This window comes from Anabrus simplex, chromosome 4 (assembly GCF_040414725.1).
Source record: "Anabrus simplex isolate iqAnaSimp1 chromosome 4, ASM4041472v1, whole genome shotgun sequence".
NCBI classification, from domain to species: domain Eukaryota; kingdom Metazoa; phylum Arthropoda; class Insecta; order Orthoptera; family Tettigoniidae; genus Anabrus; species Anabrus simplex.
The window spans coordinates 238,082,676-238,659,391 of record NC_090268.1 but is presented as its reverse complement, the minus strand read 5'-3'; the positions used below and the strand labels follow the sequence as shown (position 1 = coordinate 238,659,391).

Here is a 576,716-nt window from a genome sequence, read left to right as displayed (position 1 = left end):
GTTAACATTATACTTGGCGTAGTCTGTAGTCACCTTAACAGAACTATACTTTTTTTGTGTGTGTTCATTTCATTAAACATATAAGAGAATAATGTTATAAGTATGTAACTCTGTTGTTATTACAGTTACAACATTATGGGAAATTTTATTTTTAGTTTACTGTAAAACTATTTTACATTCCTTTATATACTATAATAAAGGTTCTTATGTGTGGCATAAAAAAGTCAATTGCTTTTTTTTTTTTTCATCACCAGGCATGGAGATTATTTAATGAACTGCACATCTATAGTATTGTGTCCAATCGATGGACCTGCATTAACACAAATCCCAGCCCTCCCTCCATGGCAGGCCACTCTGCAACAATCCAAGGAGAAGTAATGGTAGTATTTGGTGGTCTACATAAAACAAATTATATGGGGCAGTATGGAAGGTAAGTAGTTTAATAATTTGTAATGCTTGCATGGACAGCTGATCGAATCATTATTGTGCCATAATTTAAAGAGTTTGTTAATCTATAAGATATGGCTTTTTCAGTTCCATTCTTTTAAACAAAGTTTAATTGCGAGCACAGCCTGCAGCGGCAAAATTTTCGTTCTGGTCCAAGTGTGAGCCTAGGCCTCAGTAGGCTAAAACACACTAATGGCATTTATAGTTTGTTCATCAACTTTAGTTAGGGTTATATATTGCTAGATAGCAGTATAACAGTTTAAGTCAAGGGTCTGTCATATTTTCCAAGCATTTCCGTCGTACAAGATTATCTCCAACATGGCTGTGCAAAGTGTAGATGTACTAGATCTGAATGTAATTTTGGATATCTTATATAATGATAGTGATTTGTCTTTAAAAATAATATGTTCTGCTCCATTTAACCTGAAATGTGTTTAGTTTTTGCAACACAAATATGTACAGCATCCATCGGTTGACTTGTTGTTTTAATAAAAACATTACCATTATTTTTAAATTAGGAACATAACCTGTGAACATACACATACCAAATTAATGTAGGAAGTCAACCCAGTCTAATGCAAATACAAGCTTAAAAATAACTGTAATGGTTGCAGAGAAAAACGCGTTTGGAAATCTTCAAAACCAGGGCGAGTTGGCTATGTGCATTGGGTCATGTAGTGTGAGCTTTCATTCAAGAGGTAATGGTTTGAACCCCACTATCGGCAGCATGAAGATAGTTTTCAGTGGTTTCCGATGTTTGCACCAGGCAAATTCTGGGTTTGTACTTAAATTAAGGTCACAGTCAGTTCCTTCCCTGTCCTAGCACTTTCCTATCTCATCGTCGCCATAAGACCTGTCTGTACTTGTGTGACATGAAACAAATATCAAAAAAACTTTAAATTCCTAGGTCAAAGTGTTTATTATAGGTATCAAACCCTAGACCAGAATACATTGAACTGTTGTTATGAAAAGAATTTAATTTTAAAGTAGTTAAATTGTGCGGCCTATAGGTATGTTCTTCGTCGTCATTATCATGACAAGATATATTCTAGATAGGAAGTAAGCAATGCAAGACATCTTTTATACCTGTGCTGCAGTTTGGCAAACATTCTTGCCATTGAGTCTTGGGAAATTGAACGGATTACACATCTAATGTTGGTATAGATAAAATGATATAGATAAAGCTCTCCACTGACTGATTGTTGATGGAAGGGTTAACAGCGAACGTCAACACATGCAGAGGACAAGTCCACTGAAAAGTACGGGGGGGAGGAAGCGTTGTGTCGTGAAACTATTAAGAAAGAATAAAACTTGTATGCGCCCGGTCAGTGGGCCAAGGAGTACGTGAAAGTAAAGTCGGATATAAAAGAACTTGGTGACTGGCAAAAATGAGTGCAATTGGACTAGAGAAAAGAATAACTGAATGGGTGCCTATATTTCTAGAAAATAGAACTCAGAGAATTAGAGTAAGCGAAGCTTTATCTGTCCCTGTAATAATTAAGAGGGGAGTTCCTCAGGGCAGTATTATTGGACCTTTATGTTTTCTTATGTATCAGTATTATGCCCGTTAGAGGAGAGATCCTCACTTGGACTATGTGCAAGTAGGGCAGCATCCTGCTTCATGAATTTACCGAGCTCAGAACACTTTAAGCAAGCCTCGGACCTATGGGAGTAATGGAGTCCCACTCCCATTTGACAGGCGAGGGACTCCCTGGAAACAACTTGGCGAACGAAATGGAATTCGATGGGGAGCTATCAATATTAATGGGGCGTATGGAAGAAAGAAGGCAAAACTGGCTGAGTCAGCAAAGAGGATGCATCTGGATGTGCTAGGAGTAAGTGATATTCGGGTCAGGGGAGATAATGAGGAAGAGATAGGAGATTATAAAGTGTACTTGACGGGTGTTAGAAAGGGAAGGGCAGAGTCTGGGGTAGGGCTCTTTATCAGGAATACCACTGCACGCAACATAGTTTCTGTTAGGCACGTAAATGAGCGAATGATGTGGGTAGATTTGTCAGCTGGAGGAATTAGGACAAGAATTGTGTCCGTGTATTCACCATGTGAGGGTGCAGATGAGGATGAAGTTGACAAGTTTTATGAAGCATTGAGTGACATTGTGGTCAGGGTCAACAGCAAGGATAGAATAGTGCTAATGGGCGATTTCAATGCGAGAGTTGGGAATAGAACTGAAGGATACGAAAGGGTGATTGGTAAATATGGGGAAGATATGGAAGCTAATGGGAATGGAAAGCGTTTGCTGAACTTCTGTGCTAGTATGGGTTTAGCTGTTACGAATACATTCTTCAAGCATAAGGCTATTCACCGCTACACATGGGAGGCTAGGGGTACCAGATCCATAATAGACTATATCTTAACAGACTTTGAATTCAGGAAATCTGTTAGGAATGTACGAGTTTTTTCGAAGATTTTTTGATGATACAGACCACTATCTGATCTGTAGTGAACTAAGTATCTCTAGGCCTAGGGTAGAGAAAGTGAAATCTGTCTGCAAACGAATAAGGGTAGAAAATCTCCAGGACGAGGAAATTAGACAGAAGTACATGGATATGATTAGTGAGAAGTTTCGAACAGTAGAGAGTAAGCAGGTTCAGGATATAGAAAGTGAATGGGTGGCACACAGGTATGCTGTAGTAGAAACAGCAAGGGAATGCCTAGGAGCAACTGTGTGCAAAGATGGGAAAAGGCGAACATCTTGGTGGAATGATGAAGTGAGAGCAGCCTGTAAACGTAAAAAGAAGGCTTATCAGAAATGGCTCCAAACAAGGGCCGAGGCAGACAGGGCTTTGTACGTAGATGAAAGAAACAGAGCGAAACAAATAGTTGTTGAATCCAAAAAGAAGTCATGGGAAGATTTTGGTAATAACCTGGAAAGGCTAGGTCAAGCAGCAGGGAAACCTTTCTGGACAGTAATAAAGAATCTTAGGAAGGGAGGGAAAAAGGAAATGAACAGTGTTTTGAGTAATTCAGGTGAACTCATAGTAGATCCCAGGGAATCACTGGAGAGGTGGAGGGAATATTTTGAACATCTCAATGTAAAAGGAAATCATCATGGTGGTGTTGCAAACAGCCAAGGAGAGGAGGAAAATGATGTTGGTGAAATTATGCTTGAGGAAGTGGAAAGGATAGTAAATAAACTCCATTGTCATAAGGCAGCAGGAATAGATGAAATTAGACTTGAAATGGTGAAGTATAGTGGGAAGGCAGGGATGAAATGGCTTCATAGAGTAGTAAAATTAGCGTGGAGTGTTGGTAAGGTACCTTCAGATTGGACACAAGCAGTAATTGCACCTATCTATAAGCAAGGGAACAGGAAGGATTGCAACAACTATCGAGCTATCTCATTGATTAGTATACCAGGCAAAGTATTCACTGGCATCTTGGAAGGGAGGGTGCGATGAGTCGTTGAGAGGAAGTTGGATGAAAACCAGTGTGGTTTCAGACCATAGAGAGGCTGTCAGGATCAGATTTTCAGTATGCGCCAGGTAATTGAAAAATGCTACGAGAGGAATCGGCAGTTGTGTTTATGTTTCGTAGATCTAGAGAAAGCATATGACAGGGTACCGAGGGAAAAGATGTTTGCCATACTGGGGGACTATGGAATTAAAGGTAGATTATTAAAATCAATCAAAGGCATTTATGTTGACAATTGGGCTTCAGTGAAAATTGATGGTAGAATGAGTTCTTGGTTCAGGGTACTTACAGGAGTTAGACAAGGCTGTAATCTTTCACCTCTGCTGTTCGTAATTTACATGGATCATATGCTGAAAGGTATAAAATGGCAGGGAGGGATTCAGTTATGTGGAAATGTAGTAAGCAGTTTGGCCTATGCTGACGACTTGGTCTTAATGGCAGACTGTGCCGAAAGCCTGCAGTCTAATATCTTGGAACTTGAAAATAGATGCAATGTGTATGGTATGAAAATTAGCCTCTCGAAGACTAAATTGATGTCAGTAGGTAAGAAATTCAACAGAATTGAATGTCAGATTGGTGATACAAAGCTAGAACAGGTCGATAATTTCAAGTATTTAGGTTGTGTGTTCTCCCAGGATGGTAATATAGTAAGTGAGATTGAATGAAGGTGTAGTAAAGCTAATGCAGTGAGCTCGCAGTTGCGATCAGCAGTATTCTGTAAGAAGGAAGTCAGCTCCCAGACGAAACTATCTTTACATTGGTCTGTTTTCAGACCAACTTTGCTTTACGGGAGCGAAAGCTGGGTGGACTCAGGATATCTTATTCATAAGTTAGAAGTAACAGACATGAAAGTAGCAAGAATGGTGATGGTACAAACAGGTGGGAACAATGGCAGGAGGGTACTCGGAATGAGGAGATAAAGGCTAATTTAGGAATGAACTCGATGGATGAAGCTGTACGCATAAATCAGCTTCGGTGGTGGGGTCATGTGAGGCGAATGGAGGAGGATAGGTTACCTAGGAGAATAATGGACTCTGTTATGGAGGGTAAGAGAAGTAGAGGGAGACCAAGACGATGATGGTTAGACTCGGTTTCTAACGATTTAAAGATAAGAGGTATAGAACTAAATGAGGCCACAACACTAGCTGCAAATCGAGGATTGTGGCGACGTTTAGTAAATTCTCAGAGGCTTGCAGACTGAACGCTGAAAGGCATAACAGTCTATAATGATAATGTATGTATGTATGTATGTATGTATGTATGTATGTATCAACTAGCTGATGTACCCGTGCTTCGCTACAGGATTCTCAGAAAGACTGACTGGGTGGTTTCCTAACTGAATTCAACATAGGTCATTACAAAAAATGTAAATTTCATTTTATGATTACAGTATGTTTTATTTGTTTCTGTATATTGAAAAACTCTGAATTTTGTAATTTCGTTACCATGGATTTACCCTATTTATTAATTTTAGCTTCCATATGTTCCTTACATTTATCCATCAACTTTTCATATCCTTCAGTTCTATATCCAAATCTCACATTTAAATTGCCCATTAGCACTGTCCTATCCTTGCTGTTGATCCCGACTATGATGTCTCTCAGTTCTTCAAGAAACTTGTCTACGTTATTGTCATCTGCACCATCATATGGTGAATTTCTCCAACTGCCAAAGCTACCCACATCGTTTGTTGATTTTATTTGCCTAATAGAAACTATGTTGTGGGCAATAGTACTCCTGATGAACAGTCCTACCTCACACTTTGCCTTTCCCTTTTTTCCCACTGTGAAGAACACTTTATAATCACCTATCTCTTCCTCATTATCTCCTCTTACCCAGATACCAATAACTCCTAACACTTCTAGTTGCATCCTCTTTGCTGACTCAGCCCCTTCTGCTCACTTTCTTTCTTTCTTTCTTTCTTTCTTTCTTTCTTCCGTCCTTCCATGGATGTATGTATGTATATGTATATGTCTACCTCCTAGTCCTGTTTCCTGATACAGGGTTGTGGATGAGGTGAGATGAATATACAAATAGCACACCGTATTTTTACGTCCAGCTGCCCTTCGTGATGCCAACCTCAGTCGAGGAACTAATGAAGAAGAAATTGGGTAAGGAGGTGGATGAAATTGGCTGTGGCCTATGAAGAGGAACTGTCCCGGCACTTACCTGGAAGTGAAAATAGGAAACTACAGAAAACCATTCTCCGGGCAGCCGACGGTGGGGTTCAGACCCATGTATCTCTCGAATGCAGAGCTTGTCTCCATAGCCGTAGCATGTTAACTCACACGGCCACTCCGCATGGTACTTTCTTTCTTCCGTACACCCCATTAATATTGATAGCTCCCCATCAAATTCCATTTCATTTGCAAAATTGTTTCCATGGAGTCCCTCGCCTGTCAAATGGTAGTGGGACGTCGCTGCTGTCCGGGGCTTGCTTAAAACATTCTCAGCATGCGAGGTAAAAATTCTGTGAAGCAAAATGCTGCGGTACTTATAGTCCCAATGAGAAACTCTCCTCTAACGGGTGAACAACCACCAGTGAATTGTGTAGTCCTACTCGCCTTGAGCACAATGATGGCCGTGACTCAGAATATGTCTGAAATGCCCCCTCCTATTCCATATAAATTGTTATCCCCACTCTTAGGACCACTTACTAGGTCACTCAGCCGTTTCCCACGCTTCTTGAACTAGAACATGACTACAATAATCCACACCATTAACCACGGTCCTCATATCCAAAAAATACATGACAGTTAAAAGGTTACTTATGAGTAGTTTAACATAATTACAGTGTAGTCATTCAAAATTTCACTAGTATGGCTCTGAAGTGATCTCATCTGATTCAAGGTTTTTGCTGTTTTCTTTGCTCTGTATGGTTATTTTGAAATGTAGTCAATATTTTACAGTCTTAAGAGTGCTTTTATTCTATTTCTTTTGTAATGAATGTGTCCTCATAGTATTTTTTGTTTAGTATTAAGGTTGTTATGTGATAAATATATTCAGGGCATGTTGTTTTCTTCTGTGACATACAGTTTTCTTCGCTTGTAGGTTAAACGTGTTGGTTGTCCTCTTTAATCACAGTAATCGCCGACTGTATTTCCCCCCTTTTTATACTCATCAGTATTTTGTGTTCATTATTAACATGTATTACCTCACTTAGGAGTTGCACAACCTTGATGTGGTGGTGGGGCTGGCGTGTTTCAAAGATCCACCAAGCTATGCCAACAGTAGCATAGCTACTGGAAGGTCCTCCCTTACTGGATAGGTTGGGTGAGAAACCGTACTGAGAAGCAACTCAAATGGGAGGAGGGATCTCACAGCTGCAGTGAAGGTAGTCGCTCTAGGATGAGGGTATGCTCAAACAGATGTCCCATGGTCCTCCATCCCCCTGTTGTTGGGGCTGGTAGAATAACACACAGTATCCCCTGCTTTTTGTAAGAGGCAACTAAAAGGGGCCCTAGGGCCTCTGAACTTTGGAGCATGGGTTGGCGACCATGGGGCCCATAGCTGAGTACTGGCATCGTTTCCATTTGCTTGTGCTAGGCTCCTCACTTTCATCTACCCTATCTGACCTCTTTTGGTCAACTCTTGTTCTCTTACGACTCCGACGGTATTAGGTCGCGATGCCTAGGGAGTCTCTAATTTTCATGCCCTTTGTGGCCCCTGTCTTCCTTTGACCGACGCCTTCATTTTTTGAAGTTTCGTATCTCTTCCGGTTTTACTCTGATTATTGTTATATAGAGGGTGTTTGCCTAGGTTGTACTTCCTCTTAAAGAAATAATCAACAGCACCACCTCCGCCACCACCATTTCTGGTCAGCCAGGTTGGGGATTCTGCTATAAGCCAGCCCCTTGTACAGGTAAAAATAAAGAAACTGGCAGCTGTCATGGAAAATAACCTCAGCTTGGAAAGAGGACTGTTTGAATTGGTTTATAACTGTTAGACTCTTCAGTCTGTTGAAATGTAACTAACTTTGAGTAAATACTGAAAGAGAAAACATATGGTAACAGTATTATACCTCCAAAAGAAACAACTTAACTAAATAGAATGACATTTTTCATTCTTGAAAGAACATCATCAGATTCTATCAAATCATACTCAAATATTTAGAAATCTAAACAGTTATAAACTAACTGAGTCGAAACTGGAAAGAGATGGCTTCAGATATTACTGAAATATTTGAATTGGAATGTGGAACATTTTATAGGGCCTGAACAAGAAATTCCAGGAAGTGATATCACAGATTGAAAAACAGCGAGCAGATATTCTAGTTTTGACAGAGATGAAGAAGAAAGGTAGAAAAAGTTAAAATCTTGGCAAATACCAGCATACAGTGTATGGAATAGTTGTTGACAAGTACACAGGCTAAAGCTGTGGTGTCCATTTTGGTCAAGAATAGATGGAAGGGAAGAATAAAGAACTGGGAGGTTTCTGAAATTGGTGATTGAAAAGTTTGGTAGTGAAGTGTGAATGCTGCTGTGGCTGATGAAGAGGAATATTTTGACTCTCTTAGGGACATTATTGAGGCAGCTTCTTCATAACGTGGAACAGATTGCCATATGGTAGTAGGAAGGGTCACAGTTCAGCTAAGATCTAAGAATGTATAAAGAGAACGAGATGAAGGACTTGTTATTGAAGGGATATGACTAAATGTGGAACTTTTGCAGGACTGGAGTATAAGAGATCTATGCCAGAGACGAGTTGAGCAGAAACTCAGATTGGATAAGGAGAGAACTGCAGTGCTATATGAGGATTTAAAATCATGTTCATTAGAAACTGCTGAAGCGGCACTTGGAAAGGAAAAAGGAAGGAGGAGGGGTGTTGAATGGATGACTCGGACCCTGAGAGAAAGGGTTGAGGGAAAGAAGTTTGCTTACCACAACATAGAGACCAGTACAACACAGTTAGGAGACAAGTAAAAAGAATGGTTATTCAAGCTAAAGAGGAGACTTCAGAGGAAGAATTGTTCCGAAATAGAGCATTGTTTGGATATGACAGGACATCAGCAGCTTGGATATTCATATATCAGTTGAGAGCTATTACTGCAATTAGAAGAGGAACCAGAATGATTATCATTTCTGAATTGAAAATCCATTGTGAAGCTCTTCTTATAGAGGATGAGAAGAATATCAAGAACAGAAAGAAGAAGCAAATTGTAATATGGAAGAGGTGACAGAATGAAGTATGCCAGGCCCATCAGAAATAAAAAATGATAAAGCAGGGCATAATAATGGAATTATTGAAATATGGAGGTCTTGTGGTTGTAGCAACATTAGTAACCATCTTTAATAAAGTGGTTAAAGTTTATGAAGTACTCTAGGAATGGAAGATGTCATACATGCCATTATAAGAAAGGGAATGGGAGAGATCCAAGTAATTATAGAGGAATAAGTGTCATAGCTTCACTGAGTAGGTTCTTCAGTAAAAAGACCATATTTGCATGTGTAGTCATATCTTAGGAGCGAGCATTACTGCGGGGAAAAGTTGTGTCAATAACATCTTTTGTATACATCAGATGTGTCAGATAATGATGGCAAACAATGAAAATCTTTGTTGATATAAAAAAAAATGCTTATGATTCTGTGGCAAGGAAGTTACTATGAAGGCAGTAGAAACTGGTGGGGATAGTTTAGCAATAGAGTTGGTGAAAGAAATGTACCATGGATGCAAGGCAGCTGTGAAGGTTGCTCATAAGATATCAAGACAAAGGTGTTCTATGTCATCAACTACATTTGTGTTTAGTAGTTGTTCTTGGCTATTGGAATAGGCATTGCAGAAGTTTGGGTGTGCGAGTAGAACATCAACACTTACATTCACCACTATTTATTGACTGCCAAGTACTTCTTGCTGTAGATAGGGATGATCCATGTATGAGAAAGTTATTGGATGCAGTCAATGTGGATATAGTATCTTGTTGGTGGAAGTAGGCAAGGTGAGAATTTGAATTTTGAGTTCAGCCGGGTGAGATATGTTCTTACTTGTTATGGATAGGATGGATGCTCGAGCACTTAGATGGTATGAATATGTCCGACAGATGGAGGAACAGCGATAGCCACAGTGTTTGCACAGCTGGTCTCTACTAGGGAGAATATATCGAGGGAGACCAAGGGCAGCCCTTAAGGAGAACAAAGCTAAAACTATGGAAAAGTGAGGTCTATCTGTACAAGACTGGCAGGATAGGAATATGTGTCATCTGAGAATAGGCAACTGTTTGTAATTGTAAACGCATGCAAAAGTACAGTAAGTACTGTAATATGCATTATATTCAATGGGTAATACCTCAATAATACCAATGACATTTCATCAAAATCTGAGCTCTATCTTTCACACATTCTCCATGCTCTATTTGTGGAATGAATTATTAAGGTAAACAGGGGAAGGCCATCTTTATCAGTAAAAGGCCACAGTTGTTGCTAGACGAGTGAATTGGAATAAATCCTCCTCTGAAGTAACCACCTGTATCGTGACATTCCTCGATGTAGCTAACAGGACTTCTGCACCCGCTTAAGGCTGCAGTAAGTAGTAAGAAACTAGAAATATTTAAGATTTAAGATGCATTGTCTCTGTATCAAAAGCCATTAACCTACATTCTGGACCTAAGCATCCATCCACACATTACTATCACACACATAAAATGAAAAGGGCATGCAACATTCAATCTAACTTCCATCGAAGCAGCCAAACTAAACATGGCCGTGAGATACGGAAAGCTTATTATCAGTACCAGTTTTCTCAATTTCTCTTTTATAACTAGGGAAAGTAGGCAGTATTTCATGTCTTGAATAATAATTTGATCCGGATTTCACTAATGCCGAACTTGTCTCTTTAAGGTTAGTACACACCTAGCGACAAAGTCGGGGGACATTGTATGGGGACCGTTGCGAGACACTGTCCCTAGACTGTTGCGATACATTGTCCCGCGTCTACATTTATAGAGCCAGTTGCACCACAGGAATCGGCGCAAAATGGCGCAAGAAATTGCTTTCTGTGCTCTTAATGTTGTGAATCTTTTTCTTCATCTCGTGAATGGGCATAGTGAACTTTTTAGCCAGAGACTCCATTGCTTCCCTCCTTTTGTCTCTGTTTTTATACCCGGTAGATATAACATCCCAAAGACAAGGGAGGGTGTGTAAATCCTCAATGAGAGTAGTTTCCATCGCAAAACAGCAGAACACAAAACACAACACCAACACATGGCGGCCATCTGCACACCGACATCGGCGTGTCCCGGAACTTTGTCTCGCAACACGTCCAGACTACATCATGTTGCACAACATTTGTATCATTTATCCCATTTCGAAGGGGAGACCTGCGACATGCAACTTTTGTATCGCGACAGTCCCAAACACGGAAAAAATGTCGCAGGACATCCCTGGAACTTGTCGCAATACACGTGTTCCACTACTTTGTCGCTTGGTGTGTACTAGCCTTTAGATGAAACAGAAACAACACTTGTCAATTAAAATGAAGTTGCTACTGCCATTAACTGCCATTAACTGCTGACACAGCTCCTGGGCCCGATAGGGTATTGGTAAGGACGATCAGAGATGACATCAGCTTTGAAATAATAGCCTTCATAACTGCATACACGGTTTCTCAATAAGTTGTCCCTTTTTGTTTTACTAAGGCCAGGACAATACTTACCATTATTTACAAGTGATTTTTCTGACTGGAGGCTTATCTGCTCGGTACTGAGAAGAGTTATCAAATGCATGTTGAACAGACTGTTACGTTCATTCATCACTCTTAGTGAATTTCAGCGTGGAGTTGTGAACTTGGTTGGTAGTCTAATCAGTAAGTCCATACCTCTTTTTTTGTCGCACCAGCACAGATAGGTCTTATGACGATGATGGGATAAGAAAGGGCTAGCAGCGGGAAGGAGCGGCCATGGCCTTAATTAAGGTATAGCCTCAGCATTTTCCTAGTGTGAAAATGGGAAACCACAGAAAAGTTTACAACTGTGCGCCCCTAACCACACGGCCAAGTTTCTCAGTAAGTCCCTACTCAGCTCCATCTTGTTATTTGCTAAACAGCTTAAGAAATGTGTCTCCTTGATCTTTCGTGATATCCCTAAGGCCTGTGGTTATGTTGGAATTGATCACCTCTGTAAATCTTTGAACTCCCTGGCTGTACCATCCAAACTAGCACACCTAGTAATTCTTATTCAGAGCACTAATTCTCTCCATATTGAAGCCGATCAGTATTAGAAGAGCTGTGATGCATAGGAGTACCCTTTCTCTGATTTTGTCCATCAGTCACATTCTGGAAGAATTGAATGGGATAGTGCTTACTGAAGAGCTTGGTTACACATTACTAAATGGCCTCCCTAATGTTACTGTACTAGTGTTGCCTGATGATACCTTAATTGTCGGAAGAGATGTTAATGCTTCATCAGTACTCATGGAAAAAGCCGTTCTAAGATTCCGTGAAATAGGACTTGATATCAACACCAGTAAATCCAAGTGTACCTAGGTATTAACATTGTGGACAGTGTTATCCCAGAATCTCCCTCCCATTACTTAGTGATGGTGCAGAAATTCCCACTGTGCGCTCCAAGACCATGAGATGCCTTCATGTTGAGTTGGCCTTTGATTCAAAACTAGTGGTTAGCAACCTTAAAACTAAATCAGACTCGCTAACATCTTTGCCCTGTTACAATCACATAAAAATTGTCAGCACATAATTCTTTCATCTGTCCATTTCCTATATACCCATATTTTACTATATATGTCCAACCCTTGTTCCGTTCTCTACAGGGTCAGATGTGAGGTGAGATGAATCATTGTAGCGAGATTTACGACCAGATGCCCTTCCTGATGTCAACTTCATTGGGGACTTAATGAAATTAATGATATGGTATATGATATTAGAGAGGGAGATGGTGAAAGCTGGTGCCAGCACATAGCTTCCTCCTGTCAAATAGCACCAAGGGGTCTGCTGAAGGCTTCTGAATTAATACGGGTAAAATTTCTTCCAAGACATCGATATCCTGATCAGAAGTGTCCTCAAGGAAATTTTGCAACTCCCTGGTGACACTGCCGATGCTATGTTATACTTGGACAGAAAGTACAAGGATCTGGGTTTATTTAACCCGGCAGCGCTGTGCGGTACCATACGGTACCAGTGCACCTTACTTCAGATTTTCTCATACTGATCATTACTCGCGACGCAAATATGCCAACTCCACTTTAGAATGTCAAGGTGATACTCTCTACAATGCCTGAAATCAACACAGGGTTTACTTGAGTGTTTGATCCAACCCAATGGACTAGACAAGGAGGCAAACAAGGAAACAGCTAGAAAATTGGAACTGGCCTACAGACTGACACAGAACAGGTACAATAAATGGGCAATATCCTACAAAGCCAAAATTAAACACTACAACATTGTTGTAAAACCAGAGGGGCTGTACGATTCAGAATGCCTTATCTTAAATAAAAAAAGGGGAACTGAAAGAAATCGAATAAGGAAAGGAAAATTCTTGGACCTCAGAAAACGACGGATGGGACATGGATTTGATATAATGTTTCTAATTTCCTCTGCCATGAATGTTCTGATGTCATCCTATTGTCTTGTTGTTTCTGTGACGTGGGTTCGAGACAATAACGCCTACACATACTAATAATAAATAAAATAATAATCATAATGTGAATGTTGACATTAAAAGCGAATAAAGAAATAGTGAAATGACGCAGTGGTGGTGAAATCATATCAGAACATGGAAACGTGACAAGTATCTTTCAATACACAATATTAAATCAAATACAAGGGAACACTTACAGGCCTAAAAATGACAACTAAGAGAGGAGAGTGGAAGGTGCTGGAACCCTATGTGGTCCATAGGAAGGTATTACAAGAAACAAAGTTAAATCACAAAGCAGCTGATACTTAACGCTTTGACAAACTCATACAATTACGAATCCAAAAACACAAATGAATGGATTGTTGATTTAAAAAAAACCAGGTGAAAGACTTGAAATTACAAACAGCGGGAATCTAGGGCAAACTCAAACACGTTGAATTTAAAACTTTGGAAATGACGTTAAGCAAGAATATACCGAAACGCAAAGGACTTGAATTAAAACGAAATTAGAAAACATTGAAATGGCAATAGAAATGGCACTTACCAATAAGGAGGTAGGGTCCCCGGAGGGGAAACCCTCGAGCAGAACTGCACTCGAGGATGGTCAGATGGAATAGATGCCGCCTAATTGCCTCACGCACGCGAAGCAGCCTAAGCCCGGAAATTGACAAATCACAATCCACCAATGGGAAACAAATTCCACTAGATTCCCTATCCTTTCGCCAATAGGAAATCTTGTTTTAGCGAATGGAATTGCATGACCATATATGGTCATATTAAGATAGCAACTTCTTGAGAATTCCTATTGCGACACCTATTTCAACAGCAATAACCGTGCGTGCAGTATAGGATGTTTCGAACTAAAGCACCTTTACATTTTCATCAAATTACAATTTTGACATATAGAATTACAAAAAATAATTTTCAAATAATTCTTCAAGAAATTCTTCAAGTTAAAACATCCCAAGTGTCTTTTTACATGCTTGCTGACATTAATTTAAATTATCAATTACATAAAATTTACATACAAAAAAATCACTTCAAAACACTTCTTGTATCTTGCAATGTTCATCTTGATGTTTCCCTAAAAAAAATTATTACAATTTTAAAAATATATCAGCAGAGTCCAGAGTTACAACCAAAAATGAAATCCTTCAGACACGTTAAATTAAACTTTAAAATTATATTTCCCATAGTTCCAGTTCTCCATCCCACCACATACTACAGTTTCATGAGCTTCGTTGACCCTTTGTTGGTTTAGGATGTTTGTGAAGCGAGCCTCCCAGATTGGCATCTCTATTTTCCCCATTGTCTGTGACTGTTGTGGCTTTAAAGCTATGTAGGGGTTTTCTCTTGCTTCTTCCACCATTCTTCTAGCCTCGAGTTCTTTGAAATCATCTCATTTCTTCTTTAGGAGGTTCTTGTATTCCTTTCTGAGTCTGCTATATGTGATCAGATCGTCCTGTTTTTGTGTGCGTTTGGCCACGTGGAGGGCTCATATGGCTTTTTTTCTCTCTGTGTAGCATTGTTGATCGAACCATCTCTTTGCCTTTCTCTCATTGGTTGTGGTGGTTGCGGCTTTGGTTTTGTCTTCTAGCACTGTTGCTGCAGCATCTAGATCCTTTTCCTGAATTTTGTTTTCAAAGACGGTAAGCTTGTCTCCATTTTCTTTTATTTTCGTCTTTCTGGAGGTTCTTTTCATGTGATTTGTTTCCTGTTGTGTGCATGTAGGCTCTTTCATTTTGAGGGTAATTGTCACTGGACAATGTTTCTTTATTGGTGTCACCACGTCGGAATATAACACCTTGTGGTCCGTTACTTCTAGATCGTTGCCTTTGTACAGGATGATGTCTATGGTACTGCTACCATTGTGTGTGAAGTATGTGTTGTCTTCTCTCTTGCTAACCAGTGTGAATCCCTTTTCAGCCATCATCTGTAGTAGTTCCCTACTTCTGCAGTCGTGCTTATCTAGTTTACAGTTTAGGTCGCCCGCTAAAATAATACTTTTTCCCGGGGCTGTCTTTTCTAGAGCAGTCATCACGATTGCTATGATGTCCTCAATCGGGGTTAGGGGTTCGATGTATAGGCCGATGAAAGTCACTCTCTCGGTCTCCATTATTATGGTGTCTTCTTGTTCACAGACGCAAGATGTTCTATCTATCGTTGGTTTGTAGAAGCAGGATATTCCTTTTGTAGGTCTTACTCTCAGTCATTTTTTTATGCAGGAATATGTTCTGAGTAGAAACCGGGGATTTCTATATTGTCCGTCGCGAAAGTCTCTGTCAGGATGAGTATGTCATGGCTTCTTAGGAGTTCACTTTCAGTCAACTCTAAGGTGCTTTTAAGTCCTTCTACATTCCAGAGAAGTAGGTTAAGCTTCGAGTTCAGCACCTCTGCTTCTCTGCGGTATCTTCTAATTAGGGCCCCTTCAGGCCATTCTTGTGAATCTGTGATTTTGTGAAGCTCGTTTAATGGTATGCCTACTTTGTAGGCTTTTAGTGTTCCTTGGGATTTTATTTCCTTACATTCTATTATTTCCGTCACCTTTGGTTTTCGGAGGTGTCGGATAAGTTTTTCCAGCGTGGAGTTGCAGTGGAGACGTCCTGTGTAGAGCCACGCTTTGCGTACGGCTGCCTGGAGTCGGCCGTGTGTTGAGTCCGTTTCTTGTTGGGGTTATTGCTGCGTGCCCAATGCTATTGGGGTCATCTTCTGTTGATTCCCTCGGCGCTTCCTTCTCGCGGTCAATGCGTGATTGATTTTGTCGCCGGTTGATTAGTTGAAGTCTGCTTCCTTTTTGTCATCGCTTGGTGTGGTCTCTTCATCTCTCTTATCGTTAATTAAGGCTCCTTGTGTAGTTGGCGTGTTGGGGACTTTTCGCGTTAATTCTTTCGGTTTTGTTCCGCTTGGTACATTCTCAGTTGTCGTTTTTGCTGTGGTCATGTACCCAGCTAAGTGTGTAATTTCGGTTCTGATTTTCTCATCTATTAAATTTCTTAGATTGTTGGTGAGATGTTTCATCATGGCTTCCATTTTTTGTGTTAGTTTTGGGGAAATTTTTTCTTCAAGTTTGTCATCAACTTTTATTTCCAACTCATTTGTTATCGCGGGTTGTTGAGTATCGTGTCGTATCTTCTTGCTGTCTATGCTGAAAGAGTTGGCCTGGTGGCCACTAGGTGTCGGCTCTGCTAGGTTGCTGCCAGAGTGGTTGTGTGAGTGGCTACTTGGTGTCGCCTCCTGACTGCCATGAATGCTCCACTGTTCAGCAGGTTGTCCTGTTGAGTAGCTGTCGTCTTCTTCTATATCTGTTCTTATGCCTGTTCTGACCTCATTTCGAGGATTCTTTGCTGCCTTTTCACTTGCCTCTAGGGCTGATTGTAGTTCTGCAAATAAGTTTCAGATGTCACTTAAGGTTCTGTGCAGAGTTTCCTTGGCTTCTTTTTTCAGGTAACTGCCTCCTTCCTCTATATTCACTAGTTGTGTCAGGGCCCTGTCGATACACGCCTTAGACTTCTCCGCCATCTTGAATTGGTATATACTGTATAATTTAAAATGTTGGTTCAAAATATTACCGGATATGAACTTCCAATTATCTTCTCCGGGAGATTTCTTATTGAGGTTGATATGATTGTGTCTCTATGTCTCTCTCTTCTCTTTTGGACTCAAGATGGCGGATTGACTATCTTTATTCTCCACCACACGTTAGCACTTGTATCACTCAACATACTCCTAATGTGGAGTGCGACCTTAGTGTGTTTAAAATCTTTGACAAATGGCTTCTCACAACAAGAATATTTTGACACTAAAATTTCAATTTTTCTCTCTGTATTCTCTATTCTAGTGGTAAGTAGAGACTTTAATATATCCTTGAAGCGTAGTCTACCTGATTAAACCTGTATTACCACGTCGATTCACTCTGTAACTCACTTTCTTCGTCAATCTTGTAGCCACGATGATCACACTTTTTCATCATAAATTTTGGTGGGTGATAGATCTGGTGATATTGGGCCTTAAGACGTATGTTATCTTCTATCACTAAAGAAGGCACATATGGGTGCCAAGAACTTTGACTTTCAAGTCACACATTATGGTGGTAGGAATGTGCACTAAAAGTGATTTGCTCTAATTAATACTCCAAATTATAAAGCCTTGTATTGGTGCAGTTTGTCTTGTATGAATATGGTGCTGCTGATGCCAGTCACTATGTCATCATCTGATGAATATTAGCCAATCATGTTCACATATACAGGAGTGTTATTTATTGAAAAAACAATATTGTGCCATCTTTCTTTTCAGTCATGCCATTTGATGATTTATAGCTGTTAGGTTCTTCAGTCTGTTGAAATTAATTTTTTGATAAATTTAGAAAATACCTGAAAAGAAAACAAGTGATAACAGATTATGTATACGTAATAAGGGAACGCGTTAATTAAAAGCAATTGATATGTTTCATTCTTGAAAGAACATCATTAGATTCTATCAAATCACACACTTTAAAAGAATGTATATAACTTATCAATTGATGAATATTATTGAGAAGTGTAAAACCATTTAAAACCTGTGTCCACTCTTCCAGTAATTGTTGACATATTATTATTTATTATTATTTATTTTATGCCTTGTATGTGGTGAAGTTAGGGCTCACGGCCCTCTCTTACACTTAACCACTAGGTACAGTACATAATCACATACTTTAGTAAAATAACATTAGCAGACCCTAGAACTACTTAAATTTATGGAGTAATATTATAAGAGATTATAATTGTTATTTTTAATGATTAATATTATCTAGCCTATCTACATCTACATCACCTAACAATAGTTCTAAATCATAATTGCACTCATGCACACTAACATTCATACAAGCTGGTCACGTATTTAAGAGGAAATCTCGACAATACTGTTTAAATGAGACTGTTGAAGTGCTATTACGTATACTGACAGGGAGTGTGTTCCATAGCCTTGCCCCAGACACTTGGAAAGAGTGGCTGTATACAGATGAATGATTAACAGGTATCATTAATGAAGTACTTCTCAGCGTGCTGCTTCTCTCCTCACTGGTCCACCTAGGAGTGTAATGTCGCCCAATACGTTGGCACTGGTTTGTGCCAGCTCACTGGTTTACTGTAACTTTCCATTACATCATGCTCAATCATTGATTAATCATTAATCATTGCAACTGTCAACTGTTTTGTGATGCAACCTTTGCCAGCTGTAATGTATGTATATATATTAACATGTCCTGACCGACCGACCGACCGACCGATCGATCACACATCAGATGTAAGGCTTTTCAGGCGTTTGCTCTATTAACCAGCGTTTCATCTTAGGTCTGACACTAGAATCGTCAAAGTGGGGTGTCAACATATGAGTAAACAACACAGTAAAGGTTTCCACCTATTCAATACAAAATATATTCACAATATTTTAAAGTTACATGGAACTAGTTTCGACCCATCTAGGGGTCATCATCAGCCACATCAAAGCAAAGATCACTGATGCTGGGTGTATGCAGGTGAGCTTATCAGAAGCCTATATATGAGGCACAGTCTGATAACTGCATACGGGAGATAAATCTCCACAATGGAATTATTGCCCGCCTAGCAATTCCAAATGGAAAATTCCCCTGGAGGGAATTCGATATTTTTCACCAGTAGAGCATGTCAAAAACATATCAGATGTAAGGCTTTTCAGGCGTTTGCTCTATTAACCAGCGTTTCGTCTTCCATGACTGATCATTGCCGAGCCAAAACTACTGAACATAAAGAAATGAAATTTTGAGGATATATTTATATTAAAATGTAGGTGCTCACTAACGGAGGATTTTTGGGTATTCCATTGAATAGGGAGCGGGGGCGGGGTTGAATTTTTAAAATGAGTTTATCTATATCTGAAAAACTTAAAAGTTTAAAGATGTGAAAATTGGTGTTGGAATCTTCTTTAAAAATAAGGAAACACGTATTTTTTAGTTTTCTGAAAATCCTCTTAAGGGGTATGAAAAAAGGTGGAAAATGGGTTGAGTATCTGTTATGAGGATACTTATGTCTCAAAAACTGAAGATGTTATGGTCTTGAAAATTGGTATTTAAAATATTTTTAAATTTTTGGAAAATCTTCTTAAGAGGGGGTAAACAGGAGACACAAAGGGGGTTAATTTTTAAAATGAGTATATCTATGATATATCTCAAAAAGTAACACACTACAGACGTGAAAATTGGTACTTGGAATCTCCTGTAAAAGTAAAGGAACATGCATAATTTGTTTTCTGAAATCCACTTAAGGGGAAGTGTTAAAGGGGGTGAATTTTTAAAATGAGCAATCTGTAGTATATCTAAAAAACTTAACATATTACAGAAGTGAAAATTGGTATTTTTTATCTTTTCAAAATAAAGTAATAGTATTTTTTTTGGAAAAAACACTTAACGGGGAGTAAAATGACTGAAAAGGGGTTGAATTATTAGGATGCTGGTATCTCCAACACTGAAGATAATACAGACGTGAAAATTGGTATTTGGAATCTCCTTTAAAAATCAAGAAACACGTATTTTTGTTTTCGGAAACACTTAGGGGGTGGGGAGGGTGAAAAGAACTGAAGAAAGTGTTGAATTATTTTTAAGGATACATACATATCATTTTAGGACGGGTGTTTACCCAAAATGGCAGTGGGCAGGCCATGTTGCTCGGAGAACTGATGGTATTGCAAGTGATAAAAATCATTGTTATCCGTATTGAAGATACTGAATGTAGGATGCTAAAAGGTTTGTTTTGTCACCTATTCAATACATATAAATTATACAATTTAGGAAAATTTAGGAATTGTATAATTTATATGTATTGAATAGGTGACAAAACAAACCTTTTAGCATCCTACGAACTGATGGTAGGTGGACAAAGCATGTGCTTGATTGGAGTCTGAAAGATCATCTCAGACCTAGGGGAAGACCACCACACAGATGGGATAAAGACATCTGGAAGATTACTGGGATCAAGTGGCAGAACATCGCTCAAGACCGTCCCAGATGGAGAGACCTCATGAAAACCTACCTTGCTTTGGACTTAGAGAGACCACATCGTAAAAACGGTTGAATATGGCTGATAGTGATATATCAAAAACTGAAGATGTTACAGACGTGAAATTGGTACTTGGAATCTCCTGTAAAAGTAAAGGAACACTCATAATTTGTTTTCTGAAAATCCACTAAGGGGAAGTGTTAAAGGGGGTGAATTTTTAAAATGAGCATATCTACAGTTTATCAAAAATCTTACCACATATTACAGACATGAAAATTGGTATTTTCAATCTTTCAAAAATAAAGTAACACAAATTTTTTGTTTTTGGAAAAAAACACTTAGAGGGAGGGTAAAATGACTGAAAAAGGGTTGAATTATTTGTATTGGGATGCTACTGAAGATATTACAGACGTGAAAAGTGGTATTTGGAATATCCTTTAAAAATAAAGAAACATGTATTTTTGTTTTCGGAAAATTCACTTAAGGGATTTGTAAAAAGGACTGCAAAAAGGAATGATTTCTTTTTATGAGGATACATAGAGTATTTCTCAATTACTGAAGATGACACAGACTTGAAAATTTGTATTTGGAATCTCCTTTTAAAAAAAGAAATACGTATTCTTTTGTTTTCGGAAATCCAATTTGGGATTGAAAAATGAGTTGAATTCTTTGTTTGAGGATATTTATATCTCGAAAACGAAGGAAGTTACAGATGAGAAAATTGGTATTTGAAATCTCCTTTGAAAATAAAGGCACATGTATTTTGTGGTGTTCCCTCTTTGTAGTTTTGTTGTTGGATACGCAGCACGACGTGCTCCCTAACTGTACACATTCGACCAGTCAACAGTACTACATTACTGCTCATCTGCACCTACTCAATATCTTTTAACGAGATTAGTACCAAGGAAATGTAAATCATCCAACATTCTTAACTATATGAACTTACAAGATAAACAATACACATCATTGAACATTCTAGAATGCTTGGTACAAACATGCCTGTGAATGTACGTAATGCTTTACCAACATTAATATAACTTCAAAGCATACCGCAAGAATACAGTGAACATTTTATCGTATTTTAATGTATTATATGTTATTAGTTTTTATCACATCCATATCCTAGAATGTTCTAGAATGCTTAGTACAAACATACCAATGAACATACGCAACGATTCACCAATCTATATAAAGAAAGTTGTAGGGGGTCCGCTGTCTGTAATTTTGTTTGTTTTGCCAATTTTTCAGATATTTATCCATTTTAGGTCGACTCAAGACCGAATCGGTGGTTTTTATTTTTCGTGTTTGTCTGTTTGTTCCACCATCATGGCAAAACGGCTGGATAGATCTCAACCAAACTTCATATTTAGATTATATTCATCCTGAGGAAGGTTTTGATATATTCATATCATATTAAAATCTTTGAATAGACGGGGGGGGGTTTATAGGAAAACCAGAACGGTTTCCTCCATTTTCTCTTATACTGTTGATTTTCTGTAATCTCCGTGGACCGTATGTGAAACGCATCTTCATTATAAACAATATTCGTTATGTTCATAATTTACCTTACTCTTCAAATGACGGAGAAATTTACTATTTTCTGCGAGTGTCATGCTCTGCATTGAGTGACCGACAGACCGACAACGAACTTACAGGTTACCATGGCAATGTCCCTGACTGCTTGCCAGCAGGGAAGTAACGTATTGCCATTTTCCTCATCATGCTTTTAAATTCGTGGTTGTTCCTTGCGTAGAAGGCAAGAGAGGCGTCAATCGGCCATTCTGCGGGATATTGGCGGAATATCGTTGGAGGTTATAACCGTCCTCGAATAGCTCAAGCAATAACACCATTACTCATTTTTTTATCTGTTTACCTGAGAATCCCTGCACCTAAATTTCTCCTCTGTTACCATTTTCTTATATCCATAACTCACACCAGCATAATTTATTGAGGGGCATTTGATTTTCCAATACATTCACTTGGTATTTACATATTTGTCATCATCTGGCTATCATCAGTTATAATCAATTTTCTATTAATGTCAGCTTTCTTAGATGTATTATTTTGCTTCCTTAATTACTCTGTATGTATGCGAGTGCTAATCCCGAAAGCTGGACATTCTTTTCTTTGAGGAAATATCCCAAGCTATGCAAATGTATACCTTTTTTCCCCGGAAAATATCGAAATATGGATGCAATTTTAACGACAGTGCAGACCTTCCTTTCAGAATAATTGGTGGCTAAACCGTAAGTCGTATCACGAAAGATCGCATTTCAATATGGAGAGATCTACAACTTTGGGCCTATGCCATTTTGTCGTATCTCTATCCCTTATTCGTAAAATAGTACTGCATTTCTTGAGTTCAAGTTAATGTTATACTTTTTACATGTGTATGTTGTTGTTCGGCACACTTATAGGAAAGATGCAATCATGACATTTGGCAGGCACATTGACATGACCAGTGGCCATATGTTCGCAAAATTTTATGATTCCAGGGTCACATGAGTATCAAAAAAATGAAGTAGTATGTAATAACTGTACCAAATTTCACCCCATTCAGTGAATAACTGAATATAATCCATAAATATAAGAGATACGGGAAAATGTCACAGGACCAACCATGTAGAACACTGAGCGAGTCGTCTGATGGTGAAGTCCGTTTGTAGGTGCAATTTAATATAGTCTTACTCACTGCATTTACAGGAATTTATGGAGAAATCTGCATACAATGTAGAATACTGTAGCGAAGCATGGGTACATTTGCTAGTATGAACTAAACTTCAAAGTGTACCTTAAGAATGCTATAAAGATTTCAAGTATAGAAATTGTATTTCACCAAATTATCTATTACTCACGAACAGTACACCAGAATTTTATGTAACATACACATGTCATAGAATATCAACGCTTGTTTTTTAAACCAGAGGACACATCATCATCATCATCATCATCATCATTTCCCTTTATCCAGCTGTAGCCGGGTAGGGGCAAATATGGTTCCTCTCCACTTTCTTCGGTCTTTCCTCCACTCCTCCTCCAACACTGTGTCCCAGTCCAGGTTTCCTTCTATAATGCTGCGTTGGATGGTATCCTTCCATCTCAATCGTGGTCGTCCACGGCCTCTCCTTCCTTGGATTTGCATTTCCATCACCTTTTTTGGCATTCTTTTGTCACTCATTCGCTTTATGTGCCCAAACCATCTTAGTCTGCTCTTCTCTATTCTATCATTCATTTTTTCCACTCCAATTTCTTCCCGGATTTTCTCATTCCTTATTTTGTCTCTTCTACTCTTCTGTATCATACTCCTCAAGAATTTCATTTCGGCTGCCTGTATTCGACTCTCATCCTTCTTTGTCATTGTCCAAGTTTCTGCTCCGTAAGTTGTTATGGGTACGTAATACATCTTGTACATAGTATCCTTTGCTTCCATTGGCACATCTTTGTCCCATAACATGTTTCTTACACTATGATAGAAACAACTTCCAGCTTGAAACTTTTTACTAATCTCAGCATCCAGTCGAGCATTCTCCATTAATTCACTCCCCAGGTATTTAAACGTTTCCACTACTTCCAGGGGCTTGTCTGCAAGTCTAATCTGACCTTTCTCTTCTTTCTCCCCTCTAGTCATAACAAGAGTTTTACTCTTTTCTACACTTATTTTCAATCCACATTCTTCAATCTTCCCATTCACCACATTCAACTGTTCTTGAACCTTCCTGTCGTCTTCTTCCCAAATCACAATATCATCTGCAAATAACATCATGTTCATTTCTCTTCCTCCATACGCTGCTTTTGCTGTTCTCATGATGCCATCCATTACTATTGTAAACAGGATTGGTGACAGAACACTTCCCTGTCTCAGCCCACTAGTTATTTTGAACCAACTTGTCCTGCCAACTTGTGTTTGCATGCAACTACAACATTCCTTGTACAATGCCATGATCATTTTTATTAATCCCTGTCCAATTCCTTTTTGCACCAGACTGTCCCAAACTTTTGTCCTAGGGACACTGTCATATGCCTTTTCAGTATCAATGAATGTCATCACCATATCATTCCCGTACTCCCAATGCTTTTCCATTAGTTGTCTCATAATGAAAATGGGCTCTATTGTTGACCTTCCACTTCTGAAACCAAACTGATTTTCCTGTATCTGATTCTCAACACTCAACCTTATTCTACTTTCCAGTATCCTTTCCATTATCTTAGCAACATGGGATATTAGAGTAATTCCCCTGTAGTTCTTCAAAACTTCCTTATCACCTTTCTTGAAAATTGGGATGATTATTCCTTTTTGCCAATCCTCAGGGACCTCCTTATTCTCCCAAACATTCCTGAGAACCCGACATGTCCACTGCAGGCCTACAGCTCCAGCTGCCTTTATCATCTCCACTGAAATTTCATCTATTCCAGCAGTTTTTCCATTTTCATCTTTCTTACTGCCATTTCAGTTTCATTCATTGTAATTTCTTTATCCATTTCTTCATCAACTAATTCCCTTTCCTGGTCGTCCATTGAATGACTGTCATCCGTTCTTATGTTCAGCAGCTTCTGAAAATACTCTCTCCATCTCTTTCTTATTTCTTCTGGCTTTGTTAAAAATATGCCACCTTCATCCTTCACACAAATCTGGTGTTTACTTGATTGCTCTTTTTGTTTCTTAAGATACCATACAGTAATTTCTTGCTGCCCTGTGTATCATCTCTCAATTTCTGTGCAAATAAGGCCCAGCTTTTCCTCTTTTCTTCCTCCACTACTTTCTTCGCCAAATTCTTTGCCTCCACATATTTTCTTCTACTTTCTTCAGTCTTAGATGTTTTCCATGCTTTCCATGCCATTTTCTTTTCCTTCACTTTAATCTTTACCCTATCATTGTGTTTCTTTGTCTTTCACATTTCCTGATGTTCTACCACACACCTTTTCTGCACATCCAACCAGTGTTTCCTTAAATCTTTTACATTCCTCTTCAACATTCCCCACCTCTGTCCTGGGTACCAAGGGTATTATTTCCCTTTGAAATTCTTCTTGTATGCTTTTCTCCTTCAACTTCCATACTTTAATTCTTTTCTCTCTTCTTAATTGGGATTTTTCAATCTTTCCAACTTTCAATTTTCCTATCACAACTCTTATGATCTCCACCAAAGGCTTCTCCAGGCATGGCTGTTACATCTACAAGGTTTTTCCGCTGTTCTTTCTCTATGATTATATAATCAATCATGGTCTTTGTTTGTCTGTCTCCCCAACCATACCTTGTAATCTTTTGACTGTTCTTCTTCCTAAACCAGGTGTTTCCAACAACCATTTGATTCCTCATGCAAAAATCCACCAACAACTCGCCTTCTGGATTTACATTTCCATATCCAAAGAGTTATCAACATCTTCCTTTCCTTGTCTTTCCATAACTTGTGCATTTAGATCTCTCATCAATAGTACTTCCTTATCTTCTATCTGTCTCTCCACTTCCTCTAAGAAGTCCTCTAGATGTTCATCTATGCAACCAGTTTGTGGAGCATACAACTGAAATAGATCTTTCATGCCATTTTCAAACTGGAGTCTCATCATCATCATCATCATCATCATCATCATCATCCTATCGCTGAGGTACTTTGTATATTCCAGATATTCTTGGATTTCTCTTCTAAGCACGATGGCCACTCCATTTTTTGCTTCAGATCCTCCGCTGTAATACAGCCTGTATCCTTCTCTCAGAGGGATCTCCCCTGTACCCCTCTTCTTGGTCTCGCACAGTCCAAGTATGGCTATATCTTTTTCTATCATGAAGTCAACCAGTTCTTCTGTCTTTCCCGTCAGTAGGACACATCATATCAATGTATATTTTAATATTATCATTCATATCATGTGACATTCTTCATTAGATTTAGTAATGTTTTAAAATTATATATTAAGTTAGCTTTAGATCTCATGACCAGCTGAGGATGACTTCTGTGAAGGTCGAAACTGGTACTGCATAGTAATAAGACATCATAAAGTATTGATTAGGTGGGCGGTACCCATTCTTTGTGATTGTGAATACCAAGTATCAATACGGACATGAAACTGATAGATTATAATATTCCTTCCTTCCTTCCTTCCTTCGAAAGGGTTTAACGTACGAGGACAAAATTCCAATTCCAAATCCTAGATGTGAAATGGGAAATATTTTTTAAATTTCCAACCCTAAAACGTTAAATGAGGTTGGCTCCATAAACAAAATTATTCATCCCTCCAAAACTGTTTGACATACAAAGTTGTAATTTTACGAGAAGGGTGTCTTTTATGTCCTAGGTGTAAAATATCATATACTTCAAAATATTGCTCCCCTGAGGGATTTAGATCGTGGTTGACCCTCCGAAACCCTTTCAGGCACTAAGTTATTTTTTAAATTAAACTTGGTCTTCTATACTCTAGATGTTAATAAATATTTAAAAACATTCACCCCTTAAAAGTATTTATACTTCCATTACTGTTCGATGTATAAAATCTAAATTTCACAGGTTGATCACTTTAGATCCCAGATTTTAAATAAGATAGGGTTTTAAACATTCAAATTCTTCCGTATGGAGTTCAAATGAGTGTTATATCAGAAAATAAATAATCATTCCCCCAAAAATGTTTCATGTACGAACTGAGAGCGTATTTTACAGGCGTAGCTGACAGGGGACTCTCCAAAATGTAAAACTCAATAATAATTTTCAGTGTAAAGCCGTAGCGAAGCACGGGTATCTTGCTAGTTTTAGGATAGGTAATGAGCATGCAAGGCATACTGTAATAAAGACATTAAACTCTTGCGGAAAACATAAAATATTGTGTTAACTGTTTGCTAATGAGACTCATACAGATGAAGCAAGTCCCTCCCTCACCAATACCCTTGCAAAGACGACATAAACTTTTGTTGTACATGTTCTCTCTGGATGTATGTCCGTCTTTGAACTATTCTTTGCGTACTTGTTGCACGCCTATAAATCAATGGTTCCTAACCTTTTCAATCTTGTTTCCCCTATGACCTATGAAGAAAACTGATTTTACCCCACTTAAAAATGTTATCGAAGAAAACAACACATGCATACAAATAGCTCTTTTTTTTTTTGGTTCGTTTTGTCCTACTAGACACCACGGGGCTCTTCTTAACTCTTAGCTAAGGTCTTCTACTTTTTCTTGGCCCGGTACACTTTCATTTTCTGGCTGTGTGCCTACTACCTTTCATCTGTCCACTTAGGTCTGGTGGTCCCTGTACTCTCTTTGCTTGTGAGGGACAGTGGGAAGACTCCCTGTAGAATGGCCTGTCGGTATTGAGATTGCTTCTCTGTGGTCTCTAATGGGATCTGTAGTTTAGGTCTGATTTTACTGAGGTGATCCACTTGGTCTTGGAAGCCTTTCCCCTACTTGTCACTGTGAGGATTCTGCTGGTGAGTTGGTCTTGGAAGCCTTTCCCCTACTTGTCACTGTGAGGATTCTGCTGGTGAGTTGGTCTTGGAAGCCTTTCTCCTACTTGTCACTGTGAGATTCTGTTGGTGAGCCTGCAGGGCCTCAGGTGGCTCATGTGCCTTTATTAATCAAAATTTCACAAAAATATATGAAATTACAGTTTCAGTGTACTTCCTTAATTAATGACAGTTAATGTGAAGGTTGGAATTGTTTTGCATTCGCAAGTTTTTTATGTTATGTTTAGTTTGCCTTAACGTGCACCTCGAGTCATGTTCTACATTGAGACGCTTTCTGACCTTTGTTTTTATTGTTAGTAAAGTTGAGAAACTACTCTCACATCTGTAAGTGCTAACAAAAGGTATTATCTTCCTTAGAGCTCTGTCAGCTTTAATAGGATATTCACTACCTACTTTTCGCCAAAATGTTGTCCGAGAAATTGTACTTTGGCTGACACATCTTCGTCTTTAAAAATTTCATCATCAGTGGAAAATGGTCTTAACAATATCCAAGAATTGGACTGATGATTGTCCATGTCCGGGAAATATTGCTTCATTGAGTCTATTACTGCAGATAAATGTTAAATCACAGAATTTTCAATTGTGATTTTTTGAGATTCATCATTTACCAATTGCTCATACAGTTGTGTAAGCATAGAAATATCACTAACTTGAACTCTGTATTTATGCAGAAAACTTGCAACTTTTATCCTGTGCTGTCAAGACATTCGTCATATTTCGTAGTAATGAGATATTCAGACTGTTAATTTCACTGAAAAATTCAGCAAGACACGCCATCATTTCAACGTACGTTTTATCTTTTTTTTTTCAGTACAGCTCTATTTCTTTTTGTGTAGTCTGGTTTTCAAGAAACAAGCCTATTTCTCCATGGAGCTCATAAACCCTGTTTAAAACTTAAAACCTTCCCTCTCAACAACCAGTATACCTCTGTGTGGTACAAACGACCATTAAATTTGGCACCACCTTCATCGCACAAAACTTTGAATAATCTGGAATTCGTAGTGCTGCCACGAACATGATTCACCATTTTTACTACATCATTCAACGCACTTAGTAAATTTGAAGGAAGCATCTTAACAGCCAAAGCGTAATGATGTACCATGCAGTGAGGGGCAACTTGTTTCACGAGTGCTTGAAATCCTGTACAAACGCCAACTAGCTTTGACCAGTCCAGTCCATTTTCCTCAAACTGTTTTTGCGTTTTGAGTACGTCTTTGCCGCGAGTAGTGGTGGGCAAAGACTTGCAGAACATAATTGCGAACACGAAGCTACAGTACAGCGATTGACTCGTCCAATTGCAGCGCAAACATGGGACTTCCTTTAATTTCAGAAATGACGATTAATAAAATGTCGTTACTCAACTCTAAAATACGACTTTGAGCAGTTGTATTGGAGAAAGATATTTGATTAAGCCACGTTTTGCTCACCAATAACAAGTGACACTGCATCACACGAACAAGGTTTGACAAGTAAATCTGAAGGAAGCATCTTAACAGCCAAAGCGTAATGATGTACCATGCAGTGAGGGGCAACTTGTTTCATGAGTGCTTGAAATCCAGAGTACCATCATGTACAAACGCCAACTAGCTTTGACCAGTCCAGTCCTTTTTCCTCAATAAACTGTTTTAATGTTTTGAATACGTCTTTGCGGCAAATAGTGGTGGGTAAAAACTTGCAAAACAACTATTCCTCTTTTATACGGTCATCTTTAATGTACCAAGTAAATACCAGTAATTGTGAACGCGAAGCTACAGTACATCGGTTAACTCATCCGTCTCAGTCTCCATGCGCCCTCGTCCCTCTCCACATGCAAGAAAGCGGGCACGGTGGTGAACCCAGTGAGAGGTTACCTGCCTACACACCACCACTACTACTACTGCTGCTGCTGCTGCTGCTGCTGCTGCTGCTGCTGCTACTACTACTACTACTACTACTACTACTACTACTACTACTACTACCACCACCACTACCAAAATGTTTTCATTTCTCCCCTGAAGGGGGAAGTGGACCTCTTAGCCGGTGACGCCGTCTCTCAGGCTGGGAGATTTGTTACGGTGCTGAGGTGAGGGGGTTGGCTGCTGTGACCTATACTAGAAACTGTCCCAGCATTTGCCGTAGTGCAGGAGAATGGAAAACCACAGAAAATCATTGTCAGGACAGCTGACGGCTGGGACCAGCTATGAGGTCCAGCCCTGTCCTGTCTCCTGAATGCAGAGGCGTAGAGCCACTGTAAATCTGTGGCCACCCCTCTTCTGCTCGGGTGGCTAGTCAGAGTGCAGAGCTGTTGGACCACGGACCAGGCGTGGCCACTTATGGGCCGAGACACACTCTGCATCTACCGACCCCTACACACACATTGCCATACTTTTTATTAGTGTAGGCCTACATGTAACATGAGAGAGTGCAAGCTATGTGGTGCTAATCTGTCATTCTGTTATCTCCATACCAAAAATTACTAGCATTATTACCCTCGCAAAATAGCTGTTTTATCCCCGTAGGGGTAATTACTCCCAGGTTTGAAAACCATGCTCTAAATGTTCAGTTTTCTGGAACAGTGCATTCACACTTGCATGCCAACTCAATTTCACTTCTTTCAAATTCACTAAGTCAGCTGTAGGCTGTCTTAAATGCTCACATGGCATTCATAAAGGCTTTTGAGACCAGTGATAAACAAGTTCAAGTCTGATAGAATTAGGGTCATTATAGCTTGGCCTATGAGAATGTAGTGCTGCTTATTTCTTCTGTACTGCCCTGTAAAACTCAGAAACTTCGCACAGCTCCTTCTTGACATTCAAATATTTATAAACAATGCTCTAGTTGAACTCGGTTGTTTTTATTTTCCTTATTTATTCCCACCTGTATAACCTAAATTATGGCTTTTGATTGTCCTGTAAGTATTGATCTTACGTTCAACAGTTTTCTTTATTTTGAATTTCTTCTTATTGATCAATTTTATTTCACATATTACTATAATTTTAAAATTTTGAATTTGATAGTAAAAGTTACTATGTAAATTGCAGTTCCAGTGATGTATGGTGCTTCAATCTAGAAACTCATCTATGGTATAAACAAGCAACTTCAGAGACTAAACCTCATCCAAGATATGGGCAGTCGCAGATTTCCATAGATGATAATAATATCCTAATACTGGGTGAGTAAGCTACCTTTCATTGAAGTTTTCTCTTACTATTTCTTTAAGATGAGGTTATTTTAAAGTGATATGACACATGAATACCGCTAGCATGAAATAAATTTTCAAATTGACTACTTCTAACTGAGTTTGAGAACCTTTTCTAAACCCGAAATGCCTTCTATCAAACCAGTAATTAATTTTGCAAACATGTCTAATATAATCATAAAGAATGCTTTTGCAAAGCTTACATGCAATGCATTTCAAACTGACTGGCCTGTACTTTTCAATTTAATTATGATCCAACCACTCAATAAAAGAAATGGTTTATGTTTCACAAATTGAGAGTAGAAATATTTAGCAGTTTTGCAGTTCAATTGGTTATGTGCTGTCTGTGTTTAAGGTTGTGGAATCAAATCATGGCGCATAAGTTGTTTAGAAGGAAGCCATACTTTTTCATTGCTGACTCGGTTAATGTAACTCAAAAGTTTTGCAGTCTGTCAAACACTAGTAATTACACCTATAACACTATGATATACCTGTAAAAAAATCATACTATTAAACTGTTAAGCAAAGAATGTATGGTATCTTAGAAGTGAAGCTTCCACGGCGTGTAGAATTATTTAATTCTTTTTCTGGGTTGAACCGTGTACATCCTGTGCATTCCATACAGTTTGTATGGTATGTTATAGTGTTATAGGTGCAATAATTAGTGTTCAACAGCCAGAAAAACTTAAAAAGTTACATCGCATATAAGTGTCAGCAGATTTACTGGTGCATTAGAAATACATTTTGTAATGTGAAGTTTTTAATTACAAGCAGTACCAAGTTCTGTTTTATCGACAACGTGGAATCACACTGATAATTCTCACCCAAGTTTATCATAAAGCAGAGTTACTGGAGTGCCTTAGTGCTCAGTCTCAACTGAACGGTGGAAGAAAGTGTGGTAGGCTCATAAGCAGAGAAGTGCCATGGAATCAATAAAAAATTACCACATCCTTTATACCAATGATAACAATTTCATCACTCACATTAGGCACATAACCAAGTTTCATGGATTAGGAAAAGGGATTAAAGAAAATATCAGTATCTGAAGCTCAACGACTAGAATATATTAAAGAAAATATACAGGGTTCACCTAAGGTGTTACACGGAAATAACGTCGAAACCATTACAGATATCCGTATTCTGTTCTCATATTCGTAAATGGTAGCCAGGGACTTTTAAAATAATGTGCTACATATTCTCATGGGGTGATTAATAACCGAGATATTAATACTAACTCCATATTTTTAAATGGAACGGCACAAATTCGTGCAGCTGGCCTGAAAGTTCAACTGCATAAAAGTTCAAATATGTAAGTCTTGCGTATTTATTTATTTATTTATTCGTGTCAGAGGTACCAATATATAAGAAATCAATTCAAATACAATTCAAAAAATTAAATAATAAAAATATGAAGTATGTTAATTACACAAAATGAAAGACATGAACAAATTAATTGTAAAACAATAAAAAAAGGAGAAAGGAAGTATTACATGAAAATATCTACACTATATATACATTATTTACACAAGTTGTGACCAGTATTTGGCTACATTGATGGCATTGTTTCCGGCCAATGCCAATTCCAACCCTGTACATGAATCTGGGCATAGACGACAGTGCAAGAGGTGCGTAGAAGTCTGTTCCTCTCCACATTCGCATAATGAGTCCCCACCATGCACGATGCCCCATTTCACAAGATTGTCCTTAGATCTTGCAACGCCGGTCTGCAGTCTGTTTAATGACTTCCATATACATCATCCCTCTTCGTGACCAGGTGGCAACTTCTCTTCAATTTCAACACGTTCCGGATGATCTGGGTACCTTTGTTTCCATAGCTTAACCCTGGGCCTTTTTTGGGTCAGAATCAAGTGGAGCAGAAGACTGTAGAAAACTCTTCCTGGATTTCAGTCGAGCTGGAGGTGGCTGATGTTCATGAAGGGGGTGGGCTGAGATGCTGCAAACCTTTTGTCTATCGATATTAGCAGCCACCTCACGTCTAATATCAAGTGGGGCTATACTTGCAAGTGAATACAACTTCTGTGTGGGTGTTGGTTTTAAACAGCCTGTAATTAGCCTGCAGGTTTCATTCAAGGCAATGTCAACTTTCTTTGCGTGAGCTGATTTATACCACACGGGACTAGCATATTCAGTAGCAGAGTGCTAGGGCAGTTGTCCTTACTGTCTGGGGGTGGGCACCACATCCAGAACCAGTTACCTTACGCAGTAGGCAGTTTTGTGATGAAACTTTTGCCTTGAGTTTGGTGCAGTGTGTGGTGAAGGTCAGCGAACGATCCAGGGTAACACCAAGGTAAACTGGAGTATTGCTATGTTCCAGCTCCATTCCTTTCCATTTCACACGCAGCTTCCGCAGGGCTTCTTTGTTCTTTAAATGAAAGGCGCACACACTAGTTTTCGATGGGTTTGGCTTTAGGTGATTTTCCTCATAATAATCGGAGAGCATCTTCAAAGCAGCAGTAAGGTTTTGTTCCACTTGCTCAAAGTTTTTACTCTGAGTTGCCAGGGCGAGGTCATCTGCGTACAGAAAGCTCCTTGTGTGAGGTGGAAGAGGTTGGTCGTTGGTATATATGTTAAATAGCATTGGTGCTAGGACACTGCCTTGTGGGAGACCGTTCTTCTGTATTCTCCATCTACTCCGCTGTCCTTGAAATTCAACGAAGAAGCATCGGTTCTGCAACAACGTGGCAATAATCGTTGTGAGCCTGAAATCCATAGTAAGATGGTAAAACTTCCTTAGAACTATCTGGTGTTGTACAGTATCATATGCTGAAGAAAGATCAACAAAAACCACTCCAGTAATATCACCACGTTGAAATCCATCTTCTATGTGCTGTGTCAGATTAAGGATCTGTGTACAGCAGTTCCTTCCTGGTATAAATCCAGCCTGCTCTGGGATTAGAAAAGGTTCAACCACTGGTGTTATACGGTTCAGAAGTATTCTTTCAAAAATTTTATATAGATGGCACAGGAGTGATATTGGTCTGAAATTCTTCGGATCCGTAGGCTGCTTACCAGGTTTCAGGATTTCAACCACCTTAGTCTTCCTCCAGATTTTAGGGATTTGACATCGTTCCACACAGTTATTGAAAAGCTGTAGGATCCATTGTTTGGTAGTATTCCCAAAGTGCTGTATCTGCTCCATACGCATGTCATCTAGACCAGCTGCCTTGCCAGTTTTGCTCATTTTTATGGCGTTTTCCAGCTCGTTCATAGTGAAGGGATTGGACAGACTGGATGTTTCTTGTTTGATATTTCTTTGAAGTTTTGATGGTCTTTTTCGCTTATAATTTATTTAACGCGCACAATGTGCAAAGAATTACTGTATAAAAACATTAGTCTTCGTTGCAAAATTTCACCAGTGATTCTGATCGCTGTTTACAATTTAAAACATGGTACCTAGTACAGTGTGCTCCACATCTTAAACATACACAGTTCAAACCTGGTTCATGATAACGCTTTATATTACACAGTTTATAATGGAACCCATGAACGGAGAACCTTGTCAGCAGGTGTCGCAGTTCATATCCACCTTGAACCCACTCGCGATTTAGCATGGCATCGGTAGAGTAGAAATCTTCCCAGATGTCAGCCTTCTTCGATCGTAGGTCTCGAAGCAGATGTAAATAGGGTGTTGTTGCTGGAAGTAACAACTGTAACCTTAGCTCTTCCACATAAAATCCCTCTCTGGATAGCTCATACACGAGCCGGGAAGGAGAATATTTGGAGAGGCACAGAGCCCGTTTCAAGTAGGTTGCCTTCAACTTCTCGATTTTATCTAACTGTTTCATACTCAAATGTTCCCAAATGTTTTCCAAGCCATATGTTGCTATAGGGCTGATTTTTAGATGAAAGAGTTTTATGGCCGTTTCTAAAGACAAGTTTCTCAGGTGCTTAATGTCAGATATTGCTTTCATAGATGCATTTAGACGGTCTATGAGATGGAGGGTGAAAACATTACCTTGGGTTTGAAAAATTACACCCAAGTATTTAAAATGCTTTACGGACTTAAGTTCTTGGTCTTCATAATAGAAGATTCCATGAGGTCCCCCTCTTCTAAACGTCATGGACACTGTTTTTTCTACATTCAGTTTGAGCTCATTTTTCTTTATCCAGCCTACTATTTGGTTGAATGATTTCTGGAGTTCCTTCTCTGACGTTGATGTTAAGACCATATCATCAGCGTACATTAATAGTTTGACGCTTTCCTGGTTTACCAAATCTACTATGTCTGCTGTCGCAATGATGAATAATAATGGACTTAACAGGTCCTCCAACGGAACGATATGCCAGCCCTGCTACTTTCGAAACACCAATGGATGTGTGACGTGAGGAGGAGGAACAACAGCCACAGACAAATACTTCCCTCCCTGAAGTAGCCGATAAAGAGCCTGGGTCCTCATCTTCGAAACTTTTTCGCTTATCTGTTTTGCCATTTATTAGGAGCTGATGAGCTATCTGGTTGGAAGTAATGTTGCTATGTAGAGGACTTTTCATGGGGTCATTGTTCAGACGTCTAAGTAGCTTCCAAGCTTCTCTGCTGTTTCTTGCCATGTCTAGTTCTTCCATCAGCTTAACCCAACGTTCTCTCTTTATTTCGCCCATGGACTGGATTAGTTGTTGACCAGTCTGAATAGTGTCCTCACTGAAGGGATTTTCTTCATAGAGCAGTAGGTACTCATTTAATTTATCTACTGTACTGGCGTCTAGACCCTGTACGTACTGAGACCTACAGCCTCTTGGGATTGATGTGCGAGAGCATTCTTGCACGGCATCGATGAACACATCGTATACCTCTGGAACAGGTTCGATGTCTGCTACCATTTCATCTAAGCACTTTGTGTACTTCAACCAGTCAGCTTTCTTAAAGTTGTACCACCTTCTGAATGGCACAGATTGTGGATGAACTGCTGAGAGAACTTGGCACATAATGGGTCTATGTTGTGTGTTGGGTATAGGTTCGCAGACAGACTTCACACACTGCTGTGATATAGCATCGCTGACAAAGATGAGATCTGGCTTGTATCCACGTCTCCATCGATGACTGTTGAAAGAAGCGGGAAGTTTACTGTCGTGTATTAAGGACAGTTGACTAGATTCTGACCACGTAATCACAGCTTCGCCGTCTTCATTGTCTTCTCTATAATCCCATAAGCAGCTATGGCTGTTGAAATCTCCTACGATGACATGAACCTTCTCCTCTAGCCCTACAGCTGAATCAGTAAAGTGGAATGGAACGCTCGGTGGTTTATAGACAGATGTTATTATACAGTTCGATAGCTCCACTGTTAAGATTTGTATATCATTGTTGTCTGTAGATGAGGTAGATATTACGTTCAGCTCTGGCCTTGTGAATATAGCACTACCATAGTTTTCATGTGGTCTCTCGGCTACCAAACGCATTCCTAATACTCTTGGTCGTCTTTGGTCACTACTTCTGTGAGTTTCTTAAACACAGAGAACGTCACACCTGTGTTTTTGGCAAAGTTGTTGTAACAGGGTTTGATGTTATGCCTTCTATGTTAACTGATACAACTGTCAGCTTTGGTCCTGAAAAGGACCAATTGTGGGGTTTATCAACCATTGAAATTGATCTTGGTACTTCTGGAGTGAGAGAATCAGCCGTCTAGGAAAAGTCCTAGTCCGTTGCCCAGGAGACACCCGGATGTATAACAGTATCACATGCAAATACACCCTACTAGGAGGTTTCTCTCGTGTCCCCATAAGTCTTGCGTGATCTTGATATACTGTAGTTGTTGATATTACACATTGTAATGTTGAGATATGGTTATGTGTTAGTTAAAAGTTTGGTAAACTTATTAAAATCTATCTCCTCTTGTGAAAGTATCTTTATGACGTGGTGAAATGAGTCTTGAAAACAACTTTTGTACTATCTTGTTAATGAAGTTTTTCAAGTCTGTGTTTTACCGGCACGTCAAACAGTGGAGAACTATATATAAGTAGGTCCTTTGTTGTTAATGTGCTGGACCAGAATTTCCCAGTTCAGTGTGGATTATGAAGCCTTGCTTAGCGTGCTGTGCAGAGAGGAGATCTCTACGAGAGAGACTTTTACACTTCTAACGCCTAGCAAACATCGCTACTTATTTTATCCATAATTCTTACTTTTAAGTGTAAACATATGTCACATACTATGTATCATTGTATGTATACTGTTTTATATATATAATATATATATTTTCCTCTTGCTCAGTTTATAATACACTGGTCCAAAAAAAAATATCCCCACTACGTATACTGGCCCAGTATTTCAATTTCAACCTCATTTTCTAACAGACTTGCATTGGTACCAGCGTTTTTGTGCTATCAGTTTATTTCCTATGAAGTTAAGGCACTCTTCAAGTGGTATTTGTTATTAAAAGCTCAGTTTTGATAGGTTAATTGGAGTAATGTCAATGATAGAACAACGTGATCAGATATATCTTGATATTGACCGTATTCATGGTACCAGCTTCCGAGGCACATTCAAATACGGGGTCTAGGAGACATTACGATATTTGGTCACAAGATGGCACGCACATGCCTGAAGTTCACAAAATTCCCGCCATATACCTCTAGTTGTACTTACGTCTGACTTCTTATCAGTTGTTCTTCAGTAAGCTGAATTGTAAAAAGAGAAACCAATCTGATAAGTTTTTAGAGAGCTATTGTTCTGTTTCTCAATAGATGCAATTGTGTTCCCATAGCTTACTGGATTTTGAGAGAATTTAAGATTGATATTTGTTTTTGTTTTTTGTTTTTTTTGTTATGGGGAGGAAGAAAGACCTATCTCCAAGGAAGCGTGGCATGATTGTTGCATTCAGTTCCCAAGGAATATCCAACAGGGAATTTGCTAGGAAGTTATTCATTGACCATAAAACAGTGGGTAATGTTTTAAAGAAACAAGAGGAGACAGGGATGACAAGTTTGAGGCATAAATGTGGTCGCCAGGTGTGCAGGGCGCTGAAAGCAATGGCGAAACAAGGATGAATATTGAGTTCCGGGCAGCTTTCGTGCAAGTAGCATCATGATCTAGGTCATTCCGTTTCACACCAAACAGTGTTAAGACGTCTCTCAGATATGAACATTAAAAAGAAAAACCCTGCAAAGAAGCCACTCCTGACAAAATAGCATATCCAAGACAGAAAAAAAATTGTTGAGATGTATGAAAATTGGACAACTGAGGATTGGTGTAGGATAATTTTTTCAGACGAAAAAAAATTTAATGTGTTCGGTAATGACGGTGGTGTAAAACTGTGGATGGATCCCGGAGAGAAGTTAAAGAAGGAATGTGTTGTGGAAACTAAGAAATTTAGTGAAAGTGTTATTCTGTGGGGAGCAATAACTTCCAAAGGGGTGGGAAGAATTAAAGTTTGCACGGGTTGAGTCAATGGAATGGCATACTGTAACATCATTAAGAAGGAAGTTTTGAATACTGCTAGGGACCATTTTAGTTGTGCAAACCTAGGGCCGTTCATTTTCCAAGACGACAATGCCAGTTGTCACCGATCCAGGGTTGTCCTTGATTTATAAATTTCATTTTTGTTGCGTATTGATAGCCACCAAATATCATAAAAAGAAAGGTTCCACCTAATCAATACTTATTTATTATCACATGTATGATAGAATATCACATGTATAATAGGACCGGTTTCAACCTCTTACAAGGTCATCCTCAGCTGCATTAGAATCCTATGTTTGCATTTTGTATTATGCCTCATTCCTAAAAGCTTTATGACATATTCTGAAATTTAATAACATTATGTTGATTACACTTTTGCTAAGAGTTCCAATGTTACAACATAGCTAAAATTATAACAAGTTAAATACTCTTATTACATAATATAATGACCCAATATACACATGTAATTATAAAAAGGATTCGTCTTTTGTTTCTAATGCATAATGTAAGAATAATTTACCATAGGCTTTTGCCTATTCAGTTAAAACAAGTTCCATTCTTATAAATGTTTAGTCATGTATGAGGCGAGCTTTGTTTATATTTGTGAATATTACAGCAGCAAATTAGCAGTAAAATACGCCAGTCAAGTGTAATTATGTGCTGATGGCTCAATAAAATATATTACATATCTACATTAAAATATTAGCAAACATGGTTGAACGTGCTTAAATGCTCTTTTGAAAGTCTAAAACAGTTGATAACAATAAATCTTGCGTTGTTTTACGTTACGTATTACATTGAAATAATGTGGAATTTGCCCATTATACAAAGATATAAACACATTAAAGTATTTAAAACATTGCAAGGTATGCTTAGACACAATAGTCTGTTTGTAGTCTAAATTAACAAGTGACAGCACATTCTTATGTTGTTTTAAAATAGACTGATGAACATGCGAGTTAAAAGTCTGAATTTGCATAAGCCTTAGCCGATACACTTTGTGTAAAACTCAACCACTTTATCTTTCTAATTTTGTTTTCGTGACTTGAACCTGGCTTGTTTGACTTGGCTAATGTTCTGGAAATTGTTGAATTTGAATGACAAGGTCGTAATTGTTGGTGGCTCTTTCCTTTCTTATGATGTTGGTGTTGATTAACATTAGCCAAGTCAAACAAGCCAGGTTCAAGTCACGAAAACAAAATTAGAAAGATAAAGTGGTTGAGTTTCACACAAAGTGTATCGGCTAAGGCTTATGCAAATTCAGACTTTTAACTCACATGTTCATCAGTCTATTTTAAAACAACATAAGAATGTGCTGTCACTTGTTAATTTAGACTACAAACAGACTTTTGCGTCTAAGCATACCTTGCAATGTTTTAAATACTTTAATGTGTTTATATCTTTGTATAATGGGCAAATTTCACATTATTTCAATGTAATACGTAACGTAAAACAACGCAAGATTTATTGTTATCAATTGTTTTAGACTTTCAAAAGAGCGTTTAAGCACGTTCAACCATGTTTGCTAATATTTTAATGTAGATATGTAATATATTTTATTGAGCCATCAGCACATAATTACACTTGACTGGCGTATTTTACTGCTAATTTGCTGCTGTAATATTCACAAATATAAACAAAGCTCGCCTCATACATGACTAAACATTTATAAGAATGGAACTTGTTTTAACTGAATAGGCAAAAGCCTGTGGTAAATTATTCTTACATTATGCATTAGAAAGAAAAGACGAATCCTTTTTATAATTACATGTGTATATTGGGTCATTATATTATGTAATAAGAGTATTTAACTTGTTATAATTTTAGCTATGTTGTAACATTGGAACTCTTAGCAAAAGTGTAATCAACATAATGTTGTTAAATTTCAGAATATGTCATAAAGCTTTTAGGAATGAGGCATAATACAAAATGCAAACATAGGATTCTAATGCAGCTGAGGATGACCTTGTAAGAGGTCGAAACTGGTCCTATTATACATGTGATATTCTATCATACATGTGATAATAAATAAGTATTGATTAGGTGGAACCTTTCTTTCTTTTTATGATATTACCAGGGTTGTCCAGCAATGTGTCTCAGATCTCAGCATTCAGCGATTATGGTGGGTCCCAAATTCACCCAATATGAACCCCATTGAGAATTTATGGGCTATTATGTCTGCAAAACTCAGGAAACATTGTTACACTACCAGAAAAGAAATAATTGAAAAAATTGTTGAAGTGTGGTATCATGAAATTGAGCCTGCTACTTGCAAAAAACTTGTTCAGTCAATGCCACAAAGAGTACAAGCCCTTAAAAAGGCTAACAGTGGTCACATAAAGTACTGAAGCATGTCACATATATTGTGGAAATCCTGCATATTGCTATTCTGAAATAAAACATTCAAATTCTTTTTCAGTAGGCCTACTCTCTTAAAATATGTTTTTTCTTAAAACATGCAGGTGGGGATATTTTTTTGGACCAGAGGTGTACAGGCTGATGATGACTAAAAAAGAGTTGAAACCTGTACCAAAAATAAATCATGTTGAAAAACAACAAACTTGTACAGCATTACATATTGTATTGAAAAGGTGGAACCATTAAATTCACTTTTACTATTGTAAGGATGCACTTTCCCAAATCATCTGGAAAACCTCGGGAAATTGTTCCAGAGACTACGAGGTGCTCACCTGTAGCTGAATCCTGGGAAATGTCACTATTCCAGCAGGAACCTTGCTGCTTAGGTCACATTGTGTCACTGGAGAGAGTAGCCACCAACTTAAAATACCGTAGCTAGAAGCTGTTAGAGTTGGCCTGTGCCAAAAAAATTGCAGGAGTTGAGTTTACAGTTTACTTGGCCTGTGTACTTACTAACAGAGATTCATTGTCAGCTTTGCCAACATCTCAAAGCCACCTACTCATTTCACTGAGAAGAAGAGGCTGTTCTGATGGTCACTGAAGGCAGAGGCTACACTGTGATCACTCAAGGACTCCCTGTGCTCAGCACCTATCTTGCGTTGTCCTAGGCATAGACAGAAGTTGAAACAATGACGGCAGCAATGTGGGGGATTAGTGGGGTGCTGTCATAGATCTAGAAACACCAGGAAAAGGTGATAGTGTATTACAGCAAAATGTTATCGAAGGCTGACAGGAACTAATGCGTGACCCGACATGAACTACTGGCCATCGTTAAGACACTGGAGCACTTCTACAAATACCTGTACAGTCAGCATTTTCATCTACACACAGACCATTCTGCCTTGATGTGGCTTCTCAACTTTAAAACTCAGGTGGAACAAACTTTTCCGGTGGTTGCAACCCCTGCAGGAATGAGACTTCACCACTGAACACCAATAGGGAAAGAAACACCGCAACGCAGATGCACTATCCAAGAGCTTGTGCCCTGAGAACTTCATCTACTGTCAGAAGATTGAGAGGCAGGGTACAGTGGGGCTTCATTCATTCCATTCCTGACCCGGTCAAATGACTGGAAACAGGTTGTGGATTTTCATTTTCAACAAGATGGAACTATACAGGATAAACACAGTTGAGGAAAGGAACTTGACAAGTTTAATACATTGGAGACAGCCATATTTGAATGTGCTATCCCCCAGAAATTGCAGGATTGCAGGATTTTTAATGGTTTTTGAAATTTTTTTCAATGCTAGAGAAAGCAATGATTGTAATAACTTTTGGAAAATTTAGAAAGTTCACACTTTCCTCCTCACAAAAATGAGTTTTAATAATCATAATAGTGCAAGAGTATTTAAGTATACATTTATGAAGATAATGAGTTCTACAAATGAAAAAAGAAATTCTGATGCAGCTACGGATGCCAGTTGATTAATATTTTAAGATTTTAAAAATATTGAGGATCCATCTACCAAAACATACTAATACAGATTCTGACGTAATTGATCAATTGGCATGGATATCTTTGTTTACAACCAGTAATTTGCTTACCCGCCATTTGTCACTTGACAACAGACTCGCATTGAATTGCTGCAGGATGTCGTCTGTACATGAGAAACAACCCAAATTTCTAGGGAGTGGTATAAAACTGTTTTACTGAACCAACTTCACACTAATTTGGAATGAGCTCATTATCTAAGTTTACTTGCTTGAAGCATCAGAATGATCATGTTCACCTTTTGCATAATTGTTGTCCTCGTCCTCTTCAGTTTCAGAACCCGAGTCTTCCATAAGAACATCTAATACGGATTCATTGTCTAAATTACATACCCTTGAATTAAAGATGCTAAATATTTACAAGAATTACACAAACAAGCCTGCCTCTCAAACACACACTCTTCCTGTCCGCAAGCACGTACTTTCCCTCGCATTTAACAGCTTAGAGTAATGTTCACCTATTATTATCAGTTTCATCAGATGATAATGAACATACAATATGATTTCATGTGTAGATTCACAGGACAATGGAGCACTGAGAAGTTTTCCACGTATGTGAATGCAGCCGTCATGATCAAGTATCGGAATCAGGTTCCTTATGTTACGTGAACTCACTTTCTTATTCTTCCTTAACTCTGATATTTCCTTAGCATGCATAAGTGCTTGAGTTATCTTGATGCATTTTTTTTATAGGCTGTGTCAAGTTTTTTAACTGACAGGATCAAAGTTGTGTTCTGATGGCTCTTTGAAGCAGTTTGTTATGAGTAGTAAACGGTATTCAACTACACATTGTAGCTTGAGTAATCTTGAGGATTTTATATTGAAATCATCTTCATGAATGATGATTGCAAGTGGACCCCAACCATAAGACAAATTGTTTGGATGTGTATCCATTCATACTTTATCTGCAAGAAAACTAAGTATAACCGCTGCACAACAGCTTATAGGTAATTTACCCAAGGAACATGTTACGCCTGCTCTTCCATTTACAAAGGTGGGTCTGTATTATGGTGGTCCCTTTCTAACAAAAACTGGCAGTAAGCACGACAAGATTAAGTGTAAATCTTACATTACATTGTTCATTTGCGTAGCAACAAAAACTCTATCTGAAACTAGTGTCAGATGTCATCATCAGTGCTTTCTTAGAAGCCTTACACCATTTCGTATCCCATAGAGGGCATCCTTCAAACATTTATAGTGACAACGGCACAAATTTTGTTGGAGCTAATCGGGAAATTCAAAGATCATTAAGAATCATTACCAGAGGTAAGAATTAATGTACACTACATCTACGGGACTAATGTGGCATTTTGTTACCCCATCTGTGCCCCACTTTGGAGGATGTGGAAAGCCGCTATAGGATCCATCAAACACAATCTCAGAAGAGCAATGGGCTCTAACTAGCTCACCTTTGAAGAACTGACTACCCTACTAACTCAAATAAAAGCTTGCCTGAACTTGCGACCACTGATCAGAAACAATGATAACCTATCAGACTCTCCTTACCTCACACCTGCTTATTTTCTAAATCAGTAAGCCCATCACATCCTTACCTGAATTTGATTTCACCTCAACTCCCATTGGCAGACTTTCCTGATGACAACACATGCAGCAGCTGAATCAACATTTCTGGGAAATATTCTCATAAAGGATGACAACTTAACCCTGATTGGTTGGAGATATGGTGTCATTGAAGCAGTTTATCCTGGTGTCGACGTCGTAGTGCGTGTAGCAACTGTATGATGTACGTCTGGTGTACAGAAGAGACCCGTTCATAAACTGTGTATCTTTCCAGTTGAGAAGTGACATCATGCATTATCATAATTCAAGATAATATATACAAGAACCTCTACAACAATGTCATTTAGAAGGCACCTATCAATGGACTGTTATATGAATGAAGTCAGAAGCATTACTGTCTGATGTTTTATTATCAGTTATCATAATTATGTAATACCAATACTGTATATTATCATATATTTTGGTACCTGATTAGAAAGTTAGTAAGAGACATTGTGTTCACTTGAATTCATTGCAAGTAAATTTGTATACACAGTGGTTTGTTTTAAAGGCCAGATATCCTTTGGTGGTTATTATATTCAGAAATGTATGTATGTGTGTATGTATGTAATGTGGTTATGCTTATTTTACAAGCAGCATTCTGAACAAGCTTCTACAACCTGCTGAGAAACAATGCAAAATTCCCAATGATTCCCTGAGCCTCTGCAAAGATATGTTGCATTATCTTGACAAGAATTTTGATTTTAATGAATATGATCTTAAAAGGGTGTTTAAATTTAGTCTCCAGTCATCATCATTGCAGTATGATGACCTTAAATATGCTGCTGAGGTGTTTAAAAATAAGCATCATCTTAAATTTAGATTAAACGTATGAGGAATTTTGCACTCTGAAACATTTTCTTGCTCAGGAGGGCACATATTTAAAAGCAGAAACGAACGCCAGTAATCGATGGGTGGCACTACTTAAACTTGCAAAACTTGCAAAATCACAAGAAATTAAAAACATTTCAAAGTTGGTATCATTTGTATTTAGCATTCCAGGGTCCATTGCCCATGTTGAAAGGGTTTTCTCTTTGGTGAGTGCAAAATGGACAGGTTGCACAAATGGGTTTAGGGGTCCCTTGATCCAGACGGATGCCACATTCATTCACATTCAGACACTAAAATCTCTTTCTCTATGTTTCTCCATAGCTTTCTGAAGTTGATGTATTTTATTCATGCAGTTGTTTATTTACATTAATAATGTGATCTGAAGTGGTGGGCTGTGGCTTGTTACTGTGCAGCTAGAAGATACCAGACTAATTAAAATTATATGGGGCTCTGTATAGTGCAGAATGAGGGTAGAGCATTTACTGTCATGGAAACAAGCATACTTCATTGGACATGTGACATGCCACTCAGTGCTAATGTCACCAATAAAAGAATGTGCAGGTGGTATGGAATCACGTCAGGGGCAAGGAGAGCTGGCGATGATGGTAGAGATGCATACTTTGAGCTGACAGAACATTCCTTGTAGTGGAAGTGAATGGAAAACGTATGAAAGATGGGAGCTCCGCTATATTGACACCCACACAACAACCTGAAGAGAGTAAATATATTATCTATAATTGTCTCAAGTGGCAACAGACAGCAAAAACACTAATGTGGGACAAATAGTAAGGAAGAGGAAATTGTAATCATAAAACATTTTACCGAGGCCAGCATGTGCAAACAGTATTAAGCACTGCGACAAGAGTGTTTGGGCTATTATATAATTACGCTGGTTGGCAAAGAAAGCGAAACACTGCATATTTCAGTCAAAATTTAATGTTGTTAAAATGTTCATATTGTGACATTTCAACAATATGACTTTATTAGTCTATTTGATAAGTTTCAGCACAATAGGCCTAATTGTTATTGATCGTGATCATAACAACAGTGCACCAACACAAATTTGGAAATGTCAAAACCTGGAGCTCTGCACTGATGTATGGTAACCCACTTGTTTGCAACACAATTCCATTGCCTTAGTAACTGTATTAATGGGTATTACCACCTCTAGCCACAGCTACAGTGTGACTCGATCAGGCAATTTTGAATGTTCTCTTGTGGTATAAAGTACCATTCTGCCTGGAGCACAGTCCAAAATTGTGCCAGTGAGTCAGGGAAACAACTTCTAACATGTCTCCCAAGCATATCCCAGACGTGCGTTATTGGGTTTAGGTCGGGACTATAATCGGGCCACTCCGTGTGCTCAATCCTGACTTCATCCAGGTACTTGTGTACAGATGGCAATATGTAGGCAAGTGTTGTTTAACATTAGGATAAAGTTCTTGCCAATAACAGGTGGAAAAGGCACCACGTGATCCACTAAAATCTCCTCAGTGTATCGGTGGGCCGTCAGACCTCTATTCTTGACAAACACAAGCTCCGTGAGTGTATCAGTGGTAATCCCATTCCAGACCATGACAGACCCCCACTGAACAGTGCAGGGTGAATAACATTCCCTGGGCCCTTTTCCGACCTGTGCCCTCGAATAGAATCTGGATTCATTCGTAAACAGCACTGACCTCCACTACTCCACAGTCTAGATTTGATGGGCAGTGTGGCAAATTGCATCCTAGAGGTATGGTTCTCACGTATGAGCAGAGGTCCTGTGGCAGGCCTCTTGGACGGTAAATCCGCTTCCACAACCTCTTCCTTATTTCCTTTTACTGACGTTCGTGCCCCATACTTGCTGCAAACAATTTCTAGCCTCCACAGCTGATGTGTGTTTATCACGAAGATCTTGAATGATGAAAAGACGATCATTGCACTCAGTAGTGCTTCTCCTGTGACCCGAACTGTGCATCCAGGAGTAGATATTGACCTCTCTGTACATTTTACCAGTTCTGTACATGTTAGAACAAGATGCACCTGTAATGTCTGTCACATAGCTTGTGTACTGCGCTTATCGTTTACTAATGCCACAGCTCCTGTTGAGTTTTCAGGAGAAAGAGCCATTATGACCATTTAGAAGTGAGACTGTTACAGATAAGCCGTTACACTTAAAAAAAAAAAAAAAAAAAAGTTGTAATGCCAGAAAAGTGAAAGATAAAAGATTTATAAAAGACCAAACCAAGACAAACCCCATGGCACTACAGCCCTTGAAGGGCCGTGGCCTACTAAGCGACCGCTGCTCAGCCCGAAAGCCTGAAGATTGCGAGGTATCTTGTGGTCAGCATGACGAATCCTCTCGGCCGGTTTTCTTGGCTTTCTAGACCGGGGCCACTATCTCACCGTCAGATAGCTCCTCAATTCTGATCATGTAGGCTGAGTGGACCTCGAAACAGCCCTCAGGTCCAGGTAAAAATCCCTGACCTGGCCGGGAGTCGAACCCGAGGCCTCCGGGTAAGAGGCAGGCACGCTACCCCTACACCACGGGGCCGGCATTTATAAAAGGCAGTGGTATATAAACATATGTACTGTATATCGGACTTATCTTGTTCCTTTCTGTCTTTGTCTTTTATGTAGTTATTATGTTTGTACACTTGTTTATTCCCTTCTGATTTGATTTATGCTTCCACGGTCTAGGATACTGGAGTAGTCTGTTGGATTTATGCTGTGTAAAACAACTGGAGATCTTGATGCTCGTGACCTTGCTTTACTTCCTCAGAAGCAGACTTCACAACCTCGATCTCATTCTCTTCTGCTCTTTTGTTGGTGTTGTTGTAAATAATGAAGGATGTGATCCAGGAGTCATGACTAAGATGGTTTGGCCACATGATGAGGGGAGGAAGTGATTGTGTGAGAAGAAGACTGTTAGATATGCTTCCGCTCAGCAACAGAAGAAGAGGTACCTTTGTAGGCCCCATGGGAGATAGGACTGTGTCATCTTGAATCTCAAAGAACTGGAGTTGGAGGAGGGTGTACTATTCATTAGAAATTAATGGAGGAGATGGATATGCATCGTTGACCTTGCTTGTCAGTGGGACTAATCATTGTCCAACAGATCTGGCTGAAAATTTTACCTCAGTTTTAAAATACTACTATAAAAGAAGTGATGTGTGGGTTTTGACAAATTTTAATTACACTAAAAGAAAAATTTTTCACATATGCATAACTCAATTTTTACATTTTATAATGATCATGATGAGAAAAATCAATTGCTCCTGAACTACTGTATATATTGTAAACTTTGAGCATTAGTTTGTTATTATGTTGTATCTGAAACTATCCTAAGAATTTCACGTGGTTGAAAATTGTGTCATGAGGAGCATTGTGAATCTTGAAAAGTGCTGGGGAAAAAATTCTGAGAAAAAGAGACGGAAATGTAGACATTAACAATAGTCCAGTACATGTATCTAGTTGACTTAAAACTCCTCAGCACCATATGTTGGACCCTCTGCTGCCGTCTTCCTGGCCTCACAAGCAATTTTTGAGAGTTTTGGTTTGCTTTGGCTGTTTTGAACCCTTGTCTTCCAGACACTCGACTGTGTTCAAGTCTGCGTTTGTCCCTCATTACACAAATTTTCTGTCCTGAGCTGCTTTAACACCGCTAACATTAGCTTTTAGTTTCTCACTTGCCTCACAATCCATGTTGCATTCAGCAATTGCTGATTTTAAAGCAGTCTCCAGTTTTTTCTTTGGCACAAAACTTCCTGTGGGCACTTAGCCCATATTACACTCTGCAATGATTCATTGGGATTCTGTGTTTTACCTACTGTCCAGCGCTCTAAAACCTCATTCGAAGCAAGACTTTAGTACACAGGTATTACTTTGAATACTACCTGTGAAGATAGTATAGTCTTTATGTTGCTACTGTCATGTTTTGGTGAGTCTACGAAAAACAAAACAAAAGATATTTATGAGAATAGTGACAATGTGAGGCAACACCCACCTCATTTAAATGGCTGCTAAGGGCTTTAAACGGCTGATATTTAAATACAACAGAGCGCATAAATAAAGTACAAGATATGAACATAGCAAAAATGTAAAATCCAAATATGGAGTATTTTAATCATTTTCACCAAATTTGACCGATACATTGCCTGAAGAAGAAGGAGAAGAAGAAGAAGAAGAAGAAGAAGAATGAAGGATGTGGTTGCCAAGTGATACGGTCTCTGGCTTCTCACCAAAGTGGCCACAATGTGGGTCCTGGTCAATGCACATGGAATTTTTGAAATGAAAAGTTTCCAACTCTGTAATTCTTATTCCTTGTAAAACTATATGTGTATGTGTGTGCTCGCACGCGCGCGCGTGTGTGTGTGTACGTGTGTGTCCCCCTCCCCCCCTCCAAAGTTTAACTTTCCTGTTTGTTGAGCAGGCTAATGCCCTGAGTCAGAAGGTGGGTTTTCTAAAATAGGATTCATATTTGCAGGTGGATGTGGTGGTCCTAATATGGTGTTCAGTGACGTTTGGTTGTTATCAATGACTGAGCCAGTGTGGACATGGCAAAAGCTTCCTGTACGTAATCAGCAGTGGTCTCCAACTCACTTGTGGTGTCACCCAGCGTGCAAGGTAATTGTGTACTGTAACGCTCGGTATTATAGTGATAAAATATGTTTTATGTTGGTTTAATGATATGAAATCTATTTCAGATTGGGCAGCGTGTGGTGGTGTTTAGTCGTAACCCCATCTCTAATGCCCCTGCTCTCCCCTATAGCGCTCAGTGGAATACTCCATCCCAGCTGAGGATGAATGTTTCTAATGTGTGGATACCTCCTAGAGAAGAAGAGTTACAAATTGACAATTTAAGAAGGTATAAGAATTTATAAAATATTGTTACATAATTTCAGGTTGCATTTTGTCACTTCCAAGTTTAGAACCTCTCTCTAAGATCTGTCCTTTCCCTGTTGAAGGACTAGCTGTATATTATGAAAGATCATTGAGCCTTACGGATTTTTATTGGTGAACATTTTGGCTTTCCAGCTTGCCTTTCATCAGATTACATGTAGCATCCACAACCTATCTGCATTTGGAGTACAGTGATAGTTTTCAGGTTTTGAAAGCATTATGACACACACTCTTGGATGATTTGTTGGGACTGGAATAATATTCATACCATCTCTATATAAAGCACTATATTATTTTACTTATTCATAATCACTTTTTGTTCATGTTCTTGTACTTTTTAACATAACAAGGAACAATTTAATACAACTTGGATATGTTCAGTTGTAGTAAAAATCTTGTTAAGACGTTTCTGCTGGGGACAAGGAAAGAGAACATGGTAAACGATAAAATGTGCTATTGAGTACGCAAATAAACTCTATCCAACACTAGATATAAGTTTTTTCAACATGCTTGCAGTTTTTTGTCATGTATGTATGGATACAGTGAAAGCTGTATCTACCATTTCTGAAGATGAGAGGAGAGAGTATTTAAAGGCATGAAAAACATGATACTATAATCTATTAGCTTCATAGTCCGTATTGATAGTTAAAGCACACAAGTATGAAGAATGAGTTCTCCACCTAATCAATACTTTTACATAGTGTCCATATTATTTACATAAAAGGACAGTACTGGTTTCGACCTGTAAATAGGTCATCGTCAGCTGTTGAAGAACCTGCTTAATAGTAACTGTACAGCATAAATACTGCTAAAATTTAAATTAAACAAGAATGCTATTAAAATAAACTGAATGCCACTATTCTAAAAAATACTTAAGGTTAAGATATTGTACCAGGAAAGCCTAGGTCCTGGCCCATATCAATCGAAAGAAACGTTATTCCAGCATAAAATATCCGTCCGACGTACGAACAGCTAAGCAAAGGAATGTTCCAGCATGTGCCAGACTCCACGAGTGCACTAGGCGAAGTCAAGTGACGTCACCTGTCGCTCGAAGCTCACCTCCCCTAGAGATATTTCTCGAAAAGAATTTTTCTTTTCGCAAGCTTTTCAACGCCTTAACCCCTATGCACCCGTAAGCGGACTGGTACGCCAGGATGCAAGGTCGCATATTGGAGACATTTGTGACATCTGTTGGCATTTTCCGGAAACATTTCTAATTGAAATCTGTTCTTGGTGTCTCAAAGTGTCACCAGAGTGCTCTGGTATGCAACTTTGGCAAAGAGAATTGATTAAAATATTGATCGAGAAATCTGTATTCTGTTGTTGACAAGATGGCTGACTGAGAAGGAAGTTGCTTGCTCGCGCGAAATGCTCAGTAATTAGGCATAGATATCAAGGATAATTAAATAAAAAACCACCTATTCAATACTTTCCACGTTTAATGTGGTTATTATCTACATGATTTTATGTAGACTCATTTGGTCAGGTACATGTTTCACCCATTATTTTAGGCATCTTCAGCCTGTAAACAACCTTTAGGTCAAGGTTTGGGACCTTTTTAACTAATATAAACATACTAATATATACACTATATACAACATATACATTATATACAATATATACAAACATAAGTCAATACAGTAAAGTTTTTTGGTCCTAATCTATTTAATATGGAAAATGTCCAAAACTAAAATGGATCTCCTTTTCGGTGAAGAGGGTTGCAAATCGGGGTTTATGTGACCCCTATATCATATTAAGTACTTGACGTATCGTGTCTGGTGACAGGATGTGTCGTCAACAATAAGTGGAGATTTGAACTGATTGTAGGTTGGTCAAGATTGAAAATATAAATTTAAATTGAATGTGTTTTAACTTGGCAGTTCTGGTTAACTTAAAATGTTCAAAACTAAAAATAAAATGAAACGGATCTTCTTTTTTCTTCTTGAGAAGGGGTGATATTAAAACTGCAGCTTGTTTGACCCACGATTTTCATTTTCATATTCTTGACGTAACTAATATTTAAATGTGTTGTTGTGTACAAGTGGAGATTCAAAAGCCGATTGTTGTAGGTAGACTGGTCAATACGAAGTTATATCGTCGACAAAATTATAAAAGAAGTCGCACTGTATTTAGTATATCGCGTCGCGACTACAGTGTAATTCTAAAGACATTTGAGAATATAATATGAGTGAACTTATTGAAGTGCAAATACCAAATATTTAACGTTCACAGAGTATATCATTATGTGCGGACTTAGTTTACTTCATATGATATTGAACTTCTACAATGAACAGAAACTAATGTGTAGAATTACCAGAACTCATTTCTTTTCGAGTATTGAACTGTGTTTCTTTATTCACGTAGTGTTCATGCCATATTAGTATACGACTTACAGTAGTAAACTGGATGAATACTAACAACTTTTTCTGAGGTAATATGACGTTATAATAACCAGATAATTAGAAAATAATCCTTAGTGACTTAATGACCGTGTTCAAAGACTGTTACTATAGACAATGATTTGCCTTTTTCAAGTGTGAACTGTGTAATTATGGACATTTTCAGTAATGACTTTAAATAGTATTTCATACAGAAAAAACTGTGATCATTCATTTAACGTCTTAAAGTTCAATTACGCCATAAACTGTGTTCGACAGTAAATGACAGTGTCAATGATAACTACTCGCACTAAGTGAATTTTCCGTGTGCGAAAAATCACCTTAACGAGCTGCAATTCTACACAATCCAGTTCCAGCAATCATCACCTCGTGGAGGGACGTCAACATGGTGTGTTAATGGAACATTGCCGATCCTGATTCTCCACGGAACATTCCAGACGTCCGTCATTCAGCATTTGTTGCAACATTTCTTTCATTAAGTGAGTAGTAACAAACTGACTAAAATTTTCTCATTAATTTTGAACAGTGGAAACTTCAGTGCCGCGTGTGAATAAATATTTCAAAGTTCTCATAATTTCTCAGAAGTTCATCTTTTGTGATTAATTTAATTTTCATATCTCATAGAAGAACTTTAGGCTCTTCAAGTGTGCTATACATCAAGGTTTACAAACTGAAAAACTGAAAAACTTTCAGAAATTTAAATTCTCATGTCAATTTGCAATTACAAGTGTGTGCTCATATTTAGAAAGACTTCAGGTGGAAATCTAATACCTCGTATTCTCACATATGAAAGACTTTGGAATCAGTGATATTCATTTAATTTTCATGAACAGAATTCAGGAAGATTACGTTCAAACTTTTAATTTCAATGCCAGATTTGAGTCCAATAATCATATTGCAGGGTGAAGAATTAATAAATTGTTTTAAAAAAAAATTTATAACCATCTATTATTCGCTCTGCGAGTCTATCCTACTCTGTATCGGCTCCAAAACCAAGTTCCACTCCCTGAGGTCCTACTCATGCCCTTTACCCAAAAACTTTTCCTGGTACAATATATACATATAGTACAGTTTTGGGGGTTAGAGGGTTTCTTCCCTGGCCCCATGATTTGTACATATTTCAAAAATATCAAAAATAATTCGCCACATCCATATAAAATATCACGGGGAAATTCTCATAAATGACTGGAACCACATGTAAATATAATAATCAGACAATGTCCTCCCTTAGAAGTATGAAATTGAATCCAAAAGAAAGCTCTCCGTATCGTTAACGTAACATTAATATGTCAGATGAGCCTGCTCCCTCATGAAAAATGTAGCAAACACTTTCGGCAAAATATAAGAGAAATAAATTCCGAAGAATAAAAATATCACGCGCACACAATCCTCAATATTATAGTAACGTAATGTTCCTTAAAGGTTAGCCGATGGCTGATATTTAAACCAGATACTTGTCCGATGACATGACTTATTGAAACCCGCGTGGTCGATGAGGTTGACATACCGTCATCACACACCTTAAAATCACATAGTAGGATAAAATACAAATTCAACGTCGTATAACACAAGAAAATGACATAGTAAAGATACTAGAAATCTACTCAAACTACTGTTTAATCAATGATCCCTTCAAGAAGAAAGTTAACTACTTATTACTACTACATAGAACAGATAATACCCAGTATAAATGGAATGTTGACTTGACTTGGATGTCTTGATGACCCTGGTCTCCTTCTAGGCTGGATTCATGGCATTAGGTCGCTGTCGGTATTGGTCCTGTCTTTTAGTACTGCATCCTGATGTGGGCGATGTCTCCGGGGCACACGAATTTCTTACTGTAGGTCTTCATTGCCTTGGCCGGTATCGAACCGGTACTGCTTGATGTGCACTGAAATTTTCACAAAAATATTAGTACAGATTCCTCACTTGTGGTTTCACAATTGACTTGTAATGATACGTACTTTCTTCCTAGACACTATTGACATCTGTTATGACTGTAGATGGTCTGTTAAACTGTCAAGAACCGGGCGAGTTGGCCGTGCGCGTAGAGGCGCGCGGCTGTGAGCTTGCATCCGGGAGATAGTAGGTTCGAATCCCACTATCGGCAGCCCTGAAAATGGTTTTCCGTGGTTTCCCATTTTCACACCAGGCAAATGCTGGGGCTGTACCTTAATTAAGGCCACGGCCGCTTCCTTCCAACTCCTAGGCCTTTCCTATCCCATCGTCGCCATAAGACCTATCTGTGTCGGTGCGACGTAAAGCCCCCTAGCAAAAAAAAAAAAAAAACTGTCAAGAAATGACACTGTTCTCCTCGTGGTGCAAGTAACAGCTGTCCAGGTCTACAAAAGACCTCCCTGCGTAGTGAGCTTCCGAGCAACACGCGTAGCCAGCAGATAAGCAAGTGAGAATAATGTAGTTCGGTTTGCCACCTATATTCTGAGCTCTGACGTCATACCTCGTGACTTGATTGACGTCTTGAATTTCTCGACGTTGTAATTAACATGTCCCCTAATTTCTTGTTAATTAATTAGTTGATTAATTCCACAATTAATTTAATTTCCGAATATTATTATTTATGCCTTCCGGAAATGTGATATCACAGCTTTTACGCACACTTGTTGGAGAATGTTTATTAAGACGTCGAATCTGAAGTTGTGATATTACGAAAGATTTTGAATGTAATACTTCTCATGGATGAAGAGTTCAGCAGTATTAAAATTTTTCCCATCTTCTCTTGTGGCGATAACATTGTATTTCACCCTTCAACAGATAATACAAAAAGAAAAAGAAGAAAGTCATCCCTTTGGGTTCCGCTGCCGACACTCTGTGCGGAACACATGGCGTATAGTCCAGTCACATAAAATTCACGGCCAATTACAATAGACCTAAAATGTCACAATATCTTAACCTTAAGTATTTTTTAGAATAGTGGCATTCAGTTTATTTTAATGGCATTCTTGTTTAATTTAAATTTTAGTAGTATTTATTCTGTACAGTCGCTATTAAGCAGATTCTTCAACAGCTGAAGATGACCTATTTATCGGTCAAAACCGGTACTGTCCTTTTATGTAAATAATATTGACACTATGTAAAATAAAGTATTGATTAGGTGGAGAACTCATCCTTCATACTTGTGTGAAAAAACATGAGACAACAAATATAACTGTTCTTTGAAGCGTTATATTTTGGACTAATATATTGTTAAAAATGGTTTTCTAGTCTCATTCTTTGACCATGAATTATTTTGTGGTTACACTCGCCCATGTGTGAAAGAATGACATTGGCAGTCATCTTGAACGTGACAACACTTTAGCAATATCCGGACCATTTTGAGTTGAAGGTGCGAGTTTCAACATTCACGCCACTTCTGTGTATCCAAATATGAGGCTGCCTGTCCACTTTCTGAAGGATTTAAATCTTGTCTTCAATAGTAAGCAACTCCATGACTTTTTTCACATCCATAACTAGGCTACCTCAAGACAAATATGCACCATGGCTGTCAACCTCTCATGATTATGTCCCTAATCCGTAGGCGGGTTATCAAACATCAAATACCAGGTGTATGCATAAGTCTTTTCCAGTTTCACTAAGAGATGGTGCCAGCCAACAGTACGTAGCGTATGAATTTGACACATACATCAGTTTGTTTGTCTGACATTAACCTTTACAAAAGAAATTAAATATGTTCTCCTATTCAATACATACACATTTCCATCTTTAGAAGGACTAATAATAGTCAAACATGTTTCAATTTGTTTGAGCCATCTTCATTGAAAAAAGCTAAATATGTGTTAGAAACATAATGAAGGAAAGAATGAAAAACAAGAGACATGACAGAAATAAGAAACAATTCAATATATACACATTTCCATCATTAGATGGAGCAATAATCAACTCGTTTGAGACATCTTCAGTGAAAAAAGTTAACGTTTTTACGTAATTAAAGCTAAAAAAAAGTGTTAAACCCAATGAAGAAAAGAATGAAAACAAATGAGATGTGATGGAAACGAAGAATAAGTGATCATGGTGAGGTTGTTGACCTCTTAGTCTAAAAATATGCAGTGTTATAATAAAAACAGGATGAAATCATTGTGTTAAAAAATTCAGAATGACAGTCTGTCTCTGCAGAGTCACCCCCTTAAATAGTTAAAGAGGGGAGTGAAAAACTCGAGAATCCAAATTTGAGAGGAAACAAGTGCCAGGCGAAATGCATGTGACACAATGGAAAACTGCCAATGAAGTTCAAATTTTAGAATAGTAGCACTCTCGAAAAGGCCTGATCTTCTCAATTTTAGCGATCCCGCTCTCAATGATTGTTTCCAATGTTGGCTAGGTGTGTTTGCTTTATCTTTAAATAGTCAGAAAGGCAGCGAAAAAATTGAGAAGCTATGTTAGAGAAGATAACAGTTGCCTGGTGAACTGTATGTGGCACATAGTGGAAACCGTCAATGAAGTTCAAATCTTTAATGGAAAAAATGAGGTTGTATGAGAAACTTGGGTGGATTAGTAAAAAATAAGTGTGAAGAAACTATTAAACTTATTAAGTACTTGTACTCTCCAAACAGCCTGACCTTCACAAAGTTAATGGTCCCGTTCTTTCAGTCGTGTCTATTGTTGGCTCAGCTATGTTTGTGAGGATGGGAGCAGTGAAGGGGGAAGGGGAGAAGGGGTGCAGGGCTGAGGGGGGAGTGGTGGTGAGTTGTAGAGATGGAGGTGGGGTTTGTTTTTATTATAGATGTTCTGACAAATAAATGGAATGAATATTTCAAGTAGAATGCTCTTTTTTTCCCCTGTTGATTTCATTTAAATTATGAGAGGGGTTCATAAATTGATTTATATCGATCTGGATGCTCTCGTGAATGTTGAGCAAGGTGCCTTTTTGCTCATAATGCAATATCTTAAGATCATTATCTATTGATGTGTATTCGTGACTGGAGTCTTTACGATGCTCACTCATAGCTGAAAAATGATTATATTTGATAGTGTTGCGATGTTCGGCGTACCTTATGACAAAATTGCGGCCTGTTTGACTAACAAAGCTGGAAGTACAGGATTGGCATTCTAATTTGTAAACTCCGGAATTCAAATATCTATTATTATTGTTATTATTTGTTATTATTGTTATTGTTGACAGTGTGCGGATAGAAAATGTGTCTGAAGTTGGTGTGGGAGGTTCTAAACGCTATTTTAATGTTACATTTTTTAAAGATATTAGAAATTTGGTAAATGCTACTATTATTGAAAGTGAAAGTGGAAAACTTCTCTTTAAAAGTGCAATCTTTTTCTAGGATAGTCTTGGGTCTGCTCTTATATCTATTGATGATTCTGTTGATGAAGGTTCTACTGAAACCGTTCTATACTGCAATATTGTAAATCGTATTAGTTTATTTTTTATAACTTTTGTGAGATAAAGGAATAGTTAATTCTCTGATTACCATGCTATTGTAAGCTTCTTTCTTATGTATGTCTGGGTGCAGAGAAGTTTGCCGGATGGTACCGATAGTGGTGGGTTTCCTATATATATTAAAGGATAAAGTGTTGCTGCAGTTGCGCATAATGATTAAGTCCAGGTAATTAAGGGCATTATTGTTTTCTGTCTCTATGGTGAATTTTATATGTAGTTGAGAAGTTCAAGTACTGTATTGCTGTTAGTGACACGGGAGTCTAAAATAACAAACGTGTTGTTTACATGGTCTACCCTTCCAGCCTATGATATTGGGCGTCGGCTATAATCCCAGGGTCGTACACGGGTGATCCCCGGTGATATTTCAAAATAAAATAACGTAATCTTAAATTAACAAGCAGAAAGGATAAAAGAGAAAATAATAAAAATATTATGAATGGAAACCTTTTTGTAAAACAAATTTATTTAAAATCTTTGGCTAAACAATAACGAAAAATAAAAATGACAATACTATCAAAATAAAAATTGTTACTCAACTCTCACTAAGTCAACTGAAACCCATAATTATTCATCAGTGTTACAACATCGGTTACAGCTTCGGAATATCGTCTTCAATAAGCACCAAATGCTTCATTTATTAAATTAAATAAGCTGGCCTGTTTCAATTTAATTCATTTTCACACATTAAATCACTGACAAAAACAATACTCTTTCTTAATCTCAACTCCTTAAAAATACGTATTGAGTGGTTGACACTTCATTACATATTTTAATGGATCCATATTTAGGGCTTCATTATAACAAAATTTTACTGACTTAACTTATTAATTAATCATTCCATTTTAATTACCTCTTATTGGGTTTCATTTATTAAATTACTGAACATTATTTCCAAAAAAAAAAAAAACTAAGTTGACCTTTACAAGTTAATTTAAGTTACATTCTTTTTAAAAAAACATCAAAATTGAATTATCAAATTGTCGAATTTCCAAATATCAAATTATTAAATTGTCGAATTTAATTCATCGATTTATTACTTCATCATCTTTCATGACGTTCTACATCTCCTCTACGATAACTATCACAAAATAAACGCGGACTGACGAGTACATCCAATCTAATTACAACATGAGAAAATCTGATATAAAAGAAAATATTTCTTTAACTTCACACATACATTTAACCAGCTGACTCAATACTAAGTTCCACCAATATGGAAATTACACATTAATACTAATTACTGAATAAAAAGAAAAGAATCCAGCCTCTATTGAGCTTGTAACAAAATATTCCTTGCAATCTACATTCAGGAATACACAATATCTTGCCTTCAATTATAACGTCCACTGATTCAAACCTCACCAGGATTCACAAAAATATTCCTCGAGAATACTCAATCTCTTGCATTCAAATATCAACTTCGTCAAATTTCATTCCACGTTATGGCTGGTTCTCTTCCTCTCACTAGCGTTCTGAATGTTAAAGAACCATATCTCAGACAAGGCATAAAAATAAACTCAATAACGAAATATTGAAAAACATGAACTAACTCAGCACATATCGTTAACCTGACAAAAAAAAAAAAATCAAATCACTTATCCATGAACACTGAATTGAAATATAAACTGTAATATTCAATGATGGTCACTGGTTCACATCCGTAGCACAACATTGGTGAATCTCTCTCGAAGAACGAACATAAACCTTGTTACGGTCTTTGTACTTGATAGTGTCTTTGCTTACTATCAACTTGCTAGAAATAGCGTTGTAATTGAGATTTGCTTTTAAGAAAGTGCCCTTGATCAGGACACTAGACAACAAGATATCAAAGTACCCAGAACTGACAGTACACAACCGCGCAGAGTGCCGAGAAGCGTGCAACATGAGAATATAACAGTTCAATACATCGTGTCCACATTACCGTAAACAGTGCAATTTAGAGCTCCACACATGTGCATAAACAAGTTAAAGGGCCGCTACCCAAGAGAATTGCCGTAGTAGGTACCAGTGAAAACAAAAGTAATAGGGGAAAGGAACTCGTGAAAGAGAATTTTGGAAAACAAGTTTGAAAATAACAAATATATTATACCAATCTCAAAGGGGTAACAAATTATATTTACATCAGAACAAATAGTATGAACCAGCATATGGCGTAATAAAAGCGTTAAGTTCGATTTTAAGACACGTAGGTGATACAAATTTTAATTACATCGTCATAATCGAATTCCTAAGCACCAATCACTACAATCTTTGGACATATGTTCCGACACTGCAATTAGGGGAAAAAGAAAAAGAATGGGGGGGAAACCCATAGATTCTGAAATCAGTTTCTTTGCATTATATTACACAATACGCTAGAAGGGAGGTACATCAAATAAAGTTTCAGGCTCGTGCCAGTAGAATACAAAGTTGCAAGATAAGCTCACAAATTGATACAATATTTACAATATGACATTGTAATGTAACCTCATGCCAAACAATTCAAGAGATTCAGAATTGAAATAAACCAATCTCCAGTTTCAGGGACTGATCCTTTTGGTAGATTAGAAAGAAAAAAAAAGGAATTCTAACAAATGATCCCAGAAGGGATTAAAACACACACGCATGCGCAGAAGCGATAATAAAATAGAAGCTAACCGATGAACATACAAATTAAATTAGCAGACCACATCTTTTGAGCAAGCGCCATTTTTACGCAAAATTAACAGATAGATGGGATAAGGAAAGAAATAAAGATAGATAGAAGATAAAGGATAGAATAAGGAAATAAGAAATGGAGGAATGGGATAAGATAAGGATCAAGCCGCCAAGTCCCCAGCACTAACAGACGCGATGCAAAAGTTCATCTCAAAAGTAAGGAATGTTTATGGACTAGAATATTAGATCAGCTGTCCAGTACACCATTTACACCACATTTTAGGAATATGAATGTCCAAAAGGCAGAACATTTGCGCTGCATGAATACTCAGATGTATCCTGAAGGGAGCAAAGTTCAATTTTCGTTACTACGGCGATGCCCAAGTATAGGAAGGTAGGGCACGTTAAATGATAGAAAGAAACAGTGTCTGCTCACCCTTGACAGAAGTCCAGTACGAAGTTTACAAGTAAAATGGACACGGTCCAGCCGTGTGGAGAGTTCCAGCTCCCACTGTCTTCAACAAGGTTATACGACAACTGACCTGCCGAATGAACGACACAAGGCCATATATATATATGCCAGCGGGGTAGATCGAGAACATACTATAGGCGTGACGTCAGAGTGGATGCGCCATACAGGCAAGCAGTGACAGCAGTAATACAAGCAGCCGGGAAGCAGACAGTTCGTAACCGCAGACGGAGAAAAGAGCACCAATTCGAAGGGGAGAATTTTTTATTTTGTAAGGTAAGCACAAACAGCTCGCAACAACCTGCAATTTGCTATTACTACTAACATGCCCCATGAACAACTAAAAATGTACTAAATGCCATCTAATCTTGTAATAAATATTACATCAACACACGCTGATATTATTTTAGAAGATTACATAACATTGAATGTGAAACCAGTAATCAATTACATCTGTGTTTACCAAGAAAACTGGAAACGTCATGTTCAAAGGATGGAATCTGGAAGTTTCTACGCTATCAACCAAGAGGACATCCAATGAAACGATGGAAAGAAAATGCAAGACCGTAACGGGCCACATGGCCCAATAATTGGAAGGATGATGATGATTTAACCTCTCCTGCCCAAATGCCAACCTCATCTTCCCGAGATGAACAAACCTGTTCCCACAGTCAAGGCCCTATCGACTGAGTCACGGCGGTATAACCGTTCCATCAATTACGGAGGAAATGCTGTAATTTCAGCTAGTCCATTAGCTGAGAGGTGGCAGCCCCACCAATGGTCTTACTTCCTTCAGGCTAGTAACCTGTCGGAAGGACATTTGATTGATTTCAAGTCTTGCAAAAAGAAAAATGCAGGACCGTAACAGGACACATGGCCCAATACTTGGAAGGAAGATGATGATGATGATGACATAACACATGCTTAAGAATAGATTCTGAAGATCAATATAATACTATGACATGAATATTATGTATACAAATGCAAAACTCCCAAGGCATTAGTACCACAAAATTAACTATTAAAATCTAGCTTACCCTTGCTACATATTTAAATCAAACAAACCTTAAACATTACATGCAAGAAGTTATTGTGTACAAATTTACACAATTAGCTGATGAAGCTGAATAAAATCAGATGTACTCATCCCTGTCTGGTCCGCTCCATGGTTCAGCAATGCACTATCTCAGCCATCGGGTCAGCCCATTGATGCGGTGCTCACTCCATCATGATGGAAATACTACCATCCTTAGGGGTCTTCTCCACAAGTCTCCCCTTGAAGATCATATTCCCGACACAATTTTACGTACAACACAATTGGTACAATCCCCAGATTCACTGAGCATAAAACATACAAATCAATTATATTACAAATTACACACACACAATAAATAAATTCTTCATACAAACACTCCATCCACGTTACAGTTTGCTAAATACCCTATTCCCACTGGAATCCATTGCTCAGTGTTAATTCAAGCTTCATCGTGCCCGGCAGCTTCGTCATTAACTAAGTTTAATACTGCTTGAAGAACAAGTCTCTCAGCACTTTACACTTTGTAATTTAATCTGTAACGATTTAATATTATTAACTTCCTTATGGGAAAAATCCCTGCGGATTAAGTCCAGGATCAGAAAAAGTTATTGTTCCTTTACATCAAGAAATGCTCAGACTATACGTTTTCCGGCGATGTTCACAACACCTGTCCGACACATTCAGTCCTGAAGCTAAGAGTTGAGTGCCTCTCTTCAGCGCTTGGCTTCATCCAGTGCACGTGCCTTAGGGATTCCCCGACACAATCTCATCACATCCGGTCTCTGGTAACCACGTATCTGATCACAGACGTTTGCCAGGATATCTTAATTACATTTTATGAATGTATGAAAGTCTTATTTGCCTTTAATAATCACTTCTTGATTTAGACTTATTTCACAGTGCTTTCACATTGGTATTTCTGCTGCTATATCAGCTCCTTTTACCGCGTGCTATCTCGTGATTCGTTGATTCGAAAGTCTTGCCAACCTATCTCTATCTCATACCAATCTCACATTTCTCTTCAGAGTGGAGAATTCCATGACCCTATTTCTGATGCAATTTCCGCTGCTTCTTACACGTGTGCCGTTGAAGATATAACTTAGCACGCCGGATTGCTACACATATCCTGCTTCAAATATGAACTCTACCTTATTTAATATTAGTTTTGACATATTACATTTATATGCCAATGACATGAACCATTTGGGTTCAATAGCGAGTCCAGTGTTGAATGCCGTTAATCTTACCAGTGATGTGAGAATGTTCTAAATGATCGATTTAAATATACGCAAGGGTCCCTGAAGCTGGTGACCTCATGGGAAGACCTGTCTGTTGGTAAATGACATTATTGAGAGTGAAGAAACTGTTATTATTCAATGTAAATTTCAGAATCTGAATAAAATCATCTATTTTACCTATACTTAATTTGCTGAATTTGGAAAGATTGTTCTTAATCAATTGTACGGTGTTGTTAACGAGCACATTATCATACAGGTTAGTAATATCAAACGAATGAAGAGTGTGGTTGATAATGGGTCTTATGAGGCTGTCGGCTTTATGGATCTTGGGTAGCGCTTTTGCTGTGGGAAGCTTCGGATTCATAATAATCATTTTGAATTTTTCAAGGCCATTAAACAAAAAGGAAACATTCTTAATAATGATTTTTAGGTCTCTTTGTATTTTATTTGTTGGAATTTTTTTAGAGGTTATGAAGTTGTTTTTTTTTTTGTAAAAAAAAAAGTTTGTGCTTTATTGATATAGTCAATTTTGTCCATGATTACGGTAGTGTTCCCTTTGTCAGCTTTTGTTATTATTAAGTCATTGTGTTTGAATTTTTTCTTTAGTTTGTGGGCTTTAGCTATGTTTTCACTGTTGGGTTTTAATGGTTTGTTGTTGATTAAGGATATAAGATAGTTTACGTTTGACTTCATATCGGACCTCTTCTTGTATGTTTATGAACTTATTAATGGCTAATTCTGATTCAGTTATGGTAGAAATTAAATTATCACAGTGAGAAAGATTACCCCAATTATGTTTAGGTCCCTTGCTCAGCCCTTCGAGATCATCGGCATCGAGAATGATTTTTACTTATGTTTTCTACAGCTTGGTGTTTTGTATTCGATGGCATTGGAAAGGTATTCTCTACTACAAAATCCTTCAGTAAGATATTGTTCTCAGCTGGACTCTTTTCTGAAAGAAGCAATTGAAGAGAAATGGACAGATTTAACAAACAGTGAAGTGGTGTTCCATCATGACAACGTGCCACACACGTCTATTGCGACTTGCGCAGATGTACCTTAATTAAGGCCATGGCCGCTTCCTTCTCACTCCTAGCCCTTTCCTATCCCGTCGTCTCCATAAGACCTATCTCTGTCAGTGCGACGTAAAGCAATTAGCAAAAAAAAAAAAAGCAACACCCTTCTATCGGAGATGAGTGACTGCAGAAGACGCAAAGCACATCACAACAAACAATGGTCAATGTAATGTTATTGTTGATCAATTTTATGAGCTTTCTATATTGTAGGCCTTCACACTTAGTTTTCTTCCGACTCTGTCATAATAGGGCATCTAATGTAAAGTGAGTCCTCCTTCCTTTCGTGACGCCCTTTAGCCTCATTATTCAAGCTATTCTTTACAATTTTTTCAGTTTTTTATAATCATCTTCACAAACTTACTTGTCGATATAGGCTGATGACCATGCGTTTTTACACCTTATGACAATCATGACAAAATTCATCACCAATTAACACGATTTAACAGTATTTCTATGTTAGTAATGCTCGGCATTGATGTGGACTAAGCAACAAAAGTTTAAATTCATTTAAATTCATGAATTCGTCTTAAAACAAAAATCACCACCACCACCACCACCACCACCGATCTTATCATAGTCAGAACTGTAAAACTGAAAAGATATAAATGATTGGAAATTGTATTTTGTATAACTTTTGTTATGTAGTACTTTTTGATAGGACCAATAACATAAGTAATTAAAAATTACATTTTAAGCACCTCCCCATAAACTACCATTTCAACCAGGGTGAATAAAATTATTTATAGCCTAGACTGTAGTTCCTTATTCCCCGACTTTACATACCAATTTTCATCAAATTCTGTTCACCCATTTATTGTGGCTCGGCATTGATATGGACTTAGCAAGAAAAATGAACTTTATTCTGGTTCCGTATTTACCTTAAATATCTAAGATAAAATTCTAAAAGAATTTAATTGTATAAAGTCCACCTGTAAATACGCATTTGCCATTTTATAAATGTTCTGTCTAGAAAGCTACATAGGACGTGTTTCTACCTAGCCTAGAAGTCATCATCAGTTAAAAATAACATAAAGAAGAAAGACATAAACAAAAAACTGTGATACATAAAAAACTTGAGATAAAAATACAATCAGCAAATGCAATGGAAATATATGTTTAAAATGTACTGTACATATCTTCAGTCTTGAAATATAATCAATAAATGCAATGGAAATCTGTGTTTAGAATGTACATAGCTTTGAACTTGGATGAAATTAATTGTAAGTGTGGGTCCAACCGTATTTAATACAACTACGTATTGGTTGGCTGGAGGAAATACTTAAAAATTGGTAAAAATGTATAAGACATAAATGATCGGAAATTAAATTTTATATAACTTTAGTTATGTAGTACTTATCTATAGGACCACCAATAACATAAATATTTGATAATTAAACTTTAGTCCTTCACATAAACTACCATTTCACTCAGCGTGAATAAAATTATTTATAGCCTAGATTGTAGTGACTTATTCCCCGACTTAACATACCGATTTTCATTCAATTCTCTTCAGACGTTTTCTTGTGATACACATACATACATACATACATACATACATACATACATACTGTACATACATACATACATACATACATACATACATACATACATACATACTGTACATGCATACATACATACATACATACATACATACATACATACATACAGGCAGGCAGGCAGGCAGGCAGGCAGGCAGGCAGGCAGAAATTACAGAAAATTAAAAAGTGCATTTCCTTGTTACTGTGGACATGACCGATACAGAAATACCATTCTTCTTAAATTCTCAGCAATGTACAAACAAAGCCCTAATTTATATATATAGATTGTTCATGAGGCAAAACAATGCTATGAATAAAACAGTTGCCACAAACTTTGTTGGTGAAATACTGAAGAGCGCTGCTGTATATCTTGTACTTGCCCTCGACTTTTAGAATTTATATGTAGAATATACCGGATGGCTAAATATATATAAACCATTTTGATTTTGTATTTAATACTGGTAGTTCCCACATCTAGGCAGTATACATTGTATACACAGCTGTACATGTCTAAATACCCTCACAGTTCCTGTAATAACACTTTTGGTAAGTGGTTAACTACCTAGAACTAATAACAAAACTTCTGAAACAGAACATTACCCCCTGTCTGCTAACAGTTGCATTTAGATAAGTGAGTCAAGTCCTCTGTGGGTATATGTAAATGATAAGAGCAGATAACACAAAAACACGGAGAATATAGAAGACAAGTGGAATAGGGGGGTCTCGTCATAGTGGTGGGACTGTTCAGATTTACCCTTGAGTATCATAATCAAGGAAGAGTTATTATTTATTCCTGTACCATTAACAAGACTGTTAGACTAAACCCATCTTGTAAAGGGCTTTTTGACATAATTATAGTGTACATACTGAGAAACTCTAATTTGAGTTAAAGTTTCTAAGAAATCTACCAAGCTCAGTAATTTGTAAAATGTCTTTCTTTTCAGGTCAAGTGATGGTGCTGTTGAAGCTCGTCCTATTGACAGGGACCAAAATGTAAATGGACGTCGTGGTTCGTTACAGCGAAATTCATCTGCCAGGATAACTTCTGTAGCATCTACAAGCTCTAGTAGTGGCGAGGAGAGTGAACCAGAGTGTGTAGCAGCTGGTCCTAGCACTAGTAATCAATCTCCCGATTTATCTCCAACAGTTCCAGCTGCACAACCAAACATTCAGCGAGCCAGTACACCTCCAAAGTCGTACATTAATCCCACATTTAATGATCCTGATGGTCCTGAACCCAGCACGTCAAGTGGAATCGGAATGGCAGCTTTCCGAGATCCCTCTCCTGTTGTCCGACCAGGTGCTAATAGAAATCGCCAGCGGCAGCTGGAATCCTTGAAACGAATGGAAGAGAGGATACGTAGTTTATCCCGTGATGGCAGAAACAATAATGGTAATAATGACAGCAGTAATAGCTCTCCACCACGACAAGAACCAGCTAATGCTGCAGCTAGTCCTACATCATCTCCTTCCACGCCTCGTCGGATATCTTCTCCGACAAAAACTAATATCTCTAGAAACGGAATGACTATGTTTGTACTAGACATTTCAAATGTGCTGTTTGAAGATAGTTATGTTGAATGGTTGCCCTTAAGAAGTGAGAGGATTGGTTCAGGAGGTCCTGAAGAAATGATCTTGTATACTTTGGTAGCTGGTAAGGGAGAACTTGTTATGTTTGGTGGTATCCAGAAGGATGCAACATCCATCACAACTCAAGCTCAGCTCAATTGTAATATGACAAATACTGTTTCTAATTCCCTTTACTTCATTGCTGCACCTCGTGGAGTAATCTGAAAGCTTATGTCCATCGTCTAAATGGTTAAATTGCAATTATGTGTGCCATTTATTTTTTCTCAGGTTAACAATACCAATAAGTCTGTCACAATATAAATTTCTACATTTTGCAAATTGAAAAAATTGCTAGGCTTTGGATTGTTACAACTTTCAGCTATCTGCAAGAAGTTTTGCTCATGGAATTCTTAATGTGAATCCTGGTAAGGAAGTAAAAGGTTAGCGTAGTGGGGATTTCTCAATTTCTTTTTACATTTTAAAATGAATAAATAATGTATGATATGACATGGACATTTTCCTTACTAATGTACTTATTTTGAGAGTTTTGCCCCATATTCAATTGTGGGTCATTTGTAGGTAGATTGCTTTCAGAGTTATCACCAGACAAACAAAACAAAAGTGCAGACTGCTTTTTCCTACAGACTTATTTGATTTTCCTCGAAGTTGAGGATTAGTAGGAAAAAGGAAAGTAGTTGGATGAGGTACATGGTAATGGTCTACAAACATAAAATAATGTCTAATTTGATCATTATTTGAAAGGTAAGGCCACAAACGGCAGACGGGAAAGAGAAAGGTTACTTTAAAATGATACTATATTATTCTTAAGCTACGAACCTCTAAAGAAAGTTAACTTGTACCTTTTATGACAGCCAAAGGATACTGTGGGTGAATTTCAATCCACTAGGTGGATAAAATGTTCAAACATTTCATTTAGGTATTTGTAAGGTTTGATTTAATTCTACTCCTTTTTTGTTGCCATTGACATTCTGTAGTGACTGGAGAACTTAATAGTGCACTAGTTATAACAGAAAAATCTTAGCAGAGATAATCTGAGCAAACAAGCGGCACTATAGCTCAGTAGATGCACAGGTCGCCTGTATGGCGTCAAATCAAAAGACCTGCACTAGGCCTCTTTGGAGGCCACACACCATATACAGTGTAACTTAAGAGTTGGATCACGACAATACTTTGTCCTTGAAGTGTTCAACTCTTTGAATAGGCAAAATCTGTGGTGTATAAAGTCATTTTATACTGGATTAGTGTTTTTATTTTTTTAAATCTTCCTTTAACATCACTTTGGTAACATGTACATGATAGCATTGATGCATCTTAAGGATGTTACAGACATTTCTTGCATATACAGATAGAGATATTAAATGTAAAATGATTTAGATTGTGAATATGTATACATTTATTACAGAAACAAGAAAAATAACATAATCAAGTTTATGAAGTGGTTAATTACAGTTGAAAAAGCAGCTTCTTCGATGGCATAGAGTCTTATAAATTAATTCTGCACAACTGAAAAGTTGTTCACTTGAAACACTGGCCCATGGAGGTGACAGGAATTTATTTATTTATTTATTTATTTATTTATTTATTTATTTATTTATTTATTTATTTATTTATTTATTTATTTATTTATTTATTTATTTAAGGAGGAACAAGGAGACAAGCATTACATAATAAATCATCAGAACTCAAACAAAGGAACATTAAATAGTATCTCCTAGGAATGGGAAATAAGAGCGCATGTCTCATAGCCAAAGAACTTCTCGATGTCATGTTAATGAGAAATGTCCCATGAGACTCAAAAATAATAAAGCACATTTCTGGCATCGCATGCCGAGCAATAACAGAAATTTCTGTCCCATCAACGTTAAATCCTCGATCACACGCTTTTCCAGAAACTGTATCGCAAAAAAGGACGACTACGGCATACTTCCAAATCATGGTGTTAACGTCCTGTCATTGCAGTAATTTGAGGAAGTACTGTACTGAAAAAGCGATCGGCGGTGAACTTGCATAAGATTTCCATAAGCTGACTGCAAACAGTATACCGGTGACCAAATTGCAATGGAAGATTTAAAAAAAAAAAAAGGGATTTTGCCATCATGTTGGGCGCTTTTGTGTCTAACGTGCTTTATTTTATTAGATTAGAGAATTAAAAACTACTTTTAGTCGATTGTTGTTTGGCTCAGCGTTACGAGTATTTTAGATTTTTCAAAGAGTTTGGCTGATCAAAGTTGCTGAACTGAAAGAAGTTTTCAGAGGAAACTGATGAAGCTTTCCCGGTAAAACTCAATGTAAGGTTTCGAGATTTTTAAGTCGCGTACTGGTAATTAATGTTTGAAGCCGGCTCCACGCTCTAACTTGTCTGCCTCCCACCCGGAGGGCCCGGGTTCGGTTCCCGGCCGTGTCAGGCATTTTTACCTGGATGAGGGCTGCTTCTAGGTTCACTCATTCTGCGATTGCCTTTAATTGAGGAGCTATTTAATGGTGAGATGGCGACCCCGGTCGAGAGAGCCAGGAATAATGGCCGAGATGATTCGTCATACTGACCATGTCATCTCGTAATCTGTAGGCCTTCGGACCGAGCAGCAGTCGCATGGTAGGTGGAAGGCCCATTGGGGCTGTAGTTTGGTTTGGTTTAGGGGTGTTTGTAAGATTATAAGTATACATATTTCAGTCTTGTGATGTTTAGCCAAATTGTTGATGGTTCATCCGTTCCTGGATTTCCTGTTTTCCCATGTTGTATGGTTTTTTCCATGGTCCCTCCAAACATGGAGAATTCGAGGTTTCACTTTATTTTTACTGCATATAATGGCTGGCTATCAAGAGGAAGTAATGATTCTGGTAATATTTCCCCCACTTAGTGGAGGAAGACATGCATTTTTTATTCCATTTCAGCCACCTGCCTTTTTAAGTTTCAACAGACTGAAGAACCTAAGGAACTTAATGTACATTATCATTATAGACAGTTATGCCTTCCAGTGTTCAGTATGCAAACCCCTGTGAATTTACTAAACGTCGCCACAATCCTCTATTTGCAACTAGTGTTGCGGTCTCATTTAGTTCTATACCTCTTATCTTTAAATTGTTAGAAACTGAGTCTAACCATCATCGTCTTGGTCTCCCTCTACATCTCTTACCCTCCATAACAAGAGTCCATTATTCTCCTAGGTAACCTATACTGCTCCATTCACCTCACATGACCCCACCACCAAAGCTGGTTTATATGTACAGATTCTCCGTAGAGTTCGTTCCTAACTTACCCTTTATCTTCTCATTCTGAGTACCCTCCTGCCATTGTTCCCACCTGTATGCACCAGCAATCATTCTCGCTGCTTTCATGTCTGTTACTTCTAACTTACGAATAAGATATCCTGAGTCCACCCAGCTTTCGCTACCGTAAAGCAAACTTGGTCTGAAAACACACCGATGTAAAGATAGTTTCGTCCGGGAGCTGACTTCCTTCTTACAGAATACTGTGGATCGCAACTGCAAGCTCACTGCATTAGCTTTACTGCACCTTGATTCAATCTCACTTACTATATTACCATCCTGGGAGAACACACATCCTAAATACTTGAAACTATCTACCTGTTCCAACTTTGTGTCACCAATCAGACATTCAGTTTTGTTGAATTTCTTACCTACTGACATCAATTTAGTCTTTGACAGCCTAATTTTCATACCATACTCATTGCACTTATTTTCAAGTTCTAAGATATTAGACTGCAGGCTTTCGGCACAATCTGCCATTAAGACAAAGTTGTCAGTATAGGCTAGACTGCTTACTACATTTCCACCTAACTGAATCCCTCCCTGCCACTTTATACCTTTCAGCAGAGGATCCATGTAAACTACGAACAACAAGGGTGAAAGATTACAGCCTTGTCTAACCTCTGTAAGTACCCTGAACCAGGAACTCATTTTACCATAAATTCTCACTGCAGCTCAGTTGTCAACATAAATGCCTTTGATTGATTTTAATAATCTACCTTTAATTCCATAGTCCCCCAGTATAACGAACATCTTTTCCCTCGGTACCGTGTCATATGCTTTCTCTAGATCTACGAAACATAAACACAACTGTCTATTCCTCTTGCAACATTTTTCAATTACCTGGCACATAATCAAAATCTGATCCTGACAACCGCTCTGTGGTCTGAAACCACACTGGTTTTCATCCCACTTCCTCTCAACCACTGATCACAACCTCCCTTCCAAGATGCCAGTGAATACTTTGCCTGGTATACTAATCAACGAGATACCTCGACAGTTGTTGCAATCCCTCCTGTTCCCTTGCTTATAGATAGGTGCAATTACTGCTTTTGTCCACTCTGAAGGTACCTTTCCAACACTCCATGCCAATCTTACTACTCATTGAAGCCATTTCACCCTGCCTTCCCATTGTACTTCACCATTTGAGGTCTAATTTCATCTATTCCTGCTGCTTTATGACAATGGAGTTTATTTACCATCCTTTCCACTTCCTCAAGCATAATTTCACCATCATCATTTTCCTCCTCCCCATGAGCTTGGTTGTTCGCGACACCACCAGGAACATTTACTTTGAGAAGATTTTCAAAATATTCCTTCCACCTGTTCAGTGATTCGCTGGCATCTATTATAGATAGATAGATAGATAAGAAATGGGTGAGCCCTGTTTTCGCAGAGCTCCACGCGTAGGTCTATGAAGACCCTTTGTGCCCCTTGAACGGGTTTGCCTAGTCCAGCCCTAGTGCTCCTATAAAGGATACCAGTGTCCGGATTTTGGCATTCCTGATGTCCTCCAGGCTCACAAAATGTGAGCCCAGGAATCGATGTCTAGTGCTTGCAAAAGCCTCACACTGACATAACACATGCGCGGAGGTCTCCTCCTCCTTACCGCATCTTCTACACATCGGATCCTGGGTGATTTTCATGATGTGTAGGTGTCTCTGTAAGGTATTGTGGCCTGTTAACAGTCCAACTACCATTCTCATTCTGGTCCTATTCAAATTCATTAGGACCTTTTTATAGCTTTGACTAGGCCCTTTGATAAGTTCACGTGCCTGTCTTGCTATGGTTAACCTCTTCCAAATATCTAGGTGAGACTGGTTTATCCATTGGGATATTGCCAATCTCACACTTCGGAGTGACACTCCCAGGAAGGGCTCTGGTCCTATGAAGGAACCCATTGAGCCCTGTTTCGCTAGTTTGTCAGCTTCTTCATTTCCACTGATACCTGTGTGCCCAGGAACCCATAATAGGGTAATTGAGCTAAGCTCACACAGCTGATCTAACATCCTTCGGCATTCCCATACCAGTTTTGATGTTGTTTTAACTGCACATAGTGCTTTTAGCGCTGCCTGGCTATCACTACAAATAGTGATATGTCTTCTGTGTCCAGGCATATTCCATATATTTACAGCACAGGCTAGTATTGCGTATACTTCAGCCTGGAAAACAGTAGCATATTTACCCATAGGAAGGGAGAGCCTTGTCTTAGGCCCCCAGACCCCGGCGCCTGTGCCCGTCTCCGTCCGCGAGCCATCTGTGTACCACGTACAGCCCCCAGACTTAAGACGGGCCCCAGCGTCCGCGGCCCACTCCTCCCTTGTGGGTATCACCACTGTAAATTTATAGTTCAAATTAAAGCTAGGCTTCATCAGATCCCCGATCATCATTGTCATAGGGCAAGTCTGGTGAAGCCTTGTAAGAATAGAGGCATGACCTCTATTCGGGTTTTTGAAGGACCATCCTCCGAGTGACCAAAGGCGATAGGCACTCATTCCCGCTATTACCTTAACATATAAATGTAATGGGGGAAAACCTAGGATGGCCTCCATTGCACATAATGGTGTAGTATCCAGTGCCCCTGTTATTCCTAGACACGCAAGTCTTTGGACACTGTTTAACTTGGTGCTCACAGTTTTACTCTCTGAGCCTGGCCACCAAACTATAGATGCATAGGTGATCGTGGGCCGTACAATGGAGATATAGAGCCACTGGACCACCTTAGGTCTTAGGCCCCAAGTCTTCCCGACGGCCCTGCGACAGGCCCACATAATCTTGCGAGCCTTATCCACCTTATGATCTATGTGTTTCTTCCAACTCAGTCTTGCCTCAAGGATTATCTCTAGGTACTTAACCGAAGTTGTCTTAACTAATTTTTTCCCAAATAGGAAAGGCTCTGACAGTCCGTCTAGCCTCCTCCTCTTGGTAAATACCACAAGCTCCGTCTTATCGGGATTAACCGACAAGTCTGTCTCGTGGCACCATCTTTCCACCCTACGTAGAGAGCTCTGTACGAGTTCGGAAACCGTACTGGGGAAATTTCCTACCGCCATCAGGCTTATGTCGTCTGCATAGCCTTGGGCATATATTCCTCCAACATTTAACCTGGTAAGTAGTTCATCCACTACCAGACACCATAATGTTGGTGATAATACTCCTCCCTGTGGACACCCCCTGTCTATATTAGCTCTCAACATTACAGCGTTGAGGGTAAACAGAACTTTATGGCCCTGCAGTGAGGCCATAATCCATTTTATGAGCATGCTGCTCACTCCTCTTCTCTCTAGACTACGTTCTATGGAGCCCAAAGATGTATAGTTAAAGGCCCCTTCTATATCTAGGAATACAACCATGGCAAGTTGTTGTTGATCCAAGGCACTCTCCAGCCTAGAAACCAGCTGGTGCAGTGCCGTCTCAACTGACTTCCCTGGTTGATATGCATGTTGGTGGGAATGCAGGGGAAAGTCTCTTAATACTTTCTCCCTGATATGTCTATCCATGGCATCTATTATAAGTTCACTTGAATTACACAAAACACTGTTCATTTCCTTTCTCCCTTCCTTCCTAAGATTCTTTAATGCTGTCCAGAAAGGTTTCCCTGCTGCTTGACCTAGCCTTTCCAGGTTATTACCAAAATCTTCCCACGACTTCTTTTTTAGGATTCAACAACTATTTGTTTCGCTCTGTTTCTTTCATCTACATACAGTACCCTGTCTGCATCGGCCCTTGTTTGGAGCTATTTTTGATAAGCCTTCTTTTTACGTTTACAAGCTGCTCTTACTTCATCATTCCACCAAGATGTTCGCTTTTTCCGTCTTTACACGCAGTCTTTTCTACGCATTCCCTTGCTGTTTCTACTACAGCATCCCTGTATACCACCCATTCTTTTTCCCCCAAAAACCTGTACATTCCTAACAGACTTCCTGAATTTGAAGTCAGTTAAGATATAGTCTATTGTGGATCTGGTACCCCTAGCCTCCCATGTGTAACAGTGAATAGCCTTATGCTTGAAGAATGTATTCATAACTGCTAAACCCATACTAGCACAGAAGTCCAGCAAACACTTCCCATTCCCATTAGCTTCCATATCTTCCCCACATTTACCAATCACCCTTTCGTATCCTTCAGTTCTATTTCCAACTCTTGCATTGAAATCACCCATTAGCACTATCCTGTCCTTGCTGTTGACCCTGACTACGATGTCACTCAATGCTTCATAAAACTTGTCAACTTCATCTTCATCTGCACCCTCACAGGGTGAATACACTGAGACAGTTCTCATCCTGATTCCTCCAACTGCCAAATCTACCCACATCATTCGCTCATATACGTGCCTGACCGAAACTATGTTGTGTGCAATAGTATTCCTGATGAGCAGCTACCCCATACTCTGCCGTTCCCTTTTTAACACCCATTGTACACTTTATAATCTCCTATCTCCTACTCGTTATCTCCCCTTACCTGAATATCAGTTACTCCTAGCACATCCAAGTGCATCCTCTTTGCTGACTCAGCCAGTTCTACTTTCTTTCTCCCATAAGTTCCATTAATATTGATAGCTCCCCATCGAATTCCATTTCGTTCGCCAAGTTGTTTCCAAGGAGTACCTCGCCTGTCAAATGGGAGTGGGACTCCATTACTCCCATAGGTCCAAAGCTTGCTTAAAATGTTCTGAGCTCGGTAAATTCATGAAGCAGGATGCTACCCTACTTGCACATAGTCCAAGTGAGGCTCTCTCCTCTAACAGGTTATGGACCACTGGTGGATTGTATAATCCTAGACGCCTGAGCACAAGAAGGGCCGTGACTCAGAATATGTCCGAGACGCCCACTCCCATTCTGTATCAACTGGTATCCCGACTCTCAGGACCACTTACTAGGCCACTCAGCTGTTGCCCATGGTTCATGAACTATGATGTGACTACAGTAACCCACACTATAAACCATAGAACCTAAGAGTTACTAAAATATTGCCTGAAACTAGAAATTATATTTTTTTTTAAAGCAATTTGTATAATCGGTATTGGTTTCAGCTAATTTCTTCCTTTAATTTTTCTAATTATTAAGAAAAATACTTAGCGGAAATACGCACAAAATATTGTTCTTTGCGGCTAACCAATTTATACAGCGCAGCAGTGTGTGGCATGTGCTGTGAGGAAGGGTGGCAAGGGTACTTTTTTTTTTTCCAAGGTCATGGACACAGGTATGATTCACCCTCTTGCTGCACTTGTGTTGGTCTGGCATTCTCACTCATTCAATGTGTGTGTTCAGTTCTATCTAGTGTATGTTACTTTGTTAGTGTGTAGTCAAATACTCAATAATTGTAACTGTATAATCATGGCGTACATCTGTTTAATTGTAATACATGTGTAATTATTGTCCCTTTGGTGAAAGTTTTATTGTATAGTACTATTATTACAGCAGTAAATTTCTTAGACTCAGCCTTTACCTAGTTGTCGAAATTCGCTCACACAGCATTAAAAAATCCAAGTTTTATTCTTCATCACCATTTAAAAAAATATATAAATACTTATCATTTTATAGTTAAATACAAAGTTTTTATTTATTTATTTATTAATGCTCGACGATGCTGAAATATAAATATTATATGCCAGAAAACTGAATCTTAATGGGGCTCATTATAGTTCAAGTTTCATTATGATACAGATACTCCACCAATCAGAGTTCAGATTTTCATTATGATACAGGTTCTCCACCAATCAGAGTTAATTTTTTCATTATGATACAACTGTTTGACCAGTTGGGTAAGGATAGCAAAATCAAACATGTCGGACACACATATCAACAGCAATGCACATTCTACTTCCAATATTCCGCAACCACACGGCACATTCCCGCAAATGCACTTTACCAACTGTACAATAAACAATTTGTATTTGAAATAACACTAGGTTATGGTAACCTTCCATTAAAGCTTTGAAATCATACAATATTGTCAAGGTCTCTGATCCACTCATGGAAAATCAATTGCTCGGCGCTCTGTTCAGTAAACTCAACTGTCAAGCGACATCCCGACAGAAATTTATGAATATTTAAAAAATATAGTTATAATTAGTGTCGAGCATAAACAGTCGTACGCAACTCACCTATAATGGTAATTAAGACATTCGTATGGAAATGATAAAACTCACTTCACTTGTTTTATATACATACTCGTGTCTTAATTATTGGCGTTATAAGCTTGTTGCATAATGTACTATTATTTATATATTTATAAAAGAGCAAACAAAACAATAATTCAAAGTGATGACACTCAATTTTTTTAAACTGTAAGTAATATTTTGTTTCCAAATAGTTCCTAAAATGGGTTTTATTTCATTTCTTTTTGCAAATCAGCAGTTTGTTGAACAAAGAAAATCCATTACTGTGAAGAGAAGAAATTGTAGGAGGAGGATGTTACAACAGATTAACCGAAAATGTGATCCTTTAAAGCAGCTTGAGTCCCAAACTTTCAGAGGAATGTTTACAACGTAGAGATTGCAGCACTGTTTGTCTTGACTCGAGAAGTGTTAAGAAATTATCTGGAATTTGGTCTTGAGAGAGAAGAATTTTCATCCCTAATATCTGTCGTATATTTGGCTAACAAGGGGAACCCACCAACCCGATTTCCCGGAAGCTTTGCTCACTGAAAGAGGGGTTTATATCTGTAGACACTCTACCGTTTCCAAGAAAATGACGGTCGAAGTTTCCGACGTGCTTTACATGCCTATTAGTCTGTAACAAGTTCAACCAACATGGTGGCGCTGTGGCTTTCGCCGCAGCTTCACACTTTTGTGCCCCGTGTTCAAATCCCAATGAACTGTTTTCTTTTCTTGTTTCATTTTTTAAAAACTTTTGTTCAGTGACAATAATTACTACACGAATGCTTTTGTTCAATGTATTTTACAATATTGTTGTCCTTATTTGTTTATGTTCTGTCTACTAAATGAAATTAAACCATCAATAAATGAATGAAATAAACTTACTTGAAATTGTTTTTGGAAAAATGAACCATGTGCATGGTTTCTCGCAAGCTTATTGCCAATGCGTGAAATTTTAGGTAATATTAATGACATTTCTTTTCCCGAGTGATATTCCTGCCCAGAAATATAAATGTGGCAGACCTGCCTCCGCACAATGCTTGAGGTGTGCGAAATTTTTATGTTTTGAATATTTCTACGATCAGTATCATCCAATGGGAGTGCACCGTATTTCTCTGAAGCGTTCATAATATAAGAATGAAATTATAAAACATATATAAGTAATAATAATAACAACGTAAACGTTTCCACCTTTTCAATACTAAAATATATTCACAAAATTATAAATTACACGGTACTAATTTAGACCCATCTAGGGGTCATCATCAGCCGTATTGAAGCAAAGATCACTTTTGCCGAAATCCTAAGAAAATGTTATTTTAAAGAATAACAAGTGAATGTGGTAGATGAAATGAGATGTTATTATGGTAATAGTTAACAATACAAGGAATATACATACTAAGAGGTTTTTAACAAAGAATAAAGTATAAATGGGGTGTTGTAAAAATTATAATCATGGAAATCAGCAAGTTCTTGTATTGAAATGACATATATAAAATTATATATGGCTTAGGAAGAGGGCTTAAGGTGGGGCTGAAGGGTGCGGGAGAAAGTGTAATTGTCTCGGAAAAGTACCTTTGATTAAATTTAGGATTGAGTTTAGGTTGGCTGCATTATTGTTTCTGAGGAAAGTGATAAATAGATCGAAGAGTATGTTGGGTTTCTCTGAGATTTCATTGAAATTTAATCCTAAATTTAATCAAAGGTACTTTTCCGAGACAATTACACTTTCTCCCGCACCCTTCAGCCCCACCTTAAGCCCTCTTCCTAAGCCATATATAATTTTATATATGTCATTTCAGTACAAGAACTTACTGATTTCCATGATTATAATTTTTACAACACCCCATTTATACTTTATTCTTTGTTAAAAACCTCTTAGTATGTATATTCCTTGTATTATTAACTATTACCATAATAATATCTCATTTCATCTACCACATTCACTTGTTATTCTTTAAAATAACATTTTCTTAGGATTTCGGCAAAAGTGATCTTTGCTTCAATACGGCTGATCATGACCCCTAGATGGGTCGAAACTAGTACCGTGTAATTTATAATTTTGTGAATATATTTTAGTATTGAAAAGGTGGAAACGTTTACGTTGTTATTATTATTACTTATATATTATTCTCAGTTCAATACGGACCAAAAACATGAAATTCATAACCATTCATTACAAAACATTGTAATCCCAGAAAAATAACACACACATAAATAGGCTATAATAATAAATGCATAACACTTTTTGTGAAACCCAGTTGTAATTTTACAATCAACTTAATGCCCTTGTATCTGCTAACTTGATAAGAAATGTTCGTGTAGTAATAGTCAATGCACATAAATAAATGATACCAAAAAAAAAACCACAGTTAAATGGTATTTGAATACAGGGTGCAAAAGTGTGAAGCTGCGGTGATAGCCACTGCGCTGCAGTATCCGTTGAACTTGTTACGCGCTAAAAGGCACATACAGCACGTCAGAAACTTTCTTAAAAATGGTCGAGTGTCTACGGATAAGCCAAAACTTGTTCGTTTATTTCGACCCCGCTTTCATTGAGCTAAGTTTCTGAAAAATCGGGTTGTTAAACTCGGTGGGTTCCCCTCGTAAGTCATGGGCAATAATGGTAGCTGATCATATTGCTAAGGGATGAAAATTTAAAACAGAAAGCAAGATTTCAAACAGGGCATTAAACAATTATATCTACATGCAAGTACAATTAATTGATTGATTGGATTGATTGATTGATTTACCAATGTATGTATGTTGACAAAACACAAAATTCTTGATTAAGTCATAAAAAAGTGTTTATTTACAAATCATGAAAACTAAGCATTATGTTCAGAAAAAAATATACATGCACAGTCGAATCACATTGTTATGACCACCTGCTAGTATCCAGCGTAACCAGTTACGTGTGGTGATGGTGAGTGCTGATAGGTGTCCACAGGCATCTGGAGTCATACTGTCTGCAGTGCATTCCACAACTGTTACGGGTGCATGGCTGAGGGGGCAGACTGCGAACACGATGATTGCAGTGATCCTGCAGATGTTCAATTGGATTGAGATTGGAGCTGTTTGGGGGCCAGGGAAGAACTTTGAAGTCTTGATCATGCTCTTCGAGCCATATGGCAAGACGCATTATCATGCTGGAAGATTCCATCCACCCGAGGAAAGGCGAATCATCCTGTATGGGTGGACGTGATCGCTGAGAATGGATTCATAACCAAATTGATCAATAATACCTATCACACAGATGATAGGACGTAGAGAATACCATGAGAGCATTCCCCAGACAATAACATTGCCCTCCCCCCCCATCGCCTTGTTTAGGGTTCCTCGCTGGACACACTGATGTCCATCCATTCTATGCAGCTGAAAATGTGACTCGTCAGAGGAGGCTACCCATTGCCATACTGTAATTTATGTGGATGGACCTGTGTTAGCATGGGTGCAGTCACCCTCTTTCTACTCTGGTGTCCCATTCACAGAATGTTTCACTGAACTAGTCTGGATGTCCCCTGGTTTATCTGGGCGGTGAGCTATTCCATGTGCCGTTGTAGTCGACGTTCACTTCAGACATGAACGGCGCATGGATCTCCACAGTTCCTACGATAGTTATTTCCATTGGTATCATTCATCCACTCACGAATAGAGGCACGTAAACAGTTCACATACGTTGCTACATCTGAAATGTTGCCCCCCCTCCCATGGTCCGAGCCAGTGATCATCCCTTTTTGCAACTCGCTTCCCTTACCCATAAAAGCAGGAAGTGCAATAGATACAGCTGGCCTGTCAGTCTCATTACATGCTTGCTTCATCAGCTCATGTCACGGGCTATGTGCAGATGACTATAATAATGGGATTTGACTGGTTGAATATATATATATATAAAATGTTCTTTGTCATTCTTTGTAAAAAAAAAAATAAAAAAAAAAAAAGCTGACACTACAAATTGACGACAATATTACCTAGCGAAAAGACTATGTCTAATAAATAATCAACTTTGAAGAAGTTGGGGTCTAACAAACCAATATAAACCCCCTGTGGGTGGGGGACGCAGACGAAGAATACACCCACAGTATCCCCTGCCTGTCGTAAGAGGTGACTAAAAGGGGCGACCAAGGGATGATTATATTAGAATCGTGAAACTCCTTGTGATTAGTACCACCACGCGGGGAACACCATGGGTCGCTTTTCCTTGCGTGTAGTACCACTATGTTAGGTACCAAATATGTTTGTGATTAGTAGCAACTGAGAGTGCAACGGCTTTTACAGTACCTGTGATTAGTAGCACTATATGAGCGACACCATGGGATGACGGAATCCATGGTTCTGGCTTGCCTATGATTAGTACCCACTATATGAGGGACACCACAGGATAGTACAAGTCCCTGTGGTTAGTACACTTAGGTGATGAACAACATAGGTTTGCGTTGCCTGGCAATAAGATAGAGTTTGAGGGATGTTCCAGTATTCAACACATTGTAAAATATATTCATTTATAAGCAGACCGGTTTCGACTCTCTTGGAGTCATCATCAGTTCTTGTAGAAAATCAAATCAAGGGGAATCTGATAATCATCATAATAAAAAAATTATATACCTAAAGGCGATTGCCTGGAAACACATCAATGGATTGCAAAACATTACCTTCAAATGTAACGTACACATGGTAAGCTGTACTTGGAACTTTAAAAGTTCTTAGTTCTGGCTTAAACTGTCTTGTGTTCATGGAACACGGAACACTGGAAACATGCACTGGTTGAAAATATACACAAATGCGACATGAACACTTATAATGATATGAAACAATTGGCGTTTCAAGAATGTTCTTGTGTGGTATAATACAGTAGTCAACAAGTTTTGTTTTTATAAAGGTTCACATATTCCAGTCCAAGGGGGTCGAAACCGGTCTTCTTATAAATTAATATATTTTACAATGTGTTGAATGGTGGAACATCCCTCAAACTCTATCTTATTAGTTATACGTCAACACGGAAGTGAAGATCATAGCCTACGATTGCTTGTCAATGGCACTGCAATGTGTGAAACACAATAGGTCTGTAATACATGTGCGAATTTCATTACCTGTGAGTAGTACCATAATGTGTTGAATATCGCGAGTCTACACTACTCTTGATTAGTACCGCAACACGACAAATACTATGGTTCTACTTTTCTAGCGATAAGTACCATTCTGAGGGGCTGATGACTTGGATTTTGGACTCCTTTCGACTACAAGCTTCATCGATTCAATATCGTGCTATAGCAGCAGTCCCTTGGTCAGTTATACTATTGTTTTATGCCAGCTTCTGTGCATGCGAGGCACTGTGGGTCGGTTCCATTGATCATTTTAAATTCATATCCATCCATCCATCCATCCATCCATCCATCCATCCATCCATCCATCCATCCATCCATCCATCCATTCATTCTTCGTCCTCACGTTTTGAATTGTGGTCAGTGGAGGATTTCGGGTTTTTAGATTTGTCATTTCATTTCGTACCATTAGGGGCCGATGACCTAGATTTTAGGCCCCTTTAAACAATAAGCATCAATCATCAATCGAACCAATATAATATTACAGCAACTACCTCAACATTCCATCTCAATACCACTTGTACCACAGGCAGACAGAATTCGTGGTGTAGTCAGACATCGTCCAAACATGTGTAATAGCATGCGAAAGAAATACTCTCTCACCAAGGTCACTTACCCAAATATAAATTATTACAAATAATGTACACAAAATTAATAGTATCAAAGTTTCTAACGTAACCAAATCTTATGAAGCATGTAACTATAGCCAAATGAAAGCTCATTAGAATCACTAACATTGCCACTAATATAAATGTAATGGTAGCATAAACATGACATGAAGGTACACCCTGGTGAAATCTAAATAAATTATTCAATATGTGTAAATGAAATACTTCAGTAGAACCAGATCAAAGTGGTAATGGGGAAGTATGGATCTAGAATAATTAAAACAGTACAGATGCTCTGGGACTGCAGGTGTCTGTAACATCTTTAGCGCACAGACTGACATGTTTCATAGTATTCATCTGATTCCAGGCTTGCATAATTGATGGGAACATGGTTGAGTTCATTGTGATTAGAAACTATACCTGTCACTTAATATAAAAATTACCCTGTGTTTAAATGTCTTTTTAACTAAACTGATATGATTTGATATGAAAATGCCTATGGAAATTCGATGACTGCTAGAAAAGTATATATATCCTATTTAAAAAAAAGACAGTGAATTTCACTTCACCCGTTTTGTCTGTAATAAAAGCTCTATTATGAATACATTTGACTTGTTTTGATAGTCTTCCTATCAGTTATATATCTTGCATTTCAAGGACTGTCCTAGAACTGAAATCAGAAATAAACTGAAATTATTTCTTCTGACATAAAATATCAGAGATCAAATTGTACAATTTTTGAATGGAGATATTATTATTATTATTATTATTATTATTATTATTATTATTATTATTATTATTATTATTATTATTATTATTATTATTATTATTATTTGGTATGGGATTCCAAAGGAGAACAATAAAACTTTGATTTCCACCTATTCAATAATTCAACAGCAATTATAAAATTAGGATCTCATCCTTATTTTATTGCTAAATTATTAAAAACATAGGACATGTTTCATTCAATTTTTGAACATCTTCAGCTATACACATTTTTAACAAGGTTAAAACCGGTAACATTATTTTATAACTTGCACTTATTGTTTACTGCTAACAGACTTAATCATAAAAACTATTAAAATTCTTTTGAATATAAAACATTATATATTACGTCGTCTTAGAAACTTTAAAATCTTGTTCTAATATTTGAAATACAATGTCACAAGTTAGTCATGTATAAATACATTTACAATCTGTTAAAGTTGTTGAATATCTTAAAATTATTTGTTGGAATACACATTAAAATCTTTTTGTTACTATTGGCGTGAGCTTTACCACACGTTGTACCTTATGGACATAAAACCTTAGTGCACTCTCAAAACAGCTGAGTTTAGGCATGACTAAATTAACAAAATGAAGCACACTGTTGATTATAGGTTGAAAATGAAAACCTACAACCTGTTTTCCAGTCATTGACCGGGTCAGGGATGTAATGAATGAAGCAGATATAGGCTGTTAGTACGATGGGGTCGCCACTCCCAAAGTGATTTATTAATGAATGATAGATGCTATGAAATGAGAATGGAGAGTGTTGCTGGAATGAAAGATGACAGGGAAATCCGGAGTACCCGGAGAAAAACCTGTCCCGCCTCCGCTTTGTCCAGCACAAATCTCACATGGAGTGACCGGGATATAGGTTATAAATTTGTCGTACTTTAAATATTTAATGTCCAATTTTTCAAATTCACGACTTGCTTGTAGACTTTACCAGTGTAGAGCAATTCTACAAACGTCAGCAAGAACTCAGTCAAATGGTGACAGTCTTGATGATAACTTCATCGAATTTTATGAAAGTAAGTTTGTTGACATCTCTGTAACAGGAAAATATTTTTGTTAAAATATGTTAGATGGTTTAAAAGTTGAAGAAGGTAATGTTGAAGGATCAGCACTTACCCTTTCTACTTCTGCCTGCATTTACATTAGTGCACTCAGCTGTTTGACAACTACTTGTGCTCCTCGTGTTGTATGGTGTGAACGAGACAAACACAGGTCCTGCCATTTTGAAGGACGAGGTGAGGCGTGTCATCTGCCAAACGAAGAATGGAAAGGGCCCTGGACCTGATGAAGTGCATGTAGAACTCTCACTCCTGGACAACAATGGTATCATTATTCTGACAGAGCTATTAAAAAAAAAATCTACTCAACTGGAATAGTCCCAGAAGACTGGCTTAGGTCCATTGTTATCACTCTCCCCAAAAAGGCAAATGTCAGACAATGCGAAGAGCATATCCTAAAGATATTCTTAAAGACCATTCATTTGCAGAATCTGTGATAAGTGTGAAGAAGTGATAACTGAAACACAGTTTGGATTCAGGAATGGTCTTGGGACTAGAGATGCACTTTTCTGTATTCAAGTACTTGTTCAGCGTTGCTTGGAAATGAACAAGGATGTCTATGCATGTTTCATAGACTACGAAAAGGCATTTGACAAAGTCCAGCATGGAAAGTTGAAGGGAATTCTGCAGAACATCGGACTTTACGACCAAGATATTCGGATTATTGCCAACTTGTACTGGGGTCAGAAAGCAGCAGTCAAGATTGAGGAAGACCTGTCAGAAGAAATAGACATCCGCCGTGGCGTTCGACAAGGCTACGTATTATTGCCTCTACTCTTCAACATTTACTCGGAGGCTATCCTTGCAGAAGCTCTGGAAGAACTGTCTACCATAGGCATCATTATCAATGGGGAACGTCTAAACAATCTCCGTTATGCTGACGACAAGGTATTGCTAGCAGACAATGCAGAAGACCTTCAAGTATTATTAGACAAAGTGAATGTTGCTAGCAACAACAGAGGACTGAAGATAAACATTAAGAAAACCCAGTTCATGGTCATCAGTATACAGCAAGACGTCCACATGCAGCTCACTCTCGACAATGGACCCATTGCTAGGGTTCACCAATACCAGTATCTAGGATGTTACCTCAACCAGAAATGGGACTGCAGCCAAGAAATACGGGTCCGCATTGAATATGCGAGAAGCATCTTCATGCGGATGAAGAAACTGCTCAACAACCACAACCTACAACTAAACCTAAGGCTCCGTCTGGTCCGTGCCTATGTCTTTCCCACGTTACTTTATGGAATGGAAGGCTGGACACTTACTCAAGCCCTCTGTAAAAGACTGGAAGTATTCGAAATGTGGGTGTACAGACGGATGCTTCGCATTTCGTTGACAGACAGAATCCAGAATTCCGAGGTGTTGGATCGATTTGGAAAGAAGACTGAAGCCATGCTGACCATTAAAATACTTCGGCCATATAATGCGGAATGATAAGAACAGAATCCTGCAGCTTCTTATACAAGGAAGAATAGAAGGACGTAGGAGTCCTGGTAGACGACGAACTCTATGGATTAAGAATCTCGTAGACTGGTATGGGTTGGACACGATGGCTCTGTTCCGTGTCGCTGCATCCAAATTCAAGATCACCATGTTGACCGCCAACCTTTGCTAGAAGATGGCACATTAAGAAGAAGAATACATCTACCTACAGTGACATCTTGTGGAGATACGCTAAACTCTCTTTTAATATGAAGTTCTGAAGTCTGCCTATAAATAGCAGTTTCCTGTTCGAGGTTGCTACTTAGAAACTTTGTTGAAATTTTCATCTAGTGAGAATTGTAAATGTTAAGGGTTGGCACCTCTTCCTCTCTGGTCACTTGTAGGGGTTGCTTCTACTGACCTTTATTCAACCAAGCATAGCCCAGTCTGTCATTTTAAAAGGAAGGGCCAGGTGCCTGCTAAAGATTATTTTAACTGTCGGATCATCAGCTGTGGTTCATGCCTCACTTAAGGCAGCTAGCGTGCAGGAGCTACAAGTAAGGTAGGCTCCCTCATCCTAAACAATGTGACTCTAGAAACATCAAGTGGCAACAGCGTTCCCCTAGAAGGTAAAGTTTAGGATTGTGCATACCTGCTTTGCTTTTAGTGTAGGGATTTTATTAATTTAATTTATTTCTGTATTGTGTAGGTTTTCTAGCTTCCTCTTCAAATAGCAAATGTAACTGCCCTAATGGGTGTAATATCCCTTTTCCCAATTTTATTTCTTGTGACTAGGATTTTCAAAATTTCATCATATCTTTCACTTTTCAGCTGTTAATTTTCCTCCTAGTCACAAGGTAGTGGGCCTCGTGCCCCATGAGATTTTATTGTTATGAGATGTTATGGAATTGCTTGGTTGATATAAACATTCTCTTTCTCGTGTGTGTGTGTGTGTGTGTTGGCCTATTCTCCAAATATTCATTTTCTGATCTTTGTGGAATTTAACTTATTCTTGGCCTTTATTATAGCATGAACTACAAAAGGGCACAGAGTATTCAATAGAGGCTCGTAGGCCTTGGAAATTGGGAGCTCAATTCTTGTTTGTTGTTAATGAAGCTCTGAGAGCTGTTGCCTTGTTATAAAGTTACTTATCACATTACCAATTGTTATTAAGTGTGATCAATCACCATTGTAACTTAGTATATTGTTTTGCTAAAGCAAAAAGAAAGAAGAAAAGAGAGAAAAAAAATTAGTGTTTTCCTTTATGTGGTCATTTATTTGTCCAGCCCTACGGCCCTGCCACTTCTTTCCCCACCCATCTGTGGACTATTGTCCGGCTCCTTGGCTGAATGATTAGTGTAGTGCTCTTCAGTTCAGAAAACCCGGGGTTCAATTCCCAACTTGGTTGGAGATTTTAATATTAAATGGTTAGTTGTATTAGCCAAGGGACTGGGTGTTTGTACTCTCCCAAACATCCCCAACTCAACACACCACACACAACACTAGCCTCCATTACAATATCCTATTATCCTATACACAGATGCCACACTACTCCCTTGTTGGAGGGTCTGCCATACACGGGTTGCACCAGACTAAAAATAGCCACACGAAATTATTGTGTGGACTGCTGTAACAAGTGGTAGTAGAGCATGGTTGAATATGCCTGGACAAAATCTGCTTTGATTTTTTATTCAGTGTATACTTGGAATATTTCAGTGGTAATATCTTTTCACCATATGTAACGCTCGGGACGTTTCTTGCCCTTGGTATCTTTGGAATTAGATTATAAACTCCTTATTAGAAAAGTGCTATCTGCTGGCACAGTAAATGTCGACATACAACTTCTTAAAGCATCCTTGGAGCAGCCTATTGTAATTCCTGTATTCGATCAAAAAGAAGTTGTTGAGGCCTTGCCCATAGTCGAGTCAAAGATTACAGAGCCTAACTCTGTTATTTGCTTTTTGGAAGGTGGTGATACTTCCCTTAATCAGTTTAAACACATTCAAGCCTGGCTTTTGCATTTTCTTCAGCGTATCAAAAACATATTGTCTCTCAAATTAACGTCTGAGTAGCATAAAACTGCTGATGCGTTATTAATGAAAATTACTTCTCTATCAACGAAAGTAAACTCTTTTTCAACCGGCACTAAAAATGATTATAATGAGTGACTCCAGTATACACAGGTGGGAAACAAAAGACCAGGAAAGGAAGAAATAACTGGACCGTGTAGATGTGGGAAAAGGAAAGAAGGAGAGAAACTAGTTGAATTTTGTGAGAGCAATAGAATGCTGCTGCTTTTTTTTTTTGCTAGATGTTTTACGTCGCACCGACACAGATAGGTCTTACGGCGACGATGGGACAGGAAAGGGCTAGGAGTGGGAAGGAAGCGGCCGTGGCCTTAATTAAGGTACAGCCCCAGCATTTGCCTGGTGTGAAAATGGGAAACCACGGAAAACCATTTTCAGGGCTGCCGACAGTGGGGTTCGAACCTACTATCTCCCGAATACTGGATACTGGCCGCACTTAAGCGACTGCAGCTATCGAGCTCGGTAGCAATAGAATGATTGTGTGCAACACATGGTTTCAGAAGAAAAACAGCAGGAAAATTACAAGATATGGTTGGGGTGATAAAAGAATAAAATCAGTAATTGATTACTTTCTGTTGGAAAGGACAAATCTCACACAGTTGATGGATAAAACAGCTTTACCAGAAGAAGCATTCGATGGAGATGGTAGAATTGTGATAACAAAAAAGAGAGCGGGGAAAATAATTTTTTTTTTTACAATTTGCTTTGTCACACAGACACAGATAGGTCTTATGGCAATGATAGGATAGGATAGGAAAGAGAGTGGGGAAAATAAATTATATATATACATATTTTAAAATGGAATATGAGATGGGAGAATGAAAAGAAAGGTGGAAGGAGAGTTGCAAGAGAAACAACTGTCTCGGCAGCATACAGGCTGTAGACCTGTCTGACTACAGTGAATGTACAGATTATTAAAGTGCATATGGAAACAGAAACGTGCCAGGAGACTGGGGAGGTGGTGGTGGTGGTGGTGGTGATTATTGTTTTAAGAGGAAGTACAACTAGGCAACCATCCTCTAGGAGACTGGGGAAAGGTAATAATAATAATAATAATAATAATAATAATAATAATAATAATACTAGTCTTTAAGAAGGGGTACAAAACAGTGTGTGATAACTACAGTAGAACCCCGTTTATCCGAAATAACGGATGACACTCGGTAAATATTTTCGGAATTTAAATGTTGAAATAAACATGCATGAACTCGGTTAAGCAAATGTGCATACTGTACAATCCACCGTTGACACACCAACTTCATAATTCGCAGGAACATTTTGCAATATCGCACCATTTTCCACCTGTCTCACTGCTTCGATTTTTATTTTCGGTGCTTACAACAACGCGTTTTTGTTTAGTTGACATAATTCAATAAGCATGCACTTTCCACTGTACTTTTAACACAACTGATTACTGTATACTATACCTTGCTACTGTATTTCAAAAGAACCCAGTCCGTACACCCGGGACAGCGTTGGTAGGATAAGAATAATACAGTACCGTTATGAGCACGTAGTTCATGTTGCAGTGAGGTAAGAAAAGCATTGGAACTACAGTATAGAACTGCGAGGATAGTGGAACGACCTTGGGTGAAAGAAAAATATGAATGGAGAAGGGTCGCTGGACTACCCTGGTTTCCTATCAGAAGCTGCAGTATAGTCTGAGAAATAAACAAAATGAAACTCCCACAACTGAAGCAACGTTAACCACAGTCAACATAATACAGTAATAATAATAATAATAATAATAATAATAATAATAATTACTGCTTGTTCAAGAAACAATGTATCATGGATCGAACTAGAGGGTAAGATACTGTTTTGTTTTATGCTACACATACTTTTTGGCATAAGTCATAATATAAAAATAGGGTTTGCCTAGTAGCTCTCAGCACATATAGCAAGAGAATTGCTAAAGTCGACGGCCAAGAACGAGAGGGTAAATTTTTTTAAAATGAAAATACAATTTTGCCAGAGCATTTTGGTTAAGCGAAGTTTGGTTAAGTGGGGTTCTACTGTATAGATGAATCGCACTCTTATCACAAGTGGCAAAAATACCGGAAAAGATATTATATGGGAGAATGAAAAGAAAGGTGGAAGGAGAGTTGCAAGAGGGATAGTATTGCTTTAGAACGGGAAGATCTACAATGGACCCAATATGCAGCATGAGGCAGTTAATGAAAAAGAATTGAGAATATGGAAAGTATCTGGTCATGAGATTCATTGATCTGACAAAGGCACACGATAGTATTCCAAGGGATAAGGTTTGGGAAATCATGATCAGAGACCAGGTTCACAAACAGTAGAAAAGGTGCAAGCAATGTACAACAACTGTGTGGGCAACGTACAGGCTGTGGTTGGAAAGACAGAATGGTTTAGAAATTAAATTGGACTAAGACCTCTTTTGTTTGTAATGGCTATGGAAGAAATTGTAAAGAAGACAAAGGAAGCATATGGGAATAGGGAGATGAAGATTAATACTTGCAGACAATATTGTGGTCTGGGGAACAAACAGCAAAGACGTACAAACTTGATGCACTGAATGAGAGTATGGTATGAAAATCAACACACAAATGCAAGAGGATGTTGATATCAAGAGGAGAAAGACAAGAGAAAAATATTGTGAAAATTGATGGTCAAAGCCTTGAAACTGTGGACAGTTTTAAATACCTATGCAATATGCAGTATAGGTTGTTCTGCCTTTAAGCAGGTCCAGTTATATCTGTTATCCAATCTTGATATCCTGAGGAAAATTAATTGAGGTAGTTTCCTGTTGCCATCCTCAGTACCATTTTAAGCTATTCATCAGCCGCCCTTCACCGAATTGGGAAAACTCAGAAAGAATGGCCCACTTATCTGCCAGCCACTCAACTGCTTCCAGTCAGAAATTCCACCTTGTGGCAACAGGAATTGGAAACATCCCAGCCCTTGATTCTTTCTCCTACAGGAACTGTCAGAAGGCATGCCATTCCTTTCTGGCATGGAGAAATGTTTGATAAACTAATTTGTTCAGAGATGACAGATATTCTTTCACCACAACACCAACTAGATGGACGTTATGTGCCCAGCATTGAATGTGAAGAGAGTCGTCTGGCTAGAAGAGTGACAACCCAGCAAAACACGAGGTCATATATTTGGCCAAGTCAGTTCTAAGGTCAAAGTTCACTTTAATGTACCGCAGTGCCTCTATAATTGTTTGAGTACATGTCCGGCCATTCACTGCCTCCAACGAAGAGACTACCACCACATACTGGTCCTGTGATGTGGAAGGCTCTACAGTACACAGCAGAACAACAAAAATTGCCCTGCCCATCTAGCAGCTTGTTTCATCACACATGACAGCAGCTAGTTTGTTCTGTACAGCTATCATAACCTCTTTCTTCATCAATTTTGCCGAGAGAGGCAAATATTCCCTACGAAGAACATTACTTCCTGGAAGGTCTCCACTGCTTACAACATTTTTCTTCACCCATTCCTTGAAAGCTGGGTGATCTGCCTTTTCCAAGGGAATGTTAGCTGATACCATCAGCTCTACAGTTGAAGATACAAAATCTAGTTTGGCAGCCTAGTAACGTCAGAAAAAATGCAAATAATTAATCTGTGCAATTAAATTATCTACAGTTTGTACATCACAACCAACTACCACAGATACACACAACAGTGAGTACATCCCTCCACAGAGGTCGATGGCAGGAAGGGAATCTGTCCATAAAACAGGGACCAAATCCATTTGTGCGACACAGTGCCGACATTGGTGAGCTGTATCAAGTCACTTTAAAATAAATAACATTAATTGTCGTACTTTCGAGAATTACTAGTCATGCTGCTTTTATTTTGCCCATTTTTCATTAATTTCCGATAGAACGTGCGGTTTAAGAACAGCTTCGCAGAAAAAACATCTAAGGTGAATTTGGTCCATATGTCGCTGCTTTAAAGCAACTGTATTGTGCACTGCACATGCATCTTTCGAGTGAAGTTTTAAAACGGAATTGACAGATCTCTGTTATATGATGCTTGGTCAGAATGCAACAAAACAAACACGCAATATGATACCGATATTGCATTCATTATACACCCGATACCGTGTATCGGACCGCCCAGTGCATACGGGGACGGTTTGAAAAGTTCTCGGAATCACCGCTAGATGTCGGTGCTAGAGCAACGAGGGAGGTTCCCGCGCAATAATCACACATCCTTTGTGAGTGAACACATGGCGCGTCAGTGCTCTAGCTGCAGGAGTGTGGTAGTGACGACTCTTTGTTGTTGTTCCCGCGTAGTGATTTGTGACAATGGAAAAAACTGAGATTCGAGCAGTGATTAAATACTTTGTAAAGAAAGGTATGAAAGCAAAGGAAATTAATACCGACTTTCAGAACACACTGGGGGACTCTGCTCCTTCATTTTCAACTGTTGCCACGTGGACCAGCGAGTTTAAATTTGGTCGGGAAAGCTTGGATGATGATCCACGTAGTGGACGGCCAAAAAGTGTTACGACCCCCGAATTTATCGCAAAAATGCATAAAATGGTCATGAAGGATTGTTGACTGAAAGTGTGGGAGATTGCTGAAGCTGTAGGGATGTCTTCTGAACGGGTATATTATTTTTTAACCAAAGAATTGGGTATGAAAAAATTATGACATTGGACAATAAACGCACTAGATTGGAAATGTCCGAACAAAGTCTGGCCCGTTTTCAATTCAACCAACAAGATTTTTTGCGCCGGATTGTGACTACAGATGAAACTTGGGTCCACTACTATACCCCAGAGACAAAACAGCAGTCAAAGCAGTGGAAAAATGCTGATTCACCACCACCAAAGAAAGCAAAGGCAGTGCGTTCGGCCGGAAAGGTCATGGCCTCAGTTTTCTGGAATGCAAAGGGCATTCTGCTGATAGATTATCTTCCTACTGGCCAAACAATTACGGGTCAATACTATGCAAACCTCCTAGACCAACTACAGGAAAAGATACGCGAAACAAGGCCTGGTTTGGCAAGGAAAAAGGTCATCTTTCATCAGGACAATGCTCCGCCGCCTACAAGTGTTATTGCCATGGCAAAACTTCATGAACTGGGGTACGAATTGTTGCCACATCCACCTTATTCACCTGATTTGGCACCATCAGGCTTTCATCTATTCCCCAAGCTGAAAATTTTCCTTGGTGGACGGAGATTTTCTACAAGGGAAGAATTGACAGCCGAATTGGAGAGGTATTTTGCAGGCCTGGAGGAATCTCATTTTCGAGATGGGATCAAGGCATTGGAACATAGCTGGACCAAATGCATTAGTCTACAGGGAGACTATGTTGAAAAATAAAAGCAGTTCCACCGAGGTAAGATACTTAATTTTAGTACATTCCGAGAACTTTTCAAACCACCTACATAAATAGGCCGTCAATTTATTTCTTATCATTGCACTTCAGTGAAATTTATAGCTTATGACATCAGTACATGACGATAGGATATGCTCGACTTTTATTAACTCTTTCCCTTTCTTAGTCAGATTGCATTTCTTTCTCCACAGTCCTCTAAAAACCCATGCACATAAACAAAAAATACAAAGATGGAACATTAATTTTCTTAAAATCTATAAAAGTCATATGAAAAAAGTATTTTTTGAAGTCCATCTTCATAAAATTGTCATGAATATCTATTTTCAAACCTGCTTGCCCAGTAATTTGTAGTTAAGCAAAGTCGCACAAGCCTGAGTACGTATTTGGTAGAGATGGGCAGTCTGAGAAGAGGTCTCGAGATTTCTCGAGACTAGCGCAGGCACTGTTTCTCACGAAAATTTTTGAGAGATCTCGAGAGCGTTGTCCCTGCATTGTGCGGCGAGCAGCGTGTCATGGGCCTACAGGTATACAAGTAACTATTCTCATTTTGGTTCCGTATTGAAGGTGACGTATATCACAAATATTATTATAATATTTATAGACCCACCTGTTCAATACAATACAATACAATACAATCCACTATTTCATGTAGTTAAAATTTATACATAATACATAAAAGTCATAGGTACATAATTCACCCTTTTTTATGGGCATCATCAGCCTATATCAATCTTTAAAATTAAGGATACGTGATCTTTCTAATCTTATAAACTATAGAGTAAAATGTTGGACAATGATCTCATAAAATGTTGTACTATAACATCTAAAATAGGGATATTGCACAGAACGTATGTTAAAAAATACTGTGAATTAACAGTTTTTGAGGACTATAACGTCGTTAATCATGAATATTTGAGCGTTTAAAAGCAAAATGGATCCTCTTCTTATACATCATTAGATAGATAGATAGATAGATAGATAGATAGATAGATGTCTTTATTGGCGTAGTTAAGGCCATTGGGCTTTCTCTTACACTAAACCAATAATTAGTCTACATTAAAGTCGTAAGTAATACTACCGTAATTAATACTAGAAGACACAATTTAAACACAATCAAAATATAATTGAAATACAATTCCACCACAGTGAGACATACATAGAACAGCAGTAATAATAATAATAATAATACCGGGCGAGTTGGCCGTGCGCGTAGAGGCGCGCGGCTCTGAGCTTGCATCCGGGAGATAGTAGGTTCGAATCCCACTATCGGCAGCCCTGAAAATGGTTTTCCGTGGTTTCCCATTTTCACACCAGGCAAATGCTGGGGCTGTACCTTAAATAAGGCCACGGCCGCTTCCTTCCAACTCCTAGGCCTTTCCTATCCCATCGTCGCCATAAGACCTATCTGTGTCGGTGCGACGTAAAGCCCCTAGCAAAAAAAAAAAAAAAAAAAAAAAATAATAATATAATAGTAATGATGGTAACAATAATAATAGCTAGTAATGATACTGTAGTAGCACAATCACTGAAAGGCCAGAAATGCACAGGTCACTCACATCCTGCTGTACCTTTTAACGCTCTTTTAAATGGTATTCCTCTTACGTCGTCTGGTAAATGATTCCATTCTCATGCGGCAAACACCGAGAATGAGCTGTTATATGCGGCAGTTCAATGGTGACGGATGATGAGCAGGTTGGATGTTTGAGCCCTTGTATGTCTGTCATGAACATTTGAGAAGTAATGGAAACGCGAAGAAAGGTAAGATGGGGAAGATGTAGTAAGAACTCGATGGAGGATAGACAAAGTATGATGGTTAAGACGAACATGGAGTCGCAACCACTCTAATTTTAGGAAAGATGGTGACACATGGTCATATTTTCTAAAATTGCATATATATCTCACACGTGCATTTTGTCCGCACTGTAGCCTTATGGAAAATTGCGGCCTCACATCATTGAAAACAACATCACAATAGTCAAAATGTGGCATTACAAGAGCTTCAATTAATTTCTTTTTAAAGCTTTATCGGAAATATATATTTATATAAAGAATGTAAAGCTGAATAAACTTTTTGACAGATAAGTAAGACGTGCAGACCAAGTCAAGCATTCATCCATCATAACACCGAGATTCTTCAGTTGTGATAAAAAAGGAATTGGAACATCCTGAAGGATTACTCTTGGCAACGGACGTTTAGTTATACTTGTTATTTGACTTTGTAGGCCAAGAAGGATTACTTGCGACTTTGTAGGGTTCAATTTCAGTGCCGTGCGCAGCAGACGAATCACTAACAGACTGTAAGTCAATGTTTAGTAAGTCGATATTTTCCTGGAGGTCTCGTGCTGTAGAGTCTGTGTAGAGTTGAAGATCGTCAGCGTACATATGGTATTTGCAGTGTCTTAAATTCGATGATATGTCATTCACAAAAAGTGCAAAAAGAAGAGGACCAAGTACAGAGCCTTGAGGGACTCCTCTGTCCACGTTGCGCCACGAGGAAATGATTCCGTTATTACCTTTCACACATTGTTGCATCCAAGCAACCGTACTCTGAGAAAAATGTAGAGCCTTCAGTTTTACAAGTAAAATGCCAATGTCTACGCTGTCGAAAGTTTTACTGTAATCTAGTAGTAGCAGAACTGTGAATCGTCCTCTGTCTATTGCTTGTCTAACATCCTCCATCACTTTAAGTAAGACTGTAGTTGTAGTATGTCCTTGTCAGAAACCGGACTGGAGAGAGGATTAAGGAGATTGTGAGTTCAAAGGTACTCAGACATTTCTATATGGACTACATATTCTAAGATTTTAGATAAAGCTGATAAAATACAGATTGGACGATAGTCTCCCTCGTTCGAAGGCGTTTGACTTTTCGGAAGAGGTAGCACAATAGCCTTCTTCCAGAGAGTTGGATATGTGGAGTACAGAAGAGAGAAATTGATTATATGAGTTAAGGTTGGTAATATACAATCAAGAATTAGTTTGACCATGTCAGTCCCTATGTCATCAATTCCTTTTGCTTTCGTGCTTATTCTGAGGACTGCTTTTCTGACTTGGAGGGGCGTCACGTGACTGAAATAGAATCTCTCTCCATCAGGGCTAGGGTGTGTACCGTAATAATTCATAAGTCTCTCTTTGAGGAGGTTGATTAGGGTATGAGATTTCAAAGTTTTCTTTATCTTATAACTTATTATCAGGTCGTACTGCGGAGCAGTTAGCAGTAAAGTACTCGTTAAGAGTCTTGAGAGGTACTGTAATTTCTTCTCTGTTCTTGTTCTTCGTAAGTCCAAGCTTATTAATAGATTTCCAAAATGTCGTCACTGTTCTACCGTCAGGGGTAATTAAACTGTAAGCGTGTCACAGTTTAGCATTTTGTATTTGTTGTCTTGTCTTATTTCGTAACTTCTTATATTCGTCAAAGTTTTGTACGGTAGGGTCATTTTTGTACTGTCTGTGAGCGCAGTCTCTTTGTTTCATTAGTTGTCTAATTTCATCATTTAACCGCAGGGAGGGTCCTTTCGATATTCTTGCTCGCCACTTTGGGGCATGCTTGTCAAATAATTCTGTTACTTTGCTATTAAATAAGTCAACTTTGTCGTCTAGATTGTTATAGTTCATTATGTCATGCCAGGGTATTTTGCCTGCGTCCTCTAAAAGTCTATCTTTATTTATATTTTTCAATGGTCGATAGGTGATAAATTTCTGGGAGGATTTTGGTGGCCAGAGGTTATACGAGATGTACATAGCGTCATGTGCAGATATACCAGGTACAGAGGTTTGACCAACATTGAGAACTCTGTCTGAGTTGCTGGTAACTATAAGATCTAATAGTGTGTGCGAATGAGATGTATGGTGAGTCGGAGAGAGAGGTAAGATTTCCATATTATAGGCTTGAAACAATGTTTTGAGTCGCGTGGATTCGGAAGAAGTTGAATCAGTTAAGTCCGTATTGAAGTCTCCCATAATTATTGTATGAGGGTAGTCTGGCAGTAATTTAGTTAAGACAGCTTCAAAATCTTCTAAGTGACCTGTATTTGGAGGTTTGTAAACTACTCCTACAAGGGCTTTAATCCTGTTCGTTGTTATTTCTACGAACATGTATTCTGGTTTTCTCTCATACCTGCCTGGTGAATGACCTAACAACTTAGGTCTGAGGCTAGTTAGGAAATAGCCACATACCCCTCCACCCCATTGAAGGTCAGTAAAGCTAGCGATGCTGGAACAGCCCGACGTACTTAACACACACTGTACGAGTAAAACTCGATCATTTCTTTGAACAAATGTTTCAACAGGGTTTAATAACACCCACTTGACCATCTTTTGGATCCAATTGATTACCGTACTAACTTAACTAAGCACCGACATCAGCTAGCTTTGACACAAAATTCTATCATTAGCAACGTCTCCACAAGAAGTCCCATCTTCTTTTCTTCGACTTTCTGATAAATCAACCGTACATATTTTAACACATTTGATATGTGCACACTTCTATTTTAAATAACTGACATTGATTTTACTATAAACTTGAACTCGTGCTATGGGAATGGAGTAAACATCCCCCTTGGATGATTGTGCTTTTACACTCAAGGCCGTCACAGTCCTAATGATGTATAAGAAGAGGATCCATTTTGGTTTTAAATGCTCAATATTCATAATTAACCACGTTATAATCCTCAAGAACTGTTAATTCACAGTATTTTTTAACATACGTTCTGTGCAATATCCCTATTTTAGATGTTATAGTACAACATTTTTTGAGATCACTGTCCACAGTAGAGAAAACATTACATTTTTATTCAATTTTAGCTGGCTGAAACTAGGAATTATTAAAAGAAAGATTGTGCAAATTTTTAATTATTAACAAAATTACTATCGAAAATACACACAAAATGTAGTTTGTCGCGGCTAACCGATTTGCATAGCGCCACAGCAAGTAGTGGATACTTTGCAAATGCTATGAGGAAGGGTAATAGGGATATATTTTTTGCCAAGATCGTGAACACTGAGGTATGATTCACCTGCTTGCTACGTGCATTCGTCAGTCTGGTAGTATCTTTAATATTGTCTGTTATTTTGTTAGAGTGTAGTCAAATATTACATGATTTTATAATCACACCGTACTTCTATTTAATTGTAATTCGTGTGTAATATTGTTTCTTTGGTGAAAGTACAGTATTGAATCAAAATCTCAAAAAACTATTATTGCCGCACTTAAGTTAGTAAACTGTCAATCTTTACCCTTCTGTCGAAATTCTCTCAAAGAGCATCAAAAACTTACCATTGGTAGCTTTTTTGTTTAGTTTTGATGTGTATAACCCCCTCCCGCTATATCCCACAACCCGGCTATTTTCTGTTGTCTGCATATTTTTTGCCCCCTCCCCCCACTTCTAATCCCTAATCGCCGCAACTGACTGTCCAACATTTTACTCTATAGTTTATAAGATTAGAAAGATCACATATCCATTAATATTTAAGACTGATATAGGCTGATGATGCCCGTAAAAAAGGGTGAATCATGTACCTATGACTTTTATGTATTATGTATAAATTTTAACCACATGAAATAGTGGATTGTATTGTATTGTATAGAATATTATAATAATATTTGTGATATAGGCTTACAGGTAGTCTGAGCTGAAAGTTGTTTGTGCCGAGTATGCGAATAGCCAACAACAGGCCTTCTCCATTTCGTAAATACGTGTCAATAAGCGACTAGGGCGTTCATTTCTACCGAGGTCTATTTTGACGCATTATAACATAATTATAAAGGATACGCATTATGGCATTGTACGCACTGGTAGGTACACATACCTGGATACTAAGAGGCGTGCATTATTCATTCGAACTCGAGATTAGGCACGATGCGCCTTGCTGCATAATATGCAACCACCATTGCACATGAATGGAATGTGTCATCTAAAATGCTTCAGTGTGCTCCAATTCTTTCGACATGGAGTGTACATCGTTATGAGACCCCACATTCAATAACATATGACCACTGCTTGCATTTACCGATATTTTGGTGATGAAGGAAATAATTCCTTACAATGATATAGAGCAGGGCTGGCCAAAACGAGGCTCGCAGGCCACATGCGGCTCTTGAGTCAGTCTTATGCGGCTCTTGACACCAACCTTAGAGTTAAATTAAATGATATAATTAATCGAATCTAACGACATCTCGCGGCTGGCGTTAGTCAGTAGCAGTGATGTGCGGCTTAACGTTATTAGCGCTGTAGGTCAGTGGTAAGACATGAGAGGTGAAGATAGTTCCGGCGCCTTCCATTTGATAGTGCTTTGAGCGGGAGAGTGTGTCAGTAAGCCAGTGTCGTAAGGTGAAGCCAGTCGCGTTCACGTCAGTAGCGAGTGTCGATACTTTTCTGTGTGCTGTTTCAGTACAGTATCGACACTCGCTACTGCCTGTACGTGAACGCGACTGGCTTCACCTCAGGACACTGGCTCACTGACACACTCTCCTGCTCAATGCAATATCTTCCTTGTAAAGATATTTCTGAATTGGCCCAGATTGTATTTAGCTTTCATAGCAAGTTGAAGCATTTTGAGAAAGATCTTCAGACTAAAACATTTTCTCACCTCAAATGTTTGAACCAAATTACTGAAAGCCTGCCTGACATTCAGGTGGAAACTGATGATTACATGAGTAAAATGTCTGGCCTTGCTGAAAAAATCAATGGCAGATTTAATGATTTGAGATCACTTGAAACTTCATTTTCATTCCTGGAAAATCCTTTTTCTGTTGATGTTGTGGGCGACGGCAGTCCTGTTTCATCATAAATAACAAAGGATACAGCAGCTGTAGAGTTGAAGCTACAAGAACTGCAAGAGCACGAAGGATTAAACTGACTCAAACGAAGTGGCATTTCTACCATAGAATTTTGGAAGAATGTTCCGGAAGAAAAATACACACTAACAAAACAGTGTACCAAAAGACTAATCTCAATCTTTGGGCGTACTTATGTGTGTGAACCACTGTACTCAATGATTAAATTCATTAAATCTACAAATCGATCTGAACGAACTGATGAACATTTAAGTGAACTCGTGCGAATTGCGCTTACCAGTTATTAGCCAGATTTCAAAAAACCTTACAGTAGAAATGAACACTCAGGAAAAGCACTTCTCAAAAGTAAAATCTCATTCCTTGATGTGTACCTAAAAAATAATGCTCTGTGTAGTGTAGAAAATAAATGTTCCTTCATTTGTTATAAAATGAAAAATGTGTCTTCATTTTATAAACCATTTTCTAAATATGCTCCCAAGTTTTTGTCTCTAAATTTGCAGCTCCCACAAGTAAGGTTAGTGGCCACCCCTGATATAGAGTATACGCGTCATGTATAAAGTTAGCATAAACTATCCAACAACAACAAGAAGTAATTCCATGGAAAGAAAATATTACAAGAAGTACTACTAATTTAACATTCTAAATCCAGCATCATCATACTCAAATTGAGTATTTCCAGAGCGTAACACTACCGCTTACAATACTATATGTTGAGCTTTCTACTAGCTTAACATTACAAGTGATGATAAAAAGAAGTTAAACCACCATTACCGTACAACCATAACAACAACGAAAGAAAATATGACACGAAATACTATGAGTTAAACTTTCTAAATCTAGCAAAAATTTACAAATTTAACTTTTCACTTTACATTAGCACTAATCTCATCATCTTAAACGATTTGTTACCGGATAAGAATCTATCAAAGACTGCTTGCAGATAATTTATTCCAATCCCTTATGGCCCTGTTTACGAAGGAAAATTTGCCCACATCAGTATGCTGGTTATTATTGCACTACTGTTTGTGACCATTGCCACCGGGATATTTCCCATTTGTGATATATTTGTTAATAATAATTATAATAATTAGGTACTTCGGTATATGACAGTGCCCGCTGTTTTTTTTAAAAAAAGAAGTAAAATACGTCGGCAGAAATACTTTTGGGATGATCCGACACTTAAAAACATATATTATAAATGAAGAGGAATAGTCACAGAACACCTTCTGCCCAGTCTGAATCACAAGCTACCCTGCCGAAGATTGTGAGGCATCCAGGTAGGATCGATCAATCAATCAATCCTGATCTGCATTTAGGGCAGTCGCCCAGGTGGCAGATTCCTTATCTGTTGTTTTCCTAGACTTTTCCTAAGTGATTTCAAAGAAATTGGAAATTTATTGAACATTTCCCTTGGTAAGTTATTCCAATCCCTAACTCCCTTTCCTATGAACGAATATTTGCCCCAATTTGTCCTCTTGAATTCCAACTTTATCTTCATATTGTGATCTTTCCTACTTTTATAAATGCCACTCAAATTTATTCGTCTACTAATGTCATTCCACGCCATCTCTCCGCTGTCAGCACGCATACCACTTAGCCGAGCAGCTCGTCTTCTTTCTCCCAATTTTTCCCAGCCCTAACTTTGCAACATTTTTGTAACGCTACTCTTTTGTCGGAAATCACCCAGAACAAATCGGGATGTTTTTCTTTGGATTTTTTCCAGTTTTTGAATCAGTAATCCTGGTGAGGGTCCCATACACTGGAACCATACTCTAGTTGGGGTCTTACCAGAGACTTATATGCCCTCTCCTTTACATCCTTACAACAACCCCTAAACACCCTCAAAACCATGTGCAGAGATCTGTACCCTTTATTTACAATCCATTTATGTGATTACCCCAATGAAGTTCTTTCCTTATATTAACACCTAGATACTTACAATGATCCCCAAAAGGAACTTTCTTGCTTGTTGTTTAAAGGGGCCTAACATCGAAGGTCATCGGCCCAAAAGGAACTTTCACCCCATCAACACAGTAATTAAAACTGAGAGGACTTTTCCTATTTATGAAATTCACAACCTGACTTTTAACCCCCCTTTATCAACATACCATTGCCTGCCGTCCATCTCACAACATTATCGAGGTCACGTTGCAGTTGCTCACAATCTTGTGACTTATTTATTCCTCTATACAGAATAACATCATCCGCAAAAAGCCTTACCTCTGATTCCACTCCTTTACTCATATCATTTATGTATATAAGAAGATATAAAGGTCCAATAATACTGCCTTGAGGAATTCCCCTCTTAATTATTACAGGGTCAGATAAAGCTTCGCCTACTCTAATTCTCTGAGATCTATTTTTTATATATATATATTTTTTTTGTTTTTGCTAGGGGCTTTACGTCAAACTGACACAGATAGGTGTTATGGTGACGATGGGATAGAAAAGGCCTCGGAGTTGGAAAGAAGCGGCCGTGGCCTTAATTAAGGTACAGCCCCAGCATTTGCCTGGTATGAAAATGGGAAACCACGGAAAACCATCTTCAGGGCTGCCGATAGTGGGATTCGAACCTACTATCTCCCGGATGCAAGCTCACAGCCGCGCATCTTTCTAGAAATATAGCAACCCATTCAGTCACTCTTTTGCCTAGTCAAATTGCACTCATTTTTGCCAGTAGTCTCCCATGATCCACGCTATCAAATGCTTTAGACGCGTCAATCGCGATACAGCCCATTTGACCTGAATCCAAGATATCTGCTATATATCTTGCTGGAATCCTACAAGTTGAGCTTCAGTGGAATAACCTGTCCTAAAACCGAACTGCCTTCTATCGAACCAGTTATTAATTTCGCAAACATGTCTAATATAATCAGAAAGAATGCCTTCCCAAAGCTTACATACAATGCATTATGCATGTCAAACTTACTGGCCTGTAATTTTCAACTTTATGTCTATCACCCTTTCCTTTATACACAGGGGCTACTATAGTAACTCTCCATTCATCTGGTATAGCTCCTTCGACCAAACAATAATCAAATAACTACTTCAGATATGGTACTATATCCCAACCAATTGTCTTTAGTATATCCCCAGAAATCTTATCAATTCCAGCTGCTTTTCTAGTTTTGAACTTTTGTATCTTATTGTAAATGTCATTGTTATCATATGTAAATTTTAATACTTCTTTAGCATTAGTCTCCTCCTCTATCTGGACATTATCCTTGTAACCAACAATCTTTACATACTGCTGACTGAATACTTCTGCCTTTTTAAGATCCTCACATACACACTCCCCTTTCATTAATTATTCCTGGAATGTCTTTCTTGGAACCTGTTTCTGCCTTAAAATACCTATACATACCCTTCCATTTTTCACTAAAATTTGTATGACTGCCAATTATGCTTGCCATCATGTTATCCTTAGCCGACTTCTTTGCTAGATTCAATTTCCTACTAAGTTCCTTCAGTTTCTCCTTCCACAGCCATTTCTAACTCTATTTCTTTCCAGTCTGCACCTCCTGCTTAGTCTCTTTATTTCTCTATTATAATAAGGTGGGTCTTTACCATTCCTTATGTCCCTTAAAGGTACAAACCTGTTTTCACGTTCCTCAACAATTGCTTATTTACCGTTTTCCACCTTCATAGTTACTTTTTAAAAACCATCTCATGCCTGCTTTATCAGCCATATGGTTATGCCTAGTAGTCCTACTTTTAAGACCTTCCTTTCTATCATATTTATTTTTAACTACGACAAAAACAGCTTCATGATCACAAATACTATCTATTACTTCGGTTTCTCTATAGAGCTCAACTGGTTTTACCAGCACCACATCCAGGATATTTTCCCGTCACGTTGGTTCCATCACTTTCTGAATCAGCTGTCCTTCCCATATCAACTTATTTGCCATTTGTTGGTCATGCCTCCTGTCGTTCGCATTTTCTTCCCAACTGACATCTGGTAAATTCAGATCTCCCGCTACAATCACATTCCTTTCCATGTTGTTTCCCACATAGCTGATTATCTTATAAAATAATTCTGAATCCATGTCAGTGCTACCCTTTCCCAGTCTGTACACTCCAAATATATCAAGTTGCCTATTATCTTTAGAAATGAGCCTTACACCTAGAATTTCATGTATCTCATCTTTAATTTTTTCGTAGCTTACAAATTCGTCTTTCACCAGAATGAATACTCCCCCTCCCACCATTCCTATCCTATCTCTACAATACTTCCAGTCACAGAGACTTACAGTAATTGAAAATCAAAAAGGTGGAAGATTTTCAATTACTGTAAGTCTCTGTGATTAGAATTTGATACAGAAAATGAAGCTGATTACTAGGAAACACACTCCAGTTCCGTGAGAAAATTTCTGCATCCATGATATCATTTCTCAGCCATGATTCAACTCCTATTACAATATCTGGTAAATATATATCTATTAAATTACTTAATTCTATTCCTTTCTTTACAATACTTCTACAGTTCAACACTAACCTTTTTTACATCATCCCTACTTGATTTCCAGTTCCCTGCTCCCTTATCACCGCTCCCTAGGCCACCCCGTTTCTCTGAATGTACCTCCCTATTACCCTTCCAAACAAATTTCCTAACTTATACGTACCACTGCGGTTTAAGTGAAGGCCATCTGAGCGCAGATCCCTATCTCCTACCCACCCATTAGGATCTAGAAATTTCACTCCCAGTTTCCAAAATACCCACTCCATAGTCTCATTTAAATCCCCAATCACCCTCCAGTCAGTATCCCTCCTACACAGTATTCCACTGATAACAATCTCTGCTTTCTTAAACTCAACCGTGCTGCATTTACCAGATCCCACATCTCCAACTATGTTGGTACTTATATCAGCTTGCCTTACGTTGTTGGTACCAACGTGAAACACTACCACCTTCTCCTTTCCCTCCTCCCTCTCTTCTACTTTCCTCAACATCAATTCCTGGATAACACTCTACCCTGGTTCCTTTTCCTCCACACACTTTCCCCACGTGTCTAACGATAGAATCCCCCATGACCAGAGCCTCAACCCTACCCACCTCATTTGATCCCCTCCCCTCCTGGTCAGACCTATCTTTCCTGATAGCTGCAGAAGCTACTTCCTCCTCCCTTTTCTCCTTCCCATGACCCTGTTCCACCTGTCTTTTCCTATCCTCTACTCTACATTTCCCTTTCCTACCTTTTCCCTTCCTCCTACTTCCACACATCTCAGCAACAGTTCCCTGTCCCTCATCTTCCCTCTGTTATTCTACCTGGAGTGACTCGTACCGATTTCTCACAGACACCAGTCCTGAATTCTGATCCTGAATAGAGCCCTTAGCCTGCAATCTCCTTCCCCTTAGAACATTAGACCACCTATCTTCTACAACTCCCCCCTTTCCTTCCCCTCCCTCTTGTACACCTACTATAACCTGTACATTGTTTAAGGGAGTCCTATCTTCCTTCCTGTCTTCTGTGAGAATCCTAATTATCTCCCTCAAACTCTCCAACTCCTTCCTCATACTCCTCAATGCCTCAGCATACCCACAGTTCGAACACTTGCACTCCTTAGCCATTCTTTACGGAAAAAATGAAAATAAAAGGAAAAATAAAATAAATTTGCAAAAAAAAAAAAAAAAAATGAACAAGGGGATAAGTTGTCTGGGATAGTACTCAAAGATCACACGACAATAAGGTAATTAATATACGACTACACTACAATACTACTTAGTCGTACTCTATTTTTATCCTACAACCTCTAACAGGATAAAAACTGCTGTTAATCACTGAATACTGAAAGGAATACACAAGAACTACACAATTCCAAACTGCAGTTAAGCCTATCCTAATTACAATAGAATTTTCTTTAGTCAATTTGCAACCTACTCTAAAAAATATCCCACCCAAAAATATCATACAACTATGATGAAACCAATTTGAGTGATGACTCCAGGAAAAAGTATGTGATTTTTAAGAGAGGCATCAATCACGCACCGGGCGAGTTGGCCGTGCGCGTAGAGGCGCGCGGCTGTGAAGCTTGCATCCGGGAGATAGTAGGTTCGAATCCCACTATCGGCAGCCCTGAAAATGGTTTTCCGTGGTTTCCCATTTTCACACCAGGCAAATGCTGGGGCTGTACCTTAATTAAGGCCACGGCCGCTTCCTTCCAACTCCTAGGCCTTTCCTATACCATCGTCGCCATAAGACCTATCTGTGTCGGTGCGACATAAAGCCCATAGCAAAAAAAAAAAAAAAAAATCAATCACGCAAAGAGGGTAATGGACTTTTCCACAACAAATATTTCTGTTGTGATGCGTATGAGTGGGGATGGAAAACTACTGCCTCCATATTTCTTGTACAAGGCTGAGCAACTGTGGGATACCTGGCAAGAAGGCAGCCCTTCTGGCACCAGACACAACAGGAACAAAAGTGGATGGTTTGATCTCCCAACTTTGAAGGCTATTTCTTAATGGTGGCACTGCCATATTTGATACAGCTAGACTGATCCAAAGTTATGATTGAGAACAATTTGTCAAGCCATGTCCCTCTGTCAGTGGTCCAAGAATATAAGAAACACACAAATTCATTCATTCTTCCTTTACCAAATAGCATGTATATTCTCCAATGGCTAGACTTATGCTTTTTTGGCCTGATAAGAAGGCATAGAGGATGCTGTGATGAACTGGAAGAAGTGTACCCACAACCTTACATCTAGATGCCTTTCCTGCCCTTCTCATGGAGATACAGGATATAACAGATGTGCCAAAAAGCCGGTAGCATAAGAAGCCACTTCCGCAGCACTGGATTAATTCTTCTTGATCTACAACTTAAAAGATTCCCAGAAACTTTGGATACGAATGAAAAAAGAAACATCCTGCTCATCCAGTTTCAAGATAGTATCATCTCAAGCTCATTATCGCATTGGCAGTAACACAATCCGCCGTCACAAATTGAATGTCCCTCTGGGAAAATCTATCGGTGGTTACTTTGGTGACAGTGAAATTGCTGAATGAAAATGTGGAAAATCAGGCAGAAATTTCACGGATATCATCAGATGACCATTTTTGCATTTCCACACTTGAACTGGAAAGTTTTATTACAGTGAACTACAAGTGCGGGAACAAGAAACTAAATAGGCAGTATGGTGGTGTGGCAGTTGGCATGGGAGTTTGGGACATCATTGTAAAATTCCTATGCTCACACCGTGGAAGCAAGGACATGTCTGTGTTCTCGAATATCGTGGATGATTATACAGTACTGAAAGACCAGATTGCTAAAATTCTACTGCCATCAAAATGAGAAGAGGAATATTCATCTTTGTTCTATAAATGTTCCTCATGCAAGCCTAATTAAACTGGAATGTGAACAATTGTAGTTTGTGTTCATCTTCTGGTGAAATCTTTTGTAATGTAAATAATGGCTATCTGTGCTATTTAATATATTTTTTGGTAACTGTTTATCCAAATTAACCTCATAAGTTGGGCAAATATGTACAAGGGGTAAATTCGGATACATTTGAAATGTCTTCAAAATATTATGGTGTGCTATGATGTTCATTTTCCAGAATTCCTTAAGTTTATTATATATGTAGCTAGAAAAATGAAATAAAGAAATACCCATGTGATGGTACATGGAATTTTATGTACCCCAGGAAGTAATAATTTGGACAATTTTTACTTGCTTGAACATGCTGGCCAGTGGCGTAGCGTGGTTTTCTACTTAGAGAAATCTTTCGACTAAAACATGCCATTGAATTCATTTGTGATTATCGTTAAAACTAACACAGTAGTTTTCAAGCTTTTTAATAATTACTGAAGGATTATGCAAGCATTGAGACAAAATAAGGAATGAGGAAATCCCGGAAGAAATTGGAGTGGAAAAAATGAATGATAGAATACAGTAGAGCCGACTAAGATGGTTTGGGCACATAAAGCGAATGAGCGACGAAAGAATGCCAAAAAAAGGGGATGGAAATGCAAATCCAAGGAAGGAGAGGCCGTGGACGACCACGATTGAGAGGGAAGGATACCATCCAATGCAGCATTATAGAAAGAAACCTGGACTGGGACACAGTGTTGAAGGAGGAGTGGTGGAAAGACCGAAGAAAGTGGAGAGGAACCATATTTGCCCCTACCCGGCTACAGCTGGATAAAGGGAAATGATGATGATGATGATGACGATGATGATGATTGCTTACCTTACTTCTTGTAATCTTGTGCATGTAAGCTAGATCAATTCTCCAGTCTTTTTGTGGAAAAGTAAGGTAAGAATTAAGGCAACAAAACATGCCTTTAATAGTTATTACCTCAGACAGAGAGAGAGAGAATGAATCATTCCAAATGTTGGGGGAAGTATTGGGTAAACTACTGAAGTTCCCAAGTAGGTCCAAAGTTGACTGTCATAATGTACCGAGATGTTCAAACTCTACACCTAGATATCTCAGTTCAGAGATGACATTACTTTCTTTGTGACCCCTAAAAACAAGCCCCTGAGTGTCCAGAAAGCAAACAGTAGTTATTTAATGACACATAATTTTCCTGTTCTGTTTAATAGTTTCATTGTGCTTTTCCATAGCTGTTTTATGCTCCTGGCTTAAACAAAACTCAATTCACATACTTTTTTTCTTCAAATAACTGAAGCTCTCTTAGATTGGTGTCTTTTATCTGTTTTATGAATGTTATTCAAATCGTTGTACCCATGAGTGTTCCATACATTCTTTCTATCACAAATAAAAGATGGGGCCAACAATACATTCTATTTAATTGTTTACAGCCGCAGTATAGAGTCAGCTTTGATGTATCATTTCCAACAATTTTTAATCTCCTGAAATGGTAACAAATGAAAGGAGCCTTAAGCAGATTTCAACTGAACACTTGCAAATACTTTCTGTAATCCCTGTACCACAATCCGTACTTACATTACTTTTGCCCACTATCACCAAGTCTTCCACCACACTAGGTTTAGTGAGATGTGAGTTTCCATGTTACTTACATCTACAACCCATGGGAAGTCTCAAATGTATAATTCACCTCTAGCACAAGATAAAAATTTCACTTCAAAAATACACAATAAGCAACATTATACATTAATATACCAGACATTGAGAATGCACCTAATGAAAAACTAAACAGTAATACGGAACATACTTTACTATGCATGCGTATACTTTGGGTTTTTGCCTGTAACTTCAAAATCACATCCAAGAGGCTCAGGAGTTCCTACTTCCTGCCACCCGATGACTGACCTTGCAGTGAGGCTCGGGAGTTCGGCCGACCACTGGTCAACCCTGCAAGCAGGGTTGGGAGTTTGTGCGCTATCTAGCATGCGGATTTACTAGTGAAAGTTAAATGAAATTAAAATATTGCATACAAATTCTAAATCAATAAATTCATGTAATATTTAAAATCTGAACAGAAATCGTGCTTCCAACATATACATGGGTACTAAGCACCTGCTGTTGACTAACATTGAGGTAGTTCCAGAACTGACTTTTATATACATTTAAATCCGTATACACATTCACTCCACTACATCTTTCTAGACAGTTACAAACGGGCCCTGCTCTTGGTGTGATTTTGTGAGAATACCCTGTTTTTGGGCTGGATGGTGTGCTGTGATGTATAAATATTGCGCACTTACCTCTACTTCTATCTACATCCACTACCTTTACCTGTCGACTTCTTACTGGCCGCCATCTTGGCCGATCAGCTAACTCCTCCACCCCCATCACGTCAGTTTCTTCAAGTTTATATCCCATAGGCTTACTTGCATATAAATAAGTTGCTCCTGCTATCTTCAACAGGTTGAACTGAGACTGTATTTCCATCTGGATTCACGAGCACACTTACCATTTGCTGTCTGGTCCACTCAATTTTACCTTATTTTCAGGTGAGAGATAACTAAAAAACACTATGTGTAACTTTCATCTTTAATTAATCTTTTCTTTGGTAGACTGATGAGAGTTGGGGGAGTTGATCATACTGTGTTGCCATAGTTCAACTATTTTTAATGCAATTTTGCTACGGGTAAATGAAGGACAGTAATTCTGTGTCGTATATCCCTGAACACTTAAAATGATCATGCAATATGGGTCCCTTCATGTGTGTAAACTCGTCAGCTTGTGCATTGAGTAACTAGAATTTTGTAATCGTGTTTCTCGGACTCCTACATTTCTTCCTTACCCACCTTGTTTCACTATCTTTGTATACACTGTAAGGTGTCCATCTGCATACTGTAGATTAGATCCCTTGGATTGCTTTTATTGTATCTATAATATAAATTTTTACTATCATGTTGATTAACTTTACTTATGTAAATTTGTTATTTACTTGGTTAAAACATTACCCCTTGGAAATAGGATAGTTTGGCAGTGATAGTATAGATTTACTTATTTGTCTTGTTACTTATGCTAATTTGATGTTGTTAAATCATTTACTTGTTTTTCTTATCTAAATTAATTTTGTACTCTTTAACACCTCCCCCAGAGGAATATATATTCTGTTAGCTTCTTTCGAAACCTATGTATTACTTAGGCCAAGCAAAAATGGGGCAATGTCCCAGTTGGAGTGTACTTTAAGAAACCAAGCAAATCTAAAGTACAGATTTTTAAAAAATCTTATGTCCTGCTGGTCAGGAATTGAATCTAGCAAGTGTGTTGCAGCAAAAGTAATTGAAAGTATTCTTATCCTTGATGCTTGTTATATCTCACGGATCCCTCTAATAATGATTTGGGGCTTATGATTTTGACATTCCACTGCACATGTTAAAATAAAGTTCTGTTATTTTAGCAGAATGTTTGTTTTGTCATTCCACTGAAAGTAGGAGTGAAGCACGTTTCCATTGGCCATAATTTTGAAGTAGTAACCCATTCTTTGGGAACTTGTGGTTGAACTCTTACGTAATGAATGTACGAGTTATTTACCCATTTTTATTATTTAGTTACCGTTAGTATTGTGCATCTATGTTAAGCTTTTTAACTCTTACCTGTGCTCCCCACCACATCTGTCATGGTGTAGCAACCCTTGCGCAATCTAATGAAGTAATAGTATACTCCGTTTGCGGTGTAGCGATTCCGAGAGAGTAACTCCTCAGATAAACAGCACCAATCGTTACAATTGTGGTGAGAATCTTCTTTGAGATAGAATTTTTGCTGCAATAGTCTACAGCGTGTCCAATAAAGCCACAGAAAGGCATCCACTCAACTCTTTAGTGAATTGAGTTAGAGATTATTACTAATTTAGGAGGTCAAAGAAGCGAGAAATTTCTCACAAACTCTTTTGCTTCTCTGTATACAGTGGCACAGTGAGCAATTTGATGGCAAATGAGGGACCATTTTATATGCTGCTGATGTATTCCTTGCGGATCAATCCCGAAGGAATCTGGAAAATCTCCTGTAAATTTGGAAAGACCATTGATGGGAATATATATGGCTTGCAACTTAATATCACTAACACCAATTATCTGCAACGTGGCTTGCAGACTGTTGATACCATTTGCATCGATGGGCAAGATTTAGTTAAGGCTAACCAATTTAAATACCTCGGATTACTTATCACCTCAGATGGAGGGACATTACCAGACACTTACGCACGAATAAATGATACATGGCTGAAGTGGCGTTAGGTCACTGGTGTGCTATGTGACAAGAAAATTCCCACCCGCCTGAAAAGAAAAGTCTACAAATCCATGGTCCTGCTAGTTTTACTCTATGGGTCTGAATGTTGGCCTACAACAAAAAAGCATGAGCAGGTTCTACATGGTACGGAGATATTATGCTGCTCACTGGGTCTTACAAGATTGGACCATGTCAGAAATGAAGATGTCCAAGGGCAATCAGGAGTGGCATCTATTCCAGAGAAGATGTGAGAAGCACAACTTAGATTGTATGGTCATGTCAGCCGAAGCCCTGCAGACTCAATGATACATACAACCATCCAATTTGATCCTGGGGGTTCTCAATCCTGAGGTCATCCCAAGAAGCGATGGTTCAACTGCATCAAGGAATACATGCATCTTGTAGGCATCACTAAAGCTGATGCCCTTGACCGCAGGGAGTGGAGGATGGCATGTTTAAAAGCGGACCCTGTACCAATGCGGGATTAAACACTAGAAAAGAAGAAGAAGCAGCAGCTCATGGAAATGGATTGACTTTCACAGTATTTTACAATTATGAAAGCAGTGAAAGCTAATCTAATTCAATGAATTTGCTTTACGTCGCACCAACTGAGATGGGACTTATGGCGACGATGGGATAGGAAAGGGCTAGGAGTGGGAAGGAAGCGGCCGTGGCCTTAATTAAGGTACAGCCCCAGCACTTGCCTGGTGTGCAAAATGGGAAATCACAAAAAACCATTTTCAGGGCTGCCGACAGTGGGGCTCGAACACACTATCTTCCGGATGCAAACTCACAGCTGCGTGCCCCTAACCACATGGCCAACTCGCCCGGTAATTCAATGAATGATGATGTTTAAAATAAATCTTCCAGCATCAGTAGAGCAGTTGTGGTTCCTTCCAGGAATGTTCAGCTGAAACATGTACATAGTTTATCTCAATTTACATGACATAAACCAAACTATCATGCCTGTTATCATGGGCCATGAAGGCACAAATCAAAACACAAGCTACACAAGAACTGCCATTTCTGCACACACACTTATTCCCCCACAGTTCTGCTTTTGATGTTTGTATCACTGTCAAAATCCTTGTTATACGAACTGCCTCCACCTCCTTTCCTACACTCAAAGACTCTGAGGTTGCACGAAAATTCATTCTAAAATCCAGGAGATATCCTAGAGTGAATATGAGACAGCCCAACCTTTGTCATTCCTCTCCTTCCATCAATCCCCATCACCAAATACTACAGTTTGTAACCTCACCTCATATAGGGGTTTTCTGCACCTCTGACTGAGGAAGATGTAACATTAAACTGTTTTTGATTAGTGTAGTTTTAATCTATTCTATCTATGTTTCAAGATCTTGTCTAAGTTGTTTTTTCCCTGTATTATTCTTTATTCAACCTGATGTATTACTGGTGATTCTGTCTTTGCTGGACATTACAAAAAAAAGGAATTAAATGTAGATATTATTATATTGGTGAGAGGAGATCGATTTGACTAAATTTGACGAGAAGAAGAGATAGAATGATAGAACACATCTTCTTAAGACACCCAGGACTTGTTCAGCTGGTTTTTGAAGGAAGTCTAGGCGGTAAGAACGGTAGGGGTACACCAAGGTATGAATATGACAAGCAGATTAGAGCAGATGTAGGATGCAATAGTTACGTAGAAATGAAAAGGTTAGCACCGGATAGAGTGGCATGGAGGGCTGCATCAAACCAGTCCATGGACTGATGACAAACAACAACAACATTATTAAATAAACATTTATTTCATTAATATACATACATATACAAAACTTTCATAAAAGAAAAGGATGAGGCTTACATCATAATCCTAGAAAATTATACAAAGATTTTATAAAAATTAATCCTCGTCTGAAGTGGTGGAAGGTTTTAAACTTCCAAATACTTCTGAAGGAACTTCTTTCTTCTCTACAGGGATGTCTAGAAAAAAAATGGCAAATTTAAAATAAACCAATGGATGTAAATTAGCATTATGCAAGGGAGAGAGACAAATACACCCACTCACCAGAGAAAAACCTTCTAAAATTCATGAATACTGTAGATGGCATTACTCCTACCTGCTTTGTTCGCATGCACAGAAATGCTTATCATTTGCATATCCCAGCATGTTGTACCTTTCATGCATATTTGATGTTTGTTGCATGCTGCCTTCATGGTGTAGCAATTTTAAATGCCAGCACTGTATTTACATGAAAAAAAAAAAAAACCCCAAGAAATAATATTTGCAAACTCAACTTACCTCTATCATCATCATCCTCTTCCTCTTCATCACCGCCTTCATCTTCATCATCTTCTTCATCGTCATCCTCATCTATGTTGATTTCATCAGGATTAACGACACGAGTTGTGTCAGTACCATCTCTATCTTGGCCTTGGGTTTCACCACGAACAAACAGAATGTTTCCACCTTTAGGTTGCTGAGCTGTAACAAAAACAGCAATGGTAAAAACTACAAATTCAAATTATGCATGGTTAAAACTTTGTGATGAAAAATATACTGTTATCTAAACCTGAATACCTTACAGATCTACTGGTTCCATAAAATCCTCGAACATAAAACACTAATTTTGCCTATACACCTGAACAGGTTAAGTTCATAACATTGATCTGATTTGAATAGCGAACAAATGGAAAGGAACAACCGACAAACATTAGTACCAGTATTTAGCCAACTGATTTAAAATCATAATAATTCAAAAATAAAAATCTCTTACACATATATTACATATATATAGTTTTTGCTGAGCTGAGCTAGTGAGCAGACATGTATGGTAATGATCTGGAAGTGCAGAGAAAGTAGTATTGATGTAACAGTGCAGTAGTATAGGAGTGCGATAGCACAGCCGGGTCAAGTTGATCAAGACAGAGTACAAAACAGGAGATAATAAAAGAATAGGCCTGGCAGAATTGTTGATGGCGACAGCTATAGTGGTTACTCTATTAGTCATTGGAGGCGTTGAGATGAACTCAGGTCCACTGTCAAGGGAGGACATGGAGAAAATCAAGGAAGCTGTGTGCGAAACTTCTCAGGCTGACCAGACCAAAGAAATGTTCGAGATGCAGTCTCACTAAATTAAGGATATGGACAGCATAGCCAAAGAACTAACAGAAATAAAGGAGATGATAGAAGACAAAGAAGAGCGATACTAAATCAGAGGATTAAGGTACTAGGAGAACAAGTTCAGGTACTTCAATAGTGAGATAGCAGAAGAATGGAGGAGGAGAAAAGAAGTCACAAAGATGAAGACGGGAAAAGCTGTGGGAATTGATCAAGTAGCCATAGAAATAATCAAAGCCGCAAAACCAGCGGGATTCCAGTAGACTTATAGAATATTCTTCCTTACATTTTGCTTTACGTTGCACCAACACAGATAGGTCTTATGGCAACGATGGGATAGGAAAGGGCTAGGAGTGGGAAGGAAGAGAAAATAGCCTTAATTAAAGTACAGCCCCAGCATTTGCCTGATGTGGAAAGGGGAAACTATGGAAAACCATCTTCAGGGCTGCAGACAGTAGGGCTCAAACCCACTATCTCCCAAATTCAAGCTGATAACTACGTGACCCAACCCACGTGGCCACCTGCTCAGTTTATAGAATGCTGAAGTGTGTATGGAGAGAGAGAGAAAAGTGCCCAAGGATTGAGAAAGAGGGGGGAGGGTTATAATACCAATATTCAAGAAAGGAGAAAAGAAGATGTGCAGTAACTACCAAGGAATCACCATCCTCTCCTATTCTGCCAAGATAATGGAAAGGATACTGGAAAGAAAATTAAAGAAAAGGTGAAAAGTCAGTCACAAGAGGAACAACTGGATTCAGAAGTGGAAGGTTAACAGTAGAACCCATTTTCATTCTGAGACAGATCACGGAAAAGAGCTAGGAATCTGGAAAGGATATAGTAAGCATATGGAAGAGGCATACGACAGCATCCCCAGACCAAGGGTTTGGGAAAGCCTGACACACAAGTGCATTGGCAAGGACCTAATAACAATGATAAAAGCAATATAGTATGTGATAACTGTTACAGCTCTGTGAAGACAACAGTGGGTAGAACAGAATGGGCTGGAATTGGCAACGGATTAAAACAAGGGTATGTGTCGCCACTTTTACTGTTTATAATGGTGGTAGATGACATCATAAAGGCAGAAAGGGAAGATTATGGAGGGGAAAGAATGAATGTAATGATGTTTGAGGATGATAATGTGATCTGGGGAGAAGATCAGGCTGAGTTACAACAACAATAATAATAATGTCCCACTAACTACTTTTACAGTTTCTGGAGACGCCGGGGTGCAAGAATTTAGTCCCACAGGAGTTCTTTTCCATGCTAGTAAATCTACCAACAGGGGGCTGACGTATTTGAGCTCCTTCAAATACCAACGGACTGAGCCAAGACCTTTTTTTTTGCTAGGGGCTTTACGTCGCACCGACACAGATAGGTCTTATGGCGACGATGGGATAGGAAAGGCCTAGGAGTTGGAAGGAAGCGGCCAAGGCCTTAATTAAGGTACAGCCCCAGCATTTGCCTGGTGTGAAAATGGGAAACCACGGAAAACCATTTTCAGGGCTGCCGATAGTGGGATTCGAACCTACTATCTCCCGGATGCAAGCTCACAGCCGCGCGCCTCTACACGCACGGCCAACTCGCCCGGTGAGCCAAGACTGAACCTGCCAAGTTGGGGTCAGAAGGCTAGTGCTTCAACCGTCGAGAAGCACTCAGCCTGGCAGAGTTACGTCAACAGCCAAATGTACTGACTAGAGGCATTGAACAATGGTGACTGAGGATCAACGTGGAGAAGAGAAAGACAACGGTGATGAGTAAAGAAAGTAACGAAAGAAAAGGAGCTATCAAAATTGGAGTTCCAATTGGAACTGGAAATAGTAGAGCACTTCAAATACTTGGGAAGTGAACTAACAGAAAATCAAAGACTGGATGTGGAAATCAGTAAAAGAATACAACTGGAGGGTGCCTTTTACCACCAGGTGCAGAGATTAATATGGATATATATATATAATTTTTCTTTACAAGTTGCTTTATGCCACACTGACACAGATAAGTCTTACTGGTGACGATGGGATAGAAAAGGTTTAGGAGTGGGAAGGAAGTTGCCATAGCCTTAATTAAGGTACAGCCCCAGCATTTGCCCAGTGTGAAAATGGGAAACCACAGGAAACCACCCTTATGGCTGCTGACAGTGCGGTTTGAATCCACTATCCTCCGATGCAAGCATACAGCTGCGCGTTCCTAACCGCGAGGCCAACTCACTTGGTTTAATCTTCTTCTTCTATATAAATAAAATCGTAACGACCGAGTGTCTCTACATTAATTATTTTGGCGAAATTTCTGTACAGTTATCCGTTTCAGGTGTAATAATGACCATCTGCATAATTTTTAGCTTTGGTATCCGTTTGTCTGTTTGTTTGTCTGTCCTTCTATAACTTGAAAACTACTGGATATATTTCCACCAAACTTCATATTTAGAATCCACCTGTCCTTGGATAGGTTTTGGCGCAAATATCGTTTCTAAATCCCTGAACTGAGTGGGGATTTTTACGAAACCAAAACCGTGATTTTGCACTCCCTCAAAGTATACACAACCGAACTTACTGGAAATCTACCTGCCTTAATGAAAATTAATTTCTAAACTTTTTTTTTCTCATGTGCATCATTTCGATAACACGATTTAATAAGGGAGATATCATTAACGGACCGTTTTTCGGTACAAATCCCAGCGGACTTAACGCAAGAGTGGGTGCGTGTAAAGCGTATTTCTTACAACTTGAAAACTACTGAGGATATTTGAACCAAACTTTATATATAGCATCCATCTGTCCAAGAGTAGGTTTCCTTGGTGTCTGTTAATTTCTTTGTTTGTTTGTCTGTTTGTCTTTCTATAACTTGAAAACTACTGGATATATTTCCACCAAACTTCATGTTTAGAATCCACCTGTCCTTGGGTAGGTTTTAGGGCAAATATTGTTTCTAAACCCCTGAACTAATTGGGGGTTTATACGAAACCAAAACCATGATTTGGCACTCCCTCAAAATATACACAATCAAACTTAATGGAAATCTACCTGCCTTAATGGAAATTAATTTCTAAACCTTTTTTTCTCACGTGCATCATTTCAATACCAGGATTAATAAAGGAGATATCATTAACGGACCGTTTTTCGGTACAAGTCCCACCGGACTTAACACAAGAGAGGGTGTGTGTAAAGCATATTTCTTACAACTTGAAAACTACGGAGATATTTGAACCAAACTTTATATTTAGCATCCACCCCTCCCAGGGTAGGTTTTAAGGTTTATACCATTTCAAATTCCCGGAACGGACTGGGGTTTAATAGGGGACCGAAATGGTGATTTTTACTCTCCCACAATATATAAAGTACAAGAAGAACCTGACAGGAAATCGATCAAACTGTTTGGAAATCCAATTCTAATTTCTTTTTCTCATGTGCATTTTTCAACGGGAGGATTAATAAGGGAGATAACATGAAAGGTCGGTTTTCATGCTAAGTCTAGCGGACATAGCCCAAAAGGTGTTATACGTGGAGCAGATTCCTTATCTATCTAGATAATCATATCGTAACGACCGTGTGTCTCTGAATTGACTATTTTGGCAAAATTTTCGTACAGCTATCCATTTAAGGGGTAATAATGAAAATCTGCATATTTTTTAGCTGTAGTTTCCTGAAGGTCTTTTATTTTACCCCCCTCACCAAAAATCAAGATTGTGGCACAATTTGCCAGGCGAGCTAGAAAATTAAAATTAGGCAATATTACACATTTTAGCTGGTAACCGACGGAAGACTTCCAAGATCTTCAAATTTTTCAGTGATCTACAACCTTGGTGTGATGACTCTTTGTCGTATCTGTATCAGTTAAATTGGTCTCTATTTCTCGATTTTAACACGTTCGATGACTTAATATTACGTCGTATCGGCCCACCGGTGACCCGATGCTGCCTTTAGTTATTATCGGTTCGGGTCACCGGTGACCTGACGAAATTAACTTTGTTTACTCCCTAGTATGAAATCCTAAACAATGCATGTGCACTTGTTGTGTGCGTCATTGTTGAGGAGACATTCCAGCGTATTTACCTGTGCGACAGTGTTCTGATTCAACAGTAGTGTGAAACAGAAATGACCCCGGAATTAATTTGTTAGATCCTCGTTCATTGATCTGTTTTTATTGGAATATGAGAGGCCTATGTTAATTATTTTCATACTGTCGTCACTTTGTTCCAAATAATGAACAATTCGTCCGGGATCCAGTGCTGTCCTAACCCTCTTTCTTTTCCGTGCCACCGGTGTGTCAGAATGTGAAAGATCCATATCTAAAAAAGGACGTGAAATTGCTTGTATATATTATCTACGGAAGATAAAAATAAATGACGTGAAATTGCTTGTAAGTATTATCTACGGAAGATAACATATATGTCAATAACTACTCCAGTAACCTCTATTCGCTTACCTAAGAGCAATGTAGAAAGCAGATATCAGAAGGGTGGTACTCCTTAACCAACAATCTACCATCTGCGGGCTGCAACACTCTAGGCTTCATTCACCGTAATCGCGCCAAGCGATTCCCGCGTAAAAATATGGGTCAGACAACAATCGGGATTCAGAGTGACCCGAAGCGATATGAATGGAAGATGAAAAAAATTTCCTTTGGGTCACCGGTGGGCCGATCAAAACTAGCAGTATGCCTCGATCCTTTACTTCACTTGGAACACTATGTTGCCATTAGTTAACGGAAATTCGTAACTAGGATGTAGTTACTTACTTCGCAGTTTTGGGAAGTTCACGCCGACGGATAAGAGTAACATGTTTCGGGGCACATGGTGACCCGAACCGCACGGAACGTGTTTAGTAAATTTGGACTTTTTACAAGCATAATTCATACTTTGAATCACTTGTAGTAAAGATAGAATCATCAAATTCTACACGAACCTTGACCCACCCAGTAGCCATATGTGAGGCAAATGCCATGTTTGTAGCTGTCTCACATGATTATACGAAAAGTAATGCAATGTGAGATAATCTTACCCAAACTTCACCCTATTCAACTTTTCTAACTCTATCTGACCCATGAATAGATGAGATGCAAGAAAATATCATAGGACCAGCCATTTAGGCCGCTAAATACGGCGTCTTATGGCAAATCCGTTTGTCGATATGACGAACTGCTTAGCAGCAGTTAATCTGTAAATGAAGGTCTGCAATATTGTAAACATGCGTATACTTTCGTATGGCGATGTATATATATATATATATATTCATTGATATCGATTTTTAGCGATGGAGAAATGGTGTGTCTGCTATTGTCATCAGTACTCCCCACATTGACTTTGACTGGCAGTAGGAATGGAATCTTTCTCCAACTCCTGTGTAACTGGCATTAGTAATGGGGGCCTACCATTGTAATGAATAATTCACTTCTCGATTTAACTTGCAGAAGTCAAGGGAGCATGTAATTTTGTTCAAAACTCCCCTACCCGATTATGTTTAGCTGTGGGCAAGAGTGCCCGCCTATATAAACAATATTGTACCCATCTGAAATGTGACTGTCATTAAGCATAGTGGTCTGCTATTTTAATGGAAACTCACCAACTTGGTGCGACCAGCAGTAAGCTGGCTGGCAGTAGGAAGAAGGGCCTCTCATTATAATGATAACTACACAACTCAAATTTCACTGGCTGTAGGGATGTTTTCTGCCATTAAAATGCAAACTCAGCAACTGTAATCTCTCTGGAAGTTGGAAAGGAGGCCTGCCATTGTAACGAAAACTCCCCAAATCGATTTTGACCACGCAGTAGGCAATGGGGCCTCAAATTATAATGTAAACTTCTCAACTCGATTGTGAATACTGTTTATATACTGTTAATTTCGTTCGTTCTCTTGGGTACTTTGTCATCCCATAAAAGCTCTCTGACTTGATGATAAAATGTTGTACCTTTACTTAGCCTGTTATTAATTTCAGGGTTGATTTCATTACTTCCATTAATAATGCTACCCAGATATGTAAACTGGTCTACATTCTCTAAGTGGTCTCTGTCTATGTTCACTTGGCTTCTCTTTTTCTCTTTCCCACAGTGCATGACTACAGTTTTCTTTTTACTAATTACCATTCCAAACTTCTTCAGATTTTCATTCCAAATGTCCTGTCTCCTTTGTACTTCCTTTTCTCCCTTTTTCCAAATCACCACATCATCTGCAAATACCAAAGCATTCACTTCATCACTACTGATACTCTGTTTTACACGTTTTATGATTACAACCATCAATATAATAAACAATAACAGCGACAGTGCACTTCCTTGCTTGAGACTTTTTTTGTATAAAATGTTTCAGTCACCACTCCCCACTTGTACACTGCTTTTACTCTCATGATACGTTTTTATCTTGTTACTTAATGATTTTGGTACATTCCTTTTCTGTAGGCATTCCCATATGTGTTTTCTCTTAACTGTATCATAAGCTTTTTCCAAATACATAAATACGAAGATGATTTCCTTGTCCTTTTTCAGATGTTTTTCCATTATTGTTCACACTGTAAATATCAAGTCTATTGTTGATTATTTGGTGTAAAGCCATACGTAAACTAGTATGAGTCAACACACTAGTTGTTCTATTTGTGGGCCTATTGATATCACCAAATATAACAGAGATAAAAGGAGACTGTGCACATGAGTTGCCCAGAAAATGCTTGCTGGACATTTGTTTTGTGAGATACTAAAGGAAGAATGTCTCGAATACACAAAAGGAAAATGAGAAAAGATATGCCTTGAATGCGAAAGACTGCATTTGTCGTCGTCTTCTGCTACTTTTCCTACACTCTAAAGGAGTCGAAAGCGCAAACCGTGCTGTAAAATTGGACTTGGCCCTGTTTTAAGACTGAATGCCCTTCTTGATGCCAACACTATGCATTAAGTAATGCATGTTCCAGTGGTGGTTGGTAGTGTGATGTGCTGTTTGTATATGAAGAGAGGTGTACTGAGAGACCCAACACATCGAGCAAGAGGAATTAACTAGGCATGGTTAAAATTGAACTAAACTGAGCCACAGTGGCTCTGATGGCCCAAGAGAAACCTGGGATGAGCCAAAGAAAGTGTCTTTATCCATTTGCTATACAGTTTAAAAATTTCCTAATTGTGAGCCATAACAACATCCTTGAAATTCCAGCTGCTTATGGTCAGTAAAAATAATTATCATATCAAGGTATATCTGAAGGTCAACCTTCAGGATTTTAGAGCAAATATGATTAAGATCTGGAATAGATCTTATTCACAACACAAACTATAATTCTGAATAGAAACTTGCTTTTCACTGTTATCATAGTTCTACATAATCAAAGGATTAGTTATTAAAGTTTTACATAATCAAAGGGACAGCACCATCCGTACCTTACCATCTGTCAGATAGGATTTATATTTTGACAAAATACATTTACTGTTATGTCCACAAGTTAAGGAATCTTCGATACCTTTGTATATTTGATATTTGTTATGTAAACCTTTAATTATCTTTTGGTAATCAAATATCAATTAGAATGGAAATATCCCTCTGCAAACAACGATGTAAAACATCGAGATAGGATTTTTAGGCCTTTCATTAGTGCCAAGGCGCACATGTATCCTTCAATATACAGGCCTGGTTTTTGTGGTAGTGAGCTCATGTTGTTAAAGTTTTAAGTTGTGAGTAGGTTAACACTTTTGTTTAATTTACTGATTATGTTTTGCTACGACATTTATGTAAATTTACCTTGTTTTTTTGTGATAGATATTTAATAATGAACACAATATAAAAAAGTTTACTGAACATCAGTTCATAAAGTCTTTCGACCCACAACCTCACAGGGTCCCGTCTGCTGTCCATGGCCTTGATCTTTAGTTGTTGTTTATTTTACCTTCTTTTATCTTGATTTATGTTTATTTTTGGTTGATTTAAATTTAATTACTGTTTCAAGTTTCAATTTTTTTATTTTATGTTGCTGTTAACCGCTCTACGGTTACACAACCTATGTACACCACCCGTTCCAAATGGAGTATTTTTCATTCTCTAGCATCGCCTCACACTGGTCAGAAATATTAAGGTACTTTTCTGTGATGTTCCACTTAACAATGTGATCATCTTCCACATCTTTGTCAAGATACCTCATTTTTCTATGCCATTTTTCCTATGACATTTTGATTCTGCAATGTATGACTAAGCTATGTCAGTACATATATCAATGCACCTACCCGATCGTTCTTCTCGAGCCATCTGAGCTGCCTTAGCCTCTAACATTCTCATTCCATCCTTTGCTCCTGGAGCAAGGTCAGCAACAGTTCCAGATACATTACTGGCAGCAGATAACATTTGTGCTGACATCATGTTGACCTAAAATCAACAAAACAATGATGTTAAACAATGTATCAGAAGTATATTAAATAAATAACTTAAACAAAAACTCTAGATAATGATTTCTGAATCATAGTATAAGTATATTGTAGGATGCAGAGTTCAACATTTAGGTCATATTCTTAACACAGACAAATACTACTGATGTCAACTAACAAAACTACTGTTACTGATGAAAATCCACAGCCTATTTCCAGTCATTCGACCGGGTCAGAAATGGAATGAATGAAGCCCCATCTAGCGGCGAGGATGGGAATTGTGCCAGCTGCCGAAGCCTGCCACACTCTTCTGGGGCAATGATTAATGAATGACAGATGGAATGAAATTATATTGGAGAGCATTGCTGGAATGAAAGATGACAGGAAAAACCGGAATACCCACAGAAAAACCTGTCCTGCTTCCGCTTTGTCCAGCACAAATCTCACATGGAGTGACCGGGATTTGATCCACGGAACCCAGAGGCGAGAGGCCAGTGCATTGCCACCTGAGTCATGGAGGCTCCACTTCTTTTTTTTTTTTTTGCTAGTGGCTTTACGTTGCACCGTCATAGATAGGTCTTATGGTGACGATGGGATAGGAAAGGCCTAGGAGTTGGAAGGAAGTGGTTGTGGCCTTAATTAAGGTACAGCCCCAGCATTTGCTTGGTGTGAAAATGGGAAACCACGGAAAACCATCTTCAGGGCTGCCGGCAGTGGGATTCGAACCCACTATCTCCCGGATACAAGCTCACAGCCGCGCGCCTCCAACCGCATGGCTAACTCGCCTGGTGGCTCCACTTCTACTGATGAAATATATATAAATCTGTAACGACTGTACATATTTATATTACATTTTACTGGCTCTTCCTCTAGCATGATTGGAAGGTCTTGGAAACAGTTTTAGCATATCTCTTTGCTCACTGTGACTATAGTAAAACATATTCCCTTTGTGGATCAGTGGTAGAGTGTTGGCCTCCAGAGCGCAAGATAGCAGGTTCAAACTCGGCAGCGGTAGTCAGAATTTTGAAGGGCAGAATAAAATTCACATGATACTTCATGCCATACAATGTTGGCTTGTAAAAGATCTCTGGTGACATGTTTGATGTTCACCTGGAAAAATTAAAACTGAGCCATAAATGCCCAAGAGAGATTCAGTTTACTCTGCTATCTAGCAGTGGTGTGCACTGAACCCCATCTACCCCAGAGCTGCTGCAGTAAATAACTTTGTATTTACATTTTCTTGTTATTCCTTAGAACATTTTTTATAAAGTTTAAAAAGCTACGAACATCTAATCCAAGCCAAGTACATCTGTCTCGACAATCCGCTCGCTCTACCGCAGGTAAGGTTCTCCAGCAAGCTGCGTTTCGTTGTCGGCACGAAAGAGAGCTACCCCAGTGAAATTTAAATCACTTGGTCCTTGTCCTGGGAGCGGGGCGGGGCTGTGGGCCCTCCCCCAACAGCAATTTACGGCGACAGGCTAGCTTGGGAAAGGTATGTTAGTTTTAAAACTTGACACTTGTGTTCAGTGCCACAGACTAGAGACTACAAGAAAAAAATCAACAGGTTAACAGTATAGCCACTTGCTCATCATCTTGCTAATAAAAATAGAGCCAGTTTATAAAATCAATTGTAATATAGAAGAATATATTTTATTCTTGGATCTCGGCATGTATAAAGTTTCTGAGCAATTCATTGATGACACGAGTAGAGTATGTTTTCCGTTAGCTGCAGAAATATATTTAGGTTGCCCAGCATGAACACAGAGCTAAGCGCGAAGTAAAATAATTGTGTATTTGGTTGTCTGTGATGGTGGTATATAGTGAATATTTTTAGTGTTCCTCTTGGATTAAAGGTGAAGTTTCCACAAGTTCTGTGCCATTCTTCATGAATATAATGTGTGTTATACGACGTGACGAATATTTTACCTTGTTTGTAGTTGATGCACGTACACTCAGTAAGCGAGTGAAACTATAAAACTTCGGCGACGGTAAAATACCAGTTAAATTTTGCTCATTCCGTTTAGGTTAGACTTTTTAAGTTAAACAAATAGTTAGTCCCAGTGTATTTCTGTGAAAAGCATTGACTGTACTGTACTATCACGAAGTGTCACCGGGTGAAATTGTAAGTACATTGTTTAAAATCTGCTACAGATTAAGTTATAATGATGTCGTCACTGCAGTGAATACCAATTTTTAAATATGCGCGAGTTTGTGGTTGAAAATATTCTTGAAAAACCTTTCTCAGATAGACCCTTACATATAATTTAATTAACAAAGTTTCGAGCAATTCATTGATGACACGTGTAGAGTATGTTTTCCATGAACACAGAGCTAAGCGCGAAGTAAAATAATTTTGTATTTGGTTATCTGTGATGGTGGTATATAGTGAATTTTTTTAGTGTTCCTCTTGGATTATAGGTGAAGTTTCCATGAGTTCTGTGCCATTGTGTAGAGTAGACCTTTCCGCAAAACATGCATCCTTATAAAATGGTAATCCTGACTTTAGAGAGTGTAGTGGGGCTACGATTGTATATACTTAAATACCTTTTTGCAGCTGGGGTAACAAATGTGTTCACCGCACGCCACTGCTGTCTAGTATGACTAGGGTAAAACCGAACGTAGAAAGTGACGAGCAAGTAGTCAGATGAAGTCACGATAGGCGAGGCCATATGATTATTTTTACAATTTTTCTTCAATGGATTAGTTATTAAAGTTAGATTTCAGAATAAAACTTACAACTTGCAGTCCTCAGCCATGGCTAGTATTTCATTATAATCTATCAGCTTCATTGTCCGTATTGATAGTTCGAGAACACAAGCATAAAGTCGAGAATATTCCACCTAACCAATACTTTATTATATAAGGTGTCTAAAATATTTCAATCACATTAAAAACACAGTACCGGTTTTGACCCATTATTAAGGTCATCATCAGCTGCTGATGAACCTACTTATTCATAACGATTGTACAATATAAAACATTACTTAGTCTAAACTTAATTGACACAAATTTCATTAAAATGTTAAGTAATAACCAGAGAACGAATTTATATGTACTAATAATTATTGAAATATGTACATATATGTTTAGTTATTTTTATTGAAATATGGAATTATATATGGACTTAAAATTACACCTATAACATTAATTTCTATTTAATATCAAAGTTCAAAGAAGCTAAACAAAGTAGATCTACATGCAACGTAATGTTACACTTCTCATTTTAATATATCTGAAGAACACACAATCTTTTATTCTCTGTTACTAAAACAATGGATTACAAAATGTTCTTTTAAGTGCTGGAAAGTGAATCTTATCCTTATCTCTAAGGACAGATTTATATTGACTGAAACTGCATTCAACATCGGAAGAATTCAACTTCACAATATCTGCTGGGGTTAAATCCAATGTTAAATTTACACTTAAATCTCCACACACCATTGCAGCAACCTTTGTCATTTCTTCATATCCAGGGTTCTTTGAAAGTACAGTGGTCATCTTTATGTTTGCTACATCTGCAACTTTACCTGTACCATGATTTAGTCGTTCCACAGTTTTATTCACTATTTCACAGCTTTCAGAAAGTGAGAGATGCGAGTTTTGGAGCCTTTTCAGTGTTTTTGCGATGCATGAAAAATAATGCTGAATGTAACATAAGTCATTTCTCACACTTGTATCGCAGACAATTGTTTTCACAGCTTCAATTGAGGCTGCATCTTCAGAGTCCATGGCATGCAGAACGTTCATAATACAGTCTATATATATTCAACATAATATTCAACCGCTTGCAGCCACATACCTCACCTATAGTAATCGCCACGTAAGACAATACCCCAGAAAGCAAATATCGCCGCCCGATGCCCTTCTTTCCTTTTTTTGTAATGGCTGATCACTGCTGCCAACCTGCCTGGTTACATATTAAAATCACCAGACATAACCATAACAAACTAACCTCAATGTAAACACCAATAATGAATGTTTCCCTACCCTAGTCAATGATAAAAGTTAAGATGAAATAAATCAGGATATTCATAATTAAGTCGGTTTCCACGCTCAATGAGGAATTAAGGAAATAAACACACTTTCTCACTCAAATTAATGTTACATATATCTGTCTTTATTTTGATATACAGTAGGCGTACTATAACCATATTCTTGAAAAGAGGGGCGTGTTAAACGATGCAATTTATTTAATAAGTCTTTTTGCAGTGTGATTTTTGAAAGTTCCAGACAATGGAATCTCTGGGTACATTTCTTTTAAAAGATGAACTCTTCTGTGGGCTTTGAGAAAAACTTTTTTTCACTGAGGAAATCAATAAATCTACTTTGGGATAACTACTTCTTACCACTTCTGCCACACGATGAAAGGCATGTGCTACATATGTTAAATGAGTCATCTTAGTATATACAACACATAATGCTTCTCTGGCTTTTATCATATAAGGTGTGGCATCGCTAATAAAAAGTAGTACTTCATTATACTTAATGACCTGTGACTAGAGGATACCCATAGCCTCACTGAACAGCTTTGCTATAGTTTTGTTATCACACTTTTCTAGAACATCACAGTGTAAGAGAATCCGTTTACAATAATCTTCGCTTAACAAACCAATGATAACGTTGCCAATTAGCCTGCCTTCTTTGTCTATTGTCTCATCAATGGAAACCCAAATTGGACCGTCTTTAATCTCTTGCCTTATCTTGATGATGATGATGATGATGCTTGTTGTTTTAAGGGGCCTAACATCGAAGGTCATCGGCCCCTAATGGAACGAAATGAAGGACATGAGATATGAAGTTAAAATTTAAAAAAAAGTATCCACTGACTAGAGTTAAAAAAGAATGGTAATGAAGAAACATGAGGGTGAGATTAAAACAGTCAGTGGATCTAATACGCAATGCCTTATGTTCTATTAAAATAAGAGAAAGTACAGGAAATCGAAGGAATAAGGCATCGCCCAGTAATACAGATATTAACACATAATATACGTTAGACGTTAAAATAACACATTAAAATGCGCAACACAAACTAAAATGGAGTCAATGAGATAAAAGCGCAACTGACATAAACAACACTAGGACAAAGGACATCATCACACACGATAAAACAGACCGCTATCCCTCATAAAGCGGATGACGAGGTCTGCTGACTGCTCGTCATCGCGCAAGATAAGGGAGATAGTACTCGGAAGGTTAATACTACGGCGCAGATCGACCAGGTCCACACACTCCGTAAGGATGTGTACCACGGTAAGATGGTCGCCGCAGGTACACACCGGAGGGGGTTCTCCTTTCAGTAGATGGAAGTGCGTCAAGATACCGTGGCCGATCCGAAGGCGACATAATACCACGGCTTCCCTCCGCGAAGCCCGAAGGGAAGTCCTCCATACCTTCGTTGTTCCTTTTATCGCTCTCAGCTTATTGGGAAGTGGGATGGCCTGCCACTCCATCTCCCAATGAGACATAACCAGATGTCTCAGCTGAGAGCGAATATCACTTGCTGGAACCTTGAAAGGCAACGGGGGCAGTGTAACTGCCTCCTTGGCAGCCTGATCCGCTAACTCGTTTCCCTCTATGCCCATGTGGCTGGGGAGCCACACGAACGTAATTCTGGTGCCGGCATCCGAACACCCGGCCAGCAGGTCCTGGATCCGCTGCACCAGAGGGTGTCGAGGGAAACAGGTATCAATAGACTGAAGCGAACTCAAGGAGTCAGTACACACGAGAAAGTGTCGGCGCACATTGTCTAGTGCGTACCGCAGAGCCTCACAGATAGCATAGAGCTCTGCCGTGTACACACTACAGGTGTCAGGGAGAGCAAAAAGAAACCGATCATTGTCGACAAAGAACGCACAGCCCACCTTCGTATCTGTCCTTGAACCATCCGTGTAAACGACGACCGAACCTGGATAGCGGCCAAGAACGGACAGGTAGATCCTCCGATAAATCGAAGGGTCCGTGTCTCCTTTCGGGCCAGTGTGCAAATCCAGGATGATTTCAGGTCGTCGTACAACCCACGGAGGTACCCCACTTGGTTGTCTGACAAGGCAAGGAATCGAAGGTACGTCAAACAATTCATAACTGCTATCCAAGCGTATCCCAACCGGCCGCGTCGCACGAGGATGAGCAACGTACAACAAACGGCTGCCATTGTTGAATACGCAGGGATAGCTCGGATGAAGTGTAATAATAATAATGTTATTTGTTTTACGTCCCACTAACTACTTTTTGAGGTCTTCGGAGACGCCGAGGTGCCGGAATTTAGTCCCGCAGGAGTTCTTTTACGTGCCAGTAAATATACCGACACGGGGCTGTCGTATTTGAGCACCTTCAAATACCACCGGACTGAGCCAGGATCGAACCTGCCAAGTTGGGGTTAGAAGGCCAGCGCCTTAACCGTCTGAGCCACTCAGCCCGGCTCGGATGAAGTGGCATCTGTCGCAAATTTGCAGCATACGTAAGTAGTAGTTGCTGGCGCCTCAGGTGTAAAGGCGGCACACCAGACTCAGCGAGCAGGCTAGCGATGGGGCTAGTACGAAAAGCTCCCGTCGCCAACCTAACCCCGCTGTGGTGGATACTGTTCAGCTTCGCAAGAACGCTTGGCGTTGCGGAGCCATATGCTGCACTGCCATAGTCTAACCGAGATAAAATGTGTGCCCGATAGAATCGCAGGAGCACCACGCGGTCAGCTCCCCAATTAGTGCTGCTAAGAAACTTCAAGAGGTTAAGCCTCTTGGTGCATTGCACTTTTAGCTCCCGCACGTGTGGCTCCCACGATAATTTACTGTCAAAAAGGAGCCCAAGAAATCGGTAGGTGTCAACAACTGGAAGAACGACATTACCTAGATAAAGCTCAGGATGAGGGTGAAGTGTACGTTGACGACAAAAGTGGACAACGGAGGTCTTTGCGGCAGAAAACCGAAAGCCATGTTCTAAGGTCCACTTCTCCACCCTCCTAATAGCTTGCTGTAACTGTCGCTCTGCGACTGCCATACTGCACGAGCTATAGTGCAGAGCAAAATCATCCACATATAGGGACGGTATTACGGCTGGACCAGCAGCAGCGACAATACCGTTTATGGTAATCGCGAACAGAGTGACACTAAGAACCGATCCCTGTGGGACTCCATTTTCTTGAACGTGGTATTGCGAATATGTCCTACCTACTCGGACACGGAATAGACGGAGGGACAAAAAATTCGCAATAAATACCGGCAAGTTACCTCGGAATCTCCATTGATGCAGGACTGAAAGGATGCCATATCGCCAGGTAGTGTCGTAGGCCTTCTCCAAGTCAAAGAAGACAGCTACCAAGTGCTGTTTGCGGAGAAACGCATCCTGGATAGAGCTCTCCAGGCGTACCAAGTGGTCTGTGGTGGATCGAGCGGCTCGAAATCCACATTGGTACTCGGACAAGAGTCCTTGTTTCTCCAGACACCACACGAGTCTGCGATTTACCATCCTCTCAAATAGCTTACACAGGCAATTTGTAAGACAAATCGGTCTGTAACTTCCTGCATACTTAGGATCTTTGTCAGGCTTGAGGACAGGGATGACTATGCCCTCTCGCCACTGAGACGGAAAATCACCCTCTGTCCAGATTCGGTTGAACACACGAAGGAGATATAGTAAACTATCATCACTAAGGTGTTTCAACATCTGGTTATGGATGTTGTCCGGTCCAGGAGACGTGTCCTTGCAAAGCGCTAAGGCGCTGCGGAGTTCCCACTCCATAAAGGGCATATTGTAGTCCTCTGAAGCTTGGGTGGCAAAACTAAGGTGATGACGTTCTGCCTCCCGCTTCAGAGGGAGGAAATCAGGATTGTAATTCCCGGAGCCAGAGACATCCGCAAAATGACTAGCGAGATGGTTAGCAATCGCGAGGGGATCAGTGGCGACACTACCTGCAATGGAAATTCCCGGTACAGCAGATGATCCTTGAATACCCGAAATTCGTCGAAGTTTCGTCCACACTTGAGATGATGGAGTATGTGACGTCATGGACGACACATATCTCTCCCATGAAGCCTTCTTACTTTGTCGAATAAGAACTCGCGCCTTAGCGCAGAGTTTCTTAAATGTTACCAAGTTGGCCACAGTAGGCTGTCTACGGTAACGCTTATGAGCGCGACGGCGTTCTTTGATGGCTGCTGCTATTTCATCGTTCCACCAAGGAACGAGTTTTCGGCGAGGAGTCCCCGAGAAAAACGGAATGGACTCCTCAGCAGCAGCAAGAATAACTTGGGTGATGTAAGTTATTTCCTCGCCGACGGTCCGCCTGACTTCATCGCTAAAGTCAGCTAGTGATGTGTACTTTGGCCAATCAGCATGTTTAAGAATCCATCGAGAGGGAGCCTCGACGGGTTTATGATTCAACAAAGTAAGAACGATGGGAAAATGGTCACTGTCACAGAGATCATCGTGTGCATTCCACCGAAACAGTGGAACCAACGTTCGGCTGCATAGACTAACGTCTATGCGAGAATATGTGCCGTAACGTACACTAAAGTGAGTTGGTTCCCCTGTGTTCAAAATACATAAATCCAGATCTGATAGGAGTGCTTCCAGCTCTCTTCCTCGGGGGCAAGGCGTCTCAGAGCCCCATATGGGGTGATGGGCGTTAAAATCGCCCAATAAGAGGAAGGGTGGTGGAAGCTGATCCATAAGATCAGCGACATCATTGATGTTCAGATGCTGGCCGGGTGGAAGATAAACATTACACACTGTTGCTATGACAGGCAGCGAGACACGAACAGCTACAGCCTCAAGAGGGGTTCTTAATGGAACCTCTTCGCTGTAGCTATCAGAACGTACAAAAATGCCAACGCCTCCGGAAGCCCGGTGAGCATAGTATCGTTCTGTCGAGTATAGTTTGAAATTCCTCAAGACGGTGTGATGACCAGGTCGGAAATTGGTCTCCTGAATACAGACTATACTCGCTGCGTACTCACTAACAAGCTGACGTAACTCAGCAAGATGCCTGTCATAACCGTTACAATTCCACTGTAACAGTGCCATAGTGTGGACTATAAAAGGAGTGTTAGGTTATGAGCGACAAAATGCTCGTAAGCCTAAACACTATCTAGTTCTACATCCGTAGATGTAGAGGACAGCGCGACATCCATCCCGTCATCAAAAGATGGCAGGGGTGCCGCCCAGAACTTCGACGCTTTTCGGGCGCGAGGGGGTCCCCTACGAGGAGAGCGCGCAGGTTTGGGAGCAGGAGTGCCTCCCGGCGCAGACTCATATCCCCCAGATGGAGGGCATGACTTCTCCTTCGCAGGGGAAGTCCGAGAGCGCTCAGGACGGGCGCTCTTCTTCCCCTTTTTCTTTTCAAGTTTAGACGGGCTGGGAGATGGTTTCCCAGCCCTGGTCAACGAAGCCGCCTCCGCCGGCTGGGGCACGACTTTCGTCGACCTCCTAGGGGGGGGGGAGACTTAGTCTTCCCCCCTTGCTGTGCCAGCTGGCAGTTCCCAGCCGGCACAGACTTCTGGTTGGTCGAAGGTGGGGTGGTCCCCCCCTTCGAGCTTTGACTATTTGCGACGTTGCTGGGAGCAGCAACAGTCGCCTTGGGCGCAGCGGTCTGGACAGGTGTCTTGGTCGTAAATGACGAACCTGGAAGACTCTGAGCTATCAAGCTATAGTCGAGTGTACGGGCAGGTGTATTCATAGAATGAAACTTACGGCGCGCTTCCTGGTAGGAAAGACCATCCAGGGTCTTGATCTCCTGGATCTTCTTCTCACTCAGGTATGTCGGACAATTCCAAAATTTCCCTTCCTAAAATTGGGGTGCGGGGATTACTTGATGGCAGAAATTATTTGCATATTAAGGTACAGATCATTGCTTAAAAATGGAGACCACCCATGTAACAAAAATCTAATTTTACCGGAGAACAAAAAAGTTGTCCTATGGATTATATTGATTCGTACAAAACATTTTATTCTTTCAAGATTTTCATTTTGCACTTATCAGGAATCTGTAGAAAATTGTCATAATATATGAGACAGTAGTGTTGGTTCATTTTAAGCAATTCTATTATACATAGGCTAATCATCACAGAATGATCCAAAATAATAAAACAATATTTCAGAAAAATTGTAGGTCCAAGATCTCTATCCTTAAGCAATACTACAAGGCATCAGTACAGAAAGCTTACCTGAAGAATAAAAAAATGTTTTATTTAAAATCTTTAACAAAATTTCATATTATTTCACCCTATATGAGAACAAAAAGTATTTACATTCTTTTAAAGATCAGGGAAGAAAATATTACCTGTGTATTGTATGTAGCCTGAACACTACGTTTTATCCGCAGCATTTCTCTCATTGTATCTTCATTGCCATGTCTAACTTCAAATTCTTTCCATGTCTGCCAGAAGTCAGCAGTAACCTATAAAATATCATAATACTAATAAACATGTCTTTTAATTTAATAAGATGCACTTCAAACATACAATACTGGCAAAACAAATCTTACCCGTGGATCGCACATCTGACTGCAGTGAGCATATATAGCACGTGCTCGATCAATTTCTCCCAATTTAGTTTCCATTTCAGCAAACCTTAGACACATTTCACGGGAGTTTTCATCAGGAAGGACTTCTATAGCCTTCTCATAAATTTGTCTTGTCCTAGGTACACCATAGATTTCAGCAGCTTTCTTGATATAGATATTAAAGAGCTGAGGACAAAAAAAAAAAAAAAAAAAAAAAAAAAAATCACACACTTGCTCACATGAACTAGCAATACGATAATAAAAACACAATGTTCAGAAACACCTAAAGCAAAATTAAGCATAATTTCTTTCAGACAATTAACCACTTGCATGATGATGATGATGATGATGATGATCGATGTTTTTAATAATTAAGAAATCAAACATGCCAAGTCTCCCGATTTTCATCGTTCCTCCCGATCTCCCGATTTTCAGAGCAATATCCGTAATTTTCGTATTATTTTAAACTCCCGCGGACATCCTCGTTCTATCGATATATGGCTGAGTATGGCTGGTCGATAGTAGTTCTAGTAATGATACCAGATGGCAGTACAGGGCACGGTGGCCAGTCATGTGCTGCCCTTTGGTCTATAATACAGTCATTCTCTTTGCAGGCGAGTAACATTCTCTTTAGAGTAACCTAATCTCAGAAGTAGCACACCATAGTCGTTCTACCCGGGACAAGACCTGCAGAAATGCTCGTGTTGTGTCTTAATATTTGTTTTGGTCAAAATGTCAACAAAAGAAATATGATGCAATGTTTAAAAGTGCTTATAGGGAAGAGTTTCCGTGTTTGAGTGAATCCAGAAAGGGATCAACGTTCACATTTTGTACTATATGTAGGTGTGATTTTTCAGTTCCACATGGCGGGAAATGTGATACACTCAAGCACATGCAAACGAAAAAACATAAGGAGAGTGTTCAGTGTGTAGAAAGAAACCAGAAACTGAACTTTTCATGTAAAAACCAAGATGTAAATCCTGTGATGAATGCCAAGGCATTATTTACGTCATTTATAGTAGAACATAACCTGCCTGTAAATTGTGCCGATCACGCAGGACCTTTGTTTCGCAAAATGTTTCCTGATTCAGAAATCGCTAAACGATACGGGTGTACTAGAACGAAAACAGCGGCTATCATTACAGAAATGTGTATGGAAGAAAGGGCGAAAATTGTATCACATCTGGAGGTGAATGCATTTTCTGTTGCTACTGACGGTAGCAATAAAAGCAACTTGAAGATATATCCCATTGTTGTAACATTTTTTAGGCCTGAACTCAATGAAATTCAGAGTTTCAGAGTTGTCTACTCTCTGTGCCTAATTTAGAAGGGGATGCTACTGGAGCTAACATTGCCAATCTTTTGCTCTCAACTTTTTGGGAATTCTGCATTCCATTAAAAAACTGCCTAGCTCTTGGTGTTGATAATGCTCCAGTAATGGTAGGATTAAAGAATGGTATGGCAGGATGTTTGAAGCAGGAAAATAGTAACATAATCATCGTAGGCTGCTCTTGTCACCTAATTAATCTTGCTGCAGAGAAGGGTGCGGTGTGCTTGCCCGTAAATGTAGATGAAAGTATAATTGATATATTTTATTATCTGGAAAGGAGTGCAAAGAGGAAAGAAAAGTTCAGAGAATTTCAGACTTTACACAACACAGAGATCAGGAATATTCTGAAGCATGTGCCTACTCGATGGTTATCACTAAGAAGGTGTTTAGATATGATTTTGCTTCAGTGGGACCCTTTGGTTACATTATTCAGGAACGAAATTGTGAGTAAGGATTCTCAGATGGGAACTTTGAAGACTTACAAAATTCCTAAGCACAGTTTAAGTGCAGATGTGTCTTGTTTGTCTGAAAACGTTAAGGATTGTCATAACATTTCACCTCACTCCTCAGTTAAAAGGAAAACCCAGTCATCAGTTTTACTAAAAAAAAATTGAAACTACTTATGACACCAAGAGCCATGCATTGTCACGTGAAGAAAGACTTTTCATGTTCCTTTCATCAAATTTAAATATTTTTGCCTTTTTTCTCTCAAGTTTTATGGATATCTTTGAGAATCCAAACGTAGCTCTTCAGTCAAGTATACCGCACATCCACTTACTGAGGTCAGTTTTGCAGGAACTGTTGAAGAATGTGATGAGAAGTTTTGTGAAACCAAACGTAATTAAAAGCTCCTCTCTCCTTGATGTTGATTATCATACTCCAGCAAATTAAAAGGATGATTGTGATCTGATGATAGGGAACTCTGCGTTTTTTTAGTGAACACCTTGAAGTCTGAGGAAAAGTGCATATTCTTTAAGTCTGTTAGAAAGTGTTTCTCTTCATCGTGTGACTACATGGTACACAAATTTCCATTCAAAGATGAAGTTTTAATTAATGCAGAAGTTGCAAATATTTCTGTTATAAGTAAGGCATCATTTTCTAGCCTTAGATTTTTCATAAACAAATGTCCGAACATTTTGACTAGTGAAACGGAACATTTGGATAAAGAAACTGATATTCTGCACTTCCAGTTCTGTAACTTTCAGCTCGAAGAAACAGACCTGGCAAAAGGAGGAAATGATGTTCAATGGGCATTGGTAGGTCAGATGAAATCAGCTGATGGTGTACTTAAATATGACAGACTCTCTAAGGTGATGCTTGCTATTTTATCAATTCCACATAGCAATGCAGAATGTGAAAGGATTTTTAAGAGTCATAAAGACAAAAACACAGTTCAGATCCTTGCTGTCTGAACAAACTTTGGAGAAACTTTTAACCTTGAAATCAGTTCAGCAAGGCAAGTACTTTGAGCAAAAATTAGTTCTGAATTTATGAAGAAGGCTAAGTCAGCTACTGGTGTGTTGAACAACAATTAGTCGTAATGTGATCACCATGTTGAAGGATGAGGAGTCACATGTTCTTACAGTTCAGGTATGTCCAGTATTTAATATTCACATGTAAATGATGGAAAATATATATATGGGCAAATAGAACTGTTAATGTATTGAATTCTAATGAATTTGTCTGCCATCAGTGATGTGTCGTGATACGTCGTGATACGCTGCAAAATTTCTCCTGATTTTTCACTTTTGAGGAAAATATTATTTACACTGACCAACACAAAGAACGCAACACATTGTAAATATTTAATAAATTATTTGTAAGTGTCCATTTAATATAACTTCAGCACTTGATCTTACCTTTCTTGACATGGACAGTTGTCTGATGTTTTCGTGAGAGAACAATGCAATAACTGTGGTTTATGACAAAATTATTTACAAACTAATAATGCTATTGGGTCGAAGTCCCTTATGCTGTACTGGTCTTAACAGCAGTGTGCAGAAATATTGTCCTGAACATGTATATGGAAAGGCAGTAAAAGGTTACCAGCACTTTAGCCAGTGCTGCCATGCAGATGGACTGGGGAAATGCTTGCTTTGTTTTGCCAAGTAGCAGGGATACGGTGCGCAGTCAGGCAATATAACAAACATGGTTAGCGGTAAGTGTACAGTATGAGTGTTATGTTTAGTTTAGTAAAGCAGTATGCCTACTTCCAACAGGATAACACCACATTGCTTACACAGCTCGTCAGTCAAGACATGCATTAGACCACGTGTTTGAAGAGCGAATAATTAGTCGTTGACTTTGGCCCTCTTGCTTTCCGATATGTGTCTGCGATTTTTACTTATGAGGAATTTTAAAACAGAAAAGTATACAAGAACAATCCACGTACTCTTGAAGCCTGGGAAAACAAAATCTGACGACTGAGGCGCTGATGCAACATTCATATAAAGAACAACAGCTCAATGAAAGGCAAGATCTACGTTAGTTTTGAACTTCATTATTAACTCTTAAGAAATAATTCAGGGCTACTGTAATGACACTGAACACCTGCCTGTGCTACTATGCCTTATTGGCGAGTCTAGCAATGGATCGCGGGCAATCTGTTTCCCCGACATCCCCTGCACAGTGCAGTAACTTCTTGTTGCCTCTCCCTGTACTATGACATTATAGTAAAAGTACTGACATAAGTCTGCTATATTTATTCTTATATGTCAACCAACTGCACTGGAACTTGATCCTGGATATTGCAACCCAAGAAGAAGAAGAAGAAGAAGAAGAAGGAGGAGGAGGAGAAGAAGAAGTGTGCCCAATCAACTTCTCTGCACATTTGATATCCTTTGTTTACAGCGTCTGGCCTATGCTGATGACTTGGTCTTAATGGCAGACTGTCCTGAAAGCCTGCAGTCTAATATCTTGGAACTTGAAAATAGGTGCAATGAGTATGGTATGAAAATTAGCCTCTCGAAGACTAAATTGATGTCAGTAGGTAAGAAATTCAACAGAATTGAATGTCAGATTGGTGATACAAAGCTAGAACAGGTCGATAATCTCAAGTATTTAGGTTGTGTGTTCTCCCAGAATGGTAATATAGTGAGATTGAATCTAGGTGTCGTAAAGCTAATGCAATGAGCTCGCAGTTGCGATCAACAGTATTCTGTAAGAAGGAAGTCAGCTCCCAGACGAAACTATCTTTACATCGGTCTGTTTTCAGACCAACTTTGCTTTACGGGAGCAAAAGCTGGGTGGACTCAGAATATCTTATTCATAAGTTAGAAGTAACAGACATGAAAGTAGCAAGAATGATTGCTGGTACAAACAGGTGGGAACAATGGCAGGAGGGTACTCGGAATGAGGAGATAAAGGCTAATTTAGGAATGAACTCGATGGATGAAGCTGTACGCATAAACTGGCTTCGGTGGTGGGGTCATGTGAGGCGAATGGAGGAGGACAGGTTACCTAGGAGAATAATGGACTCTGTTATGGAAGTAAGGGAAGTAGAGGTAGACCAAGATGACGATGGTTAGACTTGGTTTCTAACGATTTAAAGATAAGAGGTATAGAATTAAATGAGGCCACAACACTAGTTGCAAATCGAGGATTGTGGCGACGTATAATAAATTCACAGAGGCTTGCAGACTGAACGCTGAAAGGCATACTGATAATAATAATGATAATAAAGTCTATAATGATAATGATAATGCATGTATGTATGTATGTATGTATGTATGTATGTATGTATGTATGTATGTATGTATGTATGTATGTTTACAGCGTCATCAAAGTTGAATGGTACGCTACAGTTTAATTTCATAATAAGTAAGGTTACTGTACATATAAGAAGAAATATGAAAGATATCTCAATCGAGGAAATACTATTTGTATGGAAGCCTTATATTTGGTAACAAAAATTAGTGGGTACACACATTTAATAACTTCAAACTCCCTTCAGTTCATCCCATGTATTTCTGGGATCACTGGAGCCACTAGACTCATTCTGGTTTTAGCTGGGGGGCGAGGGGGCATTTAAGATAGAATGCCCTTCCTGATGCCACATGAATTTTCAGGTGAAAATTCCAACCTGGGATTCAAAACTCAGCCATCTTAGTGGAAAGCTAGCAGCTAAGCCACTGAGCCAATTATGTCCCCCATTTAATAACATCTCATAAGTGAAAAAAATCTGCTCAGTTACACTGTTCTTCCGCTACATCCTACATCATTCTAGAAAAACAAATGTTCTACCACAAAGAAATAGAACCCCGAAGTTGTAAAAGCAACTTCTAATTAGAATAGCCTCTCACCACAAATACAGTATAATTTCAGTTTTATTTAATTTAAAGATTTTATTTACTGTCGAATGTACAGTTATTTTATGCTAGGGAGTACCCATAGGCAGTACACAACTCTTGTGTCTCGAGGGAGGTGTGAGAAGAGGATGAAAAATAATGATCCACAACCTGACCCAGGAGCTAACTGGATAAGGGTGATGAAAGTAGAAGAAGAAAAAAGTATTAGTGTTTTCTACACATGATTAAACTATGCTAATGTACAAGTTATTGATGTATAAAGAATTGTGGAAGGAAGAAGCCTTTAAACAAGGAGGAACATATCTGCTTAAATCAATAAGAAGTATTTAGTAGTAGTGATTGGTTGTAAGAACATTATCTTTTAAGAGTAAAATATTTGTCCAATCACAGAAATTGTAATGAAAAGTTAAAGCTTATATTATACTGAGCCAAAATAAATGGTAATCTACCTCAAACATCTCTTCTGGTAGTACAGCTTTGGTAGCCCGTTCATAAACAGCCATAGCATGCCGGGCCATCCCATGTTCTTCCTCCAGTTTGGCATACAACAGGTACAATGCTAGGCAAAGAAAGACATTTAGTAAACACTGAATTTAGGAAATCTTGCTACTTCATTTAATTCATCTATTAAATCGGCTTCTTCTTACAATATGCTTTACGTTATACCAACATAGATACATCCTCTGACGATGATGGAATAGGAAAGGACTAGGAATGGGAAAAAGTGACCATGGCCTTAATTAAGGTACAGCTCCAGCAACTACCTGGTGTGAAAACGGGAAATCCCAAAAACCATCTTCAGGCCTACCCACAGTGGGAATCACATGCACTATTTCCCGAATGCAAGCTAACAGTTACGTGACACAAACTTCGCAGCCACTCGCTTGATGCAGCCTCTTCTATCTCAGACATCCTACATAAATAAATTCATCTTCATCATTTCTTCGCTCCAGCAAGCCGGGTGCGGTTGTGTACGAGCCTCCTCCAGTTTCTCCTATGCTACTCATATATGCGACACCAGTTCACATCTTTAATTTCAAGGTCCTTCAATATCTGTTTTTCCCAAACATCATGAGGTCTTTCTCTTGGTCTCTTCCCAGGAGCATTGTGATCAAAGTAAGTTCGAGGAGTCCTGTGAGGGTCCAATGCTACAATATGAAAGCCCTCCCATGCAAACCATGTGACCTTGCCATGGTGGAGAGGCTTGTGCATCCCAGTGAAGCAGATAGCTGAGCAGTAGGTGCAACCATATCGGACGGGTATCTGTCAAAAGACCAGAAAAATGAATGGTTCGTTGAAAGGGGGGTAGTAGTCTATTGGAACTTGCAAAGGCGGCAGTCTAGACGATTGACTTATATGGTCTTATATTAATACTTAACTCTTAATTACAGTCGTGCGGTTCCAAGGACCACGCTACTCTTCACACTCCTAATTCTAGGAACATTATTGGCCTTGGAACTCTTTGTGTCTCAGTAACTTCCCCATTCGTAGTCTACTGCCCGTCAACGCGGTAGTCAGTGTTGGAGATGCTGTGCTGGCTCTCGTATTCCTACAGTGATGTCTGGGGAACCACACGACTGTGATAGTGTTTGTTGGGTTTATTTGTTTTCTGTATCTGTTGATGACAGTAACTGGTGAACTGTGTTAGATGACCCTGGCCCATAGTATGTGAATACAAACGATCCAAATGTTGATGAAAAGCTTTTGAAAATTATCGATGAGCTAGGAAGTGACATATCTGACTTAGAAATTTCTGAGGAAGAGGATGGTGATTCTAAACACAGCAAACATGACTCAGATTCCTGTGTCTCAGACGACCGTGAAAGTGTGCAGAGGAGATAGCAAGAGGAGAATCAGAAAGCAAAAATAATGAGGAACATGACAGAAAATATCTTTTGTGGCAGAAATAGATTCAAGTGGTTAGCAGGGGAACCGAATAGGAATATCAGAATTCCAAATCACAATATTATGAGGATCCCGGCACTTTGCCCCGATCTCAGAAAACATACTCCTTGCTGTCATGGAAATGTAAAGTTGGAACAAAGATGTATGCATTCAACAAAGACATGACACTTCTTTTGCTACGTGCCTAAAAAGGGAAGAGTAGTGATTCTCGTATCAACAATGCATCTCTCCAGAGAAGATGACATGGAAACAGGAAAATATTAAATTATAGTCCACATAATAACACAAAAATAATAGATGATGAGACAAGCACCAAATACTGTTCAAGCCACCATAAACAGTGCTGGCCCATTTATCAATGAGTGTATTGTTCAACAGTTATTCAAGGAAAGAACTGTACTTAACAGGAAGAACTTCATGAAAATTAAGAACAGACTGAAACTTCACTGCGAGAAACAAATGAACAAATGCCTCCCATGAGAACTGCGATTTTCTGTCGATCGAGTTGTGGAAGCCAAAGTACTATACGCGAACCTTTTCTTGATCTGAAGTTTTACGGGGGTGAGGAGTAAGGAGGGAGCTCTGCCAGTTCCAGTTATACTGCCAACTGAATGGAAATGAAATCTGAATTGAATCAATAATATGATTGATTGATATTAATTTACTACACTTTCATTATCTTAAGCCAACAACTGTGTCACACACTCACATTGTATAACATGTCTTGATGCGAATCTTGTTCCTAGCATGAATTATATACTTTGGCTTTGCTGTGTAAACAACAACAGTATTAGTACGTGAAGTGTACGCCAGATGTCTCACGGCAATGCATAAGCGATTCATAGTTTGTGTTTCAAAGGCTATCAATACGAATCTCGAAGATAACCGAGGTCTACTGATTCAGCACTAGGGAGCTCAGGTATCAAGAAAAGATTCGCCTATAGTACATCTTCATGACCACCCGGACCGATGGACGGAAGACATGTCGAATTTGTCCATCAAAATAGAAGAGGAAGACAAGGTACTTGTGTCGCAAATGCCAAGTTCCAATTTGTTTGGAATGTTCAAGAAAGATGTGTCTATGGTGCATGTACGAAGGTTGATCAAATGTAAACGGGATTTTTGTTCCTGAATATCAACAGTTGGTAGGACTGGCCCCGCGCTTCTGCTATGCTTCCACTAGGAGTGGGGAGAGCATGCTCTTAGATATTTCCCGCCGTTTTGACATTAACGCCCACGATGTCGGAGCAACAGGTGTACCACTCCACTGCGCAACGCATAATTATAAAATTTCTTGCTCGTGAAGGAGTTACAGCAGCGGAAATTTGCCAGAGATGGACTGCAAAATTCGGTGATCAAACATTGTCAAGGATGCGTATGTCTGCCTGGCATAAAAAGTTCAAGGAAGGACGAGAACGTGTGGAAAATCAGCAACAGGATCGCCATCCTTGGACCAGCATTACAGACGAAAACATTTGTGCGGTTAAAGACATTACTGACGACTATCGAAGTGCATAAACAATTACATAAAATAAGCTTCATGGTCCGTATCACACTTACACAGATTCGTAACTAAGTATTTTTTATTTTCCACCTTGTCGATACATTAAAATGCTTAAGGCAACTTATTGGTTAAAAGTGGTACATGTTTCATATATTATAAACATCTTCAGCCACATAACACTGTTTAGTTGAAAAATTCATGTAATGACAAGTATCAATGCTTTAGAGGAAGCTTTTAACCAATAAGTTGCCTTAAGCTATTTAGTGTATCGACAAGGTGGAAAATAAAAAATACTTACTTGTGAATGTGTATGAACAATGCACAATCAATGCTGCTTACTACTGCGAGCTGTTGAACAAGGCAAGGTTTGCACATCGCCTCAAAAGACGAGACCAACCGATTCAAAACGTCATCCTCCTCCACGACAATGCGCGGCCCCATACTGCAGCTGTAACTGTCTCCAAGTTACAGGGAATGCACTGGACTACAGTTGATCATCCTCCTTACAGCCTGGACTTATCACTCTGCGATTTCCATTTGTTCAGACCGCTTAAAGAAGCTCTAGGAGGGCAACGATTTGAAGATGACGAGAGTGTTGAGGACTTCGTGCGCAACTGGCTGGTGACACAACCCTGTTCTTTTTATGACGAGGGTATCAAAAAGCTGCCCATATACTGGAACAAATGCATATCCAAGGCAGAAAACTATGTGGAAAAATAAATTGTAATTGCCTTGTGTTTTTCAATAAATGAATTTAAATAAAAAATAAAATCCTGTTTATATTTGATCTCCCCTCGTAAAATGATGCTGATTATGGTCACTTTGAGAAGAGTAGATTTTTTCCTGTATAACTCATTGTAGAGAACACTTATCAATTTTAACATCAGTGAGACCTGTATAACATTAAATTACAATATTCAAGTTTTCAGGAAGGAATTGCTTTTAGTTATTTTTAATTGCATCCATGAGTGTAAATTTTAATACAAATTTTCAGCGTAACAAACAAATTACTTTCACAAAGGGTAAAGTACATTTTGTAAACTTATTGCAATCTATGTTTTATTAAGGAATAAATATGTAGTACAAAATGCCAAAAGATATGATAGGTGATTTTTACGGATTTTACCCACTTTCAACTCTAGTTGTGTGTGAAATATTCATGACTGCAGTTGAGAGTTAACGTGGATTAGGTATGTTGATACTGATACATGGCTGAAAGCAACAAGAAAATACAGCTATAACTAACTCCCAAGGACATGCAGTTCTCTGTATGAATGATATACTAATGATGGCTTCCTCCCGGGTAAAATATTCCGGTTGTAGAATAATCCCCATTTGGATCTTTGGGTGAGGACTACATGAGAGGGGGCAAACATCAGGAAGATGGATACTGACGTCTGCGAGTTCGGACCATGGAACGTTAGAAGTTTGAATCGTTGTGGAAGGTTAGAGAGTCTGAAAAGCGAAATGGATAGACTAAAGTTTAAATGTAATTACTGTAAGTGAAGAATGAGGTCAGTAGGAGGTCATTAGGACTGCTGAAGAAAGGTTAGAAAGAAAAGAAAGTTCAACTATGGATCAATGGATAACTCAGGAGATATTAGACCTGACTGGCAAATGATAAAAGTACAAGAAAGCAAAATATGCCTAGGGCAGAAAAGAATACAGGCAATTAAAGAATATAGATAGAATGTGCGGGACAGCTAAGGGAGAATGGCTGAAAGAAGTGCAAGGATGTTGAAGGTTGTATGGTCCTAGGAAAGGCAGATGCTGCATACAGGAAAATCAAGGAAACTTTTGGAGAAAGGGAAGCTAAGTGAATGAATATTAGAAAACCACTTCTAGGGAAAGAAGATGATATGGTTCGAACAAGAAGAGGCTGTTGATGCTGATGAAATGGGAGACCCAATTTTGAGGTCAGAATTCAAGAGAGCGTTGAGAGACCTAAATATAAACAAGGCACTTGGAATTGATGACATACCCTCAGAATTACTGGCTGCCTGAGGGGAAAATTAGCATGGTGAGGTTACAGTTTTCTATTTAATGAGTAAGATGTCTGATACAGGAGAAATGCCATCCAATTTTAGGCAGAATGTTGTTACACCCTATGTGCAAGTAGGGCAGCATCCTGCTTCATGAATTTACCGAGCTCAGAAAACTTTAAGCAAGCCTCGGACCTATGGGAGTAATTGAGTCCCACTCCCATTTGACAGGCGAGGGACTCCTTGGAAACAACTTGGCGAACGAAATGGAATTCGATGGGGAGCTATCAATATTAATGGTGCTTATGGAATAAAGAAGGTAGAACTGGCTGAGTCAGCAAAGAGGATGCATCTGGATGTGCTAGGAGTAACTGATATTCGGGTAAGGGGAGATAATGAGGAAGAGATAGGAGATTATAAAGTGTACTTGACGGGCGTTAGAAAGGGAAGGGCAGAGTCTGGGGTAGGGCTCTTTATCAGGAATACCACTGCATGCAACATAGTTTCTGTTAGGCACGTAAATGAGCAAATGATGTGGGTAGATTTGTCAGTGGGAGGAATTAGGACAAGAATTGTGTCCGTGTATTCACCATGTGAGGGTGCAGATGAGGATGAAGTTGACAAGTTTTATGAAGCATTGAGTGACATCGTGGTCAGGGTCAACAGCAAGGATAGAAGAGTGCTAATGGGCGATTTCAATGCGAGAGTTGGGAATAGAACTGAAGGATACGAACGGGTGATTGGTAAATGTGGGGAAGATATGGAAGCTAATGGGAATGGGAAGCGTTTGCTGGACTTCTGTGCTAGTATGGGTTTAGCTGTTACGAATACATTCTTCAAGCATAAGGCTATTCACCACTACACATGGGAGGCTAGGGGTACCAGATCCATAGTAGACTATATCTTAACAGACTTTTAATTCAGGAAATCTGTTAGGAATGTACGAGTTTTTCGTGGATTTTTCGATGATACAGACCACTATCTGATCTGTAGTGAACTAAGTATCTCTAGGCCTAGGGTAGAGAAAGTGAAATCTGTCTGCAAACGAATAAGGGTAGAAAATCTCCAGGATGAGGAAATTAGACAGAAGTACATGGACATGATCAGTGAGAAGTTTCGAACAGTAGACAGTAATCAGGTTCAGGATATAGAAAGTGAATGGGTGGCATACAGGGATGCTGTAGTAGAAACAGCAAGGGAATGCCTAGGAACAACTATGTGTAAAGATGGGAAAAGGCGAACATCTTGGTGGAATGATGAAGTGAGAGAAGCCTGTAAACGTAAAAAGAAGGCTTATCAGAAATGGCTCCAAACAAGGGCCGAGGCAGACAGGGATTGGTACGTAGATGAAAGAAACAGAGCAAAACAAATAGTTGTTGAATCCAAAAAGAAGTCATGGGAAGATTTTGGTAATAACCTGGAAAGGCTAGGTCAAGCAGCAGGGAAACCTTTCTGGACAGTAATAAAGAATCTTAGGGAGGGAGGGAAAAGGAAATGAACAGTGTTTTGAGTAATTCAGATCCCAGGGAATGACTGGACAGGTGGAGGGAATATTTTGAACATCTTCTCAATGTAAAAGGAAATCATCATGGTGGTGTTGCAAACAGCCAAGCTCATGGGGAGGAGGAAAATTATGTTGGTGAAATTATGCTGGAGGAAGTGGAAAGGATAGTAAATAAACTCCATTGTCATAAGGCAGCAGGAATAGATGAAATTAGACCTGAAATGGTGAAGTATAGTGGGAAGGCAGGGATGAAATGGCTTCATAGAGTAGTAAAATTAGCGTGGAGTGTTGGTAAGGTACCTTCAGATTGGACAAAAGCAGTGATTGCACCTATCTATAAGCAAGGGAACAGGAAGGATTGTAACAACTATCGAGGTATCTCACTGATTAGTATACCAGGCAAAGTATTCACTGGCATCTTGGAAGGGAGGGTGAGATCAGTCGTTGAGAGGAAGTTGGATGAAAACCAGTGTGGTTTCAGACCACAGAGAGGCTGTCAGGATCAGATTTACAGTATGCGCCAGGTAATTGAAAAATGCTACGAGAGGAATAGGCAGTTGTGTTTATGTTTCGTAGATCTAGAGAAAGCATATGACACGGTACCGAGGGAAAAGATGTTCGCCATACTGGGGGACTATGGAATTAAAGGTAGATTATTAAAATCAATCAAAGGCATTTATGCTGACAATTGGGCTTCAGTGAGAATTGATGGTAGAATGAGTTCTTGCTTCAGGGTACTTACAGGAGTTAGACAAGGCTGTAATCTTTCACCTTTGCTGTTCATAGTTTACATGGATCCTCTGCTGAAAGGTATAAAATGGCAGGGAGGAATTCAGTTAGGTGGAAATGTAGTAAGCAGTTTGGCCTATGCTGACGACTTGGTCTTAATGGCAGACTGTGCCTAAAGCCTGCAGTCTAATATCTTGAAACTTGAACATACGTGCAACGAGTACGGTATGAAAATTAGCCTCTCGAAGACTAAATTGATGTCAGTAGGTAAGAAAATCAACAGAATTGAATGTCAGATTGGTGATACAAAGCTAGAACAGGTCGATAATTTCAAGTATTTAGGTTGTGTCTTCTCCCAGAATGGTAATATAGTAGGTGAGATTGAATCAAGGTGTAGTAAAGCTAATGCAGTGAGCTCGCAGTTGCGATCAGCAGTATTCTGTAAGAAGGAAGTCAGCTCCCAGACGAAACTATCTTTACATCGGTCTGTTTTCATACCAACTTTGCTTTACGGGAGCGAAAGCTGGGTGGACTCAGGATATCTTATTAATAAGTTAGAAGTAACAGACATGAAAGTAGCAAGAATGATTGATGGTACAAACAGGTGGGAACAATGGCAGGAGGGTACTCGGAATGAGGAGATAAAGGCTAATTTAGGAATGAAGTCAATGGATGAAGCTGTACGCAAAAATCGGCTTCATGTGAGGGTCATGTGAGGCGAATGGAGGAGGATAGGTTACCTAGGAGAATAATGGACTCTGTTATGGAGGGTAAGAGAAGTAGAGGGAGACCAAGACGACAATGGTTAGACTCGGTTTCTAACGATTTAAGGATAAGAGGTATAGAACTAAATGAGGCCACAACACTAGTTGCAAATCGAGGATTGTGGAGACCTTTAGTAAATTCTCAGAGGCTTGCAGACTGAACGCTGAAAGGCATAACAGTCTATAATGATAATGTATGTATGTATGTATGTATGTATGTATGTATGTATGTATGTATGTATGTATGTATGTATGTTGTTACACCTATTTCTAAGAAAGCAGGTGCTGACAAGTGTGAAAACTACCGTGGGTTTAGGTTAGTATCTCACATCTGAAAAATTTTAACACATTATTTACAGAAGAATGGAAAGAAAAGTTGAAACTGAGTTGGGAGAAGATCAGTTTGGCTTCAGAAAAAATGTAGGAACACGTGAAGCAATCCTGACTTTACGTTTGATCTTAGAGGAACGAGCTGAGAAGAACAAAACAGCAGCAAATCTAAAGTTATGCAATGCTGGCTTTTCAAACTGCTGAAGAAAAAAAGACTAGTAGTTACATTAAATGATTGACATAATAGTACCTGCCAGAATTTTTCTGAAATGATGTACAAGTGTTTAAGTATAAAAAACCTTAACAGAGGAACTCATGTCACCAATAGTCCCTACATTCCCATTTAAGCACAACCATTTGTAGTTTCCACCCAACAAAATGAATATTATCCTTGGTTTACACAGAAAATTCTAAATTATTAAAACAAAAATTTGCTTTGCTCAAATTTATTACCTAGCTAAATATGAATGTAAGAATAAGAAGATGAAAGTTCATATTTACCTTTGGCAAATTTAGGGGGGCAATTTTCAAGACACTGCTCAAATAAATCTCGAGCCCTTTCTAATTTTGTTCCTCCATACCGAGCTAAAAACTTAGTAAGATATGTATTCCAGATATCATACACATTAGGCCATTTGAAGAGTGCGATTCCTTTTTCATATGCCTGGAATTAGAAGACAAATCATTGTAAAGATTAGTATACTGCTTTACTTATAAAAACACTTATATTCAACTTGGGTCTAAAAAAAAAAAAAAAAATTTCCACCTTACCCGGAATGCTTCTTCAAAGTATTTATGCTCCTCCAGAAATAATCCATAATTTATAATAATTTGTGGAGTAGCAATCTTCAGATCAATTATTCGATCATATACAGCTTTACAGGACTGAAAAGAATAAACAGCAGAATGTTATACAAAAAGTGGCAAGTTAGTTTACAGCATCACTCTTTGTGTGTGTACAACGAAGCTCATAAGAATGACATCACTGCTCATAATAGTTCACAGTAGTACTTTATGAAAAATTATTCTAAAACAACTTAAGAAGATTTGTACATCACATACTAGACAATATATCTGATTTACAACTTGGTTATGGCCATGTAACAAGAATGATTTGAGATATGAACAGGTGAAAAAAATAGATTTAGTAACAAAGAGAATGAATAGTTGGGTCATGGATTCATTCAATGAAATTGTGCAAATTAATAAGGTTAAGTGAGACAGACAGAGGAGAAAAGGTTATATGCAAGGTAATGCACTCAGTCATAGAGGGGAAGAGAATCACAGGCAGATTTAAAGTGACAAGGGTTAGATTCAATATTCAGAAACTTCAAAGTGTAAGGATAAGCAACCATATATATGCGCTACTACGCACATATTTTTATCATAACTTAGCAAAGAAAAACATGGGTGCACACATTAATTGAAATAAGGTTACCACTTCACCTCACACAATGGATCCTGTTATACCACAACACTGTCCGGCTTTGATCTATTCAGCATCAGTAGCACATTAGAAGTGAAATGTGAACCACGTATTAAATATTTACAAGTTCTTGTAATTGCTCGTTCACAGCTAAAGAAAAGTTTAGGGTTAATGAAGATGCAGAGTAAATTGGAAATCAAGCAATAGGAAGAAAGTACAATATCAAAGAAAATTGTGCGATTGGCAAAAAACAAATAGTAAGCGCTGGGCATTTTGCACAACACATCCTTAAACAGCTAATATCAGACAGCATGCTCATTACAAAAATAGGCAAAAGTAGCCAATTAAGCAAACTATATGACAATTCTGATTGAGCAGGTTGCCTACCCAAAAACAAATTTATATTTTATTGTTTTAGAGTAGGCCTAGGTATATTATTAGAAAGGATTAATCTATATATATATATAAAATAAGAGTTTTGTCTGTACATTGCTCAGAATTTAAAACGAAGGATATTTCTGTATCGGTCGTGAACACAGTAACAAGGAAATGCACTTTTTAATTTTCCATAATTCCAGTCTGTCTGTCTGTCTGAATGTACACGCACCACAAGAAAACGGCTGAAGAGAATTTAATGAAAATCGGTATACAAAGTCGGAGAATAAGTCGCTATAATCTAGGTCATAAATAATTTTATTCACACTGAGTGAATGGTAGTTTAGGGGAAGGGCTAAAATTTGATTCTCAAATATTTATGTTATTATTGGTCCTATCAATAAATTTAGATAGATAAAGTTAGATAGTTTTAAATTTCCGATCATTTATGTCTTATACATTTTTACCGTACCAGCTATGATAAAGAGATATTCATGAATTTGGATTTTTTTCTTTCCTAAGTCCATCTCAGCGTCGAGCCACGAGAAAATGGGCAAACAGAATTTAATGAAAATCGGTATGTAAAGTCGGGGAATAAAGAACTACAGTCTACGCTATAAATAATTTTATTCAACCTAGTTAAAACGGTAGTTTAGGGGAAGGTGCCTAAAATTTAATTTTTAATTACTTAAACTACTCCATAACAAAAGTTATAGAGAATACAAATTCCTATCATTCATGTCTTATTCAGTTTTCCTGTACCGACTATAATAAGACTGATGGTGATAGTGATTACATTGTGAAGATGATTATAAGAATGAGAAAAAAGTCATGAAGGAACGATCGCTTGAATAATAACACAAGGGGGAGTCATGAAAGAGAGGACGACTCACTTTACATTAGATGCTCTAATATCACACAGTCTAAAAAAACTAAATATGAAGGCCAACAATACAGAAAGCCCATAAAATTGATCAACAATAACATTACATAGACCATTGTTTGTAGCGATGTGCTTTGACGTCTTCTGTTGCCATTCACCTCCAATACATGGGATTACTGCTGTGTACCGAGTATAACAACCTGTCTGAATATCGGTGGGAAGTAGCTGGGGAGTTGGATCTCTCTCTTCTTTAACATGCCATTCCTCTGGTTCATAAATTTTTTAATACTACTGGTACGTAACACACTGGTTCATCATAGTATTCCAGCTATTCGATCCCTACTGTGAGGCACTGATTGGAATAAGCAGTGTGCACACTTCAACAGAATAATGACAGAGGAGTGTTCACGGCTGTTTGCGGCCTGGTCATTCTAACTCTGGAACTTTGAACTGTTAGATCGGCAGCGTAGTACTGTTTGTTAAAGTGAGAAAATGTGCGGTTTTTCGTTTGATTGATTATTTCATATGATAGTATTGCTTTTAATCGTGACATTCACACTGACATCATTGTAATGTCTAGGGCTTGAATGTTTAAGACCTAAAAATTGCCCAAACAAGCAAGCAAATATGACCTGAAAATGATTAATCAAAATATGGCCATTTTAACACTTTCAACACTACCATATTTTAACATGGATCCTGGCTGTGAACTGGGTCTTTTTGCTCATTTTTAACGCATTATTATGGAACAGCGAAACATATTACATGCCTGATTTTTGTACCATATGAAGGTGTCAACCGTCCAAAATGAAGATGTTAATCAACAAGTGAATATCTGAAGTAATGTAATTATACTAGTCTTATGAAAAACATGAAAAAAATAGTACAGAAATTTTTTTTACATTGAGGTTATACCAATAAGCTTGCTCAAACAATAAAAAATATTCATTTAATGCGACTACTTAGGCCACAAATAAACACAAATGCAATGGAATAAAATATTTACCTATTTAGGAATAGTTTGTTTTGGTATGGTAGTCCTGAAAACATTGGACTATACACAGTCCTACTTTGCACTCCTTGCACCATCATCTACTCTCTTTTCTGACGTGCTTACCACTTTCCTTCTTGCCTCTGAGCATAGCTTGCAATAACGAGTAGCTTTCACACATATTCAAAATTGTTGCAAAAAACCAATAAATTGTGTGAAGTTTTACTGCAGACCACCGGTGCCACATGGAACTTTCCTTCAGTTTGCCCTGACGTTTCATTGCTGCAATTGTCGTACCTGCATATCTGTTAGTTTCTGTTTTTATATTTTTGATCAAATCGTCACAAAAAAAATTACTGAGACAATCCATTTCGTCACTCCCCGCGCAAAACTGAGTAGAACCAGATGCCGACTGGAAGACAGGTAGCTGTAGTTGGTCATCTGTTTCTGACCATTCATCATCAGTTTCAGATGATCTAGCAGATGTTCCCGGCACAGGTGAATCATCAGCCTGCGTCTCTTCGTCTGAACAAAAAAGACAAACCCAAATTTCTGTAGGCAAAGTATTTCTATCGTTTGTGTTCGGAGTAAAATAATACAGCTAAACACTTACGTTCCAAAGTGACGTAATAAATACAAATCTTACCTGAACTATCGCTTGATACGTTATCCGGTTCGTAATCAGTTTCATCCATCTCTGAACCCGCTTCTCCCGATAAAATATCACAATCATTGAGCCGTTGTGAAGACATGTTTACACAGAGTAACACAGCTGACAGCGTGACAGATTTGGCGCGCGCAGCCCACGGCACACCGAGTGCTTCGGTAGAGGTCACGGCAAGGAGAAATACCCTGTTTATCGTTTCATTTCGACATTCCCGAAAACTGCTGCATTCTAGTGGTCACTAGATGAACTATTACCTCCAACCAAGGGACGGGTACCGTACGTGATACGTGCAGCTGGATATAAACGCACGAGAAAATCACGCCCGTATCATATACGGGCGCCGTCCAGAAGCAGGAAAGCAGCGCGCCCGTATCCCGTACGGGCATAGTGCTGAAAGTGTTAAAATAAGTTATAAATCGAAATGGCAATTCCTTTGATATATATTTGTTAACTAAATTATTTATTCCTACTTTCATATTAATTTTTGGAATATATATGTTTAGCAGTTATTCACATTCCTTGATTCACTTATCAAACATTTGTGAATACATACCTAAAATACTAAGTTCACTAAGATATCAGATCACACAACATTTTAAAAGTCCATGTGATTGTTGTACTGAAAGTTCAAGAACTTCTCACAATTTCAATACTTGCATGAAATTTTAAGCTAGCAGCTTCTAAATGAATAACTGCACTTAATATAATTCCAAAGTTCGACTTCAGACTTTCTGACAAACTGTTGGAAAACAATTCCCGCACAATCTTGATAGAAGAGGCAGAGTATTCCACTTACTGTAACTGCAGATGTGATACCGAGAAGCAGTTTTGTGGATACTAATTCGCATTCGATAAGATGAAGATGATTTTGCACAGTGACAGCTGTCGTCAATTACATGTTATAATTCTCATGTTTTGGTCCGTATTGAAATGTACAATGAAGTCAAATAAATATTAAAATTTATTTATTCCACCTATTCAATACATAAGTAGATATTTTAATTAAGAAATTAAACCTTGAATAAAATTACAGGGACATGTTTCACCCTTTAATTAAGGGCATCTTCAGCCTTAATCTGAAAGGTAATTAATCAGGTACCTGATTGTATTAAAATTACATATGAATGTGAGGATGATGTTGGAAATGTGCTTCAAATGGTGAGCAAATGGTTAACAATAGTTATGATATTCTTAAAATGAAGCCTTAATAAAGTCTTAAAAAACAAATAGTCGTAAATTTATACACTTTCTTGAATGTCCTTGTTTAAAAATTGGTAAGAAATTGTATACTGGTAATTTTATAAGAACGTAAATTATTACGTTAAACCTTGTAAAGTGGCGCCCTGTGGAGGTTGAGGGCGTTAGAGTAATGATAAAAGAAAAAAATGTAGTTGATAATTCCAAATGGAGTATTAAAACATATTAAAGCTAGTAAAGAGAAGTTACCGTTGCTCACTTCAAGTGAAGTTTATAATAAAATTGTTACGTTGCAACAAGTAAAGCGGAACCTTGTGATGATTGAGGGTGTTAGATAAAATTATTGGGTTTTGAACAGTTCAAGCGTCAGGATAATGATGAATGTAATTAATAACTCCGAGTGGCGTTTAAACACAATTTTAAAATAGTAATGAGACGTTTCTGCTGTCACACTTTCCCTTGCTCCCGCACCGCAGTTCGAGAAGGCTAATTTGTCTCCTCACAAAGGATTAACTATAGGCTGGCTCTAACTTTTATTTGAAATCCACTTGATACTGATGATATCGTTTCTCTTTATATTGTTCTAAGAATTGAACTCTTTTCTCTCTAACCGCCACGACCAATAACATAACTTGACACACCGCTTCAACCCTCTCCTCCATTAATCTCACATCTTCTGTAACACTAGTAAAATATCAGTCATTTCAACGCTACCATAGCAACTATTTAACACTATTACAATTAAAAATAAATGATGATGACGCTTGGTGTTTTAAGGGGCCTAACATCAAAGATCATCGGCCCCTCTAAAAATAAATGAAATTACACACAACGTTTTCTCTCCAACTCATCTTTACGTTAACCATTTTCAACATTAATAAAGAGGTAAGCATTTTTACACACTTCCGATTTCTCTTTGAACTCTCCTTTCATTCAAATTCATTCCTTAACATGTATTTCTCCTATTGTTACAGACTTCAAACCTAATTTCCCTTTCGACTATATACAAGAGACTACAATCGCTCCTTCCAGCTAATATTTAACACAGCTGCTTACCATCAAGCACTCTTCTTCACTCGTGCTTTTAGAAGACTACAGTTTTATCTCTTCGCACGAGAGTTACAACAGTCTAACCATTTTTATATAAACCCCACTTGTTCTAAGCAGCAGAAACGTCTCTTTACTATTTTAAAATTGTGTTTAAACACCACTCGGAGTTATTAATTACATTCTTCATCATTATCCTGACGCTTGAACTGTTCAAAACCCAATAATTTTATCTAACACCCTCAACCATCACAAGGCCCCACTTTACTTGTTCCAACGTAACAATTTTATTATAAACTTCACTTGAAGTGAGCAACGGTAACGTCTCTTTACTAGCTTTAATATGTTTTAATACTCCATTTGGAATTATCAACTACATTTTTTCTTTTATCATTATTCTAACGCCCTCAACCTCCACAGGGCGCCACTTTACAAAGTTTAACGTAATAATTTACGTCCGAAAGTGTCTTTAACATTCTTTTACAGGCTGAAGTAGTCGTTGAAAAGAAACTGTCTTCCCCTCAAATTTGTAGGGTGATATAATGAGTGCTTGCACAGCATGAGATTGTTTTAGGGACGTGTGATTTAAGATACTGTGTGGAACAAAAACTGGACCTTTTTGGAAAACTCGTTTTTCATTTCATCAAGTGCCGCTTTTTCTTTTGCACGAAAGAAATTAGGAAAGAGCAGTCATCTGCAAGTCTGCAAAATCGCTGCATAAGCTTTCTGGAGTTTCAGACAACTGACAGCTCTAAGTTACATGGGTGAGTTTATCTTATATTTCATTTAATGTTTATTTACTGTATATGTGCAGCAGTGAATGGTCTGTAGCGTGGTGATTTTTACACATTCAATTGTATTTTGATTCTCGTCAGAATGTTTTATTTCCTTGTTATATGAATCTATGATGTGGCCTGATATTTAATTAAGAACTCAACGGACGTCAGCATTTTATATACTCAGTGTAGAGAATTTTATATCCGGCTCATCTTGCCTAATACATTGTTGTGGAAGCTGATAAGTAACATTCGGTTGCTGATATTAATACGGTCCGCACTTAGTGCCAGCCGACGCTAGAGCCTTCTAGCGGCTGGACCATACAAACTCTAGGAGTCGCCCCACTTTCTATTCTATACGGTATGGTTATGTTAAAACACATAAAATATGTCGATGTTTATGTTCATAAGAAAATCTATGTCCACGAGTAAGACATGTTTGTACAAAGTGGTCTTCCTTCCTAAAAACATCAGCTGGAACTATTACTGTTGTTACTCTATATAAACTTTACATAAGTTGAAACTGACTTTTTTATCAGGACCGGTGAAACTCCATGAGAAACAGAATTTTAAGTTAGGTCTTGTGTAAACTTATTGGCAAGCAATTCTGAAGGAGTCTGTTAATGGAAAGGAAATTAAAAGAAGAGAAAACCTTGTGAATGCACGATGGGCATCGAAAAATCATTCAAACTGTTTACCTCCCCGCTGGTCCCACTGTGCCAAATTTACATGTGCTGTCAGCTGACAGAATGTGTGTATCATGCAGTTGACCTGTGAGAGGGGCAAGACAGGGTAGAGGGGAAATGGAGGGGAAAGTTATGGTGATGTCATAGGGGGTGGAACCGAAGGGAAGGAGACAAAAGAAATGATTATCCGGACCATTTTTGGAAACTTTTCTATGTAAATCCAGAACAGAAACCTCTTCCTGTAGTATATTTATGTTTTCTGTAATCTCATTTATATTCAGATTAGGATTCTGCTTCTGATTAATCTCAATATAAATGATTTCCAGGATGTTCATTAATTTATCTTTGTTCAGAGTATGCAGGATGGTCAAATCTTTTTCTACCGTAGTGAATCTATGGTTGTGCTCGGTCATATGCAAACTCATGGCCAAATATTTATTGTACTTTTCCATATTGATATGCTGTTGGTATCTTCCTAAAAAATTCCTCCCTGTTTGTCTGACGTCTGATGTAAGACGAATTACAATCTGCGCATTTGAGCCTATATATCCCTGAACTTAAAAATCTGTTATTTGCAAAACTATGGTGATTGAACAGTAGCTGATGGTTAGTATTATTTGTGCGAAAAGCTATATTAAATTTAAGCCTCTTGAAAATATTTGTAATTTGGTATATTTTTCCATTGTTGTAGGTAAAGAGTAATAAATAAGTTACAAGATTGTGAGCAACTGCAAAATAACCTTGATAATGTTGTGAGATGGACAGTATGCAATGGTATGATGATAAACAGGGTTAAAAGTCAGGTTGTGAGGGAATGTCCTCTTAGTTCTAATTACTGCATTGACGGGGTGAAAGCTTCTTATGGGAATCATTGTAAGTACCTAAGTGTTAATATAAGGAAAGATCTTCATTGGGGTAATCACATAAATGGGATTGTAAATAAAGGGTACAGATCTCTGTACATGGTTTTGAGGGTGTTTAGGGGTTGTAGTAAGGATGTAAAGGAGAGGGCATATAAGTCTCTGGTAAGACCCCAACTAGAGTATGGTTCCAGTGTATGGGACCCTCACCAGGATTACTTGATTCAAGAACTGGAAAAAATCCAAAGAAAAGCAGCTTCATTTGTTCTGATTTCCGACAAAAGAGTAGCGTTACAAAAATGTTGCAAAGTTTGGGCTGGGAAGACTTGGGAGAAAGGAAATGAGCTGCTCAACTAAGCGGTATGTTCCAAGCTGTCAGTGGAAAGATGGCGTGGAATGACATTAGTAGACGAATAAGTTTGAGTGGTGTCCTTAAAAGTAGGAACGATCAGAATATGAAGATAAAGTTGGAATTCCAGGTGACAAATTGGGGTAATATTCGTTTATAGGAAGGGGAGTTAGGGATTGGAATAACTTATCAAGGGAGGTGTTCAATACATTTCCAATTTCTTTGAAAATCATTTAAGAAAAGGGTAGGAAAACAACAGATAGGGAATCTGCCACCTGGGCGACTGCCCTAAATGCAGATCAGTATTGATTGATTGATTGATAAAGGTAGTATTCTTGTTACTCTATTCTCATTTAAGTTGTGTTTGAGGTTTACTTCTTATTTTATTTAATAATCTATCAATGTAGTTTTTAGTGTACGCATTACTTATTGCTATTCTGAAAATGAGGTTGATTTCTTTCCGTACGTCATGCTTGGATAAGGGGATATTATAGGCTCTATTCAGCATGCTCAGAAATTAACTTCTTTTATGTGCTTTGGGATGATGTGAATCTTTTTGCATGGTATTTAAAGTTTGAGATGTTTTTCTGAAAATCGTGAAAGGCAGATTTTCTTTTTTCCTTTTAATATTCAAGTCCAAAAAGGTTGTTATTATTTTCAGTCTCTGGTGTAAATTTTATAAAAGGGTCTAAACTATTGATTTGGTCTAATAAATTGGCATTACTATTGATTTGTTTGTCTATAATTACAAAAATGTCATCAACAAATCTCAGCCAGACGACAATTCCTTTTTCTTAGTTGAGAATCTTATGTTTTTTTAAATAGTCCACATTGGGAGATCTTTTTGTTGATATACTACATTACTGAAAGAAAAGTAATTATTATTGAGGGTGAAATCCAGGAGTATACTCCCTGGCAGGAGTTATTTTCTAAAAGCTGGGTTTGATTCAGTGTTGCTAACCATATAATTTAGGAACCCTACTTGCCAATATCACACCTTACAGTTACTGTTAATCTGGCATGTTGGCAATGAACAGTCATGGCTTATTTTTGTGACTTGCGAGAGTTTAGTATTGCCACTGCATTATTGTTAAAATCACTAGTGTTACATTTGTGAGTATAATTAAAGTATATTTTCTTTTTCTGTGGGACTGTAAATCTGTTTGGGTAATACCAGGTAACTAGAATTGTAGCATGTTCGAATAATGCATTCAATAACGTAGTTGGTGTGAAATGATGAACACAGCATTTTATGATGATGATGATGATGCTTGTTGTTTTAAGGGGCCTAACATCAAAGGTCATCGGCCCCTAATGGAACGAGATGGACGACATGATACATGATATTTAAAATTTTAAAACGTATCCAATGACTAGAGATTTTAAAAAAGGTGATGAAAAATGAGTATGGGATTAAAACAATCAGTGGATCTAATTTGCAATGCCTTATTTTGTAATAAAATAAGAAAAAATACAGGAGAGAAAGGAATAAGGCATTGCCTGCTAGGACAGATATATATACTTTACATTAGACGTTAAAATAACACATTAAAATACGCAACACAAACTAAAATGAAGTCAATAGGATAAAAGCACAATTGACACAAAACATGAGCACATCATTACATATGGTAAAACAGACCACTATCCCTCATAAAGCGGATGACGAGGTCTGCTGACTGCTCGTCATCTCGCAAGATAAGGGATATGGTACCCGGGAGGTTAAGACTATGGCGAAGATCGACCAGGTCCATACGTAAGGATGTGTACCACGGCAAGATGGTCACCACAGGTACACACCGGAGGTGGTTCTCCTTTCAAAAGATGCGAGTGAGTCACGATACCATGGCCGATCCGAAGACGACATAATACCACGGCTTCCCTCTGCGAGGCACGAACGGAAGTCTTCCATACCTTCGTTGTTCCTTTTATTGCTCTCAGCTTATTGGGAAATGGAATGGCCTGCCACTCCATAGCATTTTATGAATTATGCTCTTAATTTCATCCAATATTTATGTCAAGAATTTGATTATGATGTCTAAGAAGCAACAAAAATGGAAAAAAGAAAGCAACATTACGTCCTCTATAAAGATCAGTTCAGTTGAAATGGAAGGAAATTTCGTTATCAACCTAACTTAACCTAACCTTGTCTCTTGTCACGACTTTGGCACGGTTTGCAGACTTAGCCTTTTTGTATTCTTATTGACTTACGGCATATGTACATGTAATATATTTGCTTGTGTGTATTATTACAGTGTGGTTTCACGACGAGTAATAGCAAATTTCAAGAAGGGAGCTGTATTATTTACACCAGGCAAACACCGAAGAATACAGTTATAGTAACGCATGTATCAAAATAAAGGCAGAAAAATATAACATTAAATTAAGTGAGGGTGAGAGAGAGTGTGTATTTCCTTAATTCCTCATTAGCCTGAAAAGCGACTTATGAATATCTTGATTGATCATTTCCTTGGGTAAGGGAACCTCCATTATTGATGCTTACACTGAGGTTAGTTTGTTGATGGTTGTGTCTCGTGATTTCCATATGTAACCAGTCAACTTGTCAGCAGTGATGAGCCATAAAAGAGAGAGAGAGAGGGGGGGGGGGGGGGAACAGAGTGGCGATATTTGCCTTTTAGTGTATAGCCTTACGTGTAGCCTTACGTGACGAGTACTGTAACATAAATTCCTCAATCTCCTGGTAGCAAAGTTTTTTGTGCATCCTTAGGTTGTTCTTGATTATGAAAAGGGTCTTTTTTATTAGGATGTTGGAATACATATTAGTGATATCAAACGAATCCAAACTGAAAGATGGTTTCAATTTAATATTCTTGGTAGTGTTGCAAAACTCGATTGAGTTTTTGATTGTGGTTCCACTTTGAAAGGTATAGTACTTTTGAAGGAAGTCGTGGATACATTTAGATGTTTTATAGGTAGGACTGGTTCTAAAACTGATGACTGACCTTATGGGTGTGTCAGGTTTATGTATTTTTTGTAACGCCCTTGCTAAAGGTAATCTTGGGTTCATATGGATTAAATTAGACATTCCAATATCACTGAGGATGACATTAATATTCTTAAGTAACTGTTCATTTATTTGAATGTAATTAGTTGGGTCTTTTTAAACTTTAATGAAAGTGTTATTGAAAAGAATGCTTCAGTTCTTTCTATGTTTCTTTTAAATACATAATAACTGACACATTGGCTTTATCTGCTTGAGTGACTATGAGACTGTTGTCTTTTATTTTTTTATTTATATTTTTGAAGTCTTGAAAAGGAAAATGGGGCAAATTAGCTTTCTGATTTTGAAATAGTTCTGCAAGTTACTTTTTAACTTCATATTTAGTTTCAGTTTGTTTGTCTAAAGGTACTTGTTCAGCTTCTGCAATAGTAGTAATATACTGTTTCTGAATATATGGACTAGACCAATTATGTTTAGGGCCTTTATTAATGAGCTGTAGTTCCTTGTTTTCAAGAACAAAATCAGTTACATTTTTAATTGGAGGACGGAAAGTATTACCTATGCGTAGCTAAGTTGTTCCATACGGATGCCATTGATTGATTGAAGTCAAATTCCATTATTTCCCAAATGTTTCTAATTTGAGAAACAAAGATCATTTTCCTCCCAGCAAACTGAACGAGTAAGCTACAGTAGTTAGACCAAGGTACAACACGGTACATGAAGCAGAAGTATCATAAAAGGCTGGTACAGGGAAGATTGGCTGCAGTGGAATCGACGATGAGTAAAATCACTGTCTTAGGTGCCATCCATTTCATTAAGGCTGCCTGGGATTTTGTGGAGCAAAACACTATTCGGAACTGCTTCAATGCAGCCAGCTTTTGTTGTGTTCGTGCTGATGATGTCACGCTAGAGGATTTTTCTGAGAGTGAAGAATGGTGCCGAATAGCAGGAGAGGTCACTTTCGAAACATACATCAACCAGTGTGTGAAACTATGACAATAGATGAAATACTTGAAGAACAGAAGATGCAAAAGTGTCAGTGTAGGATGAAAGTGACGATGAGTCAGATACCGAGCCAGTTCCCACGGTGTCAAAAGTGATGGAGGCAAGGGACATAGTGAAGCGATACGTGTATAGTTTCAAAGTTGTTGACGAAGTAATGACTTTATTAAATAGGATGGACAGTACAATTTTAAAATTAAAACCAAGAAAACAATCAACCATACAAATGTATTTCAAACCAGTGTAAATATTTGTGTTCGAATATGTGGTAAGATGTATTATTAGAATTAAAGTTCATATAACATAATTCATTTCTACATTGTTATTTATTTCCCCCTGTAAATTACTGACAAACCTATGTTAATGTTGTAACTGTAGTAGTGCATGTAACTAATTCTTAAGGTCGGCAATTTCACGCGCACGTCTATGATGCACTTTTTAAAAATTATTTTTACACGCTGTAAATACAGTATAGCATTTTCAGTAGTATGTGTTCCCGCTTTTGATGCCCAATATATTCAGTCCCTTCGAAAACGTACTATTTATTTATTTATTTATTTATTTATTTATTTATTTATTTATTTATTTATTTACTCGAGTCAGAAGCATTCAACAGAATTTTTTTTACATTACAAGTTAGCAACAATGCAACAGAAGGAATTTATACACAGATGTACCAAAATAGTATTAACCTTTAGTTAGTCGCTCATAGAGATTTCCTCCGGGACGATTACATTTTGCATGGTACTGAACTTCCCAGTTGAACTGTGGGTCTCCCTATCACTATACCTTTCTCCTTGTTCAATTGGTCTCTTCCTGTCAGCATTTCGGCGTGATCATGCATCCTGTGTGCTAGTGTGGGATCATTGTTGTGACGAATGAAATCGCCTGGACATTTCCTCCGGGTGCGATTAAATTACCTTATATTTTAGCGCATAATTTTTATTATCGAGGTCAATGAACTTGTTGTTTTGTTCTTCTAAACTTATTTTAGAAAAATATTATATCGTATTTCATATGATGTGATCGTCGTAGGTAATTGCGAGTCTCACAAATATAATATCATAAGATTATTCGACATAGTTAAGGTCTACAGTATTCAGCTTTTAGATCAAACAAACTGTGTAACCTACAAGTACTTAACATTGTTTGTTTTAATTATACCGAAGAATACTGCAAATGAACATGCCGAAACAACATCTCAAAGGACGAAACTGATGCGCGGTTACCTCCGTGGGCGACTAGTAACGTAATAACTTTCGTGCGACTAGACAAGGGTTAAACAGTCTTTACCCAGAAACGAGCCACTGCGATTCCAATTCCTTGTGCCTTGAGCAAATCCTCCTCACTGCAAGAATCCGGGCAACACAAGCACTGACACAGATGCTTGGTAGTCTGCACCACGCCTCATTCACATAGTGGTGATACATCCAAATATCCCCATTTCACTTGGTTGTCCTTAGACTTTCCAACACTTGTTCTTAACCTGTTCGGTAATCTCCATGTGATCCAGTCCAAGTTGTGTCCAGTTGATAAGCATTCAGCTGGTTTTGTCCATGTTTGAAGATGACTTGTTCTGGCTGCCCACAATTTTTTCTCTGGCTTTCTTCAGATATGTATTTAGTGGAGATGTTGACTATAGGAAGCTCCTCTTAGATTTCAATCTAGGCTTTGGTGGAGTGTATCTGTGTAGTGGATGTAACACATTTTCTTCAACTTTTTTCCTTTCGGTATTTGCGGCTACTTCCCGGCATATATCAGGAGGAGCAATTTCTATCATACAATACAGTTTGTCAACTGGAGTTGGCTTCAAATATCCAGTAATTAGTCTCGCAGTTTCATTAAGGCCCACATCTACTTGCTTTGCATGGGAAGATTTATACCACACTGGGCAGGCATATTCACCAGTGGAGAAGCAAAGGGCCGTGGCAGAAGTCAGCACTCGTAGTTATTACCGACAAGTTTCCGAATGATGGTGTTACGGGCTAACGTACTAACAAAGTTCCACTGTATATAAAAGTGGTATTCTGTAGGCCTGATTTTTGTCATGATAGACTTAGTATTATAATAACATGGATATAAACATGATTCTTTCCTATTTTTGTGCTTTCTGTATATGATTTCCTGATGTTCTACATTTTATAACATTATGTCCTATATTCTTTTAAAAAGATTTGGTAATCCTACTACTGATGAAGAGTGAAGATGAAATCATACCACCCACCAGTTTTGTAAGCATTTTTAAGGTTGTTAAATGTGGTGATTAGGTGTTCCTCAGAAGCAAATGTTGGATCTTTACCTTGAATCAATACTGGAACTGTGATTCCTTCATATAATCAAGATGGTAAAGAACCTTAACACCATTTTTTTTAAACTGGATAACAATGCTATTGAGTCTTCGATCATTCAAATGCTTAAGCAAATCATTATGAACATTACCTGGCCAGGAAGCCATATCCCTCAAGAGAGGGAAAATGTTCCATTATTTCCATTCTGTGACAAATATGCTATAATAGGAAGAAATACACATGATAGACCTCCAGTGCACTGTGTTAAGCGACAAATCAAGAATTATATTCTAGCTTGAAAGGATCTATTATAAGAGAACTATTCTTCCCCGAAGTTAAAGATCGACTTCGGAGTAAAGTATTAGTGCCGAACTTTGTCCAAACTCAATTTCTATCGGAACATGGAAGATTTAAATTTTACCTTGAGCGATTTAAAATCCAAATTACAGATGGATATTTATGCCTTTGTGGTTCTGCTCAGACAGTGGATCATCTACTTTTCTCCTGCCCTTGTTTGGAATGAAAAGACATACTTGAGTACCACCTGAACAGTTGAGATCTTGTATTTTCAAGAAACCTTGTTGTTATACGCAATTCTTAAAATTCAATCTGCACATTTTTAAGAAACTGAACTCTTAATCTTCAGTTTTGAAATATTTTAAGATTATAAACTACAGCCCTAATGTACTCTTGTGAAATAGGGCTCCATGCTGTACTGCATATTCAATAATAATAGGAAGAACTGGAAGTGAAGACAATAAAATGTTTGTGCCTTGTAATTTATAGTAAGGAATGCTGGATAATATTTACATAATTAGGTATGACAGGATTTACTCAAATATCTATCTTACTATCCATCACATCTTACTTCTTAACGCACCTTAAATGTTCCAAAGCTCTCTTCAAGATCTGCATACATTGACCAAACTTTTAAGGACTTATATAAACGCATCTGTACACTCTCGGTCTCATCGTGATATGCCACTTTCCGAGGAGGCATTACTGTTGCCTTCTGCATCAATTTCAGAGCCTCTTCAAAGTTCCTGAAAGACAAATAGAAGACAAATTATTATTTACTACTACCTGTGAGAAGTATTATTTGTAGTGTTAAAACAATATGCAAGCAGTGGCTAAGTACTAAATTATATTTAGTACTATGTTACTACCACTTTTATATTTATCTCTATGCAATCAATATGATATGCTGTTTGCCAGCATAACAGATATCTTACTATATTGGAGATGTATTATGAATATAAAAATAAAAATGTATACAAAATGTATATATGTAAATTATTGGTGGGAGGATTGGAATATACACCAACTGGGTTTCCACATGAATACGTTAAAGTATGGGTGGTTAATCTCATAGATTAGAATATTAATCCACTAAAAGTCTGTAAGAATACAATCTCTTTTCCAGACAGATAATGCAAGAATTATTCTTAAAATCTTGGAGAAATTTACCTGAGATGTACACTGCAACTTTCAGGTATTTTACAAAAATATACATTATAAAAAGGTTTCACTCACATAAATCTTATACATTTCAAAATAATTATGACTGAGTGAGTTGGCCATGCTGTTAGGGGCGCACAGGTGTGAACTTGCATTCCGGAGATAAAGGGTTCGAGCCCCAATGTCGGCAACCCTGAAGATGGTTTTCCACGGTTTCCCATTTTCACACCAGGCAAATGCTGGAGCTGAATCTTAATTAAGGCCATGGCCACTTTCTTCCCACTCCTAGCCCTTACCTATCCCATCATCGCCATAAGACCTATCTGTGTCAGTGTGACGTAAAGCAAATTTTATTTAGAAAAGGAGGAGGAGAAGGAGGAGTTGTGGTGAGGGATGAAAAGAGGGGTGAAAACCGGTCTAGAAGAAAGCAAGACGCGACCTTCACACCAGTTGTTATTAAGCAGTGGGATTGAAAGCAAGTTAAGATGTCAGTGTGGTCTAAAGATGAATATTGCGCAATTATCCGCTATAATTCTGCTCGTGGTTTAACTGTTGACCAGTGCCTGGAGGAAATGACTCCTATGTTGGGGAAAGACTGTCCACATAGGGCAACAATTTTCTGCTGGCACAAAGAGTTCCAGAGGGGAAATTTTGGGGTTGAAGACGATCCTTGTTCTGGGCGACCATCTGAATCAGTGACTGAGGAAAACATTGAAGCTGTGAGGAAAATGTTGCAGCAAGAGATGCGGTTGACATATCGGCAGGTAGAAGAGACCTTCCACATCTCTGCACCAGCTATTCATTCGGTTCTACACGACCATCTCCATGTTAGAAAGTTTTGTTCCCTTGGGGCGGTCCATTCACTTTCAGAGGAACAAAGGGCACATCGAGTGAAATGGTGCCGAGAAATGCTAAAACAGTTTGAAAATGGGACTTTGCGTAACATCAATAAGATCATTACAGGTGACGAAACTGACTTTATTATTACGATGTCCCAACAAAATCCCAGAACAAGGCTTGGCTGTTTGAAGATGAGGGTACTCCTGTGACTATGCGAAAGTCAAGGTCAGTGAAGAAAAGGATGATTGCAGTATTCTTCACTAAACGGAGCATCTTGACTCAGGTTGTGCTAGAAACACAGTTACTGCAAAGTGGTACAGTGAGACTTGTCTGCCTCAGATCATCCAGGCTCTCAAGCAGCTCCGTCCAAGGTCACGGCTCATCACTTGGCTCTTGCATCACGACAATGCTCCACCACATCGTGCTAATGTAATAATGGATTTTATTGCCAGATCAGGGTTGACTGTGCTTGATCACCCTCCATACAGTCCTGATCTTGCCTCATGTGACTTCGCACTCTTCCCAGAAGTGAAGATTAAGCTAAAAGGGCGGCGTTTTGCATCCAACGAGGAGCTTCTGGCAGCATGGGATCAAGTGTGAAAATGTAACCGAAGAAAAGTGGCAGAGTTGGTTCAGTGACTGGTTTTGACGTATGGAGAAGTGTATTGAGTGTGGTGGAAATTATTTTGAAAAAGTCTAAAACGTTCACTCACATTGCAAAACTTTTCTAGTGCCCTTTATATATTCCTATCATCATTTCAAGCTTTCTGTCAAGCACCATATACTTGGTGGTTCCATTTCCTTTACATTTAAATGATTCCATATCAATCAAAGTACTTATCTAGAACTGTCAATATATTTTATAAGGTGAAAGAAACATAAAAAGTTATAAATATTTTTTTAAAAGTGTCAAATTTCCCTTTGGGAAAATCAAATGATCATAAATACCTGAATGTCTTTCAATAAATAAAACTCAAACTGATAATGACTGATTTATTTTCAACTAATGATTAAATTATTTGCATCTAATGAATAGTTTTCGAGAGACAACCGTATGGAATTTGGAGTGGGCATGTGTAGGATTCAGTACATCGAAAGGGGCAGGAGGAGGGAACTGACTCAGGGCCTATGAAACTACAATGAACAAAATAATCACTTCTCTAGAGTATGATGAGATGAGGCCTCTTTGATAAAAGAGCCTTATATATGTCTCTAAGTCATGGCCATCCATCAATACTCCACACCACAGTCTGCAAGATCACATAGACCATCTGTACTGTAAAGTCCCTTTTTGATAATATGTCTCTTACTCATGGCCATTTATCAATACTTCACACCACAGCCTGCCGGTTACTAGGTAACATGGCGTTACACATTTTGTATAGCTAATTTTGTCACGCAAATTTTCAGATGACCGCGAACAGTAACATATATTTGTGTCAAAAATATTTTGTTCATAATTACAAAATAGAAAACAGTCTCTACTATTCCTAAACACTGTTTAAAATTCTAAGGTTCATATCTTCAAAAATTATAGCTTCACATTACGAGAAAAAACTTCCTGAACGTTTTAATGCATATCCACAATATAATAATGGTGTGTTTGACATACACAACTGCACAAATGTATAAATTACCCCGACAACATGAAATCATTTCAGAATGATTTCGGTCCAAATTGAGCATCAAACTAACTTCCTGGCCCTTAAAATAGATGTATAATAATGCAAATTTTGGCACAATTCTTTTCATTAATTTAAGTTTAATATGAATCTACCAGGAAATCTATGACTAATTTACATAACACAATTAAGCTGTCTCGATTTTTCTTTCAGGAGGCAATGCAGTATCCGCTTCAAGCAGCATAAATGTACCACAAATACATCAAAATTTGCAACTAATAAAGGTCGGTATTAACAATGGAAAATACTTGAAAATGTACTTTTTAACAAAGATGTACTATTTATGATGATTTATCTTTACCCAAAACAGAGGGTTTCAAGAATAATTACCCCAGCTTTAACTAAAAATATTAGACCTACTACTTATGACTGGAAAAAAATTCCCAGTCTTTACACGTCTCTCATCTTCAAATACATTTTACATTAGTTTTCATATCCAGGTTGTTTGACCACACAATTATGCAAAAGCTAGTCACAATTTTTCTCAGATTAATTTTCATTTCAAATTGCAAGCTACAACTCACGGTCATTTTCATAACTGAAAGGAGCTCAACAATCATAATATCCTTTAGATCATCACAGAAAATCACAGGTCTTCTTGTTTCTAAAGAAACTGATCACTACAATAGCATTTGCCTCTGTGGATCCGTGGAAGAGTGTCGGCCTCCGAATCCCAAGATAGTGGGTTCAAACCCGGCAGAGGTAGTCGCATTTTTGAAGGGGGGAAAAAAGTCCATTCGATACTCCATGTCGTACGATGTCGGCATGTAAAAGATCTCTGGTGATACATTTGGTATTTACCCGACAAAATTAATTAAATCTCAGCCATAGTCGCCCAAGAGAGATCCGGTTTACTCTGTCTGCCATCTAGCGGACCTAGAGTAAAACGGAACGTCGACATTGACGAGCAGACAGCCAGATGGCGTCAAATCGAAATGTCTGCACACAGTAGCTGAGGCCATACGATTTTTTTTTTTTTTTTTTTCGGCAACAGAATCTCACAAAATGAACTCTGAACATGTTGTAAAACTGCAGGAAGGGATAAATATTAATAAGGACTTAATGGTCCTATCTGATGTGATGTCCGTTTTGACAAATGTGCCACCTAAAGTTACAATTTCAGACCTAGTTAACATCTAAGTCGGCTGACACTGTAACTTGCCTATGCACCTCAGCTCCACGCTTGGGAGACGAATGTTATTTGCTGGGGACACTTGAATATAAATATAAAATATATGTGGCTTACTCACAAATTGCCATGCAAATAGAACACCAATTATCATATTCCATGGTTGCCCATTTCTCTATGTTTTGATTGGGCGCCAGCTTTACAGTTTAAAAAAAAGACTGTACCATAAAATTTATATTGAATGTCATAGAGACTCACACATAAATCACAGGGCTGGGATATTAAAATAATTAACCATTAAGTATTGCTTTGAGAAGGAAAATTAACGCAATATCAAGTCAAAAGAATTTTTTTTTTAAATGAGATGAATCGGATAAGTTCGCTTTAAGCTAGAAGAGAATTTAGAATTTGTGACCATTCTTTAACAGCGATGTGCAAGCCACAAAAATCCTTGTCATGTAATGTTATTTAATTTTTGTCTTGTCATCATTTTGGGTAAACAAAAGGAATATTTAAAGACTGAAGATTTATGGAAAGAAAATTAATGTATATATCTTTCTTATGGAATTGCTTAATATGTTGTTTTTACCATTTTATTTTTCTGGACAGATCAAGAAATTATTTATCTATTATTTGGAACTGTAAATGAACATGTATTTAAATTTCATGTAGTTGTGTTTTATTGAATTTTGAAAAGGTTGTGTATCATTTAAATTAATTTCAAGATTTAGGCCTATGAAGAAAATGGACCTTGAAGAAAATCATATGTTAGGAAATATAAGAGAATTTGTAATATTGTGTTTTGGTAAAACGCGTGCAGTACATAACATTTGGAACAGTATGTACTGGCACGTGGAGGAAATAGGTAATGTAATACTAATTGCATCAGCAGTTTAGAAAATGGCCATATAAGGTCATGTATTTGTACTGGTCAGAAAAACGATCTTTCTAATTGGCGAAAACGAGGATCTAGAAAAATTCGGTGTTCCTAATGGTTACTTCGTGATCTGTCCAATTTCCGGCCCTCTGCTGGCTTCGTGTGTGTGATGCATGTGGTCCGCATCTTTTCCATCTGACCGACCGAGCGAGCGCACGCGCTCGGGGTCTGTTTCCCCCTCTGGGGACTCTAGCCTCTCACGGCATGCACCTTACGGTATGCACCTTTTAATTAATTTAAATTCATTCTTGTGTTTCGGCCTTTTCTCATTTAACGTAACTTCCATGGTAACGTAAAGTTTTATTTTGTGTGTCGGAGTTTCCTCTAGATTTCCACATTTACCAAAACTGAGCTTCAGTATGACTTAGCTGTTAAGCTAGTCTGCAACGTGTTGTTTTCGGAGGCAAACCTTTTTTTCCTGGCTCAGTATTATGTAATTAAAAGTAAATGTAACACTCTTTCTTGAATCACATCTTGTAAATCACGTTAATTAATTTTGATTCTTTCGAGGATGCCTCCATTCACTCTGTGAACTTCTATGTTAAAGTTCATCTCTTGACTGAAGAGCTTGATAAGATTACGGCTTTGTTTTGTAAGTCAATTTCAATATCTTTATTTTAACTGTGTTTGTCATTGGGTATGTCTTTGGCTTTGGTTTATTTGATTTTGTAGCTTTTTTAAATTGTAATATATTTGAGCTCAAGGGTGATCGCCGCACGTTTCTTTTTACGCACAACGAGATACGACCTCATTAGGGTTCCTTTCATGTTCCACAATCCTTCTGTAGTTGTCGTTGTTAGACCTGTAAGTTTAAAAGTTGTTGCAATGCACACATGGCATTAAATATTTGCTTTTATTCCAATATTATTTTCCTTCCTTTTATTTCACTGTATTACCATTATTATTTTGTGTATGCGCTCTCCAATAGCTGCTACAGAATTTCATGTTACTGTAATTTACTGTTGCTTGCATTAACTAATTTTGGCTCACCAACTGCAGCTTCCATTGAGGTCATCTGAATTCCATGGTTACTCGCTCCCCTTTTTCCATTGTAGATTGGCTCCATGGACATCCTCCCTTCCTTCTGTGATTCGGTTTGGGCTATCTGGCTTAACACTCCCTAACTGACTAGTTTTTAAGATAGACATTGGCCTTGTGCTTATGAAAATTAATCACAGTTGATCTTGGGTGGAAAAAATTCAGTGTTATGAATTTTTCCATTTTATCAGAAATCTCAAACCAACTAAGCTGTTCTCCTGATACAATATAGATTTGCACCGAGTACCGTAGACTTGAACTAACATAGTTCCTCATCTACAAATAATTTGGAATATTTCACGAGCCGTGTACTATTCCGTCTGATCCTGATCTGACAGTATCACAGCACCTACATACTGTATATCGAAACGAAAACTCAAAGTACCAAAAATATAAATTGGGCACCCTGGATTGCTCCGTTCAGGATTATATACACGAGACTTCCTCTTCCATGGTAACTGCTCCATACCAAATCTCTTTACAACGTAGCATCAGATTCGTTGATCCCACATCATATCTTTCCCTCTCTATTTCTTCAAGAATAACCAGTGGGCTCTAGCCTTGCGCACGGGTCGCTGTATAATTATGTGCTCGTGAGTTAAAACCAATGACGCACCCCAAATTCCCAGCTTCCGTATACACAAATATGAGATGAAATGACACACACACCGTCTCAACATACTGACCAAAAGACAATACATAATAAATTCCCTTCCTTTCATAATTTAAATAATAAATGATGTACTAATATATCTAATATGATTCCAATATCATTCTAATTTACAATTGACTGGAGTTTAATTAACAGGTCTCAATGAATAATTGCCGATAACGGATAATTTGATATCAAGTAATTGGACTATAGGATTACAATTAACATGGCTGGAAAAGCCTGGAAGGTTACAACATCATGACACACTTCAGCACTACTTGCAGGCCACATATTTCTACTAGGATGGCGAATGTCAGCAAAAGGAGGCCTATAGCACAGTCATCAGAAATTTTTATGTGGAGAAGTTTGAGAAGTCAATGCTGGACACCGTGATACACTAGCCTTACCCCCAGGTAGCACCATAGTACTGTAATTTTTAATTTTATAGTACTACATAAGACATGGATTTGTGATGGCATTCCTTCTGTCAAGAAAGGACCCTGGTTAAATGAACCTGAGGAAAGGAATATTAGTTTATCAAATATTGGGGAAGATTCTGGGCTTGGGGACTTGTTAATTGGGCCAGATTTAGTGGACAGACTTCTGACAGGGAATGTTAAAGTTCTATCCACTGGTTTGGTGGCTGTAGAAACAAATTCAGGCTGGACTCTAATGGGTTAAGTTCCACAATAATCATCTGCCAACCTCGCCACAGAAGTCAAATCTCTGGAGCATAGATGCCATCAGACAGCAAAACATCACGGTTTGGCCGCTAGATGTCAGGTTTCTGTTCTGCTCTTGGCAGACTTTAACATTGTGATGTATGAAGTAATTGTGATGTTGTGTTGATTTTATGCAGTTTATTGTGCGTATTGTTTCTGTCGGTGAGTGTCCGTGAGGTTGAAAAGCATGGTGCACTGTTGTGTACCTCTATGTACTTCGGATACCTCTAAAAAGCAAGAAAATGTGATATTCCATAATTTTCCTTTGGAGTGCGGTTTAAGAGAGAAATGCAGGCAAGCTACAGTATTTTGAGGCACGAGTATGTAGCTTGCATTTTAATACATCCTATTTCAGTGTAAGCATATCAATCAAGCGAATTCTCCCCAACGAATTTCCTTCTGTTTTTAGTGTATATTCTGTTCACAACAGAAAAGTGTCAAACGCCGGAAGGCTCCATCTCCAAAACATGACGTATCACCATCAAAATTTAGTAAAATTTCTGATTCAGATAACGATGAACTTATCATATCTTCAGCATATTACTGACCTACGTCATCCACAAACAAGAAAGAAGTACCTACAAGTCACATACATCCCAGTAAATCTACTGACACGAGACTGACATAATTGAACCCCTTCAAATACCACTGGACTGAGCCACTCAGCCCGGCTTGTAAAAAACTTTCTTTTTTTGCTAGTGGCTTTACGTTGCACCGACACATCTAGGTCTTATGGCAACAATGGGATAGGAAAGGCCTAGGAGTTGGAAGGAAGCGGCCGTGGCCCTAATTAAAATAGAGCCCCAGCATTTGACTGGTGTGAAAATGAGAAACCATGGAAAACCATCTTCAGGGCTGCCAACAGTGGGATTCGAACCTACTATCTCCCGGATGCAAGCTCACAGCCGCGTGCCCCTAACCGCAGGGCTAACTTGCCCGGTTTGTGAAAAACTAGATAAAGTTATATTATTTATCTTTGTCATATTTACATTTTCTCCTCCAAAGGGTCTACTTACTCACCAGAAGATGCAGTATAGCCATGACATTTTACACTGTTTATACACCACTGTTCCTCATCCACTGTTAGTGTGACTGTATAATTTTTGGATCTGACCTTGTGCTCAGGATATATTTTGTATTTTACTATGCATTTTCCACTTTGTCGCTTCACTTGAACATAACCTATAGCATCGTCATGAAAATTTTCTCTGCCAGCACTGTAACATGAATAGTTTATTGTTTAATATAGGTGTAGAAAAATGAATAAAAGATATTTAATGTTTCTTTTTCATGGGCCTCGGAAGTGGGAAGCCAGTTACCGCAACCATAAATCGATATTTTTCAGGAATGAGAGGTTATAGAACTATAGTACTATATTACTAGCTTTATTTTTATGTTGGTGCTTAACTCCGAATTGTTACTTTAGTAATGGTGAAAGCCCGAAAAATGTAATATTATTCTTTGATATGCATGACTTTTGTCTAGTAGAGAAATGGGTGCCAACAATCAGTAAACTTCTTCCTAGACTTAAGGATAGCATAAATTTTACAGGTGAGAAAACAAGTACCGGCATAAAACGTACATGGGTTTTATATGGAAAAAGATAAGAAAGAAAAGGGCTGTTCTTATAAAACAACGCGACATCAGATGCTTGCATATAAAATTCCTAAAAGCAAATAAGAAATATCGGGAGGAGGATAGTCCCACAGTTTATGAAGATAAGTTAGTCTTATAATCCCAGTAGCCACTGAAGCCCTATGAACGGAAGTGATGACACCGCAGCAGATTTGATGTCATCTGTATCAAAAGACACAATTATTGCATCCAATCGGAGGTGAGACTACACAAATGTACAACATGAAGTAATACGTTCTCACGAATCAAAACTAGGAAATAACCTACATAGTAATGCTCCTCAGGACTTGCTCATCTGATGAGTTAAACTGAGCATTGCCCCTGCATGGCAAGAGGCCATAGCCCTTAGCAGATATACAAAGGCTATTTATTTATATTTCAAAAGGCAAAAGATTAATAATCATCTATGCAGGTGGCTCGCCAGGTTTGGTACCAAAAGCTTTATTAATGTTCAAATCGGGGGGGGGGGGGGGTCGATGGGAGACTACCATAATAAAATTAACTATGAGAATATCAGCATTGGTTGAAACAACAATTAATACCAAATTTACAACCTAATTCTGTACAGATAATAGATGTTTCTTATCATAACATTTGTCAGACATTTCTTTTCGATTATTCTTCATACCATAGCTCTTCTTTGCATTTCCTGCATTGTGTTAAGTTTAAAGAGCCATGCAATCTGCAAGATGGCAGCGCCCAGAGATTGCACGTGTTTAGACAGGGATGAAATTATTCGTGAATTATGTTCTGATACAGGCTCTGAATGTCCAAGTGATGCTGAATATTTAAGAGTTCAATGATGAAATATCTTCTAACGGAAATGTTTCAAGTGATGAGGAGGATATAGCCTTATCTTCAAGGTGTGGAACTCACGTGGTACAAAACCAGTCTGATAATTGAGTTACGGTTGTAAATATTCTAAATAATGTAAATAATGTAGTGTTTTCTGACACCTGGGTTATGGACAACAGTGAACTTAGGCTAGAAGATTTTGAAGGTGCTCCTGGTATACAGGTATGGCCTAATGAACCTGGAAATATAGGAAAAGTAGCAGGACTTATGTTTGGTGAGGATTTTTTTCAATATGCAGCTAAGCCTCCTCTGCAAACCATGTGACCTTGCCACGGTGGGGAGGCTTGCGTGTCCCAATGATGCAGATAGCCGAGCCGCAGGTGCAACCATATCGGATGGGTATCTGTTGAGAGACCAGACTAACGAATGGTTCATCGAAAGGGGGGTAGCAGCCTTTCGATAGTTGCAAGGGCGGCAGTCTAGATCATTGACTGATACGGCCTTGTAATAATACTCAACATGGCTTAGCTGTGTTGATACTGCTACACGGCTGAAAGCAACTGGAAACTACAGCCGTAACTAACTCCCGAGGACATGCAGCTCTCTCTGTATGAATAATGTACTGATGATGGCTTCCTCCCGGGTAAAATATTCCGGAGGTAAACTAGTCCCCCATTCGGATCTCCGGGTGGGGACTACACGAGAGGGGGCGATCATCAGGAAGATGGATACTGACATTCTGCGAGTCGGAGCGTGGAATGTTAGAAGTTTGAATCGTTGTGGTAGGTTAGAGAATCTGAAAAGGGAGATGGATAGGCTAAAGTTAGATGTAGTTGGCATAAGTGAAGTACGTTGGCAGGAAGAACAAGATTTTTGGTCAGGCGACTACCGAATTATCAACACAAAATCAAACAGAGGAAATGCAGGAGTTGGTTTAATAATGAATAAGAAAATAGGGCAGCGGGTAAGCTACTACGACCAGCATAGTGAAAGAATTATTGTCGTCAAGATAGACACCAAACCAATGCCCACCACAATAGTGCAGGTCTATATGCCTACTAGTTCAGCGGATGATGAAGAAATCGAAAGAATAAATGAGGAGATAGAAGATTTAATACAATATGTAAAAGGTGACGAGAATCTAATTGTGATGGGAGACTGGAATGCAGTGGTAGGCCAAGGAACAGAAGGTAATACAGTAGGAGAATTTGGATTGGGACAAAGGAATGAAAGAGGAAGTTGGCTGGTTGAATTCTGCACTGATCATAATTTAGTCCTTGCCAATACTTGGTTCAAACACCACAAACGACGGCTGTATACGTGGACGAGACCTGAAGACACCGGAAGGTATCAAATAGACTTCATTATGATTAGGCAGAGATTCAGAAACCAGGTGTTGGATTGCAAAACTTTCCCAGGAGCAGACGTGGACTCTGACCACAACTTGTTGGTCATGAAATGCCATCTGAAGTTGAAGATATTGAAGAAAGGAAAGAATGCAAAAAAATGGGATCTAGACAAGTTGAAAGAAAAGAGTGTGAGGGATTGTTTCAAGGAACATGTTGCACAAGGACTAAATGAAAAGGCTGAAGGAAACACTATAGAGGAAGAGTGGAGAGTCATGAAAAATGAAGTCAGTAGGGCTGCTGAAGAAATGTTAGGAAGGAAGAAAAGATCAACTAAGAATCAGTGGATAACTCAGGAGATACTAGACCTGATTGATGAACGACGAAAATACAAGAACGCTAGAAATGAAGAGGGCAGAAAAGGATACAGGCGATTAAAGAATCAAGTGGATAGAAAGTGCAAGGTAGCTAAGGAAGAATGGCTGAAGGAGAAGTGCAAGGATGTCGAAGGCTGTATGGTCCTGGGTAAGGTAGATGCTGCATACAGGAAAATCAAGGAAACCTTTGGAGAAAGGAAATCTAGGTGTATGAATATTAAGAGCTCAGATGGAAAGCCACTTCTAGGGAAAGAAGACAAAGCAGAAAGATGGCAGGAGCATATCCAACAGTTGTATCAAGGTAAAGATGTAGATAATTTGGTTCTGGAACATGAAGAGGCTGTTGATGCTGATGAAATGGGAGACCCAATTTTGAGGTCAGAGTTTGACAGAGCTGTGAGTGACCTCAATAGGAACAAGGCACCTGCAATTGATGACATTCCCTCTGAATTACTGACTGCCTTAGGAGAAACCAGCATGGCAAGGTTATTTCATTTAGTGTGCAAGATGTATGAGACAGGAGAAGTCCCATCCGATTTTCGGAAGAATGTTGTTATACCTATTCCCAAGAAAGCCGGTGCTGACAGGTGTGAAAACTACCGCACCATTAGTTTAGTATCTCATGCCTGCAAAATTTTAACACGTATTATTTACAGAAGAATGGAAAAACAAGTAGGAGCTGAGTTGGGAGAAGATCAATTTGGCTTCAGAAGAAATGTAGGCACACGTGAAGCAATACTGACTTTACGTCTGATCTTAGAGGATCGAATCAAGAAGGACAAGCCCACGTACATGGCATTCGTAGATCTAGAAAAGGCATTCGATAATGTTGATTGGACCAAGCTATTTATGATTCTGAAGATGATAGGGATCGCATACCGAGAACGAAGAATTATCTACAATCTGTATAAAAATCAGTCTGTAGTGATAAGAATCAAGGGCTTTGAAAAAGAAGCAGCAATCCAGAAAGGAGTGAGGCAAGGCTGCCGTTTGTCCCCTCTCCCTTTCAATGTTTACACAGAACAGGCAGTAAAGGAAATCAAAGAGAAATTTGGAAATGGAATCACAGTCCAAGGAGAGGAAATCAAAACCTTGAGATTTGCCGATGATATTGTTATTTTATCTAAGACTGCAGAAGATCTCGAGAAGTTGCTGAATGGTATGGATGAAGTCTTGGGTAAGGAGTACAAGATGAAAATAAATAAGTCCAAAACAAAAGTAATGGAGTGCAGTCGAACGAAGGCCGGTGATGTAGGAAATATTAGATTAGGAAATGAAGTCTTAAAGGAAGTAGATGAATATTGTTACTTGGGTAGTAAAATAACTAACGATGGCAGAAGTAAGGAGGACATAACATGCAGACTAGCACAAGCAAGGAAGAGCTTTCTTAAGAAAAGAAATTTGCTCACTTCAAACATTGATATCAGAATTAGAAAGATGTTTTTGAAGACTTTCGTGTGGAGCGTGGCATTGTATGGAAGTGAAACATGGACGATAACTAGCTCAGAAAGAAAGAGAATAGAAGCTTTTGAAATGTGGTGTTACAGAAGAATGCTGAAGGTGAGATGGATAGATCGAATCACGAATGAAGAGATACTGAATCGAATTGGTGAGAGGAGATCGATTTGGCTAAATTTGACGAAAAGAAGAGATAGAATGATAGGACACATCTTAAGACACCCAGGACTTGTTCAGTTGGTTTTTGAAGGAAGTGTAGGTGGTAAGAACGGTAGGGGTAGACCAAGGTATGAATATGACAAGCAGATTAGAGCAGATGTAGGATGCAATAGTTACGTAGAAATGAAAAGGTTAGCGCAGGATAGAGTGGCATGGAGAGCTGCATTAAACCAGTCTATGGACTGATGACTCAAACAACAACATGCAGCTAAGCAGGTAAATTTATACTATGAGCAGAATTCACATTCTCATAATGTATCCCCTAAAACACTAAAGTGGACTAATGCCACTAGCAGGGAAAATTAAAAAAAAAAAAAAAATCCTTTGTGTATATTGACACGGCAGGTGAAGAAGTCGTGTCTGAAAGATTACTGGCCAACCGATCCCCTAAGAGAAACCCCCATATTTCCTAAAACTAGGAGCCAAAATAGATTTCCACAAATACTTATCTACCTGCATTTCAACGACTATTCAGGAAGGCCACCAGAAAAAGAACACAGTAGTCCTTCAAAGGTTAGTGAAGTTCTGACATTTTATTTGAATGCACGCACTCCAGTTTGGAAGTAGTTAGAAAGTGGCCAGGTACAGAGCTATGCATGGGGTGAAGGGCACCCGTTCTGCATTGTGTTAAAATGTACAGAGTAACAAAAAAGAGGAAATATCCTCTCAGCTTTTTTTTCTGGTGGTTTAATGCCGTACTAACACGTCAAAGGTTTTCAGCATGACAGAAGGATGGGAAAGGCTAGGATTTGGAAGGTAGCGGCTGTGGCCTTAATTAAGGGCAGAAGTATGTGAGCACCCACTGAAATAATGCTGAAACTTACCATAACATTTCTTACAATATCTACTATAACACGAAAGAAATGCACCAATTTTACCATGTCAAGTCAAAGCCCTTCTGATTCTAACGGATTGCAATTTATAGTATTTAGACTTCTAGTTTCTTGTAAGGAATTTTTTGAATATGAGAAATTTTTCAAGGTCTTATTGAAACATGTCGTCATGTTGGTACACATTACTACTGACGTATTGTTACTACTGCTTCCAAATTATCACGACACATTCATAGATGCATGAAAGTCTTGAAACTCTAGAATTTTAACATTTGATAAATATTTATGTCTTCAGTTATAAATTAAAATTTAATTTTAAAATATTGTAACTTTTAGCAACAAAAAAGGTTTATAAAAAACACAATTTAGAAGCAACATTAAAAATTCTAAAGTTTTAGTATCACAGTACAGTCATACATGATTGTGCAAAATTTCATATCTCTAGGTAGAATAGTTTAGAAACAATGTGTACCTGAATGTGAAGAAAAAAAGAAAAAAAAGTTTTCGGGAAACTGCAGTCAAAGTTCGTGCTTCACTCACACCTGTCTCAGAACATTCCAGGATCATATTCTTCTTGCTGCTGGCTCTCCTCATCTTCTCTCTTCCTTTTTCTGTTTCTTTTTTGAATTCTACCTTCCTTAGTGGATTCTGCACTTGCTTTTTGGGATTTTTTCACATGGTCACTGTCAAGGCCCCTCATCGCCTTCAACATATTTGCCCCAGGCTTGATACCTATGTCTTCAAGAACATATTTTCTTGACATCATGCCCTCATTGAAGCATATCACTACATCCAATACACCTATTTGAAGGGTTCTAAAGCCTACAAATTCAGTTTTTGGAATGCGTTGCCAGATTCAGTGATTAAAACATTCACTGACATTCTGTGTGCTGCCATGTAAACACTTAGACAACAAAGTGTCATCACTAAGTCCCTTATACACAGGTTTTATGGCATTCAAAACAGCCAATGGAAGCGAGTTCTTGTGGTGATAATTAGGACCTCCTGCCTTTTATTTCTGAAAGCCACACCATGAATTCACACCTTCTGGACACAGGTCATGTCTTGATTCTTCATCTGTTGACATGTTGTGGTATAATGTTCTTTTATGGCCTGTTTCATTGCTTCAAGAGTTCAAACTAACATTCAGTGTATTTTTCGTTTATCTGTTGCCTTTATGGTGTTGTTTCTTATTGAAATTCTTAATTCGTGGCATATTTATATGTTTTAAATACCACACATTCTACGAAAGACGTTCTAAGAGTTACAATTCACGACTTTCAGAGTATGTTTACTTTATGTAATAACATAAACAAAAACGTTTCTTTCACTGTGTCCGGGTGCAGTCTTTTGTTCACGACAAGCGGTACCAACTTCTGAAATGAGCCATCTCACAAGATCCTCGTGCAATTAGTAAAGAAACTATGATTGATTGACTAAGTATGTCAATAGTGGAGTTTGAAAAGTGGGGCATGGCAAAAACAAAGCTTCACATTATTTTTAATTTCTTTGTGAAATCAAATAAAAATGCATATAAATCATACACATTCTTGTTCAGGAAGGCGCGCTTTTCAAATTAAGAGCAAAATAATTTTTTCAAAATTTCCATTCTATTCACGTACTTCTGCCCTTAATGTACTAGTTACTAATAGACCCACAATTAGACTATGGTTTCAGTGTATGGAACTCTCACCAGGAATACTTGATACAAAAAGTGGAAAAGGTCCAAAGGAAAGCACAATTTGTTCTAGGTGGTTTGTAGCCAAAGACCAGTGTTACAAAAATGTTGCAAATTTTGGGCTGGGAAGACGAGCTGCTTGACTAAGTGGATGTTATGAGCTGTCAGTGGAGGGATGGTGTGGAATGATTTCAGTAGGCGAATAAGCTTGAATGAAGGTTTTCAAAGTAGGAAATAACATAATATGAAGATAAACTTAAAATTCAAAACGAAAAATTGGGGCAAATATTTGTTTACAGGAAGAGGAGTTAGGGACCAGAATAATTTACCAATGGAGATGTTCAATAAATTTCCAACTTCCTTGAAATCACATTAAAGAAACTGGAGTAGATGTTCCACCTAATCAACACTTCAATACAGAGGTAGAAATATTTATTTCATGTTGTTATACCAGTTTTGGTACCTGTGGTACCATCCTCAGTAACAGATATGAAAATTTAAAGAAAAAATTAGCACTAATAAGAAAAAAGCCTTAAAAAAACCTAAAATATAGAAAAAACATTAAACCGTCCCATGTGTCCAAGAGCAGTCCATGGCACTACAGCCCTTGAAGGGCCTTGGTCTACCAACTGCTGCTCAACCCAAAGGTGAGCAGATTACGAGGTGTCATGTGGTCAGCACGACGAATCCTCTCGGTATTTATTCTTGGCTTTCTAGACCAGGGCCGCTATCTCACCATCAGATAGCTCCTCAATTCTAAGCACGCAGGCTGAGTGGGCGTCGAACCAGCCTTCAGGTCCAGGTAAAAATCTCTGACCTGGCGAGGAATCGAATCCAGGGCCTCCGTGTAAGATTTAAAGATGAAAATTTCATGATGTTCCGTATTGAACTGTATCACAATTAAATTGAAATAAGAAATAACGTAGTTCAACCTATTTGATACAAATAAATAAGAAATGTAGTGTTACATTTCTATTTAATTATAAGCGGAACATCATCAGCCGAATAAAATGCAAAAACAATGCATAGGTAAATAAGAAATTAAAGAGTGAGTCTTTCCCAAAAACAGTTGAAGAGGCAAAATATGTTAATGGGGATTAGCACTGTGCAATTTTAAATCGTAAAATCTAGAAGAAGTAGAAAGTCAGTAGATTATAAGAAGTAATTAAAAGAAATAAGTTTCATAATGATAGATCCGTATTGAACTGTGATTACAATAGAGTAAATTAATATATTATTTTGGGTCCACCTTTTCAATACAAAATGTAAATAGTTTAAATTACGTAGGGACTAGTTTCGACCTAGTAATAGGTCATCATCAGCCTGAAGTAAATTAAAGCGTAAATATCGAAGAAAAAATAAACAATGTAAACACAAGTACAGTCTTTTTTACAAGTACATACCATGTGGGATATTGAGCAGCAATATATTAAAAAAAATAACTCTTCCAATTGACGAAGCACTGAGCGGAAGTTACGTTGTTTCTTTATGAATAAAGTTCAGTGCACCATATAGCATTAAAAGTCCAATGTGCACTAAAAGATGTTATAAAGAAGAATTATCAGTTGAATGCTGGCTTCTTGAGTTTGCTGTTGTATATTCGAAGAACTTACGTCATTTATTAAGGTATTCATAGACGTCAAAACACACGGATGTTGGAAAGGCTCTTCAGTTTTTTGGAACTAGGTAATTGTTGCGTGTGGAGGCTTAGGAGTCCACAGAAGCGCTATATTATGTTAAAAAATAGAGATCCATAAAAAAGGTCCCGTGCTTCGTATAAAAATGACAAGTTGTGAAAGTGGAAATCGAAAAAGGTTGGTTTTCAATTGATCTCTGAATGAACAACATCATCGCTTGAAAACCTACAGCATGGGGCCGGCTTAGTTTAATGAAACACAATTAAAATCAGTACTAAAACATTAGAGATACAACATGTGAGTGTTATGTAGTGGAACCATAGAGTTCTAAGTAACGAATCCCACATTGTGGAAGGTCTTGAGGTAACACTTCCAATAATTAATTATGATTCTTTGAAATTATTAAAATAAAATAAAAAGACTCGGTTAACAACTGATAGGAAATCTACCACCTGGGCAACTGCCCTAAATGCAGACCAGTGATGACTGATTGACAACTGGAGTTCAAAATTTTAGCAACATACAGAGGAACAGGAGTTATTAACTTACTCATGCCTGAGTTCCATCTCTGCCCACTCACACCAGACTGATGCTAGGTCATCAACTTTGCTGTAAGGAACATGAGTAGCTTTCTCCAGCACAACTCGGGCATCATCAATCTGGCCATTCTCCTCATAGAATTTGGCAAATGCAACCCACAGTGTATTGAGCTTACCCACGGCAAGTTTAGGATCAACAGTTTGAACTGCTTCTGTATACGTGTTGATAATCTGGCAAAAGAGATAAAAAGTAAAATATATTAACTGAAAATCATACAAATGAATATCTCAAATTTTAAAGAATGCAAAGTCATAATAATGCTACCTGAATACCTGAATAGATTGCTATTAGGGTCAACCTATGTGCCCCATTTACTACATTTTCTAAATAAAAAGTTCAGTTGGATATTTAGATAGCCACTATGTCTGACATGGGTAAGGTACGAGTTGTCAATGCAGATATTTTATAGCTACTATACGATGCTTTGGAATTTGTACAAAGCTTGTGGGACATAGCATTGGCTTCATTAACAACATACATACATACATACATACATACATACATACATACATACATACATACATACATACATACATACATACATACATACATACATACATTACATACATACATACATACATACATACATACATACATACATACATACATACATACATACATTATCATTATAGACTGTTTCAGCGTTCACTCTGCAAGACTCTGTGAATTTACTAAACGTCTCCACAATCCTCTATTTGCAACTAGTGCTGTGGCTTCATTTAGTTCTACACCTCTTATTTTTAAATTGTTACAAACTGAGTCTAACCATCGTATTCTTGGTCTACCTGTACTTCTCTTACCCTCCATACCAGAGTCCATTATTCTCCTAGGTAATCTATCCTCCTCCATTCACCTCACATGATCCCACCACTGAAGCCAGCTTATGCATACAGCTTCATCCATCGAGTTAATTCCTAACTTAGCTTTTATCTCCTCATTCCGATTACCCTCCTGCCATTGTTCCCACCTGTTTGTACCAGCAATCAGTCTTGCTACTTTCATGTCTGTTACTTATGAATAAGATATCCTGAGTCACCCAGCTTTCGCTCCCGTAAAGCAAAGTTGGACTGAAAACAGCCCGATGTAAAGACAGTTTCGTCTGGGAGCTGACTTCCTTCTTATAGAATACTGTTGATCGCAACTGCGAGCTCACTGCATTAGCTTTACTACACCTTGATTCCATCTCACTTACTATATTACCATCCTGGGAGAACACACAACCTAAATACTTGAAATTATCGACCTGTTCTAGCTTTGGTATCACCAATTGTTTGTGATTGACCAGAGCGCCACTGCATTAGCGCTGCGCCTCTTCCAGCGGCTGTTTGTATCTCGGAAGTGTTCGGGCACCTTCGCGAACCATCGTGTGAGCGAGGGTGACTAGAAAAGGCAGCATGGCTGCCGGACTATGTTAAAATGTGCTATGCGGACAAATTCTGTAAATATCTAAACCATCGCGTGGGCGACAGGTTAAACAAATGTATCAAGAGGTGTATATAGTGTAATAAACCTAGCATATGTATGATTAAGTACAGTTCATCTTTCTATGTGTATGAACCAGCATGTGGTTCCTAGCACCACGTGTTCTCAGGGACCTGTCCGTATGAGGTCGGAACACCAATCTTACATTCAATTCTGTTGAATTTCTTACCTACTGACATCAATTTAGTCTTCAAAAGGTTAATTTTCATACCATACTCAGTGCACCTATTTTCAAGTTCCAAGATATTAGACTGTAGGCTTTCGGCACAATCTGCCATTAAAACCAAGTCGTCAGCATAGGCTAGACTGCTTACTACATTTCCACCTAACTGAATTGCTTCCTGCCATTTTATAACTTTCAGCAGATGATCCATGTAAACTATGAACAGCAAAGGTGAAAGATTACAGTCTTGTCTAACCCCTGTAAGTACCCTGAACCAAGAACTCATTCTACCATCAATTCTCGCTGAAGCCCAATTGTCAACATAAATGCCTTTGATTGATTTTAATAATCTACCTTTATTTTCATAGTTCCCCAGTATGGCAAACATCTTTTCCCTCGGTACCCAGCCATATGCTTTCTCTAGATCTACGAAACATAAACACAACTGCCTAGTCCTCTCGTAGCATTTTTCAACCACCTGGCACATACTGAAAATCTGATCCTGAGACCTCTCTGTCGTCTGAAACCACACTGGTTTTCATCCAACTTCCTCTCAATCACTGATCGCACCCTCCCTTCCAAGATGCCAGCGAATACTTTGCCTGGTATACTAATCAATGAGATATCTCGATAGTTGTTGCAATCCTTCCTGTTCCCTTGATTATAGATAGGTGCAATTACTGCTTTTGTCCAATCTGAAGGTACCTTTCCAACACTCCATGCTAATTTTACTACTCTGTGAAGCCATTTCATCCCTGCCTTCCCACTATACTTCACCATTTCAGGTCTAATTTCATCTATTCCTGCTGCTTTATGACAATGGAGTTTATTTACCATCCTTTACACATCCTCCAACGTTACTCCACCATCATCATTTTCCTCCTCCCCATGAGCTTGGCTCTTCGCAACACCACCAGGAAGATTTTCTTTTACGTTGAGAAGATGTTCAAAATATTTCCTCCACCTCTCCAGTGATTCCCGGGGGTCTGAATTACTCAAAACACTGTTCATTTCCTTTTGCCTCCCTCCCTAAGATTCTTTATTACTGTCCAGAAAGGTTTCCCTGCTGCTTGACCTAGCCTTCCAGATTATTACCAAAAATCTTCCCACGACTTCTTTTTGGATTCAACAATTTTGTTTCGCTCTGTTTCTTTCATCTACGTACAAATCCCTGTCTGCCTCAGCCCTTGTTTGGAGCCATTTCTGATAAGCATTCTTTTTATGTTTACAAGCTGCTCTCACTTCATCATTCCACCAAGATGTTCGCTATTTCCTATCTTTACACACAGTTGTTCCTAGGCATTCCCTTGCTGTTTCTACTACAGCATCCCTGTATGCCACCCATTCTCTTTCTACATCCTGAACCTGCTTACTGTCTACTGTTCAAAACTTCTCACTAATCATATCCATGTACTTCTGTCTAATTTCCTCGTCCTGGAGATTTTCTACCCTTATTCGTTTGCAGACAGATTTCACTTTCTCTATCCTAGGCCGAGAGATAATTAGTTCACTACAGATCAGATAGGGGTCTGTACCATCGAAAAATCCCCGGAAAACTCATACATTCCTAGCTGATTTCCTGAATTCAAAGTTGGTTAAGATATAGTCTATTATGGATCTGGTTCTCCTAGCCTCCCATGTTTAGCGGTGAATAGCCTTATGCCTGAAGAATGTATTCATAACTGCTAAACCCATACTAGCACAGAGTCCAGCAAACACTTCCCATTCCCATTAGCTTCCATATATTCCCCACATTTACCAATCACCGTTTCATATCCTTCAGTTCTATTTCCAACTCTTGCATTGAAATCGCCCATTAGCACTATTCTATCCTTGCTGTTGACCCTGAACACGATGTCACTCAATGCTTCATAAAGCTTGTCAACTTCATCCTCATCTGCACCCTCACACGGTGAATACACTAAGACAATTCTCGTCCTAATTCCTTCAATTGACAAATCTACCCATATCATTCACTCATTTACGTGCCTAACAGTTAATATGTTGCATAAAATGGTATTCCTGATAAACAGCCCTACACCATACTCTGCCCCTGTCAAGTACACTTTATAATCTATCTCTTCCTCGTTATCTCCCCTTACCCGATTATCACTTACTCCTAGCACATCCAGATTCATTCTCTTAGCTGAATTAGCCAGTTCTACTTTCTTTCTTTCTTCCATTAGCCCCATTAATATTGATAGCTCCCTATCGAATTCCATTTTGTTCGCCAAGTTGTTTCCAAGGAGTCCCTCACCTGTCAAATGGGAGTGGGACTCCTTTACTCCTTGCTTGCTTAAAATGTTTTGAGCTTGGTAAATTCATGAAGCAGGATGCTACCCTACTTACACAGAGTCCAAGTGAGGATCTCTCCCCTAACAGGTTACGGACCACAGGTGGATTGTATAGTCCTAGCCGCCTGAGCAAAGGAGGACCATGATCAGAATATATCCGAGATGCCCACTCTCATTCCATAGCAACTGGTATCCGGACTCTCAGGACCACTTACTAGGCTACTCAGCCATTGCCCATGGTTCACGAACTAGGACGTGACCACAGTAACCCACACCATGAACCATTCATTAACAAAGTTACAAAAAATATGTGAGATACTAGCTGATGTACCCTTGCTTCGCTACGGAATTCTACATTGTATAAGAATTCTAGGTTACGTAGTGTACACGTTGTGAGCAAGAGTGTATTAAATTCCATAGCTCTTAACGTTACCCTAGAAACGCAATGGGCAAGTCACCAAATGTCTTTTCTCATATGAAGACTGCGTTAGGGAATTTTCATTGTAATGGTAGGCCCGCTTGCCTACCATCAGTCACAATCAGGTAGGGGAGTTTTCATTACAATGGTAGACACTCACTCTCCACCTGCCTTTTTACATCCTCAGAAAGACTGTCTTAGTGGTTTTCCCAACTGAAATGAACATAGGTCATTACAATGACATCAGTAGTAACGGCGCGATTAAAAGCAATGCGTTCATATGAAAGACTCAATCAAATGAAAAACCACACATTTTCTCACTTTTAGCGAACAGTACTACGCTGCTGATCTAACAGTCCAAAGTTGCAGAGCTGGAATGACCAAGCCGCAGACAGCCGTGATCCGTGAACACTCTTCGTCTTTTTTTTGGTGGAGAGGGGGGGGGGGTCATATAGTGGAGACTCCCAGGGCAAAAACTATCCCCTGTTACTAATCTGTTTCCTAGGAGTACCCGATGAGTCAATAAACCTCAATTCACTACAATGGCGGCGGAAAAATCTTTCTGACTTGGAGGCAAATTTTTCCTCCAAGCCAGAGGAGAAACCTCCTCTTCACTGCTAATATGGAATAAAATGAATGTAGAATTTAATAACAGTGAAGAAGAAGAAGCGTTTCTTAAGAAATGGCTCTTTTCCGGTTGAATTTTGAGTTATTTAGTGACTTTTGGTGCTCTAATTTAGAATACGCCTATATTTTATTTCTAGACCAGGTCATACTACTAAGTGAGACTCTACCTTAAGATTGCACACTGCTCATTCAAAACAGCGCGCAAGAATAGGGATTGAATAGCTGGAATACTATGATGAACCAGTGTGTTACGTAAAAGCAGTATCAGAAAATGTACCACCGGGCAAGTTGGCCGTGCATTTAGGGGCGCGCGGCTGTTAGCTTGCATCCAGGAGATAGTGCGGCTGTACCTTAATTAAGGTCATGGCCGCTCCTTACCAATCCTAGTCCCTTTCTATCCCTTCATCGCCTTAAGACCTAACTGTGTTGGTGCGACGTAAAGCCAATTAAAAAAAAATGAACCAGAGGAATGGCATGCTAAAGAAGAAAGTATTAACACTCCCCAGCTATTTTCTGCCAATATTCAGTTAGGCTGTTATACTCGGTACGCAGCAGTAGTCCCATCTATCGGAGTTGAGTGGCAGCACAAGAGACAAAGAACATCACAACATACAATGGTCAATGTAATGTTATTGTTGATCAATGTTATGCATTTTTGATACTGTAGGTCTTCACATTTAGTTTTATTCTTACTCTGAAATACCACTCTTATTATAGTTGGTGGTACAGTGAAACTGAATACAACATAAATGATCGGAAATTGTATTCTCTGTAACTTTTGTTATGTAGTACCTTTTGATAGGACCAATAACATAGGTACTGTATTTAAAATTAAATTTTATGCGCCTTCCCCTAACCAACAATTTCATCCAGGAAGAATAAAATTGTTTATAGCTTAGACTGTAGTTTCTTATTCCACGACTCTACACAGGCTACCAATTTTCATTAAATTCTGTTAACCCATTTTCTTGTGGCTGTGTTGATAAGGATTTAGCAACAAAAATACAAATTCATGAATAACTCTGTTATTATAGCCAGTATGGTAAAAATGTTAAGACATAAATGATCATAAATTTAATTCTATACGACCTTAGTTATGCAGTATTTATCGATAGGACCACTAATAATATAAATATTTGAGAATTAAATTTTTATGCTTTCCCCTAAACTACCATTTCACTCGGCGTGAATAAAATAATTTATAGCCTAGATTGTAGTGGCTCATCCCCCGACTTTACATACCGATTTTCATTAAATTCTCTTCAGCCGTTTTCTCGTGATGCATGTACATACAAACAGACAGAAATTATGAAAAAGTAAAAAGTGCATTTCCTTGTTACTGCGGACATGACCGATACAGAAATACCATTCCTTTCAAATTCTGAGCAATGTACAGACCAAACTCTTATTTTATATATATAGATATACACTTATGCTTACATTTTTAAAAATTCACTGTTGTCCTACGAGAGGTTGTGATGAGAGACAGATTATTAATACATGTATGTACAGGATGATTGTAAACAACATGAACCAGGTGTTTGAGTGTTAGAGGATTAGTCATGCTCAGAAATAAGATGAAAAAAATAATTCGATATCTCATGCCTTTGTCATTTTATCAGCTGCTGAAGTTAGCCAATCAGATCGCTTTGTGGGTGAATAAATGGGCTTTGCGAGGTGATGGTAAATCTGTGCATGGGGACCTGCTTCAGAGCCATGCCAGAAAACAGCATCAAACACAAACACACAATAGGATTCAGCTGGTGTAACCGTAGCGTACTTGCCATGGCATAATCCTGTCAGTTCGGAGGTCCCCGTTTAAATCCCTCTCCTAGCAAAATTCCATTCTTCGATTGGTGCTCTCAAACCATCTTAAGCCAAGTGCAGATTCAGCAACACTCCCTCACAAAGCCCATCTAAATTCGCCCGCAAACGATCTAAAAAATGACAAGTGTGCACGATACGGAATTCTTTTTTCAAATTAATTATCGGAATGAGCAACCCTCTAACACTCATATACCCGGTTCACACTGTTTCCAACCACCCTATGTTAATTTAACACCTCTGGTCTGTTATAGACAATAACAAATAATGTGATGGTTATGATCTACATGTTATACTGAAGGATAAAACACATTTGCTTCAGCAACTTCCTAAGCAGTCGAGAAGTTTACCTAAACAAAACAGAGAGAGAACACAAGAAGGGGGCATGATTAGCTCAGCAGCTTAGCTGCTGACTTCACACATAGAAGGCTGAGTTTTGAATCCTGGTTGATCTTGGGTTGAGATTTACTTCTAAAATATCATGTAGCATCAGGAAGGACATCTGACCTTAAAACCTTGGCCAAAGCCAACATGGTCCTGGTTGGTTCCAGTGACCCCAGAAACAACTGGGATAAGCTGAAGAAGTTTTTAGAGATCACCCTGCAAGCGAGCTCAACTTACAGGGTGAGTCCCACAAGGGTTGCTGTCCTTTCTGCATGTCGCCTTTTGGTAAACAAGGGCATGGTCGCCATAGTACCATTCACGCATGCCTGTAGAAAACCCATCAACTTTGATGAAATGGATAATCAGATTGAAAATTTAAAAAACCTTAACCCTTTATAGTAAGTGTTGAAAAGGCATTGTAACATATGATGATATTCAGGCTCTCTGCAAATCAACCTCATGAATCTTCAAGGTTTTGGTATGAATCATATTTTAAAATCTACAGCACATGAAAATATGCTGTTCAACACTTAATTTAGAAGCTTTGAAACCATTAAACCCAGCAATTACAGTTGCGTAAAAAGCAATCATGCCATATGCTGTACGGAAGCTTATCACAGACTAGCCGAGACCATGACATCACTGGGCGAGCTATGTGGGGTCAGGCAGCTATTACAACATCCACTCACCCAGGCATTGCACAAGGAATAACCAACAACTCCATGAGGCTCGCGCTGTACAAGTGGAAGGTACAGCAAATGCATCCATGTTCATACACACTTCACTCTGAACATTACTTGATATTTACTCAGACCAGTCAACATGTTCAGCACTATTTAAATCACTGTTCGCCAATCTTTCTACATTCCTAGGTTACAACAACAACAACAACAACCACCAACAGCTAAAATTATAAAGGATATTGTGTTAGAAGAAAACAGTACTGAATCATATGGTACAAAACAATATTGTCCCCACTATGGCAAACTAGCGAAAGTGACAAACTTGGGAATCTGTAGTTCTGAAGTTTTGGTCTAGATTTTATTATTTATATAATGTCTACCCTCTGACAAAGTCTCACATCTGCAGCTCGTTCTGTATGCCTAACACAAAAACCAATCATTAACTATAAAAATTGATTTTACATAAGTAATCACTTCTTTCAGCTCTCCTAATTTTTTGACAATTTGCAGATTTGTTAGCTTGCTAGAGGGAGGACGATATAATTTAATCATAATATACATATAAATAATATACATACACGAGTTTTGTCTGTACATTGCTCATAATTTAAAAACACTTGTATTCCTGTATCTGTCGTGTCCACAGTAGCAAGGAAATGTACTTTTTAATTTTCCGTAATTTCTGTATGCATGTACGTACGCGCATCACGAGAAAACGGCTGAAGATAATGAAAATCGGTATGTAAAGCCGGGGAATAAGTCGCTACAATCTAGGCCATAAATAATTTTATTCGCGTTGAGTGAAATGGTAGTTTAGGGTAAGGCCTTAAAATTTAATTCTCAAACATTTATGTTATTAGTGGTATATGGTGTTAAATTTCCGATCATTTATGTCTTATACATTTTAACCTTACTGGCTATAATAACAGAGATTATTCATGAATTTGCATTTTCGATGCTAAATCCATATCAGCGCCGAGACACGAGAAAATGGGTAATCAGATTTTAATGAAAATCGATATATAAAGCCAGGGAATAAGGAACTACAGTCTACAATATAAATTATTTTATAAGATGCCCTAATATCACAGAGTCGGAAGAAAACTAAATGTGAAGGCCTACAATATAGAAAAATCATAAAATTGATCAACAATAACATTACATTTACCACTGTTTGTTGTGATGTTTTTTGTGTCTTCTGCTGCCACTCATCTCCGAGAGATGGGATTACTGCTGTGAACTGAGTACAACAGCCTCCCTGAACACTGGCGGGAAGTAGATGGGGAGTTAGATCTCTCTCTTCTTTATCATGCCATTCCTCTGGTTCATATATTTTCTGATAATACTGGTGCGTAACAAACTGGTTCATCATAGCATTCGAACTATTCAACCCCTGCTCTGAGGCACTGATTAGAATGAGCACTGTGCACATTTAACAGAATAATTGCAGAGGAGTGTTCACAGTTGTCTGCGGTCTGGTCGTTCCAACACTGGAACTTTGGACTGTGTTACGGGCTCCCAAAATTATGCTATTATGTTCATCTATCGTCTTACCTTTTTGCCTACTTCTTTGCCTTGCTGCTATCAACATTTCTACTGGCAACACTCTACTCCGTCTCCTCACCCGCCTCATCTGCAACTGCCTGTTCGTCCTGCTGCCTGCTCTGCACTTGATTACGTCACCTGATTCCAGTATGTTCTGGGCCTCGCTTTGCTACAGTATATATAACTCGCCGTATCCATCGAATGACCAGTCAGGCATTCTCTGTGAATAAAAGCGGCAGGAGCACGCACCTTTTCGCATGGCTGGCCCGTGCCAATTTTTAAATTATAATTTAACTCTAAGAGACTACTTCTTCGCTGTGCAGCGTGAGCAGACTTTACAATCTTTATGTTCTGATTTCTTTAAAAAAAATGTTGGCTTCTTACATCTTAACCTAGGCCTACTTTGTCTTTTCGAACTCTGACTCATGCCTGGGCACTTCATGCAGTTTGGCATAGACTTTTTCTACCCTTCAGTGTTTGTGATATTTCTGCAAGGACTTGTGGTCGAACGAACATTTTTCTCCGTTACTACCTTCTGTACATCCTGTGTGCGTGTGATTTCAGAGAAAAAACAGAGACAGCAGCCTGATTTTTCCCTCCTTCCATCCTTGCCATTCACGTCAATTCTTTTCCCATTCCCAGTCCCTTCTCTTTTTTTTTTAAAATTCATGTCCTTCGATTTGTAAAAGTGGCCTATGCTTATTTCAAATTAATTGGTATTTGGTGTGCGATTTGTCGTACCTTATCTCTCTTTAAATGTTCAGGATTGCTGTTAGTTTCCTTCTTTAATTGCGATAATATTATTCTATTCTGAGTCCAAACTGCTTATTGTTCCACGAGTGTATTCCTCAAGTGTAAAATTAGGTTGTTTTCCCAGTTATCGGGTTATTACCCAGGTCTAGTCTCGGTCTAAAAGATCGCCCTTTTAAAATTATTGTGTAACTATGGCACTCTGAAAATTCTAGTCAAACGAAACTATTTTGGTAACTTGTTTTACTATTGTGTGAATTTACTTGCTTGTATTACGTTTTCCCTTTGGTCATGTTATTAATACATCTTGTGGTTTGAACCTTGTGGTCTTGAGGTGTACTTTATTCCCCTACTTTCCCTATTCTCATGTACCTACCACGACATACCTCCGGGGCATAGGTCCAGTCAATCACTGCGCGGACTCTGCTGAAGTCTTGTTTGTTTACTTTGATTCATAACGCTTCGTTCTGATTCCTTCGTCGCTTGGTGCCCGAGCTACCGTACCTTAAATACGCTACACAACTGGTGTTTTCTATAAGGCGTGACCTTGACCTCAGCGCTTCTGGTATCTGTGCACATACTGATTTTATGATTAGGCGTTTTCACTACCTATGCATTCACATACATTTATCGTAAGACTAAAATATCTGAAAACTTGAAGATACGTAACAACTGTTAGATCGGCAGCGTAGTACTGTTCATTAAAAGTGAGAAAATGTAGAGTTTTTCATTTGATCGAGTATTTTATATGATAACATTGCTTTTAATTGTTACATTCCTATTGACGTCATTGCAATGAACTATGTTGACTTCAGTTGGGAAAACCACAAAAACAGCCTTTCTGAGAATTCCATAGTGAAACACGGGTACATCAGCTAGTATGTTATAGATACCACACCATTACAATTAGCAAAATATACTTTTAATGGGATACTTTAGCTTGCATTGTTGAAGTTAATTCTTTATATCAGGTTGAATTTTAACTCAGTTTTAGTGTTCATGTCAACCCCCAATTACAATCTGTTTCTACCCTTATTTTTTTATGAAAACAGGTATAGAAAACTGCTGTTCAAACATATTATTTTGTTTTTGAGAAAAGCATCAAGAAATTCAATGCTCTTGTCAGAAAGCTTGGAGTAGACATATCGTACTTTCAAGAAGATATTTTTCCAACCTGGTATCATATGAAAGTTCAATGAACTGTTTCTTCTCCAACTGTCAAAACATCTCAATCAGGAAATGGATCCTGATCCAGTCGCAAGAGTCAATATTTTCCAAGGCACAGAATAAGAATTTTAAATTTGTGTTATTGATTTCTAAGTCCTGTAGCACATCATTAGGACTGAGTTGAAGCTCATTATCTTGAAGAAGTGGGATGAAAGGCACGACTTGTTCAGGTTATAGCTAACCAATTATCAACACCGAAACCAGTCCATGCTACTAACTAAAAGAGGAAGAAAAGGAAGAAACAGAAAGATGAAATGGAACCAAATTACTACCTAATTGCCTGTCATCACTAAATTTCCTTTCACAAGTTGCTTTACAGAGATAGGTCTTATGGCGATGATGGAATAGGAAAGGGGAAGGCAGTGGGAAGAAAATGGCCGTGGCCTTAATTAAGGTACATTTGCTTGGTGCGAAAATGGGAAACCATAGAAAACCATCTTTAGGGCTACCGGCAGTGGGGTTGTGCGCCCCTAACCGTATGGCCAACTTGCTTGATCATCACTGATGATGATGATGATGCTTGTTGTTTAAAGGGGCCTAACATCGAGGTCATCGGCCCCTAATAGTACGAAATGAAACGACAAAGTAAAAGTTCAAAATTATCCACTGACCAAAATAAAAAATGCCATGAAGAATGAATGAATGAATGAACATGAATTTAAAACAATCAGTGGATCCGACTCAAAAAACTATCATAGTTAATAGTATTACTGACCAAGGGACCACTTCCAAGGCAAATCGAGGATGCTTGGTGTCTAAATGGGTCCAAAATACAAGTCAAAGGCCCCTCAGAATGGTACTTATCGCTTGTAATGTAGAACCATGGTATCTGTCCTGTTGCGGTACTAATCAATGGTAGCAGAGACTTGCGGTATTCCACACATTATTGTACTACTCAAAGCTTATGAAATTCGACATTAATACAGACCTATGTTTTTCTCACTCTGCGGCGCCATTCACAGGCAACGCAAACCTATGATGTTCATCACATAAGAGTACTAACCACAGGGACCTCTCCCTATCCTGTGGTGTTCCTCATATAGTGGGTACTAATCACAGGTAAGGCAGGTCCATGGTAGCTATCATCCCAGGGTCCCGCTCATATGGTGGTACTAATCACAGGTACTGCAAAAGCCGACCGCGCGGTGCTCCTGTGTGCTACTAATCACAAACCTATTTCGTACCTAATATAGTGGTACTACGCACAAGTAAAAGCGACCCTTGGTGTTCTCCGCATGGTGGTACTAATCACATGTAGTTGCATGGTTCGAATACAACCATCCCTTGGTCGCCCCTTTTAGTCGGCTCTCACGACAGGCAGGGGATACCGTGGGTGTATTATTCATCTGCCTCCCCCACCCACAGGGGGTGTGTGTTTGGTCCGTGAGAGGTATTTTATTTCCCTCAAGTCCGCCGGCAAGCCGGTTAGGACCCCCCTATCCGCCACTTGGGACGCGCCACGTGGGAGTATCACCTCTCCCCCTGCTACGCCTGCGTAGCAGGTTCGTGGTTGATCATCACTAAAAATCAGTGTATGTTATTAGCTGTAATATGGTTAGGTCAGGATCATCCTGCTACCACATGTGACAATGGACGGTACTATCTGCGATTGTCTGGTCAAGGATCAGCAGCCATTACCAAATTTGACACCCAAAAGGAGCAACAAATGGCTAGATTCAGTCACCCCAGCCATATCTTTAATTTTCCTGCTGTTTTTCTTCCAAAAATATGGAAGCTAAGTAAAGCATTTGTGTAGGAAATGACACATAAATTCACCACACAGGAGAACATGGTCAATGGTTTAGATGGCCGAGGAGGACCCCAGTCCCAATGGGAGATAAAATGGAGGAACTTCCTTCTGTCAGCAATCTCTACACTTCAGTGAAACAGTTGCAAATGTCGTTTGTACTCCTGAGGAGCCGTCTAAAGTTACACCTGGCAGTAAGTATTAATGCCTTTGGGAGTGGTGACTCTACTGTAATAATAGCCTAAATGTGAATATGGTATTCGTAAACTTGCCTCGGAAAAGTTTAGGGCATACCCTGCAAATGATGCACAGTTCCCTGGATGCTGGGGGAACTGTCAAAAAGGGGCAACCAGTATCCAATATCATGGAGGTGGGCTTTACGTCGCGCCGACTCAAGATAGTTCTTATGGCGATGATGGGGCAGGAAAGGGCTAGGAGTGGGAAGGAAGCGGCCATGACCTTAATTATGGTACAGCCCCAGCATTTGCCTGGTGTGAAAATGGGAAACCACGGAAAAACTATCTTCAGGGCTGCTGACAGTGGGGTTCGAACCCGCTATCTCCCAAATACTGGATACTGGCCACACTTAAGTGACTGCAGCTATCGAGCTCGGTAAAGGAAGAAGAAGTGGTGAATTTTATGGATAAAGAGGGTATAGAAATGATGAGTTTGAGCGAAGTTAAATGGAAGGGGAAAGGAATGAAGAGAATGACGAAGGATATACACTATACTGGAAGTGGTGGCCAAGAGGCAGAAAATGGAGTGGGCCTGAGAATTTCAAAATAGCTGGAGGAGTATATGGCCTTAATTAAGGTACAGCCCCAGCATTTGCCTGGTGTGAAAATGGGGAAACCACAGAAAACCATTTTCAGGTCTGCCGACAGTGGGGTTCAAACCTACTATCTCCCGAATATCAGACACTGGCCGCACTTAAGCGACTGCAGCTATCGAGCTCGGTAGACTCGCTGAAAGTAATCTTGTTTTAATCATCATCCTAAACCATCTCCAGTTTCCCGGGTGTGGTACTTGTTTTGCCGGCCCCCGTGGTGTAGGGGGAGCGTGCCTGCCTCTTACCCGGAGGCTCCGGGTTCGATTCCCGGCCAGGTCAGGGATTTTTACCTGGACCTGAGGGCTGGTTCGAGGTCTCCTCAGCCTACGTGATTAGAATTGAGGAGCTATCTGATGGTGAGATAGCGGCCCTGGTCTAGAAAGCCAAGAATAACGGCCGAGAGGATTCGTCATGTTGACCACACGACACCTCGTAATCTGCAGGCTTTCGGGCTGAGCAGCGGTCGCTTGGTAGGCCAAGGCCCTTCAAGGGCTGTAGTGCCACGGGGTTTGGTTTGGTTTTTGGTACTTGTTTTAAATACTTCTAAAAATACAAATAAATGTATGTTTTTCCACAAGTGATCTTATGCAACAACCTCTTTAAATAGTAAAAATTAAGACTCGAATTATGGAAAGAGTCAGTTCATTTACATTCTTAGGTCTTATTCTGAAGACAAATTTATGCTGGCAAGAACATATATCTCGTACAGAACATAAGATCAATGCTGTTACAGAAGTGCTGAAAAGATTACGGGACATAGGATTAACTACATAGAAGCATTTACTTTTCATGAATGTAATTTGGGGTTTGTGCAATAGAGAAGAAATAATTGAACTTGAAATACTTCAAAAAAAGAGCCTTAAGATTACATAAACTATAAATACAACTTTTTTGAAGCTCTCCATTGAGATCTTATCTGTCAGAATGCATAAGACATACTCTGAAGCACTACTCAGGTATAAGCATAAAAACTGTACGATCTCCTTAAACACAGACATTAAGTACAGGGAAGACATTCATAACTATCAAACTTTACTAAACACAGAACAACTATGAACATGAGGGAGGAGCCAGATTTGCTACCCTTCTGCGCCAGCCAATGGAATAGCACAGAATCGCCCAGATAAATACATGACATGCTGGCAAACTGTGTTCAATATTTTTATGCACAGAAAAACCATACACAATTAATTGTTTTGGTGATTCTATGTGACAGTATTAAAAATTATAGAGGTGTCCGTCCAAACCCCATGATTCTACGACCAGGCATTTGCCAATGAACTGAAGGATAATTTCCACATTTGCTTTTCCCACATGACTGAGAAAGAAAAGAAGGTGCCAAAGTATTTAGGTATGCTGGGGAAATGTGTTTGAAGAAGCGCTCTTGGCGAAATACAGGCTAGGCTAATAGTATTGCAGTATCAGATTAGTGCGGTGGAAGTTTTAAGACATTCTGCGAGCTGAAAGTTTTGTATTCATAATATGTATTAGCAAGCCGAGTAGCAGTCGAACACATTATAGCGGTATTACTCATAAAGTTTTACAATCAGGCGACAAATATAACTTATAGTGGGTATGGTTCTTTATTTGCCTTTGCTGGATGGGCCTAGTGTTTACAGTGCACTATGTCTTCTGCTATAGGCTAGAGCAATCTTGTTACTTTCATAGATCTGTCTCTGTCTTATCCTTGGCCTTGACAATATGAAAGTGACTGAGGTATGAGCGATGCTAGTAATGCCAATTATTATGCAGCCAGTCCCTGCTATAAATGGTGTGAAAATGTTGCTCGTAGGGTCGGTTGGTGTATGCATTTCAGTGGGCTTGGCAGACTGATATGTAATAGCAACTCTGGCTCCGTGAGAAAAGCAATGGGAAACTACCTCACTCCTCATTTCCCTAGTACGCCTCTTCAGTGATGCCTAGGTCATCTATGACAGCTGATGGCAGAGCTGTTGAGGATCCCACAAGCGGCATCGCTGACGGACTGAACATACATACATATATACATGGTTTTTTATGGAAACTTTCAAATGCAGAAGTACATTAGAACATAAATTTTTCTCAAAGCTGCAGTGTACGTGTACATACAGTGTCTGATATTATAGGAAAAAAGCCTGAATTTGGACATTGGGGAAACATTGCATGGTTCAGAAATGTGCAACAAATTTGATTGATTTTGAAATGTGTGTTTTACGCCGAACAATATTTGACTTGAACGAAAATGAATTTCCAACAGCTAAGCAATTGTTGTATTTAATGAATGGGAAAAATTAACTATTAAGGCTCTGTATCTTCTATGTACCCGTTATTGAAATACTTTGGTTTCAAATACAAGTGAATCAATGATGGTAGCAACACTGTTGCCACCAGACAAAATGTTTGCATAAAGTGCATACTCAACCGATTTCTGGTGGTGACAGATCTTACTTCTACACTCGTATTTGGGTGAAACCTGGATTTTAAAAAACGATTCCAGGAAGCACATATGGCAATATTCATCCAGGGCAGGAGGCCTGCGAGTATCCTTATATCAAGTAGGGTCGGCAAAAACCAGGCTTCGTGCATGACAGTAAGCGAGTTTCTCATTCCCGTCCTCACAGCAAGGATTCAGATTATCATTTGGAAACGAATGCTGACTCATTTAAATACTGGTTTGTTCATCACTTTCTGAATTACTAAAAAGAAGGATCGATCATAAGAATGGATAACGCTAGCTACCATTCTAAAGTAATAGACAAACTGCCCATCATTGCTCTCATAAATCAGATATACTGTACAGCAGTGGCTGCAGGAACACAACACTCCATATGATCTAACAGACACAAAAGTAGAGTTACTAGTCTGTGTCATGCAATATAAAAAAGTTGAAAAATATGAATTAGATTAGGTTGTGTTAGAATTATGCCACCAAGTCATCCGATTGCCCCTGTATCATTATTAATATAATCTGATTGAGATGATATGGGCTAAAGTGAAGAGTGAAGTGGTCAAGTTAAACAATACATTTTGACTTGTGGACGATGAACGGCTCATACATAAAGCTCAGAATAGAGTTGTTATTAATAATAACTACTTTTTACAGTTTCCAGTGATGCCGATGTGCCAGAATTTTTTCCACAGGTGTTCTTTCACTTGCCAGTAAATCTACCAACATGGGGCTGAGGTATATGAGCACCTTCAAATACCATTGGAATTAGCCAGGATCGAACCTGTCAATTTGGGCTCAGAAAGCCAGCGCCTTAACACACTAAAAGCTGCAGGAAGAGGATTTTCACAGAGAACTTGCCTGACACAACACAATTCAGGAACTCGTAATCTTAGGGAGTGTGATTCTGACTCACACATGAGTGATGATGAAGATAAAAGGGAGGAGGTATAGAAATAAGAAGTCCTACAAGTTCCGCTTATAGCGGGCCTCGACTTTTCAGTCAATAAGGTAATGTTGTTTTATTCTCATTGTTTCAGTAAATGTAGTTATACTCCTAATATTACTAACAGTGCTGATATGAGCTGACCCAATAAATGAAAACTGCTCCACTGAATTAATTTATGTATTTATTTTACCTTATAAAGATGCCACTGGAAATTTTAGTCCAAATGGCATGCAGTGTAGATTACATCTTAACGAATAATAACAGTTTCGCATGGGTTAAGTACTGCGTTCACAAATAACTAATGGAGGACATCTTCCAGGAGATATTGCTCCCTACCCATCTCACATCGTAATTATAACCACTTCTGAACTTAGTTGTAAGCACGGATAACCGTAGGATTAGAGCTTTATCCCATACAAGAATTTCAATTTGGAGTGCACCGTGTTTAAGGAGAATGCTGTGTGTACAATGCGAGCATAGAACAGTGTTGAATCTCTCTTTCTGTCACCAGTCAGTGGAGGCGGCAACAAAGCTCAGCAGGAAGCACGTTACTGGATGAGCCGATGTTCATAGTTGTTCTGTGTTTGGTATAGGTCAGTAGATCAGATATACACTGGTCATGTATCTTCTTCAAGGTATGGAATAAAAAGTACAGCATATTCCTTTTTTTCTTTATTTTTTTTTAATTGCTTAACGTCGAACCGACACTGATAGGTCTTGTGGCAATGATATACAGCATATTCAACCTCAGCATCCTATAACAATTTGTCAAATGAGTTAAGGAGTATTAAAAATATTCAATATTTAAGGTCCATTTTTAGATATTACAAAAATACACAGAAATGTATTAATTATTATTGCCACATTTAAATAGAGATGTATCAGAACTATCATCATCATCATCATCATCATTTCCCAACTCCAGTTTCCCGGGTGTGGTGTACAAGCGCTCGCCATCTCCTTCTGTCTTCATACATCTTCTGATCCAGTACATCCTCCCATTTGTATTCCCTCTCCTCCACATCTAATCTTACAGTCTCTATCCAATGTTTTCTTGGTCTTCCCTGTGGTCTTCTTCCTACAAGATTAAGGTCAAAATATTTTCTGGCAGATTCTTTCCCTGTTCATTCTCATTATGTGCCCATACCACTGAAGTCTGAGTTTCTTTATGACACTGATAATAGGAACCTCAATACCAGCTACTTTCCTATTCACTTCATTTCTGATCTTGTCCTTTCTGGTTGTTTGGTTCATGGTTCTAATGAATCTCATTTCAGTTGCTTGGATTCTACTGAAGTCTTTGTTTAGTAGGGTACATGTCTCTAAACCGTACGTGCAGACTGGTACGAAGTAAGTGTGGTACATGGACTTGACTGTAGAAGTTCGATGCTTTCTGTGTCCTGCTGATTATTTCCTGCCTAACAGTGTTGTCTTTCAATATTGTGCTTCCGAGGTACTTGAAGTGGGAAACTATACCGAACTATACCGAAAAAAAAAATCAGGGATGCTCTTCATGTTATGTTAAGAACGATGGTACAATAGGATTGGCTAAGAAAATTTTTCTTTTCAAGAAAATGGGGTTAATTTGTTACTTCTGGGCGCACAATTCAAACTGACGAACTTGCCGCATTTTCAATGCCAGAGAGCCAGCTACTGCTTGTTGCTGTGCATCGGAGGAGGGGAGAGAAGGGGAGAGAAGGGGAGGGGAGGGAAGGGAAGGGAAGGGAAGGGAAGGGAAGGGAAGGGAAGGGAAGGGAAGGGAAGGGAAGTGGGAAACAGAGGTGAACTCCATGTGAATGCAAGAGTTTCTTATTTGTTTCGCATAGTCACTTCCCAGCCCCAGTAGGCACTGTACAAGTTTGTTCTGCACAAATTGACTAACATGCGAACCCTGTAGAAAGGGAAGAACAACTTGTACCAAGGATACAGGCAGCTTTCCAGGTAGTTCACGACACACCACACACCCTGGACAGAGTCCAAAGGTCACTACTACACCATTGTGAACTGCACATCGAAGTAGGAGGGAAGCATAATGAACATCTACTGTACACAAACCATTTGGCGTACTGTTTCCTTCGTTCAATATTTCATTCCATTTACAATGTTGTGAGTGAAGGAATATACAATCATGGGGCAGCAGCGTTGCATCTTCACGCATGTTAAATAATAGGAACGTTACTGCAACTAACAGACAAGAGGAGAAACGATTCCTTGACTGACTTGTATCTTAATTACAGTGTGTTCTTGTACTGTGTGTACAGTTACAGCTGTTTAATAAACGAACTGTGGATACTGCCTGTAAGAGACAAGGACAATCTTGTGTGAGTAGAACGAGGAAACTTGTGCACACATGTGGTCTTTTCTCTGTCTCCAACATACACCCCATTTCCCCTCCCTTCCTTTCCCTGAAAAAATGGCAGCGGTTGGAGCTCTGGCATTGCAAATGTGGAGAGTTCGTCAATTGGAAGTAACAAAACAACCTCATCTTCTCGAAAAGAAAAATTTTCTCCGCCAATCTCATTGCACCGTCGTTCTTAACATGAAGAGCATGCCTGATTTTTTTCGTCGGCATAGTTCTGATACAACTTGTATAACTGTTAATTATCCTCGGTGTACTGCCATTACTGTTGCAATCAACATATATTTTATTATGAATGTTAAAATTTTTTACCATTAATCGTACAGCCATCACTGTAAAGGGCAGCCCCTTCCTCGAGCTAATAGCTCATTGGGACAATACTCAGAACTAAATAAATAACCTGCTAAATGTGAGAAATTGTGCAGAGGAGACTGTAGTAATACGATGTGATGACTCAACAGTAGAAGATGATATAACAATGCTAGAGGTGAAATTAGCAGTCCGTAAAATGAAAATGGGGAAGGCACCAGGGGGATGAAATTAGTGTGGGAATGTTCAAGGCTGCTAGACCTGTTGGATTACAAAGGGTATACAGATTGTTAAAGTGCGTACAGAAACATGTGCCAGAAGACTGGGGAAAGGGAATAATAATAGCAGTCTTTAAAGGAGCGCGAGGGGTGGGAAGAAATTGTGTGATAACTATAGTGGAATCACACTCTTATCACGAGGTGGAAAAAATACTGGAAAGGATACTAGAGAGGAAAATGAGAAGAAAGATGGTTTGGACATGTAAAGGAGAGAGAGAGAGACACACACACACACACACACCTAGAACAAAGTGGATCGATTCAATAAAGAGAAGTGCAAGGAGAAGAAACCTGGACTGGGACAAAATGATGGAAGGAGAAAGGAAGGTAGAGAAGTGCCATAAATGCCCCAATCTGGCAGGAGCTGGATAATGGGAAAGGATGATGATGATGATGATGATGATGATGATGATGATGATGATGATGATTATTATTATTATTATTATTATTATTATTATTATTATTATTATTAACTGTACACATCATGTGATTCCAATGTTGTATATTAATGACTTTAGGAACAAGTAGTAAATACTGTACACAAACCTCCTCTCTTTATCTCTTTACTGGCTGAACTAATGAATCTACTGTACAAAATACAAATAATAAAAACTAATTTACCTCATGAGGCTTTCCTTCATAAAGTTTAATTCTTTTATGCCATTCATGCACATTGTGAGGATTCTGTCTCAACAGCACAGAGTTCAGCAGCAATAGCCTGCGTTCCATGAGATCTTCAAATCTGGCTAGCCTCAATTCAATATCGATGTCATCTGCCACAGAAATATTAAATTAAACTTTCATATACCTTTATCAATACTATACAACAATTTAATCATAACATATTTGATGCCCTGTAATACAGAAAAAAATGAACTATGCATCTAAAACTACGGCATGAGAAAGGGGAGGAAAAAAGGGTAATTAATCTTTACACTTTAGTGCACCTTACATTTTCAGAAAAGAAGAAAAAAAAATAGATATATATATTAAATGAGAGTGTTGGTGGGGGCAGGAGTGTGGAATAAGAGATTAGAACTTGAAGAACAATGAACAATGGGATTGCCAGAGAGTCATGAAGATCCAACAAGAAACCTAAAAAAGACACCTACCAGTGCTCTAGTGAGCTCCAAGCTCCAAGAGGCCTAGCAAGCTGATATTGGATTTAATAACTTTCAAAACAAAATGAAGCCTCAAAGCATAAAGAAATAAACCTAATAATGACTTAGATTGTCCTGGTAATGCAAATGATGATAACTTACCATTTGATGTTCCATTACGATCCAGTAGAATTCACAATTCTGAATTTACTATTCTGAATTCTGCAATATGTCCCACATTAACATACCATTTTCTGAGTGTTATTTTACAGAAAATGCCTCAGCGCTAGAAGATGCTGATAAAGCAATAAAATGTATACTGAAGGAGAGATTACCTCTTCCTACCAATACTCCAGATTCAATGACCTACACCAATAAATGATATAAAGGTCGTGGAGTACTTTGAGCAAGCAGGGAGCCTGTGCTTCAACATATAAAGAGCTGTAATATATTGCAAAGGTCCGGAAACCAATATATCAAAGAAACTAGGAACTTGAATGAAAAAATTAGCGAATGCATGAGAAAGCTTAATGTGGGCTCTGGTAACATCAGCATTAGAAATAGAGATGGTACATACAATACCAAGAAAATTAGAACTGTACTCAGGGATCAAAAATTCAAGAAATGGTGTCAGCTATGAAGTAAAGGGAGGGACTTTGCCTTTATAAAGAATTCACTCCTTGTAATCATTGGATAAGAAGGCATGAAGATCTTGAGTTCAGAGTGGAGAGATGCTCTGAAAATGACATGCAATGCGCCCGGAAGAGCCATACCAGGAAGATCCCATCACGATACCCATTGCAGGAGATGTGGTGAGACTGAAACATTAGCTCACATCTTGGGTTTCTGTCATTTTGGTGAAACTTTTAGAAACACCCGCTACCACACCAACAGGTCATCTATTGCACAGTCCCTCCGAGACAAAGGCTTTCAAGTACATCAGGAGGTTCATGGTCTTGTAACAAATGGTAGCACAAGGAAAACTTATATGATTGCTCTTAACGGAAAAGTGGGCTATATTTTACACCCCATGATAAGATACGAGTCGCAACTAACTCAACCAGACAAAGTTGACGATGAAAGAAAATATATATATTTGCCTACAGTACCATATTTTTTAAAAAATTTAAAAACAGCTAGAGGATATTCAAGTGACAGGTGTTATGACCAGTGCCAGGGAGATGATCCCGAAAAGGTGGTGGAAATCATGAGAGTCTTCGGAATCAGCACTAATGAACTCGTGGACTGGGGGCTGAAAGCTCTCAGGGAGTCTATCCTCATTTTGAGACATCACCTGTACTCATCGGATTAAGATCAACTTACCTCAAGTCCGAATAATACTTATTTTTTAAGTTTGGTACAAATGTTTTACCACGTTGTTCTTAAAACCTTTCAAATGTTATAATTTTTTTTGTAACTTTTAATTTATTTGTTTAATTAATTGCAATTTTTTTTTTTTTTTTTTTTTAGAATTTGCTTTACGTAACACCGACACAGATAGGTCTTATGGCGACGATGGGATAAGAAAGCGCTGCGAGTGGAAAGGAGCCACTGTGGCCTTAATTAAGGTACAGCCCCAGCATTTGCGTGGTGTGAAAATGGGAAACCACGGAAAACCATCTCCAGAGCTGCCGACAGTGGGGTTCAAACCCACTATCTCCCGAATGCAAGCCGCGCGGCCACTTGCACGGTTTTAATAAATTGTCATTAATATTAATTGTTTTTCATTGTTGTTTAAATTTGTAGATCTAAGTTCAAAATCATTTTTAATTTTACACTTCTTTATAACTATTTTTTAAATCAATATTCACTGTATTGTGAATTCTTTGCCTTTGGGCAACCTACAGGTGGAGGAAGAGTTATTAATAATAATAATTGTTGGCTTCTAGGCGATTAGTAGTCCCTTGTTTTAAATGATTTGATATTCAGGCTCCACAATTGCAGTGAAACAACTAGCACCACCATCCCCGTCCACAGACACGTCTACATCAGTCCTAGCCGAGTTCTCATATTGTCCCGCATTTGAAGCTGGAGTAAAGTAAAGCCTTCCCGTGCCCATCGTACAGCAATACTGAATTGTACTGGAGTATATGTCGAGTATGGTTTTATTCTCATTCAGGAAGTCAAATCCGATTATTATCTTGACCACAATGTCTGATTATTATTATTATTATTATGTCCGGCTCCATGGCTAAATGGTTAGCGTGCTGGCCTTTGGTTACAGGGGTGCCGGGTTCGATTCCTGGCATGGTTGGGAATTTTAACCATAATTGGTTAATTCCCCTGGCACGGGAATTGGGTGTACGTGTTGTCTTTATCATAATTTCATCCTCATCACGACGCGCAGGTCGCCTACGGGTGTCAAATAAAAAACTGAACCTGGCGAGCCTAAGTCCTCGGACACATCCCGGCACTAAAAGCCTTACGCCATTTAATTTAAATTTATTATTATTATTATTATTATTATTTGAAGAACAATGCCAATAATGGCAACACCTAGTATCTTAAACACAAAAATTGTAAGTCAAACCAGAGACTGGATGTTGGGCTAAACGCCTATGCTTTATCTTTATATTAATATAAATTAAGGCCATTGTTTATATGTATGTATGTATGTATATATGTATGTATGTATGTATGTATGTATGTATGTATGTATGTATGTATGTATGTATGTATGTATGTATGTATTACAAACTTCCATTAAATGGGAGCAAACATGGCTGAATTCCACCCATCTTGATGAGTGGAACGTAGGTAAAATAGAAAAATGTTGTCATAGGAAGATATGTATGTATCATCCTTGAAGCTGAGTACTGTTGCATGCAATGTTTTTTCAGATTTTTTTTTTTTTTTCCCTTGTCAATCAGAAAGAAAAGTACAATTCATTGGCTGAATGGTCAGCACTGAAGCTTTCAGTTCAGAGGGTCCTGGTCCGATTCCCAGCTGGGTTGGGAATTTTAATCACGTCTGATTAATTCTTCTGGCTTGGGGACTGGGCATTTGTGTTTGCCAACACTCTCCTCTTCATATTCAGACAACACACTACACTACAAACCAACAAAAAACCATACAATAGTGATTACATCCCTTCAAACCACCAAAGACATGTTTTGTTCCATGATATATTTTACCAAGAACTCTCAAACACTTGTTGGATTCCCTAAATTTCCTATTTATTTGAGCTTTTTGATTGCCTGTAAGTTCACCAGGGCTATCTTCAATTACATCAGGATGTTCCATTGTGCTTCCACATGTTTCATCACCTTCCTCTACATTTTCATTAATGCTTTCTTCACTGGTTCTGTTTCTATGAACAATGGCAACACTTCACAGCTCATCAGAATTGATAACAGACAGATCTATGAATACAGATAGCTCTTCCACTGCTCCTAGTGTCGAATCACTTGAAACAACACCGAGAGGAATTATGTGGTCCTCAGGATCTGGAACAAAATTAAACACCATTCGGGGGTTCTTAAGACAGACGACCAAAATTCTAACAGAGTACTAGGAAAATGATTTCCGTTTTAATATTTTAATTGAGCAATCTTAATTTTGATAAGTTCTACTGAAAAGGACAGTATAGCATATGAAATGCAACATAACTATCACTGCTTCCACCATAGGATTTTCACATGTATTTTCTATTTCGTTTTGTTGCTCCACAGCCAACATCACAAGTATATGTCGAGTATGGTTTTATTCTCATTCAGGAAGTCAGTTACCTCTGGCATTCATAGTGAACTACTAAGTCAAACACAAAAATACAGCTCAACAAATGCAAACAGATAATGCTGCAATCTCCAGTGCAATGTCATTTACACACCAACCGCTATGTGGTGATGAAGGCACAGAATGAACTAAGTAACACCCGTTATGTGACCTATTCATTATAGTGGATTTTGGAGGCTCACAATTTTACGGCGTCACATATAGTAGATGGATTTATTTCTTTGTTAATAACACATAAAATATTTGAGAGGCACATGGCAGTGGCTTTTAGGGGACTATTCCTAGTAATGAAGTGGCCCCTGTAAGCTACATAACTAATTTTTGACCAAAATGGCATGCAGTGATTTTTTCAGGCGCAGCGACAATATATATGTGAAAGAAACAGTACCTTCTTCTGTTGGGTTGCTTTTCATTGTGACTTCTTCCATTCTTCTGCTGAGGGCTAGTTCTTCAAACTGGGCATAAGCATCAAATACCTGGGTGAAATCTCTGACAGTCGTTACTGTTTGTATAGCCTCTTCATAAATATCACGAGCCTAGGAAAGAGAGGTTTCAGAAAGTGGTTACAATCAACAAATCATAATGGGCAATTCTAAATATCAAAAATGAATAACAGGCTTTAAAAGAAGCAGGAGTTGAAAGACATTTCACATTAGTTTTACTATCTTTCCATTCATTTTCATAAAGGATATAAGCAATAATAATGACCAATCAGGAGCAGTTTTTAAGCTGAAGTATTAAAATGAATGTTCAATTCATGATTCAGTTACAGACATCTATCACAATTAGTATAATATTGTGCAGCATTCTCATTCTGGTCTGACAGAAAGACAGGAGAGTAAAATCCAGGACAGAGAGATTGAATTTTTCACATGATAGGAAAGACAAGAAGAGTAAGAAATAAGGATGTCAAGACAGAAATAGAGTAGAAAAGCTTTTCAACAGAATGGAGAGAAATAAACTGAAATGGTCTGAACATGTTAAGAGGATGGAGGAGAGAGGAATTCTAAAGAGGATGATGGAGAATATAATATTGAAGGAAGGAGAACGAGAAGAAGACCCAGACTAAGGTAATTGGTCTCAATTAAAAACGGTATAATAATAAGAAACCTGAATTGGGACACAGGCGAGGAGCAACAATGGCGATTAGATAGAAGAAGATGGATAGATGCCATTAACACCTGGACTTGGCTGCAGTTGGAAAAGGGAAACATATTAATGACAATGATTCTTACTCTGGTCATCATCATCATCATCATCATCGGTGTCCCACTCCAGTCGCCCGGGTGTGGTTTCTTACTCTGGTGACCTCTCAAATTTCGGGAAGAACATTCTTTTTCCTCTCTAACTTTTCAGTTTGATGAAAAGTGTCAACAAGCCACTGAAGGAATATATGAATAAATTTTAAAATACTGAAAAATTATTTTGATTTGAAATATTTTAAATAAAGAAATTACAGTGTGTCCAGAGCATCTGGCTCCTTGGCTGAATGGTCAGCATAATGGCCCTTAGTTCAGAGAGCCCCATGTTCGATTCCCGGTAAACTTGGAGTTCATTCCTTAGCTCAGTGGCTGGGTATTTGTGTTAGTTTTAATACAAATCTTCATTTACATACAACTCATCACACTACAAACCACCTCAGAAACACACAACAGCAAATACATCCCTTCATATAGGGTTCGTGTTGGAAAAGGCATCCAGCTGTAAAACTGAGCTAAATCCATACAGTGCACCGACGAACAAGATAACTGGGAAAACGCCAGAAGGAAGAGTGTCCCCACAGCAGCTATGAGCAGACGGAAGTGAACAAATAAATACAATAGTTAGAAACTGAAACTGGACTAAAACAGTTAAGTGTATCTTCACCTTTGTTGTTAAGATTGGTGATAGATGACCATGAGGACAGCAAAAAGAGCACATGGAGATAAAGGAATAAATACAATGCTATAAGCTGAAAATATTGTGATTTAGAGAACAGATGTGAGGTGCAAGAACAGTTCAATGCAGTAAATGGAAAGATAAACAACAGGGAATGAGAAATCAGGTGGAGGCAAACAAAACAATGATGATGAAAAGAGGAGAGAGAGAGAGAGAGAAGAAGAAAAAGAGAGCAATAATAATGAGAGGCATGAGCAGAAAATGACCTGTTGAGGAATTCAAGGAAGTACTGGTATATGGATATCAGCAGAATGATACAAGTTGGAAGGACCTTCTGTTAGAAAATAAATTTTACTATGGACCACAAACAGATGTTCCCATGAAAGCATAGAAACACACAGCTTTCTGTAAACTATGAAGGTCCTTGGATGAGTGAAAGAAAAAGGCTTCCACAACAGGTAAACTCTGCACTAAGTAGAACAGAGTGGTATTAGCTCCATGTCCAGCTGTGTTTGCCTCCAGTAATCAATCAGATATTAATTTCTTGAAGATGTGATATAGGCTTTTGGGTTTATGCTGTGTCAAGAAAACAAGGTGAAACAATTTACATTTTGCATCATCCTATGGTTTTTTCCCCATACACTTTTTCTCCATTCTTCAGCTCTGTTCTATTCTATCCTGGGTGTCTTTAGTTGCACTTTATTTTATTTTTTTATTTTCTGTTTATTTCTTCTACCACATTCGCCCTGATTCGTCTGATGACCTCTCTGTTACATCTCACGCACACATGGTGTAATAGGAACGAACATCTTAATTGTAGCTTAATAGTGTCGTCAGCTCCCGCTTGGAATGCTAGCACTGAGCCAGCATACAAAAAGCCATCTGGTGATGAATAAGCGTACCACTTACAGCACCAACGGTAAAGCATTCTTAAATTGTAAAAATGTATACTCGTGTCCTCATCCCGAGGTGGCGCAGCTCTTTTCAGGCACACCCCCATTGGAGGTGAGCTGCATGTACCATTTCAACCACATACCAGCACTCCTGCCAGTCTTAAATTCCTGACAGTACCGGGAATCGAACCCGGGCCCCCGAGGACGGCAGCTAATAACACTAACCGTTACGCTACGGAGGCGGACATTCTTAAATTCAAACCCTCTTTATTGTAGAAGTCTTCCTCATGAATAGTCGAGATTTTCTTCCGAAGACGAGGAGCAAAATACTCTGCGAAATGTAAAGAGTTTCACCTTGTTTTCTTGACACAGCATAAGCACAAAAGCTACAAATACAGGCTGCGAAAGCATCGATGTTAATATTAATTTCTTATGTATGGTGAGTAAACTTCAGGGACAGATGTCTCCTCAGAAGTCTCGTTTCTAAATTTCTTCAACTAATGCGCTTTTTCTTGGATCCACCTTGTCAATACTTAGCAAATACAATATTTATCTATTGTCTGTATTAACACGAGTACATGTTTCGAGAACATAGATTCTCTTCTACAGTTCATAATTTATAATCACTTAGCTTTTCTGAACCTATTGGAATAATATCACTCCTATCTCCTAAAAAATTATCTAAAAACATAACCTTGAAAAATCATGTGTTAGAGTGTGCAATGTTAGTCATTATTTACGTGTGTGTTAAATATTATAAACTGCATTCGCCTTCAGCTTAAAACTACCACCTCACTTGTCTCTTGATACACTTCCAAGTCCTTGTCCTTCAAGTACCGGTATTAAAAGTAGGAATAATGTTCCCTTGTTTTGTTTACATTGATGATTGACAAAGTTTGTCCAATTTCTATTAATGAACTGTTGGTATTGAAATGATTAAGCCTGCCAGGAATAAAGTAGATCCTTCCTTATCTGTAAGGAGGAGAAAATAACAAAATAAAATGCTCTACTGTGCCTCTTCACAAAACTAAGAACCCAAAGCGTAAAATGAATGACGACTTCATTCAAATACAGCAGCCATGGAGAGAGATGTGGAGGACTATATAGTGCCAACTGAGGCGACAGACTGTTGAGCAATGGTACGTGGATGTCAGAGGGGAGCAAGGAGAAGCATGTAGTGCAGGAGGGGAGATGTTGATTTTAAGCTACATCTTCCATTGTTTTTCCCTCCCTCTTCCTTTTACTTTTACATTGAACTGCCTACTTAAAAAACAGATTTTTTCTCTATTGTGTATTTGTTTACACTATTTCCCTATACTGCTTTTGCAACATATACATTTCTAGCTTCTCTAATGTGTTTATATGTCTACCTTTTTGCATTGGATGTAATAAATTCATGTCCCGTTCTATGTTCATAAACTGGTGACTGCCGTCGTGCATATATTCACACATAGCCAAATATCTAGCGTATTTCTTGGCATTAATATGATCTTTATAATGCACTGATATGTTCCTCCCAGATTGCCCTACATATTGTTTGTTGCATTCCTGTCATGTCAACATATATACGTCTGATTTACAATAAGGACTATTCTTGTTCATGCCATGCGAGTTCAAAATATTGTTATTATTATTTGTTCTAAATGAAACATTGATATTACGTTTGGTAAATAATTTATTTTTATTTTTATTTTTTTATGCTGGTGACTTTACGTCCCACCGACACAGATAGGTCTTTATTATCCTCTTAGTGAGCATCTCGTGGGTATCTTTGGTGCTAATGTCAGTGGAGAATTCTTCTTTGAGTGCAGAAACTAATGATACAGATGTTGATTCCCATAGGGAAACTGAAATATTTGTCCAAATGAGTAAATTTATAATACCAACATAAATGGTCCTTTATTGGACATTATAAATTTTCCAGCTAACTCAATCCTAGTTGCCAGCATTTCGCCCCCATGTGCTATGTTGTGCTCATCAGTTGGTACATAACACACCCACCAAGACGCTGGCTAGTGCATACCGTGGAGACATTGGCGTAGGCTACTTGGAGCCTCCGGCTGTTCATATGCATTTTTCATTTGTTTCCGGTATTGCGCTTTTTACCATTTTTCTCTTCACAATTGTTTTTTATGTCAACTGTTCTAAAGAATCTACACGATCCTAGTTACATACTTCAGTTATATTAAATTGTACTATATATATATACAGTGGAACCTTGGATTGCTAGCATAATTCGTTCCGGAAATATGCTTGTAATCCAAATCGCTCGTATATCAAAGCAAGTTTTCCCATAAGAAATAATTGAAACGCGGATGATTTGTCCACAACACAAAAATATTTATTCGCATATCATTTCTAAAACAAAATATAATGAAAAACAAATTAAAGTGCACTTTTCCTTACAATAGAATCACTGTTGATGTGAGGGAGAGATGACAATGAGAAGAGTTGCTGTGTAGCATGAATTTCAGTAACGGAATCACTGCTATCTGTTGGCTCACTGGAATTGTTTTCTTTTCATGCAACTTTAACGAGGAACCTGTCCAATAACTTGCTTTTGCCTCTTTTTGAGGATTTTACAAAAATGTGACACTGCATTGTCACTGAACTGATTCATCGCTCGCACTGCTACAGCCTTACTCGGGTGGTGTTTTTCTACAAAATTTTTCACCGTTTCGCACAATTTGCACTTCTCCCAAATCTCAGTTGAAGTGAGAGATACCATTGACTTTTCCTCCTCCTCTTCCCCCGACGAGATCTCCTCCATAACCTCCTTCTGTTGTTCACGATGCAGGTCCATCAGTTCGTTGGTGGTCAGTTCCTGGCTATGTTCTTCCACCACCTCTTGAATGTACACGTCATTCACCTCCAGCCCCATAGTCTTCCCTAAGGACACAATTTCATCGACAATCGGCGGCTCACTGTCACCAACAGTCCCCTCAAAGTCATGTCCAAGAACACAGTAAGGCCACAACTTTCCAGAAGCGGAAGTGAGAGTTCTCTTGGTGACTCCATCCCAGGCTTTATCGACGATCTTCAGGCAGTTCACGATGGGGAAATGATTTTTCCCAAACTCTTGGAGGGTAAGGTTAGTTCCTTCGGTCACTTCGAAGCATCGCTGAAGTAGTGCTTTGGTGTATAGCTTCTTGAAGTTCCGAAATGACTTGCTGATCCATAGGCTGGAGTATTGAAGTAGTGTTGGGAGGAAGGAACTTACCCTTAACGAACTTAATTCCTCAAGTAAGTCATCCTCAAGGCCATAACCAGCAAGACTTTCAGCGGCAGATTAATTTCTGAAAGGTATTTCTTCACTGTAGGACCAAAGACCTCGTTCATCCATTCAACAAACGAACAGGGGAGGGGAAAACGCAGGCACATGTGACGCTCGTATTGCAGAACCTCACTCGCTTATCAAGTTACAATTTATTTAAAATGTTTGCTCGTCTTGCAAAACACTCGTACACCAAGTTACTCGCATTCCGAGGTTTCACTGTGTGTGTGTGTGTATATATATATATATACATATATATATACATTTTCGCAACCGAAACAATTACAGGCTGGATCATTAAGCTGTTCACCAAGTTCCGTCGGCACAGTGCTGGACATTGAGTATGTTGCGCTGATCTTCAGGAGCTAGCATTTTGCTTCGATCAAGCGACTCATCTTCGACTTCTACACAATTTTGGGACTTCATATTTATTAAATTGTGCGCGCCTGATAGTCTATGCAGGCTGGCTCACTTAACTGTTCACCTCTTCTCGTAAACATTTTGAGACACAGTGCCGAACTTTGCGTGTGTTATGCTACTATTCAGAAGATTGCGCCTTACTTCATACAAGTGACTGAACTACTTCTTTTAGATGTTACGACTTAAAATCGCGCGGTGCTAATCCCCCTTATCGTATATTGCTTCTCCAACTGTTTTTGTGAAAGACTCATCCTTTAATTTCTTATTTACCTATGCATTGTTTTTGCATTTTTATTCGGCTGATGATGACTCAGATTGGGGTTGAAACCGGTACCGCTTCCGCTTATAATTAAATAAGAATGTACCACTACATTTCTTATTTACTTGTATTGAATAGGTTGAACTACGTTATTTGTTATTTCAATTTAATTTTAATTCACCATTGCACTCGTTATCTCCTGACATTTCAACATTAGTCTCACTATCAGATGACACACATAATTTACCAAATTGTCACAGTGTAATAAATCAAACAGTTCTTCTTCTCGCAGACGTTTCCGAGCTCCGCTTGCACCTGCCATAATGCACTATCTACCTCTCTCAGCAGCCTGGTAGCCGGTACTGGCTGGCTGCCAGCTGGGCGCAGGATGAAAACCTTTCGGCCAGTCATGTGGATTTAGGTGAGTGCTGCTGTAAGCAAAGATCAAAACTAACATACACTCATAAAGGAAAGCAAGCTCGGATCCTACGACAGAATAAGTTGTCATACCCATCTTCGAAAGACATTTACAATGTGTTGACGAAACATTCCATCATGGCCACCTCGGAAGCTGTGCGGCTATGACCATTTCCTCCGTCATTACCGTTTTAAAGGTTAACAAGGTACAGTCCCAGCATTTGCCTGGTGTGAATATGGGAAACCACGGAACACCAACTTCAAGGCTGCTGACAGTGGGATTGGAACCTACCATCTGAATACTGGCTGCACTTAAGCGACTGCAACTATCAAGCTTGGTAGCGCCCAAAATTTGGAGGGAATTACATATACAGGGTGTATCAGAACTATACTGAAAAAAAAAAAAAAAAAAAAAAAAAAATCGGGGATGCTCTTCGTGTTATGTTAAGAAGAATGGTGCAATCGGATTGGCATAGATAATTTTTCTTTTCAAGAAAATGATGTTACTTAGTTCTGGGCGATGTACCTTCTGACCCCAACGTGGCAGATCCAATCCTGGCTCAGTCCAGTGGTATTTGAAAGTGTTCAAATATGCCAGCCTCGTGTCAGTAGATTTACTAGTACAGTAGAGTCTCGATTATCCGACTTAAACGGGACCTGGAGTACGTCGGATCACCGAAAATGTCGGATAATACGGAATAACTTTGAAACTGAACAAAAACAAACAGGAAGGCTATACTGTATTACGTACTATGTTTTACGGGACTCTATTTATTGACTTATTAATTCAATTGTACAGTAGATGCAGTACTCTTTTCTTACTACGCCTGTAACCAGGTGCAGACGTCTTGGCTTGGGCTGCAAGAGTTTTGATGTCAGCATCTTGAAATTCAGCCCGGTCTCATCACAATTAAAAATCTGATCACCGGATAATCCTTCACAAAGAATTATTTCTTGAAATTGTCTTTTAAATTTCACAACCTCATCGGATTTAGCTGACAGTTTTTCTCCACAGATATTAAGCTTCCCAATGCCGTACCGTATTTTCCACCGATCAAACCACCCAGCACTGGCAGTAAAATTAAGGTCCCTTATTAAACTCCTTCTGGATATACACCGCCATTTCTTGCAGAATGGGGCCAGATATTGACAAGCCCTTTTCCTGGTTTTTAGTGAACCAAAGAAATAGTGCTTCACTTACTTTTTCGTACTCACATTTTTCATTGTTTTTTTCTAATTTTCAGTGCATCACTTGTTGCTCTGGTAGAGCACCACTTTTCAATTTATTCCCTCGTATGTTTCCAGTCTCCCACTTTAACACGTCCAACACCATAATCTGAGGCCATTTTTTGAAGCGTTTCCCCTTTGTCCAGTCTCTTTAACCCACTCTACTTGTCTTCCACAGAAACAATCACTTTCTTACGTTTACTCGCCATACTCACAGAGGATTTGAAAACTATAACATCCGTACCCAACCAATACTACACTGAACAATCCTACCGCATGACTGCCAGGGCTTGTCCCACAGTCGCACCCTCCACACCGCGTGTCCCAGAATTGCATCCACCTAAAGTTCAAATTAAGACTAACAGTGTCGGATAACACGGAGTGTCGGATAAGCGAAGGTCGGTTGAGCGAGACTCTACTGTACATAAAAGAACTCCTGCAAGACAAAATTCCAGCACCTCGGCATCTCCGAAAGTCATAAAATTAATTAGAGGGACGTAAAGCAAATATTATTATTTATTTATTTATTTATTTATTTATTTACATAGTTTATGCCCACATTGGAGCACTTACATCAAACCCAAATACATTTATGTTAACAAAGAATTAACTGAAGATTTAGCATGCATCATCTTCTTCCTTTTCCAAAACCTCTTCACTCTGGCTGACCTGCCTGCCCTTCCTTCATCAGATGTGACATATTGTTTGTGTTGTACAGTTTTTAATGACAATCTTATTTGTTTGTTCTTGAGAATCCTTTTTTCTTCTCTATTTTATTATTATTATTATTATTATTATTATTATTATTATTAAGTGCATCGAGAGACAAGTGAGGCGGTAGTTTTAGCTGAAGGCAAATCCAGTTTTAATATATTTTACACACACGCAAGTAGAGATGAAATTAACATTCTTGAAAAAGCCCCTAAATACAATTTGCGACCCACCAACAGGAACATCCATGACAGTGAGTTAGTTAAATTAATAGCAGAAATGGATGTTGCATTAGCAGATGTCCCAGTAGAAGAACATAAGGCAGCAAGGCAGGGGCAATGCGCTATTAAGGGCTAAAGGGGCTTAGCCCTACCAGATTTTTGGATTATAAGAGTTTAGAAATGTTATATTATTTATATTTTACATTACATACATACATTATCATTATAGACTGTTAGGCCTTTCAGCGTTCAGTCTGCAAGCCTCTGTGAATTAACTAAACGTCGCCACAATCCTCGATTTGCAACTAGTATTGTGTCCTCATTTAGTTTTATACCTCTTATCTTTAAATCGTTAGAAACCGAGTCTAACCATCGTCGTCTTGGTCTACCTCTACTTCTCTTACCCTCCATAGCAGAGTCCATTATTCTCCTAGGTAACCTATCCTCCTCCATTCGCCGCACATGACCCCACCACTGAAGCCGGTTTATGCGTACAGCTTCATCCAGTGAGTTCATTCCTAAATTAGCCTTTATCTCCTCATTCCGAGTACCCTCCTGCCATTGTTCCAACCCATTTATACCAGCAATCATTCTTGCTACTTTCATGTCTGTTACTTCTAACTTAAGAATAAGATATCGTGAGTCCACCCAACTTTCACTCCCGTAAAGCAAAGTTGGTCTGAAAACAGACCGATTAGATAATTAATTTAATGAGACCAAATTCATATCTGAGTACCATTGTTCTGAAGTAATTAATGATATGAGAAAATGAAATTATGATTCTACAAAGGGCACTAGGAAAGTTTTGCAATCCGCAGAAATGGTTGGCTGGACACCCCTGTTATGGTGAGGGATGAAAGAGGGGTGAAAACCGGTCTAGAAGACAGCAAGACGCGTCCTTCACACCAGTTGTTACCAAGCAGTGGGATTGAAAGCTAGTTAAGATGTCAGTGTGATCTAAAGGTGAATATCGCACAATTATCCGCTACAATTTTGCTTGTGCATTAACTGTTGACCAGTGCCTGGAGGAAATGACTCCTGTGCTGGGGAAAGACTGTCCACATCGGACAATTTTCAGCTGGTACAAAGAGTTCCAGAGGGAAATTTTGGGGTTGAAGACGATCCTCGTTCTTGGCGACCATCTGAATCAGTGACTGAGGAAAACATTAAAGCATGAGGAAAATGTTGCAGCAAGAGAGGCGGTTAACATATCGGCAGGTAGAAGAGAACCTCCACATCCCTGCATCAGCTATTTATTCATTTCTACATGACCATCTCCATATTAGAAAGGTTTGTTCCCTTTGGGTACCCCATTCACTTTCAGAGGAACAAAGGGCACATCGAGTGAAATGGTGGCAAAAATGCTAAAACAGTTTTAAAATGGGACTTCGCGTAATGTCAATAACATCATTACAGGTGACAAAACTTGACTTTATTATTACGATGTCCCAACAAAATCCCAGAACAGGGTGTGGCTGTTTGAAGATGACGTTACTCCTGTGACTGTGCGAAAGTCAAGGTCAGTGAAGAAAAGGATGATTGCAGTATTCTTCACTAAACGGGGCATGCTGACTCGGGTTGTGCTAGAAACACAAAGGACAGTTACTGCGAAGTGGTACCATGAGACTTGTCTGCCTCAGGTCATCCAGGCTCTCAAGCAGCTCGGTCCAAGGTCACGGCTCAACACTTGGCTCTTGCATTACGACAATGCGCCAGCATATCGTGCTGATGTAACAATGGATTTTTTTGCCAGATCAGGGTTGACTGTTCTTGATCACCCTCCAGTCAGTCCTGATCTTGCCCCATGTGACTTCGCACTTACGAGTGATGAACGAAATCGTCTGTAAAGATTCTGTTGAAGAGGAGTCGCTGATCCAATAAGTTATTTATGGCATACAGGATGAAGTGAACAGCAAAGTTTTTGTACATGGCTCAAGGAACACAAAGGAATTTGAAGAAAAGCTGAGGTCTTACCAGAACATGAAAAAAGCAAGAAGTATCATTAAGGAATTTCCTGTAAGAAATTCTCCAACTTCATCATTCAGGAAGGTTGAGTCAACAGCAAAGAAACAGACAAAAGACATCTGGTGCTACAACTGTGGAACGAAAGGGCCTAAATCATCTGAATGTCGCTTGAAGAATTTAGAAACAAAATGCTTCAAATGTAACATGGTTGGACATCTTGCTAAAGACTGTGCAAATGAAAAGATAGATGTACCACACATATCGATTTATCGGCATATGCAGTGAAAACAAGATGTATAAAAATGCTCACCTATATGGAGAAACAATCAGTGCTTTAGTCAACACAAGAAGCCGAGTTAGCCTATTGAGAGCTGACCTAATCAAAAAGATCCCTCTCCCTAGCCTGAAAGAAACAACTGTAACACTCTCTGGAATTGGAAAGATTGAGGTTAGGCCTTTGGGTTGCTTTAAAACCACACTGGAAGATGAAAAGGAAGAATTTACCTTCACCTTCTATGTAGTTCCATGAGAAACCATGTTCATGGAAGCAGTTTTGGGTGAAGACTTTCTAAATCAAGCATAGCTACACATTGGTCAAAAAGGAATGTGTATAACAAAACTACAGACTGTTCCACTTATAAGTATTGATATCACCAATTCTTGTGAAGAAATAGATGTAGAGCTTAATGTTGGAGAATATCTGAAAAGAAAACTTGAAAATCTCATTGAACAGTACAAACCAGAGAAGACCAAAACAAGTAATCTAGAGTTGAAGGTCATTCTGCAGAATGAACAACCAATTAATAATAATTGATATGTATTTTGCACAATTTGCATGGATAAAGTTACAAGTTATTTAGTACAGAGTTCAGTCAATGTTATACTCCTTCCTTTGCACTCTTTTGCATGGTAACGATCGCATTTCTTTCCACATAGTGTGCATATGCAGCTTTCAACCGGATCATGGAGGCATTTCCTATGGCATAGTTCGTAACGGAATCTATGGATTGCAAATCGTGTTATGTGTGTCTCAGTTCGTACCCTGGCTTTTTCCACTCGGATGTTGTCATTGCATGTGTTAGATAAAAGTCTCCCCAGATGTCAGCCTTCTTTGCTCATAGTTCTCGGAGTACACTCTGATATGGGCATGTAGATGGTAAGCACATTTTTGTTCTTATCTCCTCGATGTAAAAAGGTTCTCTCGTGAGCTCATATGTTAATCTTGACAGAACTGTCTGTGCAATGCATAGGGTTTTCTTGACATTTTTCTACGGCCATTAAGTCTTTTTTGCTCAGGTGCTCCCATATGACGTGTATTGTATATGTAATGATAGGTGTAATCTTGATATGAAGTAAGTCTATTGCTGTCATTATGAAAGTTGTCATAAGAATTTAATCTCATTCATCACCACGATCGCCGCAGTTGTCCTGTCATTGATGTGAGATGCAAATACTGAACATTAAATGGGCTTAGCGGGTCTCCTTGAAGGACCCCTACTGTCTGTTGTATTGCTTCTGATCTGGAGAGGTTATCGTCTGTATGCAGGTAATTTCTTGACAGTAGCCTGGCTGCCATTTTACATAAGTAGTACTCTAGACCTATGATTGATCCTAGCTTGTCAATTAGTGTGGCTCGATCGATCGAGTCGAATGTCTTGGTGTAGTCTATGAATACTACATGCAGTTTGCCTTTCTGGAGGTGAAAAGCTTCTTTGATGTCTTCCATTAGGCATTGCCAGTCGTTTGTACTGTCAAACCCAGGTATTTGAATGGCTGACGATGGAATTCTTCTGCCTTTTCTGAATATCATGTGTACCGTCTTCTTTGGGTTCAGTGTCATGTTGTTGGTGTGTGCCCAGCTGACAAGCTTACTGAAAGCTTCTTGAAGTTTTTGTTGTGATCACGACACCAACACCACGTCGTCTGCATAGATGTATATAGAGACCTCTGCTGTTGCTGTCACTGGAACTCGTCTGTATGCAGGTAATTTCTTGACAGTAGACTGGTTGCCATTTTACATAAGTAGTACTCTAGACCTATGATTGATCCTAGCTTGTCAATCAGTGTGGCTCGATCGATTGAGTCAAATGTCTTGGTGTAGTCTATGAATACTACATGCAGTTTGCCTTTTTGGAGGCGAAGAGCTTCTTTGATGTCTTCCATTAGGCACTGTATGGCATGCACGTGGACCGTCCTTTCCGGAAGCCGAATTGTTCTTCCGGTATCACAGGGTCTATTATGGCTGTTAGCCTCTTTGTCAATAAGGACGTAAGAAGCTTGAGTCCTGTGTTTTCTAGTGCTATGCCTCGGTAGGAGTATGGGTCTTCTGTCTGGCCTCTTCCCTTGTATAGTACTTTTATGATGGCATGTCTCCACTTCTCTGGTACTGATGTTTTCACAAGGCATTGGTTGAGTAATGTCGTCCAGGACTCTGCAAGAAATGAACTGCTCTGTTTCAGATGCTCGTTGAAGATGCCATCAATCCCACAGGCTTTCCCATTCTTCATTTCTTTGATTGCATTGACTACTTCTGTAACAGTGAAGGGGTCTGTAATTGCTGCCTCTTTTGATTCTTCCGATATGACAGAGCATGTGTTCTTGTTTTGGAGTATGGATTTGAAGTGCATGGTCCAGCTATCCATCGATATGTGTCTCCAGAATGTCGGTTTCTTCGGGTGGAGCGCTCTGTATGGTTCTTTTCTGGCTTGTTCTACCACGATGGCCTCATGCGTCTTGCGATACTTCTCCTTTTCACCCTTCAGAATTTCTTTGTATCTTTTATTCTTTGTTACGTAATCTTTCCTTGAGTCTTCAGTATTCACACGTAAATTTCTGTGTAGGGCAGCTAGTGCACATCTTCTTGCTTCGTAGCATATCTTATTAAATCACGGTTTTGCTTTTCTCATATTGATCTCTGTTGATTCTACAGCTTCATGAAGAATTGTCTCTATTTGCGTTAGCATTTCCTCTGGGCTCACTCGTGGTTGTTTGATAATAGCTTTTATTTCTCCAGTCTTTCCTTGTAAATATTTGATGTTCAATTTCTTGGACAAACTAGGTTGTTGATGATTGGGTCCTGGAGTCTGTTTGTTGGTGTAGAAAATTGTTTCCACCGGAAGGTGTTTTGTTATGGGCATGTTCTTCTGTACGTAGTGACTGGCTAGTGGCATGTTGGTGAAGACCAGGTTTATAACAATGCCTCCATTGTGGAAGATATATGTCCATTTTGTGGTGTTGATAAGGGTGAGACCTGTTTCTTCTTCTATGTACTTAAATACAGCTTTTGACTTGTAGTCTTCTTTATCAACTCTACAGTTGAAGTCTCCTGCTAGGACAAGTGGTGCTCTTTTGTCTACGTCTATGAATAATTCACTAAATTCATCAATTATATCCACTGTGTTGAAGTCTGGTTGGAAGTAGGCAGTAATTATTGTCATTGGGCTCATCTCTATTGCAATAAGGTTAAGAGAATTCTTAATGACTTTGTATGGGCTACAGGTGGGTTTTATTAGACATGTAACCAATTAATCAGAGACCCCAAACTCTACCTTTCAAAGAAAGGAAAATCATTGATAATCCACGTGGAAAAGTGGATACGGAATGTACGGAATGATACTGTAAAACCATGCGCTTCAGACTTCCCCAGCCAAGTAGCCATCGTAAAGAAAAAGGACGGCCCATCCAGGGTCTTCATCAATTACAGGAAGATCAATAGCCAGACCATTAATGATAGGTATCCCCTTCCATTGATAGAAGATAAGAAGATATTCTCGAACAGCTCCAGGGAACATGTTTATTTAGCACCATAGAATTTAAAAATGGCTTCTTTCACATATGGGTTCATCCAGAAGTAGTATACAGTATCTGTGATGCACAACGGACAATTCCAAAACAAGAAAGTCCCATTGGGATTATGTAATGCTCCAGCAGTATTTCAGTGCTTTATCAATTTCACCTTCATCATCATCATCATCATCATCATCATCATCATCATCATCATCATTTCCCAACTCCAGTTTCCCGGGTGTGGTGTACAAGCGCTCACCATCTCCTGTTTTCATACATCTTCTGATCCAGTACATCCTCTCATTTGTATCCTCTCCCCTCCACATCTGATCTTACAGTCTCTATCCAACGTTTTCTTGGTCTTCCCTGTAGTCTTCTTCCTACGAGATTAAGGGCGAAATATTTTCTGTTTATTCTCATTATGTGCCCATACCACTGAAGTCTGCGTTTCTTTAAGACACTGATAATAGGAACCTTAATACCAGCTACTTTCCTATTCACTTCATTTCTGATCTTGTCCTTTCTGGTTGTTTGGTTCATGGTTCTAATGAATCTCATTTCAGTTGCTTGGATTCTACTGAAGTCTTTGTTTAGTAGGGTACATGTCTCTAAACCGTACGTGAGGATTGGTACAAAGTAAGTGTGTTACATGATTGTTTTCGCTTTCTGTGGTAGTTTGCAGTCCCAGAGGAGATTTATGACTTGACTGTAGAAGTTCAATGCTTTCTGTGTCCTGCTGATTATTTCCTGCCTAACAGTGTTGTCTTTCGATATTGTGCTTCCGAGGTACTTGAAGTGGGAGGCTGATTCGATTTTTTCTCCTTCCAGAAATATATTTGAGCTTGTTCCTTCCCTGTTGATGGTCATTTCCATTGTCTTTGTTTTCCTCATCTTCAGTCCAAAATTTTTGAATGTGTTGTTCCATTCATTAATTTTCTTCTGAACTTCAGCTTCTGTCTCTCCCCATAAAAGCACTTCATCAGCAAATACCAGGGCGTTTGGTTCACTGTCCATTTTCTTGATAGATTTGATGACCTTGTCCATTAATATTACGAACAGGAGTGGTGACAGAGCACTTCCTTGTTGGACACCTCTCTTTGTTTCAAACCATTTTGATCATCCGTTGCCTATCTGGACACAGCTGTAGCACTTCTGGTATAGCATCTTGACTTTGTCAACTAAGTACTTTGGCACCTTTAGGTCTTCCAGACATTCCCATATCTTGTTTCGAGGAACACTATCATATGCTTTTTCAATGTCCACAAATGGAATCACAAGATTTCTTCCGTATTCCCAGTACTTTTCTGTCAGCATTTTTACCGCAAAGATAAGATCCACAGTACTTCGACCTTTCCTGAACCTGTGTTGTTCTTCCTCAAGCAAAGGTTCCACTATCTTCCTAAGTCTTGTTTTTATGATCTTTTCCAGCAGCTTCAGTGAATGTGACAACAGTCAATAAATGACGGCATTGCTCTAATTTCTAAGGTCGATGTAATCACCCCAGCTAAAAATGAAGAAGGAATTGAAAGACTGAAGCTTGTGCTGCAAACAGCTAAGGAATACGGCTTAGAAATAAACTTAAAAAAATGCCAATTCCTGCTTAAAAGAGAAGTTGAGTTTTTTTAACATGTTGTTGAAAATGGAAGAATATACCTTTCACAGGAAAAGATAAAAGCAGTTCTTGGTTTCCCTAAACCAGCAAACACTAAACAAGTTTTGAGCATTCTTGGGCTAACACGATACTTCATAAAATTGATCATGTTCTATTCATTTAAAGCAAATCCCTTGAGCGTTAAAAGACGAAAGAAACTTCATGTTTGAAGCAGAAAGAACAATGCCTTCATGAAGGCAAAACATGCCTTGTTAGAGGAACCAGTCCTGAGCATATACAAACAAGGATTTGAAACAGAACTGCATACAGATGCCAGCCAGGAGAGATGCAGTGCCATACTACTACAAAGGTCAAGCAAGGATAATCATCTTAATCCTATCTATTACGCCAGCTGGAAAACTACAGACGCTGAGAAGAAATATACAAGTTTTGGATTAGAAGTACTGGCGGTTATCAAGGATCTAAAGAAGTTCGTTGTGTATGGCAGAGGCAACAAACTTAAAAATTGTCACCGACTGCCACGCTTTCCACAAGAAAAAGAAACTTACAGTAATACTAGAGTCGCAAGATGGGCTCTTGTATTGGAAAACTATGATTACACATTCAAACATCGCAGGAACACAAGAATGCATCACGTGGATGCGCTAAGCCGGTATCCTGTCATGATTGTTGCTGCCGACTGTTTCACCAACGGATAAAGAATGCCCAACTTGAAGACAGAAGATTAGCGGCATTCATAGAATTACTGAAAAGGAAACCCTATTAAAATTATTTGTCAAAGAATGATCTGCTTTATAAATTAGATGACAACAATCAGGAATTGTTGGTCATTCAAACGCAATGCAAGGGGAAATAACAACACATGCTCATGAAAAGGATCACTTTGCTGTAAAGAAAACAGAAGAATTACACAAGAGCGACAACTACACTGCAGATATGAGGAATAAGAGTGAAAGATGCATACAAAACTGTGTGGCCTGAATCCTAGCCAACAGAAATGGAGGAAAGAAAGAAGGCTACCTCTATCCACTACAGAAAGAATATACTCTACTATACACATACCACACTGACCGTGTGGGCCCGCTAGAGAGTACGTCCAATTTATAAACATATTCTAGTCATTGTAGATGCCTTTACGAAGTTCACCTGCCTCTATCCAACAAAATCAACCACTTCGATAGAAGTTATTGAGAAACACTGAAAACAGCAGGATATATTTAGAAATCAGACTATCATTGTGAGTGATAAGGGAACGGCATTTACAGTGTGTGAAGTGCTGGATTTATTGGCGTTTTGCAGCGGATTATTCAACATGTCTACAAGCAGTGGTGTACTACACATGACCATAAAACAGAAGTCATAATTGTGATTGGAAAAAACTGAGAGGGCCCGGAGAGGTTTCACAGCTTGTGAATCAAAACTGCTTCCAAACCTAACAGGAATTGCTGCAGTCAGTGAATGAAGGTACATCCTAACCTGTTAGCAAGAGATCACTAGGACGGAAACTTCATGCAATGAACATTTGGAGTCTGTCACCTTGCAAGAGGCCATTGCTCACAAGGCATATAAAGCTGCACATCTTCAATGGACTAGAAATAATTGAACGTGGACAGTAGCTGATTGGCGGATTGTAATGTAGTCTGACGAATCACATTTTTGCCTGTATTGCAATGACGCATGTCGTCGAGTGCACCGAAGGCCAAATGAAGCATTTCATCCTGGATGTGTGTAAGGTCAGGTTAAAGCCGTAGGTGGATCTGTGATGTTTTAAGCGTGTTTTTCGTATCATGGATTGGGCCCGCTAAATGAAGTGACCACTAACATGAACCAGCATGTTTATTTAAACATTCTAGATGATCAGTTGTTGTCTTTCAGCCAACATATGCATGATAAGTATGCTATTGATACCCTGATTTTTCAAGATGACAACAACAAAATTCATCAAGCTGGACGCATATGTGACTCATTTTATGAACACTCCCGCATCCTATTACATCTCAACTGGCCTGAAAAATCAGCTGACTTGAAACCCACTGAAAGTCTGTTGGATATGTTGGAACAACGGGTAAAACACAGACATCAGCATCCCTGCAATTTGGTGGAACTGCACTATCAAATCCTCAGTGAGTGACTTAACCTGGATGCGATGTACTTGCATAGCCTTGTGGACTCACTGCCTAACTGAATCCAGGCGGTTATCAAGTCCAGAAACAGAGTTACGTGGTATTAAATAATGCTTGTAATAATTTCTACAGGGGTGACTAACTTTTTGTCTAGTGAGCTTATCTTAGAACTGGTATGGTATGGTACGAAAATCAGCCTTTCTAAGAATAAACTTATGTCTGTAGAAAAGAAATCCCACCGAGCTCGATAGCTGCAGTTGCTTAAATGCGGCCAGTATCCAGTAATCGGGAGATCGTGGGTTCGAGCCCCACTGTCGGCAGCCCTGAAGATGGTTTTCCGTGGTTTCCCATTTTCACACCAGGCAAATACCGGGGCTGTACCTTAATTAAGGTCACGGCCGCTTCCTTCCACTTCCTAGGCCTTTCCCATCCCATAGTCGCCATAAGACATATCTGTGTCGGTGCGACTAAAAAAAAAAAAAAAAAAAGAAATCCAAGAGAATTGAGTGTCAGATTGGGGATACAAAGTTGGAACAGGTAGATAATTACAAGTATTTAGGATGTGTGTTCTTCCTGGATGGTAGTATCAAAAGTGAGATTGAATCAAGGTGCAATAAGGCTAATGAAGTGAGCTCGCAGTCGCGATCAACAGTATTCTGTACGAAGGAAGTCAGCTCCCGGATGAAACTATCTTTACACTGGTCTGTTTTCAGACCAACTTTGTCCACCTCCATAGCGTAACGGTTAGTGTTATTAGCTTTCATCCTCAGGGGCCCGGGTTTGATTCCCGGTACTGCCAGAAATTTAAGAATGGCAGGATGGCTGGTATGTGATAGAAATGGTAGATGCAGCTCACCTCCATTGGGGGTGTGCATGAAAAGAGCTGCACCATCTCTGGATGAGGACACGAGTTCACTTTGTCCGGCTCCATGGCTAAATGTCTAGCGTGCTGGCGTTTGGTCCAGAGGGTCCCAGGTTTGATTCCCAGCTGGGTCGGAGATTTTAACCTTCATTCGTTAATTCCGATAGCTCGGGGGCTGGATGTGTGTGTCGTCTTCATGGGGCCCCATCCTCACAGACTCGCCGGTCGCCTATACGGCATCAGCTCGAAAGACCTGCACCAGGCTTCTTCGGAGGCCACACGCCATTAAATTTTAGATCAACCTTGCTTTATGGGAGTGAAAGCTAAGTGGACTCTGGATATCTTATTTATAAGTTAGAAGTAACAGACATGAAAGTAGCAAGAATGATTGCCAGTACAAACAGGTGGGAACAATGGCAAGAGGGTACTCAGAATGAGGAGATAAAGGCTAAGTTAGGAATGAACTCGATGGATGAAGCTGTACGCATAAACCAGCTTTGATGATGGGGTCATATGAGGTGAATGAAGGAGGATAAGTTACCTAGGAGAATAATGGACTCTGTTATGGAGGGTAAGAGAAGTAGAGGGAGGCCAAGACGACGATGGTTAGACTAATTTTCAAACGATTTAAAGATAAGACGTATAGGACTAAATGAGGCCAAAGAACTAGTTACAAATGGAGGATTGTGGCAGCATTTAGTAAATTCACAGACGCCTGCAGACTGAACGCTGAAAGGCAAAATGGTCTATAATGAAGATGTATATATGTTAATGAAGCACACAAAGCATAAGGAATAAAGTTTTAGCCATTTACTATATCGGATTAATAAGTCATTGCCATCAGACGTCAATGACTTCTTTGCGACTGTTTTCAACTTTTGTATCATCAGGCACATTCGAGATCGAACGCTTTTTAAACACACAGCTGGTGATTTTTAATGTAATGTTTGGAGACAATGCAAGAATTTCAAAAGCTTCAATTATTAGAATTGTTAGCAGAGTTGCTGCAGTGACAGCGTCCATGAGAAGATTATTTAGCATTTCCTTCAGTAGAAGAACATTTTAGGTGCAATAGATAGCCTCTCTCTCTAATCATTTTACTCAAACTGAACATTCATTAATCCAAAAAACTGGAAGCAATAGAGCTGAAATATGCTGCAATCGGAAGGGGTACTCTTTTCTATTAATTTTAAAATGATTAATGATCCTAATCTCCAAATCAGGGAGCAGTTGTGGCGAGGTTCTGTGAACTACAGTATAATATTTAACAACTCCCATATCCGAGCAAGGCTTGAAGTGGGGACAAGTTACAAAAGGATCCTGAACAGCATGGAAAGGACGATAGAGGTTTGTGAAAGATGGTTTCCCATTCTTAGCTGGTGATTGCAATTCAAATGTTGAGAAAACCTGAGTATATATGCTGATTCCACACACCAAATTTTACACCCATATTCAAACAAAACGAATCGAAGTGTGCTCCAAAACCACTTGGTTTGGCCACCAGCCTTCTATATTTATACTGTTCATAACTCTCATGAGAGTTAACAAGTTAGCTAACATTCTTCAGAGAAAAAAAAATAAATTGAAGAAACGCAAGGATCTTAACAGGTTGTTGTTGAAGATGATGAGACTTACTTCTGGCATTATTTTTCAGAAGTTTATCCTACTGTGTCGATGAAGTATCATCTACTTTACCAGCTGCGTTAATGATACCGGTTCTCAGCCGAGGGGAATCATTTGAACCAGAAAAGAACTTTAGCTTACAATCAGAGTAAATACAGTATCTCCCTAATACATCAGCAATGAGGTGCTTATCACAGGATAGCTTGCACTGGCGTCACTACGGTGTGCTAACCCACCAGTATCTTGGAGTGGTGCGATTTCAAAATGATGAGCCCAAGTCGCACCGGGGTGAAACACTGGTGCTTTTACAAGTGAGTTACCTGACTTTATTTAATTACCTCAATAAGAAGCAATAATGTCTGACCGGGCGAATTGGTCAGGGGCACGCAGCTGTGAGCTTGCATCCGGGAGATCGTGGGTTCGAATCCCACAGTCAGCAGCCCTGAAGATGGTTTTCCGTGGTTTTCCATTGTCACACCAGGCAAATCCTGGGACTGTACCTTAATTAACCCTTTGACCGCCAACCTAATACGTGGTGCCCTTGGCCTATACCGCCAAGGCCTAATGAGCACTTTTTACTATGCAGTAAATTATTCGTAATAATTTCTGTTCAATTTATGTAAATTGGATGGGCATTTTTTTGTTTTGAAGGCAATGCTTTGGGCATTTTACTGATGTAAATTAATGCACCTTTTTTTTTCGTTCCGTTTGGGCCTGCTATGGACCACGTGGTTCTTATCTCTAGCAGCTTTCTTCTTTGACCAGTACTCCTTCATCCTTGCACTGTGAAAGTCTTTTCGCTCCTGGGTCCATTTCACACCTCCTCCCGGACGTACTGTTTTTTCTGTTAGTGACTGGAGAGAGTTTGATGTTCTGATCAACGTTCTGTACCTATTCCTGTCATAAATTTCACTGGGAGCAATGTCCAATTCTTGAAGGTCTTTTCTGACGAGTCTTGCCCACTTGGCATTAGTCGCTTTCCCTCTAGAGATGGTGTGGAAGATTCTGGAGGTGAGCCTCTGATTGTCCATTCTCATGACATGGCCATAGAAGTTCAATCTCCTCTTCCTCATTGATGTTGTAATGCTCTCCAATTGTTGGTACAGTTCGTTGTTGTGCCTGATTCTGTACTTGCCTTCTTTTTTAATAGGGCCCATGATTTTTCTCAGGATCTTCTTTTCCTTCAGCTCCAGTTTTCTAAGTTGCCCTTTTCTTACCATGTTTAGGCATTCTGAGGCGTATAGTACCGATGGTCTCACTACAGTAGTGTAATGCCTGATTTTGATGTTAAGTGAGAGGGATTTGGATTTGTACATACTCTTACATAGGTGGTAGGCATTTTCCAATTTGATGCATCTGCTGTTCATGGCCTGATCTTCATTCATGTTTGGGGTTATCCATTCTCCTAGGTATTTGAAGGAGTTAGTCCTTTGTACTGTTTTGTCCCCCAGTGGGATTGATTTGCGTGCATCTTTGATGTTGGTGATAAACTGTGTTTTGTTGATGGCGATCTTCAGCCCTACTTTAGCGGCTATATAGTCGAGAGAGGATAGTTGATGGGTAGCTTCCTCCACACTGGATGCCAGGAGTGTAAGGTCGTCTGCGAAGGCTAGACAGTTAACTGTTAACTTGTCTTTCTTGTAGCCAATTTTCAATCAAGAGTCATCCTTTAGCATTTTTGTCCACTCACGAATGACTTTCTCAAGTAGGCAGTTAAAGAGGATTGGAGACAGGCCATCCCCTTGTCTAACACCTGTTTTGATCTCAAAGCTCTGGGACATTTCCCCTCTGAATTTGATTCTGGCTGTAGTGTTGGTAAGAGTTGCTTTCACTAGATTCAAGGTTTTCTTATCTAGTCCCAGTTCAGCAAGTGCCTGGAAGAGTGACTCTCTATCTACTGAATCGTAGGCCTTCTGAAAGTCAACAAATGTTGCCACGTAGGGTGAGGCGCTTAGGTTTTTGTAAGCGATGATGGTTTTGAGGTTCAGGATTTGTTCAGCGCATGACCTTGACTTGCGAAACCCAGCCTGGTACTCTCCGATGCAGGAGTCTAGTTGAGCCTCTACTCTTGTGAGTAATACTTTGGAGAGTATCTTGTACGTCACTGATACAAGGGAAATCCCTCTGTAGTTGTTGAGATCTGATTTGTCGCCTTTTTTGTGTAACAGTTGGATGATAGCTGAGGTCCAGTCGCTAGGTAACGCTTCTGTCACCCAGATGTTTGATATGATTTCATGGATACTTTGGATTGACTCCTCATCAGCGTATTTCCAGAGCTCTGCTGTGATTCCATCCTCGCCCGCTGCTTTGTTACATTTCAATTCTGAAATGGCTTTCTGGATCTCCCCCTTTGTTGGTGGGAGAGAGTCCGACTTAGTAACATTCTGAGGTTCGAAATGCAGTTTCTCCTTGGGTTCCCTTGAATTTAGAAGGTTGTTGAAATACTCTGCTAGAACTGTGGTGCACTCTTCATTGTTCATTTTCAGCTTTCAGCCAGCTCCCCAAAGGTGAAATGTAGGGGCTGAGTAGGGTGTTATTTGAGATTTAAAAGTTTGGTAGAAGTCTCTAGTGTTGTTTCTTTGAAAATCCCTCTCTGCTTGTTCAATGATATTTTTATTGTACTGCCTCTTCATGCTCCTGATAATTTTAGTAGCAGTTTTCCTAACTTCTAAGAAGTTTTTATGGTTTTCCAGACTTTTGTTGCAGTTCCATTTTAGCCATGCTTGCTTTCTCTCTTCTATTGCTTTGTCACAAGTAGTTGTCCACCATGGATGTTTGTTCTTTCTGACCGCCGGGATGGTGGTTGTCGCTGCATCTATTAGTGCCTTCTTGTAGTTGGGGCCAATCTTTTTTGTCTTTGTTTTTAGCCAGGGTCTCGGTGAAGTTATTGTTATCTTTCAGCTTGGCTGGATTGAACCTTGGAATTCGCGACTTGATGCAGTGGTTTTCTCTGCTTCTTTTAAGAGGGATGAAATTGGTTTTTATCAAAGAAAGATAGTGGTCTGAATCAATGTTTGCACTTCTCAATACTTTGACATTCAGTACTTCTTTGCTGTTTCTTCTACTGATGGCTACGTGGTCCAGCTGGAATTCCCCAAGCATTGGGTTAGGGCATCTCCAAGTCATGGCTTTCTTAGGAAGGCGTTTGAAAGCTGTACATTTGAGGACTAAGTTGTAATTTCTGCACAGGTCAATCAGCCTTTCTCCATTCCTGTTGGTCCTCTTGTGGGCTGGGTAATCTCCAACTATGTTCTTGAATTTTCTCTCTTTGCCAATCTGGGCATTAAAGTCTCCCATTAAAATAGTTATGTGGTGCTTTGGGATCCGGTCCATTGTCTCTTCGAGTACCCTCCAAAAGGTTTCCACATTTTCAATATTTTTCCTGTTGGTGTCATTAGTAGGTGCATGGAAGTTGACAACTGCGTATGCTTTGTTGAGAGTTTTAAAAGCTATAGTGGACGTTCTTCCATTTGGAGATGAAAAGGAGATGATGGACTTGATCATTTTGCTGCTAACTATGAAGCCTGTCCCCAAGTGAGGCACATTCTTCATCACTCTTTCACCGGGTTGCCCTTTGTAGATCCGATAACCTCGTGATTCTATCACTTCTTGATCGAGGAATCTGGTCTCTTGCACGGCTGTTATCAGGATGTTGTGTTCAGTTAAAACATCTAGCGTATGTTTTAGTTTTCCTGTCTCTAGGAGGGAATTGATGTTGATGATCGCCAAGAACTTAAAACGTTTCTTCGTCTCACATGAAGGTGCAAGCTCCCCAGAATCCAAAGGCTTGCTTGCCCCATCAAAACTGGGGGTGGATTTTATACCACCTGGGGTAGTTTTTCCGTTGGTCGTTTTCTCCATGTTGCGAGAGTTAAGAAAAAAGTTTAGGGTGGTTACCCGCAAGTAACAATTTGTTAACTGTCAAGGTTGTAAGCCTTGAAGCCCCCAGCACTGATCTGTTCGCCGACCCAACTTCCCGCTGGGATTGGTACCCAACCTTCCACCTTTATTTTATAAGTTTTTATTTTATGAAGTGATAATTCAAATAAATATTTTCTTTCTTTGAAGCAAAAGTATTTCATGATAAAAAAACATTAAGAAAAAAATATGTTTACTACCAAAAACTGCATTATTTTTGAGAGGTGATGTTTCCTATGCCACATATTAAAAAATAGAGCTTTATGTACAATATTACAGTTACAATATTTATTATTATTATTATTATTATTACATTAACATGAAATTTTCTAATCTCACGTTATATACAAATGCTGCATGTCCTGGTTCGTTTTAAGTAAAAATAATGATTACCAATGTCTATTTCACACAAACTTAACACCCAAAAATTCACTTTTTGCCTTAAAAATATGATACAAGGAAATACATACTAATATTTACACACGTTTATGACGTGTTCTAGCAAAAGTGCTTAGTGAGGCACAAAGGGTGTACACCCTTCTTACACTGTTACAAATGTATCTGTTCTTTTTCCATTTACCACCTTGACTGTATTAGTGTCCAAAAGTTAAGCATAATCACTAAACGAAGACATACCACCTGATAGGAATGTCAGACGGATTGCTGAACAAATGGAAGCTGACTCACACAACATATGTCAGGTTCTAATAGCTAAGGTACATGTTTGACAACAACTAACAAAACTTGGCAATGACTTCCACAACAAAATATTCTGTTAATAGGGTGTATGGTTACCTCTATTGGCCACACATGCTTCGCAGCAACATGGCATGCTCTCTATCAAATGGTCCAAGAGCTCTTGTGGCAGTTGATCCCATTCCTCCGAAAAGGCAATGCGAAGGTCTTGGAGGGTCCTTGGTGGAGGCTGGCGGAATTCAATTTGTCTCCCCAATACAGCCCAGGCATGTTTTTTAGCATTCAGATCCGCAGACATCATTGGCCAGCCCATGCAATGAATGTCTTCCCCAGCCAGGAATTCATCCACCTGAGCAGCGCAGTGCGGTCGGGCATTATCGTCCATTACGAGGAAGCCTGGACCAACCGCACCTTTGAAGAGTCGAACATGTGGTCTAAGTACCTCATCCCTGTATCTCCGAGTGTTAACAGTGTCCCTTGGACCACCCATTAAGATGTGCAGTTCCGTACGGCCATTCAACATGGTGCCGCCCCACAGCATGACGCCACCACCACCATACTGGTCCCGTTCCACGATGTTCCTGTGGATGTATCGGCTACCCGGTTCTCTCCAGATTAATATGCGAAGGGAATCGTTCTGCAAACTGAAGCGGGATTCATCTGTGAAGAGCAGATGCCTCGATTCATTCATGGTCCAGTTTCGATGTTGACGGCTCCACAGTAAACGGGCCCGTCTCTGTGCTGGAGTGAGAGGGACACACACCACTGGACGTCGAGCAAACAGCCCTGCTGTTCTGAGCCTCCGGTACATAGTTTGCCAGGAAACGGCAACCCCTGAGATGGCTGCAAGCTCCGCCGACAATTGTATTGCAGGTGCACTCCAATTTCGTTGGGCTGTTAAGGCCAGGCATTGGTCCTGCTGTGGGGTGGTTACCCTTGGTCGACCTGGTACTGGCCTATGACTAATATCTCCTGTGTCTCAAAATACTTCTTGAAGCACACAGTTGAAGTATTTGCCAAAGCAAATATACCTCTGGAAAAGCTGGAAAACAAAGAGCTAAGAACTCCACGTGAAGTATATTTACTGGGTAAGTTTCAATTTCATTGATCAGGTACTGTTTAGTATTTACGACATCGAAACCACGTGCAAAATTGAAGGATACCGAATTTGAATGCGATTTCCATATCGAACTATCTTAACTGTACCCAATTGATCCAGTAATTTTAAATTATATTGTTATCATTTGAGGTCTTTCTTCCTTTCTAGAAGTTACATCTGATCACCAGAAAAGAACAGCAGAGGCCCTAGTGGGGAAGAACATCAACATTCTCTGTAATGAAACTACAGATAGAATGGGTCGTTGGTTTTTATCATCATATTCCAAGTCCCAGCCGGATCGAAAAGAGAGCTGCACATTGTTTCTGTGAACTATCTTGATGCAGGAAATGCTACAAACTGCTCTCATGGTGTTTTAGAAGCTCTGCGCAGTTATAGTGTACCATATGATGCAGTTAAAGTGTTTGTTAGTGACAGTGGCCCGTACATGACCCGGTGTTATGAAACATTAAGTGTGATCATAGGGGATCATTTAATGCATGTACAGTACTGGGCATATAAGATCAGCTTGGATGGCAATAGTTTGGTCACAGTGATGACAGATTTAAATCATGTGGTTGCGATGGTAAAGTCTGCATTTTTGAACACAAGAAAGCAAAATGTAATTATTTACAATTCATCAAAGTATGGTGCTTCAAAGGAAGCAAAGCATTTTTCTGCACCTGTCATAACCCGATGGAATAGCTGGTTTCAGGCTGTCTTTTATTTGAGTGCTTACTTTAATGATGTTACATTTTTCAAGATGTCTGACATGAAAGACATCAACAACTGTGGTATTAAGTACCTGACTGATCTGAGTGACCGAGAAGTGAATAGGCTTCACTCCCACATGGTTTTTATCACAGATCATGCAGCTGGATTGGATGACCTCCTTACTGAACTTGAAGGGTCTCTGTATCCTGCCTCTCATCTCCTTTACCCCAAACTGCATAACCTTGATGCCAGTTCTACCATCATTTGTGAGGGGAATTTTTCTGCAGCAACTAATGATGATTTGATTAAGCTCACTCCTCAACAGCAGGCTGCATGTAGAGACACATTTGTCAAAGCTGCTCATTCTTCACAGTGCAAGCTAGCCACATAGAAATCTAAAGACCCCAACTATAAGCATTTTGTGTCAATTTCTCAAGCTTTGTATCCAAAAAATATAATTTTGAATAACACTGATAAAATGCATGAGCTTGAGAAATTGTTTGGAGTAACAGATTTCTCACGAAACAATATCTGGTCTGGTTACTGTTCTCTGAAACATGCAATTCAAACCAAGATGAAAGAAAGTGAAAAATGTGATGTCATGCTTGGATTAACTGCAGTTCAGACAGAGCTCAGCATATTTGCTAAATACTGTCTTGAGTTGTTGTGGACCCCAACAAACAATGTAGATAGCAAGCGCGTGTTGTCTCATTACAACACAATGGTTACAGACAGACAGACAGACAGACAGACAGACAGACAGACAGACAGACAGACAGACAGACAGACAGACAGACAGACAGACAGACAGACAGACAGACAGACAGACAGACAGACAGCCAGACAGACAGACAGACAGACAGTGCAATTTGAAAAAAAGCAATGCCGAAGTTTGAACAATGAATTTGTATTGTGTGTGAACCAAGGACAATAATTGCACTTCATAAACTTGGAATCGTTAAAATTAATAATACCATGCGATTATTTTAACTTTGTAAATAGAAGCTAATTTTGGAAAAATAGATGCTAATTTTGAAACGAATAGATGCTAATTTTTCAGGTCCCTCATAATAGGATACACACCATGATGGGTCAGCATCAGAAGAGGGAGCAATAGAAAAAAGAGATGCCGGCAAACAAAAAAATACAAAAGGAGGAGGAAAATCTCCACAATTTTATACAATGCCTTCTTCATATAGACAGCCACTCTTCTCATCAATTTCAGGTCTTCTACATCCATTTCTTCTCAAGCCCCAAAGATCTCGTTACTGCTTCACAGTTTCATCAGAGGAGGGTAGGAGGGGGGAGACAGGCTTTAACACTCCCTAAGGGGCCATCTAGACAGATCTTGTTTTGATGTGGGAGGTGTAAAAGTAAGAAAGCTAGAAAAGCAGAGGAAAAGAGAAAATATTGAAGACATCAACGTAAGTGTAGGAATTCTCCAACCCTAAGGAATACATCTTTAACATTCTAGAAAATTTTCTTCCTTTTCAAGTTGTTTTACATCGCACCGACACAGATAAGTCTTATGGCGACGATGGGACAGGAAAGGGCTAGGAATGGGAAGGAAGCGGCCGTGGCCTTAATTAAGGTACAGCCCCATTACTTGCCTGGTGTGAAAATGGGAAACCATGGAAAACCATCTTCAGGGCTGCCGACAGTGGGGTTCGAAAATTCTTCAATTTATCCCACTTATTTATGGGTTCACTGGAGCCACCCTGGTTCAGGCCAGATGCCCTTGATTCTACGTGGCTTTTCAGGTGAAAATCTCAACCTGGGATTCATTTGAATTCAAAATTCATTCATCTGGACAGAAAGCGTGCAAGCATGCACGCACATGCACACACGCACGCACACACAGTCCTGAGAGAGAGCTACTGAAGACGCAAAATATATACTGTATATTTGGTTGAAAGTACCCCTAAGAGGTTTACCATAAACCATGAAAAACGTTATACTAAAAGGCAATTTTCGTGTAATTATCTAATTGCATATAATGTAGAAATCAGTACTTGGAGAGTTTAAGACACTTTCATGCTAAATCTGAAGCTACAATCAAGTGAGGGGTATTATATATTCTAACAACATAGAATAATAGTCAGATTGTTGCTATTTATGTTTAATACTTACTCTTTCAAAGAGACCACTACGAACATAGTAGTCTGCCAGAGAATTCCATAGATGGCCTAACTGATCCGTATACCTACGCAGTCCACCCCGAATAATGGCATCAACATTGAGTGACCTATCCAAATTCAAGTATATATTAGTAATTAGGATAGTTAGAGTAATACAAATAAACATCAGAAAATATCACATAAATTGAATAACTTTAATGTACATTCAGATTTATTTTGTATTAAAAGGATATTACTAAAACATGCGATAAATAGGACTTACTCATATGGAGAAGAATCTAGCAGATCTATAAAGATATTGGGCCATAGTGAAATAAGTTTGATATATTTCACATCCAAGGTTTTTGGCAATGCAAGGATGCGCAAGGTTAGGATAGGAGAGGTTCCAGATGTGGCTTAAGGTACAGCACCAGCATTTGCCTGGTGTGAAAATGGGAAACCACGAAAAATAATCTTCAGGGCTGCCAACGGTGGGATTCGAACCCACCATCTCCCAAATGCAAGTTCACAGCTACGCGGCCCTAACCCACGACCGACTCACTCGAGGCTATTTATTTAATGTTTTTTCAACTACTATCTGTTTTAAGGAACACTGGAGTGTTGGTTCTGTTACATGCTTGTAAATGTAATAACATGGGTCCCTTGTATTTAAGTACTCTTAAAGTGTCAATCACTAGTAGCAAGATTAGATCCTGCAACCGTGAGTGAAGGAACATTACTAACAGTGCTAAGACATGAACTGCATGGCAATTCTACATATATTCAAATCACACGCATTATATGACCACATCATATAATTAACTAACTGTAATGTTAGTAACAAACACATGATATTGTAACTATAATAGAAATTCAGATTTATTTTTTATTAAAACAATAATACTAAACCATTGAATAAATAGGACTTTAAAGCATTACTTGATTTTGATATGCCATACACAAGCAGGTATATTATACACAGTTCAAAAAAATTAGGTGAACATGTTTTTGAACTATGCCATGCTCCACAAAACAATACTTCACATCCAAGTATATTACCAACTAAACCTTTATTCTTTACCATTGAAGTATACAAAAGAACATCGATGAATTCACGTTCATTTTCAGAACACATACGGAAATGTCCAAATAGGAGCGAAAACAAAGTGATAAGGATTTTTATCACAGTTGGAGAGCTTCAGTATGGTGTACTGTATATCCTCCACGAGCATTTATCACAGCTTGGCACCTACGTGGCATGCTCCGTATAAGTTGACGGAGGTCATGTTACGGTATCAGGTCCCATTCTTCAATGAGAGCCTGTTCGAGGTCTTGGAGAGTCTATGGTGGAACAGGACTACCACGAACACATCTGTCGAGCCTATCCCACACATGTTCGATGGGATTAACGTCGGGACTCACTGCTGGCCATTCCATCTCTTGAATGTCCAGTTCTCGCAAGACAGCTCTGGTGATGCACGCTACATGAGCCCTGGCATTGTCGTGCATGAGTACGAATTCAGGGCCAACACCATATGCAGAAACCAACACATGCTGTAGCAGTATCTGCCCGATGTACCCCGCACCGGTAAGATTACCACGGGCGATGACAAAATCCGTACGGCCATCAATACTGATGCCACCCCAAACCATCACAGAACCTTGTCCGAATCGGTCGCCTTTCTGGACAACATTTGCCATGTTCTGCTCACCACGGCGTCCCCATACACATTGATGTCCACCACGCTGTGTCAAGGGAAATTTGGACTTGTCTGTGAACAACACAGGTCTCATTGGTGAAGCTGCCAGTTGACGTGGGTACTGGGAAACAGAAGGCAAGCTGCGCGATGTTGCTGCGTTAAACGGGGCACTCAAACAGGACATCTGGGTCGTAAGGACACTTCTCTTAACCTGTCCCTTACTGTCTGGTGACTCCAGTGACCCTCCTGAGGTCCTGTTGAGTTATCTGGCAGTTGCTGAACGACACCGCAATGCACAGGTGGTCAGATATCGGTCACCCTGTGGGGTTGTCATGCGTCCACGACCTTGTCCAACCCTTCTTGTAAACTGGCCTGTCTCACTGTAGCGATTCCACAAGCATTGAATAACTGACGGAGAGACACTGAGATCCATAGCAACACGACGAATCAAAGTGACAGTCCTTGCGAATTGAACCTTGTTAAGATGTCTCATGGGATGTGCTAGTTTACATTCAAGGTGCTCAAATGACCGCAGTAGTCCGTGTACCTCATAACGACACATGGACACACTGTTATTCACTTTGTTTTGAGGGGTCACCTGACATTTTAATACATGGCTAGACCTACATATGGATTATAACTTCGATTTGACATACCCTGAGTAGCTCAGGTCTCAAGGTGTGCTGTATGACCATTGGAACCCCATCTTCCAAATAAACGTTCACATACCAGACGTTACAAAAAATGTTCCCCTAATCTTTTTGAACTGTGTATATAAAACATTTCTGTGGCCAATAGCAAAATCATTATTATGCAGACAGGTGCATACAAAACAAGCTATGCCTGACAAATGTACATTTTGCAAGATTTCTGTGAAGGTGTACATAGTTGTATGCTTGTATAATTTTGAACAAAGAAGGTTAGGTGGTGGTGGTTTTTTTTTTTTTACAAGGTGTAATTTCAAAATATTTTCCTGAAGTGAACAAGGTGGAATCCTGTTCAAAATTACAATGCAAAGTTTTTGAGCATAAAGCTGCTGATCAGGTCACAGCAGCTGGTGATAGCCATTATCTGGCACTCTATATCTAGGAAGTTACCCAAGACATTAAATACAACACAATTGTCTCATTCAACTGAGTACAGTAGTCTGCCAAGTGAGCACTGCCTTTGGGTAACAAGAAAACAATCCCTATTCAATTTTTTTTTTCAAATGAAACTTGTCATCTATTCAAATTTGAAGAGATTGAAGATTTTCTCTCTCCTCCCAACTTCAACAGTAGTCTGCTATTATTATCAGTATATAATCCCCAAAACACTTTGGAACAAACTACATAGCTCCTTCCTATCAGATAAGCCTCATCACTAACAGGGGGAGGCTATGGCATATGGGTGATCGATTCAATCCATCTTTGGTACATGCGTAGGGAATAACCAGGAGTACCACAGATGCAAGTAGTAAGACGCAATTCTCAACCATTTCCAAGAAATTAATTAATAAAAAATTCCAGTGCACTTATGTGCAACAAAAAAAAAAAAAAAAAAAAAAACGTGCAAAAATACGGCATTTATCACTTGTGCAAGATGCCACAATAATAATTTCCCCTGCTTTTATGACCAATATAATCCTAGTTCGTGCTGTAATTCGCCGTACAAACAGCATGATAGTGAATAAAAAATAAGGTAAAAAAAGTTGTATAAAACACTGGGAATAAAAGTATTAATTTTTCAAACAGTCCCTGTACGATTTTTTCAGAACCCTTTTCCCCGCTAAAAAATTAATTTAATGGAATTGATGTGAAAATGAATATTATTGAAGACACCGTAATATGTGAGAGAAGTGAAATATTTGAAAAAATCATCCATCGACGGGATTCAATCCAGCAATCACGCGCTTACGAAGCGGAGCTCTTGCTGCTGCACCACGAGCTTGTTGCCTTTTTTGCAAATAGCATGCACATAACTGCACTGGAATATTTTATTTATTAATTTCTCGGGGGGCGTCTCACTACATGCACCTGTTATCCTACTGGTGTACCAAAGATGGATCGAATTGGTCACCCATGCGCCATAGCCTCCCCTTGTAAATAAAATACTTCAAATGAGAACAGAGTGGGATATAAAGTCAATTTTTCCTTTCCCCCTTTAATCACTACAGACAGAAGTAGTTATCAAAACACTTGTATCATATTCTTGCTCTTTCTTCATCTGAAGATAGGTAGCAGTAAACGTAATACGGTAAGTCAAGAAGATGTGATAAAGTCTGTAGGAATTATATGAGTGAATTGATTTCAAATAAATCAATTTCAAGATTTTAGTAAGAGCAGTGCCTCACATTCTAAATTAAACACAATTACAGCAAATACGGTCTTAAAAAAATCATTCATGGGTTTTCATTACTGTTAGCGAATTTTAGATTATCTTAAGGAATCAACATACCATGAACTAATAATAATAATAATAATAATAATAATAATAAAAAACAATTGCCGCAATGAGTTAACATCATGCGTAGTTTGTGTGCGCCTTATTTACATCCGTAAGAAAGAACAGTACTTCATTTATGGTTTCCAAACAGTATTTATGACAATATAATGTGTACTGTTGTTTAAGTGATTTTAGACACAAATATTCTATCATGTTTGTGTCATCAGTGGCAGCCATTTTATTTTAGCCTAAACTTGATCCAAGGATAACACACTGAAGACAAGCACTTGATATCACATTTATCTCTGCCATAAGTGTCAGCCATATTGATTGATTTGTCGTGACTGTCAAGGAAACCACGAAGAAGACTGGCACTATGTATGTTCTTCACAGCGTTGCCTAGGACACAGAGTTTGCATAATTTAGTATTGTTATTATACCTCTGAGACTAACAGCCTCGGTTGTAAGAACGAAGATTGACTCGTGACATCTTCTTAAAGCCTATTTCAGCTTGTGCACGATGCAAACCACTTGTGAAACTACCCCAGGAGGTAACCAATCCTTCCTCGACGCAATCAGGCATTCGTATTCCGGGGAGCCTGAAACATCACGCAGGGAAGAGTCGGAGCTTCCCAAAACCTCCAAACTGCCACCTAAGAAAAAACACTTTATGGTCACATTGAATGTGAATACGCAACTAAAGTTGGAAAACTAAAACAAGTCATCAGAAAAACGGACAAACATAACATTAGCATGTAATATGTGGTGGCACGGAGAACTGGAACTGGATGTTGTGTGTTGCAAGAAGTTAGAGTTTGAAAATGTAAGTTTTTTTAAATTTCTGTTTGTAATATTTTGAGAATTGAAGAAATAAGAACTCTGGACTCTGTAAATTTATGTGGTTAATAATTTAAATTAATGTCAGCAAGGGTGTAACTTGTCCAAAGGTTGATTTGATGTTTGTAATGTGATTTAAAAATGTAAAAGGTTATTTAAATTGAGACACCCTGTACGACACATGTGGTTTCCAATGATGAAATTTTTGGTGTTGTAATCGTAATGTTCCAGAACTTGTGTAATTGCTAAGTATCTTAACATGACCATATACGGTCATGCAATTCCATTTGCTAAAATTACCATTTCCTATTGGCGAAAAGGACCGGGAATCTAGGGTAAGTTTGACCTTATTGGTCGGTTGTGATCAGGCCATTTCCGGTCTTCTGCCGGCTTCAGAATTTTCGTGCGTGTGCTCGGCGTTATTTACATCCGACCGCTCTAGCGAGCGCAAGCTTGGGGGATTCCCTCGGGAGCTCCTGCCTTTCCGCGGTAAGTGTTATTTCAATGTTAATCTCAATGTTTTCTGGTTTTGTTTAATATAATTTATTACTTTGGTTTTTCTGTATTTCCTTGCTTAATGTATTTTTGTTTTAAATTTAACGTGTCCGAGTTCGCCCTAGATTCCCGCTGTTTATAATTTCAAGTCTTTCACTCTTTTTTTAATTCAACAATCCATTTATTTGTGTTTTTGGATTAATTGTATCAGTTTGTCAAAGCGTTAAGTATCGCCTGCTTTGTGATTTAACTTTGTTTTTGTAATTTTTGGTTTGTTATTTTTAATATAGTTGAACTAGAGGGTGTTTCATGTAAGTCTTTTCTCCCCCATAACGCCATACATTCCCATAGACCTCGTAGGATCCCAAGCACCTTCCACTATCCTCTCTTAGTTGTTATTTTTAGGCCTGTAAGTGTTCCCTTGTAATTAAATTAATTTTGCGTATCGAAAGTTACCTGTCACGTTTCCCTGTTCTGATGTGAATACACCACCACTTTGTTATTTACAACTATTCCTATATTTATATTTTATTACCACATTATTATTATTATTATTATTATTATTATTGTTATTGTTATTGTTATTATTATTATTATTATTATTATTATTATTATTATTATTATTATTATTATTATTATTATTATGTGTAAGCGTAATTGTCCCGATAACGGTTACAAGCATATTAGCATTGCAAGAAACTTGATTCACAGATGAAGAACCTTTTGAATCAGAAGGTTATAGAGTATATAAAGGGCAATAAGCCAAAAAGAACAGAAATGGCATGACACTGTTAGGAACTGGATTCATAGTGAACAAGAGATATTCTACGACTCAATAATCAGCATTGACTCAGCTTCAGAAAGGATATATTCTTTAACATTTTGATCGGTTAATAAAGCATGTACAATAATATACAATGGTCATGCACACAAAAAAAAAAAAAAAAAAAAAAAAAAAAAAACAAGATGAATACGGAGAGGGTTGAAGATTTTTGGGAACAACTTGAAGATACTGCGTCCAAGATACCACATCAGGTCAAAATTCTTGTAGGAGATTTCAATGCACAGATTGGCAGAGATTACAAACAGAGAAAAATAATAGGTGATTTTCCAGCACATAGTCGCACCAACAGGAACGGGGAAAGACTTATGAAATTTTGTTGACAATCTGAACTGAAGCTAATGTCAACACATTTCAAACGATGACCACGAAAGAAGACAACATGGGTATCACCAAACACAGAATTAGGAGAATACCAACTGGAACATACTGGTATCAGTCAAAGGAGTATGAAAGAGATACTCAATGTGAAAGTCAGAAAAGACAGTGATATAGAATCAGATCACTATTTTTCAGAGATAAAGGTAAAGTTCCAACCAAACAGAAATATGCATACAATGCATACAACAAGAGGAAACATCCAGAAACGAAAAGATAAGATCCAGCTAAAAAACAACTTTATAAAATACCAGGAAAAGACAGAGGGACATAACATGCGGGAAAACATACGAAAAAACATGACACAAGCGGCTCAAGAAGAGGGACAAAGAAAAAGAAGTAGAAAGCATAAATGGTGGAACACAGAGTGTGAAACAGAGCTTGAAAACAGACGAGATGCTTGGAAGAACTGGAACAGCAACAAGAGAGAAAATAATTTAAATCACTTCACAGAAACTAGGAAACGAATAGCAGGAATAATCCAAAAGGATAAAAGACATGCAGATAAAACTGAACTTCACAAACTAGAAGAAAATTTTAGTAAAAAGAACACAAGAGACTTTTACTGAGTATTCAAAAGCAGATTACAAGTGTACAGAACGAGGGGATTAACTTTCCATGATCAACAAGGCAGAGTGGCAGTAAACAACAAAGAAAACTGTATTATTCTAGCTGAATATTTTAAGGAGTTACTAAATTATGAAACACCAAAAGAATAATTAACAACAACGATACCTCAGGATTTTGAATAAATCATATGTAACCTCGGGAGTATAAACAACCAAAAGGCATCACACCAGGGGGAGTAGAAAAAATCAAGGAGTTAAAAAATGACAAAGCAACAGAAGACCAGATATTTGCTGAAATGATAAAGTGGGGAGGTGTAAATATGGTAGCAATCATGATCAATCTTATTCACGAGATTTGGGAAAAGGCCAGGATACCCGAAGATTGGAAAATGGCAAGTATATGTCCTATTCACAAGAAAGGAGACCATAAAGATGTGAACAACTATAGAGGAATTTCCCTAGTATCAATCATGTATAAGATCTTATCAAAAATTCTGTAAAACAGAGTGGAAAAACAGATAACAGACCAAATTGATGAATACCAAGCAGGGTTTAGAAAGGGAAGATCATGTGCTGCCAAATTTACATCCTCAAACCCATTATAAAGATTAGAAAAATCCAAAGTAAACCAGTTATCATGCCATTTGTAGATTTTCAGAACGTGTATGACTCAAATTGGAAAATTCTAAATTCCCATGGAGGGAATTAGATATTTTTCACCAATAGAGCATGTCAAAAATGTCAAGAACATATCAGATGTAAGGCTTTTCAGGCATTTGCTCTACCAACCAGTGTTTTGTCTTAGGTCTGACACTAGACTCATCAGAGTGGGATGTGTCAGACCCTACCCACTGACGCTGGGGTGTATGCAGGTGAACTTATCAGAAGCCCTTATAAGAGGCACAGTCTGATAACTGCATACGGGAGATAAATCTCCACAATGGAATTATTGCCCGCCTAGCAATTCCGAATGTAAAATTCTAAATTCCCATGGAGGGAATTAAGATATTTTTCACCAATAGAGCATGTCAAAAATGTCAAAAACATATCAGATGTAAGGCTTTTCAGGCATATGCTCTACCAACCAGTGAATATCAAAAACATATCAGATGTAAGGCTTTTCAGGCGTTTGCTCTACCAACCATATGGTCGATAGACAAACATTGTTGAATATACTGGAGAAATTTGGTGTTGATCACAAGACCAGATCAAAGAAACACACATCAACACTACATCTGAAGTAAGGTTCCAAGGAGAAGTATCAGGAGCATTTGGGGTTAAGACGGGATTAAGGCAGGGTGATGGCCTTTCACTGATACTGTTTAACCTGGTCTTAGAGAAAATAAGAGTATAGAGAACAGAATGCCAAATGAGTGGTGTACAGCTAGGTTACAAGAAAGACAACTTGAACGTGGATTGTTTGGCTTTTGCCGATGATATAGTGATCTTAAGCAAAACAGAAGATCAATGTAAGATGATGTTACACAAGCTTGATGAAATTGTAAGAAAGGCACAACTGAAAATATAATATGATAAGACTCGAGTAATGAACATGCTGACAGACTGGGAAATGGAACACAGGAAGATAAAGAAAGTATTATAATCTTTCAACTGATTCTGAGCCAAACATAAAGGAATCACTGAAGTTCATGACAACATTGAAGTTAGTTGAAATGATGAGAAAAGCATATATCCAGTTAATTTATGATTAGATACATTGATAATTCGGAGCAACTCGCTCAATTGAGTGTTAAGTTTAAGTAAATATTCAGTATGTGAAAATTTACAAGCTCATAACCTCATAGTATCAAAAAAATTTGTGTCCGGAATCTCAATTTTGAAGTAACATCAACTACTGTTGAGTGAAGAGGACCACATATGACAGGAAAGTAAAGTGTTTGCTAATGTGCAATGTTTCATTTCAATGACAGTTCCTATAATGCAGTGAATGAACTGGACTAAATATTCAGAATTACACATGTCAGATTTACCTTCACTTGGATTATTTATGCATTATCTGCTTACTATGAACATATACAAATGATTGAGCGTTCTTTTAGGAAACTATCGATCCAAACAGAATTGAAGAGACAACGGGATATGAATTATTGGGCGCATTCCATTGTTAATCGAGCATTCCCGCTCGTGAGATTCTCAGAAGTGCTATAAAAAGTGGTTAAGCTGCAAGGATTTACCATCAATCAACATATTATTAATGAAATGAGATTTCTTAAAAGAACAATAAAGAAAGAGAATGAGCATTGTTTCCCATGAATGACAAAAAATCTAGCTGCAGTGCGGTTGAATCTATCTTATGATTGTATGCCAATAAGTAAAGAAAACATTAAGCGTAAAAACCTTAGTTCTTTAATGAAAGAAAACAAGGTGAGTGTTGTAACTGAATATTGTTATACTTATTTAGGTGTATAAAATTGTACTAATTGGACTGTACAAGTTACAGGTTACTCTATGACGGATCAGAGGAAGAACTGTCATATTGAAAGAGTCACTGATATCAATATGCAGGCCTAAGCTGGGATGGATTCCCATCAGGCCTGGAAAATGCAATAATAACAATTGGATGAGGGAATGTCACAATATCCTGAGGACCAAGATGTATGGATCATATCTTCAAGAACTCGCCAATTAAGATGAGTACAAAAAACTTGCCCTTTACCTATTCTGCTAAATTGTACATTGTGTAGCTACACATTTCCTCTTACGTTTATGAGCATAATATATTATACGTAAATGCAACTTGAGCGATACTGCAGAATCATCTATATACATTTTATAATGTCGTCATGCACACTAATCCTCTTAAATGTTGGCATGATTGAAATATAAATTAATAATGTGCCGATTTCATTTAAATTTTGAATGCACACTTACAGGTTGTAATACAGGAATTTCATTATAATCTAGGCTATCGTCTCAGTGATACTGTTTTTCTGATGAATTTAATTTACCAATTTCTTCATGAGTAAGTCTTACTGGTAATACTTAAAAAGTATTTATTATGTTGTTAAGGTTAGGAAGTTCTCCTTTATGAATTAGATATTTCATATGGCCTGGCCAAGTCTTCATGAGAGAAATATTTCAATAAACAGCATGGATGCGGATAATAGAATTCACGTTTGTTTGAAACTGAGAACATATTCTTCGGCAGTTATGAGCCTGTGTATTTGAATGAAAGGTTTAATATGCATGCTGCGCATATGAGGTTATACAGTTTTAATATATAAGTAATAATAACAACAACGTAAATGTTTCCACCTTTTCAATACTAAAATATATTCACAAAAATATAAATTACACGGTACAAGTTTCGACCCATCTGGGGGTCATCATCAGCCGTATTGGAGCAAATATCACTTTTGGCGAAATCCTAAGAAAATGTCATTTTAAAGAATAACAAGTGAAATGAGATGTTATTATGGTAATAGTTAATAATACAAGGAATATACATACTAAGAGGTTTTTAACAAAGAATAAAGTATAAATGGGGTGTTGTAAAAATTATAATTATGGAAATCAGTAAGTTCTTGTATTGAAATGACATATATAAAATTATATATGGCTTAGGAAGAGGGCTTAAGGTGGGGCTGAAGGGTGCGGGAGAAAGTGTAATTGTCTTGGAAAAGTACCTTTGATTAAATTTAGGATTGAGTTTAGGTTGGCTGCATTATTGTTTCTGAGGAAAGTGATAAATACATTGAAGAGTATGTTGGGTTTCTCTGAGATTTCATTGAGATTGTGACTGGCATTAAAGTATTGGTCTAGGTGTATGTAGTAATTTTCCATTATGTTGAGTAAAGGGCCCTTGTTTGCTAATACGAGGATGTCCATGTCTTGTTCAATATTGGTGAAATTATGGTTATAATCTTGCATGTGTTGGCCGATGGCTGAAAACCTGTTGTATTTTATTGCGTTAGTGTGCTCGTGGTATCTGATAATGAAGTTTCTCCCGGTTTGCCCGATGTAGGTTTTTTTACAGGTGGTACAGTTTTGTCGAATGTTAAGATCGTTGATATAATTGATGATGATGTCGTTCACAATTCTAATGTTAGATTGTTTCTTGGGAATTAAGTATTACGTATAATGTAATATTATCTTCGAGAAATCCCAAAAATGTTGATACTTGAATACGGTGGAGGAAATGATCATCATGCGAATCTCAATGAGATATTGCAAAATGGACAGGCACTTATGGCTTACAGTTGTACCATGAGGGTACTGGTTTTTGAATAATGTCTTCAAAAATGAATATGTTAATAGTCATCTGTGATATTAATATGATACATGAATATGAGACAGGTATTATATGAATGATAGGTACAAATGGTATGAAGTTCTTTGAACATAATGTTACCCCAATGAGACATTCAAGTTGCACTATGAGTAAGGATAAAGTCAGGGTCATACTACCCAATGTACAATCTATTTATTTCCCTTAGATTAGCAGTAGTGTTGGTGCATGTATCTTGTAGACGTTGGCAGGATTTTCAGCAATCCGGAGGAGAGACCCTGGACAAGTTGAGATGTTATAGTGTCTTGATGATTTCAATCCATGATTTTCATTATGGTAGTGTGTAGATTTGAATATCTTTTTTGTTTTGTTTGTTTGTTTAGATGCAGCAGCTTGATGACACCATGATTATTTTGTTCTTCTGCTTTAACACTTCTTTCGATTTATTATCTGTCGTTAGTTGCAGAGTGTGTTGGGACCCTTGTTTCTTTTCAGGTTCCATGGCGTTGCATGTATTTATTTCAGTGACTGCTCAAGTTGTTAATTGGATGCAGTTGTTTTATGCGACGGTTGTAAACGTTATGTTAATGGAATACTAAAGGACAAGGTTTTACCCAGAATGGACACGAAAGCATGAATAAATTTTTTTTATTGCGGCAGATAAAACAAATGATTTGAGATGAATGCACTGTTAATTTGATATCTAAGCCTTCAGCAACTTTTATGTTAACAGTGATAGTTCATTGACCTACCTTTATTCAGGTATTACTGGATTTGCATGTATTTATCTTTAATATTAGATCGGCCTACAATCATTGTTAACGGCAGAATGACATTGTAACACCACGAGCGGAGGAAACAAGACAATTTTAATGTATAGTAAAAACTACGCCATTTATCGTATTCAATACTTACTATTTGTCCACCCATGTTGTAAAATTTCCTTTTATTATTAATTATATTTCTTTCAATAACTTGATATCATTAAATCAGAATATTCTACCAACTGAAGTAGATTTTAAGTGTTTTAATTTATAAAATAGGATTTCTATTAGCCTCAGATAGTCATGAAATGCCATAATGATAAAATTAAAATGCTGATAATTATTATGGACTGTAACCGGTGCCTAATAGAACCTTCACACCTACGAGTGGATTCTCATGTAGCTCCATTGAGTAATGCCAAGGTGTATATACAACATTTCTTCAAACCGCGCTGTTGTAAATTTCAGTAGAAACGGTTACAGTTTACCTTTTTGGCTCCCAATCCTCGAGCACGAAAGGTTATAGTATCCAAATTCAAGTATCTCGGTGAGTGGATACAGTTCAATGGTCTCGATAATGAAGCGAATAAGAGTAGGATGAAGAAAATGGATTTAGCTTACTAACTCACACAAAATGTATACAACAAAAAATCATTGTTGATAAGAACAAAATTAAGACACTACAATACAGTAATAAGAAAAACAGAAGGTGAGGACATGAGGAAGATAGAAAGGAAAATTTTATGTAAGATATTAGGTCCTAGAAAGACAGGTGACATCTGGAAGAAAAGAAGGAATGAAGAACTGTACAAACAGATGAAATGAGAAAAAAATGACTGAAGTTTGTTGGACACATTCATCAGATGAGTAACGACAGATTGGCTAAGAGGATACGGGGGTACACCAGGAAATGCAAGAGCATCACAATCTGAACAAAAGAAGTTATGAAAGATCTAACTTAACTAGGTCTAACCACCGAAAGCATGTTGGACAGAAACAAATTCCGGAAAATAGTTGACAGACCAGAGAGGCAAAAACGAACTTTGACCGACCGACAGAGGGAGGCTAGGAGTCAAAATATGAAGAGTTTTGGGAGCATAAGAGACAGGAAGCCAAAAAGCAGAAGCATAAGCTAAGCATGATCCATAGAAGGCCAAAACGAATGTTTAAAAAATGAATAATAATAATAATAATAATAATAATAATAATAATAATAATAATAATAATCTTCTTTTGGGATTCAAACAGGAGTCACACAGGGAAATGGACTATCTCCCCTTCAATTCAACAGTGTCCCTGACAAAGTGATTAGAGAGGGGCACCGCAAAATGCAAGGAATTGGCAGCGGTATATGAATGGGATACAAGAACAAAGGAATTGGAGTCTAGTCTTTGCAGATGACATTGTGGTTCTGTCAGAGTCAACAGAGGAGGCATGAAACCAAATTGTCCAACTCCAGAAAGAAGCAAGTAATGCAGGCCTATGAGAAGACACAATACATGACCAACATCGAAACAGCACCCAGATGGATGAGGGTTGAGAGAGAAAGGATTCAGAAAGTGGAGAAATTCAAATATCTGGGAGAGTGGATAAACAATACCCTGTCAGAAAGAGAGGCGCTGTTATCGAGAAACAGCAAGATGAAATTGGCATATAAACTAACTATAAACACTTACAACAAGAAGATCTCGAGCAATGCAAAACTCAGATACTACCAGACAGTGATCTGCCTGGAGGCTTTGTATGCAGCTGAATGTTTGAACCTGATAAAAACAGGATTGGTAAAAAAAAAGTTGGAACTGGTGGACAGAATGATTCTGAGGAAGATACTGGGACCCCAAAGAACAGATGATGGATCCTACAGAAAGAAAGGAAACCAAGAATTATATCTCAAGATGGAAAAGATTTCAGATACCATCTGGAAGAGGAGAGCCATGTTCTCTGGACATATCTACCGAATGAATCTGGAAAGACTGACCAATCGGTAATAAGATTTTTTCTGGGGGAGGGGGTCGAATGTTGCTTCATGTCCGTAGGTAAAACCTTAAATTGCCCTACACGTTTCCCCCGGGTGGTGCTAAGAAAGCAACAGTGATAACATGGGGCCTCACGGCCATGACAGTAGAAGTCCTTCTAAGGACTCAGCATTCAATATTCGGACCCTGGGCCCTCAATTAACTATTTGTCAGCTTAACATTGAGGACTTTAGTAAAGCTAAGTGTGAATATCTACCCAAGATACTAGAGGAACAATCAGTAGATGCATTGGCACTGCAAGAAATCCACACAGAAGATGATATTCAGCTGTCTAATAGGGGTAAAATTCCGGGATACAAGATTGCGACAGAACTACATCACCCAAAATATGGCATTGCTATCTACAATCAAGAGTGATATTGAAGACTGTACAGTCTTGCCATCTGATATACGTCAGAATAACTTCTCGGCTTCCATTAAGATACAGGATGTTACCATCATAAATGTCTATAAGCCTCCAATGGTCTGCTGGCCAGATCTTGTCACCACTGTACCTGATGAAGATCGTATAATACTTGGTTATTTTAACAGCCATCATACTTCTTGGGGATATGACAGAAATGATGAAAATGGGGATAAGTTGTTTGAATGGATGGATATAAATAATCTCACACAGATATTTGATGCTAAAGATCGCGGCACATTCCATTCTACTCGGTGGAACCAGAACTATTCTCCTGACCTTTGCTTTGTCTCACAGGGCCTGATGAATCCGACACCACAAATCCGAAGACAAGTTCTGAAGGACTTTCTACGCAGCCAGCACGGACCAATCATTTACAACCTCAGTATACATATCCCTGTAATAAGAACTGTACCCCAACTTCGCTGGAAATTGCAAAAAGGTGACTGGGATATGTATGCAAGGTATACAGATGCTAATATTAGATGGGTGCAACCACCCCTGAGAACTATGACCGGTTTGTTGGCTTAATCAAATCTGCTGCCAAAAGAAGCATTCCTAGAGGTTTTAGGAAAGACTATGTCCCCAGTTGGAATGAAGAAACAACTCACCTAAACTGTGAATTTGAACAAGACAGTACTCATGAAAAAGCAACTGAACTTCTGAAATCCTTAGACAATGTTAGAAGGGAGAAATGGACCAAGTCTGTTGAAACCTTGAACTTTACTCACTCAAGTAGGAAAGCATGATCCCTCATACGAAAACTGGACGCAACATCTATACCATCGAGAAATAATTCATGTATCAATGTAGAATCCATAGCTAACCACCTCGTTTCTACATCTAAGATTGTAGGGCACAAGAAGTTCAGTAGAAAGACACAATTGGAATTCAATCAGTTAAAACAGGAAGTCAAACCACATTCAGTGTACTTACAGCCATTCACTTTTTTTTTTTTTGAAGAGATACAAAAGGGTTTAGATGGTCTCCACCAAGCTCGATAGCTGCAGTCGCTTAAGTAAGGCCAGTATCCAGTATTCGGGAGATAGTAGGTTCGAACCCCACTGTCGGCAGCCCTGAAGATGGTTTTCCGTGGTTTCCCATTTTCACGCCAGGCAAATGCTGGGGCTGTACCTTAATTAAGGCCACGGCCGCTTCCTTCCAACTCCTAGCTCTTCCCTGTTCCATCGTCGCCATAAGACCTATCCGTGTCGGTGCGACGTAAAGCAACTAGCAAGTAGTAGGATGGTCTCCAGACTGGCAAAGCAGCAGGATTTGATGGTGTTTATTCAGAGTTCCTTAAGAAGCGTGGCCCAGCAACCAAGCAATGGCTTACAACATTCTTCAGCTCCATTTTGAACTCAGGAAGTCTGCCTCCATCTTTCAAGAAGACCAAAATTATTGCAATATTAAAACCAGGGAAGGATCCAAAGATACCTCAGAGCTACGGACCAATTTCCTTACTTAGTATCACCTACAAACTACTTGAAAGGCTCTTACTGAATAGAATTGCTCCTGCAATTGAGTCATTGATTCCTACTGAACAAGCTGGATTTTGCCAAAAACGAGACTGCAGCGATCAAGTTCTTGCTCTGTCTTCCTACCTAGAAGTTGGTTTTGAGAAGAAGCTCAAAAGTGTTTCTGCCTTCCTGGATCTCTCAGCAGCCTATGACACAGTCTGGAGAAGAGGAATTCTCCTTAAACTCATGAAGGCAGTTCCTTGCCTTAATATAGTCACACTGATTGGTAGTGTGGTAACAGGCTATTCCAAGTTATAACTGAAAATGTTAGGAGCAGGTTCCATACAATCAATAATGGTCTACCACAGGGATCCGTCCTATCCGCTCTGCTATTCAACTTGTATACTCATGATCTACCCAAAACTCTATCTCGCAAATTCCATCTATGCAGATGATATAAATCTTACATTTCAAGCTACCACCTTTGATGAAGCTGAGGATTTATTAAATGCAGATCTTGGGAAGATGGATGAGTACTTCAGAAACTAGCGGCTTCAGCCAAGTGCCTCAAAATCTGAGGTTGCCACATTTCACCTTAGTCACCTACAAGCAGACTATCATCCTAGAGTGAAGTTTAGGAATCAATACCTAAAGTACAATAGCTGTCCTAAGTACTTAGGTGTGACATTGGACAGGACACTGACCTACCAAAATGATATTGGAAAAACGGCTGCAAAACTGAAAAGTCATAACAACATACTTAGTAGGTTAGCTGAAACATCATGGAACTCAGGACTACTCCTTTGGCTGTTTTATATTCCCCAGCTGAATATTGTTCAGGCATTTGGTTAAATAGCTCTCACTGCCATCTAGTGGATATTCAACTTTGCCAAAGAATGCGTATCATCTCTGGTACTCTATGTAGTACTCCCTCCCAGTGGTTGCCTGTACTATGTAACATCGCTCCACCCCATCTTCGCCTGTGGAGTAGGATCTTGGAAAATGATGCTCTTCCAATTCATCATGATGTCAAACGTCTCTCTAAACCGAGACTGAAATCAAGAAAGCCAGCTTGCAAGACGGCTGTAGATGTTACGTAAACCAGGTTCAATCTCTGAAATACCCGGAGAGATTAATGGTCAAACTCGACACCTCATGGCTATAATGGATTTTAAATTATTTGATGCGACTCATGAAGTATTTTGTTGTTCTGTCCAAGGTATTAACGAGATTTGAAGTCTATTGAGTGAACTGGACCTTCTTAAGATGTATTTCCTCATTCTGCGCTTGCTATTAGTGCACCTCCTGGCCATGAGCGGTGTTCTAGTTTATCTGTTCCACTTATGCGCTGCTGCCATCTGGGTACGTGGATTTGAACTTGCTTTTCAATCGCCAACACGTGTGAGGAGACAATGTACGGAGTTCAGTTGTCATTATCTGTTGTTTAAGGAAGAAGCTTCTCGCCTCACTTTCTGCTGGTGGATATTAAATTGTACGGCAAGTAATAGAATACCAGAGGAGAAGTTGCCGGGATTGGATCCCGGTTAGGATAATCACCACCCCAGGCGATTAGGTCCAGAAATGTTTGTTTTGATTTTTTGACCTTCCGACTATTGTGAGTATTTGTATATTTTCTTCTAAGGGTCTGAACTGAGTGACGAATACAACAAGAAGATGTACTACTGAAGAGCAATGGGAAACAGATTTGGTGTAATGTATATGAGAGATGATTATTTATTTAAATTCCAAGAAAATTATGTTTAGCTGAAATATGCGAAAATTCAGGTCATAATCATTATAGTGTAATCCGTTATTTGTTATGTATGGGTTTCAAAGAAATTGTAAATGTGTAATATCGTTAGATATTCATCTTGTCGTAATTCAAATGGCCCATAAGTTAGATTTAAGTGAATCTATACGGTAGGAGCTCCTAAAGATTGCTATAAAATTCTATCTGGTGGTTTATGTGTATCATTATTTAACTTATTGGAATTATGACTGTTGTCTTGAATATCTCACAACCACCGTACTCGGGGATAAGCTGGTAAAGTGAAAACATTTTCTAGTGACTACTCGGATTGTTTTGAACTGCCATTTTCTTATGCATGTCACATGATTCGTTGCTATGGTAACCTAGTGTAAACTATATGGGTGCGAGAACTCTGTTGAGATGGACATTTGAGTGACGTTTCTTGTTACTATGAACATTTGACATTCGCGGATTGTGTTGAGAATTCTTTTTTTCCTCGTGTATGGATGTTATGTTCCGATCGGTGCTCAATGAGTTTGATTTAAAGAGGCTCTTGTATTGATATCTAATCTTATTTGGGCCTGAATTATTTTGGCGTGGTGTTTTCTGGATTATCCTTGATATTCTTCTTCCTTTTAATTTGACATTGTATACCAATCGTGTTTCCTTACGTTTGGTTATTTATCTATGTTCCGAGTTAGTCGTTTAGAAATTGTTTTCTATTTAATATCTTAATCAAAGGTTCTCAAGGACAGGGACTGTTGTTAAAGTAAATTAATTACCTTAATTACTACTTATAAAAGAAACTTGGTGAAAACTTAAAAGGAAGTTATATTCATGCTTGATACTTAATCTCATTACTATGCTAGTATAGGAGTTTGTAATTTTTCCTCCTTCTTACTAACCTCAAAAGTTGAGATCTTACTTGGTTCAAATAATAATTTTTTGATGTTTAGCATTGTCGGAAGTGTTTCAACTAATTTAGTTTAATTAAAGTGTTTCTCTTAAAATCAGTCTATTATTATTATTTCAGTTCAAGGATAAATAAAATAAATATTTTATCGTTTCACTTGGCCTCGTGGGCCCTCACTTTCACACCTTGCGACGACCTTCCTTTGGGATCAGTCTTGGTAAGTGTTTCTCAAGTATTATTTTGGTTGTTGGTGTTGGTTCTGATTCCTGGTCGTGCGAACTGCTCTCACTGCTTCTAATTTGTTTCGTTGTGAGATGGCCTACTTTCACTCAGTGATCCCATAACAAGGCTTGCTGGCTTTAATCCACCTCGGACAGTCTGGTCAAGGTTAAACAGGATTCGATGTGGTACTGGTCAAACTGGTGCAGCCCTATATCAATGGGGTTGGATAAATTCTCCCCAATGTGATTGTGGTTTTGAATTGCAAACCATCAAGAATATTGTGCAAAAGTGCCCTCTATGTGCATATCCCGGCTCCTTGGATGAACTCCTCTCAGCAACTCCAGAAGGAATTAGATGGATTGCATATTTGAAGTGGTCCTAATGCTGTAAATTGTATATACAGTATGTAACAATATAATTTAATGTAATTCTAATTGTCTTCTAAGCATCACAGCTAATAGATTTTTTGAGATCAGGAAAACTACAGTACACTGGCAGTATCAAGCGGTGAAGAAGGACCTGGAAGAAATGGAAATACAAGGAACAGAAATCAGTGACAGGGATGCTTACACAAGTCGAAGCTCAAGACCACCAAGAGATTTCAAGAAAAAGTTAGATTCTGTACCCAAGCGCTGCGGACAGAAAAAAGGAGGAGATTGCAGAGTGAAAGGATGAAGGAGAACTGGACGAGGATTAAAGCCCACAAGCAGATGAAGCTGAACTTGAATTAATGTGGTCCATTGTCGGCCAAATCAAAAGTAGAAGAAGAATACCGTGTTAGTATTTTACATCTAGGTCATCAGCTTCAAACACTATTAACACAGTTGTACTCACTACTGAGAACACAAAGTGCCCAAATATCAGTTAAAAGCAGTTGGGTATGAATATTTACAGGTACACTCTGACTGTAGTACAAAATCGTATGAAACTGAGCAATATATACCATCAATAGCTGTTTTGTACATTGCAGGTAGAATTCTCATGATAATAATAAGGCAAAATGTTAATTCTTTCTTTTGTCCCCTAAAATGCCAATCACTAACATCACTGGTAATGATTGTTACACCAAATGCCAGAATCAATGTTTGCATTGAAAGAGCTCTGATCTGCAGCTTAACAACTAACTTATCATTGCATAAACACCAGAATGGCAATAAGGGTGAATATTTCTAACCCTCTCATGTCACAGTCCTTTTTACAATAATCTACTGATACTTACAAAATGATTATATTTTCATGGACATTTCATGTGGTCAAAATCATCATCCATCATTCTAGCACAGAATGCTTGCAATTTTCTCCCAACATTCTACTACTATTACTAGCAAGTCTATCATAGACAGGTGCACAAAATGGTATTAAACCTGATAATTCACACGGGCTCAATACCCTTTACGTCACACAAATGTTTCTAGTCCTTTTAGTCATGATATTATTTTGCGAATGTAAAATATCCAATTCTGCTGATCAGGTCACAGAAGATGCACGTCAGCTGGCGATGGTTATTTTCTGGTGTCTAGGAAGACACAATGGGTTACTGCTGAAGAGGCAAATAATAGTGTGCCAAGAAGAGTGTGTAGTTTTACTTTCACAGAACACTGAAAAACTAAATGACTGGCCGTAACTTACTACCTTCAGCGATGAAAGTTTATTACTACCATCTTAACATTCTTAAAACAAAGAATATTTTTTAAATTTTTTTTAAATAAGTAATGGACTATAAATTGTCCAAATCCTTACCTTACCTTACTTTATCAGGATTTTTGGAAATCAGCTCACATAGCTCATTCCATAGCTGGTGATTTGATTTGCCATGTTTTGATACAAAATCTTCCTTGTTCACAATATATGCTAATTTCACAGCAGCCTCATCCAGTCGCCCAATAGATGATAAGTACTCAATATAATCTTCAGTATCTTCAGGACAAAGCTATGGGTATAGAAATAGATTCAACATCAAAAATGAGGTAAATAAACTGGAGCAAACACAAGTGTCTAAGCAATAATATAAATTTAACCTTTAAAGCCCAAATGGAAATTTTACTTAGTTTGTTTGTTTTAATAAAAAACCTGTTAGGCTAAACAGGAATGAGATTTGATGAGACATTTTCTAATCATAATTGGATATAAAGTACTTGAAAAATGTGTTTGTATCTCTTATAAACTTCTATATAGAACAATATTTACCATGGAATAAAAACATTTTCCCCTCAGATCGCTGGGTCAAGCCTGCTGCCATTGATCACATCACATGAGGCCCATAAAAAATATGGTAAGTTATATAACTAGCTGTTGTGTACCCATCACTTACAGGTTAGTTTTAGTAATTGAAATGGTGAGACATTTTCGAATAGCCTGCAGTTATAATCCACGGTCCTTTGTTGATTCTTTTTTATTCTATTTGCTTTACATCGCACCGACACAGGTACGTCTTATGGCGATGATGGGATAGGAAATGCCTAGGAATGCGAAGGAATGCCTGGTGTGAAAATGGGAAATCACGGAAAACCATCTTCAGGGCTGCCAACAGTGGGGTTCGAACCCAATATCTCCCAATTACTGGATACTGGCCGCACTTAAGCGACTGCAGCTATTGAGCTCGGTTGTTGTTGTTTCTATTGATCTAGTCAAAGCATGACATTCTCTGTGTAGCAACCGTCTTATAAAACATTCTTCTACTGTTCCGAAAGATCTGTTCATGTATGTCATTCATGATCTAACATCAAAAGTCTTTCTACATCAGAATCAGATTTGTTGAGACATTTGCGACTGAAAGCCAACTGTCGTTATGTATGACAATCAGACTCAATTTAATGGTTTAAAACATGTTGTTTGCAATATAAGGCCAAATGCCATTCTCTTATCAGAATTAAACTTTGTAGACCTGATCAGATTACATCAATTGCAATTTCATGTCAAACATCACATGTTGAAGATGTCAGAAACGAAGCCTTCGATAGGCTGAATGTGCAAAAAGTTTATTTGTTCTATATTGCTGAGGTCCAATGGTAAATATCTTGTAAATTCCATGACTGATGTCAGTTACATAATAAACATGTATTGTAATTTCCATTAATGTTTCGGTCAGCTGTTCTGATGTGCTGATTTAGTTTGTACTAATGTCTTTCTTACTTAAGAAAGCATATACAGTAGTGAAGACGTCAAGTGGTGATTAGATAGGGTCCTCAAATTTTATAAGGATTAATAAGGTTTTGGGCCAGTCAGCCCAGCTGCACAATGGCACTGCGGAAAGTATTGGTTAAGTGTTTAAGTCAGAACATTTTACGTTTTTGGATGAAGACTTTGGGCACTGGTCATTTAGAATGAAGAGAATATTACATCAGGCTCAAGCGCTGAATGCCATTTGAAGTTGTTGATTTTGATTAAATAACTGCAAATGCTGCAAATGAAAATAAGTGCGGCCGCAAATGGCATTAACCTAAAAGCAATTGGAAATATCAACAATGATTATAATACAGATTTGGATAATGTAAGTGAAATACAGGAAATATAAATGCTAATATTTATGTAGATGGAGATGTTGTGCCTTGTACCATTAAGAATGTTTATCATATACCAGAATTCAGAAAAAATAAATCTACTATCAGTATCGAAATTGAAACAGGTTGGCTTCAATATTTTATAATAATCATGTCAAAGCTTATTTAAACAATAGGCTAACTTTTCAGGACAGGAGGATGGTTAAAATGTTAAAATGAAGGTTGATAAATCTGATGCTGAGTATGGCAATTCTTTAACAAATAGTAATGTTAATGAAGAATTAGAGTTATGGCATCGAAGATAAGGTCACTTGGGTTACAAAAGTATAAATACTATAGTAAAGGAAGATTTAGTTAATGGATTATATAATAATAATGCTATTTGCTTTACGTCTCACTAACTACTCTTTTACGGTTTTCGGAGACGCCAAGGTGCCGGAATTTAGTCCCACAGGAGTTCTTTTACGTGCCAGTAAATCTACCGACACGAGGCTGACGTTGCAAGTGATAAAAATCATTGTTGTCCGTATTGAAGATACTGTATGTAGGATGCTAAAGGGTTTAATGTGTCACCTATTCAATACATATAAATTTTTAAACATTAGGAATTTATTATTAATTCCATTTGAGACATGTTTCGCCCTTCATTGAGGGCATCATCAGTCAAATTACCTCCTCAAGGCAAAAATCAGGTATCTGATTAGTAATTAAATTATAAACATTAAGATACATTACAATGGGAAAAAATTAAGCACCAAGAAAAATTTGTTCACTGGTGATACAGTTAAACAATATAAGTTTATAGATATAGTAGTCAGCACCAATGCATAAAATCACTGGGTATTTTAGCAGAGTCCAGCAGTGGTGTTCCGAAGAATAATTGACGCACTCGTTAGAAAATCATAGGAAATTATAAAGTTTATACAAATATTTACATTGAAACAGTCGGGGGAGAAAGGGTATAAGTATCTGGCGTCAATGTTCGAAACATTAATTACTGCCGTTAGTTGAACGATTACAGGTTGACAGGGTAACTATACAGTAAATTTACAATATCCAATTGAACAGTTGAGAAATTACAGCTTATATACATATTTAAAGAGAGCAGCTTGGTGAGAAACGGTATAAAGATGTCTAGCATCAAGTGCGTCCCGTTGTTTTAGTCGTTGGATGACAATTGCACCATTAACACATCAGTAATATGCAGAGCGGTCCAACCTTAGTTTATATCACAGGGGGCAGGGAAAAATATTCCATAGTTTTATTTTTTATTTCAGAATGTCAAATGAGGTTCTGTAAGCGTAGTCAAATTGAAAGTTGTCTGGTTGAAGTCCCGGGTTCAGTGCGGTGAAATTCGTCGGCGTGGACGGAGACTTATTGGGTGTCACTGAGTACACGGTGCATTTGAATGGCAACAATGACGGCAGTTATTTGTTGATACAGTGAAACTCGGTTAAGAAGTTCCCGCATAAGAAGTTTTCCCGCCTAAGATGTGTGATATTCTTGGTCCCTTGATCAGTTGCATTAAGATATATGTATATTTTTCCCGTTTAAAGTGTTCTGTTGTAAATATATTTGCCGGTTAAACAGTTCAGATTTTAGAGCCCCTCGAGATAGAAAACATCCGCTCAAAGCAGCCCATGGTTAGAACCCTCCAGTCTCCGCGCAAGTTGCACCCTGTGTTAGACCGCACGCTCGCGGTGTGTGTCTGGTGTAACGGAACATGTGCGGGCCTGCCAAGGCCATATGACGTCACACTACGACAACACGGACAGCAGATGCTCACTCCCTTGCTCTCACCTTGTGGAATCAAATCGAACCCATCAGTTGAAATTTCCACTCCACCGTTCCATCTAGCGGAATAGAATCAAACGGGATTCTACGTGGGAAACATAAAGCACGCAATGGATGGTTTGATAAAACTAATGCAGTAATTTGCGGGCCGCGACAGGGTGAAGTCATTAATCGAGGTGGCCTAAACATTAATTAAAAACCGTAAAGTGTAATTGTACACAACATTACTGTTAATCTACCACAAAATTGAATATTCTAACCTGTTTGATTTTTCATTCCCTTGCTCATTTCTTTCCAGGCATTCTCTCTTATGTTGTTGTTGCAATAATACTTATGGGTCATGCCGTAGAGGAAATTACGTTTTTAAACTAAACTGATAAGATTTTCCTTGTCCATTATTAGTGAGGTGAATAAAAACAACTTCCTGACTCTATGCAGGAAACAGCCGACTTGCCAGCAGCCAGCTGATACACATGCCGCCACAGCCGGCCGAAAGATCCCGATCGTTTACGAAGTTGAACGAATGTTGATAGCCAACTGAGTGTTGGTGGGAGACACACAGAGGCATTGCAATACCACGTGTTGGCATAAAATTGAAAGTTATTTTTAATTTTACCTTTATACGAGCTAAACATTGTATTATCGTGTCACTCGTAATTATTACATCGCATTATTAGAACGTAGCACAAGGATGAGGAGACACGAAATAAAATTCTCTTGGGGAAAGAAACTGTTTACGTTAAGATGTGCTAGCGTTGGTACTGCGCCTTTATCACTCCTTCGTAATACCCCAAATACTTTTCCATGCACTCATTTCTGCAACTTCGAACCTGTGTTTATTTTCTTCATTACCTATAGCATGAAGAGGATTGAAGCGGGAAAATAAACTCACTACTGGCTTGGCCATGCGGTACTTGTGAAACAGCCAGAAACTACGCTCGTTGCCGTGACAACCAGTAGGAATGCAGGGGCGATTTAGGCCTAGGTTCTAAGAATCTCTAAGAATAAGTTGCTAGATTTCCCATTTGCTGCCGTTATCCTTGAAGCAGGTGTCAGGGGTGTGAGGAAGATAGAAAGCACATGCTAACAAACTGTAGTACACGTCTTGTCTTTGCATCTTTTAAGCCTAAGCTACGGATTGCCAAGCATAGTGTAGCGTCGTAATTAGTATGAATAGGAGTCGGTGAAGTTAGTTATACTTGTAATATCAACGTACAAACGTTTTAAGTGAAAATGAGCGGAACTCAGAGGAAAGAGATCAAGTGAAAGGCTCTAACAATAAAAGACAAAGTGGAGATTATAAGGAAAGTGGAGTCATCTACACTTTCTCGTGTTGCTTTGGCAAAGGTGCTGGGGATGCCGCCGTCTACTTTGAATGGTATTATAGCGAAGAAAGAAGAGATCTCTGCTTCTGCAGGGAATACTTCAGCAAACTGTAAGGAAGTTAAATCTGAAAACTACGATGAAATAGAACAAGCTCTGCTAATATGGTTTAAACAGCAGCGAAGTTTAAACATACCTTTCAGTGGGACTATTGTGCAGGAGAAAGCCGCATGCAAATTAAGGGTACCTTTTACCACGTCGAACGGGTGACTGGACCGCTTTAAAAATCGAGCCGGCATCGTTTACAAAACAATTTGTTGCGAAGCAGAGAGTGTAAGCGCGCAGGAAAGGGAAGCATGGAAGGAAATTGTTCTGCCTGCTAAAATAAACAAACCTTGGAACCTTTTTATATAACTTAATAAGTTCCCTTCTTTTATCAAATATATTTATAATACGGTATGTTCAATTATTTTGTCATGATAATTGAATTTTTATATTGTGGCTTTCTTTTAGCAGCTATTACATATAGGCCTATTTCGGTATTGTTCACAAACAAGGAAATCTGTTGGCTGCGTGTTTCACATGTATTTCAAAGTACAGAATAAGTTTTTGGGCATTACCCCTTTTAAGAAGTTTCCTGCTTAAGAAATTTTTTTTTTTGCAGTCCCTTGAAAAACTTCTTAACAGAGTTTCACTGTAATTGTATTTATTGGGAATATGTTGCGGGTTAGAATCTTTTGCTATTTAGTTTAGTTAACTTCATGTAGCTTTGAATTTTATGTGAAAACATTAGTGTGAGATGCTAGTGAGACTTTAAATTGATATTATTCCGTAAATGAAAATATGAAGGACCTTGGGACGAAGTTATTGTTTTGTGCTGCTGGCCTGGTGAAATAGAATGGAGCTGCTTATGGTATAAACCGCAGTGGAGAGATTAGAATGTATTAATACAGAGTCAGAGCATCGTAGCTGAGACGAGACATCTTCTTTTTCTGTCTCTGGAGAGGAGCCGTAGTGGCGCGCCATGTTCATGCCATGTGCGCTGCATTCTAGTGCCATTCTAGGGCCATTAAGAGATACTGTTGAAGTCAGAGATGAAAATAAATATAATGGAAAAGCTAGAAGAGAGCTAGAGAACCAAGCAAGTAGTTTGGATCGAACCAAAGAAGACTTAGGAGGAAACCAAGGTGACACACTATATTACAGATTTGGACAATGTAAGTGAAGAAGCAGATGTTATTTGTATTATTTATTCAATCAGAAACAGATGTTCCTTCAAGTTATAGCTTTATTAAATTTTGTAGAGACAGACAACAGTGGGAAAATAACTCCACCGTTGCCGGTCCCAAGTCCGGGGCCTCATCTCACAAGTGATGAGGATGGAGGAGAGGGAGGAGTAACACCTCGTTAAAAAAACCTGGTCCATCTGGCTCCAGATGGTAGTACCCTGTAAGTGCCCCTGCCTATGGTGACTAGGTGAAACCTGGTCAACGGTCTCAGAAGATGGAAGAGGAGTTTCAGATTCCCAACAGCGGTGGGAGCAGAAGAGCTGCCTCCAGGACTCACAAACTTGGTTGTATTTTCGCGGTCTTCGGGCCACTCTAGAAATAACTTTCATCAGTTATGGAATTGTGTCAAAGTCCTTAATGGCACTTCGGCGGAGATGGAGACTCGGTACGGTGCAGTTGGCAGATGAGGCACTCTATCTTTCTGGGAGTTAATGCTGACAGGAATGTAGTGTTTATTCTCCACAGGAGCGGCTACAAAAGGTGTCTGTTCTCCAGGTCAGGAGCGGCCTAACTACCTGCTAGCAGCAGCTCTAAAATGGTTGGGAACAGACTCCGTGACAAGCCGGCCATAAAATCATACCATCACATCTTTATGAAAATGTTGTCTCATGGAATCAGAACCACGGCTAGGGCGCCCCCCGCTAAAAACTATGCGCGTTGGCAGGGCGCAGTCAGCGCAAAAAGTATGCAAGGGTTACCGTCGCATGGGTGGCGACGGCTAAACAAGCAAGCCCCCACATTATGTATAGCATCACTGAATGTCGGGACTATGTCTGGTCGAAGCAGCGAATTGGCCACAACACTTGAAAGAAGGCATTTAGACATCTGTGCGGTGCAGGAAACAAAATGGAGTGGCGGAAAGTCATGCGACATTGGGTGCAGATACAAACTCATATACAACAGAACCTGAAGAACAACTAATGATGTGGCATCTCTATATCAGCAAAATTTGATGGTTCTGTCACTGAGGTGCAACGCTAAGATGTTCGTTTGATGAAAATCGTATATGCTGCGGATAGAAGGAAGGTCCAGTCTTTCAGTGCCTACGCTCCACAAACCGGTCTAAACGCGGAAGCCAAACATGCCTTCTGGGACCTACTTGATGAGAAGACTGCTGAAGTGCCACCAGAAGACTATCTTATCATTGATGGTGATCTGAATGGACACATCAGACAAGAGGAAAAAAGACCACACTGCCCATGGTGGACGTGGATATGGAGAGAAGAACGACGACGGCCAACGAATTCTTGATTATGCAGAAACTCATGATCTGGTCACCACGAACACCTGGTTCAAAAAGAATGATGTTCATCTAATCACGTACTACAGTGGCTCCAATCCAACTCAGATTAACTATATTCTTGTGAGACGACGGAATTTCAAAGGTGTTCTAGATACAAAAGTTGTTCCTTACGAAACCGTCAGGATGCAACACCGACCAGTCATCTGCAAGCTACGGATAAAGTCGCCAAGAGCCGAATACTTACCTAGAAATGGACCTAAAAGAATCAAATCGTGGCGCTCCAAGAAGGAGACCAACGTCGTTACAAAAATTACAGTGCCAGAAATCACCACAGTTGAAGAGAGCTGCACGCTCTATTCTTGGAACAACTAAACCAGGACAACGAAGGATTGCCAAAGACACGTGGCTTTGGAATGACGATGTTAAAGATGCAGTGTGGAAGAAGAAACAGCTGTACCATGAGTTTCTTTCAGACAAAACACATCTCGTTGGAATGCCTACAAAGCAGCTGTAATGAGGCGAAGAAGGTCATTGCTGTAACAAAAGCAAACCGATATGCAGACTGACGCAAGTGTAATATACTGATATAACTTGAAAACAATATTCTTTAACCCATGGGTAAATAATACAAGTATCGAGCTCGAATTATTATTATTATGACTTGTGATGTACATCCACTTATTAGTATCATTATTAGTTTACGAACACATTATTTGTGAGGTTATGTCACGAAACATTTGCTGTATAGATATTTATAGGAGTTTAGTTAAATGTAAGGACTTGTAAAAAATATTATGGCATTTATTATTACCTGTATATGATGTGTATTTTGCTACAGCATTGTGTAACACACTGTAATAAGTTATCCAGAATGGTATTAGGTAGACGAGAACGCTGTAGAATATTCTGTACATTATATCTGGACCTTAAGCACTCTAGAATTTACGAGAAAATGTACTTTTCTAGAAGCCTGGCCAGGTACAGTATAAAGAGGTGGTCTCGATGGTAGAGACGTGTTATTGTGTAGTAGGAGTTACGGTTTAACAGGAATTGTACTTGTGACCTCGTGTTGTGTTGAACCGACATGCTGTAGCTGTCAGCACTCAACTCTTTCAACTGTGTTTTAAGGTTGCAGTCTCCATGTGCTGTGATAGGCAATTGTTAAAATGGCAGTTTGTTGATGTGTGTATTTTTTTTTGTGAGAGCAGTTGATAAGGTTATGTGTATGTTTATGTAAAGTTCAGGTGAAATAACAAAGTGTACCAACTGACAGCATTTTGTATGTACCTTTGTGGATACATCACCTGGCGACCATGGAACAGGATGTAAGAATTTACGAGTGAATACGAGTGTAGCGCAAAATAGATCAAAATGCAAGTGATACTGAAAAACATGTCGGTGAAACAGCTCAAAGACGAACTCACTAAGAGAAATCTCCAGACGAACAGGAAGGAAAAAATCACTGCAGACGCGGTTACGGGAAGATCTCGCTGAAAAAGGAGAAGATCCCTAAAAGTTTTTCATCCAAGTCGACGTAGATCCAGAAACAATGGAAGATGAGGTAAATAAGACCAAAATGTATTCTCAGTTAACGAACATGATACACACATTCAATTCCACCTTAACAAACAGCATTTCGAAAGTAAATAACAAACTTTCAGACAAAATCTCAGACGTCAATTATGGCCTAACAGGACAGATCAAATTTCGAACGTAAATATCAAAATTTCTCAAGCTAACTCAGTTTTAACCAGACAAATAACACAAGTGTACACACAGGTTTACAAAACTGTACGGGGCCTAGAATCAAAAATTTAAACCGTAAATGACAAAATTTCATCGTAAATTAGCGATGTCACCAATCGATCAACGCAGCAGATATCGGACATCAGGTCAAAACTGTGACAGGTTGACCAGATCAATAGTAGAGTAAGCCAGCTGGAAGGGGATATCTCGAACCTCAAGGAGGAGGTGGAAATCTAGGTTTCCGGCATAAAGCAACAGGTTGACGGGAGAATTTCTGCTATTGAGGGAGATTTTGAATCTCTGCGGTCAAGGGAAATTTTGGGAGCCGTAGTTCTGCTGTTGAAGGAAGGTTAGAAAAACGGTTTTTGACCATCAAGGGAGATGTGCAGAATATAAGGGAAAGCGTCCTTCACACAGTAGAAGATAGAATAATGCAAACAGGATGTATCACCACACCTCTAACCCCCTCAATCCTAACCGGCAATACAGCACACCTAGACCCAGAGGTGATTATAGAGAGTCTTTCAGAATTCCACGGGCAACTGGCAGAGAATCCGACTACAGTAGAGTTCCATTAATCCGGCATCCAACAGTCCGGAACGCCCGATAGTCCGGCACCATTCCAGGATTTTTTAAATGTTATTATCTCTTAATAATGATCTCTCCTGAACAATTTGATGCATTATTTGTCGAAACCATTGGAAGTGTAGTTTTTATTATTTCAAAGTTAATAGTGCAAATGTATCTGATACAATCCAGTTGTTATGCATTGGGGTACTTAAATATCTCTATATCTGAAAATATTCAGTCTAGAAGGCTGTGTGCGATACTGAGTACTGGAAAGCCAATCGTATGATAAAGAAACAGATTTCAAAAACTGAATATATGGACCACGTTCAAAAATGGATGGGAACATGCCTTCAAAAATTGGAGCGGACAGAAGGAAAAGAGAAGTTGTAGATGGAAAAACTCTAAATGGTAAAGGAAGACTTACAGAGAAATAAAAACATCGATGAACTCCGGCATTATTATGGAATGGCAATAAGAAACAACACGTTTGAAAAGAGGAGGATGTAATTAAGCTAATGATTCTGCTGATCAACATCTTACTGCAAAACGCCGTGTTACAGCTGTTTTCGCTGTACACCTTAACCAATATCGTAGTAAGAGCTACCACCTAATAGTCCGGCATTTTCGGTAATCCGGCACCGGGCCGGTCCTAAACGTGCCGGACAACCGGACTTCTACTGTAGTTTCATTGAGGGATCAGTCAGTCTGTTAGGAAGGACTAATCTACCAGAGGATATCTTCGTGCAACTCATCACACCACAATTAAAGGGGCAAGCCGCTACTTGGTGGAATAACTTGAAGGGTTTAAATTTAAAATGGGCAGACTTCAAGAGAGAATTCCTCGCCAGGTTTAATTTCGAAGGGGTGAAGAGTTCCATGAAAAGGAAGCTACTGACTGAGGCACGACACACTGGCATGTGAGCTAGCGCCTTCATCCTACAGAAGTACCAACTCTTCAAGCGTCTGCACCCAGATGAAAGCAAAAACGAGATCTTACCAGACATTACAGAGCTACTCCACGATAAGATTCAACCCATGGTGAAAGTATCACAACCGAGATCCTTCGTTGATCTAAACAGAATCATCGCCCAGCTGGAGGAGTGCTAGCAGTGTGGAAGAACGGGACACCTGAAGAACAAGTGCCCAACCTTGATGGAGAAACTAGGTCCGGCCCATTCTGGATTAAGGGAGGATGGGACCGGGAACAGGAAGGTGCTTCAAGACCTGACAGACAAGCAACCCTGGTCAAGTAGGAGAGGGATTGGTCAGATTTTGAGTAGAACAGGCCAACCTCGCCCAGCTATCATCTTAAGGATAGGCAACGAGAATTTTTCAGCCGTATTTGACAGCCAAGCAAGCCATTCATTTGTCAACGGGGCTATCGCCAGATTAGTACCGCCTATGAAGTCTCACCATCTCGGAAGGGTAGTGGTAGCGGACGGGGTAACCTATTCCATTCAAGAACAGACTAACCTAACCGCTAAATGCATGAACATGACTACTGTAACTGATGTTGCAGTGATTCAGAACCTGATACCTGACATCATATTAGATCATGACTTTCTGGTGGAATACAAGGTGATCCTAGACTAAGCAGCTCACAAAGTCTTTTTGGGAAAAGATAGACGTCTGAGGGTCGCCTGGCACGATGGAAATCTCCAGACTCGCAAGGATGCAGACCTGGGAGATATCCTGTTAACGCATCTTCGACCGAGTGAAGAAGAGGAACTGAGAGACACCTTAAAGGACTTTCCGGAAGTCATCACCAATAAAATAGGACGGACTACTACTGTAACGCACACCAATGAATGCAGTGCTTCCTCAATCATCAAGCAACGTCCATATCCAATCAACCCAGATAAGCACAACTTCATCATTCGGAAGATTCAAGAGATGGAAGGGCAAGGTCTCATCGAACCCTCTACATTCTGTTGGGCTTCACCTATCGTCCTATCGAAGAAGAAGAAGAAGAAGAAGAAGAAGAAGAAGAAGGGAGTACAAACTGTGTGTGGACTTCCGCAGGTTGAACGAGAAGACTGATGCCTACCCTATGCCTACCCTATGCGTGACCTGAAAGACTTGCTGAAACAAGTGGGTCTAGGATTTTCAGCACACTGGATCTCAACTCCGGATACTGGCAAGTGGAGGTCGAGGGAAGTTCTACATCACTGACAGCCTTTATGACACCAAGAGGATTGTACCAGTTTGCAGTAATGCCGTTCGGACTGAAAAATGTTCCTGCCACCTTCATGCAACTGATGGATAAGGTATTATCAGGATATGTTGGAGAATTTTGCAAAGTGTATCTCGACGACATTTTAATTCAAAGAAATAATTTTCAAGAACACATTGTACATCTGAGGAAAGTACTGGAATGACTGAAGATTCACGGACTGACTCGCCAACAGGAGAAGTGCCACTTCGCCCAGTAATGCGTAGAATATCTTGGCCATGTCCTAACATCTGAAGGCTTAGAAAGACAACCAGAGAAGAATCGAGCTATCGATGAAGCTGAACGCCCGCGGACCAAGCGACAAGTACGTCAGTTCCTTGGCTTGTGTGGATGGTATAGCACCTTCTTGCCACACTTTCAAGAGAAGGCAAAATCATTCACCGATCTACTCCATAACAACCACCCGTTCCGATGGACCAACATGGAAGAGGCAGCATTCCAAGGCATTAAGGCTGCGATATGCAACACGCCCGGTCTAGCCCATCCCGACCCTCAACGGAAGAAGTGCCTGCAGACGGACGCCAGCGACTCTGGCTTAGGAGCAGTGTTATTCCAGGAGAGGAAGGGCGGCGTAAGGGACATCATCGAGTATGCCAGCAGAAAGCTATCTCCCACCGAACAATGCTACTGAACTGCCGAGAAGGAAGCCATAGCCGTGGTGTGGGCCATGGGCAAATTCAGAGGCTACTTGGAGGGAAGTTCCAGCTTTCACCGATAACACCGCTCTCAAATGGTTGAACACTGTCTCTGGCTCGAAACCTAAATTGATGCGAAGGGCTCTGTTAATCGCAGAATTTGACTTCGATGTGTGTCATGTCCCAGGACCGACGAACGTAGGAGCAGACAGCTTATCTAGGCACCCGGTGATAGAACCTGAAGCTAGGAGCACCATTGTCGAGAGGGAGTTCCCACGAAAGCAACAGAGTGAGCCCAATGAACCTGTCCTTATGACCATCAAGAAGGAATTTGATGTGGAAGTGATCAAATAGTGGCAAGAACAAGACAAGCCCTGTAGGACCATGATGCAGTGGATTAGGAGACAGAACACCGATAGTCTACACGACCCGAGGGAATTCAAGATGTGCTACAAAAACTTCTGGGTTGACGGAAGACTCTTGATGTACAGATCTCACCTCTCCGACACACATGCAGTAGTGGTGATTCCCAGACAGCACAGGACGGATATCCCCAAGAAGTTCCATGACAGCACTGAAGCCGGACATCCAGGAGGTGAAGAGACATATCAGTATATCCGACGAAGATTCTTCTGGGTCAACATGAGGAAAGACATCCTGGACTATGTGAAGGGGTGCTACATCTGCGCCTGCACCAAGGCGAGCAACAGGAATGCAGATTCCAGTCAGTGAGGAAGACAGCCACAACCCCCTAGGGGTCATAGCCCTGACTTGATGGGTCCTTACCCTAGAACACCACAGGGTAAAACAGGACTCTAGTAATCACCATCCTATTCATAAGATGGATTGAGGCCTTTCCGATACCAGAAACCACGACGGGACACATCACAAGACTTCTTCAAGATGAGGTATTCAGCCGCTACAGTTATCCACGCTGCATTGTCCGACAACGGGAGTCTGTTCACATCAAGGAAATGGCAGCAAATGATGACAGAATGGGGTCTGGAGCACTGGATCACCCGTATCTACAACCCAAGGGCCAATCCAACAGAACGACGAAACCAGGAGCTAAAAAGGATGCTATGAGTCCACCTCACAGACAAAGAACATCGACTGAGGGACCGTCAGACACAACAGTCACACTTTGCCCTGCGACGACGCATCAACCGTGTCACTAGCTATTCACCAGCAGAGCTGTTTCTTGGTCGACAGCTGTATGGCACCGGGGATTGGGAGATTCGTCCACCACCCACTTCTGGTCAAGATGATGCAGCTGTTTTTTTAGCAGAGTGGCAGCAGCATCAGCAGTAGGACATCAAGGAGAAGCAACCTTTGGCTGAGAAGAAATCCCTTACCCAGGCCAAGGTTCAGGATGTCAAAGAGACCCAGATCTTCCTACCAGGCCAACAAGTACTGCGATGTAACCACCCAGTCAGTAATAAGATTGGAGGGTTTCATGCAAGTCTCGCACCTAAGTGGGTTGGTCCCGTCGAGGTGGATAAACAGCTGGGCCATGGGGTCTACTTACTGAAGACCAACCCTCCTGTCAAGGTCCACGCATTGGAGTTGTGGCGAGTCGCCCAACCGCTGCACATACACAGTAAGCCTGGAGGAAAGGCTACTAATGACACAGCACAATCTGGACATCGTGAGGAGAACACATCGACTATTATCGAGGAAGAGGCTGGCAGCGAGGCAAGTCCGACCCCCAACATGGCACAAGCCGGTCAAGAAGAGGAGAGCACATCTAGCGACGTCGAGGAAGAAAGGAGATACAATCTACATCCAAGGCAAAGTCGACGAGTACGATAGACTATAGAAATTGTTTCAAGTTATAGGGGGGATATTGACGCAAGTGTAATATACTGATATAACTTGAAAGAAATACTCTTTAACCCATGGGTAAATAATGCAAGTATCAAGCTCGAATTATTATTATTTTAAAATTATGACTATTGTTGTTGTTGTTGTTATTATTATTATTATTATTATTATTATTATTATTATTATTATTATTATTATTATTATTATTACGACTTGTGATGTAAATGCACTTATTAGTATCATTATTAGTTTACGATCACGTTATTTGTGAGGTTATGTCATGAAACATTTGCTGTATATAGATATTTATATGAGTTTAGTTAATTTAAGGACCTGTAATTAATATTATATAATTTATTATTACCTGTACATGATGTGTAATCCGCTACAGTATTGTGTAACACATTGTAATATCCAGAATGGTACTAGGTAGATGAGAACTTTTGAATATTCTGTACATTATATCTGGACCTTAAGCACTCTAGAATTTACGAGAAAATGTATCTTTCTAGAAGCCTGGAGTCAACATTTATATCATCTGATGAGCTCAACTTGGCACACTAGGGCAAAACACTGGCAACCAGGAAGGAGTTTGCTGGAAATTTTACAATTAAAATAATAGACCAATTATATTGGTATTATAAATTTACTCATTTGGGAATCAACATTTATATCATTTGATGGCCAGGCAGGCAACAATTTTCGAAAATGAGACAAAGTCTCTTATAGTGCATTGGCACTGCTGGTGGCTCCAAGTAGGCTACGCAGTGACCTCCTTGGTAGCAACTAGGGCAACGCTGGCAACCAGGAATGAGTTAGCTGGAAAATTTATAATGTCCAATAACGGACCAATTATATTGGTATTATAAATTTACTCATTTGGGACAAATATTTCAGGTTCCCTATGGGAATCACCATGTATATCACATATCATTTAGTCAAGCAGCTCGACTACTTACTCCCAAGTCTTCCCAGCCCAAAGTTTGCAACATTTTCATACTACTACTCTTTTGTTGGAAATCTCCAAGAACAAAGCATACTGCTTTTCTTTGGATCTTTTCCAGTTCTCGTATCATGAAGTCCTGGTGTGGGTCCCATACACCAAATCCACACTCTAATTGGGGTTTTACCACAGATATATGCCTCATCCTTTACATCCTTACTGCAACCCCTTTTAACCTCATAACCATGTGAAGAGATATGTAAACTTTCTTTACAACCTCATTAATGTGATGAAGATCATTCCTTATATTAACATCCCCATGAGGTACAATCTCACGAACAACACAGTAAACTGAGAGGACTCTTCCTCTTGATGAAATATACAACCTGACTTTTCATCCCATTTACCATCATACCATTGTCTGCTGTCCATCTCATAACATTGCCCAGATCATTTTGAAGTGGCTCACAATCCTGTAACTTATTTACTAAACATCATCCGCAAACAGCCTTATCTATGACTCCAGTTCTTTACTCGCATCATATATATATAAGAATATAAGAAAACATATCCCCCTGTGGGTGAGGGCAGTACAATAACACCCATGATATCCCCCGCCTGTCCTAACAGGCAACTAAAAGGGCCCCCTGGGGCTCTGAACTTTGAAGCGTGGGTTGGCGACCACAGGGCCCTTAGCTGAGTCTTGGCATATTAAATATATTAAATTAATAATATATAATAAATTGGCAGCATTGGCGACGGGGGCCGGGCTCGCTAATGGGGGCACCGCTGATGTCGGCCTGGCTCGTGACGGTCTGCGGTAACGTTAGCCTTGCTTGCAGGCGGATTTCAGTTGTACTATAAGGTAGGGAGAAACAGGCGGAGTTAAAAGGACGCTTGTAGAAAGCTTTCTTGCATAATTTAAGGAGTATAAATACCCCGCGTAGGTATATAAGGACATCAGACTCTCTCAGCTTCATTATGTCTTCATTAACGACACCTTCGAGCTGGCTCGTTCAAAGTGGCGACTTAGCAGAGCTGTCGATTGAGGACCTCCCAGTTCTTCTGTGAGGTATTTTTCATCAACCAAATTGCAAGTTTGACCTGCAGGGTGACGATACCATACTTCTGCACCTTCCGTACCATTAATTTGGGGAATGGGCTGAGTTCGACAGAGTGGTGCCACAATCGATCCACCTTCAAAAGGAGGACTATCTCCAGGAGCTGACCCAGAAAAGGAAGATTAGCACATCACCTGAACCACCCCTGGACAACCATCACCCTGGACCATCACACCGAGCTGGGAATACTTCGCCATCATAAAGGTTCAAACAATATTCTTGAGTCATTAATTAGGAAGTACAAGTTTATTATACAATTTATGTACACCGGACGAATGGACACTCCTAATTGGACATTATTCCCAGGTGTTAGCTAGGGAAATTCAAAATAAAATTTCATGTTATATTAAAGAAAAACTTTGTTCTGAAAGGAAAAATCAATTTCAACATCTGTTAAATTGTGCAGCTGATGGCACCAGCTTTAGCAGAGATACAATATCTGAACTATTTTATAGGAATAATATTGTTCCTATTGATTTTGTCTGCAACCTTAAGAAAATTCTTAATGAGGAACAACCCAAGATTAACTAGCTCTTTCTCTATGGACCAAGTAACACAGGAAAGAGTTTTGTAGTGCAGAGCATTGCCGCACACTTTGTAACTGGTTATGCCTCTAGTGTAGGTTCACTGTCGGAGTTTGCATTTGAAAATGTTCTTAATAAATCTGTCATTGTAAACGAAGAACCATTTTTGGTGGAAATCTACTTGTGAGGGTATGAAATCTGTTCTTGCTGGTGCTCCCATTCAGATTTCCAAAGAGTAGGATTCAACAAAACAGGATTTGCTTCGCACACCTATGTTAATATCGGGCAATTCCAAATTTCTGGGTAAAGGTTACTCAGGTAAATGTGACGAGCAAGCCTTGGCTAATCGCCTGGTGAAATACAATTTACATGTGCCTTTTTCGTGTGTGAAACAAATCACACCGAACCAATTTGCTGATTGGGTCATGTATATCCTTAGGACCTCACAATGTTGAAATCGGGTGGAACTTTGGCTCGGAAACGATCAATCAACAAAGGCAACGCTGAGGACCCGTCTGTACAATGGGTGAAACGGGAAGCTGGATCTACTGGTGGTACAGGCAATTCAGGACAGGCTGGTATAATTCCTGGCAAGAGTGAATCACTGGTAGAACGGCCTCTCCCATTTAAGCACGTCACGTTCACCTTTACCCAACGGTCATGGGAGGAACTGTCAACGGAGTTGTCTACACTGCCATTAACCATTGGCTTGATGGCTATGTTAGACGACGAAATGTTAAGTGTTATAAAGCACATCATGCCGTGCTGTCTAGGCTATCACATTCATAAGCCGAAAGTTAGGATGACTAATTTCATCATTGTGACAGATGAACTGCAGGTACGAAGTAACACGCCCATTGAGATGGCTTCATTTGTGCAACATGCCAAAGTATCAGTCAACTACCGGGTACACCATTTCCGACAGTGGTAGTGTCGGTGCGATAAAATGGAAAGATTTTATGGCGACTGGGCATTCCAATTTCCTATATACTTTACCAAAGACAGATAACTTTGAAAAACTCAAGTTGTATGAAATTGCTTCCCATATTCACGGGAACTTGGAGAATAATGACAATCATTATCAAGGATATGTATTGAATGAACTACTAGCGACACCTTCTACAGAAGAAGATAAGCTCTGGCTTCGTCTGGATCACACATTTGGTGTGGTAGACGAAACGACACAACAGAAGGCAGGGAAGTCTAATTGGTCTCTTGACCCTATGACAATCTCTACTTGTCGAAACAGGAATTTGATTCATATCTTGGGTGCAAGTGACAGAGTTGAATTTGAGGTAGAGATCAATGTAGAAGGTGACCTTCTATATCCAGATAAGATAGAGCCTGTGGGAATGCCTACACTGTTTGCTTTCTTTTCTGTGAAAGAAATGGAAAAGCAGTCCCAGCAAACTCTTTGGAAATTTGGTTTCATCCCATGGCCGTCTATCTTCAATCCCAAAACGTATCGTAGGAATGCCTCACTGGGCTCTCATTGGCTCCATGCCCAATACAGTGGAACTTTGGATTGCGAGCATAATTCGTTCCGGCAACATGCTTGTAATCCAAAGCGCTCGTATATCAAACCAAATTTTTCCATAAGAAACAATTGAAACCCGGAGGATTCGTCCACAACACAAAAATATTTATTCGCATAACATTTCTAAAACAAAATATAACGTAAAACAAATTAAACTGCACTTTACCAAGCAATAGAATCACTGTTGGTGTGAGGAAGACGAGATATGACATGAGAAGGGTTACTGTGTAAAACGAATTTCACTAACTGAATCACTGCCATTTGTTAGCTCACTGAAATTGTTTTCTTTTCGTGCAACTTTAACGAGGAACCTGTCCAATGACTGTTGCTTTTGCCTCTTTTTGAGGATTTCACAAAAATGTGACATTGCATTGTCATCGAACAGATTCATCGCCCGCACCACAGCGTTATTCGGGTAGTGTTTTTCTACAAAATTTTGTACCATTTCCCACATTTTACAATTCTCCCGAATCTCAGTTGAAGTGAGAGATTCCATTGACTTTTCCTTCTCTTAGCCAGATGAGATCTCCTCCTGTTGTTCGAGATGCAGGCCCATCAGTTCGTTTGTGGTCATTTCCTGGCTACGTACTTCCACTCTTGAATGTCCATGTCATTCCCCTCCAGCTCCATGTTCTTCCCTAAGGACACAATTTCAACAACAATCGGCGGCTCACTGTCACCAACAATCCCCTCAGAGTCACGTCCAAGAACACAGTCAGGCCACAGCTTGCCCCACGCAGAAGTGAGAGTTCTCTTGGTGACCCCATCCCAGGCTTTATCAATGATCTTCAGGCAGTTCACGATGTGGAAACGATTTCTCCAAAACTCTCGGAATTTGTTCCTTCGGTCACTTCTAAGCATTGCTGAAATATTGTTTTGGTGTATAACTTCTTGAAGGTCGAAATGACTTGCTGATCCATAGGCTGGAGCAGTAGAGTAGTGTTGGGAGGAAGAAACTTAACCTTAATGAACTTGAATTCCTAAAATAAGTCGTCCTCAAGGTCTGGAGGATGAACAGGAGCATTATCCATAACCAGCAAGACTTTGAGCGGCAGATTATTTTCTGAAAGGTATTTCTTTACTACAGGACCAAAAACCTCGTTCATCCATTCACGAAAAAAATACGACTGACTCAAGTCTTAGTGTTGGACCTCCGCATAACATTTAACTGGCTCTTCTGCACCTTGCATTTCTTGAAGGCTCCTTTTGCTGCATCTACCCCTTTTATTTCTTCTTTCTTCTTTAATATTGTGCAAATCGTTGACATAGACTTATAACATTTAAAGTTAAGAACTTCATCACTGATCCGTATTGAACTAATAATTACAATGCTAAAAAGAGAAAGATGTTTCACCTATTCAATACAATAATATTGTTGCACAAATTAATGTAGCAACATGTTTAATATGTTATGTGACCGGTTTCGACATATGTCTATGTCATCACCAGCCAATACAAAAATGGCAAGAAGTCAACACAAATGTAACACTTGTGACACTTTTCATGAAGAATTAAAAATAGAAGTTCATGTAGCACTTATAAGATAATTTTTTTAAGATATCTTAGGTTCTTGAGCACTCTTGCTGTAGATCTTGTGAATTATAATGCATCATTTTTTAACCTCAAGATGTGTGTGTTCCGTTGTTTGCTCCTCCTTCCCGGGAGGCAAGGCTGCGGAGAGGGTAGGAGGCGTGTCGCTAACTATCACGGCTTCGGCTTTAGAAGGGGTGGGGGGAGTGGTTGTACAAAATGGCGGAGGCTCGTTCTTATTCATCCTTTTATTGCCTGTGTTGTTTCTTTTGCCTAAAGTTTCCAGACTTGATAATATCCCTTCAAATATAGGGTTCCTATTGTGAATTGTATCATTCAGGTTATTGTCCTGATTACTTTTTTGTTCTAAATAAATATATACATTTTCTAATGTATTTAGAAGAGCTCCTTCATTTATTTTACATAATATAGTTAAATCCTGCTCTATAGTTGTGAACTGATGTCCGTTTGTACTCATGTGTTGGCCCATCGCGGAAATTTTTTTATGCCTTTCAGCATTGACATGCTCTAAGTATCTTACAGTAAAACTGCGCCATGTTTGCCCAACAGAAGTTTTTTCACATCATTATTATACAAGACGTAAAGCAACTTCAAACGTAGCCCCTCCAGGGTCACGGTAGAATTGGAGTTTAACAACAGTAAGGTATGAACCATTTTATACATTAAGTTATTATGTAAAGACACATGTTTTAATTATAAAAACAAATCCCTATTTTCCTCATTTCAGTTCAGAAATTGAGACGAAGCTCCCTTCTCAAAAAGCGAATGGCAATCAGCTTCATAGTTCCACATTAGACTCAATTTAGGGCACATTAAGCAAGCTCAAAATAAATAACAGTCAACCTGGAAGGAGTGAAAGAAACGAACATTCAACAATAATTAGAAAAGTGTCAAGAAGTCAATAATTTTTTTAAAAAACTTTTAACTGGAAGACAAACAGATATTTTTAGTGTAACAGAGTTGAAACTTTTAACAACTATTCCAATGAATAGATATAATTTTTTAAGTAGGCTAACTATGTATTCATCCTGTCTCAATTCATCAACCCATTAACCCCCACATAGTTTTAACATAATTTTAATTTATATTAAAATATTTTTTAAGAGGAACAATGTACCTGAAAATAATGTACTCAGAAACTTAGCGATTCACCTAAGCTTAACAGCAGCTGAAGATGTTCTCAAGTGAGAACGAAACATGTACTGTTTATACTTAATTAATTTGCTAAAAAGCAAATAGAAAGTATCAAAAAGGTGGAAGATTTTTAATTACTGTAAGTCTCTGTGATTAGAATTTGATACGGAAAATGAAGCTGATTGAATGCAAACCTACATCATTAACCATGTTCAGAGTTTGTAAGTCTTTATGTATCACCTCCCCATTAAGAAGTGCATACCAGGCGTATCCCGACGGGACATGCTGTTTCGTCTCATCAACATACGACTCATTCAGTATGGCGGTGTGAAGACGTATGTTCGTAGTGCTCCGATTAAAGTGTATAATTTAGATGTAATATGTGCTTTTCATTAGCTCCAAATGGTGTCTTCTGCTGCTGTAAGTAGTACATAACAAATTAATATCATTGGCTCATGTGGTTAACTTCGATATAAAAGTTATGAGATCAAAATTCGCTTTGTGTAGTGACAAACTAATTTTTGGAGGTTATATGATCTCGATAATGGGAGACTGTCGACAGTTATTATTCTGCCAACTTACTTCATGCTACCACCTTTGAAACGTCATTTTTCTCGCAAGGAAGAGTTTTAGTTGGGTCCGCTAGATGTCGGTGTATAGTCCGTGTCACTAAATTTACTCTACTTTGCATGTGACGTATTTCTTGCTGTTACAGCTTTGATTTTCAACAAACATTTCAATTAAATAATAAGAACGCACGTTAGGAATTACTTAGGAGTATCCCAAAAAACTAAATTACAATGAGCGATTGCTGTGTGTGTAATTTGAAACTCCCAAACAAATCAGATAAATCTGATAAAGTACAGTGTTCTGAATGCAAAAGAACATCGCATGCTAAATGTGTAAGCATGAAGAAAGGGGAAATTGAGCAACTTAGAGCAGTCGGTGGCCAGTGGAAGTGTTCAGAATGTTTTTCTACTAGAGATGAGAAAGCAAGAAATGAAGACACGGTGACTTTGAAGGAAGTGTTAACAATTCTGATGGATGTTAGAAAGGAAATTGTGGATTTAAGGAAAGAAATTCAACAAATTAAGGAAACGCACAAAATTTAGGAAAGGGAAATGGGCAGATCTTTAGAACTACGTCATGAAAAACTAGACAGTAACTCTGCTATGATTGCTGAGCATGGGAGAAAATTTGACTCTTTTCTACTCATGATCGAGTCCCTGAAAAAATGAAAATAATGAGTGTTAAAAAAAAGATTGAAAACTTAAGCGAGATGATTACTGACTGTGAACAATATTCCAGGGTGAACACCTTGGAAATCCATGGAGTTCCTCATCAACAGAACGAAAATATGAGTGAAAAAGTGGTGGCTGTTGGTAGAGCACTCAATGTCAGTATTGAAGAAACTGACATTGATGCCTGTCATAGGCTCCCTAACAGCAACAGTCCGAACTCCCCCACCATGATTGTTCGATTCTGCCGTAGGTATTTCAAGGAAGAACTTCTCCGTCAAAGGAGAATAAAAAGGAACTTTTCTACACTGGATATTGGCCACACATTCAGTAATCCTATCTATATAAATGAGAGTCTTTGTCCTACTCTTAGGAAACTGTTTTCGAAAGCTAGGGAAGTCAAGATTTCCAAAAATGTGAAATACCTCTGGATGAGAAACGGATAAATTTTTATGAGGAAAGAAGATGGCTCACAAATAATTAGAATTCAAGGCGAAAGTGATTTAAATAAGTTTAAATGTTAACTTCACTCTATGATATTTATTATCAGAATGTCAGATCAAAGATAAACGTATTTTATAACAATGTGCTGTGTAATTCTTACGATCTTATTGTATTAACTGAAACATGGCTCCATAATTCTATTTATGATTCCGAAGTGTTTGACGATAGGTATCATGTATATCGCCAGGACAGAAATATACAACTCACTAGCAAGAGCAGAGGTGGAGGGGTGTTGATTGGTGTAAAGAATAGTATCATCACTGAAAGAATAAATCTAAGTTGAAGGAAATGTTGATTCAATATGCAATTTCATTCCTTTGTAACAATGTAAGGTACATTATTTGCGTAGCTTATTTTCCACCAAATTCAGATCTGACAGACTATAGTTTCTTCTTTGAAAGTCTAATTGAAATCAAAGGTATATTTACATCAAATATTATTATAATGGGTGACTTTAATTTACCTGAAATAACAGGCAGCAATTATGATATGAGTCAAGGTAGCAACAAGGTTAAAGAAGTCCTAAAGTATTTACACTTGAGGCGTCTGGTATCAATACCGGCCAAGTCACAAAATTTACGAAAATGAGTTAAGGTTATAAATTTGAAGTAGAAGTATAGCACTATCACGTGAAACAAGAATATGATTTAAAATCGTCCATGTCTTCATGTTATAGAGCACTGAATTTTCAGTCGTGCAACAGAATCGGCCAAGTCAAGGAACGAGCGACAATCTTTATGATGCAACATTATTGTCTGGAACCTTGTGTTGTTACATTAAGCAACAATGTGATAATATCAGTAGGCAAAATTGTTCCTTGTAATGTATATTCTTTGAAGTCATATTATTTTGTTTTTTTGTTCGTTTGCAACACTGATTTACGTATTTGCGGGCTTCTTACTGTCATTGGCGCCAAACCAATCCTATTACCGGTGTGCTCGTATTTTGTCATTATTGTGTGCTGTAACGTGGATATTGTTCTGAGTGGTGAACTGAAAAATTTACTTTCGTACCTTGTGAAATTGTACAAAATTGCAACAAGAACGGCCAAGTCAAAATTTAAATTAACAAAAAAGATGGGTTAATTATGAGTTAGATTTCTCAAAACAGCCGAACTTAAATATTAAACCATTAAGGATATAACTGTGGAAAAAAATCTTTTCTGACCATCATTGCTTTGTCTCTACAGGTTTTTCATCCATATTGAAAAATATGCCTTGAGTGACTTGGCCGGTTTTGATACTAGACGCCTCACTTGTTTAATTTAAAATCAATTAATTATGTACGGAATAAAAACGGAAGAACCCTTGACCTTGTGCTTTCAAATATAGACACAATTGATCTGAGTGAAGAATCAGAGATACTTATTCCCATTGATCAACACCATCCTCCTTTGTTAGCCTCTATCAAATATACAGAAAATAAAACAAGTAAAATTCACGGATGTGAAAGTAGATTTAATTTTAAACGAGCAGATTTTTTACACCTTTATGTTCTGCTTAGGGAAGAAAATTGGAATGATATTCTAAATTGTGATGATGTAAATCTAGCTGTAGATATATTTTACAATAAGTTGTATTCAATTTTTAGTAAATGCGTTCCAAAAACTAAGCCCTATAAATGGAGGTATCCAGTCTGGTTCACTGATACGTAAACTGAAGCTTAAAGAAAAATTTAGGAAAATAAAAGGAAAACATAATTTTAATTTGGTTATGTATAAAGAATTAAGAACAAATATTAAGAAGGAAATGAATATTGCGTTCAAACAATACATTGAAAATATTGAGTTAAAAATACCAACGAACATACATTCATTCTGGAATTTTTAAAAAACAAAAGAAAAACTGGAATAAAAGTACAGTGATGAAATTAGATGGTAAAGTATTCAATAGTAATGAAAGTATTGGGAATTGTTATGCAGAATATTTTTCTAAAGTGTACTCAGAAAATACTGCATCATACAATCCGTTCTGTTCAAATGGTAACTCAAACGTACAGTTGGATTTGCTACTCTTGGGTAGAATAACTATCTATGAGATCGAGAAAGCAATAACGAAACTCAAGCCAACGAAATCGTCAGGACCAGATGGTATTCCTCTGTTTATTTTCAAGGGATGCAAAGATCAATTACTGTATCCATTGGCAATACTGTTCAATATGATTGTTAGCTCTTTGATTTTTCCTGATGCTTGGAAATATTCGAAAATTACTCCTATTCCCAAAACTGGTGACCTTAGCTTAATCAGTAATTATAGATCAGTAACTATATTGTCAACTCCTGCAAAGCTATTTGAAAGTATTCTTTTTGAACGTATAATGAATGAATCATGTAAAACCTATTATTTTTATTCGTCAGCATGATTTCATGCCAATGCGTTCTACCACCACAAATTTAATCCAATTTTCAGAGTATATTTCAGAGCATTTGGATGAGAGAGACCAAGTTGATGTTGCATTTACTGACTTTCAGAAAGCGTTTGACAAAGTAGATCATGATATACTTTTAAAGGAAATTGACTCCTTGAATTTCTCTCAGGGCTTTTACTCCTTACCTAGTTAACAGAAAACAATATGTGTGTTATAAAGGATATTCATCTCACAACTTTATAGCCAATTTAGCTGTACCACAGGGCTCAAATCTAGGACCTTTACTGTTTCTAATTTATGTTAATGATGTTGTAGCTGTCGTGTCTAAGTCTGAAATATTACTCTTTGCCGATGATCTGAAGGTATTTTCTTCAATTAAATCCACTGATGACTGTAAGAATTTACAAAATGATCTAAATGCTATATCATTGTGGAGTAAAGAAAATAAATTACCATTCAATGTAAATAAATGTGTTAAAATGTCTTTTACAAGATGTCGCCAGCATATTGGGTATACTTATAACATCAACGGTTCCGTCTTGAAGGAAGTCAAACAAAAGATGGATTTAGGTATTCAATTCAATATAGATTTGAAATTTGGAAGTCATGTTGAATATATAGTTAATAAAGCCTCTAGAAATTTGGGTTTCATATTTTGAAATTCCTTATATTTTCAACGTACAACGTTATTTATTTTATACAACTCATTAATAAGACAGAAACTAGAATATGGTTCTATTATCTGGAGTCCTTCAGACACTAAGTACATCAAATTAATTGATAAAGTACAAAAGCAATTCTTAAAGTATGTGTACTGGAAACAGTCACACGAGTACCCTACATTTCTGTCCTACTCCACAATGTTATCACACTTTGGTGTTAAAACTTTGGAACAAAGACGTAAAAAGTCCATGATGTTATTTTTGTATAAAATATTGAATAGTAAAATTGATGATGAAGAGTTACTTGGAAGGATACCACTTTACGTTCCTCGAAAGTCTGGCGGGTTCAAGAATTTGTTTTACATTAAGAAATGCCGCACAGAAGCCCATAAGAATTCTCCTCTTAATAAAATTCTGAAACTTTATAATACATTAAATACATATAATTTGGATATTCTAGAATGTTAGTCAAAGTTCTCGATCGAAAGTAAGGTTGTGATTGGTGAGTCTAGGTGGCGATAGGGAACACGTGCACGTTGATTGGTTGCCTCCAAGGCCAGTAATTCCTATATATAGTGAGCGAGGCAGTGCTCAAATGAATTCGGTATCCTGATATCTGTCGGTCTTGGTCTACCCGTCTGCGAGCAGCCTATCTGGTTGACGTCCCCCGGTTTTCGGGATGGCACTCTCCTCGGGTAAGCACTCTTGAATTCCGTTCCTGCTAAAATTTCCGTAATGTTCCGATTTGCTTTTCATACAGGAGTCTGCCCTAACCTCGCCTAGGTTCACCAAATTAGCTACTTATGACGCCTTAGTTTTTCAGCTAGACTTACCTGTTCGTTTCCGAGGCATTCCCGTTTTGTTTCACTAAAATATGTATATTGTAGTTTAATAGTATTTCCCTTGGGGTTTGCCTCTGATAGTTCTGTATCACTTTAGGTACGCTAGATTTTGGATAACCTGTAAATTGCATTGTACTATTGCATTGGTAACTAGATGTACAGTTCATTTATAATTTGAATTTACACTGCTACGAATAACCTATGTATATCACTGAACTTATAGCTCATAACTTGGAATGTATATGTAGAATTATCTTGTAAATAATATTTTAAAAACTAAGGATCACGGTGATTCATTTCGGAATCCGCTATCTAAGCCATGTCCATGCCTTTGGTAGGTTCCCAGCCCTTCCATCTTCCCGTTTTGTCGTTCACTAGTTGGCCCTACTGATAGTTACGTACTTGTTTTGTTGGAGATCCGCGTAAAGGCTAGTTTCTGTTTTTCCAAGTGTGTAGTGTTTTCTTATATTGTGTATTGTACTCTTACCTTCCCCTTTTAACTGTGTTTGTGCCTTGTTTGGTGTTACCACTGTAGTAGAGGTAACAATTTCTCTTCTTCTATTTGAATTCACAGTTTTCAAATGACCTATACATTAAACACTTTATTTCTCTTTTTAGAATATTATTTTGCATAATGTGTCATGTTTTAAGACTAAGACTGTATAATTTAACTGTATAACTGAATGGGTTACTTTGTGTTAGGCACCACTGTAAAATAATTATTAATGTAGTAACTGTATATTTTTAATGTATTACCAACTTTGTATTGTTTGGGTAGTTCATTGTATTCTTTGTATTGTCTTTTTTTCAGTTAATGTTTGGTAGTGTAACTATTGATTGTACTGTATATTGTGAACATTTTAATTGGGCAAAAAAGCCTGTTATGTAAATAAATAAATAAATAAATAAATAAATAAATAAATAAATAAATAAATAAAATCAGCATATATTACTATACTCTGCATTCTTCCGGGCTTGTCCGATACGGTGACAGTATTATCACCCTGTAAAGAGAAAATTTTCCGAGAACATATTCCGGGAGTATGGTAGCGATAGCAAGTATTACAAAACTCATGAATACCTACTTGTGTCTTGGCCCGGGGAAATGCATCTAACCGTGATATTAATGAAAATTTGTCATCGCAGTGAAAAATACGTATATAGTCTTTAATGTTACGTTACTTTCGTACCTGATAAATAACGTTCCCGTGCTTATTGAATATTTGTAAATTAAATCTATTAATTTGTGTATGCCACTCCCTTATGTTATTCATAGTCACCTTAACGTATGAAATCAAATACCTCTTGCCCGCTAGCCATGTCTTGATCCTACGACGTACCTGACGAGCATTCAATTGTTTCTCAGAAATGTGGTAAAGGGCAATACAGCCAAGCACCGCACCCTTGGATTGACTGAAGAATCGTTTTCGTGTCTCCACTCCATCAATGTAGGTTGGAGACCTCATATTTCTTCCGGTCTCCCTATAACGGACACCTTCGGCACCGAAAAAACGTCCGTTATGAAGGGGTGTCCGTCCGCGAGAGGTTATGAAACCGGTACCATTAAACATAACTTGGAACACAATAACCCATGTATTGTATGTGTTAACAATTCTCGCAAATGTACCTTTAATTGTATACTGTATACAGTATTGTACAATATACTGCACTGTACTCGCATGAGAAAGTTGTAGATGGGCTGCTGCAGCTCTGTGATGTACTGTATTAAAGAGACAAAAACACTTCTATGGAAACCTTTATTGAGCACACTGTACACGATTACCGTTCACCATGTTAAAATTAAGAAGAACGTATGAGTTTTTAAAACTTTAAATCAATATGTAGATGTAGCAATCTCTAGCACAGTACAGTAAAACATTAGCACTTGAAAAAATCCTTAATGTTTGTTTGTTTTGTCCATTTCGATTTAGCAATGATGTTTTCACTATGTGCAATTAAATCTTGGGTCAAATTTATACCTTTTTCATCGTTTTGTTTATAATAAAATTCTTTAAGTCGCTTAACAATGCCGAGAGCCTCACTGTACGAGGTTATTGGCAGAACATTAATTTCCGTATTTTCTTCAAAGTCGTCATTAGCATCTCCTTCACTCCCGCTTTCGTCAGAATCTTCATTTTTGTCCCTCTTCCCTTGGATTGACTGAAGAATCGTTTTCGTGTCTCCACTCTCACACTCTATTGGAATATGGAGCTCCACTACCATTTTGAAACCAGTTTAATGCGCTGTTCGTTGCCATTTAAATGCCATTCTTTCACTAGTTCCTCTTGCTTTTTCACAATTTCAGCTGCCTGTGTCTTTCCAATCTTAAGCACTTCGGACAGTTTACGCACACCACACTACTCACATTTATGATAGTCTATTATGCCTACCTTTTCTTTTAAACTTAAAAACTTCCTCGGAGCCATGTTTACACATACTTACTAACGTAAAATTGAACACATCAAAAGCCCACGAGTCAATGAAAAGTAACCTGACAGTGAAGGTACGAATTCCAGGGCTGTCGAGCATGTTAGATCACACAACTTCCAGAAGTGATAGCGTAGCTTAGTGATGCCTTCCAAGAATGTGTACAGCCAGGATCAAAAGTTACGGTGTCTGTGATTCTTGGAAGTACCGACTGTGCAAAAAGTAAGCGAATACATACTGTACAGGACACAAATACAGAATTTTTTGAAAAAGAAAGTGTCCGTTAGGAGAGGTTTAATTGGAGTTTCTCGTGGCTATGGTGTGTCCGTGTCCGTAATAAAGGGTGTCCGTATAAGAGGGATAAATTACTCATACACAACATGGCATTTAATTACGGACCTAGAAAATCGTCCACCAATGAGGGGTGTCCGCCGGTGAGAGGTGTCCGTTAAGACAGGTTTTACTGTATATGAGTTGATCAGCATAAAGCTAGCCTGACTAATGCATTATCTCATGAAGATAGACAAAAAACGGAAATGGAATGAAGAAACTGAACAGCCATTTCTGGAGATGAAAAAGATAATGTTGATGTAAGATAAATGTTATGACGAGTTCAGAAGATATTGATCCAGTGTTAAAGATTAGTTGTGCGTCAAGGGAATGTGTTATTAGGAAGAGATAATGATAATAAGAAAAGATATGAGTTGAAATGGATGCTTTATAAAAATATGAAGTTGATATATGAAAGATGAAATGAAAAATGATTTAAATAAGAGTATATTCTATGTCGAGATTGAAAGAAAAAAGGGAATATTTAATGTAAGAAATATAAGTATCGACGCAAGCTAGGATCACGTGTTATTTATCGATTAACATGCTATGTAATCAAGAGGTCACGTACTACTATAACCGCAACATACCCTAACCTAATATAAGATAGGATAATAGGGCATGATCATCAAATAATACCCCTACTATGAATAAATATTGGTTATACTTGGACATGAAAGTAGAACTTCATATATATAGATATCTGCATTCATTTAAGTTGATCTTGGCATAATTTTACTAATAAGAAAGGATCATTGAATGTGAGAACATATATGGGTTAATATTATTTTATGTCTTCGTAAATAAGTTTTTCTTAACCGAAAGTGATATATGCGAGATCTTATAGTCTTATTTAGAACTAGTTAAGGTTATATATAGCATGCTTGATTCCATGATTACCAATAACTTGGATAGGAATGTGAATTTGAAGCATATTCTTGAAGAGCAAGGTAGTTTTTGGTTATTGACAGCTGATTTATGGCTGAGGCAAACAAGAAACTTGTCGAAGTTCCGAAGGCTAAAGAGAACCATAAAAGAATGCATGTGTTGAAACTACATTTGAAATACTACTGCTGAATCCCATACTGATACAAAATATTATTTAATAAACAATTCTCAGCATTGATTTTATTTCAAATTGCAAGCTACAACTCATGATCATTCACATAACCACGAGGAGCTAAGCAATCATATTCGCCTTTGAGTCATCATAGTAATTGTTTTCAAATATTCCCCATAACTTTTATTATAGTACTATTAAAAGAACATGGAATTTAGAAAAAAAGGAATGTTTTAATTAAACCAAAATATAGAATTAACACAAACTGTTAGTTTCAAGAAAACTTATAAAGGAACAACCATCATCTACAAGTGGAAAAAAAAAAAAAGAAAGGGTAACCACTTCATATTACTGAACAAAATCTTCTATAAAATTTTACTGAATACAAAAATGTACTTGAATATGCTGATGAAATTCATGAGAATAATAAATGACCTTCCTCAGATGGATGAGGGGCTGATAATCCCGTTGTTTTCTCCTTAAGAACAACAATCACTAATATTATACCCTCCTCTGAGTATCAGAGATAAAGTTTCGGCCTCCGGATCCCAAGATCGCAGTTTCAAACCCAGCTAAGGTAGTCTCATTTTTAAAGGGAAGGAAAAAGTCCATTTGACATTCCATGTTATTGATGTTGCCATAAAGTTTTCCATTACACATTTGGTGTTTTCCCAACAAAATTTATTAAAACTCAGCCATAAATCACCCAACAGAGATCTGGTTTACCCTGCCACCAGGTAGAGTAAACTGGAACATCTAAATTGATGCCCAGGCAGCCTAAATGGTATTAAATGGAAAATCCTGCATATGGTACCTGATGTCATAAAAATAATATTATTATTATGTTTATTATTCCTAATTTTATACAATATAAATCCTATATATATAACCACATCTAATCCTCTGTGTAGGTAATAGAACAAACCAAAGAAGTGGCAAATAAAGTCTGTGGCTATCTTCTATGCCTCTACTTATTTATTTCCAATTCAGCCACAAGAGAAAGGAGTTAGAGATGATAAAAGGAATTAGTATTGCTGTTATATATTTACCTCAATTCTGACAAAAGAAATATGGAAGATATAATGAAAAAATTATAAGCTCCATATAGATATGAAATGTTTCCTAGCCCCGTTTTGTTGCATAAGGCCCATCTGTTAAACAAGAACAAACTACACTCATATGCAAAAATTAGACAACAGAGAAATGCAATGTGGTGTCTGACTGCATGGTAGAATGTTCATCATAGTGGCCTTTGGTTCAGAGGGCTCTGGATTTGAATCCCAGCTGGGCATTTTAGCCATGATCAATCAGTTAATTCCTCTGGTTTGAGTCCTGGGTGTTAGCATTTGTCTTAAAATACATCTTCCTTTACATACAACATATCACACTATCAACCATCACAGATACACTCAATAGTGACTATATATGTCCAAGCAGGGTTGGTGTCAGGAAAAGCATCAGGCCATAAAATTGGGCTAAATCTACATCTAGTGCCAAACCCACGTACAATAAAACCTGTATTTAAAAAATTCATTGAGATTTCCAACAAAAAGTAGTCTTTCAGAGGATGGTTGCTTAACAGAGATTGTGACATTCTACACTGATGTATTATACTATTACAAAGAGATATAACTTAGAAGTTCTAAATACACTGCTTTCATTACTCTTACTGGACTGTTCCAATTTTCCAAATTTCCCTTCAGATTAATCTTGAGATCACAAATCATGCAGCATGTTGCTGAATCCATTTTTGCTGCCATAAAATACCAAGGGAGTTCAATATATAATGCAAAACTTTTTTTCTAAAAGCAGGTTGGTTCTATTGAGGATTCAAATACACCATGTTATTCCCCAATCCTTTTGCTACAACATCCTATTTTTCAACATAATCTGCATTCAATGGTATGGCCTTGGGCCACCGTAACGTGAGGGCCTGTGTGCCTGCATGGTACTACTCAACTGGTCGATGTTGGAGCCAACATCGTGCTGCAGCGAGAACTTCCTCATCATCCACGTAGTTCTGTAGGGTGGATGAGGAAGAACAGTTCAGTTCAGACAGGTTTGCCTGATCTTCTTGTGATGATGAAACACGCGTCGCCCAACGACTCACCGTGCTCTTGTCCACTGCCAGGTCTCCGTAGACATTCTGCAAGCACCTATGAATAACTGGGATGCCCTGGTTTTCCACCAAAAGAAACTCAATAACTGTTCTCTGTTTGGTACGCACCTCCGTTACAGACGTCAATTTTAAGGCTAGTTACAGCGCTGCCACCTATCAAAAATGAATGAAACTCTACGGCACGAAGCGGGAATATTCAAAGATGACCCAAACAAAATTCCAATTTTTTAAAACCGAAATTGGCCAAGAAATAAAATGTGTTGCATTATATATTGAATTCCCCTCATACCATACTTATTTCCATATGTGGATAATATTCTTACGTAGAGTTCTGATCCTGATACTCATATTCAGCATTTACATGAAGCTCTTTCTCGTTTACACTCTGTTAATTTGACTGTAAATCCCTCAAAAATTCTCATTGCCAAACTTCTATACAATTTTTGGGACACATTCTTTCTGCTGATGTCACTGCAGTTGATCCTGATTGTATCTCAGCTATAGAACATATTTTACCACCTAAAAATTTAAAATGCATTCTATTTAAAATGCATTTTATAGTAAATTTATCCTTCACTTTTCCCAGTTTTCATACATTATTATTATTATTATTATTATTATTATTATTATTATTATTATTATTATTATTATTATTATCATCATCAATTTACTGAATGACCAAATTTTTCCTATTACTGGTTTACCCAAGTATTTGGTTTCCAAAAATGCCACTATCTTTACATCAAAATCTTTTAATGAGTTTTGTTTTGCAAATGGGATTAAGAAAATCTTTACATCACCTTACGACCCTCAGGCTAACGTTGTTAAATATTATCACAGAAATATAAAGGTACTTCTTTCTATTTTTCATTCTGATGAACAAAAGAACTGAGATGTTAAGCTTCCATCCTTTCCACTTGCACTTAATTTTACCGCTTTCTCTCCAGAAAAATTATTTTTAAGAAGGGATTGTCATACTCCCCTTGCTTTGAATTGGGATTTACCTTCTTTGTTACAGTCCCTACCCAATCAGGTCTCTAATTCTGACTGAAAATTGGCCTTACAGAAGTTGCACGAAGCTAGGGAGTTTCATCGATGGGTTTACAATCATAGGCATTGTCCTTCCACATTCAAAGTTTCTGATACGGTATTGTTAAAAAAAAACATTTGCAAAGTTCTGCTGAAAATCAGATTTTGGCAAAACTTTGTTCTTGTTGGATAAGTCCTTTTATAAAACTCATATTCCAAACTCCAGTTAGTGCCTTGTTCCAAAAAATTTCAAATCCTTTAGAAATTAAAAGAGCCCATGTGTCACAAATAAAACACTTGTTTCTTCATTGCATGAGTAATCTTTCCATAAGTGTCTCCTTAAGCTCATTCATGACTTACCTTCCACCCACACCGAGTTGAGGTGGGCTCTCCCATGCAGAGTTATACCTTTCATGCTCATGGGACATACCGTAGGTAGCATTCCTTTTCTTTCTCTCTTCTTCATAGACCACATAATTGCTCTTAAGTTGTAACCTTTATTCTAGAAACAAATTGTAAAAATTTATTGTAAACTACTATATTGTAATTTAATCCTACCTTATGTTGGACCAATCCATTTTTTCCTCATTACACTCTCCCCTGCCCTGCCCTAACTATCCTATTTTTGCATTACATATCTATTTCCTTAGAAATAGTTTCATGGCTAGTTTATTTTTTTCTCTAGTCTTCAATCACTACTTTTGGAACCTGTTGTTGAATGATTATCACCCCCTTCGAGAAGGTGCCTCTCGTCAGTTGCTGACTACACCATCCTCATCATTCATCGTCTGCACTCTGCCTTTTCAGCTGTCTTCAGCCTCCCATCGTAAATTCATTGGATTTTTGCTGGCCCAGGGGAATATACACTATGTGATCAAAAGTATCCGGACACCTGACTGAACATGACGTACAAGTTCGTGGCGCCCTCCATCGGTAATGATGGAATTCAATATGGTGTTGGCCCACCCTTGGCCTTGATGACAGCTTCCACTCTCGCAGGCATACGTTCAATCAGGTGCTGGAAGGCACCCATTCTTCACAGAGCGCTGCACTGAGGAGAGGTAGCGATGTCCGTCGCTGAGGCCTGGCACAAAGTCGGCGTTCCAAACACCCCAAAGGTGTTCTATAGGATTCAGATCGGGACTCTGTGCAGGCCAGTCCATGACAGAGATGTTATTGTCATGTAACCACTCTGCCACAGGCTATGCATTATGAACAGGTGCTTGATCATGTTGAAAGATGCAATCGCCATCCCCGAAGTGCTCTTCAACAGTGGGAAGCAAGAAGGTGCTTAAAACATCAATGTAGGCCTGTGCTGTGATAGTGCCACGCAAAACAACAAGGGGTGCAAGCCCCCTCCATGAAAAGCATGACCACACCATAACACCATCATCATCATCATCATCATCATCATCATTTCCCTTTATCCAGCTGTAGCCGGGTAGGGGCAAATATGGTTCCTCTCCACTTTCTTCGGTCTTTCCACCACTCCTCTTCCAACACTGTGTCCCAGTCCAGGTTTCTTTCTATAATGCTGCGTTGGATGGTATCCTTCCATCTCAATCGTGGTCATCCACGGCCTCTCCTTCCTTGAATTTGCATTTCCATCACCTTTTTTGGCATTCTTTCGTCGCTCATTCGCTTTATGTGCCCAAACCATCTTAGTCGGCTCTTCTCTATTCTATCATTCATTTTTTCCACTCCACTTTCTTCCCAGATTTTCTCATTCCTTATTTTGTCTCTTCTACTCTTCTCTATCATACTCCTCAAGAATTTCATTTCGGCTGCCTGTATTCGACTCTCATCCTTCTTTGTCATTGTCCAAGTTTCTGCTCCGTAAGTTGTTATGGGTACGTAATACATCTTGTACATAGTATCCTTTGCTTCCATTGGCACATCTTTGTCCCATAACATATTTCTTACACTATGATAGAAACAACTTCCCGCTTGAATCCTTTTACTAATCTCAGCATCCAGTCGAGCATTCTCCATTAATTCACTCCCCAGGTATTTAAACGTTTCCAATACTTCCAGGGACTTGTCTGCAAGTCTAATCTGACCTTTCCCTTCTTTCTCCCCTTTAGTCATAACAAGAGTTTTACTCTTTTCTACACTTATTTTCAATCCACATTCTTCAATCTTTCCATTCACCACATTCAACTGTTCTTGAACCTTCCTGTCGTCTTCTCCCAAATCACAATATCATCTGCAAATAACATCATGTTCATTTCTCTTCCTCCATATGCTGCTTTTGCCATTCTCATGATGTCATCCATTGCTATTATAAACAGGATTGGTGATAGAACACTTCCCTGTCTCAGCCCACTAGTTATTTTGAACCAACTTGTCCTGCCAACTTGTGTTTGCACGCAACTACAACATTCCTTATACAATGCCATGATCATTTTTAAACCCTGTCCAATTCCTTTTTGCACCAGACTGTCCCAAACTTTCGTCCTAGGGACACTGTCATATGCCTTTTCAATATCAATGAATGTCATCACCTTATCATTCCCGTACTCCCAATGCTTTTCCATTAGTTGTCTCATAATGAAAATGGGCTCTATTGTTGACCTTCCACTTCTGAAACCAAACTGATTTTCCTGTATCTGCTTCTCAACCCTCAACCTTATTCTACTTTCCAGTATCCTTTCCATTATCTTAGCAACATGGGATATTAGAGTAATTCCCCTGTAGTTCTTCAAAACTTTCTTATCACCTTTCTTGAAAATTGGGATATTTATTCCTTTTTGCCAATCCTCAGGGACCTCCTTATTCTCCCAGACATTCCTGAGAATCCGATATGTCCACTGCAGGCCTACAGCTCCAGCTGCCTTTATCATCTCCACTGAAATTTCATCTATTCCAGCAGTTTTTCCATTTTTCATCTTTCTTACTGCCATTTCAATTTCATTCATTGTAATTTCTTTATCCATTTCTTCGTCAACTAATTGCCTTTCCTGGTCGTCCATTGAATGACTGTCATCCGTTCTTATGTTCAGCACCTTCTGAAAATACTCTCTCCATCTATTTCTTACTTCTTCTGGCTTTGTTAAAATTATGCCACCTTCATCCTTCACAAATCTGGTGTTTACTTGATCTCTCTTTTTGTTTCTTAAGATACCATACAGTAATTTCTTGCTGCCCTGCGTATCATCTCTCAATGTCTGTGTGAATAAGGCCCAGCTTTCCCTCTTTTCTTCCTCCACTACTTTCTTGGTCAAATTCTTTGCCTCCACATATTTTCCTCTACTTTCTTCAGTCTTAGATGTTTTCCATGCTTTCCATGCCATTTTCTTTTCCTTCACTTTAATCTTTACCCTATCATTCCACCAGTGTGTTTCTTTGTCTTTCACATTTCCTGATGTTCTACCACACACCTTTTCTGCACATCCAACCAGTGCTTCCTTAAATCTTTTCCATTCCTCTTCAACATTCCCCACCTCTGTCCTGGGTACCAAGGGTATTATTTCCCTTTGAAATTCTTCTTGTATGCTTTTCTCCTTCAACTTCCATACTTTAATTCTTTTCTCTCTTCTTAATTGGGATTTTTCAATCTTTCCAACTTTCAATTTTCCTATCACAACTCTATGATCTCCACCAAAGGCTTCTTCAGGCATGGCTGTTACATCTACAAGGTTCTTCCGGTGTTCTTTCTCTATGATTATATAATCAATCATGGTCTTTGTCCGTCTGTCTCCCCAGCCATACCTTGTAATCTTCTGACTGTTCTTCTTCCTAAACCAGGTGTTTCCAACAATCATTTGATTACTCATGCAAAAATCCACCAACAACTCACCTTCTTGATTTACATTTCCATATCCAAAGGGCCCTACAACATCTTCCTTTCCTTGTCTTTCCATTCCAACTTGTGCATTTAGATCTCCCATCAATAGCACTTCCTTATCTTCTATCTGTCTCTCCACTTCCTCTAAGAAGTCCTCTAGATGTTCATCTATGCAACCAGTTTGAGGGGCATACAAATGGAATAGATCTTTCACGCCGTTTTCAAACTGGAGTCTCATCATCATCATCCTATCGCTGACGTACTTTGTATATTCCAGATATTCTTGGATTTCTCTTCTAAGTATGATGGCCACTCCATTTTTTGCTTCAGGTCCTCCGCTGTAATACAGCCTGTATCCTTCTCTCAGAGGGATCTCCCCTGTACCCCTCTTCTTGGTCTCACACAGTCCAAGTATGGCTATATCTTTTTCTATCATGAAGTCAACCAGTTCTTCTGTCTTTCCCGTCAGTGTCAGTACATTAACTGTTGCAATTTTGATGTAGTTTGGTGCTGGTTGCCCATTTTTCACAGTTCCCCCAGCACCTGAAGAGCTGCGCGTCGCTTTTAGCAGGGGACGCCCTAACCTTTTCCGGGGCACCATATTTGCTTTGTCCATATAGGCTATTGTTACGATGGGCTCGCCACACCCAAAGGCATTTTATACCTACTGCCAGGTTCAAAATTAGGCCGCCCCTAACATGGAGACAGACACCTTTAGTAGCCGCTCCTCTGGAGTACAGACGCTATGGGTATGCCCCTTCCGCCATCCCCGCCATACCGAAGTCCACCTTCTCCGCCGTAGATGCCGTTGAGGTCTTCACTCGTAACCCTGAGCTGGGACCCATACCAGATGTTACACACCGGGTCACATAACACACCATAACACCACCGCCTCCAAATTTTACTGCTGGCACTACACACGCTGGCAGATGACGTTCACCAGGCATTCACCATATCCACACCCTGCCATCGGATCGCCACACTGTGTACCGTGATTCGTCACTCCACACAACGTTTTTCCACTGTTCAAACGTCCAATGTTTACAATCCTTACACCAAGTGAGGCGTCGTTCGGCATTGACCTGCGTGATGTATGGCTTATGGGCAGCCGCTCGACCAAGAAATCCAAGTTTTCTCACCTCCTGCCGAACTGTCATAGTACTTGGAGTGGATCCTGATGCAGTTTAGAATTCCTGTGTGATGGTCTGGATAGTTGCCTGCCTATTACACTTTACGACCCTCTTCAATTGTAGGCGGTCTGTGTCAGTCAACAGACGAGGGAGGTCGGCCTGTACGCTTTCATGCTGTACGTGTCCCTTCACGTTTCCACTTCACTATCACATCAGAAACAGTGGACTTAGGGATGTTTAGGAGTGTGGAAATCTCGCATACAGACTTCTGACACAAGTGCACCCAATCACCTGACCACGTTCGAAGTCCGTAAGTTCCGCGGAGCACCCCATTCTGCTCTCTCACGATGTCTAATGACTACTGAGGTCGCTGCTATGGAGTACCTGGCAGTAGGTGGCAGCACAATGCATCTAAGATGAAAAAGGTATGTTTTTGGGGGTGTCCGGATACTTCTGATCACATAGTGTATAATTACCTCATAAACTTTCATCGCTACATCTGGCCGGCTGCAATCTCGTCACTCCCTGGGTCAACCAGCATTCACCATACTGTAGTACACACTAGTCTGCTATCTGGTTGCTTACATTTTGCCTACGGCACCGCTGATGTCACGTACTTCATCAAGAAGATTGAACTATGTTCCAGTGTGTTCTGTGAACATTATTATATAAGCCCGACCACCGCCCAGTAAAATCTGTCCACCCTCGGCTTCAGTGTTTATTATATCTGCCCTTCTTCCAAACCATCTGCGTGATCTTGAGACTTCTCAATAGTGAGCAAAAGATACACTTATTTATAATATGTCCACGAAACTTTGTTTCCTGTGAGTGTGCGGCTTACTTCACTTCGAATTTTCACTGGAATATATATAGTCAAGGTTCCTTTTCGTATATGAGTGCCAGACACACTTTTTTTAAGGGGAAATTCTGGAAAAACATTTTATGATTGGACTTTGAGAATGCGGGGTTGGTGTTTATATTTTATCCTGAGAATGCGGGGTTGGTGTTTATATTTTATCCACCTATTCATGTAGAATTTTGCCAGTTTGAAGCACCTGTTAGTGTTATACTGGAGTGATACTTGTTTCTAAGGATGATCTCATCCTTTGTATCCCTGTCATTTTCTCCTCCTTCCCTCCTAATTTCCCTAAAATGATCTCTTTTGGATTGTTGGATTATCTAGTTTTTATTAACCCTTGGGACGTCGCGCCGCGGTCTTTTCGACCGCACGCATTGTTCTTTTGTTACTCTGTCTACAATTGTTATAGGACATATTTCTCTCTCCACCATATCTACCCTGCAACATCCCTCTAGTGTTTATAGCCAGGTAGCGCCCCCTAATTGCTCTTCTGCTTCCGCCATGGATGTTTATGTGAGTGCGTGGTGCTTTCAAATGCGGGCGACTACTGCCGTTTGTTGAATTTAGTTCTAACCCTGGATGCTCAACTATTCGTATACACAAATTGTTTGACTGTTTACTCGTGTTGTGAGTGAAAATGGATTCCGAAGAAGTTTATAGGATAAACAAATTGATTGATGGTGTGGAAAAGGAAACAGAAAGACGAAGAATCCGTGTGCTACCTGCTCTCTGTGCATATGCCAGGAGCACACTGTCTTCACCTGTCAAGCTGCAGCAAGGGGACAGCAGGTGAAGATGAAGAAAATGAAGATGACCTTTTTATTATCTAAGGACACAGTCAGCTCACGAATATAATGAAGAATGGCAAATAAATTGTCTTTAGTGAACAGTAAATCTCCAATTGCTGTTACCCCTCTGTCTGTCGTAGCCTTGCTCTTACCACTGGACTGTATACCTTATTTATATTGCTGTAACTTTGTTTTGTATATATTTTTACTGATAGTTGTAATTTACTCGTACATTGCACTATACTTCTTTTACCAGTTTACTTTTGTGAATTCTGAGAATCTATGTTCTTTCCATTTCACTGTTTTTTGATGTGTGTTAAGTAGAATGTCACGTTAGTTATTGTATTTTAAAGCACTATTTAAATGTAAGTAAATAATATTTGTATTTTTAATGATGAAAATCGAGAGTAAACAAAAATAAAGCGACATAACAAAAATAAATAGCAAACTGAAATACAAAAAACGATATGGAATTCTTGCGCGGTCTTTTCCACCGCACGCGACGACTGACGTTACACTGCCTCGCGCGACGTCCCGAGGGTTAATAGATGTTCTTATATTTCTGGACCTAGTTAAGGTGTTTTCTCAACTGCTTATTAAACTCCAGTTTGTATTTTTGATTGTTTAGGAAAATAGCTTTGATCCAAAAAATCTTTAGCAGGGGTAGGTTGATTTATTTTATTTGTGCATTTCATTGCAGTATCTGAGATAAATAAGCTGTTTAAAAAAAAAGAAAAAAGGGAAAAGTATATTTGATCGCTCACTGCCTGTGCAAAGTGATGTGATTTGTAGTTGGTTTTTCAAAGATAGTATACGTGCTGTTTAAATAATTTACATCCCTTTTCATGTACCATCCACGGAATTCTCTAGAAACCCTGCACCTTCAGATCACTAACAGAGATTTGATTGATTAAACCAAATCTGCTAACAGTACACCCGCTAACTAGTTTGTCTGAACTCCAGCACTACCCTTCTTAAATATTATTGAAAAGAACTATAATTAAGCCTGATATATCTAGGGTGCTGGTGATGACAGCTGCCGTAAGAAACAAAACAATAAGATTATCAGCTGGTCTTGTCATCTCTAGTATGTGAATCTAGTACTGATACAACAAACCAACTGTTAATTATGCATCAACATCAAACATTCGAGATCACCATTTCCAAAATACTACTGCACAAAATGTATAGCATCCTAGGCAATTCACTTACCTTGAGGTACCTTCTGAAAACTCTGACAGCAGTTTCATGAATATCATGCATTTTCAGAAACTTCAGGTACAGTGGCCAAACACGGTGGTGCTGTGTTATGGGTAAAGCTCGCAGAGCACGATCAAATACCTGCCGAGTTCGAGTTATACGGCATTGGTCCATTAAAAATTGGCAGTAATCAAGCCAAATGCGAGGCATCTAGGAAAGAATACTTCTTGTTATATTATTTCAAAGAAAAACATTTTAAAATTTAACTTGGTTCACATCTCATTTTGAAATTGAAAGCTATAATTCATAGCTATCTCCAGGACCACCATGGGACTGGCAATCATATAACATTGGGGACATTTTGCATATTTTTAAAAAATATTACAAATACTTGGTTAATGTAACTAAAAAATCTTACCTTGTGCATAAAAACCAGTGATCTCTCAAACGCATTGTTTACATCTTCGTAAGATGGGTCAGTGATGCACCGTCCTTTGATTTGCCTCCTCCGCAATTTAAGATAGTTATACCATAATTTATAACTGTAAAAAGAAAGGCGTCTTTAAATAGTCAGTAATATTTACTAAGTAGCTAACAGTATTTTCCTCAACAGGAAGTGAAACCCCTTGAAATAAATTAAATTCTTGAGTGGACTGAAGGAAGAGGGTGTAGAAGAACTGAAACCAAAGAGGAAAGAGCTTATTAATATGAAGATGCAGAGTTTACCTTTGAGCATTTGCAATTTTATGTTTGAATTTCTTCCTGCTGTTCACTTTCCACACTGACCTGACTTTTGTTTCATTTTTTTTTTTTCCTTTTTTCAATTTGTTTTACATAGCACCGACACAAATAGGTCTTATGGTGATGATGGGATACGAGGAGTGGAAAGAAAGTGGCCATGGCCTTAATTAAGGTACAGCCCCAGCATTTACCTGGTGAGAACTTTTGCTTATCCTTGGACAGTATACATTCTTATGTTCATTCCTTCTTTTTGTATGAATAACCTCAATGTCAGCAGCAAGTACCCCATGAAGTAATTCACGTGTTGTGAATCAACTTAGTGTGTATATGAGGTATGTGATATGCTGTCAGCACATTATCGCTTGTTGCCATCATGATTAAAAGGGGCAATTTGATCAAGTGAAAAAAAAGGGATAACTGGCTTTTGGACCTATGATGGCAGTATTCCTGAAATAGTGCAGTTTGTGAACTACTCATGTGGTGGAGTAGTGAAAGTGTATCATGAGTAGACAAATGGCACCAATGAGACTAACCAACACAGAAAGTGCAGAGCACTACGTGCCACTGATGTGGGAAGTGATCGTCGAGTACAAAAGTGAGCCGGGCTGACCAACACACTACACACTACACTATTGAATTCAACCAAAGGCTATCACACAAGCGTCTAAAAACAGTTCAACAAACTACACTCTGTACGTGGCTCTGAATATTCATCAGTGGAAAAGGCTTCGATTTGCAAAACATTGAAATTGGACTTCTGCTGACTGAAGAAAGGGTTGTTTTCTCCAATGAGCCCCGTCCTCTATTTCATCAAACAGAAGGGCGTAAGCATGCCAAGTATGAAACAAGTGAGAATAAGCGCCCTGAAACCACTGCTGGTGTCGGAGCATAATGGTCTAGATAACATTTTCGTGGCATTCTCTTGGACCACTGAACAGCTAGAAATGTCAGACAGTGGTTGAAAGAGTATGATCAAGACTTCCAGAGAATGCAACGCAAAACATAATACCAGCCCTCTAAACTAGAGCTGTTTTGAAAGCATGCCTATTTCAAACGAATTTTTAAAAAAACCTGTTTCCTTCCTTTTCATCACTGTTCTACAATTATCTGTTAATGAATAGTCATGATACAAAATCTATATAAATAAAACATTTACAGTCCATTTGGATTTTTTTGTGTCAATTTGAGCTTTTTACATATTTCAGACATATTTTGGGTAGAAAGAGGCAATAATTGATGCCTGTCACTCTGTCAGTTCCACTATCATAATAACATCTTGCAAGATTTTTTTTTTTTTTTTTTTTTTTGAGGCTTAGACTTGAATTTTGCAACAGTTGCTTACAGCTTCAGAAAATAATTGTGTTTCCAATTTCACATCTTCTCCTCCTTTCTCAGATCTTTTTTATGCAGCTTTGCTTCAAGTCTTAGCCTCTGCTTTACCAGAAGTGTTTTTGGAAAATAATCCTCTTTCATTCTTCTTCTTCTTCTACTACAGCTTTTCTCACAACTGTGGGGTCCCGGGTACAAACTGTGTCGCACATGTAGATTTGGCCATGTCTTATGGCCGCATGACCTTCATACCAACCTTATATGGAGGGATGTAATCACTATTGCGTGCTCCTGTGGTAGTTAGCACTGTGGTGCACTGTATGAATATGAAGAGGCAAGTGTTGGAACAGACACAAACACCCAATCCCCAACCCAGAAGAATTAATTAGAAGCAATTATAATCCCCGACCCAGCCAGGAATCAATTCAATAGTGCCTTCCTATAAGAGACTATTGAATTGATTACTATTCCTTCTAAATGAGTAATTAATTTCCTCACAGAAGGCAGGAAAGTTTTGCAGGAATTTTGAGTCTCTAGAAGGGAGTGCAGCACATTCACAGGGTCTGTGATTGTGAGTCAATAGGAGTAGTGCCTCTTGGTATACTGTATCACTCCTAGAATCACCACCACGAGTTAACTTCCAAGTGCAACAAACATCTTGGTGTTAATTGCTAGCACCACATTCAGACAGCGAGTAAAAATCAACATCAGCATGCTGAGGAATTTCAGAATCATGCCCACACTAGATAGAGGGAATGAGGACCGCCGCCACAGAACATTCAGCCTCAGATCGTCAGCACCACAATCATATGAATCACGATCATATGATCAGAAGAACATCAAACTTAGCAATTTGCTGCTTATAACTGGTTCTACGCTGAGGCTCAGAAACCAAAATCTGACTATCAGTGCACTGAATTTTTAGCCTCAGAATATCAGTGTCCTGCTAAAAAGGGCAAATCACAACAGCAACATATGAAACACACTGTTGCTAATAGCTACTAACACATTTGTATTAAGAATACTGAATCTTAAATATTGCACAGTTAGTAACAGACAATTAGTACCATGTTCAGGCTCAGGAGTTAGAATCAGAAGAGCAGTGTATAGAGCTTCAGCATCTGAATCAGTTACTGAATGTCTCATCAATAATAGTAAGTGCCACTCTCTTGCCAGTCACTTACAGCTTAAGGACAGCCGTGAGCAACATACATCAGTATGTACTATGTAGTACACTACCATGGAGTTCTCCAACTCAACAACAGCTCTGAGAACTTCTGCACATAAGCTCTGCATAAAAGCTGCAGCTCCAAATGTGCTACTGACGAATGTGGAACTCCCAACCTTTGTGTACTTGCCTTACGTCAAAGCTCTCCACAGATGTAACTGAAGTTACAATGTTGATAGACTTATGCGAAGGATGATTCTGTTTTATTTCCTGGATTCTAGTGATACCAACTACTTACCAATTGTAATTTAAACTCTTTCCAGTATCCATATGCTTTGCAATGACAATAAATAAATCATAAGGACATGCTCTGAACGTTGCCGGTATATATGCCTGTTTCAGCGGCTTCTCACATGGCTAGCTATATATCACCTACTCCAGTGAAAAGCACCTCTCCTTTATGTGTACAAATCGGATCAATCAATCAATCAATCAATCAATCAATCAATCAATCAATGAGAAATATGTACAGTTGGTTAAAATTAGCATTACGATTGCACAACATCAATAACAATTTACAGCTTCTAGTATCTTCATGAGATGATCCAGTCCAATGGCTAAGAAAACAAACATACATACATTATCATTATAGACTGTTATGCCTATCAGCGTTCAGTCTGCAAGCCTCTCTGAATTTACTAAACGTCGCCACAATCCTCGATTTGCAGCTAGTGCTGGGGCCTCATATAGTTCTACACCTCTTATCTTTAAATCGTTAGAAACTGAGTCTAACCATCGTCGTCTTGGTCTACCTCTACTTCCCTTACCCTTCATAACAGAGTCCATTATTCTCCTAGGTAACCTATCCTCCTCCATTCGCCTCACATGACCCCACCACCGAAGCCAGTTTATGCGCACAGCTTCATCCATTGAGTTCATTCCTAAATTAGCCTTTATTTCCTCATTCTGAGTACCCTCCTGCCATTGTTCCCACCTGTTTGTACCAGCAATCAGTCTTGCTACTTTCATGTCTGTTACTTCTAACTTATGAATAAGATATCCTGAGTCCACCCAGCTTTCGCTCCCGTAAAGCAAAGTTGGTCTGAAAACAGACCAATGTAAAGATAGTTTCGTCTGAGAGCTGACTTCCTTCTTACAGAATACCGTTGATCGCAACTGCGAGCTCACTACATTAGCTTTACTGCACCTTGATTCAATCTCACTTACTATATTACCATCCTGGGAGAACACACAACCTAAATACTTGAAATTATCGACCTGTTCTAGCTTTGTATCACCAATCTGACATTCAATTCTGATTAATTTCTTACCTACTGACATCAACCTAGTCTTCGAGAGGCTACTTTTCATACCATACTCATTGCACCTATTTTCAAGTTCCAAGATATTAGACTGCAGGATTTCGGCACAATCTGCCAATAAGACCAAGTCGTCAGCATAGGCCAGACTGCTTACTACATTTCCACCTAACTGAATCCCTCTCTGCCATTTTATACCTTTCAGCAGATGATCCATATAAACTACGAACAGCAAAGGTGAAAGATTACAGCCTTGTCTAACCCCTGTAAGTACCCTGAACCAAGAACTCATTCTGCCATCAATTCTCACTGAAGCCCAATTGTCAACATAAATGCCTTTGATTGATTTTAATAATCTACCTTTAATTCCATAGTCCCGCAGTATAGCGAACATCTCTTCTCTCTATACCCTGTCATATGCTTTCTCTAGATCTACGAAACATAAAAACAGCTGCCTATTCCCTCTCGTAGCATTTTTCAATTACCTGGTGCATACTGAAAATCTGATCCTGACAGCCTCTCTGTGGTCTGAAACCACACTGGTTTTCATCCAACTTCCTCTCAATGACTGATCATACCCTCCCTTCCAAGATGCCAGTGAATACTTTGCCTGGTATACTAATAACTGTTGCAATCCTTCCTGTTCCCTTGCTTACAGATAGGTGCAATTACTGCTTTTGTCCAATCTGAAGGTACCTTACCAACACTCCATGCTAATCTTACTACTCTATGAAGCCATTTCATCCCTGCCTTCCCACTATACTTCACCATTTCAGGTCTAATTTCATCTATTCCTGCTGCTTTATGACAATGGAGTTTATTTACCATGCTTTCCACTTCCTCAAGCGTAATTTCACCAACATAATTTTCCTCCTCCCCATGAGCTTGGCTGTTCACAACACCACCAGGATGATTTCCTTTTACACTGAGAAGATGTTCAAAATATTCCCTCCACCTCTCCAGTGATTCGCTGGGATCTATTATCAGTTCACCTGAATTACTCAAAACACTGTTCATTTCCTTTTTTCCCTCCCTTCCTAAGATTCTTTATTACTGTCCAGAAAGGTTTCCCTGCTGCATGACCTAGCCTTTCCACATTATTACCAAAATCTTCTCACAACTTCTTTTTGGATGCAACAACTATTTGTTTCGCTCTGTTTCTTTCATCTACGTACAAATCCCTGTCTGCCTCAGCCCTTGTTTGGAGCCATTTCTGATAAGCCTTCTTTTTACATTTACAAGCTGCTCTCACTTCATCACTCCACCAAGATGTTCGTCTTTTCCTATCTTTACACACAGTTGTTCCTATGCATTCCCTTGCTGTTTCTACTACAGCAGCCCTCTATGCCACCCATTCTCTTTCTATATCCTGAATCTGCTTACTGTTTACTGTTCAAAACTTCTCACTAATCATATCCATGTACTTCTATCTAATTTCCTCGTCCTCGAGATTTTCTACCCTTATTCGTTTGCAGACAGATTTCACTCTCTCTACCCTAGGCCTAGGGATACTTAGTTCACTACAGATCAGATAATGGTCTGCATCATCGAAAAATCCCTGGAAAACTCGTACATTTCTAACAGATTTCCTGAATTTGAAGTCAGTTAAGATATAGTCTATTATGGATCTAGTACCCCCAGCCTCCCATATGTAGCAGTGAATAGCCTTATGCTTGAAGAATGTATTCGTAACTGCTAAACCCATACTAGCATAGAAGTCCAGCAAAAGCTTCCCATTCCCATTAGCTTCCATATCTTCCCCACATTTACCAATCACCCTATCGTATCCTTCAGTTTTATTCCCAACTCTCGCATTGAAATCGCCCATTAGCAGTATTCTATCCTTGCTGTTGACCCTGACCACGATGTTACTCAATGCTTCATAAAACTTGTCAACTTCAGCCTCATCTGCACCCTCACATGGTGAATACACTGAGACAATTCTCGCCCTAATTCCTCAAACTGCCAAATCTACCCACATCATTCGCTCATTTACGTGCCTAACAGAAACTATGTTGCGTGCAATGGTATTCCTGATTAACAGCCCTTCCCTTTCTAACACTCGTCAAGTACACTTTATAATCTCCTATCTCTTCCTCGTTATCTCCCCTTACCCGAATATCACTTACTCCTAGCACATCCAGATGCATCCTCTTTGCTGACTGAGCCATAAGCCCCATTAATATTGTTAGCTCCCCATCGTATCCCATTTCATTCGCCAAGTTATTTCCAAAGAGTCCCTCGCCTGTCAAATGGGAGAGGGACTCCGTTACTCCCATAGGTCCGAGGCTTGCTTAAAATGTTCTGACCTCGGTAAATTCATGAAGCAGGATGCTACCCTACTTACACATAGTCCAAGTGAGGGTCTCTCCTCTAACGGGTTATGGACCACTGGTGGACTTTATAGTCCAAGCTGCTTGAGCACAAGGAGGGTCACGACTCAGAATATGTCCAAGATGCCCACTCCCATTCCATAGCAATGGTATCCCGACTCTCAGGACCACTTACTAGGGCACTCAGCCATTGCCCATGGTTCACGAACTAGGACGTGACTTCAATAACCCACACCATGAATCTAATAAATATTCACCAATGCGCTGGATTATAGATTTATAATGGACCAGCAGCGTACCTGTGATTCCACGTACATTGAAAGTCATAAATTGGATCTGAGCACTGTTGGTAACAATAGTGAACAGTCAAATAAAACTTAAGCCTGATCAACCTCTCTGTCAAGATCCACCTCTCTCCTCAGCCTCTACATCAGTTAGCCCCATTGTCAGGGGACATTTCTTTCACTGTCCTCCTGTCTTCTGCCTAACAAAATTTCCCTCACAGAATGAAAAATTGTAACAATATTTGGATTTGATCCACTAATGCATAATACTAACAATTTTCACTCCAATCCACCCAGCTGTACTATGCTCGACATGCAAGCCCTCCAGACTGTCTGCTAAAAATGTTCCTTTAATGCCTCTAAGTGTAATTATCTGACTAACTGTGAGAGTTAAGAAAGAAAGTGCCTAAGGGCATTTTGTAGAAAAGGTAATTGTAAATCCTGCACGCATGCTTTTTTTTTAATACAATGAAGAGTTTACCAGTTTGTTTGTTTGCTTTTTTATCAGATAAGGCATGCAACTACACAAAGGAAGACATTTTTTCAAGGATAACTGTTAGAGTACGGAAGAAAATACAAGTGAACATTTTTAGAAAACTGAATTCTAAGCACACTTGGTGGGCCTCTTTTTAACGTGATTAATAGTTCAGGTAGCGTTTTTGCTTTCAAGGGTCCGAGAGGCACAATTTTTCTGATGCATTCTACTTTTTTTTTTTTTTTTATGACCCACTCCCCAGTTAACCTAACATTATTACATATAGCTTATAATAACATGGAAAAAATAAAGTTATTAATATTGAAAGAATTACAGAAATCAACTGAGTGGTCCTCAAGATCACACTGTACTTAAAATACCATATAGACATTTGAAAAACATAATGCAAGTTCAAGAGAACCTTACCTTCCAGGCAATTCCTTCAACGCTCTTTCATAAATAATGTTGACAGTGTGTTTTGGACTTCCTTTTTTATGATCAATATATCTTAACCAATGCTTGACAGAAAATGGATTCCTGAGAATTTCCTCTTCATAAGGTAGATCATCTTCATTCTAGAATTTAAAAACTTCCTTAAACTGTCATCAACGAAAATTTGAATCATGATAAGTGTATTTCAGAAACATACTTACAAATATAATTTCAATATCTTCTTCTTTTTCAAAGGTAGGCATTTTGGCAATCTGAAAATAAAATACTTAGTTAATGACCTAAACAAAATATACCCTTACTTACAGGATATAAAACATCTTCAACTATCAATTATTATGTACTTGGCGTATGGTTTTTAGTGTTGGGAGTGTCTGACTACATGTTTGGCTCACCCGGTGTAGGTCCTTCTGTTTGACGCCCATAGGCGACCTGCTTGAATAGGGGTGAGATGATGATGATGATGAGGCAGGGGGAGTGTGAAACCCAGTGTCAGCACACAGCGTACTCCTGTCAAATAACACCAAAGGGTCTGCTCAAGGCTTAACATATCCATCCGACCGACAAATCACCAACATCATCATATGCCCTCATTCTGTATTAACAGTGTGAAGAGGTTTGGAATTGAATCCAACCCTTTGGCATGCAATCTAGTGATTAGAAATTGTATACCACCAACTCTCCTATCCTACCAACCAACATTCTAAAGGTGATTTTGCTTCCCCCCTCACAAAACTGGATAACCAGGGTGTCAGCCCTTAAAGCCACAACGCCTTAACGATCATGGCCAACAGGCAGGCTCTCAATTACTAGTAATGGACTTGTATTATTTAATTAAGATCCTAATAACTATTAACGTTCCCAGTTTCTGTTTGGTGGGAGTTTCAATGAAGATTTAATTTAATAAATTTGAAAGTGTGATAACTTGGGAGCATTAGCTTCAAAATAACAAAAACATCCAAGCACTGAGTTTTAACAATCCTCTACCTTGTTGAACTTACCGTATACTGTGCCTGTCACTTGCAGTATTTCTGTATTCTCTCTACACACATTGCTGAAGCCAACATATACACTACATCATTGTCCTAGTTCAATACTGAAAATAAAAACCTACAACCTGTTTTCCAGTCAATCACCGGGTCAGGAATGGGATGAATGAAGCCCGAACTTGCGGCGAGGATAGGAATTGTGCCAGTTGCCGAGGCCTGTCGCACTCCTCTGGGGCAATGAATAATGACTGACAGATGAAATGAAATGATAGTGAGTGTTGCTGGAATGAAGGATGACAGGGAAAACCAGAGTACCCGGAGGAGAACCTGTCCCGCCTCCGCTTTGTCTAGAACAAATCTCACATGGAGTGACCAGGATTTGAACCACGGTATCCAGCAGAGAGAGGCTGGCATGCTGCTGCCTGAGCCACAGAGGCTCCTCCTAGTTCAATACTAAGATATCTTAAAAATGCCTGTTTTGAGATAAGAGCAAGTAAACATTTTGCTTTTATGCTGTAATTCAGAAAATGTATTAAGCAAATGCTAAGATATTGTTCACAGAGTGTGAACAAATTGAAATCAAGATATCTTCTTTTAGAATCAGATAGAGCAAGAACAATGGTATGTTATATTTATATCCCAAAATGTTATTTTTTAAATATGACTTAGTGCTGAATTAGGATAGCTACTGAGTTACAGATCTTCTGGAGTGGTGCCATCTATGCAGCCTGCCTACCAATTTTGACAATCTGATTGTGCTGCTGTCTAGCAATGAAAGCATAATTCTACTTGATGGATTCTATGGCTGAGTTAATGACAAGAGATATATACTGATGAGCAACTGAATTACAGATAGCAGCTATTTTGTCAAAATGACGCTGTGGTCAACCCGGTAAATGTAACAGTACAGCGTCAAACATGATTATGATGTTTTCAGGTCTCGTACTGGCTGTGTAAGTAACAACTGAGCATAGAATACATAAGACAAGAGATCTCAGATAATTTTATTGCAGCCAGATTCTTGGTACCATATGTATGGACCATTCAATTTCCAAAGCTGTGCAGGCACAGAGCTTCCATATCACGTGTCAAGAGCATACCCTGGATATGTAGGTTCAGGCAAAACCACCACTCCTAGAGTGAAATGCCACGGTTTACAATGTGTTGATGACAGGGATTGCCACTGGCTAACTCTGATGGTACGAACATACACATGGACTGCAGTGTTATCACATCGCTCACAAATTCAATGCTGGACAACAACAGGGTAGAGTTCACGCCAGTGTGGTGGTATCCTCATAGAGGGACTGTTTACATGGGATGAAATGAATGAATCCCTTGGTACACCTGTCAACATCCTTCACTAGCGAGCAATACAAAAACCTGCTGCCATATCATGTTCGCCCATGTTCTTGCTTCCAGTACCCTGAAGGAGACCTGTTCCTACAGCAAGACAAAGCACAGACCCACTGCTCCTGAACTGTGGCCAGTTCATTTAATAAACACTGAGAGGACAGGAAGACTCTTGCCTAGCTCCAAGGGTCATCCAGCCTCAATACTATTGAACACAATTGGGATGCTGCCAAAAGCAATGCGTGCACTCTGGACACTCTTCCAACCAAGCTCCGTGCATTATGCGAGACTGTGCAGTGGCCATGGACTAGCACATCTCCCCAAAGCTTCCAGTGTGTTGTGAAATCTTATGTCAATGTCACGCTGCAATGCCTTTATCAAACGGTTGAAAGTGAGCGCTATAAGCTGCTATCTAGGTATCTCTAATTCAAATTGCTCATACATGTATAACATGCCAACAATGAAATGGAATGCAAAGATATTTGACAGCCCTTCAAAAATAGACTACCTTGACAAAGATCAAGCCTGCAGACTAGGGATCATTACATGGGCACACTACCACTGATCCTCTGAGGCAGTTTGACAAGACTATATGTCATTGTTGCACCTAGAAGAGCCACCATGTGAAAGATTTCAGCTTAAAACTCTCACCAGAAAAGTTCTGTCATCTTAAAATCAATACTGTACAAATTATATCAATGAATTATTGTTCCTAATGATACATGTGCTGTGGGTCAATATATCTGAGCCAATAATACAGTTACATAGTGGTCTTTTCAGGCACAAAAATGATATTCTATTTCTATCCCATTTCATACACAAACAACAGTTAATTTCATTTAGGTTGTACAATTAAAAATGGTTATAACAACGAAAAACACATACATTTTGCACTAAATTTTGAAGTAGTCCTATTTCCAAAATGTAATGTGATGACTTCCCTGGTTGGAATACAATATTTTTCTTTCATACAAACACTGGATGTCACAAAATGAGATTTCCTTTCCAGATCAATATTTTTGGCTTGGTCAAAACTCAGCTCAAGTTTTACAGTTGGCTCAAGAATGTCTCCCCTATGGTCTATAATCACATCATCACACTTATGTGAAACATATTTTGCTATGTACAGTCTTCTTCTTCATTCATTCCCTTTTCCAGATTCTCTCTGGGTAGGGCAGTGTACCAAAGCCCTCCACCTTACTCAATCTTTCCACCATTCCTCTTCTAGTACATTATTGCTATCGACTCCTCTCTTTACAATACAGTCCACAACAGAGCTCCTCCATCTCATTCTAGGACGTCCCCTAGGCCTCTTTCCAGTCTCTGTATCCATGGATGTTCTCTTTGGTATTCTCTCTCCTGGCATTCTCATTGTGTGTCCAAACCAATTTAGCTTTGCTATATCAATCTCTTCTTGAAGTTTACACACTCCCACGCTTCTCCTTATTTCCTCATTTCGTATTCTATCTTGTCTTATCTTTCTCTGTATGCTCCTTAAGAACCTCATTTCAGCTGCTTATATCTTACTTTGGTTCCGCTTAGTTAACGTCCAGGCTGCTGAAGCATAGGTTGAGTATAAAACCTTCTTGCATTTCACTGGTACATCTTTGTTCTATACAATGTCTCTTACACTGGTAAAAACTTGCAGACTGCTGTATTCTTAAATCAATTTCTCCATCCAAATCTTGTGATATCACGCTGCCCAAATCAACCCTCCGTTGGTCGCGGGGTGAGCGCGGCGCTCACTTTCCTTTTTAAAGATATGCCGTGCGAAGCTAAGTAGCACTGTACTTCTTAATCACCGAGTAGCTGACTTTTGGAATGTTCTGAGCAAGTCCACAATGTTGCAGGGTGCGGCACAACTTTCATTGCCAGCCAGGCAATCGTTAATGACCATAGTGCACTATATGTGAGCGAGACGCTCACCCGCGACCATTGGCGTTACATTTTTTCCAACTTCCACATTATTCCTATCATATTAGCCTACAAGTCATGAATCAAGATTTCATGATTTGTAATTGGTTATTAGAGGAGTCGGATGATGAAGCAGTTCTCTTAGCTGAATGCAATAATGAAGATTCTGAGTACTCAGATACAGAGCAACCCGCCAACAGCGATCACGACAGCGCATCTGATGTTTCTGTGGACGAAGCCGTTCCTGGTCAGCCAGTCGAACCTGATCCTCAATACGTTGGTCGTAACAACATTACTCTGTGGAATATTCATCCCCCTAGCTCCAACAAACGTAGGAAGGAAAGAAACATCGTGATTCATCCACCAGGTGTCACACGTGTTACACAGAATGCGAAGACAGTGTGGGCGACTGATGGGACAGCTACAGAAATATTTCGCCTAGTGATGTCATACCGGAGATTTTACTTACTTTTGAGAAGTCTCCGATTTGATGATGCTCAGACGAGAAATGAAAGGAAATCGTCGATAAATTGGCAGGGATTCGAGAAATATTTGAGGGCATTGTACAGCGCTGTAAAGTTTGCTATTTCGTAGGAGAGTAAGTCACCATGGTGTTTGCATAATTATGTGTATTCTGTTTTAATGAATATTGTACTTAACTTAACCTGTCAACAAAAAAGTAATTAAAGAATAAACAAGTATCAAAATTAAAACAATAACACCAAAAATAATAACAATAAAGGCCTCAAAAATCATATTACATTAATGGTGAGCGCTCCGCTCACCCGCGACCAGCGGCGTTGAGAAATGAGGCGCGACCAACGGAGGGTTAAAATAATTTCACTACTTCAAGAGGTTCATTTCCTATTTTTATCACTCCTCTGGATTTTCTGTTACCTCTTGGCATGATCAAAGTCTTACTTTTCGCAGTACTACTCTTCATTCCAAAATTTATTATCTCCTCATTCCGTAAATCAACTTGTGTCTGTACTTCCTCCTCATTATCTCCCCAAACTACAATGTCATCAGCAAAGAGCATAGACTTTACTTGCTCGCCAATCATCTTCTCCTTGATATTATGTAGAATTCTATCCATGATGATAATGAAGAGTAAGGAAGTGTATTGTCTCCCTGTCATAAGCCTGTCTCAACTCTGAACCATTCAGTTTGACCCACTTTGGTTCTCACAGAGCATTTGCATTTTGATACAATGCTATTACCATCTGCACTGTTTCATTCCCAATCTGTGTCTCTGTCAATGTTTTCCATTCCAAATTCCTTGGGACACTGTCATATGCCTTTTCAATATCTAGAAACGTTACAACTATGTCCTTTCCATAATTTGACGCAATTTAAATATTGGGTCAAATGTGGACCTGCCTCTTCTGAATCCATACTGGTGTTCTGCCACTTTTCCCTCTACTCTGTCTCTTATTCATCTATCCAAGAGTCTTTCAAGAATCTTAGCTGTATGAGGTATCAGTGTCACTCCTCTGTAATGTTCACATTGCTTCCTGTCTCCTTTCTTGAAATTGGTATAATGATCCCTTTCGTCCACTCTTTTCTCTCCATATCACTCTGAAGAGCCCATACAATCACCGTAGACCAACTACTCCTGCTGCTATTATCATTTCTATGGTGACCTCGTCAATTCCAGCTGCCTTGCCTCGTTTCATTCTTTCAGTGGCCCACTCAATCTCTGCCATGGACACCTTGTTTTCCTTATCTTCCATCTGCACTAAATATGGTTCTTCGATTTATCCTTGTACCGAGGTATTTAGCATGTTGTAAAGTTGTTCAAAGTATTTTCCCCACCTCTGCAATATATCCTGCTTCTGTGTCATCACTTCCTCCGGGTTCATTTTTAATGAAGTTAACACCTTCCGCTGGGTTTTTCTTCTTTTTAAACCCACTGGAATAAGATCTTTTTGTTTCTGGTTATATTTTCTTGCAGAGATTCAGTGAATTTTTGCCAGCATTTCTTTTTCTCTTCTTGAACCATCTTGGAGCACTCCTTTTTGCAGCGCCTGTATTCTGTTTTGCATTCTGTTGTTCTGTTTCTCAGCCATCTTTTCCAAGCTTGTTTCTTCCTTTTAACTATATGATGACAAGTGTTTGCTATGCAAGGTACTTCTGTGAAAAACTTCTTCTTCCTAAGTTATCTCAGAGAATCTGTGATGGCAGATGTTGCCCCAGTTGTCACGAACGAGTTGACCAGCGTGACAAAAGCCAAACGGATGAAGAGACAACACACAGAGCACAGGATACATGACTTCTGCAATAAATTATCTTCTTCTCGTCTCCTCAACCCAGAGATCGGTGGGTGGCATTTTCATACATCAGTTCTCTCTTGCTGGCGCTCTCTATGACATCAAATTAAGGCCATTCTCTTGTGACGTCGTCCATGAAAGCAATTATGGATCTTCCTTTCCCTCACTGGCCTTCTACCTTGCCTCGTATGCATACTAGGAACTACTCAGAATGTTTTATTACATGTATTATAGAGATTCCAGGAATCTTAGTTTGTCACCTACTCTCTGTACATCATTTTAATTTTTCACTTTCTCAGTTCAAGAAATTTTCAGCATCTGTCACCAGTACCACATTTGAAATTATCTAATTTTACATTTTTCTGCTTTCCTAAGTGTCGTGTCCAGGTTTCTGATGCATATGAAGTAACACTCCATGCAGAGGTTTACACAAATGATATCTCTCCTTTTTTTTTTTTTTTTTTTTTTTTTTTTTTTTTTTTTTTTTTTTTTTTTCACAATAACTTGATGTTAACAGAAATCTTCACATAAAAGCTTGTTTCCCAACAGCAATATTGCTGCTACATTATTTGCACACTTTATGTCAGAGGTTATTCAACTTCCAAGGTAACAAGATTTAACTTGTTAAACCCTTATTCCATCTAGTTTTAAATTCTATTTTTAATCTTGATATTGCACTTTTCCTTTCAGCTTATGTTTAGCTTTTATAAAACCTCTTGCAGTTCTGCCTCACTTTCAGAAATCTCATCTGCAAATCTCATAATGTTGAAAAGTTTTCCATTGACTTTTATTCCATGCTGGTTTGTCTCATTAAATTCCTTCATAGCCTCTTCAATATATAGATTGAATCAATCTGGTGAGAGCCCACATCCTTGTCTTTTAAACTTTTGGTTATCTTATATGGCAGCGGTTCTTTTCCTACAAGAGCAATCTGGGTTTTCTATAAATGCTGTATTATTCTCTATAACCTACGTTCACATTCCTTAGAGGTTGAAACTGATGTCCCATTTCCAATTACCAAAGGATTTCTTATTTCTATGAATGCAATCATGAATTGTAGATGTTTCTCAATTATCAAAGGCTTAATATGGTTTCTGTTGTTCCTTTTCCTTTCCTTTTTTTTTTTTCATCAATCAATACTGATCTGCATTTAGGGCAGTCGCCCAGGTGGCAGATTCCCTATCTGTTGCTTTCCTAGCCTTTTCCGAAATGATTTCAAAGAAATTGGAAATTTATTGAACATCTCCCTTGGTAAGTTATTCCAATCCCTAACTCCCCTTCCTATAAATGAATATTTGCCCCAGTTTGTCCTCTTGAATTCCAACTTTATCTTCATATTGTGATCTTTCCTACTTTTATAGATGCCATTCAAACCTATTCGTCTACTAATGTCATTCCACGCCTCTCTCCGCTGACAGCTCGGAACATACCACTTAGTCGAGCAGCTTTTCTTCTTTCTCTCAATTCTTCCCAACCCAAACATTGCAACATTTTTGTAACGCTACTCTTTTGTCGGAAATCACCCAGAACAAATCGAGCTGCTTTTCTTTGGATTTTTTCCAGTTCTTGAATCAGGTAATCCTGGTGAGGGTCCCATACACTGGAGCCATACTCTAGTTGGGGTCCTACCAGAAACTTATATTCACTCTCCTTTACATCCTTACTACAACCCCTAAACAACCTCATAACCATGTGCAGAGATCGGTACCCTTTATTTACAATCCCATTTATGTGATTACCCCAGTGAAGATCTTTCCTTATATTAACACCTAGATACTTACAATGATCCCCAAAAGGAACTTTCACCCCATCAACGCAGTAATTAAAACTGAGAGGACTTTTCCTATTTGTGAAACTCACAACCTGACTTTTAGCCCCGTTTATCAACATACCATTGCCTGCTGTCCATCTCACAACATTTTCGAGGTCACGTTGCAGATGCTCACAATCTTGTAGAGAATAACATCATCCGCAAAAAGCCTTACCTCTGATTCCACTCCTTTACTCATATCATTTATATATATAAGAAAACATAAAGGTCTGATAACACTGCCCTGAGGAACTCCCCTCTCAACTATTACAGGGTCAGACAAAGCTTCACCTACTCTAACTCTCTGAGATCTATTTTCTAGAAATATAACAACCCATTCAGTCACTCTTTTGTCTAGTCCAATTGCAGTCATTTTTGCCAGTAGTCTCCCATGATCCACCCTATCAAATGCTTTAGACATGTCAATCGCGATACAGTCCATTTGACCTCCAGAATCCAAGATATCTGCTATATCTTGCTGGAATCCTACAAGTTGAGCTTCAGTGGAATAACCTTTCCTAAAACCAAATTGCCTTCTATCAAACCAGTTATTAATTTCACAAACATGTCTAATATAATCAGAAAGAATGCCTTCCCAAAGCTTACATACAATGCATGTCAAACTTACTGGCCTGTAATTTTCAGCTTTATGTCTATCACCCTTTCCTTTATACACAGGGGCTACTATAGCAACTCTCCATTCATCTGGTATAGCTCCTCCGACCAAACAATAATCAAATAAGTACTTCAGATATGGTACTATATCCTAACCCATTGTCTTTAGTATATCCCCAGAAATCTGATCAATTCCAGCCGCTTTTCTAGTTTTCAACTTTTGTATCTTATTGTAAATGCCATTGTTATCATATGTAAATTTTAATACTTCTTTGGCCTTAGTCTCTTCCTCTATCTCGACATTATGCTTGTAACCAACAATCTTTACATACTGCTGACTGAATACTTCTGCCTTTTGAAGATCCTCACATACACACTCCCGTTGTTCATTAATTATTCCTGGAATGTCCTTCTTGGAACCTGTTTCTGCCTTAAAATACCTATATTACCCTTCCATTTTTCACTAAAATTTGTATGACTGCCAATTATGCTTGCCATCATGTTATCCTTAGCTGCCTTCTTTGCTACATTCAATTTTCTAGTAAGTTCCTTCAATTTCTCCTTACTTCCACAGCCATTTCTAACTCTATTTCTTTCCAGTCTGCACCTCCTTCTTAGTCTCTTTATTTCTCTATTATAATACGGTGGATCTTTACCATTCCTTACCACCCTTAAAGGTACAAACCTGTTTTTGCATTCCTCAACAATTTCTTTAAACCCATCCCAGAGTCTGTTTACATTTTTATTCACCGTTTTCCACCGATCATAGTTACTTTTTAGAAACTGCCTCATACCTGCTTTATCAGCCATATGGTACTACCTAACAGTCCTACTTTTAAGACCTTCCTTTCTATCACATTTATTTTTAACTACCACAAAAACAGCTTCATGATCACTAATACCATCTATTACTTCAGTTTCCCTATAGAGCTCATCTGGTTTTATCAGCACCACATCCAGGATATTTTTCCCTCTGGTTGGTTCCATCACTTTCTGAATCAGCTGTCCTTCCCATATTAACTTATTTGCCATTTGTTGGTCATGCTTCCTGTCGTTCGCATTTCCTTCCCAATTGACATCTGGCAAATTCAGATCTCCCGTTACAATCACATTTCTTTCCATGTCGTTTCCCACATAGCTGACTATCCTATCAAATAATTCCGAATCCGCATCAGTGCTACCCTTTCCCGATCAGTACACTCCAAATATATCAAGTTGCCTATTATCTTTAGAAATGAGCCTTACACCTAGAATTTCATGTGTCTCATCTTTAACTTTTTCGTAGCTTACAAATTCTTCTTTCACCAGAATGAATACTCCCCCTCCCACCTTTCCTATCCTATCTCTACAATACACACTCCAGTGCCGTGAGAAAATTTCTGCATCCATTATATCATTTCTCAGCCATGATTCAACTCCTATTACAATATCTGGTAAATATATATCTATTAAACCAAACTCTTATTTTGTATATATACATAGATACAAGGAAGTTGATGATTATATTGTAAAAGAACATGCATTGAAAATGCTTACTCACAGATTAGAAAGCAGTTGGCAAGTACTGATCATCTGGAATGCATTCTACTACTTTTCTTTCTATCCTATGGCATATCATTCTTGTCAAGATCTTTGACACATGTGATATCATGCTCAGGGTCCTACGATCTTCACATTTCTCTTCACCTTCCCTTTTAGAAATGTGTGTTAGAAGAGTTTGTTCAAAATTCCTTAGGATTCATTTGAAAACTTCTGATTTTGTATCTCCACCCAGAGTCCACAGTATTTCCATAGGGACTGTGTGAACTCAAGGTGTTTTTAATCATTTTAAATTCTTTTCATGACTACAAATTCTTCGCGTAACATTTCAGCTCCATGTTCAACATAATAAATTTCATTCTAAAGTATATTTTTATCCACTTCTCCTTTATAAATGTTTTCTACATACTCTTGCCACCTTTGGATAATTTTTCCTTCCTTATATTTGGGACTTAAATGTTTTCCCTTACCAGTACTTGCCAACTGCTTTCTAATCTGTGAGTAAGCATTTTCAATGCATGTTCTTTTACAATATAATCATCAACTTCCTTGTATCTATGTATATATACAAAATAAGAGTTCTGTCTTTACATTGCTCAGAATTTAAAAAAGAATGGTATTTCTGTATTGGTCGTGTCCACAGTAACAAGGTAATACACTTCATAATTTTCCATAATTTCTGTCTGTCTGTACATACGCGCATCATGAGAAAACGGCTGAAAATAATTTAATGAAAATTGGTATGTAATGTCAGGGAATAAGTCGCTACAATCTAGACCATACATAATTTTATTCACGCTGAGTGAAATGGTAGTTTAGGGGAAGGCCTAAAATTTAATTCTCAAATATTTATGTTATTAGTAGCCCTAACAGAGATATTCATGAATTTAGATTTTTGTTGCTAAGTCCATATCAGCGCCGAGTCACGAGAAAATGCGTACACAGAATTTAATGAAAATCGGTATATAAAGTCGGGGAATGAGGAACTACAGTATAAGCTATAAATAATTTTATAAGCTGTCTTAATATCACAGAGTCAGAAGAAAACTAAATGAGAAGGCCTACAATATAGAAAGTTCATAAAATTGATCAACAATAACATCACACTGACCATGGTTTGTTGTGATGTGCTTTGTGTCTTCTGCTGCCACTCATCTCCGATAGATGGGATTACTGCTGCCTACCGAATATAACAGCCTGCCTGAATATTGGCGGGAAATGAGATGATGATGATGATGCTTGTTGTTTTAAGGGGCCTAACATCGAAGGTCATCGGCCCCTAATGGAACGTGATGGACGACATGATACATGATATTTAAAATTTTAAAACGTATCCACTAACCAGAGTTAAAAATATGGTGATGAAAGAATGAGTATGAGATTAAAACAGCAGTGGATCTAATTCACAATGCCTTATTTCTAATAAAATAAGAGAAAATACAGAGAGAAAAGGAATAAGGCATTGCCTGGTGGTGCATATATAGATACTTCATTTACATTAGACGTTAAAATAACACATTAAAATACGCAACACAAACTAAAATGAAGTCAATAGGTTAAAAGCGTAATGGAAACAAATACACGAAGACAAAGGACATCACTAGATACGGTAAAACAGACCACTATCCCTCATAAAGCGGATGACGAGGTCTGCTGACTGCTCGTCATCTCGCAAGATAAGGGAGATGGTACCCGGAAGGTTAAGACTACGGCGAAGATCGACCAGGTCCATACACTCCGTAAGGATGTGTACCACGGTAAGATGGTCGCCGCAGGTACACACCGGAGGGGGTTCTCCTTTCAAAAGATGCGAGTGAGTTATGATACCGTGGCCGATCCGAAGACGACATAATACCACGGCTTCCCTTCGCGAAGCCCGAAGGGAAGTCCTCCATACCTTCGTTGTTCCTTTTATCGGTCTCAGCTTATTGGGAAGTGGAATGGCCTGCCACTCCATCTCCAAATGAGACATGACCAGATGTCTCAGCTGAGAGCAAATATCACTTGCTGGAACCTTGAAAGGCAACGGGGGCAGTGTAACTGCCTCCTTGGCAGCCCGATCTGCTAACTCGTTTCCCTCGATGCCCATGTGGCTTGGGAGCCACAGAAAAGTAATTCTGGTGCCGGCATCCGAACACCCGGCCAGCAGGTCCTGAATCCGCTGCACCAGAGGGTGCCGAGGCAAACAGGTATCAATAGACTGGAGTAAACTCAAGGAGTCCGTACACACAAGAAAGTGACGGTGTTCATTGTACAGTGCGTACCGCAAAGCTCTACAGAGAGCATAGAGCTCTGCTGTGTACACACTACAGGTATCCAGGAGAGCGAAAAGAAACCTATCATTGTCGACAACGAACGCACAGCCCACCCTCGTGTCCATCCTTGAACCATCCGTGTAGACGACGACTGAGCCTGGATAGCGACCAACAACGGATAAGAAGAGCCTCCGATAAATCGAAGGGTCCGTGTTCTCCTTCGGGCCAGTGTGTAGGTCCAGAATTATTTCAGGTCGCCGTACTACCCACGGAGGTACCCCACTTGGTTGTCTGACAAGGCAAGGAACCGAAGGTACGTCAAACAATCTGTAACTGCTATCTAAACGTATTCCAACCGGCCGCGTTGCTCGGGGACGAGCGGCGTACAGCAAAATGTTGCCATTGTTGAAAACGCTAGAATAGCTTGGATGTAGTGGCATCTGTCGCAAATTAGCAGCATAGGTAAGAAGCAGTTGCTGTCGCCTCAGGTGTAAAGGCGGCACACCAGACTCAGCGAGCAGGCTAGCTATGGGGCTCGTATGAAAGGCTCCCGTCGCCAACCTAACCCCGCTGTGGTGAATGCCATTTAGCTTCGCAAGAACGCTTGGTCTTGCTGAGCCATATGCTGCACTGCCGTAGTCTAGGCGAGATAAAATATGTGCCCTATAGAATCGTAGGAGCACCGCGCGGTCAGCCTCCCAAGAAGTGCTGCTAAGAAACTTCAGGATATTAAGCTTCTTAGCACATTGCACTTTCAACTGCCGCACATGTGGCTCCCACGATAATTTATTATCGAAAAGGAGCCCAAGGAAACGGTAAGTGTCAACTACAGGTATAGCTACATTTCCTAAATAAAGTTCAGGAGAAGGGTGAAGAGAACATTGGCGACAAAAGTGGACAACACAGGTCTTTGTGGTGGAAAAACGAAAGCCACGCTCTAAGGTCCACTGATCTACCCTCCTAATAGCTTGCTGTAACTGTCGCTCTGCGACTGCCATACTGCACGACCTATAGTGCAGAGCAAAATCATCCACATATAGGGACGGTATTACGGCTGGACCAGCAGCAGCGACAATACCGTTTATGGCAATCGCGAACAGAGTGACACTAAGAACCGATCCCTGTGGGACTCCATTTTCTTGAACGTGGTATTGCGAATATGTCCTCCCTACTCGGACACGGAATAGACGGAGGGACAAAAAATTTGCAATAAATACCGGCAAGTTACCTCGGAATCTCCATTGATGCAGGACTGAAAGAATGCCATATTGCCAGGTGGTGTCGTAGGCCTTCTCCAAGTCGAAGAAGACAGCTACCAAGTGCTGTTTGCGGAGAAACGCATCCTGGATAGAGCTCTCCAGGCGTACCAAGTGGTCTGTGGTGGATCGAGCGGCTCGAAATCCACATTGGTACTTGGACAAGAGGCCTTGTTTCTCCAGACACCACACGAGTCTGCGATTTACCATCCTCTCAAATAGCTTACACAGGCAATTTGTAAGACAAATCGGTCTGTAACTTCCTGCATACTTAGGATCTTTGTCAGGCTTGAGTACAGGGATGACTATGCCCTCTCGCCACTGAGATGGAAAATCACCCTCTGTCCAGATCCGGTTGAACACACGAAGGAGATATAGTAAACTATCATCACTAAGGTGTTTCAACATCTGGTTATGAATGTTGTCCGGTCCAGGAGACGTGTCCTTGCAAAGCGCTAAGGCGCTGCGGAGTTCCCACACCGTAAAGGGCACGTTGTAGTCCTCTGAAACTTGGGTGGCAAAACTAAGGTGATGACGTTCTGCCTCCCGCTTCAGAGGGAGGAAATCAGGATAGTAATTCCCGGAGCCAGAGACATCCGCGAAATGACTAGCGAGATGGTTAGCAATCGCGAGGGGATCAGTGGCGACACTGCCTGCAATGGAAATTCCCGGTACAGCAGATGATCCTTGAATACCCAAAATTCGTCGAAGTTTCGTCCACACTTGAGATGATGGAGTATGTGACGTCATGGACGACACATATCTCTCCCATGAAGCCTTCTTACTTTGTCGAATAAGAACTCGCGCCTTAGCGCGGAGTTTCTTAAATGTTACCAAGTTGGCCACAGTAGGCTGTCGACGGTAACGTTTATGAGCGCGACGGTGTTCTTTGATGGCTGCTGCTATTTCATCGTTCCACCAAGGAACGAGTTTTCGGCGAGGAGTCCCCAAGAAAAACGGAATGGACTCCTCAGCAGCAGCAAGAATAACTTGGGTGACGTGATGTGATGTGTACTTTGGCCAATCAGCATGTTTAAGAATCCATCGAGGGGGAGCCTCGACGGGTTTATGTTTCAACAAAGTAAGAATGATGGGAAAATGGTCACTGTCACAGAGATCATCGTGTGCATTCCACCGAAACAGTGGAACCAACGTTCGGCTGCATAGACTAACGTCCATGCGAGAGTATGTGCCGTAACGTACACTAAAGTGAGTTGGTTCCCCTGTGTTCAAAATACATAAATCCAGATCTGTTAGAAGTGTTTCCAGCTCTCTTCCTCGGGGGCAAGGCGTCTCAGAGCCCCATATGGGGTGATGGGCGTTAAAATCACCCAATAAGAGGAAGGGTGGTTGAAGCTGATCTATAAGATCAGTGACATCATTGATGTTCAGATGCTGGCCTGGTGGAAGATAAACATTACATACTGTTGCTATGACAGGCAGCGAGACGCAAACAGCTACAGCCTCAAGAGGGGTTCTTAATGGAACCTCTTCGCTGTAGCTATCAGAACGTACAAAAATGCCAACGCCTCCGGAAGCCCGGTGAGCATAGTATCGTTCTGTCGAGTATAGTTCGAAATTCCTCAAGACCGTATGATGACCAGGTCTGAAATTGGTCTCCTGAATACAGACTATACTCGCTGCGTACTCACTAATAAGCTGACGTAACTCAGCAAGATGCCTGTCATAACCGTTACAATTCCACTGTAACAGTGCCATAGTGTGGACTATAAAGGGAGTGTTAGGTAATGAGCGACAAAATGCTCGTAAGCCTAAACGCTATCTAGTTCTACATCCGTAGATGTAGAGGACAGCGAGACATCCAACCCGTCATCAAAAGACGGCAGGGGTGCCGCCCAGAACTTCGACGCTTTTCAGGCGCGATGGGGTCCCCTACGAGGAGAGCGCGCAGGTTTGGGAACAGGAGTGCCTCCTGCGCAGACTCATATCCCCCAGATGGGGGGCATGACTTCTCCTTCGCAGGGGAAGTCCGAGAGCGCTCAGGACGGGCGCTCTTCTTTCCCTTCTTCTTTTCTAGTTTAGACGGGCTGGGAGATGGTTTCCCAGCCCTGGTCGACGATGCCGCCTCCGCCGGCTGGGGCACGACTTTCGTCGACCTCCTAGGGGGGGAGACTTTTTCTTTTCCCCCCTTGCTGTGCCGGCTGGGAACTGCCAGCAGGCACAGACTTCTGATTGGTTGAAGGTGGGGTGGTCCCCCCCTTCGAGCTTTGACTATTTGCGACGTTGCTGGGAGCAGCAACAGTCGCCTTGGGCGCAGCGGTCTGGACAGGTGTCGAGGTTGTGAATGACGAACCTGGAAGACTCTGAGCTATCATGCTGTAGTCGAGTGTACGGGCAGGTGTATTCGTAGACTTAAACTTACGGCGCGCTTCCTGGTAGGAAAGACCATCCAGGGTCTTGATCTCCTGGATCTTCTTCTCACTCAGGTATGTCGGACAATTCCGATCCCGAGGAGAATGAAAACCGGAGCAGTTAGTGCACTTGTATGGAGTTGTGCACTCCTCCGCGCCGCGAGCTACTCGTCCACATGTACCACATACAGCCTGATTCGAACGAGATACCATATGTCCGAATCGCTGGCATTGATAGCATCGCATAGGAGGCGGGATGTACGGCCTCACATCGCAACGATAAGTTGTTACCTTGACTTTCTCTGGTAACACTGACAACTTGAAAGAGACAATGAAGGCACCAGTGGCAACGTCTTCACCGTTGACCTTGCGCGTAATGCGCCGGACGTGTGTCACGCCACGGTTCTTCATGTCTTCCATCAACTCGTCGTCAGTGTTCAAAATAAGGTCGCGGTGAAAGATGACTCCGCGAACCAGGTTCAAGGACTTATGCTCCTCCACTCTGACGGGGATTTCGCCAAAGTGCTCGCACTTAAGCAACTGATCAGCTTGCAGTGCTGTACGAGTCTTTAGAAGCAAACTACCGTTGCGCATTTTCTTAAGTTCCTCCAGTTCGCCATAGGCGCCTTCGATGTGTCTACTAAACAGGATCGACTTCACCAGCTTAAAATCGTGCCCATCGGTTCTGGTAGCGACCAGAAACCTAGGGAAGCGGGATCCCATTCCTTCGCGCTGCGCATGTTCCCAGGGAGTTGAACCTCTCAGGAAAGCAAAAGTTAAAGACTTAGGTGGGCGACCACCTTGAGAGAGACAACTTCGTTTGGAAGCCATGCCCGATAGCTTCCTCCCTGAATGCCACCCACTCCAATCAGGGGTCTCTGTAGCCGAACCAAGCAGCCAAGGCAATACCCACCTGGTCATAGCAGGTACTGCCCGGGGTCCGATGTTGGACGATGCCTAATACGGTATGACTGAGGCAATGAGCACTAAGACTCCCTTCCTCCAGTCACCCGCAATAGCATGTACCCCATAGCGTGTACAGAGCACTAAACATAGAAAAAATAAATAAAAATAATTAATAAGAATATGTCCTTCTGGCATTCGGCTGTGCGGGGACCTGCGTTGTCAGGCGGATACTACTGCCCGGGTACATGACACTCCCACCCGCCGCGTCCTGGGTGGTTGCTGGCACGGGCTTTCGAGCGTAGTCGCACACATAGGAGCTCCATCGCCGAGCAGCACGCACATCAAAATTTCGAATGGTCTGCATCTGACCCTCGGAAAAATAATAAAAAATAAAGAGGGGACCATGGCCACATGACCCTTTAAGTCGCCTTCTACGACAGGCAGGGATTACCTATGGATGTATTCAGCCTCTCCCATCCACAGGAGGTCCATCACATTATACCAAACCGCAATCCATGTCCGCGCCAAGGTCGCCCCTTTTTGTCGCCTCTTACGACAGGCAGGGGATACCGCGGGTGTATTCTACATGTGCGTCCCCCACCCGCAGGGGGTAGTGTGTTTGGTCCGCGAGAGGTATTTTATTTCCCTCAAGTCCGCCGGCAAGCCGGTTAGGACCCCCCTATCCGCCACCTGGGAGTATCACCTCTCCCCCTGCTACGCAGGCGTAGCAGGTTCGTGGTTGGCGGGAAGTAGCTGGGGAGTTAGATCTCTCTCTACCTCTCTCCTTCAGCATGCCATTCCTCTGGTTCATAAATTCTGTGATACTACTGGTATGTAACACACTGATTCATCATAGCATTCCAGCTATTCAATCCCTACTCTGAGGCACTGATTGGAATGAGCAGTGTGCACATTTAACAGAATAATGGCAGAGGACTGATCGCAGCTGTCTGCGGCCTGGTCATTCCAGAACTGGAATTTTGGACTGTTAGATCGTCACAATAATACTGTTCGTTAAAAGTGAGAAAATGTGCGGTTTTTCATTTGATCAGGTATTTTATATAACATTTCTTTTAATAGCTACATTCCTGATGACATCATTGTAATGACCTGTGTTGACTTCAGTTGGGAAAACCACAAAGACAGTCTTTCTGAGAATTCCGTAGCGAAGCACGAATACATCAGCTAGTCCGTTCCTGTACCATTCATCTCGGGCATTTTTGGACTCTTACATGTAAAGATTTCGGACAGTATGGAAGTGTGAATCGAATGTGCTCTATGCATGAAACTACAAGGAGTAGCCGCCTGATCCTGACACCCGAGCCTTACACCTAACGGGGAAAATCAGTTCGAAGAAAACAGACGACCGAAGAGACAAGTAACAACATCTGTTGGACCAATACAGGATACTGCAAGTAACAGCAACCAAAATCCGACACCTAGCGGGGAGAACCAATACAGAGAGGACGGCAATCACCCAACAAGAAGGACAGCTCACAAAAACACAAGCAACAACAGTACTAACCTGAAGCTGCGTGCAGACGCTCCCACCCCCTGAGTAATTGCAGAGTGAGGGCCCTCGCTGCAAGCTGGAGCTCAGTCGGTTTTTGTCCACGCATCAAACGGTTTCACTCATCGAATTTCGCTCAGTGTAAACGTGGTCCCCATAGTTGCACGAGGGATGAATCAAGAACAGTGCTTGCAGCTCATCGACCTCTACAAAAATCGAGATTTTATGTGGAATCCGAAAAACAAAAACTATTTAAATCGCAATAAAAGAGATGATGCTTGGAAGGAAATTAGTTCTCAACTAAACTTTCCTATTTCTAGAGTGAAAGGGAAGGTGAAAGTGCTACTGGGATCATATTGAAGCGAAAGATCGAACGAAAATGAGAACAGAGTCACTGGATCAGGTAAGCAATTACTGTTGGTATATAATGCAAAACTGTGTCATTTCATTACCTTTTTGAACCTACCAGTACCTATTTTGAAGCATTCTTGGGTCATTGTGAAGAACTTACACTGATAGGCACGAAAAATGCAACACTTCAATTTCGTACAAAAACTGAAATTTATTTCAACTTAACGACACTTTTATGACACTAATCTACTGTAAGATAATGAAGTATTGTAGCGGCTGGAGGATCAAACCAAGTTTCCATATTGGCTGCAAAACCAGAACTGAAGCTTTCCGGCTTGTCGAAGGCTCTGTTTTGGGTAGTGCGAAATTTAATTCGAAGCGAGTAAGTTTCGCCCGGGCCACTTTCGCGAGGTAGTTCCACTAGTATAAACGCAGCTTGAGATCTAACGGGGAAATACAATATGGAGAAGATAGCCGCGAGTAATCAAGTGACAACCGATATACCAACAACGTGCTTGGAGCAGATCTCAATAGTTCAAACGCACCTGCTACCACAGATGCAGCTTAAACTAGAGAGAAGAGTGGCAGCAAGTCAACGGCAGACGTAGAGCAAAACAGAGATGACAATAGTGACAGGTTGGAGACACAAGTGGGCCAAGTAAGCAAGGGCGACATAAAGTACTTAACGACGAGGAGTTGGAAGAAAAAATTATGGAAAAAATCAACCGGCAACTACAAACCATGATAGAGGATATCACAAACAGCATTATAGCATTAATAAAAGAGGAAATAAGGAATGAGACCGGAAGATCAATGATATCACAACAAAAGGATGCAAACACACCGGAAGCAATAAACCTTATCATGGAGGAGGAGAGAGAGCAGAGGAGAGAGAATACGAAATACGAGAAGAAGAACGCAAGACAGGGCAAAATACCCACGAGAAACGACGGAATCCAAGGAGGAAATAGAAACTGAGATGGTTACCGGAACCGAAAGAAATTCTAAACCCGGTGCGGATGAAAATGTAAAGCAGAGAGAAGAAGAACAACAGTGGACGAGAGTGATGAGAGGAAGAAAGGGACCCAGGAGTGGACAAGTATCAGAGGGGGAAGGAGAAAAGGATACAAGAGAAAGAATAAGGGGCACAAAACAAGGGGAAAGCAAGCTGAAGACAGTACACGGAGACGCATGGCTATATCTAGGAAATCTGACCCTGGAAACCACGGAAGAAGACACAGAAGAATACCTAAGGAAATATAAGGTGTCTGGAACAATAAATTGTTGAATGGTTAGTGACACCAATACCAGAATCGCATTCAAAATAGGCATCCCAGTGAAAGAACATGACAAAGTATATGAGGGGGCAGTCCAACTCTGCGGTGTGGGGGCAATGCGTCCGCCTGTCACCGCCCGGGGTTCGATTCGATTCCCATCCGGGTCAGGGGTTTTTAGTTGTAAATGATTAATATCCCTGGCCTGGGTGTTTGTGTCGTCCTTAACATTCCTCTCCTCACATTCAACACTCTACACTTCAGCAATTACAATTACATGCAGATTCATATCATATGGTGTAAGTAGTGGCAAAAGATCTACAGAGGTCGACGCCACGAACAAATATCATTTAAAAATATATATATATGAGGCGGTCTGTTCCAAAACTCGTCTTATCCATCATAAGTGATTTTTCAGGAAAAGCGAAAAACCTGTAATTTTTGTAATATAAGTCTCACTTGTTTAAATGTATTACGACGCGTTCAAGTCCAATGTCATAGGGTTCTCTTACTGAAGAATTATAAATATAATTAGTAGAACGTCAATAAACTACATTTGTATTTTGGATAAGACGAGTTTTGGAGCACCCAAAAAAATTCAAAATATATTACCTCACACAACTTATTTTTAAACAAGAAAAATGAAAGGATTGAGAATATAATGTTGTAATAAAACTTACCAGTACACTCATGCACCTTTTTGCTATCAGTATAATGATATTCACAAATAAATTAAACACAGCAGTGTGATTTATCATATTTACATCCTATCCATAGTATTTGGAGAGAATTCTTCCTTTATAGGCTACACTGCACTCACAATAGAAGTAACTTGAACAATAAAACATCACTTTGTTGTTAATCAAACTCTCAAATCTGTTCCCTCCTCTTGAGGTCCATCACAAAGAACTTCTGTTTCTTCAACAAGATTGTTTTCGTCTACAGAAATTGAGGTGAACAGATTCTTATAAAAAGAAAGCAACTCATTCCTATCCCAATCCATTCCAAAATGCTTTTCAAGCAAACTTTTTACATCCTTTACTTTGGCGGGATTCAAGTTTACTCCTGGCAATAATTCAGGTGGCATTAGCGTATCTCGCAGGCGTTTTCCCTTTTTCACTGCGGATTTTCCTAAACCGATGTCTGAGTTGTAATGAGGTTCTCCCCATAAGGGTGACATTTCCCAGTGAGTCTTTGCTAATAACAAATCGTTTCACTGACGAAAATTCAAAGTGCCAAGATGCAGGCATTTTCATCATATTTTCAGAAACCATTTTCCAATTGTTCACCGAGCAGTCTCTGCCAAACTTGAAGACTTCAGCATGTTTGCTGAAGATGTCTTCATATTCTGCTGGATTACAGATTATAGGGCATTTCCGTATCTCTCTCTCGACTTGAGCAAATACCCCGTCAGAGGGCAGAAGTGAGTGGTCTGTCATAGGAAAGACCAATTCAACACTTTCTATATTAGGCGGAGCTGTGTGTGTCAAGAAATATGAGCACATTGCAATCATTGTAGATTTGCGGTTCTGTCCTCCGCACTAATTCGTATAGTAGTGAAGTTTGACAAATCACTTTGTGATAATCGATGGTAAACTGCAGATGACGTTTCATTAGACCCCTTGTTGAATTCATGCTCCATACATGTGTATGTAAAAACATTCTCCTTTGTCAACTTGGCATGTGAGGTACCCCTCACAATGGTAAAATCATAGTTGTACAATTCGTGACTGTAATAGGCAATTTGATCTGGAACTTTTGGATTCAGAAGATTCTTTTGGCAGTCAAATGAAAATATTGCCATGCTGTCCCTTTCTTCTTGGAGCTTTTTGAAAAAAGCTGCAGCCATTAGTCTGTGTACTCTAAGTTCCAAGATTAAATCATTCTTCAGTGATACGTTTGAACTTTCAAGTTTAATTTTCTCCTTGAGCTCTATGCACTTTGAGCAAGCGTCTGTAACTGGTGTTCCGAATCCTATGTTGTAGCAACGCGTAAAAATTTCATGGAAGAACCACCGCTTCACCCTCACTTCTTCAGGTGATTTCTTGTTCTACATTTTGTAAAGCTTAGCGATGTAGAACAATAAAAGTTTGATTTCCACCTATTCAATACTTTACAAGCAATTAAAAAATTAGGATTTCATCCTTATTTTATTGCTAAATTATTAAAAACATAGGACAAGTTTCGTTCAATTATTGAACATCTTCAGCTACATACATTTTTAACAAGGTCAAAATCGATAATACTATTCTAATAACCTGCAACTTATTGTTTACTGCTAACAGAGTTAATCATAATAACTATTAAAATTCTTTTGAATATAAAACATTATATATTACGTCGTCTTATTAAAACAATATTACTATTTGTAGTGTTTGATATTTTAAAATCTTGTTGTAAATTTGAATACAATGTTACAAGTTAGTCAGATATAAATACATTTACAATCTGTTGAAGTTGTTGAATATCTTAAAACTATCCGTTGGATACACATTAAAATCTTTTTGCTACTATTGGCGCGAGCATTATCACATCTTGTACTTTATGAATATAAAATCTTAGTGCACTCTCAAAACAGTTGAGTTTGGGTGTGACTAACAATCTTTTCGTCCATAAATTAACAAAATGAAGCACATTGTTTATAAATTTGTCGCATTTTAAATATTTAACCTCCAATTGTTCAAATTCACACTTGCTTTTAAACTTTACCAGTGTGGAGCAATTCTTCAAAACTTTAGCATAAACTCTGTCAAATAGTGACAGTCCAGTTATGATGATAAGCAATTAGTAACTTACTCGAATTTTACGAAAGTAAGTTTGTTGACATCTCCTTTCTACTTCTGCCTGTATTTACATTTGTGCACTCAACTGTTTGACGACTACTTGTACTCCTCGTGTTGAGGCAGAAGCAGAAAGGAGATGTCAACAAACATACTTCCGTAAAGTTCGAGTAAGTTACTAATTGCTTATCATCATAACTGGACTGTCACCATTTGACAGAGTTCATGCTAAAGTTTTGAAGAATTGCTCCACACTGGTAAAGTTTAAAAGCAAGTCGTGAATTTGAACAATTGGACGTTAAAGATTTAAAATGCGACAAATTTATAAATAATAATCAACAGTGTGCTTCATTTTGTTAATTTATGGATGAAAAGATTGTTAGTCACACCCAAACTCAACTGTTTTGAGAGTGCACTAAGATTTTATATTCATAAAGTACAAGATGTGGTAATGCTCGCGCCAATAGTAGCAAAAAGATTTTAATGTGTATCCAACGGATAGTTTTAAGATATTCAACAACTTCAACAGATTGTAAATGTATTTATATCTGACTAACTTGTAACATTGTATTCAAATTTACAACAAGATTTTAAAATATCAAACACTACAAATAGTAATATTGTTTTAATAAGACGATGTAATATATAATGTTTTATATTCAAAAGAATTTTAATAGTTATTATGATTAACTCTGTTAGCAGTAAACAATAAGTTGCAGGTTATTAGAATAGTATTACCGATTTTGACCTTGTTAAAAATGTATGTAGCTGAAGATGTTCAATAATTGAACGAAACATGTCCTATGTTTTTAATAATTTAGCAATAAAATAAGGGTGAAATCCTAATTTTATAATTGCTTGTAAAGTATTGAATAGGTGGAAATCAAACTTTTATTGTTCTACTTTAACTGACTTTCAATACGGAAAAATGAGGATAGTATCCTGCAGAGCTTAGCGATGCTTAAATTTCCGGATAGATACTGTCTGACCGGTGACTTTCCGCGGCAATAGTGATTTTCACAACACTGCAAACTTTCAATGAAACGTTTCACGGAGTGCCTCTTTTCAGTGTACTCTGGTTTGATCCTAGCTCCTCCCCTCTTTTCTGTTGGAAGTTTCCCTGTCGTGAAGTGATTTCTGGCAATCTTCTGAACCCGATCTTTGCTGACATGCAATACATTCAAGAATGTCTTTTGGCAGACCTGAATGTGAAACTGTTCTGTATTAGCAAGTTTTATATACCTTCCACAACAAGAGCAATATTTTCGGTCATCTTAATACACTCTATTCACAGCACAAAACTGCATGAAAGACTAACACAGTTCAAGAACAACTCAAAGAGTGGGAAGACTGGCATAAAACGTGGGTAAATTGTAGCGTGAGTCACGTGCTGAAATTATCCATTCCTATTGGTTGATTGTATATGGCGAGTTTTGGAATGACAAGCGCCGTGGATAAGGCAAGTTATGGAACAATAGCCTAAGTTTGGTGACAGATTTCTATGGGAAAAGGCGAGTTTTGGTGTTTAATTTTGTGTTAGAACTATCACAAACATCACCAAGAAGGCAATGCTACGTCTAACTCATTTAAAAAAAAAAAATGGATAAGACGAGTTTTGGAACGGACCGCCTCATACATGAGGGGGCATTTTGGCCAAAGGACGTCATATGCTGGCCCTTGGAGGTACAGGAAAAAATCATAAGATGGAACCAATCAAGTGGAAGTTCTCAACTGGAACGTAGAAGGACTAGAAGGTGTATTAAGACAAACGCCGAGAGACATTTTCATTGAGTTCGACATCTGTATACTGACAGAGACATTTATTACCACAGAATCACAAGTGTAAAGTGAAAGGATTCTATAACATTCACGCATTTGCGAGGAAAGGCGATAGAGGAAGGCCGTCAGGTGGAATAACATGTCTAATCAATTCAAAACTTACCCCCTTTGAAACAAATCTCAAGGAGGAGAATCAACTGGTGATTAAAACAAAAATAGGAACATTACTAGATGTAGCCTATACTACAGAGCAGAGTACAGCGCAATAGACATAGTAGACGGTATACAGAGAGCTTTAGACACAATACAGGCGAATGAAAGAGTGATAACTGTGGATGACCTGAACTGACCAATAAATAAAGCAACTAACAAAGCGGAAATAGTAGCGGACTATCTGCTAAGGGAAGGGGGGCTCACATTAGTGAATGACAAAAAGGCAAGACAGCGAGGAAGAAATTCAGAGTACTACTAAAGCTGAAAAAGCGGGAATTCAGGGCAAAGGATGATGAAAAGCTTGTAAAGGATGCTGAGAAGAACCCTTACAAGGCACTTAGACCACTGCAGTCAAGATTCCCTGCAGACATACCCATGGAGACCTGGGAGAATCATATGAGAGATGTGTTAGCCTGTAAGGAAACCAGACCAAAGTTAAAGGAGAGGAAAGTGATAAAAAGAACTACAATCTTCAAAAGTGAGAATGGCCATCTCAACAAGCAAGGTAAACAAGGCACCGGAAATAGACAGGCCTAGAATCGGTGGCATTTAAAATACTCACCAAACTATTAGCACAGAAAATAAGTAACCTGATGGAACCACTGTTACCTGATGAACACTTTGGATTCTGGAAAGCAAGATCCACCCTGATAGCAGTGAGCTTTCTGCTAAAGGACATACAAGAAAGAACACAAGCCAATGGGGAAGAAGTACCGTATAATCTCAAATACCACCCACCACCGAATAAGACCCCCACCCTTATTTTGGAAGAACAAAATTTTTTTTTTTTAAAGGCGAAGTCATAATTATTTACAGTCTTTATTAACACACATCAAATGATTAGAAAATACAAATAAAAGCAAACAAACATTACCAGAATGATATCCAAGTTCATTCATCATCATCATCATCATCAGTACCAACTTCAGAACTTTCATCACCATCACCTTCCCACAAAATGCTGTCATCGCTGCCATCCATAGCATTAGAAATGCTAAATTTCCTGAAGCTCTTCCGTATGAGGTCTCCAGAGATACGAATGAAAATATTCCATGATTTTAAACTGTGTATTACGCACGCTAGAATTTTCACAAAGATATATTTTTGTAAGGTAATTTTCTAGGCGCCTGGCCAGGCACATATATGAGGAGACAATCTTGACGGTAAAGAGCGAGTTAGTTGTTTAGTAGAGTTGACATGCAATATTACCATTACCATGTAATATTTAGTAGAGTTATGGTGTAGCAAGTATATATCCTATAGAGCGTTCCAACCTTAAATTGCAGTACAGCAGTAATAATTCCATCTCTTTCCTTCTCCCATGTTTTGCGGGTAGCGCTGTCCTACTCTAATGCAGCTGGTTTGCCAAATATCCGTAAATCAGAATGTTCTCAGTTAAAATGTGTGAATATCATGTTATGTACAGAATTTCAAGGCGCATTTGATGCCGTTAACAAAAAAGAATGTAAAAAAAATAATTTAGAGGAAAAATTGTAATATAATGGAAAGTTTCGCCAAATGCAAAATCTTCATTGCACAGAACTTATCATGTCATAACTCCTATTTTATATTCATTATTTTCCTATTTTTTTCACTGCTGGTAAAGAAACATTTCAGCTTGATGTAGATAAGTTTATTTTTAAATTTAAATGATAATAAAATGGAGTATATGCGTTTATTTTCAGTCATGTTCAGGGAATTTTATATGCAAGCACGAAAAAGTCAGTCGCTGGCCAGCGTCTTTCCTATTGAATTTGCATGGGGGAGTCAAAGCAAAGCAAATGGTCTTCAGATATGGAAGTTATTTTTAAAACAATCCCGAAGTTCTTATCTTGCTTAGTTCTTAATTTGTGACAGGAAGAATATCTCTTTGAATTTTGGTTTTGAGCGTGACTCGGCAGGCTGTCTGTCTGGCTGAAGTATCGGTAGTGATCTCCCAAACATGCGCTTTTAACATTTCCAGACAGTCGCATGCAGTGCAGTGCTCATTTCGTTAGTAGTATGTATAATAGTCATCAAATACATATCAGTGACATATGTACAATCCTTGAGGGAAAGTGTATTTCGTTTGTGTGGTTCGTGAGTTCATGCTCGTATGTGGGGATCTAATTTCGAAGAAAAAGTGCAGAAGGATCATGGCGTGGTTAAAGCAAAGCAAACGGTCTTCGGATATGGTGCCCTTCAAATTTTGCTATATTTTATTCAGAAAGAATATTTTATTATTGTCAGTGAGCTAGGACAGTATTTCAACAGCCAGGGCGGGAATTTCATCATTTCCGTGTCGTCGAGGAGCGAGCTACTTGGAGCTACATTTTCCCGGTCGAGCGAGCAAGAGGACAGAGCTGGGAATTTTTTTTTCCATGTGTCCTTCAGTCAGCTGCGTACCACGTGACATGAGGGGAGAATCAATCTGGCCGATCCATAAACTCAAGGCCGCTGTACGTCTAACTGTATCAGCCAATAAAAGTATAACACCTGCCGGAGCGCAAGCGATCAACCAATCAAGATCGATTAAGACGACACACCTCTGTCTCAAGACAATGATATAGTGGTATTTCCAAAGGAACTCTTCATTCTTATTCTGGCTGCTTCTTCTGACAGCTGCATTTTGACTTCGCTGGGGAATTTTATTTTGCAAACCTCCCTGAATACTGAGCATTCGGCAGTTCAGAATTATTATAAAATCAGTCTACAAAATATGGAGGATTATTGAAAAGATATGTATTCCACCCAAAATATTAATCATCGTGTGTGTGTGGGACACATTTTAAGGCTTTTTGGTTAGTTTCAGCTTATTTTACTGGAAAAACAGAAGAGGAAGACCACCTGGAGTTCGAGAATATTTCAAGATGCCCATACACCAGCAAGTTGTAGTCCACTGCTATTCCTTGTCCGTCCTCGCTGCTTCAATGAATTTCTAAGCATGTGAGGCATCTTCAGACATGGAAGGGGACGTAGTCCGATGGTGGGTGATTCAACCCATGTCCTGATCATCTGCCAAAAATCCAGTTTCAACATTCACTTGAGTACCACATGATCATTTTATTATCTATCAATCTTTGTAAACTTATTGTAAACATTGTCTTTTCTTATTCATTTGCAGTAATTTTTCATAGTATTTCAGTAGTTAGACTTTTCATTCCTTCTTTCTGTGGTGCAAGGTAGTTAGTGATGTTGTATGAATGTGTATTGGATTCTATTAGTTAGTTGGAGTGGATGTCTTTGAGATGTACTCTGAATGTCCCAATCCAGCATAATAGGAATATTAAAATCAATTTGACCTCTCCGATAATCTAGATTTGATTTAAAATGATATTATAATTTAATTGAAGTCAGATGGGACAGAATATCGGCGCATTTCATTACGTTAGATTTTCCCTCAGTGATACTGCAATCTTTCGATGGATTTAAGATGTGTTAGAGTCATCTGTAATTTTATTGTACTGTAATCCACACGGATGTGACCACATACGGTTAATAATAATAATAATAATAATAATAATAATAATAATAATTCCACCTTATTACGGGTTAAAAATACAAATAAGGTCATGAGTGTAAATGTTATTTGTTCTTGAATGAGATTAATATGTGCTCAGATTAGGTAAATGTGAGCCTGGAACACGGCTGTATCTTGACGGATCATTCATTACATTTACTGCATTGTGATATAATTTTGGACTTGGAAATGGATCTATTATTAGGTGATTGTTTTGTGAATCCATTAATTGAGTCTAGTGTGAAGAGAGTATGTTGTTAAACATAATTTCTACGGATGAAGTGCATATTAATTGAGAGCCATAATATTAGGAGAATAATAATAGTGTCGCAACTCATGGACCGTAAGCGCGTATGTTTAATCTTGACCTGCGTTATGGCATTTTCGCAGGATACTTTTTTGGATGATATCTATCACTAATATTCCCTTGGACATTGTTGTGAACTTAATTTCATCATTAAAGTGATAATCCTGACATCATCACCTTCCGATCTGTCGCAATGATAATTTTATCCGATACAGTCATCAGAAAATTTTCCATGATTATGACTTAAATTTAAAAAATAAACATCAAGGACTAGAATTCGTTATAAATATTTTTTTAATATCGCCCTGGATCCTAGTGTGAGTGTGGTGTGTGTTGTAGTAATGTTTTGTGGATTGTGATATTTTTCTTGTCGACAATCGTCGCGATCTTCTTTCCGCTGCACGCATATTTTGGGTCGATTTAATGTCATTTTGTTGTGGTCATGATTTATTCAAATGTGAACCTTTAGTAAATTTTATGGCAAAATAAGGTAGAATAGGATCTTATGTCTTTAAAAAAAATGAATAAGCAAGGGCCATGTCCGTGGATATGAATCACAGAAGGATTATTGTAAACCTTGCAAAACTATTAATTCTGAGTGAATGAATAATATTCAGATTTGACACGATGTCAATTTATGCAATTATTGAGGAAAATTTTTAAAAGAATAATAGTAGAAATATTTCAGTTGATATATTTAAAATCCGTGAAAGATAATGTGAGGATAACTTCATCAGTGGAATTTTTATTTAATTTTTCCCTTAAAGAGAGAAAGTGATAATTCAATTATTAGTCACAAATGAGTTACAGAAGAAATTAATTCAATTTTAAATTAATTTAAAAACTTTCATTAGAGAAAGGTGTTCTCAAAACCACATTGATTATTTTAGGTACCAAGTTAAATGTAGGCTAATTTCTGTCTATGTATTTGCAGTGTCGCATATCTGCAGTTATTGAGGAAGAAAATCCTGATTAATGAAAACTAGCGGAGAAGAAAATAATCAGAGGATACCAAGATTTTGTAAAAATGTAATTTATTTGTGGAGAGTGCTAGTTGTAATAAATGCTATAACCTATTTTTAGTGTTCCTTTCATTTGTCGCTAGTCCTTAAGCTATCCCTGCCCTTAAAAATTTTTGCATAGCCTGAAAGCGAACGGTCTACGTCTGAGACTCTCGCTCTCCGGCTGAGCAGCCCGGTAAGAAGGGGGCAATATGGAAGTTATTTTGAAATCATACCTCAAGTCCTTATATCGATATCTCTTAATTTATGTCAGGGAGAACGTCTCGTTCGTTTACGTTTCACGAGTGACTTGGCTGGTGAGCTTTTAAATATACTGACAGCCGTGTGCAATGGTGTTCATTTAATCAGTATTATAAGATTGATTAAATAAAGATCAGTGATATATATATAATATTTAATGGCATGTGGCCTCCGAAGAAGCCGAGTGCAGGTCTTTCGAGTTGACGCTGTATAGGTGAACTGCGCGTCTATAAGAAAGGGGCCCTACCTGTGATGAATTCTAATGCTGAAGACAGCACACACACCCAGCCCCTGAGCCACTGGAATTAACCAATGAAAATTAAAGTCCTTGACCCTGCCGGGAATCGAACCCGGGGCCCTCTGGACCAAAGGCCAGCAGGCTAACCATTCAGCCATGGAGCCGGACACGATCAGTGATAAATGTATAGTCCTTGAGGACAAGTGGATTGTGTTTGTTGTGTTTGTGTACTCTGTGTAGTTGTCAGTTCGTGTTCATGCAGGGGAGTTCTTAGTTGGAAGAAAATGTGCAGAAGGATGTACAATGGATCGTCAAATTAAAAAGAAACGTTCCATAGGTAAACTCAGGGGAAAAGAACGCAATATCATAATGAGTGTCCTGGATTATTTTTAAAGACTATGAATATTAGCAGCGCAGTCAGTGAAACAGCTAAAGCTTTTGTTTGCTAATATAGCGCCGACATTGAACGTGATTTTGAGTTGGGTAAATGGAGAAGATTCTTTGCCACAATTTTCCAAAACGACGTATCGCTTCTTACATGATATAGGCTTCCGTTATTTAAGACGGGGTAATAAAGCAGCTTTCATTGAAACCGATGAAATTATTAACTGGAGGCACAGATATCTCAAGGAGATAAAACGTTTGAGGGCACACAATAAAGCTATAATTAACACAGATGAATTGTAAGTAAATATTGGGCAGACAGTGACAAAAGAATGGAAGGATACGACAGTGAAAAGTGCACGGCAGGCCGTCATTGAAGGGGTGAGATCGGGACTCAGGCCACCGAAAAGCCGATGACCGTGATTTGCCTGGTTTTGTTCCAAATGCTGAGCTAACATTTCTATGCCATAAAAACATAAAGACAATTGGGCAAATTACGTGAACGAAGTAAAGAAAAATGAAAGAGATTTGTGGAAAGCAGACAAATTACACGACGATGAAAAGTTTTTAATATGACTTTCTTCATCGTCCGGATCATCCTCAAGTTTATATCCCGAATCCGGTTCATCCAAAGCGGGAACATCGGGCCTTGCAGAAATGATACAAGGTGTACGTCCAATGTCTGAGAGCAACACCAGTGATTAAGGTATGTTGTATTTATTTTACCATTCTACAAATATTAATTTATGAACGAATGAACTTAAAATTACAAAAGATAAATGTGGAACTGTCACACTCGAGCGTGATCTTCACGAGTCGATTTTTATCTGACTTTTTCATTCTTTACTTGCTCTTTCTATTTAAGGATGACACACACACACCCAGTCCCCGAGCCAGTGGAAATAACCAATTAAGGTTAAAATCCCCGACTCGGCCGGGAATCGAACCCGGGGCTCCGTGAACCAAAGACCAGCGCGCTAACCATTTAGCCATGGAGCTGGACAGTTTCGCAACAGCGCACTCCATCTACGCTGTACTGCAATTAAGGTTGGAACGCTATATAGCACACAAGGGCGAAGCGCTGGCAACCAGGAATGAGTTGGCTGGAAAATTTATAATGTCCAATAACAGACCATTTATATTGGTATTATTTGTTGATATTCTTGAAGTGAAGTGTTTTGATACTGTGATTAAGGTTATGTGTGTGTCAGTTTGTGAATATGTGAATAAAATTAATTGTACCAACTGACAGCATCTCGTATGCATCTTTGTGGATACGTTACTACTATCTGATCAAAAGTATCCAGACACCAACCTCTGACTAAAGACAGAGTTTGGTGGTAATATACTCTCTAATAATCAACATTAATATGATGTTGGTCTGCCTTTTGCCTGTATTACAGCTTTGACTCAGTTGGGGAGACTTTCCACTAGGTGTTGGAACATTTTCATGGGAATGACATCCCATTCTTCCAAAAAAACGGTAGCCACATAACGTGTTGATGTTAGACGGTGGGGGTATGGAATGAAGTTGCCATCTTAACTCATCCTACAACTGTTCCATTGAGTGGAGATCGGAACTTTGGCTGAGCCAGTCCAGTTGAAGAATAAACCATTAAGTTAAACCCATTGCCATCTCAATGTTATATACTGCCTATTCTATGCTATGCGGTTAACATTCTGCTTAGCGTGAGCTCTCAGTATCACAAAGCTCCACTGGGGGGCACTAGTCAATGCACCTAGCTTGTCTCCGTAGGTAATCACGTTGTTGTGTTCCAGAGCATTTACCTCAAGTGTTTATATGTGTGCTTTTGGTTGTAAAATGGTGAATTGTGGTGTTCCTCTCTGTAAATAAAAGCAAGGAAATCAAAATTCATCCAGTGTGAAGTTTCATGAAATTCCTTCAAGCAAAGAACTTTGGGGAAGTGACTTAACGCTATATCACCAAGTGTAGTGAATTGATTCCATCAGATTATTCTCGTGTTTGTAGCCTGTACCTTAGATATGGAGATTACTGAGAAAACCGTAAGATAATGAAGACAAATTTGCCCAGTCAATTTCCGAATTATCCCCATTACCTTTAAGCTAGACAAACAACTCCACAAAAGGCCAGACAGCGACTAGATATTTCTTCAGAATAAATCCATGAGGAGAAAAACTTGTCAACCAGAGGAAATACATTGGATGACAAGCACAAAATCACAGACTCCAATCAGGATTCTGAGATTGAGAGAAAAGCTAATGAAGAAGGACAATGAACTTTTAGATGAAATTTTAGATCAAATCAATAATATTCAAAAGACAAAACCCGTGCGGTCAGAACAAACCATACAGTACTGTGTAGCATGGAGAATAGTATCCCCGAAAGGTTACAAATTATCGAAGAACTTCTGGTCTAGTCTTCTTGTTGTTGCTTGTTGTTTAAAGGGGCCTAACATCTAAGGTCATCGGCCCTCTAGTCTAGTCTAGTAGTGTCAGCTCCATTGAAGTACTCTATAAAGGCACATAGGAAATGTTGAGTGTGATGTGATTTCCCAATTAGTGAAGGAAAGGCTTAAAGCTGGATGTGAAACTCTCCAACCAACAGAGAGGATTGTAACAGCGATTGCTGATGAAATGACTATTAAGGAACAGCTCCTCTACAGCCAAACCAGTGACAACTTCATAGGCGTGGTCAATGCTGAGGGTGCATATGACACAGATATTGAAAAGTCTCCTGTTTTCATGAATAAACTGTTGTTTTGTTGTATACAGATTTTCAATATAATTTACTATTCCTTCTGCCTTCTTCCTTGTCAAGGCTCCAGTCTATCCCTTATAGTCCAGAAAGTGATTAATGCCGTTGAATAAACAGGTTTTAATGTGCTTAGAATAGTGAGTGGCAATCAGAGAACCAGTATTTCTATGTTTAAACATTTTGGAGAGGGAAAACTGAGATCCTATGTGACTCATCCATGTGATCCCAGTCGTAAGCATTTTTTTTTTTTTTTTTTTTTTCTTTTCAATTTTGAACGAAAATGTACAAAAACGAAGGGTCTGACTAATAAGATGGCAGATGAGCTCTTGCTAACACGAAATCTACAGTGGAACGAGCGTCTTATCTGTCAAAGAACTGGTTCATTTATGTTTTCATTAGATTTTCTGGAGACGCAGTTGAAGTTCTATTTAGTGCAGAGATTAAGCGGTGGATCTTAATGACATGACGGACACATGCACTGTATTACGTGCTATAAAACATATTCTGAAATCTGGACTTACGAACCTTCTCACAGTGCGAATGTTGTTAGTGCAGATAGTATTTTATCGTGCCTGCGGTAACGCCTATAATGTTATTTGCTTTACGTCCCTACAGTTTTCAGAGATGCCAAAGTGCCAGAATTTAGTCGCACAGGAGTTCTTTTAGATGCAAGTAAACCTACCAACATGAGGGGAAGGCTGACGTACAGTGGAACCTTGGATTGCGAGCATAATTCGTTCCGGCAACATGCTTGTAATCCAAAGCCCTCGTATATCAAAGCAAGTTTTTCCGTAAGAAACAATTGAAACGCGGACGATTCGTCTACAACACAAAAACATTTATTTGCATACCATTCTAAAACAAAATATCACGTAAAACAAATTAAAGTGCACTTTTCCTTACAATAGAATCATTGTTGGTGTGAGGGAGACGAGAGATGACATGAGAAAAGTTACTGTGCTGCACGAATTTTGCTAACGGAATCACTGCTGCCTGTTGGCTCACTGGAATTATTTTCTCTTCATGCAACTTTAACGAGGAACCTGTCCAATGACTGTTGCTTTTGCCTCTTTTTAATGATTTCACAAAAATGTGACACTGCATTGTCATTGAACTGATTCATCGCTTGCACTGCTACAGCCTTATTCAGGTGGTGTTTTTCTATAAAATGTTGGACCGTTTCCCATATTTTGCACTTCTCCCGAATCTCATTTGAAGTGACTGTTCTTCCTCCTCTTCCCTGGACGAAATCTCCATAACTTCCACCTGTTTTTCTTGTTGCAGGTCCATCAGTTCGTTGGTGGTCAGTTACTGGCTATGTTCTTCCACCAGCTCTTGAATGTCCACGTCATTCACCTCCAACCCTATAGTCTTCCCTAAGGACACAATTTCATCGACAATCAGCAGCTCATTGTCACCAACAATACCCTCAAAGTCACGTCCAAGAACACGGTCAGGCCACAGCTTTCCACAAGTGGAAGTAAGAATTCTCTTGGTGACTCCATCCCAGGCTTTATCTATGATCTTCAGGCAGTTCACGATGGGGAAATGATTTCTCCCAAACTCTTGGAGGGTAAGGTTTGTTCCTTCGGTCACTTCAAAGCATCGCTGAAATAGTGCTTTGGTGTATAACTTCTTGAAGTTTGAAATGACTTGCTGATCCATAGGCTGGAGAATTGGTGTAGTGTGGGGAGGAAGGAACTTAACCTTAACGAACTTGAATTCCTCCAGTAAGTCGTCCTCAAGGCCTCAAGGCCATAACTAGCAAGACTTTGAGCAGCATATTATTATCTGAAAGGTATTTCTTCACTACAGGACCAAAGACCTCGTTCATCCATTCAACAAAAGAACAGGGGATGGGAAAATGTAGGCACACGTGACGCTCGTATTGCGGAACCTCACTCGCATATCAAGTTACAATTTATTTAAAATGTTTGCTCATCTTGCAAAACACTCGTAGACCAAGTTACTCGCATTCCGAGGTTTCACTGTATTTGAGCACCTTCAAATACCACCGGACTGAGCCACAATCGAACCTGCCAAGTTGAGGTTAGAAGAGGTTAGAAGGCCAGCACCTCAACCGTCTGAGCCACTCAGCTCGGCACGGTAACGCCTTACCGACTGAATGCTTTCATCATCATCGTCATGAGAAACAAATCAAACTCAATGAAGAAAATGCTCTTCCCAAAGATGTCACCGTCCTTCTGAAAAAAATTGTGTACCAGATGCTACGGTGGAAATAAATTTAGGAACAGCCCCCAAACTTTGTAGATATTTAGTGTGTGTGTGTGGTTAAAGAAAGACTAGAATGTGTGTATGCAATATATCCATGCCGTCTCATCAACAGCGCTAATGCAGGTCATTAGAAATCAACACAGGGGAGGCCTTTGATACTTTAAACAGTGTTTTGTTGGGCTTATAAGTATTTGCAAGACATCATTGAAGCTGCTGTTCCATATTTTGAAAACAATACACGGCATTGTGATAGCTTCCCTCTCACAGTCCTTTTTACTGAAATATGATGTTTCAGGTCGAGCAAATGGTCAGTGAAATAGTGATAGAAACATTTACGTGACCACAGCTAGTGAATATCAATAAGAAAAGGAGTAAAAAGGTGCTCTGTTATTTGCGTTACTCCAATCCCCTGTTGAGAAAAATTCTTATATACCTATTGTAATTGGCAGGAATTTATATATTTTAAGTTTCTATATCTTAAATCAGGCTCAAACATAAAATGTTTGTTTCTGTATGTGCATTGTCTTCTCAATTAGTAATATGTTAAGTATTATTTCTCATTTTATAATGGTCTTATATTTTGGGTATGGTAAATGCTGCAATTTGTAATATCTCTGTAAATGCAATACTTGCAGCACAGAGCATGCAGTATTACAGAGATTGAGATGCAGTAGTTAAACCATTGGATTACAGAGCACGCTTTATGACTCAGAGTGTTATCACGTTGGTATAAACCATGGTCATCGCCGAACTGAATTTCCACGGAATACAATATGAAAGCATTCAAAATGTATTGAAATCCTCCTGCATTTACAGTACCAGGCAGTCCTACAAGAGGGCAGAGTCCATGCCATGAGAAACATCCCTGTAACAAAACGCCACCTTCTCCAAACTTCACTGTTGGTACTAAACATTCACTAGATAGCATTTCCTGGGTATTCTCCATACCCAAGTACTCCTATCAGATTGCCACAATTTATAGCATGACTGATCACTCCAAATTACCTGTTTCCACTGTTCCGGTGTCCAGTGGCACTGTTCTTTACACCAAGCCAGATGGCGCTTTTTATTAAGAGGGGAAATATTTGGTTTATGGTCGACTGCTCGACCATGAAACCCTGTCCTTTATAATTCCTGATGCACAGTCATAGGACTGGCTGTACTTTGCGTAACACTTCAAAATTCCCTTTCCCTTTCTACAGACAACTGACGAATTACCTGCACCACCCTCTTTAATTTTTGTTGATCCCTGGCTGTCAGTATATGAAGCCGACCAGATCATCATCGTGCTGTGGTTGGACCATCACGTCTCCACTTTACAATTACATCACTGACAGAATAAGTGGGTACATCCGTAAGGTTAGAAATGACCCTCCGAGTTGGCCGTGCGCGTAGAGGCGCGCGGCTGTGAGCTTGCATCCGGGAGATAGTAGGTTCGAATCCCACTATCGGCAGCCCTGAAGATGGTTTTCCGTGGTTTCCCATTTTCACACCAGGCAAATGCTGGGGCTGTACCTTAATTAAGGCCACGGCCGCTTCCTTCCAACTCCTAGGCCTTTCCTATCCCATCATCGCCATAAGACCTATCTGTGTCGGTGTGACGTAAAGCCCCTAGCAAGAAAAAGAAATGAACCTCACAGATTTCTTGCTTATTTGGCATTCAATGAATACCCCTCACTGTAATTCACTAAGCTCACTTGACCATCGGATGTTGCTGTTCCACAGTTGCACTGAACAACGCAAACCTCCCTGCCTCCTTTTATACTGGTACATAGGCCTAAGGTACGATGTGTTGTTAGTTGTTGTTTACTAGTGTACAGGAGTGACTGGATACTTCTGATCAAATAGTGTAGCCTATAGTCAATTCTTTAGTAATTTAGATGGCGCCGACGGTTGGAGAACTGGCCTTCTGACCCCAACTTGGCAGGTTCGATCCAGGCTCAGTCCGGTGGTATTTGAAGGTGCTCAAATAATTATCAGGCCTATTAACAACCGAATTTTCCTGTCGTACTGGTACTTGCTCAATTACGTCAGCCTCGTAGATTTGCTGGCACGTAAAAGAACTCCTGCGAGACTAAATCCCGGCACTTTGGCGTCTCCGAAAACCGTAGAAGTAGTTAGTGGGACATGAAGCCAATAACATTATTATAAGCAATTTAGAGCTCACTACTATACAATTCTTGGAAAAAATGAAATATGTACCTACTGAAATGTCCCCACTAGAACAATATTTCATGAAACTCTCTGTAACAACCAAATGAATGCATATGTTAAAAAACATGCAACTCAGCAAGTTATTTTCATAAAATATTAGTTTTCTAGCTTTGAATCTGAATTCATGAATTAATAACGTAATGGGAGTTAATTATGGACATAATAGATTATAAATGGTAATAATGCTATTAGCTTTACGTCGCACCGACACAGATATGTCTTATGGCGACAATGGGATAGGAAAGGCCTAGGAATTGGAAGGAATCGGCCGTGGCCTTAATTAAGGTACAGCCCCGGCATTTGCCTGGTGTGAAAATGGGAAACCATGGAAAACCATCTTCAAGGCTGCCGACAGTGGGGCTCGAACCCACTATCTCCCGATTACTGGATAATGGCCGCACTTAACCCTGTAATGGCAACGCGGGGTGCTGCTAGACCCCCCACGGTCAGTTCTTGAACTACTGCGTTTATGTTTAGTTGGCTGAACTTCTATGCTTTGTCTACCTTCATTCACATGTTCGCATTACACGTCAAAGCATGTGTCTCGAGTGTTCTCCGTCTTGGAAGAAGTAAACAGCCAGTTAAAGTGACTGGGGTGCTCGTGGACCCTCACGTTACCGTTTGTGGAACATTTTTGTGTACATAATTTTGCATTGCTGTGCATTGTGCATTTGTTTGTGGGTAAGTAATATTCCCACTACTAAATAATGAGGTTGTATGCGCAATGATATGTGTCACTGTTGATATTTTACCTATTGTATATTTACTATGTGTAGCTTTGTCATTCCTTAGAAGAGAAGTACCGAAGGAATTTGCTGCGCAGAAAAGACACCTAATTCCTCACTATTTGGGTTGCGGCAAAATATGACACTTATGTCTTATGCCCCAAAGAAAAATAAGGCTGTGCTAATGTTGTCAACAATGCACTTGGAAGATAATAGCATAGATACAGGTGACCACAACAAACCGAATATAATCACCTTTTACAACCTCACCAAGTGTGGTGTGGATGTCGTTGATTAGTTTAAGCACCTCCTACACCACGCCTAGAAAATGTAAACGCTGGCCATTGGTGATCTTCTTCAGAGTTCTGGATATTGCGGGAATAAATAGCAATGTAATTTACAACTGTAACGTGCCAGATCAGAAGATGAAACGCAGCAAATTTCTGGTAGAAATTCGTATCAAACTTGTTGAAGATCAACTCAGAAAAATAGCACTGAAACCAGAAATACCTAGGCATATCCACCAGAAAGCAGCCAAGCAAGTAAAGATTGAACTAAGTGATGGCTCACAAGCAGAGCCAGGTCCCAGTGGCAAGTCAAGATGCACTATTTGCTCCAGGAGTAAGGACATAAAGACTAGGTCATTCTGCAGTAATTGTTTACGATATATGTGTATAAAGCACATGAAAAATGTTTGTGAAACTTGCATTGATGTTGGTGAACACACGACTAGTAAATATGAATGAGACTTACAAAGAATGGAATTGCAAAAGAGATGAATACGATTGCAAACTGAATTAACGTTGCATCAGAGATTTGTATTTGTTTGTTGATGTGCCAGTAACATACATTACACTATATTGCAGTCTTATTCTCTGTTAAAACCTCTCTTACTGTTTATTTATGAAAATATAACTTTGCGTTATTTCCAGTAACACAGACTGGTAACTGCTGGGGGTCCGAGGACACCCCACGTTACTATTAACGTTACAAAAATCCATGTTTCCACTCCTGGGTTAAACGACTGCAGCTATCGAGCTCGGTTGGTAATAATGAAGGTTCAAAATGATCACTTAGCCTTTTAGAACATACATTGTCTTGAGACAGGTGTTTTCTTATGAGATTCCACATGGATTACTCAAGTATGACCGTCACTCCTTTTACGCGAGCATTTCAAACAGAATCATTTCCAAACACACACATAACGAGAACAGAAAATTCAGGTTTGAATTCCAAGAGCAGACCTATTTCTCGGGACACATTGTTTTAAAAGAAGCTATCCTATACTACAGTCTGTTTAAAAATTCTAAAAATCTGGTAGGCTACGGTTCAGCTGGGCTCATTGGACATGCTGTAGGGATACTGTCAAGCAAACTCTCTGCTTTAGTCTTTGCCCAGAATTTCTGTCCATAGAAAGTTGTTCAATGTCGAAGGCACAGGTAGCTTCGTGAGTAGATAGTTCTAGCGAAATTGGTTGACGCACTCATACATAAGAAACAAGGTAACTAACCACTGCTTCCTGATATCACTACTGTTCTTCGTAATGAAATATTTCAACAACAGAACTGCTAAAACGTTCTTACTGGGGCACCCGTCGTCTGAACCATCCTCTAACCTATTTCGAATTAATGAGGAAAAGTTCGACTAAGAGGTTAGATTTCCACATAACAAATGCCGGAGTCAAAAGAGTTAAATAAATACTTAAAGAAATTAAATCATTCCTCATAACAGAGTTTAATCCCTAGGACATTAATTACATGATAAAGATGATTATTTTGAACTTACAATATAATTAGGATATAACCAAAACAACGTTTTCATACGACCACTACATTTCACAATAACACAGTGCGTACCACCATGATAGCAACACTACAACGGATTTTCTCACACATTCAGTGTCATCATAACACAAAATACGGTCGATAAGAAGGCAATGAATAATCTAATAAAAACATCCTTGAAGTAAATATTAATTGTAAGAAAGTTCACTATAAAATTCCACAATTATAATCTGAATCTCAAAATATATCACAGTAGGTTCTGCAATACAATTCTCATTAGTTGGATAACATGCGACCAAAGACAAACGAGAAACGACTATCGTCAGTCGTCGCTATGGGAACCTGATGCAAACCGGGTAGACCGGTAACTTTCAGGGAAACTTAACTTGAAAGCCTTTCACTATGTCAGGACTGCCTTTGAGGATAGACAGTTTACTTCTCTAACTCCCGTGTGAGTTATGCAAAATTACTCCTTAATAATAATAATAATAATAATAATAATAATAATAATAATAATAATAATAATAATAATAATAATAATAATAATAATAATAATGTTGGCTTTACGTCCCACTAACTACTTTTACGGTTTTCGGAAACGCCGAGGTGCGGGAATTTAGTCCCGCAGGAGTTCTTTTACGTGCCAGTAAATCTACCGACACGAGGCTGACATAATTGAGGGGGGTGTTTATTCTGGTGAAGGAAACTTATTGTTCACATCAGTAGCGTAGCCAGGATTTCAGTTTGGGGGGGGGGGGCATTTATTTTGATAGGTGACCAAACTTCCAGAGTTTAGGTGGTATAGAATACCTAAAAAGGAAATTGGTGTCCTTGGATCCAAGTAAGAGTGGAGGATTCGTGCGGATTCCGGAAGCTAATAATAATAATAATAATAATAATCTTCTTCCTCCTCCTCTTCTTCTTCTTCCGTTTTTCCTACATCTGTGGGGTCACGGGTGCGAACTGTGTCGCAAATGTGAATTTGGCCCTGTTTTACGGCCGGATGCTCTTCCCGACAAACCCTATATGGAGGGATGTAATCACTGTTGTGTGTTTCTTTGGTGCCTGGTAGTGTAGTATGTTGTCTGAATATGAAGAGGAAAATGTTGGGACAAACACCGAGTCCACAAGCCAGAATATAAATACGGTAATTTTATTATAATAATGGTCATGTGATAAGCTATAAAGAAGTGACATTTTATACGATTAATGCGGCAAAGAAACACACACCTACACGTTGAATAAAGGTTTCTCGCCCTTCTCCATGGCTAGATGTTGAAACCAAGAGAATGGTGGCCCACCGTGACTCGTTATTTCGACATTATAAACAAACCTTAGATGACACAGACTTCGAATCTTACCGCATCTTAAGAAATCGCACAAAGCAGTTAATCAGAAATAAAAAATGTGCATATTTCCGGAATTTAGCTAACAATTTTAATTCCAATCGCGCATGGGACCAATTTACAGCTCTGGGAATAGGAAAACATCAACAGAGCCAGACAACTCCTGACATTCTACTTGACGAACTGAACGATTACTCTAGTAGAATAAATATTCAACCTACCCCAATTAACTGCACCGAATCACCGCCCTCCCCTCCAGCCAATCCACCATTCACATTTCACAGTGTCACAGAAAATCAGGTTAAAAAGGCTTTGTACTCGATTAAATCAAAGGCCACACGTGTAGATGATAATCCTATTACTTTTATACATAACATTATTGGTGCTGTCCTGCCTATACTGTCGCACATACTGAACTACTGTTTACTAAACGGAATTTTCCCTACTATCTGGAAAACAGACAATATTGAATATTATACTGGTACCTAAGAGTTTAGACCCACAATCTCTCTCTGACATTTGTCCTGTGTTCATACTCCCTGCGCTTTCTAAAGCCTTTGAACGTTTAGTATATGAGCAAGTTCTGGAATACCTAAATAAAAATGCTCCTTTGGACCCTTTGCAATCTGGATTTAAGAAGGGTCACAGTACCGCGACAGCACTTTTGAAGGTAAGAAGAAACGCTATAGACAAATGACTGCTCACTAAACTTATCATTCTTGACTTCAGTAGCACCTTTGACACTATAGAAATTCCGACTATGATAAAGTAAATGGAACTGCTAAATTTCGACCTGGCTGCGCTTTTCTTAGTTATTATTTGAGTAACCTTAAAAGGGTCCACCTTTTCAATACAATACAATACAATTGTATTGAAAAGGTGGACCCTTTTAAGTTTCCTATCTTCCATTCTCAGTTCAATACAGACAAAAATGAAATTCTTAGATTTAAATTTGAGTAACCATCAACAGCGTGTAACAGTAAACGACAAGGCCCCTAAATGGAAAATGAAACTTAGTGGTGCCCCGCAGGGCAGTATTCCAGGACCCTTACTTTTCTGTATTTATATCAATGACATACCATCCGTGACAGGAAATAACATATCGACACTGCAAGACAAGATATTAACAATGACCTCTGATGACTCAGTATATATGCACAACGAAATTCTCTTATACTAAACTCCACAAAATCTCAGGCAATCATAATTGGACCACGAAAATTACTGAGCTGCTCAAACAATGTCGCAATCCCACCTGTCCTACTGAATGGGAACATTATTCCCCACAGTAAACCGGTTAAAAATCTTGGCTTAATTATGAATGAAACGCTTGATTGTTCTGGTCACACGAAAGAAATACCGGTACGTAAAAGAATACTTTTGGAGTGCTTCACCCTCTTAAACGGCAGAGGGATATATTTCCATTTGAGCTAAAGGCAAAACTAATACAGACACTCATTCCCCCTATTCTTGATTACTGTTACGTTGTATTAGTTGATATGACGAGAGAAGAAACACTTAAACTTCAACGAGCACGGAATTCCTGCCTGAGATTTATTTACAACATTGGGTACGATGTTCATACCACCCCATACTATCAGGCTGTCCGCCTGATAAACGTCGGCAGCTACACACTTTAACGATGGTGTTTAGGAGTGTTAGCTGAAAGTCAGCCACTGTATATTTCTTCTAATTCACATTTTTATCATCATTTCACAACTTAAATACACGTTCTAGATCCTATCTTTCTATTCCACTGCAACGCACAAATACAATTAATAGATTATTTACGGTGATCGGCGTCACATTATGGAATTCCCTGTCAGCTCAGGTCAGAGAAACTAGCTCTTTATTAAGATTTAAGGTCACCTGCCGAGACGTCCGACTCGTTGGCTGAATGGTCAGCGTACTGGCCTTCGGTTCAGAGGGTCCCGGGTTCGATTCCCTCCCGGGTCGGGGATTTTAACCTTCATTGGTTAATTCCAATGGCCTGGGGGCTGGGTGTTTGTGCTGTCCCCAACATCCCTGCAACTCGCACACAACACATAACACTATCCTCCACCACAATAACACGCAGTTACCTACACATGGCAGATGCCGCCCACCCTCATCGGAGGGTCTGCCTTACAAGGGCTGCACTCGGCTAAAAATAGCCACACGAAATTAAATTAAACCTGCCGAGACTACCTGCTGAGGACAGCTGACTGAATGGTTTGGTTGAAGTGTGAATGTGTGCATGCCTGAGGATGTCATTTTAAAGAGTTTTTAATATTGAAATGAAGTGGCGTATGGCTTTTAGTGCCAGGAGTGTCCGAGGACATGTTAGGCTCGCCAGGTGCAAGTATTTTTATTTGACACCTGTAGGCGACCTGCGCGGTCGGGATGAGAATGTAATGATGATGAAGACGACACATATACCCAGCCCCCGTACTAGCGAAATTAAGCAATGATGGTTAAAATTCCCGACCATGCTGGGAATCGAATCCAGGAACCCTGTGACCAAAGGCCAACTCGCTAACCATTTAGCCATGCAGCCGCAATTTTCAAATGTATTTAAATTTATTTTTAAAACTATTAATTGTTGTAGTTTTAACTGTTTTATGTATCTCAGTATTTTATTTAAGATTTTGATTAGTATGTGGTTAAGTATACGAGAGGGCCTCGAGCCCTAACTTCGCCACTGTAAAAAAAGGCACTAATAAATAAATAAGTAAATATAGAATGTAAGGGGTATGGGTATAGATATTTGTTAGTAGGTAAAGAAAAATATATGTCACAACATATGCTAGGGAGTGTTTACCTTGTCCTATTAGTTTCCCTAGCGGTTAGGGCAGCGCAGTTGTGAGCTTGCATCCGGGAGGCAGTGTATTCGAACACTTCTGTCGGCAGCCCTGAAAATGGTTTCCCGTGGTTTCCAATATTCACACCAGGCAAATGCTGGGGCTGTACCTTAATTAAGGGAACGGCCGCTTCCATCCCACTCCTACGCCTTTCCTATCCCACCGTCACCATAAAGCCTATCAGTGTCGTTGCGACGTAAAGCAAATTGTTAATTCGTTTCCCTCGCAAGCCTGGGGTGCAGAATATAGTAGCATTAAGTTACAGTTTTATGACGCTAATATTCGTATGTATAATATTTATTAACGTGCCAGAAACCAACGACATGGAGCTGTTGCCATTTCAACACCGTTTTGAGGGCCACCGACCAAAGTCGGGATTTGAACCTGCGAATTCGGACTCAGAAGGACAGCGACTCAACCAACTGAACCACATGAAAAGGAGGCGTTTGTGATTATTGTTATAAATAGATTCAGTTAGTATGTTTACACAGGTTTTATGAAGAGCATTTATTAAGGCGTACGTTTTCCAACTGTCCTAAATGCACGAGACCGGACGGAAGAACTAGCTGGAAGCTAAAGAGCCTTGCAGGGGTGTCGCTTCCTTCTCTGTACACTTTTCCAAACCAAACTCCATGGCGTAACAGCCCCGAAGGGCCATCGCCTACCAAGCCCGAAGTCCTGCAAATTATGAGGTGTCCTGTGGTCAGCACGACGAATCCTCTCCGCCGTTATTCTAGGCTTTCTAGACCGGGGCCGTTATCTCACCGTCAGATAGCTCCTCAATTATAAGCTCATGGGCTGAGTGTACCTCGAACCAGTCCTCAGATCCAGGTAAAAACCCTGACCTGGCCGGGAATCGAACCCGGGGCCTCCGGTAAGAGGCAGGCAAGCTACCCCTACACCGCGGGGTCGGCTTGTTACTTTCAGGTCACCTTATTTTAGAATTAGACTTAAGGCATCCTGCATTCGATGCCCGCCACTGACAGAGTTAAGAAAGGCGTGGGATCGGGAAGATACAGCCTTGTTTGTGGGTGCAATAGAGTTGGCCATGAGTCTCCCGTGATCAAAATATCTACGACCTGGCAGGTAGTCATCTTCACGGGGCGTCGTACCAAAGTGGTTCTTTTTTTTTAGAAAAAAAAAATGAAGATTCCACTTCCTCAAACGAAGAACGATATCAATTTTACGAACAGTTTCAATAATGCAGCCGGTTTAGAGTACAGAAGCTATGATTTCGATTGTTGGATATAATTACATGGCAACAATCAAAACCATCAATATCTACAGAAGATCCGTCACCGCACTCGGTAGGACCGGCTTTCTTTTCATATCCACCGGGCGAGTTGGCCGTGCGGTTAAGGGCGCACAGCTGTGTGCTTGCATCCGCTTCGAACCCCACTGTCGGCAGCCCTAAAGATGGTTTTCCGTGGTTTCCCATTTTCACACCTTAATCACAGCTGATGGCGGAGCTGTTGAGGATCCAACCAGCCTTTGGGCTGAAGACTGAACATACAACATACAGTTAAGGCTACAGCCGCTTCCTTCCCACTCCTAACCCTTTACTTTCCCATCGTTGCCATAAGACCTACGGTGCGATGTAAAGCAAATTCTAAATACAAAATAAAACATCTTTTCACAACCCCTTCCATGGAAAAGTTGTATCCACGCTACTGGCCTAGACTTGGCCACTGAAATTATTTCGTGGGTACGCCACTGCATCGACTCACCATTTAAGGTACAATATAAGCCCGAAGAATGGTTGATACTCAAAATACACCATCATAAATGATGAGGTTATTACTCAAAAGTACTAAAGAAAGGTAAGGCACACGACCTAGTGTTTTAAGTAGAATCTGTATCAATAGAACGTGACTTCCCATTTTAAAAATGTTTCATGCATCGACTGTGACTCAAGCCTCGGCCATCTTGAGGAGAAGATAGAACCATTGGAACTGAGTTATCACATCCGCTAATTACAAGATAGTTACATGCACTTTTGATGATGCCATTTGAAGTTCCAATCAGTCCCCGGGCATTTGACAAAATATATAGACCTACCTATAGAACTAAGGTACGCATCTGCAATCTGTCTTGCTATTAGAATTTTTTTTTTAAATCATAACTTACCGAGGATGCACATTATTTTGCCCTTAGTGACAAATAAAGTTATTACATGGCACAAAATGAGAAACTAACGTGCTGCTCACAATCCTGTCACAGTCTTCCAAACGCTGCAACTTAAACACAGCACATCTTTCAACCACGGTACAATCCCAGTTTCTTGGAACTGATCTGCAAAAGCTGACACGATGTTGTTCAACTGTTTCTGGCTGTGGACCCCGTTATCTCGGTGGTCACGTTCCGACCCCCTACTGAGTAATCCCTGGCTAATTACCCCTTTCCTCATCTTTTGGCATTTGTCAACACATTCCCAATACTGAGGCCTCTACAGTGAAATATCCCCGCGCATCACAATCCTAAGTGTCTTCCTTTCATTCAAGCAGTACAAATATGGAGAATTATGAATGGCCGTATTGAGCCCTGCTAGTAGATTCTTTGTCGCTACGTTAATTCGTCATTTTGACGTAAGTTTTAAGTTGTTCGTATCGTACGTAAAATAACAGCTAATCCTCGCTCTAGTTTCAGGAAAGATTTTAGGTGGGGCCCCCCCCTTGGCTACGCCAGTGGTTCACACGAATGGTTTACCGATGAAAGGGATGAAATATTAGGGTAAAATTAGTTTGGGATAATATGAAGGAGGTGGGAATTATAGGAACATACAGGCCTGGAAGAGAGGAAAGAGACATGGAAATATTTGAGAAAATAATAGATTATACTCATAAAAACAATAATAATGGTATGGTAATAATTGGGGGAGATCCAAACTTGCCTTAAGTTGAATGGAATGGAAGTTAATTTGGGAGGGAGGATTTACACAAGTAGTACAAGAACCGACTTGTCTGAATAACTTGCTAGATGTATTCTTGGTTAAACCATGGGAAATTGTTGATAAAACTGAGGTAATTGAAGGAATAGGTGACCATAAGGCTGTAATAATGGATGTAGGACTCGTACCAAAAATGGGTGCTTAATAAGAGGGTCGCACAAGACAAGAAATTATACAGAAAAACTAAAGTTGATGAATTTGGGACTTACCTTAAATCACAATTCAGTTGTTGGATAAGTGAAGGGAGTAATGTGGATACACTTTGGGCTAAATTTAAAAGAATCATTTGGGAAGGAGAGTTGTGCCTGTTAAGAAGGGTAAAATGACCTCAGACCCTGTTTATTACACAAGGAAAATAAGAAAATTAAAAAGAAAATGTAGAATAGTAAACCAGAAAATCAAAGAGGGTAGGGAGAATGGAGAAACTAGAAAACAACTAATGAGGGAACTGAATAGAGTGAAAAAGCAAGCAAAAGAGAAATATACGAATGGCATACTTCAAGAGGGTAATGACCACAAAGGGAAATGGAAAAAGCTGTATTCATATATTAGGAATCAGAAAGGAAAAGGAATCCAAATTCTTACAAATGGGGGGAGAAGGGGGTGAACACTATTTAACAGATGCTGAGAAAGCAAATCTATTTAGTAGGGAATTCAGAGATTCAGTAGAAGATTGTCAGGAGTTGGAATCCATAACAGAAGATAGAGAGGGACAGACACATAGGGAAACAAGAAGCTTCTCATTCGCAAATGAAGATATTTTCAGAGAAATACAACTGCTTCAGCAAGGAAAAGCAGCAGGAAGTGATCAAATTACTGGGGAGGTATTCAAGATGATGGAGTGGTACATAGTGCCTTATTTAAAATTTCTCTTTGACTATGTCATAAATAATAGTGTAATACCAAAGAATGGAAGGAATCTATAAAAATACTAATTTATAAAGGAAAGGGTGATAAAAGGAAACCAGAGAACTACAGAACAATCAGCCTGACCAGTATAGTTTGTAAAATACTGGAGAGTTTAATAGCAAAGTACATCAGAGGGATATGTAATGATAAAAATTGGTTCATGAGGAGCCAGTATAGATTTAGAAAGAAATTTTCTTGTGAGGCACAACTGGTGGGATTTCCGCAGGACATACCAGATCAGTTGGATTCAGGAGGCCAGTTAGACTGCATAGCCAGACCCCATCCAAAGTCTTTGATAGAGTGCAACATGGAATATTATTAAAGAAATTGGAGGGAATCGGATTGGACGTAAGGGTTATACGTTGGATAAGAACATTTCTAAATTCAAGGGTTCAGAAAGTCAAAGTAGGAAATAATATATCACAGGAAGAGAAAGTTCGGAAGGGAATTGCACAGGGTAGTATAATCGGTCCGTTACTTTTCTTAATATACTCAAATGATTTAGGGAACAATATAACATCAAAAGTGGTAGCAGGTAGAGACCCTCCTTGGAGGCAGCTCTACCCAGGGAGTGGCGCCTCCACCTATGTGAGTCCCAGAGCACACTGACCCGGTGTGTAGTATCTGGTAAGGGTCCCAGATCAGGGTTACGAGTGAAGACCTCAACGACATCAACGGCGGAGAGGGTGATCTTCGGTACAGCGGAGATGTTGGAAGAGGCAGCCCTGTACTTGGGGATTAATACGAGTACAATACACAAAGGGCACGACGGTTCCACATGTTAGTGGCGGTACCCCGACAGCGTCTGTTCCCCATGTTAGGGGTGGCTGAATCACAACTCACCAACACGTCTGGGAAGCGTGGTGTTTTATTGCCGAACACCTTCCATAAACTCCTATGACTTCAAATTTTCAAACGAAACTACCCCAGGTGAGTAGAGTGAAAGAGTCAGAATCTCACACTGACAATACGTCAGTCTGCCCCAAGGATTCTGGGGGAGGCAAAAATTCGAAAAGATCGACTAAGAAAGTAAGAATAGCCACATACAACATAAGAACTATGAGACTAGCTGAAGACCTGGAAAGGCTAGAACAAGAACTGCATGACATAAAATGGGATATTCTGGGTATTTGTGAGACTCGCCTTCAAGGAGAAAAAGCTGAGACCCTTCCATCAGGTCATGTCATCTTACGTAATAACAGGGATGCTTCTACACATGGGGTTGCTATTCTTGTCAATAAAAGTATCAAAGAATTCATATACAAGATGATTTGTCTCTCTTTCAGAGTGATATATATCGTTCTCAAATTGAATAGTAAATTCTCCATACAAGTCATACACATCTATGCTCCAACCAGTACTTCTGATGAAGAGGAAGTGGAACAGCTATATGAAGATATCACACAAAGCGAAAAATTCAGAAAAGACACAACTCTGTATCATCAATGGAGACTTCAATGCAAAAGTGGGTCAAAAGGAAATCAGAGACTTAGAGAACATTGGTACATATGGACAAGGTGATCGAAACGAAAGAGGAGTAAGATTGCTAGAATATCTCACAGCCAAAAATCTCTATTGCACGAATACTTTCTTTAAAAAGCCCATCCAACAAAAATGGACATGGAAGAGCCCCGATGGACAAACCAAGAATGAGATAGATTTCATCCTGACCAACAAGAAGAAACATTGTACAGATGTTACTGTTCTCAATAGATTTGATACAGGAAGCAACCATAGGCTAGTTCGAGCAACCTTCACATTGACTTCAAACTTGAATGGTCCAAAATGACAAGGGGGTACACTTTTCCAAGAGTAGAGGACTTAGAGAAACATCAATCATCATTTCAACAAGCTCTTACCAGGAAACTTAACCCAACAGAAGATTTGAAATACTTGGACGTGAACGAACTTAATGAGAAAATTACAGTCAGTATTCAAAATGCAGCAAAGAAGATCCCATTGAAGAAAACTAATAAGAGAAGCCGACTTTCACTTAATACCATGCAGCTCATTAAGGACAGGAAGACAATGGACAGGGATACAGAAGAGTACAAAAATCTTAACAAGACCATTCGCAAGGAAATAAGAAAAGATCAAAGGAAGTTTAATAATAACATGATCATGCAGACAATTGAAGAAAATAAAAACATGAAGATTTTAAAAAACAACATGTCTACAGGAAGACCAAAAATTACAAAACTTAAGAACCAAAATGGAGAAATAATCACAGATAGGCAATACATTACTGAAGTTATTAGAGATTTCTACTACAAGCTGTATTTATCAACCATTAATAAACCACCCAGTGATGAACAACTAGCCCAGAATTATACACATGAAGTAACACCGGAAGTAACCACTGCTGAGATTGAAAATGCACTTAAACAACTAAGGAATAAAAAAATCCCCTGGGGAGGATAAAATAATGAATGAAATGCTGAAATTAGGTGGAAGAGATCTGCTAGAAGCCGTGAGAATACTCATCAACAAGTGTATTAACTCTGGAAGAATACCAGAAAATTGGAAAAATGCTAAAGTGATACTTCTCTTCAAGAAAGGTGATAAGGAAAATTTAGAGAACTATCGTCTTGTAAGTTTTTATCACACCTCTACAAGCTCCTGACTAAAATTGTAACCAACCGCCTCACAAGAGAACTGGATATTTATCAACCTGCCGAGCAAGCAGGATTTTAAATGTATAATATAACTATTTATAATAGTTTATTTAAATCCGCCTTGATCAATACACTCATTAAATGAAAGAAACATTATTAATTAAACCATACATGTTTCGGGAAATCTCAACCATTCCCTTCATCAGTGGTTAGATCAAAGAATAACACAATATGACACAATCTTTTGTTTTACAATTTGAAGGAGTATTGTGTCCCAATACATCATATCAAGGAGTAAAGAGAACTTATGAAATATTATAAAAATGATCAATACATACAATTTTGGTTGAACTGAATGAGAACACTATACAAATTTAGGATCTTCAAGTTTTTCTTCTTTTCTTCTTCTTTTTGTTCCTTAAATGATTATATGCTAGCCTAAACAGTGGGTTATCTTCTGTACTTTTCTCATTTAAACTTGATTCAGAATTACATCTTTGTGTAAGGGAAATTTCTAAATTTTCCAAAACATTCATCAGTTTTCCCTTTTTGGTCGAATGTAATAATTTCATGTCATTGGAAATGTCTGTAAATTTATGATTCATTTCAACCATATGTTCTCCCATTGCCGAATATCTTTTATGTTTGACCACATTAACAGCAAGCAGGATTTTGTAAAGGTTTCTCAACTGTTGAACACGTTCAGACTATTCATCTTCTTAAGAAAACCACTGAGTACAACATCAAGATTCATTTGGCCTTCATTGATTATAAAAAAGCTTTTGACTCAGTGGAGATTTGGGCAATCATGAAGGCACTTCAAAATGCCATGATAAACTCAAGGTATATAAAGCCCCTGGGAAACATTTATGATCAAGCAACAATGGTAGTCAGAGTGGACGAAGACCTCATCACCAATAAAATCCCAGTTGGCAAAGGAGTTCGACAAGGTGACACAATCTCTCCAAAGCTGTTTACCCTTGTCTTGGAAGATGTATTCAAAATCCTTCATTGGGATAATAAAGGAATAAAAATCAACGGGTTATATTTGAACCACCTGCGTTTTGCCAATGACATTGTGCTCATAAGTGAAAATTTAGATGAGCTAGAAAGCATGATCCAAGAATTAAAAACTGCCTCTGCTAAGATTGTTTTGGAAATGAACATTAATAAAATGAAAATACTAAGCCCAGACAGTCAACCACTTAAAATGGGAAACCAATATATAGAAGCTGTCGATGAGTACATCTATCTTGGACACAAGATGAAACTTGGAAAGGACAACCAACATGCAGAAATTCCTCGCAGAATAGGTACGAGTTGGATAGCATTCCGAAAACTAAGATTCATCCTCACCAACAAGGATGTTCCAATTAACCTGAAGACCAAGGTTTATAATACGTGCGTGCTGCCAGTTACTACTTACGCTCTGGAAACGATGACTCTGACGAAGGAAAATGCTCGCAAGCTTCAGCGAACACAACGAGCCATGGAGCGACAGATGCTAGGGATCAGCCTTAGGAATAAGATCCATTCAGAGGACATCGGGAGAAGAATGTAACAGACATCCTAGAGAGAGTAGCAAGATTAAATGGCAATGGGTAGGACACGTAGCTCGACAAGACTACAACAGGTGGACCTCTAGGATTGTTCACTGGAGACCATGGGAACACAAGAGAGGCATAGGAAGACCCCAGAAAAGATGGCTTGACGACATAAAGCTGTTGGCTGGAACACACTGGTTCCAAGTGGCTCAAGACCAAAGACGATGGCAACATATGGAAGAGGCCTATATCCAGCAGTGGATTGAAATAGGCTAGAAAAGAAGAAGAAAGATAACATCAAAAATAAGATTGTATGCAGATGACATAATTGTTTATAGGGAAATAAATAACATTGAAGATTGTTCAGAATTACAAAGGGACCTTGAGAGTATCCAATAATGGGTTGAAGAAAATAATATGAAGGTTAATGGAGGCAAATTAACTGTTACAATATTTACAAACAGGAGCTTTAACACTGAATTTGAATATACTTTGGATGAGGTAGATATCCCAAAAGATGGCAAGTGCAAATACTTAGGTGTGAGATTTGAAAGTAATTTGCACTGGAAGGGTCATGTTGATGACACTGTTGGGAAAGCATACAGATTGTTACATGTCATAATGAGGCTACTTAAAGGATGCAACAAAGAATTAAAAGAAAAAAGTTACTTAAGTATGGTTCATCCATTATTGGAATATGCAAACAGCGTTTATGATCCTCACCAAGAATACCTAAAAAAGAAATAGATAGTGTGCAGAGGAAAGCAGCAAGATTTGTAACAGGGGATTTCAGGAGAAAGAGTAGTGTATCAGAAATATTAGAGGAACATGGGTCAGAAACTTTAAGTAAAAGAAGGGAGAAAACTAGACTTATAGGATTATATAGAACCTATACAGGAGAAGCAGCATGGGGAGAAATCCGTGAGAGGCTCCAGTTGGAAAATAATTATATCAGCAGAACTGACCACAAGTATAAAATTAGAAGGAATTTTAGCAGAAGCGATTGGGGTAAATTTTCATTCATTGGGAAGGGCGTGAAGGAGTGGAACAGTTTAGCAGGGGTAGTGTTTGATCCTTTTCCAAAATCTGTACAGATATTCAAGAAGAGAATAAACAGCAACAGAGAAAATAAATGAAATGTTAGAAGGCATTCGACCAGTGCAGGCTATTGTAAATAAAAAATGTGTGCGAAAAAAATTAATTCCATCCCCTGGTCCATGGAGTTTGGACAGCCGAAGTAGGGGACTGTCTGTAGGGGTGAAGTACAGTGAGGACTTCGAGGGCCCTGGGACCGCTACGGTAGCTGTGAAGGCCCTTCAGAAACTCTGAAAAGTGGTGGCAAAAGGGGATCTGGTTAAGACGCAGCAGGTCGTTATGCTACTTAGGTTCTAAAATGGATAAAAAAATAAGTAAATAAATGCAATGTAAATTTTAATCTTATATCAGTTGTATAGTATTATTTGAAGTAATTCCACATACTGTATATGAGTTGACTATGTTTGTAAATATAGAAGATATCATAAGTAGAATTTTGTAAACAATATAAATTTATTAAGGATGAGCTGTGTGTTTAATAGAAAAAATTGTTAGCGTAAATTGTATATTATAGTATTCTAGAAAAATTTTCTTCTGCTCTTGTTAATCTAAAATTTAGTGCTTGACAATAATGTATTTTAGTGTACCATTTGCCACCGAGGTAGACATCTCATTTGCAAATAAAGAGATTTTGATTTGATTTGATTTGATTTGAAATTTGGTTGTTAATAGGCCTAATATTTAAACTGAATTACACATCAATATTTTGTACAGAAGGTGCACCAGAGGGGGTTATCCGAGGCGCAGTGTTAATTCCAGCCACTTAGTCTGGCGAGGTCAGGGAGGATTCAAGCTTTATGGGATGGGGGGGGGGACAAAGGAATGATCATTATATCATGATACAAACATATATTAATATAACACTTTTAAATAGAAAAGATGCCCTTGCTGGCGAGATGTAATGTTTACAATGCACTATGTCTTCTGGTATGGACTACATCAATTTGTTACTTTAATTGATCTGTCTCAGTCTCATCCTTGGCTTTGACAATATGAATGTGACCGAGGTATGAGCGATGCTAGTAATATCATTCCTTATACAGCAAATCCCTGTTATGAATGGTTCCATTTGCTTAATGGTCTCCACTTTCTGCATGCATGCATTCGATCTAACTTCCTCTGAAAAATGTTCTAATATCTTTCTTACTATGTCCTGTTCAGCCAAGTTTAGATTAAAGTTCTGACTGATTAATACATGTTCCAAGAAATACCGAGTCATTCCCCCCACCTGCCTGAGGCCAATATTTGCATAATTACTTCTATCTTTAGCCCTCCCTAGAATCTCACTGTTACAAAATTTTGCCTTAAAAGCAACCTCAAATTTAATGAAGCTATTTAGTTTATTTATACATTTCATAAGGGGTGCTTATGTGGTAAAGTGCTGCAGCACACTGTCTATTTGAAAAATAAATTACTTTAAAAGTGTTATCTTCAATCAAATCCAGTGCTTTTAAAAGACGCCAGCCAAAAAATAGGAAATCAGTCATCTCCCCTCACAACCAGGTAACTAGTCGTGCGCTCCATGCTGGGTGCTGTGCAGTTCACAGCTGAGCGAGAATTTCTAAGCTTTTTGCCAGAAAGCAGGAACTCTACCATTTGTGTATGCATGCCCATCTTTTCCAGTGTGCTGTGTAAAGAACAGCTAAGACATCACTTCACAACGATTTGTTCGACCACGGAGAGGCACCAATAGTCACACTTGTATTTCGACCGAAATAAGAACGTGGGTCATGGCACCCTCTTGATTGACTCAGCGGTAGTATTTAAGAGAGGATCGCTCAAAGCAATTGGGAAAACAAAATACTGTAGAGGAAGCCATCAGCCATTACCGCTGGCTCTTTCAATACTCCCAACTTGCTTATTTCATAGCCACATTTTTAAATCGATGAACAGTGAAAATTGTACTTTCTACGTTGTCAAAATAAAAATATGATATTGAGATTTCCTGTAATTACAAAATGTCAAGTTTATAAATTTCACTACAACAACATAACATGTCATTTTGCATTACGACCTTGCTGGTTTTATTTCAAAGATATGGGTAACACTGAGAAGTTCTATTTTTGGATGCTCACACCAAGTGTTTCTGAGTTTGTGAATCTTTTGTCATTGAAAGTGTTATTGTGTGTTTAATTAGTTTTGTATGAGGAATGTGTATATGTGTTGTATCTGGGTGTTAATATAAGGAAATATCTTCATTGGGGTAATCACATAAATGGGATTGTAAATAAACGATACAGATTTCTGCACATGGTTATGAGGGTGTTTAGGGGTTGTATTAAGGATGTAAAGGAGAGGTCATATATTAAGTTTCTGGTAAGACCCTAACTAGAGGATGGTTCCAGTGTATAGGACCCTCACCATGATTAAATGATTCAAGAAAAGCAGCTCGATTTGTTCTGGGTGATTTCCGACAAAAATGTTGCAAAGTTTGGGCTGTGAAGAACTGAGAGAAAGAAGATGAGCTGCTCGACTAAGTGGTATGTTATGAACATTAAAATAATAATAGTTAACACCACCTTTCCAATACTTGTCTTTCCTTATATTTAAGATATAAACATTACAACAGGCATTGTAAGATGGGACATGTTTCGCTTACTGTCGTAAGCATCATCAGCCAAAATAAATCTTAGCCTAAAGTTAGGTCAGGGCCCTGAACCTAGTGTCCTTAAAATATATGGCACCCTAAGAATCAACATTTACATTTAGGAAATCAAATAGGCTTAAAACTACTGTGAGAAAAGCATAGAATGTTACAACAGAAAAAAACACAATCATGTTGAAACAGAGGTTAAAAACAGAAAGTACAATACAGAGCTGGTAGTGAAATAATTAAAATCATTAGGATATCATTGCTACCAGTCAGTCAATCAGAATGTTCAAGCATAAAACAAGAGTGAAAATATATAAGAGAGTTCATCATGGCTAAGTGAAAAAAGCACATTATCGTGTTGCCAGAGGTTAAAAACATAAGGTACAACACAGAGCTGGTAGTGTAATTATCAAACTCATTGTGACTAGTCAGTTAATAAGAATGTTCATATGTAACAAAAATTAATGATTATATTCTTTTGAATGAAGAAATACACTGACTGACAGAGCAAATGCAACACCAAGAAGGAGTGGTCAGAACTTTATGCCAATTGCAGGGTAGACTGACGTCACTGAGGTATGCTCATGATGTGAAATGCGCCGCTGTGCTGCGCACGTAGCGAACGATAAATGGGACACGGCGTTGGCGAATGGCCCACTTCGTACCGTGATTTCTCAGCCGACAGTCATTGTAGAACGTGTTGTTGTGTGCCACAGGACACGTGTATAGCTAAGAATGCCAGGCCGCCGTCAACGGAGGCATTTCCAGCAGACAGACGACTTTATGAGGGGTATGGTGATCGGGCTGAGAAGGGCAGGTTGGTCGCTTCGTCAAATCGCAGCCGATACCCATAGAGATGTGTCCACGGTGCAGCGCCTGTGGCGAAGATGGTTGGCGCAGGGACATGTGGCACGTGCGAGGGGTCCAGGCGCAGCCCGAGTGACGTCAGCACGCGAGGATCGGCGCATCCGCCGCCAAGCGGTGGCAGCCCCGCACGCCACGTCAACCGCCATTCTTCAGCATGTGCAAGACACCCTGGCTGTTCCAATATCGACCAGAACAATTTCCCGTCGATTGGTTGAAGGAGGCCTGCACTCCCGGCGTCCGCTCAGAAGACTACCATTGACTCCACAGCATAGACGTGCACGCCTGGCATGGTGCCGGGCTAGAGCGACTTGGATGAGGGAATGGCGGAACGTCGTGTTCTCCGATGAGTCACGCTTCTGTTCTGTCAGTGATAGTCACCGCAGACGAGTGTGGCGTCGGCGTGGAGAAAGGTCAAATCCGGCAGTAACTGTGGAGCGCCCTACCGCTAGACAACGCGGCATCATGGTTTGGGGCGCTATTGCGTATGATTCCACGTCACCTCTAGTGCGTATTCAAGGCACGTTAAATGCCCACCGCTACGTGCAGCATGTGCTGCGGCCGGTGGCACTCCCGTACCTTCAGGGGCTGCCCAATGCTCTGTTTCAGCAGGATAATGCCCGCCCACACACTGCTCGCATCTCCCAACAGGCTCTACGAGGTGTACAGATGCTTCCGTGGCCAGCGTACTCTCCGGATCTCTCACCAATCGAACACGTGTGGGATCTCATTGGACGCCGTTTGCAAACTCTGCCCCAGCCTCGTACGGACGACCAACTGTGGCAAATGGTTGACAGAGAATGGAGAACCATCCCTCAGGACACCATCCGCACTCTTATTGACTCTGTACCTCAACGTGTTTCTGCGTGCATCGCCGCTCGCGGTGGTCCTACATCCTACTGAGTCGATGACGTGCGCATTGTATAACCTGCATATCGGTTTGAAATAAACATCAATTATTCGTCCGTGCCGTCTCTGTTTTTTCCCCAACTTTCATCCCTTTCGAACCACTCCTTCTTGGTGTTGCATTTGCTCTGTCAGTCAGTGTAATTAAATCCTCTCTTGTATGGATATGTGAGTCGGGCAAGAGAAATCACATATTGTAGCAGACATGGAATATTAACACTTCAAACAGGATTTATCATGCCTGAAGCCACTTATAAAGTAGAGGCCAATATCCACTTCATCCAAAACAATGATTAAAGCTGAATAACAGGTGTCTTCATTTTTACTGGCAGTTCAGGACCAAAACGGAATAAGATGCAAAGTGCGTGAACTGAAGTTTGAAAAATGGAAAAAGGAAAAAGATGTACACGGCCTTGAAAATAGGGTGTTCAAAATGAGAGTCTAAGATTGCTTACCTTTTATGTTGGATGAGCGTTGACTGGAGACATTAGCCGTTCAAGGGGGTCTGTTAAACGTATGCCCGTTGCTGCAACGTTGTATCTGTGTGCTAGCTTAGGTGGATAGTAAGTTGGGGCGGGAGGGGTAGGCGCAACAATGAGAGTGCTGGAAGCTGGCGGCAGAGTTGTATTATTAACCTCTGTTTCAACACTATTGTGTGTTTTTCTCTTAGCCATGTTGTAACATTATGTTTTTTTCACACTAGTTTTAAGCTTATTTGATTTCCTAAATGTAAATGTTGATTCTTAGGGTGCCATATATTTTAAGGATACTAGGTTCGGGGCCCTGACCTAACTTTGGGCTAAGATTCATTTTGGCTGATGATGCTTACGACAGTAAGCAAAACATGTTCCATCTTACAACGCCTGTTGTAATGTTCATATCCTAAATATAAGGAAAGATAAGTATTGGAAAGGTGGTGTTAACTATTATTTTTATTTTAATGTTCATAATCTGATCTCGAATATGGTCTACAATGAGATTTATTATTTGTAAGTGGTATGTTCTGAGCTGTCAGTGAAGAGATGGTGTGGAATGACATTAGTAGACGAATAAGTTTGAGTGGCTTCTTTAAAAGTAGGAAAGATCATAATATGAAGGTAAAGTTGGAATTCAAGAGGACAAATTGGGGAAAAATTTCATTTATAGGAAGGGGGGTTAGGGATTGAATTAACTTACCAAGGGAGATGTTCAATAAATTTCCAATCTCATTGAAATCATTTAAGAAAAGGTTAGGAAAACAACATATAGGGAATCTGCTACCTGGGCAACTGCCTTAAAAGGAAGGTAGGTAGGTAGGTAGGTAGGTAGGTAGGTAGGTAGGTAGGTAGGTAGGTAGGTAGGTAGGTAGGTAGGTAGGTAGGTAGGTCGGGCGGTCGAGAGCCTCTTGAGAACTGTATATGTTTCTAATTATTTTTAGAGGGAGGATGGGTTACACCATACATCTGATTTTCTGCACCAGCCGCCACTGCATATCATACCATGAGAGCCTCTGAAATTTTACCCTCCACTACATTCCACTGTAACAAGCCTTTCACAAAAATATGATTAATCGCCTTTAAAAATCCTTCTGGATTTAATTGTCTGTTACTTAAAAATTGCAATCCAACTTCTTTAATCATTTCAATCTGCTGGGCTACCTGTGAGATATTTATCCCCTTAGACTTTAAATTGAACAGTACCCAGGAAACTGGAACTTTAAAATGATGATGATGATGATGATGATGACTTTAAATTGATCAATTCTGTCTCTAATTTCTAAGTTCTTTCCTTTGTTTTCTTAAATCCCATATAAAATTATTTTAACTGCTTGAAATTTCTCAGTTATACTAGATTTTGCACTTTCAACTTTCTCATCAACAATGGATTTTAACTCAGTTTTATTTTTTCTCATTTATACACATTGGTTTTGTAACTGAATTATTTGACTTTCTGCTCTGCTCTCTAAAACATCTTGTCTTGCTTTAATTTAATCTATTTTCCCTATCTTTTCTAATTTCTCTTCCATGTTGTCCAACTTTGCTTCCACTTCTACCTCGTAATCTTTTAATTCATTCATTCTTCTTTTATGACTACATAAGATCACTTTAGTCATCCATCGTTCAGGCCTCTCTGAAGGGATTGCCCAGGCTTTGCGGTCCTCCCAGTACTTCTTCATATGCTCCGATCTTTGTGCCCTTTCCTCGGTTGAAAATATTCATGTTGTTGGTTTGTTTCATGAAAGGGTAAAGCAGAGGTTTGTATTCTTGAGTTTTATATTCAATTTTATATTATTTGTGGTGTCTTCTGTTGTAAGGCCTATTTCCTTCAGATCCTCTCTTACTTCTCTGATCTCTTTACATCCTGTTGTGGTATTTTTTGAGACAAGATTGTGTTGTACTAGTTGTTTCAGAAGTCTCAAATCCTGCATCCTCATGATATGTCCAAAGAATCCCAGTCTCCTCTTACGCATAGTATCTGTAATGGGTTATAGCTCTTTGTATATGACTTAGTTATTATCTGCCACTGTCCATCCTTCTGGTATTTTTTGTTGATGCAGGTTCTTCCAATCTTCCTTTCAATTTTCTGAAGTCTGTCAGTCTTTGATTGTTTATTCAGGTGAAAATGTTTCTGCTGCATATGTAGCTTCCAGTTGTATAACTGTCTTGTAATCTTTTATTTTTGCATTTACTGATAAACATTTCTTTTTGTAGATATCCCATGTTAATTTTTGTGCTTTAACTAATCTATTTGTTCTTGTTTGGATTGAGATTTTTAATTTAGGTTATGAGTTATTACTTCTCCAACTTATTTAAATTGAGTTACTATTTTGATTTTATTACCATTCATGGTAACTTCTTTTAGTTGTGTTGGTTTTTGGGGCACAATTTCTGTTTTTCCAAATGATATTTTAAGGCCAATTTTATTAGCAATGTTTAGAAGTTCTGATATCTGGGTTTTTGCTTCTTTTATGTCCACCGCTAGTAATACTAAATCGTTGGCACATTTCCTAAACCATTCCCTCATTACCATTTCTAGAGCACAATTAGTAGTGAGAGCCCATCTCCCTGCTGTAGTCCAGTTTTAATTTCAAATGATTCTGATGTTTCACCCCTACTCTTCACTTTTGATTTGGTGTTAGTGAGAGTCAATTTTGTCATGCTTATTAATTTGGGGTGTAGTCCAAGGTGTCTTAAAATTTTAAACAGAGATTCTCTATGGATGCAATCCTAAGCTTTCTTGAAATCTACAAATGTTATCACCATATCTCTGTTTCTTCTCCTGTTAGAGTCCATTATCAACTTAAGACTTTTGATCTGATCAGGACAGCTCCTCCAGGGTCTGGAACCTCCTTGATATTCTCCTAGCTCTTTCTAAAGTTGTAAACTTATCCTATTAAGGATGATTATTAAAAATATTTTGTATGTCATGTCTAGGAATGAGATTCCCCTGTAGTTATTAGGGTCGGTTTTGTCTCCTTTTTTATGCAGTGGGTGAATGAGGGCCGTTGTCCAGTGCTCTGACAGTTCTTCTTTAATCCAGATAGAGACAAGTTGTTCATGGAGGGCAACTTTTGCTGATCTCCCTGCATACTTCCAGATTTCTGCAAAGGTCTGATTTTCTCCTGACGCTTTGAAGTTTTATCATTTATTCAGTGCTTGGTAGACTTCCTTTATTGTGGGGGGGGGATTAATGTTCTCTGGTGGTGTTTTTATCGGGGTGTCCAAATGAAGAAGAATTTCGAAGCTTGTTGAAATATTTAGCCAGAATTTCTGCATTGTCTTTATTGTTATGAACCAGCTTACCATTTTCATCCTTCATCAGTAGGGTCAGGGGTTCATATTTTTGGAGCTGTTTTCTGAAGGTTTTGTAGTAGTCCCTTGATTGAATTTTACTGAATCCTTCTTCAATTAAGTGCAGTGTATACTTATGATGCTGTATTTTTATTCTTCTTAAGACTTGGGTAGTTTCTTTTCTCTATTTTACAACATTTTTGGAACTGATGTACAGTAATAGCCATGCCTGATGTCTTTTCTCCACTGTTTCATCACATTCATGGTTCCGCCATTGGTGTTTTTTATGTGGTTTAATTGGAGCCAGGTCTTCTGCAATTTGTTTAAGGTTGTGTACTAAGTCTTCAAGTTTCTTTGTGCTTTTATTTTTTCAGTTGCTTTTTGGTCATTTTCATTGTTGATTAGCTGGGTAGGATCTATTCTTCTTTTAGTTTTAGGGGCTTACTTTTGTTGTCTCCTCTGGGGAGTGAGTTTAATTTTTATTTTGACTACGATGTGATCTGAACCTGTGTTTATTCCTCGGAGGACTTTGACGTTATAGATCTCTTTGTGGTGGTATTTGTCAATGCAGATGTGATCCAGTTGCCTCTCCTTTAGTGTAGTCAGGGTGTTTTCATGTTTTGAGTTGTTGAGGTTTTCTCTTATAACATGTAAATTTTGAGTTATGGTTTCTACATAGGTCAATTACTCTCTCTCCATTTTTATTTGTTTTCTTGTGTGCTGGCCATTTTCTGATGATGTCACAGTATTTTCTTTCTCTGCCTAGTTGAGCATTGAAGTCACCTATTAATAATTTTACATGGTGTTTGGGGATGTTATCTATGGTCTGGTCCAATAGGTCCCAAAGTTCTTCTGTTTCCTTATGGTCTTTTGAGGATTTGTTTTTATCATTAGTGGGAGCATGGGTATTTATTATAGTATAGATTTTATTAGATGCCTTTAAGGTGAGCGTTGAGAGTCGTGGAGACTGTGATTTGAAATCTTGAACTGAGTTTATTATTTTAAGGCTGACCAAAAATCCTGTTCCAAATTGTGGGACATTCTTCATCACTCTCTTCCCGGGTATACCTTTATAAAGTTTGTACCCTTCAGATTCCAAGTCATCCTGGTCAGTGTTTGTAATTTCCTGTAATCCCATGATAAGAATTTTGTGTTGGTCCATTATGTCGGTGATCACTTTTAGTTTACTGCTTTGCCTGAGTGAGTTTATACTGTGTGTAGTGAAGTAGGTTATCTGCTTTGGTTTGATTTTTGACTTTGCCTCATTTGTGTATGTGATACCGGGGTATTTCCGTGCCCCCGACTTCATGGTATCTTTTAAGTGGCAGCCCACCGTATCCGAATGCTGCGTTCTCTGAACTCTTGGTTCAGTTGGTGGAGTACTTCTTAAAAGACTTTCCATGCTTGACCCTCAAGGTGTCACCTGTGGGACTAAGTCCCGAATTACAACTCTGGATATGATCGAGTGAGGTGATAATGAGGCCGTTCCTCTGGAGTACAGACGCCTTGTGCAGCTGCCCTTAACCTGGAGAACAGACGCTGCATAATGGATTCCAGTGGCATTTCCTACACTGTGGGGACCATCACCCCACCTAAAGGGGCTCATTCGCCCGAAGCCGTTGGCCCCCTTAAGGAGTCAGTTTATTTCCTATGGCCTGACACTCAGCATTGGCAGTTTTACAGATGGGTGCCAGACCAGCAAACCCTCCTCCTTTCTCATTCCGGCATTGAGACCAGACAATGGCAGACAATGTGATTTCTGGCGTGAAGTAAACACTTTGTAAATTAGAAACCACCAACGTAATGTTATGTAATATTCCACATCGACATGATTTAATTGAATGGTCTTTTGTAAATAAGTTAGTTAATGATACAAACAGGCAGCGACAGAAGATTCATTACTTACACACACAGTCTTTGCTGAGCTGAGCTAGAGAGCAGACGTGCATGGTAATGATCTGGAAGTGCAGGTAAAGCGGTATGGGCGTAACTGTGCAGTAGTATAGGAGTGTGATAGGGCGATGGCACAGCCGGGTCAAGTGAATCAAGACGGAGTGCAAATTAGGAGTTAATATAGGAATGGGACTGACAGAACTGTTGATGGTGGCAGCTATAGTGGCTACTCTATTAGTCACCGGAGGCGTCAAGATGAACCCAGGCCCATTGACATGGGAGGACATGGAGAAAATCAAGGAAGTTGTGCGCAATGCTTCTCAGGCTGACCAGACCAATAACAGAACCTCACAGTTTGGCTTCAGACATGGTTTTGGTACTAGAGAGGCATTATTCAGTCTGCAGGTATTAGTCCAACGGTGCCGAGATGTCAATGTCGATGTTTTTGCTTGTTTCATCGATTACGAAAAAGCCTTCGATACAGTCCGCTATGATGAATTTATGAACATTCTTCGAGAAATAGGACTTGATGGGCGGAACGTCCGTATTATTGGTAATCTCTACTGGAACCAGAGTGCTGGCATAAGAGTTGATGGTCGTGTCTCGGAAGAAGTCTCAATTATGAAAGGAGTTTGCCAAGGCTGTATTCTTTCCCCCATGCTTTTCAACATCTATTCAGAAAAGATTTTTCGAGATGCTCTTTATGGAAATGCTCAAGGAAATGTGGTTAATGGTTTCATCATAAATAACATCAGGTACGCCGATGACACTGTGCTACTTGCAACCAATCTCCAGGATCTACAGGAACTATTTAATGCTGTCACTGAAGCCAGCAGCGCAACGGGTTTGAGACTTCGTGTAAAGAAGACCAAATAGATGGTTATAAGTAGGAAAGAAGATGGCATTCGAGGTAATCTCACAGGAGCAAAGGACCAGATCACAAGAGTGGCAACATTTAAATACCTGGGATGTCACATCAGCGATGACTGGGACCTTACTCACAAGATACAATGCAGAATTGAGCAGGTCAGAACTTCTTTTCAGAGACTTAGAAAACTTTTTACAAGCCATGACATTTCCATTACACTACAGACATGACTACTCCGGTGCTACGTTTTCAACATTCTGTTATGCGGTGTTGAGGCATGGACACTAACTGAGACCATGTTCAAGAAGTTGCAAGCATTTGAAATGTGGACATACCAAATGATGCTGAAGATACCTTGGACATCTAAAATGACCAATATAGACGTTTTGCATCGTATGAACAAAGAACCAGAAATTCTCACTACCATCAAGAGAAGGAAGCTAGAATACTTTGGTCATATGATGCGGAACAGTAAATACCACCTTCTGCAAGTAATACTCCAAGGGAAAATTAATGGAAAAAGTGGTGCGGGGAGAAGTAGGATATCATGGGTCGGCAACTTGAGCCAGTGGTTTGGGGTGACAAAACTTACTCTGTTCAGAACAGCTATGAACAAACAACAGATCATGCTACTGATCGCCAACGTTCTGCGAGGACATGGCACATGAAGAAGAAGCAGAAGAAGAAGATAACCAAAGAACTAACAGAAATAAAGGTGAAGATAAGAGAAGACAAGGAAGAAATCAGAGGATGAAGGCACTAAAAGAACAAGTTCAGGTACTTCAATGGCGAGATAGCAAAAGAACAGAGGGGGAGAAGAGAAGAAATATTATTATTTATGACCTGGAGGAAACGGAAGGAGAATCTACGATGGAATTGTTGAACTCAATCTTAAAGCTAATGAGAGAAAATTTAGGCATTGACTGTACTGAAAGGGATATAGGTGATTTGTATAGGATGGGAAAGAATAGGGGAAGAAGACCTGTTAGAATTAAGTTTGTTTCTTTAATAATAGCAAGCCGAATTTTGAATAGTGTGAGGAACTTGAAGGACAGCAGGGTTTGGATAAGAAGGGATATGGACAGAAAAAGCCTTCATGAGCAAAGAGTTCTGCAATTCCATTTACGACAAGCAAGAAAGTCGAATCTACGGGCATTTATAAGAGGAAACCACTGGCATGTGATAGGAGATACGTGGACGGTCAGTGATATGGGTAATATGTTCAAAGAATGAAGTAAGCAGTTTGGGTCATCAGCGGAAGTGCATGGTGTAGGAGTAATGACACAAGGGATCTACGTGCAGTGCTGGTGTTGATAACTCTGGACAGGTGATTCAACGGTCTACATCAGATCTTCCAGTGGAATTAAATAACAGTGGGAGGAATGACGAGGTGAGCCGGATGTCAACAGTGGTGCTGCATGGAGCCGTAGGTCAGTGAGTCTAAAAGACTTTTTTCAGAAGGGGATGGGTTCAGGCAGTAGAGTAAAAATCACAGAAGAACTATCTGAGAAGAAGGGCGTTATTTGCTCTCTGGAGGGGAGTATAATGGAAGTGGAAAGATGTAGAATAACTAGAAGTAAGTCAGGGAGTTTACTAGAATATAGAAGTAAAAAATAACTAGAGTTAAAAGTATCATGTGTTAATATTGAAGGAATATGGAATAAAATAGGCAACGAAGACTTTAAAGAGCTACTGGAAGAAATGGACATCCTTGGGCTTGTAGAAACTTGGTCTGATTACAAGAAAGACTTAAAGACAGAAGGGTGTATAGTATGGAGTCAATGTGGATCAAGGAGATCCAATAGAGGAATGATATCAGGTGGAATTTCGGTGGTAATCAAAGACTACTTAAAAGATAAGATACAGCTCTTAGAATCTGAGTTTAATGATTTAATCTGGGTAAGTATACTAGATAGGGTCAATTGGAGGAATGAAATATGTATAGCTTTTATATATAATCCACCCTTTGAGCTCCCCATTTGCACAGAATGAATTTTTGAGAATTTAGCAACAGAAATTAGACGAATGAGAAGTAAGCATGATCAGGCAAGCATTACAATTATGGGTGATCTTAACGCAAGGATAGGGGACAAGAAGCCAGTTTACAGTCAACATGAGGACGAGGTATTAGTAGTTAATAGAAATAGCCAGGATAAAGAATATAACAGAAATGGAGAAAAACTACTAGAATTATGCAAAATAGAGGAGCTTTATATATTGAATGGATGGTGGTTCGGAGATGAGAGTGGAAAACTAACCTATATAGTGGAAAATGGGGGCAGTACAATTGACCTATTTGTATGCTGTAGGGATAGTCTGCCATTTATCAAAGAGATATGCATTAAGGATTGGGCGGAGGCAAACCATATGCCAGTATCTATAAAATTAATGTTTAAAGATATAAGAGTGCAGGAGATCGTTAACGATAGCACAAAGGAGAGAAAGATACCTAGGTATCATTGGAGAGAAGAATTAGGGAATGAACTCAGAGAGTATTTCAATGGAGAGAATTTTTTTATTTGGAAAATAGGTACTGTAAAATTGATAGAAGAGAATAGAGTTGAAGAAGCCCTAACCAGGATAGAAAATTTAATAGGAATGGCAGGAAAATGTATGAGGCAAAATCTAGGTAAAACGCAGATAAAAGGTGGATGGTATAATACAGAATGTGCAAAGAAAAAGTCACTAGTTATGAAAACAACATAGGAGATACAGGTTGGATGGTGGTCAAGTAGCTAGAAATAAATTTTGTAAAAGAAGGAAAAAATACAGAGAATTGTTATGAAAGATGAAGTTAGAATGACAACAAAAGATGGCTGCAGACATAAATAAAAAGTGTAAGGACAATGTCAGCAGGAAAGTATGGGATAAAATAAATCAGATAACCAAGAAGAAGTCGGGTTCTGGGGGAACCATACATGGGTTCAGTATTTCGAGAAATTACTGAATAAAGAAAACAAATGGAGAGCTCATCATGAGGAAATAAGGAACCTGTTACAAGGAGCCAAAAAGGGAAAATCAGGAGCTATTTTGGATATTACATATGAATTTTAGAAAGGGGTGGGAGAGCGAAACAACATGTTGGAAATTTTGACAAGGATATTCAATAAAATCTTCGAGAAAGGGGTATTCCCAAAAGCTTGAAAAGAGGGGATAATATGCCCCATATACAAAAATGCTGAGATGCTGAGATTAGTAAAAGGATTCAAGCTGGAAGTTGTTTCTATCATAGTGTAAGAAATATGTTATGGGACAAAGATGTGCCAATGGAAGCAAAGGATACTATGTACAAGATGTATTACGTACCCATAACAACTTACGGAGCAGAAACTTGGACAATGACAAAGAAGGATGAGAGTCGAATACAGGCAGCTGAAATGAAATTCTTGAGGAGTATGATACAGAAGAGTAGAAGAGACAAAATAAGGAATGAGAAAATCCGGGAAGAAATTGGAGTGGAAAAAATGAATGATAGAATAGAGAAGAGCCGACTAAGATGGTTTGGGCACATAAGGCGAATGAGCGACGAAAGAATGCCAAAAAAGTTGATGGAAATGCAAATCCAAGTAAGGAGAGGCCGTGGACGACCACGATTGAGATGGAAGGATACCATCGAACGCAGCATTTAGAAAGAAACCTGGACTGGGACACAGTGTTGGAGGAGGAGTGGTGGAAAGACCGAAGAAAGTGGAGAGGAACCATATTTGCCCCTACCCGGCTACAGCTGGATAAAGGGAAATGATGATGATGATGATACAAAAATAAAGGGGATAAATTAAATCCAGGAAACTATAGGAGAATTACCTTGTTAGATACACTGGGGAAACTATATACTGGCATACTAGCAAATAGACTAAGGAAATGGGCAGAGAGACATTCAATCCTGTCAAAATTTCAAAGTGGTTTCAGAAGAGGGAGAAAAACACCAGATAATGTTTTTATTGTAAGTACTCTTACTGACAACTATGTAAAGAAAAAAGGAGGTAAGCTCTATATTAAATCAATAGATTTAGAAAAAAAAACCAAAGAAAAAAACATTTGATACCATGAACAGGGGGGCAGTCATTACTACTGTAGATTGAGACAAGTTGGAGTGTCATGTAAAATGATAAGAGCTACAGAAAAGATGTACGCTGAAGTAAAGTGTACTGTGAGAGCAAAAGAAGGAGGAGTAGTAGTAGGAGAGATTATCTCTAAAATGGGTCTGAAACAGGGGTGTAAATTGTCACCAATTTTATTTCTATTGTTAAGATATACTAGAATTCGAAGGTGAGGAGAGATTTACACTGCCATGTTTAGAAAATCAGGATATTCCTGGTCTTGTCTTTGCTGACGACATACGGTACTCCTGTTCACACTAATGCCAGCTGTAATGCAAAAAAGTATTGATGGTATTGAGAAGTACTGTAAAGAATGGAATTTGGAAATTAACGCACAGAAAACTAGAGTAATGGTGTGCAAAAAAGGGGAAGAAATTAGCAAAAAAGGAAAAATGGTATCTTGAAGGAATAAATCTGGAAATAGTTAACAAGTTAGGATATTTAGGAATTATAATTTCAGGACATGAAAAATGCTCTGAACACGTCAAGAGGGCAAAAATGATTGGTGCAGCAGCCCTAGTTAGTATACGAATATTAGATAACAGGATGCCTAATATTGATTTTAGGGTACAAGAAATGTATTCAATGCTGTGATTAAATCTAAGATGTTATACGGTTCAGAAGTATGGGGCACAGAAAATGAAATCGCAATGCTTGATTCAGTTACTAGTAGATTTATTAAAAGAATTACAGGCTTACCAATATGTACAGTGAATAGTGGAGCAAGATTACTGTGTACAGACATTAGTATAAAGGTGGTTATAATTAATAGAGTAATAAAATATTGGTTTAGGTTAAAAAGGGGAGGAGGGGGAGAAATCCTATATATAGCTTACCAGGACCAAATGATGTTTGCAGGTGATAAATTTCTTTTTTTTTTTTTTGTCCGTATTAATGATCTACTTGTGATACAAACTCTTATAATAGGTGGTATTTAATAAAATTATAAGAATTTGTATCACAACCAAAATGAGGTACCAGAATGGGTACACTAAATAAACACTTTAAAATTGATTATATTGAGTAGAAGAAAACATACGGATAATTATTAATCTCTGAAGTATCATCTCTGTATGGGGGTAATAATAACGATGTTTTGTAACGATGTATGTACATAACACAACTTTTGACACACAGATATGGAACATTATAGAGTTCAAGTTAGTAATAAGTATAATTATAATTTTAGTATTATGTTCCGCTTTTATATTTGCTCAGCTTGTTTCCTTTGTTCCTTATGCATTATATATTTTCTAATTAGTAGTATTTCAGTTTGTTGATATGTAAGACATACTGTATTCCTTCTAATTAGGTTGTTTGTTTGTTTGTTGTTTATCTGCCTGTTTGTTTATTTGTTAGTTGGATTGTTTTGGCTGGTGACATAGAGCTGGGAAAGGGTGAGATAGGCCTGACCTATCTCAAGCTAAAGTGTTGATTCAGTACGTCTATACATGTAGGGTAGAGTAAGGTAGTGAATAGTATTAGGTTAGAGGAAGTAACTTTTCAATGAGACAGTGTAACTGTTCAACCCCTCATCAAAACACTTGGGGAGACGAAAGTTATTATCTTGGGACACATGAATATCAAATAAACTATTTGTGGCTTGCCCGCAAATTTCCACGCAAATAGAAACAATTAACATTCCATGGTTTCCCATTTCTCTATGTAATGTTTGGGCGCCAGGGTTACAGTTTTAAACAAAACTGTAAACCAAAATTTATATTTACTAGCATAGAGACTTATCTTTAAATCACAGGGGTAGGATTTTAAATAATTAACCATTAAGTATCGCTTAAGAAAGAAAATTAACGCAATATAAAATACAAATAAATTTATTATACAAAAAAAAATTAGATGAATCGGAAAAGTTCCTTAAAGCGTGGAGGAATTTATAATTTACTTAACTGAATTTACTATTGCTTGCTTTATCTAATTGAAGCTCACCAATTGCAGCTTCCGTTGAAGTAATCTGGTTTCCGTGGTTACTCGTTCTCTTCTTCTCGATGTAGAATTTGCTGCATGGCATCCTTCCTTCCTTCTCTGATGTAGTATGGGCTATCTGGACTAACACTCCCTACTTGCCTAGTCTTTAAATTAGACATTGGCCCTATACTTGTAAAAACTGATCAGCGTTGATCGTATGAGGAGAAAATTCAGAGATATGAATTTTTCCATATTAGAAGAAATCTCAATCCAACTGAGCTATACTATTTATACGGTACAGACTTATACCAAATTCCATAGACTTGAACTAAACATAGTTCTTCGCCCAGAAGATTTACTGAATATAACACAAGCCATAAGCTTGTTTCGTTTCACGTAGATCCGATAACATAACCGCACCTAAGTACTGTATCGAAGCGACAACACATTGTACAAAAATAACTATGTCGCGGAGCGACCACACACTGCTTCAAAAATCAAATCACGTCGTTCAAAGTAGATGTTCACAGTAGAAGTAGTAGTGATGGAGTAACCGTAAGTATCTCGCTCCGCACTTGATAATATCACCGGGCTCCCCCACTCTAGGTAACAGCTTCATCTCAGATCTCTATATAACGAAACATCTGATTCGTAGATCGCATTATCATCTCCCCTTCTCTTCTTCCTTGCCGAGTCCAGTAGGCGTGGTGATGATGTACTCTGACCAGCTTGCAAGCCTCGCGCGCGGGTCGCTGTTTACTGCCTTCCCCAAACCCATGAGTCACGCAAAATCCCCAGCTTCAAGAATAACCCTCCGTATACACAAATATGAGATGAAATGAAAACAACTATGTCTCAACATATTGACCGTATTTACAACATAATGAATTCCTATCCTACATAATATAATAATTTAAATAATAAAATGATGTTATCATATATACAATATAATTCCAAAAGGCCTTGATTACAAATGATTGACGTTGAATAAATATGTTATTACAAATAATTGCCGATGGCGGATAAACTTGATATCAAATTATATTGCGTAAATTGATATTATATTAAATTAGTAGGGCTGGAGAAGCCTGGACGGTTACAACAGTGAAAGAAGAGCTGAGTTATGGCATCCATCTTGGCAGAAAAATGCAGGCATGGCAGGCTACATGTAGAGCTGGCAATCCATTGACAGCTTAATGGGTCTATGAGGTATCGGTTTCCGGCCTCTTGAGACATGTCTGGTCGTGACATCCCAGGGAAGGGTGATAGCAGTTCCTCACCAGGGGTGATGTTGTGACTAGACAGATTTAGGATAGAATTTAATGTAGCTAAGTAGTTAGTTTAGTTAGATGTAGAGGTAGCGTGTTGCATGTGGTGCTGGCTATCTGCCCATGTGTGAGATGCCACATAATAGATTTAGTTTGATTTTATTTGTTTATAAATGTTCACTCTGTGGTTATTTTTAATTTGGAACAGGGGAACATTGTAATTGGGCAAAAGCCTGTTATATGCAATAAATACTTTACTTACATTCCTTACACTTAAAAAATTTCTTCTATCTTCTCAGTAAGCAATTCTCTTAAATTACGCAATTCCTTCTGCTGATTCTCAATCTTTTGATGTAATACTTCTCCTTGATCACTAATTTTCTTGCTTAAATCCTCCCTTAATTCCTTCCCTAGAGTGCTTACTTGAATTTCTCCATTTTTCATAGGTGACAAAGAGGTTGTTAAGTTGGTTAAAATAAGGTTGGCAGATCAGTTAGAGATTAAAGATCTAGGGAAAGCAACAAACTTACTGTCAATAAAAATAGAACAGAGAAAAGAAGGAGTTATGTTGAATCAAAGTTTATACATTGACAAATTACTTGCTGATTTTTCCATGAGTGACTGTAAATCGAGTAAGACTATTTTACCAAGTGGGTATTCAGCAGCTGAAAATGATGAGCAGGAATTTGATTGTACCATTTATCGCAGTGCAGTAGGGAGTTTGCTATATTTGTCAAATAATTCTAGACCAGACATTGCATTTGGAGTACCGGTAAGTAAAGTTAGTCAAAATTGTCAAAAACCTAAGATTAAAAAGATTGGAAAGAAGTGAAGCATATCATGAGATATCTAAGTGGTACTAGAGATTTAAAGTTTTGTTTCATAAATTGTGAGGAGTCAGTACATGTGTTCTGTGATGCAGATTGGGGAGGAGATACTAAGTCTAGAAGATCAGTGAGTGGGTATGTAACCACAATGGCAGGGGGAGCAGTATCATGGTATAGTAAGATCTACCATGGATGCTGAACACATGGTAATGGCAGAGGTATCTCTAGAAGTAACTTGGATGAAAGATTTGCTATTAGAGCTAGGGCTGGAAAGCTTTATGGATAGACCTTGTAAAGTTTTTGCTAAGGTCAAAACATATCGACATCATGTACCATGTATGTAGAGAGCTAGTAGAAAAGGGGTTCATTGAGTTTGTATATGTAGCAACAGGGGAAACGCTGCAGACATGTTCACAAAGAATTTATCTGGCAACAAGTTTAAGAGTTTGTGTAAGTTTATAGATTTGCAATGAGAGGACAGTTGATTGAAACGTAGCTATTTTTTTTTTTGAGAAAAGGGGGGGAGTGTTGGAAGTGTGGTTTTCTCATAAAAATAAAATGTCATGTGTATATAGTTTTAAGGAATATAACATTGAGGTTATGTGTCGGTAACTCAGATAATTGAGTGGAGTGGTTTATCTTTGCTTGCTTTGTTCTTTGAACTGCTTCGTGTGTGCGATGCTCGGTTAGTTGTTGTCAACAGCTTGTAATAAATGGATGTGTGTCATGAAGCTGGTGTTTCTATGGTATAATTTGCTTACCTAAACCGGTGTAACGAGTAGAAATGGAGATATATCAACACTTTATTTTTAAAAGATTAAAAACACTCATTTTCATGTCTGTAATATGTTAAGTTTTTGAGATATATTGTAGATATGCTGAATTTAAAAATTCATCCCCTTTTAACACTTCCTCTTAAGAGGCGGCCGGAGCTGGAACGGCCGGCCACCAGCTCAGTAGTTGTTGTAACATGGGTCAAAAGTTTGTAAGAGTTTTTATAAGGAAACGGAACAAGGTAAAATTATTTTGTTTTTATAGCGCACGGTAGTCTGTGATACACTTTTCATTAGTGCAAAAGTATTTCAAAAAAGAAATGCAAATATAGTTATAAAATGGTAATTAAAATAACGAATCTTCATATGAAAATGAGCTCTGAACCACGGTTTTCCTAAACTTGTTTTAAGTCAAGATGGTGTTCAAATTGGAAGCAAACTATACCGTAGCGAAGTTTATATTTTTCTCTAAGGGGCTACTTTAACATACTTCAAAATTAGGGATTCTTTATATATTTAATCGTGATTTTAATAAAGCTCTTCTTATTGACTTACGAGTGTCGGCCGAATGCTAGTGCTGGTAGTTCAGCCAGTTTCCGTCAGATGCCGCAGCGCCTTGTCCTTGAAGAGGGATGATGACAGATTAGCTCTTACCCACGCAGGGATGTGGTGAGCGAGATCTTCAGCTGCTATCAGTCGCTTCCTCACCCTTGCTTCATAACAAGCGGCAGTGGCCGCAGTGCCTTATTTAAAATTTCTCTTTGACTATGTCATAAATAATAGTGTAATACCAAAGGAATGGAAGGAATCTATAATAATACCAATTTATAAAGGAAAGGGTGATAAAAGGAAACCAGAGAACTACAGACCAATCAGCCTGACCAGTATAGTTTGTAAAATTCTGGAGAGTTTAATATCGAAGTACATCAGAGGGATATGTGATGACAAAAATTGGTTCATGAGGAGCCAGTATGGATTTAGAAAGAAATTTTCTTGTGAGGCACAACTGGTGGGATTTCAGCAGAACATATCAGATCAGTTGGATTCAGGAGGTCAGTTAGATTGCATAGCCATAGATCTTTCCAAAGCCTTTGATAGAGTGGAACATGGAATATTATTAAAGAAATTGGAGGGAATAGGATTGGACGTAAGGGTTACACGTTGGATAAAAGCATTTCTAAATTCAAGGGTTCAGAAAGTCAAAGTAGGAAATAATGTATCTCAGGAAGAGAAAGTTTGGAAGGGAATTGCACAGGGTAGTATAATCGGTCCGTTACTTTTCTTAATATACGCAAGTGATTTAGGGAACAATATAACATCAAAAATAAGATTGTATGCAGATGACATAATTGTTTATAGAGAAATAAACAACATTGAGGATTGTTCAGAATTGCAAAGGGACCTTGAAAGTATCCAACAATGGGTTGAAGAAAATAATATGAAGGTTAATGGAGGCAAATCAACTGTTACAACTTTTACAAACAGGAGCTTTAAAACTGAATTTGAATATACTTTGGATGAGGTAGTTATCCCAAAAGATGGCAAGTGCAAATACTTAGGTGTGAGATTTGAAAGTAATTTGCACTGGAAGGATCATATTGATGACATTGTTGGGAAAGCATACAGATCATTACATGTCATAATGAGGCTACTTAAAGGATGCAACAAAGAATTAAAAGAAAAAAGTTACTTGAGTATGGTTCGTCCATTATTGGAATATGCAAACAGTGTTTGGGATCCTCACCATGAATACCTAATAAAAGAAATAGATAGTGTGCAGAGGAAAGCAGCAAGATTTGTAACAGGGGATTTCAGGAGAAAGAGTAGTGTATCAGAAATGTTAAAGGAACTGGGTGGGAAACTTTAAGTAAGAGAAGGGAGAAAACTAGACTTACAGGATTATATAGAGCCTATACAGGAAGAAGCATGGGGAGATATCCGTGAGAGGCTTCAGTTGGAAAATAATTATATCGGCAGGACTGACCACAAATATAAAATTAGAAGGAATTTTAGCAGAAGCGATTGGGGTAAATTTTCATTCATTGGGGTGTGAAGGAGTGGAACAGTTTACCAGGGGTAGTGTTTGATCCTTTTCCAAAATCTGTACAGATATTCAAGAAGAGAATAAACAGCAACAGAGAAAATAAATGAAGTGTTAGAGGGTATTTGACCAGTGCAGGTTATTGTAAATAAAAAAATGTGTGTGAATAAATTAATTCCATTCCCTGGTCTAAGGAGTTTGGACAGCCAAAGTAGGGGACTGCCTGTAGGGGTGAAGTACAGTGGGGACTTCGAGGGCCCTGGGACCGCTACGGTAGCTGTGAAGACCCTTCAGGAACTCTGAAAAGTGGTGGCAAAAGGGGCTCTGGTTTAGACGCAGCAGGTCGTTATGCTACTTAGGATCCAGAACGGGTAAAAAAAAAAAAAAAAAAAAAAAAGTAAATAAATAAATGCAATGTAAATATTAATCTTATACCAGTTGTATAGTATCATTTGAAGTAATTCCACATACTGTATATCAGTTGACTATATTTGTAAGTAGTACAGGAGATATAAGTAGAATTTTGTAAACAATATAAGTTTATTAAGGATGAGCTGTGTGTTTAATAGAAAACATTGTTAGCGTAAATTATATAATATTGTATTATAGGAAAAATTTTCTTCTCTTGTTAATTTAATATTTAGTGCTTGACAATAATGTATTTTAGTGTACCATTTGCCACCGAGGTAGACACCTCATTTGCAAATAAAGAGATTTTGATTTGATTTGATTTGATTTGATTTGATTTGATTTGGACACGCTGACAATACTTTGTTACTCGCTAGTTGTGGTATGACCTTTCAATAGCACGTTATATTTTGTCGTGTTTTAATATGCCGTATCTTTTTACCGAGTGCAATGGAATGGCAAAATGCTTGATTTGTAATAAGACATTAAACTTTATTAAAAATGTTAACACTGGGCGAGCTGGCCGTGCGGTTAGAGGCGCGCGGCTGTGAGCTTGCATCCCGGAGATAGTGGGTTCGAATACCACTGTCGTCAGCCCTGAAGATGGTTTTACGTGGTTTCCCATTTTCACACCAGGCAAATGCTTAATTTAGGCCGCGGCCGCTTCCGTCCAACTCATAGGCCTTTCCTATCCCATCGTCGCCATAAGACCTATCTGCGTCTGTGCGACGTAAAGCAACTAGCAAAAAAAAAAGAGATGTCACTTGAAGAAGAAGGATATATGAAAGTGAGGAGCCCGGCACAACGGCTCGGGAACGCAGGCCTACTGCCCCTTGGCAGGTTCGATCCTGGCTCAGGGCGGTGGTATTGGAAGGTCGACACGTTAAAGAACTCTTGCGGGGCAACATTCCGGCACCTCTGTGTCTCCGAAAACAAGTTTTTTTGATCGAATTCAAATTTTAACACAGTATGCAATGAGATGTTTTATACATTGTTTATATATTTCAGAACTGTTTGTTTCCAAGAGGAAAAAACTGTTATAAATTTGTAAGGCTCTTTTTTTACTCAGGGTTGTTGGAAAATTCCATTCTTGGTCGCGTTACAATCTTTATCGTATGTCCAAAGTATCACTGTGTGACTAAAAAATTCGTAAATCAATTAACTTCTGTTATATCAGTTTGTATTTTCATTGGATAGAATTATGCGAATTATGTATCACTGACTGGCCGGTACAGGGAAAGACTTGAGGCGGGGACGAATATCGGAAACAGTGTCCGGCGTGCTGGCCTTTGGTCACAGGGGTCCCGGGTTCGATTCCCGGCAGGGTTGGGAATTTTAACCATAATTGGTTAATTTCTCTGGCATGGGGGCTGGGTGTATGTGTCGTCTCCATCATAATTTCAACCTCATCACGACGCGCAGGTCGCCTAGGGCGTCAAATCAAAAGACCTGCATCTGGCGAGCCGAACTTGTCTTCGGACACTCCCAGCACTAAAAGCCATACGCCATTTCATTTATATTTGTCGGAAACAGTACCTTATTTTGACTGTATTGCTCAGCACTAACCCATGCTCAATAATTTCCTGGAATGTTTCGCATTCCGTACAAATGTCAACACCATCAGCTCCGTGCAAGTACTGTATCACAACTTCCTGGTGACAGACTATGTGACGCTGGAGGGTGAGAGGGGAATCACTCGCTCGGCCTTGGCCTGTCTTACTGACATCTATGCACCCGCGATGTAACTATCAGTGGAGTTAGCTGTCGACCGCAATGAGACTAGTGGCGATATTTTGAAATAAAATGTGAATCTAGAACTGACTCCGGCCGCCTCTTAAGTGGATTTTCAGAAAACAAATTATGCATGTCCCTTTACTTTTACAGAAGGTTCCAAATAACAGTTTTCATGTCTGTAACATGTTACATTTTTGAGATATACTGTAGATATACTCATTTTAAAAATTCATCCACTTTGTCACTCCTGTTCATCCCCTTAAGCAGATTTTCCAAAAACAAAAACAAAAAAACAAGTGTTTCTTAATTTTTACAGGAGATTACAAGTACCAATTTTCATGACTGTAACATCTTGTTTTTGAGATATAAGTATCCTCATAAAATGTATTCAACCCCTTTTCCACCTTTTTTCACCCCCCTTAAGAGGATTTTCCAAAAACAAAAAAAAATATCTGTTTCCTTATTTTCAATGAAGATGCCAAATAACAATTTTCACGTCTTTAACCTTTTAAATGTCTCAGATATAGATACACTCATTTTAAAAATTCACTCCCCTTTTTACCCCCTTAGCAACAAAATATTCATACTTTCTCTCTTAGTGAGCACCTACACTATAATATAAATACATCCCCAAAATTTCATTTCTCTATGTCCAGTAGTTTAAGTTCAGCAATGATGAATCAGTCAGTCAGTCAGGACATGTTATTTTATATATACAGATATTTACTTTTTCTTTCAGTAACTTGTTCCTATGGGTATAGAATTAAGATTAGTATTAAGAATATCTTGTAATGACATGTGAGAAGTTTAACAGTTATTTATAAAAGTATGAGCCTTTTCTCTTCCTTATTCATCTATTGTTCAAAGTCAATGTGTGGTATCTAAATATCTAATGGTCTTACATTCAACTCAGTAAACAAATATTATTCTATAGAAAATTAGTTAGGGTGCACCCATTTTAATTTAACATTTAAGACTTTCCTTATTCCCCATTTTCCAATTTAATGTAATCTAAATTTGTACTTAAACTTCGCGGAATCACCCCAGCTGCCTAGCATTTTACCTTATGTGCCAAATAATAATAACCGGGACCACAATAAACTATGACCCATTGAAAACTACTCTCATATCAGCTGTGTTCAGCATTTTAAATCTGCTAAACATAAACATTTTCTGTCACCAAGTGATGCTATGTTTCAGTCCCTACATACAACTACGGATGGAGTATATCATCTAGCAGCATGTTGCTCATCATCAGCTAGGGCCCAGTTGGTGATTGCTCCCAAACTGCTGTCCTGCCCTGTCATTAACATTCATCCTTTTCTCAGTGATACTGGAACTGCTGCAGAATTGATTACTGCCTAGGGACTCTACTACAGCATGCTGGCCCTTATGCTGTCTGGAAACAAGGTCTATGATTGGGAGCTTTGACTCAACTCACCATCTCTCATTGTTCCAGGAGGATTGTATCTTAGGGTACCTTAGAGGTCCAGCTCCCTGGATCCGGGCCTCGGCAACGTCAGCCTCTCTTGCTGTCAACCTTAGTCGCAAGTGCCTGGACTGTTCACCTGGTTTTCTTCTCAAAAATTAGACCTCAACCAACTGGTCTTCAGTGTATTATCAACTCAGCTGCAAGAATTATTCAACGTTTAATACATTTTTTTTCTTTCTATTTTCTCCAGTTTTATGAAATTGTGAATTTTAAGAGGGTGAGGTCATTGCCATTAGTAGGGCCTTTCCCTAGAGCTAGCCAGCACTTCTAATTTCTATACTGAGTGACATCTTAAGTATAAACACTGAACTTTACGTCAAGATGCAGTTCTAAACCCTGCCGATAGATATCTCTGGTTTGATTATGGGTGCCACTTAGGAAATGTGAATTGAACTCTGTTTAGTGAGGAAATGTAATGGTTAGAGGTTGGCATTCCCGTATACTCGCTAGTGGTTCCAAGTTTGCCCCTACCGAACTTCGGCTTCCCAGAGGCTATCTTGACTGGTGCATTGATGTGTGAGGATCTTCCTCACATAAGACACTATCTAAGGTAGGCAGCTTCTTCATCCTGATTACGTGGACTCATTTGCGAGAGGTGACGGGAAGATACCAGCATTCCCCTAAGCATGTAATGGTGGGGATTTTACTGTCTATTTATTTTAATGCAGGGTTTTATAACTTTATTTAAATTTGTAAAATGTATGTTTCCCTTGTTCATTTTTTATTTCTTGTGACTAGGTATTTTTTTTCAAAATTATAAATTTTCCCTCGAACCCCACTGTCAGCAGCCCTGAAAATGGTTTTCCGTGGTTTCCCATTTTTACACCAGGCAAATGCTGGGGCTGTACCTTAATTAAGGCCACGGCCGCTTCCTTTCCACTCCTAGCCCTTCCCTGTCCCATCATCGCCGTAAGACCTATCTGTGTCGGTGCGACGTAAAAAAAAAAAATTTTCCTTTCTTGCGTTTTCAGTCATTAATTCCCCCTGCCACATTCTTAGTCACAAAGTAGTATGGATGACATTGGACATCATAAACGAACTGGGGACCAAAAAGTTCAAGCTAATAATGTACGCAGACGACATGGCACTGATATCCAGGGATCCCACAGATATACAGACTGCATTCAATAACCTCAGAGCATGGGCGGATAAAAGATTGCTAACCATCAACAGTGCTAAGACAAAAGTTATGAAATTTAGAATGGGAGGAAAACTGGCAACATATGATGTCTTCTGTAACGGAAATGAACAACTCGAGATCGTGTCATCATTTAAATACCTGGGTATCACACTGCAGACCACAGGCTCAACCTTCACACTGTACGTAAAGGAAAAATCAGCGGCAGCAACCAAAGCAACGTATGAGATCCCCAAGCCGCAGAACTTCTCAATGAACACTGCAATGGCACTATTCAAGCTTAAAGTATGGGATACAATTAATACGGCACAAACTAACTGTTGCAAACATGAAAAGAATAGAAAATATAAAGGCCCGGTACTTGAAACGGATCCTACAGATCTCAAAATTTACAGAGAATCGAATGGCATACATAATGGCAGACGAAACATTCTTTCTGGAAGACATCAAACATACATTCGGGCTACCAGACACTGCCGCATCGACTGCCGTCCTTGAAGAAAGGAGACAAAAAGTCCAGCAGACACCTGAAGGTTTCTACGAAACGGAAGTAATGAAGAACAATGAATTGAAGGGCCCTAACTACAAACTACGCCATGTAAACACACGCTTCGGTGTCCACGGATTCCACGGGATAATATGCCTAACCACCAAATTTCACGCCCCAAACGGAGAATGTATCTGCCGTTTCTGCAGAATGACCTGTCCTAGGTACCACCTGATGAACTATACTGAACAAACACAATGCATCAGCACACTTGCCAAGGACTGGTTAAAAAAAAAAAAAAAAAAAACGAAATGATGCACAAAAAGAAAAGAAAATAATAACAAATTGTAACCTTTAACACATACGTACACATTGTGTTTAACTTCAATAAATTAAAGAAGTATGGATTAATGGACTTTCTGTGTCTTCTGCTCTGTTAGGTTTTATTATGATCATGTTATGTGATTGCTTGAGTTTGTGTATGGTCTATTTTCCTGTTGAATATTTAAATTAATTTTATCTTGGCCTAGTAGTATGAGCTTTTGCTCCTATTTGCTTTGGATTCTTCTGATCCGAATTGCTTTCCTATGGAATAAAGACAGCAAGCGTCGAGTGTGTAAAGGCTTGTAAGCCTTAAATGTTTCCCTTTCCCTTCTGGGAATAAGGTAAGAAAGTGCCTCAATTTTGAGGTTAGGCTTTTAAGGTCTTGAAGGCTGGGAGTTTATTCTCCCCGTTGAGTATTAATTCAGTTCAGTTCAGTTCAGAGGACCCCGGGTTTGATTCCTGACAGGGAGTGTTATATAAAGTTTTATAAAGTGAACAGTATTTAAATTTTCAGCATGTACAATCAACCGCACAAAAATTGATCTTACATTTCAAATAATGTTATTATTTCAATCAAAAATTGATCGTCGCAGAGGATGACTTTCTTTCAAAATCCTCTCATTTGAAATAAGATGGGTGATAGGATTTTAACTAACATATATTCAGCCACTGGCTACCCACAGTTTACTAACATCCTCGCATTTTGAGAATGTATAACGTTAAATATTTATTTGTGGCCAATTTTTTGTGCGATTGAGCATACACAGAACTCAAAAACATTCAGTTTACTGACATTTTTTATTACTAATTTTCTTTCTATTTTGGTAGGCAACTGTACTTTTACACTCGTAGGTAACTGAATTAGAGACCTGGTTAGCAGAGTGTAGCAGCCCATTCTGTCTTGATAACAACGGCGATGCAGTGTGGCATGGACTCAACACAATACCGGAAGTGTTGAGGAGACATAATGGTCCATAATTGCTGCACAGCCTCTCATAAAATCCGTGAGATTGGTCGGAGCAGGGTCCAGGATATACACATCCCTCTTGCCAGCATCTCAGATGTGCTAATGGGATTGAGAACTGGGCTCCTCGGGGCCTAGGCAAGCATCTTCATACATGGAATGCTCATCAAACCAGTCAGCCACAATTTGGCAGCAATGGGCAGGAACTCTTTCTTGTTATAGGTACAGGTCACCTGCAGGTTGTTGAAGGCTAATGAAGGGTGAACATGATCTGCCAACAAGTTCCTGTAACATTCACCGGGTCCATGCCAGTCGTTGTGCCTTGTGATGGGTGTTCAGCAAAGGTACCTTCATTGAACTGATAAGTGATCTGATGCTCTGTGGGCCATCTATCTACTCTTACAATCCAAGATAGCCTACAGCGACTCCTAACATCAAGTGATAAATATCATTATGGATCCATATTGAAGATACTATATAAAATGATAGGAAATGTAATTACAAAGATTTATATTAACATATTTACATGGGAGCAGTCAAAGGAAAAAATACAAATGTCCGGCATGGTGCCATGGTACATTTCAAATAGTGTAGAGTCAGAATTTCAAGTCGGACCTCTGCTGATGGACGCTGTTATATGCCTTACACAACCAGTAATCAACAGCCAACGGCTGATATGTTGTTCTTGATATTAATACCGAACATTGTTTTTCTCGTTAGACTGCTCCTACTGTAAATATGTTAATATTAATTCTTAGTAATTATTGTTATGGGGATACCCGTGGAATGCAGAGGTGAAAGAAGGTGCGGGCTGGAATGGGTCTATCCACAATATGAAACTAAACTTAAAATTTTACTGAAGGTTATATTTTCAATAGATAACACGATTTAACAAATTTTCATTAGGTGAAATAACAATGAAAGATCAGGTACAAGGTATAATTTTAAGCTTTCCGCTCAACTTTACCAAGGCACATTTTTGTCCAAAGGGCAGAAAACCCCTTCATTCAAGGAGCCTTTGCTCCAAAAACCATATTAGGCCTCCTAGAGGCACTTTTACCACATATAAAAGAGCTGACCTGCTCTCAATTTCCTGAGCCTATCAAAGGCCACAACAGACTTTACCATTAACTGCCCTCAAGGCACACTTACAAAGAAACAGGGGTATCTTGTACCCAACCTACTGGGCCTTAGTAGAAAAATAACAGGTTAAGTTAATGGCCCAAAATGCAAAATGAATGGAGGCGTGAATTTGCACTCCTACATGAAACTTCTTAAAACCTAAGAGGCACTAGGCCGATGAAACAGGGGCTATTCCCAAACTATGGAGGTGACTCGTATAAGGAAAATTTAAGACATTACAGAAAGGAAGAAAACCAATTACAAAACGTAGTCACCTCGAAACAATATGAAGGGGAGCTGGAGAGGGTAAATCACTCCCTATCCCCGAATTACAGTTAAAAATATATGAAGTTTTACAAAAGTGACAGAAAATTACATGTTTGAAGATAGGTTACATAATAAAGGTTTTGGACCTTCCCCGCGGGTTAAACTGCTGAGCTAGCAAGAAATAAAGATGTTAAGTGGCCATTACCTTACTGAAGATCTGCTGCCTGAAGAAAAAGGCGCTTCCTGCCTCCCGCTATACGTCCATACACTTAGATGTTGATGATGTGGCCGAGGGACAAGAAAATCAGCAGTTTTTATATCCTCGAGAAAAATTCAAGACCTTTCATGAATAAAACAGCCACACCCACAGGCTTTTATTGGCTAGCTAAAAGTTACACATCAAAATTGAAGAAGAAAGACACGATTGGTCAAAAATTAATTACAGAAATTCTGGATTGGCTCAATTCAAAACTGGCGGAAAGAAAAGATTAATATTGCCAACCCACAAATGAATGAACGAAATTTAGTAAAGAGAAAACTTATGAATACAAAATTTCTTCACAAAAGTTCCTTCACTTCGCACCAGGGTGCATGATCATAGTTATTTAGTAGAGACATCTATAAGAGAATGTCCACACTTCTTGATCAATGGAAAACAAAACAAGTTGAAATCCACACAGTATTGACAACTTCGTAATCACAAAATTTACGGTAGTGACATCATCTGAGAAACTTAAGAGTTGATCCAGTTTTTAAAGTTCAGAGTTTCTCCTGTAGAGGAGTACTTTAAGGCAGAAAATTCAAATGTGCGGCATAGAGGTGTAAATATAAATCAGGTACCTGATTTAACCTTGAGGAGGTACAGTGACTGATGGTGCCTTCTATGAAGGGCGAAACACGTCTCACATTCATATGCTAATAATGATAAATTCCTAATTGTTTAAAATTTTAATGTATTGAATAGGTGATATTATTGATAAACTAATTAGCATCTTGCAGTCCTAACATGAACACGTTGTACATGGCGACAGTTGACCCTGGCAGTGGTAGTTTATCCCGAATTCACGTACTCACGGTACACTCTTGATAATACCATATTATGGTGGCTCTTGGAAAGCCCACAGTGTGCATTAATTCAGAGATGGAGTGGCCCATATGTCTGGCCACAATCAAATGCACTGAGGTTTCATGTCTTACCCAGCCTGTAGTCAACTCCTATACATAGAGCCGGTACAAAATCTGACATCCTCACTGTACATGCCATGCCCTCCTATTACATTCGCTGGGATGAGCACAGCACCGTACTGTTTCCCCACTATGACAGCTACCTCTAATTCAATTGCTCAAGAGTGTATTTTTTCATTTGGTAGTATTTTATCATAATAATTTACTGAAATAGTCCACAGAACAACATCCCATAGGAAGACAATGCAATGTGGTGAAAATGCAATATGAAAGGTGTAATACTGAGGGTGGAAACAGAATGAATCAATATTTTATGTAACTTGTGTGGAATAGCATATTAACAGTATTAAAGAAGTAAAATAGAGAAAGCCTGAAAAATAATGGGGCAGGAAATATGCAGGATCCCAGGAAATATGGGAGAACTAACAACTCTAGTATTAACTGAAGATGTACCTCAGAAGGAGTTTATACAAGCACTGCAAAATATCCTCACTGTTCATTGTCATCTTTAATAATTTATTGTTTATAAACAACATATACATACGTCAGTAAACAACAGGATTAAATTTATACAATATTTTATACCTTGACATATCAAATGAATCAAAATTAATTTAATTTTATTACAGAAAGTTAAAACAAATGTTAAAAATATTTACACACTCAGATCATGTTATCATGACCACCTGCTAGAAGTGCCATCTGCAGCTTGTAGCCCATCACATGGGCTGGAGAAGCAGGTATACACATTGCACTTCCTGCTGTGATAGGTATGGGAAGCAATTCAACTGAGTTGCAGAAAGTTATGATACCCGGCTTTTGGGTGAAGGGGGGCAGAATTTTGGAAACAGCAACGTTTGTGAACAGTCCGTGTGCCTCTGTGGTAAAGGTGTATTGTGACTGGACAAATGGCACCACTGGTAATAACCGTCGTAAGAACAGCGGAGCTCCACGCACTACGGGTGTTCAAGGTGAATGTCAATTACAACGGTGTGTGAAGGCCAACCAACAAGATACAGAAGAACAGCTCACCATCCAAATGAATCAAGGAACATCCAGACACATTTCTACCACATAGCCTTCTCTCACAAGTCATGTTTTCAGCTGCATAGACCAGATGGACATCAGCGTGTCTGGTGAGAAACTTCAGAGAACCAACACTCTGCAAACACTGCTGGATGAACAAAAGACTGTGGAGGCAGGGTTATGGTCTGGGGAATGTTCTCATGGCATTCTCTAGGTCTTATCATACAGGTGGAAGGCACTCTTGATCGACCAAGTTATGAATGCATCCTCGGCAATCACGTCCACTCATAAATGACGATTGTGTTGCCTCGGGAGGGTGCAATCTTCCAGCATGATAATGCACCTTGCCAGTCAGAAGTGTCTGCAAGTGATTGGAAGAGCATGATCAAGAATTCAAAGTTCTTTTCTGGCCCCCAAACAGCATCAATCTCAATCCAACTGAACATCTGCAGGATCACCTCGATTGCCATGTTCGCCACCTGTCTCATCCGCCCCGCACTCTTCAACAGTTGTGGGACGCAGACAGCATGGCTCCAGCTACCCATGGAAACCTATCAGCATCTGAATGAATCACTGCCAGTTCATCTACCCAGTTATCTCTAGATACTAGCAAGTGGTAATGATAATGTAATTTGACTGTGTACGTGCATTACATTCAAACAAAAGAACTTAAAAACAGTAAGAAGTTTTCATATCTAAAATTTTTTTATAAAATAAATCACTTTTATTTAAAATAACCTATCAAAATGAAATTGATCAAAAAGCAACATATTTTCAATAGAGCAAATATTCATATACTCGAGCTCATCCCAGCTATTAATTCTTTCTGTTTCTCTTCCTTACTGCTTTACAATTGTCAATCTACGATAAAGCGTCATTTTGCAGTTTTCAATACAGACATGAACACTGCTTATAATCTGTTACAGCTTGCTCTTGAAGATGAATGAATGAAATATCATACAAGTTACTGGGCGAATCTCAAGTGGAGTTCTTTAAAGCTGAACATTCACAGCAACCTGCAACATAGATGACCATAAATACATGAATTAAGCACACACACAAAACACTTCCAGTGTAGTACATCTGACATGTCTACAAGTTCATAATTTCACATGTACAAAAACAATTTGGGTTATTAAGGCCTTCATGATCGACAATGCAACCAATGTAATGAGGGGCTTCGCAAGAATATTGGAATACCACTCAGCCGCCCGAATTACAAAAAACTGCTAACATGCCTGTATTAAACTGCAACTGTTGAACCTAATGTTTTGTCATGGTAGTCTCTGTCTCCAAAGCAGCCTCCATTTGATGCAGGAAAAATTTAAAAAAGGAGAGATCAGCCAGTCAATATTTTTGTAATCTTTCATTGACTAATTTTGTTATAGCGGAAGCCATTTCTTTTCAGTTTTGACTCAATTAATTTATAACTGTTAGGTTCTTCAGTCTGACAAAACTAATTTATGAATAAATGAAATTTAGTAAATACCGTACCTGAAAAATAAAATATATCATAACAGATTATCCCTGAAAAAGAAACAAATTAATTAAATTATAAAATTATCTTTTCTTTAGCATTTTATACAGAGTAATACAATCAAAAAGAATAAATCAAGAAAAAATCAAGGCATTAGAGAGAGAATATGGATCCATAGTACATGACGAGAAGGGTCTTCAGAAGGTGATGGCAAAGTATTTTGAAAAACTTGATAAAGAGGATGACTGCTCGGAGGAAGAAGGAGATAAGAAAATGGAAATAATAGATGGAGAAAAAGAAAACCCGATAACATGGTTGGAACTTGAAAGGGCAGTGAAAGCAATGACCAAAGGTACAGCAAGTGGAAAAGACTAATTCAGTGCTAAATGAAATGTCGTATGGCTTTTAGTGCCGGGATATCCCAGGACGGGTTTGGCTCGCCAGGTGCAGGTCTTTCTATTTGACTTCCGTAGGCGACCTGCGTGTCGTGATGGGGATGAAATGATGACGGAGACAACACATACACCCAGCCCCCGTGACGTAGGAATTAACCAATTGAGGTTAAAATCCCTGACCCGGCCAGGAATCGAACCCGGGACCCTCTGAACCGAAGGCCAGTACGCTGACCGTTCAGCCAACGAGTCGGACAATTCAGTGCTGATAAGGCAGCAGGAAGTATTGGACTACAGTGGCTATACAGAGCCCTCAATGCCATATGGAAGGATGAAAGGATACCTGAAGATTGGCAACAAGAAAGCATTGTACCATTGTTCAAAAATGGAAATAGGAAGAAATGTGAAGTTATAGAGGTATAAGCCTATTATCACATGGGCTAAAAAAAATGGAGAAAGTCATAGACAAAAGACTGAGGGATATTATAGAAACACAGTTAGAGGAAGAACAATATGGCTTTAGACTGAATACATCAACAATAGACTTGGTATTTACAGTGCAAACGATAATGGAAAAACGTCAGGAAAGGAATAAGGAAATCATCTTCGTATTTTTGGATTTGGAAAAAGCTTATGATACAGTTAAGAGAAAACATGTATGGGAATGCCTACTGAAAAGGAATGTACCAAAATCATTAATTAACAAGATAAAACTGTTGTATCATGAGAGTAAAAGCAGTGTACAGGTGGGGACTGGTGACCCTGAAACATTTTATATAATAATAAAAAAATAAAAAAAGGGTCTCAAGCAGGGAAGTGCACTGTCCCCATTACTGTTTATTATATTGCTGGATAAAATCATAAAACATGTAAAAGAGAGTATCAGTAGTGATGAAGTGAATGCCTTGGTATTTGCAGATGATGTGATTTGGGGAAAGGGAGAAAAGGAAGTACAAAGGAGACTGGACATTTGGAGTGAAGATCTGAAGGAATTTGGAATGGTTATTAGTAAAAAGAAAACTGTTGTCATGCACTGTGGAGAAGAGAAAAAGAGAAACCAAGTGAACATAGATGGAGAACAGTTAGAGAATGTAGATCAGTTTACATATCTGGGTAGCATTATTAATGGAAGTAATGAAATCAACCCTGAAATTAATAACAGACTAAGTGAAGGTACAACACTTCATCATCAAGTCAGAGAGCTTTTATGGCATGACAAAGTACACAAGAGAACAAAATTAACATTATATAAAACAGTATTTCATACCAATTGTAACATATGGACTAGAAACAGTGGTAACTAATAAGAGACAAGGTAGTAAGATCCGAGCAGTAGAAATGAAATTTTAAGAACATCGGTTAAAAAGACAAGAAGAGATAGAATTAAAAATATTAAAATCAGAGAAGAGCTAAATATAGAACCGTTAGTACAGAAGATACAGAAAGCAAGACTGAGATGGTTCGGACATGTAAAAAGAATGGGAAAGGAACGGGTATCAAGAAGGGAATTGGAAAGAGACCAGGTGGAAGACCGAGAAGAAGGTGGATGGATCAGATTTGGAAGGACATTAGAGAAGCTGGATTGGATGTGGCAGAAGTAATAGAGCAGGAAAAGTGGAAGGTCAGAAAGGAGTGGAGGAGGCTTGTTAACCACACCAGAGTGACTGGAGTGGGACACTGATGATGATGATGATGATTTTTTAGTTTATTTATGACACATATTATATGTCAATTAAGAGATGTTTAGAATTAAATATGTTGTACAGGTTATAAGAGGATTTGTTAAGAATGTGACTGGTGTTTAATTGTAATTAAAAGTAAATAGGTCCAAGAGATATTTGGTAGTTTGAGTAAACCATTGAGGAAGAGGACACTGAGGTCCTCGAAACATGTATGGTGTATTATGTGATAATAAATTATTAATTAAATAACTTTAAGTATTGACAAGGCTGATTTCAAATGTAACAGTGAATTTGTTGGAGTAGAGAATGTAGTCAGTACGGACCAATACAAAATCAAACCACAAGGGTTAAGTTAATAAACTCAGTGTCTTGTCAAAGTCTACTCCAAGCTATGCTCATACTTTTTTTTTTGCTAGTTGCTTTACATCGCACCGACACAGATAGGTCTTATGACGACGATGGGACAGGGAAGAGCTAGGAGTTGGAAGGAAGCGGCCGTGGCCTTAATTAAGGTACAGCCCCAGCATTTGCCTAGTGTGAAAATGGGAAACCACGGAAAACCATTTTCAGGGCTGCCGACAGTGGGGTTCGAACCTACTATCTCCCGAATACTGGATACTGGCCGCACTTAAGCGACTGCAGCTATCGAGCTCGGTATGCTCATACTTAGACCGTAATGTATTAAGCTTGTATAAATAAGCATACTTACTGTCATAGCTAGTCTGTCAATAGGAAACTGACATCTGAACTGATACAATACTCTTGTGGAGATTTACCCCTGAAAATAAATCAGACTAATTAGTCCTTGATAAATTAGTAGTAGAGCTCAGTTCATGAACTATTGTACACTTAATAATTTAAGGATAACTTTTCAAGATTTTCTAATGCAATCTTTTTGTTCTAGGTAATGATCATTTGCAAATGATAATGGGCACCCAATGAACAAAAAATTGTAATACAACAAATTTATATATTTAGACTGATTTCTCTGGTATAAATATAATCATCTGAAAGGTGAATTCTGTTTTTCTATGAGTCTAAGCAGTGAAATGTCAAGAGGTTGGATTCTTGGAGGCAGATTAGAGAATCACGAAAGGAAATGAGTGGACTAAAGTTAGTCCTATGAGTGAAGGGTTGACAGAATGAGCAGGATTTCTGGGCTAGTGACTGCAGAGCTAGTAGAAGTGGATCTATGGTGAATAAGAAATCAGGAAAAGTTACAAGGGGCATATCATATTAAATTATACTTTATTTATTCCCACAACAGGTACATGAAGTCCATCACTCACAACTCATAGATAGGCCCACTACAGTTTTCCTCCATCTGTAAGCATTTCCTCCACCAATCTCTCCACACCTCCAAAACCATGTTTTTTGAGTGTGTCTCATTCACATTGGTACAGTTGTTTCAAGGTCTTCAAAGTATGAGAAACTTTGTCCATGCAGGGGTTGCCTCATGGCCTTGAACAGGTGATAATCAGAAGGGGTGAAGTTGGGGAAATTAGGGAGATAAGGCAGCAACTGGAGTCCCAGCTCAGCAATTGAAAGCAGTATACCGTGAAAAACAGAGAACACTTCTCCAGGTATTCTTAGATCTTGAAAAGGCATTCAATAGAGTGCCACATAACTTCATTTGGCAGATGCTTTACTGTAATGTTACCAGCCATATCCGAAACATCGTAGCAAACTTCACACTTTTTAACATCCAAGATGGTGTACACCAGGGAGTGGTTTTTGGCTTTGCTTCTGTTCAACCTGTGCCTGGATACCATAACTGCAGAACTGTAGACTCCATACTCTTGGACCTGGTTTATGCTGATGATATAATGACTGCCTGAAATCTTGGCAAGACTTAAAAGAGTTAATCCAATGCTGGGAATCCCACCTCGACTAATACAATCTGACACTTAATCTCAGGAAGATGGAGTTCTCGGAATATGGAAAGCAGAATGAAGGATCAATTAACATTAACGGCATGATCTCCCTAAAACAAATGAGTTTAAGTATCTGGGATCTGTGTGGATACTAGAACAGTCCCAGAAGCATGTAACAGAGTCAACACTGCATAGTTGAAGTGGCAGCAGGTTATGGGAGTTCTTTTTGATCGGAAAATGCCACTGTACATAAAATCAAAAATTTCTGGAAGGGCGGTGTCCAAAGGCATTGTACGAGACAGTTTTGTCCTATCAAAAAGAAACATGAACAACACACACATGTTATGGAAATGAACATGCTTTGATGGCCAATGGGACTCACTAAAATTGATTACATTAGAAACCTGGAAGGACGATGGCATTTGGAGCGGCTCCATACCTTATAAACTGAAATAGTATGGCCACGTACTGCGTAAGAATGGCACTTTGGTTGCGAAGACAGCATTAGAATTGAACCCTGAGGACCATTGATCATGAGGGTGGCCAAAGAAATGATGACACTGAGGGAGGATGCATCCTTGAGGGTATGACTCCAGATGACATCAAGGACTGGGTGAGAAGAAGAGACAATGAAGTGGGATAAATTCAAGGGAGAAGACCATTTCCAACTCATATGCGGGTGTGTATTTCATATTGCAGGAGAACACCATTCACTTTGACTGCTTCTTTTGAACTGTGCAAAGTATTTTAATCAGAGTGCCATATATGAGGAGCTGTTGATAGTGGTCACCGGTTCCAGCCAGTCACTAAGGATTGCTCTCTGTTTCACAACACTGTACCCATGTTCTTGCCATTTAAGGATTCTGTGCAAAATTCCTTCCAGAGTAGGCTTCCCAAATACTTCCCCTGCACTGATTGGCATTTGGTCTCTGTTTCATAATAATAGAACTAATTCTCATCCCCAATCATAATCCTCAACATGAAGCCCATTGAATTTGGTTTTGGCAGCACAGGAGACCAGAGCTCACATCAACATGCACTTATCTTTGTGCTTCAATCAAGAATCTAGGAATCCACCTGGAGAACACCATCTCTAATTGCAGACGTTGGTGCACAATGTGTAGCAGGGATCCTCTGGCAAGTACCGTGACTACTTTCTTGTCTATGAATGTGCTGCACAGTCCCATGCAAATGAATTGGAATGCAACAATAACATACAAATTTTATATTTTGTTGTGTTTATTCAGTTAATGCTGGCCCAGTTACGGGCAGTATGCCTGCCTCTTACATGGAGGACCCGGATTCAATTCCCTGCTAGGTCAGGAATTTTTACCTGGATCTGAGGCTGGTTCGAGGTCAATACAGCCTATATGATTACAAATGAGGACATGATACAGTAATCAGTCTTTCTCGTGAATAGACAAGATTTTCTTCTGAAACGTGGAGCAAAGTTCTTTGCTAAGAATTTCATCTTGTTTTCTTAACATGGCAAAAGCCCAAAAGCTTATTATCATGTCTGCAATTACAAGCTGTGAAAGCATCAAACTAAACCCAATAAATTGAGCTAACAAGCCAAGAATAATGGTCAAGAGGATTAATCCTGCCGATCACAAGACACTTCATAATCTGCAGGCTGTTGTACCATGTGGTTTGGTTTCTTTTATTCAGCTAATACATATCTTTATGTTTGCTAATAGTTACTATGCCCTCATTTCTGTTTTATAAGTTACTTTACATGATTTGGCATACTGAACACCATTTTTAAGTTCGTCATGAAACCACACTGGAATATATTAGAGACCCTATAGGCACAGGCCAGAGTAAAATGTAGATTCTACCGAAGTCCCAGTCAACATCCACGGCTGTGACATTATGGAAGTTGCTGGGGTATGGGTAGTGCTGAGTAATGACTTTCAGAGCATGACTATTGCATCTGAGTGTTATGAAAGGTGCTGCAATAGTACTTTCTGACCCAGTGAGGAAAGCAACGGCAAACTACCTCACTCCTCATCTTGCCTAGTACGCCTCATTTTGGTGCTGCCATTGGTTTTTGGGGTTTCCTTATAACCGCATAATCTTTGGTGGTGCTATTTGAGGATCCAACCAGCCTCTGGGCTGATGACCTAACAGACAGACAGATCATGGATATTTTTTTGGAACAGTCAAGTCAAGAGCCCACATGTTTTCTATTGGATTAATGTCAGGGAAGTTCCCTGGCGACTCTAAGGCATGAATATTGTTCTCACCAAAGAATTTCATCACTTTTATTTGAAGTATGGCAAGGAGCCATACTGAACAATTCTGTCACTTCTGGAAACCTCTCCTGCAGCTTACCAACAATTCTTCTTTCCAGTATTTGGATGCACTGATCAGATTCCATCATTCCATTGACTGGTACTAAGGGTCCTGGTCCTTCATGTGTGGAACATCCCCAAAACATAATCTTCACGGGATGTTTTACGGTCTGTTGCAAATGTGGTGAAGTTATTGGCACAATCTTTGCTCGGCACACATATTAACGCCTCTGCACCTCCACTTCAAAGTGACTTATCAGAGAAAAGAACTTTCTTCCAGTGTTCCAATGTCCAATCCTGATGACTAGGTGCCAATAAGAGAAGATTCCTGTATATTTCTCTTTACAGGTTTGTAGGTTTTAATTCCAGCTGCCAGAAATCTATGACAAATATTAGAAATGTGCAGATTCACTCCCCTTGCCTCCAACTTGCAATTCAAGTCTACAGCAGTGAGCCTGGAGTCTGATTTGCTTCATATGAAGAGAAAACGTTCATCAGTTGGAATACTTTTATTTTCCCTGCCACAGTTCCCCTTTCTCTCCGGTGAAACTGAGACAGTCTGTACTACTGAATAATTCTATTCATTGTGCCTACACCAACACCAAATTTAGTAGCCAAATCTCTTTGTGTCGTGGAAGGACAGTATTCTGAGACAACGCTACAATCACACTTACCCTTCCTAGGAGTTGTATCCATTGAAGACATAGGTATTACTAACCACACAAGGAAACCTAAAAATTCTTCATAAGTGAAACACATCGAAATAAATATACTTTTAACTTAAAAATATCACCACACAGATTAATTAATAACAAATAACATTGCAAGAAATGCACAGAGAGCATTGGACCAAAGAAAAAGTAATGTGTAGCACACTGTTGTCAACCGTTGGGAAAATTATGAAAAAAACCTTGTTCCCATTAATATGCATGGCACTGTAACTGTTGAGGATGACTCCTCTACTCATGTAATGCTGGTTGATGTCATCATCACAGTCCTCCTCTGTTGACGAAAATCATCTTTCCAGTCTTCAACCCCAGTTGTACATGGTTTTCCAGGACAGTAGATGTCATCCAAACATTGCTATCAGTCCCTGTGAATCTCTGCAATGCTCACTTCTTCTCCAAATTAATTGTGTTGTCCAGTGTATTTCTTCATGATCACTCTCCATGTTGTCTGCTAATGCACTGACAATGGCAAGTTAAATGTGCTTTGTTCAATAAAGCATTGCATCCTTCTGTTCAGTGAAGCTATCACATTGTGGACAAATATACTAGCTATCTGTGACTTGTCATGATTCACAAAATTGTGAGCTGTGGGAGTTCAAAAGTTTAAAGAATTAATATAATTGATTTTACATCCCAATAACTACTTTAATGGTTTTTGGAAATGCCGAGTAGCTGGAATTTTGTCTGGCAGGAGTTCTTCAAGGTACCAGTAAATCTACCGACACAAGGCTGACATATTTGAGTACCTTCAAATACCACAGGACTGAACCAGGATTGAACCTGCCAAGCTGGGCTCAGAAGGCCATCGTTCTACCGTCTGAGCTACTCAGCCTGGCTTTAAAAGTTTTATTCAATAAGATATCCCCTCATACTTGGTCACTATACAGGGTGGAACGTAAAACCTTGAATAGGTAATGGCAAGAGGAATGAATAATGCTAAGTTTGAATGTGTAGCTTTAGTACTTTTCAAGAAAATGGTGGTAGTTCTGCATTTTAAACTGCAAAGTCGCTGCTACTGGGTCAAGCATTCACATGTGCCAGGCAGCTATGATGTGTCTAGCTAGTGCTTGAACAACACCTGCAAACAACAACACCGCCACCACTTCACCTAGCACTATTTTTTCTCACCACTTCTAGACCTCTCTGCTGGCCATCCAGCTGGTTTGCCCCTCTTCTGCCTGCCTAAGCCATCATGAGGCACACAGCACTTGTCGCAATGTTAGAAGGCAATTTATGCAGTATTTCAGACTTTACTTATGTATGCATTTACAATAAATAGACCCACATGCCATTGTTAAGTTAACCTTTACCTTTCCCTCTGTACAGTCATCAGCCTCTTGTTTCGAGCATAAGTGCAGAAGATCACTGCAAACATTTTACAACAATTAATTTTTACCGGCTTGATGGTACTTTATTTAAGAAAACTGTAACATATATTTTGTTGTATATATCATGTGAAATAATTATATTACAGAGTGCGGGAGTACTGTGGCCTTCCACCCTATAGTGGGCTGATGAAGAATACTTTGTTTTAAGGGAGCTACAACAAAGGTATTGGGCCCCTGATGAAATGAACTCATAGTTAAAATTTCACTTCCTTCTTCAGAGAAAACTTAGGTATTTTAAGGACTTGTGGAAAGGTGTGGTTGCAATTAATATGCTATGAAATTGCAAAGCGAACACTACATACAGAGAATTTTAAGAGATATATACAAAATACTGTGCCAAGCACCTCAGCACCAAAAGATATCTATCTTCCACACTACTACAAAAAGCCAGGCTTAATTTTTTATTTTTAGTTCATTTTTAACAATTTCTTATAAAAGATAACTACATGAATACTTACGGGATAAACAGTTTAGCGCCATTACATCCTTGGAGCACAGCTTTCTTTCCCTCCACATACAAAATACACCCTTCTCGAAGACCTAGTACAGGGGGTACTCCTGGAATCTCATGGTACTGACTTATCCTTTCTTCTCGAGTTTCCTGTAAATAATGTACTTTCATTGGTGTCTTTTCAATAGATATTTTGGTAACATAATGAAGGAAAGAATTCAGTATAATACATACGCCCATGTGCTTGGAGTCGGGATCGGCATCGATATAATGTGGATTAATGTTAAATGGAACAAGTTGTAGAGCGGTAAAACTTGGAGGATATACAATGGGCATGTCATTTGTTGTACAGATGCTGGTAGTAGCTACATTGGTACCAGCGCTGCTCCCAATGTATGGCGTTCCATCCTGGTGAAGAACAATGATAATACAGGAATGTACATTGAGAAGAATATAAGACAAGAGACTAAATCCTAACAAAAAAACATTATGCATTTAGTATAAACAGGTGAAACACAGAAGACAAGCTTATGAGGTACCATAATACAAAATTAAAATAAATCACATCTATGAAAAGTTTAATAATAAATATACAGTATGTAAATAAAATGGAGTTGGGAGGAGTGGTTTGTTCTCAAATCCTTTACATTGTCTACACCAGGGTGGCGAACCTTTTCCAACTAGTGTGCCATTTTAAGTCTGGTTTATTATTCTCAACTGCTGACTATGCCACTTGTTATTTTCCTTTAAGGAATGGCTACAACCTACAACCCCCCCCCGTGACTTCCTTTCCAAATTCCCAATTATGTTTCATAATATGTTATTTATTTTATTTATTTATTTACTGATTTATTTATTTATTTATAAGATACCGTATATATCTTGTAAATACATTTGATAGCATGTTCCATGGTTGTATTTTGCAAATACTGCAAAAAATACATTTTTAAATTTATTAAGTTTTGAGAATATATATTATTATTTGTAAATAAATAAATAATAAGCTCCCATTGTAGCACACTTCGTCATTAAATATTATTACCGGGCAAGTTGGCCGTGCGCTTAGGGGCGCGCAGCTGTGAGCTTGCAACCAGGGGATAGTGGGTTTGAACCCCACTGTCGCCAGCCCTGAAGATGGTTTTCTGTGGTTTCCCATTTTCACACCAGGAAAATGCTGGGGCTGTATCACAGTAAAGGCTACGGCAGTTTCCTTTGCACTCGTAAACCTTTCCTATCCCATCGGCGCCAAAAGTCTTATCTGTGTTGGTGCGATATAAAACAAATTGTAAAAAGATAAATATTCTTACATATAAAAATAGAAATTACTAATATTGCCAATGGACTTCACTTCCTCCATTAGCTTCATTATCTTTTCATGTTGTTGTTGTTCGTATGCTCAACAATTTAACTTATTTCTACCTCATCACATTTCCGCAAGGAAATCAGAAAAGAAAAAAAAATACAGCTATCCTTGCTTGTAAGGTCACATCCATGCTTTCATTAAAACATACTGCATACATCCTGGGAGTTATCCAAATTAGCTTTCAATTGCTCCGAAACTTCTTCACTCATTCTTATTATTCTATCCTTGACAGCAGTTCAGTTGGCTGGCATTCCTTTCATTCTGTTAATTATTTGTTGTTAGTTAGTTTTCAAAGACTGTGTCGGTCATCAATAAGGAAGTTTATTTCAAGACTCACCATCAGAAAGCGGTTCTCCATGCATGCCATACTATGCAGTGAGACAAATGGAAACAGCCATACTTATTATTCCTTGGCAGAAAAGATGATACAAAAGAACTAGTGTGTTTTGTGTAATGTTCAATATTTTGTGACACGACCTCTCTTCTTTCTTCATTTGGCATGGAACAAACATTTGAATGATTAGTCTCGAAATGGTGCTTTACATTAAATGTGAGGGATACAATTGTTTTCGAATACAGGCAACAGATCTTTCTGTCAGTCCGAATTCCCTTGTCCACCGTTCTTGAAAAATCCAGTCACTACCTTTGTTAAGTTTCTGTTCTTTTCGGCACCAAAAACATGTTTGCAAGGTCCGTATACAAAACCACCAGAAAATGACACTGTTATCTCACTTGATTTTCGGACCTATCAGTGTAGCAGTGTTGCCATATTTCACGTCCAGATGGAACTAGTATTTAGATTTTCGATATTTATTTCTTATACGTGAAACGCTGTAAGATATGTATTGTCTGTAGTACAAGACATATATAAAAACATTATTATGTTCGTGTGACGTGCCACCGAAATAGTGTTTGCTAGTGACATGCGTGGCATAGGTTCGCCATCCGTGGTCTACATAGGAGGGATCTTAAAAAGTCAATGCAATTAGTTTTATTTAGGACACAAAATATACTCTGAGCAAGTAAGAACTCTGGATCATTGTCATTTGAATATGGCCAGTGTACTGCAGAATGAATAACTGTATGTGTCTATTCATGCAGCCTATATAAATTTGAATACCCGTCAACCAAGTTGATCATCATTTTCATCATTTCCATTTCCCCTTGTCCAGCTCCAGCCAGGTTGGGGTGCTGATGGCACTTCTCCACCTTTGCCTCTCCTTCTACCACTCCTCTTCAGTAATTTTATCCATTCCAGTTTTCTTACACTTTTCTTAACAGAGGCTATCTTAGCCTCCAACACTTGTTTTGATATCTTTCCCTCCTCCTAACATGTTCAAACCATCTCAATTTATTCTTCTCCATCCTATCACCTCAACATTTCTTACTCTGCCTGTCTTCGTCTTCTCTGCCATACTCTTCAGGAACTTCATCTCCATGGCCTGAAGTTTACTCTCGTCTCTTGCTTTCAATGTCCAAGTCTCTGATGCATATGTCAATATGGGGGTATAATACATCTAGCACATTATTTTCTCTTTACATTTCATAGGAACTTCTCTGCTCCACAATTAAATTCCTTACATTCTGGTAGAATGTACTATATTTCTCACTTATACCCTTCTGCTGATCTTATCCAACCTTGCATCTTGCATTATTTCACTTCTCAAATATTTGAAGCATTCAACAACCTCAAAGTTGTCCCCTGATACTAATGATTCCTTTTCCTTCATTTTCTCCACATGTCATTATCACTACTTTGCTCTTCACCATACTGATTTACATACCATATTTCTCAATTAATGTCATTTAAAGCCTAGAGTTGGATTTGCACTTCTGTATTGTTGACTCCCCAGATCACTGTGTCGTCTGTAAACTACAATATTTTCATATCCCCTCTATATGTTGCCTTTGCTTCCTTTAGAATTTTATACATAACCATTATAAATATGCAGTAAGTGGAGTCAATACACTGCCCTTAGTCCACTTTAGTTTCTAAACCAATTTGTTTTCTGGAGTCTGGACACAACTGGAACAGTTTTTATATATTGCTTTCACTAATTCCCTTGACTGCTTTCCACATCCTTTTCTTACCAGGGTTTCCCCACAACTTTTCTCTATTAACACTATCTTATACTTTCACTAGATCAAGGAATATCACCACCAGTTCTTTTCCATATTCCCACTATTTTTCCATCAATAATCTCATGGAAAATAGAGGGTCTATCATTGACCTGCTTTGTTGAAAGCTATACTGCTCTTCTAAAAATTCCTTTCCACCCTTTCTCCCATTCTACTTTATATTACTCTCTCCAATATTTTGGTTACTAGTGACAACTGTGTAATTATTCAATAATTGTAAAAATAAAGCTAACTACAAGGACATATATTAAACAAGAGAAGCATAATACAAATGTATGACATCAATTACTTGTTAGTAATGTAAAATGGGGACAATTTTCTTTCAATGAATTCATTAGCTGCATTGTACTAAATCCTTAAAATCAAAGGTGGTGGTAGCCAAATGGATAATGTTAGGATCATCAACCAGATTCCAACCAGATAAGGCAGATGTAGATATCTGCTGCACAAATAGGGATGGGCTACCTCTGCAAATTGTGATTGTGGTGCCTCTTTACAGACTGTCCACCACATTGTCGTTGACTGCCCTCTTAGTACATTCAGAGGAATGATAACGGACATCCATCATACATCAGTTGAAGCAATAGAATGGGTCAAAGAACTAAACCTAGAATTGTAAGATTGCACGAGCTTGTGACTGTGCACATTTGTCCACAAACTTTGTATTAAAATGTATATGTAAATAACTTTGATTCATCATATGATAAATAAATAAATAAATAAATTACCCACATGTGCCAGTTTTCTATTTCTTTTTTGCTAGTTGCTTTTATGCTGCACCAACACAGATAGGTCTAATGACGACGATGGGACAGGAAAGGCCTAGGAATGGGAAGGAAGCGGCCATGGCCTTAATTAAGGTACAGCCCCAGCATTTGCCTGGTGTGAAAATGGGAATCCATGGAAAACAATCTTCAGGGCTGCCGACAGTGGGATTCGAACCCACTATCTCCCAGATGCGAGCTCACAGCTGTGTGCTCCTAACCGCACGGCCAACTCGTCTGGTAGTTTTCTATTTTTAGTAGGATTTTTCTCTAGATGATGAATACTAATAATGTTCCAAAATTTCTGAAGTACCAGTAAGTGATTTACATAACAGCAACAAAAAATGTTTCATGAACAGCAGGAACATTAAACAATTGTAACGGTTTCTTCAATACACACTCTGATACTCCCCTTGGTTCAAACATTACCCAAGTGCCGAACAAGTGCACATTCACACTTACACTAACGTATCGAATTGCTGTATCAAGATAAATGTAGAAAAAAGTGCAAAAGGCACCAATGGAAGGAGATGAAGTAATCGGAACAATATTGCTAGTTAGTATAGAAGATAGAGAAAGATACTTCTATGAATGTTAGTAATAAGAGAGAAAAGTACCAAACATTTTGAAAATATAAAGACTGAATATAATACTATGTCTACCTTTCACGAGGCATATAAACAAAGAGGATTATTATTACTTTTGTTTTTTTACAAGTTGCTTTACATCGCACTGACACAGATAGGTCTTATGGCGACGAATGGACAGGAAGGGGCTAGGAGTGGGAAGGAAGCGGTAGTGGCCTGGTTTGAAAATGGGAAACAACGGAAAACCACCTTCAGGGCTGCCTAAAGTAGGGTTTGAACCCACTATCTCCCGAATAGAGGAACTTTTTCAGGGAGATAAATTTTGGCATGATACTTGAACTGAAGCAACTCAGACTTGTATGCCAAGTTATTTCTGAATCTGTGGTTTTGGAATACCGGTACTATAAAATGTTTCTGAGCTTTGGGACCAACACAGAGATGCACTGTCTACTAAAGATTTTATATAGAGATATTCTGAGCAAAGTAGTTAACAATATGCACTTACAGAAATCAATAAAGTTCTTGTTTTACGGCTTAGATGTGAAGGAAAATTTATTGGACATAATGTTGCAGCCGCATTATTGAGGAAAGTAGTATTCCTTTGAAATTTTACAAGCAATCAATCACCACTGATTTGCATTTAAGGGTGTCACCCAGGTGGCAGATTCTGTATCAAATGTTTTAGATAATTTCAAAGAAGTTGGAAATTTATCGAACATTCCCCTGGGTAAATTATTCTAATTCATAATTTCTCTTCCAAGAATGAATATTTGCCGCAATTTGTCCTCATGAATCCCAACTTTCATCATCATCCTCCTCCTCCTTTCCCCTTATCCAGCTCCTGCCGGGTCGGGGCATTTATGGCACTTGCCCACTCTCTTCTCTCCTAACATTCCTCTTCCATCATTTTTTCCCAATTTCTTCTTACTGAGTTCAATAGCTGCAGTCGCTTAATTGCGTCCAGTATCCAGTGGGTTTGAATCCCACTATCGGCAGCCCTGAAGATGGTTTTCCGTGGTTTTCCATTTTCATACCAGGCAGATGCTGGGGCTACACCTTAATTAAGGCCACAGCCACTTCCTTCCCACTCCTAGCCCTTTGCTGACCATTGTTGCTGTAAGACCTATCTGTGTCAGTGCGACGTAAAGCAACTAGCAAAAAACAAAAAAGGTTCTTCTTATTGCACTCCTCTTTATTGAATCGATCCATCTAGTTCTAGGTCTCCCTCTCGCTCTCTTTCCGTCGAACTTCATCTCCGTCATCTGTTTTGGCATTCTTTTCTCCTCCATCCTCTTTACATGTCCAAACCATGTTAGTTTATTCCTATCAATTCTTTCATTTAGATTTTCTATTCTGACTTTCTAACATCATTGTTTCTCACTCTGTCTTTCCATGTCTTTCATATCATTCTTCTTAGGTATTTCATTTCACTGGCTTGAATTCTACTATCCTCCTTACTTATCACTGTCCACGTCTCAGATTCTGCATTAATTCACTCCCTAGGTATTTGAAACTGTCAACAATTCCACGGTTCTTACCACCAATTTTCACAATGCATTTCCCTTGTTTTTCTCCTCTTGATTTCACCAGGGTCTTCTTTTTCTCTGTGCTGATTTTCATACCATACTTTTCAATTTTCTTGTTCAGTTCATCAACTTGATCTTCATATAATGATCTTTCACTAAAGCTTATTCGACTACTAATGACATTGCAAGTGATAAAAATCATTGTTATCCGTATTGAAGATACTGAATGTAGGATGTTAAAAGGTTTGTTTTTTTCACCTATTCAATACATATAAATTTTATAATTTAGGAATTTATTGTAGATTCCACTTGAGACATGTTTCGCCCTTCATTGAGGGCATCATCAGTCAAAATATCACCTCAAGGTAAAAAAATCAGGTAACTGGTTAGTAGTAGACATGTACAAAATAATACATATTATTAACAACATACAAAAATTAAGTAGGGGAAATAGTTGCACAAAAGTGATGGTTGAACATGTAGGTTTATAGATGAAAGGTCAGCACCAATGCCTAAAAATAACATAGTAGAGTTCTGCAGTGGTGCTCTGGAGAAACAGTTGACGCAATTATATGATAATAAAAAGTTAAAAATATTTACATTATAACAATTAAGGGAGAAAAGGTGTAGTGTTTGGCGTCAATGTTTTTAACCTACAATTGATGTCAAAGGTTGGTAACTATACAGTATTTACATTGTTCTATTGAACAGTTGAGAAAAAGTTTTAAAAAATATTTACATTTAACATTCAGCGTAAATGTTTGTAAATAAAAACTAATGTCAATGGTTGGTAACTATTAGTAATTACATTATCTAATTGAATAGTTGAGAATTTACAATTAAATACATATTTACACAAGAGCAGTTGGTGCGCAAGGATAAAAAAAATTTCTAGTACCAAGTGCGTCCTGATGTTTTAGAGGTTGGAAGAAGGAAATAGCATTGATATTTCAGAAAATGTAGAGCAGTTTATTTTAGTTAAAAAGCACCGGGGGTAGGGAAAATTTCATAGCCGTATGAGGTTTTTTAGGCATCAAACTGAAAGTTTTCCGGTTGCAGCGCCGAGATCGGGATGGAGACTGGTCAGTGTGGCTGGAGATTCATGGGTAATCCGTGCGTTTGAACGGCAACAATGGTGACAGTTAATAGTGGGTAATTGCTAATTAGGAAAAATGTTGCGGGTTGAGACTTCCGCTTATTCTTTTAGTTGACTTCTGTAGCATCGATTGTGATGTGAAGACATCGGTGTGAAATGCCGGTGAGACAAAATGATGTTGTTCCGTGGAATAAAGTAAGGCGGACTACGGGATGAAGTTGTTGTTCTTTACTGGTCTGGTGAGATAGAATAGAGTTGCTTGTGTTGTGGACTGCTGCGGAGAATTAGAATGTATACAGCAACTGCAGAGTCAGAGCGTTAAAGCTGGGGTGAGGCATCTTCTTATTCTGACTGCGAAGAGGAGTCGTAGTGGCACGCCATATTTGTGCCGATGTGCGCTGGGTTCCGGCGAGTTGTTGAAAGTTGTATTGTATGAAGTGGAAGCTATCTGTAATTGAGATGTTAATAGTATTAGTTGGTGTGTAAGAAAGGTTTATGGTAAGTAATGAAGAGTGAATGTTATGTTACGTACCTGTTGTGTCGCTGAGAGGTAATTGTTGATGAGAATTGGTGGACTATGAATGAGGCTCAGTCGGTAATACGCACATACGGTTAGCAATGGCGGCGGGAGGAGTGGAGAGCTTTGGGGGGGGGAGGGGCATGGGCGGAGTCATGCGCAAAGGTGAGCTGTCAGAATGGAGGAAGGTAGAGTGGAGGGGCGAGCTTGTTGTGTATAGGGAGTGCAGGTTGATGTAGTGTTGGTTATAAAAAGAGGGGGGGGGATAAGGAACCGAAAGTTACGCGGATAATATTGATGCCATTTGTTAATGTGGTGAATGTTATTTGCTTGTGCTGGGTGTTGTACTGTTTTTGAAGGTCGAGTGGTTCTTATTTCTCGTGTTGTATCGGTGGGGTCGTGGTGGAGGGGGAGGTGCTTGGGTGGGAGGACGTGTGGGCTTGCTGTCGTTGTGTGTGGGGGAATTGGTCGGAAAGGGGGAGGTGGGGGGTAGGGGGGTAATTGTCGACGTGCTGGGTGAGTTAGTTAATGTGGTATTGAGGATTTTAGACGCGTTGTTGCCTTGAAAATTTATTTTTTGTAGTAAGGTGGGAATTTGTTCATAAAGGGGGTTTTTTAAATCTATTATCTCGTTGAGGTTTTTATCCTTGTTGAAGTGTTGGTCTAGATAGATGTATAGGTTCTCAAACTCAGTCATTAGTTTGCCTTTCTCGACTTTTTTTAGGATTGTTAAGTCTTGTTCTATTGTGGTGAAGTGGTGGCCAGTGTCCCTCATGTGGGTGCTCATTGCGGAAAATTTATTATGTTTTTGGGCATTGTAGTGTTCTAAATAACGGGTTTGGAAGCTTCGGCCAGTTTGTCCGATGTACGAGGAGTTGCATTGTGAACAGGTGAGTCGGACAAACTGGCCGAAGCTTCCAAACCCGTTATTTAGAACACTACAATGCCCAAAAACATAATAAATTTTCCGCAATGAGCACCCACATGAGGGACACTGGCCACCACTTCACCACAATAGAACAAGACTTAACAATCCTAAAAAAAGTCGAGAAAGGCAAACTAATGACTGAGTTTGAGAACCTATACATCTATCTAGACCAACACTTCAACAAGGATAAAAACCTCAACGAGATAATAGATTTAAAAAACCCCCTTTATGAACAAATTCCCACCTTACTACAAAAAATAAATTTTCAAGGCAACAACGCGTCTAAAATCCTCAATACCACATTAACTAACTCACCCAGCACGTCGACAATTACCCCCCTACCCCCCACCTCCCCCTTTCCGACCAATTCCCCCACACACAACGACAGCAAGCCCACACGTCCTCCCACCCAAGCACCTCCCCCTCCACCACGACCCCACCGATACAACACGAGAAATAAGAACCACTCGACCTTCAAAAACAGTACAACACCCAGCACAAGCAAATAACATTCACCACATTAACAAATGGCATCAATAATATCCGCGTAACTTTCGGTTCCTTATCCCCCCCCCCCCTCTTTTTATAACCAACACTACATCAACCTGCACTCCCTATACACAACAAGCTCGCCCCTCCACTCTACCTTCCTCCATTCTGACAGCTCACCTTTGCGCATGACTCCGCCCATGCCCCTCCCCCCCCAAAGCTCTCCACTCCTCCCGCCGCCATTGCTAACCGTATGTGCGTATTACCGACTGAGCCTCATTCATAGTCCACCAATTCTCATCAACAATTACCTCTCAGCGACACAACAGGTACGTAACATAACATTCACTCTTCATTACTTACCATAAACCTTTCTTACACACCAACTAATACTATTAACATCTCAATTACAGATAGCTTCCACTTCATACAATACAACTTTCAACAACTCGCCGGAACCCAGCGCACATCGGCACAAATATGGCGTGCCACTACGACTCCTCTTCGCAGTCAGAATAAGAAGATGCCTCACCCCAGCTTTAACGCTCTGACTCTGCAGTTGCTGTATACATTCTAATTCTCCGCAGCAGTCCACAACACAAGCAACTCTATTCTATCTCACCAGACCAGTAAAGAACAACAACTTCATCCCGTAGTCCGCCTTACTTTATTCCACGGAACAACATCATTTTGTCTCACCGGCATTTCACACCGATGTCTTCACATCACAATCGATGCTACAGAAGTCAACTAAAAGAATAAGCGGAAGTCTCAACCCGCAACATTTTTCCTAATTAGCAATTACCCACTATTAACTGTCACCATTGTTGCCGTTCAAACGCACGGATTACCCATGAATCTCCAGCCACACTGACCAGTCTCCATCCCGATCTCGGCGCTGCAACCGGAAAACTTTCAGTTTGATGCCTAAAAAACCTCATACGGCTATGAAATTTTCCCTACCCCCGGTGCTTTTTAACTAAAATAAACTGCTCTACATTTTCTGAAATATCAATGCTATTTCCTTCTTCCAACCTCTAAAACATCAGGACGCACTTGGTACTAGAAATTTTTTTTATCCTTGCGCACCAACTGCTCTTGTGTAAATATGTATTTAATTGTAAATTCTCAACTATTCAATTAGATAATGTAATTACTAATAGTTACCAACCATTGACATTAGTTTTTATTTACAAACATTTACGCTGAATGTTAAATGTAAATATTTTTTAAAACTTTTTCTCAACTGTTCAATAGAACAATGTAAATACTGTATAGTTACCAACCTTTGACATCAATTGTAGGTTAAAAACATTGACGCCAAACACTACACCTTTTCTCCCTTAATTGTTATAATGTAAATATTTTTAACTTTTTATTATCATATGATTGCGTCAACTGTTTCTCCAGAGCACCACTGCAGAACTCTACTATGTTATTTTTAGGCATTGGTGCTGACCTTTCATCTATAAACCTACATGTTCAACCATCACTTTTGTGCAACTATTTCCCCTACTTAATTTTTGTATGTTGTTAATAATATGTATTATTTTGTACATGTCTACTACTAACCAGTTACCTGATTTTTTTACCTTGAGGTGATATTTTGACTGATGATGCCCTCAATGAAGGGCGAAACATGTCTCAAGTGGAATCTACAATAAATTCCTAAATTATAAAATTTATATGTATTGAATAGGTGAAAAAAACAAACCTTTTAACATCCTACTAATGACATTCCACGCCTTCTCTCCACTGACAACTCGGAACGTACTACTTATTACAAGTTAAAAGCTTCATTGACAATGAGATGCTTTGAAATAAAGGACTTGAGGTTTCCACCTTTTCAATACATATTCTAATCACATCTGCGATTAAATTACATTACTATCAAAAAACATTCGCAGGATATGTTTGAGAGACATCTCCAGCTGCTCATTTCTAACATAGATTAAAATAGACATATATAGGCAATAAAGAGTAGTCAAACATGTAAGATTTCTAAAAATGACACACATACACTGCTCAATAGCTGCAGTAGCTTAAGTACGGCTAGTATCCAGTACTTGGGAGATAGTGGATTCAAACCCCACTGGTTAGCAGCCCTAAAGATGGTTTTCCATGGTTTCCCATGTTCATACCAGGCAAATGCTGGGGCTGTACCTTAATTAAGGCCACAGCCACTTCCTTCCCACTCCGAGGCCTTTCCTGTCCCATCGTCGCCATAAGACCTATCTGTATTAGTACAACATAAAGCCAATTGTAAAAACAAAAAGTGCTTAAAATGATGTTCTAAGATAGTTCTGAAGTCAGATAAAAAGTCTAAATGTGGAACCTTCACTTACAATAATCCTGGTATTTTTCAAGTAACAAATTTATTAAAGAAGCATGGTTTTTAAGCGGCTTTTTCGACCTGTACTACTTATCACCATTTGTTTTTTTATCACAATGTTGTTAATTCTAACAGGGATCGTTATTCTGGCCAGATATACCGTATTTGCTCACATATGACTTGCCACTGCGTATATCTCGCACCCCATTTTTAACATTTGAAATTACAGGGAAAAAATCCCCGCACATAAGTCACATTAATTTCTGACGTCATAAAGACATATGGTACACACACGAAATAAAGTCTGAGTATTCCGTGGATGTGCCTACATTAAATATTGGAACTGTACCAATTGCTGTTATGGTACTTTGTACATGGCAGTACAAGAAGAAGGTGCATTTCTTTCTACCTGCAGAATGGTTGAGGCTAGCTATTATAACAAAAATACCTAACTCACAAACCATCGCCCCAAGGCCGCATCCCAACTCAGTCAGTCACACTCAGTCATCGCGTATTTGTCAATATGCATATTCCTACCTGTCCGGTAGAGCTGATCACATGAACTGGGAGTGTTTCCCTGTCCAGGCAGTCAAGTGATCATGGTATTAGGTATCGTCCATCTGTTGTATTGTCAACAAGTACCAGTATTCTGTCTTCACATTTCGATGTTGTTTCTCAGTTAAGTTTTCTTGTGTTAGGTCGATCTTTAAATTATGGAGAAACGTGGGAGTTATACGGCCGGATTTAAACTCAAAGTGATAAAATATGCTGAAGAACATAGTAACAGAGTTGCCGGTCGAGAATTCAGTGTGACTGAGTTTAATATTCACTACCGGCATAAACAGAAACCTGCACCAGAAAACACCAACCGAACATGTAAGGCATTCAGAGGGCCGTAAACTGGTAAGTTTCCTGAGCTGGAAGATGAGTTGCTTCATTATGTTACAGAGTTGCAAAATGATAGCTTGAGTATTTTGCACAAGATGCTACATTTCAAAGCGTGCAAACTAGCAATTAAAGGAGGAATCAGCTGTTCGGATCTGAAAATGAGCCGGGTTGGATCAGTACATTCATAACATGAAAGGGATTGTGTCTGCGAAGGTGAACATCTCTCTGCCAGAGAATGCCAAGCAATTTCAATGACAAAATCATAGATTTTCATTGCCATGTGCTAGCAATGTGGATGAGAAACAATTACCACTTATTTCAAACTGGCAATGCGGATCAAACCCCGATAAACTTCGACATGCCATGCAACACCACCATCAACAATTGCTTGTACGTACAAGTGGGTGTGAAAAACAGCGTTGCACTGTCACGCTAGCAATAACTGCAGACGGAAGAAAATTGCCACTGTACGTTATTTTCAAAAGAAAAACAGTGCCTAAAGCTAAGTTAACCAAAGGCATTCATGTACGGGTTCAAGAGAAAGGTTGGATGGATACAGCTCTTGTCCAGGACTGGGTCCGTACGGTGTGGGGAGCACGGCCAGGGGCACAGCTTTGACGTCCAGCACTGAAGATGGCTCAAACGAGCCGAAACATGTCTGAACTTGTTTACTCCGTCTAATGACGGAATATATGATGTATTGAATAGGAGGATACTTTCATTTTTCGCCATTGTAAAATGCTAGTGTGGGACAGTTTCCGCAGACACTTGGAAGACACAAAGAAACGTCTTCAGGAAATGAAAACTGACCTCGTAATTCCTGGTGGACTCCCACGTTGTCTACAGCCCTTAGATCTTTCCGTCAACAAGCCCTTCAAGGACAACAAACGTAAAATGTATGCTGAATGGATGGCAGGAGGGAAGCACGAACTGATGCCAGCAGGCAAAATAAAGAGGCCGTCAGCTGAACTCGTGTGTGATTGGGTTATGTGGACATGGGTTATGGTGTCAACAGGCGTTATTGTGAAGGGTTTCTTGAATATGGGCATAGCAAATGCGTTGAATGAAAGTCAGGATGATGCAGTATAGGATGGTGACCAGAATGATGTATGCGAGAATAGCTCAGAGACTGAAGGCAGTGACAATGAATAGGGTAAGTACGCCAGTTGTCTTGTTTCAATAGCCTAATGCAAATTTTAAGGTTTTTTTTTTTTTCTTTTCAGGAATACGATTTTTTGCACACAAATCCCCGCATATATCATGCACCGAAAATGTTCACACTTTTTTTTTTGTCAAAAAGTGTGAGTTATATGCGAGCAAATACGGTATATAGGCTTGCCTGCATCCAGTGTAAAACTTCTTACATTGGACAGACAGGTCATAGTTTTATAACCCAATACCTGGAACATGTTAATGCTAGAAAACATCTTAAGGTTTCCTCCATAAGTATTTATATGAGCGAAGCCGGTCACTGAAAAAAAAAAAAAAAGAAATGGCGTATGATTTTTTGTGCCGGGAGTGTCCGAGGACAAGTTCAGCTCGCCAAATGCAGGTCTTTCGATTTGACGCCCATAGGCGACCTTTGCGTTGCGATGAGATGAAATGATGGTGAAGACATCACATACACCCAGCCCCCGTGCCAGCAAAATTAACCAATTATGGTTAAAATTCCCGACCCTGCCGGGAATAGAACTCGGGACCCATGATCCAAAGGCCAGCACGCTAACCATTTAGTCATGGAGCCGGACGCTGGCCACTCATTTACCTCAATCAATCAAGATTTGAGAGGAGCCTCCATGGCTCAGGTGGCAGCGCGCCGGCCTCTCACCGCTGGGTTCCGTGGTTCAAATCCCGGTCACTCCATGCGAGATTTGTGCTGGACGAAGTGGAGGTGAAACAGGTTTTTCTTCAGGTACTCCAGTTTTCCCTGTCATCTTTCATTCCAGCAACACTCTCCAATATCATTTCATTTAATCTATCAGTCATTAATCATTGCCCCAGAGGAGTGCGACAGACCTCGGTAGCCGGCACAATTCCCGTCCTCGCCGCTAGAAGGGGGCTTCATTCATTCCATTCCTGACTCAGTCAAATGATTGGAAACAGGCTGTGGATTTTCATTTTTGAATCAAGATTTGACCATTTTGCAAACGGTCGACAAGGGGTACCTCATGAATGTCTTAGAAAGCATATTCATATTTTTGGATCAATTTCATAATAATTTTAATTGAAATGACATTTTAGAAAATAGAAGTTTGTTATATGATCAAATACCCACCTTCTTTCCTTTATTGTTATTAATATACCATTTGCTTTATGTCGCAATGACACAGATAGGTCTCAATTATAATTTTTTTTGAGAGTTGCTTTACGTCGCACTGACACAGATAGGTCTTATGGAGACGATGGGAGAGGAAAGGGCTAGTATTGGGAAGGAAGCGGCTGTGGCCTTAATTAAGGTACAGCCCGAGCATTTACCTGGTGTGAAAATGGGAAACCACAGAAAACCATCTTCAGGGCTGCCGACAGTGGGGTTTGAACCTACTATCTCCTGAATACTGGATACTGACCGCACTTAAGCGACTGCAGCTATCGAGCTCGGTCAATCAATTATAAATAGGAAAGGAATTCCATGGTATCAATACTTGTTTATTATAATTATTATACTACAGTACCGGTTTCGACCCCCAGTTTTGGTTCATTCTCAGCTGAACAATACATTCACATATAGTACATCAAGCAATGATTGGTATTACTTTGTCTGGGGAATGTCATATGTTAACAAATGTTTAAATACGTCCAAGTGGGGCGTGTCAAGTCGGGAACTGACATGTGTGCCACTGTGTGTGACATGGCATACTTTAAACTTAAAATAGGTTTGTACAACACTATCTTAACTTAAAGCTAACTTATAAGTTAACAACATTAGTCACAAATAAGTTAGCTTTAAGTTAAGATAGTATTGTACAAACCTATTTTAAGTTTAAAGTATGTTATTATGGACATATACTTGCAGTGTCACACACAGTGGCACACATGTCAGTTCCCAATTTGACATGCCCCACTTGGACGTATTTAAACATTTGTTATCATATAGCATTCCCCAGACAAAGTAATTTCAATCATTGCTTGATGTACTATATGTGAATATATTGTTCAGCCGAGGACGACCCAAAACTGGGGGGTCGAAACCGGTACTGTAGTATAATAATTATAATAAACAAGTACTGATAAGGTGGAATTCCTTTCCTAATTATAATTGTGTAATTTGTCAATATGGATATGAAGATTATAGATTACGACAGATAGGTCTTATCAACAAATTAATCTTGCAATAGAGATAGGTCTTATGGCGATGTTGGGATAGAAAAGACCTCTGCACTCTGACATGTTTATATTCATGTCTGTGCAATTAGTGGAATGTAAATCCTGTTGTGTGATGTTTGAGAGCTGGGAGAGATCGACTGATTAACTCCAATAGATACTGGGTGGTGAGCACCTTCAAATACCACCGGACTGAGCCAGGATCGAACCTGCCAAGTTCGGGTCAGAAGGCCACCGCCTGCACCATCCGAGCCACTCAGCCTGGCTATCTATCTAGAGGAACAGACAAATGGGAGTGAAAGTTGTGATTCATAGAGGACTCCGAGCAGAGTGGCGCAGTGGAAGCATGCTGGGTCCATAACTCAGATGTCCATGGATCAAAAACACACACTGCTACCAATGATATGTCCTAGGGTGATAAATTAAATAAATAAGATGAAGACACTAGTTAATAATCGTAGCATAAGGCTATTATAAACACATATTACCAAAGGGAGGATGAATACCTCACTGTAAACATAGACGCATGTCTACAGCTTTGACTAAGAGGAGTCCATGGACATACAGAGAGAAGTTTTTTTTACAAAATATATTTATTTGACTAGTATCAAAGGCATCAATAATATCAAGAGTGTTCGACACCAAAGTAACGTGGATTAAAATGACTAGAATAATTATGCAGCATATTAAAATCTCCACTAAAATTTTACAATGTAACTTTCACAGCCCACCTCTTTCTTTTCTCCTTGGTTTTTCTCCAGTAATCAGGACCAATCTTTGTTCTTCGCCCTTTACCTCCCACAACAGGAGTAATATTCTCTGTGATCCTAATACATTGTATTTAGCACTCAAAACTATATGAAATACTAACATACAGTTCAAGAACAACTGACAAAAGCCACAGGTAAATCATGTGTTGAAATTATCCTTTTCTATTGGTTGATTGTATAAGGCGAGTTTCGGAACGACAAACACTATGAATAAGACGAGTTATGGAACAATAGTCTAACTTTGGTGACTGATTGCTATGGGAAAAGGCAAGTTTTGATGCCTACTTTCATGATATAATTCTCACAACCCTAACAAAGAAAGCAATGCTATCTGCAACTTTTTTTTCTTCCTTTTAACTGGATAAGACAAATTTTGGAATATACTGCCTCACTTATTAACAACTGGTTCAACAAAAATCTTGCCAATAAAGATACATGGTCATCACAAGGTTTACTGCACATAAAACAATACCTATGATGGCAAAGAATCTTGGGGTGTGAAAGAGGAAAATTGACTTGTCAGAATTTTACTTATATGACCTGTAAGTTCTACACTACTTAAATTGGGAAGCAAACTGCATCCAACAATATTTTCTTTACATATTCTGTAGTAAAACTAGCAAAAAGTATAACTATCTTAGGACCGAACTATTTTAGGAGTAAGTTGGCCATGTGGTTAGGGGTGCGCAGCTGTGAGCTTGCAATTGATTTCCATTTTTAGACCAGGCAAATGGGTCTGTACCTTAATTAAGACCACGGCCGTTTCCTTTCCACTCCTATACCACCGTCACCATCACACCTGTGTCTGTGAGACGTAAAGCAACTTGTAAAAAAAAAAAAAAAAACACCTATTTTAGGGCTATGCAATATGTGTACATATTAGAGAAAACTAATCAAATTATTTGAAAAAATGCTAACACATTGTGAACAAATTCTCCAATTCAAGCAGCCTATTGAGAACTTTGACATTTGAATACTAACCATGAATTAGAAGAAAATGACAGCTTTCAATAATATTGCTATTGCTCTAGGACAAATATAACATGATCTAAAGCAACCAAAACTTGAAATAATATATTATTCATACACTTCTGGCAAACCACACTTTTAGGTAGGCCTACAATCCATATCAACTATCCAATAATTTTTCGTATTAACTTATTCTAAAGATTTTTCCTTACATTTAAAACTTTCTTTCTTAGAGGTTCAATAAGATTGTGATCATACAGCTTCTTCAGCAATTGGAAAGTATTCCCTCCTCCAATAAATACTGCTTCTGCTCCATGTACAGCTTTTGCTGGATCCGGAAATGTATGAATGCTAACTATTTTGAAACCTGCATAAACACAAGATTATATAAATTTTAAAAAAGAACTCAACATAAAAATAAAGACTCGCAAAACCTCCAAAAGCATATATATTTTATATGATTCAACTGCTTCCCATAGAATCATGCAAAAAACAAAATAAAATTATACAAGCAAGATATTTCTCTATTACTACTGTTTAATCTTGGATCAAATGCAAGTTTTGCAAATATGTACAATTGCAGATTTGATGATGAACACTGATAGCTGAGACTTCATTTTTTCTGTAGTGTATAAGGTTACACATTGTTCATCATATACAGAACATCAACAGGAGAATATTGTAAGTTAACAGGAAAAAGTTATAAGTCAACTTACCCATTTTCTCAAAAGGATGTTGGACTTTCCTAGTGTATGCATCATGATCACGAAGAGCATAAGGTATGAACAAAACCTCAGAAACTTCATGCCTGAAATTCGTAAAACTTAGAAATGTAACGGAAATGTTGATACAATAGGAATTAAAACAAGGATTTTTTATTAATGGTACTTTCAAATGAAAGCAAGGCTTTTAATAATGTATTGACATAACACAGGAAAACAATCAGCACAAGATCAACAGCTAATCCATTCTAATCATTCTTTTTATTTCTCTTGGCTATTACATTTGCTGATGTTGCCCACTTCATATTTTGTGTAACAGGGACAATGTATGTGTGTGTGTGCACATGCGTGCATGTGTGGGTGGGTTCGCGCACAACCCCAGACACTCCACCAGCCTGCCACCCTATCATATGGACTATTATATGGGTATACAAGTGTTTTCCCCTAGAACAGAGAGACCTTAGCGTCATGCACATAAGTGAGGAAAATACTGGGTTAAAAACCCAATCTTTATCATTTTAGGAGTGATTTTGCATGGTTTCCACCACTTCAAATCTATATATATAAGAGTTCTGTCTGTACATTGCTCAGAATTTGAAAAGAATGGTATTTCTGTATCAGTCATGTCCACAGTAACAAGGAAATGCACTTTTTACTTTTCTGTAATTTCTGTCTGTCTGTATGTATGTATTGTGCCCAATAGGGGTATGATCCAAGGACCTCTGGTTAAGACTGGTCATCTAAATTGCAGACGCAATGCTATTTTGGAGGAAAGAAATTTTGAAATTAATAAATATCAACATCACTGAGACAGATGAAATAAGTCTTTAAAATGTATTCTATAAATTTCATCATTTGCGATCTATTGCACAACCTTTTCCTTTGTCCAGTGGTGAGCCCGCAGAAAAGAGAAGCCTGTGAAGTCATGGGTGGGGCTGCAGCGGTGCTTCACCACGACGCAACTTGGGAGAAGTTATCCCCACCTCACATTCAAGAAAGCGAGGAGAGGCAAACTTTTTCGAAGCGAAATATGGGAGCCATCTTTAATTGAGCCTGGCCAACTTGATTGTCTACACTGTGAAAATTAATAAAAACTAAATTCTGGTGTCACTTTTTGATCTAGAAGAGATAGTTATAATTGGGGCATTTATTTAGAGTGTGTAATGTCCTTTTTGCTGATAACTTACGGATGGAGAAAGAATACTTCATTTTATCAGCATGGAAAAGTACCAGGGGCCATCTGGTTTTAGTGTCAAGACTCCTCATTGATGCTAAGATTTACCCCAGAGTAGAGGGGGTATGAGGAAAAACTTCAATTAATTACAAGATCCTACGAAAAATAATCGCACGGTGTGTCTCATTCACATCTGATGGATACTGGTCACCTAATGGTCGCACTATTTGACCTCTAGTGGGCCGTGGATAGGCCATCTGCATATTTTAAGTGGGGGGAACCTATGTTTAGACGAGCTCTTAGTAATTCTTTGTTTAGTGATTTGAAACCTAAAATTCAAATGCAGGAGAGTAATTCGTGTGAATGATATATAGTGTTGACAAATGTGACATTAATAATTAAATATTTAAACTGTGTTGAATCGCGAACACTTAGTTCGACTTGTAAACATTATTTATTATTATTTAATATTATTATTATTACTATTACTACACCAAGATTGTGACGGGTAGTAATAAATGCACAGTGGCTGAGAGGTACAGGGTAACTCGATATTGAATCGCGGATTACATGGTACTAATCAAAGATTGTGGCCGGACGCCCGCGTGGAACGCAATCGAACGTATTGTGGAAATAAACTGGTGACGTGTTCTGTGCCTACGAAACTGCAAGTGACATCATCGATTGAGGATCATGGACTTCCGTCTTGGTGGTGAAATGCAGTTATCAGTAATCGCTTTGGTACTGATGGATCAGTACTAAAACCCGATATGGACCACCCGAGCTGACCGAGATGTCATCAGAGGATAGAGGATTAGTACTTTCTAATTAAATGGCATGGCTAGAGGGGATGGGAATTATTTGTCATAAACTGTAGCTATAATGTTAGGGATGTAAACATTATTTGAATGTAGAAGTGCCAAAGATGAGCACGAAGTTTCCTTTTTTTTTGATAACAGGTCTGAGTGATTTTAATTGTAAATATGGGAAATTTGATTGTGAGAAATTTGTATGCGGGAGAATATTCAGTTATTTATATGATTTGGGAAACCCATAGTTAGTTAATGCGTCATAAGACCATTACTTTAGTAGATATAGGTTGTAGTTAATCCAGTATTGGTAATTGCATGAAAAGTAAGCACTGTAAGTTAAGCTACGTGAGAAGTTCCAGAATTCCGAGAGATGCTCACAGGACTGATGCCCCAACTCCTCCCTTGAAATATTTAGCTAGGGATTGTTTCAATTTAAGTTGGGTCGTTTTGATCAGTTTAATTATAATTTAATTATGAGTTTGATTACTGTGTGACAATTTAATTGTGGTTTAATTATGAGTTGATTACCGTGTGACAATTTAATTATGGTTTAATATGAGTTAATTACCATGTGACTATTTAATTATGAGTGAATTATGAGTTAACTGTGATTTAATTATTAGTTGATTACTGTGTGACAATTTAATTCTGGTTTAATTATTAGTTAATTACCGTGTGACTATTTAATTATGAGTAAATTATGTGTTAATTGTGATTTAATTATGAGTTGATTACTGTGTGACAATTTAATTACGTTTTAATTATGAGGAAGTTACCATGTGATGATCTGATATGATTTAATTACCAGGTATGATCTAATTTCGATCTGACTACTAGGTGTATGGCATCATTATTGCGTCCATGTGTAAGGAAAATCACGTAGGGAAGTCCGTGGACAACTAAAACCAATAATAATAATAATAATAATAATGATAATTATACGAATATTAGTATTATAAACCGGTTTTGTGATGTGAGAAAGGTGTGACATTTGAAGTCATGGGTTCGGCCTTGTGCAGATTACATGCTGAATTGAGGTTCTTTTTATTTGAAGTCAAGGCGGTATGAAGTTTGAACTCACGGTGTGAGATGTTATAACCATACACAAGAGGGTTATGAGTGAGGAATTGACCTCAGTATTATCGAGCGTGTACCATGGTACAATGTATCTTTAAAGGGATTGTCCGTTATGTCTGTGAAAGGCAAGGCTAATGACCGCCTGTAGCAGGGGGAATGATGCTCGACCTTGAGCCAGATGTATTTTTTGTGTGTGTTCACCTCAAGGAAAAGGAACTTTGGGCTGAGAGGCAAGACCTGACTGAATATGGCTAGTGGTTGGAATTATTCAATATGGCAGAATAATGTATTTGCTAATAAGCAACACGTAATTGGTACTAATATTTTGTTATATTATTATTATTTATTTGAGTATAAATTAGCTAGGGTTTTCAGCACAACCTGCGTCATTGGGGTCATCAGATCAGTCCTGGGCGTGAGCACTGGTATTCCACAGAGGTGGGATGAAGGATGTGTGTCTCACGTGATTCTTGTTCATAATGTGTGATTATTTTTTATGCTCTGTGTAATACGTAGTGATTGTAATTAGCGTCGGCGGTGGATTCATCCCATCGGCATGGCGAATTGTGTATTCAAGTGAGGTTTTGGTTCAAACCAGGGTGTTTGATCCATGTCTGCATAATTTATCTTCTGGTATTCCGCTGGGAAATAATTTGTGTATTTTAGATTAGGCATCACTCAGACTTGTTGCATGAGTGTAGATTTTATTTGCCCAATAATAAGGGATAGCTTCAGTGTTTATGATAAACGTTTCCGTTCATGTTAGGTCATGGCATCTCGCATCGCGATAGGTAGTACTCGGACCTATCACACAAGACCAAAAGTCAATAAATAATCCACAAAGAAATGTAGAATCAATTATGTACTTCATTTGTGTATATATGTTTCATTTCCATAATCAGCAGGATTCAATAAACCGATTGAATTATTTTAAACTCTAATGGAATGCGTTCTCATTATAGTTATGTATGCCCCGTTTTCTCCTACCCTGCGTGCCGCCAAGTAAATTTAAGATATGTGCCCATTCGTTTACCCATTAATGCCCTGCAGATTTTCTCGCTGGAGCCTTTTAGGGAAAGGACGGGTACAGTATGTAGATATGTACACGCATCACGAGAAAACGGCTGAGGAGAATGTAACAAAAATTTTTTTTTGCTTTATGTCGCACAGACACAGACAGGTCTTATAGGGACGATGGGACAGGAACGGCCTAGGAATGGGAAAGAAATGGCCATGGCCTTAATTAAGGTACAGCTCCAAAACCACAGAAAACCATCTTCAGGGCTGCCAACAGTGGGATTCGAACCCACTATTTCCCGGATGCGAGCTCACAGCTGCGCGCCCCTAACCGCATGGCACACTCGCCCGGTGAGAATTTAATGAAAATAGGTGTGTAAAGTCGGGGGATGAGCCACTACAATCTAGGCTATAAATCATTTTATTCACGCTGAGTGAAATGGTAGTTTAGGGGAAGGCCTAAAATTTAATTCTCAAACATTTATATTATTAGTGGTCCTATCAATAAATACTACATAACTAGAAGATGAAAATGAAAACCTACAACCTGTTTTCCAGTCATTGACCGGGTCAGGGATATAATGAATGAAGCAGATATAGGCTGTTAATACGATGGGGTCGCCACTTCCAAAGTGATTTATTAATGACTGAAAGATGCTATGAAATGAGAATGGAGAGTGTTGCTGGAATGAAAGATAACAGGGAAAACCGGAGTACCCAGAGAAAAACCTGTCCCGCCTCCGCTTTGTCCAGCACATATCTCACATGGAGTGACTGGGATTTGAACCACGGTATCCAGCGGTGAGAGGCCGACGCGCTGCCGTCTGAGCCACGGAGTTAAACTAGAAGATATACATAGAATTATTTTTACCGTACCAGCTAGGATAACAGAGATATTCATGAATTTGTATTTTTGTTGCTTAGTCCATATCAACACCAAGCCACGATAAAATGGGTTGACAGAATTTAATGAAAATTGGTATATACTGTACAGTTGGAGAATAAGAAACTACAGTCAAAGCTATAAACAATTTTATTCACCCTGGATAAAATTGTAGTTTAGGGGAAGGCACCTAAAATTTTGATACCTATGTTATTGGTCCTATCGAAAAGTACTATATGACAAAAATTATAGAGAATGCAATTCCTGATCATTTATGTTTTATTCAGTTTTACCATAACGATTATGATAAAAGTGGTATTCCAGAGTCAGAAGAAAAATAAATGTGAAGGTCTACAATATCGAATGTGCATAACATTGATTAACAATAACATTACATTGACCATTGTTTGTTGTGATATTCCTTGTCTCTTATGCTGCCACTCAACTCCGATAGATGGGATTACTGCTGCGTACCGAGTATAACAGGCTGACTGAATACTGGCGGGAAATAGCAGGGGAGTTAGAAAACTTTCTTCTTAAGCATGCCATTCCTTTTGTTCATACATTTTCTGATAATGCTGGTACATAACACACTGGTTCATCATGGCATTCCAGCTATTCGATCCCTAGTCTGACGTGCTGTTTTGAATGAGCAGTGTGCACAGTTAAGATCCTGCACCAATGGGACGGTCCCTGCTGAGTACTAATAGTATGACCTAGTCTAGAATTACAATTAGGGCTATTCCAAATTATAGAACCACAATTCACTAAATAACTCAAAATTCAACCCTGAAAAGAGCCGTTTCTTAAGAAAAGTTTCTTCCTCTTCACCTTTATTAAATTCTACATTAATTTTATTTCAAATTAGCAGTGAAGAGGGGGTTTCCTCTCTCGCTTGGAGGAGATATTTGCCTCTAAATGAGATAGAATTTTCCGCCACCAGTGTAGTGAATTGAGATTTTCCGACTCATCGGGTACTCCTAGGAAACAGATTAGTAAAAGGCCATAGGTTTTGCCCTGGGACTCTCCACTATTTGAGATCACCCTCTCCCGCTGAAAAAGATGAAGAGTGTTCATGGATCATAGCTGTCTGCGGCTTAATCATTCCAGCTCAGGAACTTTGGACTGTTAGATTGGCAGCGCAGTACTGTTCGTTAAAAGTGAGAAGATGTGTGGTTTTTCATTGGATTGAGTATTTAATATGAAAAAATTGCTTTCAATCGTGCCATTCCTACTGACATCATTGTAATGATCTATCTATGTTCATTTCAGTTGGGAAAACCACTAAGACAGTCTTTCTGAGGATGTAAAAAGGCAGGTGGAGAGTGAGTGTCTGCCATTATAATGAAAATTCCCCAGCCTGATTGTGACTTATGGTAGGCAAACAGGCCTACCATTACAATGAAAATTCCCTAACCCAGTCTTCATAAGAGAAAAGATGTTTGGTGACTTCCCCGCCGCATTTCTAGGGTAACGTTAAAAGCTATGCAATTTAATACAATCTTACTCACAATGTGTACATTACCTAACCTACAATTCTGTATACAATGTAAAATTCCGCAGCGAAGCACGGGTACATGAGCTAGTTCACTCTATTTCACTCCACCATCATACAGCTATTTTCCATTATTTTTCAATATTGCTTTCTTTGTTCATCAGACAATGTCTTAATGAGATGTGTTGGAGGTTATATTTATTTATCGTATAGCTTTCAGTGCCAGGAATGTCCAAGGGCATATTTCGTGATTATTGTTTTAAGAGGAATGACAACTGGGCAATGATCCTCAGTTTTAATGAGAACAGTTAACTTGTGGAACTTTCAAGTCATCCACTATTTAATCAACAGATATTACCATAGCAATTTATATATAAAATAAGAGTTTTTTCTGTACATTGCTCAGAATGAAAAAAGAAGAGTATTTCTGTATCAGTCATGTCCATGGTAAGAAGAAAATAAAATTTTTTGTCTTCTCTGTCTGTCTGTCAGTCACATGCCAGCCTTGCAGTAGCTCCTTCCGGTACTTCTTGGAAGGGACAAATAAGTCAGCCAATCGGGAAGCTTCCACCCGGCCTGGAGGACATTTCCGTGTGTTGTTCTCGTCGTCTGGTTTACCTGTGAATTTCTGAGAAATCAACGAGAATGTTTTGTCCCAAGCAATGTTGCGAATATTCTGGTACAAATCACCCGAGCTATAAAAAAGAAGGCTAGCCATGGACAGTCAGTCAGTGTTGGGCTCCATGGTGGAGTCAATGTTGGACTCTGAGTCTGTTAGAGTCACTGTGGGCCTCAGTGTTGGGGTCTGTGCGAAACTCAGTGCGTTGGGGCTCGGCGGCTGGGCTGAGGGCGACAGAGGTGTTGGCTGTTGCTAGTGTCCCACTGAGGTCTGAACGAGTTGTGGTTGTTATGTCAGAGTGTCCAGCGAGTAGTTGGACTGAATACGGCATTTAGAGAGGAAGCTTGTGTACTACCTGAAAGTACTGTGCGTGTGTGTACTTCTGTACTCTGAGGACCACTGAGGAATAAGCAACTGGAGCAGCTATCATGAGTGTAATTGGAACAGTGTTAATAGTTGTTTTACTGGGAGAGTTGGCCGTGCGGCAGTGAGCTTGCATCCGGGAGATAGTGGGTTCGAATCCCACTGTCGGCAACCCTGAAGATGATTTTCCATTTTTACACCAGGCAAATGCTGGGGCTGTACCTTAATTAAGGCCACGGCAGCTTCTTTCCAACTCCTAGGCCTTTCCGTATCTGTCTCGGTGCGACGTAGAGCCACTAGCAAAAAAATATAAAAATAGTCGTTTTGTGAGAATTAGTGTCCTGCTGTTTAGCACTGTTCAACTGATGCTGTTTAGTTGTTCACTGCGTTTGACTGTGTGAACTATTGGACTTTTTCTTTTTTTTTTCCAAGTTGCTTTACTTCGCACCAACACAGATGGGTCTTATGGCAATGATGGGATAGGAAAGGGCTAGGAGTGGGAAGGAAGCGGTCATGGCCTTAATTAAGGTACAGAACCAGCATTTGCCTGGTGTGAAAATGGGAAACCACGAAAAACCATTTTCAGGGCAACTGGAGTCAAACCGAAGAACAGCCATTTCCTGTTATGTAGCCAGTAGCAATGTGTTCAAACCCGCGGTCTGCACGCAGTTGCTGTACAGGTTAACTGGACTTAGAGAAGTGAAAGTCAGGTGAGCGAGTGAAAAGGCTTATAGACCTCAAGGGTATCTCCAACGAGCCGGGACATCCTGTAGTGGGTAAAAAGAAGAGACTTGTAAACAGATAGCAATTAGTAAATGTGGCCATTCATGGTTGGTTAGAATTGTGTGTGTGTGTGTGTGTGTGTGTGTGTGTGTGTGTGTGTGTGTGTGTGTGTGTGTGTGTGTGTGTGTGTGTGTGTGTGTGTGTGTGTGTGTGTGTGTGTGTGTGTGTGTGTGTGTGTGTGTGTGTGTGTGTGTGTGTGTGTGTGTGTGTGTGTGTGTGTGTGTGTGTGTGTGTGTGTGTGTGTGTGTGTGTGTGTGTGTGTGTGTGTGTGTGTGTGTGTGTGTGTGTGTGTGTGTGTGTGTGTGTGTGTGTGTGTGTGTGTGTGTGTGTGTGTGTGTGTGTGTGTGTGTGTGTGTGTGTGTGTGTGTGTGTGTGTGTGTGTGTGTGTGTGTGTGTGTGTGTGTGTGTGTGTGTGTGTGTGTGTGTGTGTGTGTGTGTGTGTGTGTGTGTGTGTGTGTGTGTGTGTGTGTGTGTGTGTGTGTGTGTGTGTGTGTGTGTGTGTGTGTGTGTGTGTGTGTGTGTGTGTGTGTGTGTGTGTGTGTGTGTGTGTGTGTGTGCATTAATTGGGTTATCCTAAAATAAATAAGAAAACAGATGGAGTTTCATTCGTAACAGTATGTACGCACATCATGAGATGATGGCTGAATAGAATTTAATGAGTCAGATAATAAGGCACTACAATCTACACTATAAATAACTGTATTCACTCTGGGTGAAATGGTAGTTTAGGGGGAAACCTAACATTTAATTCTCTAGTATCTATATTATTAGTGGTTCTATCGATAACTATTACATATAACTTACAGAAAATACAATTTTCAATCATTTATGTCTTATACATTTTTGCCCTACTGGCTATGATTACCAAAATATTAATGATTTACACCTTTGTTGCATAGTCCATATCAGTGCCGAGATACGAAAAAATGCTTCTATGTAATTTAATGAAAATCAGAATGTAAAGCCAGGAAGAAGGAAAAACAGTCTAGGCTATAAATGGATGAAATGGTAGTTTAGGGGAAGGCCTAACATTTAATTCTCAAATTAATTTTAGATTTTTGTTGCTTAGTCCATACCAAAACCGAACACCGTTGACATGGAAATATTGTGCAATCACGTAACTGGCGATGGTGGTGGTTTCTGTTGTAATAGTCTTAAGGTGAAAAGCCATGTGCTCATCAGCCTATTTCGACAAGGAAAATGGTGAAGATGACTATCAAAATGAGAAAAAAACCTCATGAAGGAATGATCGCTTTAAGAATAAGAGATGACAGAGTCACGAGAGGAGGAAGGAGGATTCCCTTAACACTGGATGCCCTGATATCAGAGTGTCGGAAGAAAACTAAACGTAAAGGCCAACAATATCAAAAACTCATAAAATTGATCAACAATAAGATTACATTGGCTATTGTTTGTTGCGATGTGCTTTTCCTCTTCTGCTGCCGCTCATCTCAGATAGATGGTATTACTGCTGCATACCATGTGAGCTAAGGGAGTTAACTACTCAAATAGAACAGCTTGCCTAGGTACTGGCGGGAACTAACTGGGGAATTAGATAACTTTCTTTTTTTAGCATGCCATTCCTCTGGGCCATACAGGGTCTGATAAATACTGGTATGTCCAGCTCCTTGACTGAATGGTCAACGTAGTCGCCTTCGGTTCAGAGGGCCCAGGGTTCGATTCTCATCCAGGTCGGAGATTTTAAGCTTAGATGGTACATTCCCTTGGCTCGGGACTGGGTGCCATTATCCAATACACAGTAGATGCCGTCCACCCTCGTCGGAAGGTCTGCCTTACAAGGGCTTCACCAGGCTGGAAATAGCCACACAAAATTAAAAATTACTGGTATGCGACATGATAATGTTGTTCATTATCCACTTGAGTTCCTCAATTCTATTTCTGCACCTGCTTTGCCAAGTACATGAAATTACCTTAAAAATAGGAGGGCCGATAATCCTACTGATGACCCTAGGCACACCAAAATCATGCAACGGTATTCGCCAGAGAGTAAGGACATTACACAGTAGAATCATCACGGCCGATATTTTAATAGATACTGGAAGGGGTGACGTATATAATATATACCATGTATTCTCCCAGTTCCTACCAATTTTCCCTTCCAATTTAGGTGACTTCAATTCCCCTTTAAGTGTTGGCTTTGCCATGACCATAAATAATTTTTCTATTAGATATAAGGAAGTTAATGGACTGAGATATGACAGATTTTCGGCTATGGGTGCTCATCATATGGTAGATACTAACCATAAATTTACAGATATAAAGCAAAATCTTTGAATTCTCCAATTAAACAACAAAGGCAGCCTACTCAAAAAGCAAAATCTTCGAATTCTCCAATTAAGCAACAAAAGCAGCCTACTCGAAATTTTTGAAAACATCTTCATAAATATTGATAAAAAATGCACCCGGTATATAATTTGAATGAAATCTTGGGAGGAAGTTAATATACTTATTGAAATGACAATAAAAAATTCTTTACTACAGAGCACCAAAGTAAAGCAACACAACCTCACACCCCTCTTCCCGCTTCAAACTCCTTACAATCTTCCCTCCAAGTCAACTCACAATGACCTTCTAGCACAGCACTTAGTTCCAACACTCAATATGATTCAGACGGCACAGGACGAGACAGGCGAGGAGGCAAGTGGCCGGATGGGCCCGCACTTATTGCTTTACACACTTCACTTATAGTTTTGTCTCCCCTTTTTCAGGCCTACACTGTCAATAACATCAACATGACCAACTTGTGCAATTTATCAAAAGTCCGCCTGTCTCTGACTCATTTTATGAAACTACTTTTATGTGGCATCAAACTTGTATAGTCTATGCATACAATTTATAACATGAGCAATAATTTTGAATGCTGGATCAACATCAGCATGATAAATTTATTTTATAAGTCATGTTTCATTACATCTGCACAGTCCACGGACACAACGATACAGTTAAAATAATACATGCAATATTTGGATGTTGTGATCTATGTTACACCCATGTGCATGTTATTTTTAAGACTTTTTTATATAGTACCAGAGGTTTTATGACAAGACGTTAGCACGTTGCATTGCGTGTTGCATCAATACTTTTATCAAATAGTTGAACTTGTCCTTACTTTATTTTTTAAATGGGTCTTGTTCTTATTTGACTGAAGATGTCCCGAAGCAGGACAAAGTATGTCTCATTATTATAACGTAATGTAGTCTTAATAATAAAGATGTTTCACAGTATTGTAAGGTGGAATATTTTACATAAGGATTTCACAAGTTATACTTATGACAATATGGGCTCAAGCATGAAGTTTATTATGTCTAATAAATAATTCGCAAGGCCAAACGCTACCACTGGGGTGGAGCTTGGATATTCAGGACGTTTCTCGCATGGGCAATTGTACGTTGCTTGCCCTCGAGTCACCTATTCTAATTCTCTTTTTATATATGTGCCAGGTCGTGAGACAGAGATTATTGTTTGTACCGATGCTTTCCAATAGAATGATGTCCCTTCCATTATCCCAATGAATATCAGAAAGTTACTCCATACCATCTACAATGTATTTCACCAACATGACCATCCTTTACAAACATACTGCCATATTCATACTTTCACTCTTCTATGAATCGGCACTAACATGGCCAACTTGTCCTTTGAATTTGTACTTACGTAGAAACTGGTTTAAAAAACGCTTTATTGCTGTCATGTTGGTTTTCTGTCCATTGGCAGATCCTTTAAGACTTTGGGAAAGCCATAGACAGTCTTGCTGGGGATATAAAAAGGCAGGTGGATAGCAAGTGTCTCCCATTATAATGAAAACTGCCCAACTCCATTGTGACCGGGAGTAGGCAAGGCAGCCTGCCATCATAATAAAAACTCCCAAACTCCCTATCATGTTTCTTCATTAAAGCTAAGAGCTATGTAATGTAATAAAATCTTATTTACAATGTGTACAGTAGATGATGATGATTGTTTTTGTTTAAACGGGCCTAATATCTATTGGGCCCTAATTGAACAAGATGAAAAGATTTGTAATGATAATTAAAATTTATCCACTGACTATAATTTAAAATGATAAAGAATGAATATGAATGTAAAATAATCAGTGGATCTAATTCGCAATGCCTTACGTCCTTATAAAATGATATTAAAATAGATTGAAATAGGATAAGGCATTGCCTTTGAAGTGATATATATTATTCAAATGAAAAGACTGGCCAGGTCCACGCACTCCGTATGGATGTGTACCACAGTAAGATGCCTGCCGCAAGTACACACCAGGGGGGTTTTTGTTGTCTTCTTCCTTCAGTAAGTAGGTCTGTGCTGCTATACTGTGGCCAATCCGAAGAAGACATAATACCACTGCTTTTCTCCAAGAAACACATACCTTCATAGTTCCTATTATTGTTCTCAGCTCATTTGGAAGAGGGGTGGTCGGCCACTCCATCTCCCAATGGGACATAACCAAATGTCTCAGATGAGAACAAATATCACTGGCTGGAACCTTGTAAGGCAAATCAGGCAATGTGACTGCCTCCTTGGCAGTCCTATCAGCTAACTCATTTAGCACTACACCCATGGATGTAGCTTGGGAGCCAAAAGAATGTGATTCTGATTCTGGTGCTAGCACTCCAATACCCAGCCAGCAGCCCCTCAATTCGCTGAACCAGAGGGTGCAGAGGGAAAGATGCATCAATAGATTTTAACGAGCCCATGGAGAAACAGCAGAAAGTGTAGAGGCAATCATTTTCATGTTGAGGCATGGGTTGATGAGTTGATGAATATGCCTTTATTTACAAAAATAGAAGTTTAAATCCACTTAATCAACACATTAGATTTGAGATAATTAGAATTAACTCATTCAACATTACCAGCTATTAACTACTGCATTCCCACAGGACATCAAGGGATATCCTATCATATACATCGTTTGGCTGGTTGATCGATATGACTGTATGTTTCCATACAACTAGTATATCCCTTTAAGACTTAATTTTCCTCGCTCAGCATTAATTTGGACGTCGCTACAACCTTGGATAAAAATAGAAGACTACAGCTATACACAGAAGCCTTGTATAATCAACTAGTATCGATCAGACACACAAATGTGCCTAGGCACATTTTATACTCTTATACATTCAATCAGAAGTAACAGTCAAGATGTTCAGTGGACTATTTTAAGTTGAAGTGTGGTTGTCACTTTATTTTAATTAGATACCAAGATTTTAATCCAACACAATATTATGGACTATATACTTATCTCTTAGAATCATGTTTTTACATATCTATGTACTCATTTCTTGATTGCTTTTTATCTTGATAATTGATTCGTTAGATGAAGATGATAATTACATTGATAAAAAAAATTGTACTAAGACAAAAAACTTTGAATGATTTAATTCTAATTATCTCAAATTGAATATATTGATTAGGTGGATTTAAACTTCTATTTTCATAAATGAAGTCACAGCAGAAAGTGCCAGAGTTCATTGGACAGCACATACCGCAGAGCTTCAAGAATAGCATAGAGCTCTACTGCGTATACACTACAGGTTTCCCGTAGAGGTAAAAGAAGTTACCAACTTCCACTTCTGCCCTCAAACCATCCGTGTAAACAATTACAGAATGTGGATACCAGCCAACAATGGACAAGAATAGCCTCGATAAATGGACAGGTCCATGTTCCCTTTTGGGCCAGTGTGCAGATCCAGGATTATTTTGTTTATCATAGTATCAATGGAGGTACCTTACTTGGTCGTCTGACAAAACAAGGAACTGAAGGTACATCAAACAATTTGTGACTGCTATCCAAGTGTATACCTGGCTGCGTTGCTCATGGATAAGCAGTGTACAGCTGACGGTTGCCATTTTGGAATACGCAGGAATAGCTTGGGTGAAGTGGCATCTGTCACAAATTTGCAGCATAAGACAATAGTATGTATAGGTACCTCTGGTGTAAAGGTGGCACACCAGATTCAAAGAGCAGGCTAGCAATGGGGTTGTGCAGAATGCTCCTGTTGCCAACTTAATTCCACTGTGGTGGATGCTATTCAGTTTCACAAGCATGTTTTGCATATGCTGCACTGATGTGGTCTAACCTGGATAAAATATGTGCCCTATAAACTCGTAGGAGCACTGTGTGCTCTGCTGCCCAAGCAGTACCGCTAAGAAACTTTAAAAAAAAAATTCAGTTTCTTAGTACATTTGGCTTTTAACTGACACACATGTAGCTTCCACGATAATTTACTGTCCAAAAGGAGCCTAATATAACGGTGTCAACTACAGGAAGAGTGACATCACCTAAATTAAGCTAAGGATGGAAGTGACGAGTGCACTTTCGGAAAAAGTAAACAACAGAGATCTTTGCAGTTGAAAATCAAAAGCCATGTGCTAAGGTCCACTGTTCCACTCTCCTAATAGCTTGTTGTAATCCGCTCTGTGACTGCCATATTTTGCAAGCTATAATGCAGAGCAAGATCGTCTACAAATAGTGATGTTATTACTGCTGAACTGGCAGCAGCGACAATACCGTTTATGGCAATCGCGAACAGAGTGACACTGAAAACCGATCCCTGTGGAACTCAGTTTTCCTGAACATGATACAGCGAATATGCCCTCCCTACTCTGACACAGAATAAACCGTGGGACAAAAAATTGCAATAAAAACCGGCAAGTTACCTTGAATCTTTACTGATGCAGGACTGAAAGAATGTCATAACGCCATGTGGTGTCATTGGCCTAAGGTCAAAGAAAACAGCATTTTGTACTGTTTTCAGAGAAATGCTACCTGGATGGAGCTCTCCAACATACCAAATGATCAGTGGTGGAGTGGGCAGCTCAAAAACCACATTGGTACTCAGACTAAAGTTCTCTTTTCATAAATATAGTTTATACAGACAGTGAGACATATGCCGGGAGGTCTGTAACTTCCTGCATACTTGGGATCTTTTTCAGGCTTGAGGAGAGGAATTACTTTCAATATAAATTCTTGTGTAACTCAAGTCATGTTAGGAGGAGGAATTCTGTTCAGTTTCATTCTTCCTAATTTATTTCACTTAATTGTGTTATGTCTTTATTTCATTTACAAGCTCCTTCTGTGCATCAGTGGTAGTGTGTCAACCTCCAGATGTTTGAAGTGCAAGAAGAAATCAATTCGACATTTATATTTTTACTTATCCAATTTATAAAAATAGACTAGGAGGCTTAAGATTAAAAAACCCATATCAAATTTTACTTTTACCTCTCGCAACAATGGCTGAAACTCATCCACTATCCAGATTCGGTTGAATACCCTAAGAAGACATACGAGGCTATCCTCACTGAGGTGTTTCAACATCTGGTTATGGACATTATTTAACTTTAGTTACATAGTAATTATAGATAGGACCACTAATAATTTAAATATCTGAGAATTAAATTTTAGGCCTTCCCTTAAACTACTCAGCATGAATAAAATGATTTATAGCCTATGATGAAGTTTAAATATCTATGGAATCATGTGAATTTGTATTAGGACCACTCAGTTGAAATCAAATGTCAAATAGACCATGCACAAAATGCCTTTATCAAGATTACTTCTAATCTGAAAAATCACCATTTGAACATTGAGACTAAACTTTGATTGGTGAAATGTTACATCTTCAGTCTTGCTATATGGTGCAGAAACACAGACACCGACCAAAAAAAAAAGTTTGAGATGTGGGTTTACGGACATGGGGCACACAATGAGATATCATGAGAGGTTCGGACTCCTTAAAGGGAAAGTAGATGGCAGTCATGGGCTTGAAAGACCTCAGATGACCTGGCTAAAATATAGGGAGATTTGGTTGAATATTTCAACAAAACAAAATTGTCATGTGGAGTGCTAAGATCCAGTAACAGATTGGCACATTAAGAAGGGGAAAAGGAAAATCATTTCAGTATCAGAACCTTCCAATTATGAATAGCCTATGCTTAATGAATGGATTTTTACTGGCTGATTCAATAATTTATCAAATCAAAATTATCAGTAAAATTTTCAACTAGATGTATGCCATGCACAGTGCTACTAATGAAAGGGCACATATTTATGAGCCATAACTGAATAGTGGTTTACAACTGTTAGGAGAGGAAAAATCTTTTTGAATGCTGCTGAACAACCTGCTTGCTACATGATTACAAAACCCACGCCAATATGCTGTTTAACACAAAAAACGCAAGTGTTGCCAATATAATCATAAAAAATAATAATCATATGGCCTCGGCTACCATACTGCAGACCTTGTGAAGTGGTGCTATCTGCATGGTCTGCCTACCAATTTTGACATTCCGGTTGTGCTGTTATCTACTAACGAAAGCGGAATTCTACCAGAACACATCAATGGTTGAGTTAATTTAATTTTGTCGGGTGACATAGAGTGCCACCCAGGTCCACATCCTGGAGCCTGCCCTCCCCCCCATTTTTGATTTTATACTACATACAAATGAGTTTTTCCAGCTCTTAAATCCTATAGTTGCTCAGATAAATAGTAAATATTGCCCAGAGAAATGTTAAGAACTTTATGAATTTAGATGAATTACGAGTAAGTACAGTAACTCAACTTAGGGATATTGTACTGTTTAGCAGTGTAGAAGCCTCTATCATTGGCCACTGCCATATGAGGGACAACCAAGCTTCCTCGCAAATTCCTTTATGGTGAACTTTCCACAGGCGCAAGACCCCATGGTACCCCTTTGAAGTATTATAAAAAGCAGTTCAAACAAAACATGAAGGTCACAAACATCAACCCTCAAAACTGAGACACTCTCACCAAGGATCGCACGCATTGGTGCCAAACTACCTCTCCTGCTGTTGAACTGTTTGAGCAAGAGTGTTGCAGGCATGAAGAGATAAAAAGTTACGCATAATCCATCAGATGCAGCCTCATCCTCGCCCATCCCACAAGTGCAATCCGTGTGGACGCATATTTCACACTAGGAACTGGCTTGTTCAGTCATAAAAAAAATACAAGTACAAACAGCATTGAGTGCTAGTGGATTGTAAGCAAGAGAATTTGCATACTTGGAAATGAGTAGCAGCCGACGATGACGAGTTGAAATATCTTTGGGAAAAACTATGTAGAAAGCAACAGACATACCTAAAGTTCTTATAGAGATTAATATAACATTATCATCTTAAAGTATTAGAACAGAGGCACAGAAACAGCTATACATCAGTGTCCCGAGTGAAGAACTATGAACACAAGTACAGGAGCAGTCATGTGAACTTCATCGCCTTGACATTGGGAACAATGTGGAAAGCAAAATATCCCTTATAGCATAAAGTTTGAGCTCCTCACAAATTGTGGGAAAACTAGCAAGGCATACAAAAACTCTGATATAGTCAACTGTTCCCTTATATAGTAGTGACCTCTTAGGTTCAGAAAGTGTTGTGAAAGATGAATTTGAGAGATTGAAGAAAACATGAGAAAATAATTACCTCAGTGACAGTCAAAGGATTAGAGAAGTTCTCAGAGTGTTTCCTCTCAAACATTCAACAACTTCCAGTTATGAGCGAAGTTTTAGCTGTCTGCCTTGACTGAAAAGTTACTTGCACTTGACAATGAAGGAAGAGAGATCGAATGTACTGGAATATCTAGCTATTAACATTACGGTCAACCCTGACGACATAATTTACATTTTTGCACAATCCCCTAGACGACTTGACTTCATTCTGCAACCTTTTCTTTATATCCCTATATTTATTTCATATTTGCTTTTCTGCCGAGTACTGTACAAGTTTAAAAAATTGAACAATACATTTTATCTGTCTGATATTTTGGCAGAAATCTTAGCTGCTTACACATTTCAAATCCATTTAAGAAGAACAATGGCAGTAAACTGATTAGTATATGTCTGCCTTGTTATATCACAGGGCTGTCCACAACGAGGCTCGCGAGCCGCATGCGGCTCTTGAGTCAGTCTTGTGCGGCTCCTGACACCAACCTTAGAGTAAAATTAAATGATATAATTAATGGAATCTAACAACATCTCGCGGCTGGCGGCAGTCAGTAGCAATGATGTGCGGCTTAATGTTATTAATCAGATCAAAAATTGGATGTATGGCTTTTCAGGCGTTTGCTCTATTAACCAGCATTTCGTCTTAGGTCTGACACTAGACTCGTCAGAGTGGGATGTGTCAGACCCTACCCACTGATGCTGGGGTGTATGCAGGTGAACTTATCAGAAGCCTCTTATGTGGCACAGTCTGATAACTGCATACAGGAGATAAAATTTCACAATGGAATTAATGCCCGCCTAGCAATTCCGTGACTGGCTTCACCTCACGACACTGGCTCACTGACACACTCTCCCGCTCAAAGCAATATCTTCCTTGTAAAGATATTTCTGAATTGGCCCAGACTGCATTTAGCTTTCATAGCAAGTTGAAGCATTTTGAGAAAGACCTTCAGACTAAAACATTTTCTCACTTCAAATGTTTGAAGAAAATTATTGAAAGCCTTCCTGACGTTCAGGTGGAAACTGAAGATTACATGAGTAAAATGTCTGGCCTTGCCGAAGAAATCAATGGTAGATTTAATGATTTGAGATCACTTAAAACTTAATTTTCATTCCTGGAAAATCCTTTTTCTGTTGATGTTGTGGGCGATGGCAGTCCTGTTTCATCACCAATAACAAAGGATACAGCAGCTGTAGAGTTGGAGCTACAAGAACTGCAAGAGGACGAAGAACTAAAAGGACTCAAAGAAGTGGCATTTCTACCATAGAATTTTGGAAGAATGTTCAAGAAGAAAAATACACACTAACAAAACAGTGTGCCAAAAGACTAATCTCAATCTTTGGGACTATTTATGTGTATGAATCGCTGTACTCAATGCTTAAATTCATTAAATCTAAATATCGATTTGAACCAACTGATGAACATATAAGTGAACTTGTGCGAACTGCGCTTACCAATTATCAGCCAGATTTCAAAAAACTAACAGCAAAAATGAACACTCAAAAAATCTCAAAAGTAAAATCTCATTCCTTGATGTGTACCTGAAAAATAATGTTCTGTGTAGTGTAGAAAATAAATGTTCCTTCATTTGTTATAAAATTAAAAATGTGTCTTCATTTTATAAACCATTTTCAAAACATGCTCCCAATTTTTGGTCTCCCAGAAGTAAGGTTAGTAGTGGCCACACCTGTTATATCATCATGTAAGAAACTTTGAAAATAAACAAAGGCAAGCCAAAATTGAAGTTTATTGTAAATTTTGTTTTTAAATTCAAATGTAAATACCACTTTATAACAAAGCGTAAATACAAAATTTAAAATGTTAGCCTTAATATGTTTTTCATTTAAAATTTGTACAACTTCTGTTCCATTCAAAATTTAGATGGGATGAATTTTCTAAGATTTCTCAAGGACAAGCAGAGCGTCGACTGAACACCGCCAGACAGAGGAGCTCCCTTCTGCTGCTACAAAGTGAAAAATATTTATGTAAATATATTTTGTGTATCTGATATTTTTGCAGAAAATTGAAGTGTTTACATGCTTAAGATCCATTTAAGGAGAAGGATGGCAGCAAACAGATTTGTATCTGTCTGTCTGGCAAAAATTGTACAATTAGGCCTATATTTTTAATAAATTAATATATCTTTTTGGCCAGCGCCTCCACCGTCTGAGCCTCTCAGCCTGGTTGCGTAAGCTTTGTGATGATCCCTACTTATTAAGGCCTCGATGGCTGAGCAGTCTAGACAGCTACTTAAAGCGAACTAGTGTAAGGTTTCCGATGATGACATGATCCGGAAACTTGCTTGTGAGGAGGTTAAAGAAGCATGTCGTTGATAAGCTGCTCAATACAGACGCTTTAATCCTGACCTTCGACGCACAGTCGCTGCCCAAACAGATAAAGGTTGCAATGTACCATCTAACTGTACACCCATACAGACCAGATCCAATGAGGTGTTATAACCGCAAGAAATTTGGCCACACCTCACTGCAATATCAAGGTCGACAACCTGTAAGATGCACAGTAAATGCAAGCATGTTGTTATCGAGTGCTAGAAGTGTCCCACATTCAGGGAGGGGAGGAAAATCCAGAGTTCACCATTTACGGAGTGCTCAGTCATGCAGACAATGGAAACTGAACTATTCGTTATCATAATGGTGACGACGACATCGATGGTGGAAAATGACAGAGAGCTGGGTGAAAAACAGACAAGCACTTGTCCAAATGTTGTCTTTCTAACAATCTACACAACGGCACTATTGCAGTTCAGTTACATTTGTTGCCTAGCTGAGTTGTGTCCATTTTTATCTGGCATTGTGGCCACCATAGTCTATCTACAGGAATCTCATTTGTAAACTGGACACGATACGATTATGCGAGGATATTGTGTTCATTCTAAGGATAGAGTAGCTGTAGGTGGCTGGATGTGTTTGTTCTCTAGTCCATTCCAACATCTTCAATGATGTGCCGCTATGACTCAACTGGACACAGTTGCATTTTGCACTCCATTGCTAGTAATGACAACGGTATGCAACGTGTACTTTCCACCACATTATGATTTTAACATACATGAATTTCAAGAACTGATAACTCAATTGCCTAATCATTTCTTCTTGCTGGGAGACTTGAAAGTCTCTGCGTTCCTGTGATTGGGGGAGGATTCTTGAGCAATTGATCAACCAGTTCAACCTTTGTTTGCTCAACACAGCGGAACTTACTCACTTCAGTGATACACATGGCACATTATCTTACCTGGATGTCACAATGTGCACCCATGCTCTAGTCCCCTGTTACGGTGGCAAGTACACGATGACCTCTGTGACAGTGACCATTCCCAATATTTCTGATGATGATGCTTGTTGTTTAAAGGGACCTAACGTCTAGGTCACTGGCCCCTAATGGTACAAAATGAGATGAAATGTAATGACAATTTAAAAGTAAAAAATAATCCACTGACCAGAATTCAAAACGTGATGACAAAGAATGAATGGGTGAACATTAATTTAAAACAATCGGTGGATCCGACCCGCAATGCTCCACATTCCCAGAAACTATCATAAAGCAATAATATTACTGACCAAAGGACTGCTTCTAAAGCACAATCCTGAATTGATGATGCTCGTTGTCTAAAAGGGGTCGAAAATCCAGGTCATCGTCCCCTCATAATGGTACTTATCACTAGTAAAGTAGAACCATGGTATTTGTCATGTTGTGGTGCTAATCAAAAGTAGCGTAGACTTGCGGTATTCCACACGACGGTGCTACACACAGGTAATGTAATATGCGCATGTAACGCAGATCTATGGTGTTTCTCACAGTGCAGCGCTACTTACAGGCAACGAAAACCTATGGTGTTCCTCACATAGGTGTATAGTACGCAAACCTTTTTTTGAGCCCTGAGGTCCATAGTGCTAAATAGGAACTAGGGCTCAAGTAAAGGTTAGCGTACTATACTAATCACAGGGACTCATACTATCCCGTGGTATTCCTCACATGATGGGTACTAAACCTAGGCAACGCAGACCCATGGTGTCGCTCATATAGTGGTACTAATCATAGGCAACGCCCAGACCCATGGTGTTTATCAGATATTGGTACTAATTACAGGCAACGTAAGCCTGTGGTGTTCCGCATGTATTGATACTAATCACGGGTACTGTAAATCCCACCCTGATTCACACTTTGTTGCTACTAATCACAAACCTATTGTGTAGCTAACATAGTGGTACTACTCGCAAGTAAAGGCGATCCATGGTGTTCCCCGTGTGATGGTACAAATGACAAGTAGTCTCATGGTCACTCCTTACGAGAGGCAGGGGATACCATGGGTGTATTATTCGTCTGCATCCCCCACCCGCAGGGGGTCCAATATTTCTCCCGCTCTTGATTCACAGTTAGTATGAAGTACTTAAGCTACTTCGCTGGGCGAACTGCCCAGAGTTTTCAAACCACAGTGACTGCCAATGAGGTGCTGGGGTCTGTTGATGACCATGTTAGTTCCAATACAACTAGAATTCTGCCTGCTACACAGAAAATACCTTTTTCTTCTGGCATTCTTAGCTGGAAGCAGGTCCCATGTTGGACAGATAAAATTTCAGCAGCAATACATGATAGTTGGTGGACTTTCAAGCATTAACTGGGAATCCTACATTGACCAAACATATTACAAAGGGCACTAGGAAAGTTTTGCAATGTGAGTGAACGCTTTAGAATTTTTCAAAATAATTTCCACCACACTCAATACACTTCTCCATACGTCAAAACCAGTCACTGAACCAACTCCGCCACTTTTCTTCGGTTACATTTTCACACTCTTGATCCCATGCTGCCAGAAGCTCCTCGTCGGATGCAAAACACCGCCCTTTCAGCTTCATCTTCACTTCTGGGAAGAGTGCGAAGTCACATGGGGCAAGATCAGGACTGTATGGAGGGTGACCAAGCACAGTCAACCCTGATCTGGCAAGAAAATCCATTGTTATATTAGCACGATGTGCTGGAGAATCGTCGTGATGCAAGAGCCAAGTGTTGAGCCGTGACCTTGGATGGAGCTACTTGAGAGCCTGGATGACCTGAGGCAGACAAGTCTCACTGTACCACAGGAGTCATTTCCACCAGGCACTGATCAACAGTTAATCCACAAGCAAAATTGTAGCGGATAGTTGCACAATATTCACCTTTAGACCACACTGGCATCTTAACTTGCTTTCAATCCCACTGCTTGGTAACAACTGGTGTGAAGGTCACGCCTTGCTGTCTTCTACAGTAGACCGGTTTTCACCCCTCACCATAACAAGGGTGTCCAGTCAACCGTTTTTGCATATTGCAAAACTTTCCTAGTGCCCTTTGTACAATAAAACCTCTGCAGGCTAAGGCCCCTTTTTGATTCGAGAGGGTAAGAAAAAAGTTGGGAAAAGTATGCGTCTTCCATGACGGCATATTTTCTATCACCACAAGTGTGGACAAAACTCCGCTGTACTGTCATAGTACAGAATGTGCCTTCATTACCTGAAATTTCCGTGGCTCAGACGGCAGCGCGTCGGCCTCTCACCGCTGGATACCGTGGTTCAAATCCCGGTGACTCCATGTGAGATTTGTGCTGGACAAAGCAGAGGCGGGACAGATTTTTCTCCAGGTACTCTGGTTTTCCCTGTCACCTTTCATTCCAGCAACACTCTCCATTATCATTTCATAGCATTTATCACTCATTAATAAATCACTTTGGGAGTGGCGACTCCATTGTAATAACAGCCTACCGTTACATACGTTTCATTCATTCCATCCCTGACCCGGTCAATGACTGGAAAACAGGTTGTAGGTTTTCATTTTTTTCATTTTCAGTTAGTATTCTTTCAGTTATTGCAGATCACATTGCATCACTTTTTGTAGATATTTCCAGCTCAGATACGACCCTGCATTTCTGCCCATAAAGCATAAGCCAGACGCTCACCTTCATAACCAAATGCTTAAACATTTGAGTGACTGATGTTTCACCCTATTCAACAGAATATCGCGTGAGGGAGAGTTTCCATCTCAATGACATGAGGGAATTCCAATTCCAATTCCCAAGCCACAAATATGCTTTATAAATGGCCTCTGTAAGCTCTTTGAAAGGATGGTGAAGTGGTGACTCGTGTGGACCTTGGTGGAGAGGGGTCTCCTGACAAACTATCAGTAGTGTTTTTGCTTTCACCGTTCTGCCACCGATCATCTGGTCAGACTAGTGTGTGGCATTCAGGAGTCCATTCTTCAAAGGGAACACCTAATCACCATGCTTTTTGACCTGGAAAAAGTTTACGATATTATATGGCAGTATGCAGTTATCTCCATCCTACACAAGTGGGAATTCCAAGGAAGTTTGGCAACGTTCCGTGAGAACTTTATGTCCCTGTCGCTCTTTCGAGCCCATGAAGGGAATACATATTCTCAGTATTATGTACAGGAGAAAGGAGTACCACAGGGATCTCTACTGCTTGTCACATTGTTCACAATTACCATTCATGGCATAGTTGCCAATGCAGAGTCTGCAACTGTTTCATCGTTGCATGTAGACGTTTAGCTCTACATTTCAGCTCCAGAAGGATGACGGTTGCAAAGAAACAGCTAAAGCAAGCTATTAGCCAACCCGATAGATGGGCCCTGCAACACAGTTTTCAATTATCAGTGGCAAAAACTTCAGTTGTACACTGCTTTTGACGTCAGGTTGTGTGTTCTAAAACAGAGATGCGCTTGCAAACCAGCGTCCATTAATGGTAGAAACATGCAGGTTCCTGGATCTCCATTTTCATAAGACAATAATGTGGCGACATCACACCCATCAGCTGAAGGTTACCTACATGAAGAGACTTAAAATGCTTAAGTTTCTAGTGGCACTTCGTAGGGAGCTGACCATGCAGTATTGCTATGTATTTACACGGCTATGATACTATCCCAAAAAGACAATGGTAGTGCATCATATGGTTCAGCATCAAGGACTGTGCGGAACCTTTTACATAGTATACGCCAAAATTCGAGAAATACCGCAACATCCAAACTAACAATGCCTCTTTAATACACAATACAACCAGAGGTATAAGTTTCGGCTGAAAGTCATATGACCGGTTAGGATTCTAATTGACAGCTTGTATCACAAGTTGGAGTGGTGGTAGCGTTGGTGATGGTGATTATTGTTTTAAGAGGAAGTACAACTAGGCAACCATTCTCTATATACTGTAACACTAATCAGAGAGAAAAAGTGGAAGGCATCCGACACTTCAAAAAATGAACATATCGTGCCAAAACAAGGGCCACGAAGGGCGTGAAAATGAAACACTTCCTAGGCTTAAAGTGAGGAGCGTGGCACAAGTAAGTGGAAGAAATGCCGGGACTCACCTAAGGGACCCGCGGTCACCAATCCATGCTCCCAAGTTGAGAGACCCCGGGCCCTTTTTAGCTGCCTCTTACGACAGGTAGGGGATACTGTGGCTATCGGTCATTCTCTTGAGCAGACTCCTAGCGAGGTAACTCCGTGGCTTGTTTTGCAGATCCAAGGTGAACGCAAATGCCTCTGTTGATTGGAGGTATTTCCAGGACTTTGTTCAACAGTATCCGGCCACACAATATCTTCACGGACGGTTCTAAGAGAGGAGGAATGTTTGCTTTTTTAGTCTCCGAAAATGTTGCCATGAATATCTCACTTCCTATTGTCTGCCCGCACTGTGGGTGGGGAGGTAGGATAACATCTGAGGTATCCTCTGGCTGTTATAAGAGGTGACTAAAGGGGGAAACCACAGGCTCTCAAATTGTGAGTGTGTTTGTGACCATGGTTTCTATAGCTGAGTCTTGTATTGCCTCCACTTGTGTCAGGCCTCACTTTCATCTTTCCTATCCTACCTCCCTTGGTTAACCTTGTTCCCTCCGACCCTGACTATATTATGTTTAGGAGACCTAGGGAGGCTTTCATTTTCATGACCTTTGTGACACTTCCCTTTCCTTCTTTTTCTGATGCCTTCATTCTTTGAAGGTATTGCCTCTTCTATTTTCCCTCTGATTAGTGTTAATAGAGAGTATGGTTGCCTAGTTGTACTTCCTCTTAAAACAATAATCGCCACCACTACCACTCCTTGTGTTTGTAGCGTATGTACTGCAGAGCTCTTCAGCATTTTAGAAGTTCTGCAGTTTGCACTGAATGACAAAAGAGGCCACTTTCTGTTGTATACTGACTCGTTAAGTTCTCTGCAGTCTATTAATACCAGTTTCCCACAATATCCGCTGGTACAGGAAATTCATAACCTTCTAGTCATGTTGTGCGATGCTGGTACCAGAATCACTTCCGCATGGCTTCCAAGCCATTTGGGGTTTGTGGGCAATGAACTTGCAAATCAAGCTGCAAAAGAAGCAGTACTTTTGCCACCTAGACCTATGAACATACCTGCTAGGGATATTTGCTGTGAGCAGCGTCAAACCATCTTCGCATCCTGGGAATCGGAGTGGCTAGCAATCTGAACTATCAACAAGCTGAGAGCAACTAATAAGACAACTGCCGTGTGGCGATCCTCTTTCTGGCCTTCGTGGAGAGGCCATAGTTTTGTGTAGGCTGAGGATAAGTCATAGAAGATCTTCGAACTCTGACCCCCTAAAGTGGGAAGCCCCTCCCCTGTGTTCCTGTGATGCTGAATTCACTACAGCCCACATCTTCACACAGTACTTCGATCTCTCTGATCTAAGACAGAACATCGGCCTACAGGAGACACTTGAATGACCAGAATACAGCTGATCACATCATTCACTTTTTGAGTGAGAGTGGATTATTCAAGGTCAAATAAATTCCAAGTGTTCTGTTACCCAGGGAACTTAGGTTTTCTTCTGAAGTGTTTGTGTCCATTTCAGCTCAAAAACAATTATTTGTTTTAGATTTTAAAGCATTTTTAGACTTCCTTCTTGAATAAATTATTTTATTTTTGTTTTCACACAGTTCGTTCAGAGAGGATGGTTAACTAGTTGTACCTCCTCTGAAAACAAAAATCACCTGGCGAGTTGACCGCGCAGTTAGGAGTGCGCAGCTGTGAACTCGCATCTGGGAGATAGCGGATTCAAACCCTACTGTCGGCAGTCCTGAAGATGGTTTTCTGTGGTTTCCCATTTTCACACCAGACAAATCCTGGGGCTGTACCTTAATTAAGGCCACGGCCGCTTCCTTCCCATTCCTAGGCCTTTCCTGTCCCATCGGCGCCATAAGACCTACCTGTGTCGGTGCAACGTAAAACAACTAGCAAAAAGAAATCACCACCACCACCACCTCAAATGTCACACTAGATAAAATAGCTTTCTGATTTGCCCCCTTCCCAGAAAAGAATCCTGTGTATGGATCCCTAACACGCCAACGACAACATGGGGTGACAATCTACTGCCTCAGCTAGGATTGAACTCTTGAACTTGGGATTATGAGTCGGGCACTCTACAACTGATCAACCGAGGCAGCTTACGTAGCTATGTATATCAATTTGGTATATGCTTAGAACCTGTGCACTTTTGAGGTATGGTGGTGGCTTCCATGTTATTGCCATTATATATGCTAGATAATGCATCTCATTGAAACTATGGCAATTAATTTTTGTGGAAGGGATATGGCATTTATTGATCAGCTTACAGAACATAGACTATTACAATGAGTGAAGTGAGTGAGGCCTTATGTGCATTCTTTCTTCTTTTTTTAACACCACTGGTCCGAGATGGTTAGGTTTTGGCAAGAGACACTAAAATGTTACGCATCTCTGCAAAATGTCAACTACAACAAGAGAACGAACAAGTACAGGACCTTGGCACGTTCCCACTACCTGGCGTCTTTATCAAATACCTCAGTACTAAAACATTACAGTGACAATCTTTATTATCTGATTTGAACACTTTCAAGTTTTCAGTCATTTGTTGGAAAAACAGGACATTAATATTTTATTCCAGACTAGAATTGTTGCAAGAATACTGTTATGCAGTTTATAGTAAAACAAAAAAGATAAATTATAAGGGCATTCCAGCTACTAGTCATTATAACTATTGAATCATATTCCTTCTATTTAAAGAAATGCGTTTTTAACTCTTGCAACCCCGATTTAATCATATTCCTTCTACTTAAAGAAATGCCCTTTCAACTCTTGCAACCCCAGATATTAATTTGATCTAGGTATGACTGGTTGCATTAGGGCACACACAACGTAAACAATATAAATTGAGGCTCTGAGTAATATATATAATATGCATTAAAAAAAAAAAAAATACGATTCTGCCATGGGTTTCTTTCTGTTACATGTTTGACGTCACAGTAACACAGGTTTTCAGCCATAGCCTTAATTAAGGTATAGCTCAGCTATTTAGAAACTGAAAATTGTGAGATAGTTTACCATCGCAACAGACTGTACAGCATCAATGAACTCGTGAAAAGGCTCTTACCGTTACTTACTTTTTTAAAAAGTCAGTAACTTCTCTCACTGCATATTGTAAATATTCTGTACCGTGCAGTGTTGATGAAGACAAAAGTAATAATTTACGTTTTGCTGAACTCATTTTATACGATGACTGAATGCACCTGAAAGCACAATACTTTATTACTTGTAAAATAAAACTTCGATTGATATCAGCGCATGTGACCTTATCACATCAGCAACACGATACCAATTTATCAGTACTACCGAGCAAGCTACTATACATATCTTAAATCAAATAGTCCTAAAAAGAATCAACAATAAACACCACCCAGCTGTCACGTTACAACTTGCAAGCCTTTTAACAAAAAACTGATACAATCTGCACATTAATAAACTGAGATCCATATAATTATTTATTTATTTATTCTCAATACTTCAGGACTTTCATTCAAGTTACGGCAAAACAAAGAGAATGTGCGGCAAAAGGCAAAGAGACACATGTCTTGATAATTTAATGGGCTTCGCGTAATAGCGGTAGCGGTGTACCCAGTCACAGATCTGATGATAAAAAACAAAGTATGGAGGAGGCGAAAACGCAAGGGCTAAAAATTAAAAAGGAGGGTAAGAATTCAACAACTAATCTACAACACAAAGGAGTAACACAAGGACTCAAGGCACAAAGTTTCACGCGAAAATGATCCTGACTTGCTACAACACGCACAAGGCCGGGTCCACACATAGGGAAGTGACAAAGGGACAGAATTTAAGGAAAGTGTTGGTTTCAGAAAGGAAATTCGATAAAGCAACGACCGTAGTGGGCGTGGAATTGAGTATCCTACATGACAATTGGGTGGGTGACGCGAATTGTTTCCGGAAAAACGGCTGTAACCATTTTCGCTTACTAACTTCGAGCAACGGACACTGAAACAAAATATGATTAATTGTACCAATCGAAGTACGACATTTACAGAGGTTAGAATCAACCAACTCCATACGAAATAATTGATCAGGCGTGCACATATGATTTAGTCGCAAACGGATAATATTAGTAATGTGACGTCTAGTATAATAATGTTTAGTAAACCACGGAGAGCGTGCGACGTTAGGAAGGATCGTAAACAAACTCCGTCCTGTACGACACAAGGGTGACTCCACTCATCCTGCCATAACTGTCTTATCTCCTCTGGACAACCACTCCAATAATCGGTGAAGGGTAACGCCAAATGGTACGCAACACCCTGACCTTGAGCTGCCGCCTGAGCTAAGGCATCCGCCTGTTCATTACCTGCAATATTTGAATGGCCTGGAACCCAAAGTAAGGTAATCCTTTTACCTAGTTGGTGTAGATCGAAACAGATTTTACGAAGATTTTGAATATACCAACTGGACCGGAAACTGGGATTATGTATGGCTTGGAGCACACTCAGGGAATCTGATGCAATGTAGGCACAATCGAGATGCGAATACTTGATGTGCAGTAAGGTTCAAGGTTCTTAAACACTACTCAAGGTTGGGCCACGGCCATCTCGAAGTTCAGGCCTGCTACACATGACAGTTCCATAGTGATGACGTCAGTTTTTTAGTGCAGCGATATGTAGGCACGAGTCTTGTTAACATGGTGGTTTCGTAGCACCTTGTTGTTATTTCAACGTATTCAGAGGTGTTTGTTCGTGTTTAAAAGTCATATCTGTATGAAAACGCATCAGTAAAGGATGTATTTTCAGTAATAGTATTTGTTAAATACTATATAATTCTAATTTGAGCAGCCTGATGTTAGGAAGTATTGCTAGGTTATGTGATAGGTTAAGTGTACCTACTGAGCTATTATGAATTGTCTAAAGTACTCTAAAGTTTATCATTTACACTGACTGACAGAGCAAATGCAACACCAAGAAGGAGTGGTCAGAACTTTATGCCAATTGCAGGGTAGACTGACGTCACTGAGGTATGCTCATGATGTGAAATGCGCCGCTGTGCTACGCACGTAGCGAACAATAAATGGGACACGGCGTTGGCGAACGGCCCACTTCGTAACGTGATTTCTCAGCCGACAGTCATTGTAGAACGTGTTGTCGTGTGCCACAGGACACGTGTATAGCTAAGAATGCCAGGCCGCCGTCAACGGAGGCATTTCCAGCAGACAGACGACTTTACGAGGGGTATGGTGATCGGGCTGAGAAGGGCAGGTTGGTCGCTTCGTCAAATCGCAGCCGATACCCATAGGGATGTGTCCACGGTGCAGCGCCTGTGGCGAAGATGGTTGGCGCAGGGACATGTGGCACGTGCGAGGGGTCCAGGCGCAGCCCGAGCGACGTCAGCACGCGAGGATCGGCGCATCCGCCGCCAAGCGGTGGCAGCCCCGCACGCCACGTCAACCGCCATTCTTCAGCATGTGCAAGACACCCTGGCTGTTCCAATATCGACCAGAACAATTTCCCGTCGATTGGTTGAAGGAGGCCTGCACTCCCGGCGTCCGCTCAGAAGACTACCATTGACTCCACAGCATAGACGTGCACGCCTGGCATGGTGCCGGGCTAGAGCGACTTGGATGAGGGAATGGCGGAACGTCGTGTTCTCCGATGAGTCACGCTTCTGTTCTGTCAGTGATAGTCACCGCAGACGAGTGTGGCGTCGGCGTGGTGAAAGGTCAAATCCGGCAGTAACTGTGGAGCGCCCTACCGCTAGACAACGCGGCATCATGGTTTGGGGCGCTATTGCGTATGATTCCACGTCACCTCTAGTGCGTATTCAAGGCACGTTAAATGCCCACCGCTACGTGCAGCATGTGCTGCGGCCGGTGGCACTCCCGTACCTTCAGGGGCTGCCCAATGCTCTGTTTCAGCAGGATAATGCCCGCCCACACACTGCTCGCATCTCCCAACAGGCTCTACGAGGTGTACAGATGCTTCCGTGGCCAGCGTACTCTCCGGATCTCTCACCAATCGAACACGTGTGGGATCTCATTGGACGCCGTTTGCAAACTCTGCCCCAGCCTCGTACGGACGACCAACTGTGGCAAATGGTTGACAGAGAATGGAGAACCATCCCTCAGGACACCATCCGCACTCTTATTGACTCTGTACCTCGACGTGTTTCTGCGTGCATCGCCGCTCGCCGTGGTCCTACATCCTACTGAGTCTATGCCGTGCGCATTGTGTAACCTGCATATCGGTTTGAAATAAACATTAATTATTCGTCCGTGCCGTCTCTGTTTTTTCCCCAACTTTCATCCCTTTTGAACCACTCCTTCTTGGTGTTGCATTTGCTCTGTCAGTCAGTGTTTTTATGATTATTACTATAATGTGTTAGTGTAGTGTATGCTCCTCTTTGCAAAATGGCGCGAACGTATAGAGTGCCTACACGTAGGCCTACATCCAATTACCGTTCAAATAAGGAGGTGGCTATCTCAACAGCAAAATGGATATATGCTATACACCGATGTAATTTTGATCTCAGTAAATATGCCTGTGTCTGTATTAAACTTTTTCCGAAAATCACATACAGTAATTCGAGTTGATACTGCAAAATGCCCAGATAGTTCCGTTTTAACTGTGCCTAGGGTAAAGCCAAAACTAACTGACGATGCTGTGCCAACTATATTTCCTGGGCAGCCGTCATATATGTCTCAACTAATACCTGCCAAACGAAAATCGCCAGAAGAAGGAGACAAGATATCAAATTATGAGGATTTGTTGGGTAAGTTAACAACCCTAAATGTACTTGAATTTTCTACCAAAATTGATGTAAAAAAGTTTTGTTTTACAAGCTTCAAACCAAATTCATACTTGCTAAAGCTGTGCAGAGAGGAGTTGAAACAGCCTACAGATTTTGTTTTTCAAATTGCTGTGGAGGGCTACACTTTATTTCAGACCTTGATATCTGATTTTTTGAACACCGGAAGTCAGGGATGTTTTAACAAATTTCTTGAAAGTTGAAGAAACTGGCAATTGCTGTGATAAGTGTATGTGTGGTATAGAGTTCATTAGTCGAACATTTTACAATATGTAATATATTACATTGAGTGCATATATTTGTGTATTCGTATAGGGTTTCGTCGCTGTTTTGTGTTTATAGGTTTATTATTGCATTTCCTTTATGATAAAAAGTATCGTATCAGCAATATAGGAATTCCACGCGACGACGGAGAGTGAGCACTATACGCGTGACGTCATAACTGTTGGTACGAGGCCAACGAAAGAGACAGGCCGCGGCCTGTTAAAGTCACGTGACAAGTCCAGTCCCAGCAATGGTAGAGTGAAGCCGGTTATTACATGTGTTCTTGCGGAGTTATTGCTAGTTTATTGTGGATTATGGAAGGAAATAACGGAGATTTTGTGTTTATGTGAATATGTTGGTGTTGTGCAACAGTCCCTTACATTCATAGTGTTGTATGCAGAAGTGTAAGTAAATATTAATTTACAAAAATGTGTATATAACCTCAACGTTGTTCACATCATTCAGCAATGTTGGGCTGCAGTACAGGAGTTGGATAAATTACAACACCAGTGCTGACGATTTAGAGGTAATGCATTCATATCCTATTTAATTACAGATATATGTAAATGAAATTTTAAGTATTAGATATGATGCTGAAGCCAGGTACGGAGTGGAACAAATGTAAGACTTGTAAATTGCTTACAATAGGCCTACTTTTCACCCTAGATTCAATAAGACATTCCTTACATGAATGTTATTTTAAAGATAGGCTTAATTGTGCATTAGCCAGTTTCATTAGCAACATTTGATTTATCTGAGTGTGCATATCTTTACTGCAATAAGATTTTCAGTTTTTGTCATCCAAGGCTAGTAGGAGACACTATGTTCCTTTTAATTTCGAACTGAATTGGGTGGTTCTAAGATAACTTTCAGGAAGGGAGCATAATTTAAGTATTAAATATGATGCTGAAACCAGATTGTAAATAGCTTACAATAGGCCTACTTTGATCCCGGATTCAATAAGATATTCCTTACTGGAATGTTATTTTAAATATAGGCTTAATTTTACATTAACCACATTCATTGGCAACATTTGACTCATCTGAGTGAGCATCTCTTTACTGCAGTGAGATTTTCAGATTTTGACAACCACGGCTAGTAAGATACACTCCATTTCATTTAATTTCTAATCGAATAGGGTGGTTCCAAGACAACTTCCAGGAAGGTAGCAAAATTTAAGTATTAGATATGATGCTGAAGCCAGGTATGGAGTGGAACAAATTCAAGACTTGTAAATAGCTTAAAATAGGCCTAGATAATTTCCAGGAAGGTAGCAAAATTTAAGTATTAGATATGATGCTCAAGCCAGGTATGGAGTGGAACAAATATAAGATTTTTAAATAGCTTACAATAGGCCTACCTTTCACTTTGGATTCAATAAGATATTCCTTACATGAATGTTATTGCAAATCAAGGCTTAATTGTACATTAACCACTTTCATTAGCAACATTTGACTTATCTGAGTGTGCAGTAAGATTTTTAGATTTTGTCAACCAAGGCAAGTAAGATACACTCAATAATTTAATTTCTAATTGAATAGGGAGGTTCCAAGACAGCTTCCAGGAAGGTAACAAAATTTAAGTATTAGATATGATACTGGAGCCAGGTATGTAGTGGAACAAATTCAAGACTTGTAAATAGCTTAAAACAGGCTTAGATAACTTCCAGGAAGGTCGCAAAATTTAAATATTAGATATGATGCTCAAGCCAGGTATGGACTGGAACAAATATAAGACTTGAAAATAGCTTACAATAGGCCTACCTTTCACCTTAGATTCAATAAGATATTCCTTAGGCCTACATGAATCTTATTGTAAATATAGTCTTAATTGTACATTAATCACTTTCATTAGCAACATTTGACTTATCTGATTGTGCTTCTCTTTACAGCAGTAAGACTATTAGATGATGTCAACCAAGGCTAGTAAAATACACTCCATTTCATTTAATTTCTAATTGAATAGGGTGGTTCCAGAAAGGTAGCAAAATTTTAGTATTAGATATGATGCTGTAGCCAGGTATGGAATGGAACAAATGTATGGCTTGTAAATAGCTTAGAGTAGGCCTACGTTTCACCCTGGATTCAATAAGATATTTCGTACATGAATTGCGAATATAGGATTACTTGTACATTAACCATTAACATTATTGAGTGTGCATATCTGTACCTGAGTAAGATTTTTAGTGTTTGTTCAACCAAGGATAGTCAGAGACACTATGTTTCATATGATCTGTAGTTTAGTAGTGTTATTTTAGTAGGTTGAAATACGCTGAAATGTATTTTATTTACCACGCTACGATAGTCTCTCGCGTGAACCTGGGGATGCACTCCCTACAGCAAGACCGGCCAAGTCACGCGATATTCAGTGTATGACGTGCGCGCCGCGGCCTGTCTTTCTCGTCGGCCTCGTGTTGGTAGCAGGCCTCTATGTATCAAGATGGCCGTGGTTGGGCCCAACGCGAGACGAGCTGCTATTGGTTAACGGAATGACGTCACAGAAGGAGCAAAGCAGCCGAGACCATAGCGCGCAGTTAAGTAGGAATCTCATAATACAGCTTTCGTGTCGAGCGTCGAGTGATCTGGACGGTTCCAGGTCTTGACGTGTACGCGTGTCCGAAGTTATTAAGTGGTTGTTTGTGTAACAGTCGGCTTGTGTGAAGAATTTTCCAGGCGATGGATGCTGAAAATGTGGGTGGTGGGACACAACGTCCACCTAAACCTGTGGTAAGACGAAAAGATAAAACGACTAACTCAACCTCACCAAACCTGAGTCAACATCTACTAATGCTCTCAGTAGCACTAACCACACTAGTGATATGAACTTGAATACTGATACCACGGAAGTAGTGAAGGAAACATATCCCCGCGCACATTTTGGACCGTATTTAATGATTGTAGAATCTACGGACAATAAAAATGTTGCAGGTATTCATCCTATGGCTTTAGGAAAATTATTCTATGACACGAATATCCCCGGTATTAAAAAGATTGTTCGAAAAGGGCGCAATAGAATCCAGGTTATGTTTAACCAAGCATCACAGGCCAATGATTTTCTAAATAATCCTATTTTACAAGATAAACACCTCAAAGCATATATTCCCTCATCGAATGTTTTCCGCGTTGGGTTGATCAAAGGAGTAGATAAGGATTTAACTATACTAGAACACATAGAGTCCATGTTCCCAGTGATCAAGGTGCAAAGGCTTAATCGCAGAGTGGTAACAGAAAACGGTATAGAATACTTACCGACAGGTTCTGTGAAAGTTACCTAACGAGCACAAAAGTTGCCTCATCAGGTCAGCCTATTTAGCGTTATATTGGATGTCCAACCATTCATTTTCAATCCTTTCATCTGTAAGAATTGCCAACGTTATGGGCATTTAGCAGTTCACTATCGCGCAGAATCCCCTAGATGTGGACGCTGTGCTTTGTCACATCTTACCAAAGACTGCCAGCAGGATATACTTAACTGCCTGCATTGCCAAGGGACCCATCAAGTGGGGTCGAAAGAATGTACCATGCATGAATATCAACTACATATAAAGAAAATAATGTGTACTGATAATATTTCGTTCCAAGAGGCTGCTGAGCAATTACATCCTGCATCATATGACCAAACCCTACACCCTCAACAATTCCCACCACTTTTGACACCGACTTCCCAATCTGCTGTTGACACACCTAGGAAAAGAAAATTTACCTCGGTAAGTTTTAGGGAGCCAAGGCCAGTCTCAAGGCCCGGTTATGATAGAGATGGTTATCAAAATATCCTTCTTGGTCAACATAACCACGCTACCTATACTACTATCTTTAGGCCAGCGACTCACACTGTGAATACCACAGCTTCTATAGAGGCCTCTGCCTCCAATCCATCGGTCACACCGACTACATTTAGCTCATCATCTTCGTAGGTGATGCAACAAAGTCAGCTGCAAACCGAAATCATTAATGCTATCTTACAGCTCCTGCAACTACTCGGGCTGAACGACGACTTTCCCTGTGATAAATAAGCTACGGGCACTGTGACAAACTTCTTCAAGATAAATGCTCAAAATCCTACAGTGGAATTGTAGAAGTATCCTTCCAAAACAACATGAACTCCGCTTAATAATAAAGGAATATGTACCGCATATAATTTTATTACAAGAAACTTGGTTGCAACATTCATCACAATTTCATCTGCGAGGTTATAATATAGAAAGACTGGATGGCAATGGATATGACGGTATCGCTACTTTAATAGCATCTAGTTTGTCTTATCGATTGGTTTCACTTCAAAATATTATCCCTAATCTATATGTAATGCGATACAGTTTTTGAATCTATGTATTTTTAATTTCTACTGTCCACCTGACATTTATCTTACAAGAGTACAATGGAATACAATTCTTCATCAATTTACACCTTACCAAAAGCTTATTATTGTCGGAGAATTCAATGCACATCACACGTCCTGGGGTTGTGTGGATAACTCCCCTATAGGCAACAATCTCCTTCATACAGTCTCTGAACATCAACTATTAATACTGAACGATGGTTCACCTACAAGGTTAACTGACCCTGGATCTGCCCCAATGCAGTTGATTTATCATAACGTACTCTTCCTCAGCGCATAACATATCATGGACTACCATTAAGGATACGCATCTCAGTGATCACTTCCCTATCATTGTCACAATTGGTGTCAGCAAATCGCATCCTACTAGTGCACGTCAATCATATCAATACTATCATCGATTACTCACTAATTTTGATCCAGATTCCTTTCGTACTTACATTTGGGCACGCATTACTTCACATAGAGAGGAAATGATCACCTATACTCATTTATTAACTCTGCTCAAGCTGTACCTGGATCTACATCATTCGGTGGTGATGACTATCACAAAATTTGTGCAAGCCTCAACAAAAATACATTGGTGGGATCAGCGATGCCATCAGTTAGTTCAAGTGAGAAGGCAGCTGTTTAAAACCTATCGACGAGAATATACTCCTCAAAATTAATTTGTGCCAAAGAAGCATATTGCAGTAATGGGGCGAATTTTTAATAATAAGAGGAGAGAAGCTTGGAAAGATTTCATTTCTACCCTAACGATGGCTACAAATGCCAATGTAATCTGGAAGGCCTTACGTGCTTTATCGCATAAGCTTCACTCTCAAGGAACTGCAATAATAGAGCAAGACATACTTCGAGATTTCTATCAACAGCTAACGCCCGACACAGAAATACCTATGTCTCCTCTCATACCACAACCGTCTAGTTGCCAGTTTAACACTTTACTGAAACCCATAACCCTAAGAGAGTTGAATTTCAGTATTGATAAAAAAATCAACAGCCCCAGGACCAGATTATATTACTTATTCAATGATACATGCTTTGCCTACACCAGCCAAGCAGATTCTGATTACACATTTCAACTTTATTCTGCTTACAACTTTGACTCCTCCTGAATGGAATGATTTTTTTCTCGTTCCGATACAAAAAACCAATCTATATCCAACGACTTCCAGCCGATTATAGGGAGTTGTTTAGGTTCTGTTTTGAGGAAAGTATTTCTAAAGATTCTCCTCTATCGTTTACAATGGTGTCTTAATTATTTCAACCTTTTACCTCGTAGTCAATATGCATTCATCCCAGGAAGAAGCACACAGGATGCACACAATGTTTTAATGTCAGACACACTACTAGCTAGAGCTAGAAAAGACACGTTAATGACAACCTTTCTAAATATACAGGGAGCGTATGACAACGTTATAATTGACCTACTAATAAGTAAACTGCAAGATTTAAAACTACCCTACAATTTTCTCATACTCATGCGTAAGTTGTTGATGAGTCGAAGATTAATTATCAAAGCTCCCAGCCACCTAATACAAATTCGGTTCTCCTCAAAGGGTTTGCCGCAAGGGGATATTTTGAGTGGGATACTTTTTGCTTTGTACTTACAAGACCTAGAGATATTAGTACGGTACTACGAACAGCACGCATTATCACTTATGCTGAAGATATCCTGATATACACTAGTCATGCCCACATGGTCACATGTCAGAGTATACTAACAACTACATTACGGGCAGTCATACATGGTTAGCGGATCATGGCATGCAGTTCTCTCCTTCAAAATGCTCCACGATGGTTTTTACACATCACAGGCGCTATGATACGACCCCTATCACTTTGGATAATATCACCATTCCCGTAAAAACCTCCCATCGCTATTTAGGCTTAGTATTGGATAATAAATTATCCTGGAGATACCATTTTCAAGCACTAACTCAACAAGCACAGCATTATCTTCATATCCTGCAAGCTGTAGTGAGAAGGCAGTGGGGCGCTGACCCCGTTATTGCCATTTCATTTTATATAGCTACTATTAGATCCAGATTAGACTACGGTGCTCATCTTTTTGACACTGCAGCAGAGACACAATTTCAAAACATAGATCGTATTCAATATCGTGCCCTCCGTCTGTGCCTAGGAGCACTCAAAACGACTCCTACTAATGCCTTGCTAGTGGAAGCTGGAGAACATCCCCTACATATAAGAAGATTACATTTAGCTAAACAATATATACTTAATAAGATGGCCATGGCTAGCACTGTCATTCTGCCCAATCTTCAACTTTTACATGAAATTCTCCAACGCAATAACCAACGTCACTCCCCTCAGCCTGCCGTGCTTCGAGCATTCCACCAATTATTGCCATCTAAAACTGATATCCTCCAGTATACCTCACTGCCACATTTCGCTTTTAATTTAGACATAATCTATTATTCTCCCCAAATCATATCTCCCCTATAAACTATAGTAATGCGTCCATCAAACAGTTTCAACATGCGGTCTCAACTAACAAACGTTTTCGGGTCGCTAAACAGTCACCAGGATTGACATTTATACGGATATTTCGAAAAATGCGACCGGAGTCGGAGCAGCACTGTACATACCCCAGCTTGAAATACATCACAAAGTGTCGCTGCCACCCACGATATCGATTTTCACTGCAGAAATTTTTGCGATAAGACAAGCTCTTTTATATTTCAAACAATCACTCCATAACAAGAGTAACATTTTTCTGACTCCCTGAGCTCCCTACATGCAATATCGTCTCTAAAACCATCCACCAACTGGTATGTGTACAATGTTAAAAAAATTACTTTTCGATTTAGCACACGCTGGACAACAATTCACGTTAATGTGGATACCAGGACACTCGGGCATTACTGGTAATACCATAGTGGATCAATTGGCAAAGGAAGCTGCAAATGCTACCGATAATATACAACCAATAGCCCAGCCTTATACAGACTTTCCAACCTCCATAAAGCGTGGTAGCACCAACATGTGTAATGAGATTTGGCAGGTAACCTTCAACCGCAGGCAGGCAAGAAACCCTGGTATTACACGGGTCACTATTCTCGCCGACACATAACAAACATTATTCGCTTAGGTTTTAATCATGCTCTCACTCCGAATATAAACAAAGGTTCCATATACAAGCACCTGCTCGGTGTTTGTGCGGTGAAGTCGCGAGTGATGCTAATCCTATTTTAACTGCACAAGCTTCGATGCATCTCGATTTTTTTTTGCAAAAGTTATCGCAATTAAGGATTCCTTTTCCAACCAGTATATCCTGTCTGTTGCATAAGCCCTCTCCGCAAATCGTTCATGTAATTAATCGCTTTCTTGACCAAAATAAGTTACAAATGTAGTTCGTGTTACCAACATACCCCCCATAAGTAACCACTGTACGGAATAAAGAAGTCTAACGTTTCGGAGCATAGTTCTTGATCGATATGTAACTCCGTTTTCGTAATGTATTTAGAACCGGTTATGCGTATTTTTTATCAACACTCTTTAAGGACCCGTGATTTCATTACTTACATTACCCGTCGCTTTAGAATTCCTATAACATCACCAAATAGGATGGTAGCTTTGTGTGTGTTTTTGTGTACCTTAATATGTTTTCCTTCGTCCTTCAAATGTACATTATCCCTTATATGTCGGCCCGGTCCAGTGCGTGTAAGTAGAAAAGGTGTCGAGGAGGGTCACTCTGACGTGAAGATTAGCACCTTGTGTCCCTGTGTTGTTCATAGTGTAATCCTTTAAGTCTATTCCAAATACCACACCTCTCACAGTACAGATACGATTCCGGATAGGAACACTTGCAGGAAGAAAAGAAGAAGAAGATGTCGGAAGAGCGAGTGCTCCCAGGGTTAATATTTTCAGTGTATTTATGCTAGCCAGACTATATAAACCACTGTTAATAGAGAACTTACCGACGCAATTGCATAGTTTTCTTCTCATCGCTAACATAATGGACAAAATGTAAATAGAAGCCCACAATTCATCAGCAAGATGAATCTCATAATACTAGCAAACATTACAGTTTCTCAGAACTAAATGCAGACCAGACAAAGTTTGCTGCTGTTATAAGATTGAAAGAGAGTACAGCATAGTAAGTTTTCATTATTTCTGTTACGAATAAGACGTAAATGTAACGTGACGCACACTGACCAACGCTCGAAATTTATTAACAAATCCAAGTTCCTCTATTTAGTTTGAGGAAGGCTACGTGCTCTCAAATCTGTCAACATAAATATTTAGAGATACGAAATGTTTGTAATATTAACTGTTGACAGCAGAAATTCCGAAATTCCGTAATGTAACTACCGCATGTTAACACACAATAGATGACTCACTTCCGCAGGTATCGAGTTTAAAGCTTAACACATATTTTAACAGCAGCAGAAGTAAGTTCGTATTCGAAACCTTGCATAGATATTCCTACTTTTTAAAATTAAAGAATAAGAAAGAACAGGAAAAATACTTAATTAGAACACAGTCCTACCTGTGAGATCAGATGTCATGAAGTGGTTGCTTTTGAAGATGAAGTCCACCGCCATGCCTTTCACTGATGAACTACTATGGATTTTTCAGTCCTTGCCCGAATGTTCATTTGTCGTATGCGTATAAATGTTCTCGTTCTAACATACATTTTTACTATTTCTGGTGGTACAGCGGGGAATTTACTGCTAATTATTTGAAACACTTTGCGTATAATATTAGGTATGCGTGACAGTTCAGCACGTCCGTAAATGTCCGTGAAAATTAACTCAAATTTCTTTACTTGGTTTAGCCATTCATCCGATAGAACGAGTAGACCTCCGCGAGATAACACTTCCATCCATCCTACAAGGGGCTGTACCAGAAGATATGGAAAGCATTTCCCCAGTGGGACTTCCCATTGACCTATCATATTTTCTTCCATGGTAGGAGATGTAGCCGGCGATGCAGCCGGCGAGGTACCGAAATCCCTCTGCTGAACAATCAGGTGTCGCTGTAGATTGCGGTGAATCATTATCGGCACGATTTTCTATCGCAATGTCCCGAATTTCTGTCTCATTTTCAATGATGCGTAATGCGTCAGACATATCCGGCAGTAAATCTACAAGTTTAGACGTCAGTATCACATTATCAGTTCCTGAAATCACCGCAGCTTTATTGGATAACGGAATATTTTCTGAGTTCGCGCCCAGAAGTAACAGTCTCAATCTAAATTTCACCTCGGTTGGTAGCGGATGTTCATATAAATGTCCAAGTCCTCTTATCTGAGAAAATAAATTTTCCAGACAGTCTTGGTTTAATTGAGCAGTCAAAATGTACTTTATGTCGAGATATTGGAGGTCACTAAAAAGGCCAAATAATGAACGGACGGTCGTCATAAAACCTTTCTGAAATGGTAGCAATTGACTCGATTTACCAAGTCTCATCAGTTCACAGCATGTGTACAGCTGCCTTAGAATTCCTTCTTGGACCGGATTATCATTACCGTACCCAGTTGCGAGCTTTTTCTTACCATTAGGTGTTCTTGCATTGAGGATATCAAATGAGTCATTTAGAAGCTGGAAGGAGGAAGCAATATGTTACTCACCATGCATAACGAAGCGAATAGCTTGCGCCGTATGATTAGAAAAAAGCTGGATGGCGAAGTATACTCGCTGGCGCTCTCTTCCTTTTACATTTATGTGTTGCAACGAGAGTTTAGGACAGATCTGCATCTCACCGTGGTCTAATGCGAGCAACTTTTCAATGGTTTGTTTTGTAACAAGGATGTTTCCTGGAAGAGTCAGCCCGTCATCTATGAAATGATTTGTCATTAGCTTGTACAGGTGTGGAACGTCAACAAAGGCCCATACTCTTTTCTGTGGACTTCGGGGATTCGGAAAACATGTGTTAGTATGAATAGCATTCGGTTCTTTCCACAAACCTAGGTCGGACACCATGGCAACAACACTATACCCTCTACTTTCTACGGAGCATATAAACTAGTGAAGCAAACTGCAGTCATCTGCAGGTCATACTAAAAAAATACGGGTTGTTTTCACGCAGAAAACAGTCCGCGAGCCATTACTTACTGTACATTGGTGTGTGGACCAACAATGCGATCTTCCTCTTCGTCGTAGCAGACTCTATTGTCGACGGTCATTTCATCAAAGCAGATCACACACAAGCGCTCCAACGTAGAAAATTGGGCTTTCATTAGTAGGAGTACGTCGTCGAGCATTCCTCTTCGACAGTAGAATGAGCGATTTACCCATCTTTTCAGAGTAGATATCCCGGGCAAAGGAAATCCTTTATTGCGTAAATAAATGTAACATTTGCGAAAAACAGCACGCAATGCTACTGCCTTGCATATATGTTCTCTGGTCCACTTAGCCTGCTTCTTATCACTCAATAAAATTTTAATCTCAGACCTGGAAAGCAGTTTCCCCAAAACGCGATTAATTTCACTCAACCTTCCTATCTTTTTATTCGACTTTTCTCTTAGCTCTTGTTTTGCTTTCTTTAGTTCTTCATTCAGGTATTTATTTTTTATTTGCAATTTAGTGCACATCAGAACTAATTTCCTATTTTGCTCTTCCAGTGCCTTCACTTTCTTTAAAAGGAACTCTTCTTCCTCTGAGGCAGTATCTTCCGTAGCTGTGGACTGATCGATTTTTCTTTTCTTCGGAGATACATTCTCAAGAGTTTCTATAGCTCTTCTTAGTTTCTCAGGGTAACTGCCTCTCCGATCTGTTCTCCATTTTTTGCTCCGAAGACTGTGTAACTGACGAATTTCTCAGGAATAATTGTGCACTTACTGAGCTAACACTGTAAATGCTGCCGGGAAGGTTCTCTGTAGGTAGGCTACTGCATATTTTTTCAGGATCTTCTTGGGAGGTAAATGCAGTAATTCTGCTCTCAAATCGCGAACATAACTGGCGACAGTAAAATGCCACGAGCACACAGTAGAAGTAGCTACATTGAAGAAATCCTTCCTTTTACATTTTTGTATCCAAATATTTTGCAGGTCTGAAGCTTTAGGAAATGAATGGTAAACGATATCTGTTCCTTCCGTCTTTCTGCTGTATGACAGACAGCCAGTTACTGCACATCCAGGCATTATTGTCAGTTATTTCGAACAGATATCATGTGCTTTACCCTAACAAATTTAAGAAATTTTATTCACACTTAAGATTTCGCAAAATGACACGCAAATATATACCGTACACTACTATGGTTCTATGAACACACAAATTTCACACGCAAATATATACACTACATTGATACTATGAACACACAGAAATTTCACACGCAAATATATACACTATTATACTATGAATACAGAAATTTCATTCCAGGTACAATTACACTCTTCACGCAACTGACGAAAAGAAAATAACTGCACGAAAATACAGTAGGCCACTGTATAAACGAATAGCAATATACGGAAAGAAACTAAGTATAGATATTACGTGGAAATCCTTTCTTTATAAGGCAGACAGCGATAAACAACGAAATAAGACACACGTGCTGTTGTATGCTACGCAGTCACGGTGCTCCTTTGATGATGTCACGAGCAGGACGAGAGAAAATTAAAATCTACTGCGCAGCCAATCTGGGCCTCCCGAGAGTAAGGCCTGACGGATGGCAAAAGCCTCCGCCGAAAAAAAATAGTTGTCTCCGATGGAAGTGAAAATTGTTTGGATATGAGTAACTCGGGTGAGAAAAAGGCCGCCCCCACACTTGGACGGGTGTGAGTTTTTGACCCGTCAGTAAAGAATAATGGTTAAAGAGAATGAACATCCTGGTTCAAAGCTAGACGGACATATTTCCTAGCACCGAGTGTCCGGACCGGGCCAATGGGTTGAGAACCACCTAAGGCTGGTAATATCAGAGCAGGGACATAATAATTTGCTTGATAGGGAAGAATGTAATTAGTTGTTGATGGGGTACGAATAATAGAAGTGCGAAGGGAATTAAAGTAATAATATGCCCAGACAAGTGCTGGTTAACGGTGTAGAGGCGTACCTTTTCCTTGATAGTAATGTACTAGTAATGATAATTTAGGGAGGATTGTATGTGAGTTGAGAGAGAGAGTCCTTAGTAGAAACTTGGAGGCAAGCAACTTTCTCCTCAGATTTAATGGGAATTCCGCAGCCTTGACCAATGTTGCATTGTTGGGGGACGATCCCAGAGCCCCAATACAAAGTTTAATAAATTGAACCTGAAGCGAATCCAATTGAGCAAGCTTCTGCTTGGCCGCCATGTCAATGAACCACGAGTCATAATCCAAGGTTGAACGAATAATATTTCGATATAACAGGAGCATAGTACTGGAATCCGATCCCCAAGATCTCTGTCGTAGGGCAAGAGGTTTTTTGGAAGAGACTTTCCCACAAGTTGTTTAACATGAGAGTGCCATAATAATTTTCAGTCGAGATAAATACCGAGATATTTTGTCGACTGGACGATCGGGATCGAAAAACCTTGAAATCGTATAGGCGGGTGATAAGTACGATGGGACCAAGAGAAAAGAACCGCTCGGCATTTATCGTAAGTCACTTCTAAGTGATGACTGTGAAGCCAAGTAGCAAAATCAGAAAGCGTCGTATGTAACGACGTGTAAATAGCTTCAAGGGATGGGAGACTAAGATATATCACTAGATCGCCGGCGAATTGTATCATGCGAGCGCCACGGGTTATAATTTTCTCGAGGGACGTCGAATAAACTGTAAATAAAATAAGACTGAGAAAGTCTCCTTGAGGGAGGCCCGTAGCCGTCATACGTGCCTGAATATGAGGAAAATGTTTTAATTGAAGCGTTCTGTGCGTCAACATGTTGAAGAGCAGATTAACGAAAAGGGGCGGGAAGTTATAATGGAGCAATTTTTGGAATAGCACTTGGAGATCAACATTATCATAAGCTCCACGTAGATCAAAATAGATAGCCAATAAGGGTTCTTTCCGACAGCGTGCGAGGTTGATGTCAGTTACCAAGAGGTTAAATGCATCAGTGGCAGAGCGACCCTGGAGAAAGGCAAATTGAAATTTGGGCAGCAAATTATAAAATTCTATAGTCGTTTATGAAGATTTTTTTGGAAAATCTTCCGAATGCATTGTCCCAGGTATATGCCCCTATAACTGTCGGGAAGGACAGGGTTTTTACCTGGTTTCAGCAGGGGGAGCAAATAACAATCGTTCCAGGTGGAAGGGACTTGAGCCGACTCGAGGCACTGATTGAATATCTGCAGTAATTTCTGGCGAGCCAAAGGGGGGAGTTGCTTTAGTACAGAATACGAGGTATCATCCCCTCCAGGTGTTGAAGTATGGGATGTAGTAATTGCCAGGTTTAATTCTGTAATATCAACTGGGCTAATGAGCGAAGAAATTTTATTGGAGCTAGGAGGAAGAGCGAAACTGTAATGTGGGGCTGCAAAATCCGGAGTAAGTTGTTGAAAGAAGCTTAAAATAGCTCCCATGTTGAAGTGTACATTCGCTGGAGTACTGGTACCAATAAGACGGTTGGATAGGCCGGCAACTGCTCACCAAATATGTTTGGACGATGACTGTCTATTTAGAGAGGAAATGAAGGCTTTCCAAGCCAAGCGGCGTTTGTTGTTAAATACCTATTTATTTTGGGCAACCAGTACTTTATAGTGTAAGTACGCTTGGAATGTTCCAAAACGGCGAAAGGAGCGAAGTGCTGCCATCCGTTTTGCTATTAAAGCCGCACACTCAGTATCCCGCCAGCGAGCATAATGAATAGTTTTGGGTCGGAAATGTGGCTGTTTCGGATGTTATAGATCTAAATATTCCGTCAGAGTTAATGTGAAGGTATCATAGGACATCTGTTGACCTTCAAATGCAGATATCTTTTGAGACAAAAACTGTTGAAATTAGAGTGTATTGAATGGGAACATGCGCCTACTCACTTTATGCAGGCGGGGGGGGGGGGGGTGTAGCGGCTGGTTGACTGTCCGCGAACCCAATAAAGATGGGGAAATGATCACTCGAATGAGTGTCCTTGCCTAACTCCCATTCGATTCTGTGTGCCAGATCGCTAGTACAGATGGTTAAATCGACAGCACTCTTATTTGCAAGAGGAGTAGGTGAGCCGTCATTCAAAATGCGTAAATGATATAAGGCCACTATTTTAGCTATTTTTTTCCCTTTTGGACACGAGACCTCGCATCACCAGCTCAGATGGTGCCCATTAATGTCGCCCCCGAGGGTAAAGGGGTGTGGAAGTTGCGAGAAAAGGATAAAATTTATGTTTTCCCCCACATTGGCGACCACCTGTGTACCCGGCATTCTATAATGCAAAGGTGTCGAATAGAATTGTAGGTTGTTAGCTACCAAAATACAAGCCCCGAAAATGATGTTATTCTCTACAGAGTAATAAACAAGTTACAAGATTGTGAGCAACTGCAAAATAACCTCGATAATGTTGTGAGATGGGCAGTAGCCAATGGTATGATGATAAATGGGGATAAAAGTCAGGTTGTGTGTTTCACAAATAGGAAAATTCCTCTCAGTTTTATTTACTGCGTTGATGGGGTGAATGTTCTCTTTGTGGATCATTGTAAATACCTAGGTATAAATATAAGGAAAGGTCTTCATTGGGGTAATCGCATAAATATGATTGTAAATAAAGGGTACAGATCTCTACACATGATTATGAGAGTATTTAAGGGTTGTAGTAAGGATGTAAAGGAGAGAGCATATTTGTCTCTGGTGAGACATCAACTTGAGTATGGTTCCAGTGTATGGTACCCTTACCAGGATTACTTGATTCAGGAAGTGGAAAAAATGCAAAGAAAAGCAGCTCGATTTGTTCTGGGCGATTTCCGACAAAAGAGTAGCGTTACAAAAATGTTGCAAAGTTTGGGCTGGGAAGATTTGGTAAAAAGGAGACGAGCTGCCCGACTAAGTGGTATGTTCCGAGCTGTCAGTGGAGAGATGGTGTGGGAGGACATCAGTAGAAGAATAAGTTTGGATGGTGTCTTTAAATGTAGGAAAGATCACAATATGAATATAAAGTTGGAATTCAAGAGGACAAATGGGGCAAATATTCGTTTATAGGAATGGGAGTTAGGGATTGGAATAACTTACCAAGGGAGATGTTCAATAAATTTCCAGTTTCTTTGCAATCATGTAAGAAAAGGCTATGAAAACAACAGATAGGGAATCTGCCACCTGGGCGACTGCGCTAAATGCAGATCAGTAGTGACTGATTGATTGACTGTAACCGTAGTTGTCATGGCGAATACAAGTTTAGTTTGGTATGTGAAATTGTTTGGCTGGAGCCAACCAAGTTTCAATAATCAAAATTACATGAGGATGATATGAATCAATTAGTAAAGATAGTTCGTGTCTCTTATATACGACACTGCGTGCGTTCCACTGGAGAATTATCATGAGGGGAGACAAAAATGCTAATGAATTGAGCAGAACCAGTACTTTCTCCTGCATAGTTAGGAGTAGTTTGGACCATTTAGAATCGTTTTCTGCTGTCTTAACATAAGCAGATATTTTATCAAAAATAGCTGTAATTGTGGCAGTTATCGGGGTCTCGGACTCGTTCTTGGGACGAATGATCAGTAGAATCAACCCGCCTGCGAGGAATCTCTATGCTCTTCCCAGAGACAGAAGACATGGGAGGTACTGCACTCGTGGGAGAGGAAGGCATGTGTAGGATAGCACGATGGCCCTGTGCATCGTAACCTGGAGTACGATCATGTCGAAGCGGAGGCGATATAACAACCGCCATGAATTTTCTTTTCCGGGACGGCTGTGGATGAAGAACTGGAGAAATTCGCGGGAGAGGAGGAAATTTTTGGAGGGACTAGAGTGGGCCGAATCGATTTTCGACTGGTGTGAAAAAGGACTCAGAGTTTAAAGTAGGGACATCCATAGCCTGCTTTCTCTTCAATTCTTGTTGGCGTTTGTGCTCGGGGCAGTGAAGGGACCCCATTGAATGTTCCCCAGAACAGTTTATACATTTTCTACGAGAATCCGTACATTCTTGGATTTCATGATTGAAGGCGCAATTGGCACATCTAGGGTTTTGGACTCTGCAATTTTTCCTTGTATGGCCATAGCGCTGACATATTCGACAAATAGTAAGTTGAAACACAAAATGTTCAACAGGGGTTCCAAACCTATAAATCGAAATGAAGGAAGGTAGCGTCTGGCCACGAAAAGTTAACTTAATGGTACCTGTTGGAATATATGTGACCTTTCCGTCCTGCGTGGAGTCTCTGTTCATCCACTTAGCTCCTACTATCGGTACGGACTTATCAGCGAAATTGCAGATTTCATCTTCGGTCAAATCCCTATCTACCCCTCGGATCACGCCAACCTTAAAGAGAGACGTCGAGGCAGTAAATTTTTTAGACACTTTTCCTTTAAAATAGGGTTAGTTATGACCTGATTGGCCTGGGTTTGGGTCTGAAACTCAATTTGTATTCGGTGTCTACCTCTACGAGAAATTAGGGAAACACCCTCAAATTTCCGGTCATAAATTTTTTCCAAGGGACATTGGATGTATATTACCTAATTTTCTGCTGTCGTCAACGGCTACCACGAAAAATATATAGACCTGTATGACGGGTATCGTATGTCGGCACTTCAGGATTTTGAACAGAGGAACCGTTATTAGTAGGGAGAGCAGAATTAGATTTCGGTAGGGTTTTATCATTAAGCACAATAGTGTCTTCCATAGATATTTCTCGACTGTCTACTACCAGAGGATCCTCCTCCATACTATCTCCCCTACTTGACTCATCCATAATGCCAGGAGTGAAGTGGGAGCTCTACACATATAACAATCACAAAACTGTCTCACCACTCCCAATAAGAGAGAGAAAGAATGAAACACAAAACCGAGTCCGATAACGTCTTGCACACCACGCACAGTAATACGCTAGCGCCTAGGACCACACGTCTACTCACCACCGGTACCCAGCGCGCAGGAGACACATGTAAGGTGCAAATTCCAAAGCATTCTTATTATACTTACACTTTTTTGTTTATTGGAGTCCAATAACGATCAAGCATTTCTTATTCAACTTCGCCTTGTTTTAATATGCTTCCTTTCCTTCGGTTATTATTCTGCTACTATCAAAGAGTATGGACAGGCTGATTTACTACTACGTTCTTTATTATTATTATTATTATTATTATTATTATTATTATTATTATTATTATTATTATTATTATTATTATTATTATATATAATTCGCTGGGGCCATCAAGGACCACGTTAAGTCTTGTTGCATTTGACACTGAACTTGGCCTTCTTTAGAGCCCAAATTTCCCTCATTCTTTGTGAGTGGGCCTGCTTGCGCTCCTCTGTCAAAGGGGCACCGTGTCTTCTCTTCGGTTGCTCGTCTCGGTTTAGCCCGTTCGTCAATATTTTCTTGCGGAAGAGATCTCTGTTAAGGGCGTCTTCAGCTGAGATATGTAGCATTTGCAGGTCTTCTTTGGTATTTCTAAACCAGGGAATTGTGGTTTTGGGGTTTGAATCAAAAAAGTGAAAGATTTCTTTAGTTAACTTTCTTCCGTCCATTCCTTTCAGATGACCGTAAAACCGTTCCCGTCTTTTTCTCTGATGAACCGGTGGGATTAATACATTCGTGAAATAGCTAATACAAATATTTACAGACCGTCTAAATTGCGGATACAAACATATAAAGACACTATGGCTTAAGGGGGTTCCCTAATTAACTTACGTACTACACAGCTTCGACCATGAGCTCGCGGGCTCACCAAAGCAGTCCAGACAGAACTGGAAATCAATGAAAACAGCCGACGAGCTGACATGCACCATAATTGACACAAAAAGATATAAATTCACATAAACAATGCAAAAGATCACACCTGTGGAAATAACTACATACAAATATATATAAACACTAATGATGATATCTGGGGAGTCGAACTCGTATGCAGACGGCGTCAGATTTTGCGTCTTATAGACACAAAGTTGTCAATATTCTCGGCTCTGTAACTATCAGCTGTTGAGGAAAACAAATACTGACCTATCGAGGGAAGGCACCCTCAAGGCGACTTTGACTTTCACGCAGTAGGGGAGACATGTTCTCTGCCAGTGGTTCACTGAACTAACGGTACTGCAAGTAGTTAGGTCTTGGCCTGCTACACAATTATTCTCGAGGCAAAACAAATGACAAACACATTCTCTACTTAGCCGATGCATTCTTTACCTCTCTCTGCTGGCTAATTTAGCACTCACGTATATAAGGCTCCCTCAATTCTCAAAGGCCTATCTCGCCTTAACACATATATTAGGCCTCATTTCAAGCCTCAAGCATATCAAGCCTCTCATCTCAATTATCTTGGGTTCGTCCCCAAGTGGTATCCCTGACTTGCCTTCCCGCAATTTTAAACTTAGGACAGGCTCCCACGACAATTTCCGAGACAGCTGAAATAATATTAATATAGCATGCAGAGAATTACCTGACTAACATTATGCTGCTATTTATGTGAATTACCCAACGGCGTTGGCGGATAGCCTTTGTTCATAATAATGACTCTCTTCCCCAAATAACTACAGCAGACGTGGAATAACATAAAAACACACAAGCAAAAATGAACACACACAAACTAAATAATTCCTAATGCGTGGCCCTCTACCCTTTTAACTAAAATAAATATGTACAAGTGGCATAGGTGTAAAGCATCCACACCCCCTCCAAACGTTTACCGTTACATGAAACAAACCAGACTACAGCTATAATAGCTGATACTTAACATGAATAAATAGTAACTAATTTCCCTAACCTGAATGTACTTTTCCTACACCGATATCATGCCATTTAATATTGGATTTAGGTACTTATCTTTCGTAGTCAGTCGTCATTCACCCCGGATTCCACAGCCACATGTCTAGGCTGTTTAGCTGCTCATAATTCCGGTGCTACACAATGTTTGGCAGGTCCGGACGTTGATACCACGTTCGTCCATGATTGTCTCCTGGGTTTCTGCAGAATACAAGTGGATTAGTACCAACTTCTTCACCGCTTAACGTGTACACTTTACACGATGCCGATCCTGATGTTAGGCTGCAATTGGCTCAGCCTACACATAAATATTAGTCCGAAGTATGTGTCATCAGTTTAAGGGTTCAAACCGAATCGACATAAGTTTATGTAGCGGCTAAATGTACGAGACGCACACGATACACATGTAACCCGTTCACGAACCGCTGTGAGATACCGGTCACAGTTCGGGTTTTCATCAATCTCACGCGCAGCGCTCGAGCTTTAATTAATTTGATTTTCTAAGTAAAATCTTCGCGTGACCAACTCGTGGTCTATGAACATGGCGAATTATAACTTAGGACATTAAAACTGTCCTGTAATTGTCTTGCTCGAGATGAAAATAGAGTTAACTATAAACGCGAACAGGTGTATAACGGTCCTTTGGTAATACAAAGAAAGTCTCCCATTCGCGGACAACGTGTTACTCGCATCACCAAGTTCAGAAGAGTGAGGGCGCTTACCCCACCAGGGCTCCTTAAGTAACCACCTACCCCTTTGTATCACGAGGCGCACCCACGGCTAACGGTGGCTGGGTGACGGTTGACCGGCTTTCTCCTTGTCGACGACTTCTCGTTCAAATGATATTATTAAATAGAGACTCGAGATGGCATTATTAGGATCCAAGAGTGAATGATAGTTATGACTGCAGGTGATACTTAGTTTGGAACTGTGGAAGTCTAGCTTAATGGGGAAATGATCGCTAACAATCTCGAGATGCATTATTGCGAGTTCGAAGTTGGTCATCCTGGCACCTTGTTGTAGAGCTCTCTTCGTTTGAATCTAGCCACTCCCACACAAAAATCAGTAAAGTTTGAAAGTTTGAACGCGGGTAGCGTGCATAGTAACCATGGCAACGACTCACTTCGAATTGAAACTGGAGAGCTACCCTCTGGAAAATTCCATTCCATACCGCTCCCAGCTTGCCTATAACGGAACTTCAGAGTTCGTACCCTGCTTCTTGCTTGCGAATAATTGATGCGTTGCTAAGATTAACATATTACGTACATTGAGGCATTCAGGGAATATATCATTACAATCCTTTTCACAATCCCACAATATGTACTTATACGAGGTTAAATACTTTCTTTATCAACTTGAGAAGTCAGGCGTCTCTATTACGTTGATGTGGATAAAAGGGCATACTAATCATTTTGGAAATGATCAAGCCGACTCTGCAGCCAAGAAGGCAAGTCATAATACCTCAAACCCACTACAAATCAAAATTCCGTTTTCTGATCTCTTTTCTCGCATTAAGCAAGACGCTAATCAAGCTTGGCAAATATTATGGCGAATTTCTGCAGGTAAGAACGGAAAATACCATTATCAATTACAGCCCAATATCCCAATACAACCATGGTTTTTCAAAGGTACGTACTCGGGCCGGCACATTATCAATATAATACGACTACATTTTAATCACTACTTAACCCCCACCTACAAATATCGGTTTCATTTTTCTAATCACCCATCTTGTACTTGTGGCCACAGAAATGGTGATAGTGATCTCCTATTTTTCCAGTCTCCACATTATGTTTTCCAACAACGATTACTAATTCAGAAATTAATAAGTCTCCACGTACCTCTGCCGACAAGTATTTCAGTATTGTTGTTTGAACCATCACCACATATAATCACTCTTATTAACCATTTTCTTGATTCTACTCAAATACGGTTGTAATTATACTACATTCATTTGTTTGTTCACTACGTTCATGGAAGTGACCTCCTACAGGGTCTTTTAAGTGCTTAGTTAGCATCTTGTTTCATATTGAGAGTCCTGAAATGGTTCCTAATACTTAACATCATACTTGGTTATTCGTGTGCAAATAAACGTTAATAGTGATGCGTGTGCATAGCAAATTGAATATTATCATTGGGTGAAATACTAAGTACGGCTTGAGACTGGGAGAAAAGGACACTTCAATCCCAAGCAAACTCCTCAAGAAAGAAAAGAAATGAATGCGGTCCGCACTTGTTGAATGCTCGGCGGCACTAAACTGGTCTTGGTTTTTCATCTCATCAAATAGCCGTGTTACCGCAAATACAGTAGAGACAATACACGACACTGAGCGAGATATCGAGGGACAGCTATTGGAGCTCACTCTAGCGGATAGACCTGAACGGTACTGATTCTGTCATAAGAGCACGTGTATTTTTGTGTGAAGTTTTTGGTATTATTTATGCGTTTTCAGTGAGTTGACATCATTAAATAGTAGCGTGTGTCATTCCTTGATATCTCCTCTCAACATGAGGGGAAAGGTATGTGCTGTGTTTGGCTGCAGTAACTATGAAATAGAGAAGAATGCGCGATCGTTCTTCACGTTTCCTCGTGACAAGAAAATGTAAGTAATATTGTGTTTGCATATATATGCTTCCAGTGACAGAGATGTTTATAGTACTTCATAATCTTCTGACCTGCTCAACCCATATTTTAACTGGCTTAAAATATAATACGCATATTTTATCGTACAGTGCAGCAGTTAACCTTCAATACCGATGTGTAGTTGTAGGTGTGATCTGTGGGTTTTGAAATGTCACAGAAGCGATTTGGATAAAGTGTACAAGAAAGAAGGGACGTTACGCTTGTATAAGAATTATAAGATCTGTTCAGATCATTTCCAGGCCAGCGACTTTAAAAATCCTCGACTATACAGCCAAGGGTATGTTACATTTTTACTCTAATTGTACGTAAATATTCCTCAAAGCATCACTATCGACAACATTTTCAAACTTTTCTTTCTTTTATCCCTCTTCTCAGATTAAAGCCGGGATTTTATAGATTTTCTTTCTGTTAGTAGGCTTCATGTTAAGAGGAAAATTGCCCAGCTATTAAATGTTAATTCATTGCATCATATGTGTAAGGAATGTGCCGATATTTTTATTGACAAATGTCTTAATGTGATGATACATTGTTTTTAAATGAGGAAAAAAGACAAATCCAACCGTAAGATTTCAGGCAGGTATGCTAAAGCTAAAAAAGTAATGCCTAAATGAAAGATCAAGCTATTTCACAGCAGTCCATTTCACACCTTGTTTATATGTCTGATTTCAGTCTTTGAATAATAACCTTTTAAATAAACCTTCATTCATTTATCCAGAATTGCTTTAGCAACTTCGAAGTTAATATCTCAATACCACTGTCTTTCTAGACGTAATTTATTTATCCATTTCCGTACATACATTTCCATTGATATTTGAATTTAGCGCGATTTGTTCAGGTCAAGTCACTAGGAGCGCCACCGTCGAATTGTCTCCCATTTTAGCAAGGCGAAATCCGTAAGTGTCGTGTATTGTCTGTACTGTATTTGGTTACCGAAACCATATTACCAACAACAAGAAAATAAAATACTTAATCGGCTCCTATTTTTAAGACGTGATATTCCTTCTTCATACATTCTTGTGCTCAATTCTTACATTAATATTCCCATCCTAATTTGTTGTTATCAAGTAGGTCTTGATTACTATCGCCAGCGAGTGATTGCTTATAAATAATAGTTTTATTACAGCTAATAGCTATTAATAAAACAACTCAATTATAGTAAAAATTAAAGGTTATCCACTGCATAACAAGTCCTTGAGGATTCTGTGATTTCTGATTACTTTTGACATTGTGAGATAGCGCCAGTATCTTTTATCCGTCAGATGATGATATAACTCGTCTATTTGTCATAGAGATATTCCCAAACAAATCAGCTGTTATCCATCAACATTAATAAAAAATAAGTTGTGTGGTCAGTATGGGTGTTTAAGGTACCGCGTGTCCCCTCGAAGCATATGGCATTGGGAAGCAAATGAAATACGTAATTAGGTAGGGTTTGTTTAATTTTCGGCCATTGATATAGGAATTGAACGATTTGTATAAAAATTCATTTTTTACTTTTTTAATCATGTGCTGCAATTAAGAAACCTTTCTCTTCTTCAGAATTCTTAGACAGAACAGTGATGGAGAGTGATGCAGGTCCTTCCAATTTTATCGAAGATGACAGGTGGAACTATCTTCCAGATTCGATCCTTCTTCATATTTTCCAGTACTTAACTGCCAAGGAATTGCTTGATGTGGGTTTGGTGTGCAAGACATGGAACCGAGTCACCTATGATGAATTACTTTGGAAAGCACTTCTTTATAACAATTTTAAAATAGATCCATCTGTTGGAATTGCACCAGGTTGGTATCTATTAATAATGTTGGTAAATTTGTTAGGAAAAATGTGGTTTCCTTCCACATAAATTGAACTGTCAGTGTTAAATTTCTTTATAGGTTAATGATAAGAAACAATAGTTTCTGTGCTAGAAAGACTTCTAATCAATGTATATTTCAAGTCCAGAAATACATTACTGTAATCTGCTAGTTGGTAAAGGATGATTATATGTTGAATGGTTGAGTATGATGAAGATGATGATGATTGTCGATCTCAGAATGTCATTCTCTCCAGTGTAGAATTCCATATTTTCCCTCTTCTTTGTATGTTCTCTCTCACCTGGTCTAGCCATCTATTCCTGGGTGTACCAGTCGGCGTCCTACGAGGCACTTGCTGTTCCATGTAAGCATGTGGAATTCTTGTTTCGGACATCTTCGTTACATGCCCAGAACATCTGTGTCTCACTGATTTCAGCCTCTTACCCGTAGATACCTTGACTCCCATCTACTTTATGATATTTTTATTCCTCACATGATCATGACATGTTTTCTGCAAAGCACTTCTGAGGAACTTCATTTCAAATGCCTGCAGTTCATTAAAATCAGTGTAAAAGTTTCCAAGATGTAGGTTAGGATGAGGATGAAGTATAATTTAAAAATTTCTCCTTGGTTCTCTTTGGCACTTTAGTGCCTCACATTTGCTAGTGAACAAGGTTATAGGTTTGACCCTTTTGACACCCCGTTATTTATCTCTTGTTCTGCTCTTCCTTTAGTTGGTTATTGTGCTATCTAGGTATATGAATTCTTGGACAAGGAGGAGATGTTTGTTTTCTAGTTCATTGTGACTGCTGGTATCATCAGTACTTAGTTTCAGTGGTACAGTTTTTAATTTGCTTATATTCATCTTTTATTTGTGGAATTTAGCTATCCATGTATCAATCCTGTCTTGTGCCGCCTCTTCTGTCTTACCACAGGTAGTTACGTCATTAGCAAATACCAAGGCATATAGGTCCCTACTACACTCATGTTCATAAAAATCGGAACACCTTGGAAGTTCATATTCACAGGACATGTGCATTAGTATGTTCTGAAGAAATGATTAGCATTTGAACCATGTCGGCCCTCAGGTTCAAGGTCCACATCGATATCTCAGCGCACTACCACCAACTGGTAAAATGTGCCTGCGGCTCTTGTTGTCGCTGTAAACTGAAGGTAATGGATCAGTGTGATTTGAGCAGATGTGCAGGATGCCTCGCAGATGCATACGAAAACCGTACTGTCAAATGAGTGAGGGCGCATTATTGGCATGAGAGAATGTGATGCATCCATCTGGGAAATTGCTGCTCGTGTGGGATGAAGTGTGTCAGCTGTGCAACGGATGTATACTGAATGGTTCACAGAAGGCCGTAGAACACGAGATGGATCTGGTTGCACCACCCAGACCCTCCAGAGAAGATCGACACCTCATCCTAATAGCATTGTATTCTTCTTAGCTCTGGCGCAACAAGGGGACAGTGTAACACATCGTACACTATCAGAAGCGACAGTCCGTCGCTGTTTATTGCAGTCTGGGTTACCGGTGCTTCGTCCACTTCTCCACCTACCTTTGACTAATGTGCATAAACATGTTAGACAGCAATGGTGTATGGAACAACGTCACTGGGGAGAGGAATGACAGCAGATAGTGTTTTCGGACGAATCCAGGTTCTGTTTGTTTGAAAATGATTGCTGCATTTTGGTTCACTACAGACTGGGGGAGAGGCATCACATTGACTGTATTCACACAAGACATACAGGGCTAACTCCAGGCCTTATGGCGTGGGGTGCTATTGGGTACAACCACAAATCACAGTTGGTGCGTGTCCAGGGCACTGTGACCAGTTAGACCTATGTGAATGACATCCTGTGACCCATAGCCATACCCTTTCTGCACGACACCCCGGACGCCATGTTTCAGTAGGACAATACGTGACCACATGTTGCTGCATGAACACGTGCCTTTTTGTTGTCACAGATTGTCAGACTGTTGCTCTGGTCTCATGAACACGTGCCTTTTTGTTGTCACAGATTGTCAGACTGTTGCTCTGGTCTGCCTGATCATCGGACTTGTCACCAATCAAAATTGTGTGGGATATGGTGAAATCATGGGTGCGGTGTCCCAATGCCAGCCACCAAAGATGAACTGTGGAACCAGGTGAATGCAGCATAGATGGCTATATCCCAGGTCGCCATTCGCGCCTTATATGCATCGATTCCATCACGCATGGAACAAGTTATGGAGGACCTAGTGCCTACTAGGCAACAGGACACATGCTGAACCTAGGTGACTGAAATGTTAATCGTATCTGCAGAACATACTAATGAACATGTCCTGTGAATATGAACTCCCTATCTCTAGTCTTTCAAGGTGTTCTATTTTTTATGAACATGAGTGTATGTTTACCCTCCAGGTCTTTCGGTATGACATCCATGACTGACAGAAATAAGAGAGGTGAAAGAGCGTTTCCGTGATGAACACCTTGTGTTGCCTCAAACCACCCCAACTGGTCATCATCAATCTGAATACAACTGCTTGATTTATTGTAAAACATTTAGACCTCGCCAATGAAGTATCTGATGGAAAGCGGTGCAGGTACTGGTTGAACCATATATCCTCCCCTCTCTTCAGGAATCGCTCATGTTGGTGCTTCTGTTGATTTAGCAATTTTCTCTCTCCACTTAGCATTTCAGGTGCTGTTAATTTTATTACCACGACTATTAATATGCGAGCTCCTGGAATGTTAATAGATCAGACACCTTTATTTGCATGCGCCGTAGCTATTACCGCTTTTCTCCTCCTATTTTTTCTAGACTCTTCCAGATGACTGATCTAGAAACTGAGTCATGCTATTTCCAGATCTAAAAATACTATAATTAGTACTTTCCCTTTCTCCTAGTACTTTTCAGTTAATGTTTCCATTGCAAAGATCAAATTTGTTGTGCTCCTGTTTTCCTAAAACCCATGTTGTTCCTCTTCTAATATAAGTTCTGTTACAGCTCTTAGCCTGGCCTCAATGGTTTTCTCCATGATCTTCAGCCATTGTGGTAACAGTATGATACCTCTACCTTGATAGTAGGAACATTTCTTGCTGCTTCCCTTCTAAAATATTGGAACAGTAACTCCTTTTGTCCAATTGTCTGGCCCTTGGTTGTCGTGCCGTGTTGCTGTCAAGGTTCGCTCCAAACACTGTATCCCAGGAACTCTGGATACTTTGACCATACCAACTGTAAGTTCATAAATTCCAGCTGACTTGCTAATTCTTTTATGTTTTAGGGCTTATTAAGTCTCTATCCATATAAATTGTTTATCATTCACATCTACCGCTGGTCTGTTTCCTGGGTTTCTCTCTCTGGCTTCATTAAGCAGTTTATCAGAATGGGATTTCATTTTATTCCTAATTTCATGAATGTTCCACATTCTCTTTTCCTAATGCTCTGATTGTATCTTTTTCACTACTCAGTATACCATTTTCTTGTTAAATTTACCTTTGCTATCTTCTTCCAACTTTTTTTTTTTTTTGTTTCTTTTTGCACAATTCTTTTGGCTGCTAATTTCTTTTCTCTGTAAGCTATTTCCTATTCATTCATTTCTGTTTTGTTTAATCTTCTATTATTCATGTGTTTGATTTTAGCCACCTTTGATTTTCTAGACCTTTTTCTTTTCCTGAATGACATCTTTGACTCGGTCATTCCACCAAGGTGTCCATAACGTGCCTGCTTGTCCTGTCACACATGCCTTCTGTGCTGTCACCAAAGAGTTCTTAAAATTATTCCATTCCTCATTTCTGCTTTAGGGATCTGAAATTGGTAGCTTATTTTTAATTTCTTCTGGGAACTTCTGTTTATATGCCATTTTTTTAAAGTTTCCAGCCTTTCATCCTTGGTCTTCTCTTTCTAGTGCCCATCCTGTATATTGATTCCTTCCAGGTCTTCCATGAGAAGTTTGTTATTACTGTCAAAACATTCGATGAGGATCACTTTTGCGTTATCAGCAATTGAGATTCAAGACCTGAAATGGTTATTCCAATTATACCTAGTCACATAGAGGCTTTCCTTTTTCTGCAACCGTGTGCATATGCTTGGAATTGTAAATTATTCTTTGTTTATTTTGTGCTGTAATACATCATAGACTTGAGATGTGATTTGCAACTTGATGTTGAGAATCGTATCTGCATGTACCTGACCAAAAATCAAATAGTTCAAATGGTTGGGAAGCTGAAAATTTTGTGCTTAATCCATTTGGACCACCAATGTCTGGAAAGCTATTCTTAAAGGTTAATCTCATATATTTAGTGTTGTTTCCTAAATGTAAATGTTGAATGTACTCCAGTTGATTCATCCATGTATGTATGTACATACGTATCCCTATGTGTGTACTTCTTTCTTTATTTCTTTTAAGTGTAAATTGTTCGGATCTATCATGTTCATCTCATCAGTTTTTTCAAAACTTCGTTGCACTTTATGTCTTGAATTTATTTTGATTATTCCAATCCCTAATACCTCTTCCTGAAAATGAATATTTGCCCCAATTTGTCCTCTTGAATTCCAACTTTATCTCATATTATGATATTCTGTGCTATTAAAAGCACCATTCATACTTATTGGTCTACATATTGGGACAAATATTTTTTTTATAGGAAGAGGAAATTTGAACTGGAATAATTTGTCAAGGGAGAAATTCAGTAACTTTCAAAATACAATACATTGAAATTATTTAAGAAAAGACTAGGTAAATAACTGATAGGGAATCTACCACCTGGGCAGACCAGTGGTGATTGTCATTTCATGCCTCTCTCCACTGACTTCTGGAATGTACCACTTAGTCGAGCAGCTCATCTCCTTTCTCCCAAGTCTTCTCAGCCCAAAGTTTGCAACATTTTTGGAACGCTACTTATTTGTCCGAAATCGCCCAGAACAGCGTTCCTTTGAATCTTTTCCAGTTTTCATATCAAGTAGTCCTAATCCTGGTGTGGGTTCTATACACTGGAACTATACTCTAATTTATTGGGGCCCTACCACGGACTTATAAGCCCCTTCCTTTACGTCCTTACTACAATCGCTAATACACTTATAACCACATGAAGAAATATGTAACCTTTATTTACAGCAATGTTTATGTGATTACCCCAATGAAGATCTTTTCTTACATTAATACCTAAGAGCCTCCTGTGATCCCCTTGAGGTATGCAGTAATTAAAACCAACAGGACTTTTATTTGTGGTGAATTTCACCACCTGATTTTTTACCCAGTTTACCTTCATACTTCTGCTGTCCATCTCACAGCATTGTCAAGGTCATTTTATAGTTGCTTACAAGCCTGTAACTTACTTTGTACAGTATAATATCATCTGTAAAATGCCTTATTTTTTATTCCTAATCTTTGTGCTTGTATAATTTATATATTTAAAGTGCCTGGTCTGAAACAAGCTTGCAGTGCTGGCGACCGGGCAAGTGACAATCCCCATTATATATGTATACATATGTATGTATATAAAAGCAAAATGGACTAATGATACTGCTGTCTCGTAATCGCTACTGGATCAGATAGTGCTTCACCTTCTCTGATTCTCTGAGTTATATATTTTAGAAATTCAGCTGTAGGGGTGAAAGCCTCTCTCTTTTTTTTTTTTTTTTTTTTTTTTAAAGTATTGAAGTGCTGTAACATAATTAACTACATCTGGTTGTCAGTATGAAAATGACAATGCAGTATACATTTTCTTTTGATGGCCATAAACCATTTAAGTTAAATTTATACGCAGTAATTAAAACTATTTGGAGATAAGAGTATTTTAAGAATATTGTGAATATCTTTTGTTTTGTGTGTTATCACTCCATCACTGTGATTATCTTGTCTGAACTTAAGAGTGTTTATCTCCTCAATCCTCGTGCTTGTTTATTAGGGAGAACTGTAAATATGATAGTATTCACTCCACTGTTCTTTTCATCTTGAAGTTTTAGGTTACCTGACCAAGATAATTTGTTTACAATGGACAAAGTTGACTGACAAATTGAGATTCAGTTTTTCAGGGCTGACTGTTCATGTACTTACTATAATTTTTACAAACTTCTACAGGGTTGACCTTCCATTCCCCAGTGGGTGGGGATTGTAAAATACATCCACTGTATCTTCCACCTCTCATAAGAGATGGCTGAAAGGGGGAACAGGGGCTCCCAACTTAGGAAGCATTGGTTGGCAGCCATGGTTCCCCTAGTTGCATTTAGCATTGTTTCCACTTAGGTTTCTTTCAGACAGCGTGGGAACAAACTGCGCCCACGTATATGCATGGGTGCACCCACTTCCGCTGACTCTTTTGCACACAGCTTGTGAATTAGAGTCACGAAAAACTCCCCACATTTTTCAGCAGACCCTTTTTAACACACTTTTCAGTGTAGGTAATAAACATGGACCATCATCGTCTTTGTATACTCTACTTTCTACACTTAAGAAAAAGGAAACAAAGCTGGAGAATGTCAGTGCATTCAATGATAGGACAGAGAAGTTAGGAGGGAGCATTTGCCATACTGTTTCATGACTTGAGAATGGATGATGGCAAGTTTTTGTTACACAACCATTTCCTTTGGGAAAACACCAAAATGAGGGATTCCATACAACCTCTGAACACCTTGCTGTCGCTATCAAGTAGGTGCAATTATTTATCTTATAAAATTGAACAGTATTGTGTAATAAACTTTTTTATGTTTTCTAAATTCTTGCAGTATCACAAAGAAGATCACTGAGAAAGTAGCATTTATAAGTGCATTGAAACTATTGTCGTGCTGTAACATTTTCAACGTGGAAATAATTGATAGTGAATATAGATGAGTTCTTACTTCTGCTAATAAAAACTGGTTTTTGCCTTGTCAGACATTCTCTAAATCACTAGAGATTTCACGGCAAATCTGTCGCCATGCCTCTGTTGTGATTGTCCTGGATTTGTATTCTTCCAGAGATTGGTCCCATACCACTGGTCTTTCTGACACTAAAGTTATCAACTTAATGTCTATTTTGGGCTCCATAACAACCACTTTCACAGGAATAAATTGATACCGGTAAATTGAAAATAAATAAATATATTAAATTTAGCAATGCTTCCGATGAACAGGCGCAGGTCTACTGACGACATGGGCGTGGTTGACCTGCTGTGTGTGATGACATTTATAAATACTGATGTCCAATAAGAACTAACCGTGGTCACAGGACCACATCTCACTACGGACCCCCTCGCTCAAACTTTTCTCCGCATGCGGTTTCTTTCCACCTCTGCGCCATCTGAAAGATTCTATGTGAACAATAGTTTCTTAGTTTAGATGGACCCGCAGAAAAGTGCGGAATCGGGTCGAACCCATGCCATCTGAAAGAGGCCGTACTTGTGCCAGCCTCCTCACTTTCAACTTTTGTATCTGATCTCCCTTGGTGAAGTCTTGATCTTTTCCAACACCAATGATATTAGGTTTGTGAAGCCTAGGGAATCCTTCATTTTCATGCCCTTTGGGCCCTTTCCTTTCTTTTGCCCTAACCTTCATTCTTCAAAGTATCGGTCCCACTTCCATTTTCCCCACCACCACCACCGTTCAAGTTAAATTTGTGTACAGTAATTAAAACTATTACTACTTAGTGGGTTGAGTCACTTATACAAGCTTTCTGAGCCCAAATGTGTATTCAATCTCAGCTCTGTCCAATGGTATGTGAGGGTGCTCAGATATGCCATGCTAATGTCAGTAGATTTCCTATACATGAGCCTTTCCCTTTCGAGTTGGCGCTACATGTGGTTGGATACCTTTCCTGTGGCCAGCCCAATGTGTGGGTATGTATTCACTGTTGTGTGTTCCTGTGGTGTTAGAAAGTGTGATATGCTGTATGTAAATTAACATATGTATTAAGACAAGCCTTTGAGCTGCGATAATTAATGAGATGCAGCTAAAATCCCTATATCACCAATAGAGATCAGGTTCCTCTGAACCGAAGGCCACTATGATAACCGTTCATCCAAGAAGCAAGACATAGCTCCTGGACCAGGTAATGTCCATAACCAATATTTTAAAACACTTCAGCGAGGATAGCTTTTATATCTTCTTGGAGTGTTCAACCTAATCTGGATAGGGGATGAGTTTCTGTCACAGTAGTGAGAGGGAATAGTAATTCCCTGTTCTCGAGCCTGACAAAGATCTTAAGTATGCAGGAAGTTACAGACCTGTTGGTCTCACAAACTGTGTGTGTAAACTATTTGAGAGGATGGTGAATCATCAACATATGTGGTATTTGGGGAAAAGAGGACTTCTGTTCGAGTACCAGTGTGGTTTCTGAGGTGCCCGCTCGTGATCTGGCCGATCTGCGCTGTAGTCTAGAACTTCCGAGTACCATCTCCCTCGTTCTGCAACATTATGAGCAGTCAGCAGACATCATCTGTTTTGTGAGGGATGGTGGCCTGTTTTTTTTTTTGTGTTTTAATGTTAATTTTCTATTTGTTTGTAATTTTTATCTTATTGTTAACTACGATTTTATTCTATTGACTCGTTTTAGCCTGTGTATTTTTTATTTATTTTATTGTGTGCTTTTTAAACTTATAATTTCCATAAAATGTATGATTTCATTTCATTCATGTATGATTTCACTTCATTACATTTTAGTCTATTTTATAAATAAATAAGGTTTTGCGAATGAGATTGACTGATTATTCTAAATTCATATTAATTTTTTAAATTCTAGTCAGTGGATATTTTAAAAAATTTTAATTTCCATTACGGTTTGTTTCATTTCATGCCATTAAGGGCCGATGACGTAGATGTTAAGTCCCTTAAACAACAATCATCATCATCATCATCATCCAAGAAATTGGACCATCTCAGTATATTTCTTGGCACTTCAAAGTAGAACTGTGGGACATACAGTAATATTTGACACCTCAGAATCTCTGAAAAACATAGTAAGAAGGTGAATGGGTGGACAATGAAAAGGTCAGAGTATAAGTTAAAACACAACATTTTGAAATTTTATTTATTTCTTTTTTTTTTCTCCTAAGTTTAAAATTTGATAGATACTCTAAGCAACAACAAATGCCTTTTAACCATGAGCTTGTTAGCTCCCATAATACAATTACTTAAAGTAAAAAATCAGTTACAATAGAGAAAATTATTGACACAATAACTTGCAAGAGTTGAGCAATCTAGCATACAGGTACACTTTTACAAGAGCATGTTTGCTCCACTCCTTTTCATTCTAGGAGACTGCGCTCTAAAAGTTATTACAGTTCAGCCTCTCAGAGGCACAAGCTTCTAACACAATTACACCCTATAAATGTCAAAAACTGTATTTACTGTCATTTCTGCTCGACAGTCTGTTACACACTCGTCTATAACTAATGACAGTTTAAACAGGGGCAATGAGTGCCCATTCTAAATGGCCTTATTGTACAAAATAAAAGGTTTAAAGACAATCGGCCATGAACAAAAGGCTAGAAGGCGAAACACTTGCACTCCTTTTTGAAAAAACACTTAAAATCCTAAATGGGCTTATGGCCTGAAGTTGCAGAGGCTAAGCCTATACTGCAGAGGGGTGACTAGATGCAAAATATTAAGTACCAAAGTAATGTGAAGAATTTTGAGGTTTAGACAATTTTAGTCACCCCCATACCAAGTTGAATGGGAATTAACAGAGGGTGAACACCCTTTATTCCCAGCAGGGATTTGAACAGTCTTTAGACTGGCCGAAAATTTACATTTAAACAGAGACTTTCGAATCTTACATTAAGAAAAGGAATTTGAAACCTTCCCCTCAAGTTATCTGCCTGGGGCTGTCACATGTTAAGAGATGTCTGCTATTATCTTGAGTTGTTGGGCCTTCCGACGATGGTAAGGCTACCTCTATCTCCTAAAATACACCATACACACACAGTAGACCGCAGTTATGAAGATGACAACATGGCACTAATGCACCCAGCTTTTATAGCATCTCAGAGGGGAAAGTTCCAGAACTCTCTTGAGATCAGCAGAATGCATGTACACACCCCCAATTTTAATTGGCTAGAGAAATATGCACACAAATTCCTGATTGGTTAATAACTAAAGGAAGAATGAAGCCATAGGGGTGCTGACAACTATACTATATGAAAATACAATCTACAAAATTTAAGGTTTACAAACATTGAAAATTGAAAATTCCCTTAAAGTGTAATTGTCCATATTCCCGCCAGAGGGGGCACATAGGCCGATAGTAGAGACATCTAATGGTTAAAGGTTAAAGTATCTTGTGATACATAATTTAGGATTCACAGCACAGATGGCCTTCTAGAAGGCGTGCAGTTCAATGGGACGGAGAAGTTGGATCCCCGGTACGATTATTATTATTATTATTATTATTATTATTATTATTATTATTATTATTATTATTATTATTTAGCCATGAATTAAATGATGCTGTAAATCATGAAAGTCATTGATCCACTACCCGACCCAAACTTAATTGGGGAAGGAAATGGAGAGAGAGAAATTTAATGATAATATGATTTAGTAGTAGACATAATAATCATTTGAGTCATTGCCATGTGAAAGAAATAAACTGTGGAATTCTGTGCATATCACAGAAATAATAATTATAGATTGTATAGTTGAATAAATTATTGAATTAACCCTTAACTGCTGATGATAATATTTTGTGCATAGTTACTGATGAGAGTAATTTTTCTTCCAAGCAACTGAAACATATAATTGAGTTGCCTACTTTCTTTATATTGCAGATAAAGTGTCATGGCTGTCAGAGTACAAACGTCTGTCATACCACACCCCTGTTGTTCAGACTGAAGTACTGGAGGATCACTCACATCAAGTACTTCATGTTAGCTTTGCTCATAATGGAACTATGTTTGCAACATGTTCAAAGGATGGCTTTGTTTTGGTGAGTTCACATTCTGGGTTAAGAAATCTCTTTTTTTTAAAGTTGTTTTGGAATCATTATTCCAATATGTTAGGTATATAGATGACTATATTTTTTTTTAGAAGCACGTGTGCCTTTAATATTATGGAAATTAATCCTAGTACACTCAGTCACTATGCCAGTAAAGGCCTACCCGCTCGCCAGCCAGACACTTACCAAAGAACAAATTAGGACATGACGGGAGGTTTGATCCGCTCTGTATAAAATCCAGTCCAACAACAGCAAAGCACGACTTCATGTGGCCTGATAAAATAAATTACACATTTAAATCCTAAGGTGTTATATTGAATGATAAATCAGTTTATCCTAGAAAGGGTTTCGTGTGAGCAACACCATGCGCCTGGGCGTAGCCTGTGAGTTGTACCACTATACGAGTGACACTGTAGGTCTGCGTTGCCAGTGATTAGTACCCACTCTGTAGGAACACCACGGGAATACCGGCGTCCGTGATTAGTACACCTAGGTGAGGAACCTCATCGGTTTGCATTGGCTATGAGTGGCGCCATTGTGTGAGAAACACCATAGGTCTGCGTTACTTTTACAACGTATAATATTTGTGAGTAGTACCTTAATGTTTGGAACACCGTGAGTTTACGCTGCCTTTGATTAGTACCGCAGCTTGAGAAATATGGTTCTCCTTTACTACCGATAAGTGCCATTAGCATCATTGTGCTTTATAATTGGTCCCTTGGTCACTAATACTATTATTTACAATCTTTTTTGAGTCTGATCCACTGTTTTTTTGTTTTTGTTGTGTTCATGTCCACCCATTCATTCTTCATGACATTTTTTTTATTTTTTTATTTTTTTAATTTTGGTCAGTGGATGCTTTTCATTTTTTGTTGTTATCTCATTTCGTACCATTAGGGGCTGATGACCTCGACGTTAGGCCCCTCTAAACAACAAGCATAATCATCATCATCACCTAGAAAGGGTTTTAAGAATAACAAGACAAAGATTTTAAATCCGGTGTATGATAGTTGATTTTTAATGGGCTTACACTTAAGTGGAACACAACAAAATAAACAATAACAAGAGACATTTTAACTTTCGCCGACTCTTCTAAGAAATCCAGCTGAAGTTTGATATGCATTTTAAAGTGTTGTACAATATAAGAAAAACCAGTTAAACTTTTTACAAGTGTTTTAAAGTGTACTATTACGTTTTAATGTGTTCCATTACAAGAGACATTATCAAGAAATAGACAGTGTATATATGGGTTAAAGATAATGTTATATATGATGATGTTTTATGTAAAACAGAATAATGTTAGATCTCGAGCAATGGGGAATGTTGATATTGATGTAGAAATCGCTGATGAAGGGAGTTTCGGATCCCGGAATATGTACGTGTGTAATATTGTTTAAAATCAGATATTGATTATATATTGACAGGATGGACCAAACAATCACCCGTTGTACATTATATGAAGCTAGTCAATAAGTCAATGGTCAATAAGGGACCGAAAATGGTCAAATTTGTCGAAGCTGATGATTTCCTCAGCTGACTCAATGATAGCCCTTTGGAGTGTTGCCCATTCTTACTCCACATCATTTGTGCGTACTGGATTGCTTATCACATTTTTGGAGTTTGACGATGTGGATTTATCTGAGAGTTTGAAAGTGGCAAACTTGCGTTGGGGCTTGCTTGGGTGATGCACAGTTGGTTTCCGATGGAAGGATATTCTGAGTCGACAGATCACAGACCTGTGATCTGTCCAACATTCATCAATACTCCTTGCAGTCTTAGTGATGAGAACATCTTTCTTGTCACACTGTTAGGTGATGACGTAGTCGAGGATGTGCCAGTGCTTAGATCGTGATCGTGGGTGCATCCATGTGGTCTTGTAACGGTTAGGTAGGCGAAACTGAATGTTAGTGATGAACAGCTGTGTTCTGCACACAGGCTGAGAAGTAGCAGACCATGGTATTGGTAATTGCAATGCCACCATTGTAATCCACCCAAAAACCACTGATCATGACAGGTTAGGTGTGATCCACCGAAAAACACTGATAGTGACAAGTTAGGTTGTGATCCACTGGAAATCACTGATAGTGACAGGTTAGGTTAGATTCGGTTAGGTGTGACAGCATTGCTAATTGAACCACTGTTGTTGGAAGTACACTTTTGGTGATCACGTCACACATGGTAAAGCAACACTATATACAATATACAGTACATAGTATATTGTGATCACTAAGACAAGATATGAATTTATGGGTGCCATAAGTGCAGGATCTGTAGGCACAGGAGTGACAGAAGATGGAATTGTTGTGTTTGTGTATCGTGAAACAATAATTCCAATATGAGCACAGCACTGAACAGGAGATTCAATTGTTTTGACTAGTTGTACTACCTCTTAAAAAATAATAATCAGCACTGCTAGCACACAGCTGGAGAGAACATTGAATTGTTTTTTGTCTAATTGTACTTTCTCTTAAAACAATAATCACCACCACTAGCACAGAACTGGAGTGAACATTGAATTGTTTTTGTCTAGTTGTATTTCCTCCCAAAATAATAATCAGCACCACGACGACAGTATCACGTTAGACATGTAGCAAGTACTGTTTTTCGTGTTGAACAGACCTACTCTGAGAGATCACAGTCGTGGAAGATATATTCAAGAGAGTGATGAATGGTGGCAGGCTTGCTCAATCTCACCTCTCAATGTTCTGGACTATTTATAGAAATTTGTTGTATTTGTTTTCTCCAGCGATCTTGCAATATTTATTGAACATGTATATGGCATACAGCCGGTGTACAGGCTTTTCCTTCTGGTACGGATGCCATTACATACTGCCATGTGGACTCTCTTGAATTGGTGCGTGCACACCTGTTATTTTGTCAACAATTTCAATGGAGTGGTTACAGTCAAATGGTCGTAGCCATATTTTTCAGAATACTGTAGGATTTCCAGCAGTCAGTTATTATTGTGGTGGTGGGTTTGATCCACTGCTTTATCGTAGGAGTCAGGGATTGGGCCGGTCTGTCCTCTACAGTCTTGAAGAAGCACTTCCTTGACCCCCTCTCGACTCCATCGAAAACCCATTGGCCCTCAATAAAGTGTTCTCTGTAATATTTTCTTCAACCAAATTTGCTCTCATCACCTCCACAATGGTATTGGGGCTGCCAATGGATTGGGATGTAGTTTCGATGTAATTTATTAGTACTTCACGGTAGAAATTTGTTCAGTCCGTGATGGTGGTTTCGGAGAACCCATATTACTGGATTATGTCAGCGTAGTGGGTGTTGTGGGCTGTTTCGTAAATCAGTTGGAGGATCTCCGGGATTATTAAATTACTTTTTGAAAACCAGGAGTTGTTCTCTAAAATAAAAGACTTGAGGATTAAAATGGAAATAGTAGACAATACAGAATAGTCAAAAACATCTAAGATTCCTAAAACTTAACAAGCATGCACTGAGTACACTAGAATCAAATTGGTGCTTAGAACTATTGATCAGAGTCTTGAGGACAGAAAGAATACCATTAGTTTCTTCAGGTTCCATTCAAAAGAATTACACTTTTAAAATTTGTTCCTGAAGTAGAACTGTCCTTATAAAATGGTTATTTATATGAACCCATTATCCATAATACTTTTGCAGACAGTACACACAATGGTGATGGAGATGGCAATTGATCTTAAATGAAGAGGGGGTACTCTTTAAAGTCGAAGGAAAAACTGCATTAAACAATTGCAGCTGTCGTAACTGCTATGAAATGTGTAAAAAGCAATATTGAACGGGTTGTCTAGAAGAAGAAGAAGAAGAAGAAGAAGAAGAAGAAGAATAATAATAATAATAAGAAGAAGAATTGAGAAAGTAGTAAAACATAACAGGGGTCTATAAAGTGTTAGGAGGGAGAGATAGTGAACACACTCACCCTCTTGTTATTCCTTAAGGCTGACGCCCCTCAAGTGACATGGCTGGTTTTGGCGGCCGCTGTTGCTCATCTGGTGTTGTAACTGTCTGCCATGCCTTGCGTAGGGGCTTTATCGGACAAGGGAGGGGTAGATGGAATGGGAGGGGAAGAAGTGCTAGTACGAGAAAAACGTGGAACAGGTAGGTACATTTAAGCAGTTCCTTGATATTTATTCACGACTACTGCAAGTCCGGACATTATAGTCATGTGCGATCTTTACTGCCTTTAATGACTGCAAGGAAGGTATGATTTGGTTTAAGTGGTCCAGCTATTCAATACAAAGACATGTGAAGACAACTCTATCTTAGTATCAGTTATATCCTACTTTTTTATTTTGGTACTAGTTTCCAATGGGAAGGGCAAAACCGAAGTGTACACCAAAGATAAAGGTTTGAGAAAAAGGAAGCATACCAGCAGAAAATCAAAGACAACCTACCACGTGATGTATTAAATCCAGGCCGAGAAGAGTGGAAAAGATTTAAAGAAATAAGTTAATTGTGGGTACTGCAGTCGATATAGTTGGTAAGACAAGACCCAGAGTAAAGAAGAAACAAATCCCCTGGTGGAATGCCACTATCCGGAAAGCGATAAAGGAAAGGAGGGAAGGGTGTAAGAAGAAATCAGACTGAGACAATTAGATCAGAAGTACAGAGACTTGAAACTTAAAGCTAAGAGGTTAATCAAATCAGAAAAAGAAAAATCTTGGTTGGATTTCAATGCCAAATTAAAAAAGGACAGCAAAAACAATAAGAAACTTTTGTACAGCATTATGAAAAATAGAAGAAAACCATATGTACCAGTGAAAGCTATAGAATATGAGGATGAAGCTTGGAAGCTTTGTCTACATCTGGTATGTTGCTTAACTTAATGAACAACACCAAACATAGAAAAGACATGTTGTACACCTGCAGATGATGCTCTAGCTGTTAAGAGTTGCTTAACTTTGCCCATTACCAACTTGCCAATGACATTTTTGTGAGATTTCCACCACTGCCATACCTTGCACCACTTCATCGGTGAACATCGTTGGAATGAATGGTTGAGATTTTGCATGATATTTCACAAATATTAATGTAAATGAAGTTCCCCATATTTCTCCTGGGGCAATTGAAGTGCATATTCATGCTCAGATGGATGTAAAACATATGCTGAATTAATACTGAATGAACAAGGAAAGCCAGGAAATGTGGTGCAGCCAATGTTAATTTTAAACATTTTTCAAATATCTTAGTTTTTGCATTATTAATTCCAGATTTCCTTAACACATGTAATTCCTCTGTCATACTTCAGTATTTTTCCACACTTGTACTGTTTGTCCAACAGCACAGTCACTTCTCTGGGTTACATCGATAGCCAGTGCTATTGGTTTTACATACATACATACATACATACATACATACATACATACATTATCATTATAGACTGTTATGCCTATCAGCGTTCAGCCTGCAAGCCTCTGAGAATTTACTAAACGTCGCCACAATCTTCGATTTGCAACTAGTATTGTGGCCTCATTTAGTTCTATACCTCTTATCTTTAAATCGTTAGAAACCGAGTCTAACCATCGTTGTCTTGGTCTCCCTCTACTTCTCTTACCCTCCATAACAGAGTCCATTATTCTCCTAGGCAACCTATCCTCCTCCATTCGCCTCACATGACCCCACCACCGAAGCCGGTTTATGCGTACAGCTTCATCCATCAAGTTCATTCCTAAATTAGCCTTTATCTCCTCATTCCGAGTACCCTCCTGCCATTGTTCCCACCTGTTTGTACCAACAATCATTCTTGCTACTTTCATGTCTGTTACTTCTAACTTATGAATAAGATATCCTGAGTCCACCTAGCTTTTGCTCCCGTAAAGCAAAGTTGGTCTGAAAACAGACCGATGTAAAGATAGTTTCGTCTGGGAGCTGACTTCCTTCTTACAGAATACTGCTGATCGCAACTGCGAGCTCAATGCATTAGCTTTACTACACCTTGATTCAATCTCACTTACTGTATTACCATCCTGGGAGAACACGCAACCTAAATACTTGAACTTATCGACCTGTTCTCGCTTTGTATCACCAATCTGACATTCAATTCTGTTGAATTTCTTACCTACTGACATCAATTTAGTCTTCGAGAGGCTAATTTTCATACCATACTCATTGCACCTATTTTCAAGTTCCAAGATATTAGACTGCAGGCTTTCGGCACAGTCTGCCGTTAAGACCAAGTCGTCAGCACAGGCCAAACTGCTTACTACATTTCCACCTAACTGAATCCCTCCCTGCCATTTTATACCTTTCAGCAGATGATCCATGTAAACTACGAACAGCAAAGGTGAAAGATTACAGCCTTGTCTAACTTCTGTAAGTACCCTGAAACAAGAACTCATTCTACCATCAATTCTCACTGAAACCCAATTGTCAACATAAATGCCTTTGATTGATTTTTAATAATCTACCTTTAATTCCATAGTCCCCCAGTATGGCGAACATCTTTTCCCTCGGTACCCTGTCATATGCTTTCTCTAGATCAACGAAATATAAACACTACTGCCTATTCCTCTCGTAACATTTTTCAGTTACCTGGCGCATACTGAAAATCTGATCCTGACAGCCTCTCTGTGGTCTGAAAACACAGTGGTTTTCATCCAACTTCCTCTCAACGACTGATCGCACCCTCCATCCAAGATGTCAGTGAATACTTTGCCTGCTATACTAATCAATGAGATACCTCAATAGTTGTTGCAATCCTTCCTGTTCCCTTGCTTAAAGATAGGTGCAACTACTGCTTTTGTCCAATCTGAAGGTACCTTACCAACTCTCCACGCTAATTTTACTACTCCATGAAGCCATTTCATTCCTGCCTTCCCACTATACTTCACCATTTCAGGTCTAAATTCATCTATTCCTGCTGCCTTATGACAATGGAGTTTATTTACTATCCTTTCCACTTCCTCAAGCATAATTTCACCAACATCATTTTCCTCCTCCCCACAAGCTTGGCTGTTTGCAACACCACCATGATGATTTCCTTTTACATTGAGAAGGTGTTCAAAATATTCCCTCCACCTCTCCAGTGATTCCCTGGGATCTATTATGAGTTCACCTGAATTACTCAAAACACTGTTCATTTCCTTTTTCCCTCCATTCCTAAGATTCTTTATTATTGTCCAGAAAGGTTTCCCTGCTGCTTGACCTAGCCTTTCCAGGTTATTACCAAAATCTTCCCATGACTTCTTTTTGGATTCAACAACTATTTGTTTCGCTCTGTTTCTTTCATCTACCTATCAATCCCTGTCTGCCTCGGCCCTTGTTTGGAGCCATTTCTGATAAGCCTTCTTTTTACGTTTACAGGCTGTTCTCACTTCATCATTCCACCAAGATGTTCGCCTTTTCCCATCTTTACATACAGTTGTTCCTAGGCATTCCCTTGCTGTATCTACTACAGCATCCCTGTATGCCACCCATTCACTTTCTATATCCTGAACCTGCTTACTGTCTACTGTTCGAAACTTCTCACTAATCATATCCATGTACTTCTGTCTAATTTCCTCGTCCTGGAGATTTTCTACCCTTAACACATTTAAAACTTCTTCAGCATTTTGCTTTATTTGAAGGTTACTAACCTTTTTCTTAATGGAATCTTGAATCTTGTCTCTGTTTTCTTTGCAAGTATTGGCCAGTTTTAAATGTAAAATTGAAGGCAGTCAGACAATGCATTCCATCAAACTTCCTGAAGCAGTATTAATGATTGTCCTCCCTCACTCCTAAATGTTGCATTGGCAAAATGATTATTGCAGAAGTATTTCACAATTTCTACTACATGTTCCAGAGATGTCAACTTTCAAGAAAGGCAATTCATAATGCAGCCACTAAAGCACGGGGAGGGGGGCGTAGATTTTTTCTTTTTTAGAGATCTTACAACAGTTTGGAGTTCATATTAACACGGGATTCAGTCTTGTTCTTCCTCATCATGCGCATCTGAAATATTGTGGCTACACACACTACAAAACACGTGTGAATTGGATTTTGAGGAACGCAGTAAACAGGGCCATTATTTCGAGTATTCCTCCCTAAATTTTTGAACTATTTTTGGTTTATTACTAGCGTCACTAGTCACAGTAACGTAATCACACGTATTTTCCTGCACAAGAAATCACTTCATTATTTCAAACCTTTTGCATTTCGTAACACACAATTACCATTTATCCCAGAAGAGCAATATATGTAAATTTGGCAACTAAAATAGCAATAAATACTTCTTCAACAGTCACGCACATAGTATTCACAATTAAACGTAGTTTGTCACCACTTTGCCGCCAAAACAAAGACAAAAGAACTCGCATACCTGCATGGATGTCTGATCATATGAGGAGAAAAAAACAACCATTCCGCAAGATGTACCAGTTCAGAGGTGCCTATATTTCCGGTACTGGAAGCACACACTGTGTTCGGTGCGTGAAAACTCGAAATATTCTTAATCGAGGGACAGGAAAAGGGTATAAATGATTACTGAGAAATCCGGAAATAATATTCTGAGAATTCAAGCTGTAATGGCATTCCTTGTGTATCTTTTTCAACACTTCATACACTTAGATTTAAAAATCAACAAAAAAATCATAATTTGTGGTGTGTGATTCGTAAAGGCATAATTACGGTGGGTAATTCATAATTATTACGATTGAATTGTAATAGTTGGCATCTCTGCATGTTCCTTTGTTTGAGGTGTCCTTCGTAAGATCCTGGGAGAGAAGATTCAAAATATGAGCAGAGTAGCCATATGTAATTACATCAGTATCTTCCCTTTCTTTCAGACCACTCCTCATTTTTGCCATATTGCTTACATTGTCTGTAATAAAGCTTCTCACATTATACTTTAATTTGCTCTCACAGCTTTTCACCACCGGAGGAGTTGGCCATGCAGTTAGGGGCACGCAATTGTGAGCTTGCATCCAGGAGATAGTGGGTTCGAATCCCACTGTCGGCAGCCCTGAAGATGGTTTTCTGTGTTTTCCCATTTTCACACCAGGAAAATGGTGGGGCTGTACCTTAATTGAGGCCACAGCCGCTTACTTCCCATTCCTAGGCCTTTCCTATCCCGTCATCGCCATAAGACCTATCTGTGTCAGTGCGACGTAAAGCGAATAGCAGTAGTAAAGCTTTTCACTAAATTTATTGCAAGTTCAATTAACTAGCCGCATGTGTGGAGGTGCCCAGATGAATCAACTGTGTTGAACAGGTCACTGTAACACATACTATGGGCTCATAATGCACATTTGGCCACCCAGTTAAACTCGTACAAACTACCATATCTACGCGAATAATCCCCTCATCCTAACTTTAGGAAGGCTGATTTAAAAAAAAAAAAAATGCCAACATTGACTCAAATAAAACCCGCACCCCAATTTTGTGCTTCAATGTTTTTAAAAAATATGTAGTTATTATTTGCATAAATACGGTATATTCTCAAATAAATCCTTGAAACACTTATCTCTCTCACTTAGATGAGTTTCTTTGAGAAGGGGTCCTGCTACTGCAGCAAATGATAGAGGAGTATAGCCAGGTCACAACATGCTTACATGATTAATGGAACGGAACAAACTGTTTGTAGCATAACAAAATTTTGCAACCTGTCCTCTTTTTGTTTTTACTAGTTCGGACAACAAAGTGACTAATTTGACTTTGCTTAATTTTTAGAGATTGTCCTTCTCTTTTGATGCTGAAGATGAAACTACTGGATCTGTCTCTAAATTTTGATCTTCATTGCCAGATGTTACACTGTTAACATTTTGTTCTTGATTATCTTTTGTGTTGTTACATTTTTGAATATGTAACTTCATTCTAGCAACTAATTCCTGCATTTCTAAACCAAATGATTTGGATTTAGCAGGAAAGTCACAAATAATATGGCGATTACAAAATGGAGGAACAAATGTTATTGTTGCAAGGAATTGGATGTATCGCACTCAACAATTTCTACAATTTGCAAGAACAGAGAGAACATCTTATTTAGCCAAGAGTGCATGCAACATTATTGATCAGTCTACATGGTTGCTTCTTCTTTCCTCACTTATTTTATATTTTTCTGACATGTTACTGCAGTGTGTGTTATGGAAACATTAGAAGAAAAATTCCTCTCAGTCCCACTCCACAAATACAGTACCATAAAACATGGGGTAATTTCGGCCACTTTCTTGTATATTTAAAAATTAAAATTGAAATATTCCCTGTAATTTTTTGAAAAATATAAGTTCTACCATGTTTGTTCTTCATTTTTAAATATCAACATAATTCTAATTGTTATTCAGTAATTAACTATGATTATCGAAAGAGTGGCCAGAGTTACCCCATGTTTTGGGGTAACTTCGGCCACCCTAAAAATAACTCAAGAAACAAAGTTTTCTTCGATGTAGTGTCACTTCAGCCACCATGAATGTTTTTTAAAAACCTGCAGAACGCCCAGTATCAACAATCACAAACAAATTAAAACGATTTGTGGTGAAACAGATGTATAGTGATTCACATTTTCCACAAAGAAGAAACTATTTTATTCAGCCTAAGTGTACAAGCATTGTATGATTACAAATTACATGTTGCATTGCATAAATATTTGTAATGGTACAAAAGATAATATTGTTGTTTGAGTCATTAGTCCATAGACTGGTTTGGTGCAGCTCTCCATGCCACCCTATCCTGTGCTAACATTTTCATTTCTACGAACTATTGCATCCTACATCTGCTCTAATCTGCTTGTTATATTCATACCTTGGTCTACCCCTACCGTTCTTACCACCTACACTTCCTTCAAAAACCAACTGAACAAGTCCTGGGTGTCTTAAAATGTGTTCTATCATTCTATCTCTTCTTCTCATCAAATTTAGCCAAATCGATCTCTCACCAATTCGATTCAGTATCTCTTCATTCGTGATTCGATATAAACCTGAAATGATTAACCGTTTAATAAATAAGGTCAAATTGAAATTAACAACAAACCTCATCCCTGACAAACCCAAAAAATCCAAACTCGTTACCTTCACCTACAACAATCCAAACGTTCACCAGATCTTGAACCCAATAAAAAACAAAAATACCAGTATAGCTTTTAGAACAACAAACACTAACCAAAAATTATTTTTTAATCACAACACAGTCAATTCAAGCAAAAACATTTACTCAGGATCAAGCATATACAGGCTCACATGCACGCAATGCAACGCCTCTTATATTGGTCAAACAGGCCGGAGTTTTCAAACTAGGTACTTAGAGCACTATAATGCCATTAAGCACAATAAATTTTCAGCAATGAGCTCCCATATGAAAGAAATAGGACATCACTTCACAACAATAGAAAGAAACCTCACAATTATTAAAAGAGTAGACAAAGGAAAGTTGATGAATGAACTTGAAACCATCTATATATTTTTGGACCAACACTACAACAAAAATCTAAACCTCAGTGATTTAATTGAAGTCAAGAATCCATTATACGAAAGTTTACCCAAATTATTGCAAACTCTAAATTCAAAACATAACTACATTCTTAAAAATCTTAAGTTAACATCTTCTAGAACCTCCACTACTTTAACTAACTTGACTCCCTTCATGCCCGCCCCCACAATTCTCCCGCAACCCAACACGACTCCCTCCCTGTCCGACCATGTAAATCTCTCGCAACCAACAACACATAAACTTAACGCTCCGCCTACCCCCTCCCTCAACCACACCCTCCTCCGCCAATCTCACATCGATACAATACCAGAAGTACAAGTGTCAGTCATTCAACGCTACCATAGCAACTGCATTAACAGTCAAAGAAATAAATGAACCTACACATAACGTTATTTTTCTTCAACTAACCTTTCCATAACTGATTTACATCTTCACAGACGAAAGGGTAAGTGTTTTATACATTTTCCATGCTTTACCTTTCTTTAAACCCACATTCCCTTCAAAAATACCTTCCTAAGCATTCACTCTCCTCTTGTTATAGACTTCACACCAAAGAGCTCTATCAACGTTGATAAACCTTCGACTTTTGTCCTTCAAATAAGATAAATACATCTATAGACAACCGAATGCTTTTTCCTTGCTCCCACAATTATGTAAGGAAGACTGTTATCTTATCATAACACATTCGACTTTCACTCCTTCAGCCAGTTAAATAGACTATAGGCAGCTGAACAGCCATTTAAGAGATCTGTTGTCTTATCACAACATACGATATTGATATTTTTCTTATCTTCAAGGAGGCACATTTCTGTTTCATTATAAAGACTGAGCTGTTTACTGCCCTACCCCAACAAGTTTTTCAACGCTCCGGAAAGTATATTCATGTGAACTTATGACATGCAGCTTGATACTGCAATTTTAGCCAAGGACATTCTAATATTTTGTATGTTTAGACTGACACCTATAATGATATCCTCTTTTTATGGCTTGTAAGAGCAATCAGGATCCTGATTTTTCACCATACAGGTTTGAATTTGAGGCTGATGATGCCCTTAATATGGGCGAAACATATCCCTTAACATTTTATAATAATATTTAATTTCTAAAAAGATCTCTTTGTATTGAATAGGTGGATATATAAATAAACACTTGTAACATACTTTGTATTTACGTACATTTCAATACGGACCTAACATGAGAATTATAACATGTAACATACCACTTAGTCGAGCAGCTCTTCTTCTTTCTCTCATTTCTTCCCAACCCAAACATTGCAACATTTTTGTAACGCTACTCTTTTGTCGGAAATCACCCAGAACAAATCGAGCTGCTTTTCTTTGGATTTTTTCCAGTTCTTGAATCAGGTAATTCTGGTGAGGGTCCCATACACTGGAACCATACTCTAGTTGGGGTCTTACCAGAGACTTATATGCACTCTCCTCTACATCCTTACTACAACCCCTAAACACCCTCATAACCATGTGCAGAGATCTGTACCCTTTATTTACAATCCCATTTATGTGATTACCCCAATGAAGATCTTTCCTTATATTAACACCTAGATACTTACAATGATCCCCAAAAGGAACTTTCACCCCATCAACGTAGTAATTAAAACTGAGAAGACTTTTCCTATTTGTGAAACTCACAACCTGACTTTTAACCCCGTTTATCAACATACCATTGCCTGCTGTCCATCTCACAACATTTTCGAGGTCACGTTGCAGTTGCTCACAATTTTGTAACTTATTTATCACTCTATAGAGAATAACATCATCCTCAAAAAGCCTTACCTCCGATTCCACTCCTTTACTCATATCATTTATATATATAAGAAAACATAAAGGTCCGATAATGCTGCCTTGAGGAATTCCCCTCTTAATTATTACAGGGTCAGATAAAGCTTCACCTACTCTAATTCTCTGAGATCTATTTTCTAGAAATATAGCAACCCATTCAGTCACTCTTTTGTCTAGTCCAATTGCGCTAATTTTTGCCAGTAGTCTCCCATGATCCACCCTATCAAATGCTTTAGACAGGTCAATTGCGATACAGTTCATTTGACCTCCAGAATCCATGATATCTGCTATATCTTGCTGGAATCCTACAAGTTGAGCTTCACTGGAATAACCTTTCCTAAAACCGAATTGCCTTCTATCGAACCAGTTATTAATTTCACAAATATGTCTAATATAATCAGAAAGAATGCTTTCCCAAAGCTTATATGCAATGCATGTCAAACTTACTGGCCTGTAATTTTCAGCTTTATGTCTTTCACCATTTCTTTCATATACAGGGGCTACTATAGTAACTCTCCATTCATTTGGTATAGCTCCTTGATGCAAACAATAATCAGATAAGTACTTCAGATACGGTACTATATCCCAACCCATTGTCTTTAATATATCTCCAGAAATCTTATCAATTCCAGCCATTTTTCTAGTTTTCAACTTTTGTTACTTAATGTAAATGTCATTGTTATCATAAGTAAGTTTTAATACTTCTTTAGTATTAGTCACCTCCTCTATCTGGACATTATCCTTGTAACCAACAGTCTTTACGTATTGCTGACTGAATACTTCTGCCTTTTGAAGAACCTTGTATATACTCTCCCCTTGTTCATTAATGATTCCTGAAAAGTCTTTCTTGGAACCAGTTTCTGCCTTAAAGTACCTATACATACTCTTCCATTTTTTACTAAAATTTGGATGACCACCCATTATGCTTGCCATCATGTTGTCCTTAGCTGACTTCTTTGCTAGATTCAATTTCCTAGTAAGGTTCTTCAGTTTCTCCTTACTTCCACAGCCATTTCTAACTCTATTTCTTTCCAACCTGCTCCTCCTTCTTAGTCTCTTTACTTCTCTGTTGTAATGTTGTGGATCTTTACCATTCCTTACCACCTTTAAAGGTACAAACCTATTTTCACATTCCTTAACAATTGCTTTAAACCCATCCCAGAGTCTGTTTACAATTTTTATTTACCGTTTTCCACCGATCATAGTTACTTTTTAAAATCTCCGTCATGTCTGTTTTATCAGCCATATGGTTCTGCCTAATAGTCCCAAATTTAATATCTTCCTTTCTTTCACATTTATTCTTAAGTATGACAAAAACAGCTTCGTGATCACTAATACCATCTGTTACTTCGGTTTCTCTATAGAGCTCATCTGTCTTTACCGGCACCACATCCAGAATATTCTTCCCTCTAGTTGGTTCCATCACTTTCTGAATCAGCTGCTTTTTCCATATTAACTTATTTGCCATTTGTTGGTCATGCTTCCTGTCGTTCGCATTACCTTCCCAATTTACGTTTGGTAAATTGAGATCACTCACTACTATGACATTGCTTTCCATAATGTTCCCCACATAGCTGATTTTCTTGTCAAATAATTCTGAATCAGCGTCAGCACTACCCTTTCCCGGTCTGTACACTCCAAAGACATCAAGTTGTCTATTATCTTCAGAGATGAGCCTTTCTGAAATGGAAGTAAGATTGTATGTTGGCCAACTCTCATGGATGTTGTCATCTCATTGACATTATTTAGCAAACTAATTTGCATGTCTCCATTAGTGCCAAATGCTTGTTTTGAGCCCGAAATTTGCTCTTTGCATTAAGTAAGCCAAACCAGTCCTTTATTCATTTTATACATCTAGTAGCTTCTTCCCAGTCAATGTTTTTATCAAACCTTTCCCTCCACACCATTCAGTAGCCTTTGATATCTTGGTTTGTAAGTACCTGATAATTTAAATTAAATTTAAAACATCCTTACTGTATTTACGAAGTAGAAGTGGCCTAAACATAGCTAGTAGTAACTAATTTAACTTAGATCTAGTATCACAAGGGTACAATTCGTTAAATTTCATTTAATATTTTTATTAACCTTACTAGTATTTTTACGTTTGTATTTCTTTCGTTTTGCATTGAAACGAGTATTTTTTTCAAATGTTTATTATCTAGGCAGTACTTTTTTCTTTCTTTCTTCTTTGCTTGTATATATTCATATTTTTGTCTTAATTTTCTTTTGTCTTAAAAATAAGTCTTATTTGTAGTTCTTAGTATTTTAAGTTAATCAGTGTCATCGTTAATAAATAATAATATGTGTGTGGTTAACTGTAAGAAAGGGCCAAGAGCCCTAACTTTGCCACAGAAAATAAAGGCTTTTATCTATCTATCTATCTATCTATCTATCTATCTATCTATCTATCTATCTGTCAACCTGAGCTGCTGGCCAAACTTTCTGTCTCTCTGATCCCTTTCAGTCTAATGATATCTGCTAATTTTATGCACAACAGCAAGTTCAGAAGAGGACATAGAAATCAGTAGTTCTTAGCATTCCTTGTTCACCATTTTCCCATTTACTAGCAAATTATTTCTCACAAGTTTCAACAAATGAGGAATGTCTGCAAACACAAGCAAGCAAAGCAAAGTCACCTCCGTACAGGCCACGAAGGCCCTTGGAGGAGTGGAAGGTAAAGGCTTCCACCATTGTTAACCTCGGCATGTGATGGGGTAGAGTGGTTAGCTCTACGCCCGGCCGCCTTTGCCCCCATGAATTAACCTGGTACTCATTTTTGGTGTAGGCTGAGTGAACCTCAGGGCCATATGCACCTCCGGAAGTTGAAATCTCGTTTCTTCAAGCAAACACAAACACCTTTAAGGAATTATTGCTTAGATGACTGAAAAACCATTCCTTATTATGTCCAATATTAATCTTGGACCACAGATTCATATTCCCAGACCCCTTATCACTTGTAATGGCAACAACAATCTAACCTGCAGAATGTAGATTTGATATTATTCCAAGATTAATATTTTTTTTCATATTTTATCAAATTCATAATATATAGGCTGCTTCCACTGACCAATCAAACCTCGTGCCATGACAATTTGGCAGGTTTTGTGTGAACCAATTTTCTGTTGATTGCTTCTGTCAATACAGAATGTGATTTGAGATATACTGAGTCCTACTGATTTATATTTCATTAACTTTATAACATCATGCAATACACCTTGCTCTAAATTCAAACATTTAGCCCAGTCTTGCAACATCGTCAGTCGTGGCAGGGGATAGTTATTAGCTCTTAAAAATTGGTACGCTTTAGGACTTACACTTCTTATTGATATGCTGTTGCTATGTTATCAAAACACCAATTGATTTTCTTCCCTTTCTCTGTACTTTATAAATGTTTTATTTGACCAAGCTTCCAAGCTTCAGATTCCTCATATGACTACCCAAATAATTTCTTCATAGTGTTGACTTCATCTTCATGACTGCAAAAGCTGAAAAAGAATTACACTTATTGAATTAAGTTAGTCTGTTTAAACTTAAAAAGGAAATACAGTACGCTTTTATTCCCATGGTCAATATTTCTTCGATGTAGCTACTAAGTTACGGTTGTACGAGGGTGAAGATTGGATAAATACCATATCTTTTTTTTTGCTAGGGGCTTTTCGTCGCACTGACACAGATAGGTCTTATGGTGACGATGGGATGGGAAAGGCCTAGGAGTTGGAAGGAAGCAGCCGTGGCCTTAATTAAGGTACAGCTTCAGCATTTGCCTGGTGTGAAAATGGGAAACCACGGAAAACCATCTTCAGGGCTGCCGATAGTGGGATTCGAACCTACTATCTCCCGGATGCAAGCTCACAGCCGCGCGCCTCTACGCGCACGGCCAAATCACCCATATCTAGACCAGGCTTTGAACTCATGATATCACTGTCGCAACAATCTGGGGAATGCAGTGCTTTATTCTGCTCAGCTACTGCTCTTCCAAATGTTATAATGTAACTTAGTTTTATATTGCGTGTAATATAAACAAACTCGCCAATTTTATTTTTAAATGAAACTTCAAGGTTTAAAAACAAAACTAAACAAAGCATTCTCATTCAAATATCTATGATCAGATTGCATTCCTTCATTGGGTGTTTCATTGTTACAGGTTATTTCATTCAGAACACTAGTATTGTGGCAGTATAAATACAGCAGTGGGAATGGATTGAGATTTGTTATTGTAACATTTTTTTTTGTGTAAGATCTTATTGTGTTTGGAATTTTGGACTTGGAAGAATTATTTCAATTTCATAAACCTCGATCTCTCCAGATCATTTTAAATTCTGTTTTAGGAACTCTTATTTATGGGTTGTATCAAAATTATCATTTATCTGTGAATTTTAATATTTTCATTTTTGTCATAATTTGTAAAACGTATTATACTACATGCGCAGTTTTGAACTGTTTTCTGTTCCATAAACAAAGACTTTTCTCAAACATTTATTATCACTGTGTCAGCAAGAACGAAGATACTTTTGATTGGAAAAGAAAAGAGTAAATGTAATTGGTGAATGTGAAAGTCGCAGGTGAATTCTGCATTCTGATTGGTTTTCTTTGATGGTTGCATCATTTCCTGTTTCTTTATCTTACCCCGCTCCTTTGGTGAGAGCAAGGTAGGATCTGTGTCTTCGATTATCTGACCATCTTAGTGAGCGTTGAAAGATTCATTTTTGGTCCATATCGAACTGTTCGAGCAGATCGTTCAAAAGGTACAAGATAAAAGCAATGCACAGATGAATAACAAGTAATGAAGAAGATATAAAGATTTTTTCAAGACGAAAGTTCGTGTGGAGCTATATATGAGCTATATGATGACCCAGATGTGGGGTCGAAACCGGTATCATTTGTGATAGTCTTGTGATGTAACTTTGCATTACTAAGTGTTATTGTATTGAGTAGGTGCAACCATAATATTTTTAATTTAATTGTAATCTTAGCGAGCGGACATGCTCATCCTTCAGTCCCCTTGTGGGAAACCCGGTCTCAGGATAAGCACTATTTCTGTTTTATTTTGGGGGAGGGGTTTAACTTCATTCAAATGTGATAAGTTTTATTTTTCTTACGCAGGAGTTTGCCCTCGAGTTTCACGTTCACCGCTAAATTTGTCGAAATTTTCTTTCTGAAATGCCTATTTTGTATAGCTGTAAAATCAATTTGTCAGTCTGGGCAACCTCTAATTATGGAGAAAGTTCAGTACAGTTTATTGAGAATTTTAAAACATGATTTTGTGTGTTATATAGGTGTGGAATTCTAATTATCCTGCAAGTATAAAATACCATCACCATATGAAGCTTTTCTCGTGGAAATATACACAATTCTCACAGTTTAATCAGTCAGATACGCTTCTGTTAGTCTCTGGGGTGCACTTCGGAACACCACATAGCACATCTGGAGAAATTGCTGTGTTTAGTCTTCAAGGTAAGTGAATATTCCCCTCCTTTCCCCTGTTTTAGTATTCTAATGCAGTTGTACCCAAAGTATCAGTCACAGACCGTTCCTGTTTTCATACTGACTTGGAGGAGAAAGTTGTAGAAACATGTAAATTTCTGTGATTTAACTTTAAATGTATTTTTATGCATTCAGAACCAGACTATTACTGTGTATTTATTGTAGAAAATTAAACAGTTTCAACAATACCAGTATTTCATTTTATTTCAATCTTCACTGAAAGAATTTTATAGATTTATGTTATGTTTACAGAAATAATATTTCTTACAATCCTGGTAAATGCCATACCCTGGAACAGTCACATCAAAAATTAATTTTCTTCACAGAAATTAGTTTAAATAGATACAGTCAGAAATTTGATTTATATTTGTTTTATGAATAGCTGCCTCACTGGATCTTAGACAGTATGAAGAAGTCATGTTCTCAAGATTGCTTGTTTTATCTCAGAAGAAGTAATTAGATTGAACGAGCCCACAACCTCCCGATTTTGCGTCATCTGCTCTACCATTCCAGGCGGTATCGTCACTGATCTACTCGTGGTTCCTAGCCATCTGGCAAGTCTGGGTCTGGGAATTACTGTCCTAATTTCCTTGCTCTGAAGTGGGAGGAAGAACACCACATTTATGTTTGCTACTTACACTTCAGAGGATTATAATATGCCCTTTACAGAGTGGAAACTCCGCAGCACCTTGGCAGGGCAGGGCATGGCTCCCAGACCACATAATGTCCATAACCAGATGTTGAAGCACTTAAGCGAGGAAAGCTGTGTTCAACCGAATCTGGATAGAGGGTGAGTTTCCATCACAGTGGTGAGAGGGGGGGATAGAATTATGTTTTCTCAAGCCTGACTAAGATCCTAAATATGCAGGAAGTTATAGACCCATTTGTTTCACAAACTGTCAATGTAAACTGTTGGAGAGGATGTTGAATTGACGACTTGTGTGGTGTTTGGATAAAAGAGGACTTTTTTCTGAGTACCAGTGTGGTTTTTGAGCTGCTCACTCCACCTTTGACCACTTGGTATGCCTAGAGAGTTCTATCCAAGACACATTTTGCCAAAAAACAGCATTTGGTGACTGTTTTCTTCGATTTGGGAAAATCGTATCTTTCCACTTGGTGATATGGCATCCTTTCAGTCCATCATAAGTGGAAATTCTGAGGTAACTTGCCAGTTTTTATTGTGAATATTTTATCCATTAGTCTATTCCGTGTCCGAGTACGGAGCATATTCACAATATCATGTTCAGAAAAACGGAGTCCCTTAGGGATTGGTTCTCAGTGTCACTCTGTTTGCGATTGCCATAAACTGTATTGTCACTGCTGCTGGTTTCACACGAGCACCATCACAATTTTGCTGTGCATTTTAGCTCACAAAATATGGCCGTTCCAGAGTGACAAGTACGGCAAACTAGTAGGAGAGTGAAACAGTGGACTTTAGAACGTGGCTTTTGGTTTTCAATTGCTAAGACATCTGTTGTTCACTTCTACCAGAAGTGCGTTCTTCATCATCATCCTGAGCTTTATTTAGGTGGGGTCACTTTTACTTTAGTTGACATGTACCTTGCTTTTTGAGCTCCTTTTCTATAGTAAATTATCGTGGAAGCTGCACGTACGTCAGTTAAAAGTCAAATGCGCTAAGAAACTTAATGTTTTGAAGTTTCTTAGTAGGACTACATGGGGGTCTGGTCGCACGGTCCTCCTATTCTTTTATAGGGAGTATATTTTATCCAGATTAGACTACGGTAGTGCAGCATATGGATCAACAAGGAAAATCGTTCTTGTTAAACTGAATAGCGTCTACCACAGTGGAGTTAGGTTGGCAGAGGGAGCTTTCTATACAAGTACCATTGCTAGCCTGCTCGCTGAATCTGAGGCACCAGCAAACGCTATTGTCCTATTTTGCCTCACAAGGTTCCAGTCAGTGATGCTCATTCTCAGCTGAGACATTTGTCAATGTCCCATCAGAGTTGGAGTGGCAGGCCACCGTTCTTTCTAGTAAGTTGAGAATGGCTAAAGGAACTGTGAACGTATGGAAAACTTCACTTCAGGTTTCTCGGAGAGAAGCATTGGTATTATGTCTTCTTCTGAATGGTATAGGAATGCATTCTGACTTTCTGAAGAGAGAAGATCGCCCGGTGTGTACTTGCGGCATTAATTGACCTTACAGAGTGCGCGGACCTGGCCGATCTGCTCCGTAGTCCAAAACTTCTGATTATCATCTCCCTCTTTCTGTGAGATGATGAGCAGACAGTAGACCTAGTCATCTGTCTTTTAAGGGAGAGTGGCCTGTTTCATCATGTTTAAAATGGAAATTATTATCTCGACTTGTTTTTAAGTTTTTCTTTTATTGTTAATTATGCTTTTATTCTTTTGAGTATGTTTCTGCTATATTTTTGTATGCTTTTATATGTTGAGCATTTAAGCTGAATAAAATACATGATTTCACTTCAAAGGCTGTGCCTTATTACAGTACATTTTAATCTATTTTTACATTATTTCATAGGAAAATAAGGCATTGTGAATTAGATCCACTGATAACTATAAATTCATAATCATTTTCCTCATCATTAGTATTTTTAAAAATCTTGGTCGGTGGGTACATTTTAAATTTTAATCCATTATTTCATCTTGTCTCATCACATACTATCAGTTGCTGATGACCTAGATGCTAGGTCCCTTTAAACAACAAGTATCTTCCAGTGGACTCAAGCCATGCTGGAGGCAGGAAGGGATCGGTTTTGCCATTATCGCAGCACCATGTACTTCTAGTCCGCCTGTTGCCATTTCTTGATGGATGCAGTACTTTTGTATCTGTCTCTTGGCACAGGCCAGAACAAAGTGTAGCTTCCACTGAAGTCCCAGTCTCATCCATGGTTGTGACAATTCGGAAGTTGCTGGGGTATGGGTGGTGCTGAGTAATGACATTTGGAGCACATCTAGTGTCTGAGTGTTATGAAAGGTGTTGCTCATAGGGTCACTCGTGCTGCAATGGCACCTTCTGGTCCAATGTGGAAAGCAATGGCAAACTACCTCACTCCTCATCTTGCCTAGTACGCCTCATTTGGGCTCTGCTATTGGTTTTTGCGGTTTCCCTATTACTGCATAGCCTTTGGTGGTGCTATTTGAGGATCCAACCAGCCTCTGGGCTGATGACCTAACACACAGATGTACTTCTAGATGGAATGTCACAGTAGCCCGGAACGGGTAGTGTTGCTGGATTTAGCACATCGATAGTGAGGAATTTGTTATTTTCCAAGAATTTTGGCTTTTTTTTTTTCCTCTCAAGAATTAAGTCTGGTACTATAGGTGATGGGGTCCCATAGCAGAATAAATATGATATTTGAATATAATGAAGAGGACTAACAATTTTCATTTTCCATGCCTTGTGAAATTCATGGTTGTTTTGTTTGTTTAAAATTAGGGCGTGATAAATATTAATTATTACGTACAGTTTTCTCTAAATGATATACAGTGGGTCACTTTAATATTTGGACAACACAGATAATGGAATGTTTCCTGACATAATTTGTTGGCAAACAAATATGTAAACAACAAACATATGTCCAACAATTCATGAGTATTTAGCGCATGTATCACAAGATTAAATGTCAGGCGAATTGGTGAAGTGTTCTGATAGTGATAGAAAAGGAAATAATGAGATACTACACATCATTTTAATATTCGGACACGTCATCATTACTCCATTTGCACGTGACTACCTGACCCAATTGCGGCAAGGGAGAAACGTAAGGAGTAGGATACGTATCCCTGAACTTCACTGCAGTGAGCAGCGCTGTACAGAACGACAGGGATTAGTCTGTACGTACAATGGGGCGCAAAGGCAGAAACACAACATTTGAACAGCGCCAACTGGTTATTTACCACAATGCAAAGGGACGCAGTTGCAGAGATATTGCGCGAATGTTGTGTATGAGTAAGAGTACTGTCATTGACATTGTACGGCGATTTAAAGAAGAGGACAGGATTGAGTCTATACCACAAACGGGTCAACCGAAAAAGCTAACTGATCGTGAAGAAAGACTTATCTTAAGAACTTGCACGAGAGTTAGAAGAGGAAGCGGGCAAATCAGTGCACCCTGAAACTGTGCGCAGGACTCTTCGAAAGGCCGGATTTAACGGGCGGGTGTTGAGGAAAAAGCCATTTATCAGTGAAGTGAACCGAAGGAAAAGATTGAAGTTTGCCTTGCAATATGTACACAAGGACACAGAATGGTGGAAACATGTGTTATTTTGTGATGAGAGCAAATTTAATATTTATGGATCGGATGGGAGGAGAATGGTTTGGCATAAACCTAATGATGAATTAAAACCGAAACATTTGCAACCAACTGTCAAACATGGAGGCGGGAATGCAATGGTATGGGCGTGCTTTTTGGCTGCTGGAGTGGGTGAAATGTCGTTTATTGTACATACAATGGACCATAAACAGTATCTAGCCATCCTGAAGCAGAATTTACACCAAGTGCTGCAAAGCTTGGGATCAGGGACACATTTCATTTTTATCAAGATAATGATCCTAAGCATAAAGCGTGGAATGTCCAAATGTGGCTATTGTTCAACTGCCCAAAGGTGCTTGAAACTCCTCCCCAGAGCCCGGATCTTAATCCCATTGAGAATTTATGGAGTGAACTTGACAAGAGAGCGAGGAAGTCCAAAATAACGTCAAAGAAGGAACTGCAACGAAGACTGATACAAGAATGGGCTAATATTAGCCCTAAGGGCACGGAAAAGTTAGTTTGTTCTATGCCACAATGACTGAAAGCCGTCATAAAACAACGTGGAAATGCCACCAAGTACTAGATTAGTTTGAGTTCCGTGTTACGCTACAGTTTCGGTCATTATGATCCTTTGTGTCCGAATATTAAAGTGGTTTTGTTATGTGATAAGGTGATGACTGATTTTTATCTACAAGTCATTTTTGTTCTGATACACTTGTATTATTATGTAATCATGTTAGAAACATTGGTGTTTTGTATTGTCAAACTTTCCTTTCTGTATGCTCAAGAAAATACAAATATAATGTTCAGATTGTCACATGCCATCCGGTGTCCGAATATTAAGGTGATTCACTGTATTTCAAACTTTCTACATTCTGTTTGTGTGAATGCTTGCAGTAATATATATATAGAAAGTTCAGTTCCAAGTAGGCAGGGCGATATTTGAGGGTGTTCAAATGCAACAGCTGTGTCTCTGGCTTCTGGCACATTAAATAAATCTTTGGGACAAAATTCCAACACTCACATCTCTTCCCATGTTATTAAAAATTTTTATTTCTTAAAGGCACGTCTACAGTGGGAAGGTGTTAAACGTAATGTAATAGTCACTGTAATCATGTTCTTTTGGTAGATATCACTGTTATGAAACAAGTGCAGTGACCAGTGTGCCTCTAGAGCTAGTGTACATCTCTAGAAATTACATTCAAGGGATTCTCCCTGTGATTGTGGGTGGTAGAGTACATCCACAGTATCCCTGGGGGTTCTACTCTTGGGAGTGTGCGTTGGCAACCCTGAGCTCCCTTGCTGAGCCTGGCATTCCTTGCTTCCACTTACTTGTGCCACTTTCATCTTTCCCATCAGACCCCCCCCCCCCTTGGTCAACTCTTGTTTTTTTTTTTTTTACCCCAACGGTGTTAAGTTTTCGAGTTGTGGGGATTATAATTTTCCTGCCCCTCATGGCTCTACCCTTTCTATTACTGATATTATCATTTTTCAAAATGTTGCACATCTTCCATTTTCTTTCTGATTAGTTTTACTAGAGGATGGTTGCCCAGTTGTACTTACTATTTAAAAAAATAAAAATAACCATTACCACCACCATAGAAGTGCATACGAGAATGAGTAGCATTAGCAATTGTAAAAGGAAGCCAACAATATGAACAAGAAGCTATACACAGTGAAAATGTTGACTAAATAATAGTCCGTCTGAGATGCAAAGGGCCTTGTAAGACGACATAATAGACAATAAATAGGTTACTTAGAAATAAAACATAAATAAATAAATAAATCGCCCCCCCCCCCCCGAGGTGGTGATTATTGTTTTATGAGGAAGTAGAACTAGGCAATCATCCTTTATATAACACTAATCAGAGGAAAAAATGGAAGGGATCCGACACACTGAAAAATGAAGGTATCTGACAAAGAACGACAAGGACAATGAAGGGCATGAAAATGAGACTCCGTAGGCTTTGAATGGTCTAATACCCATTGGGATCGGAAAAGAACAAGAGTTGACCCAGGGAGATCAGATAGGACAGATGAAAGTGAGGAGCGTGACACAAGAAAGTGGAAGCAATGCCAAGACTCAGCTAAGGGCCCCATGGTCGTCAACCCATCCTCCAAAGTTGATAGCCTCTGTAGGTGGGGGCATTAGAAAAACATCCACAGAATCCCCTGCCTGTCGTAAGAGGTTACTGGCCACCAGGGTCTCTGAACTTTGGAGTGTGTGTTGGTGACTGGTTCCTCTAGCTGGGTGTGGCATTTCTCCCACTTACTTTGTGTCACATTCTTTGATTTCATCTTTCTTATCCGACCTCCCTTGGTAAAATCTTGTTCGTTTCTGATCCTGACGATATTAGATTTACGAGGTCTAGGCAGTCACGCCCCCTTTTTTTTCCCCCCTTCTTTTGTTTTTGATACCTTATTCTTTTTGTTGGACATCTTCCAAGTTTCCCTCTGATTAGTGTTTATAGAGGATGGGTTCCTCACTTGTGCTTCCTCTAAACCCACCACCGCTGCCGCTGCCACCTCGAAAGATGGGAATTGAGAAAAATGCTCTTGTTCTCTCTGTGTGTGACTGAACAGAAATCAATCCTAATTGTTTAGGTTTTCTTTTGCAGACTCAGCAAAACCAAATCCTCACAAATATCGTTACCTTCTATATTGGTCTAGATATCGTGGAATTGATATTCTTGCTTTTTTCTCTCTCTCTTTTTAAGTCCTCTATTACTTTTGTATTGAAATCTGCTGACTCCTGCTGTTGTTCCTTCTCCCATATGAGGTTGACAAGGATAGTCTTGTTATTTAGTGCTGTAGTTCCTCCTCCCATATGAGGTTGACAAGGATAGTCTTGTTATTTAGTGCTGTAGTTCCTTCTCCCATATGAGGTTGACAAGGATAGTCTTGTTATTTAGTGCTGTAGTTCCTCCTCCCATATGAGGTTGACAAGGATAGTCTTGTTATTTAGCGCTGTAGTTCCTCCTCCCATATGAGGTTGACAAGGATAGTCTTGTTATTTAGTGCTGTAGTTCCTTCTCCCATATGAGGTTGACAAGGATAGTCTTGTTATTTAGCGCTGTAGTTCCTTCTCCCATATGAGGTTGACAAGGATAGTCTTGTTATTTAGTGCTGTAGTTCCTCCTTCCATATGAGGTTGACAAGGATAGTCTTGTTATTTAGTGCATACTATACAATTTGCTTGACCAGATTCTGGTTGGTAATGTTTTGTCACTTGCTTAATAATTGTGAGACACAACATTTCACTAACAGTCTGGTATATACACATGTAAGGATAGAGACATTGCCATGGTTTATGAAAAAAATCACATTCACTTGTTTTACGCTTTTATCACTGTTCTCTTCCAAATTAAATACCAATTTCAAAGTTTTATGTAACATCACTAGTATATGTCACAGTTAGAAAACTGTGTATTAAGAACTTTAAACAAATATTTATTTGCTATTGTCTGTGATTTCACTTGCGCATGTTCAGGAGTAGTTAATAAACAATGAAGCTAAGTCTTTGAATGAGCTGGAGCAGTGTACCGTGCCTATGACAAGGCCTGCTGTTATGTTGAAGAAACCTAATCCCAGTCTGCCTGCTCACTGTTGGCTTATTTATTTACCAAGTGTTTTAGAAGGCAATATCTTGAAAACTATTCATTCCAAATACTTCCTCTAAAATGTCTTTTCATCATCATTAAATTTACTCACTTATGGGGTAGGTTATTTTAAAGATATGTCTTTTGCACAATAATCATGCAAACATTTTACAGTTTCGTAAACAGTAAAGACAAAAATCATAAAAACATTTATTGTGAGCTGTCTGTTGCAAGTAGACATGTGCTCCCCATTACTTTTCTGTTCTGTTTTACTGTTTTTGCTCTCCCTGTTTTTAGAAATGTCAGAAATTGAAAGTTCAAGGTCAAGCATCTTTTCTGACAGGTTCTACATTTATATTACTGCCTGTGCCTTGTTAGAGTTACCGTTATAATATACTGCCATTTAAGTTAAGAATGCTCCTAAATGTACACCAAGTGTCATTGAAATACTGTATGTCCCGCCATTTCCAAGTTACAATGGAAGTCGGACATCGCTTCCATTTAGTTTTATTGTATGTTTAGAATATGTGCTATGTAAATTATTCCTTGCTATGTTAAATGTTTCATTGTTTCCTTGCAGGTGGGTTTAATCTCCAGTGTAGAGTGATGAACAAACCTTATGATATCTTTGGAACATGGTTCAGCGATCAGCACCTGTTATCAGGTGATCTGCACTGGCTGGCTCATCTTGTTAGCCAGTCTGTATTATGGTTGAATAAAGCCTCCCAGGAGTCCAATTCCGAGCATGTTCCTATTATGAATCAGCTATATCGCTTCTACAATTGCAATGCCAGCTCCATCCGAGCTATAATGATTGCAAACTGTCTGGCTCCCTCGCCGGTGCCAGCTGATACGGTTTCTGTTGAATCAACTTCCAAATGTGAAAGAGAGCAGTTTGGTAGTGAAAGGGGAAACCCACCTTCTCATAGAGATCTGAATAGTCCTTCAGCATCTCAACATTTCCCTACAGAATATGAAGAGCAACCAGAGGTGTTGCATGATGTTTCTTCAAGATTACAGTAAGTAACTCCATACTTACCAAGGATGTTTATCCCATTTCTGAACAAACTGCTTGTGGTATATGATCTTACATCATCATCATCATCATCATCATCATCAGTAATGGGAAATAAAGAACGTGATTGATATGAATTGGGCTGGGAAATATTTTACTCAATTACAAATTACTTTTTTTTTTTCAACAAGTAATAAGCAAACTAACAATTACAATGATTTCACAGAACACCAGTCATAAGTAAATTGCTGACATTTCTTTTTCTGCATTAGGCTGCAATGATACCAAAGTTCACAAGGAAAGAGATATTGCTACCGAGCAAGTGGCTGTGTGGTTTGGGTCACATAGTTATCAGTTTGCATTCGGGAGATAGTGGGTTCGAACCCCACGCTTGGCAGCCATGAAGATGGTTTTCTGAAGTTTCCCATTTTCGCACCAGGGGAACTGTGCCTTAATTAAGGCCATGGTTGCTTCCTTCCTACTCCTATCCCATTGTTGCCACAAGACCTATCTGTGTTGGTGTGACGTAAATTGAATTGTAAAAAAAAAAATATATATATATTATAATAATTTTGTTCTTTATCCTATTGGCATTTTGACATTAAATAGCTCTCATCACTAACAGTGTGAGACCAAACTTGGTAAATTTCAAAACGATTTTTACCCATAATTTTTAGTTTAGTTAGCAGCTAGTCCTGTCACAAAATACAACCCAACTTGTGACTTTAAAAGTTTTCCACAAAGGACAAATGTAGTCATAATAACTTTCCTTGTAATTCTAATGGTTCTTCAGGAAATTGTGCTTTTCGTGTTGTAACTTGGCTACTTTTATTCCAAACGAGTTTACTAATAAAAGAAACATGGAAACAAATCAAATTTACACTTACTGGGGCACTGAAAAGATGATTTTCCCCCCATTACCTTTTACTTTTAAGTTACCTACACTTACCTTAAAGGAATCAGGATTATTATAAAAGGGTGCCACTATACTAAATGAGTATGAAAAACAATTTAAAATCAAACACAAACTCTTCTTCTTCTTCTCAGGGCGTTAGATTGTGAACTAATAAGAATAATGTTTTTGTTTTACATCCCACTATGATGGTTTTCGGAGACTCAGAGGTGCCGGAATTTTGTCCTGCAGGAGTTCTTTTACGTGCCAGTAAATCTACCAACATGAGGCTGACATATTTGAGCACCTTCGAATACCACCGGACTGAGTCAGGATCGAACCTGCAAAGTTGGGGTCAGAAGGCCAGCGCCTCAACCGTCTTAGTCACTCAACCCAGCAGATTGTGAACTAACAAGACTCTAAATTTGCTTTATAACCTTACCTGACACCTAACCCCTGAAAGAAAACTGGGTAGTATGCCAGGTAGACCTCCACTAGTAAAGAAAAAAGGTAAGATTCAACTAAACAATTTACTCCATAAAATCCACCTAAAAGTATTTCTCCTGTTCTCCAACACATCACACCTTCTCTCAATATAAACAACTTTCCTTATTCCTCTCCACAATCTTCCTGCAGACAATTAATAAACCCTTAATTACTATTTACAAATATCCTCTATACTCATCTCACATCTCTCACTCCACAGTCCAGAATTAAGCATCTTCTCTGCAACTCTTTCAAATAACACAATGAAATGAAATGGCATATGGCTTTTAGTGCCAGGAGTGTCCGAGGACATGTTCGGCTCGCCAGGTGCAGGTCTTTTGATTTGACACCCCTAGGTGACCTGCGCGTCGTGATGAGGATGAAATGATGATGAAGACGACACACACACCCAGCCCCCCTGCCAGCGAAATTAACCAGTGATGGTTAAAATTCCCGACTCTGCTGGGAATCGAACCTGGTACCCCTGTAACCAAAGGCCAGCACGCTAACCATTTAGCCATAACCTGTACAAACATTATTTACAAATATTGGCCTCATCGACAAAATGTAGGAACTATACACTTCAGTCTACTCCCTTGAGTAACACACACTGTCTTATACAATCCTTTCAAATATGTACAAATAAATTTCTATATCTCACACTGTTTTTAAATGATAAGCCTAGACCACCATGAAAACAGTGTGTCTCTAGCTTCTGTGCAATTACGAGCATAACTCAAAATCATATAATCATGGATATTAAGTGCTCGTGTACTTCACCTCATGCAGCACAAAACGGCTGAGAACTTGTGCACCTGGATGATACTGTTAAAATTGGGCACGTACCTGTAGTGAGTAGCGGATGTTAAAAAACTCTTGCAACATAACGTCGGTACTGATGATGACTATGTACCTTGTACGATGAAGTTGAGGTTATTACAGACACACACACTTAGTAGTATCAAAAGCAGAAGCACACGAAGCAATCAAAGCAATAGATGCAAGAGTAAGACGTTAAACACATCGAACGGGCCATTATATAAGGTCTTGTACGCACAGATAGTGTCCCAACGCCGTCTTTTTTTTTTCTTTCCATAATTCCTGATATCCAAAAGCACTAGCATTCACTTCACCAGGATGTCTTCTTCACAAACATTCTTTCTTATTAGTTAATACATAATGCGCCTCACACTTCTCCATTGTTTACATAGTTGCTATATCGTCTTTAACCTAACTTACTTACATTACTATCTGTTGCTAGGCAAGGTTGAGTTACCTTACTTGGGTTCCTTGAGCCGATCCATCTGTCACAAACCTCCCGAATCGCACAGTCCATAGGTAGGTGATGTAGTCAAACCTCCACTAACATAAATTAATACCAAATATGAAAATTAATATACTATATTACAATCCTCCTAACTTAATTAACCAAACGTACTCATAATGTCATAGTCTTACCCACTAACCTTAACCTAATAATTTTGTGTAGTCCTCGTCCTATAGTAATCAAGGGGTTCGTACCTTGGTACATTTACAGTGTCAAAGCACACATTCCAGAGCAACCACTGGCCAAGCACTATTCGGGTGGGTTTTTGCCCCAGATGGATTGACTTCATCATTAATCACCAATGATCTGAATTTAGGGCTGTCGCACAGGCGGCAGATTCCCTCAGTTGTTTACCTAGCTTTTTAAATGTTTTCAAGGAACTTGGAAATTTATCAAACATTTCTCTTGATAATTTATCCCTTACTCCTCATCCTATACATGAACATTTACCCCAATTTGTGCACTTAACCACTTGTGGGTGGGGGACGCAGATGAAGAATAAACACACGGTATACCATGCCTGTCGTAAGAGGCGACTTTCTTTTTCTTCTACCACTTTTCCCACACCTGTGGGGTCGCGGGTGCGAACTGTGTCCCATATGTGGATTTGGCCCTTTTTAATGACCGGATGCCCTTCATGATGCCAAGTCGTAAGAGGCGACCTAGGCGCAGAAATGGATTGTGGCTTTGGTACTATGTATTGTACCCCCTGTGGATGGGAGGAGCTGAATACATTCACAGGTAATCCCTGTCTGTTGTAGAAGGCAACTAAAAGGGTCATGTGGCCATCGGTTGCTTCTTTATTATTTTATTTTTCCTAGAGGATAAATTGTAAACCGAATCAAAATCCTGTATTGGATCTGGGCAATACCTGCTATGACTAGGTGGGTATTGTCTTGGCTGCTTGGTTCAGCTACAGAGGCCCCTGATCGGAGTGGGTGGTATTTGGGGAGGATGATTTTGGGCATGGCCGGGAATAAATATTCTCTAAGCTTGTTCAGGGCGGTCCACCACCCAAGTCTTTACATTTTGATTCCCTCAGAGGGTCAGCGCCCTGGGAACAAGCACATCTTCCTTAGGTGCCTGGTTGCAACTAGGACCGATGGGCAAAATTTCAAGCTTGTGAAGTCTGCCATATTTAGTAGACAAATTGGAGGTGTCTACAGCAAACTCCACGAACCTGCTACACAGGCATAACAGGAGGAGAGGTGATACTCCCATGTGGCGCGTCCCAGGTGCTGATAGGGGGTTCCTAACCGGTTTGCCGGCGGACTTGAAGGAAATAAAATACCACTCGCGGACCAAACACACACCCCCTGTGGGTGGGGGAGGCAGACAAATAATACACCCACAGTATCCCCTGCCTGTCGTGAGAGGCAACTAAAAGGGGCGACCAAGGGCTGATTGTATTAAAACTATGAAACTATTTTTTATTAGTACCACCATGCGCGGAACACCATGTGTCGCTTTTACTTGCGAGTAGTACCACTCTGTTAGGTGCTGAATAGTTTTGTGATTTGTAGCACTCAAGCGGGGTTCAGTGTGGGTTTCCAGTACCCATGAGCCGTACCCATGTGAGCAACACCACGGGTCTGGGCATTGCCTGTGAGTTGTACCCCTATATGAGCGACACCATGGGTCTGCGTTGCCAGTGATTAGTACCCACTATGTGAGGAACACCACGGGAATGCCAGCGCCTGTGACTAGTACACCTACGTGAGGAACCTCATCGGTTTGCGTTGACTATGAGTGGCGCCATTGTGTGAGAAACACCATAGGTCTGCATTACCTTTACGACGTACAATACTTGTAAGTAGTACGTTAATGTTTGGAACACCGTGAGTTTACGCTACCTTTGATTAGTACCGCAGCTTGAGAAATATCATGGTTCTCCTTTACTACCGATAAGTGCCATTAGCATCATTGTGCTTTATAAGTGGTCCCTTGGTCACTAATACTATTATTTAGGATCTTTTTGAGTCTGATCCACTGTTTTTTTTGGGGGGGGGGGTTCATGTCCATCCATTCATTCTTCATGACATTATTTTATTTTATTTTGGTCAGTGGATGCTTTTGAATTTTTTGTTGTTATTTCCTTTCGTACCATTAGGGGCCGATGACCTCGATGTTAGGCCCCTTTAAACAACAAGCATCATCATCATCATCTACAGCAAACTTGAAGACTTAAAGTAAGTGCATAATGGTAGTTTGCTGCTCAAGATTTGCGCTGCACTTCGAGTTGATCAATTGCTCAAGCGCGACCACTTTGACAAAATTCCTATCAAAGTGGAAGAGCAATAAAATTAGGTATATTTTAGGTTCCACCTTTTCAATACAACACTGCTTTGTTAAGCAAATTACATCACAACATGTTTACATGTGTACCGGTTTTGACACCATGTCTGTGTCATCATCAGCCGATCGATCAAAAAGTGCAAGATAAAAGAATTACAAGTCAGTATATACAACATACATAACAAGGAAAGTAGAAAGTGTTTTACTTAAAAATAAGTTTGTCCATGATAAGAGTCCACATTAAAGTTGAAACTTATTCACCATAATATGATGTATTAGGTAAAGACATTGTAAGTCTTTTTAATCTTGAATGTGAGGAAGAACCCATATATTGATGCTAAGTCTTGACAAAGCATATATTTAAAAACATTAAGCTGTCAAGTTAAAAATATTAAAAATAGTTGTAGTTATTTGTCTTGTTGTGAAAAGAATAAAAATCAATCACTAATGTGATATGAAGTGCAGTTTGAATACAGTTGACATTCAACAGCGGCTTTAAAATCTATGTTCAGGTACTTCGTGGGGTGGCAAGATGTACATGGTGGAGGTCCTTTATGTTCTCAGTTCGATGCGGAGCCGGAGTAACCTAATGAAAGTAAACAAAGCCTAATTAGGTGTAAGAAAGATGTTTAAAGGCAAGGAAACAAAAGTGAGAAACAAGTAATGTGAGACTCACCTTTCTCAGCATGTTGGGGAGCCTGACGTGCAGAGAGGAACTGAACTTGGAGATGTGTGCAGGAGCAGAAAGGGACTGAGGCGAAGTAAGGGCAAAAGGGAGGAGGGAGAGAGGGAAAGGGGTATTTAAGGGAGGGCAAAAGGATAAGGCAGTAGGGGTAAATGACGTGAATAGGAAAAGGAACCTCTACTCAATATCAAGGAAATGTTTTACATATCGTTAGACCAACAAGTCAATTTTAATCACAATCTGAATGAATCCACCGAAAAAACAAACATTCTTTACGAGGCCATCCATCCCCTCATCCTCAAGACATATCTAGGCAGAACAGCATGGCAAAGAATCACTCCCCCACTCTCTCACACCCCCTTCCACACCTCAACCAACCCAAAGCAAGCTAACCCCCCCCCCCCTCTCCGTGCCCCCCTCTCCTAGCCAACAATAAGCACCACACACACCTTCCAACAACTTGCAGTTCCCTGCTACATGTCGTAGTTGATTTCTTAGGACTAGGGAGATAAACGCTCCTAATCCGATTCACATCCGCTTCTGACGCAGCAGGACGCCGACTGCTTTTCCCTTTGCACAAACAACCTGTATCCACAAATTGTGCGTACCATCTGTGAATAGAGTTGTCGGAGGGAGGCTCCTTCCCGCATTTTGTCCGAAAATGGCGCTGGACTCTGGTAACAGATCGGTGTTGGTGAAATTCAAGAGAACAAAAAGCTTTCTCCTTATCGCTAACTGCCATTTTGTTAAACACTGCTATTACTGCCATCTGGTGGTAAATTTTTTAACTATAGTTGATGCAAAACAAAACTTTGAGAGTTTGTCTAACCGTTACTGCAACAATAAAAATGGTACGTTCTCCACGTTTTCAAAACAAAAATCACGAAACCCCGGCAATCATTTAGAATAACCCTGTATATTTGTCATGTTTCATTGTCAAGTGTGTTTTATTTCAACTAGTTCATATGTTTTCAAGTTGATTGAAACAAGACCGACAAGTTTGTTGCGGGTTCTACAAACACACGGCAGTATTTTTAACCCAGATCCAAGAACTTTCTTAAAGTGTCAAGCGTTTCATGTCATTGTGTATATAATTTTGTCATTATGTTTTATGTCAAGCTAGTGAGATGTATTTCGGCAGTCCTCATGATGATTGTTATCAGATTCCCTTTGATTTAATTATTCTGCAAGAACTGATGATGACTCCAATGGAGTCGAAACCGGTCTTCGCGTAATGAATTTCAAATATTTTACATTGTGTTGAATGGTGGAACATCCCTGAAATCGTATTATATTAGTTATACATCAACACGGAAATGCAAATCATAACCTATGACAGTAGACTAGTAATGTGTAACCCCAACAGCATTCGGTGTCGCAAGATGTACAAGATGCAGGGCACAACATGGAATCCAGTAGTTGTTCTATGGTCTGGGGTTCTCTGCAGTGGCAGTTAACATTGTCGATAGGAAGATGCCATTTCTGGAGATCGCTTTTGGATCTTCCAACTCCAAAACGAAGATGATTGAGTGATCTCCACACAATCCAAGTTTGTTCATGCCCAGATGGAAGGCTTTCCGAAGGTTGAAGTCAGGTAGAATTATTCTCCAGTGAAGAAAACCACATTTGTTTTCTTGCTGTAGCCGATGTAGTTTGCAAGGCTGTAGTGGTTTTCAGGAAGCTTCTCCTGGATTTCATTCTAGGGGTAGTTGGTACATAACCATATAGCGGGTTGAATTGCTGATAGACCTGATTAGTCCTCTCTGCATTGGCAGCTACCTCACAACTTATATCTGGTGGCACTATCCCTTCAAGCTGGTAGAGTTTTACAAGAGGTGTAACCCTCAGACAATCTGTAACAAGCCTACGTGTTTCATTGAGTGCTTTTTCAACTTTGTTGTTGTGGGTAGATTTGTACCAAACTGGGCAGGCATATTCTGCAGTACTGTAACATACTGCAAGAGCTGTCATACTTAGAACTATCGGTAGAAAGGCCCCACGTGCTACCATTAACTTTACGAAGGATGTTATTCCTAGCTTCCACCTTTAGCCTCGTATTCTGGCAATGTTGCTTATAAGTCTGGGTACGATCAGGAGTGACTCCAAGATATTTCGAATGAGGCATGTTTACTAAATGTAATCCCTCCCATGAGATGTTAAGTTTGCGACATGTCTGATTGTGCTTAAGATGAAATGCACACAGATGGGGTTTGCTAGGTTTGAACGAAGAGTTCTGTCTTAAGATGTACAAACAAGATAAATCATAATAGTAGTAATGATAATGTTAATGAAAATAATAATAATAATTTTTTTTTTTCCGAGGGATTGTGGAAAATCTTACATGAGACACTCGTGAAGGGTCCGCACTCCACGAGTGTGTGGGATTCTTACCCACTAAAAACCACACACCCATTTTCCCACGATGTTTGTTTCTACCCCAGAACCACTCTTGCATTACTTCAGGGTAGTATCGTGCTTTTAGTCATTCATACTTCTTCTTCCTTCATTCATATTTATTACCCTCACTCCTGATTATAAATTTGATAATTATGTTCGGTGGTTTCTGTGTCAAGAAATTAAAGATGCGTGTTAGAGTAAACTGAATTATAGGTTATATATGATTACTTCAAAGAACATAAGACACTAAAGGCAAGACCCATCGCCAAGAACTAAGTCACGGCCAGTTAGACTCCCGCGCTGACATGATGTCAGAGACAGGAATTCTATGCGACGATGAGGATGTATCTCGCACATCAATGGAAGGCACTCAGAATTCCAGAAATGAGCTTGATGTAAATCAGCAAATAACGGAATATCAACATAAGGAAGAGGAGCATCTCAAGATCGCCAGAGCATTGCTAAAAAGTATCAGACAATTCCTTTGAAGAATCTGAAGAAGGAAATTCGGAATGGCCTGGCAAAATTGGAGGAAGCTTTAGATGCGGGAGCAACTTGCAGAATGTCTTGGAAGAAGACAAGGGAGCAGTCGGAGCCAAAATCAACAACTGTAAAGGAGCCGGAGCTGACTAAAACATCACTATCAATGACAACCAATAAGAAAGATGAGATGGAATGGAAAAATTCCCCCCAGAGAGATAAAGAAGAAGAACGATGAGATAAAAAATACGCAACAAGAAAGTGATAGAAATGATTAAGACGCAGCCACAGAAAGCGGAAAGAAGAGGAAGCAAGATCACCCCAAACCACGGAGCCGTTCAGAAGCTGTCCTCATCACACCAGTAATAATAATAATAATAATAATAATAATAATAATAATGATAATAATAATAATAATAATAATAATAATAATGAGGGAATTGATTAAACAAACTCTGACCAACACAACATCAAAAGTTAAGTTCTTGGGAGAAATTTCTGAACCGTTCGAAATCAGAACTGGCATCCGACAGGGAGATGGACTATCCCCACTACTATTCAATTTAGTTTTGGAAAAAGTGATTCGTGAATGGAGAAAAGAAACTAAAGGTATAAACATTGGCAGACTTCTTAAAGACAAAATTCACCTTGACTGCTTAGCTTTCGCAGATGACCTTGCGATCCTTTCGAACAACAGACAAGAAGCAATCCAATCCATAGAAAAATTGAATGAAATAGCCGCAAAAACCGGACTTCAAATTTCATTTGAAAAGACGCAGTTTATGGAAGGAACTAAATCAAGATTCGACAATCAACCATTAATCACCAATTGTGGAATAATTTCCCAAGTAGACAAATTCAAGTATCTAGGTGAAATTATTCAGCCAGCAGGGTTAAATCAGGAAGCTAACAAAGAAAGAACTGCTAAACTGCAAAGGGCTTACAAAATCACATGGAACAGATACAACAAAAGATGTATATCAAAAAATGCAAAATTACGACACTACAATACAGTCATCAAACCAGAGGCACTTTATGCATCTGAAACACTGATCATTGGCGGCAGGTCACAAATGAAAAGCATTGAGAAACAAGAGAGGAAAATTCTCAGAAAAATCCTAGGACCAAAGTTCGAAAATGGAATTTGGATGAAAAAGAAACCACACGAAATTTTTCAATTCACAGAAAAAATCACAGATACCATCAGAAAGAGACGACTAAAATTCTACGGACACCTACACAGAATGGATAACAACAGGCTGACAAAGAAAATTCCAAATCTAGCTCTAACCCTGAAAATCCGCAACAATTGGTTAGCAGAAATTCATGAAGATCTACAAGAAATGGGTATTGAGGACGAAACCATTCAAGATAGAATGAAATTTAGAAGCTTAGTAAACAAACATAAATTTGCAGAGAAACCAACAAGAAAAAATACAGGCTGGACAGAAACACGCAGACAGGAACACAGTGAAAAAATGAAGAGATATTGGGAAGAAAAGAAGAAGAAACATTGTGCAAAATAAGTTCAAACGCGCTCCACAGCTGGGCACAACAAATCAAAAAAAATAATAATAATAATAATGATGAGGATGATGATGACAATAATGATAATAATAATTGAAAAGATTTTTCTGAAACTACACGTAGTCAGTATCCAATTAAGGATGTACATTACTAATCTATCTTGTATCCTGTAGTAACAAAACTGAATTGTTTCTCATTTTTCGGGAGTGTTTTTGATTACGTACATCTTTTCACTTTGCGCACGCAATCCATCTCTCTACTTGGTCCAGGTTCACCGGCCTTAATATCGCCTGGCCATTGGCACAATGAATCCCTTGTTTCTGCAGTGCAGTACTCTCGAATGTTGTTGAGCAGATATTTCGTCCGTTCTGCAGTCATGCCTTTTACTTCCAAATTTTTCGGTATGTTCTGAGGAAGATTATCTGTCTCGCAAATCTTCTCAATTACAGTAGGGCCGTCCAGTTTTTGTTGACACGTAATGATCCAGGGCATATTCTTTTTCACAGTAGAATGACTGATAATATTTCTGGGGAGGTTCTGAAATTGGGAGGTAGAGAAATTCTACTCTATTTGGAAATACTATTTACTGTGTCTCTCAACAATATGCAAATTCCAGATGACTGGAAGAAAGTAACTGTAGTTCCAAATTTTAAAGGGGGCAACAGGCTGATAATGAACGACTATATACCTATTAACCATACGTCCATTGTATGCAAACAACTGAAATATCTAAGGGAACAATAGGAAAAATGCTTGTGGATTAATGGCTGTCAACATGGTTTTAGAAAAGTTTTTTCCTGTGAGAACCAGATATTGTCACTCTTTCAAGATATTAGCGAGTCATATTACAAAGGTGTGCAAGTTAATGCTATTGTAATTGATTTTGCTAAAGCATTTGATGTAGTACCACATGACATTCTGATCTGAAAATTGGTGGAAATAAACATTGATGAAAGGGTGGTTCTGTGGGTCCGGGAATTTTTGACAGATCGCATGCAGATGGTAAATGTGGGAAGTAAATACTCCAAAGTTTCTATAATGTTGGGGATGGTACAGGGTGGTGTTATAGGGTCACTCCTATTTACGGCGTTTATCAATGATCTGCCAAACAAAATTCGAAGTGAATGCCGATTATTTGCGGACGACTGCATAATATACAGAAAATACATAATGCTGGCAGTAACAGGTTATTACAAGCCAATCTAAATATTCTCCATAAGTGGGTACTTGATAACAAAATGAAAATAAATTCTCAAAAAAAAAAAAAAAAAAAAAACCAGTCTCATAAGAATGGGAAAGAAACATAGGCAAGGGGACATTCAATATTGTGTTGGATCAGACGCTCTTGTAGAGAGTGACTCATGCAAGTACCTAGGAATCTGCGTAAAGGAAGATCTAAAATGGGACACCCACATAGGAAGTGTAATTTCTAAAGCGTACAAGTCCTTAACACTTCATGATGAGTGTGCTATAAAGGGCAGCAGTTCCCAGGTGAAGACGCAGTGCCCTATATCACTCATTAGGCCAGTCCTGGAATATGGAGCAGCCGTATGGGATCCATGCCCAACAGGACTCATTCAGGAACTTGAAATGGTACAGCGAAGGGCTGCAAGGTTCGTGCTTAACGATTTCAATCCTAGAATTAATGTGATAAGTATGATAAAAAAACTTGGGTGGGAGACAGTGGGGACTAGAAGGTAACGAACATGAATATGTGCCATTTATATAATGTCTACATGAGAAAGCCAGCTTGGGAAGCGTTGAAAAGCCTTGTTACGTAAGCAGGACAGATCATTCGCATGAAGTAAAAGGTACGGTAAATATTCGTTTGTAAATTGGAGGAATTGATGACTAGAATGCATTACCTGCAACTGTCGTAGAGCCGTTTCCCAAAAATGTAACATGCTTCAAGAATAGACTCCAGCATTCTATAAATTGTGTGTACATTTCTATGTGATGGTGTCATATTTTAAGGCAACACTCAACCCACTGTAAATTGGAGTGTTAAGGCATCTGAATTATTTAAGGTATCTGTGAATTTGTGTTCGAACGTGCTGTGTTTACAATGCTAAGATAACAGTTAGTAATTGGACTACTCAATCTACCGTAAGTCATAGTGTAAAATTTTGACATACTTACGGTACATGTGAATATGTATATGATGGTGTAGTAATGTTAAGCTAGTAGTAAGCTCAATCTGTAGTGTTGTAAGCCATAGTGTTAAGCATTGGAAATACTTCAGTTGCGTGTGAATTTTTATATGATGATGCTGGATTTACAATGTTAAACTAGTAGTATTTCTTGTAACATTTTATGTCCTCGGAATTGCTTGTTGTTGTTTAATTATCTTTTAACTTTATTATCACACTACTGTAAGTAATCATTGCCACTGGGAAGTTTCACACTTTTGATGTATTTGTTAATAATAATAATAATAATAATAATAATAATAATAATAATAATAATAATAATAATAATAATAATAATAATAATAACCGGGCGAGTTGGCCGTGCGCGTAGAGGCGCGCGGCTGTGAGCTTGCATCCGGGAGATAGTAGGTTCGAATCTCACTATCGGCAGCCCTGAAAATGGTTTTCCGTGGTTTCCCATTTTCACACCAGGCAAATGCTGGGGCTGTACCTTAATTAAGGCCACGGCCGCTTCCTTCCAACTCCTAGGCCTTTCCTATCCCATCGTCGCCATAAGACCTATCTGTGTCGGTGCGACGTAAAGCCCGTAGCAAAAAAAAAAAAAAAAAAAAAAAAAAAATAATAATAATTTTTTTCATGAGAGACTGTGGAAAATCTTCAAAAGACGCTTGTGAAGGGTCCACACTCCACATGTGTGGGATTTTTACCCACTAAAAACCACATACCCTTTTCCCATGATGTGTATCATCACCCCGGAACCGCTCTCGCATTACTTCAGAGTGATATTGTGCTTACTTTGTCTTTCAGACTTATTCTTTCTTCATTTCTCCTTTATGAACGTTCGTACGCTTCCAAATCCTTCTTCTTCTGATGAAGGACATCCTCCACATACACTGCCACACGATCCCAGGATTCCTGGTTTCGTAGCATCGCAGAAATAATATTATCTGCTGTCAATTCTCCTAGCTCAGTTTCCACACATCTTCTCTGTATCATCCAATGGCCACACACAAAGAGGGTGTGAAATACGTCATCAATGTCATCACAGTATATGCATGCTGCGTCTCTCGCTCTGCCCACTCTGTGCAGGAATTTCCGAAAATATCTATGTCCTGTTAGAAGCTGCGTGAGGTAATAGTTTACTTCACCATGAACCCTTTCAACCCAGATATCCAAGCGTGGTATCAGTCGCTTAGTCCATTTACCCCGAGGGTCACTTTCCCATCTGAGTTGCTATCATCTTATCCGTTGACTGAAGGCACGCTTCTTTGCACATTTCTCTCCCAGCTCTCCTTGGGTACACCAGATTTCTTGTCACTCCAATGCAAGTAGGTCTATTGGGGCTATTGCTGCCACCGTGAGGATTGCAGGTTCGGAAACCGTGCGGTATGCACATACAATACGTAAAGCTGCTCTCCGTTGTACGGCGGCTATCCTTCTCCGGTACCAAGCAAATCTCAAGAATTCAGCCCAGATTTCAAAGCCATACAGGAGCATTGACTGAACCGTTGACATGAGAAGACGTCATTTATTGGATTTCAGACCTTTAATATTTTCCATCAGTCTGCTAAGTGCAGTCATATATTTTACTGCCTTATCTGTCGTTCTCTGAATATGATTCCAGAATGTGAACTTGGAGTCAAGTGTCACTCCTAAATATTTTGTGCTTGCAGATGTTTCAATCACTAACTCTCCAACAGTCATTGGCACAAGAGGCTCGATCCTTTTCCTCATCAGAAGAACTGTCTCCGTTTTGTGTTGGGCTAGTGTTAGACTGTGACTCATCATTCATTCTTGCATCACGTGGTTCAGTTTGATTTGAGCCATTTCAACATTACATGTAATAAATATCATTTTTGGTCCGTATTGATGATATTTGATTGAAATAATAACATTAAGTTATTTATTAGACCACCTAATCAATACAAAATCGTCTTGGATGATTTACATAAATTTGTTAGCTAATAGTGGTACATGTTTCGCCTTCCCTGAAGGCATCATCAACCATAGTCTTAACCTTAAATTAAAAATAAGCGTCTAAATAACATGTAGTAATGAAATGAATTTTAAAATCTTGAAGAGATTTGAAGTGAAATAACATAAAAATAACAATGATGGTTTGAAAATACAATGTGATGAGATACAATAGTGGAAGTATTAACAAAATTAACATTAGAAGGCTGCTAAAATAAGTACAATGGATAAAACAACAGATTGTTATACAACAAGTAGTAAGATTGCATAAAAGTAAAGTTGATAGTCTGGCGGTTATAATTAGACGATGGCGAAAAATCTTATATAATCAAAGTAAAGAAGAGAGAATAAAAGTCAAAGTTAGTCGAGAGATCCGAAGTTAATCATGATCTAAAGATAAAAGACGAAAGTCAGATGCATATGGTGAAGTTGTAGAACACTTTTTTGTTGAGGATATGAAGTTGGTGAATAGAAGCTGAAGAACAGTTTCAAATAGGATCACTATGGACCATCTCAAAATTTGAAGTGATGTTCAAATGTTGTAAATTGTGAGTTTGTAGATATTCTAGTTGAAGAAGCATATAGAAGTGGAATCATTTGACGGTGACAAAGATAGCTTGTAATATTATGAGTTAGAAGGTTAAGACTATGGTTGATGATGCCTTCAGGGAAGGCGAAACATGTACCACTATTAGCTAACAAATTTATGTAAATCATCCAAGACGATTTTGTATTGATTAGGTGGTCTAATAAATAACTTAATGTTATTATTTCAACCATTTCAACATTACGAGCCACTATCAAGGCGGCCACATCATCAGCGTAGCCCACAAGCTTCGTGTCCTCTGGTATCTCCAAACGTAACAAGCCATCATACATTCATTATGTTCCAAAGATCTGGACCAAGGATCGATCTCTGCACTGCACCAGCCATCAGACGTTTTGTCTTTTGTTCATCTTCCATATCATACAGCAGAGTGCAATCATTGAAGTAATCTTTCATCATGCACATAAGATATTGTGGTAGCTTGAAAGTTTCTTCAAGACCTACCAACATGTCGCTCCACCTTGCCGAATTGAAAACATTCTTCACATCCAGGGTCACGAGAAGTGTCAATTTATGGGAATGATGATTGCCCGTTTGTGCTGTTTCTGCTGTATTCACCACCTCCCACAATGCATCCAGCGTCAAGTGCCCTCTCCGAAATCCATGTTGGCGAACAGATAGATACCTTGCTTGTTGAACTGCTGAAAGGATTCTGGACTGCAGAAGTTTCTCCAGGCCTTTTCCAGCTGTGTCCAGCATACATAAAGGTCTATAACCACCAAGTTTTCCTTTGCTGATCAAAACCAATCGGGCCATTTTCCATCGGGGACTAAAAACACCCGCTTGCAGGCAGTGATTGTACATGTTCAGCAACAGTATCTTTAGCACTTCTGCAGGTATACCATCTGGTCCTAGAGTCTTCTTGTTTCTAAGAGAGCTGCTAGCTCTATTCAGCTCTTCTACTATGAAGAGGGGTATACATCCCGTGCTTTTTCATCGTCACAGTCAATCCTCCCTGGTTGGTCTGGGAATAGGGTATCCACAATTTGTTTAATGGTTTGCGGATCCATACTTGGGGTTGGAAATGTCCCGAGTTTCTTCATTACAATCTCGTAACCTAGTCCCCATGGATCATCTTCTACTTCTTTAGCTAGTGCCCACCATTTATTGGCTTTACACTTTCTAATTGCATTATGGAGTTCCTTCTTCACTGACTTGTACTCCGCTGTGACTGAGGTATTCTCTGGACTGCCTCTCATTCTCTGAGCCCTGTGTCGAAGTCGCAGACAATTCTTTCTCAGTTCAGCAATCTCTTCGGTCCACCAGTATGCTGGGCGCTTGCTATTTCGCGGTCTCCTTCGGGACATTGAGACATTGCACGCTTGGTGGATTATCTGCATGGTGAGTTCAACAAATACACCAGCTGCTTCTTTCCCTCTACGGCGAAAACATTTTTCTGTTATGTTCTCCATTAGATTCCTTATTACATCAATAAACTTTTCCTTGTGGAAATTCTAAGTTCCCATGGAGGGAATTAGATATTTTTCCACCAATAGAGCATATCAAAATGAGATAAAAAATTAGATGTATGGCTTTTCAGGCGTTTGCTCTATTAACCAGCATTTCTGGCAGTTATCAGACTGTGCCTCATAAAAGACTTCTGATAAGTTCACCTGCATACACCCCAGCATCAGTGGGTAGGGTCTGACACATCCCACTCTGAAGAGTCTAGTGTCAGACCTAAGACGAAATGCTGGTTAATAGAGCAAATGCCTGAAAAGCCATACATCTAATTTTTGAAACTTTTCCTTGTCGATACTGGCTACGTTACACTGTGCTGGCCTGCGCAAGATGTTTCTTACTTGAGGAGATTCTTGGAGCAGTCGAAAGATGATATATTGATGATCACTCCCTGTATAGTCCTCGATCACTTGCCATTCAGTAATCTTAGGCGCGATCCTCCGATGAGAAGGTTACATCCGGTATTGTTCCCTGGCATCCTGGCCGTTGAAATGTTGGCACATTTCCAATGTTGTTGACCACCAAACACATTCTGGCTGCCATCTCCATTATATGCCGTCCTCTGCAATCTGTTTGTGGCATGCCCCCTTCCGACGCTTGAGCATTTACATCATCAGTGACCACTAGTCTGTTTTATGATTCCCCCAGTCTGTACCCAAACCCAACCATCTTCGCATCCATGCTCCTTTACTGAAACTTTTCGTAGATCTAGTATCCAAATTGCAGCTGTTCCAAGGTTATCCACAAACCACCCTGGATGATCCCTCTCTTTATATGGTTCACTAATATTAACGATGTCTACTTCCATCTCATAAATCAGCTGTGTCATTAGATCATTAGCTGTTTGACTCCTGTGCATGTTTGCTTGAAGGATTCGCATCATTTGCTGTGATTTTTGCCCTTTTCCAGAGCTTCACGAAATATTGTACATGCAACCGATCCAGAAACATGATTTCGTTTAGCTTCATTGACACTTTTGTCTGTACAAAGCATGCATCGCGGATTATTCTTTTTACAGTCTACTGCCTTGTGACCAGTTTCTCCACACTTAAAATAATAATAATAATAATAATATGATCTAAAGAACCTCCGTGGCGCAGGCAGCAGCACACTGCCCTCTCACCGCTGGGTTCCATGGTTCAAATCTCGGTCACTCTGTGTGAGATTTGTGCTGAACGAAGCAGAGGCAGGACAGGTTTTTCTTCAGGTACTCTGGTTTTCGCTGTCATATTTCATTCTAGCAACATTCTCCAATATCATTTCATCTGTCATTCATTAATCAATGCCCCAGAGGAGTGCGACAGGCTTTGTCAGCCGGCACAATTCCTATCCTTGCCACTAGATGAGGGCTTCATTCATTCCATTCCTTACCCAGTCAAAAGACTGGAAACAGGTTGTGGATTGTCAATGTGATCTAAGGAACTTTCCCAGATTCTTTTCCTATGATTACAGCTTTGTTAAGGTTTACTATCTTAAGGGGTGCTATCTTAAATGACTGAAACAATATCTATTAGAGAAGTAATATGTCATGTCATGCGGTACTTCCTTTTCATGAGACCAAAAGTCCAGTAAACAAAAACAAAAAAACAAAAAAAAACTGTATGACCCACTGGCAGAGAAGAAATTATTTCTACATGTAAACATGACATAACTCTCCACATGATAATGTTATGTAATGTTATTTTTATTTTGGGCGACACACTTGTCAACATGAGGACTGGGCTCCTGAGCAGGTAGTCAACGTTAGTTAAAATTACCAGTTATAAAATATGCAGCCCAGTAAATGTCTATAATTGTAACCATACATTATCTTGATGCACAAGCTGTTTATTTCACATTTAGGTACAAGAGGACAGTGCAGGAACTTCATTTAAGAAACCACAACTTAAGTTGCCAATGTTAAATTCTCATTGCAACTTAAGGTATTGTTACGTGCCAGCCCCTTGGTAGCCCCTTTCTGTATTTCCAGGAAGGGGCTGCTGACTCAGTCGACCTGGAACCTCCCAGCCGGCTTGTGGGGTGGGGCCAGCCTTTCCGCGTATTGTTCTCGTCGGCCAGCTTACGTGTAAGTTCCTTGGAGATTCAATAGGAATATTCTGCCCCTAGTGACACCACAAAATTTCTGGGCCAAATCACGCGACCTATAAAAAGGGAGGCTAGCCGCGGACAGTCAGCCAGTGTTGGACTCGGAGTGACAGTTTGAGCTCCGAGGTGGAGTCAGTGTGACACTCAGTGAGTTGAGGTTCAGTGGCTGGGCTGAGGGTGACAGAGGTGTTGGCTGTCACTAGTGTCCCACCGAGGTCTGAACCAGGAGCTGTGGTTGTGGTTCGGATTGTCCACTGAGTAGCTGCGTGGGAGGCGGCGTACGGGACAGAAGACTGTTTACTGCCTTAGAGTACTGTGTGTATGTACTTCTTTGGATTGATGACCGCCGTGAATCAGCGATTGAAGCAGTTATTGTGTGTGTGAGGATAATTAGACTGTGTTAATATTTGCTGTTGTGAGTATCGTCCTGCTGTTGGATACTGTTGAGCTGTTGCTGATTGTTGTTCGCTCCATGTGACTGTGTGAACTACCGGACTATCATTGGAGTCGAACTGATGAACAGTCATCATGTGTTGTATAGCCAGGGGCACTGTGTTCAAATCCAGCTGTCTATGTACAGTGGCTGTAGGAGGTGACTGGACTTGGGGGAAAGTGAAAGCAAGGATTAGTGTCCCAGGTAAAGGAACGGGCTGGACCCGTGCTGCGCCATAAGGTAAAGAATTTTGTAAATCGACTGATAATTATTGTGGCCATTCATAACTGGTTAAATTGTTTGTGTTTAAATATGTATGTGTGATTAGGTCATCCTGAAATAAATTAGAGTAAACCGGGCAAGTTGGCCATATGGTTAGGGTCGCGCAGCTGTGAGCTTGCATCCGGGAGATAGTGGGTTCGAACCCCACTGTCAACAGCCCTGAAGATGGTTTTCTGTGGTTTTCCATTTTCACACCAGGCAAATGCTGGGGTTCTACATTAATTATTGCTTGTTGTTTAAAAGGGCCTAACATCTAAGGTCATCGGCCCAGTGTACCCTAATTAAGGCCATGACTGCTTCCTTCCCACTCCAAGGCCTCTCCTGTCCCATCGTTCCCGTAAGACCTATCGGTTGAAATAATAACATTAAGTTATTTATTAGACCACCTAATCAATACAAAATCGTCTTGGATGATTTACATAAATTTGTTAGCTAATAGTGGGACATGTTTCGCCTTCCCTGAAGGCATCATCAGCCATAGTCTTAACCTTAAATTAAAAATAAGCGTCTAAATAACATGTATTAATGAAATGAATTTTAAGAATCTTGAAGAGATTTGAAGTAAAATAACATTAAAAATAACAATGATGGTTTGAAAATACAATGTGATGAGATACAATAGTGGAAGTATTAACAAAATTAACATTAGAAGGCTGCTAAAATATGTACAATGGATAAAACAACAGATTGTTATACAACAAGTAGTAAGATTGCATAAAAGTAAAGTTGATAGTCATGGCGGTTATAATTAGACGATGGCGAAAAATCTTATATAATCAAAGTAAAGAGGAGAGAATAAAAGTCAAAGTTAGTCGAGAGATCCAAAGTTCATCATGATCTTGAAGATAAAAGACGAAAGTCAGATGCATATGGTGAAGTTGTAGAACACGTTGAGGATATGAAGTAGGTGAATAGAAGTTGAAGAACAGTTTCAAATAGGATCACTATGGACCTATCGGTGTCGGTGCAACGTAAAAAAAAAAAGTAATGAAACAGATGGAGTTTTATTTGTACCAGTATGGTTTCGTTAGACTGCACAATTTGTTTCCAGGGTTATTTTGATGACTTTTTGTATGGTCACGTCATTGTAACTCCTTTCATCGCGTAGTTCAAGCATCAGACTAACAGATAGCATTCAAATCTAAAAATCAAATTCTCGTCCTTCCCACCACTTTCCTTCATAGCTTAAAATTTTGTTATGCAACTTAAAGTATGGCTTCCTGAAGATCCTGTTATTTACGTGTTCAAGTGTAAGAGAGAGCCGTTAGCCCTAACTTTGCCACTGATAGTCAAAATAAATAAATAAATAAATAAATAAATAAATAAATAAATAAATAAATAAATAAATAAACAAATAAAGTTAATTACTAGCAACTGTACTTCTTTCACCTACGATATATATAGGAAAATACACACAGAACTGCAACATAAGGCAGGAATCTCAACATCCAGGCGATCATGAAAAACCCGTTTTCTGTAGTTTAAATTACAGAGTTCTAAATATCCCTCCTTCAACTGGTAATTTCTAACAAGATGTTTATAATATCACTCATATTAATGCCTATAATAACCCTTTTGTTGACAAAATAATTCACAAATTGAAAAATAAACCTTCCACAAGCCTCATTAGAGAACCTACAAACAAAAAGAAATTTCTTACTTCCTCATACAACAGCAATAAAAATTATCAGGTCACCAACTTATTCAAAGAGCAAAATTTCAAGATAGCTTTCAGAACTAGTACCACCGATTCAAATATTTTATTCAACACGCATACTGTCAACAGGATCCAGCTTCCCTAGGTTCCTGGTTGCTACCAGAACTGACGGGTAAGATTTTAAGCTGGCAAAGTCTATCTTGTTCAGTAGACACATAGAAGGTGTCTATGGCGAACTTGAAGACATAAAATGCACAACAGTAGCTTGTTATTGAAGACGTGCATTGCAGTTCAGGCTGATCAGTTGCTAGAGTGCGACCACTTTGACAAAATCCTCGTCAAAGTGGAAGAGCACAAATCCTTGAATCTGGTTTGTGGAGTCATCTTCCACCATGATCTCATCTTGAACACTGATGATGAGTTGATGAAATTCATTAAGCACCACAGAAAGATGCAAGTCCGGCGCATTACACGTAACTTCAATGGTGGAAACGTTGCCTCGGGAGCATTCATTGTCTCTTTCAAGCTGTCACCGCTGCCAGAGAAAGTCAGGGTTACAATCTATCATTGCAATGTGAGGTTGTACATCTCACCTCCTTTGCGGTGTTATCAGTGCCCAAGATTCAGACAGATGGTATCTCGTTCGAATTAGTCTGTATGTGGAACATGTTGACGAGGAATTCATGGCACTGAACAGTACACACCTTACAGGTGCACTAACTGCCCTGGTCTTCATTCTCCTTTGCAGGACTGAAAGGCTCAGATGATTGAGGCACTGGCCTTCTGAACCCAAATTGGCAGTTTCATTCCTGGCTCAGTCTGGCAGTATTTGAAAGTGCTCAAATACATCAGCCTCATGTCAGTAGATTTTCTGGCATGTAAAAAAATTCCTAGGGGACTAAATTCTGACTCATCATTGTCTCTGAAAACTGTACAAAAATTAGTTAGTGGGACATAAAGCCAATATTATTATTATTATTATTATTATTATTATTATTATTATTATTATTATTATTATTATTATTATTATTATTATTACCGTGGTTTGGTGGATTAGCAGAGGTGAAAGAAGGTGCGGGGGTGAACGGGTCTCAAACTACGAAATTAAAGTTAATTTAAAATTTAACAAGGTTATATTTTTTTAGCAAAATCAAGAAATAACAATAATGGCAGGTACAGAGTAGCAAGGCAACAAAAGTACAATTACAGTATTTACCGGATTTGGGCTTCGAGCCCCGAACTCACAATTCTTGGGCAATTAGCCCAACTTTACTCCAAAATAAGTTTTAACAGAGGGGCAGAAAACCCCATTCATGCCCAGGAGCACTTGCTCCAAATTACACAGTAAAGCCTCCTCGAGGCATACACCACTCAATTTTCAAGAAAGAGCCACTCGCTCTCAAACTTTGAGCCTATCAAAGGCCACACCAAACTCCACCTTCAAGTTGCCCTCTAAGGACATAGACACAGGGGTAAAATACCCAACCTACTGAGGCCTATTAAGTGAGAAAAAGGTTAATTACATGACCTCTAAAATAACAATTTGAGAGGAGGCGATCTGCACTCCTAATTCATTTGTTTAAAACCTAATCTGGCTCTAGGCTGCTAATGCAAGGGCTAATCCCATACTAAAGAGGTGACTTTAGAAAAAAACAATTTACATTACGTTAAGGAAGAATCGGTTGTGAAAAATAAGTTCACCTCAAAACAATATGAGTGGGAGCTCGAGAGGGTTAAGCACTCTCTATCCTAATATGTAGCTTTAAAAGAGAACAGATGCTAAGAGACTTTACATTTTAGGGAAAGTTTACATGGTGGAAACGCTTCGGACCTGCCCCGAGAGTTAAACTGCTGAGCTAGCAAGAAAAGAAGTTATTAAACGGCCATTACCTTGTTGTTGAACTGCTGCCCGAAGAAAGAGGCGCTTCCCGCCCCCTGCTACGTACTTTACACTTTGAAAGTTGGTACTGAAGTGGCGCAGAGACCCGAAAATCAGCAGTTTATATACTCTCGCGGAAAGTTCGAGGCGTTTCAGGAATAAGAACACCCTCCCACAAAAACTTTATTGGCTAGGGTTAAGCAGCCTATTCAAGTTGGAGAAGATACACCTGATTGGTTATAAATTAATTAAAGTAATTTGGGATTGGCTAAATTCAAAACAAGGGGAAGGAAAGGGTTATACAGCCAACTTAAACAATAACAGAAAGAAATTTAACAAGAAACAAACTTTTGAAATAAAAATTTCTCCAAAAAAACAGTTCTTTCACTTCGCACTAGGGTGCACTATTGTAGTTCTTCAGTAGTGTCCTCTAGAAGAGAAAGTTCACACTTCTTACTACAGGTAAAACAAAAATACATCGAAAACGACCCAGTTCAGAAACTCAAAAATTTCCAAGTAGTGACATCTTCTGAGAAACTTAAAAATTAACACCTTAGATAAAGTTCAGACTTCCTCCAGTAGGGGAGTTTCAACAGGCGCAAGGTTTGAATTAGCGACGTGGAGGTGTACCACCCGGTACAATTATTATTATTATTATTATTATTATTATTATTATTATTATTATTATTATTATTATTATTATTATTATTATGGGGATATCGTGGAACGCAGAGGTGTAAGAAGGTGCTGGGGAAAATGGGTGGACAGAGAAAATATCGGAGCATATTTTAAAACACTAAATTTTGAAATTTTATTTCTGTCCCCCCCACCACCCACCCTTTTTTTTCCCTCCTTGATTTTAAACTTTGATAAACAAGAACAACAATTCAGGAGCTCGTTGGCTCTAGTGACAGGAATGATCGGAGTTCAGGTACACGATAAGTTGTAGAATGAGCTTGTAGCTCCAAAGTTACATAATTCAAAAAAGAGCACCATTGCTCCATTCATTTAATACTCTAGGAGACTGCGCTCCAAAACTTATTACAATCTAGCATCAAGTTACAATTTTCTAATCCAAATTTTACATTAGATCATTATAGTACAGTTTTACTGTCTTACCTACTCGACAGTCTGATTCTCACTTAATTATGCACAGTTAGAAATTAAACAGGAGCAGTAAATGCCCATACTAATTGGCCTTAGAGGTCAAAAGAAAAGGTTTAAGATATCGGCTATAAACAAGATGCTAGCAGGCGAACACTTGCACTCCTTTGGAAATACGCTTTGAAACACTTAAAATCCTATCTGGGCTTATGGCCTTAAGTTACAGAGGCTAAGCCTATACTACAGAGAGTGACTAGATGGAGAAAAGTATTAAGTTCCAAAAGAAGAGATAAATTTTAAAGTTTTACAAAATCGTAGTCACCCCAATACCAAGTTGAATGGGAATCACAAGAGGATGAACACACACTATTCCCTAATTTACATTTTGCCCAACAGGGATTTGAATAAAGTCCTAAGACTTGCTTGAGAATTTACATTTAAAAGTTGATATTGAACTTTAGAAATTTACCTTAATAAATAATTTCAAAACTTTCCCCACAAGTCAGCTATCAGAAACTATCACATATTTAAAAGATGTACACCATTACCTTTAGCTGGTGGGCCTTCCGATGGTGGGCAAGGTTTTGCCCCTGCCTCCACTACATATGCACTCTAGACCTCAAGCCTGGAGCGATGAAAAGATAACATGGCCCGAAAGCTCCCAGCTTTTATAGCAGAGGGGAAGGTTCCTGAACACTCTAGGCCAAAGGCCTATACATACCCTCAATTTTGATTGGCGAATTCAATAAATATCCAAAATTTCTGATTTGATGAAGGAGGTAGCAGTGCTAGTAACCTTAGAAAACAAAAAACAATCTACAAACATTTCAGTTTTTTAAACCTAGAAATATCAAAATTCCTTAGAGAATTAATTGTCCATCCTCCCACCAGAGGGGGGACATAAGTCAATAGTAGACACATCTAGAGATTAAAGTTCAGACTTCTTTCAGTACACAGTTCAAGGTTCACATTATAGTTACCAATATAAATGGTCCGTTATTGGACATTATAAATTTTCCAGCTAACTCATTCCTGGTTGCCAGCGTTTCGCCCCCGTGTGCTAGGCTGGGCTCATCAGTTGGTACCTAGTACACCTACCAAGACGCTGGCTAGTGCATACCGTGGAGGCCACTGCGTAGGCTAATTCTAGCCACCGGCAGTGCCAATGCACTATGAGAGACTTTCTCATTACCAACAATTGATGCCTGCTTGGCCATCAGATGATATAGCTGTTGATTCCCAAAGGGAATCTGAAATATTTGTTCCGAATGAGTAAATTTATAATACCAATATGAATAGTCCGTTATTGTACATTATAAATTTTCCAGCAACCAGGAATGATTCAGCTGAAAAATTTATAATGTCCAATAACGGACTATTTATATTAGTATTATAAATTCACTCATTCAGAACAAATATTTCAGATTCCCTTTGGGAATCAACAAACATCTATATCATCACATTATAGACGGCGCTCAGTTTAAATGTATGGTGCAGGTGTACATCCAGAACAGTTATTATTATTATTATTATTATTATTATTATTATTATTATTATTATTATTATTATTATTATTATTCATTCTCCTTGATCAAACTGTCCGGCATATCTTACAAGGGACACCTTTGACCTTGAATACTCGGAACCGCACACTACCATGTTTAGAATAACAAGCAATCATAAACAAAACAGTGGTGTGCATCATTTCCATGCAAAATGTTGCATTCTACCTCAAGTAACATTTTAATAGAGAGAAACAAAGCAACAAGATATCAGTACTATAGGAAGGAAATTATATGTAATTTAATGGCGTCAGTGTATCATTATATTTTCAATCAGCAGCGCCAAAAAATCTCTGCTTAAAGTACTTAGCGCAAAACACACTTATACAGCAGTACCACACACCTGAAAGTGCTTATATTAGCCCTCAGAGTGCAGATGCGAGATTTCGATGTAGTAGTTAAAACAAAGTGGGAGAGAACAATGTGCACACCTCACTAAAGCCACGTTATCACATTCCAAATCACTTTCGCATTCACACAATCCAATATCAAAAGCCACACTAATTACATTTTCAAATGATGCTGTTGGTATGTCATTGTCATAACCTGGCTTTCGCCAAGCATATTGCAACATAGGCTTATACGTAGGTGCAGCAAATTGATTGTTAATCACAGAGTGAAGTTTCATGATGAAATAATGATCATGTACCTTCACTTGTGGTTTGGCACCTTGTAGTCATACAAAATCAATAATCCTTCTGATATAGAGTTTATATTGCCAAAAGAAGTAAACTTCAAGGGGTTGGCAATATTTGTTGTTTTTGGTAGCAATATCTTCAGCATAACATCTTTGTTTGGAAAACTTGCATCTAGAAGGGTATGATCTGTATGACCTGCCCAGGAATCACACAACAATAGGCTCTTTCCATTTGTTACATGTTCGCCAAGGACTGAAGTTAGAAAATGTTTCATGTGTTCTTTAATTTTTCTACTTTTGTTTGCCTCCACATGAATATTTTGTAGACAGGTTGTTGCAAGTTTCTTTAAAATATTTGGACCGAAAGTGCCTTGTGTCTCTTGAAAACAGATGTACAACTTGTTTGCTAGTCTGCCTGCCATTGATAGAGCCACATCAATTGTGCAGCTGTGGGTAGAGCTATGTACAGACTGCAACACACTACCTGTAGTTTTATCTCCTCTGCAGGACAGTGTTGATGCTGAAGACATTTTATACTGGAATTGACTCTGGTCACTGTTCCAAACATTACCTTTTTCCACACCCTCCTCTGTTATAAACATGTTCACTTCTTCCACAGACTGTTCTGCCTTCTGATGTATAATATTATCGTCTTCTATGTCTTTACATGAGACAAATGTAGTAATATGCCTGGATGAAATGCCATATTTAGCCTTGAGATGGTCAATAAAAAAAATGGAAGCTTTGAAATTGACAAAGCCAACCATTTTAGCCCCTTTTAGTGCCCACATCTGCAGATGCCGATAGTGAACTGTAGATGCATACCTCCTTGCACCATCAAATTGCGATATTACATACTCTTTTATAGTTTGTAATTGCGACAGTCTGTTTCCTTTGAAACGAGCACCTGCTCCCCGTTTCCTAGACACATAATTTAGAATTAATGTGCAATTTGATTTACTTTGGATGCACTTATAGCACTTCGTTAGTTTGCAATAGGAATTGAAGCCACAATTGTAGTAGTCCTCATAAATGTTCTCTAGTACGCTGTCATCAATATCTTTTAATACACTGGACCTCGTCTTTTTGGGTGGAGAGAGTTTGTACTCACTTTGACTTGACTGTTCCTGTTGCTCTGGAGATGAATGTCGTGTGCTGCTTGAAGAGCCACCTTCAGGTTCAGGTTCCTCCTGTCCTTCAAAATCCATATATCTATTCAGCATAACGTTGTGTATTTCTGTGTCATTGCCAGTATATTTCTGAATTATTATGTTATATAATATATCTGCAAACTCCATATCCTCGGCCCCGATGTCATTTCCGTATTCAGCACGTTGCAACTTGGTCCCTAATATTTGGACCACATGTGTTGGATTAATTCTCTTCATGATATCACTGCACTGTACACAGTTTACACAGTAACTCGCTTGCGAACACTCCAAGAGACAAATACATACTGCAGCTATACCACTCACGCAACTGGAGCACTGGTTAGTGCTATGCCACCGTCTAGTGCCACTAGCAGACAAGTGCAGAGTTTTGTATGCAAATGAAGCACACCACTGTTTTGTTTATGATTGCTTGTTATTCTAAGCATGGTTTCGTGCGGTTCCGAGCATTTGAGGTCAAAGGTGTCCCTTGTCAGTGAGAAGAAGATCCAGCAGATCAAGACCCTGGATGATCTCTTCTACCAGAAAACATACCATAAGTTTAATTCCACGAACACAGCTGCGAAAACAGGTTCGTCATTTGCTTCAGCAATACCTGTGAAGATCACTGCACCCAAGGCGCCTGTTGCTCCTGTGTGCAATGCTGCAAAGAGTAAAAGCTCAAGGGGGGTACCTCCCAACCTTCGACCACAAAGGAGCCTGTGCCGGCTGAGAATCCTAACCTGGCACAACAAGGGAAGAAGGCTAATTCTTTAGTCTTCTTCCCTCCAGGGGTTGGCGAATGCTGCACCCAAGCCGGTGGAGGCGGCATCATTGTCCAAAGCTGGGAATTCACTTCCCAGTCCGTCTAAACAAGAAAAGAAGGCGGGAAAGAAGGACGTTCTTACCAGGCACACTCCTACTCCTCCTGTGAAATGAGAATCTCAGTGCCAGAAGGTACGTCTGCTTAAAAACTTAGGCGCTTTCTTCGTTGGAAGAAATCCCGCCGCCTAAGAGCGTTGAAGGAGATTGCATTATTGGTCACATTGTCCACTGATCAGGAGATGGACGTTGAGAATCTTCATTCATGGATGTAGATATTGATGTTGGTGTGTAGGTCTAAAAGCATCTCGCTGCTTATAACCTAACATATTTTCATTTTAGTCCACACTATGGCACTGTTACAGTGAAATTTTAAAGGTTATGATAAACATCTTACTGAGCTGTGCCAGCTAGTCGTTAATTTTGTGGCAAGTATAGTCTGTATTCAAGAAATTAATCTCATACCAGGTCGTCATAGGTCTTGAGAAATTTTAGACTGTACTCGACAGAACGAGATTATTCTAACCTGGCTTTCGGTAGCATTGGTATTTTTGTTTGTTCTGATAGCTACAGTGCAGAGGGTCTACGAAGAACCCAGCTGGAGGCAATATCAGTAAGAGTTTTGTTGCCTGCCCAAACAATAGTTTGTAATGTTTATTTCCCACCAGACCAGTCTCTAAATATCCATGATGTAATTAATCTTACTGATCAGCTTCCAACTCCTTTCATCTTCTTGGGTGATTTTAATGCCCATCACCCATTACAAGACCCTGAAATGCCTTGCCCCAGAGGAAGGAAGTTGGAACAGTTATTAGGACATCTGTATTTATGTATTTTAAATACTGGGGAACCAACACTTTTCAGCGTAGCGCACGGTACCTTCTAACGCAATGACATCAGTTTATGCAGCTGTGCACTCATTGCCCTGTTTCGGTGGGATGTACACGATGACCTGTGTGACAGTGAGAAAGTAAGAATACTTTGTTGAAACAGAAATTCATCAAGGCTCCTCCTCGATGGATTCTTAAACGTGCTTTCACGATGCAAATTCGCCAGAGCATAGACGATAAGATAAATTATGTCGTACAACTTATTTTTCCTGCTGCTGAGGAGTCCATTCCACCTTTTTCTGGAATCCCTTGACAAAAACTCGTTCCTTGGTAGAACAAAGAAATTGCAGGAGCTGCACTCATAAATGCTATCATAGGCAGCATACTGTGGCCAAATTTGTAACCTTGCAATGAAATTGGTAACAGTCTATGACGTCACATACACTATCATTTCAAGTGAATAAATTTCAAGACATTTTGCGAGGACAACGGCCATCCTTAGTACTGAGACTTTCCATTGAAGGCAATATTGTCAGTGATCCACCCTCGGTTGCTAATCATCTTGCAAGTCATTTCATAGATGTGTCCTGTTTCGGGAATCACCATAGTGATTTTCTGGTTCTGAAGCAAGAGACAGAACGCCATCATCTGAGTTATGCCTCTCAAGCTTCAGAGGATTATAATGTGTCCTTTACAGAGTGGGAACTCCATGGTGCCTTTGAGCTTTGCAAGGACACTGTTTCCAGATCAGATAATGTCCATAACCAGATGTTGAAATACCTCGGTGAGGATAGCCTCTTATATCTTTTTGGGGTGTTCAACCTAATATGAATAGTGGGTGTGTTTGTCACAGTGGTGAAAAGGCATAGTAATTCCTCCCCTTAAGCTTGACAAAAATCCCAAGTATGCAGAAAGTTACAGACCTATTTATCTCACCAATTGTCTTTGTAGAGGATAGTGAAATGCTGACTTGTGTGGTGGTGTGAGAAAAGAGGACTTTTATCTGAGTGCCAATGTAGTTTTGAGCTGCCAGGTCCACCACTTCCACTTGGTAGGCGTGGAGATCTATCCAGGACACATTTCTTCGAAAACAGCATTTGGTGGCTATTTTCTGTTACTTACAAAAGGCCTATGACACCACAATGCGACATAGGATCCTTTCAGTCCTAGGTCAGTAGAATTTCTGAGGTAACTCGCTGGGTTTATTGTGAATTTTTTGTCCCTTCGTCTGCTCCATATCCGAGTAGGGAAGGCATACTCGCAAATAGAATGTTCAGGAAAATAGAGTCCCACAGGGATCGGTTCTCATTGTCACTCTGTCTGTGATTGCCATCAACGGTATTGTCGCTGCTGCTGGTACAGCAGTAATGCAGCTATATGTAGACTAATTTGCTCTGCATTTTAGCTCACAAAGTATGGCAGTCACAGAGCGACATAGGAGAGTGGAACAGTGGACCTTAGAACATGGCTTTTGGCTTTCAACTGCAAAGACCTCTGTTGTTTAATTCTACTGAAAGTGCACTCTTCTCTCCCATCCTGAGATTTATTTAGTGCATGTCTCTCTTCCTGTAGTTGACACCGATTCTTTGGGCTCTTTTCAACAGCAAATTATCATGGGAGCCACACGTGCATAAGTTAAAAGTCAAATGCACTAAGAAGCTTAATATTTTGAAGTTATTAATAATCTTGACCATAATGGCCAGTATTGGGTCCATATTGACTTAATCTCAGTAAATAGAGAGATGGGTGATCTGCCTAGTGAATAATATGTGTGTGTGTAATATTGACTAGGCGGATCATCCATCTCTCTATTTACTATTTTGAAGTTTCTTAGCGGACTACTTGAGGACAGAACATACAGTGCTTCTACGATTTTATAGGGCACATATTTTATCCAGATTAGACTATGGCAGTGCAGCATATGGATCAGCAAGGCAAAGTGTCCTTGCCAAACTGAATAGCATCGACCACAGCTGAGTTCGGTTGGCAGCAGAAGCGTTCCTTTCAAGCTCTTTTGCTAGCCTGTTCGCTGAATCTTCTTTCCCGCCTTTACAACTGAGACACCAACAAATACTATTGTCCTATGCTGCAGATGTGCAACAGATGCCACATCACCCAAGCTCTCCCTCCATATTCCACGAGGGAAACCGTTGGCTGTTTGCTGCTTATCCATGTGCAATGCAGCTAGTTGGTATATGTTTGGATAGCAGTTACAGATTGTATGATGTACCTTCAGTTCCTTGTTTTGTCAGATGACCTTTGCAACAAGAAGACAAATTACCTATATTTCACAGTATTGAATAGGAGGATTGTTAATAAAGTTATCTTGTTGTAAAGTGTAGCCGTCATTACGGAACAAATTTCATAACCTGTAATAATAAAGTAAGGTACCTGTGTGGATAATATAACAACCTGAAATAATCCTGGATCTGCACATCGGCCAGTAAGATAACATGGACCCCTCCATTTACGGAGGTTCTTTCTGTCTGTCGTTAGCCAGTATCCAGATTCAGTTGTTGTATACACGGATATTTCGAATACAAAAGCAAAAGTAGCTGTGCGTACGTTGTTCAGGTTAACGGGTTTCTTTTTCCTCTACCGGAAGCCTGTAGTGTCCACACAGCAGAGCTCTATGCTATCTTTAAAGCTCAGTGGTATACGTTGTCCAGTGTATGCATGCACTTTCTGCTGTGTACCGACTCCTTGAGCTCGCTACAATCTCTTGATGTACGTTTCCCTCGGCATCCGCTGGTGTAGCAGATCCAGGCCCTGCTGGCCGGGTGTTGGGATGTTAGCACCAGAATCATGTTCATGTGGCTCCCAAGTCACATGTGTATAGAGGGAAATGAGTTAGCTGATAAGGCTGCGAAGGAGGTGGTCACATTGCTTTTGTTACCTTTCAAGGTTCCAGTAAGTGATATTTGTTCTCAGCTGAGATATTTGGTTATGTCCCATTGGGAGATGGAGTGGCTAGCCACCCTTCTTCCAAATAAGCTGAGAATGTTAAAAGTAACTACGGAGAGATCCAGTTGTAAATGTCATGTTCAGATTGGCCAGGGTATAGCAACGTTCTCCTACTTATTGAAGGGAGAAGCCCCCTCGTGTGTACTTGCGGCGGCCATCTTACCGTGGTACACATCTTTATGGAGTACGTGGACCTGGCTGATCTGCTCCATAGTTTAAAACTCTTGAGTACGATCTCCATCATGTTATGAGATGATGAGCAGTCAGCTGACCTCGTCATCTGTTTTATATCATAATCTATAACTTTCATTTCCATGTTGATATTTGACTTATATAATAGGGATCAGTTGAGGGATGTTTCACCATTCAACACGTTATACAGTGTGTAACACTTACTAAATGAAGACCGGTTTCGATTCATTTAGAATCATCATCAGTTCAAAACAAACAAATGAATCAAAAAGGTATCTGGATTAACATATATTTAACATAAAATTTGCCTTAAAATGCACTTAAAATGGTTGACATGAGTTGTAAGTCATAAAAACATGATAAAATTTAAAGAACTTCCTTAGGGTCTTAGTCACAAATAATGTTCAGCAGAGTTTTAAAATATTATGTAAACTTGAAGTTGAAGATGTTATGAAGTTCCTATGATCTTGCTGTGGATATAAAAACATATGTTAAAATATTCATTTATTCGTAGTCGAATCGTTGAATAAAATAAAAACGCATGTTAAGGAACTTTGTAACTTCCTCACCTTCCAGTTTACGTAATACACTGCTCAACAAAATTAGAGGGACAACATTTTAAACACTTGCATTATTTTTTTTCAGGAATGGCTGGAGTAAAACAGACATACTATCTGCAATATGAAACCTTTATTTAACTGAAATGTACATATCCTGTTCACTTCTTATCACACATGTTGGTGCTATGACCAGAAATTCAACACAGTGTTGTAAACCAAAGTGGAAAGTCATTCACTTAATTCACATAGAGCACAAAAAAAGAAACATTTCAGGCTTGCTCCCGACAAGTCTGCGAACAGTTTCTTGTGGAATTTTGTCCCACTCTTCAATAAGGACCTTTGCATGTTGTTCAAGAGTCTGAGGTGCTACAGGACGGGCCTGAAGTTGTCTGTCCAGCTTATCCCATAAATGCTCAATGGGATTGAGGTCAGGACTCAGAGCAGGCCAGTCTAATGTTTGAATCGCAAAGTCCTGTGAAGTTTCCATTATGGCTGCTGCTGAATGTGCTCTTGCTTTGTCGTCTTGCAAGATAAACTGGGGGCCCATTACAACTGCAGTGGGCATAACATGATCCAGTACAATCTCATTGATGTACCTCTGAGCATTAAGTCGGCCTCTGATTATCTGAAGGTCCAATAGGCCATCAGTTTTGTTGCTACTCCACACAATGAATGAACTGCAGTCAAATCTGTCCATTTTCTGGACGGCTGCTTCATTATAACGTTTCACCATGATAATATACACGTATACATCCTTACACCATGTTAGATAGAAGCGGGACTTGTCACCAGTTCCTATGGTCGTCAGCAAATCGAAATCGATCTCTTGTGCCGAGCAGTTAATTGAGGGACCTGATGAGGCCTTCTTGGTCTTAAACCTGCCTCTCGGAGTCTGTTGTATAATGTTTGGTCACTGACACTGCAATCAGTTGCTCCTCTTAGATCATTGTCTGGGTCCCGGACAGTCGCACAGCGCCAGTGGAGAGAACAGTTCACCACACATCAGTCTTCTTCTGGCCGATGTTTTCCGTTTTCTCCCTTTCTCTGGCTTTCATGTATATGTACCAGTTTTATGAAATCGTTTCTAAACCCTCCCAACAATAAATTAAGCCACATTAAGCTCTGTATACACTGCACAAATAGTCCAACCTTCCTGGATTAGTGCCACTGCCCGAACACGTTCTGCCTCAATTAGATACCTCATTTTGACTGAGGAAAGGTATACAAAGAGTATAGAGACATACTCATTAGTTACACTCACTAGATGACAGAGTGAGGCATTGTTCGTCCATTTCATTCTGAGGCATAGCACGATACATTTGACTACTGCCACAAAGCCATGGCTTTCCAACAAAATGTGCAGGAAACATGTCAGAAGAATAAGAACAACACTATATATTTTAATAACAGACTACTTACATGGTACACGTGATCAAATTCTTCTCCCTCTGTTTCTTTTTGAGCAGTGTATTTTAAAACTCTGCTCAACATTGTGCACACGCGCTCCAGTTATTTGTGACTTAGACCCTTAAGAAGGTCTTTAAATTTTAACGTGTTTTTATGAATTGGAACTCATATCAACCATTTAAGTGTATTTTAAAGCAAATTTTATGTTAAATGTGTGTTAATCCAGATATCTTTTTGATTCATTTATTTGTTTTGAACCTGATGGAGATTCCAAGTGAATCGAAACCGAATGTTAGACATTATAAAACTGTTGAATGGTGGAACATCCCTCAACTGATTCCTATTGTATCTATTTTATGAGCGTTAGTGGCCTGTTCTGTAATGCATAAAAGTGAGTTTATATCTGCTTTTAATTTTATTTTATTGCTTTTTATTCATTATCATCATCATTTCATCATAATCATCATTTCCCAACTCCATTTTCCTGAGTGTAGTGTACAGGCGCTCGCCATCTCCTGTCTTCATACATCTTCTGTTCCAGTACATCCTCCCATTTGTGTGCTCTCTCCTCCACATCTGATCTTACAGTCTCTGTCCAGCGTTTTCTTGGTCTTCCCTATGGTTTTCTTCCTATGAGATTAAGGTCAAAATATTTTCTACCGGGTGAGTTGGCTGTGCGGTTAGGGGCGCGCAGCTATGAGCTTGCATCTGGGAGATAGTGGGTTCGAGCCCCACTGTCGGTAACCCTGAATATGGTTTTCCATGGTTTCCCATTTTCACACCAGGCAAATGCTGGGGCTGTACCTTAATGAAGGCCATGGCCGCTTCCTTCCCAGTCCTGGGCCTTTCCTATCCTATCGTCGCCATAAGACCTATCTGAGTTGGTGCAACATTAAGCCAATTGTAAAAAAATATGTATATATATATATATTCTAGCAGGTCTTTCCCTGTTCATTCTCATTATGTGCCCATACCACTGAAGTCTGCGTTTCTTTATGACAATGATAATAGGAACCTCGATACCAGCTACTTTCCTATTCACTTTATTTCTGATCGTGTCCTTTCTGGTAGTTTGGTTCATGGTTCTAATGAATCTCATCTCAGTTGCTTGGATTCTACTGAAGTCTTTGGTCATTTCCACTGTTTTTGTTTTGTTCATCTACAGTCCAAAATTTTTGAATTATTGTTCCATTCGTTAAGTTTCTTCTAAACTTCAGCTTCTGTCTCTCCCCATAAAAGCACATCATCAGCAAATACCAGGGTGTTTGGTTCACTGTCCATTTTCTTGATAGATTTTATGACCTTGTCCATTACTATTACGACCAGGAGTGGTGATAGGGCTCTTCCTTGTTGGGCGTCTCTCTTTGTTTCAAACCATTTTGTTCTTCCGTTGCCTATTTGGACACAACTGTAACACTTCTGGTATAGCATCTTGACTTTGTCAGTTAAGTACTTTGGCACTTTTAGGTCTTCCATATCTTGTTTTGTGGAAACTTCATATGCTTTTTCAATGTCCACAAATGCAATCACTAGATTTCTTCCATATTCCCAGTACTTTTCTGTCAGCATTTTTACTGCAAAGATAAGATTCACAGAACTTTGACCTTTCCTGAACCCGTGTTGTTCTTCCTCAAGCAGAGGTTCCACTTTCTTCCTAAGTCTCATTTTTGTGATCTTTTCCAGCAGTTTCAGTGTGTGTAACAACAGCGTGATGCCTCTGTAATTTCCACATTTCCGTTGTTGCCCTTTTTGAACAGTGGGATGATGACTCCTATAGTCCAATCTTCTGGGATTTTGTTTCCTTCCCAAATCACTGATAACACTTCCAATTCAAGCCTGGTATTCCAGGTGCCTTTATCATGTCTGTTAACTTTTTATTCTGTTTTTAATGCTTTTTAACTTGAATTATACAGGGTGAAGCGTAATTCGCGCACTCGGGCGTCGCAGCGCGACTCCTCACATGCCAGCAATAAAAAAATGTCTCTTACAAAATTTCATCTTGCGAGTATATCCGGCAGAAAATTGACGTTGAAGAGTAGCAATCTGGCAACACTGTAACCACATGTAGGGTAACTACCTCTGTCAGCAGAAGTTAGTCGTATTGTACAGTTGGTGCAATGGGTAGAGTTTTGGGTTAGCATGCAGGAGATCGAGTGGTCGATCCTGGGTTGAGGCGTATGTTTTTTATTTCGTAAATGTAGTCCAGGTGGTATGGTATCTGGCATCTTAATCGTCAACAGCGATTGCAGAGGGTCCTCTAGAAACCATTTGCACTTACATACTACGATCCTAGAAATGGACGAACAATCGTTTTCATTGGTCAGCTTTGAAAGGCGCCCTTTCCACGTCGTGGGCGTGAATTTATTCGCACCACTTCATCTACTAGATGTGAAACCTGTTTTCTTTTGTACCCTCTTCCAGTGGTCCCATAGATTAGTACCAACTATTATTCTTGCCTCGTTCAGATCCATTATATTTCGTTAGGGCCTTACGTTACCAGTAGGCCTAGGAACGTGCTCTGCGAATAATGTCCAAACTCGGTTACAATTTGTATGTGTTATCACCATGGTCCCAATAATTCTGCCTTTCAACACTGCGTCTGGTAACCACATGCTGTTTAGTACGTATCTCAATGCATTATTATTATTATTATTATTATTATTATTATTATTATTATTATTATTATTATTATTATTATTATTACACTGACTGACAGAGCAAATGCAACACCAAGAAGGAGTGGTCAGAATTTTATGCCAATTGCAGGGTAGACTGACGTCACTGAGGTATGCTCATGATGTAAAATGCGCCGCTGTGCTGCGCACGTAGCGAACGATAAATGGGACACGGCGTTGGCGAATGGCCCACTTCGTACCGTGATTTCTCAGCCGACAGTCATTGTAGAACGTGTTGTCGTGTGCCACAGGACACGTGTATAGCTAAGAATGCCAGGCCGCCGTCAACGGAGGCATTTCCAGCAGACAGACGACTTTACGAGGGGTATGGTGATCAGGCTGAGAAGGGCAGGTTGGTCGCTTCGTCAAATCGCAGCCGATGCCCATAGGGATGTGTCCACGGTGCAGCGCCTGTGGCGAAGATGGTTGGCGCAGGGACATGTGGCACGTGCGAGGGGTCCAGGCGCAGCCCGAGTGACGTCAGCACGCGAGGATCGGCGCATCCGCCGCCAAGCGGTGGCAGCCCCACACGCCACGTCAACCGCCATTCTTCAGCATGTGCAAGACACCCTGGCTGTTCCATTATCGACCAGAACAATTTCCCGTCGATTGGTTGAAGGAGGCCTGCACTCCCGGCGGCCGCTCAGAAGACTACCATTGACTCCACAGCATAGACGTGAACGCCTGGCATGGTGCCGGGCTAGAGCGACTTGGATGAGGGAATGGCGGAACGTCGTGTTCTCCGATGAGTCACGCTTCTGTTCTGTCAGTGATAGTCACCGCAGACAAGTGTGGCGTCGGCGTGGAGAAAGGTCAAATCCGGCAGTAACTGTGGAGCGCCCTACCGCTAGACAACGCGGCATCATGGTTTGGGGCGCTATTGCGTATGATTCCACGTCACTTGTAGTGCGTATTCAAGGCACGTTAAATGCCCACCGCTACGTGCAGCATGTGCTGCGGCCGGTGGCACTCCCGTACCTTCAGGGGTTGCCCAATGCTCTGTTTCAGCAGGATAATGCCCGCCCACACACTGCTCGCATCTCCCAACAGGCTCTACGAGGTGTACAGATGCTTCCGTGGCCAGCGTACTCTCCGGATCTCTCACCAATCGAACAAGTGTGGGATCTCATTGGACGCCGTTTGCCAACTCTGCCCCAGCCTCGTACGGACGACCAACTGTGGCAAATGGTTGACAGAGAATGGAGAACCATCCCTCAGGACACCATCCGCACTCTTATTGACTCTGTACCTCGACGTGTTTCTGCGTGCATCGCCGCTCGCGGTGGTCCTACATCCTACTGAGTCGATGCCGTGCGCATTGTGTAACCTGCATATCGGTTTGAAATAAACATCAATTATTCGTCCGTGCCGTCTCCGTTTTTTCCCCAACTTTCATCCCTTTCGAACCACTCCTTCTTGGTGTTGCATTTGCTCTGTCAGTCAGTGTATGTTGTAAATGTAGGATACATGTGACCTCAGAAACGGTGTCTTACTGTTTTACAGTAGGTAATGTCAGATGGAAAGCCGCCTCTGTGGTGTAGTGGTTAGCATGATTAGCTGCCACCCCCCGGAGGTCCGGGTTCGATTCCCGGCTCTGCCACGAAATTTGAAAAGTGGTACGAAGGCTGGAACGGGGTCCACTCAAGCTCGGGAGGTCAACTGAGTAGATGTGGGTTCGATTCCCACCTCAGCCATCCTCGAAGTGGTTTTCTGTGGTTTCCCACTTCACCTCCAGGCGAATGCCGGGATGGTACCTAACTTTAGGCCACGGCCGCTTCCTTCCCTCATCCTTGCCTATCCCTTCCAATCTTCCCATCCCCCTACAAGGCCCCTGTTCACCATAGCAGGTGAGGCCGCCTGGGCGAGGTACTGGTCATACTCCCCAGTTGTATCCCCCGACCAAGAGTCTGAAGCTCCAGGACACTGCCCTTGAGGCGGTAGAGGTGGGATCCCTCACTCAGTCCGAGGGAAAAGCCGAACCTGGAGGGTAAACAGATGATGATGATGATGAATGTCAGATGGAAATTAGCAAATAAAAAATGCGCCTCAACCCAGGATCGAACCATCGACCACCTACTTGCCAACCAAAAACTCTATACCACTGCACCAACTGTACAGCACGACGTGAACGTGTTGACAGCGGTAGTTACCCTACATATGGTTACAGTGTTGCCAGATTGCTACTCGTTAACGTCCGTTTTCTACCGGATATACTCACAAGACGAAATTTTGTAAGAGACATTTTTTTATTGCTGGCATGTGAGGAGTCGCGCTGCGACGCCCGAGTGCGCGAATTACGCTTCACCCTGTATATGTGATTGCACTTCAAGGCAGTGCCTTATTCTATCTTAATCTATTTTCTCTTTTTGTAAGAAAATGGGGCTTTGGGAATTAGATCCACTTGTTTATTTTAAATTCATAATCGTTTTTCATCATAATTTGTTTTAAATTCTAGTCAATTGATACATTTTAAAATTTAAATTATTATTACGTTTCATTCCACCTCGTACCATTAGGAGCCGATGACCTAGATGTTAGGCCCCTTTAAAGAATCATCATCATCATCATCATCATAATCACATCATCATCATCATCAGATGAGTTTGTACAATTATTGGATATTGCTGAATTAGGGCTTAGAAAGTGTGTTGATGTAGACAAACTCTCTTCTGTGTGTGTTTATGTAGTATATTAGTGTTATAAGTGTTATGTTGTTAAACATTCTGTAAAAATGTGTATTCAACATATTCATTTTAGAGCTAATTCTTTGGAAGGAGCTTTTCTTAACTGGCGCCGTTTGGGTGATGGAATGGAATATGCTTGTCCCATTCAGTACAATGAGGAGTACAGGCAGGTAGAAACACAGAGTAAAGCAGAAACCAGTGGACAATATGAAGATAGTGATCATGATAGCTTCAAGAACAGTGGTAAGTGATTGTCTACAAGAAACTTATTCAAGATTCCTGACTCAAAGAGGTGTGCTTATTAAGATGAGCTGGATGTTTTAACAGTTAATAAAAAGAAATTAGTTTTAAAGTTTAAGTGAAAAATGGTCTTGTGTTTTATGGGCCCACCTTCCTTTTTTTTGTTTACTTCCCTGTTTTAAGGTTCCTCAACTGATATTTTTTTGTTTCATCATATCTCCTTATCCAGTTGCAGTGGGGTTCTGGTATTTATTGTACTTCTCCACCTTCTTCTCTCCTTCTACTATTCTTGTTATGTTATTCTGTTCCATTCCAGGTTCCTTCTTATACGGGTCTTCATCAAGTCTATCCACCTTGCTCTGGGTCTCCCTCTTGCTCTCTTTCTCTCAAACTGAGCTTCCATAATCTCTTTCAATATCTTTTCCTCCTCCATTCCGTAGAGCATGTCCAAACCATCTTCGTCTATTGTTCTCAATTCTGTCATTCAACTTTTCTACTTGAATTTTCTCCATGACATCATTAATCACTCAGCCATTCCCATATTCATGTCACACTTTATGAATTTCATTTCGTCTTCTTGTACATTTCTTGTTTACTCTTCCAACCCTTGTGGGTGGAGGTTGCAGACCAACAATACAGCCACGATATCCTCTGCCTGTCATGAGAGGCAACTATAAGGGGTGCATTGGGCGCGGATATGGATTGTGGCTTTGGTGCAATGTGTTGTAATGTGTGAATGGGAGGGGATGAATAGATCCATAGATAATCCCTGCCTGTTGTAGAAGGCGACTAAAAGGGTCAAGTGGCCATCGGTCCCCTCTTTATTTTTAATTTTATTTTTAGGGTTAGTTGCAGACTGAATCAAAATTTGATGTGTGTGCTGCCTGAGGGGGCCTCTCACATGTGCAATTACGTTCGAAAACCCAATGGTATCCAAAAAATCCAGTCGGGTGAGAACGTTATGTGTCCGGTAGTAGTGTACAGCCACGGTATCCCCTGCATGTCATAAGAGGCTACTTGAAGGTGAACCAGAAGCTCTCAACTTGGGAACGTGGGTTGGCGACCATGGTTCCCTTAGCTGAGTCTGGCATTGCTTCCACTTGTGCCTGGCTCCTCACTTTCACATATCCTATCCGACCCCGACGGTATTGGGTTTACGAGGCCTAGGGAGTCTTTCATTTCCATGCCCTTCGTGGGCGCTCGTCTTTCTTTGGCCGATACCTTCATGTTTTGAAGTGTCGCACCTCTGCCATTTTTCCCCTCTGATTTGTGTTAATAGAGAATGGTTGCCAGTAGTACTTCCTCTTAAAACAATAACCATCACCACCAACAACAAATAACATTATTTTCATCTCTCTTTCACTAAATACTGCCTTTGACTTGTTCACAATTTCATCCCTTACTATATAAATAGTGGTGACAGCACACTTCTCTGTCTAGCCCAGTAACATTCCTAAACCAGTCTGTTCTCCCAACTTGGGTCTGGACACAGCTAAAACATTTGCCATACATTGCATGTAGAATTTCCTTTTTTTGGTTCCCAACTCTATCATTGTTTTCCATACCTTTTCCCTGGTTACACCAATCATAATATGCATTTAGTGAGAAATGTCATCACTAGATCTTTAGCAATGCTCCCATTGTCTTTCGATCAATTGTAGTAGAATAACACCCACGGTATAACCTGCCTATCATAACTCTCCACCCTCCTCTTTCACTAACTTGTATACTCTTACTTTGTATGAGTCCATACAGCATCCTTTTACTCCCATTAACATCCTTCTCCATCCCTCGTGTGGGTGCCTTCCTACTTTTCTTTAGCTACCACTTTGTTACATCTCACTTTCCTGATATTTTCTTCTGATTTTTTCTTCTTCTTTGTCTGTTCCATTCTTGCCACACTTTCTTCTTTTCTCCCACTGCTTCCTTCACCTTCTCATTCCACCATGGTGTCTCCTTTTCCGTCACTCTCATGGATGTACCGCTACAGGTCTTCTCTGCTCAACGTACAGATACCCTTTTAAATTAGGGCCATTCTGCTCACACTTCCCAGTTCTGTGACTGGAATATTATATTTCAGGATCTCAGTGCTCCTGTACTTTAAAAAATAATCTTTTATTCCAAACTTGTATTTTGTTATTTCTTGTCTCCTTTATTATTTCCATCTTTTCCTCTTTCATCCTTGTTATCACTACTCAGTGGTCTCCATCTCCTGTAAGAGCTGTTGTGTCCAGTAACTGTTTACGGTTTTCTTTTTCAACTGAAAAATAATAGATTGCTGCGTTGTCCTTCCCTCACTCCAACCATATCTTGTGATCTTCCTACTGTTTTTCTTTCTAAACTCTATATTGCCCACTATCAAACCATTCCTTTCACCAAAATCTACCAATTTTTCTCTTTCATCATTTCTTTTCCCTTATTCGTAAGGGTAGGTGCATGTAATTCAATACTTATATTTATCCTTATTAAGAATATATTATTTTCTGTTTAGATGTTGAAGTTGAAGATCTTGGAGATGAAGTTGAGTCTGAGATTTCTGATAACATGTCAGTTGATGCTGAAGAATATGTTAGTGAAACAGATGATTTAGCAGATCTGCCAGAGAAATATCTTATATTTACAACTGGTTCCAAGACATATACTCCTCATCAGATAGGTTTTAAGCGCATTAAAAAAGTGTCATTTCCACGGAAAATGGATCCAGGACCTTCATTGCGTGAACGTCTTGCTGAAAGAGCTCAACAGAAGGAAAGGGAGAGACAGAATGTGGATTCACCTAGGCCTGAACCTAATTGGCTGGTATATGAAGATGTTGCTGATAAATTTGATAAAGTTGATCACCTTATTGATCTGCATGGACACATCATAGGAATGGGACTCTCTCCTGATCATAGGTATGTACAGCCTATTCATCAACAAGTACTTACTCTTTCCTGGTCATCTTGTATTGCTACTTGTGGAAGATAGGTAGTTGATTGCTTGAGATGCTAATGGGTTAGTTGTATTGGCTGTCTTGTTCAGAAGTCTGGAAATACTTCTGCTGTATACCTCCTGCATTTTTAAACTACTAAAACACACTAATTTGCTAGTGTGGCCACAGGGAGCAAATATAATGAGAAACATAAAAACACAACAGGATAATTCTGCTCCCAGCTTTGCTGTGGGTCAGACTTCCACAACCTTTAAAGGAGTCGTTCTAGGAAATTTCCTTCCCTGATCAGAGAGTTATAGGAAAAGGGGAAAGCCGGATAAATAAAAGAAAGCCAGATGTAAAAAGAATTAAGCTAAATATAGATTTGTCCTGTATACCTTTGTCTTCTTCTACCCATATATACCTTTACTCTGTTTTACTTCTGGCTTTTCTGTTATTTATCTGACTTTCATTTTATCTTACCAATCTCTCATGAAGGATAAGCAGTGTCCGCCCCCTGATTGAACTAGAATGCAGAAATTAGCTTGTCAGGGGCTGAGGAGAAATATAATTTGAACTAGAACGTGTAACAGGAAAGGACATCTATAAAAAAACGCAGTATGTGTCAAGATATGGAGATTGTCTTAGTCCTTTTGTGTTTTTTCTTTTTGTCTTTCTCCCTCTTCCCTCTGTTGTTGTGTTCTCTTCCTTCTTACTACTGCTGCTGCTGCTGCTGCTGCTATTACTACTACTACTACTACTACTACTACTACTACTACTACCACCATCGCCGTAAGACCTATTTGTGTTGGTACGATGTTAAGCCAATTGTAAAAAGAATAAATATGCTACTACTATTACTATCTCTCTATTGGGCAATATATAATTGAGTTTTAATTAATTTGGTCAAGTAAACATCAGATGTATCACTGGAGATCTTTTACGTGGTGATGTTCCATGACATGGAGTGTCAAGCCAGGCTGAATAATTCAGACAGTAGAGTGCTGGTCATCTGAGCTCAAGTTGGTAGGTTTGATCCCAACTCAGCCCAGTGATATTTTGATGTTCAGATACATCAGTCTCATGTTGGTAGATTTACTGGCACATTAAAGAACTCCTATGGGAAAAAATTCCAGCACTTGGGCATCTTCGAAAACCATAAAAGTCATTAGTGGAACATAAAAAACAATATTATTATTTATTAAATGGACTTTTCTCCACCCTCCAAAAATCCAACTACCTCTGCTGGGTTTGAACACATGATCTGGGGATCTGAAGGCTGACACCCTACCACTGACAGAAGGAGCTATCACCTTCATTATGTACTAGATCTAGATTGTCTAGTCTTGCCTATCACTTTTGTCGTACAAAATCATGATCATAGAGATGATTCAATGATTTACACCAAATCACAGGATGGCAGAGGGTAAACAAGTTTATGTCCCATTAAACCCTATTAATGCTTGTTTTTTTTCTGTACAGGCCCGCAATGTTAATACACAAGAACCTTGTTAATCCGGATCTCCAGTTTATTCAGTTGGAAAGTAATAAAAATTCATTGTTACTTGTACAGTATTTCTTTTACGAGGTCGACTCTTCTTGAATGTCTTTTCCGCCAAGGATAGTTAAGGACAGGAACTGGAAGTAATTCGGCCGCGGTCTGTCAAAGGTACCGTCCCGGCATTCGCCTGGAACTGAAAATGGGAAGCCATGGAAAACCATTCCCAGGACGGCCGAGGTGGGATTCGAACCCATGCTCTTCTGAATGCAACAAACTACTAACATGCCTCAGCATGCAGAGCTATGCATCTTAGTAAACATTGTTTAGTCACTCATCAATCACTTTTTTAATGACGGTCCTGCTGACATGGAGTCTATGACATCCGCTACTGCAGACGTTGTTTTCTCGGGTTCACATCGTTCATTAATGACCTGCTATGTGATTGCTTAAGACAATGAAGGAGGAAGGGAATGAGTCATCATATCCAGTAGTCTGTGAGAGACCACATCAGTAGGTGAAGGTTAACACCACGTTGTATAGTTACAGTATTTTCCTGTGCAGTATTGTATTGTTTGAGTGAGCATGAAATGGCTTCGAAATGGGAGAAAGTGGTTGTTTCCATGGTCAAAAAGTTACAAGCATTAAACAGGCTGGACAAAGGAGAACTTTTGAAAAATATTGCTGTTGACTATGACGTACTGACTTCAACTGTGTCTGATTGGAAGAAAAACCAAAAAGAAATTGAAGGCTTTAAAATGGTGACGAATGATAGTTTAGAGAATCGTGCCACTGTAAAGAAAGTTAGAAATGAATCTCTAGATGATGCATTATTCATGTGGTTTAGTGAAAAAAGAGAGCGAGGTGTTCCGATTTCAGGGCCGAGTTTACAAGAAAAGGCGCTTAGTTTAAACAGCAAGCTTGCAAATGGAGATCCTAACTTCACAGGTAGTCAGAGTTGGTTGGAAAGGTGGGAAGCTCGTCATGGCATACACCAGTTTTCAGTGACTGGTGAAAGTTTTTCAGGGGATAAAGTCGCTGTTGACAGTTTCATAAAGGAATTTCAGGACATTATTTGCTCCGATAACCTAACAACAGACCAGGTATATAACTCCGATGAAGCTGGGCTCCTTTATCGCATGCTACCAAATAAGACACTAGCATCTAAATTAGTTGAATTGGCAAGGGGTTATAAAAAAAGGTGGCATTACAATTATGGCATGCGCCAATGCACCTGGAGGACATAAATTTCCTCTCCTGTTAATAGGGAAATAAAAGAATCGCCATGCTCTTAAAAATGTGAATCGATCTGCCTTGTGGGTTTCTTACACATCCCAAAAGAATGCATGGATAGACAGTGGAACTTTTCAAAAACTGGTTCCAGGAAGACTTCGTGCTGAACGTAGAAAAGTTTTTAATGAAACAAGGTTTGCACTGAAGGCCATTTTGTTCATTGACAATGCGTCGTCACATCCGGAAGTAGAAGAGTTGGTGATATCCAAGTGAAATTTCTGCCACCTAATGTAACAGCTTTGTTACAACCAATGGACCAGGGTGTATTGGAAACCATCATGTGGTTATACAGGAGGCAGCTGCTCAGCAAACTGATTGAAGAAGTGTAATTTTGGTATTGAAATCAATAAATATGAAAGACATTATTTATATGATCACATCTGCATGGGATCAAGTTAGTGAAATGACAATTAAAAAGTCTTGAAAACATCTACGGTCTTCTATCTGCGCATCTACCATCGAGGTTTGTGAAGATGTGGACTCTTCTGAGTTCTTTGACACATTTGCACGCATTCCCGAGTGCTCGGACATAGATGAGAAGGATGTAAATGGCTGGTTGAAAAATGACTGTAATTCAGGCTACGGCATTATTGCCTCTGTTCCTCGGCAGGTAATGACGAGAGTGTTGGTGAATTCGAAATTGAAACTGGTGCTCCATCAGAAGAAACAATGACTCATGGAGAGGCAACAATACAGCTGGACAAACTGATGTCCTATTTAGAATCCCAGACTGAAACCACACCAGCAGAACTGATTTTAGTAAAATGTCCTTGTGATCGTGCTGCACGTAAACGCTATACAAATGTAAAACAGAAAAAACTCGCACATTATTTTAGTACATAAAACAGAGTAAGAAGAGTGTTCTTATGTATTTTTTGTACAATTGAGAAAAGGTATTACTGTACAACTTATGTTAATAGATTATATAACATGTACTGTATTTGAATCGTTTTTTTCTGAAACAGCACATGTCAGTAAATCTTAGTTTGGAGATACCCACCTAAAACGTACAGGAACGGTAAACAATATACACATTGTAAAAACACTATGTTTTATAGGTAGAGGACATTGAAATCTATGTTTTTATTGAAAAATAAAGGAATTAATATTGCAGTAGTTTAGGTTTGTCAGAAATTATATCCCCTTGACATGTGCTGTTTTACCACAAAAAAAAAATGGGCGACAAAAATTAATTTGTTACAAAATATCTTTATTTTCGCTGTTTTACAAAAGTGTTTGGTCAGTATTCATTCTAGTCATCACCGAACACATTATCTTTGGTAACTGGCCAATTAATAATCTCATTGTAGAAATCAGATGCTCTTCTGTAATATACTGCATTGTTTTCCTTATATCCTGTATTTTCTTCTCCTGAATAGGCAGTCTATCTTCTGGATATGCTAACTTTGTAGGGAACGTTATGACACTCATTGAATTCCTGATACCTAGACTGAACGTATGTACCACTAGACCGTCAATGAAATCTCGAGCTTGAACAGTATTCGGCATTTCACTTGAGTATGTGAAGTGACTGAAGAACGATATCTGGAACGATTGTTTTTGGTCTCGTGGAAGTCTGCGATTCATTGATTCCACAGATAGGCATTTTTTTAAAGAATGAAGGCCACCAATATTTGAAGTCAATAATATCTTTGGATTCAACCATTTTAACTGTAAACTTTCTTTGACTTGTGGACAGTACAATCATCTCTGTATAATCTTTGGGAACGTAAATTCTGTCATTTTTCCTTACCACTCTTTTTACTGCAGCAAAATGCCTGTCATTGGGTAAATAAGAATGTCCTATTTGAGGAAAATATTAATTGTCTGAAATCTGCCCATAGTCACCAAAGCTAAGAAAAATCGTATGACCGTGTGGTTACGATTTTGTCCAGGGCAAGAGTCTGAAAACGCATGGAGGTGTTGTATCGAATTAGGCATTGTTAATGAAGTCCAAAAGAAAAGAGACAACCTCATTCGGACCTTTATGTCCTTGCCCTTCATGATATGTATAAAACTTCGTATTATTAGGACCCAGCGATGTGACACTAAACATATTCACTGTTAAGTGACGGAAGTAAAAAATATCCTGCACAGGGATATCTGGCAGGGGCAAATTTTGCATAAAATCGAATGTAATAGCAGCAATTGAAGCATTTCTCTTTGACGAATTTCATTTTGGAGTAAAAATTTTTTGCCCTCCTTTTGTGTAGAAGTAATTCTGCTACTGCAATGTCTGCCAGCTGGATGCGTGGAACTGCCGATTGGATACAGCAAGCCAGTTCATTTTACGGATAAAGTGCACATGTCAGTGACAAGTGCTGTTTCTTCAACAAACTATTATTACCAGGCAGAGCTACCGGATAAAGCAATGCAGTGACTTGTGTAGTGTCTGCATAAAACGATAGATCTATACTTAAAGACTGTATTACTTGCCTTAACTCAATTTTGACAAAATCTTGACATGTGTCATTTCAAAAAAAAAAAACGATTCATTTGCTTTTTAGTTTTTTCTGGATTATCCAGCTTTTTGATAATTCGGATCAGTTCCGGTCTCATTTAATCCCGATAAACAAGATTCTTGTGTTAAGATAATTAAAATGTGGCTAATATTAGTAATTTTATACATTCTTTTCCTGTTACATGTTGGTATAAACAGTCCATAGACATAACAGAAACTTATACTTTTCTTCAGGTCAAGCACAAGACAATAATTTCATAGTCATGAACTTCAATTATAACACATCACTAGCCTGTGCGTAAATATTTCACTCACCAAGCTCGTACAGAAGACTGACATTTTATTCTTTGTTCTTAATTATTGTTCCTCCCAGAAGGACTTTTTAGCAGACTCTTCTGTTCCCATCTGAGATGAAAGAAGCTTAGTGCAGTGCCTACTTGTCTTGAATATCCTCACAATATTTTGGGGGTTGAAAAGAAAATTGGACACAAAATTAAGGCATAAGTTTGTAAGGATGATGTAATGGATATACTGTAAGATAAAGGCGGTTGATACCACATGCAGGGTGTTACTGCGTGTCAGCTAGAAATGTGCTAATCTGTTACTTTTTCCACTTTCTGTCAAAGTTGTCCTATACTTCAGGCTGTGAACACATCTGTTTTGTTTTTGTGGATACTGAATTATTTCGTTATAAGAAACAAACTGTTTCCTGAGAAGACTTCCTGAGGAAGGTGTCAGAAGCTCTTATTAAATTTCCTGCTGTATTACTTTTCTGATTAAATGGCCATTGTAGGACCACCTTTTCACGATGGGGAGGTGAATAAAGGACCCTTCACCCCCTGTGGGTGAGGTACGCAGATGAAGAATACACCCATGGTGTCCCCTGGCTGTGGTAAGAGGCAACTGAAAGGAGCAACCTAGGAACGGATATGGATTCTGGCTTTGGTACCATGTATTGTAGACCCTGTGGATGGGAGAGGTGAATATATACACAGGTAATCCCTGCCTGTCATAGAAGGCAACTAAAAGGGTCATGGGCTATCGGTCCCGTTTGTCTTTTATTTTCTCTTGAGCGTTAATTGTAGATGGAATCAAAATTTCACATGTGTGCTGCTTGGGGTGGGGCCTCTTATATGTGTGATTATCCCCAGTATCTCCAGTCCAACCAGATGGGAGCCCATGTACTCAACACTGGTATCTGTCTGACAACACAGGTCTCCGCACAGCCGAAAATTAGGACATATTATTATTATGAATTACTTTTTATTTTTTAAATCTGTGCTATATTTATACTGTATACAAGCAGTTGCAGGTGATTTGAGGAAGGGAAGCCAAGTGCTCATACCCTCCATACCCCATATTAGGCATCGTCCAGAATTGGACCCCGGGCAGTACCTGCTACAACCAGCTGGGTGGCATTCGGGGAGAGTGATTTTGGGCATGTCCGGGAATAAACGTTCTAAGCCTGTTCAAGATTTTAACTTTTAATTCCCTCCTGGGAACAAGAGCAGCATGTGAGTTTGGGTTCCAGCTTCCCTGGGTTCCTGGTTGCTACCAGAGCTGATGGGCAAGACTTCAGGCTGCTTAAATCGATTGAAGGTGTATACATTGAACTTCAGGATTTGAAGAAAATGCAGAATGGTAGTTTGCTCCTCAAGACAAGCACTGCGCTCCAAGCAGATTGGTTGCTCAAGTGCAACCACATTGGCAAAATTCCCATCAAAGTCGAAGAACACAAAATCTTGACTTGTTCACAGTGTCATATTCCACTGTGACTGATCCTGAACAGTGACAATGAGCTGATGGAAGACTTGAAGAACTGGGGCGTGACACACGTCCAGCGCATAGTGTGCAAAGTTAACGGTGAAGTGGATGTCACCGGTTGTTTCATCTGCTTCAAGCTGTCATTGTTACCAGAGAAAGTCTTAGGTAACAACTATTCGTTGCAATGTGGGGCCATACGTCCCACCTCCAATGCAGTGCTATCAATGCCAGAGGTTCGGACACATAGCATGTCGTCGTACAAATCAATCTGTGTGATACATATGGAAAAGAAGCTCATGGCACAAAACAATGTACATCTCCTAACAGGTGCCACTAGCTGCCCTGGTCTTCATTCTCTTCAAGATAGAAATTGTCCACTCTATTTCAGTGAGATGATGATCCAGGAGATAAAGACACTGGATGGTCTTTCATACCAGGAAGCACGGTGTAAGTTTAGTTCCATGAATGCACCTGCCAAGAAACTAGATTACAGCCTCATAGCACGGAGCTTACCAGGTTTGTTGTTCCTTGTAGCAACACCTGAGTAGATCGATATGCCCAAGGTGGCTGTTGCTCCTGTGAGCAATATTGCAAAGAGTTAAAGCTCGAAGGCAGGGTCATCCCAGCCTTTGACCTCAAAAAAAACCTGTGCCAGCTGGGAAACCTAAGCTGGCATGCCGTTGGGGGAGAGTCGACTCTCACCGGCACCATCACATGCCACTCCACCGGACCATGAGGCATCACTTTATGGAATATTGGCCCTCACCACTTTTAGAAGATCAGCAACCATATAACACCATGGTCCAGATTTGACAGTAGTATTAGGATCAATATCTAAACAAGGAACATTAACTCCTATTATTAGATTTGGAAAATATACATCGAAAGACTATAAGCGATACTACACTATTCCGTTCGCAGTTTTAACGACATAAGCCAATGACTGATTTTAACAAACCATGTATTTTAGCAAGAGAACTGTAAAGAACTTTTATATGGAATAATGTTCTCAATTCATCATATTACTAATTCATTCAATTTCTTAATATCCCAACTATAGATTCTGAACACTATAATTCTCTAAGGGAGATGTTTAATCTTAATCAAGTTGTTTATAATTTTATCGTCGTATTGTAATGTGCTGATGAGTCCCAAATTGTCTACAATGTTGATGTAACTTGTATCAGTCTCATAGATTGAATTATCTAGTATTGAATAGATGGATAAACCAAGTGTTTTCTCAGTTGTGAACTACCGTCAGTACGGAGCAATAAGTTAATTTTTATCTCATGTAAAGCATAACAGTTTCAGATAAATATTCCATATTTATTTCTGTCTCTATGCATTTTGATTTAAAAGTTCATTGTACCTTTAACCCTTTGCAGTCCAATTTTCTGTCACATGTTACAACAGTCTGGTCCAAATTAATTTTGCACATTTTTACCTAGTCAGATTAAACACAGAACTTTTATTAGTAACTACAGTCATACTATTATTATGATTATTATATTACATAAACATGAGTCTAGTTAGTTACTTACAGGTTTACACAAAGTTATGAGTGCAGGAGTGAAAAATAACATAAAAACTGAAGTGGAGTGATGCAGCTAGGAGGAACCTAGGGTCCTCTAGTTTCCTGACCTGGTGAATAACTTAGTCTAGGAGGCTCACTATCATGAAATGTTACATTCCGGTAAACACTATTGTAATTTGCATTACCATTTGTATGTGCGAAAGTACTTTCAGCATCACTGTTACTCAAATTATCAACACTGACCTGAGAAGCTTCATCATTGCCGTGTGGCATATCCCGTCCTCCACCCTGGCCCATTACCTTCGTGCGTCTTCTTGCTTTTGTATCAGGCACTGGAACTTCCTCTTCCGAATCTTCAGAAATAGCATATGATGGTCCGGGATCATTCCGTGCTTTCTTACGCACAGGTCCAGTCACTGAAGTTTCACTTGCAATGCCAGAATTCACTACACCTTCATCTTCACTCGACAGTTCTCTAAACTCTTCATTTAATCAAATAAATAATAATCGTCACTGCTGTCCAGAAAACGTGCATACGTATTTACCCTTCATTCATATTTGTCGCTTTTATACCGCAAATTCAACTGAGACAATTCGCATTCACAGATAAACACGCCTAGTACAACACATGTGCACACTACTCAATGTAAACAAAACACAGCTGACAGGCCGTGGGTAACCATGATGATACATGGCTACATATATCTCATATTATTTCCATGGAGATAAAAGAACGGCTTCCTTTGTGCACAAAAATTTGCTCTACAAATATCAGGGATATCGATGTACCTCAATCAGGTCAAAGAACTTCAAGAAATAACTTCTTAAATAGAACGAAACATAATGTCGAGGTGACCTCGACATTGAACCAGTTACAATAAACCATGATGTCGAGGTCGAGGTTACTCGATCTGTTGAAAACTCTCTTTTTGTTTACATTTATGATACGTAATCATATTGGATATCAGTTCTACAAGCATAGTTTAATACTAAATGTATTTAATGACAGTACATAATTCACAATATTTGTGTTCAATTGAAAGTTACCTCTCCAGTGAACTATCAGTACTATAGGAAAAGTGTGGAATGCAGTGGAAACACTGCAGAAAGTATCAGTACTGCACAGGAGTAAGCATTCTTGTTATCAGGGCTCATCCTGTGGTGCACAGAGATATCTTGGTTAATAAGCAAAACAAAACTTGCAGTACCAAGATTTCTGCAGCGAATGGACTTCCAAGTAATGACAGTGCTGTCAGTATAGTTACTACTTCAGTGCTGAAAGTGGATGACTACAGCAGTGTACTAATTAAATGGAAAGCAAAGTATTAAACAAGAATTGAAATGGTACATGGGACCTTCAGAATGACCTTTACTTTCTGGCTTCCTTCTTAAAACCAGCTGGGAGAAAGTAAAGGGACCATATGTTGTTTGACTCTGCCCTCTCCCAGGTGATGTTGTGTGACCATACTTCACAGATTCCATACATAGACTTACAGAAATATATTGTTGTAGCTTCCTCTCACGTTAGGCCCCTTTAAACAACAAGTATCATCATCATCATCATCATCATCATCATCAGCAGCTTCTTCTCACCTTTGCACCTGTTACTACTCTATATTCATTTCCTAAACATACATATATTCTGTGAATGTTCTGTGATTTTGTTATCTGTGTTGTGGACTCATATTGAGTCGTATGTGTATTAAGATATGTTTATAAACTATGTTTTAGGTACCTGTATGTTAACACGCGACCTTGGCCTCGAGGATATGTGGTAAAGAATCCTTTAGATCCACCTCCCATTGCACAGGAGATTGACATTCATGTAATAGACTTGGTGACTCTGAAGGAAGTTGGAACAATGTTGCGTTCTCACAAAGCATATACGCCTAATAATGAGTGCTTCTTTATATTTTTAGATGTATGTAGTGAATATGTTGCAAGGTAAGTAAATTCTCTTAGTTTATGAACGGTAGTTGTTTGTTAAGTATAAACTTTAACAGGTATTGGTTCAAAGGCACGAAATATTTGGGCCACTTTCTGTTGTCACTTAGGGCTGTTAATTTTATATGTCACAATTTTAAAAATACCATATATTTCTCAGTAGGTTTTAAAAATAATGTTATACAGTAGGTTTTAAAAGGAAATATGTTATGCAGTAAATATTCCTAAGTGTTGATTTCAACCTTATGGCAGGTTAATATCCACCTCTTATCCGGAGGCCCCAGATTTGATTTATGGCTTACCTAGACTTTGGAATGGAACAGATTTCATTCAGCCATACGAGATGAATTGAGAAGCTTTCTGTTACAAGAGTCTGCAGACCTGCTTGGTCATGAAAGCAAACCAGTATGACTGAGGAAGTCATCGCAAAGACCATGTGACAATCCAATAACTGCAGCCTATCTGGTTAAGGAGCAGTCATCTTGGCAGACTTAAGTCCTTAATAGGCTGTACTGAGGGTTTGGTTCTTAAGGGTTGTAGCCTGTCACTCCTATAAAATTTCATGTCATGCCACCCCCTGTAGGTGGGGGATGCAGACGAAGCCTGACAGTATCCCAATAATCCAGTCGTGTGAGAGCGCCATGTACCCGGCAGTAGTATCCGCTTGATACCGCAGGTCCCTGCACAACCGAATGCCAGGACATATTATTGTTTTTTATTATTTTAAATAGAGTAGAAGTCCGTTGTAGTGAGAATTCATAATGGCGAAAAGTTTACTTGCTATAGCGGATTGTCGTTATATCATTTTTTTCGTAAAAGTCAGGGAAAAACCACACACACTAAAATTGGTATGAAACGGCAATCAGTTTGTCCAAAACTTGAGTTTCTTCAGATTTCCAGACTGCGGCTTACCCATTAGTTATCGTCTAATTCCGAGAAACTTGATCCCATATGTTCAATTTATTTCTGAAAAATTGGACTAGTATCACTCCAGTGGGTTCTGTGACAAACGTTTTGGTTTACTTATTCAAATTGCATCATCTAACATAACCTTATATGCATAATGAAAACATATTTCAAGCACCAGTAAAGTAATGATTATCTTTTCGCTATAAATTTACATGGGAATAGCTTTCCCATATTTAACCACAGTGAAATCTCGTTTGTGATTTCGTCATAAAGACGATTTCTTGCTTAGAATGCTGTGAATTCGAAGTACCGATTCACGTCTTATTAAATCTATATAAAAAAACCTCTCTTATCGCGTCACAAATGTTCTTTGTACGCTTTGTATGATCACATTTTTCCTAGCCCTAAAAATGTTCTTTGTCATCCCTTGTGAAAAAAACATGTTTTACATCACAGATTATAGTCTTCGCCGATGGAGGCCTGTTAGAGAAAGTTGCATGAAAATGAGTAATGGCCTTAAGTCCTGATCTTCACAGGGTGAATTACACCTTCAGGAAGCAAGCCGTTAGCCTCACAAAAGTTCAGTTTTGCTCTCCAGTTTTCACTGATATTGCTGAATAACCAAGAAAGCCTCTTTGTACTTGTATGTCACATTCCATTCAGAAGTTAGAAATTTATTGTGTTGAATTATACAGTGAAGGGTACCGAATATTTGCTGTGTGATAGTCTATGTATGGATGAGGAACATAATCATGTGAAGTTGACTAGTGTGGTCATATTATTGTGTAGACCAGTTATGGATACTGAAAAAGTCGTAATATCGCTTACTAATGAAGACAAAATTAAAATCCAGGATGTGGACAGGCATCCGACATCTATAACGTTTGATCCAATTGATCGAAGTGTTGTCGCATTGAAGATGATGGTTAAAGTAATCCTCTCGCACATGGCCGAGTTTAACCTTTAAATAATTCATGATCGAAGAGTGTGATCAGAAAACAATGCTTAATAACCTACTGGTTTGAAATATAAGGTTTCAATTGACGTTTGTTTTAGCTAGTGGAAGAGCACAAAACTATGAATCTGGTTCGCAATGTCATATTCCACTGCAACTTGATCCTAAACAGTGAGGATGAGGTAATGGAAGACATGAAGAACCGGGGCATGACACCTGTCTGGCATATAACGCACAAAGTCAACAGTTAAGATGTTGCCACCAGTGCTTTCATAGTCTCCTTCAAGCTGTGAAAGTCAAGTTAACAATATATCTTAGTGATGTGAGGCCATACAACCCACCTCCAGTGTATTGCTATCAGTGACAAAGATTTGAACGCATGGTATCTCATTGTTTGAATCAATCTGTGTGTGGTACATGTGGAAAAGAAGCTCATGGTGCGGAACAATGTATACCTCCCAACAGGTGCACTATCTGCGCTGATTTTCATTCTCCTCGACATAGAAATTGTCCAGTCTATCTCAGGAGATAGACATCGAATGGTCTCACATACCAGGAAGCGTTCCGTAAGTTTAATTTCATGAATCACAGAGCTTGTTAGCTGCAGTCGCTTAAGTGCGGCCAGTGTCCAGTATTCGGGAGATAGTGGATTCGAACCCCACTGTCGGCAGCCCTGAAGGTGGTTTTCCGTGGTTTCCCATTTTCACACCAGGCAAATGTCTTGAGACATTTTAGACTATACTCGACAGAACGGGATTATTCTAACCAGGCTTCTGGTAGCCTTGGTAGTTTTACTCATTCTGTTACCTACAGCAATGAGATTCTACTAAGAACCCAGCTGGAGGCAATAGCGATACGTGTTTCGTCGTTTGTCATAACTGCGGTTTGTAATGTTTATTTCCCACCAGGCCAGCCTCTTATCATCAAAGATGTAGTTTATCCTATAGATCAGCTTACATCTCCTTTCCTCTTGTTGGGTGATTTTAATGCCAATCACCCATTATGGGGCTCTGAAATGCCTTGCCCCAGAGGAAGGGAGTTGGAACAGTTAATAAAAGAGCAAGGTGTAACTACAAATATGTGCACACGAAATGCTGTCAATTGTGTACAGTTTTATTTAAAAATTATATATACACACACTAATAACTGCCCTCTTGAACAAAACACTGCTAAGAAGAAGACGACTGCAAAACTTGCATATCAGCCAGCTACCAACCCAACGAAGTTCACATACCTGACTAACGACTTCCATTACAAGTCTGACCAAAACAACTCAACTTAACTCCCAAGACTGCCTCTTTATATACACTGCCTGGCCAGGCTTCTGAAAGAATATGATACAACATATTTTGTCATAATTTCGAGAGTCTCTAATAGCCTATTTACAATGAAAGGAATTTTCTACACAATTCCAGTGGCAAGATGCATTGTTCTGGACTATTACTGGGAGTTGCACAACATTATGCTGGATTTATATATCATATTTACAGGTAATAATAAATTATATACTATTAATTACATGTTCTTACATTAAATAAACTCATATTAATATACATACAGCAGATGTATCATGACATAACCTCACAAATAATACGATCACGATTTATACCAAATAAAGTCCATACATAACTACGTAAATAATAACAATACTAATAGATGTAAAGAACTTCATAGCCACACATCACAAGTCATAAAAATAATAATAATAATCATGGAGCTCAATATTTCCATTATTTACCCATGGATTAGAGAATTGTTTCCAAGTTATACTAGTCCATTACACTTGCATCAAAGGCATGCATTTCTCTGATACCTACAGCCATGAGATTCCCCTAAGAACCCAGCTGGAGGCAATAGCGGTACGTGTTTCGTTGCCTGTCATAACTCCCGTTTGTAATGTTTATTTCCCAGCAGGCCAGCCTCTTATCATCAAAGATGTAATTTATAGATCAGCTTACATCTCTTTTCCTCTTGTTGGGTGATTTTAATGCCCATCACCCATTGTAGAGCTCCTGAAATGCCTTGCCCCAGAGGAATGGAGTTGGAACAGTTAATAAGGGAGCTGAATTTATGCATTTTGATTACAGGGGAACCAACTCATTTCAGTGTTGCGCACAGCACCTTCTCCCACATTGACGTTAGTCCGTGCAGTTGGGCGTTCGTTCCCTTGCTTCGGTGGGATGTACATGATGACAGTGACCATTTCCCTATTATTCTTACTTTGTTGAAACAGAAATCCATTGAGTCTCCTCCCCAATGGATTCTAAAACATGGTGATTGGCCAAAGTTCATATCACTAGCTATCTTTAACAATGCGAATAGCCAGAGCGTAGACAGCGATATAACTTACATCATACAAGTGATTCTTGCTGCTGCTGAGGAGTCCATATCATCCTTTTCTGGGACTCCTCGACAAAATCTCGTTCCTCAATGGAACAAAGAAATTGCAGCAGCTATGAAGGAATGACGTTGCGCTCATAAATGCTATCGTAGGCTGCCTACTGTAGCCAACTTGCTAACATTTTAAAAACTTCTTGCTAAGGCGTGTGTTATTATTCGACAGACTAAGAAAGCTTCATGGGAAAGATGAGTCGTCTATGACATCACATGCACTGTCATCTCATGTGTGGACTAAACTACAATGTATTTCTGGAGTACAAGGACCAACCTCAGTACTGGGAATTTTCTATGCAAGCAGTATTGTCACTGATCCACCTAAGGTTGTTAACCATCTAGCAAGACATTTTGCAGACGCGTCTGATTCAGGAAATTACCAATATGATTTTCTGGCTCTGAAGCAGGTGGCAGAATGTCTTACCTCTGCCACTCATTGTTCAGAGGACTATAATGTGCCCTTTACACAGTGGAAACCCTGCAGCGCCTTGGTGCTTTCCAAGGACATTGCTCTTGGACCAGATAATATCTATAACCAGATGTTGAAACACCTCAGCGAGGATAGCCTCTTATATCTCCTTGGGGTGTTCAATGGAATCTGGATAGAGGGTGAGTTTCTGTCACAGTGGCAAGAGGGAATATTAATTCTTTCCTGAAGCCTTACAAAGATTCTATGCATGCAGGATGTTACAGATCTATTTGTCTCACTTACTGTGTGTGTAAACTGTTTGACAGGATGGTGAATCGCTGACTTATTTGGTGTTTGGGGAAAAGTAGCAGTATGGTTTCAATGGTTCACCAATGACCATTTGGTATGCCTGGAGAGTTCTGTCCAGAACACATTTCTCCGAAAATAGCATTTGATTGCTGTTTTCTTTCACTTAGAAAAGGCCTATGACCCCATGTCAATATTGCAACCATTCAGTTGTGCATCAATGGAGATTCCAAGGTATATACTGCATATTTCTTGTCCCTCTGTCTATTCTGTGTCCGAGTACGGGGGCATTTTTACAGTATCTTGTTCAGGAGAATATAGTCCCACAGGGATTGGTTCTCAGTGTCACTTTGTTTGCAATTGCCATAAACAGTATTGTTGCTGCTGCTGCTGGTTCAATAATAATGTTGCTGTTTATAGACTATCTTGCTGTGCATTATAGCTTACGAAGTATGGCAGTCACAGAGCGACAGTTAAAGCAAGCTATGGGGCTTGCTCTTCCTATAGTTTAGCCTTACCAATTTCTTGGCTCCTTTTCAATAGTAAATTGTCGTGGGAGTCATGTGTGCTACTTGGGGGGTAGGCGACCACACTCTGCTCCTGTAACTTTATAGGGCACATATTTTATCTAGGTTAGACTACAGCAGTGCAGCATATTGATCAGCAAGGCATAGCGTCCTTGTGAAACTGAATAGCATCCACCACAGCGGAGTTAAGTTAGCAATGGGAATATTCTGTACAAGCCCCTTTGCTAGCCTGCCTGCTGAATCTGGTGTGCTGCCTTTACACCTGAGGCGCCAATGAATATTATTGACCTATACTACAAATTTGCAGCAAATGCCACTTTACCCAAGCTATCCCAGCATATTCTGCAATGGAAACCATCAGCTGTACGCTGCTTATCCACGAGCAATGCAGCCGATTGGTAGACGTTTGGATAGCAGTCCCAGATTGTTTGGTGTACCTTCAGTTCCTTGTCTTTTCAGACGATGAAGTAAGGTACCTCTGTGAGTAATATGACGATGTGGAATAATCCTGGATCTGCACACCGGCCCAAAAGAGAACATGGATCGCTGCATTTATTGGAGGCTCTTCTTGTCCGTTGTTGACTGGTATTCAGATTCAGTAGTTGTGTATATGGATGGTCCGAGAGCAGAAGGGAAACTAAACTGCGCATTCTTTGTCGATAATACCAGAGGTGTCCAACTCCATGGCTAAATGGTTAGCGTGCTGGCCTTTGGTCACAGGGTTCCCACGTTCGATTCCCGGCAGGGTCGGGAATTTTAACCATAATTGGTTAATTCCGTTGACACTGGGGCTGGGTGTACGTGTCGTCTTCATCATCATTTCATCCTTATCACGACGCGTAGGTCACCTGCGGACGTCACATCAAAAGATCTGCATCTGGCGAGCCATACTTGTCCTCGGACACTCCCGGCACTAAAAGTCATACGCCATTTAATTTCATTTTTCAATACCAGAGGTCTTTTTCCTCTAACGGAATCCTGTAGTGTCTACACAACCGAGTTCTATGCTATACTTGAAGCTCTGTGGTACACACCGTGCAGTGATCACCGGCACTTTCTGTTTTTTACATACTTCTTGCAAATTCCTGCATGTTTGAAGTTTGTGCTCTGAGCCGAGACATGCCACCACTGATGTTCAGAACTAGTCTATCAGTGCCAAACGGTGAAGTCTGCAACTTAAAGGACATCATAGTGGGCTATGGTAAAACAAATAGAAAATAAGCTATATAGGTCATTCAGTACTACCAACCTCCCTGGGTTGCCACAATTTGTTTCATAATTTCTCTTTTGAATCACATTGTAAAAGATAAAAGTACCGTAAAGAAATGAGAGGATATCTGAAAAAGTAACGTTTGTCTTTCATAAAATGATCTGTGTAGTCTTAAAGCTTGTTTGCCTGACTTTGCGTTTGTTTTGGTAACATTTTCAGGTGATTGAATTTGATAGTATTATCAGTTAAATGCAATTTCTTTGTTTTAGTGGGGCTGAAGATAAACATGGATATCTTTGGGATCGCCATTATGGAGTCTGTTTAGCCAAGTTCCCACATATGGATGTTGTGAATTCGGTTGCATTCAATCCATGTGATCCAGAAATGTTAGTTACTACATCAGATGATTTTACTATTAAAGTATGGAGATCAAGAGCAAAAGTGAAAGAACTTGGGCTTGACATAGCTGATTTTCGTCGTGGACTTGAAGTACGGAATAGAAGAAGGTGCAGAACTCGCAGTCATTATTGTGAAAGAAATGAAAATAGTGTTTGAATGTGTAAAGGACTTACAATATTTCTCAGTGATCAACCTTGTGTGTTTCTGATGATGAAGCTTGAAATTTAATTCCTAAGCTCTTTCCTGGACTGTGAAAAGAAATAATCCATTAACATCATGTAATATAACTTCAGACAATGAATCTGTTATCGATAGTAACAACTAGAAGAAAAGGGTGAATTAGCCTAATGGAAAGAATATATTTTATGTATTATGTATAATTGCTGGATATCACATAAAGGTGAAACAAAATCATATACATTCATAATTCGAATAAAAACAACTGGTTATTGGTCCATATTTATGTAGCACTCTATCTTACAATGCTTGGGTGGAAATGATAAAGATAGTAGCTGATTGTAGTATATTATCTTTATTATTTTTCTTTTCAGATTCACCATCTGTAGCCAGCTTAACAAAAATGGAATCATATTGCTTGCCACAATGATCCCTTATAATGTGCAATTTTTATTTTGAGTAGCATACAAAAATTACTGAACTTACTCAGCCATTGCATTTTGCCTTGTTTATCTGTTT

The 576,716-nt window shown here is 39.1% G+C and overlaps 4 protein-coding genes across 9 annotated transcripts in view; 2 read left to right on the top strand and 2 right to left on the bottom strand.

The window, feature by feature from the left end:
- Fbxo42 (F-box protein 42) overlaps positions 1 to 68,313 on the top strand; it is a 104,469-nt gene extending 36,156 nt beyond the window's left edge. For both annotated transcript variants that reach the window (XM_067146418.2, XM_067146419.2), the window contains 5 exons: positions 255 to 430; positions 30,936 to 31,066; positions 49,276 to 49,415; positions 49,496 to 49,656; positions 66,436 to 68,313. In XM_067146418.2, coding sequence (XP_067002519.1) covers positions 255 to 430; positions 30,936 to 31,066; positions 49,276 to 49,415; positions 49,496 to 49,656; positions 66,436 to 67,285 — 1,458 coding nt within the window. In that variant the 3' untranslated portion in view covers positions 67,286 to 68,313. The remainder of the gene's footprint in view (positions 1 to 254; positions 431 to 30,935; positions 31,067 to 49,275; positions 49,416 to 49,495; positions 49,657 to 66,435) is intronic.
- A 44,695-nt stretch (positions 68,314 to 113,008) lies between these two features.
- On the bottom strand, positions 113,009 to 348,106 carry fand (Pre-mRNA-splicing factor SYF1 fand). Of its 3 annotated transcripts, XM_067145462.2 has the most exons (20): positions 348,012 to 348,027; positions 326,244 to 326,434; positions 307,643 to 307,693; positions 307,416 to 307,564; positions 299,759 to 299,882; positions 299,353 to 299,550; positions 257,777 to 257,961; positions 237,004 to 237,118; positions 207,567 to 207,714; positions 202,965 to 203,116; positions 182,000 to 182,220; positions 163,895 to 164,057; positions 148,277 to 148,390; positions 148,007 to 148,169; positions 139,237 to 139,346; positions 133,133 to 133,336; positions 132,929 to 133,045; positions 122,518 to 122,656; positions 113,511 to 113,693; positions 113,009 to 113,191 (listed from the first exon to the last, which is right to left on the bottom strand). In XM_067145462.2, exons 3-20 carry the CDS (start codon positions 307,682 to 307,684, stop codon positions 113,112 to 113,114), a joined length of 2,607 nt encoding a protein of 868 aa, XP_067001563.2. In that variant the 5' UTR covers positions 307,685 to 307,693; positions 326,244 to 326,434; positions 348,012 to 348,027; the 3' UTR covers positions 113,009 to 113,111. The 3 variants fall into 3 exon arrangements, with proteins under 3 accessions (XP_067001563.2, XP_067001562.2, XP_068083598.1); XM_067145461.2 differs by lacking the exon at positions 326,244 to 326,434 and having other exon boundaries at positions 348,012 to 348,106; XM_068227497.1 differs by lacking the exons at positions 326,244 to 326,434; positions 348,012 to 348,027 and adding an exon at positions 307,835 to 307,879.
- A 44,642-nt stretch (positions 348,107 to 392,748) lies between these two features.
- LOC136871834 (alpha-aspartyl dipeptidase) lies at positions 392,749 to 450,385 on the bottom strand. Of its 3 annotated transcripts, none has more exons than XM_067145458.2 (7): positions 450,113 to 450,381; positions 421,971 to 422,062; positions 421,467 to 421,621; positions 403,800 to 403,973; positions 403,573 to 403,715; positions 397,540 to 397,608; positions 392,749 to 394,295 (listed from the first exon to the last, which is right to left on the bottom strand). In XM_067145458.2, exons 1-6 carry the CDS (start codon positions 450,214 to 450,216, stop codon positions 397,548 to 397,550), a joined length of 729 nt encoding a protein of 242 aa, XP_067001559.1. In that variant the 5' UTR covers positions 450,217 to 450,381; the 3' UTR covers positions 392,749 to 394,295; positions 397,540 to 397,547. The 3 variants fall into 3 exon arrangements, with proteins under 3 accessions (XP_067001559.1, XP_067001561.1, XP_067001560.1); XM_067145460.2 differs by lacking the exon at positions 450,113 to 450,381 and adding an exon at positions 450,054 to 450,104; XM_067145459.2 differs by lacking the exon at positions 397,540 to 397,608 and having other exon boundaries at positions 450,113 to 450,385.
- A 26,724-nt stretch (positions 450,386 to 477,109) lies between these two features.
- On the top strand, positions 477,110 to 576,479 carry Fbw5 (F-box and WD repeat domain containing 5). The gene is made up of 9 exons (XM_067145457.2): positions 477,110 to 477,269; positions 477,384 to 477,626; positions 488,372 to 488,529; positions 507,005 to 507,182; positions 515,630 to 516,068; positions 555,340 to 555,509; positions 557,998 to 558,400; positions 568,699 to 568,911; positions 575,891 to 576,479. The coding sequence occupies exons 2-9, from the start codon at positions 477,404 to 477,406 to the stop codon at positions 576,174 to 576,176; spliced, it is 2,070 nt and encodes a 689-aa protein (XP_067001558.2). The 5' UTR covers positions 477,110 to 477,269; positions 477,384 to 477,403; the 3' UTR covers positions 576,177 to 576,479.
- The last annotated feature ends 237 nt before the right edge of the window (positions 576,480 to 576,716 follow it).

Bases quoted from the DNA above. Each gene is read 5' to 3' on its own strand.
- fand (XM_067145461.2), bottom strand. From the start codon at position 348,047: ATGAAAACGTTGTTTTGGTTATATCCTAATTATATT. The intron at 133,337-139,236 runs GTAGATTACCAT...TTTTGTCCTCAG, and splicing joins TACCAGAAGAGATGTTTGAG to CTCTTTAATATCTATATCAA. The intron at 113,694-122,517 runs GTAGGTGCATTG...TTTTTGTTACAG, and splicing joins GGCTCGAGAAGAACGATCGG to CTCAGCAACCTAAAGGTGGA.
- LOC136871834 (XM_067145458.2), bottom strand. From the start codon at position 450,216: ATGAGTTCAGCAAAACGTAAATTATTACTTTTGTCTTCATCAACACTG. The intron at 421,622-421,970 runs GTAAGTTGACTT...GTGTTTATGCAG, and splicing joins ACATCCTTTTGAGAAAATGG to GTTTCAAAATAGTTAGCATT. The intron at 403,974-421,466 runs GTAAGGAAAAAT...GTTCTTCACCAG, and splicing joins TAAGAAAGAAAGTTTTAAAT to GATGGAACGCCATACATTGG.
- Fbw5 (XM_067145457.2), top strand. From the start codon at position 477,404: ATGGAGAGTGATGCAGGTCCTTCCAATTTTATCGAAGATGACAGGTGG. The intron at 488,530-507,004 runs GTGAGTTCACAT...TGTGTTATATAG, and splicing joins CAAAGGATGGCTTTGTTTTG to GTGTGGAATTCTAATTATCC. The intron at 568,912-575,890 runs GTAAGTAAATTC...TCTTTGTTTTAG, and splicing joins TGTAGTGAATATGTTGCAAG to TGGGGCTGAAGATAAACATG.